Genomic DNA, 551,618 nt, shown 5'->3' with positions numbered 1-551,618 from the left:
ATAACTCAGATGACAACAAAAGCAATCGAAACATTCACCATATGATTATTAATGTTTGCATAGTGTGAGTCAACATCTAATAATCCATTATATACACATAAAAATCTGTTTTTATAATATTTGTAGAAATGTTAACATTTTATGTATGTAAGCTTTCCATATTCCTCAGTGACAGGGGTCAGTGAAGCCCCTTTCCCCCACGCACACTGATCACCCCATCTTCCACCAGCATCACCCACCCCTGCCATGTTTGGGGACCCCCGCTGTAACAGATGTCTTAAAATGCACAATGAAGATTTTTTTTAAAATCCTACCTATCCCCACATATATTAAAGAAAGATCCACCTTTCCACCACAGTTGAACTATCTAATTTATCATTCCTCAATACCCTGCTCATGTTTCACCTTTCAAGTATTTATCCTATTCCCCCTTAAAATATATTGAATCTGCTTCCACTGCCCTTTGGATTACATTCTAGATCACAACATGCTGCGTTTCTTTCCTCATGTCACCTTGTATTTTTTGCCAATGACCTTAAACCTGTGCCATCTGATTACCAACCTTGCACTGGAAGGATGTTCTCCTTATTTGTTTGATTAAAATTCCAACAAAAGAAACCATCAAGCCCAGCCGGAAACCATCCCAGTCATCAGCCTACTAGATCTGTACACATTTAACTTTTATTGAACTCTTAAAAAGGCTGCTAATCTATCCTCCCATTCTGTAACCTGCTGGTGTGTTTAACTTTGCGTGTGATGGTGCGTAAAAGTTGGAACATTTTTTTTATTAGATAGGATGTTTAGTACAATAAATATTGTCTTTTACCTTTGAAAAACTTCCAAGGAAACCTGTATGCGTGTGTCTTTTACAGTCACAGCACCCTAAACAGTGAAAAATCTGTTGTGGTCAAACGAGGACTAGGAAAGAGGGGAGCCGTCCTACCCCTCATGTGATCATAACTCTACCGTACTGGCCTAAATTACACGTGGCCACTTTATGAAGTTGCAATGCCTTGTTTTTGTGACTTTAACCAGGATTCTCATTACAATGAAGGCCTCCAAAATCTCTTCCCCAAAACTAGTAGCTGAACCTGGGATACAATTCATGGAATGACCAAGGCTCAGGCACCAACATTATGGCCAACAAGCGGTTGAAACTGTAAGACAAAGGATCAGGGAAGAGAGAGAAAGCATAGGCTGGTGGCTGCTGCCAGCTTTGTGTGACAACTTAAGTGTGGAGGTGGTTCTTTGGATCCAGTGTCAAGACAATTAAATATGTTGACTGATCTCTCCCTCTATTATGGAGTCAGCAGCTGCTGGGTTAATTCTTAAATTGCTGCATAGGCCGGTGGTTGCTGCCAGCTTTGCGTGACAACTCTTTTGTTGGCCTCAGCTTGTGAGAAAAGTGTAAATCTTTTATTAAGTGAGCAGTGTTTCTCACAAGCTCTAACCATTCAGCACCGTCAAATGTTGGCTCCAGGGGCAGCACGGTGGAGTAGTGGTTAGCACTGCTGCCTCACGGCGCCGAGGTCCCAGGTTCGATCCTGGCTCTGGGTCACTGTCCATGTGGAGTGTGGTGAACCACTATATTATATTGTACATACTGTTCTTACTTATGGTACTTACTGTTTGTTACATGTCTGGGTTTGTTCCTGCTGGCTCCGCCCCTCAAGCTCAAGTATAAAGGTAGCTAACCTCCAGCCCTGCCCTCATTCTGGGACCGGCTGCCAGCAGCTGTCTTTTAGCTGAATAAAGCCACAGTTTACTCTTCCGACTCTCGTCTGTCGTCATTGACAGTACATCAATTTAATCAGATAAAATTTTAAGATGGATCCAACACTCAAGCCTGATCGCCTGGAGCTGGACACCCAAGCAGCCAACACCACTGCCACGTTTGAACACTGGCTAAGCTGCTTCAAATCTTACATTGATTCCTCCTGAGACCCACAAGCTGCGATTCCTCAACTCCCGGGTGAGCCCGTAAGTTTTCCTTCTTATCAGAGACGCTACCTCGTTCGAGGATGCGATAACGCTGTTGAAGGGGCAGTATGTTAAGGAAGTCAACGAGCTGTACGCTAGGCATCCCCTTGCCACGAGGCGACAGCGCCCCGGAGAATCGCAAGCTGAATTTCTGTGCGCCTTGCAGGTACTCGGCCGGAACTGCAGTTGTAAGGCGGTATCGGCTGTCAAGCACACCGAATTGCTGATCCAGGACGCCTATGTCACAGGCATAAAATCTAATTACATCCGCCAGCGCCTACTAGAAGGGGGTACACTCGACCTCCAAGACACAGTACAACTCTCGGACTCGTTGGAAGTGGCCTTCCATAATATGGATGCCTACACCTCTGACCACGCGGCACCCTTGTGGACGTCATGGGCGCCGCCATCAACTAACCCAGGGGCGCCGTAAGCCTGTTCCGCCCAGCGACCCGCCAACTCCGGAGGCCCGAAATGTTACTTCTGTGGCCAGGGTAAGAACCCCAGACACCCCAGCACAGCGAGGAGCGCGATCTGCAACGGGTGCGGAAATAAGGGCCACTTCTCTAAAGTCTGCCAGGCCCGACCTGTTTCTAAACCCAGCAGCGCTGCGTGTAGCACGCGTGGACCGCCCCCATCTTCCACGTCACCCACCACATGCTACCCATGGGAACCGCCATCTTCGGTGCCACCTGCCACGTGCGGGCCGCCATCTTGGCGGCCTTCTTTGACGCCACCCACCACGTGCGACCCGTGGGGGCCGCCATCTTCAACGCCACCCGCCACATGCGACCCGTGAGGGCCACCATCTTGGAATCACCCCGCCGCCTCCCGGAACCCCTGCTCACCAGATCGTACGCTGGCCTCCGCTACCCTCGATCAGCCCACCCATGTTCCGAAGCTCACCTCCATCATCCTCGACCAATCTTGACCTCATCACCTCACTAAATCCATGATGGCCATCTGGATCAATGGCCATGAGAAGAGCTGCCTCTTCGACTCTGGGAGCACGGAGAGTTTCATTCACCCAGATACGGTACGGCGCTGCCCCCTCCCAATTTTACCCACGACCCAGAAAATCTCCCTGGCTTCCGAATCACATTCCTTGGAAGTCCATGGATACTGTGTCGCAACCCTTACAGTACGGGGCGACGAGTACAAAAATGTCAAGCTCTACGTCCTCTCCCAACTCTGCGCTGCCCTACTACTAGGTCTAGATTTCCAATGCCACCTCAAAAGTCTTACCTTGGAGTTCGATGGACCCCTGCCCCCTCTCACCGTCTGTAGCCTCTCGACCCTTAAGGTCGCCCCACCCCCGCACTTTGCTAACCTCACCCCGGACTGTATGCCCGTCACCACTAGGAGCAGACGATACAGTGCTCGGGACAAGGCCTTTATCAGGTCGGAGGTCCAGATACTCCTGCGGGAAGGGATCAGAGAGGCCAGTACTAGCCCCTGGAGAGTCCAAGTGGTGGTCGTCAAAACTGGGGAGAAGCACCGGATGGTCATCAACTAAAGCCAGACCATCAACCGGTACATGCAGTTTGATGCGTACCCCCTCCCCCGCATATCTGACATGGTCAATCAGATTGCGCAGTTCCGAGTCTTTTCCACTATTGACTTGAAGTCCGCGTGCCACCAGCTCCTTATCCGCCCGGAGGACCGCCAATACACTGCCTTCGAGGCAGATGGCCGCCTCTGTCACTTCCTCAGGGTTCCCTTCGGCGTCACCAATCGAGTCTCAGTCTTCCAACGGGAGATGGAACGAATGGTTGACCAGTACGGGCTGCGGGCCACGTTCCCATATCTGGATAATGTCACCATCTGCGGCCATGGCCAGCAGGACCATGACGCTAACCTCCAACATTTCCTCCACACCGCCAAGCTCCTTGACCTAACATACAATAAGGAGAAATGCGTTTTCCGCACAACCCACCTAGACATCCTTGGCTACGTTGTGGAAAACTGAGTCCTAGGGCCCGACCCCGACCGCATGCGCCCTTCCACTCCGCCACTGCCCCAAGGCCCTGAAGAGATGCCTGGGGTTCTTTTCCTATTATGCCCAAGGGGCCCCCAATTATGCGGACATCACCCGTCCACTCATTAAATCCACCGTTTTTCCACTGACGGCTGAGGCCCGCCTGGCCTTCAACCGCATCAAAACTTAGTGTTGGGTGGGGTTACTGGGTTATGGGATAGGGAGGAGGTGTTGACCTTGGGTAGGGTGTGTGGTAGTATGCCTCATGAGCGCCTCCTTGTCTTCCCCAGGAAGTCCTCCTCTGGAACGTCGCTGCCGACCTGGCTGGCGGCCCCAGGACCCATCTTGCTCCGAACACATGTGCGGGCGCACAAGTCGGACCCGTTGGTCGAAAGGGTTCACCTCCTTCACGCGAACCCGCAGTACGCTTACGTGGAGTACCCCGACGGCCGACAGGACACGGTCTCCCTGCGAGATCTGGCGCCTGCCGGCAACACACACACACCCCCGACACCAATCACCCCCTTCCTGCCACCGCCGCACCCCGCGACCGCCCCCTTCCCAGGAGGATCGGTCCTCCTCCCAGGCCCGACCAGGAGTGAAGCCCAAGCTGAAACCGTAAGGCTCCCGGAGACGACAACACCGGAACAAGCACCACCACCACCACCGGTGCCGAGGCGATCGACACGGACGACCAGACCGCCCGACCGACTCGTGGCGTCGATCTAACACTACAATATGTGGACTTTTAACGAGAACATTTTGTCTTTTTCTCCTGTCGATTACTGTAAATAGTTCGAAACAAAAAAAAAACCTTGTACATACTGTAATAACATGCGAAGGTTTTCCTCCCAGGACCAGCCTTGTAAACCCTTACCACCATGCGAAGCATCACCCCGCCGGGTTCATTTTTAACAAGGGGTGAATGTGGTAGTATGCATTAGGGGTCATGTGGGACTGTGAAGCCGTGATGTCATTGGCTGACAGATCCCGGGTCCTGGTTGGCCGTTGACCTCTAGCTCCGCCCTGAAGGCGGAGTATAAGAACCAGGAGTCCTCCCCCGCAGGCAGTCTACTACTGAACTGCGGGGGAACAGTCACGCTTAATAAAGCCTCATCGACTTCACTCTATTCGTCTCTCGGAGTCTTTGTGCACTACAATTTATTAAGCGTGACTAAAGGACTATGGAGCTCAGGATCATCCCGGAATGCCTGAGGATCAGCCCCCACACAGTGAACGCAGCAGCAGCTTTCAAGCACTGGCAGACTTGTTTCGAGGCCTACCTCAGAACGGCCCCCGGCCGGGTCACAGAAGACCAAAAACTACAGGTCCTGCACTCGAGGTTAAGCACGGAGATTTTCTCCCTCATCGAAGACGCAGAGGATTTCCAGACGGCGTTCGCAGCACTAAAAAGTCTCTATGTTCGCCCAGTAAACCAGATCTACGCTCGCTATCAACTCGCAACGAGACGGCAAAGTCCCGGAGAATCGATAGATGAATTCTACGCCGCGCTACTAATTTTGGGACGGGACTGCAGCTGCTCGCCGGTGAACGCAAATGAACACACGGACATGTTAATGCGCGATGCTTTTGTGGCAGGTATGAACTCCTCCCAAATCCGCCAAAGACTTTTAGAAAAAGAGTCGCTAGGACGCTCAGAGGCACGGGCCCTAGCAGCCACCCGCGCCTACGGCCCCGACCGCGCGGCAGCCCATTGGGCTCCGTACGCACCCGTCGCGACAAACCCACCCCCCCCCCCGGACACCCCACATGCTTGCGCAGTTCAAACGCCAAGTCACACCGGGGAAGCCCGCTGCTATTTCTGCGGCCAGGCGAAACACCCCCGGCAGCGCTGCCCGGCCCGCGCAGCGATCTGTAAGAGCTGCGGGAAAAAGGGCCATTTCGCGGCTGTGTGCCGGTCCCGGGAGGTCGCCGCTGTCCCAGGAGAACAGGGAGCCCTGCACGCCGTTGCACCCGCAGCACTTTGGGTCCCGACCACCGCTCTCCCCGGAGAACAGGGAGCCCTGCACGCCTTTTACGCTCCCCAACCGCCCCCCCCCCCCGCGCCCCATGTATGACCCGCCGGCGCTACCACTTTGGGTCCCGGCCACCGCTGTCCCCAGAGAAGAGGGAGTCCTGCGTGTTCCTAACGCTCCCCAACCCCCCCCAGCGCCCCATGTGCAACCCGCAGGCGCCGCCATTTTGGGTCCCGGCCACCACGAGGGGAGGAGGGGCGCCGCCATCTTGGACCACCCCAGACCTGTGCGACGCATGGGGGTGGCCATTTTGTCCACCCCCGCCGCCATCTTGTGACCCCCCAGCCATGTGCGATGCATGGGGGCAGCCATCTTGTTCACCCCCGACGCCACCTTGGACGGCAACAACGGACCCCAGTTTCGACGGCTCCACGGGGTTCGAAGAAGACGCTCAACCATTACAACCACGTCTGGCTTCAATGACGCTGGACCAAGCACGGCCCCGGACGCTCCAGACGACGACGACAACGGTGCTGATTAACGGGCACGAGACACCATGCCTGGTCGACTCCGGGAGCACGGAGAGCTTTATCCACCCCGACACGGTAAGACGCTGTTCTTTGACCATCCGTCCCAGCGCACAAAAGATTTCCCTAGCTGCAGGATCCCACTCCGTACAGATCAAAGGCTTCTGCATAGTTACCCTAACGGTGCAAGGGAGGGAGTTCAAAAACTACAGGCTCTACGTCCTTCCCCAACTCTGCGCCCCCACATTACTGGGATTAGACTTCCAGTGCAATCTACAGAGCCTAACCTTCAAATTCGGCGGCCCAATACCCCCACTCACTATCTGCGGCCTCGCAACCCTCAAGGTTCAACCCCCATCCTTGTTTGCAAACCTCACCCCGGATTGCAAACCCATCGCCACTAGGAGCAGACGGTACAGCGCCCAGGACCGGACCTTCATTCGGTCCGAAGTCCAGCGGCTACTGAAGGAAGGCATAATCCAGGCCAGCAATAGTCCCTGGAGAGCACAGGTGGTAGTAGTAAAGACAGGGGAGAAGCAAAGGAAGGTCATAGACTATAGCCAGACCATCAACAGGTACACACAACTAGACGCGTAACCTCTCCCCCGCATATCCGACATGGTCAATCGGATTGCCCAATATAAGGTCTTCTCCACCGTGGACCTCAAGTCCGCCTACCATCAGCTCCCCATCCGCCCAAGTGACCGCAAGTACACAGCCTTCGAGGCAGACGGGCGATTATAGCATTTCCTAAGGGTCCCATTTGGCGTCACAAACGGGGTCTCGGTCTTCCAACGAGAGATGGACCGAATGGTTGATCAACACGGGTTACGGGCCACGTTCCCGTATCTCGACAATGTAACCATCTGCGGCCACGATCAGCAGGACCACGACGCCAACCTCCAAAAATTCCTCCAGACCGCTAAAGCCTTGAACCTCACGTACAACGAGGACAAGTGCGTTTTTAGCACAAACTGGCTAGCCATCCTGGGCTACGTAGTGCGCAATGGGATAATAGGCCCCGACCCCGAACGTATGCGCGCCCTCATGGAATTTCCCCTCCCGCACGGCTGAAAAGCCCTAAAACGCTGCCTGGGGTTCTTTTCATACTACGCCCAGTGGGTCCCCCAGTATGCAAACAAGGCCCGCCCCCTAAAACAGACCACGACCTTCCCTCTGTCGACAGAGGCTTGCCAGGCCTTCAGCCGCATCAAAGCGGATATCGCAAAGGCCACGATGCGCGCCATCGACGAGTCCCTCCCCTTCCAGGTCGAGAGCGACGCCTCCGACGTAGCTCTAGCGGCCACCCTTAACCAAGCGGGCAGACCCGTGGCCTTTTTCTCCCGAACCCTCCACGCCTCAGAAATCCGCCACTCCTCAGTGGAAAAGGAAGCCCAAGCCAGAGTGGAAGCGGTGCGACATTGGAGGCATTACCTGGCCGGCAGGAGATTCACTCTCCTCACGGACCAACGGTCGGTAGCCTTCATGTTCGATAATGCACAGCGGGCAAAATCAAAAACAACAAGATCTTAAGGTGGAGGATCGAGCTCTCCACCTTCAACTACGAGATCTTGTATCGTCCCGGAAAGCTGAACGAGCCGTCCGATGCCCTATCCCGCGGCACATGTGCCAACGCACAAATTAACCGCCTCCAAACCCTCCACGAGGACCTCTGCCACCCGGGGGTCACTCGGTTCTACCACTTTATTAAGTCCCGCAACCTCCCATACTCTTTGGAGGAGGTCCGTACAGTCACAAGGAACTGCCACATCTGCGCAGAGTGCAAACCGCATTTTTTCAGGCCGGATGGTGCGCACCTGATTAAGGCTTCCCGCCCCTTTGAACGCCTTAGTCTGGATTTCAAAGGACCCCTCCCCTCCACCGACCGCAACACATACTTCCTTAATGTGGTGGACGAGTACTCCCGCTTCCCATTCGCCATCCCCTGCCCTGACATGACCGCGGCCACAGTCATTAAAGCCCTGAACACCATATTCACACTGTTCGGTTGCCCCGCATACGTCCACAGCGACAGGGGGTCCTCCTTCATGAGTGACGAGCTGCGCCAGTTCCTGCTCAGCAACGGTATAGCCTCGAGCAGGACGACCAGCTACAACCCCCGGGGGAACGGGCAAGTAGAGAGGGAGAACGGCACGGTCTGGAAGACCGTCCTACTGGCCCTACGGTCCAGGGACCTCCCAGTTTCACGGTGGCAGGAGGTCCTCCCGGACGCCCTCCACTCCATCCGGTCATTACTGTGTACTAGCACTAACCAAACGCCTCATGAGCGCCTCCTTGTCTTCCCCAGGAGGTCCTCCTCTGGAACGTCGCTGCCGACCTGGCTGCCGGCCCCAGGACCCATCTTGCTCCGAAAACATGTGCGAGCGCACAAATCGGACCCGTTGGTCGAAAGGGTTCACCTCCTTCACGCGAACCCGCAGTACGCTTACGCGGAGTACCCCGACGGCCGACAGGACACGGTCTCCCTGCGAGATCTGGCGCCCGCCGGCAACACACACACCCCCCCGACACCAATCACCCCCTTCCTGCCACCGCCGCACCCCGCGACCGCCCCCTTCCCAGGAGGATCGGTCCTCCTCCCAGGCCCGACCAGGAGTGAAGCCCAAGCTGAAACCGTAAGGCTCCCGGAGACGACAACACCGGAACAAGCACCACCACCGGGGCCGAGGCGATCGACACGGACGACCAGACCGCCCGACCGACTCATGGCGTCGATCTAACACTACAATATGTGGACTTTTAACGAGAACATTTTGTCTTTTTCTCCTGTCGATTACTGTAAATAGTTCGAAACAAAAAAAAACCTTGTACATACTGTAATAACATGCAAACGTTTTCCTCCCAGGACCAGCCTTGTAAACCCTTACCACCATGCAAAGCATCACCCCGCCGGGTTCATTTTTAACAAGGGGTGAATGTGGTAGTATGCATTAGGGGTCATGTGGGACTGTGAAGCCGTGATGTCATTGGCTGACAGATCCCGGGTCCTGGTTGTCCGTTGACCTCTAGCTCCGCCCTGAAGGCGGAGTATAAGAACCAGGAGTCCTCCCCCGCAGGCAGTCTACTACTGAACTGCGGGGGAACAGTCACGCTTAATAAAGCCTCATCGACTTCACTCTATTCATCTCTCGGAGTCTTTGTGCGCTACAGGGTGCTCTTTCCAAGAGCCGGTGGGCCGAATGGCCTCCTTCTGCACTGTAAATTCTATGATAAAACAGATATTGCCAAAGCCACGACGCATGCAGTAGACGAGTCCATCCCGTTCCAAGTGGAGAGCGATGCATCTGACTTTGTTCTGGCCGCTACCGTCAACCAGGCAAGCAGGCCCGTGGCTTTCTTCTCCCGTACCCTCCAGGGCTCCGAAATTCGACACTCCTCCGTTGAAAAGGAAGCCCAGGCCATTGTGGAAGCTGTGCGACATTGCAGGCATTACCTGGCCGGCAGGCGATTCACTCTCCTCACTGACCAACGGTCGGTTGCCTTCATGTTTAACAATACGCAGCGGGGCAAGATCAAGAATGGCAAGATCCGAAGGTGAAGGATCGAACTCTCCACCTATAATTATGATATCTTGTATCGACCTGAGAAGCTCAGTGAGCTCCCAGATGCCCTATCCTGTGGTACATGTGCCAGCGCACAAGTAGACCGACTTCGGGCCCTCCACAATGACCTCTGTCACCGGGGGGGTCATCCGTTTTTTCCATTTTATCAAGTCCCGCAACCTACCTCAATCCATCGAGGAAGTCAGGACCATGACCAGGGACTGCCAGGTCTGCGCGGAGTGCAAACCTCTCTTCTATCGGCCGGATAGAGCACACCTGGTAAAGGCCTCCCGCCCCTTTGAGCGCCTCAGCATCGATTTCAAAGGGCCCCTCCCTTCCACTGGCCGTAATGTGTACTTTCTCAACATCATTGATGAGTACTCACGTTTCCCTTTCGCCATCCCGTGCCCTGACATGACCTCTGCCACAGTCAACAAGGCCCTGCATGGCCTCTTCACCTTGTTCGGTTTCCCCACTTACATCCATAGCGATCGAGGTTCCTCCTTCATGAGTGATGAGCTGTGTCAGTTCCTGCTTAGCAAGGGCATCGCCTCAAGCAGGACTACCAGCTACAACCCCGGGGAAATGGACAGGTGGAGAGCGAGAACGCGATGGTCTGGAAGGCCGTCCTTCTTGCCCTACGGTCTAGAAGTCTCCCCGTCTCCCGCTGGCAGGAGGTCCTTCCCGATGCGCTCAACTCCATCCGGTCGCTCCTGTGTACCGCCACCAATGTGACCCCTCATGAGAGGATGTTAGTCTTCCCCAGGAAGTCCACCTGAGGGGTCTTGCTCCTGTCCTGGCTGACGGTTCCAGGGCCTGTCCTCCTCCGGAAGCATGCGAGGAGTCACAAGTCGGATCCCCTGGTCGAATGGTTCCTTCTCCTCCATGCTAACCCCTAATATGCCTACATGGCACACCATGACGGGCGGGAGGACACAGTCTCCATTCGGGACTTGACACCCGCAGGTTCCCCAGCGACCATCACCACTACCCCCGACTCTACACTGTCTCCGTTGCTACTCACGACTCTACACCGTCTCCCTCCGTTGCTACATATCCGGAAGACGACACGCTCCTGGATACACAGGCCTCAACACTTCATCCGACACCAGTGCCTTCACCACAGCCGGGACTGAGGCGATCACAGCGGAAGGTCAGAGCCCCCGACAGATTTGATCTCTAATTCAACCCGTTCACTTCACCCCCGTCGGACTATTTTTTAACAGGGGTGAATGTGGTGTATTATATTGTACATACTGGGCGAGAATCTCCGACCCCCCGCCAGTCGGGCATCGCGCCGCGCCAGTTGGCGGCCCCCCCCCCCCCCCGCGCGATTCTCCGGCCTGGATGGGCCGAAGTCCCACTGCTAGGATGCCTGACCCGCCGTCGTGGATTAAACCACCTCTCTTACCGGCGGGACAAGGCGGCGCGGGCGGGGTCCTGGGGGGGGCGCGGGGCGATCTGGCCCCAAGGGGTGTCCCCACGGTGGCCTGGCCCGCGATCGGGGCCTACCGATCTGCGGGCGGGCCTGTGCCTTGGGGGCATTCTTTTCCTTCCGCCTTCGCCACGGTCTCCACCATGGCGGAGGCAGAAGAGACTCCCTCCACAGCACATGCGTGGGGATGCCGTGAGCGGCCGCTAACGCTCCCGTGCATGCGCCGCCCGGCAATGTCATTTCCGCGCCAGCTGGCGGGGCACCAAAGGCCTTTTCCGCCAGCTGGCGGGGCAGAAATTAGTCCGGCGCGGGCCTAGCCCCTCAAAGTTGGGGCTCGGCCCCCCAAGATGTGGAGGATTCCGCACCTTTGGGGCGGCGCGATGCCCGACTGATATGCGCCGTTTTTGGCGCTGGTCGGCGGACATCGCGCCGATACCGGAGAATTTCGCCCACTGTTCTTACTTATGGTACTTCCTGTCCTTACTGTTTGTTACATGTCTGGGTTTGTCCCTGCTGGCTCCGCCCCTCGGGCTCAGGTATAAAGGTAGCTAACCTTCTGCCCTGCCCTCATTCTGGGACCGTCTGCCAACAGGTGTCTTTTAGCTGATTAAAGCCACAGTTTACTCTTCCGACTCTCGTCTGTCGTCATTGATGGTACATCATGGAGTTTGCACATTCTCCCCATGTTTGCGTGGGTTTTGCCCCCACAACCCAAAGATGTGCAGGGTAGGTGGATTGGCCATGTTAAATTGCCCCTTAATTGGAAAAAACGAATTGGGTACTCTTAATTTTTTTTTTTAAAGCATTGCTGCCTCACAGTGCCAGGGTCCCAGGTTCGATTCCTGACTTGGGTCACTGTCTGTGTGGAGTCTGTACGCTCTCCCTGTGTCTGCGTGGGTTTCCTCCGGGTGCTCCAGTTTCCTCCCACAAGTCCCGAAAGACGTGCAGGTTAGGTAAGTGTTCTTCAAAGTCGGGGGTGCGACCCGCGGGTGTCGAGAGGGTCGCAGAGCCATTGTCTGCGGCGCTCCCAATCGCGCAAAACCCCGCGCAGCGGCTCCGAACAGGTTAAAAAATAATAATTTGGCCGCATTGCGCATGCGTGCCCGATTATCAGCGCACATGCACAATGCGGCCGCTATTTTTTTAAAGGGTTGCACCTTTTTGTTTTACAAGTTCTGTATTGGTTTTTATTCATTTATTTTATTCATTTAATTTTTATTTTTTTCATTTTTTTTTACAAGTTTGGGGGGGGTTTATTCATTTTTTTCATTTATTTTACTCATTATATTTTTTATTTTTTTTACGAGTTCGGCGGGGGGGGCGTTATTTGATAAACTTTTACAGGAAAAAAATTCAGAACTTTGGACAGATGGAGACTCCATACTTTCCGACACCAGAAGGCTTCACCTTCATCCAACAGGTTCCATTGGAGGAGCGTGTACGAGGGCCAAAGGGACCCAAAACCATTTCCTCCATTTTTGTCAGCAGCAAACAAGGTGAGAGAAAATGGTGGGTCGCGAAGGTCGGCCGACGTGGGTCGCGAAGGTCGGCCGGCGTGGGTTGCGAAGGTCGGCCGGGTTGGGTCCCGAAGGTTGGCCGGTTGGTAAAAATGGGTCCCCGGAAAAAAAGTTTGAAGAACACTGGGATAGGTGACATTCTGAATTCTCCCTCTGTGTACCCGAACAGGTGCTGGAATGTGGCGACAGTAACTTCATTGCAGTGTTAATGTAAGCCTACTTGTGACAATAAAGATTATTCTTAAATTATTAACCGCGACTCTGGACGTAATTCATAAAGGTTAAATTACTTTTCTCCTAAATTTTCACTGCTGCATATTCATTTTTAAAATCTGTGTTATAACCCCCACGAGACCCATGGGATCGATCTCCCTGTGGGACTCGTGGAGTACGAGCTCCCCCGCTGAGAGGCGGAAGTCCATCAGTGGGCATTTCCCGAGATAAAAGCCAGCCCAGGAAGGAGTCAGCATCTCAGGATGATCCCAGCTAGGACTTGGACTGTTTTTTTTAAATTTAGAGTGCCCAATTCATTTTTTCCAACTAAGGGGTAATTTAGCATGGCCACTCCACCTAGCCTGCACATTCTTGGGTTGTGGGAGCGAAACCCACGCAGACACGGGGAAAATGTGCAAACTCCACATGGACAGTGACCCAGAGCCAGGATCGAACCTGGGACCTCGGCGCCGCGAGGCTTCAATGCTAACCACTGCGCCACCGTGCTGCCCGGGACTTGGACTGTTGCTTAGTTGCTGTATTTCCAAACACTGAGTAGAAAATAAACTACTTTTGACTCACCTTTTGGGAACTCCTCATTCACTACAGTAATCATTTTAACAAAGTTGTAGAATAGATGCTGCAGTGCAAATTTAAAAAGCTGCAAAATGAAATATATTGTCAATGAACTGGAGGGCATAACAGAAAGTCCCAAATAATAATAGTGTACTGAAGAAACTCCCAAAATTGCTTTAATGGCCTTGGGCGACTTTTGAATGGCTACAGTAGACTGGAGGACATTAAAATGGCTACAAGATAGTGGAAAGATTCCCACAGGTTTAAAATGTATTGGAAATATCACGGAATAACTCTTGTATATTGAAGCAACTCAAATTACTTCAGTCCACCTGTCAAATTGGCTACTCAAAGTATATTTATAGTACCTCAGATTTTACTTAGACAGATATCACTCCCAATATAGTAAACAATGAGTGGGATGAGCAGGTTGTTACATAATATTAGAAATATTATCCCCACAATTACTTCGAATCCATCAACATCGAATAACAACAAAAGGGACACCATTCCTCTCATAGTGACTGTTGGCTCAACTCAGATAAGCTCCAAACCAGAGGGTTTCAAGTAAAGTAGCGATTGGATAAGTCAGAAAGCTAATCAGGCTCCTTTACAGAGACTATGAAAAGATTACCCAAAACATAACTAGTTCTGAAATTAAAGTTCAAAATAGAAAACTCTTGATTTTTCGTCAAATGTTCCAGATGTAATTTTGCTTTAAAAGCAGAAGCAACATCTTTGTCAATTACTCAGATTGAGCTCCATCATTTGATGGACAGTTTAGTTTTCCACTGTTGAATCAAGCAAGGCTTTGACAACGAGCCAACCCCTCCCACGCCTGTCCCAAAAATAACATTTTGATTAAAAACCTTTGCGGTTAAGTAGGTTCGGTTGCACATGCCCAGGTCTCCAGTCAAATGTAGCTGCATGACCCTGTACTGCGAATGATGAGCCCGTGCCAATATGTGAACATGAGTTGTCAGATGATATTGTGTTTCCTGCCAGTGTTATGTGAGCTGACACGTAGGCCTGCAAAATGAATCCAATCCCTCTGGGTTGGCTTGACTTGGCTCAATTCCAAACTACAGGATTTCATATAAATTGAACGATAGAGCTCAAAAAACTAATCAGGTTCCTTTGCAGTTGAAACCTGATGTGAATCTTGTTCCTAAATTAAACTAGATCCGAAATAACTATGATTTTTAAAAACACTTACAACCAAGTTGTGATTTTGTTCGAAAAACAAGAGCAAGATCTTTGTCAATTACTTCTCTGGTTTGATGTTACCACTGTTTTTTTTCGCATGGTGGATATATTACCAGTTTATGCAAATCAGGTGGAAAATCATAAAACACAATTTACTACAACCACTGTAGTTTATGTGATGAAGGTGCGCTCATCATGCTGTTAAGTCTGAATTTTAGGATTTTGACTCAGCAACAACATAGGAAGGAAAGTCACTTCTCGGTGGGAAGGACCACAACTTTCCTTCTCAGGAAAAAAAAAAATTGTGAACTTATTTTTATCTGATGGCTAATGTCACATTTTATTTGAAGTGTGTTAAAAACTGATTTCAAGTTTTCCAACTGGGGTGGTGGATTTTGCTTGCATTGTCTAGTTTATTAGTCCATTTAAAATCCTGAGACTCCCTTCCTAACAGTACAGTGTGTGTGTCTACCTCATTTGGACTGCAGCTGTTCAAGGTGGCACCATCACCTTCTCAACAGCAATTCGGGATGGGCAACAAATGCTGGCCTTGTCAATGATGCCCACATCCTAAAGTAAATTTTAAAACGACTACTGCCGCCTAATGTCCATGAGTGTGGGTGACTGTGGGCGTGATTCTTCCCAAAAAATGTTAAGTTAATTTGTGGTGGGTTTTTCAGGGAGTTACCCGTCGGCTCTGCTGGCGAGTCCCCCACTGCCATTCAATGACACGTAGTCACTTTTTGGGACCCTGGGGAGTTTCTCCCTGGTTTCGCCCACACTTAGAATTTTTTTTACCACTGGGGAGCTGAACTCGGAGATCGGGCCGCCATTTTGAAAAGGTGCCCCGATCTCTATGTGAGCTTGAGGGCGCCCCACACCCCCCACCCATGGGCAATGTCATCCACCCCACACACATGGACACTACACCACACCCCCCAAGTGAGGACACCCCGCTATGGGGTTCCTGGGGTTCCCCCTCTTCAGGGCCCCCAAACACCCTAACAGCACCCTCTCCCTTCTAGGACCCTCACCCATCGCCCCCAACCACCTAAAACTCCTACTTATCTGCCCTGCACTCCCCCATACTTCAAACCCCTCCACCCTCATTTTATGAGCATGGCCCCCCTCATTCCCTGGCCCTTGGCAGTGCCACCCTGGCACCCGGGCACCCTTAGCACTGCCACCCTGCCTGGGTGCCAGGGTGGTGGTGTAAGGTGCCAGCTGAGCAGTGCCAAGATGCCCTTGTTCCGTAGGAGGGCCAGGGAGCCACCTTGCACTTACCCTGACCACCCTGGGGTCTCCGGTGGAGCGGGAGACCCCCTAGGTCCCATTCCGTCTGGCCCACATTTGTGTGGACCAGCACTGTTGCGCGCCCGGCTGCAGCCTCCCTGGGGAGACCGAAGAATCGAGGAAGGTTGGTGGATCCCCTACAGGTAGGTCGAAAGTAGCTTTACGACCTACTTCCGCGAGTGTCATTCAGTCCCGCCTATTTGGGGCGGGGCTCCAACTCCAACGCCTCGTGGGACTTCAGAGAATCTTGCAAGGGCAGAGGCTGTTGGGAGGCTCACTGGAAGCCTCTCCCAGCATTCTCCTGCAGCGTTGTGCTCTCCCTTGAGTGCAACGTGGCCGGAGAATCATACACTGTGTGTGAATTCACATGTGTGTGTGTGTGATTGTGTATATACATGTGTATGGGTGTGTGTGTGATGTGCAAGTATGTGTATATGTGCACGAGTGTGAATGTGTGAATCGATCTGTGCACGAGTGTGTGTATGGGTGCGATTCTCTGGAAAGATTTCTAAGTGTTGTAGCGAACGATAATTGCTGCGAGCTTCCCAGCGCTCAGCCCAGTGAGGCCGGCAACTCTATTCAACATTAATTGGTCCACTTAACAAGGCCTCACGGGCTTCTCTCCCCAAATGAATGCTCGCCAGCGCCACTCTTGCCAACCCCCCGCTAACAAGGTTGAGCAGCACTTTAACTGCACATGCTCAACTAACCCCAGCTAACTAGCAAACAATGGCGAGGAGACCAGCCCCAAGATTTCCGGGAAGCTGACCTGGGGAAGCTGCTAGATGCAGTGGAGGCCAGGAGGGATGTCCTGTTCCCCGAGGGTCCAGGAAGGTTAGTGACAGGGCAGCCAGTGCTGCCTGGGATGAGCTGGCAGCCACTGTGAGCACCAGCAGTGTGACCAGGAGGACTGGCCTCAGTGCAGGAAGAAGGTCAATGACCTACACCAGGCAATAGAAGTGAGAAGACACCGTAGCCCCCACCCCACCACCCGCCCGAGACCTTTCCGCCCCCACATGAGCGGCTACCCCTCCTTCCCCTCCAACCCCTGAATCTTTTCTCCACCCTCTCCTTCTTCAACCCTCCCCCAACCCCTCCTTCACAGCCCCCGCTCCCACCACTGTGAATCAAGCGTCGCACTAATTATGTCCTCTCTGTGTTGTTATGTTCTGTGTTGTGGCCTTAGTACAGATGCACATAGAACATCTATTTCCTTGACTTGTAAGATATTTTATTAACAGAATGAACATATGGAAAGATAACTGACGAATTATGATACAAACAGTAATGAGTAAATGAATTCAGTGAATTCTCCTGGAGCTACTTCTAGTGCAACTAAACTCGAGTATAACTTACTACCAACTGCCAGATATCTCTAGTCACATGGTAGATCACTATCGCTACCTGCTGGTTGGAGGTCAAATTGATAATTATATAAATTGATAGATAACTGTATACAAAACTACAAAACTGTGCACAGGCATCTCATCACATCCCCTTTCCTTTGGAAATGGTAACATTTACAAATGTAACTGTGCTTTACAAAACATGATCTGCATAACAATATTAAACAGGTCACATATACAAATGTAACTGCTTTACAAAACATGATATGCATGATGATTTTAAATGTGTCACTTGTGCAGTTTATTTCACATTCAAAATGACATTGTCTTGTTGGTCTCCTGAACCTTGACCAAATACTTAATTTTGCTTCATCTTCCTGAAGACCGGGTTTCTGGCTGGTCTTTGTGTCACCATCTCTTTCAGCCTTTTGAAGCAATGCTTCCTGCTTCGTCTCCGTGTGTTTTCTTGTATATTGGCCAACATGCCAATGCTCATGTATTCACTATCGTGGCTGCTACCCAGTCGATTAGCTATGTCCTGGACTCTCTTACCCTTCATTTTCTTAGTTATTATCAGCTCTTTCCTTCTCCTTTTCTTCTTCGCTTTAGTGGCATCCTTCTAGCCACTGGACACGGCCATGGGATTAGCTGTTTCGGAATCCCTTGCTGCAATGGCAGCTTCTGGATCTTTTGCTGTGAAAGCTGATTCTGGCTCTTCTGCCACAATGGCTGACTCTGGAGCCTTTGCTGAATTGAGGAATTTTGGTTGATCCATGGTGCTTGCACTTGAACACTGTGCTGCATGCCCATCAACTGGTGAGGCATCCACTGTCGGCATAGTTTGGGATGCTTTCACAGTTGCAGGCAAGTCTGAGATTTCAGGAATGATCTGCAAACCCTTGCATTCCGGTATCTTAACTGGATCAATATCCTCAACATTAGGCATCGTTTCTTCACTTTGTGTTTTAGCCTTAATTAGTGGCTCATCCTCATCTGATATCATGATAAATGCTTTGTCTTTCGTTGGAGAACTGGACAAATATGTATCCACCGATTCATCGTATGTCTCTGGCGCCCATTTCTCCAATATGGGGATTATTTCCTCAGTTACCAGTCTGTTCGCAGTTGATTTGCTCTCATCAGATTGATCTGCTGTTGCAATCTCACTTTCAGCCTCTGCACATGCCATCTTCGAGCTTTCACACTAATTGCTGTCCTGTGCATATTGGGTGCTTCTTGTGATCACCTCGTCACTACTGCCAAAAGAACTAAATAGACTTTCATAGTCTTCCTCTTCTGGCTCATCGTCTGATTCTTCACTTTCATCATCATAATCATAGTCATCATAATTATCATCATCTGCAATGGCTTCTCCTGTAAAGTATGACATTGATCGTGCAATTATGTGTTCATGCAAGAAGTGGCCAATTGCCAAGTCAGCAGCGAGTCTTGCTGCAGAAACTTCATCCAACTCTCCATGCTCTGGAACTTCAGGAACACTGAAGAAATTGAAGAAAGAGTCATTTGGTACAGTTTTCGTAACTGTTCTACCAGTGCCCCAACCCTTATGCTTCTGCTTCGTTTTAATGGTTTTCTTTTCTTTTAATAAATTTAGAGAACCCAATTATCTTTTTCCAATTAAGTGGCAATTTATTGTGGCCAATCCACCTACTTGCACATCTTTGGGTTGTGGGGTGAAACCCATGCAGACAAGGGGAGAATATGAAAACTCCACACCCAGGGTGGGATCGAACCTGGGTCCTCAACGCCGTAGGCAGCAGTGCTAACCACTGTGCCACCGTGCTGCCTCATTTTGATGGTTTTCAATGAGATGTTTTTTTCTTTCTTCCAGTCGATGTGGTACCCTGTGCATCCTGTGATTTTTGGTTCAGCAAAGAAGAAAAAATCTAACTCGACAGGCTGTGACTCCATCTGGTCTGTTTTTGTCACTATCTCATTTGTGAAATACTCATTTGGCTCAAACTCCAGAGTAAAGCTCATTGGATGTCCTGGATCAGAAAATTTTACATTTACATCTTGTCGATGGTTTAGGATAGATTCATCGTGCTCCTGCTGTCATAATATACACCAGTATATCATGGTGCAGACACACACACTGATGGACACACAGCAAGACCAATCAACACACACAACACCGCAGCCAAGCACCAGTTAGAGCACACTCACTATGAAGACAGAGGGCATCAGTTTTCCCGCTCATTCGGGATGCAGCCTCTCAGAAGGACAGAGCTTACAGCACAGATCTTCACCATGTGCTGAGTGCATGGACTAGTTAGGATAGGCATAGGTCTTTAGTTTAATCTAACATCGTGTTAACCCACAGTGAAAGTATGTTCAACAGTTTCTAGCTTAATAAAATAGTGTTGTTCTATTTTAAGTGTTGGTGGCCTGTATGTGTTCCACAGATCCAAAGCACCCAACACATCATGGTACCAGTAGTTGAGGGATGTTAGAACTTCTTAGACCTACCTGCAAGTGATCTGCCTTCCACCAGCATACAGCCACCCTGCAAAAATCCGCCCGCCGCCGCCGCTCTGCGTCACCGGTAACCTAGGGGCCAACTGGAAGCTATTCAACAACGCTTCCAGCCCTACCTTGAAGGCACAGACCGGGAAGCTGCCTCAGACACCATGAAGATCGCTCACTTCCTACCCACGGCCGGGGAACATGCCATCCACATTTTCAATTTGCTCACCTTTGCTGATGGTGAAGATAAATCAAAATTCAAGATGGTTCTCCTTAAGTTTGACAGTCACTGCGACATCGAGGTGAATGAAAATTTTGAGCGCTATGTATTCCAGCAGCGTTTGCAGGGTAAGGATGAACCTTTCCAGTCCTTTCTCACCCACCTGCGCATCCTTGCGCAGTCCTGTAATTACGGGTCCACCGCCGACTCCATGATACGCGACCAGATCGTTTTCGGTGTCAGTCGGACCTCCTACTCCAGCATCTCCTCAAGGTAAAGCAGCTCACCCTAGCAATTGCCATCGAGACCTGCAGCTACACGAAAACGCCACGAGTCGGTATTCCCACATCCAAGCGTGGCGTGGCAAGGTCCCCACAAGGCAGAATGGGTCCAAGCAATTGAGCAACTCCAGGGCCTCAGCCTGGATGAGGGCGGCCATTTTGCGTGCTTTTCGCGGACTCCCGCGCTTGTGCGCACCGAACGACAGGACGGCGACGTCGCCGAACGTACTGCGCAGGCGTGCATCACGTACAACCGCACCGCGCATGCGCGGTGGCGCAGCGAACGTACTGATGCTACAATGTGCGGCAACTGTGGCTCCGCCCGCTTAAAGCGGCAATGCCCTGCCAAATCCTGATGATGCCTGCGATGTGGCAAACTTGGCCACTATGCTGCTTTATGCAGATCAGCTCAGCCTGCCAACTCTCGTCGCTCCAGCCAGCCTCGCAGGAATGTCCGGGCCATTCAACCCACGGTCACCGAGCCCGATTCAGACCTGCTGCCCGATATTGACACCAAGGACCCGAAGGCTTGATACATGGACACTGTATATGATACTTTCGAGTTGGTATCATTACAAAAAACAGAGTGTCCCTGAAGCAAAGAATCCAGCCGCTGTCGGTATACAGCATCGATCCGGACGATGAGTGGTGTGCCACCCTTACGGTCAACCGGTCCCAAATACGATTCCGCCTGGACACTGGTGCCTCCGCCAATCTCATTGCGCGGTCTGACCTCCAAAGCCTTCGTGTCAAACCAGCCATCCTGCCAACAGCCTGCCAGCTATTAGATTATAATGGCAATGCCATTGCTGCCAGCGGCTCATGCCAACTTGAAGTGACGCACAGGTCACGCAAAGCCATCATTCCTTTGAAATCGTGGGCTCCTCGAAAGCCTCCCTGCTTGGCACGCAGGCATGCAAGCTGTTGAACCTAGTTCAGAGAGTTCACTCTCTCTCTCCTGCTGACGAGTCCCAGAAACTATGGGCACAGGAGATGTCACCGGCAATGCATGGCACCGAGGCCAACATTGCTAGGGTGGTGACCGCTGTGGATAGCCTGGTGCATGACATCGGCACCATTAATGAAGGTGTCCAAGGCATCGCGCAGTCGGTGGTGGCCATGATTGAGGGTCTCAACAGAATGTCCGCCTCGCTGGGAGATGTCACCCAGCACCAGGCTGACCTTGATAAGGTTCTGCAGGACATGCCCCACTCACAGATGGGCATGGCCGAGGTGTTGCAGAGCATGTCCCAGTCACTGAGAAACATTGTCGAGGGTGTCGACACGATGGTGCGGACTTTGGGGCTTTCCCGATTCATGACTTAGATGATGGGATAGAAAGCCAATGACAAGGAGATAGGTGGAATTGTATGCAATATAGATGGAAGTGTTGAATTATAATGAGCTGCTGATAGAAATGGGCAAAAGTGTGGCAAGTGGATTTCAATGTATGATAATAGTAATAATCTTTGTTGTCGCAAGTAGGCATATATTAACACTGCAATGAAGTTACAGTGAAAATCCCCTAGTCGCCACATTCCGGTGCCTGTTTGGGTACACTGAGGGAGAATTCAGAATGTCCAAATTACCTAACAGCACGTCTTTTGGACTTGTGGAAGGAAACCAGAGCACCCGGAGGAAACCCACGCAGACATGGGGAGAACCTGCAGACTCCGCACAGACAGTGACCTAATCCGGAATCGAAACTGGGACCCTGGTGCTGTGAAGCAACAGTGCTAACCACTGTGCTACCATGTTGCACACAAATATGAGGCCATTGACTTAGAACGTAAAACGGATAGAGAAGGGTATTTTTGAGATAGTGGAAATCTAGAAATACAGAAGTGACTTTCAGATCCAGGTAGGCCGATCATCATGTGATGATATGCATAAAGCAATTCTGTAAGGGCAGCACAGTGACGCAGTGGTTAGCATTGCTGTCTCCCGGCACCGAGGTCCCAGGTTTGATCCTGGCTCTGGGTCACTGTCTGTGTGGAGTTTACACATTTTCCACGTGTTTGTGTGGGTTTCGTCCCCACAACTCAAAGATGTGCAGGATAGGTGGATTGGCCACTTAATTAGATAAAATTAATTGGGTACACTAAATTTAAAAAAAGCAATTCTGTATGCGATATTATACACAACCTCCAACCAACAGGAAGCAGTGTAAGTCCACCATGCAGCTCTGTGCCTCGAGGCACTTGGGAGTAAGTCATGTTGGTGGATAGACGTAGTTTGCAGGAGCTCTATAAGAAAGGGGATGTAATGATATGCACAAAGCAATTCTGTTTATAATAATTATCTTTATTGTCACAAGTAGACTTACATTAACACTGCAATGAAGTTACTGTGAAAAGCTCCTAGTCGCCACATTCCGGCGCTTGTATGGGTACACGGAGGGAGAATTCAGAATGTCCAAAGTACTTAACAGCACGTCATTCGGGACTTGTGGGAGGAAACTGGAGCACCCGGAGGAAACCCAAGCAGACATAGGGATGATATATTATACATGGCCTCCGACCAGCAGGCGGCAGTGTAAGTCCACCATGCAGATCTGTGCCTCGAGGCAGTTGGGAGTAAGTTGTGTTGGTGGATAGACGTATTTTGCAGTAGCTCTATAAAAAAGGGGATGTGATGATATGCATAAAGCAATTCTGTATATAATACTATACATGACCTCCAACCAGCAGTTGGCAGTATAAGTCGTGTTGGTGAATAGATCTATTTTGCAGTAGCTCTATAATAGTTAGTGTTAGTAGTTTGTTATTTATTTATTCCAGTGTTAAGAGGACACTTCCTAGGTAGAGGCACCTGCGTACTTAACATGTAACAAATACCAAATATGTTTAATATCTGTAGCTAACATCAACAAGCAAATGTATGCTGTCAGGTTAAAACAACATACGCAAAGCATGGTGGAACTTGACCACATTCTGACTTGACCACATTCTTTGGGAGAACAGATCCAAATTGAGTCAGATAGAAACAGCCTGTTAAGTAGGAACGTCCTGTATCACCAGCCCCTAGACTATCCTCATAAATATAGACAATGGGACCAGCCACTGACAAAATTAAGGAAATGGGGGCAAAGTTAAGGACGATGGGCCTTATGAATATAGACAATGGGACCACTGACAAAGTTAAGGATGATGAGGGAAAACATGATGATTAAGGACAACAGGACCAGCTACTGACAAGGTCACGATAAGGGGAAGTGGATATGCAAAGAAATAAGGACAGGAGACATGGGGTCTGATAACGTCAGAAAGTCATGAATAAACCTTCAACTGCAGATTACCCTGCCTGTTAACAAATGATTGGATCAGCGATGCTGGGCTGTTACTTATTTGAAGAAGTGTATAAATAATTAGGTTTCCTTTTGTTCTTTGGAGAGAGCTTGCGGTTAGCCGGAGATTCGCTCCCACCGGAGATTCGCTCCACTGGCTAGGCTTAACAAATAAACTGTTTGTGGTGAACCACTGTATTATGGGATGTAAGGTAGGACCTGCACTACAGGTTCGCCAGTAGCCCCTGCTGGCTGGCTCCGCCCACTAAGATCTGTTTAAATATGCGTGACTTCCAATGCCCTGCCATTTCGCCAGCTGCAGCAGGAGGCCATGCACCTGACTGCAATAAAGCCACAATTGTACCCAATCTGCGTCTTTGTGCAATTGATTGTGCATCTATTTATTGCAGTCAGATTTTTTCCACAGAATGGATATCAGAAACAAACCAGATCGCCTGCAGTTGGATCCGCACTCGCCCAACGTCAGAAAAGACTTTAATCACTGGCTAGACTGTTTTGAGGCCTACATCAACGCTGCGAACCCTGCGCCAACGGAGGCTCAGAAGATAAACGTCCCGTACTCCAGACTGAGCTCCAGCGTGTTCCCGTTGATCCAAGACGCCTCGAATTACGCGAAAGCAATGGCACTCCTTAAAGAACACTATGCTCAGAAAACAAACACGCTCTTCGCCAGGCACGTACTCGCCACCCGCTCGCAGCTACCTGGTGAGTCCATCGGAGACTTCTGGCAGGCCCTAATTCCACTCATCCGGGACTGTGACTGTCAGGCCGTTACGGCCGCTGAACACGCGAACATCCTCATGCGCGATGCTTTCGTGACGGGGATTGCGTCGGACCGCATCTGAGAACGACTACTGGAAGGGGCCACCCTCAAATTAGCGGAGACGAAAACCTTGGCGCCCTCCATGACGGTCGCATCCCGTAATGTACAGTCTTACCCCTCCCGCCGTGCTGCCCACCCTTCTACCCCTTCCTACCCATCCTGGACCCCGCCGACGACCTCCTCAACTGGGGCCCTGCCTTCCCAATACGCCTGCGCCAATCCGCGCACTCCGGGGGCCCCCACTGCTGCTTCTGCGGTCAGCAGAAGCACCCCTGCCAACACTGCCCGGCCCGCACTGCTGTTTGTAAATCCTGCAGTAAGAAGGGCCACTTCGCGGCTGTGTGCCAGGCCTGCGCAGTCGCTGCGATTGCACCCGCTATCGCCCCCTCTCCCACGCCAAATGGACAATGGGAGCCGCCACCTTCTCCTCCCGGGGCCATGTGTGACCAATGGGCACTGCCATCTTGTCCCCCTTTGGCCACGTGCGCCCCATGGGCGCCGCCATCTTGCCCCGACCCCACAATATGCGCACCATGGGCGCTGCCATTTTGTTTCCCACAGGGTCTCTGGAAATCCCGAGATCGGAACCGCACACGCTCACCATCCGAAGCACCCGACGACTACCCACAGCTCGCTTCGATGACGCTGGACCAATCTCGCCCGCACAACCTGGCCACCGCGTCGACGACGGTGAAAATCAACGGCCACGCGACCTCGTGCTTGCTGGAATCCGGGCACACTGAAAGCTTCGTACACCCAGATACGGTAATGCGCTGCTCCCTCGCGGTCCACCCTGCCAATCAAAGGATCACCGTTGCCTCCAGATCCCACTCCGTCCCGATCCGAGGTTTCTGTTCAGTCACCCTCACTGTCCAGGGCGTAGAATTCAGTAACTTCCGCCTCTATGTCCTTCCTAATCTCTGCGCTGCACTCTTGTTGGGCCTGGACTTCCAGTGCAACCTTCAGAGCCTCACCCTCAAATTCATCGGGCCATTACCCCCACTTACCGTTTGTGGCCTCGCGACCCTCAAGGTCGACCCCCCCTCCCTCTTCGCCAATCTAACTGCGGATTGCAAGCCCGTCGCCACAAGGAGCAGACGGTACAGCACTCAGGACAAGACTTTCATCAGGTCCGAAGTCCAGCGGCTGCTTAAGGAGGGTATTGTCGAGGCCAGCAACAGCCCCTGGAGAGCCCAAGTGGTAGTGGTTAAAACTGGGGAGAAACCCAGGATGGTCGTGGACTACAGCCAGACCATCAATCGGTACACGCAGCTTGACGCGTACCCCTTCCCACGCATATCTGATATGGTCAATCAGATTGCGCAGTACCGGGTCTTCTCAACGGTGGACCTGAAATCCACTTACCACCAGCTCCCCGTCCGTAAATCGGACCGGTCATACACTGCCTTCGAGGCAGGCGGCCGTCTATATCACCTCCTTGGGGGCCCCTTCGGCGTCACCAATGGGGTTTCGGTCTTCCAAATGGAGATGGACCAAATTGTCGACCGGTACGGCTTGCGGGCCACGTTTCCGTACCTAGACAATGTGACCATCTGCGCCTATGATCAGCAGGACCACGACGCCAACCTCGCTAAATTTCTCCGCACCGCCACTCTCCTTAACCTCACGTACAACAAGGAGAAATGTGTGTTCCGTACAAACCGCTTAACCATCCTCAGCTACGTGGTCCAGAACGGAGTTCATTGGCGCGATCCCGACCGCATGCGCCCCCTCATGGAGCTTCCCATCCCCCACTGCCCCAAGGCCTTCAAACGCTGCCTGGGGTTCTTCTCGTATTACGCTCAGTGGGTCCCAAATTATGCGGACAAGGCCCGCCCACTCATACAGTCCACTCATTTCCCCCTGATGGCAGAGGCCCAACAGGCCTTCTCCCGGATCAGAGCTGATATTGCCAAAGCTGGAATGCACGCTGTAGATTAAACACTTTCTTTCCAAGTAGAAAGCGACGCATCGGACATTGCCCTTGCCACCACCCTCAACCAGACAGGCAGGCCCGTGGAATTCTCTTCCCGCACCGTTCATGCCTCCGAAATTCGGCACTCATCCGTCGAGACATTGGAGGCATTACCTGGCTGGCAGGAGATTCACTCAACTCACTGACCAATGGTCGGTTGCCTTCATGTTCAACAACACGCAGCAGGGCAAGATCAAAAATGACAAAATCTTGCGGTGGAGGATCGAGCTCTCCACCTATAACTACGAGATTAAGTATTGCCCTGGCAAACTCAATGAGCCCCCAGACGCCCTATCCCGAGGTACACGCACATGTAGACCGACTCCGGACCCTGCACGACAGCCTTTGTCACCCAGGGGTCACTCGGTTGTACCACTTCATTAAGGCACAAAATTTGCCCTACTCCGTCGAGGAAGTAAGGACGATCACCAAGGACTGCCAGGTCTGTGCGGAGTGCAAGCCGCACTTCTACTGGCCGGACCGCGCGCACCTGGTGAAGGCCTCCCGCCCCTTTGAACGCCTCAGCGTTGATTTCAAAGGCCCCTCCCCTCCTCCGACCAACACACGTATTTCCTCAGTGTGATCGATGAGTACTCCCGGTTTCCCTTTGCCATCCCCTGCCCCGACATGACGTCTGTCACCGTCATTAAAGCCCTTAATTCTATCTTCACTCTGTTCGGCTTCCCCGCCTACATCCACAGTGACTGGGGATCCTCATTCATGAGTGATGAGCTACGTCAGTTCCTGCTCAGCAGGGGTATCGCCTCCAGCAGAACGACGAGCTACAACCCCCGGGGAAACGGACAGGTCGAAAGGGAGAATGGGATGGTATGGAGGGCCGTCCAGCTGGCCCAATGGTCCAGAAATCTCCCGTCCTCCCGCTGGCAAGAGGTCCTCCCTGATGCACTACATTCCATTCGCTCATTACTTTGCACTGCTACAAACAATACACCGCATGAACACCTTTTTGCCTTCCCCAGGAAGTCCACATCCGGGGTATCACTCCCAACTTGGCTCTCAGCTCCGGGAACCGTGCTTCTCCATAAATATGTGCGGCTCCACAAGGCGGACCCGTTGGTGGAAAGGGTGCACCTGCTCCACGCAAACCACAGTACGCCTACGTGGCGTTCCCCAACGGCCGCAAGTACAGTCTCCCTCAGGGACCTGGGCCCAGCAGGTTCCGCCCCCACACCACCCCCGTCACTTCCGGCGCCACCCTCCCCTCCCCTCCCCCGCCTCCCCCATCACCCCCCCCTAGGACGGTCCGAACTCCCCCTGCCCACCCCCGTTAATGAAGAGGATTTTGGCACGCTCTCGGAGTCACCTTCGACCACGACTTCACCAACATCGCCGGCTCCACTTCGTCGATCCCAGAGGACCGGCTGAACCTCTGACCGGCCCACCGGATGACCAGATACATTTGTTTTTCACTGTTCTGTAAATATTAAAGATTGAGAATTGTATATAGTTATCCACCACCCCAGCCGGACTCAATTTTAACAGGAGGTGAATGTGGTAAACCACTGAGTTCCTACATTAAGGGTTGTACGGCAGAACCTGCACTACAGGTTCACCTGGGCCCCTGCATGCTAGCTCTCTTTGAGTCGAGTCATAGCGTCAGCATAATTGGGCGCATCCTGGATCAGCGGGAAGATTTTAGAGTTGAGTCTGGAGTACAAGATTTGAATCTTCTGAGCCTCTGGAACAGGTGTCGGCGCCGCGCTTCAAAACAAGCTAGCCAAGCTGAAAGTCCTTTTTGGCATCACTTGCGTGTGGATCCAGCTGCAGTCGATCTGGTTTAATACGGAGGTCCATCTTCTGAATCAGAGACTAATAAATTGAGGCACGATCAATTTGGCTGGAGACGAAGTTCAATTCAAACTGAGGCTTTATTAGTCTCTGAAGTGTGGCCTCCTACAGCAGCTGACGAAATGGCTGCGAGCTGAAGGCCACGCATATTTATAACCCGGCTCCTGGGCGGAGCTAGCATGCAGGGGCCCGGTGAACCTGTAGTGCAGGTTTTACCGTACAACCCTTAATATAGGAACACAGTGGTTTACCACAGGAATGAAGGCCTTTATATGTTCTATGTAATTCTATGTAATTCTATGTAATATCTACAGAAACACAATAAAAGGGTCTAGAAGTCATACAAAGCCTTGGTGGAATACAGCTGGAGTACTGCAAGCAGTTCAGGGCACAGTTCTTCAGAAGGATACATTGGCCTTAGAGAGAGTGCAGAGTAGATTTCCTAGAATTATATGTGGGCTGGGATTCTCCGAGCCTTCACGTCAAAATCGCGCTTGGCGAGGGGGCGGAGAATGGGGGTCTCAGACGTGCGGCGCTGGGACGCAATTCTCTTTTTGTTGGTTGGGGAATCTAGGACTAAGGGGCATGGTCAATTAGAACCAGACCTTTCAGGAAGGAATTTAGGAAACACTTCTTCGCGCAACATGTCAAGCTTTGGAACTGTCTTTCACAAATAGTAACTGATGCCAGGTCAATTTTAAATTTTAAACCTGAGATTAATAGATTTTTGTTAACCAAATGTATAAAGTGATTTGGGGCGGGCTGAGAGCTTAAGAACACAGATAAGCCAAGATTTAATTGAAGGGTGGAGTTGGCTTGTGGACTAAAAAGCCTGTTCCTGATCCTGGAGGTTCTGTCATTTATCAAACATTCCAAAAATCAGACATTCATTGGTACCGCCACCCCCCCTTCAAATCTAACGCTGGAGAGTCAGGAATTTACAGGTCAATAGATCTGATGTATACATTGAATAATGCATGAATGAATTGTTTCTGTATTTGTTTTTGCTGTATTGTAATCATTGATGAATGAATATAAGCTATGTCTGAATGGTTTGGATATAATACTGGATGGAATAAGAGAACCGTAAACAGAATTATCCATTTAAGCAAATTATCCATTTGTGAATGAAATGTTATTTTCCGTTCATAAAAGTTGGCAATTTCATGAACCGGGCAAGTTTTCAAATGTATATTTCATGAAATGGTTGGTCAAAATGCCTGTTTCATGAACTGTACAGGTAGGCTTCCAGGTCCAAGAAATGGACAATTTCACAAATTGGCGAAATCAAATCGGAATGAACTAGTTTTTAGTTGGGTATTTTGACATCTATGTGCCGTGTACAGTCTCTGTTCTGCAAAGGAAACTCCCAGGGCTCTCAGCCCTAGAGATAAGGAGAAAGGTGCCCACTGGGAAAACAGTCAACATAAGGGACAATCCCTTAAAAAGCAGAACATTTGGTCACCCAACTGATTTCCTCTCCACAGATGCTGCCAGAGCCCGTTGTGTATATCCAGCTTTTTCTGTTTTGATTAAAGATTTTGAGCGCAAGTATTCTATTCTTCGATTGACTATTGACATCCTATTTGATGCAGCATAATGATTAAGTTCTATTTTAGAACATCCGCTACTTGCGAGGCGGAACGTTTCAAAGGCCGGAATTGTTGTTGCGCTCTTCGTGGAACGGGGGAAAGAATTATTTGTGACCACAGAGTCGGACGATTGTCCCCGGGGCTCGGACCTCGGGTCAAAAGAACGCAGCGGCGGCCTGCGTTACCATGGCGACGCATCGTCTCGGTTCGCGCGCCCTGAGCCGTGTCCCAGGTGCCCGGTTCCTGAGTCAGGCTCAGTGCAAAGCCAGACTGGTACTGGGCATAGAGACCAGCTGCGATGACACTGGAGCAGCTGTGGTGGACGAAACAGGAAAAATCTTAGGGGAAGCCCTACATTCTCAGAAAGGCATCCACCTCGAGTAGGTATTCCTAATGAAAATTACCCTCGCCAGATGTGCTTGGGAAAAAATGCACTGCTTTAAGTGAACTTTAATACATTAACCCCTTCTATTTTTCACACCTAAATAGTTGATACCATATTTACCCCAAGTGTGGTCGCTGACAAAATCTCACAATGCCATGTTTTTGGGCACGTTAATAAAGGCGAGGGGAATTCGACGAGTAAACCAAAAGAAGACAGATTTATGAGAACATCTATTTACATGGGGCCCGGTTATACCTCATCGGATCCTCTCAGTGTCCTTTTATCAGGCCTGTCCTTAGCGGGGGAGCTCATAGTCCTCGGGCCACACGGGGAAAACAATCGACCTTGCCCCATGTGTCCTGTGCAGGTTGTTACAGGCATTATTATCTTCCATTTGACACACAAGCAAACTGATTTTAAATTGTTTAAAAACAAGAGGAAACTGTATAAATAATATTCGATTTTAAAATGTGGGGCAGCAGGATAGCACAGTTGTTAGCACAGTTGCTTCACAGCTCAAGCATCCCAGGTTCGATTCCCGGCTTGGGTCAATGTCTGTGCGGAGTCTGCAGGTTCTCCTAGCATGTGCGTGGGTTTCCTCCGGGTGTTGCGGTTTCCTCCCACAGTCCAAAGATGTGCAGGTTGGGTGGATTGGCCATAATAAATTGCCCTTAGGGGCAGCACGGTGGCACAGTGGTTAGCATTGCTACCTCTGGCGCTGAGGACCTGGGTCCGAATCCCGGCCCTGGGTCACTGTCCGTGTGGAGTTTGCATGTTCTCCCCGTGTCTGCATGGGTTTCACCCCCGCAACCCAAAGATGTGCAGGATAGGCGGATTGGCCACGCTAAATTGCCCCTTAATTGGAAAAAATAATTGGGTACTCTAAATTTGTAAAAAAAAAAAATGTTTAATTGCCCTTAGTGTCCAAAAAGGTTGGGTGGGGCTACTGGGTTACAGGGATAGGGTGGAGGTGTGGGCTTAATTAGGGTGCTCTTTCCAAGGGCCGGTGCAGACCCGATGGGCCTCCTTCTGCACTGTAAATTCTATGATTTTACAAAACAAATAACAGGAATTATAACCATTCCTACTCCTGTGAATTGCCACCTCATAGTTGGTCAAAACATTTATCCGAAGGATAAAGGAAAGGAATAATTTTCTGATTGTTTTAAGGATAACTTTGATAATATACACAAATAAATGTTCCTTAAAATAAGTCTTTGTGGGTAAAGTTTAAAAAATGTGATGTGGAGATGCCGGTGTCGGACTGGGGTGGGCACAGTAAGAAGTCTTACAACAGTTTTGAACCTGTGCAGAAAAGATGACAATGATAACTTGTGATAATCAAAAGGCAATGATTGCATTTACTTTAGCTGGGAGAGTCTGAGTCACAGATTCCCTTCTAATTGTTCCATGCCATGCACTGAGGAATTCTAAATATAGAGCAGATTTTTCATTGCTGTGATGTAGATTGTTCATCCTTTTTTGAAACTACTAAAACTGCAGCAGATGTCTCAAACTTACAACATATTTGAAGTAACGTGCTTAACCACTGTACTTAACATTATAAATGTTAATTAAATAAGTTATTTAAATTTGAATGTCCTAGATACTTTGTTGTGGAAGGTGAATATTGTTTTAGAATAGTTTATTAATTCATAATTCAGAAATAATTTACAGGATCTATTAGCTGTACTTTGTTTTGCTTCAGGACAGGTGGGATAATTCCAACAGTGGCTCAAAGGCTACACAAAGAACACATTGAAAAAGTGGTGCAAGAAGCTGTGGATAACAGTGGAATCCCTCCTTGTGAACTAACAGCAATAGCAACTACCATAAAACCAGGACTTGCATTAAGCTTACAAGTGGGTCTAGAGTACAGTTTAAAACTAATAGAGCAATATAAGAAACCCTTTATTCCTATTCATCACATGGAAGCTCATGCACTGACTGTTAGAATGCTGGACATGGTGGAATTTCCCTTTCTAGTCCTCTTGATTTCTGGTGGCCACAGTTTACTGGCTATTGCCCGTGGCGTCTCTGACTTCCTTCTTCTTGGACAGACGTTGGACGAAGCCCCTGGAGACACATTAGACAAGGTATGTACAGAGAGGAATTTTTAAATCAGCAGTGGACAACATCAAGATTCTGCTGCAGTAACTCCAGTGACATTTAAACTTTCATTTATCCCTGACCAATTGCACAAACTGCCTGAGGAGCTAAGTATCAGGAACAAAACATTATAGTGTTACATTTTAAACTTCAGCTTAAAGCAAATAATCGATTAATGTGCTTTTTGTTGTCGATTCAGAGTCATTTTTGTACTAAAATAATGTAAATTATTCATTCATTTGAATTTCATAAAGAAAATAACAGTGAAATAGGAATGTTTTGCCAAAACTTAAGTTATCAGATAATTTGAATTAAGCAATTTAAAAAGCCATATTTACAGTGTTTTACTACATTAAGTAAAACCTGGCTAAGTAGAACTGTTCAATTCTTGGGTAATGTTATGTCATTTTTGGTGTATTCTACAATCTAGATGGAAATGTAGATAATTCTTTTTTTAAAAAATAAAACATTTTATTGAGGTATTTGTGATTTTGTAACAATAACAGAAGAAACAGTGTACATACAAATATAAACATTGTGCAAAGGCCATCTTCCTCCCGTACAGGTCCCACCTTTCTTACACGCTAATCTAAGCTAAACCCCCCCCCTCTCTCTGCTGACGGTTAATTTTCTCTAAAGAAGTCGACAAACGGCTGCCACCTCCGGACGAACCCTGACATTGACCCTCTCAAGGCGAACTGATTTTCTCCAGAAGAGAAAGCTAGCCATGTCAGTGAGCCAGGTCTCTGACTTCAGGGGCTCTGAGTCCCCCAAGCTAATAATATCCGTCTCCGGGCTCCAGGGAGGCAAAGGCCAGAACGTCTGCCTCTTTCTCCTCCTGGACTCCCGGATCCTCTGACATTCTGAAAATCGCCACCTCTTGACTCGGTGCAACCCTTGTTTTTAACACCTTGGACATGACATCCGCAAATCCCTGCCAAAATCCCCTAAGCTTTGGGCATGCCCAGAACATAAATGTAGATAATTCTATGAACATGTAGATATGTAAAACAGAATTTTATGCTCCTCCCAATGTGGATTCTGAGGAGGGGGGAGCATAAAATAGAATGGGCAGGATTTCCCCTAAAACCGGCCCGCCTAAACCCAGACACAAGTTTGCGCTTGGGCAGGCAGGGCCTTGGACAGGAACCCACCCAGTCACCTATTAAGGCCCTTTGGGCCACTTAAGGGTCTCATCCTGCCAAGCCTAAATTTTTAGGCAGGCGGGTGCGGGAAGGGTAAAGTGACATTTGCAATTTCCCCCATCTTGTGTGAGAAGCAGTTGGGGCAGGTGGCACCTAACTCTGAAGACCCCCTCCAAGTTGAGCAACCACTTTCCCCAGGACGTTCGGCTCTGGGACCCCCGTCTCCCCTGGCCTAACTCCTGATGCCACATTGGCCCCTGTCCTCATGCCACCAAAACTTACCTTTTCGAAGGTCCTGAAACTTGCTCCCAGACAGAGCACTGCAATACCACTTCTGGCAACTGCAGCACTGTGCCTGGCCAAGTTGGGACTTCCTTCCAAAGGCGGATGGAAGTCCTGCCCACTACCAATTAACACTCAAGTGAACACTAAATGGCAGTGGGACTTGAGAGTTTGTGGCTGTACATTAGGCGCTGACTCTCGGGATGGTGAGCGCTGATCACTTGCCATCCGTAGCATTCTACCCATAGTTATTGCAGAATCATCTGTTCAACCATTATATGTATTAACACTATGACCAGGCTCTGGGTGTCTCCAATGATGTTGCTGACAAATGATTATTTATTTACTATTTACAGAGATAGACTTTAGCAGAATTCCATTCAAACCTTTGTCCTTCAGGCTCCAGTTATATGTGATTGGACATTATTAATGATGCACACTAGCTATTAATGTTAAGTATTTCTACTTTATGTATAATATCTGAGTGTCATGGGTGTAATCAGGAAGCTGCACCTGAACTTCCAATTCACTGAAGCCTATTCACTTCCAAATTTGTTGTAAATTAGTAAGTGCTGAAACATAAAAATAAGCATAACAAGGAAGAAATGAACGTAAACAATTGGGGGCCTTAGGAAAGCTTCAAACTCACAAAACATATTTAAGTATGAAAATTAAAGTCTCAAGCCTTCTAATCATCCCACATGCGCATTAGGTTTATCCTGTTTAAGCGCATGTGTTTATGAAAGGTTTTCAGTTATACTAATGCCATAAAAATACATTAATTGAAAGAGAAAATACAGGTTTCAGCAAAGATTTTTAAAAATTGCTCCAAAGTGGTAATAAAACACCAGAGAAGTTAAGTTCAGGTGCAACTTCCTCCCGCAGCTAAAATCTGAGTTGTTTTACATCTGCTTTGAAGCAGCATGTTAGCTGGACGTTTGGGTGTTTGGCTTCTGAGCCCGGGAGCAGATCTGTTAATGAGCTGATACATGTTCGGTAACAGGGATTGCTAGGTGGATGTGAAAGAGTGAGACGGTGTGGATGTAGTGTAATTAGGTGCTCAGCATATTTGCATCTGAGTTTCCTCAACCTTTAACTATGGGCATTTTACACACTGATTTGCAACCCGATTGGATGCAAATATACAGAAAACTTCCCCCCTTGATGATTTAGTGTACCTACCTTTTCTTTTGATGAGTGTTGAATTAAAAGGTACTTGAATCTTGTCAGATACTTCAGGAATTTTTCCAGCCACATATATAGTTTCTTCCGATAAATAGGTATCCTTTAAACAACACAAACCCAAACCCAAAACTGAGCAGTGTTAAAATGATTTTAAATGTGAGAAATGGTGATATAATGTTGTACCTTACTGTAATAATAGCTTGGCGGGCTACATTAAGTGAATGTATGAACAGCTGAGACAGTTTTTAGGACTCCCAAGCTTATGGTCATTTATGACTGCATGATGAATCATGTGCATGAGGCTCTTCTGGTTTAGAAAATAGTTTAAGATTTATTTTTGATGTTAGACATTTCTTCACAGGTTGCCAGAAGATTGTCACTCAAAAATCACCCAGCATGCTGTACAATGAGTGGAGGTGAAGCCATTGAATGTTTGGCTAAAATGGGAAATCGATTACACGTCAGCTTAACGCAGCCCATAAGCCGGCACCTGGATTGTGATTTTTCCTTTTCAGGTCTCCGCAATCAGGTCAATCAAATAATTATCAAAAAGGAAAGGGAAGAAGGTTTGCCAGTCTTATATATTTATACTTAATGTGACAGATGGTACTGACTCACTCATTATCCTGTTGTACACTCTGTAAAGTGAGATATTTTTCTGAACCAGGTATCCAAGAGGGACAGATATTGTCCTGTGTATGTGACATTGCTGCTGCTGTACAGCATACAGTAGCTGCTCACCTAGCAAAGCGAACACATCGAGCCATTCTCTTTTGTAAGAAGGAAGGTTTGTTGCCTCATCCAAATCCAGCCCTGGTCAGTATTTCACAATGTACCTGTATCTTACTTGGTAATAATATGTCTTGGGTATGGTGCCAAGGAGTGGTAATATGTGAACTGGTGCTCTCCATTGCTGAGTTGTCAGTCTTAGCTGTGGCACCATTAAGAACTGCTTGGTGAACTCCAAGCATTTCTGTACAGGGAGGGGTATTCAGAAGTGAGAGAGAGAGAGTCACCTGGCTTGCTCTTGTGCAGTTAGTAATCAGTTTCACTCTGACATTAACAAGGCCTGAGTTCACCCCATCTGCTCTTTCAGATGGTGATTAGAGCATTTGTAAACCTTATGAGAGGGAAAAATAACTTGGAGAGTAAGAGAGAATCTCGTTTTCACTAAAACAATGCTGGTATAATAGGTATTTTAGTGAGACCGACAGTTAAAAAACTTAGAGCTATTCTGTACGGAGAGCCAAAATAGTTTCAAATGGTGTCGGGACAGATTTAAAAGTGGTTTGACTTGTGCTGATTTTGAACACTTTGTATTCATCAATTTGAGATTAGCATTTTGAAGAGGCGCGGAGGCAGACTACTTGTAAACATGCTTGGCTGGAGAATTAAAGGGATATTTTAAAAACAGCATTGTTTGTATTTGTTTTCAAGTGGGATTTTACTGCTTGGACCAGGAGTGATGGCCGATAGTTGATTGCCTTCTTGCATAGGCACTTGCTCCACAAGTGGAACACAAATTTGGGCAGCAGGATAGCATAGTGGTTAGCACAATTGCTTCACAGCTCCCGGGTCGCAGGTTCGATTCCTAGCTTGGGTCACTGTCTGTGCGGAGTCTGCACGTTCTCCCCGTGTGTGTGTGGGTTTCCTCTGGGTGCTCCGGTTTCCTCCCACAGTCCAAAGATGTGCAGGTTAGGTGGATTGGCCATGCTAAATTGCCCTTAGTGTCCAAAATTGCCCTTAGTGTTTGGTGGGGTTACTGGGTTATGGGGTTATGGGGATAGGGTGGAGGTGTGGGCTTCGGTAGGGTGCTCTTTCCAAGAGCCGGTGTAGACTCGATGGGCCGAATGGCCTCCTTCTGCACTGTAACTTCTATGAAAATTGTGACAGTGGCCATCCAAGTGAAACCATCACCCATATATTGAACTCCTGCTCTGAGAGATCCATTCCTGGTGGCATCACAATCATTCACATTGCATTAGCTAACTTCAACATTAATCTAAATGTGCTTTCCTGGTCATATGAATATATTAAGTTGTATTCTTTACATAGAACCATAGTTAGCACCACATGAAATCAACTTATTGTACTGTCCATGAGAATTCAATTTTTGAAAGGTATAGATTTTCATTTGTGGAACATTTATCATTGTATATTCCTTACTTTCATTTCAGGTGGTTTCAGGGGGTGTGGCCAGTAATGAATACATCAGAAAAGCTCTCCAGATAGTTACTGAAGCAAATGGATTCTCGCTGCATTACCCTCCTCCGAAACTTTGCACAGACAATGGAATCATGATTGCATGGTGAGAACAATAACTAATCTTACTTTGAGATATTGGATACGATAAAAAATTATTTTAACCATCTTAAAACGTAGCTGTTTTGGGGAAAATGTGAATCAAAAAGTACGAACTTTGAAGTTCCCAAGTTTCCTTCTTGGACATAAATGTTTGACGTTTGTCTTAACTGTATTGGAGTCCAGGAAGTGATAATCTTCACCTAAATTGGACAATTCTTTTCAGTTGCATCAGCATTCAGTGCATCTGATCCAAAATAATCATCGTGTTTTTCTCCTTTTTTGCATTCCTCTATTGCGTTTCCTCCACACTCTCCAATTTGCTTTTATATGTTTATAAAATTCGTTGCATTCTTAACGTACAGGAAGATGCCACAAATTTCTTTCAAAGGGGAAACCATGCACTGGCAGGAAGGAAAAGGAGGAATGGAGGCATTTAGTCTGAGGAGACTTCTGAACAAAGGGAAAGCATTCCAGAGGACAGGAGCATTGCAGCTAAATAAGCAGCTACTAATAAAAGAGTAGAGGGAGTGGGAGATTAGGAGTCACCCAATGTGTAAAGAGTGAAAGCTGTAGATATGATAGATAAGTCTAGAAAAACATCATTACAGAAATGTGGAGTGAGACCATAGAGGAATTGAAGAACAAAGATCGGGGGCGGGATTCTCCCCTACCTTACGGGACGGGGGCCCCCGGCGGGATGGAGTGGCGTGAACCACTCCGGTGTCGGGCCGCCCCAAAGATGCGGATTTCTCCGCACCTTTAGGGGCCAAGCCCTCACCTCGAGGGGCTAGTCCCGCGCCGGAGTGGTTGGCGCGCCGCCAGCCGGTGGGAAAGGCCTTTGGCACCACGCCAGCCGGGGCCGAAAGGACTTCGCCGGGCGGCGGAAGTCCGCGCATGTGTGGGACCATCAGCGGCTGCTGACGTCATCCCCGCGCATGCGCAGGGGGGGTGTCTCTTCCGCGTCGGCCATGGTGAAGACTGTGGCCGAGGCGGAGGGAAAAGAGTGCTCCCACGGCACAGGCCCGCCCACGGATCGGTGGGCCCCGATCGCGGGCCAGGCCACCGTGGGGGCATCCGGGCCAGATCGCCCCACACACCCCTCAGGACCCTGGAGCCCGCCCGCGCCGCCTAGTCCCGCCGGGAAGAGAGGTGGTTTGATCCTCGCCGGCGAGACAGGCATTCCAGCAGCGGGACTTCGGCCCATCGCGGGCCGGAGAATTGTCGGTGGGGGGGGGGGGAGGGGGGGTGGCATGCCGACAGGCGCGGCGCGATTCCCGCCCCCGCCAAATATCCGGTGCCAGAGAATTCGGCAACCGGCAGGGGCGGGATTCACGCCAGCCTCCGCCGATTCTCTGACCCGGCGGGGGGTCGGAGAATCCCGCCCCAGAACTTGAGGTAACTGGTAGTTTTGGGATGAGGTAAAGGTGTAGGGCAGGGTGAGGTGGCCCACAGAATATGATGTTTATAAACCTGTGAAGAGTTGGTGCAACAGCCCAACTGGGAGATCATTAAAGAAGTTGGGGATTTTGAGGTGTTGATGAGGGACGAGGTCAGGACGAGAGTTTTGTCAGTTTTGGGGAAAGAGAAGCGAGGGTGGGCAGTGCTGTGGGAGTGGAAGAACATGTCTTGCAGATTTAGGAAATAAGCTGAGCAGTACAAAAGGAACCCACACTGTCTGACTCATCCTGAGATGACTGAGTTCAATTTGATGGCGTCAAGGACAGAGGTGCAGAAATAGCTTCCACTTTCCTTGCTGTTCTTTGACTTGTGATACTGTAGCAGTTTACAAGCTTAGATAATATTTGTGATTACAATTAAATATAATAATCAATATTTGGATACCCCTGAATAGGACAGCTATTTACAGTTTTCACAGACTTTATATATTGGACAGTTTTCTGCACTGAAGGTGTTCTATAAATGTGAGTTTTTATCTTCTTCCGGCCCTTCAATCTTATGTTGAATATTTAGAGCTTTTATCTGCTTGTTTCTGTCCTCTTTGCCCAGATGAATCTCAAGGTCCAAGATCATTATTTCAGCCCTTAAACATGTATTGTACTCAACATATGTGTAGCCAGAAAAACCTAATGTATCAATGTATCTAATGCCCTTTAGGGAAGGAAATCTGTCTTCCTTACCTGGTCTGGCCTGCATGTAACTCCAGACCCACAGCAATGTGGTTAACTCTTAAATGCCTCCTCAAGGGCAATTATGGATGGGCAATAAATGCTGGCCCAGCCAGCGACTCCAATGTTCCATAAACAAATACAAAAAAAGCAGCTGCATTCAATTGAAAAGATATTGACTATCTACCTTATCTATGCCCATCATTATTTTATAGACCTCTATAAGATCACTCCTAAGCCACCTACGCTGCAGGGGAAAAAGTTTCAGTCTACCCAACATCTCTTTATAACTCAAACCGTCAAGTCCCGGTTGCATCCTAGTCAATCTTTTAGAGTCATAGAGGTTTACAGCATGAAAACAGGACCTTCGGCCCAACTTGTCCATGCTGCCCAGCTTTTACCACGAAGCTAGTCCCAATTTCCTGCATTTGGCCCATAATCCTCTATATCCAGCTTTCCCATATAACTGTCTCAATGCTTTTTAAAAGACAAATTTGTACCCTCCTCTACTCCTGCCTCTGGCAGCTTGTTCCACACACTCACCACCCTCTTTGTGAAAATAATTGCCCCTCTGGGCTCTTTTGTATCTCTCCCCTCTTACCTTAAATATATGCCCTCTAGTTTTAGACTCCGCTTCCTTTGGGAAAAAATGTCAACTACCTTCATCATTTTATAGACCTCTATAAGATCACCCCTAAGCCTCCTACGCTCCAGGAAAAAAAGTTCCAGTCTATCCAGCCTCTCCTTATAACTCAAACCATCAAGTCCCATTGGGATCCCAGTAAATCTTTTCTGCACTCTTTCTAGTTTAATAATATCCTTTCTATAATAGGGTGACCAGAACTGAACACAGTATTCCAAATGTGGCCGTACTAATGTCTTGTACAACTTCAGCAAGACGTCCCAACTCCTGTATTCAATGTTCTGACCAATGAAACCAAGCATCCAAATGCCTCCTTCACCACCCTGTCCACCTGCGACTCCACTTTCAAGGAGCTATGAATCTAAACTCCTAGATCTCTTTGTTCTCTCACCCTCCCCAACTCCTTAACATTTACTGAGTAGGTCCTACCCGATTCCAATCACAGTCACAAACATCCCCACCTTTACTCAAACCTCTCTGCAGAGCTCCACAACTCACATTTTATCTTTTCCAACTGCAGGAAATTGTACAGGGCACCCAACCAGGCCGTTACCCCCCCCATGGCGATGCCGACCACCACTCCAGTAATATACGCTGCCGTGCAATCAGAGAGGCAAAGGCCACCACATTAGTCTTCCTCCTCTCCATGAGCTCCAGCTTCTCTGAAACACCAAATATCGCCACCAAATGGTTCGGGACCACCTCCTCCTCCACTATCCTGGCTAAGACCGCGAACACTCCTGCCAAGAATCTTCCCAATTTTTCGCAGCCCCAAAGTATGTGCGTGTGATTCACTGTCCACCGCTCACACCTCTCACACTCAGCTGTTACCCCCTGAAAGAACCCACTTTTTCTCGCCCGAGCCATGTGTACCCTGTGCACCACCTTAAACTGTATCAGGCTCATCTTTGCACAAGAGGAGGTCCCGTTTACCCCTACACAGTGCCTCACTCCAACTCCCCAATTGATTTTCCCTCCCAGCTCCCCTTCCCACTTCTCTGTGATCTTCACCACCCGCTCGCCTCCCTACCCCACCAGTTACTTGTATATATTCCCAATTCTTCCCTCCCCTTCCACATTCGGAAGCAGCAGTCGCTCCAGCAGGGTGTATCCCGGTAACCTGGGAAACCCCCTCTCCAGACCTTTCGCTCAAAAGTCCCTAACCTGCAGATACCTGAACTCACTATCCCTCGGCAGCTCTACCCTCTCCGTTAGCTCCTCCAGACTGGCGAATCCTTCCTCCAAATACAGATCCCTCACCTTGGCCAGCCCCTCTTCCCCCCCCACCTCCTATATACACTATCCACCACCCCGGCTCAAACCCATGTTTCTCGTACAGCGGCGTTAACACCGACATCTCTTCCACCCTAAAATGTCTCCTCAACTGATTCTATTTCTTCACTGTAAACTGCACCACTGGGCTCCCTGAATACCTACTCTGAGCCATTGGCAACGCTACCATCACCATAACCCTCAAACTAGATCCCTTACAAAATTCTTCCTCGATCCTAACCCACTCTACCCCTTCTCCTTCCCACCATCGCCGCACCATATCCACATTTGCCAATAATAATGAAGCAGGTCCGGCAATGCCAACCCCCGCCTCTGCCTCTGTAACAGGGTCCTCCCCACCCTCGGCACCTTCCCCGCCCATTCAAAGTCCAAAATGATCGTGTCCAATTTCTGAAAAAAGGCCTTTGGTATAAAGTTCGGGTGGGCCTGAAAGATTAGCAATAACTCAGCAGAATATTCATTTTCACCACTTGTACGCTCCCTGCCAATGGCAACTGCAGTGTATCCCACCTCTTAAGATCCTCCCTGGCTTCCTCCACCAACTTCGTTAAGTTCCACTTATGGAGCCCCGTCCATTCCCTCGCTACCTGAAACCCCAAATACCTAAACCTACCATAAATGGTATCCCTCCTAAATTTGCCCGCCGTCCTAGCTCATTCACTGGGAAAACCTTGCTTTTCCCTACATTCAGTTTATACCCCAAGAACCCTCCAAACCTCCCCAGCAGGCCCATAATCCTTCCCATACTCTCCAACGGATTCGAAACATACAGCAACAGGTCATCGGCATGTAGCTCCCTCTGTCCCCTCTCAATCCCCTGCCACTCCGATGACCCCCTGAGAGCCACCGCCAACGGCTCTATGGACAGAGCAAACAGCAACAGTGACACCGGGCACCCTGCCTCGTACCCCTGTATAAGTCAAAGCTCATATCATTCGTCCTCACACTCGCCTTTGGTGTCACATACAGCAACCGTCCCATGGCACAAATTTCAGCCCAAACCCAAACCTTCCCAAAACCTTGAAATAGTACTGCCACTCCACCCGATCAAATACTTTCTCCGCGTCCATGGATACTACCATCTCCGGTACCAGAGCCCCCGACGGATTCATCATTACATTCAAGAGCCGTCTTGTATTACTCGCGAGCTGCCTACCCTTCATGAAGCCTGTTTTATCTTCTGCATCCAACCCTGGGACACAATCCTCCACCGTCCCCGCCAACAACTTAGCCAATAATTTCACATCTGTGTTCAAGAGTGAATTTTTTTTATAGAACATAGAACATACGGTGCAGAAGGAGGCCATTCGGCCCATTGAGTCGTCACCAACCCACTTTAAGCTCTCACTTCCACCCTATCCCCATAACCCAATAATCCCTCCTAACCCTTTTAGACACTAAGGGCAATTTAGCATGTCCAGTCCACCTAACCTGCACGTCTTTGGACTGTGGGAGGAAACTGGAGCACCCGGAGGAAACCCACGCCGACACGGGGAGAACGTGCAGATTCCGCACAGACAGTGACCCAGCGGGGGATCGAGCCTGGGACACTGGCGCTGTGAAGCCACAGTGCTAACCACTGTGCTGATATGGGTATACTTGACCCACATTCCACCGGATCATTCCCCTTTTTCACGATTAGCGTGATTACTGCCTGCGTCATCGTCTCTGGCAGCTCTCCCTTCTCCAGCGCTTCATTAAACGCCCCCAACAGATGTGGTGCCAGGTCCGTAACAATTCCTTATAAAATTCCGCCGGGTACCCATCCGTCCCTGGGGCCTTCCCCGACTTCATACCCCTGATACTATCCAGCACCTCCCTCAGACCCAGGGGCTCCTTCAAGGTCTGCCTCTTTGCTTCCTCCACCTGGGGAAATTCCAGCTCATCCAGAAACCGTCCATGCCCCCTCCTCTCCCCCGGGTCCGCCTCGTACAGTCTCTGGTAGTGCTCCTTAAACGCCTCGTTTATCTTCCCGGCTCTGACACCACATCCCTAGTCAGTATCTGCAATATTTCCCTGACATGGCCTGCCTCTGCAGCTGGTGCGCCAGCATGCGTCTCGTCTTCTCCCTATACTCATATTGCACTCCTCTTGCCCTATGCAGTTTCCCTACTGCCCTCCCCGTTGTCAGCCTGTCAAACTGCCCCTGCAACTTTTCCTCCTCACCAATCCCTCCACAGTGGACAGCCTTGAATACTCCCTGTCCACCTCAACTATCTTGCTCACGAGACGATCATGTTCCTCCCTCCTTTCCCTATCCGCACGAGCCTTAAACAAAATAATTTCCCTCCGGACCACCGCCTTCAGTGCTTCCCAAAAAATGGCCGCCAACACCTCCCCATTCTGATTCAACTCCACATACTCCTTAATTGCCAGCCGCACCTTATCACAAAAACCTCCATCTGCCAACAACCCCGAATCAAACCTCCACCCCGGCCTTTGCTCACGTACCGATCTGAACTGAATTTCCAGCCAGTGGGACACATGGTCCGAGATAACTATCCCTGCATACTCTGCCCCCTCCACCCCAGCCAAAATCTCCCAACTCACTACAAAGCAATCAATCCTTGAATACACCTTATGGACGTGTGAAAAGAAGGAATACTCCCTTCTCACTCCACCATACCCTTCCTCTCCATAACCCCCCCCCCCGCCCCGGCCACCTTTCTCGGCCTACTCCCTCATCACCTCACTTCCATTCACCCGCGTCACCTGCTAGCATGACAGCCCCTGCCCAAAGTGGGCAAACCCTCGGATATATCCGCTCTCAGTACTGCCGTGATATTCTCACCAGACAAAAATGCAACTCCCCCTCCTCTCTTACCTCCTGTTCTATCTTTCCTACAGCATCTGTACCCTGGAACATTAAGCTGCCAGTCTTGCCCCTTCCTTAGCCATGTTTCAGTAATAGCTATAATATCCCAGTCCCATGTACCCATCCATGCCCTGAGTTCATCTGCCTTGTCCACCAGGCGTCTTGCATTGAAATAAATGCAGTTTAATCAAGATTCCCTTGCTCTCTGCTCTGCTTTCTCTGACCATCTGTCCGGTCATGTTTTATACACTCTCCCTGTGTTATATTTCTCTTAGCCTTAGTGGACCCATTCACTGAGTTATCCATAGTCTCTGTACTCTGGTTCTTTTTGATTTTTGACTTTGGTTTCTCTGCCTTTCACTTTTCCCCTTACTGCCTTTTGTTTCTGTCCCCACTTTACTTCCCTCCGATTTCCTGCATCGGTTCCCATCCCGCTGCCACATAAGTTAAAACCCTCCCCAATAGCACTAGCAAACACTCCCACTAGGAAATTGGTTCCTGTCCTGCCCAGGGGCAGACCATCCGGTTTGTACTGGTCCACCTCCCTCAGAACCGGTTCCAATGTGCCAGGAATTTGAATCCCTCCCTTTTGCACCATCTCTCAATCCACAGATTCATCTTATCTATCCTGACATTCCTACTCTGACAAGCACTCTTTCTAGTTTAATAATATCCTTTCTATAATAAGATGACCAGAACTGTACACAGTATTCCAAGTGTGGCCTTACTAATGCCTTGTACAACTTCAACAAGACGTCCCAACTCCTGTATTCAATGTTCTGACCAATGAAACTAAGCACCACCCTGACCACTGTGATTCGACTTTCAAGGAGCTATGAACCTGTACTCCTAGATCTCTTTGTTCGATAACTCTCCCCAACACCCTACCATTAACTGAGTAGGTCCTGCCCCGATTCGATCTACCAAAATGCATCACCTCACATCTGTCTAAATTAAACTCCCATCTGCCATTCATCGGCCCACTGGCCCAATTGATCAAGATTCTATTGCAATCTTAGATAACCTTCTTCACTGTCCACTATGCCACCAATCTTGGTGTCACCTGCAAACTTACTAACAATGCCTCCTAAACTCTCTTCCAAATCATTAATATAAATAACAAATAACAGTGAACCCAGCACTGATCCCTGAGGCACACTGCTGGTCACACTACAGCCCAACACCACAAAATTTAACTGCATTTTAAATGAATGAAGGTATAAACCCTGGAATCATGTCCTCTAGAGTACATTCTCAAACTTGATCGACCTCTGTGAAGAATAGCTTCCTGACATCAGTATTAAATCTGATGCTAATTTGTGAATTAGTGCCCCAGATTTACATTTTCAGTGCCTCTTACTATCTTGTGCACCTCTCCAAATGTCACCTATTAGTCAACTCCTATCATGATTAGAAAAATCAAAGTGTCTCCAATCTATTCTCACAACTGAGCCACTTGGGGCGTCATTCTCCGCCGGCGGGCGTCTCCGTTTTGCCGGCGCCCGGGGGGTTCCCGACGGCGCGGGGCTGCCCCACAATGGGAAACCCCATTGACCGGCCGGTGTTACGGAGACTCCCGCCGGCCGGTCGGGGCAGAAATGTGGCGGGGCGGGTAGGAGAATTTCGCCCCTGAATCCAGACGCTCGCCTCACGGTTCTTCCCAGCAATGTCTGTCTTCCTTATATCTTGGAGCCCAAAGCCGAATACAATTTAAGATGTGATTTGACCTGATTGCGCGAGTTCCTCTGACTTGTACTCTACTTCTTTGGCTATGTAGATAAGTATTCTCATCACCCTTTTTACTGATTCTATTCAACTTAATTCATTTTATCTAATGGGAGACCGAAAACAACAAAAGTAATCAATAAAAGTATTTTAAACTTTCTATTACATATATTTAATTGCATTTTAAAAATGTAATCAGCGCTTTTACTTTACAATTAATTTCACTTTAATATCGGGCAAATTCTGAAAACAGATTCTTTGTCTTATATCAGGTTATATAAAATAGTTAATATGGTGCACACACACAGTGAGACCATTTTTCTGTGTTTTAGGAATGGTATTGAGAAACTTCGAGCAGGAATCGATGTTGTGCATAAACCAGAAGGAATTCGCTATGAGCCAAAGTAGGTAACAGGTTTTTCGTTTGTTTAAAATAAATCGTAAAATACTGAGTTTTAAATATGCATAGATTTTTCACTTGAAGCTGACACTTTTTAAGAATTGGGTTCAATGTTCGTGCAAATATGTGGCTGCTTAATGTGACCATGATAAAACAAACAAAATGGAGAAGTAAATGCAATAACTTGTTCTGGTTAGCTTAATTTTCTGTCACTTGTTTTGTTTTGCAGAGCCCCTCTGGGAATTAATTTTTCGGAACAAGTCAAGAAAGCAGCCCTCAAAGTTCCTTATCTTAAACTAAATATATGATTAATAGGGCTTCTCTGGGATGTCATTTTAAGAAACAAAGCATTGATCAGAATATATGAGTATTGCAAATCGCTAAATTAACAAAATGTGCATATTTGATATATCAAAAATTACAAGTGGATCTTCAAAAAGGCGTGAAAACACTGATATACAAAAAGTAATGAACAGATAAGCAGTACTTAATCTATCCGATCAAAATTCCTATGGCATTGCTCATTGTAATTTTAACATTTTGCTGAAAATTAAACTTGTACATCAACATTTTTACAAAGAAGGAAGTCTAACTTTTTAAGTGAGATATTCAAAGGTTGCACTTAAATGGATAAAGGAAATACAGGCAACAGATTCTGTACAAAAAATTTATAGAACTGTGTAGGGTATAGAATGTTGACAATGGAGGAAATGGAGAACTCAAAAGGAGATTAAAAAGGACTGGCTGCAAAACTTGTTGAGCAGGTTCAATGAGCCAAATGGCTTACTCTTGCTCATATATGCTATACTTTTTCACAGAGAAGGAAGTGGGGGAGCTCATTACTGAATTGTTTTTGTACAACCTCAGCAGCCAACTACGGAGCATAATTTTTTTGTTATTTGTTCATGGAATGTGGGTGTCGTTGGGTGGGCCAGCATTCATTGCCTATCCCTGAGGGCATTTAAGAGTCAACCACATTGCTGTGGATCTGGAGTCACATGTCGGCCAGACCAGGTAAGGACGACAGATCTCCTTCCCTAAAGGACATTAGTGAACCAGATGGGTTTTTATGACAATTGACAATGGTTTCATGGTCATCTTTAGACTTTTAATTCCAGATTTTTATTGAATTCAAATTTCACCATCTGTCATGGTGGGATTCGAACCCAGGTCCCCCAGAGCATGACTCTGGGTCTCTGGATTACTAGTCCAGTGAAAGTATCAGTGCCTCCCCTAAAGGTGAAGGCCTGGCAGTTGGCCTCCAAGTCTAGCCTGCTTGCTGACAAGTGGTGGAAAAAAACCACGGAAAACAAGAAACAAATTCTACCACACCACCACCTTGTGAAGCTCCGCATAATCATCCCCAAATAGCAGATCAACTAAATTTAGTATATCCTTATTTCATTTATCTGCTATTTTGGAATTTCTTCCATTACCCTGCCGAAAATGAGGACCAGCAACAAACAATCTCTGTGATTCCTACGAAGCAAGCTAGCTCTGCTCAAAGAAAGCTATGCTGAATAATTCTAGAGCCTAATGTAGTTCTAATTCCTAGAGACCAGAAAATGATAAACTTGATTCTCAAGCTGTGCCGAGTTATTGGATTTTAGCCAGCACAGCCTTGTACCACCCAATCTGCTGGCCTGGCTGAGAGCAAAGGGGACACATTGTCAGTCATGATTACCGTTCAGTGCTGGAATAAGGGCACGTTGCTTGAGAACATGTTTGACCTTCACTGTGATTGGCGACTTGGGTGAGACATTCAGTACTGTGCCCAGCAAGGGTTAGTGCTCCACGAAGAAAGTTGGAAAAAAGTCAAAGAAAGTAAGGAGCTAACAATTATTTGTATTGTTTCAAATGTAATGCGTGTTATCCAAAAAGTGACATAAAGGTATTTTGGCTTCAAAAACATAATGTCAGTTTCAATGCAAACCTAATTTAGTGAAAAAATGTTCTCTTAATGAGCTTCCATTTGACAGCTGCCTCCACACATTTATTGAAGTCAGTGGGGATCTGGGGAAATATTCTCCACTGGTTGGAGTCATACATAGGAAGGTGGTTGTGTTGTTGGAGACCAAGCATCTCAGGTCCAGTACATTGCTACAGGAATTCCTCAGGGTTGTATCCCAGACCCAATCATCTTCAGCTGCTTCATTAATGCCTTCCCTTTGACATAAGTTCAATCAAATGGATAAAAAAGTCCAGGTGGCAGGCTATATGCAAATGTTCTGCTGTCTGGGGTATGTTAATACTACAGACTGCTGTCAATGGGAGAATGGAGCAATGAGAAGGAGAGCCATGCATGACCCAAGTCCCTGTGCTGTACATCATGTTGTGTAGTTAATTTTTGGCGAGAACCATAGATGGCACAGTGGTTAGCATGCTGCCTCACAGCGCCAGGGTTCGATTCCGACCTTGGGTGACTGTGTGGAGTTTGCACAGTCTCCCTGTGTCTGCACATTCTCCCCATGTCTGCATGGGTTTCCTCCAGTGCTCCGATTTCATCCCACAGTCCAAAGATGTGCAGGTTAGGTGGAATTGCCATGCTAAATCGCCCCTTGGTGTCCCAACGGTTAGGTGGGGTTAGAGGTTATAGGTATAGGGTGGGGGATTGGGCCTCAGTAGGGTGCTCTTTTGAAGGGTTGGTATGGTGCTCTTTTGAAGGGTTGGTGCAGACTCGATGGGCCAAATGGCCTCGTGCACTGTAAGGATTTTATGAAAATACCAAATTTGAATATTAAAAAAGTAATGTCTATTTCAAATGAGTTTGGATCATGTTTTATCTTGGCATTTCATGGACGTACCTCCGGAAGCCAGGACACTCCTAGTTGAGGAACTGCTGAACGCAGGCGACCTAGGGAAACTGGGGACCTGTACGGATGACTGCTGAAGGAGGTACACCCCCCCTCCCCAATACAAGACAAGGGAAAAATGGGAGGAAGGACTAGGCATGGCGATAGGGAGGGGACTCTGGATCGAAGCACTAAACGGGGAAAACTCCACTTGCACATGCGCACGGCTAAGCCTAATGCAGCTACTGGTGCACAGAGCGCACCTCACCAAACTCTAATGAGCAGGTTTTTCCCGGAGGTGGAGGACAAATGCGAACAGTGCCAGGGAGGCCCGGCCAATCACATATGTTCTGACATCTTGGGTTCTGGACAACCTTCTTTGCCAACGTTGTGGGGATGAGGGTGGAGTCCGGCCCAAAAGTGACGATTTTCAACCCAGAACTCTTTATGGGGAGGGGGGCCGATGACCTAGCCTTTGCCTCCCTAATCGCCCGCTGAAGAATCCTGCTTGGCTGGCAACCGTCAGCACCACCCAAGGCTGTCCGACCTTTTGGAATTCCTCCAACTGGAGAAGATAAAACTGGCCATCCGTGGGTAGGAAGAGGCCTTCCACAAGACATGGAAGCCTTTCACCAACTTGTTACAAGACCTGTTCGTAGCTAGCAACTAGTAGAGCGGAGGGGTAAGCACAGCTGAGCCATGGATCATAAAGGAAAGGGAATGGGGAAAAGGAGGAAGGGAAAGGGAGCAATTGGGGCGGTGGGCAAGAGCCCAATAAAACCAATGTGGAACACAAGTGACATAGTCGCAAGAAACAAGCCCAAGGGCAAGCAGGAAAAGACAGGGAGCAACAGCATGCCGAGCAAGACCAGCTAAGGCCAACACAGGGCAGTCCAACTAAAGCAAAGCAGCCAAAGGGGGCCCACAGTCACAGAGGGGGAGGGAAACATGTAAATGTGTATAATGGTCCTTGTTTATTTCCATCATTTTTGTTCTCTTCTCGATCTTCTTTGGCTTATCTCTCACTTGTTGGTTGCTTTTACCAACACTATGAGCGGTGGTGAAACTTCTAAATTCAAAGCACAAACTGGAATGTGCAACGTAAAAATGTGAAACCAATAAAAACAATTTTTAAAAATTCTGTAAAGTGAACTTTTACTTGTTCCATTGGAGTAATTAAAATGTTGAAACGGCTGGTGAGCATCTAAAGCTTCCCACTAAGACTTGCGGTGGAACTCAACCAAAAGATCTCTTAAGTTTAATTTTTGCCTAGTTTGACAGGTCGTTTCCCGCCGGCTTTTTGGGTGAGATCCACACTGGTATTTGACCACACTTCCAAAAGAACAGAGCAAAGAGGAGAAGAAGCAAGAGGCCGGCAGGAAACCATTCTTTGAAGAGGCTGGCAACAGTCCAAATGATCACAGGGGTAATCCCATGAGGGAAGCACAATGACCTGTGTGAACGAGACGGACCAGGCATATCACAGGCGGTATGCTATCCCACTTTGCTATCCCACGGTAGCAAAGTGGTTAGCACTTTTACTTCACAGCGGCAGGTTCCCAGGTTCGATTCCCGCTTGGGTCACTGGGGAATCTGCATGTTCTCCCTGTGTCTGCCTGGGCTTTCTCCGGGTGCTACGGTTTCCTCCACAAGTCCTGAAAGACGTGCTTGTTAAGTGAATTGGACATTCTGAATTCACCCTCAGTGCACCCGAACAGGCGCCGGAATGTGCGACTAGGGGCTTTTCACAGAAACTTCATTACAGTGTTAATATAAGGCTACTTGTGACAATAATAATTATTATATTATGTTTATGAACACCCTAGTTAAACTTATTCACATTGTTAGACATATCATGAATGTATAAATTTAAAAGATTAATGTTGGTTGTGAACAAATGTTATTTGCATTGTGGTGAGATGCCTGTAAGCAATATCATAGATGCCTGGTAGTGTGACCTCCAGCCAGCAGGAGGCTGTACAGACACACCATGAGGTCTCAAGACAGTGGTCATGTGACAAGGCATTCCAATTTCAGTGGGGGCACGTCCGGCCATATCAGATGGGTGTAAGACATACAAGTGGACAGTTGTGCCTCGGGTAGTTCCAGAGGAGTACAAAGAAACACAAAGAACAAAGAACTGTACAGCACAGGAACAGGCCCTTCAGCCCTCCAAGCCTGTGCTGACCATGCTGCCCATCTAAACAAAAATCTTCTACACTTCCTGGGTCCGTATCCCTCTATTCCCATCCTATTCATGTATTTGTCAAGATGCCCCTTAAATGTCACTATCGTCCCTGCTTCCACCACCTCCTCCGGCAGCGAGTTCCAGGCACCCACTACCCTCTGTAAAAAACTTGCCTCATACATCTCTAAACCTTGCCCCTCGCACCTTAAACCTATGCCCCCTAGTAATTGACCCCTCTACCCTGGGAAAAAGCCTCTGACTATCCACTCTGTCTATGCCCCTCATAATTTTGTAGACCTCTATCAGGCCGCCCCTCAACTTCTGTCGTTCCAGTGAGAACAAACCGAGTTTATTCAACCGCTCCTCGTAGCTAATGCCCTCCATACCAGGCAACATCCTGGTAAATTTCTTCTGCAGCCTCTCTAAAGCCACCACTACCTTCTGGTAGTGTGGCAACCAGAATTGAACACTACACTCCAAGTGTGGCCTAACTAAGGTTCTATACAGCTGCAACATGACTTGCCAATTATTATACTCAATGCCCCGGTCAATGAAGGCAAGCATGCTGTATGCCTTGACTACCTTTTCCACCTGTGTTGCCCCTTTCAGTGACCTGTGGACCTGTACACCTAGATCTCTCTGACTGTCAATACACTTGAGGGTTCTACCAGTCACTGTATATTACCTGCATCAGACCTTCCAAAATGCATTACCTCACATTTGTCCGGATTAAACTCCATCTGCCATCTCTCCGCCCAAGTCTCCAAACGATCTAACGATCTAAATCCTGCTGTACCTCCGACAGTCCTCATCGCTATCCGCAATTCCACCAACCTTTGTGTCGTCTGCAAACTTACTAATCAGACCAGTTACATTTTCCGCCAAATAATTTATATATACTACGAACAGCAAAGGTCCCAGCACTGATACCTGCGGAACACCACTAGTCACAGCCCTCCAATCAGCAAAGCACCCTTCCATTGCTACTCTCTGCCTTCTATGACCTAGCCAGTTCTGTATCCATCTTGCCAGCTCACCCCTGATCCCATGTGACTTCACCTTTTGTACCAGTCTGCCATGAGGGACCTTGTCAAAGGCCTTATCGAAGTCCAGATAGACAACATCCACTGCCCTACCTGCATCAATCATCTTTGTGACCTCTTCAAAAAACTATCACTCCATGATAACTTGTTCTGTAACAGATTGTTATCTTACCACTTGTGTTTTAATAAAGATCCTGGTTTGGTCAAGTCAAGTTGGTAGATTCCTTGCTAGACATCGAACACCGAAACAACAATGTCAGGGGTCAAGGATGGGAGCGATGCTAGGTTCACACAGGGGATTACCCACCCGAGCAGCTCAAAGGAGGTCATTCATCGATCAGCATCCTCTTGGTGAGGATCTGCCATCTCATCCCAAACTTGATTCATTACAACTAGCTGGTGTCTCCACACCCTGGGGATAGGGTGTCTCTCCCCTCAACGAGGTCCAACATTCTGTGGATGTCTGTGTCAAGGAAGCGTGATGCAGATTCTCTTGCAGCCATCTTCGCTGGAATGAGAGTCGGGCGAGGGGAGCGCTTAAAAACGGCTCCAACTTGTCAGCTTAACAATGGGATTGCCGACCCCTGAAAGTCACTTGCCTGAGGAATCGGAACTCGGCATAATGCACCTGGGCAGCGTGCTGACCCATTTGCATGGGTGGAATCTTGCATCCCCAGCGCTCCTGGAGGCAGCATGAAAATGCACCGATTTTCCACTGGCGGGAGCACTTTACATAGAATTTACAGTGCAGAAGGAGGCCATTCGGCCCATCGAGTCTGTATCGGCCCTCGGAAAGAGCACCCTGCTTAAGCCCACGCCTCCACCCTATCCCTGTAACCCAGTAACCCCACCTAACCATTTTGGACATTAAGGGCAATTTAGAATGGCCAATCCACCTAACCTGCACATCTTTGGACTGGGAGGAAACCGGAGCACGCAGAGGAAACCCACGCAGAGACGGGGGGAACATGGAGACTCCGCACAGATAGTGACCCAAGCCGGGAATCAAACCTGGGACCCTGGTGCTGTGAAGCAACAATGCCAACCACTGTGCTCCCGTGCCACCCACTTGGTCTCTTGAACGAGAGAATTGTGCCGAATTGCAGGTTGGGAACCACTGTTCTCTTCTTTCTCACAGAGAAGGAGGTGGAGGAACACAAGAGTTGTTTTTGTACAACCCTCAGCAGCCAATTACAGAGCATAATTGGTGAAGGCCTGGTATATTGGACTTCAGTCCTGTCCTGTTGAGTGTGGTAACAATGAAAGTAGGGGGAAAAATACTGCACAATACCACCTCCTTTGGATGCTTTCTGAAAAGATATGCAAAAACACCTCCAATTAGCAGATTATTGGAATAACTCAAATCTATCAATTAAACTTAATATATCCTTAATTTATAGATCTGCTATTTTGTAAGTTTGTTCCTGACCCTGCTGAAAAATGAAGACTGGAAAGGACTTTGCAGTTCAAAACCACTGATGTGATTCTTACGAACTAACAGCTCAAAGAAGTAAATGCAACAATGCAAAGTATAGCGTAACACTCCTTAAATTTGTACAGAGTAATAATAGAGCTTAATTTAGTCCTAATTCCTAGAGACCAGAAAATGATACACTTGATTCTCAAGCTGTGCTGAGTTATTGGATTTTAGCCAGCACAGCCTTGTACCACCCAATCTGCTGGCCTGGCTGAGAGCAAAGTGGACACATTGTCAGTCCTGATTACCGTTCAGTGCTGGAATAAGTGCATGTTGCATGAGAACAGGTTTGACCTTCACTGATTGACAACTTAGGTTCAGAACTGTGCCCCAACAAGGGTTGGTGCTACCAGGAAAAACAACCTTGGGAGTGGGGGGAGTCAAAAAAGTAAGGAGCTCACAATTATTTGTATTGTTTCAAATCATAATGCTTTTTACCTAAAAGTGACATTGCGGTATTTTGGCCTCAAAATCATAATGCCAGTTTCATTATAAACCTAATGTACTGAACAAATGTTCTCTTAATGAGCTTCCGTTTGACAGTTGCCTACACAGGTTTATTGAAGTCAATGTGAAACAGGGAGGAAAGTCCACTTGTTGGAGTTAAAGCTAGCATAAAGGAATGTTGTGGTTTATGGAGGCCAATCTTCTCAGGCCCAGTACATCGTTGCAGGAGTTCCTCAGGATTGTGTCCTCGGGCCAACCATTTCCAGCTGGTTCATCAATTACCTTCTTGCCAACATAAGGACAGAGATGGGGATGTTCACAGTGTTCAGTAAGAACATATGAACTAGGAGCAGGAGTAGGCCATCTGGCCCCTCGAGCCTGCCCCACCATTCAATAAGATCATGCCTGATCTTTATGTGGACTCAGCTCCACTTATCCGCCCGCTCACCATAACCCTCAATTCCTTAACTGTTCAAAAATCTATCTCTCTTTGCCTTAAAAAGATTCAATGAGATAGTCGCAACTGCTTCACTGGGCAGGGATTCACAATACTTTGGGTCAAGAAGTTCCTCCTCAACTCAGTCCTAAATCTGCTCCGCCTTATTTTGAGGCTATGCCCCCTAGTGCTAGTTTCACCCATCATTGTAAACAACCACCCTGCTTCTATGTTGGGTGGAATTCTCCTTTGGCTGACGCGAAATCGGGAAACCCGATTGGGTGGAGAATAGGTTCCGATGCCAAAATCATGCCGATGTGACTGCAAATTGCAATACTCCATCACCTCCACAACGGCATCAATGTGGTCAGGAACGCTCGTACAGTAAACACTGTGTGCATATTATTAGCGGGCCTGACCTGGTATTCTCCGGGCCCTCCGTGATTCCTTGCGTCTGATGGGTCGAGTTGCCGACGGCGCGGTTCACTTGTGCTTTTAAAAATCGTGAAACTCACGTCGTGGCTGATGAGGGAGAGGGAGGAGGACAGACAGGTGCGACTGTGGGCAGGCGGGCCGGACACTGACCGGGCTGTCTGGGGTGGAGGGGGACCTGCAAGGACCAGGGAGAAAGGGGGTGATGGGAGAACGGGCCGTGGCCAGGGAGAACCCTCCCCCCCCCCTCCCCCCCCCTCCTCCCCCCCCTCCTCCCCCCCTCCTCCCCCCTCCTCCCCCCCCTCCTCTCCCCCTCCTCTCCCCCTCCTCTCCCCCCTCCCCCCTCCTCCCCCTTCCCCCCTCCCCCCTCCTCTCCCCCCTTCCCCCCCTCCCCTCCCTCCCCCCTCCTCCCCCCTCCCCCCTCCTCTCCCCCTCCCCCCTCCTCCCCCTCCCCCCCTCCCTCCCCCCTCCCCCCCACTCCCCCCCTCCCCCTACCTCCCCCCCCTCCCCCTACCTCCCCCCTGTACCAATCGCAACCGTGTTGGTTCGTCTGTACCTCAGAGCATCCAACACTTCATGATACCAGGAGTGAATCGATACCTACCGACAAATCTGCCATCCTGAGCCATGGACACCCTCAACAAACCGCAGCCGTTGCAAGTCGCTGGAAACCTGGGCACAAATTGGATGCTCTTCAAGCAGCGCTTCAAACTCTTCATGCAAGCCAATGAAAAACAGGGCGCCTCAGACGAAACAAAGATTGCCATGCTCCTCACTACCGCAGGTCAGCACGCCATCCATGTATACCACTCCTTGGTGTTCGCGGAAGGCGAGAACAAAGCTAAGTATGACACGGTCCTCCTCAAGCTCGACAAGCACTTCAACGTTGAGGTCAACAAAAGCTTTGAGAGGTATGTCTTTCAGCAGCGCCTGCAAGGTAAGGATGAGCTCTTTCAGTCCTTCCTGACGCACCTCCCCAAACTCGCGGAGTCCTGCGGTTACGACACCACCTCAGAGTCCATGATCTGGGATCAGATTGTTTTTGGCGTTGCCTCCAGTGGCCTACGCCAGCAGCTTCTAAAAATAAAAGGCCTGACCTTAGCATCTGCAGTTGAAGCCTGTGTCCTGCACGAGAACGCGACTAGCCGCTATGCCCAATTTCAGACGACTGAATCGGCAAGCCAGGCCACCCACGAGGCCGAATGCGTCCAGGCAATCGAGTTTCTCCCGGCCCGCGGCCCGGACGAGGGCGGCCGCTTTGCGCGCTTTTCAAGGCCTCCCGCGTTTGCGCGCGCCAAAACCTACGGCAACACTGAGGGACGTGCTGCGCAGGTGCGCCCGACGCAAGACCGAACTGCGCATGCGCAGTGGCGTAACGAATGCCATGACATCATATGACGTGTGGCAAATGTTGAGCTGCACATTTAAAAGGGCAATGTCCTGCAAAAACCCGACAATGCCTACGCTGTGGCAAGATGGGCCACTACGCTGCCTACTGTCGAGCGGCTCAACCTGTTGATCTTCCACATCTCCGACAACCTTGCAGGAACGTGCGGACCATTCAGCCTCCACATCACGGCATCCAAACCGATGACACAGGTGACCAAGACGCCTTCCGGGTTGCGGTCATTGATGGGAACCGGGTCAACACCATCAATCCGGGCGATGAATGGAGTGCCACCCTAACGGTCAACCGATTGCTGATCACTTTCCGCCTAGACACTGGCGCCTCCGCCAACCTCATAGCATAGTCAGCCTTCTACGCCATTGTGGTAATACCAGGTATTGCGGTACCAGAGAGAGGAATAACCATTGGCTAGACCGTGGGGTCTACCATTGGGCAATGTACATAGCCCCGCCCTGAGAGGCGGGGTATAAGAACCTGTGCCGTCCCCAGCAGCCTTCACTTCTGTAACTTCGCTGCTGGGTACAGTTCTATCTGATTAAAGCTGAATCGATATGACTCCACGTGGAATCAAGCGTATTGATTGTGCATCAATTTAATCAGATAAGTACTTTTGAAGGATGGATCTCCGCATCAAGCCAGCGTGCCTTCAGCTCAGCCCGCACACAGAAAACTCCACCGAGATGTTTAAGCATTGGCTGGCGTGCTTTCAGAGCTACCTCGAGACGGCTGCCGACACCCCCACGGAAAGGCAGAAAATGCACCTCCTACGCTCGCGGGTCTGCCCGACGATCTACCCCCTGATCGAAAGGGCGGCGAACTATGATAAAGCCATGGAACTGCTGGAAGGACATTACATTCGTCCACTTAATCAGGTCTACGCCCGTCACCTGCTGGCAACGAGACGGCAGAGCCCAGATGAGACGCTAGAAGATTTCTACAGGGCGCTGATCGTGCTGGGCCAAAACTGCGGCTGCCCAGCGGTGACGGCGAACGAGCACTCCGAACTTTTAATTCGAGACGCCTTCGTGGCAGGTATGATATCCCCCAATATTCGCCGAAGGCTGCTCAAAATGGAGACGCTGGGCCTCGCCGAGGCCCGGGCCCTGGCAGGGTCTATGGACGTGGCGTACAGAAACGCCCTGGCAAACGCCCCCGCGTGCACCGCGCCCCCTGGGCTGCGTGGCACCCCGCCGCGGCAGCGCCCCGACTTACCCACCTAACCCCCAGACTTACCCGCAAACTCCGCAGGCCTGGGCGGCAAGGCGCCCCGCTACCGCCGCCGGCCAACGCTGCTTCTTCTGCGGCCAGGCGAATCACCCGCGCGCGGGCTGCCCGGCTCGCACCGTCACCTGCAAAGGGTGCGGCAAGAAAGGCCACTATGCCGCGGTCTGCCTCGCCTGCGCGGTGAACGCGGTGTCCAGCGACTACCCTCAGCCATTCCTCCAGCCGCCCGCCGCGCAACCACAGCCGTTCCTCCACGCCCCGACCGTTCCAGGCCGACCGCCGCACTCCCTTTTCCCAGCCCCGCTGGCCCAACGCGCACTGCAGTTTTTGCCCCGCCAGGCAGCGTCGCTGCCACAGCCTTTCTTCTCCACGGCAACCATGCTGGAGGAGTACGCGCAGCCATTTGGTCCCTCGCCGACCCAATCGTCGGGGTCTCCGTCCCCGAACTCCACGGGCGACCCCTGGCCGGCGCCATCCTGGACGGGGCCTCAAGCCCCCAGCACGGCTGGCTACGCTCTGCCAGGCCAAAACCCCTCGCTGCAGCTGGCCTCCGTCACACTGGAGCAGCATGCGCCGCTAGTTTACTCCTCCCCGCCCAAAACGCCGCAGCTCCAGGCCCCGACCGCCCACCTCTCCCCGCCCCGCACCGTGGCCGTGGTCTTCTGCGCACCCAGAACGACGCAGCATGCCCCGCTCCAGGCCCCGACCTGCCAGCGCTCACCACCCAAAACACCGCGGCACGCCCAGCTCCAGCGCTCACCTCCACCCCCCTGCCCTCGGGCCACGGCCGACCCACGGGCGCAGTCTTTCTGGCGAGTCCCGGCCATCCAAGGCCCACCTCCGCCAGTTTGCTCCTCCCCGCCGCCATCGTCCGAGTCCCCGGACTCCACGTGCGATCCATGGCCGGCGCCATCTTGGATGGGGCCTCAAGCCCCCAGCGCGGCTGGCTACGCGCTGCCCGGCCAAAACCCTGTGTTGCAGCTGGCCTCCGCCACGCTGGAGCAGCGTGCGCCACCAGTTTGCTCCTCCCCGCTGCCATCTTCCAAGTCCCCGGACTCCACGTGCGATCCATGGCCGGCGCCATCTTGGATGGGGCCTCAAGCCCCCAGCGCGGATGGCTACGCGCTGCCCGGCCAAAACTCGTTGTTGCAGCTGGCCTCCGCCTCGTGGGAGCAGAGTGCGCCGTCATTTTGTCCCTCCCCGCCGCCATTTTGTTTCTCCCCGCCACCATCCTCGGAGTCCCCGGACTCCATGTGCGAGCCATGGACGGCATCATCTTGGATGGGGCCTCAAGCCCCCAACACGGCTGACGATGTGCTGCCCGATCTTCACTCCTTGCTGCAGCTGGCCTCCGTCACCCTGGACCAGAGTCGGCCCCGAACGCTAGCAAAGGCCACCACGACGATCGGCATCAACGGCCACGTGATGTCATGCCTCATCGACTCGGGGAGCACGGAGAGTTTCGTCCACCCCGACACGGTAAGGCGCTGTTCTCTGGTCACCTACCCCACCCAACAAAGGATCTCCCTGGCCTCCGGGTCACACGCGGTGCAGATAAAAGGGTTCTGCCTCGCGAACCTCACCGTCCAAGGCAGGGAATTCCGCAATTTCCGCCTATACGTGCTGCCGCACCTCTGCGCAGCCAACCTTCTGGGACTGGATTTCCAGTGCCACCTACAAAGCCTTACTTTTAAATTCGGCGGCCCTATACCCCCCCTTACTGTTTGTGGCCTCGCGACCCTAAGGTCGACCCGCCTTCCCTGTTTGCGAGCCTCACCCCGGATTGCAAACCCGTCGCCACCAGGAGCAGACAGTACAGCGCCCAGGACCGGACTTTCATCAGTTCCGAGGTCCAAAGGCTGCTGAAGGAAGGGGTCATCGAAGCGAGCAACAGCCCCTGGAGGGCTCAAGTAGTGGTGGTAAAGACCGGGGAGAAGCATAGGATGGTCATAGACTATAGCCAGACCATCAACCGGTTTACGCAACTGGACGCGTACCCTCTCCTCCGTGTAGCCGACCTGGTGAACAGGATCGCGCAATACAAAGTCTTCTCCACAGTGGATCTCAAGTCTGCCTACCACCAGCTACCCCTCCGTACTAGTGACCGCCAGTACACTGCCTTCGAAGCAGATGGGCGGCTCTACCACTTTTTATGGGTTCCCTTCGGTGTCACAAACGGGGTCTCGGTCTTCCAGCGTGAGACAAACCGAATGGTTGACCGGTACGGCTTACATGCAACGTTCCCGTATCTTGACAACGTCACCATCTGCGGCCATGACCAGCAGGACCACGACACCAACCTCCGTAAATTTCTCCAGACCGCGCACCTCCTGAATCTGACCTACAATAAGGAGAAGTGCGTGTTTAGCACCGACCGTCTAGCCATCCTAGGCTATGTAGTGCGAAATGGAGTCATAGGCCCCGGCCCCGAACGCATGCGCCCCCTTATGGAGTTCCCCCTCCCTCACTGCCCAAGGCCCTAAAGCGCTGCCTCGGCTTCTTTAGCTACTATGCACAATGGGTCCCTAATTACGCCGACACGGCCCGACCCCTAATCCAATCCACGACCTTTCCCCTGTCGACGGAGGCCCGCCAGGCCTTCTGCCGCAGCAAAGCAGACATCGCAAATGCCACAATGCGCGCCATCGACGAGTCCCTCCCCTTCCAGGTCGAGAGCGACGCGTCTGACGTAGCTCTGGCTGCCACCCTCAACCAAGCAGGCAGGCCCATGGCTTTCTTCTCCCGCACTCTCCATGCTTCCGAAATTCGCCACTCCTCGGTCGAAAAGGAGGCCCAGGCCATAGTGGAAGCTGTGCGGCACTGGAGGCATTACCTGGCCGGCAGGAGATTCACTCTCCTCACGGACCAACGGTCGGTGGCCTTCATGTTCGATAATGCACAACGGGGCAAGATCAAGAACGACAAGATCTTGCGGTGGAGGATCGAACTCTCCACCTTCAATTATGAGATCTTGTATCGTCCCGGGAAGCTGAACAAGCCTCCTGATGCCCTATCCCGCGGCACTTGTGCCACCGCGCAAGTAGACCGCCTCCGGGCCCTCCACGAGGACCTCTGCCACCCGGGAGTCACCCGGTTCTTCCATTTCGTTAAGTCCCGGAACCTGCCTTACTCCATCGAGGAGGTCAGGACTGTCACCAGGGACTGCCAAATCTGCGCGGAGTGCAAACCGCACTTCTACCGACCACAGAGGGCGCATGTGATCAAGGCTTCCCGTCCCTTTGAACGCCTCAGCATGGACTTCAAAGGCCCCCTCCCCTCCACAGACCGCAACACGTGCTTCCTTAACGTGATTGATGAGTACTCCCGGTTCCCATTCGCCATCCCCTGCCCGGATATGACCACAACCACCGTCATCAAGGCACTCCAAACTATTTTTACACTGTTCGGTTTCCCCGCATACATCCACAGTGATGGGGGTCCTCCTTTATGAGCGACGAGCTGCGCCAGTTCCTGCTCAGCAAGGGCATTGCCTCGAGCAGGACGACCAGCTACAACCCCCGGGGAAACGGGCAGGTAGAAAGGGAGAACGGAACGGTCTGGAAGACCGTCCTGCTGACCCTGCGGTCCAGGAATCTCCCAATCTCCCGCTGGCAAGAAGTCCTCCCAGTGGCCCTGCACTCCATTCGGTCACTGCTATGTACTACCACGAATCAGACACCTCATGAACGTCTCCTTGTTTTCCCCAGGAAGTCCTCCTCGGGGACCTCGCTCCCAACCTGGCTAGCAACACCTGGAACCGTCCTGCTGCGGAAAAATGCGAGGGCGCACAAGTCGGACCCGCTGGTCGAAAGGGTCCACTGTTGCATGCCAACCCCCAGTACGCCTACAAAGCGTTCCCCGACGGACGGCAAGATACGGTCTCCCTCCGTGACCTGGCGCCTGCCGGAGCACCACGCGGGCCCGGGCCACTGCCCCCCCCCCCTCCCCCAGTACCTGACCGGAGGGTCAGTACTGCCGCCAGAACCCCGACCCGGAGCCGAGCAGGCACCGACGCCCCCTTCAGGCACCCCTTCCATCTGCCCATCCTTCGACCTTACAGCGCCGACTAGGGGTGACGAAACTGCCTGGGAGGAAGACACCATGTTCCCGGAGTCACTACTGCCGGGGCCCTCACCAGGATCACCGCCGAAACTTAGACGCTCCAGTAGGACGACCAGGCCGCCCGACCGTCTGATTGCAGCACCATGAAGAAGAATTAACAACGCAAGAACTTTCTCCGCAACCCTCGATAGCATGGTACCTGCAATACCTGGTCCTACCAGAAAAAGGCGACAGCAATACTGGCCATCACCCTGCTGGCTCTTTTTTTTAACAGGGGGTGAATGTGGTAATACCAGGTATTACGGTACCAGAGAGAGGAATAACCATTGGCTAGACCGCGGGGTCTACCATTGGGCAATGTACATAGCCCCACCCTGAGAGGCGGGGTATAAGAACCTGTGCCGTCCCCAGCAGCCTTCACTTCTGTAACTTCGCTGCTGGGTACAGTTCTATCTGATTAAAGCTGAATCGATATGACTCCACGTGGACTCAAGCGTATTGATTGTGCATCAGCCATGAAGGTCAGACCACCAATCCGGCCATCCCGGTGCAAGATGGTCGACTACAACGGGAACGTTATCCCAGCCATGGGATCCTGCCAGCTCCAGGTGACACACAACACACACACGGCCACACTCTCGTTCGAGATAGTCGGCTCATCGAAGGACTCCCTGCTGGGTGCACAGGCATGCAAGGCTCTCCACCTTGTGCAACAAATCCACTCTCTCTCTCCAGACAGCACGTCTGACTTCCCGGATGCAGAGTTCAACGCACAACTCCAACCGCTCCTCGCACACAACCAGGAGGCATTCGAAGGCATGGGAACACTGCCATACATCTACCGAATTCACCTCAAACCGGACGCCATCCCGGTCGTTCACGCACCTCGCAGGGTTCCTGCTCCACTTAAAGACCACCTCAAGCAGCAGCTGCAGGATCTCCAGGATCAAGGGGTCCTATCCAGGGTCACAGAGCCCACGTCATGGGTCAGCTCCATGGTGTGTGTCAAGAAGCCCTCCGGCGAGCTCCGCATCTGTATTGACCCCAAAGACCTCAATAATAATATTATGAGGGAACATTATCCCATACCATATGGCATCATCTCGGCATCCGAGGTCTTCCATAGAATCATGGAGCAGATGATGGAAGGCATCGAAGGGGTGCGCGTATATGTGGACGATGTCATCATCTGGTCCACCACACCGCAGGAGCACATATATCATCTCCAACGCGTTTTTGCCCGCATACGGGAAAATGGCCTGCGCCTCAACCGAGCCAAGTGCGCCTTTGGCCAGACCGAGTTGAAGTTCCTGGGGGACCATATCTCCCGGTCAGGGGTCAGTCCGGATGCAGACAAGGTGAGCGCCATCACAGCCATGCCGCAGCCGGCCGACAAGAAAGCTGTCCTATGTTTCCTTGGCATAGTCAACTTCCTGGGGAAATTCATTCCCAACCTTGCCTCCCACACAACGACTCTGTGCCACCTCGTCAGAAAATCCACAGAGTTCCAGTGGCAACACACACACCAGCTGGAATGGGAGGAGCTCAAACGCAAACTCACCACTGCACCAGTGTTGGCGTTTGTTGACACGTCTCGTGCCACCAAAATCTCAGCTGATGCCAGCCAATCCGGCATTGGAGCAGTGCTCCTGCAGAGGGATGACACGGCATCATGGGCCCCAGTGGCCTATGCATCACGGGCCATGACCCCCACAGAGCAGCGCTACGCGCAAATCGAAAAAGAGTGCCTGGGCTTGCTAACCGGTTTAGACAAGTTCCATGATTACGTATATGGTCTTCCCCGGTTCACTGTCGAAACTGACCACCGCCCCCTGGTCAGCATAATAAACAAGGACCTGAATGAGATGACCCCCTCGCCTCCAGCGCATCTTACTTAAACTCAGGAGGCACGACTTCCAACTGGTCTACACTCCAGGGAAGGACCTCATCGTGGCGGATGCCCTATCCAGAGCAGTGAGCACGCCTCCAGATGCGGAGGGGTTCGTATGTCAGGTCGAGGCACAGGTGGCTTTCACAGCGGCAAATCTGCCGGCTGACGACTCCAGTCTGGTCCGTATCCGCCGAGAGACTGCGGCCGACCCCCTTCTGCAGCGAGTGATGCGCCACATGACGGGAGGATGGCTCAAAGGGCAGTGCCCGCAGTTCTACAATGTACGAGACGACCTAGCTATCATTGATGGCGTCCTTCTGAAGCTGGACCGGATTGTGATTCCGCACAGCATGCGCCAGCTGGTTCTCGACCAACTACACGAAGGCCACTTGGGGGTCGAGAAGTGCAGACGGAGGGCCCGAGAGGCGGTATACTGGCCGGGCATCAGTGACGATATTGCCAACATGGTGCTCAACAGTACAACCTGCCAAAGGTTTCAGCCGGCGCAACCTCCTGAGACGCTTCTGCCCCATGAGCTGGTGACGTCCCCCTGGACGAAGGTGGGTGTCGACATGTTTCACGTGCTCGGCAGGGACTATGTCATCATAGTTGACTACTTCTCAAACTACCCTGAAGTCATACGCCGGCACGATCTGACGTTGTCTGCTGTCATCAGGGCCTGCAAAGACACCTTTGCTCGCCACGGCATTCCGATGACTGTCATGTCGGACAATGGGCCCTGTTTTACCAGCCAGGAATGGTCGTCCTTTGCTGCTTCGTATGGCTTCACACACTTCAGGTGCCACAGAGGAACAGGAGGCAGCTGCCCAAGATGGAGAGCCGGCCGTTCAGCAGGCTGAAGAGGAGGCGCCGCATGAGGCCTTGGGTGTACCGGCAGTGCCTGCCATTCGAGGACCTGCCGGACCAGGCATGCTGTCGAAAACTCCGGCTGAGCAGGGAGACGGTGCGACATATCTGCCAGATCATGGCACACCTGGCACCATGGGGGTATGGGGGAGGACACCCGCTCCTGGTGACCGTCAAGGTAATGGTCGCCTGAGCTTTTACGCCATGGGCTCCTTCCAGGTGCAGATTGGGACCTGTCTGGGATCTCACAGACCTCGGTGCACAGGTGCATTCATGCTGTCACGAGGCTCTGTATGCCCAGTCACTCAATACATCCACTTCAATGTGTACAGGGCCCACCAAGATGTCCGGGCAGTGGCGTTCGCTGCCATCGCCGACATGCCCTGGGTCCAGGGGGTGATCGAGTAGATGCATGTCCCTCTACGAGCATCTACAGATGACAGGCCTGATAGAATCTACCTTTTTAGTATATAACAAGTTTAAAGGAATAAATGACCCAAGATTTAAAATGGCTTCTTAAAATGGTTTGTTAAAAACCCACATTTCAAGCCTGCCAGTAAAAAAACTGCTGAACTTATGAGAAACATCAAGATAATGAGGCCAGACAGACCAACGACATATTTTGTTAATTTAAGTGTCTGGGCTATATTCCCAGAAACAGCTTTCATGACAACGGATAAGGCTTCCTGAGAGAGACGTATTTCAATCACCCCATATTAAAATTTGATGGACAGACATCTCAATCGAATTGAATTAACTGTGTAATTACTTTAACCCAATCACAGCCAGAAAAGGGAAAGACATTGGTGATAATGTCACCCACTATTATCTGCCCACTATACGCCCTTTTTGTTTCTGCAGGGAAATTAACCATTTCTGCAGGCTTTGGTGCACAATGTTGCACATACGTCCAGATAATTCAGAAGGCGTCAAAGACTTGGCAATACACATCCAATACAAAGTATTTTTTAAAAACTTGACCAACCCTTTGATTACACTCTTTGGGGTTGACTTCCCGGATGGTTGGGTGGCACAGGAATTAACATCATTCAGAGACTTTTCCTATTTTTGCATATTTGGACATATCATTTCCGTACTGATGGTGCTGATCAGATACTTTGGCTAATGCATGCCTACCCATAGTGCCCCACCAATCCACGTGGTTCATAGTAATCCATATGCACCACCAGCCAATAACATCTAAATGGAAAGTTTCTGTTGATTTATTATTTACTGCATTAATATTGCATTATTAATCATTTATTAGTGAATTATTATTAATAATTTTATTACTGAATTACTTAATCAATTTTGATAATAATTTTACCAATTATTACTAAATCATATACTCAACTTCAGTTATTTTACTGTATAATCATTTTATTTGTATACATGAAATAATTATTAATCTTTTATTACTGAATTATGTAATCATGATATCAATTTTAAATCAGTATATCAATGTTTTAAGCAATTTTTCAATTTTTACTAAGTACTTTAATCAATATATTATCAAGTTCAATTATTAATGTATTAATATTTTATGATACTATCATTTGATTTGTTTTATTGGATTATGAAGATGTTTGTAACGCTTGCAAGACTTTTCCCACTGTTGTTGAAGGCTGTTCTCAAATAAGTGAACCATTAAAGGCAATATGAATGAGTCTCTCTACGCTTAGACTGTCCTATTGCATTTATTCCTTTCTTTCCTTAATTCTATTTCATTTTGATTCATCTCATTCACCTTTCAAATAATCAAAAGGGGGGCCTGATAGAATCTACCTTTTTAGTATATAACAAGTTTAAAGGAATAAATGACCCAAGATTTAAAATGGCTTCTTAAAATGGTTTGTTAAAAACCCACATTTCAAGCATGGCAGTAAAAAAACCTGCTGAATCCCATGAGAAACATCAAGATAATGAGGCCAGACAGACCAAGGACATATTTTGTTAATTTAAGTGTCTGGGCTATATTCCCAGAAACAGTTTTCATGGCAACGGATAAGGCTTCATGAGAGAGATGTATTTCAATCACCCCATATTGAAATTTGATGGACATCTCAATCAAATTGAATTAACTGTGTAATTACTTTAACCCAATCACAGCCAGAAAGGGGAAAGACAATGATGATAACAATAATCTTAAAAAGTACGTGCCAGCTTTGAACAATTCAATCTGGAATCATCTTACTTAATTTCTGAAACTACTTTGTGATATACATAAATGATCTGGACGAAGGTATATGTGGTCTGATTAGCAAGTTTGCAGATGATACTAAGATTGGTGGAGTTGCAGATAGCGAGGAGGACTGTCAGAGAATACAGCAAAATATAGATAGATTGGAGAGTTGGGCAGAGAAATGGCAGATGGAGTTCAATCCAGGCAAATGCGAGGTGATGCATTTTGGAAGATCTAATTCAAGAGCGGACTATACGGTCAATGGAAGAGTCCTGGGGAAAATTGATGTACAGAGAGATCTGGGAGTTCAGGTCCATTGTACCCTGAAGGTGGCAACGCAGGTCGATAGAGTGGTCAAGAAGGCATACAGCATGCTTGCCTTCATCGGACGGGGTATTGAGTACAAGAGTCGGCAGGTCATGTTACAGTTGGTTAGGCCACATTTGGAATACTGCTTGCAGTTCTGGACGCCACATTACCAGAAGGATGTGGATGCTTTAGAGAGGGTGCAGAGGAGGTTCACCAGAATGTTGCCTGGTATGGAGGGTGCTAGCTATGAAGAAAGGTTGAGTAGATTAGGATTGTTTTCGTTGGAAAGATGGAGGTTGAGGGGGGGACCTGATTGAGGTCTACAAAATTATGAGAGATATGGACAGGGTGGATAGCAACAAGCTTTTTCCAAGAGTGGGGGTGTCAATTACAAGGGGTCACGATTTCAAGGTGAGAGGGGGAAAGTTAAGGGAGATGTGCGTAGAAAGGTTTTTACGCAGAGGGTGGTGGGTGCTTGGAACTCTTTGCCAGCGGAGGTGGTAGAGGCGGGCACGATAGCATCACTTAAGATGCATCTAAACAGATATATGAACGGGCGGGGAACAGAGGGAAGTAGGTCCTTGGAAAATAGAAGACAGGTTTAGATAAAGGATCTGGATCGGCGCAGGCAAGGAGGGCCGAAGGGCCTGTTCTTGTGCTGTAATTTCCTTTGTTCTTAGTTCTTTATACTTTCAGCACTTTTGCTTTGAACCACCATTTTGTTTATTTTCAACTTTTCTGTATTATGTATTCAATTAGAAGAAATTACCAAGAGCTGTAATTTGTATTGAATTCGACTCGGTAGTCTGTATTTGCTTGGACAAAACAAACTTTAAAAACCTTTTGTGTTTGCAAGAAAACTGACCTAATCAAACTAACTGAGTAAAAGACAATTTACTTCACGCATGGAGCTCAGTTTCAAGATCTGTCGAGTAATATATAAAGTGCGGTGACACACAAGATATATTAACCAAAGTACAGACCTATCAAAGCCACTCTGCACAAACCAAAAGTGATCATCAGCTGCGAATCATGCATGTCTGTGTCCAATACCCGGGCAGTGTGCACAACACCTTCATCCTGTTACACTCGATGATTTCTGACATGTTCGAGAGACACCCCCCTCCCCAGTTGGGGGGGGGGGGTTGGCTCCTGGGCGACAAGTTGTCTACTGCAGTCATGGCTGATGATGCCTATCAGGAGGCCACAGGTCGACACCGAGATCCGCTACAACGACAACCATGCCGCAACCAAGAGTGTGATCGAGCGGGACACCGCATCCCACCCCCTCACCGCCCCCCTCTGTGATACATAACTGCCGCACTATGGGGTGCGGGCCCTGGGTGGCAGTAACACTAAGTCTGGTCCATGGGATCATAGAATTTTCAGTGCAGGACGAGGCAAGTCGGCCCATCGAGTCCACACTGGCTCCAGGAAAGAGCACCCACTTAAGCCCACACCGCCATCCCATCCCCGCAACCGAGCCACCCATCCAACCTAAGGGCAATTTAGCATGGCCAATCCACCTAACCTGCACATCTTTGGACTGAGGGAGGAAACCGGAGCACCCGGAGGAAACCCACGCACACAGGGGGAGAATGTGCAGACTCCGCACAGACAGTGACCCAAGCGGAAATTGAACCTGGGACCCTGGCACTGTGAAGCCACAGTGCTAACCATTATGCTACCGTGCTGCCCACTGGAGGATGATGACAACCCGCTCTGCAATGAGCGCTGGTGCTCCACATCGATTGACAACATCTGACTCCTGCCCATGGTAGCACTTTCCACCGTCTGCCTGGGTGATCCCTGCATGCGAGCTAGCCATTCCATCACACAGTGCCATCGAATCCATGGGGTACCGATGGTGAGGACGGTTGGGAGGGGAAGGTGTGGAGCCCAGGTCACCCACAATGTCCGCCGTTCTGACAGAGCAAGTTGCAACAGTGTGAACAGGTATTTAATGTGACAATGTATATACAGATATGTGCCCTAGCCCCAGCACTAAACTGTGCCCTGCACCCCTGTCAACTTAACTGGTGTCTAACTTTCTGGCCTTATGGGCCCTAATACTACGTCTTGGTGGAGCCCCAGACGGTACATCAGGAGTGGAAGTAGACTGCTGTGATTCCTGCCCTGCGACCTGGGTCTCCGTTGGTGGCCGTCTTCTGGGGCGACTGGGTCTGGATTGGCCCGACTGCTGTTCAGGTGTACTAGGTGATGTGGTGCTGCCCTGTTCTGCCCGCTGCCCACCAGATGCGCCAGAGACAGGAGAGGGTGAGTCTGAGGTGCTATGCTGTTCCGGCACCTCTCCTGCGAGAGTCACCAGCACGGGCCCCATCACTTCTTCCCTCAGGGTACCCGATGGCTCCCGGGTTATTCCATGGGGCGGGGTGTGAGTGGAGCACTGAGGCTCCCCCACCACCTGCCGCTGCCAGTTCTGGAGGCCTGCCCTGGTCTTGATCAGGGTCTGCATGCTCGCGGCCATGGAGCGCAGGGAATGGACCATCTCCATCTGGCACTGCATCACATCACCCATTGACTGTGCCATCACCTTCTGGGTCTTTGCCACATCAGCCAGTGACTGCGCCATATGCTTCTGGGACTGAGCCACCACCCTCTGTATCTGCACCATGTCGGCCAGCAATGCTGCCGCGTTTCCAACCATGACCTGCTGTGACTGGGCCATGCTCAGAAGCACTGCAGCAATGTTCACATGTCTACGGCACATGGCTGCCTGTGAGATGGTAACCCTGTCCTGGGCCTCGGCCAGCATCTGCACAGGATGCCCCAGGCCTTGGACATGCTGATCCACAGCCAAAACTGTTGCCCAGCCCCCCCCGCCCCCAATGCCTGCACTGCGGACACCATCCGTGCGGTGTTGGCTTGGGTGGCATGCATGGCCGGCACCACCTCCTACTCCTGCACGCGGTTCGACGCCTCCAACTGCACCTGCAGGTACTGGATGCTCGCCGACAACCCCTCATGCAGACCCTGGCTCTGCAACTGCATCTCCACTATCGAACTGTCTGTTCCAAAAGCCCAAAACCCATCTGCATGGCAGCTTGTTCCTGGGGTCAGCCCGCCCTCCAACCGTCCGGCCCCTCGGGAGGTCCTACCTCCACCTGCTGTACCGGATCAGCTGTATGGTGCCCACCAGAGAGTGTCCCAGGAGCCTCTTCACTAAAGTGCCCGATGGAGGTGAGTGTCTCTAGGATGGTGGAGGTTGTTGGAGACAGCTGTGACAGGAAATCTGGTCAACATCGGATTCAACATCGGACTCAAGCTCTCGGGTCGAGGGCTGCAGTCTGAACTGCTCTCGTCGTAAGTGTTCGGCTCTTACCATGGTGATAGTGGTGGGGGGTGGTGAGGGTAACGTCGGTGTGAGGTTGGTGGGGGGGGGGGGGCGGTGTTGACACACATCACGGGGAACTGCAACTCAGCAGGGTCTCTCTTCCTTGCCGGTGGCCGACCTCCACTCGGGCGACCTCCCTTTCCTCCGTGCCGCCAATCATGTCCAGGGACCCCTCCAGTTTTCTCTCACTCCCAGCAGTTATGAGTTACCTTCTTCTGGGGGGAGGGGGAAAACAGAAAAGGACAGTGTTAGACAGTCCAACGCATTGAGTCCAGGGGGTGGGTAGCTGGTGGTCTCAGTGGCCAGGGCACCCAACCATTGGAGCCGATATGGCATGTGGTGCAGGGTGGGGGTTCAGCCGTCCCAGGGGTTGTGGGTGGGGGTCGGGTTGTGGGTGTGTTGGAGACGGGTTATTGCCAGGGGCACAGTGCTGCCTACGCGCCCTGGCCACCCTGAGGAGGTTGTGCACTTTTTTCTGGCACTGCTGGCCGGTCCAGACGGTGTTGCTGGTGGCGCTGACCGCCTCTGCCACCAGCGCCCAAGCACAGTGATTAGCGGCGGCTGGCAGCCTCCTTCACGGGCTGGGGTCAACCGGCTCTTCCACCGCATCCAAGAGGGTCTCCAGCTTGGTGTCGATGAATCTTAGGGCCTCTCTCCTCGCTGGTATCTTGTTGGCTGGGATGGTATGTGTGGGGAGTCAAGTGTGTATATATGGCTGCAGCTTGTCAGCTTCCTGAGTGTCAATCTCAGACCTGGCAAATCCGGCACCATTCCTCATTGGAATCGATTTTGTTCCCTGTGGCGCCAGTGCTCACCCCTTAACATTGGTTAATTGGTCCAGGGGCGGTGCCAGTTTTGTTGCCATGAAAATCCACGAATATTGCGCCGGCGTCAACACTTAGTCTCAGGAATGGAAAATCCCACTGTTAATCTATTCCCTTCATAATTTTATGTTTCTATAAGATCCCCCTCATTCTTTGAAATTTTAATGAGTATAGTCCCAGTCCACTAAGTCTCTCCTCATAAGCTAATCCTCTCAACTCCGGATACAACCTAGTGAATCTCCTCTGTACCCCCTCCAATGCCAGTACCTCCTTTCTCGAAACCAAGGAAGGGATTCTCGATCCTGCCAGCCCCTTCGCCAGCAGCCAGCTCCAGCAGCCAGCTGGAACCTCTGCTCCAGCAGCCAGCAAATGAGGTTTCCCATTGTGGCCATCCCATGCTGTCATAAAATCCGCGGGGTAAGGGGCGCTGCCAGCGATGCGGAGGATCCCGCCGACGGAGAATTCCGCTGCAAAACTGTACATAGTACTCCAGGTGTGGCCTCACCAGCACCTATACAGCTGCAACATAACTTCCCTGTTTTAAACTCTATCCCTCTAGCAATGAAGGACACAATTCCATTTGCCTTCTTAATTAACTGCTGCACCTGCAAACCACCTTTTTGCGATCCGTGCACAAGGAACCCAGGTCCCTCTGCACAGCAACATATTGCAATTTTTTACCATTTAAATAATAGTCCATTTTGCTGTTATTCCTACCAAAATGGATGACCTCACATTTACCAACATTGTACTCCATCTGCCAGGCTCTTGCCCGCTCATTTAAACTATATCCCTCTGCAGACTTTTAGTGTGCTCTGCACACTTTTCTCCAGCACTCATCTTAGTGTCATCTGTGAACTTTGACATATTACACTTGGTCCCCAACTCCAAATCATCGATGTAAATTGTAACCAATTGCAGTCCCAACACTGATCCCTGAGGAACATCACAAGCCACTGATCACCAATTAGAAAAACACCCATTTATCCCCACTCTGTGCTTTCTGTTAGTTGACCAATCCTCTATCCATGCCAATACATTACCCGTAACTCCGTGCACCTTTATCTTATGCAGCAGCCTTTTGTGCGGCATCTTGTTGAATCCCTTCTGGAAAACCAGATACACATCCACCGGTTCCCCGTTGTCCACTGTGCTCGTAATGTCCTCAAAGAATTCCAGTAAAATAGTTAAACATGACCTTTCTTTCATGAACCCATGCTGTGTCTGCCCAATGGGACAATTTATATTCAGATATCTCACTATTTCTTCCTTGATGATAGATTCAAGCATTTTCCCACTATAGAAGTTAAGGTAACTGGTTACCCACCTTTTGCCTACCTCCTTTTTTAAACAGTGGCGCCAAATTTGCTGTTTTACCAATCTGCTGGAACTGCCCCAGAGTCCAACGAATTTTGGTAAATTACCACGAGCGCATTTGCTACTTTCCCCTGCCATCTCTTTTAGTACCCTGGGATCATTTCACCAGGGCCAGGAGACTTGTCCAACTTTAGCCCCATTAGCTTGCCCAACACTACTTCCATAGTATTATTCATAGCTCTTCTGATGCTGATGCAGAGTGCCTGCATGCAACAAGACCTGGATAATATTCAGGCTTGGGCTGATAAGTGCACAAGTAACATTGGTGCCACACAAATGCAAAGCAATGAACATCTCCAACAAGAGATATCTCCCCTTGAATTTCAATGCATTACCATTGCTGAATCTCCACCATCAACATCCTCAGATTTACCACTGACCAAAAATTGAGCTGAACCAGATATTTAAAGACTGGTCCATCTGCAATGGGTGTGTCATCGGGATGCTTGACGGTTCATCTTGCCAAAGAGGGATCGCAGGCATCTTGAGCAGTAGGTGATTGCGCTGTTGCACCAACAATGACTAAGTTGATGCTGTCATGTTGTAGAATGTGCTAGGTCAGGATTTTCACCGCCCCCCCCCCCCCCCCCCGCCCCCCTGCCTCCCCACCCCACCCCGCGACGAACAGCTCCTCAAACACGGTCACAAACATCCCCCACCTTTCCTCAAATCCGCCTGAAGAGCTCCTTAACTCATACTTTATCTTCTCTAGCTGCAGGAAGTCGCACAGGTCACTCAACCAAGTTGCTACCCCCGGCGGCGATGCCGACCGCCACTGCAGCAAAATTCGCCGCCGTGCAATCAGTGAGGTGAAGGCCACAATATCAGCCTTCCTCCTCTCCATGAGCTCCGGGTTTTTCTGAAACCCCAAATATCGCCAATGAAGGGTCCAGGTCCACCTCCTTCACCACCATCCTGGCGAAGACCGCGAACACTCCCGCCCAGAATCTCCCCAAGTTTTCACAACGCTAAAACATGTGCGTGTGATTTGCTGGTCCCCGCCCACACCTCTCACACTCATCTGCTACCCCCTGAAAGAACCCACTCATTCTCACTCAAGTCATATGCACCCTGTGCACCATTTTAAACTGTAGCAGGCTCATCCTTGTACAAGAGGAGGTCCTGTTTACCCGACACAGTGCCGCACTCCCTGCTCCCCAATTGATCTCCCCTCCCAACTCCGCTTCCCATTTCTCCTTGATCTTCACCACCCGCTTGCCTCCCTGCTCCCCCAGCCACTTGTATATATCCCCAATTCTTCCCTCCCCTTCCATATCCAAAAGCAGCAGTCACTCCAGCAGGGTATCCCAGCAGCCTCGGGAACCCCCTCCAGACGTTTTGCGCAAAGTCCCTAACCTGCAGATACCTGAACTCACTACCCCTCGGCAGCTCTACCCTCTCCCTTAGCTCCTCCAGACTGGCGAATCCTTTCTCCAAATACAAATCCCTCACCTTGACCAGCCCCACTTCCCTCCACTCCTGTGTACACTATCCATCCCTCCCGGCTCAAACCCATGATTCTCGCACAGCGGCGTTAGCACCGACATCCCTTCCACCCGAAAATGCCTCCTCAATTGATTCCATATCTTCACCGTGGACTGCACCATCCGGGCTCCCTGAATACCTACTCGGAGCCATTGGCATTGCTGCCATCACCATAGCCCTCAAACCAGATTCCTTACAAGATTCATAGAATGTAGAACTTACAATGCAGAAGGAGGCCTTTTGGCCCATCGAGTCTGCACTGACCCACTTTAAGCCCTCGCTTCCACCCTATCCCCAGAACCCAATAACCCCTCCTACCCTTTTTGGACACTAAGGGCAATTTAGCATGGCCAATCCACTCAGGGAATGCTGGAAGAATAGTTTCCCCGTAAGTGGTATATCTGCTGGCTATCAGACCTGGCAGAAAACAGTAAGAGAACAGGCTAAAGAGTTGGACTCCAGAATCCAAAGTCTATAAAATCTCAGAAGGCCCGAGAAGTTAAATCCAAAAGAGGTTTAATTCGACAACAAATATAAAGGCCATAGCATGGCTTACAGCTCCAATGTCCCAAACAGGACTGCCGCCTGTCTCAGGAAAATGGAATTCAGATTAGCTGGTAACTCGATGATAGGCCCCAGATGTGTTCCAGCGGATCTTCCTCCCGGCGGTGCTCGTGGGTGATTCCATAAGATGGAGGGGTAGCTGGAATGAGCTCCAGATGCCTCAGTGTTATCTGGCTCTGCCAGTCCTGGTGGCCTGCCATTGTCTGAACCGTAGAGTTGAAGTCTTCAGCATTGGGTCCTCAGGGACTAAGTCATGCTTCAGAGTTCTCCCGTCATGGACCTGACCTCTTGCCCATGGCTTTCAACTGTGGATGCCACCCTTGCAGTGCTGGCCTGGGTGCCATGCATTGTTGCCACCACCTCCTGTGACAGAAGGCTGTGAGACTCCTCCATTCGGCCTTGCAGCCGCAGGAATGTCGTTGATACCATCTCCTGGTATTCCTGGCTCTGCCTTTGCATCTCCAACAGCTGAAGGACGAACATATCCAGAGGCACAGAACCTGGCTGGGGCACAACTAAGTTCTGGAATCCAGCAGACCTCTGACTGATGGTCCCTGGGATGTATCCACCTCCACATGATGTGCATCAGAAGCAGTGTGGTGCTCACCAGATAATGACCCAGATGTCTGCCTGCTAAGGTCACCCACCGAGGTGTGTGTCTCTGCACTGGTGGATGTTATGGGTGATAGCCATGACACTTCTTCGCTGTCCTCATTGGACATCTCCTCCGAGGCCATGTCGAGGGTAGGCGGTGTGACACTACAGGTGGTGAGACAAGGCTGTTGGGTAATGTTCTTGCAAGGCGAGGACGATGGTATTAGTACATGGCCTGGTCAAAGCTTTGGAATACACATGAATACACTTGAGTTTGGTCATCTGGATGAAGGTGCAGTGGCTCCTCACTTTTCTCTTGCAGGCCCACCTCACTCTCAACACAGGTCCACTCCTGCTACTCCCCCGCGAGTTCCAGAGCTCTCTTCTCGAAAGGAGCCAGGACCTCAGCTCGGGCATCCCACCACCTATTTTCTCTCATTTGCGGCAGTTGTGGGCAAGCTTCTCCTGCAGGAACACAAATGGGGATGATGTGAGCTGACCATCTGGTGGGTCAGAAATTGAAGATACCTGGCATTGTGGCACTGCGCTATAGCCAGGAGGGTTTCTGTTGAGGAGTGCTCGGGGGTTGTGAGGAACCTTGTGTGAGGTTGGGTGCTGGGGCCCTGTAAGGTGGCATCATGTGGGACCGAGGGGTGATGGCAAAATGGAGTGCAGAGAGGATACCGGGAGCACTTAGCCAGGCAAAACAGAGTAGGCCATTCATCTCCTTACGACACTACACCCTCATCCTAGCAGGTTGCTAGTACTAACCAGTGCTGTGACCGTCTCCCAGGCGGGACCTCACCACCTTGCCAGAGGATCTTCTGCCAGCTGAGGGTATATTGTTGCCTGTCTCTTCTCCACAGCATGCAGCATATGGATGTGGGCCCCCTCTATGAATTGAAGAGCTGGTTTCCTCGCTGCCATCCTCCTTGCTTGAATGACAGCAAGTGCTGTGGAGTTGTTTAAATGCAGCACCCCCTTCATTGAAATGCTTAGGTTACTCCTGAGGTGGGCGAAATAGACGCTTCGTGCCTCAGATGTGGCGTTTCTCATGTGGGGAAGAAAACACTTCCAAGTGCCTAAACGTTACTGCCCGGATCACGCTGCTAAAGCCAATGGGAATGACATTAATTTTTGCGCCAAATATTATACTTTGTCATTTTTTCCGGAAAATTGCACCCTTACTTTTGGCTCTCTGACTGCTTTTGGGAGGTCAATGACTTTGGACCTGAGCCAAAATTTTGAGTCTTCCCTCGCATATGTGACTCTTGAAAAGAATCGGGCAAGCCAGGAGCAGGCTCGTGGACCAAGGTGTTTTAGGAACCCAGGGATGATGTTCTCATAACCAGCTTAATGATGCTCAGTTTGGGTTCTGTGGGAGCCACTCAGCTCATGACCTTGTTACAGCCTTGGTCCAAACAGAGACATAGAACATAGAACATAGAACACAGAACATTACAGCGCAGTACAGGCCCTTCGGCCCTCGATGTTGCGCCGACCTGTGAAACCACTCTAAAGCCCATCTACACTATTCCCTTATCGTCCATACGTCTATCCAATGACCATTTGAATGCCCTTAGTGTTGCCGAGTCCATTACTGTTGCAGGCAGGGCATTCCACGCCCTTACTACTCTCTGAGTAAAGAACCTATCTCTGACATCTGTCCTATATCTATCTCCCCTCAATTTAAAGCTATGTCCCCTCATGCTAGACATCACCATCCGAGGAAAAAGGCTCTCACTGTCCACCCTATCCAATCCTTTGATCATCTTGTATGCCTCAATTAAGTCACCTCTTAACCTTCTTCTCTCTAACGAAAACAGCCTCAAGTCCCTCAGCCTTTCCTCATAAGATCTTCCCTCCATACCAGGCAACATTCTGGTAAATCTCCTTTGCACCCTTTCCAATGTTTCCACATCCTTCCTATAATGCGGCGACCAGAACTGCCGCAATACTCCAAATGCGGGCGCACCATAGTTTTGTACAGCTGCAACATGACCTCATGGCTCCAAAACGCAATCCCTCTACCAATAAAAGCTAACACACCGTACGCCTTCTTAACAACCCTCTCAACCTGGGTGGCAACTTTCAGGGATTTATGTACATGGATACCGAGATCTCTCTGCTCAACCAAACTGCCAAGAATTTTACCATTAGCCCAGTACTCTGTCTCCCTGCTATTCCTTCCAAAATGAATCACTTCACACTTTTCGGCATTAAACTCCATTTGCTACCTCTCAGCCCTGCGCTGCAGCTTATCTATGTCCCTCTGTAACTTGTAACATCCTTCCGCACTGTCCACAACTCCACCGATTTTAGTGTCATCTGCAAATTTACTCACCCATCCTTCTACGCCCTCCTCCAGGTCATTTATAAAACTGACAAACAGCAGTGGCCCCAAAACAGATCCTTGTGGTACACCACTAGTAACTGGACTCCAGTCTGAACATTTCCCATCAACCACCACCCTTTGTCTTCTTCCAGTTAGCCAATTTCTGATCCAAACTGCTAAATCACCCTGAACCCCATGCCTCCGGTTTTTCTGCAGTAGCCTACCATGGGGAACCTTATCAAACGCTTTACTGAAATCCATATACACCACATCAACTGCTTTACCCTCATCCACCTGTTTGGTCACCTTCTCAAAGAACTCAATAAGGTTTGTGAGACACGACCTACCCTTCACAAAACTGTGTTGACTATCTCTAATCAAATTATTCCTTTCCAGATAATTATACATCCTATCTCTTATAAACCTTTCCAAGATTTTGCCCACAACAGAAGTAAGGCTCACTGGTCTATAGTTACCGGGGTTGTCTCTACTCCCCTTCTTGAACAAGGGGACAACATTTGCTATCCTCCAGTCTTCTGGCACTATTCCTGTAGACAAAGATGACTTAAAGATCAAAGCCAAAGGCTCAGCAATCTCCTCCTTAGCTTCCCAGAGAATCCTAGGATAAATCCCATCCGGCCCAGGGGACTTATCTATGTTCACACTTTCCCGAATTGCTAACACCTCCTCCTTATGAACCTCAAGCCCTGCTAGTCTAGTAGCCTGAATCTCGGTATTCTCCTCGACAACATTGTATTTTTCCTGTGTGAATACTGACGAAAAATATTCATTTAGCACCTCTCCTATCTCCTTGGACTCCAAGCACAACTTCCCACTACTGTCCTTGACTGGCCCTACTCTTACCCTAGTCATTCTTTTATTCCTGACATATCTATAGAAAGCTTTAGGGTTATCCTTGATCCTACCTGCCAAAGACTTCTCATGTCCCAAAGACACAGGAACCCACCACATGAAGCAACATGAGAGTGACTGCCCTTGACATCAACACAGTATTTGACTGACTGTGACATCAAGGAGCCCTAGCAGAACTGGAATCAGTGAGAATCAGGAGGAAAATTCTCTTCCTAGCATGAAGGAAGATTATTGCGGTTATTGGAGGTCAATCATCTCAGACCTAAGACATCTCAGGAGCTCCTCAGGATAGTATCCTAGGCCCAATCATCTTCAACTGCTTCATCGCTAACCTTCCGTCCATCATAAGGTCAGAAGTGGGGGTGTTCGCTGATGATTGCGCAATGTTCGGTCCCATTCACTATTCCTCAGACACTGGAATAGTTCTCATCCATATGCAGAGAGACCTGGGCCTGGATTTTTCACCTTTTGGGTGCCGACACTTAATGGGCCTGAAGTGGGCATGAAATGCGCTTCCAGTTGCAATTGGCTCCAGAACATGATTTCACACTGGCTGGCCAATTAACAGTTAGCTAGCGTGAAACAGATAGTTGGAAAGCTGGGTACTACCTGGGTGGTGAGTGTCAAGAAAAGGGAGGGTGTAGGCTGGAACTTCTATAGTCCTCTCTCATTGGAACAGCCGCTTTGAAGCCAACTCAGGGAACTGCAGATCTGTGAAAAATAAATAGCGATGGAAAAACTATGCAGTGTCCAGGCAGCACATTTAAAAACAAACCTCAGTCACCAGATAACTTTTATAAATGTTATTTCACCCCTGCCATTTCATTCCACCCTGGATTGAGGCTGAAGCTAAAAAAGTAAAGGCGGCCTGGTCAACAACCCACTGCCAACCATAAAGTAGATGGGTCACATAAAATTGCAATCAATTGACCCCTTAATAGACTAAATTGCCTGCTTGGTTGTTGGGCGTGCTTCCGACTCTCTCATGCACGCGCTGACTAAAATATTGCTCGAGTGCACAATGACATCAGGATGCATGCCCAATGTCTTCATATGCATTTTATGCACTTCCGGTTTGGACACGCAGCAGTCAGAGCAACATACAATTCTGGCCCTGGACAATCTTTAGGTATGGGCTGATAAGTGGCAAGTAACATTAGCACCACACAAGTACCAGCCAATGACCAGCTCCAACAAGAGAAATGCCTACCATCTCTCCTCGACGACTTTCAATGGCATTTACCATCGCTGAAACCCTCCATTGGGGTTTATACATCCCAAGGGTTACCATTGATCCGAAGCTTAACTGGAAAAGCCATTCTAAATACTGTAACTACAAGTGCAGGAAAGAGGATGGGAATTCTCAGGTAAGTAACTCAGCTCCTGACTCTCCAAAGCCTGTTCATCATTTTCAAGGCACAAGTCAAGAATGTGATAGAATATATTCCAGTTGCCTGGATGAGTGCAGCTCCAACAACACTCAAGTTCAGCACCATCCAGGACAAAGTAGCCAGCTTGATTGGCACCCCGTCCACCGCTTTAAACATTCACTTCCACCCCCACAGTTGCACAGTGGCAACAGTGTGTACCATATAACAATGTAATGCAACTCACCACGGCTCCTTTGACAACACCTTCAAAACCTGTGACCTCTACCACCTGGGGACAAGGGCAGCAGATACACGGGAACATCAACACATGTAAATTCCTCTCCAAACCATACACCTCCCTGACTTAGAAATATATTGTCATTCCTTCACTGTTGCTGGGTTAAAATCCTGGAACTCCTTTCCCAACACTGCAGCAACTCACCACCACGTCTCAAGGGTAATTATGGATGGGCAACAAATGCGGGCCAAGGCAGTGACCTCTATGATGTGAAAGATTAATAAAAAAAACATCAGGATGATGGTATGTTTTGCCTTATTCAGCTTTTTAAATCCCACTTCACTCTCATCTTACCAACTAGCATGAAATGCAAATTGCAGGTCCATAGAACCCCTACAGTGCAAAAGGAGGCTATTCGACCCATCGAGTCTGCACCGACCATCTGAAAGAGCACCCTGTCTAGGCCCACTTCCCCGCCCTATCCCTTTATCCCCTTCTAACCTGCATATCTATGGGCACTAAGGGGCAATTTATCATAGCCAATCCACCTAACCTGTACATCCTTGGATTGTGGGAGGAAACCGAAGCACCCGGAGGAAACCCACGCAGACATGGGGAGAACGTGAAAACTCCACACAGTCACCCAAGGCTGGAATCAAACCCAGGTTCCTGGTGTTGTGAGGCAGCAGTGCTAACCACTGTGCCACCCTGCCGCCATGGTGTGGCCATGGACCTCTCCACCCATGCTGCTAACCTCACTCTGACCTCCCATTCTACATTCTGCTTTTGGATACCCCAAATCTGCTCTCCTGACACCTATACACCCTCTTCATAAAGATCAAGAGCAGCACCAGACATCTAATGAAGAAGTACTGTCACTGTCACTTGATTGACACTTGCTGTCAGCAGCTCATATACTGGTACTGTGTGTACCTTAGAAGCTAATATAAAGTCAGGATCAGGCGAGTTACCAGGCATGAGTAGGCTGCAAACGCAAATCACTGCAGATGTAGGAAATCTAAAATAAAAACAAAAAAATGCGGAAATTTATTCAGTGGATGAATCGTCTGGTCATGCCAGCCATGGGAATTATGGTGGGCGGGGGAACTTATTTTGGCAGGAGGCAAAAAGATCTGTTTCCCAGCAGTGGGATAAACTGTTTGAATTGCGTTTTCCTGATTTTCAAAGCAGGTTAAAGGTGGGTCAAGCTTCCTGATGAACAATGTCTGGAATCCTATTTGCATGCATTCGATCTCATGCAAGCTCATTAAAAGACCACTGCACTGGAATCAAGTTTTCTCTCCAAATTAAGCTCCCATCAGCGAGATTTTAAAACTTTCAGTTTCACGACTGCATATCAATATCATGCATTTGGTGAGCTTCACTCTGAGGTCACAAAATGCTGATTTCACCTTCTTGGGGACCTTACATAAATAACTTCACTCAAATCGAGTGCTGGTAGCCAAAGAAGCGCAAATGGCCATGGGAGGCAGGCTAAGCAGGAATAGTTGGTGGGAATAGGCGAGAGTTCTGGAGAAGGTGTGGAGACGTTGGGCGTGATTCTCCGGCCTCATTGCGCTCTCGCTCAAGCTTAACGAGGCCGGTGAATAGCGGGAGAGGCCAGAACGAGATCCGCGCCAGGCACCAAACAATTTGTGATGCAATCGGCCCGCTCCCATCGACAAAATCGGGCTCTCGCCCCGAGATACCAATTATCACCATTTAAGCCCCGAATCCATAAAATTAACGAAAGAGGCCCCATATCCAATGGCATCCTGTCCTTCGGCGGCCTCCCCAGCAAGTGCTCAGGCTGGCGCCAATAAGTACACCTTTTGAAAAATGTGAACCTGGTGACGAGCTTCTGTGGAGAGCTGACGAGGTGAGTAGCCATCTTTGCTCACGGGCAAAGAGCCTGGGGATGCTGGGCTTTCCACCCCAGTGCTCGGTGGAGGATGGGGGACCCTCTGGTGATGTGGGCCTCCATGGGGGAGGTGGGTGTATGCGCAGGGGAGATGGGCAAAGGGTACGGGGATCAGCCCGCATTGCAGAAGGAAGTGACAGAGATTTCATAATGGTTTTGCGAAAAAGTGTTTAATGTGTTGTACAAAATCCATCCTCGATGGTGCCACTCTCCCAATCCCCACACCCCCCTCCACTCTCAGTGCCAGGGTGACAGTGCCAAGGTGTCCACGTTCCAGGGGGAGGGCCAGGGAGCCAGTCTGCACTTACCCTGACCACCCAGGCCTCTCTGATGGCCCAGGAGACCCCCTGGAAGCCATTACACCTGGTCCACATTTGTGTGGACCAGTGCTGAACAGTACCCGGCTGCAGCCTCCCTGGGGAGGCCGGAGAATCGACGGAGATTGGTGGATCCCAGGCAGGTAGGTCGTATGTAGGTTTACGACCTAATAATAATACACCAGTAATAATCTTTATTAGTGTCACAAGTAGGCTAACATTAATACTGCAATGAAGTTACTGTAAAAATCCCCTAGTCGTCGCACTCTGGCGCCTGTTCGGGTACACTGAGGGAGAATTCAGAATGTCCAATTCACGTAACAGCATGTCTTTCGGAACTTGTGGGAGGAAACCGGAGCACCCGGAGGAAACCCACGCAGACACAGGGGGAACGTGCAGGCTCCACACAGTGACCCAAGCCGGGAATCAAACCTAGGTTTCTGGAGCTGTGAAGCAACTGCTGTGCTACTGTGCTGCATACTTCCGTGAGCATCGTTTAGCCCCACCTCTTTTGGGCATAGCTCCGACATCGCTATCTCCCGGGACTTGGGTGAATTCAGTGAGGCACGGAGGCTGTCGGGATATCCACTGGAGGCCTCTCCTGGAATTCTCCGGCCACGTTATGCTCTCGCTTGAGCGCAACGTGGCAAGAGAATCGCGCTGGTATCTTGGAGCGGTATAAAAAAGGGACAGCAACATTGTGAGATATTTATTATAGATCCCCAGATAGACAGTGGGAAATTGATTTGCAAGTATGTGCACAATGTATGGAGAATAATAACAATCGGGTGATTTCAATATTTGGTGATTTCAACTTTCACAACATTAATTAGGATGGTCATAGCGTTAAGGGCTTAGATGGAGTGGAGTTCTTAAAATGTATACAGGAGAACATTTTAAGGTCAATATGCAGAGGTCGAACAATGGACGACACAGTGATGGACCTAATTCTGGGGAATGAAGTGGACAGATCATTGACGGTTTGGTGGGGAACATTTTAGTGATAGCGTCCACAACATGCTACAATTTAAGCTTGTTATGGATGATACGGTTTAAGCTTGTAATGGACAAAGAAATAGACAAGTTGCAAAATAAGAGTTTTGGATTGGGAAGAGTGCATTTTAGTAAAATAAGGCAGGATCTGGCCAAGGTAGACTGGGAAGAGTGACTTGTGGAGAAATCTACAGAAGAACAATGAGGGGGTGTTCAAAGAGGAAATGGGGAGGGTACAGGCCCAACATGTTCCCTCTAGGGTGATAGGAAGGAGTAACAAGCGTAGAGAATCATGGATGACCAGAGATATTCGGGATACGATAAGGAAAAGAGAAGGGGAGTAAATCAACAGAGGCATTAGTGGAGTGCAGAAAGTGCAGGACAGAACTGAAGAAAGCAATTAGGAGAGCAGAGGGGATTTGAGAAAACTCTGGCTAGTAGAAGTATGGAAAGTCCCATGATCATCTATTAGTATATCAATGGGAAGATGATAACCAAGGAAAGAGTAAGGCTCATTAGGGACCAAGGGGGGAATTTGTGGGTGGAGCCAGAGGACATTGGACGGACATTGAACAAATACTTCACACCTGTCTTAACCCAAGAGAATGAGGAGGTAGGTGTGGAAATCAGGGAGAGAGACTTTGAAAGACTGTGAGATTCTTGAGCAAATTGATGTAGGGACTGACAAGGTATTGGAAGCGCTGGCAGGCCTAGAAGTGGACAAATTATCCAAGTCCAGATTAATTGTGTCGCAGACTGCTGTGGGAGATGAGGGGGGAGATTGCAGGGGCCCTGACTCAAATTTTTAATTCCTCTCTGGTTATGGGGGAGGTGCCAGAGGACTGGAGAACAGCTAATGTGGTTCCACTATTTAAGATGGGTTGTAGAGATAAGCCAGGGAACTACAGACCAGTGAGTCTCACATCAGTGGTAGGAAAACTATTGGGGAAAATTCTGAAGGAGAGAATCTATCTCCTATTGGAGCTGCAAGGTTTGATCACGGATAGTCAGCATGGCTTTGTCAGAGGGAGGTCATGCCAAACAAATTTGATTGATATTTTTCAGAAAGTGACCAGGTGTGTAGATTAGATTAGTGCAATTATGTAGTTTTTATGGAGTTCAGCAGAGCCTTTGACAAGATCCCACAGGGGAGACTTATAAAGAAGGCAAATACACATGGGATACAGGGTAATTTGATAAGGTGGATTCAAAATTGGCTTAGTTGTAGGAAACAGAGGGTGATGACAAACAGCTGCTTTAGTGAATGGAAGCCAGTGTCCAATGGCGAACCAGAGGGATCTGTGCTGGGTCCGCTATTATTCGTCATTTATATAAATGATATAGATGACTACGTGGGGGGTAGGATCAGTAAGTTTGCAGATTACATAAATATTGGCTGGGTGGTTAACAGCGAGGTTGAGTGTCTTGGGTTACAGGAAGATAAGTGGCAGACGGAATTTAACTCTGAAAAGTGTGAGGTGATACACTTCGGAAGAAGAAATTTGATAAGCGAGTATTCAATGAACGGCATGATGCTGGGATGTTCCAAGGAACAAAATGACCTTAGCGTGTTTGTCCATGGATCTCTGAAGGCAGGAGGGCAGGTTAATAGGGTGATGAAAAAGGCATTTGGGACACTTGCCTTTATCAATCGAGGCATAGATTACAAAAGCAGGGAGGTGATGTTGGAGTTTTATAGAACTTTGGTGAGGCCACAGCTGGAATGCTGTGTGCAATTCTGGTCACCACATTATAGGAAGGATGAGATTGTACTGGAGAGGGTGCAGGAGATTCACCAGATGTTGTCTGGGATGGAACATTTAAGTAATGAAGAGAGGTTGGATAGGCTTGGGTTGTTTTTGTTGGAGCAGAGAAGGCTGAGGTGTGACCTGATCAAGGTGCACAAGGGGTATGGATGGGTGGATAGGGAACAGCTGTTCCCCTCAGTTGAAAACTTAGTCATGACGGCAGGAGGTTTAGGGGGGATGTGAGGAAAAAACCTTTTACCCAGAGGGTGGTGACGTCTGGAATGTACTGCTTAGGAGGGTGGTAGAGGCAGGTTGCCTCACATCCTTTACCTGAATGAGCACTTGGCACATCATAACATTCAAAGCTATTGGCCAAGTGCTGGAAAATGGGATTAGGTAGGTAGGTCAGGTGTTTTTCATGAGTCGGTGCAGACATTATGGGCCGGAGGTCCTCTTCTGCACTGTATTTTCTGTGTTGGCACAGTTCAGCCACAATCTCCATGGTGAAACATAGATGCCTCAGGCACTGATCCTCACTGTGGTGGAAGTAGACGTGCTCTCTGAAGACCCTTGGATTGTAGGGCCATCTATTGAGTGTGCTTCTCCTCCTCCCTCTTTGCACAGATTCCTTTGTCTGCTTTATCTGCTCTGTTTCCAACTAATGCTGCAGCCCAAATCAAACAGCAGCTATGGCCCCATTTTGCTCCTGACAGGCCAACCACTTCCTCTGACCACCATGTCAAAATCCAGCAGCACTTACTTGTAAACCTAAAATGTTTGTAAACTCCATTAATCCTAAAACAGTAATCCATTACCTCTGCATCAACAATGGAAAATCAAAAGCCCCTCATCGGAATCTTGCCCGGTGATTCTTTTAAGTAGCACAGGTGGGAGACTCCCTTGTGCAGCTAAATGCTTGGGAGTGATTAAGAGCGGGTGTTATCTGGACCCGTGTACTCCAAGATGGCAGACTATGTGGCAACTCAGCGTTTGAAATCATAATCTACACACTTCTGGTGTACACAGGGCATGCCTGCCCTGGCATCTTTATAGCCAGTGGAGTTATGGAGCCAAATTTCAAGGCCACTGTGATGAGGCTCTGTTACACTGTGTATCCCAAGATCTTTCAGCCACAAGAAATTAGATAACTTGGAAGTATAATACTTTAATTGGTGCAGAGTTATCTGCAAGGGAAAATCATAACAATCGAAAAGAACATTTTGCATGACACATCTTCAATTTGAAAATGGTAATATATTGAAAGATTTTTATGGACTTTGCTGTTGAGATGAACAGGAGTAACACTGCAGCAAATTTGACATTCTCTTTAAATTCCAAAGTTAGAGGCAAATAGCCTGACCAGAGATTAATTTGAATTATTTTTGCTTCATTCCTTTTCTTTTTGAAAGATGAACTTGTTTTTTTCCAGAAACAGCAAATTAGGTTCAGCAGTCCTAGATTTTTCATCTGGGAGCAGATTTTGATCGTAAAGCCATCATCTTTTTCTGTTCATGTGGACAACTCGCTGTTTTTAATCTCACTGTGATTAAAACAAAAAAAGTGATCAGATAATTAAATCATTTTCTACCTGAATGATAAAACTTGCAATTATATAACACCTTACTTAAAATCCATAACATTATTTTGGTGACTATTGTATAGGCAAAGGCAGGAAAAAGTATCAGAAGTGAGATGAAAAATCAGTAATTCTGCTTTTCATAGTGTTGGTTGCGATACGGAAAGTTAACTTTGATAACAAGAAAAATGTCTTGTTCTTCTTTAAGTGCTATGGGAGTGTTATATTCACTGACAAAGCTTTCATCCCATTGACATGAATATAATTAATAAATTTGACAGTAATGATTGCATCAAAAAACTTAGGGGGAGCCCCAAAACAGCATTTACGCTGGCGGGATTTTCTGTAGCTATTGTCCTGACTCCCTGCCCAAGACATGATGTTATCCCCATTCGAATTAATTTAATTATCATTATCAACCCTTTATGCCTGATGGACCCTCTTGAGGATGTCTATTCACGTTGGTGACAGATCCCTCACGACGTGCACTTGGCAAAGCCCCCACACCCACCCCCCAGGAACTGCAGTGTCAGGATTCGGGGTGCAGTGCCAGGGAGTGTTCCCGTGGGCTGGTGTTGGGTGGGTGTTCCACGGTGTGGGGGGAGGGGGCATTCCGTGAAGGGGGGGTTCCATGGGAAAGGTTCTGTGATTGGGGGCTTCCGTGGGAGTGGGGGCTCCGTGGTGGCACATAGTTCCATGGATAGGGCTCTGTGTAAGGGAGGGGTTGGTTCCTCCGATTTTTAGCAGACTAAGTTGCTGGCAAGGCAGGCTCAATCATAGTCCACCCGTCAACGCGACACAGTGAGACCCGCCCCATAACGTTTCTTTTCAGTGACTCTAAAAATACGGTGGAGGAAACTGCCCTTAGGTGGATAATGCCTAATGAGAGCAAATGAGAGCAAAAAGAGAGTACAAGAAGAAATTGGCAATTGGAAGCTAACATAAAGGGAATCAAAAGGTTTTCGATTCAAGAGTGTTAAAAGGAGTAGAGCCAAATAAGGACCAAAATGTGGATTTATGCATGGGGCGAGGGCATGGCTGAGGTATGAAGTGAATATTCTGCATCTGTTTTTATCAAGGAGCACAGATTATAGTGAAAGAAGAGGTAGCTGATGGACCGTCAATTACCACGAAATGAGAATGGAGAAACAATCGAGGCTTTATTGGACAAGATGTTGTGCCTCCTGTAGCTGGAACCAGAATTTGTACGCCGCCTGCTGGGAGGAGCCAGCAGGCAGGGATTTACCATGGTATTTGTAATACGCGGGCAGTGCCGTAATACATACAATATATCACTAGTGGTATCTACCACATTCACCCCCTGTTTAAAAAAAAGAGTCCGGCGGGGGTGACAAAAACATTACAGATTAAGTCTGTCAGGGGCTTTGACCCTCCGCTATGATCGCCTCAGTCCTGGTGGTGATGTGGGCGCCGACGTGGTCACCTGAGACTCCGGGAGCGTGTTGTCCTCATCTTCGTCATCCCTGAGTGGATCCAGTGGGAGGACGGATCCTGCTGGGGTGGGGGCTGCGGTGAGGTTCGCTGGAGGGAGGGTGGGTGGCACAGGGGTGAATGAGGCAACACGGAGGGGGGGGGGGGGGGGAGGAGTGGTGTCAGGTCGGGGGTCGTGGGTGGGGACACTGTGTCTTGGCGCCCGTCAGGGTGTGCCACGTAGGCGTACTGCGGGTTTGCATGTAGGAGGTGGACTTTCTCGACCAAGGGGTCCGATTTATGGCTCCGCACATGTTTCCAGAGGAGGACGGGTCCAGGAACTGTCAGCCATGTTGGGAGCGAGAACCCGGAGTCGGACTTCCTGGGGAAGGCAAACACTTTGGTTGATGGTCTGACTGTAGTCAATGACCATCCTGTGCTTCTCCCCAGTCTTTACGACCACCACATGAGCTCTCCAGGGGCTGTTGCTGGCCTCAATGATCCCCTCATGCAGAAGCCGTTGGACCTTCGACCTGATGAAGGTCCTGTCCTGGGCACTGTACCGTCTGCTCCTAGTGGCGACGGGTTTGCAGTCCGGGGTGAGGTTCGCAAACAGTGAAGGTGGATCGACAAAGAACAAAGAAATGTGCAGCACAGGAACAGGCCCTTCGGCCCTCCAAGCCCGTGCCGACCATGCTGCCCGACTAAACTACAATCTTCTACACTTCCTGGGTCCGTATCCCTCTATTCCCATCCTATTCATGTATTTGTCAAGATGCCCCTTAAATGTCACTATCGTCCCTGCTTCCACCACCTCCTCCGGTAGCGAGTTCCAGGCACCCACTACCCTCTGCGTAAAAAACTTGCCTCGTACATCTACTCTAAACCTTGCCCCTCTCACCTTAAACCTATGCCCCCTAGTAATTGACCCCTCTACCCTGGGGAAAAGCCTCTGACTATCCACTCTGTCTATGCCCCTCATAATTTTGTAGACCTCTATCAGGTCACCCCTCAACCTCCTTCGTTCCAGTGAGAACAAACCGAGTTTATTCAACCGCTCCTCATAGCTAATGCCCTCCATACCAGGCAACATTCTCTTCTGCACCCTTTCTAAAGCCTCCACATCCTTCTGGTAGTGTGGCGACCAGAATTGAACACTATACTCCAAGCGTGGCCTAACTAAGTTTCTATACAGCTGCAACATGACTTGCCAATTCTTATACTCAATGCCCCGGCCAATGAAGGCAAGCATGCCGTATGCCTTCTTGACTACCTTCTCCACCTGTGTTGCCCCTTTCAATGACCTGTGGACCTGTACTCCTAGATCTCTTTGACTTTCAATACTCTTGAGGGTTCTACCATTCACTGTATATTCCCTACCTGCATTAGACCTTCCAAAATGCATTACCTCACATTTGTCCGGATTAAACTCCATCTGCCATCTCTCCGCCCAAGTCTCCAAACAATCTAAATCCTGCTGTATCCTCTGACAGTCCTCATCGCTATCCGCAATTCCACCAACCTTTGTGTCGTCTGCAAACTTACTAATCAGACCAGTTCCATTTTCCTTCAAATCATTTATATATACTACAAAGAGCAAAGGTCCCAGCACTGATCCCTGTGGAACACCACTGGTCACAGCCCTCCAATTAGAAAAGCATCCTTCCATTGCTACTCTCTGCCTTCTATGACCTAGCCAGTTCTGTATCCACCTTGCCAGCTCACCCCTGATCCCGTGTGACTTCACCTTTTGTACTAGTCTACCATGAGGGACCTTGTCAAAGGCCTTACTGAAGTCCATATAGACAACATCCACTGCCCTACCTGCATCAATCATCTTAGTGACCTCCTCGAAAAACTCTATCAAGTTACTGAGACACTACCTCCCCTTCACAAAACCATGCTGCCTTTCACTAATACGTCCATTTGCTTCCAAATGGGAGTAGATCCTGTCTCGAAGAATTCTCTCCAGTAATTTCCCTTCCACTGAAGTAAGGCTCACCGGCCTGTAGTTCCCTGGATTATCCTTGCTACCCTTCTTAAACAGAGGAACAACATTGGCTATTCTCCAGTCCTCCGGGACATCCCCTGAAGACAGTGAGGATCCAAAGATTTCTGTCAAGGCCTCAGCAATTTCCTCTCCAGCCTCCTTCAGTATTCTGGGGTAGATTCCATCAGGCCCTGGGGACTTATCTACCTTAATATTTTTTAAGACACCCAACACCTCGTCTTTTTGGATCTCAATGTGACCCAGGCTATCTACACACCCTTCTCCAGACTCAACATCTACCAATTTCTTATCTTTGGTGAATACTGATGCAAAGTATTCATTTAGTACCTCGCCCATTTCCTCTGGCTCCACACATAGATTCCCTTGCCTATCCTTCAGTGGGCCAACCCTTTCCCTGGCTACCCTCTTGCTTTTTATGTACGTGTAAAAAGCCTTGGGATTTTCCTTAACCCTATTTGCCAATGACTTTTCGTGACCCCTTCTAGCCCTCCTGACTCCTTGCTTAAGTTCCTTCCTACTTTCCTTATATTCCACGCAGGCTTCGTCTGTTCCCAGCCTTTTAGCCCTGACAAATGCCTCCTTTTTCTTTTTGACGAGGCCTACAATATCTCTCGTTATCCAAGGTTCCCGAAAATTGCCGTATTTATCCTTCTCCCTCACAGAAACATGCCGGTCCTGAATTCCTTTCAACTGACACTTGAAAGCCTCCCACATGTCAGATGTTGATTTGCCCTCAAACATCCGCCCCCAATCTATGTTCTTCAGTTCCCGCCTAATATTGTTATAATTAGCCTTCCCCCAATTTAGCACATTCTTCCTAGGACCACTCTTATCCTTGTCCACCAGTACTTTAAAACTTACTGAATTGTGGTCACTATTACCGAAATGCTCCCCTACTGAAACATCTACCATCTGGCCGGGCTCATTCCCCAATACCAGGTCCAGTACCGCCCCTTCCCTAGTTGGACTGTCTACATATTGTTTTAAGAAGTCCTCCTGGATGCTCCTTACAAACTCCGCCCCGTCTAAGCCCCTGGCACTAAGTGAGTCCCAGTCAATATTGGGGAAGTTGAAGTCTCCCATCACCACAACCCTGTTGATTTTACTCTTTTCCAAAATCTGTCTACCTATCTGCTCCTCTATCTCCCGCTGGCTGTTGGGAGGCCTGTAGTAAACCCCCAACATTGTGACTGCACCCTTCTTATTCCTGATCTCTACCCATATAGCCTCACTGCCCTCTGAGGTGTCCTCCCGCAGTACAGCTGTGATATTCTCCCGAACAAGTAGCGCAACGCCGCCTCCCCTTTTACATCCCCCTCTATCCCGCCTGAAACATCTAAATCCTGGAACGTTTAGCTGCCAATCTTAAGGGTTGTGAGGCCGCAGACGGTGAGGGGGGGCAGGGGTCCGCCAAATTTCAAAGTAAGGCTTTGGAGATGGCATTGAAAATCAAGGCCTAGTAACAGGGCAGCGCAGAGATGGGGGAGGACGTAGAGCCTGAAGTTGCTGAACTCTACGCCCTGGACGGTGAGGGTCGCGACACAGTACCCCCGGATTTCAACGGAATGGGATCCGGAAGCCAGGGCGATTTTCTGGGTGACGGGCTGTACCGGGAGGGAGCAGCGCCTTACCGTAGTGGGGTGGATGACACTTTCTGTGCTCCAGGAGTCAAAGAGGCAGGTCGTTTCGTGCCCATTGATCTTCACCGTCGTCGTAGTGGTCGCGAGGTTGCGGGGCCGAGACTGATCCAGGGTGATGGAGGCGAGCTGCGGGAGATGTTGGGAGGTCCCGGGCTGATCAGCGGTGGCGGAGGTATCAGTAGGCAGCGAATGGCCAGACGAGCAGGGGTCCTGTGGAGCGGTCCAAGATGGCGCCGAATATGGCGGCGCCCATGGGGCGGACATGGCGGGAGGCAAAGATGGCGGCGCCCAGAGGCCGCACGTGGCTTGCGGAGGGGAAGATGGCGGCGCCTCTGGGCCGCACGTGGCTTGCAGAGGGGAAGATGGCGGCGCCTCTGGGCCGCACGTGGGGGGGTGTAGAAATGCCGGGCCTGGAAACAGCGGCGACCGACCGGGCCTGGCAAACGGAAACAAAGTGTCCTTTCTTCCCACACACATTGCAGGTCGCGCTCCGTGCCGGTCAGCGCTGCCTGGAGTGTTTGCTTTGTCCACAAAAATAAGACTTGGGGCCCCCCAGAGTTGGCTGGCTGCTGCGCGGGGCAGGCTTGCGGTGAGCTGGAGTCGGCAGCTGGTGGGGCCCACGATGCCCAGGAGGGGGCCACGCGGTCGGGGGTGTAGGACTCCAGGTTACGGGAGGCCACTTCTAGTGAATTTGCAAGCTGCCTATTCTCCGCATGATCGAACGTACCCCCTTCCAATAGTTGCTGGCGGACGTACGTAGACTTCATGCCCGTGACATAAGCGTCTCTAATTAATAGTTCGGTGTGTTGTACTGCTGAGACGAGCTGGCAGTCACAGTTCCTACCAAGGATCTGTAGGGCCCGCAAGAAATCATCCAGAGTCTCCCCGTGGTGTTATCTTCTCGTGGCCAGAAGGTGCCTGGCGTATACCTGATTCACCGGTTTAACGTAATGTCCCTTTAGGAGCGTCATCGTTTCTGAGTAGGTGGGCGCATCCTGGATGAGGGGGAAAATTTCAGGGCTCACCCGTGAGTAGAGGATTTGGAGCTTCTGTGGGTCCGAGAGTTCTTCAGTGGCTGCTCTAAGGTAGCCTTCGAAGCAGGCTAGCCAGTGGTCGAAGGTAGACGTGGCGTTGGCTGCGTGAGGGCTCAGCTGCAGACGATCAGGCTTGATTAGGAGATCCATCTTTTAAAATCTTGTGCAATAAATTGATGTACCGTCAATTACCACAAGACGAGAATGGTGAAACAATCGAGGCTTTATTGCACAAGATGTTGCGCCTCCTGTAGCTGGAACCAGAATGGAAGCAGCGCAAGAGAGCGTACACTTTTATACGCCACCTGCTGGGAGGAGCCAGCAGGCAGAGATTTACCATAGTACTTGTAATACGCGGGCAGTGCCGTAATACATACAATATATCACTAGTGGTGTCTACCACAGTAGCTTAGACATTTTAAGATCTAAAATTGATGAGGAAGAGGTATTGGATAGGTTGTCTGTACTTAAAGGTGAAAAGGCATCAAAACCTGAGGGAATTACGTCCGAGTATAATGTGGCAAGCGAGAGTAGAAAGTGTGGAGGCATTGGACATCATTTTCCAGTCATCCTTAGACGCAGGGGTGGTGAAAGACGACTATAGAGTTGCAAATGTTCAAAACTGGATGTAGAACCTTCTAGAAACAATAATTCAGGACAAAATTAATAGTGACTTGGGAAAAATGGGTTAATTAAGGAAAGCCAGCATGGATTTGTTGAAGGAAAACTGTATTTAACTATCCTGCGCGTGTTCTTTGATGAGGTAATTGAAAGGGTTGATAAGGATAATGTTGTTGATGTTGTGTAAATTGATTTCCAAAAGGCATTTGAGAAAGTGCTGTATAAGAGACCTGTGAGCAATGTTTGATCTCATGGGGAATAAAAGAAAAAGTAGCAACATGGCTACAAAAGTGGCTTAGTGACAGAAAACGGAGAAATGGTTAACAGATGTTTTTCAGACTGGAAGAAAATGTATAGTGCGGCTCCCCAGGGGTCAGTGTTAGGACCCCTGCTCGTCCTGATATTATATTAATGTCCTACATGTCATCATATCCACTCATGTATATAATGAGATGCAGACAGGCCGTGATAGACACACAGGATGACCAGTAAGCACACAACACAGTGCAGCCAATCACCAGACAGGACACTACTACTATAAAGCCAGAGGGCACTAGGTTTCCCGCTCTCTAGGGACCCAGCCACTGAGACAGTCAGAGTCCACGAGCTAGCAAGTGCAAACACCATGCGGTAGCTAGTAAGCCTGGTCAGGCCACTACAAGGTCTCCAGTCAGTGCAGTATAGTGTCGACCCACAGCTGAATATGTATATCAGTTCTATCGTTGAATAAAACAGTGTTGGATCTTCTCCAGTGTTAGACGTCTGTTTCTAGCTTCCCTGCATCGAGTGCAGTCCACATCGAACCTACCTGCCTAACACATCATGGTACCAGAGTGATACTGATCTTGACGGACCTACCTCGAGTAAATCAGCATTGACCAGCAAGCAGCCATCCGGTGAAATGGAAAACATCCAGCCTCCTCCGCAGTTCCGCATCTCCGGCAACCACGGTGCCAATTGGAAAATCTTCAAGCAAAAGTTCTTCTTGTACATCGAGGCCTCCGACCTCGAAGCAGCATTGGATGCCAGGAAGATCGTGCTATTTCTCTTCACTGCGGGGGACCATGCCATCCACATCTACAACTCTCTTACGTTCGCTGACGGCAAAGAGAAAACGAAATTCAAAACAGTCCTGCTGAAGTTTGACAGCTACTGCGACATTGAGGTGAATGAGAGCTTTGAACGGTATGTTTTCCAGCAGAGGCTTCAAGGTAAGGATGAACCTTTTCAGTCCTTCGTGACCCATCTCCGCATCCCAGCGCAGTCATGTAACTATGACTCGACGGCTGATTCCATGATCCGGGATCAGATCGTTTTCGGGGTCCACTCCGACTCCCTTCGGCAGCAGCTCCTGAAAGTGAAACAGTTGACCCTCTCTGTCGCTATCAAGACGTGCGTTGTCCATGAGCATGCAAAGAATCGTTACTCCCACTTCACGGCGGCAGAAACTGCAAAGCTGGCCTCCTATGAGGCGGAGCGGGTGCAGGCCATTGCACAAATGCAGGGCCTGAGCATCGAGGAGAGTGGCCGTTTCGCGCGCTTTTCCCGGGTCCCTGCGCATGTGCGCCACGACTGAGTGGACGACGAGCCCGACAACCCGACAGTGCAGGTGCGTACGTCAACTGACTGCACTGCGCATGCGTGATGGCGCACGGAACACGCTGACGTTGTCGTCGTGACGTGTCCGAATTGTGGCTCCGCCCATTTAAAGCGGCAATGTCCGGCAAAAGGACGCCGGTGTCGACAGTGTGGCAAGTTTGGCCACTACGCAGCCTTTTGCAGATCTGCTCCACCGCTCAGCAGCCAGCGACCCCAGCTGCGACGCAGAAGTGTCCGCTCGATACACCAAGGCATGCCAGATTCCGAGCCCGACAGCCCAACAGACCCTGATGCTGAGTGCCTCAAGTCCCCAAACCGGGTGGGCATCATAACAACATATGCGCTGGCTTCCACCACAATGGCGAAACGCCTCTCGATCCTCAGTGTGGATCCCGACGACGAGTGGTGTGCTGTCCTCACAGTTAACAAGGCTCGCATCCGATTTAAACTGGACACCAGCGCATCAGCGAAGCTCATCTCAAAATCCAACCTCGACACCATCCTTGCAAGACCAAGCATTCTTCCACCGGCCTGCCAGCTCCTTGACTACAATGGCAATGCCACAGCTGCCAGTGGCTCCTGTCAACTAGGGGTATCCAACAAGGCGATCAAGGCAACACAGCGGTTAGAAATCGTCGGGCCTGAAAGAGCATCCCTGCTTGGTGCTCGAGCCTGCAAGCTCCTGAACCTGGTTCAGCGAGTCCACACCATGTCATCATCACCGGTGACGGCCTCGCCTGATGTAAACTTGCAAGCCGACATAGATTATCACGCAGTACCACAGCGTATTCGATGGAATGGGCACGCTCCCATACCGATATAAAATCCTGCTCAAGCTGAACGCCACCCCTGTAATTCATGCACCACGCCGGGTGCCAGCACCCCTCAAGGATTGTCTGTAGAAGCAATTACAGGACTTCCAAGACCAGGGCAGCATATTGAAGGTCACAGAGCCAACAGACTGGGTCAGCTCCATGGTCTGTGTTAAGAAGCCGTCAGGGGAGCTTCACATTTGCATTGACCCTTAGGATCTAAACCGCTACATCATGCGGGAGCATTACCCGATACCAAAACGTGAAGAGTTGACCAGTGAGATGGCTCATGCCAAATTCTTTACTAAGCTGGACGCCTCCAAGGGCTTTTGGCAAATACAGCTGGACACGTCCAGTCACAGGCTGTGCACGTTCAACACCCCGTTTGGTCGCTACTGCTACAACCGGATGCCTTTTGGGATCATATCTGCCTCCGACGTATTTCACCGCATCATGGAGAAGATGGTGGAGGGCATCGAGGGGGGTACGAGTATACGTTGACGACATAATTATCTGGTCCACAACGCCCCAGGAACACATAGCTCGCCTCAAGAGGGTATTCCAGAGAATTCATGAACATGGGCCGGGATTCTCCCCTACCCGGCAGGGCAGGGGAATCCGGCGTAATGCAGTGGCGGGAACCACACCGGCGTCGGGTCTTTAGGGGCCAAGTCCTCACCTTGAGGGGCTAGGCCCACGCCGGAGTGATTTCCGCCCCGCCGGCTGGCGGGAAAGGCTTTTGGCGTCAGCGGCCGCTCACAGCATCCCCGCGCATGCGCAGTGGAGGGGGTCTCTTCCACCTCCGCCATAGTGGAGACCATGGCGAAGGCGGAAGAAAAAGAGTGCCCCTACGGCACAGACCCGCCGGCCGATCGGTGGGCCCTGATCGCGGGACAGGCCACCGTGGGGGCACCCCCCGGGGCCAGATCGCCCCGCACCCCCCCAAGGACCCCGGAGCTTGCCCGCGCTGTCTGCCCCCGTCGGTAAGGTAGGTGGTTCAATCCACGCCGGCTGGCGAGGGTTGACAGCGGCGGGACTTCGGCCCATCGCAGGGCGGAGAATCGTCGGGGGTAGGCCCGCCGACCACCGCGATTCCCGCTGACCGGCACGCCATGATTCCCGCCCTCGCCGAATCTCTGGTGGCGGAGAATTCGGGCCACGGCGGGGGCGGGATTCACGGCAGCTCCCGGCGGGGCGGGGGAATCCGGCGTAATGGAGTGGCGGGAACCACTCCGGCGTCGGGCCGCCCCAATGGTGCGGAACTCCGCGCCTTTAGGGGCCACGCGCTCACCTTGAGGGGCTTGGCCCGCGCCAGAGTGATTTCCGCCCCACCGGCTTGCGGGAAAGGCCTTTAGCGCCACGCCAGCTGGCGCCGAAAGGACTTCGCCGGGCGACGCATGCGCGGGAGAGTCAGTGGACGCTCACGGCATCCCCGCGCATGCGCAATGGAGGGGGTCTCTTCCACCTCCGCCATAGTGGAGACCATGGCGAAAGCGGAAGAAAAAGAGTGCCCCCACGGCACAGGCCCGCCCGCCGATCGGTGGGCCCCAATTGCGGGCCAGGCCATCGTGGGGGCACCCCCCGCAGGACCCCGGAGCCCGCCCGCGCCATCTGCCCCCGCCGGTAAGGTAGGTGGTTCAATCCACGCTGGCTGGCGAGGGTTGACAGCGGCGGGACTTCAGCCCATCACGGGCCGGAGTATCGCCGGGGGGAGCCCGCCTACTGGCGCGGCGCGATTCCCGCCACCGCCGATTCTCTGGTGGCGGAGAATTCGGGACACGGCGGGGGCGAGATTCACTTCAGCCCCCGGTGATTCTCCGACCCGGCGGGGGGGTCGGAGAATCACGCCCATGGTCTCCAGTTCAACAGGGCCAAGTGCTCATTTGGTCAATCGGATATTAAGTTCCTGGGTGACCACATCTCGCAGCAGGGCGTGCGGCCACATACCGACAAGGTCTCGGCGATCAACGCCATGAAGATCCCGGAGGACAAGAAGGCGGTCCTCCGCTTCCTCGGGATGGTCAACTTCCTCGGGAAAGTCATTCAAAATAGGGGGCATCATTCTCCGACCCCCCAGCGGGTCGGAGAATGGCCGTTGGCCGCCGTGAATCCCGCCCCCGCCGGTTGCCGAAGTCTCTGAAGGGAGAAAAGTCGGCGGGGCGTTAATGGCGCCGCAGACGTCGGAGAATGGCACGGGTCTGCGCAAGGCAGCCGATTTTGGGCCTGCCGATATTCTCCCTTCCGGATGGGCCTAAGTCCCGTCGACGTGATGACCGTTCACGTCGACGTAAATCAAACCTCCTTTTCATCGGCGTGAACCTGTGCTCCAGGTTCACGCCGACCAGCGTGGAGGTGAGTGACGGCCTGGGGGGTTGGCCGCTGGGCAGGCGATGGCGTGGCCGCAGTCTGAATGTGTGGGGAGAGGTGTGTCTCGGGTTGTGTGTGTGTGTGTGCGGCGGGGGGGTGGTTAGAGTGGGCTGGGCTCCGGGGGAGTGCCGGGAGGGGGGTCCGTGCCGGGGAGGAGGATGGGGGGTCCGTGCCGGGGAGGAGGTTGGGGTCCGTGCTGGGGAGGGGGAGGGGGATGGGGGGGGGTCCGTGCCGGGGAGGGGGATGGGTCCGTGCCGGGGAGGGGGATGGGGGGTCCGTGCCGGGGAGGGGGATGGGGGGTCCGTGCCGGGGAGGGGGATTGGGGGGGGTCCGTGCCGGGGAGGAGGTTGGGGTCCGTGCCGGGGAGGGGGATGGGGGGGGGGGTCCGTGCCGGGGAGGAGGTTGGGGTCCGTGCCGGGGTGGGGGATGGAGGGGGTCCGTGCCGGGGAGGAGGTTGAGGTCCGTGCCGGGGAGGAGGATGGGGAGTCCGTGCCGGGGAGGAGGATGGGGGGGGGGGGGCGTGCCGGGGAGGGGGATGGGGGGGGGTCCGTGTCGGGGAGGAGATTGGGGTCCGTGCCAGGGAGGAGGATGGGGGGGGTCCGTGCCGGGGAGGAGGATGGGTGGGGGGGGGGGCCGTGCCGGGGAGGGGGATGGGGGGTCCGTGCCGGGGAGGGGGATGGGGGGCAAGTGAGTTGGTCCACCTGGCCAGGTGCCAGCCTCCAATAGTTGGACCCATGCGGTCCATGCCACCTGGCTGGGGGGAAGGAGGTGATATGGGCAATGATGACATGTCGTCGTTCACCCCCCACCCCCCCCCCCCAACCAGGCCGTCATGTTTTCCGATCATCCAGCGATGTTGGCCGCCGTGGCGGCAGCCGCTAATGTCCATGTTGCCCTGGATGAGGAGGAGGACATGTTGCCCTGGATGTGGAGGAGGAGGAGGAGCGTGCCAGAGAGGCGGCACAGGCTGCCGCAGAGGGGCAGGCGGCAGCCGCCCAGGCTGGAGGGACACCTGGCCGACAGGACGAGGAGGGGCAGGAGGACGTCGCGGCCCCACGGCAACGGAGGCACCCGAGGACGCCCTGTGTGTGCCGGCCCCGGCAGTCATACCAGGACCTCACGGACCGGGAATGCAGGAGGAGACTCCGGATGAGGCGGGAAACCGTGGCACACATCTGCCACCTGCTGGCACACCTGTCACCGCGTGGCACTGGCGGGGGACACCCTCTCCCCGTGTCCGTCAAGGTTACGGTTGCCCTGAACTTTTATGCAACGGGGTCATTCCAGGCACCAAGTAGGGACCTGTCCGGCATATCGCAGACATCGGTGCATCGGTGCATCCGGGCAGTGACAGATGCCCTATATGCCATGGCGCACCGCTACATCTGCTTCCCTGTGGACCGGGCCAGCCAAGATGCCCGGGCCGTGGGCTTCTCTGCCGTGGCCGGGTTCCCCATGGTCCAGGGCGCGATCGATGGGATGAATGTCGCCGTGCGGCCACCTGCAGATAACAGGGCCGTGTTCACCAATAGGAAGGAGACCGATTCGATGAACATACAGGTGGTCTGCGACCACTGTATGATGATCCTGCAAGTCTGCGCCCGTTACCCAGGCAGTGTACACGACTCATACGTGTTGTCGCGGTCATCCATCCCCGGCATGTACGAGGGACGCCATCCCCGGCTGAGGGGCTGGTTGCTGGGCGACAGGGGCTACCCATTGCGATCGTGGCTGATGACGCCTGTACGGAGGCCACGCAATGAGGCGGAGGACCGCTACAATGATGCCCATGTAGCGACAAGGGGAGTGATAGAGAGGTGCTTTGGCGTGCTGAAGATGCGTTTCAGGTGCCTGGACCTATCTGGGGGCGCCCTCCAGTATCGGTCAGATAGGGTCGGCCGCATCATTGTGGTGTGCTGCATCCTGCACAACATAGCCCAACAGAGGGGCGATGTGTCGCAGGCAGAGGAGGGCGGAGTGGAGGAGCAGCAGGAAGAGGCGCAGTCCTCCCCAGATGAGGGGGATGGGGGCAATGGTCAGGGCAGACGGGCTAGACACAGGCGGGTGGCTGTCCACCGTTACCGGCTGGCCCAGCGGGCACGGGACAGACTGATAGCCGCCCGCTTCACTGACTAGATGGGCGTGGGAATCGGGTAGTATGGCCACAGACCGCACACCATGGCAACAGCCGACCACCCACACTCCCCACCCATCCACCCACCCAGCACCCTCACCCCCCTCCCCAACCCCACCCACCCCACCCGCATGCACACCCCCCCCCCCCCCCCATTGCCGATCCACCTGCGGCACAACGGCCGGGCTCACACAGTTGCGGGTGGACGCGTGTCTATTGCAGGCCATGGAGGATGATGACAACCCGCCCTGCGGTGAGCTCCTGGCTCCACATCGTTGGACTATGTCTGACCCATGGCCACAGTACCACCATCCACCCGGACCATCCCTGCATGCGGCTGTGACACTGCAGCGCACGGTCCCGTCCTCTGCCCGGGGGGATGTTGATGGCGGCCCAGGGGGAAGGGGGCAGACTCACCTGGGACTGAGGTAAGACCACCCCTCACACACACACACTTGCGCTCAACGTACATGCCACCCCCGCACGCTTTGGACAGAGCACAAAGGCAGCTTCTGAGGTGTAACATTGACTTTAATAACCAAACGAGTTCATGCACGTGCCCTAGCCCCTAAAACTCATCTGTGCCCTGCACCCATGCCAACTTACTCAGTGTCTAATTGTTTGGCCTTACGGGCCCTTTGACTACGTCTACGTGGTTCCCCAGACGGTACAGCAGAACTGGAGGTGGACTCCTGTGATTCCTGCCCTCTGACACTGGATCCCTATGGCGGCCATTTCCTGGGGCGTCCTGGCCTAGATGGGCCAGGCTGCGGCCCGGGTGACTGGGATGGCGAGCTGCCAGCCTGTCCTGCCCGTTGCCCACCCGATGCACCTGGGACGGAAGGGGGGGAGTCCGAGGTGTCGCGGTGTACCGGGACCTCCCCTACAGCGGGACCCGGGACGAACCACACCACCTCCTCCTCCCTCGGGGTGCCCGATGGCCCCCAGGCCTCTACATGGGTGGGGGATGCGAACGGACTGGCCATCCGACGACCCCCCGGCATCTGGCGCTGCCAGTCCTGGAGGCCCGTGCTGGTATCGACAGGGGTCTGCAGGTTTGCAGCCATGGAGCCCAGGGGGTTGGCAAACCCTGTCTGTGACAGTGCGACGCCGGCTCGCACATGGCCACTGGCGCCGATGCCCTCAGCGATGGCCTGCAGAGACTGGGCCATGGCCTGCAGAGACTGGGCTATGGCCTGCTGAGACTGGGCCATGGTGTTGAGCACCTCTGCCATCTGGCGCTGGCACTGGCTCATGGCCTCCTGTGAGAGGGCAGCCATGTCCTGGGCCACAGACGCCGCCTGCACGGAAAGCCCCAGGCCTCGCAAACCGTTCCCCATGTCTGACACAGTCGCACCCATTGCCTCCACCGCGGACGCCACCCGTGCGGTGTCGGCCTGGGTGGCACGCATGACCGGCAGCACTTCCAGCTCCTGGACGCGGGTGGACTCCTCCACCTGTGACTGCAGCCGCCGCAAGCCGGCCGTCACCCTCTTCGCTCGTCTCCGGGTCGGTGGTTGCATCGGATCTATGTGTGGGTGTGGAAACTCCAGGAACCCGGGATCCATCTGGGCAGCAGATGTTCGCTTGGGCTGGGCTGCCCTCCGACCGCCCGGCCCCTCTGCTGCACCTACCTCCACCTGCTGTACCGGGACGGCTGTGTTGTGCGCACCAGTGAGTGTACCAGACGCCTCATCACTAAAGTGCCCAACTGAGGTGAGTGTTTCTGCGATGGTGGAGGGTGTTGGTGACAGCAGTGGCGTTGTGTCGTGCTTTTCGTGCCACTCTGAGTTCATGGCACTTTGGGGTGGGGGTTCGTCTCCACACATCCACTCTGAGTCACTGTCCGGTATTTCGTCTTCCTGGGTAGTGCTGTCCCGGGTAGGGGTGTCCTGGGTCGTGCTGTCCCGGGTAGGTGTGTCCTGGGTAGTGGTGTCCTGGGTAGTGGTGTCCTGGGTAGTGGTGACCTGGGTAGTGGTGTCCTGGCTCGGATGTGACGGGGGCCTGTGGCTGCCCCCCTCGTCGCTGGGTGGCACACGCCTGCGTCGTCGCACCCGCACGTGATGGGGGTGTCGTCTCCCTGTTGCTCCAGGTCTCTCCGTCTCCCGTGGTGTGCGAGGGGCATCCTGCGGGCGTCGCATGCCGGAGGGTCCGGGTCTCTCCGTCTCCCGTGGTGTGCGAGGGGCATCCTGCAGGCGTCGCATGCCGGAGGGTCCGGGTCTCTCCGTCTCCCGTGGTGTGCGAGGGGCATCCTGCGGGCGTCGCATGCCGGAGGGTCCGGGTCTCTCCGTCTCCCGTGGTGTGCGAGGGGCATCCTGCGGGCGTCGCATGCCGGAGGGTCCGGGTCTCTCCGTCTCCCGTGGTGTGCGAGGGGCATCCTGCGGGCGTCGCATGCCGGTGGGTCCGGGTCTCTCCGTCTCCCGTGGCCTCAGAGGGGCATCCTGCAGGCGGTCTGCATCTGCGGGGATGGGTGCCTCGACGTTTGCTCCTGCGATACACAATGAAGCATGCATGGTTAGACACGCAGGCAGTGATCAGGTGATATGGGGTAGGGGGGATATGGGGGTGGGGGGATATGGGGACGGGCTGTCGGTGGCTCACTTGCTAGTATGCCCCCGACCTCTGCATCAGCAACCTCCCGGTCCTAAGGTCCGCCAGCCAGTTCCAGGGCCCTTTCCTCATGTTCGGTCAGTGGCCTCTCATCAGCGGGGCCTCCTCCAGTCCTCACATGCTCCCTATTGTTGTGTGCGCGCTTCTCCTGTGGCGGGGGGGGGGGGGGGGGGGGGTGGGGGGGCTGGCAGGGATAAAAGGCAACAGTGTTAGGCAGGTATATGAATGCACGCCATCGGTTGCGCGTGCATTGCAGAGGTTAAGGTTAGGGCTGGATTCACTTGGGGATATGGGGGAGGGGGGATATGGGGGAGGGGGATATGGGGGAGGGGGGATATGGGGGAGGGGGTTATGGGGGTTATGGGGGAGGGGGGATATGGATATCGGGCAGGGTGGGGGGGGGAGGCTCACCCTGCCTGCTCTGACGAGGTCGTTCACCTTCTTGTGGCACTGGGTGCCTGTCCGTGGTGTCAGGGCCGCAGCGGTGACGGCCTCTGCCACCTCCCTCCACAGACGCCGGCTGTGGCGTGGGGCAACTCTGCAGCCGTGCCCGGGATACAGGGCGTCCCTCCTCTGCTCCACTGCATCCAGGAGCACCTCCACATCCCGTGACTGGAACCTCGGGGCTGAGCGGCGGCCAGCCATCCAGTCGGGTGTTCCGGTCGGGTGGGGGGGAGCACCGCGGCCTTATGAGCCGTCACGTGCGCAAGCGCGGATCCCGTCACGTCGCTGCTAGCCCATTTCGGGCTGGAGACTTTTGAACCATTTTTCCGACGTGACGCAAGTCAGATTTGCGCCGTTTTTTGCGCCGATCGGCAGACTTTGCGCCGATAACGGAGAATTTTGCCCATGCCATCCCACACCACGGCCCTCCGCCATCTCGTCAAGAAGTCGACGGAATTCCAGTGGCTGCCCACGCATGAAGGGGAATGGCGTGAGCTGAAAGCAAAGCTCACCACAGCCCCGGTTCTAGCGATCTTCGACCCAACCAAGGAAACCAAGATATCAACTGATGCAAGCCAGGACGGCATTGGGGCGGTGCTTCTTCAGCGAGATGACTCCTCGTCCTGGGCTCCAGTGGCATATGCCTCCAGGGCCATGACACCCACTGAGCAACGGTACGCTCAGATTGAGAAGGAGTTTCTGGGCCTCCTGACAGGGATAGTCAAGTTTCACGACTATGTTTACGGCCTGCCAAAATTCACGGTAGAAACGGACCACAGGCCTCTAGCCCATATAATCCAGAAGGATTTAAATGACATGACACCTCGGTTACAGCGAATTCTTCTTCAGCTACGTCGAACTTGTCTACATGCCAGGCAAAGAGCTGATCGTTGCAGATGCCCTATCCAGGTCTATTACCACACCGTGTGAACAAAGTGACTTCATCTGCCACATAGAAGCGCAAGTGCAGTTGTGTGCCACCAACCTTCCGGCCTCTGACGAATGGGTGGTCCAAATTCGTGAGGAGACGGCCAAGGATCCTCTGCTGCAGCGTGTGATGCAGCACCTTACCAATGGCTGGCAGAAGGGACAATGTCCCCAGTTCTATAACGTAAAAGACGACCTGACGGTGGTGGAGGGAATCCTTCTGAAACTCGACAGGATCGTAATTCCTCAGACCATGTTGGTGCTGGGTCAACTCCATGAGGGTCACCTTGGGGTCGAGAAATGCCGACGCAGAGCTCAGGAGGCGGTTTATTGGCCGGGCATCAGCCAGGACATTGCCGACACAGTTCTCAACTGCCCTACCTGTCAGAAGTTTCAACCAGCTCAACCCAAGGAAACACTGCAACAGCACGAGATCGTGACCTCTCCGTGGTCCAAAGTAGGTGTAGACCTTTTCCACGCCAAGGGGCGTGACTGAGTACTCCTGGTTGACTACTTCTCCAGTTACCCAGAAGTGGTGAAACTGTCCGACCTCACATCGAAGGCGGTAATCAAAGTCTGCAAAGAAACGTTCGCCAGGCATGGGATTCCGCTCACGGTAATGAGCGACAACGGTCCTTGCTTTAACAGCCAGGAATGGTCTGATTTTGCACAATCCTACAAATTCTGTCATGTAACCTCCAGTCTCCACTACCCGCAGTCAAACGGGAAGGCCGAGAAAGGGGTCCATATTGTAAAGCGGTTGCTGTGCAAAGCTGCAGACTCAGGCTCCGACTTCAACCTGGCGATGCTGGCATACAGGGCAACCCCACTGTCCACTGGGTTGTCTCCAGCGCAGCTGCTCATGAATTGCACTCTGAGGACCACAGTTCCAGCCATCCATGTTCCAGACCTTGATCACCTCACGGTCTTACAGAAAATGCAGCAGTCATGGGCCCAACAGAAGGCCACATACGATGCTCATGCCACGGATCTACCCGAGCTGGCCCCAACTGATCATGTTCGTGTCCAGTTGCCTGAGGGCGGCTGGTCAGCCACAGCTGTTGTGATCAAACAAGTGGCCCCAAGATCGTTCCTTGTCTGCATGGCTGATGGCTCCCTGCTACGGCGCAACAGACGGGCACTGCGAAGAGTTCCACGCCCGCTACCTGACTGAAGTGCCCCGCTGCCTACGATGCTTCCTCCGGACGTACCCTGCCACGAGGCCACCGATCTACCAGCAATCCTGCCGGCCCATGCGACCACTGCGATGGCAGCGATCCTGCCTATCCACGTGCAGGCGGCTCCTGATCCACCTCTGCGGCTATCGACAAGAATTCGTCGCCCACCGCAAAGACTGAATCTGTAGACTGAACTTTTGTACATTTTGTGACTTCATCGATTTAACCTCTGTAAATATTGTTTTGTTTGCCATGTATCTGCACCATCGACACCTTTCTATGTATATATGTTCATTTAGACACCTTTTGTATATAGTCAGGCATATATATATATATACACGCATGCACACCTTAGCATTTATTTATCTAAAAACAAAGGGGAGATGTCACAATATCCACTCATGTATATAATGAGATGCAGACAGGCAGTGATTGACACACAGGATGACCAGTAAGCACACAACACAGTGCAGCCAATCACCAGACAGGACACTACCACGATAAAGCCAGAGGGCACTAGGTTTCCCGCTATCTCGGGACCCAGCCACTGAGACAGTCAGAGTCCACGAGCTAGCAAGTGCAAACACCATGCGGTAGCTAGTAAGTCTGGTCAGGCTACTACAAGGTCTCCAGTCAGTGTCGACCCACAGCTGAATATGTATATCAGTTCTATCGTTGAATAAAACAGTGTTGGATCTTCTCCAGTGTCAGACGTCTGTTTCTAGCTTCCCTGCATCGAGTGCAGTCCACATCGAACCTACCTGCCTAACACATCATACATATTTGTGCTGAGGGCACAACGTGAAAATTTGCGAACAATAAAAAAAACTTTGAAGTATAGTACTTCAAAAGTACATAGACAAGAGATGGAAAGTAATTCATTTTGGTATAAGAACTCAGACAATATAAAATAGAGGGTACAATTCTAAAGGGCTACAGGAAAAAAGGGATCTGGGTGTACATGTGCATAAATCACACAAGGTAGCAGCACAGGTTGAGAGTGTGGTTAATAAAGCATTCAGAAATCTTGGCTTTATTAATAGGGTAATTGAGCACAAAAGAAAGGAAGTTATATTAAGCATGTGGTTCAGCCTCAACTGAGTATGGCAACAGTTCTGGGGAATCACAATTTAGAGAGGACGAGAAGGTATTAGAAAAAGAGCACAAAGGATTTACAGTCATGTCCAAAATACATGAAAGAGATCATAAACTATCTAAATCAAATCTTGCTTTCTGCTTATTTAAAAATGGACTTTGCTGGACCAAATACATGGCTACTGCAGGTTACATGATTTCCAAGTTGGCTACAGTGCTGAAAACTTTCAGTAGTAATTACAGAACAAAACTCAACCCTCATCCTTGTGGTATTTCACACCTATCATTGTGTGGATCCATTACACACAACAGCAGACGGCCAGTCTTCCCAGCCCAGCCTTATAACAAAGAGAGGGAAATTGAACTTGTTACACCTGCAGAAACTAATAACCACTACCTTTGTCCTAAGGTGAAGAATGGATTTGGACCAGAGACATAAAAACTAATTGAACCTGAACCCCACTCAATAAGGGGCACCATCACATAACCCAAACCTTGGTCTTTGGAAAGCTTAAATTTTACATTCCTGGACTCCCAAGGCAGCCTGCTGTTTAACATCCAGCCTGTCAACACTAAAGCAGGACTCAAGGTTGAGACTTGCCTCAAGTCTAAACTGCTTCAAAGCCTGGTTGTTCGGACGATTCCTGCCATCACTTGTAGAGCGTACCACGTCTCTGTATACCAATATCATCTTGTGCCATTACCAACTTTAAAGAAATTCTGCAACTCCAGCTTTCAGTTAACTCAACCCTTCTGAACTTTTTCTCCAATATAAACAAACCCTCACTGGACTCTAACATTCATGTGAATTAATATCGATATCTTTGGGTTTTTTTGTGTTAAGTTATTCCTAGTTGCAAAATTATTTTCATTCCTATCTCCTGCTTGCGTGTATGCAGTTGCAATGATTATTTGAAAGCAAGGAGAAAATGCTGGAAAATCTTAGCAGGTCTGGCAGCATCTGTAGGGAGAGAAAGAGCTAACATTTCGAGGCCAGATGCACAGGGCTAAATCGCTGGCTTTGAAAGCACACCAAGGCAGGCCAGCAGCACGGTTCGATTCCCATAACAGCCTCCCCGAACAGGCACCGGAATGTGGCGACTAGGGGCTTTTCACAGTAACTTCATTTGAAGCCTACTTGTGACAATAAGCGATTTTCATTTCATTTCATTTCAGATTCCAGCATTCAGTAATTTGCTTTTATGCAATGATTATCTCCCAGCCTGTCATGGGTTTAAATGTATGAATAAACAATACCTCTGAATTAACCCTGAAGAGAATTTGGTGTCAGTCACTTTAAAATTGATGTCACATGCAGGGTTTGCAGTAACCCACCATCTCCTGTTTCAAAAATTAATAAAATATCTGCTTACGGGCAGTGAGAAGAATAAAGGAGTTCCGTTTGCCTCCTTCCACTGTCCATGATAACAAGAATGGTTTAGGGATGAGGAACTTCAGACTGGAGAAATTGGAACAGTTTTCCTCCGAGAAGAGATGTTTGGGAGGAGACTCGATCAAGGTATGCAAAATCATGAGGGGTCTGGACAGTAGATAGGGAGAAACTGTTCCCATTGGTGGAAAGGTTGAGAACTAGAGGGCACAGATAAAAGATATTTGGCCACAAGAGGAAAATATGCTGCATGTAGTGAGTGATTACGATTTGGAATGTACAGAGAGAGTGTGTTGGAGGCAGATTCAATTCAAGAGGTAACTGGATTATTATCTGAAGAATGTGCAGAATCTGGGAGCAGTAGGTAGACAGTCAGAGACTTTTTCCCCGGGTGGAACAAACCATTACAAGGGGACATAAATTTAAGGTGAAAGGTGGAAGATATAGGGGGAATGTCAGAGGTAGGTTCTTTACCCAGAGTAGTGGGGGCATGGAATCCAGTGCCTGTGAAGTAGTTGAGTCAGAAACATTAGGGACCTTCAAGCGGCTATTGGATAGGTACATGGATTACGGTAGAATGCTGGGGTGTAGATTGATTTGATCTTAATCTAGGACAAAAGTTCGGCACAACATCGTGGGCCAAAGGGCCTGTTCTGTGCTGTATTTTCTATGTTCTATGTTCTATGTTCTAAGTAGGTGCATTGTTCCTTTGGAGAGCCAGTACAGACATGACAGCTTGAATGGCCTCCTGTGCTGTTCCCATTTTGGGATACGCAATATGTTTCCTACGATTTCAGTAGATATGTGAGTTAGCTTATTGAAATCGTTGTTAAATTTATGCATTCAAGTAATTTACCTTTCTTGTCTGGTCTGACCACGGTCAGCTGGCCTTTACTTATATCCAGTCTGGTTTAAATAAAAAACAAAAACAGTTAATTATGAGCTTGTTAGAGTCAGCTAAGCAAAGGGTGAGATTTTCCTGGACCTGCCTGCCGCTGGAATCATCAAGTTCCACTGAATTTCAATGGATTTATAGCTGGGCTGCTGAATCTCCCACTGTTGACCCCGCCATGACGGGACCGAAAAATCCCATCCTATGTTTCAGAACATTTGCAGAATTTGCATTATTTTTCAGAAAAATATTTTTATTCAAGGCATTTTCATATATACAAACAGATTTAGAAGACCAAACCAACAACTCAATAAACAACCAACACCCACTCCCCCTGCAGCCAACCCCTCCTCACATCCCGCCTTCCCTATTTTAACCCCCTTAATCTCCCCTTTGCTGACCTTTCAAACCTCCGTAAAGAAATCAATAAACGGCTTCCACCTCCAGGTGAACCCAACCGCCGCCCCCCTCAAGGTGAACTTAACCTCCTCCAACCGCAGGAATTCCGCCAGGTCACTCACCTACACCTCTGCTTTCGGCGGCTCAGAGTCCTGCCACACGAGCAAGATCTGTCTCTGGGCTATCAGGGCGGCAAAGGCGTTTCTCATCCCCTGGAATCCTGGGTGTTCCGACAGCCCAAATATTGCCACCTCTGGATGCGGAACCACCTCCACATCCAGAACCTTGGACATCATGTCCGAGAATCCCTGTCAGAACCCCCCTCAATCTTGGACACGCCCAGAACATGTGGACGTGATTCGCACTGCACTGCCCACACCTATTCTCCATCCACTCAAAGGACCAACTCATGCTTGCCACCATCATATGAGCCCTATGTACCACTTTAAACTGGATGAGGCTCAGCCTTGCACACAACGAGGACGAGTTCACCCTCTGCAAGGCCTCCGTCCACATCTTGGCCCCACCTCCCCATCCAGCTCCTCTTCTCACCTACACTTAATGTCATCCACCGGGGTTCCCACCCACTCCATCAACTCCTTATAGACACCTTGCACCTTCCCCTCCCCTATTTCGTTCTTTGACAGCACCTTGTCCTGCAACCCCAAGAGCGAGAGCCCAGGAAAGGATTGCACCTCCCTCCTTACAAAGTCCTGAACCTGTAGGTACCTAAAACCATTCCCCCTGGGCAACTCATATACTTCCTCCAGGTCCTACAACTTCGCAAATTTTCCCCCTATAAACAGATCGCCAAAGCGCTCAATCCCTGCCTGCTGCCACCCCCAAAACCTTGAATCCAACCTCCGCCGGTGCAAACCCATAGTTATCGCAGATTTGTGCCCACACCGAGGTGCCCTCCGGTCCCAGATGCTGCCGCCACTGCACCCACACCCTTAGGGCCGACACCACCACTGGGCTCATAGAGTGCCTGGCCACGAAAATGGCAGAGACGCCAACAACAAAGCCCTTAAACATATACCCTTGCATGATGTCGCCTTCATCCGTCTCCACACCGACCCCTCCCCCATGGCCCACTTCCTAACCATAACGATATTCGCTGCCCAGTAGTAATTCATTATATTCGGAAGGGCCAGCCCCCTCCCCACCTCATCCCAAGAAAGACCTCCTGTCCCACGGAGTCTTCCCTGCCCACAAAAATCCAGAGGTAAGCCCATTGACCTTCTTAAAAAATGACTTAGGGACAAAGATTTGGAGGCTTTGAAACACAAAACAGAATCCTTGGCAGCACCGTCATTTTTACTGTCTGCACCTGCCTTGCCAGCACATCCCACCTCTTAAAGACCACCCTTATCTGCTTCACCAATCGGGCCAGGTTCAGCTTATGCAACTACACCCAACTCCACGTTGCCTGGATAGCCAAATATCTAAAGCGCGCCCCCACCACTCTAAAACACTAACTCCCCTAGCCTCCTTTCCTGCCCTCTAGTCTCAATCGGGAACACCTCATTTTTGTCCCATATTCAACTTCTATCCCGAGAACCTGCCAAACTCCTCCAGGATCCCCATGATGCCTCCAATACTTGCCCAGTTGGTCCAAAATATACAGCAGTAGGCCGTCCGCATACAATGAGGCCCTGTGCTCGATGCCCTCCTGCTCAATCCCTCTCCAGTCCCTTGCCGAACCCAAGTGTCATTGCCAGCAGCTCTATTGCCAAGGCGAACAGCAATGGGGAGAGTGGACACCGCTGCCTCATCCCACGATGCACGACGAAGTACCCCAAACTCATTTGGTTCATCTACACACTCGCGACTGGCGCCTTTTATAACAGCTGGACTCAATCCACAAACCCATGCCCGAATCACACCAACACCTCCAGCAAATATGCCCACTCGATCAAGCGCATTCTCCACGTCCATTGCCACCACTACCTCCACCTCCTTCCGCTCCAAAGGTATCACTGCCTCCCCTTCACAAAACCCGTTTGATCTTCGTCTATCACCTGCGGGACCCAGTCCTCAATTCGCGATGCCAACAACTTTGCCAATAACTTGGCGTCCAGGTTCAATAATGATATTGGGCTGTATGACCAAACTGATCCGGAACCTTATCCATCTTTAAAAATCAGGGAGATGGAAACCTGCGACAAAGTAGGGGGGAGTTCCCCCTCTCCCTTGTTTCATTTATACGCAGTCACCAGTAGTGCCCCAGGACCACCCCAAACCTTTTATAGAACACTATCGGGAACCTGTCTGGCCCCAGGGCCTTCTCTTCTCCATCAGCCCTGTACTCTCCATCACCTACCTCAGCCCAATTGGGGCCCTCAGTCCCTGAACCAGCCCCTCCTCTACTTTGGAAAACTCCAACCCACCCAGGATCCACCGCATCGCCCCCTCCCCTGTAGGGTGCTCAGATTCATATAGCCTTCTATAAAACGCCTCAAACACCACATGCACCCCCTCTGGGTCCATCCCCAACTCTGCCAATCTCCCTCGCCGCCTCTTGCTTTCTCAACTGATGGGCCAACATCTTACTTGCCTTCTCCCCATACTAATACATTGCCCCCCCATGCGCTCCATAAACCCCTTCAGCTCCTTTGCCACTGCCGACACCCTCGCCGACTTGGGATTCAACCTGTCCAAGCTCGGATCTGTGACCATGTTAAAATCCCCCACCCAAACTCAACTGATGCGAGTCCAAGTCCGGGATACTCGTCTTCATACCTTTCTGATGGCAGGCCAATTGATCTTTGCACTTCGAATTCAGCTGTAAACTCCTTACTGATTTTGCCATCGTTGCATATGTTATCTATTAAAAGTTCATATAATTCTGGTTGATTCCTACACTCCACCAGCAGCCGACGATGGCCAGTTGGATTAAAACTTAAGTATCCCAAGGCTGTAGCACACGAATCACGAACCTGAAACAACCAATTGTTGATTGTAGTAATTGTTGATTCTTGTAAAAAACCTATCTGGTTCACTAAAGTCTTTTATCAAAAGAAATCTGCCACCCTTACCAGGTCTGACCTACATGGGACTCCAGAATCACAGTAGCAATTTGGTTGACTTTTAACTGCCCTTTCAAAGGCAATTAGGGATGAGCAATAAATGCTGTCCCATGAACAAATATAAAAATAAAGTTGCATTTTATATTCATTGAAATGGGGTATATTGGTGTAGAATGTAATGCTTTTTAAAACCTTGGAACCACTGATCATTTTAAGCATTTCATTATTGTAGTCGTATTACATCAAATCGTTTTGTGCCTACTACGAGCATTATACTGACTGCTCCAATTCCACGCTCAAAACAGTGACTTTTGAAATCTATTTTTCTTGCTGCCTATTCTTTCAAAGGTCTCATGGAGAATTAAATCTAGTTGGGGGCTTTAAACTGAACAACAGGAACAGAAATCCAACCAAACAGATTTATTTTACTGTGTGGCGGGGGAGCTTCTTATCAGAGCTGGGATGAAATCACGTTTCAGTAGTAAAAATAGAAAATTAAATTATTCGTGGCTCACAACATTAGTGGTTTTCTATATAATCTAAAAGTTATAGATCAAATGGGAAAATTATTTACAATGACTCCAAATTTTATGATGAAAATATATGCATGGAATTAAGTGGCAATTTTAGATAAGAGTGTGCTAATATTTAAAAACAATTGAACAGTTAAAGTTTGGTTTTATTCAGATTACTGTACACTCCTACACCCAAAAGGTCTGCCGCACCCAGCCCACAGCTGGGACTGGGGTACTTATATCCCAGGAGTCCTAGGAAAGGGTGGGGTGGGGGGGGGGGGGGGGTGAGAATGTGGATTAGCCCCTCCCCTCATCTGGGTAGATTGTATTCAGGTGAAGGCCACAGGGACTCTGCTCAGCTTCGACTATTTAAATAGCTACATCACAGTTTCCCCTTTTTCTTCCATCCTTCCTTCGTGTTTGCAGTGGCCATTGTGGTCCCCTGCATTTTGCTTCCTACCGGTTTTCCCTTTTCTTTTCTTCCGGTATGTGTCATGGTATTCAGATAAACATCATGGTGCAAACACACATACACACTGATGGACAGATCAACGGACCAATCAACACACGCGCAACATCACAGCCAATCACAAGCAAGGGCACACGCACTATAAAATGGGGAACACAACAGTTCCCGCTCATTCCAGCAGGAGACAGCTCAGGGCACAGAGCTCACAGCAAGCCACTCAGACATTCATCATGTGCTGAGTGCCTCTCCAAGATAGTGTTAGGGCTGGGTCCACAGGTTAAAGCATAATGAACAAACCACAGTAACAAGTTTACAGATGTTGTTATTGATAGTAATAAAACAGAGTTGTACCACCTGCAACCGTGTTGGTTCGTCTATGTAGCAGAGCACCCAATACGACAGTATGGGCAACAAGGTAGCACAGTGGTTAGCACTGTTGCTTCACAGCGGCAGGGTCCCAGGTTCAATTCCTGCTTGGGTCACTGTGCGGAGTCTGCACGTTCTCCCCGTGTCTGCATGTGTTTCTTCCAGTTGCTCCAGTTTTCTCCCACAAGTCCCGAAAGATGAATTGAACATTCTGAATACTCCCTCAGTGTACCCGAACAGGCGCCGGAGTGTGGCGACTGGGGTATGTTCACAGTAATTTAATTGCAGAGTGTCGTGGCATCCCCCTCCTGATCTTTGGCTTCCTAGTTATTGGCTACAATCAAGTCTTGGAACAACTGAGAGAATTTAATTTTCTCCATTTGGATAAATTCCGACAGGTTGGACAGCCAGTCTGCAGCTTTGGGTGGTGCTGCTGATCGCCAGCTGAGCAGTATTCTCCGGCGGGCAATTAAGGAGGCAAAGGCAAGGGCGTCAGCCTTCCTCCCCATGGAGAGATTTAGCTGTTCTGATACCCTGAAGACTGCCACTTTCGGGCAGTGGGCGTGGTTGACTGGGCTGCCTTGGCACCATTTGTATTTATCCTCCACCTCCAGGAAGAACCTGGAGCAGCACAGAAGCATAGTGGTTAGCATAGTTGCTTCACAGCTCCAGGGTCCCAGGTTCAATTCCCGGCTTGGATCACTGTCTGTGTGGAGTCTGCATGTTCTCCCCGTGTGTGCGTGGATTTCCTTCGGGTGCTCCGGTTTCCTCCCACAGGTCAAAAATGTGCGGGTTAGGTGGATTGGCCATGCTAAATTGCCCTTAGTGTCCAAAAAGGTTAATTGAGGTTACCGGGTTAAGGGGATGGGATGGAGGAGGTGTGTGCTTGAGTGGGGTGCTCTTTCCAAGGGCCGGTGCAGGCTCGATGGGTCAAATGGCCTCCTTCTGCATTGTAAATTGTACGACTCTATGAACCTGTTCATTCGGGTTCTGGTTAAGTGGGCTGTGCACCACTTTTAGCTGCATTAGGCTTAGCCTTGCGCATGTGGAGGTGACGTTGACTCCAGAGTCGCCACCCTATTTCAAATCCCCCAAATCCTCCTCCCACTTCTTCCTGGTGTCGTCCAGTTGGGTGTTGGCCCCACTTAGCAGTCACCATACATGTCACCACAGTTTTCTTTCCCTAAGATGTCCGCATCCAGCAGGTCCTCCAGCAGTCATTGTTGTGGTAGTCATGGGTACGTCCTGGTTTCTCTTCGTAAAAGATTTTTGAGTTGTAGGTACCTAAGATCCTTTCCCCCCGTCAGCCGGAATCTTTGTCAGCTCTTTAAGCGTTGTTCATCTGATGTTGGCGTAAAAATCCCTAACTGTCAGCGTGCCCCCATCCTTTCTCCACCTTTTGAAGGAGGCGCCAACAGTCGCCGGCGTGAATCCGTGGTTATTGCAGATGGGGGCTTTATCGGACATTTTGGTTAACCTAAAATGCTGTCGCAGTTGGTTCCATGACCGGAGTGTTGCTACCACCACTGGGCTCGTTGAATATTTATTAGTTGGGGATGGGAGTGCTGCCGTGGCTAGGGCCCAGAGGGAGGTCCCTCTGCAGGAACCCTCGTCCATGAGCACCCACTCGGCTTCTGGCTCCTTCTCCCACCCCTTTTGTTCTCTCTGCGGTCACTGCCCAGTGGTAATATTACAGGTTTGGGAGGGCTGGGCCACACATGGATCTCGTTCTCTGCAGTACTCGCTTTGGGATCCTTGCATTCTTCTTCTCCAACAGGAAGAGGGACCTGTGTAGTACTCTCATTTTGATCGTCTGCACTCTCCCAGGGAGAGTGAGAGTGTGTTCCATCTCTGCAGGTCCTTTTTAACTTCCTCCATCAGGCTGGTCAGGTTCCATTGTGGATCCCTGTCCAAGCATGAGCGATTTAGATTCCCAATTAGCGGAATTTGTACTGGGCCTGTTTAAACGGCAGTCCCACCTGTCATGTGAGGGTACCTTTAAGAAATGGGGGTTTATAAAATAGCTGCAGTGGATGTACCTGTGTGTTTATGAAGTGTTAACTGGTTTCATAAATAAACATGTTTTAATTTAAAAGTACTGTAGATTTCTGTTGTATCACACCTACAGAGTGGGCCTGTGTGCTCCCCATAACCACAATCTATTCAAAGTTGTGGGTCAGGTGAACTCCATGATACACTTTGGGGTTCTCTAAATCCTGGCCCATAGCAAATTGGGGGCTCGAGGGGGATAAAAGCCTATCTATTGGATTGGCTTTGTGAACTTAAAGACAGTGAGGGGTGAGCATATTGTGTTTGCTTTTCAGGTGTGGTATTCCAGTTTAAGTAGGCAGTGTGTTGTGGACAATGGCTCTTTCAGAGGCTCAGAAATGTTTGGGTGTGGTGACGGTCACACGCAGTACCTTTTGGACAGAGACTAAAAACAGGCTTTAGATTTGGCAAAAACATTCCAGTTATCATTACCTGACAAAATTTGAAACAATGAGGTAATTATGGTGGCGGTTAAGCATTTAAAATAGCCTGAGATACAGTCTGACTCATTGGAAATGGCAAAAATTAATTTACAGATCATGCAACTTGAACATGAAAAAGAATTAAAGCTGTTTGAATATGAAAGAGATAGAGTGGAACAAGAAAAAGAGACAGAAGAAAGGAAAACAGAAAGAATAGACCTAGCAGAACAAAAAGAAAGAGAATGGGAGATACAGATCAGGGCAAAAGAAAGAGAGAGAGAAAGATAGAGAGAGGAAAAAGAAAGAGCGAGAATTTGAACTTCGGAAAATGGCCACGAAACATGACAGTCAGTTAAAATTGGCGGATGTAAAAGGAAACATACAGTTTGAGGGTAGTGATGAGGATAAAGAGAAAGAGCATCAAAGTCGAAGGCTTGGTGGGGATCTATTTAAATATGTCCAAGCATTGCCAAGGTTTGATGAGAAAGAGGTGGAAGCCTTTTTCATTTCATTTGAGAAGGTAGCTAAACAAATGAAATGGCCATAGGAGATGTGGGTGTTACTGATTCAAACAAAGTTGGGAGGTAGAGCTAGTGAAGTGTTTGCATCATGGAGGTATCTGAATCGTATGAGGAGGTGAAAAAATTCATCTTAGGTGCATATTTAAAATTAAAGGAAAGAACCTGGTCAAACATACATGGAGTTTGAAACGATCAAACAGAGTAATTTTGATACGTGGACAAGGGCTTTGAAAATAGACCAATCAAGAGGTGATTGATAAGAAGGTGCCAGATGCCTTTCAACAATTTAATTGTGTGGGTAAAGTTTACTCATGTGTACCAGAAGGAGCAGCTAAAGAAGTCACAATTTTAAGAGATACGGGAGCTAGTCAATCTTTAATGGTAAGAGATGAGGAGGTATGTAGTTTGGGAAGAATGTTGCCAGAGAAGATGGTAATATGTGGAGTTCAGGGTGAGAAGAGTAGTGTTCCATTATATAAGTTAAGGTTGGAAAGTCCAGTGAAGAATGGTGAAGTGGTTCTAGGAGTAACAGAGAAACTATCTTGTCCAGGAGTACAATTTATCTTGGGTAATGATATAGCTGGATTGCAGGTGGGAGTGATGCCTACTGTGGTTAATAAGCCAGTGGAAAATCAGACAACTGAAGTGTTGAAGGACGAATATCCTGGGATTTTTCCGGATTGTGTCGTAACAACGTCGCAAAGTCACAGGTTAAGACAAGAGGAGAAATCAAAGAGTGAAGATGAAGTTGAAGTTTAATTATCAGAAACGATTTTGAGCAGATGGTTGGAAAAGAACAAGAACAGGTGGAGGATGAGGTGGATATTTTTAGTTCAGGAAAATTGGCGGAGTTACAACAAAAAGGTATAGAAATAAAACGGATGTATCAGAAAGCATATACGGAAGAGAAATCTGAGTGTATACCGGAGTGTTATTACCATAAAAGTGATGTCTTGATGAGAAAATTGAGACCTTTACATATACAGCTGGATGAAAAGTGGGCAGAGGTTCCTCAAGTGGTATTGCCGGTAGGGTATAGAAAGGAGGTGTTGCGAGGTGCACATGAGGTACCAGTGGGAGGTCATTTGGGAGTAAGGAAAACTCAAGCTAAAATCCAAAAACATTTTTATTGGCCTGGATTGCATAAAGATGCAGTTAAATTTTGTCGATCATGTCACACATGTCAAGTGATAGGGAAGCCTCAAGCAGTGATAAAACCAGCGCCCTTAATACCCATTCCAGCATTTGAGGAACCTTTTATAAGGGTCTTAATTGATTGTGTAGGACCGCTTCCTAAAACAAAAAGTGGGAATCAATATCTTTTGACTATAATGGATGTGTCTATTAGGTTTCCAGAGGCCATTCCAGTATGTAATATTACAGCTAAAAAGATTGTGGAGGAGTTACTTAAATTCTTTACTAAATATGGACTACCCACAGAAATACAATCGGATCAAGGATCAAATTTTACCTCAAGGTTATTCAAAGAAGTTATGGATAGTTTAGGAATAAAACAATTTAAATCAACTGCGTACCATCCAGAATCGCAGGGAGCATTAGAAAGGTGGCATCAGACATTAAAGACAATGTTGAGGGCTTATTGTCACGATTATCCAGAGGATTGGGATAAAGGAATTCCATTCATACTGTTTGAAATTAGGGATGCACCTAATGAGTCAACCAAATTTAGTCCTTTTGAACTAATTTTTGGTCATGAGGTAAGAGGACCACTTAAATTGATTGAGGAAAAATTGGTGAGTGAGAAATCGGAAATTACATTATTGGATTACGTGTCAAATTTTAGAGAACGATTAAATAGAGCAGGTGAATTGGCTAGACAGCATTTAAGAGTTGCACAAATGTGGTGAAACCAGTAGCGGACAAGAAATCCAAAGTTCGTAGTTTTGCCAGTGGAGATAATGTTTTAGTATTGTTACCAGTGGTAGGTGAACCTTTAAATGCAAGGTTTTGTGGACCTTATCAGATTGAAAGGAAATTAAGTGAGGTGAATTATGTTGTAAGAACGCCAGATAGAAGGAAAACTCACCGAGTGTGTCATGTGAATATGCTTAAAAGGTACTTTGAAAGGGAAGGAGAGCAAAGGAGGAAGTTTTAATGATTCTAATTCAAAGTGACGAACCAAATCCAGATGACTTTGAATTTGAGATACCACAAACTAAATTGGAAAATGAGCATGTTCTTAGAAATTGGGATAAATTGTTGAGTTACCTTCCAGAGGAAAACCGGACTGACCTGAAAGAGTTATTGATACCACATGGGCAAGTTTTTGGAGATATGTTGGGAAGCTCTAAAATGGCTACACATGATGTAGATGTGGGAAATGCTGTTCCAATTAAAAACATCCATATAGACTTAGCCCTTTAAAGTTGGCACAGGTTAACAAGGAGATTGAAAGTATGCTTAAAAATGGCATAATTGAAGTGGGTTGCAGCCAATGGGGCTCACCCATTTCAAAACTGGACGGTACCCAACGGTTGTGTGTGGACTATAGAAAGGTTAATGCAGTTACAAGAACTGACTCTTATCCTATCCCACGTTTGGAGGAATGCATTGAGAAAGTGGGACAGTCCGCTTTTATTTCCAAATTGGATTTACTGAAAGGTTATTGGCAGGTACCTTTATCCGAAAGGGCGAAGGAGATTTCAGCTTTTGTGACTCCAGATGGTATACACCAATTCAAAGTTATGCCATTTGGCATGAAAAAAGACCCAGCCACATTTCAATGGTTAACTGACGAAGTTGTTTCAGGATTACCCAATTGTGCGGTATACATCGACGATCTGGTAATTTTCAGCCAGACATGGAAAGAACATTTAAAACATCTGATGGAGTTATTCAATCGACTTCAGGAGGTGGGTTTGGTGGTAAACCTAGCCAAGAGTGAATTTGGAAAGGCCCAGGTCACTTTAGTCCATCTAGTGCTAGGAAACAGATAGTTGACAGTAACTTTGCAATTTAAAAAAAAAAGTATTTAAAAAAAAAAGACAAATTTTAATTAATTGACGCAATGTCAGTTAGAGGGGTGCTGTGCTCTGACTGTGAGATGTGGCAGGTCCGGGAGGCTTCCAGCGTCCCGGATGGCTTCATCTGCAGAAAGTGTACCCAACTGCAGCTCCTCACAGACCGCATGGTTCGGTTGGAGCAGCAATTGGATGCACTTAGGAGCATGTAGGTGGCGGAAAGCGTCATAGATCGCAGTTATGTAAATGTGGTCACACCCAAGGTGCAGGCAGAGAAATGGGTGACCACCAGAAAGGGCAGGCAGTCAGTGCAGGAATCCCCTGTGGTTGTCCCCCTCTCGAACAGATATACCCCTTTGGATACTGTCGGGGGGGATAGCCTATCAGGGGAAAACAGCAGCAGCCAGAGCAGTGGCACCACGGCTGGCTCTGATGTTCAGAAGGGAGGGTCAAAGCGCAGAAGAGTAATAGTAATAGGGGACTCTATAGTCAGGGGCACAGATAGGCGCTTCTGTGGACGTGAAAGAGACTCCAGGATGGTATGTTGCCTCCCTGGTGCCAGGGTCCAGGATGTCTCCGAACGGGTAGAGGGAATCCTGAAGGGGGAGGGCAAACAGGCAGAGGTCGTTGTACATATTGGTACTAACGACATAGGCAGGAAGGGGCATGAGGTCCTGCAGCAGGAGTTCAGGGAGCTAGGCAGAAAGTTAAAAGACAGGACCTCGAGGGTTGTAATCTCGGGATTACTCCCTGTGCCACGTGCCAGTGAGGCTAGAAATAGGAAGATAGAGCAGACAAACACGTGGCTAAACAGCTGGTGTAGGAGGGAGGGTTTCCGTTATCTGGACCACTGGGAGCTCTTCCGGGGCAGGTGTGACCTGTATAAGATGGACGGGTTGCATCTAAACCGGAGAGGCATAAATATCCTGGCCGCGAGGTTTGCTAGTGTCACACGGGAGGGTTTAAACTAGTATGGCAGGGGGGTGGGCACGGGAGCAATAGGTCAGAAGGTGAGAGCATTGAGGGAGAACTAGGGAATAGGGACAGTGTGGCTCTGAGGCAGAGCAGACGGGGAGAAGTTGCTGAACACAGCGGGTCTGGTGGCCTGAAGTGCATATGTTTTAATGCAAGGAGCATTACGGGTAAGGCAGATGAACTTAGAGCTTGGATTACTACTTGGAACTATGATGTTGTTGCCATTACAGAGACCTGGTTGAGGGAAGGGCAGGATTGGCAGCTAAACGTTCCAGGATTTAGATGTTTCAGGCGGGATAGAGGGGGATGTAAAAGGGGAGGCGGAGTTGCGCTACTTGTTCGGGAGAATATCACAGCTATACTGCGAGAGGACACCTCAGAGGGCAGTGAGGCTATATGGGTAGAGATCAGGAATAAGAAGGGTGCAGTCACAATGTTGGGGGTATACTACAGGCCTCCCAACAGCCAGCGGGAGATAGAGGAGCAGATAGGTAGACAGATTTTGGAAAAGAGTAAAAACAACAGGGTTGTGGTGATGGGAGACTTCAACTTCCCCAATATTGACTGGAACTCACTTAGTGCCAGGGGCTTAGACGGGGCGGAGTTTGTAAGGAGCATCCAGGAGGGCTTCTTAAAACAATATGTAAACAGTCCAACTAGGGAAGGGGCGGTACTGGACCTGGTATTGGGGAATGAGCCCGGCCAGGTGGTAGATGTTTCAGTAGGGGAGCATTTTGGTAACAGTGACCACAATTCAGTAAGTTTTAAAGTACTGGTGGACAAGGATAAGAGTGGTCCGAGGATGAATGTGCTAAATTGGGGGAAGGCTAATTATAACAATATTAGGCGAGAACTGAACAACATAGATTGGGGGCGGATGTTTGAGGGCAAATCAACATCTGACATGTGGGAGGCTTTCAAGTGTCAGTTGAAAGGAATACAGGACAGGCATGTTCCTGTGAGGAAGAAAGATAAATACGGCAATTTTCGGGAACCTTGGATGACGAGTGATATTGTAGGCCTCGTCAAAAAGAAAAAGGAGGCATTTGTCAGGGCTAAAAGGCTGGGAACAGACGAAGCCTGTGTGGCATATAAGGAAAGTAGGAAGGAACTTAAGCAAGGAGTCAGGAGGGCTAGAAGGGATCATGAAAAGTCATTGGCAAATAGGGTTAAGGAAAATCCCAAGGCTTTTTACACGTACATAAAAAGCAAGAGGGTAGCCAGGGAAAGGGTTGGCCCACTGAAGGATAGGCAAGGGAATCTATGTGCGGAGCCAGAGGAAATGGGCGAGGTACTAAATGAATACTTTGCATCAGTATTCACCAAAGAGAAGGAATTGGTAGATGTTGAGTCTGGAGAAGGGGGTGTAGATAGCCTGGGTCACATTGTGATCCAAAAAGACGAGGTGTTGGGTGTCTTAAAAAATATTAAGGTAGATAAGTCCCCAGGGCCTGATGGGATCTACCCCAGAATACTGAAGGAGGCTGGAGAGGAAATTGCTGTGGCCTTGACAGAAATCTTTGGATCCTCGCTGTCTTCAGGGGATGTCCCGGAGACTGGAGAATAGCCAATGTTGTTCCTCTGTTTAAGAAGGGTAGCAAGGATAATCCCGGGAACTACAGGCCGGTGAGCCTTACTTCAGTGGTAGGGAAATTACTGGAGAGAATTCTTCGAGACAGGATCTACTCCCATTTGGAAGCAAATGGACGTATTAGTGAGAGGCAGCACGGTTTTGTGAAGGGGAGGTCGTGTCTCACTAACTTGATAGAGTTTTTCGAGGAGGTCACTAAGATGATTGATGCAGGTAGGGCAGTAGATGTTGTCTATATGGACTTCAGTAAGGCCTTTGACAAGGTCCCTCATGGTAGACTAGTACAAAAGGTGAAGTCACACGGGATCAGGGGTGAGCTGGCAAGGTGGATACAGAACTGGCTAGGCCATAGAAGGCAGAGGGTAGCAATGGAGGGATGCTTTTCTAATTGGAGGGCTGTGACCAGTGGTGTTCCACAGGGATCAGTGTTGGGACCTTTGCTGTTTGTAGTATATATAAATGATTTGGAGGAAAATGTAACTGGTCTGATTAGTAAGTTTGCAGACGACACAAAGGTTGGTGGAATTGCGGATAGCGATGAGGACTGTCTGAGGATACAGCAGGATTTAGATTGTCTGGAGACTTGGGCGGAGAGATGGCAGATAGAGTTTAATCCGGACAAATGTGAGGTAATGCATTTTGGAAGGTCTAATGCAGTTAGGGAATATACAGTGAATGGTAGAACCCTCAAGAGTATTGAAAATCAAAGAGATCTAGGAGTACAGGTCCACAGGTCATTGAAAGGGGCAACACAGGTGGAGAAGGTAGTCAAGAAGGCATACGGCATGCTTGCCTTCATTGGCCGGGGCATTGAGTATAAGAATTGGCAAGTCATGTTGCAGCTGTATAGAACCTTAGTTAGGCCACACTTGGAGTATAGTGTTCAATTCTGGTCGCCACACTACCAGAAGGATGTGGAGGCTTTAGAGAGGGTGCAGAAGAGATTTACCAGAATGTTGCCTGGTATGGAGGGCATAAGCTATGAGGAGCGATTGAATAAACTCGGTTTGTTCTCACTGGAACGAAGGAGGTTGAGGGGCGACCTGATAGAGGTATACAAAATTATGAGGGGCATAGACAGAGTGGATAGTCAGAGGCTTTTCCCCAGGGTAGAGGGGTCAATTACTAGGGGGCATAGGTTTAAGGTGAGAGGGGCAAGGTTTAGAGTAGATGTACGAGGCAAGTTTTTTACGCAGAGGGTAGTGGGTGCCTGGAACTCGCTACCGGAGGAGGTAGTGGAAGCAGGGACGATAGGGACATTTAAGGGGCATCTTGACAAATATATGAATAGGATGGGAATAGAAGGATACGGACCCAGGAAGTGTAGAAGATTGTAGTTTAGTCGGGCAGTATGGTCGGCACGGGCTTGGAGGGCCGAAGGGCCTGTTCCTGTGCTGTACATTTCTTTGTTCTTTGTTCTTGTTCTTTCCTTGGCCATACAATCGGACAATGTCGAATGGTCCCACGGGATGTGCAAACAAAAGTTATTGGGCAGTTTCCAATACTCTCGACACAAAGGGAAATAATGCGATTTCTTGGCATGAAATGAAAATGAAATGAAATGAAAATCGCTTATTGTCACAAGTAGGCTTCAAATGAAGTTACTGTGAAAAGCCCCTAGTCGCCACATTCCAGTGCCTGTTCAGGGAGGCTGTTACGGGAATCGAACCGTGCTGCTGGCCTGCCTTGGTCTGCTTTCAAAGCCCTGTGCTAAACAGCCCCTTGTGGATTTGATTGAACATGTGTGCCAAATTTTTGTAGCGTGGTTGCTCCACTGATGGACCTGCTGAAGAAACGTCGAAAATGTCAGTGGATAGCGGAGTGTCAACAGGAATTTGACTGCCTGAAAGCTGTGATCACCAATCCTCCTGTGTTGGAGAATTACAAGAGACTCTGTGATCAGATTGAACTAAAGTATCTGACTTTAAAGAGAAATGCCGAGGCGTAGAGAAATGGATGGATTGTGCAGGGACCTTCTTGTCCAAAGAGACTGTCAATCAAGAAGCATTCTAGTTGGAGGAAGAGGAACAAAAATGGACTATGTTATTATTAAATGTTTGCATGTTTTGTTTTGTTAAAAAAAACGTATATTCATTGTCCATATTTCTTAAAGGAAAGTGAAAAGGTGAAAAATGAAACCATCTTGAAGTTGATGGTTTATTTTTTTTCTTGGGGGGAGGTGTCATATGAGGTACCTTTAAGAAATGGGGATTTATAAAATAGCTATACTGGATGTTCCTTTAAGAAATGGGTGTTTATCAGTGATGTCAGAGTGTGGGTGGAGCTGGGCTGTCTGTCTGTTTTTACTTTCACTTTGGGCTCGCAGCTACAGGGTGTGTTTAGTTTTGTTTTAGATTTGGAGAAGCTGCAGTCACAGCAAGATGTGTAGGAATCTCTGCAAGCTTATGAATGCTCATTTGGTGATTTCAAAGTGGTAACTGTTCTCAGTAGTGAAGTTAAACCTGATGTCTTTCTGTAAAAAGCGTTATTTTTGTCTTAGGGATGTTGCAAGGAAAGATTAAGAGTTACTTCGAGAGTACTGTATTCTTTGGGGGATTTATTGGTGTTGATAGTTGTTAAGATGTTTACTGTGGGTTTATAAAGTGTTAACTGGTTTCATAAATAAACATTGTTTTAATTTAAAATACTGTAGATTTCTGTTGCATCATGCCTGCAGAGTGGGCCTGTGTGCTCCCCATAACCACAATCTATTAAAAGTTGTGGGTCAGGTGAACTCCATGATACTCTTTGGGGTTCTCTAAACCCTGGCCCACCAGTGTTGCCCATTCCCCTTTGTGGGTTCGCCGGGAAGATCTCGCTTTTGCTCAAGTTTGTAGCCCGAGAAAGATCCAAACTCTTTCAAGAGCGCCATGATTTCTTCCATGCTGCTTTGCGGGTCCGAGATATTGAGGAGCAGGTCATCTGCATAGAGTGAGACTCGCTGCTCTGTCTCCTCTCCGGATACCTTTCCAATTGTTTGCCGCACTAAGTGCGATCACTAATGGTTCGATCGCTAGGGCAAACAGCAGCGGGGGTAACGGGCATCCCTGCCTTGCGCCTCTATGCAGCTGGAAGTACTTAGAGCTGGTGGTAATAGTCTGTATGCTCACCGTGGGAGCGTTGTATAGGGGTTTCGTAAAGGCAGTGAATCCTGTTCCAAGCCCAAATCGCTCCAGTACCTCTATGAGGTACTTCCATTTGACTCTATCAAAGGCCTTTTCAGCGTCCAGGGAGCCGATCACCTCAGGTGTACTCTCCCTGGGGTGGATCATGATCACATTCAGCAGGAGCCTGGTGTTAGCTGTCTACCCTTGAAAAAGCCTGTCTGGTCTTCTGCAACCACTTCTGGTACGCAGTCTTCCAGCCTTTTGGCTACGATCTAGCTTCTGCTAGCGTAGGGAGCAGTGTGCCGTTCGCCAGCTAGTCTGTGAACATCTCCTGCAGGTGAGTGTCCAGTGCTGTCGCAAATTGTTTGTAGAAGTACGCCGGGAACCCTTCCGGTCTCTGTCCTATCCCTGCCTGCATGGAGCTAATACTCTCCATGACCTCTCCCAGTACTAGCGGTGCTTCCAGGTCCGTTTCCTGTCCTCCCCACGACTGGTATGTCCAGTCCATCAAGGAATTGCTTCATCCCCGAGTCCCCTACTGGGGGCTCTGAGGTGTACAGTTCCTGGTAGAAGGTCTCAAATGCTTTGTTGACCAGTTCTGCTACTAATTTGCCTCTTCTGTTTCTGATCTTTGCTCTTTCCCCTGTGGCTGCCTGATTTCTCAGCTGGTAAACCAGCAGGCGGCTAGCCTTGTCTCAGTGTTCGTACAGGGTACCCCGTGCCTGGTGGAGTTGGTGGACTGCTTTCCTCGTGGAGAGCAGGTCAAATTGAATCTGCAGCTTTTTCCTCTCCGTGAGCAGCTCTATGGTCAGGGCCTCGGAGTATCGCCGGTCTACTTCCAGTATGGAGTCGACTAGCTGTTGCCTAACCACCCTCTCTTCCCTATCTCTTCGTTCTTTATAAGCAATAATTTCACCCCTGATTACAGCCTTCAGCGCCTCCCATAACGTGGAGGGCGAGACCTCCCCGTTTTGGTTATTAGTAATATACTCGTCTATGGCCTGTGATATTTTCTCCGAAAAGCCTTGTCGGCCTGGCCCGTCTCCAACCTCACATCCATGTGATGTGGAGCGTGGTCGGAGATTAAGATTGCGGAGTATTCCTCGCTTACTAGCCCTGGAAGCACCGATTCTCCCACTACAAAGAAGTTGATCTGTGAATATACGTTATGCATTTGGGAGAATGAGGAGAACTCCTTCTCCCCTGGGTGGGTGAACAGCCATGGGTCCACCATCCCCATCTGCTCCATGAATAGATTGAGCTCCTTGGCCATGTTGGAGGTCTTTCCCGTTTTGTGGTTCGACCTGTCTATGGGCCCTGTACACATTTAAAGTTCTCCCACCATGATCAATGTCTATGTCGGGTCTTCTTTATAAACTCTGTGTCATCCCAGTTGGGAGCGTACATGTAAACGAGGATTACTGGTGCCCTGTCTAAGACAGCGCTGACTATGACGTACTGTCCCCCTGGGTCCGTAACCGTCATTGCCGCCGTGAACATCGTCCTCTTATTTAGCAAAATGGCTACCCTCATGGCCCTTATGCCCTGGCACGAATGGTAGGTCTGTCCCATCCTTCCCTTCCTTACCCGCAGTCAGTCCTTCTCCCTCAGGTGCGTGTCTTGGAGAAAGACTATACCGGCTTTCATGTTTTTCAGGTGGGCGAAGACTCTGGATCTTTTCACTGGGCCGGTAAGTCCCCTGATGTTGCAGGTGACTATTCTGATGGGGGGTTTTATCCCTCCCGCTCCTGTGGGATCAATCATACTTACCTGTTGGACGTGCCCCTGGACTGCAGGGTTTCCCTTTGTAAGGGAGCGGTCCAAAATGGCCATGGTCACTGTTTTCCCCATGAGGTCAGGCCCCTGTGCTCCAGGGTTTCCCTATATCCAGGGGGCACCCAACATGTCCGACAACTGTCAGTTTGCCATGTGGATGGGCCCTTGCACTCCGGGTTTCCCTTTGTCCAGTGACCTTCCCAAGTGGTTGCTTGCAGCGCCATTTTGTTCCAAGTTACCATGTGTGGCCTGCTGTAGCCAGTCTACTGTTCTCTATCTTTCTTCACCTATTTCCCCCCCACTCCCGTAGCTAACTACACCCATTTCCCCCTGCTTAACCCTCATTATCTGTACGCACCCCCCACCCCCCCCTGCCCCCCGGCCCAGGGCCTTCCCCTTGTGGGGGACGTGCCGCGGTCTCTTTCTTCTCTATGAATCCCGATGCTAGCTACCTTGCCAGTGTGGTGGCCCTCCTCCCAGGGGTTGATGCACTTCTTCCCATTGCCCGTTATCTGGGCTCCCGGTCCGCCATTTCCCCCACCTTCCCCTGTGCTTAGCTGAACTTGATCATCCTTACCTCTCTTACCGCTCTCGTCTCCAAAACGAGGCAGTGCTCTTCTGCAGTTGCTGTGGCAATGGTCTACTGTTGACTGTACAGACTGTAAAAGGGAGAGAACTTTTTTCTGTTAAAACATTGTGTTATAAGAGTCTCATTATGGGGGCTCTTCATCGCTGCCCCTGCTGCTGCTCTCCAGCCCGTTCTCTGCGACGAACTTGTCAGCGTTTGCCGGGACCATGCTCCCTGCTTTGATACGTGACTCAGAGCTTGGCTGGGTACAGCATTCCGAATCTCACGCCATTTCTGTACTTTGTTAAATTCGGCCTGGCGACCGCACCCTTCACCGCAGCTTGCATGTCCGAATTTTTTTCTTCTCGGAGTTCCTTCAACTCTCTTGAGAGGAACATCCTCCATCGATCCTCTGGTGTGCGGGGACTTCTCGTGCGGCTGGTCGGTTCCTCTCGCTCTGGCGAAGTCCGAGTTTCGCCGCCTCCTGCGTTGGCCGTTCAGCCAATTGCTGTTTGTCCAGGCTTTTTCCACTCCTGGTCTCCACTCTTCTGGACTGGCTGTTGTTCAGCATCTTTCCTTCTTTCTTCGTTTTGTTCGTGGTGTGGGGATGAATTGTGTCGTTTGCATGCGTTTTTCGAGCAAAAAAAGTGCCTATTTTTAAGGTTCGTGGGAGGAGAGCCACCTGATGTGTGCCTTCTCAGCACATCCCTGTTACCAGAAGTCCCCTGTAATTCTCCACAACTGTGGTAACCTAGCAAGGCCTAGATATAAGCCTGATTAAAATTGGGTATTTTAAATTAAAGAATTCCTCCGATTAAGTTGTATATTCTAAATTAAAGAATTGGGCATTTTAAAATCATACTGCAGTCAAACTTCAGGCAGGCTGTTGGAATTCAGACTTGACCAAAGTCAAATACACAACCAACACACAAACTGCTAGAATATGTCTGGACCTGCCCTGTCAATCACCCATCAAGGAGGAGATCATTGCATCTATTGATATGCACAGGTCTATTGTCAGTAGACAAGATCGAGCCAGACTTTCTGTCACCCAGAGTTTCTGCAGCCCACACCACCAGAGATGGAACACCTGGGGTGGGCTCAGATGGCCTGTCAAACAGTCATCACCGGGACCATTGGCTACTGGGAAGGGAAGGAACTGCCAACGAGAACCACCATCGTGAAGAAGGGCCAGAGAAATTCCAGCGATCAGATCTACAGCATACCAAGCCATCTTTTCAAACTTTTTTTCCCGGGACCCATTTTTACCAAATGGCCCACCTTTGGGACCCACGGCGGCCAATATTCGCGACCCATGCCGGTCGACATTCGCGACCCACCATTTTCTCTTATCTATTATGCAATAGGTGAGCCTGCTTGGTCCTCATTTACTTGTATGCTGCTGACAAAATGGAGGAATCGTAATCGTGCCCAAAGCACGTGACTTCGAAGTTCGGGGTACGTGACCTGCTCTCTGCCTTTCTTCAGGCAGGAAGATTACATTGAATTTTAAAAAAAATATTCTCCTGTGTCTCACTGTGGGCACAGTGGTTAGCATTGCTGCCTCACAGCTCCAGGGTCCCTGGTTCAATTCCCCCCTCGGGTGACTGTCTGTGTGGAGTTTGCACTTTCTCTCCGTGTCTGCGTGGGTTTCCTCCAAGTGATCCGGTTTCCTCCCACAGTCTAATGATGTGCAGGTTATGTGGATTGGTCATGCTAAATTGCCCCCTAGTGTCAAAAGGTTAGTTGTGGAACTGGGTTACGGGGATAGAGTTAAGGCCTAGTTTAAGCTTAAATAGGATGCTCTTTCCAAGAGCCGGTGCAGACTCAATGAGCCAAATGGCCTCCTTATGCACTGTAAATTCTATGATTCTATCAGAGGAAGGTGAAGATACAAAATGATTCAAGCATGTTTAATGAAGAGATGATGGAGCAGGTGAAAGGAGGTTAAGGAACAGGTTCTCATACCTCATTACATGCTGCAGAAACCCACGTGAAATAGGGAATATCTGTGAAGTGGCTGGAAAATCTTCACTGTTAGGTAACCAGGCATATATCCATTTATGTTTTGGAATACTTGGTTGAATTCATAGTTCCAAATATTAACCACTAATTTTTCAAATATGCTCATGGAAGAAATCCACGAGAGGGGCAGGATTTTTCTCCCGCCTCATTGTTCGAGATTAATCATACTGATAATGGTTAAAACAACATTGACTCCAGCTTAATTTAATTTTCACATTTACAATATTAATAGCCTGTATCCATCAATCCAATAACCCAGAATAATGTGTTTAAAGCAGTTCGGTTCGCTGTACTGTGCAGCAGACACACCGTGGTTTCATTCAGAAACATCTTTGCCAAAGATGTGGGTGCGCTTTGTGGGCAGTAATGACAGCCTTGAGTCAGCAGGTTAACGTACATCCAGGACTGCAGTACAATCTATTCTAACAATAACGGCGCTCTATTTGTAGCCGGGTCAGTTGAACTCGAATTTCAATTCCAGTCTGCTATATCTGCACAAAAGCTGAAGCAGAACATTTAAAAACTACCTCAGTATGTGAGTTACAGTCTGTGTTCATTCTGTGTTTGATGTAAATACTGGTGACACATTTAAAGTATCTGTTAATCAGGTGAAAGATACTCGAAATATGACACTGCCATGATTATAGTTCAAAAACTAATTCCCTATTTGAAGACAACATGTTATTCCACAAGATACCTGATCTTAACTTGACAAAAACATCAATATCAGTGCAGGGACGATTGTTGGTGCTTGTTATTGATAGAGATTAAAAACTTTAACTGAAGAGGCTCATTGGGAATAGCGAGGAACTGAACCGAGTCATCGACATAAAAACTCAGCAGAAATACCCAAAATGTGGAAAGGGATGAAGAAACAATTCTGGAAATGTCACTAAACACTGCCTGGGACACAAGAAAAGTGAAAATGTAGAATGAGCTTCAACAAAATTAGTTACCACATGACAAACGTAAAATATAAACATTGCAGAGAAATACTAATTTCACACGACGTGGTTTATACAAATTAACTTCTGAGCCTATTATGCAACAGCATTCACAAAGCACATGTGTCATTTTGAAGGCCGCTCGCAGCCGGCATTGTTAAAAGTCAACTGCGGCTGTTGCGCGGGAATTTGCGCAATCGGGAGCGCCGCACAGCTCCACGGCCCTCCCGACACCCGCCCGCGACCCACCCGCGGGTCGCAACACCGCCTTTGAAAATGCCTGGTATACACTGATCTTGGGCACCTTTAGTATTTGTGGGTGATAAAAGAGTTAATTGTGTTAATAAATATTGCTGAATTTTGAACTTGTGTTTGTGATTTATTTCTTCGTAAATAAAGGCACCCCAAGTAAAATCTTTGAATCTTTGAATAAGTAAACTGGTCAAACGTACCAGAGGTTTTACAGGTACAACACAACGTAAACCACAAGGAGGGAGACGTCTGTCTGTTGTCCCCGACTAGGTCGTTCAGTCAAATTAAAAAAAAAAAAATTTGTTCTATATATGGTGTCCAATCCTCAGTCTCGGCGAAATGGTGGCCGACCAGCGTAACGAGCTCCACGAACTGACGATTGGCGGGTGAGTCGGGAAAAGTGAAACTTTTGATAATGCTGCAAGTCTTCCCAATCTAAACCACAATGGAGGTTCAGATTGGACTGTCCGTCGTCCCTGACTATGTTGTTCAGATTAATTGTTTTAAAAAATTTGTTCTATCCCCAGTCTTGGCGTCGAATGCCTCAAGCTAACTGATTAGTGGTATATCTGCCGCATGAGTGGAGGCCTCCCAAGGCCTAATGTAGGGTGGGTTGGTCCAGAGGAAATGGCAGCTCCTGCAGCTCCAATTGACCCTTGTTGCCAGGATAATGTCTCAGGAAAGCGACCACTCAGAAGCGATATCTGTAGAAAGGTTTGGCTTTATTCAGGTTACTATACACTCCTCCCACTCCCTTCAGGGTCTCCAGCACCCAGCCCACAACTGGGCCAGGATATTTATATCTCAGCAGTCTTGGGAAAAGGAGGATTAGCCCCGCCCTCATCTGGGTAGATCATATTCAAGTGAGGCCACAGGGACTCTGAGAATTCAGATCCCTGGGCCTCCTGTAGGGTTATAACAGTTTGCCTTGGGCAGCAGGGTGGTGCAGTAGTTAGCACTGCCACCTCATGGCGCTGAGGACCCAGGTTCGATCAAGGCACCGGGTCACTGTCCGTGTGGAGATTGCACATTCTCCCCATGTCTGTGTGGGTTTTGCCCCCACAAACCCAAAAAGATGTGCAAGGTAGGTGGATTGGCCACACAAAATTGCCCCTTAATTGGAAAAAAGAAGAATTATGTACTCTAAATTTATTTTAAAAATAACAGTTTGCCTGTGTGTCTACGGAGACCTCAAGTGCAAATTAATGGCCACTTAAGGGCCTTATCCTAATGCTGCTTGGATTTTATCCACAGTGGGAATGAGTTATGCCTGGTCACCAGGCCATTCAGTAAACGTTGACGAGCCTTGGTTCCAGGCATAGAGGTTGCTTCCTTGATGGGAATCATGGGCGTCATTCTCCGACCCCCCGCCGGGTTGGAGAATGGCCATTGGCTGCCGTGAATCCCGCCCCCGCTCCCGCTGAAGTCTGCGGTACCGGAGATTGGGCGGGGGCGGGAATCGGGCCGCGCCGGTTGGCGGGACCCCCTGCTCAATTCTCCGGCCGGGATGGGCCGAAGTCCCGCCCAGAAATTGCCTGTCCCGCCGGTGTAAATCAAAGCTGGTATTTACCGGCGGGACCAGGCAGCGTGGGCGGGCTCCGGTGTCCTGGGGGGGGCGCGGGGCGATCTGACCCCGGGGGGTGCCCCCAAGGTGGCCTGGCCCGCGATCGGGGCCCACCGATCCGTGGGCGGGCCTGTGCCGTGGGGGCACTCTTTCCCTTCCGCCTCCGCCACGGCCTCCACCATGGTGGAGGCGGAAGAGACTCTCCCCACTGCGCATGCGTGGGAAACTGTCAGCGGCCGCTGACGCTCCCGCGCATGCGTGGGAAACTGTCGGCGGCCACTGACGCTCCCGCGCATGCGCCGCATTTCCGCCCCAGCTGGCGGGGCACCAAACGCCATTTCCGCCAGCTGGCGGGGCAACAAACGCCATTTCCGCCAGCTGGTGGGGCGGAAATCCCTCCGGCGCCGTCCTAGCCCCTCAATGTTGGGGCTCGGCCCCCAAAGATGCGGAGCATTCCGCACCTTTGGGCCGGCGCGATGCCCGTCTGATTGGCGCCGTTTTTGGCGCCAGTCAGCGGACATCGCGCCGTTGGGGGAGAATTTCGGCCCATGTTCCCATCAAAGGCTTCCCCGAAAAGTGTACACCCCCCACCTATATCCCTTCCCCTTGCCCTTTCCATCCATACCCCCACCCCTCTCACCCCATCATTAGGTCCTGCTAACCTGGCCCTGTCAAAACCCAAGTCTCGGCTCCAATCCTGTACACCTCCCTCTTGGCCTTGCAGCTGCCCCAACACTGGTCATGGTTTCTGGCGCACTGCTGTTGCCTACCCTCTGACTGGCAGCTCATGGAGGCAGGACTTCCTCTTGGGAAAATGGGTGTGGAATGAGCAAGTTAAGTGGAGGCAGGCTCATTCCTGACTCTCATACAAGGGGGCCTTGTATAAAATTCAGCTCTGTTTCCCATTAGCACTCCATTTGGCTTTGTCCCAGCAACCCTTTTGTCCTTGTTAATTTATTGCCATCAAGACTATTTTCCATAGAGATCCAATTTAATTGTTATTGTGTTCTAACCTGCCCAGATCCTATTGGCTGGGGACAATTGGTTACTCATGTTGTATTTTAGGCCTTGGAGAATATGAACTCCCCCAATGAGGGGCTGAACAATCATTAGCAGTGCAGCTGTATAAATAGAGCTGGCCAGTGTGGCACTGGCTAGAGAAGGAACCAGCAGTAAATGACAGGCACGATGTACATATTAGTGTAAATAAAGTTACTTTCTGTTTGACTCCAAAAGCTTGTGCTGGATTTTTTGTGGCCCTCAAAATATGGGTTAATAAAATATCTAGAATATTGTAGAACCTGACATGGAGATGTTATGTAATAATTATCTGCACTAAAAGTCCAGGGTCTTCTTAGCACCTGGGTTTGAACATCACTGACCTATTTTAATATGCATCACATGTGAGAATGTAACTGCATAAGAGTAACACATTACTCTTTGTAACATGCAATGACATATTCACAAAGATTTTACTTCTGTTGATGCTTCCTTTACCTGTTCCCTCTCAGAATATAACTGTGGACAAAGGTGTTCCACAGCTCCCATTGTAATAATAGCATCGGAAATTCCTGCTCTGGTCTGAGTAAGAGAGGACAGCATCTGGCCTAAAAGGAAAACAATTGTACTAGTTGATTCAAACATTACTAATCTACAGTATAATTTCATTATGGCAACTGAACAGACTCTGTATGAACTAAAATTTGAGAATCAAGTGATATTAAATAATGAGGTCTTGAAGGACAAATACATTAACTTGAGATGATTAAGAATAAGCTGTACGCGACTTCCGGTGTGGGCATGGAAGAGCAGGTCGCACATTTGATAGCTCCCGCCTGTGATGGACCTTTGGACCTTTCCCCCTACTTTATTCCCAGGTGTTATGGGATAAATTGGTGAGATAGACAGGGAGGAGAAATTCCCCTCCAGTGTATGGAGAATTGGACCGGAAGTGGCTGTGTGAGAAGACAAAGTCCGACAAGGAAGACGCGAGCAGAGCTGGCAATGTGGGAAAGCATGGCAGAGAAGCAGGGCCACGGAGAGACGGCACAGTGATCGACGGAGCAGCTGGTGAAGTTTTTTGAAGATTGCTTCGCCAAGCTTAAGAAGGACACGCTGGAGCCGATAGAGGCTTCGATTGATCAGGTGGTGCAGAATCAAGAAACCCATGGACGTGCGATCCAGGAGGTGGAGAAAAAGGTGTCCGAGCACGAGGAATACATAACCGGTGTATGGACTTTCATCAAGGAAAAAAGACTGGAGGTGAACCAAAAGACACTGAATCCTTGGAGAGTACTGTTGTGGCGATTTGTTGAAAATCACTTTTGTGCTGGTTTGAATAAGTAGTGTTATGTGCAATAAGAGGTTGTTTTGATGGCTGAAGTTAACTTTGTCTTACTGGGAGCTGGTTGGTGGGGGGGGGGGGGGTTTCTGGGGTTGTTTTTTCTGTGGCTGTTTTTTCTGATGTTTGTTTACTGGGGAATGTGATGCTTTGAATATGTTTGTCCAAGTGGGGGGAGAGGGGAGAGAGCAATGGGGAGACAGACTGTTTGGTGCCATGTGTGGGAGCTATCAAGTCAGCTTAGTCAGATGACTCACACAGTGGGGCGAGCAGGTGTTAAGCAGGAGCTTGAGATGGGGGGTTGAGTTTCCAGTGCTGTTACCAGGCGGGAGGGAGCGGGGGGGGGGGGGGGGGGGGGGCTGTTTTGCTGACAGGGGAGGAACTGTTATTAGGGGACAAATGGGAGGTCGGGGACAGCGAATGCCTGAGGGCGTGAGCTGGAGGCTGGCCTAAAAAGGGTGATGGCTAGTCGGCAGGGTGGGGGAGGTAGGGGGGGGGGCGGGAAGCCCCCGACCAGGTTGATTGCATGGAACGTTAGAGGGTTGAATGGGCTGGTCAAGAGGGCTCGAGTGTTTGCGCATTGGCGGGGGCTGAAGGCGAACGTGGCAATGTTACAAGAGACACACCTAAAGGTTATAGACCAGACTAGATTGAGAAAGGGGTGGGTTGGCCAAGTATTCCACTCAGGGCTGGACTCAAAGACCAGAGGGGTAGCGACCTTGATCAATAAACGAGTGGCATTCGAAGCAGGGGGAATCATGTCAGACATGGGGGGTAGGTACATAATGATGAGTGGGAAGCTGGAGGGGGTGCGGGTGGTACTCGTGAACATATATGCTCCGAATTGGAACGATGTGGAATTTATGAGGTAGGTGTTAGGTAATATCCCAGACTTAGAGTCACATAACTTGACAATGGGTGGAGATTTCAGTATTCACTCAGGAAAAAGATAATGTTGTGGAGGAGAATGCTGAGACCCAGGCTAATAGAATAGATGGCATTGAGGTACGTAGGGAAGAGGTGTTGGCAATTCTGGACAGGCTGAAAATAGATAAGTCCCCGGGACCTGATGGGATTTATCCTAGGATTCTCTGGGAGGCCAGGGAAGAGATTGCTGGACCTTTGGCTTTGATTTTTATGTCATCATTGGCTACAGGAATAGTGCCAGAGGACTGGAGGACAGCAAATGTGGTCCCTTTGTTCAAAAAGGGGAGCAGAGACAACCCCGGCAACTATAGACCGGTGAGCCTCACGTTTGTAGTGGGTAAAGTCTTGGAGGGGATTATAAGAGACAAGATTTATAATCATCTAGATAGGAATAATATGATCAGGGATAGTCAGCATGGCTTTCTGAAGGGTAGGTCATGCCTCACAAACCTTATTGAGTTCTTTGAGAAGGTGACTGAACAGGTAGACGAGGGTAGAGCAGTTGATGTGGTGTATATGGATTTCAGCAAAGCGTTTGATAAGGTTCCCCACGGTAGGCTATTGCAAAAAATACGGAGGCTGGGGATTGAGGGTGATTTAGAGATGTGGATCAGAAATTGGCTAGCTGAAAGAAGACAGAGGGTGGTGGTTGATGGGAAATGTTCAGAATGGAGTACAGTCACAAGTGTAGTACCACAAGGATCTGTTCTGGGGCCGTTGCTGTTTGTCATTTTTATCAATGACCTAGAGGAAGGCGCAGAAGGGTGGGTGAGTAAATTTGCAGACGATACTAAAGTCGGTGGTGTTGTCGATAGTGTGGAAGGATGTAGCAGGTTACAGAGGGATATAGATAAGCTGCAGAGCTGGGCTGAGAGGTGGCAAATGGAGTTTAATGTAGAGAAGTGTGAGGTGATTCACTTTGGAAGGAATAACAGGAATGCGGAATATTTGGCTAATGGTAAAGTTCTTGAAAGTGTGGATGAGCAGAGGGATCTAGGTGTCCATGTACATAGATCCCTGAAAGTTGCCACCCAGGTTGATAGGGTTGTGAAGAAGGCCTATGGAGTGTTGGCCTTTATTGGTAGAGGGATTGAGTTCCGGAGTCGGGAGGTCATGTTGCAGCTGTACAGAACTCTGGTACGGCCGCATTTGGAGTATTGCGTACAGTTCTGGTCACCGCATTATAGGAAGGACGTGGAGGCTTTGGAGCGGGTTCAGAGGAGATTTACCAGGATGTTGCCTGGTATGGAGGGAAAATCTTATGGGGAAAGGCTGATGGACTTGAGGTTGTTTTCGTTGGAGAGAAGAAGGTTAAGAGGAGACTTAATAGAGGCATACAAAATGATCAGGGGGTTGGATAGGGTGGACAGTGAGAGCCTTCTCCCGCGGATGGATATGGCTGGCACGAGGGGACATAACTTTAAACTGAGGGGTAATAGATATAGGACAGAGGTCAGAGGTAGGTTCTTTACGCAAAGAGTAGTGAGGCCGTGGAATGCCCTACCTGCTACAGTAGTGAACTCGCCAACATTGAGGGCATTTAAAAGTTTATTGGATAAACATATGGATGATAATGGCATAGTGTAGGTTAGATGGCTTTTGTTTCGGTGCAATATCGTGGGCCGAAGGGCCTGTACTGCGTTGTATTGTTCTATGTTCTATGTTCTATGTTCTATTTTAGTACAGTCATTGACCTGGAATTGGACCGGTCAAAATCCAGGACAGGGAGGATGCCAGCTGCGGCAAAGGAATTGAAGGGGTTTATGGAATAGATGGGAGGAGTAGACCCGTGGAGGTTTGCACGGCCAAGGGTGAAGATGTTTTCTTTTCCCCATGTCCACAAGGTATACTCTCCCATTGACTTTTTTGTTCTGAGCAGGGCTCTAACACCGGGGGTGGTGGATACAGAGTACTCGGCAATCGCAGTGTCGGATCATGAGTGGATCTATGGGTTAGTTTGGAGAGAGGACAACACCCGCTATGGAGGCTGGATGTGGGGTTGTTAGCGGACGAAGCGATCTGTGGGCGGGTGAGCAAGTCCATCCAGAACTACCTGGAAAGAAATGATACAGGGGAGGTCTCTGCAGCAACGGTTTGGGAAGCTTTGAAGGCAGTGGTCAGAGGGGAATTAATCTCGATACGGGCCCACAGAGAAAAGGCGGAATGGGCTGAGAGGGATGGGTTAGTTGAGGTACTCCAGGTGCACAGGAGATACTCGGAGGCCCCAGACGCAGGGCTACTGAGGGAGCGGCGTAGGTTACAGGCAGAGTTTGGGCTGTTGACTACAGGGAAAGCGGTGGAACAGCTGAGGAAGGCAAGAGGACTTATGAGTATGGGGAAAAGGCAAGCAGAATGTTCGCGCACCAGCTCAGAAAAAGGGAGGCGGCCAGGGAGATAGGGAGAGTAAAGAGTAGAGGTGGGAATACGGTCTTGGACCCAGTGGGGTTGAATGAGGTGTTTAAGGACTTTTACAGCAAATTATATGAGTCGGAACCCCTGGCAGGGGTGGAGGGGATGAGGCAGGTTTTGGGTCAGTTGAGGTTCCTGAGGGTGGATGAGGATCTGGTGGAAGGGCTGGGAGCCCCAATTGAAATTGAGGAAATAATTGAGGGGCTGGAGGGCATGCAGTCGGGCAAGGCCCCAGGTCCGGACGGTTACCCGTTGGAATTCTATAAGAAGTTTTCAGAGATATTGAGCCCACTGCTGGTGAGGACATTTAATGAAGCAAGAGAGAAGGGAGTCCTCCCCCCAACAATGTCACAGATCTCGATTTCATTGATCCTGAAACGGGAGAAGGATCCAGAGCAATGCGGGTCATACAGGCCAATTTCTCTACTTTTCCGGGAGCGGGAGAGAGAAAGGGAGCCGGAGCGCAGTGAGTGCAGCTTTGGATTCAGGTAGGTGTTTAAACTTGACCCCAGGTTCCAGCGGCCTTCATTTTTCAGAGTGGGAGATAGAGAGAGGGAGCCGGAGCGCAGCGAGTGCAGCTTGGGATTCAGGTACGTTAAACTTGCCCCCAGGTTCCAGCGGCCTTCATTTCCGGCAGCGGGAGAGAGAGAGGGAGCCGGAGCGCAGCGAGTGCAGCTTGGGATTCAGGTAGGTGTTTAAACTTTCCCCCAGGTTCCAGCGGCCTTCATTTTTCGGAGCGGGATCGAGAGAGGGAGCTGGAGTGCAGCGAGTGCAGCTTGGGATTCAGGTACGTGTTTAAACTTGCCCCCCAGGTTCCAGCAGCCTTCATTTCCGGGAGCGGGAGAGAGAGAGGGAGCCGGAGCGCAGCTTGGGAATCAGGTAGGTGCTTAAGTGTTTGATTTTTACCTCTATTTAAGTTGGGCGGTTGCTAAACCCGAGACACTACACTTGTAGTGTCTCCCACCCTTCCACCTCCTCTAACCTAAGGGGGTGAGTGAATATCAGGTAAGCTCTCTCTTTTCTTTTTCTTTTATCCGCAAGTTATAGCTTTAGATTTTTGGCGGGAGCAGTGGCCAGGGGTCTGTCGGGAAGGTACGTTTACCCTTTAGAAACTTGCCTTGCAGGGGAAGTGGCCTTCAGATTTTCGGCAGGAGCAGTGGCCAGGGGTCTGTCGGGAAGGTAAGTAGCTGGGAGAAATGTAACTCTTCCTGGGTTGGTAAATATTGTGATTGGTAAGTAAAATCCTTATTCCTTTCACTTATTCATTATTTGATATTATATTTGTAATCCGTTAAGGTAAAGTGTAAAAATGGCAGGAGATTCCAGACCCATGTTATGCTCCTCGTGCTCAATGTGGGAGTTCAGGGACGCGACCGATGCCCCTGACTCCTTCATGTGCGGGAGGTGTGTCCAGCTGCAACTCCTGTTAGACCGCATGACGGCTCTGGAGCTGCGGATGGACTCACTTTGGAGCATCCGCGATGCCGAGGAGGTCGTGGATAGCACGTTCAGTGAGTTGGTCACACCGCAGATTAGGGTTGGTGAGGGAGACAGGGAATGGGTGGCCAAAAGGCAGAGAAAGAGCAGGAAGGCAGTGCAGGTGTCCCCTGCGGTCATCTCTCTCCAAAACAGGTATACCGTTTTGGATACTGTTGGGTGAAATGACTCACCAGGGGAAGGCAGTAGTAGCCAGGCTCATGGCACCGTAGCTGGCTCTGCTGCACAGAAGGGCGGGAAAAAGACTGGCAGGGCTATAGTCATAGGGGATTCAATCATAAGGGGAATAGACCGGCGTTTCCGTGGTCGAAAACAAGACTCCCGAATGGTATGTTGCCTCCCGGGTGCACGGGTCAGGGATGTCTCAGATCGGCTGCAGGACATACTGAAGGGAGAGGGTGAACAGCCAGTTGTCGTAGTGCATATAGGCACCAACGATATAGGTAAAGAACGGGATGAGGTCCTACAATCAGAATTTAGGGAGTTAGGAGATAAGTTTAAAAAATAGGACCTCAAAGGTAGTAATCTCAGGATTGCTACCAGTGCCACGAGACAGTCAGAGTAGAAATTCAAGAATAGTCAGAATGAATATGTGACTTGAGAGATGGCGCAGGAGGGAGGGGTTCAGAATTTTGCGACATTGGATCTGGTTCTGGGGGCGGTGGGACCATTACAAATCAGATGGTCTACACCTGGGCAGGACTGGAACCAATGTCCTAGGGGGTGCTTTTGCTAACACTGTTGGGGAGGTTTTAAACTAATGTGGCAGGGGGATGGGAACCAGATTAGGAAGTTAGAGGTCAGTAAAGAGGCAGCAACTAAAGCCAGTAAGGTACTAGATAATAAACTCAATGTGACTAAGGGGAAGAGTAGACAGGGAAGAGATGATGAACGCAAAGGGACAGGTGGTCTGAGGTGCATTTGTTTCAATGCGAGAAGTGTAGCAGGTAAGGCAGATGAACTTAGGGCTTGGATTAGTACCTGGGAATATGATGTTATTGGTATTACAGAGACTTGGTTGAGGGAAGGGCAAGACTGGCAACTAAATATCCCAGGATAGAGATGCTTCAGGAGGGATAGCGAGGGAGGTAAAAGGGGTGGAGGAGTTGCATTACTGGTCAGAGATGATATCACAGCTATGATTAAAGAAGGCACGATGGAGGATTCGAGCACTGAGGCAATATGGGTAGAGCTAAGAAATAGGAAGGGTGCAGTAACATTGTTGGGACTTTACTACAGGCCTTCCAAAAGCGAGCGTGAAGTAGAGGTACAAATATGTAGACAGATTATCGAAAAATGTAGGAGCAAATGTAGATTTTAACTTCCCCAGCATTGAATGGGACTCATGTAGTGTTGGAGGCGTAGATGGAGCAGAATTTGTAAGGAGCATCCAGGAGAGTTTTTTAGAGCAGTATGTAAATAGTCCAACTCGGGAAGGGGCCATACTGGACCTGGTATTGGGGAATGATCCCGGTCAGGTGGTTGAAGTTTCAGTCGGTGATTTCTTTGGGAATAACGATCACAGTTCCGTAAGTTTTAGAATACTCATGGACAAAGACGAGAGTGGTCCTAAAGAAAGAGTGCTAATTTGGGGAAAGGCCAAGTGTAACAAAATTCGGCAGGAGCTAGGGAGTGTGGATTGGGAGCAGCTCTTTAAGGGTAAAACCACATTTGAAATGTGGGAGTCTTTTAAGGAAAGGTTGATTAGAGTGCAGGACAGACATGTCCCTGTGAAAATGAGGGATAGAATTGGCAAGATTAGGGAACCATGGATGACGGGTGGAATTGTGAGACTAGCTAAGATGAAAAAGGAAGCATACATAAGATCTAGGCGACTTAAATCTGATGAAGCTTTGGAAGAATATCGGGAAAGTAGGACAAATCTCAGACGCGCAATAAAGAGGGCTAAAAGGGGTCATGAAATATCTTTGGCTAACAGGGTTAAGGAAAATCCCAAAGCCTTTTATTCGTATATAAGGAGCAAGAGGGTAACTAGAGAAAGGGTTGGCCCACTCAAAGACAAAAGAGGGAATTTATGTGTGGAGTCAGAGGAAATGGGTGAGATTCTTAATGAGTACTTTGCATCGGTATTCACCAAGGAGAGGGACATGACGGATGTTGAGGCTAAGGATGGATGTTTAAATACTCTAGGTCAAGTCGGCATAAGGAAGGGGGAAGTTTTGGGTATTCTAAAAGGCATTAAGGTGGACAAGTCCCCAGGTCCATGTGGGATCTATCCCAGGTTACTGAGGGAAGCGAGGGAAGAAATAGCTGGGGCCTTAACAGATATCTTTGCAGCATCCTTGAGCACGGGTGAGGTTCCGGAGGACTGGAGAATTGCTAATGTTGTCCCTTTGTTTAAGAAGGGTCGCAGGGATAATCCAGGGAATTATAGACCTGTGAGCTTGACGTCAATGGTAGGCAAACTGTTGGAAAAGATACTGAGGGATAGGATCTATTCACATTTGGAAGAAAATAGACTTATCAGTGATAGGCAGCATGGTTTTGTGCAGGGAAGGTCGTGTCTTACAAACCTAATAGAATTCTTTGAGGAAGTGACAAATACATTTCTAATGTTATTATAAGGCTCATGAATTCTGCCTGAAATGGATACTGGATTGTGGGCATCCTGAAGGTGAGGGAGTAATGGGGCTGAAGAGGAGTATGGGGGATTGGGGCGATATGCGAGGTTGAGGGGAGTACAAAATTGATAATCAGTTGAGGATTAGGGTGCCTCATTCTATTTCCAGAACTGGGCTATGGCTCAGTGAACATGGCCTTTTAACATGGCCCACTCTCCTGCCTGACATCATGCTGCTGTGGACACATTATTTGATTTGGGATATGGGCCCGATAATGACATGCTCATTTATTAGGTTTCTGATGTTGAACGGTGGGAAATGTGGCCTGTCACTGATTGGGGGAGGGGATGCTCGCCTCCTGCATTCATGTCGACATGAAAAATGACTGAGGCCTTTGCGATATTTTCTGTTCTCGCTGCCAAATCTGCCCAACATGCACCGGAGTGGAAAACCCTGACCAATATTCTGCTGAAGGTGAGGAAACTCTCATGTTAGACCCTGAGGAAGCATTAGGAGCAGATGGCAAGTGATGCAAATGCCTGGAGTCTTGCCTCGAGGATGTGCAGAGGCAACAGGAGGAGCACAATGCTGGGAGATTACCTCACATATGTGGCCAAAGTCAGTGAATGTACTTTCACATAATCTATCATATCCACCAAACCATCAGCCTCTCATACTGCTCAACGTACTACACCCTCACCCAGCAGCACATAGGACGCACTCCTAATATTCATATACCCCACCTCACCCATATACATCTCCCACTGATGCCAGACTCACAATCATCTTTTGCTGCCTCTATAAAACTCATTATTCAGCTATAACAGGCACATGACATCCCCCAAGCAAAGTGTCACGCAAACACTGCCATTCTGCTGTCTCTCTTGCAGAACAAGGTCACCTATTACAGGAGACAGAACCAGTGATGCAGGGCATCATAATAATAATCTTTATTGTCACAAGTAGGCTTACATTAACACTGCAATGAAGTTACTGTGAAAATCCCCTAGTCACCACACTCCGGCATCTGTTCGAGTACACAGAGGGAGTTCAGAATGTCCAACTCACCTAACAGCACGTCTTTCAGGACTTGTGGGAGGAAACTGGAGCACCCGGAGGAAACCCAGGCAGACACGGGAAGAACGTGCAGAATCACAGACAGTTATCCAAGCGGGAAGCGAACCTGGGACCCTGGTGCTGTGAAATAACAGTGCTAACTACTGTGCTACCGTGCCGTCTTAAAAGATAAACAACTGTAAACATGATGACCTTTGTAGTTTCATCATCATACGTTTTGTTCTTGGTGACATCTCATTTAGATTTTTCTTTATTATCGCTACAAGTGGTCTGAGATCTGTTTCAACTAAGAATGTTGGTAAGCCATATATGCGTAATCATGAAATTTGTCTAAGCCATTGATCAAACTTGAACATTCTTTCTCGATCTGAGCATATCTATGCTTTGTGTCAGTCATTGATAAGTGAATGGCAAAACTCTTGCTCCCGTGTCAAGTTTAACATTTAAAAAAAACTTTTTATTCTCCTCATTTTCCACATTTTCATCAAATACACAACAAAAGAAAACCCACAATAACAAATACAGTACCAATCCTCCTAGCATCCCCTTCAATATACAAACCCAAACATCACCCATAAATTCCAACTAAAACAAAGCAAAAACACCAAAATTTAAAAAAAATAAATTATGACTTTATCAGTGTTACAAAGCCAGAGCTCAGAGTGTGGACAGGGCCAAACCCCTAATCCAGCTCCTTGCCTGCTCCAAAAAACAATTCAAATTCAAATTAAATCCAATTCATGATCTCCACAAGAGAGACATACCAGATCCAGACATTACGGTAGCAGCACGGTAGCACAAGTGGCTAGCACTGTGGCTTCACAGCGCCAGGGTCCCAGCTTCGATTCCCCACTGTGTCACTGTCTGTGCGGAGTCTGCATGTTCTCCCCGTGTTTGCGTGGGTTTCCTCCGGGTGCTCCGGTTTCCTCCCACAGTCCAAAGACGTGCAGGTTAGGTGGATTGGCCATTCTAGTGTCCAAAAAAAAAAGGGGTGATTGGGTTACGGGGATAAGGTGGAAGTGAGGGCTTAAGTGGGTCGGTGCAGACTCGATGGGCCGAATGGCTGCCTTCTGCACTGTATATTCTATGTTCTATTACACCTGTACCATGCTCATCTTAGCCAAAAGGCCGAGAAGTGATAGACCAAAAGAAAATTAACGGTCATCCCATAAACAATGTGCTCAACCCCACCAATAACCCCACCCCCTCCCTGCCCCAAATGCTCGATGGCATCTAATTCTTGAAAGTGCATGGTAAACAAACCCCATGAATTGTAGAACCCTTCCATCCTCCCCATTCAGCTCAAACTTCCCCATCTTGAGCGTCAAAAATTCCAGCAGCTAGGGCGGAGAAGCCGACCTCCACCCCAGCAGGACCCGCTTCCGGGCAATCAGCGAGGTGAAGGCTAAAACATCTGCCCCTGAACCTGCCTGCAGCCCGGAAATGGTTTCTAGGGGCCCTGGTTCCAAACTCACCTGTATTATCCCTGAAATGACCCTAAAAACCTCCCTCCAGTACATCTCCAGCTTCGGGCAGGACCAAAACATGTGAAAGTGGTTTGCGGGCCTCCTCCCACAGCGCTCACATGCATCGTCTAACCCCTCAAAGAGTTGGTTCATCCTCGCCCTTGTGATGTGCGCCCTATACATGACCTTCAGCTGTATCAGCCCCAACCTCGTGCACGAGGTTGAGGCATTCACCCTCCGGAGCACCTCACACCACAGACCGTCTTCCATAACCTCCCCCAACTCTTCCTCCCACTTGGCTTTAATCCCCTCCAAGGACACTTTATCCTTCCCCCAAATCCTCCCATAGATTGCTGACACCACCTCATTCTCCATTCCCCGTCATCAATACCTCTTCCAATAATGTGGAGGCCAGCGCTATCGGGAATTTTGAACCTCATTCTTGGCAAAGTCCCGGAGTTGCAGGCACCTAAATACTTCCTCCTGCCCCATTCCAAATCTCTCCCCAACTCCTCAAGCCTCGCAAAATGACCTCCTAGGAACAGGTCGTTTAATACCCTGACTCCCCTCTCCTCCCATCTCCGAAACCTCACATCCAAATTTCCTGGCTCAAACCTATGGTTTCTCCCTAAACAGCATCTCTCTTGACCCGCACACAGCTTAAAGTGATGCCTCAACTGCCTCCAAATCTTCAACGTTGCCACAACCGGACTCCCAGAGTATTCACCCGGCCCATCGGGAGCGGCGCTGTTGCCAACGCCTCAGCCCCGACCCCCTGCACTGACTCTCCTGCATTCTAACCCACTGGGTCGACCCCCTCCAACCCAACTCCTCACCTTTTCAGCATTCGCCGCCCAATAGTAATATAATAAATTTGTGAGGCCCAATCCCCCTGCTTGCCACCCTCTGCAGAATCACCTTCCTAACTCCACCTGGTCTAATACCACTCCACCCTTGCCGTCCTTCACCCTATTATTCTCTCTCGCCGCCTCTTGTATCCTGAACTGGTAGGCCCGCATCCTACTAGCCTTCTCCCCGTACTCATACACTCCTGGCCCTCCGCAACAACCCCACTGCCTTCCTTGTGGACACCAGCCAGATCTCCACCTGGAGCTTCTGCCTCTCCTTCAACAATCCGTGTACCTCCTGTCCACCCATATAATCTTGTCCACCAACCTTGCCATCTCTGCACGCTTCTTCTTCTCCCTTTGCGCCTGAATCTATATAAACTCCCCCCTAACCACTGCCTTGAGTGCCTCCCACAGCGTGGCGGCCGAGACCTCACCCATGTCATTTAATTCCATATACCCCTGAATGGCAGCCCTCACCTGTTCACACACCTCCTTCTCCACAAATAGTCCTACATCCAGCTTCCACTGCGGGCGCTGCCGCCCCCGACCCCGATCCACTCACAAGTCCACCCAATGCGGCACATGGTCTGAGACCATGATCAGCGAGTATCCCGAGTCCACCATCCCCGCCAGCAACGACTTACCCCCCACAAAAAAATCGATCCATGAGTAAATCCTGTGCACATGGGAGAAATATGAGAACTCCTTCGCCCTTGGCCTCCCAAACCTCCACGGGCCCACTCCCCACATACGCCCCATAAACCCCTTTTAGCTTCTTCGCCACCGCCGAGACCCTCCCCGACCTCGAGATCGACCAGTCCAACCCCGGATCAATGACCGTATTAAAGACCCACCCACAATCAGCCGGTGAGAGGCCAGTTCCAGAATCTTCTCCAATACTCGCCTCATAAACTCCACATCGTCACAGTTTGGGGCCTAAACATTAACCAGGACCACTGGCATCCCCTCCAATTTCCCACTTACCATCACGAACCGCCCCCCCCAAATCCGTTACTATATTCCCTATCACAAACGCCACATGCTTATTGACCAGCACCCCACCCCACTCGTCTTCATATCTATCCCCAAATGGAAAACTTGCCCAACCCACCCTTTCCTTAGCCTTGTCTGGTCCCCAATCTTCAGATGTGTCTCTTGCAAAAAGGCCACATCCACATTCAAACCCCTCAGATGTGTGAAAACACGTGACCTTTTGACTGACCCATTCAGCCCCCTCACATTCCATGTGATCAGTCTGGTCGGATCAACCATACCCCTTAGGTCAGCCCCTTGCCCGTGCCACACGACCCTCCAGGCACACCTCTGGATATCCACCGTCACCACTCCCTCCCATATAACGCCCCAGCAACAACACGTTTGTCAGCAGCTCCCTTCCCACCTTCCACTTCCCCTAAACAAAACAACGACCCCATCCTCCCCTACTTCACTAACCACCTGCTCAACCCCCACTGCACTCCCGTTAACTAGCCCACCCAGATAGCTTGGCAGCCCCCACCCGAGGCGCCTAAACCTCCTACCCTCCACTGATTCCCCTCCTCCCCTCTTGCACACCTCGCAACCAACAAACAAAAAAGCCAGACGAGAAAGAAAACCCAAAAGTTGCACTCACCCCCTCATCGCACCAAAACATCTTGGAGAATGTTTCCCAACCACCAACAGAACAAAAAATACAGGAATTACCAAAGAACAGGAAAAAAGAAACCACATTCGCCTCCACATTCCTCCTCCACAGTTCAATGTCCTCCTTCACCTGCCAGTCCATTGTCTTTCAAAAACCCCATCGCCTGCCCTGGTGTTCCAAAATAGTGCTCTTTGTTATTAAAAGTCACCCAGAGGCGAGCTGGGTACAACATCTCGAACTTCACCCCCTTTTTAAAGAGGGCAGCCTTCACCCAGTTAAACCCGGTCCTCCTCTTCGCCAGCTCCTGGCCCAGGTCCTGGTACATTCGCAGCTCACTATCCCTCCCAGGTGAATTTCCTCGTCTGCCTCACCCATCTCAGGATCTTTTATTTATCCAGGAACCGGTGAAGACGCATCACCAGTGCCCTCGGCGGCTCGTTCGCCTGCGGCTTCCTCATTACCGCCCTGTGTGCTCGATCGATCTCCAGGGGCTGGCCGAAGGCCCCTCTCCTACCACCTTTTCCAGCACCCTGGCCACATATGTGGAAGCATCTGCTCCCCCTATGCCTTAAGGCATCCCTACAATTTTTTTTTCATAGAATTTACAGTGCAGAACGAGTCTGCACCGGCAATTGGAAAGGTCAACACCTCCACCCTATCCCCATAACCCAATAACCACACCCAACACTAAGGGCAATTTTGGACACTAAGGGCAATTTATCATGGCCAATCCACCTAACCTGCACATCTTTGGACTGTGGGAGGAAACCGGAGCACCCGGAGGAAACCCACGCACACACGGGGAGGATGTGCAGACTCCGCACAGACAGTGACCCAAGCCGGAATCGAGCCTGGGACCCTGGAGCTGTGAAGCAATTGTGCTATCCACCATGCTACCGTGCTGCCCTCAATACTCAAGCTCTGCCTCCGGGAGCGGTTCTCCAGGTCCTCTACCTTCTCCTGTAGCTGCTTTAGGTCTCTCGCATTGCTCCCACCTCGGCCGCCAATGAAGCCAACTACTCCGCTCCCCACCCCCGTGGATCCATCCACCAGCCCCACCAGTGGAGTCAGACTTCCCCCTGGCAAGCCCTACACATTTTTCAACCACACATCCACCCTCCCAACAGGGAAAAAACAGCCTTGAGCAGGAACTGCCAAATGTGTGACTGTTCACACCATGGCTGCCACAGGAAGTCGACTAATCTTTTATTAATCATTAAAGGAACTGCCCAGTTATCTCTACGAATAATTGTATTTGCATTTATATTACTGCAGATTTGCTTTGAAGGGCATCACGGTGGCGCAGTGGGGTTAGCCCTGCAGCCTCACGGCGCTGAGGTCCCAGGTTCGATCCTGGCTCTGGGTCACTATCCGTGGGGAGTTTGCACATTCTCCCCGTTATTGTGTGGGTTTCGACCCCACAACCCAAAGATGTGCAGAGTAGGTGGATTGGCCACGCTAAATTGCTCCTTAATTGGAAAAAATGAATTGGGTACTCTAAATTAAAAAAAAAAGATTTGCTTTGAAGACTTTTCAGCTTGCATCCTGTTATAATGCTTATCTTCACTCGATATAACATCAATAAAAAAATGTATCTTCCAGATTTATTTCTTCAATCACATTTGTTGATTTTTGTACTTCTGATTTTTATTTGAGAACCATTGTTTTGAAAAGTGATTCTCCTTTGCATTTAAAACACACCTTTCTGAATGCTGGACATTGCCTTTGCAAATGCTTGTTGCCATATTGTTTGCACAAAATGGTGATATTGGGTATTCATTTAAAGTGGCCACCACAGTTGGGACCATGTTTTGCCTTAGAGTGTGTTACAACATTAAAAAAAATATTTAGAGTACTCAATTTTTTTTCCAATTAAGGGGCAATTTAGCGTGGCCAATCCACCTAACCTACACATCTTTGGGTTGTGGGGGAGAAACCCAAGCAGACACAGGTAGAATGTGCAAACACCACACGGACAGTGACCCAGGGCCGGGCTTCGAACCAGGGGCCTCATTGCCGTAGTCCCAGTGCTAACCACTGCGCCACCATGCTGCCCAAGGTGCGTTACAACATTGATGGCATCGGCTGTATCTCTGATTTTTGCGCCAAAGTTCTTTAAGTTTAGGGCGCTAATCTGCTGCGCAGCTTGCTCACTGGCACGGTAAATGTTAGTGGCATTGTGGAGCTGGAGTTCATTCTCCCTCAACAATCTTTCACAAACTTTGTCATTGCTCATCCAGAACACAATTTGGGGCGAGATTCTCCAAACCCCCGCTGGATCGGAGAATCCCCGGGGGGGCGGTGCGAATCCCGCCCCACTGCCCCGACGCCGGCTGTCGTATTCTCCGGTGCCATTTTTCGGGCGGGGGCGGGATTCACGCCATGCCAGTCGGGGGCCGTTGGCAGCGCCCCCCCCCCCCCCCCCCAGCGATTCTCCAGGCCCCGATGGGCCAAGTGCCCGTCCGTTGTTGGCCAGTCCCGCTGGCGTGAGTCACTCAACTCACGGACTGGCGGGACCTGGCAGGTAAGTCGGCGGGGGCGGTCCTTGGGGGGGGGGGGGGATCTGACCCCTGGGGGGGCCCCCACGGCGACCTGGCCCATGATTGGGGCCCACCGATTTGCGGGCGGGCGTGTTCCGTGGGGCATTACTTTCTTCCGCGCTGGTCCCCGTAGGGCTTCACCATGGCCGGCGCGGAGAAGAGAACCCACCGCGCATGTGCCAAAATACGCCGGTGATCACGCTGGCCCTTCGGCGCCGGCTGGAGCGGTGCCAACCACTCTGATGTCTACCTAGCCCCCAAGAGTGCGGAGAATTCTGCACTTTCGGGGGGCTGTTGATGCCGGAATGGTTAGCGCCGGTTCTCCCGCCGGCGTGGGGACTTAGTCCCCAGAAGGGAGAATCCCGGCCCTGATCTCTGATCATGGGCTCTCGCAAAGTTGCTAAGTTACATGTCTGAGCCTTTAACCTCAAGTCTGTTAGGAAGCTGTTGAACGATTCACCTGCCTGTTGTGCGTGCGTTCGAAAAATGTACCATTCAAAAGTTTCGTTCTTTTCGGGTGTATAGTGTCGATTGAATTTCTTTAAGACTTTGTCAAAATTATTCTTACCAGCTTTGCTATAAAATGTGAAGGTATTAAAGATTTCTATCACCTGTGGACCTGCTACAGTGAACAGTAACGCTATTCTCCATTCATCAGGCTGTGCCTGAAGACCGAGAACTGCTACACAGAGTGTGAATTTCTGTTTAAAGTGCGCAAATTCGCACCTACATTACCAGTGACTCAAAGCTGGTGTGGTGTGCTCAAACCTTCCATCATTGACTTTGATGACTAGTAGTGTGTTGAGCTATATTCTGTTAGTGCTCTTTGTGGTTAGTAGAAATTTTCTTATTTTCTCTGTTATCTTGGTCTTTTTAGAACTTCAGAACCAATCATGGTACCATGTTACGTTGTGGTGCTTGGCCGGTCGGAATTAATGCACTAGAGAACGTCTAGTTCGTGACTAGCTGAATGTTTATTGTTGAACAAATACATGGGTCAGATAACAATGAGAAAACTATCAAAATCTACTAATTATTTTATTACTATTATAAATGATCTAAGAGCTACTACAAATGCGACTATCCACTACGACGACTATCGCCACACGAGTCATCAAAGTCAATGATGGAAGGTTTGAAGACACCACACCAGCCTTGAGGTAACAGTGTCACGTGGTTGTTCTGTACTGCCACCTGCTGGTTGGTGGTCATATCTGTTAATATATACACGATTGCTTATGCATATCATCACACCATTGGGGTTATAACAGGACTCTATTATGGGGCGTGCTGCAACAGAAGCTGAAATAAAAATCGCTTATTGTCACAAGTAGGCTTCAAATGAAGTTACTGTGAAAAGCCCCTAGTCGCCACATTCCGGCTCCTGTTCGGGGAGGCTGGTACAGAATTGAACCCACGCTGCTGGCCTGCTTTGGTCTGCTTTAAAAGCCAGCGATTTAGCCCTGTGCCAAACCAGCCCCAGCTGCGGGATTGATGGTGATGGTAGATAAACCACTCTCTCACAGTCGGTCTGATTAAAAGGGGTCCAGGTTGCCTCTTCTCTGACTCATCTATTCACCCTCCTCCTCCGGATTCCGCATCTGGATCCCTGGAGAATATTGCCTGCACCCTCAATGTGGAAAATGCAGCAGATCACCACTAACGTCAAGATTTGCTCTGGCATAAACTGCAGTGTTCCCCCACCTTTCCATCCCAGAGTTGTTGTTTCAGCATGCTGATTGCCTGCTTGTGATGTTCCAAGTAGCTCACATTCCAGGTTGGGCAGCTCTTCAACAAAGATGAATTGCCCTCATCTGGAGTAGATAGTCTTCCTGGCCTTCCAAAGATTGCAATGGACAGCCTATTGGGAAACGTTGCTGACGTTTTCGGCTCTTGCTTGGAAGGACATGAAGGCGCAAGAACATGTTGACCTTCTAAGACCAGTAGCTGAACCATCATCATCCTGCGATGAGGTCGGGCTGTAGGATTTGGCATAGTTCCATGACCAGGTCCTTATTGATTCTGAGTTGTGTCAGGATCTGCTCTTACTTAGTTCAGGGGACAAGAAGGACTCCAGAAAAACAATTGTTGGGTAGCGCCTTGTGTACAGCCTTCCTCCTTCTATCTTCTGTCAGAACTTTCCCTCTATGCATCTTCTGCTTCATTTCCTGGACATATTACAGACCAAGAGGCACGTCAATAACTGCCATCATATCTGGGTTAAGTATTTCTCTGTTGTCCCTGATTGTAAACGCCAAAAGCTCTCAAAAACCAAATTCAAAAACACAGAACAATCCTTCAACAAACTCAACCTAAGCAAAAGAGCAAGACAAAAACACCTCACCAAGAACTTGTTGACTGGCCTTTTAAGTAGTGCTGATGTAGAGTCCATATTGCAGCTAATTATTTGATCTTTGTTGCAAATTAATTCAATGTACCTGTGTGAACAAAGAACAAAATGGCACAGGAACAGGCCCTTCGGCCCTCCAAGCCTATACCAGTCATGATACTACCCTTGGCCAAAACCCTCATCACTTCCTTGTGCTGTATCCCTCTATACCCATCCTATCCATGTATTTGCTGAGATGCCTTCTGAACGCCATTAATGTATCTGCTTCCACAACCTCCCCTGGTAATGCATTCCAGGCACTCACCACCCTCTGTGTAAAAAAACCTGCCTCGCACATTTCTAAACTTTGCCCACGGACCTTAAACCTATGCCCCCTGGTGACTGACCCCTCCACCTGGGAAAGAGTGCCTGCCCATCCACTCTATGCATGCCCCTCATAATCTTGTAGACCTCTATCAGGTCACCCCTCAACCTCTGGCGTTCTAATGAAAACAGTCAAGTCTATTCAGCCTCTCCACATAGCTAACATCCTCCAGACTAGGCCACATCCTGGTAAACCTCCTCTGCACCCTCTCCAAAGCCTCCACATTCTTCTGGTAATGTGGCGACCAAAATTGTGTGCAATATTCCAAGTGCGGCATTACCATGGTTCTATACAACTACAGCATGACTTGCCAGTTTTTATACTCGATGCCCCGTCCAAAGAAGGTAAACAATCCTTATTCTTTCTTGACTATCTTGTCCACTTGTCTTGCCACGTTCAAAGATCTGTGGAACTGCACGCCCAGATCTCTCTGACTTTCTTTATTCCTAAGAGTTTTGCCAGCTACAGTATATTTCCCCTTTATGTTGGACCTACCAAAATGCATTACCTCATATTTGTCAGGATTAAACTCCATTTGGCATTTCTCTGCCCAAATCTCCAAGCTATCTATGTCTTGCTGTATCCTCTGACAATCCTCAACACTATCTGTCACTCCACCAACCTCGGTGTCATTCACGAACTTACTAATCAGACCAGCTACATTTTACTCCAAATCGTTTATGTATACTACAAACAACAGAGGCCCCAGCACCGATCCCTGTGAAATAGCACTAGTCGCAACCTTCCATTCAGAAAAATACCCTTCTACTGCTACCCTCTGCCTTCTGTGACCAAAGCCAGTTCTGTATCCATCTTGCCACCTCACCTCTGATTCCGTGTGACTTCACCTTTTATACCAGTCTGCCATGAGGCATCTTGAGGTCAAAGGCTTCACTGAAGTCCACGTAAACAACATTTACCGTACTCCCTTCATCAATCATCTTTGTCACCTCTTCAAAACACTTGATCAAGTAGTGAGACACGGCCTACCCTTCACAAAACCATGCTGTCTATTGTTGTTTCCAAATGGGTATAAATCCTGTCCCGGACAATTCTCTCCAATAATTTATCTGCTACCGATGTGAGGCTTACCGGCCTATAGTTCCCTGGATTATCCTGCTACCTTTCATAAACAGCGGTACCACATTAGCTATTCTCCAGTCCTCTGGGATCTCAGCTGTAGCTAATGAGGATACAAAGATGTCAGTTAAGGCCCGGCAATTTCCTCCCTTGCTTCCCTCAGTATTCAAATGTGATCGAAATGTGGAAAATAGGCACTGCAATTGTTGCTCAAGTTAAATTATGAGCTTTATAAATAAGTAGCTTTAGAGCTGTGTGGGAGAACTCCCACAAAAGTAAGACTGCTTATGGATCCAGTAAAAGTGCCAGACCTAAATTTGTAATTGTGATAGCAGGCCCATGTGACTGGTCAGTAGTGAGGCCGTGGAATGCCCTACCTGCAACGGTAGTGAATTCGCCAACATTGAGGGCATTTAAAAGTTTATTGGATAAACATATGGATGATAAGGGCATAGTGTAGGTTAGATGGCTTTTGTTTCGGTGCAACATCGTGGGCCGAAGGGCCTGTACTGCGCTGTATCATTCTATGTTCTATGTTCTAATTGCAGGGGAGCGCGCGAACCCCAACCAATTGCAAGTAAGTGCGGGCCTTGGGAGCAGGGATCGGGAGCAGGAGAGCTAACACCTATCCTATAGTGTGCTGTGTCTGTAACTATACCAGCCTTTGCCTTACATCAATAAAGCCCTTTGTTACTACTGGATGCCTCTAGAGTGTTGTCTCGAGCCACCACAGTAATGAACATAGAACATAGAACATAGAAAATACAGCACAGAACAGGCCCTTCGGCCCACGATGTTGTGCCGAACCTTTGTCCTAGATTAATCATAGATTATCATTGAATTTACAGTGCAGAAGGAGGCCATTCGGCCCTTTGAGTCTGCACCGGCTCTTGGAAAGAGCACCCTACCCAAACTCAACACCTCCACCCAACACCAAGGGCAATTTGGACATTAAGGGCAATTTATCATTGGCCAATTCACCTAACCCGCACATCTTTGGACTGTGGGAGGAAACCGGAGCACCCGGAGGAAACCCACGCAGACACGGGGAGGACGTGCAGACTCCGCACAGACAATGACCCAATCCGGAATCGAACCTGGGACCATGGAGCTGTGAAGCAATTGTGCTATGCACAATGCTACCGTGCTTGTAATGACACTAGATTGTGAAAAAAAAACAAATCCCCATTTCTGCTCCAGCCACAGCAAAGTCAATTTGAGTACCACATCATTGGTCTCAGCAGACAACAATTAACTGAGCAGGAATCAAACCTGGAAACTTGTTGGTCTGTGTGGATGAGTGTCACATTATATGATATATTCAATTATATCAAATGAGCTGTACAGCAATTAACTGAAAAGTGGACTGAGCTGTACAGTAATGAACTGAAAAGAGTACAAAACAGAAGTACAGAAGTACAGAAAAATCTGCATGTTCAGAATTAAGAATGTTCTGATTACTAGAATATGATTTTAAGGAAATGTGATATTTGGCTATTACAAAATATTTGCCAATAACTGGGATATGATCACTTTTGCATACCATAATCATATATGTGACATAATATATCAGTCAACCTGCAATGTGAATAAGTCATAAATTAGCTATGAATAAATGCCTGGGAAGATGGCATATTACTATAAATTTAAATTCTATGACGTTAATTGATCTGGGCAGCATCATAGTCTTTTGTTTGCATTTGCATCGGCAGATTTACAATTATAGATAGAGATAGATATTTTAGCACAGTTGAAAACAATAAACATAACAATGCATCTTACCTACAACAATGACCGTTGATGATTTCCCTGACTTAAGCAGATTGACTAAAGTCATGATACCTGTAGCTGACAGTGTGACATCATCCTTATCTATAATCACCTTGGCTAACATTATCATCTGCATCATGTGAAAAAGAAAGGAATTACTTTCAAATCTTTTGCAGCCTATTTCATTGCCTAAGGGTCAAAAAACATTGCTCATCCAATTAAAACCTCATGATATTAATTTTGTTTTGCAAACTCCATTCGCATATCAACCTCATCCACATAGTGGGCTGTTAGTCATCGTTTCCAAACTTCAGGGTCAAGGGGCGGAATTCCCACTTGCCCCTGCTGGCGGTTCAATGGTGAGTGAGGTTTTACACCGGTGTGAATTTCCCCTGGTGCCTGCCATAGTGGATTGGGAAGCCGTTGGTGTGAAACTTGATTTGCGTCCTGCGAATGGGATCCAAATGAAGGCCAGACACCCACATCCGATTTTCTGCGGGACCAGCAGGCAAACATACCGGTGCAGAACATCTCTGGAACAATGTGGTGTTCAGATGTTAGGACTCACCTAAACAATGCCTGGGGCTACCTCCGGAGTTTGGGATGGAGGTTGTCAGCAACCCTGGACCCCAGAACACTACAGCAATAGAGAGGTCGGGTCAAAAGATATGGCCAGTTTTCCCAATGGCTCCATCGCGGGAAATACTCCATGTTACCATCCCCGCCACAGGATTTCGTTCTCAGATGATAGAATTCCTCCCAAGAATTTTCACTGTAAGCATATTTAACCACATGAGCTTGTGCATTTGATGCTAGATAGCACATTCAATTGGTTGAGCATCTGATTATTTTTCCCTCTTCAGGTTACAGTGCTTCATAAAAATTACATTTTGTAACCAAAGCAGATTTTCAGAAAAAGTTAGGCAACCAGAAATTTTGGCCGGTATTTTCCAGCCCATCCCACCAGCAGGACCTTCAAGGTGACACCCCCTGTGGTAGGTTCACCAGCAGCAGGGAGGGTGAGCCATATAAAATGCCATTGGAAACGGAAGATCACGCTGACGGTCCATAGCGAACCACCTCTGCCACTGGGAAATACACCGTTGAGGCAGATGGAAAATCTCGATCATTATCAACTAAATGAAGATGAGCCATTGTCAAAATACCAATGCAACAATTTTAATAAACAAAAGCAAAGACTATCTAAGGCAATGTGGATGCCGTCTATGACACTTTTGATACTGGAAAAGTCAGTCATGTGGGTGACGCCTAGAGTTTTCTTGTCTTACTTTACTTTGTTCATGGGAGACACATATTCCTCCTGGTGTAGAAAAACTTGGTGACTTTCCTGGTATATTGGTGGACTATATATGTCATTGATGTTATCTGCTACAGAGCCCATAGTATAAAAGTTAATAGACATGGTCATATTGATCCTACAGTACTGTCCGTGCTGGTGCAGGCTTGTGACTGTAACAGGTGATAAAGCTTGGTGGCAGTCACTAGCTGCTTTTGTGAAGCGAAGGCACCTCCGACATTTCTTCTTAGTAAAAGCAATGTGGGAGAAATGTTCCTTGCTAGACCACTGAGAAGATGGCCTCCTGCACAGCACCACCTTGATGCTCTTTCTCCACTTCTAAAGACAGCCTGACCACATGATCTATGACTGCAGCAAAACTACCAATGGGGCAGCCAAAATATTACAGCATCATCAAAATCTGTGATCTTTTGGTGAACTATCTGTGGTAAACCACTATATTGTATTATACCTGCTGTATGTAACATGCCTGGGCTTTCCCCTGCTGGCTCCATCTGTGGCTCCTCCCCTCGGGCTCATGTATTAAGGTGGCCAACCTCCGGCCCTGCCTTCAGTCTGGGGCCAGCTGCCAGCAGGTATCTTTAAGCAAATTAAAGCCACAGTTTCACTCTCAACTCGCCCTCTGTCGTTATTGATGGTACATCACAATCCAGTGTGAAAAAACACACCAAGGAAAGGTAGAGGAGGTAACCAGTAGCCTGAAATGACATACCTGTAACTAACCTCTCTTAAATTCTGCATGATCATGTTAAATATCACTGGTGAGCGGCGTTAGTAGCTGGAGGAAGCCAGGGGTACGATTTATTGAACTATGCCAATACTCTGCCCATAGCAGTAACTCTCTCCCAATACAATCCCTGTTGAAACAACCAATAACTCCTTTAAACCTTATCCCTCGCACCTTAAACCTATGTCCCCTAGCAATTGACTCTTCCAGTCGAGGAAAAAGCTTCTGACTGTCACTCTTCCCATGCCCCTCATAATCTTGTAGACTTCTATCAGGTCGCCCCTCAACCTCCGCCGTTCTAGTGAGAACAAACCAGGTTTCTCCAATCTCTCCTCATAGCTAATGCCCTCCATACCAGGCAACATTCTGGTAAATATTTTCTGTACCGTCTCCAAAGCCTCCACATCCTTCTGGTAGTGCAGCGACCAGAATTGAACACTATATTTCAAGTGCGGCCTAACTAAGGTTCTATAAAGCTTGCAACATGACTTGCCAATTTTTGAACTCAATGCCCTGGCAGGTGAAGGTGAGCATGCTGTATGCCTTCTTGACTACCTTGTCCACCTGCGTTGCCACTTTCAGTGACCTGCAGACCAGTACATCCAGATCCCTTTGCCTATCAATACTCTTAAGGGTTCTACCATTTACTGTATATTTCCCTCTTTATTAGACCTTCCAAAATTACCTCACATTTGTCCTGATTAAACTCCATCTGCCATCACTCAGCCCAAGTCTCCAACCGATCTATATCCTGCTGTATCCTCTGACAGTCATCATCGCTATCCTCAATTCCATGAACCTTTGTGTAGTCCACAAACTTACTAATCAAACCAGTTACATTTGCCTCCAAATCATTTATATATATATATTGCAAACAGCAAAGGTCCCAGCACTGATTCCTGAGGAATGCCACTAGTCACAGCCCTCCATTCAGAAACGCGCCCTTCCACTGCTACCCTCTGTCTTCTATGACCAAGCTAGTTCTGTATCCAGGGATTAGTCTTGTGAACCTCCTCTGGATCCTTTCCAAGGCCAGCACATCCTTCCTTAGATACGGGGCTCAAGACTGCTCACAATACTCCAAATGTACATCCCTGCTCTTGTATTCTAGCCCTCTCGGCATGAACGCTAACATTGCATTTGCCTTCCTAACTGCCAACTGAACCTGCATGTTAACCTTAAGAGTATCTTGAACAAGAACTCCCAAGTCCGTTTGTGATTCTGATTTCCGCAGCATTTCCCCATTTAGAAAATAGTCTATGCCTCCATTCCTCCTTCCAAAGTGCAAAACCTCACACTGTTCCACATTGTATTCCATCTGCCACTTCATTGCCCACTCTCCTAGCCTGTCCAAGTCCTTATGCAGCTCCCCTGCTTCCTAAATACGACCTGGCCCTCTACAGATCGTTGTATCATCTGCAAACTTAGCAATAGTGCCTTCAGTTCATTCTTCCGGATCGTTAATGTATGTTGTGAAAAGTTGTAGTCCCAGCACAGACCCATGACGCACACCACTAGTTACTGGCTGCTATCCTGAAAAAGACCCCTTTGTCCCCACTCTCTGCCTTCTGCCAGTCAGCCAATCCTCTATCCATGCCAGGATCTAACCCTTAACACCATAGACTCTTAACTTATTTAGCAGTCTCCTATGCGGCACCTTGTCAAAAGCCTTCTGGAAATCTAAATAAATCTCGTCCACTGGTTCTCCTTTGTCTAACTTCCTTGTTACCTCCTCAAAGAACTGCTCAAAGAACAGATTTGTCAGACATGACCTCCCCTTGACGAAGCCATGCTGATCCAGTCCTATTTTATCATGCACTTCCAAGGACTCCGTGATCTTATCTTTAATAATGGACTCTAAAATCTTGGATTGGTTTATTATCACGTGTACCGAGGTACAGTGAAAAGTAGTTTTCTGCGAGCAGCTCAACAGATCATTAAAACACATGAAAAGAAAAGAAAAAGAAAATACATAATAGGGCAACACAAGGTACACAATGTAACTACATAAACACTGGCATTGGGTGAAGCATACAGGGGTGTAGTGTGTAGCCACTTAAAATGGCCAACTCCCGATTTAAAATGGCGAATGACAAATGCTGATGGGGAAGTCAGCCAACAGGACAAAAACGAGCAGCTGCAGGTTGGCTGTGTATTTACCTCTGAAAAGGCCAGACAAGATCGATACCAGCAACCATCAGCATAACAAAACACCAGCCATCTGCAGACTAATGAGCAATCCCCGGGAAAAATAAGCAACCTTTAGACACACAAAGCAAAACCAGACTCTTCGGCGCCAGCAGAAGCCTACACAAAAGGAGGCGAACGACCACCTCAAGACCGCCCATCGATCAGGGAACCGCTCCAGCATTGGAGAAAATCGAACCAAGCGATTGGGACAAAGTCCAATCACTTGGGACCAGGTACAGGGTCCACCCCGAAAGGCGGGAAGCCCCTGGGGACTATAAGAATTGAGCCCCAAGTTCAAGGCGCTCTCTTCCACCGCTTGCAACTCTTCTTCTTCGGCTCGCTTCCAGCTCTTCCAGCTCTCGTCACTCTTCAGCAGCCGACCGAACCTGTAAGTCTTACTTCAACGCTCGCTACGAGATAGGCACTCCTAGCTATCAATCTGTATCAACTTCGAATCCCGCAGGCTCAGAAGCCGAACGAAAGGCCATTCGTTTCCCTGACCTGGTGGTCCAGTTCCAAATTAAGTATAGGCCTGTTAGTTGTAAGAAGTAGCTTAGACGTAGAATTTATGCATGAGTAGTGATTACTGTGTATAATAAATGTGCTTTGATTTAAATATTACTAATTGGTGTATTGGATTATTGATCATTACTTGGACTTGAACCACGTGGCGGTATAATAAAGATACCTGGCGACTCAAGAGCAAAGGTAATAAAACAGAGCAATTAAACTAAGGCAATGTTAGCAACAAGTGTTAATCAGGTCAGTCCATAAGAGGGACATTTAGGAGTCTGGTAACAGTGGGGAAGAAGGTGTTCTTGAGTCTGCTTGTGCGTGTTCTCAGACTTTTGTATCTCCTGTCGATGGAACAAGTTTGAAGAGTGAGTAAGCCGGGTGGGAGGGGTCTTTGATTATGCTGCCCACTTTCCCCAGGCAGCGGGAGGTGTAAATGGAGTCAATGGATGGGAGGGAGGTTTGTGTGATGGACTGGGCTGTGTTCACGACTCTCTGAAGTTTCTTGCGGTCTTGGACCGAGCAGTTGCCCTACCAGACTGTGATGCAGCCAGATAGGATGCTTTCTATGGTGCATCTGTAAAAGTTGGCAAGAGTTAATGTTGACATGCCGAATTTCCTTGGTTTCCTGAGGAAGTATAGGCGCTGTTGTGCTTTTTTGGTGGTAGCGTCGACGTGGGTGGACCAGGACAGATTTTTGGTGATGTGTACCCCTAGGAATTTGAAGCTGCTAACCATCTCCACCTCGGACGTTGATGCTGACAGGGATGTGTAAAGTACTTTGCTTCCTGAAGTCAATGACCAGCTCTTTAGTTTTGCTGGCATTGAGGGATAGATTGTTGTCGCTGCACCAGTCCAATAGGTTCTCTATCTCCCTCCTGTATTCTGACTTGTCATTATTCGAGATCCGGCCCACTATGGTCATATCGTCAGCAAACATGTAGATGGAGTTGGAACCAGATTTTACCATGCAGTCATGTGTGTACATGTAGTGTAGTAGGGGGCTAAGTATGCCGCCTTGCAGGGCCCAGGTATTGAGGACTATTGGGGATGAGGTGTTATTTATTCTTACTGGTTGTGGTCTGTGGGTCAGAAAGTCAAGGATCCAGATGCAGAGTGAGGAGCCAAGTCCTAGGTTTTGGAGCTGAAGCTGGCCAAATTCCACCAAAATGCCCATGATACCGCCAATACTTTCCAATGGGTCCAATATGTAGAGCAACAGATCGTCTGCATTTACCGAGACCCTATGCTTCACCCCGTCAGGGCATTATCCCCCACTAACGCTTTGGTGCTCTAAGTGCCATTGCCAATGGGCCTATCACCAAGGCAAAGAGCAATGGGGAGAGTGGGCATCCCTGCCTCGTCCCGCAATACAGCCTAAAATACCCCAAACTCACCCGGTTCATCCTTACACATGCCGCCGGTGCCTGATATAACAACCGGACCCAAACCACAAACCCCTGCCCGAATCCAACCTCCTACAAATATTCCCATTCTACCTGATCAAAGGCTTTCTCCACATCCATAGCGACCGCCACCTCCGCATTCCCTCCGAGGTCATCATTATAACATTCAACAGACGACTAACGTTAGCTGACAGATGCCTCCCCTTTACAAACCTCGATTGGTCTTCTCCTATCACTTCCGGCACAGGCCAAGATCTTTGCCAACAACTTTTTTTTTGTGTTTTATTTTTTTTATTCTACTCCTTTTTCACATTTTCTCCCACATTTACATCCATCAACAATAAACAATAATCAGCAAGATATGTCAGTCCCCATAATAACAACGATCCCATCTACCCACCAACCCCCGAACCTCAACCCGCATGTTTACATAAACAAATGACAAAAAGGAATCAGGGATTACCCGTAGTCACCCTTAATCTTACACAGCTCCCCCCCTCTCTCTCCCCCCCCCACCCCCCCCCCCCCCCACCAACCCCCCACCCCCCACCCACCCCCACCGCAGGTCTCCAGCTCCTCCCATCCACTGCCTCTTGTAAAACTCCTCCTCCCAATCTCGGTTCCTTCCCCCCAACATTCCACCCCGGCTAGACCACTCGGACCCTGTTCTGCCAGGCTCCGATGGCCGCAGCCCCTCCCCCCCACCTCACTCCCGTTCACTGGCCGGCTTAAACCGGCCAGCGTGGAGGCCCCCGCCCGGGTCCCTTTCCCACTTGCCCGGCCCTAGGAAAGCCCAAAGATCCCCTTTTAGCACACAAACCCCGCCTATCCACCTACACCCCAAAGAACTCTCATTTCGAGTGAAAGTCCTGTCCCTTCCCTTGTCCAAATATATACCACATTGGCTCCTTTAATCTCTACACCCGCGCGCAGTGATACAAAAAAGAAGAAAATACAGCCATGAGGTTACATCGGCACATGGCCATTCCTCAATTTGTCAGTTCTGCCACAGTCCTTCTGCTTTCGCAAACTCCTCCGCTGCTTCCGCCGTTCCAAAATAAAAGCCCCTGAGCTTGTAAGTCACCCTCAGCTTCGCTGGATATACAATGCCGCACCGCACCTTGCTAATGTACAGTGCCCTCTTCACACGGTTGGTGGCAGCCCGCCTCCTTGCCAGCTCCACCGTAAAGTCCTGGTATACACGTATACCAGCTCCAGCCCACTGCACCACCCGCTTCTGCTTGGCCCAGCTCAGGACCTTCTCCTTCACCCTGTACCTACGGAAGCACAGAGCCACTGCCCTTGGCGGCTCACTCGCCTTTGGTACAGGCCTCCACGACCGATGAGCCCGATCCAGTTCATATCGGGAGGGATCCTTCCCCCTCCCCCAATAGTTTTGCCAGCATCGCGGCAAAATACTCAGTCGGCTTCGGTCCTTCAACTCCTTCAGGCAGCCCCACAATCCTCAAATTCTGTCACCTGGATCTGTTTTCCAGGTCTTCCATTTTTCCTCGCAGATCCTTGTTAGTATCCATCACCTTCCGCATCTCTTTCCCCATTGAGGCAAGTTGATCACCGTGCTGCAATAACGTCTCCTCCACTTCCTTCAGCGCCTCCCCTTGCTCTCGCACCTCCGCCACTGCGCTCGCCACCTCCGTCCTCACCGGGGAAACCGCCTCCTCCACCAGCACACTCAAAACCTCCCTCATCTCCTTCCTCACCGTCTCCATACATTTCGCAATCTGCGCCAACTGCTTTTCAAATTCCGCAGCCATCACCTTAGTTGTTTCTTCAGCCGTAAGCAGTGCGGCCTTCCCTGGTGCTCCAGCCTCCATTTTTCCTGGTGACCCCGCGGTGACCTTTCCACTCCCCGACGGACCTCCAGCTGTTTTTTTTCCGGCCGTTTTCTTGCTCACCCTCAACATTTTTCTTTGTTCTTTTTTTCCTCCTGTGTCTTCACTGTGCCTCCTCCGTGCCTTCTCCCTGCTTCTGCCACCTCCGCGGACCCTGGGACCGGGCTTAAAGCCCCGAAAATGCCTTTGTCGAACGGGAGCCCTCCATTGTGCGGCTGCCTCCCGCCCGCCGTCACCCAGTTTGATCCTTTGCCAACAACTTGATGTCCACATTCAGCAGTGATATTGCACGGTAAGACCCACACCGCTCTGGATCCTTATTCCTCTTGAAAATTAAAGAAATTGAGGACTGGGGTAGCTTCCCCTTCTCACCGAATGCCCTTATCAGCAGGAACCCCAGTTCACCCAAAAATGTTTTATAAAATTCTACCGGAAACCCATCGGGGCCTGGGCCCTTCTCTGCCTGCTTCACCCCCATACCCTCCATCACCTCCACCTGTCCAATGGGTGCCCCTAGCCCTTATAACAGGTCCTCCTCCGCCTTGGGGAACTCCCCGCCCGGGGGTTCCGATTTATAAAGCTTCCCATAAAACTCCACAAATACCCCGTTTAGGTTGTTGCAGAAGGTTAAAGCTCACGGGATCCAGGGTGAGGTTGCCAATTGGATTCAAAATTGGCTGGACGACAGAAGGCAGAGAGAGGGTGGTTGTAGAGGGTTGTTTTTCAAACTGGAGGCCTGTGACCAGTGGTGTGCCTCAGGGATCGGTGCTGGGTCCACTGTTATTTGTGATTTATATTAATGATTTGGATGAGAATTTAGGAGGCATGGTTAGTAAGTTTGCAGATGACACCAAGATTGGTGGCACAGTGGATAGTGAAGAAGGTTATCTAGGATTGCAACGGGATCTTGATCAATTAGGCCAGTGGGCCGACAAATGGCAGATGGAGTTTAATTTAGATAAATGTGAGGTGATGCATTTTGGCAGATCGAATCAGGCCAGGACCTACTCAGTTGATGGTATGGCGTTGGGGAGAGTTATAGAACAAAGAGATCTAGGAGTACAGGTTCATAGCTCCTTGAAGGTGGAGTCGCAGGTGGACAGGGTGGTGAAGAAGGCATTCGGCATGCTTGGTTTCATTGGTCAGAACATTGAATACAGGAGTTGGGACGTCTTGTTGAAGTTGTACATGACATTGGTACGGCCACACTGTGTGCAGTTCTGGTCACCCTATTATAGAAAGGATATTATTAAACTGGAAAGAGTGCAGAAAAGATTTACTAGGATGTTGCCGGGACTTGATGATTTGAGTTATAAGGAGAGGCTGGATAGACTGGGACTTTTTTCCCTGGAGCGTAGGAGGCTTAGGGGTGATCTTATAGAGGTCTATAAAATAATGAGGGGCATAGATAAGGTAGATAGTCAACATCTTTTCCCAAAGGTAGGGGAGTCTAAAACTAGAGGGCATAGGTTTAAGGTGAGAGGGGAGAGATTCAGAAGGGCCCAGAGGGGCAATTTCTTCACTCAGAGGGTAGTGAGTGTCTGGAATGGGCTGCCAGAGGTAGTAGTAGAGGCGGGTACAATTGTGCCTTTTAAAAGGCATTTAGATAGTTACATGGGTAAGATGGGTATAGAGGGTTATAGGCCAAGTGCGGGCAACTGGGACTAGCTTAATGGTAAAAACTGGGCAGCATGGACTGGTTGGGCCGAAGGGCCTGTTTCCATGCTGTAAACTTCTATGATTCTATGATTCTACCCCCACCAGTCTAATACTACTCCATCCCTACCGTCCTTCACCCTTCCAATCTCCCTTGCTGCCTCCTGCTTCCTGAGTTGGTGGGCCATCATCCACTAGCCTTCTCCCCGTACTCATATACTGCCCCTCTGGCCCTCTGCAACGGCCCTAATCCCTTCCCTGTGGTCACCAGCCCAAACTCCATCTGGAGATTCCTACTCTGCTTCAACAATCTTGCCTCCGGGGCCTCTGAATACCTCCTGTCCACCCGCAGAATCTCATCCACCAACCTTGGCATCTCTGTTTGCCCCCCCTTCCCCCAATGCGCCCAGATCAATATGAACCCCCCCTAATCGCTGCCACAGCGTGGTGACCGAGATCTCCCCTGTGTTATTGAGTTCCACATACCCCCGAATGGGGAGCCCCCACCCGCTCACATACCTCCTCATCCACTAGCAACCCTAAGTCCAGCCTCCATTGCAGGCGCTACCCCCGCCCACGGTCCACTTGCAAGTCCACCCAATGCGTTGCGTGGTCTGACACCACGATCGTTGAGTCCCCCAAGGCGACCATCCCTGCCGATAATGTCTTATCCACCACAAAAAAATCAATCCGAGAGCACAGCCTGTGCACATGGGGGAAGTACGAAAATGCCTTTGCTCTTCCTCCCAAACCTCCACGGGTCCACCCACCCCATGCACTCCATGAATCCCCTCAGCTCCTTCGCCACTGCCGACACTCTCCTCGACCTCAGGTTTGACCGGATCAACCTTTGATCAATGACTATGTTCAAGTCCCCAGCCCCATAATCATTCGGTGCGAGTCCAGGTCCGCGATATTCCCCAGCACTCACCTCATAAACTCCACATCATACCAATTTGAGACATAAACATCTACCAGGCTCACAGACATTCCCTCCAGCTTCCCACTAACCATCATGAACCTTCCCCTGAATCAGCTACTGCACTCCCCACATCAAACGCCACCTATTTATTTACCAGCAGCACCACCCCCCGCATCTTCATGTCTAATCCCGAATGGAAGACTTGCCATCCCCACCCACCCTTTCCTTAGCCTTGTCTAATCCCTGCGGTAGTCACACTGATCTATATATTAGGTGCTTTGTGGTAAGGGCCTGTACTACAGGTACGGGGGAGTATAAATATATGTGCTCCTCGTACAGCAGCCATTTAGCCAGCTGCTGTAGGAGGCCATACATCTTAGTATAATAAAGCCTCGATTGCATCCAACTCTTGTCTTTGTGTAATTGATCGTGCATCAATTTATTACACTAAAGTTTTCAGAAGATGGACCTCCGCATCAAGCCGATCGCCTGCAGCTGGATCCTCAATCAGGCAACGCCAAAAAGGACTTGAACATTGGCTAGCCTGTTTCGAAGCTTACATCAGGTCTGCACCAGACCCAATTCCGGAAGCTCAGAAGATTCAGATCCTCTACACGTGGCTGAGCTCCAACGTCTTTCCGCTTATCCAGGACGCGCCGACCTACGAAGGCGACATGGCGCTACTGAAGGAAAACTACGCTCAGCGGACTAACAAGCTCTACGCCAGACACATCCTCTCCACTCGTAGTCAACTTCCTGGTGAGTCAGTGCAAGATTTCTGGCGTGCTCTAATTCCCCTAGTCAGAGATCGTGACTGTCAGGCCGTCACGGCCACGGAACACTCGACCTTGCTCATGAGAGACGCTTTTGTTACGGGGATAGGGTCGGATTACATACGCCAGCGCCTCTTAGAAGGGGCCACGCTAGACCTCGCGGCAACAAAAAAGCTAGCACACTCGCTGACGGTCGCTTCACGCAACATCCAGGCCTACACCCCTCCTACGCATCGTGGACTCCGCAGATGGCCGCCCCATCGGGGACCCCACCCAACCAACCCCACGCCTGTGCCGCGCGGCAGCCAACCAACCCCGGGGCCCCCAAATGTTACTCGGTGGGCAGCCAAAACACCCCCGACAACGCTGCCCGGCCCGACGTGCGGCCAGTGGGTGCCGCATCTTGTTCGACCCCAATGACACGTGCGGCCCGTGGGCGCCGCCATCTTGTCCTCCCCAGGATCATCAGGCGCCGCCATCTTGTTTCCCCCATGACACGTGCGACCCGTGGGTGCCGCCATCGTACCAGGACCCATGCCCCCCGGGCACCCCATCGTCTTCCACCATCGACGACCAGCCGCGTCTCGCCTCGGTCACGATTGACCAGTCCCGCCCACGCAACCTAGCAACGGCCTCTACCAACGTTAACACCGAGAACTTCATCCATCCTGATACGGTAAGGTGCTGCTCCCTCGCGGTACACCCCGCCAACCAGAGAATCTCCCTGGCCTCCGGGTCCTACTCCATGGCAATCCGGGGGTACTGCATAGCCACTCTCACTGTCCAGGGCGTGGAGTACAGTGGTTCCGCCTCTACGTCCTCCCCAACCTCTGCGCTGCCTTGCTACTCGGCCTGGACTTCCAGTGCAACCTCCAGGGCCTAACATTGAAATTCGGCGGGCCCCTACCACCCCTTAGTGTGTGCGGCCTCGCGACCCTAAAGGTCGACCCACCTTCCCTATTTGCAAACTTAACCCCAGATTGCAAACCCGTTGCCACCAGGAGCAGACAGTACAGGACCTTCATCAGGTCTGAAGTCCAGCGACTGCTTCAGGAAGGCATTATCGAGGTCAGCAACAGCCCCTGGAGAGCCCAAGAGGTAGTTGTGAAAACTGGGGAGAAACACAGAATGGTCGTGGACTACATCCAGACCATCAATAGGTACACGCAGCTCGACGCGTATCCCCTCCCACGCATATCTGATATGGTCAATCAGATTGCACAGTACTGGGTCTTCTCAACTGTCAACCTAAAATCCGCCTACCACCAGCTCGCCATCCGTAAGGCGGACCGCCCATACGCTGCCTTCGAGGCGGATGGCCACCTTTACCACTTTCTTAGGGTTCCCTTTGGCATCACCAACGGGGTCTCAGTTTTCTAATGGGAAATGGACCGAATGATTGACCGGTACAGGCTGCGGGCCACTTTCCCGTACCTAGACAATGTCACCATCTGCGGCCACGGTCAACAGGACCATGACGCCAACCTTGCCAAATTTCTCCACACCGCCACTCTCCTCAACCTAACTTATAACAAGGAGAAGTGCGTGTTCAGCACGAACCGCTTAGCCATCCTCGGCTATGTGATCCAGAACGGAGTTCTGGGGCTCGATCCCGACCGCATGCGCCCCTTCTTGGAACTCCTCCTCCCGCACTGCCCCAAGGCCCTCAAACGTTGCCTGGGGTTCTTTTCTTACTACGCCCAGTGGGTCCCAAATTATTCGGACAAGTCCGGCCCACTGATTCAATCCACTCTTTTTCCCCTAACGGCCGAGGCTCACCAGGCCTTCAACCGTATTAAGGCTGGTATCGCCAAGGCCGCGATGCATGCAGTTGATGAGACGTTACCATTTCAAGTCGAGAGCGACGCATCAGACGTCACTCTAGCCGCCACCCTCAACTAGGCAGGCAGGCCCGTGGCATTCTTTTCACAAACCCTTCATGCCTCCGAAATTCGGCACTCCTCCGTCGAAAAATAGGCCCAAGCCATCGTTGTAGCTGTGCGGCATTGGAAGCATTACCTGGCAGGCAGGAGATTCACTCTCCTCACTGACCAACGGTCGGTAGCCTTCATGTTTAACAACACGCAGCGGGGCAAGATCAAGAACGATAAAATCTTGAGGTGGAGGATCGAGCTCTCCACCTACAACTACGAGATTTTGTATTGCCCTGGTAAGCTCAACGAGCCCCCCGATGCCCTGTCCCGAGGTACATGTGCCAGCGCACAGGTGGACCGACTCCAGACTGCACAACAACTTTTGTCACCCGGGAGTCACACGTTTGTGAAGTAATGGGTTAAGAGACATTGCAATTAGTTGTCTCATTTATGTTAAGTATCCATTAATTGTCACTGATATGTAAAAGGACTTCAGGTGGCCTCTGTCAGGTGATGTATAGTGAGAGATTTGTGCAAAGGCTGTTGCAAGGAAATAAATGTGTGTTTGTGAAAAAGGAACAGAACTTTAGACTCTTCATATCACAGCAACTAAAACGTCTAACAATTGGTAGCAGAGGATGGTTGCTGTGTAAATGTAAATGTTGAAAGATACAACTTTTCCAGATCAAACCAAGGAGTGAGTGAGAAAAGAAAAAAAAAGGAGACCGAGACAAGGAAATTATGAAGACAGAAACCCAGTTAGAACCCACAATAGGAAGATGAACCCCAGAAATGCACGGGGCATGATAAATCGATGTTTTCGATGTGACTCTCAATACCATTAAGCTTTCAACTGTCCAACTCGTTATGATAGAGTGTTTTAAGCGACACATGACACGGAAAAGTCAGAAGAGGAAAAAGATAGTGACCAGAAAGAAGGCATTGTCCTATTGACAAGCAGTTTTATGCCGGTAATGAGGGTGTTGGTTGCAGAATCCTTCAACTGTGCTGTATTGGACAGTGGCTGCACATCTGCTGTGTGTGGAATTGACTGGTTAAAATGTTACCTGGATTCTTTGAATGCTGAAAATCATAACAAGGTTAAGGAATTTGAAAGTTCCACAAGTTTCAGGTTTGGGGATGATAATACTCTGAAGTCGCCGAAAAGAGTGGTGATCCCTTGCAATATTGCCGGAGGGAATCATTTCATTAGCACGGATGTTGTATCAAGTGAGATACCTTTGCTTCTGAGCAGACCGTCGATGAAGAAAGCACACATGAAACTGGATATGGAACAGGATATGGCAACAGTTTGTGGAAAGTCGGTGGACTTACAATTTACACAGTCGGGACACTATTGTATTCCATTACTGACAAATAATATTTCAAGTAGACTGGTTAAGGATGTGTTAATGGCAGTTGAAAATGGGACTTTAGCTGATAAAAAGCTTGTGGTATTAAAACTGCATAGGCAATTTGCACATCCGTCTCCTCGGAGGCTGAAAATGTTATTAAAGGATGCAGGGGTAAGGGATGATGACTATACTAAACTGATAGAACAGGTTAGTGACCGCTGTGAAGTTTGTAGGAAGTACAGAAGGACACCAGCACGACCGATAGTAACCCTACCTTTGGCCAGGGATTTTAACGACATTGTGGCCATGGACCTTAAGATCTGGGATAAAGCAAATAATATATTTATTTTGCATTTTGTAGATTTAGCAACCAGATTTAGTCAATCAACGATTGTACGAAGTAAAGAAAAGAGGGTAATTCTGGATCAAATCGTGGAAAAATGGATAGGGACAGGAATGGGTCCACCGGCAAAATTCCTTACGGACAATGGGGGAGAATTTGCTAATGATGAGTTTAGGGATATGTGTGGAAACATTAATATCAGAGTTATGAATACGGCTGCAGAAAGCCCATTTAGTAATGGTGTCTGTGAAAGAAATCATGCTGTCATCGGTGACATGCTTCGGAAAATTTTGGCAGATCGACCAAATTGCAGGCTAAATTCAGCTTTAGCATGGGCAGTACATGCAAAGAATTCATTGCAGATGGTTGGGGGCGATAGTCCTTATCAATTAGTGTTTGGTAGAAATCCTAATATTCCATCTATTTTGGATGACCAGCCTCCAGCTTGGGAGGGGACTGCAATTAGCTCTGGTTTTGCTGAATATTTAAATGCATTACATTGCAGTAGAATAGCTTTTTTGGAAGCAGAAGCCTCTGAAAGAATTCGCAGAGCTTTAAGACATAACGTATGGCCATCAAATGCCGTTTTTCAGCAAGGAGGCATGGTATACTATAAGAGAGACAATTCTAATGAATGGAAAGGCCGAGGGAAGATCATAGGCATAGATGGCAAAACAATTATTTTGCAACATGGTAATCAAACTGTTAGGGTACATTCATCAAGGATAATGGGTACAGATTACAAATTTTCAAATTTAGACAGAGCAGACAGACATGACGAGGAACCAGAGTCATCTGTTACGCATGTGTTACAGAATTATGAGGACAAATTAACTGATATAGACAGGGTTTCTGTGGAGGAACACAACACTTCTGATGAATTAGAACAGGTAATCTTTCCGAAAGGGCAACTGCCACAAGTTGGTACAAAAGTGACATACTTGCCTGAAGGGTCTAGTCAATGGAAGGATGCAATTGTTATTAGTAGAGCAGGGAAGGACACTGGAAAGTATAAACATTGGTTGAATGTACAGCATTCAGGGGAAGGAGTCAAGACAATGGATTGGGAAAACGAAGTTCAAAAATGGTGGGCACAGAAACGCAGTGCCAGTTCAGATAGTACATCGGATATTGAACAGCTCCGCAGGAAAAGGTCGAGAACCATTGAAAGGACATCCCACAGCAGAAGGGAAAGATCAAGCAGTGGCAGTACAGAACGAGATACCAGGCAGGAGAGGGGACGTAGTTTATCAAGATCTCTGAACATGAGTAAGACTACGAATACGAATAGGAGTAGAAGCCCACATGCATGTGAGATTTTGGTGGCCTCAAATAAATTAGATGAAAAAGTTATCAAAGAAGCTAAACAGCAAGAATTGCATAGTTGGAGTGAATTTGGGGTATACACGGAAGTACCGGAGAGGGGACAAAGAGCTCTATTCCACAGATGGATTTGCACGGAAAACGTTCTTCCGGATGGAACTTATGAGGGGATTTGAAGAAAACTTAGAAGATCAGGATTTAAAGGTAGATTCACCTACACCAGGAAAGGTTGTTTTAAAGATCTTCTTGGCTCTATTAGCCACAAAGGCATGGGAATGCAAATCTATAGATATAAAAGCTGCTTTTTTGCAGGGGCATCAGCTCCAGAGAGACATTTTTCTCTGTCCTCCTAAAGAAGCAGCTAACACAGAAGGGGTACTCTGGAAGTTGAACAAATGTGTATATGGATTAAATGATGCATCTAGAGTCTGGTATTTTTCGGTGAGGTCAGTTTTGTTAAAGTTAGGCTGTTGCCAGTTGAAAACAGATCCTGCAATGTTTTACTGGCACTATAAAGGAAATCTTTCTGGCATTTTTATGATGCATGGCGATGATTTTTTTGTGGGGTGGGACTAGTGATTTTGAAGCTATTGTAATCTCTGGTTTGAGGAAAGAATTCAGGGTTGGAAGTCAGGCTTCCGGTGCATTTAAATATATTGGACTGGAAATTGGACAGACTAAGTTAGGGGTAACTTTACGTCAGCAATCTTATTTGGAAAGCATCACCCCAATAGCAATTAGTCGTGGCCGAGTTTCACAAAAAGATGCAATGGTTTCAAAGATATAAAAAGAGCAACTGCGAAGTTTAATTGGGCAACTGAACTGGTTAGGTAGACAGACTAGACCGGACGTAAGTTTTGATGTCTTAGAGTTGAGTACAAAAATGAATGATCCCAAAGTGGAAGACATAATAAGAGCAAATAAAGCGTTGGCCAAACTAAAAATGCAGGAGTGTGTTTTGAAGTTCCCGGTTTTAGGTGACCTTAGGCACTTGAAACTCATAGTTTATAGTGATGCGTCCTACGCAAATTTATGTGATGGGGTTTCAAGCGCAGGAGGTTTTATAATTTTCCTTTTGGGGAACAATGGTAAATGTTGCCCACTTGTGTGGGAAACAAAGAAAATAAGGAGAGTGGTAAAAAGCACTTTGGCTGCTGAGACGTTAAGCCTTGTAGAGGCGGTGGATATGGCCTTTTATATAAGTATGATATTGACAGAAATTTTGGGATTAGGGGATTTGGGTAATATACCTATTGACTGTCACAGTGACAATAAATCCCTGTGGGAAAATGTGCACTCTACAAAAAGTGTCAATGAAAAGAGGTTACGGATAGACATCGCAAGTTTGAAGCAGATGTTGGACAGAGGGGAAATAACAAAAATTAAATGGGTCGACAGGAGCTATCAACTGTCAGACTGTTTTACGAAAAGAGGGGCGAGTTCACAGAAACTTTTGGATATTGTTAATGAAGGGCGCTTGTTTCTGTGACTGTTTTTTTTTTCTTTCTCGTCCAAAAAAAAAAGGTGGAAATCATGTGTGTGTTTTTGAGTTTCTTGAAATTTTGTTTTCACCTAATTATTTTTTTTCTCCAAGGAAGGGGAGACTGTTAAGTAATGGGTTCAGAGACATTGCAATTAATTGTCTCATTTATGTTAAGTATCCATTAATTGACACTGATATGGAAAGGGACTTCAGGTAGCCTCTGTCAGGTGATGGATAGTGAGAGATTTGTGCAAAGTCTGTTGGAAGGAAATAAATGTGTGTTTGTGAAAAAGGAACAGAGCTTTAGACTCTTCATATCACAGCAACTAAAACGTCTAACATGTTTGTACCACTTCATCAAGGCCCGCAATCTGCCCTACTCCGTCGAGGAAGTCAGGGCAATCACCAGAGACTGCCAGGTCTGTGCGGAGTGCAAACCGCACTTCTGCCAGCCAGACCGTGCGCGCCTGGTGAAAGCCTCCCGCCCCTTTGAACACCTCAGTGTGGACTTCAAAGGGCCCCTCCCCTCCACCGACCGTAACACGTACTTCCTCAGTGTGATCGATGAAGATTCCAGATTCCCCTTCGCCATCCCGTGCCCCGACATGACGTCTGCCACCGTCATCAAAGCCCTCAAAACCATCTTCGCTCTGATCGGATCCCCGCCAATGTCCACAGCGACAGGGGATCCTCATTCATGAGCGATGAACTGCATCAGTTCCTGCTCAACAAGGGTATCGCCTCGAGCAGGACCACAAGCTATAACCCCCGGGGAAACGGGCAGGTGGGGAGGGAGAATGGGGTGGTCTGGAGGGCCAACTAGCTGGCCCGACGGTCCAGAGATCTCCTGGCCTCCCTTTGGCTGGAGGTCCTCCCCGACGCACTGCACTCCATTCGGTCGCTTCTATGCACTGCGACTAATGACACACCCCATGAACGTCTCTTTGCTTTCCCCAGGAATTCCACCTCCGGGGTGTCGCTCCCGACTTGGCTCACAGCTCCAGGACCCGTACTCCTCCGTAAGCACGTGCGACTCCACAAGGCGGACCCGTTGGTTGAGAGGGTACAGCTACTCCACGCCAACCCACAGTACGCCTACGTAGCGTACCCCGATGGCCGCCAAGATACTGTCTCCCTCAGGGACCTGGCACCAGCTGGTTCCACACACACACACACACACACACACCTCCGGCCCGGCACCAGCCTCCTCTTCCCCGGCACACTCATCCGCAACCCCCGCCCCAGGACAATCCGTCCTCCCCCTGCCCACGCCCGAGGATGAAGAGGATTTCAGCACGCTCCTGGAGTCACTGAAGTCCAGACCAACACCGGAATCGCCGCCACCACTGCGGCGCTCCCAACGGCAGATCAAGGCTCCGGACCGACTGAACCTATAACTTGATCGGGACTCTTAAAAATTAGGGTTAGGGTCATCCTTCTGTATAACTCTCCTCCACCCCCGCTGGACTCAATTTTTTTTCTGTACTTTAAAACATCTACTTGTATATAGTTCTCCACCACCCCCGCCAGCCTCAATTTTAACAGGGGGTGAATGTGGTAGTCACCACTGATGTATATATTAGGTGCTTTGTGGTAAGGCCCTGTACTATAGGCAGAGTATAAATATGAATGCTCCTCATACAGCAGCCATTTCACCATGCTGTAGGAGCCTCGATTGCATCCAACTCTTGTCTGTGTGTACTTGATCGTGCATCAATCCCTGATCGTCAAATGTGTTTCTTGTATAAAGGCCACGTCCGCTTTCAAGCTCCTCAAGTGCGCAAAAACACGCGACCGTTTAACTGGCCCTTTCAACTCCCACACATTCCATGTGACCAGCCTCATCACCCCGCCCCCTCCCCTGCCGATCAATCATACCCTTTCTTAGGCCAGTCCCTGGCCCAGGCCACGCGACCCTCCAGGCCCACCCACCGATGTCCACCATCACCACAGCCTCCCATGCTACACCATAGCAACCCCCCTTCCCCCATTCCCCTTAAGCAAAATAACTAGCCCATCCTCCTCTGCAACACTAGCCACTTGATCACACCCACTGCACACCTATTAACTAGCCTATTTAGCTAGCCTTGCAGCTCCGGCCCAAGGTGTCTACCCCCTGCTGATTTTCCTCCCCCCCCCCACCCCACCCCCGCTTACACACACCTCACAAGCAACAATGAAACAAGAACAAAAAAGTGCATTCACTCTCAATCGCGACAAAACGTCTCGAAGGAGAAAAGTTCTCCACCAACTTGTAGGTTGGTTGAAACAAAGATACAAGAAAAAACAGACCGAAAAGACAACCATCTCCTCACACCTCCTCCACAGTTCAATGTCCTCCTTCTCCTGACAGTCTATTGTCTCTTAAAAACTCCATCGCCTCCTCTGGTGTCCCGCAATAATGTTCTCGGCTATTAAGAGTCACCCAGAGGTGGGACAGATTCAACATCCCAAACTTCACCCTCTTTTTAAAGAGGGCAGCCTTCACCTGATTAAACCCGGTTCTCCTCTTCGTCTGTTCCGTGTCCAGGTCCTGGTATCACCGAAGCTTGCTCCCCTCCCAGGTGCATCTCCTCGTCTGCCTCACCCATCTCAGTATCTTCTCCTTGACAAGGAACTGGTGAAGATGCACCACCATCGCCCTCGGTGGCTCGTTCTCCTGCGGCTTCCTCATCAGCACCCTGTGCACTCGGTCGACCTCCAGGGGCCGGTCAAAGGCCCCCTCCTCCATCAACTTCTCCAACATCTTGGCCACATACACGCCAGCGTCCGCTCTCTCGATGCCTTCAAGAATCCCCATGATTCTTAGGTTCTGCCGCTGGGAGCGGTTCTCCAAGTCCTCCACCTCCTACTTTAACCGCTGCTGAGTCTCCCGCGTTACCCCTATCTCAGCCGACAATGATGCAAGCTGCTCCTTGTGCACCCACACCACCTCTTCCATTTTATGAATAGCTTGGCCCTGGGACTCCATCCTCTCCTCCACCCGGTAAATTCCCGCCTTTATCAGCTTCACAGCCTTGGCTAGGCCCCCCTGGGCCTCCCTCCTCTGTTGGCTAAACCTTTCAGTTAAAAAGTCCACCAGTCACTCCGTCAACCATTGGTCAGGCAGGACAGGCCCTTTACCCTCCGCCATCTTGACCTGTGGTGCATGAAGGTTCATATGCTCCAACTGTTCCCTTCTTCTCGACCCACTTCTGGTCCGTGAATCCATCCAGCAGAATCTAACTTTTCTCGAGCCAGTCCTACACCTCTTTTCTACAAAACAACCACCCTATAAGGTCCAACTTCCTCAAGAAAAAGTCCAAAAAGCAGCCTCGAGCGGGAGCTGCAAATGCGCAACCACTCACACCATGGCTGCCACCGGACGTTCCTGTGATATTCTCATTAACCAGTAGTGCAACTCCCCCACCCCTTTTACATCCTCCTCTATCCCACCTGAAACATCTGTATCCTGGAACATTAAGCTGCCAATTCTGTCCTTCCCTTAACGAAGTCTATTTATGATAATAACATCATAGTTCCAAGTACTAATCCAAGCTCTAAATTCATCTGCCTTACCTGTTACAGTTCTTGCATTGAAAAAAATGCACTTCAGTCCACCAGACCCTCTTTGATTAGCAACCACACCCTGCCTGCTCTTCCTTGGAGTCTTATTGGCCGTCTCTCGTTCCCCTTCAGTTAATTCACCTTTCCTTGGTACCCACCCCCTTGCCAAGCTAGTTTAAGCCATCCCGTGTGACACTAGCAAACCACCCGGCCAGAATATTTATGCGCCTCCACTTTAGATGCAACCCGTCCTTCTTGTACACGTCCCACCTGCCCTGGAAGAGATCCCAATGGTTCAGATATCTGAAACTCTCCCTCCTACACCAGCTGTATAGCCACGTGTTGAGCTGTCTTCCTATTTCTAGCCTTACTGGCACATAGCACAGGGATAACCCTGAGATTACAAGCCTAAAGGTCATGGTTTTTAAACTTTCTACCGAACTCCCTAAACTGCTGCTGAACTGGCATCCTTTTTACTCCATGGATTGTTTCAAAAGGACAGGATATCAGAAATGGCTTCCTTTTCACTTCATAGATTGTTTCAGAGGATAATGGAGACCATTGATAAAACGCGTTTACTATGTAATCTGCTGACCATACATCTTGTGTGCCTCAAAAACATGGGCAGGTTAGCTAACCTAAATCCCATCATGCATTGTGCCCACTGCTTGTAGCCAGAGTTTTCATAATTATCACTGCTATGTCCTAAAATACAAGTTGAATGGTTAATAATGATTACCCAGTACACTTTCTATAATTAATCTCAATCCTTAATACACTAATTTATGTAAAACTATTCTAGTTGCATCCCAGCTATTCAGTTTTAAGAGGTCTCATTGCTGGACCCCCCCTTCACACTCTTGACACTATTGGATAAGCTTGATTCAATATAGTGCGTGCTGCACTTACAGCAAGAAATGTGTCCATGCTATCTGTCTACCATGTTGTACGTTTAGGAAGCCATTTAGTGCCCCATAAATAGGTACACTGCAATTGAATATTTAGGACATACAGGTGATTGGGCAATGCTAATCAGATAGATTAATTGGTTAACATAGGTGATTGTTTTCCTGGAAGAATACCTGAAATGCAGCATTTGCCTGATTCACCTCTTTTGAGGACTGCAGAAGATTCTGGAAAACTGACATTTCAATGCCCCCAGCTTCACGTATCAAGTGCTCTTGATTTGGATTGTTGAATACAAAGAGGGCTAATGCACTGGCTGCTCGTAAACATATATCCTGAAAGAAAATCAGGCAAACAATAGTTTAGCGCAATAATACTTCACTTGGCAGTCAATTCAGTAAGAGCAAAAATATTTAGAGCGTTACAATTAATTTAATTGATAGTGGATATTTTCAGTGAAATGAATAGATTCATTTTTATTAACTGACAAAGTTTTGTACTTCTGAACTCTGCTTAACTTAATGAGAAATCCATATTCTTTTGTAAGAGTCCGTCCTGTTTATTTCTTATGTTCCCATTTCTTTTATGTTATTTTATTATTTTGGTCCATGGACCCATAATCGGAATGTGACTTTAAGCAGAGGACTCAAGGTTGAAGCAACCAGGACACTGTTCCCAGATTGTGTTTTGCCCAGACTCCTCGGCACCAAGTGGATCTTTGGAGGGAGTCAGGTCAAATGGTTGGCTGGCACCCTGTGGATTGGCGAGGGACAGTGTTCTGCCTGACAATGGTCGGTGATTGGTTCCTGTGCAATGCTTTCTGAGATAATTGGACAGAAGTGTTTAGACCTCCGGAAGTGAAAGGAACACTCTCTCTCTCCTGCCTGTTGAAGTCCTTGCCAGAGAAAACACAGTAGCAGCACGGTAGCATTGTGGATAGCACAATTGCTTCACAGCTCCAGGGTCCCAGGTTCGATTCCCGGCTTGGGTCACTGTCTGTGCGGAGTCTGCACATTCTCCCCGTGTGTGCGTGGGTTTCCTCCGGGTGCTCCGGTTTCCTCCCACAGTCCAAAGATGTGCGGGTTAGGTGAATTGGCCATGCTAAATTGCCCATAGTGTCCAAAATTGCCCTTAGTGTTGGGTGGGGTTACTGGGTTATGGGGATAGGGTGGAGGTGTGGACCTTGGGTGGGGTGCTCTTTCTAAGAGCCGGTGCAGATTCGATGGGCCGAATGACCTCCTTCTGCACTGTAAATTCTATGATTCTATGATAACCATCTCAAGCCTAGAAGGAAGTATCAAAATGAATGCTGAACTTCAGAAAGACCCGAACAATAAATCATCCCAGTGCATCAAAGATCTTTATCCGTTTATTTTATAAATATTTTCTTTCCCTTTCCACCACCCTTTACCCTCTGTGCTCTGTGTTGTTTGTCTGTATGGTTAGAGAGTGGGGGTAGTTAGAAAAAGGGAGATTGGGAAAGGGGTATTCAATAGTTACATTTTCTGTCTGTTTAATTTTAATACTATACATAATAAAAGGTACTTGAGTCAAAGTTACAAACCTGGTGACTGCAGTTTATTGGGCTCAGCCAAGAACCTCAGGTATTTTAAATAACATTTTGTTTCACCTGTGTTGTGACTCAGAGTCGAGTGGGGCGGAAATTGACTGCGCACTAGCACTGGACACTGTGATGTGTCCCGGTCATCCATAAATGTTGCAACACTCCTATTTCGAATCGTATCTGATGAACTTGTGGAGAAGTGTCCACGCAACCAGCTGCTCACTGTAATTTACATTTTCTATATTCATTTCCATGTACTATATTCATTTCCCTTTTAGTAAATTGACAATGCACACAATGAATATTTCACTATATGTTGCTAGAAATTTTGGATAAGAACATAAGTACCAGGAGTAGGCCATCTGGCCCCTCGAGCCTCCTCCGCCTTTCAATAAAATCATGGCTGATCTTTTGTGGACTCCTCTCCACTTTCCCACCCGAACACCATAACCCTTTATTCTTCAAAAAACTATCTATCTTTATCTTGGAAACATTTAATGGTGGAGTCTCAACTGCTTCACTGGGTAGGGAATTCCATAGATTCACAACCCTTTGGGCGAAGAAGTTCCTCCTCAACTCAGTCCTAAATCAACTTCCCCTTATTTTGAGGCTATGCCCCCTAGTTCTGCTTTCACCGCCAGTGGAAACAACATCCCCGCATCTATTGTATCTATTCCCTTCATAATTTTATATGTTTCTATAAGACACCCCGCATCCTTCTAAATTCACAGTACATTCACAGTCTACTCAACCTCTCCTCGTAATCCAACCCCTCAACTCTGGGATTAACCTAGTGAATGTCCTCTGCACATCCTCCAGCACTAGTACATCCTTTCTCGAGTAAGGAGACCAAAACTGAACACAATACTCCAGGTGTAGCCTCACTAACACCTTATACAGTTGGAGAATAGCCTCCCTCGTCTTAAACACCATCCCTCTAGCAATGAAGGACAAACTCCATTCACCTTTTTAATCACCTGTTGCTGCTGGAAACCAACCTTTAGTGACTCATGCACTAGGACACCCAGGTCTCTCTGCACAGCAGCATGCTTCAATATTTTATTATTTAAATAATAATCCCTTTTGCTGTTATTCCTACCAAAATGGATAACCTCACATTTGTCAATATTGTACTCAATCTGCCAGACCCTAGCCCATTCACTTAAACTATGCCAATCCCTCGGCAGACTTCTAGTATCCTCTGCACTTTTTGCTTTACCACTCATCTTAGTGTCGTCTGCAAACTTGGACACATTGCACTTGGTCCCCAACTCCAAATCATCTATGTATATTGTGAACAATTGTTTGGCCACCACTGATCTCTGACAGACACCACTACTTCCTACTTTACAATTTTCTCTCCATACCGCACCTCTGAAAATGGCTACTCGTGGAGTTGCAGTAACAAACACATTATTAATTCCGAGTGGACAGGGACTTCTAGTGGCGACCATGGAAGAGTAGGTCGCCCATTTGATAGCTCCCGCCTGTGACGGACTTTTGGATCTTTTTCCCCCATTTTTCCCCGGATTTTATTGGATAAATTGGTGAAGAGTGAGAAAGTGAGGAGAAATCCCCCTGCAGTGTATGGAGAATTGGACCAGAAGTGGCCATGTGAGAAGACAAAGTTCTACAAGGAAGGCGCGAGCAGAGCTGGCAATGCGGGAAAGCATGGCAGAGAAGCTGGGCCACGGGGAGACGACACAGTGGTCGATGGAGCAGCTGTTGAAGTTTTTTGAAGATTGCTTCGCCAAGCTGAAGAAGGACACGCTGGACCCGATCAAGGCTTCGATTGATCAGGTGGTGCGGACGTGCGATCCAGGAGGTGGGGAAAAAGGTGTCCGAGTACGAGGAACACATAACCGTGCTGGAGACCAAGGTGGAGATGATGAATGACCGCCAGAAAAGAATGCAGAAGCTGGAGGACCTGGAGAACAGGTCCAGGAGGCAGAACATGAGAATCGTCGGCCTCCCTGAAGGCAGTGAGGGATCGGATGCGAGAACTTATGTGACGACCGTGCTGGAGAAATTGATGGGGGCTGAGGCGTTCCCTCGGCCCCTGGAAGTGGATAGAGCGCACAGAGCCCTCGCGAAGAAGCCCCGAGTGAACGAGCCGCCGAAGACGATGGTGGTACGTTTGCACCAATTCCTGGACAAGGAACACGTTCTGCGTTGGGCCAAGAAAGAATGGAGCAGCAGGTGGGAGAATTGTGAGCTCCGCATTTATCCTGATTTGGCCAAGAGGCGAACCGGGTTTACTCGAGCAATATCGGCCCTATTTAAGAAGGGGTGAAGTTCAGGATGTTGTACCCAGCCCATCTGTGGGTCACATATGAGGAACAGGAGTTTTACTTCGAAACATCAGACGATGTATTGACTTTCATCAAGGAAAAAAGATTGGATGTGAACGAAAGACACTGAATCCTTCGAGAGTATTGCAATGGCGATTTGTTGACAATCACTTTTGTGCTGGTTTGAATAAGTAGTGTGTTGTGCAATAAGGGGCTGTTTCGATGGCTGAAGTTAATTTTGTCTTAAGAGGAGTTCAAGAGGTGGGACGCGTTGCCGCTGTCCTTGGCGGGTAGGGTGCAGTCAATCAAAATGACGGTGCACCCAAGGTTTTTGTTCCTGTTCCAGTGCCTCCCCGTGTTTATCCCGAAGGCTTTTTTCAGGTGGGTTAACAGGAGTATAATGGGGTTTGTGTGGGCGCGAGGGACTCCGAGGGTGAGAAGGGTGCTCCTGGAGCGGAGTAGAGATGGGGGGGGCTGGCACTGCCCAACCTCTGTGGGTACTATGGCTCTGTGGGCCGCCAATGCGACGATGGTGCGCAGGTGGGTTATGGAGGGGGAGGGGGCTGCATGGAAGAGGCTGGAGACAGCGTCCTGTGTGGGTACGAGTCTGGGGGCGCTGGCAACGGCGCCGCTGCCGCTCCCTCCAAGGAGGTATACCACGAGCCGGTGGTGGTGGCGGCCCTCAAAATTTGGAGGCAGTGGAGGCGGCATAGGGGGGAAGTTGGGGCCTTGGCGTGGACCCCATTACGGGGGAACCACCGGTTCGCTTCAGGAAGAACAGGTGGAGGGTTTTCGGGGTGGCACAGGGCAGGGATACAAAAGTTGGGGGACCTGTTTGTGGACGGGAAGTTCGCGGGCTTGGGTGAGCTGAAGGAGAAGTACAGGCCCCCCCCCGGGGAACACCTTCAGGTATTTACAGGTAATGGCGTTTGCCAGACGGCAGGTGGTGGAATTCCCGCGGCTACTGCCACACACAGTACAGGACAGGGTGCCCTTGGGGGGGGGGGGGTGGGAGTGGGGAAGATCTCGGAAACTTACCAGGTGATGCAGGAGGAGGAGGAGGCCTCGGTGGTGGAGTTGAAAGATAAGTGGGAGGAGGAGTTGGGAGAGGAGATCGAAGAGGGGACGTGAGCAGATGCCCTAGGGAGGGTGAACTCTTCCTCTTCGTACGTGAGGCTCAGCCTCATACAGTTTAAGGTGCTGCACAGGGCACACATGACCGGGACAAGGATGAGCGGTTCTTTGCGGGTGAGGACAGGTGTGTTAGGTGCTCAGGGAGCCCACCAAATCACAACCACATGTTCTGGGCATGCCCAGCGCTGGAGAATTTTGGAAGGGCGTAGTGAGGATGGTGTCGAGGGTGGTAGGATCCAGGGTCAAACTGGGCTGGGGGCTTGCAATATTTGGGGTGGCAGAGGAGCCGGGAGTGCAGGAGGCGAAGAGGCCGGAATTCTGGCCTTTGCGTCCCTGGTAGCCCGGCGAAGGATTCTCCTTCAGTGGAAAAATGCGAGGCCCTTAAGCGTGGAATCCTGGATCAGCGATATGGCAGGGTTCATTAAATTGGAGAGGGTGAAATTCGCCTTGAGATGGTCGGCACATGGGTTCTTTAGGAGGTGGCAACCGTTCTTAGACTTTCTGGCAGAACGATAGACATTGGTCAATGGCAGCAGCAGCTCGGGGGGCGGGGGGGGGGGGGGTTTACTTTATTTTTGTTTATGTTATTTACACTGGAGGGTCTGAGGGGGTGTATACACCTGTTGTGTTAAGTCAGGGTGTGTAGCGCACAAAGACGAGAGACGAATAGAGATGAAGTCGATGAGGCCTTATTAAGCGTGACTTGTTCCCCGCAGTTCAGTAGCAGACTGGCCTGCGGGGGAGAACTCCTGGTTCTTATACTCCGCCTTCAGGGCGGAGCTAGAGGTCAACAGCCAACCAGGACCCGGGATCTGTCAGCCAATGACATCACGGCTTCACAGTCCCACATGACCCCTAATGCATACTACCACATTCACCCCTTGTTAAAAATGAACCCGGCGGGGTGGTGCTTCGTATGGTGGTAAGGGTTTACAAGGCTGGTCCTGGGAGGAAAGCTTTTGCATGTCATCCCAGCATGTACAGAGGTTTTTTTTTTGTTTTGAACTATTTACAGTAAAAGGGGAAAAGGAAAGAGTTCTCGTTAAAGTCCACAACATTGTAGTGTTACATCGATGCCACGAGTCGGTCGGGCGGTCTGGTTGTCCTCGTCGATCGCCTCGGCCCCGGTGGTGGTGCTTGTTCCCGTGTTGTCGTCTCCGGGAGCCTTACGGTTTCTGCTTCAGCTTCACTTCTGGTCGGACCTGGGAGGAGGACCGATCCTCCCGGGAAGGGGGCGCCCGCGGCGTGCGCCGGTGGCAGGGAGGGGGTGATTGGTGTCGGGGGGGTGTGCGTGTTGCCGGCGGGTGCCAGATCTCGCAGGGAGACCGTGTCCTGTCGGCCGTCGGGGTACTCCACGTAAGCCTACTGCGGGTTCGCGTGGAGGAGGCGAACCCTCTCGACCAACGGGTCCGACTTGTGCGCTCGCACATGTTTTCGGAGCAAGATGGGTCCTGGGACTGCCAGCCAGGTCGGCAGCGACGTTCCAGAGGAGGACTTCCGGGGGAAGACAAGGAGGCGCTCATGAGGCGTTTGGTTAGTGCTAGTACACAGTGGCGACCGGATGGAGTGGAGAGCGTCCGGGAGGACCTCCTGCCACCGTGAAACTGGGAGGTCCCTGGACCGTAGGGCCAGTAGGACGGCCTTCCAGACCGTGCCGTTCTCCCTCTCTCCTTGCCCGTTCCCCCGGGGGTTGTAGCTGGTCGTCCTGCTCGAGGCTATACCGTTGCTGAGCAGGAACTGGCGCAGCTCGTCACTCATAAAGGAGGACCCCCTGTCGCTGTGGACGTATGCGGGGCAACCGAACAGTGTGAATATGGTGTTAAGGGCTTTAATGACTGTGGCCGCTGTCATGTCAGGGCAGGGGATGGCGAAGGGGAAACGGGAGTACTCGTCCACCATGTTCAGGAAGTATATGTTGCGGTCGGTGGAGGGGAGGGGCCCTTTGACATCCAGACTAAGGCGTTCAAAGGGACGGGAAGCCTTGATCAGGTGCGCACCATCCGGCCTGAAAAAGTGCGGTTTGCACTCTGCGCAGATGTGGCAGTTCCTTGTGACTGTACGGACCTCCTCCACAGAGTAGGGGAGGTTGCGGGACTTTATAAAGTGGTAGAACCGAGTGACCCCCGGGTGGCAGAGGTCCTCGTGGAGCGTTTGGAGGCGGTTAATTTGTGCGTTGGCACATGTGCCGCGGGATAGGACGTCGGACGGCTCGTTCAGCTTTCGGGGACGGTACATGATCTCGTAGTTGAAGGTGGAGAGCTCGATCCTCCACCTTAAGATCTTGTCGTTCTTAATTTTGCCCCGCTGTGCATTATCGAACATGAAGGCTACCGACCGTTGGTCCGTGAGGAGAGTGAATCTCCTGCCGGCCAGGTAATGCCTCCAATGTCGCACAGCTTCCACTATGGCTTAAGCTTCCTTTTCCACTGAGGAGTGGCGGATTTCTGAAGCGTGGAGGGTTCGGGAGAAAAAGGCCACGGGCCTGCCCGCTTGGTTAAGGGTGGCCGCTAGAGCTACATCGGAGGCGTCGCTCTCGACCTGGAAGGGGAGGGACTCGTCGATGGCGCGCATCGTGGCCTTTGCGATATCCGCTTTGATGCGGCTGAAGGCCTGGCAAGCCTCTGTCGACAGAGGGAAGGTCGTGGTCTGTATTAGGGGGCGGGACTTGTCTGCGTACTGGGGGACCCACTGGGCGTAATATGAAAAGAACCCCAGGCAGCGTTTTAGGGCTTTTGAGCAGTGCGGGAGGGGAAATTCCATGAGGGGGCGCATGCGTTCGGGGTCGGGGCCTATTATCCCATTGCGCACTACATATCCCAAGATGGCTAGCCGGTTTGTGCTAAACACGCACTTGTCCTCGTTGTATGTGAGGTTCAAGGCTTTAGCGGTCTGGAGGAATATTTGGAGATTGGCGTCGTGGTCCTGCTGATCGTGGCCGCAGATGGTTACGTTGTCGAGGTACGGGAACGTGGCCTGCAACCCGTGTTGATCAACCATTCGGTCCATCTCTCGTTGGAAGACCGAGACCCCGTTTGTGACGCCAAATGGGACCCTTAGGAAGTGGTATAATCGCCCGTCTGCCTCGAAGGCTGTGTACTTGCGGTCACTTGGGCAGATGGGGAGCTGATGGTAGGCGGACTTGAGGTCCACGGTGGAGAAGACCTTATATTGGGCAATCCGATTGACCATGTCGGATATGCGAGGGAGAGGGTACGCACCTAGTTGTGTGTACCTGTTGATGGCCTGGCTATAGTCTATGACCATCCTTTGCTTCTCCCCTGTCTTTACTACTACCACCTGTGCTCTCCAGGGACTGTTGCTGGCCTGGATTATGCCTTCCTTCAGTAGCCGCTGGACTTCGGACCGAATGAATGTCCGGTCCTGGGCGCTGTACCGTCTGCTCCTAGTGGCGACAGGTTTGCAATCCGGGGTGAGGTTTGCAAACAAGGATGGGGGCTCAACCTTGAGGGTTGCGAGGCCGCAGATAGTGAGTGGGGGTATTGGGCCGCCGAATTGAAACATTAGGCTCTGCAGGTTGTACTGGAAATCTAATCCCAGTAATGTGGGCGCGCAGAGTTGGGGAAGGACGTAAAGCCTGTAGTTTTTAAACTCCCTCCCTTGCACCGTTAGGGTCACTATGCAGAAGCCTTTAATCTGTACGGAGTGGGATCCTGCAGCTAGGGAAATCTTTTGCGCACTGGGACGGATGGTCAAAAAACAGCGTCTTACCGTGTCGGGGTGGATGAAGCTTTCCGTGCTCCCGGAGTCGACCAGGCATGGTGTCTCGTGCCCATTTATCAGCACCGTTGTTGCCGTCGTCTGGAGCGTCCGGGGCCGTGCTTGGTCCAGCGTCATTGAGGCCAGACGTGATCGTAGTGCTTGAGCTTCTTCCTCGAACCCCGTGGAGCCGTTGACACTGGGGTCCGTTGTTGCCGTCCAAGATGGCGGCGGGGGTGAACAAAATGGCCGCCCCCATGCATCGCACATGGCTGGGGGGTCACAAGATGGCGGCGGGGGTGGACAAAATGGCCGTCCCCATGCGTCGCACAGGTCTGGGGGGTCCCAAGATGGCGGCGCCCCTCCTCCCCTCGTGGTGGCCGGGACCCAAAATGGCGGCGCTTGCGGGTCGCACATGGGGCGCTGGGGGGGTTGGGGAGCGTCAGAAACGCGCAGATCGCCTTGTTCTCCGGGGACAGCGGTGGCCGTGACCCAAACTGGTTGCGCCTGCGGGTCGTACATGGGGCGCTGGACAGCGGTGGCCGGGACCCAAACTGGTTGCGTCTGCGGGTCGTACATGGGGCGCTGGGGGGGTTGGGGAGCGTTAGAAGCGCGCAGGAATCCTTGTTCGCCGGGGACAGCGGCGACCTCCCGGGACCGGCGCACAGCCGCGAAATGGCCCTTTTTCCCGCAGCTCTTACAAATCGCTGCGCGGGCCGGGCAGCGCTGCCGGGGGTGTTTCGCCTGACTGCAGAAATAGCAGCGGGCTCCCCCGGGACGACTTGGCGTCTGAACCGTGCAAGCCTGTGGGGTGGGGGGGAGGGGGGGGTTTGTCGCGACGGGGGTCCACGGAGCCCAAGGGGCTGCCGCGCGGTCGGGGCCGTAGGCGCGGGTGTTTCGCGCGTCCACATCTAGTGAGGCTGCAAGGGCCCGTGCCTCTGAGAGTCCTAGCGACTCTTTTTCTATAAGTCTTTGGCGGATTTGGGAAGAGTTCATACCAGCCACAAAAGCATCACGCATCAACATGTCCGTGTGTTCCATCGCGTTTACCGGCGGGTAGCTGCAGGCCCGTCCCAAAATTAGTAGCGCGGCGTAGAATTCATCTATCGATTCTCCGGGACTTTGCCGTCTCGTTGCGAGTTGGTAGCGTGCGTAGATCTGCTTCACTGGGCGAACATAGATGCTTTTTAGTGCTGCGAACGCCGTCTGGAAATCCTCTGCGTCTTCGATGAGAGGGAAAATTTCCGGGCTTACCCTCGAGTGCAGGACCTGTAGTTTCTGGTCTTCTGTGACCCGGCCGGGGGCCGTTCTGAGGTAGGCCTCGAAACAAGTCTGCCAGTGTTTGAAAGCTGCTGCTGAGTTCACTGCGTTGGGGCTGATCCTCAGGCATTCCGGGATGATCCTGAGCTCCATAGTTCTTTTAAGCACGCTTAATAAATTGTAGCGCACAAAGACTCACGAGAGACGAATAGAGATGAAGTCGATGAGGCTTTATTAAGCGTGACTTGTTCCCCGCAGTTCAGTAGCAGACTGGCCTGCGGGGGAGAACTCCTGGTTCTTATACTCCGCCTTCAGGGCGGAGCTAGAGGTCAACAGCCAACCAGGACCCGGGATCTGTCAGCCAATGACATCACGGCTTCACAGTCCCACATGACCCCTAATGCATACTACCACAGGGTGTTAATGTTAATTTATTATTTATGTACAGGGGCGGGGAGGGGTTTGGGGGGGTTGCTTTTTTTTCGATTGTGTTTTGTACTTAACCCTGTTGGGTTCTTTTTTCTTTCTCATTTTGTTATTGATATTTTATGAAAACCTTTAATAAAACATTTTTTTTTAAAAGTTAACTTTGTCTTACTGGGAGCAGGTTGGAGGGGTGATGGGTTTCTGTGGTTGTTTTTTCTGTGGTTGTTTTTCCAGTTTTTTCTGATGTTTGTTTACTGGGGAATGTGATGCTTTGAATATGTTTGTCCAAGTGGGGGGAGAGGGGAGAGAACAATGGGGAGACAGACTGTTTGGTGCCATGGGTGGGAGCTATCAAGTCAGCTTGGTCAGCTGACTCAGGGAAGCACAGTGGGGGCGAGCAGGTGTTAAGCTGGAGCTTGATATGGGGGTTGGGTTTCTGGTGCTGCTACCGGGGGGGAGGGGGGGGAAGGGATGGAGCGGGGGTGGGGGGGTGGGTGGGGGGGAGGTAGCTGCTTTGCTGGCAGTGGAGGAACTGTCACTCGGGGACAAATGGCAGATTGGGGACGGCGAATGCCTGAAGGGGGGCTCGAGGAGGCCAGGGGCGTGAGCTGGAGGCTGGCCTAAAAAGGGTGATGGCTAGTTGGCAGGGGGAAGGAGGGGCAAGAAGCCACCCGTCCAGGCTGATGACATGGAACGTTAGAGGGTTGAATGGGCCAGTGAAGAGGGCTCGCGTGCTTGCGCAATTGAGGGGCTGAAGGCGGACGTGGTAATGTTACAAGAGACACACCTAAAGGCTATAGACCAGACTAGATTGAGAAAGGGGTGGGTTGACCGAGTATTCCACTCAGGGCTGGACTCAAAGACCAGGGGGGTAGCGATCTTGATCAATAAGTGAGTGGCATTCGAGGCAGGGAGAATCGTGTCAGACATGGAGGATAGGTACATATTGGTGAGTGTGAAGCTGGAGGGGGTGCGGATGGTACTCGTGAACGTATATGCTCTGAATTGGGCCGATGTGGAATTTATGAGGCGGGTGTTAGGTAAGATCCCAGACTTAGAGTCACATAACTTGATCATGGGGGAGATTTTAACATAGTCACTGATCTGGAATTGGACCGTCAAAATCCAGGACAGGGAGGGTGCCAGCCAAAGCCAAGGAATTGAAGTGGCTTATGGAACAGGTGGGGGGAGTAGACCCATGGACGTTTGCACGGCCAAGGGCGAAGGAGTTTACTTTTTTCTCCCATGTCCACAAGGTATACTCTCGCATCAACTTTTCTTTCTGAGCAGGGCGCTAATACCGGGGGTGGTGGATACTGAGTACTCAGCAAACGCAGTGTCGGATCATGCCCCACATTGGGTGGATCTATGGGTTAGTTTGGAGAGAGGACAACGCCCGCTGTGGAGGCTTGATGTGGGGTTGTTAGCGGACGAAGCGACCTGTGGGCGGGTGAACAAGTCCATCCAAAACTACCTGGAAACAAATGATATGGGGGAGGTCTCTGCAGCAACGTTTTGGGAAGCTTTGAAGGCAGTGGTCAGAGGGAAATTAATCTTGATATGGGCCCACAGAGAAAAGGCAGAACGGGCTGAGAGGGATAGGTTAGTTGAGGAAATACTCCAGGTGGACAGGAGATACTTGGAGGCCCCGGAAGCAGGGCTCCTGAGGGAGCGGCGTAGGTTACAGGGGGAGTTTGGGCTGTTAACTACAAGGAAAAGGGTGGAACAGCTGAGGAAGGCAAGGGAGGCGATTTATGAGTATGGGGAAAAGGCAAGCAGAATGTTAGCGCACCAGCTCAGAAAAAGGGAGGCGGCCAGGGAGATAGGGATGAGGTGGGATTATGGTCATGGACCCAGTGGGGGTGAATGAGGTGTTTAAGGACTTTTACAGCAAATTACATGAGTCGGAACCCCTGGCTGGGGTGAAGGCGATGAGGCAGTTTTTGATGTGTTGGGTACTCTGGATCTGTGGAGACTGCGTTTGCCTTAGCAGTAACATAGACAGGCTACCAACACTTGTAATAGTACAACTCTATTTTATTTAACTAAGAGCTGTTAAACATACTTGCACTGTGGGTCGACACTATGTTAGATTGACTGAAGACCCTGCCTAACCTGACCAGCCTATACTGCGAGCACATGGTGGATGTTTGTGCTACTGACTGCGGGCTGTGTCTGTCTCAGAGGCTGCATCCCGAATGAGCGGGAAAACTAGTGCCCTCTGTCTTTATAGTGACTGTGCCCTAACTGTTGATTGGCTGCTGTGTTGTGTGTGTTGATTGGTCTTGCAGTGTGTCAGTCAGTGTGTGTCTCTGCACCATCATATACTGATGTGTATATTATGACATCCCCCCTTTTCTAAAAAATGTGTGTTCGTGGCAATAAATAATGTAGTATGTGAATGTTCCTAACTATGTGTGACACATGCGAGCATATTTACAGCACTATGTACAGAAACTCTAAGATATTTACATTGGAAGGTGTCTAGTGCAGATGGACAGTATGTAACACAAAATATAACTAGAACAACAGTATGTCCAAACCAGTGAGTTAATCAAACAGGGTAACGAAACAATCAGTTCATGAGTTCAAAGAGTCCATGAATTCAGGCAGTTCATAAATTCAGTCTCTGAGGTGGGCGACGAACTCTGGTTAACCGCCTCAAGGGTGGGTCAGGGGCCGCCTGTTCTGGAATGGGCGGGACTGTGTCAGACTCAGAGGGTGGCAGAGCGAAAGGGAGATCTGGAAAGGCCGTGACGGGTTCGTCGTGATGGCGAGGCAGGACATGATGATCGGGTGGCGAGCGAGGAAGGAGTCGTAGTGCCCGCCTATTTCGGCGAAGAAGAGAGCTGTCTTGTAGACGAACCAAAAATGACCTGGGGGCCACTTGTCTGAGCACCACAGCGGTGGCAGACCAACCACCATCGGGAAGTTGGACACGGACCTCGTCATCAGGAGCCAGAGCAGGGAGATCCGTGGCGCGGGCATCGTACGCCGATTTGTGTTGGACCCGAGACAACTGCACTCGACAAAGGACCGGAAAGATGTCCAAGTCCGGGACATGAATGGCCGGCACCGTCGTCCGCAGTGTGCGATTCATCAGCTATTGAGCCGGTGACAGGCCAGTGGACAATGGCGCTGATCTGTAAGCAAGCAGGGCGAGGTAAAAATCGGATCCTGCATCGGCCGCCTTGCACAGGAGTCGTTTGACAATGTGTACCCCCTTTTCAGCTTTGCCATTGGATTGAGGGTAATGGGGACTGGACCTGACATGTGTGAAGTTGTATCGTTTGGCAAAATTGGACCTCTCCTGACTGGCAAAACACGGGCCATTGTTGGACATGACCGTGAGAGGGATGCCATGGCGAGCGAAGGTTTACTTGCACACACGGATGACCACAGTTGAGGTGAGGTCGTGTAGCCTAACTACCTCCGGGTAGTTTGAGAAATAGTCCACTATGAGGTCGTTAGTCCCGCCAAGTGCATGGAACAGGTCGATGCCCACTTTGGTCCAGGGGGACTTGATCAACTCATGGGGTTGCAAGGTTTCCCTTGGCTGAGCAGGCTGGAAACGCTGGCATGTTGGGCAGTTAAGAACGGGGTTGGCAATGTCCTCGTTGATTCCAGGCCATTACACTGCCTCACGGGCCCGTCGGCGGCATTTCTGGAGCTGGCAGGATCCCATGGCCGGGATAACGTTCCCGTTGTAGTTGACCATCTTGCATCGGGATGGCCGGATTGGTGGTCTGACCTTCATGGCGCAGAAGGCTGACCATGCTATGAGGTTGGCGGAGGCGCCAGTGTCCAGGCGGAAAGTGATCGGCGATCGGTTGACCGTTAGGGTGGCACTCCATTCATCGCCCGGATTGATGGTGTTGACCCGGTTCCCATCAATGACCGCAACCCGGAAGGCGTCTTGTTCATCTGTGTCGTTGGTTTGGATGTCGTGATGTGGAGGCTGAATGGTCCGCACGTTCCTGCGAGGTTGTCGGAGATGTGGAAGATCAACAGGTTGAGCCGCTCGACAGTAGGCAGCGTAGTGGCCCATCTTGCCACAGCGTAGGCATTGTCGGGTTTTTGCAGGACATTGCCCTTTCAAATGTGCAGCTCCACAGTTGCCGCACGTCATGACGTCATGGTGTTTGTTACGCCACTGCGCATGCGCAGTTCGGTCTTGCGTCAGGTGCGCCTGCGCAGCACGTCCCTCAGTCTTGCCGTAGATTTTGGCGCGCACAAACGCGGGAGGCCTTTAAAAGCGCGTGAAACGGCCGCCCTCGTCCGGGCCGCGGGCCGGGAGAAACTCGATTGCCTGGACGGGTTCGGCCTCGTGGGTGGCCTGGCTTGCCGATTCGATCGCGTGGGACCCCCTCCGTGCCGATTCGGTCTCCTGAAATTGGGCATAGTGGCTAGTCGCATTCTCATGCAGGACACAGGCTTCAACTGCAGATGCTGAGGTCAGGCCTTTTATTTTTAGAAGCTGCTGGCGTAGGCCACTGGCGGCAATGCCAAAAACGATCTGGTCCCGGATCATGGACTCTGAGGTGGTGTCGTAACCGCAGGACTGCGCGGGTATGCGGAGGTGCGTCAGGAAGGACTGAAAGAGCTCATCCTTACCTTGCAGGCGCTGCTGAAAGACATACCTCTCAAAGCTTTCGTTGACCTCAACGTTGAAGTGCTTGTCGAGCTTGAGGAGGACCGTGTCATACTTAGCTTTGTTCTCGCCTTCCGCGAACACCAAGGAGTGGTATACATGGATGGCGTGCTGACCTGCGGTAGTGAGGAGCATGGCAATCTTTGTTTTGTCCGAGGCGCCCTGTTTTTCATTGGCTTGCATGAAGCGTTCGAAGTGCTGATTGAAGAGCTTCCAGTTTGTGCCCAGGTTCCCAGCGACTTGCAACGGCTGCGGTTTGTTGAGGGTGTCCATGGCTCAGGATGGCAGATTTGCCGGTAGGTATCGATTCACTCCTGGTATCATGAAGTGTTGGGTGCTCTGAGGTACAGACGAACCAACACGGTTGCGATTGGTACAATGCAGTTTTATTCCATTAAACTATTCATACATCAGACTTGGTACTCAACACGTTGTGACTGTGTGAGTGTCTTGCTATGAGGTCCTGGCCCTGTGCCGTCTCCAGATGGACTGCGCAGGAAGTGTTGTGTTTCTTGTTTTATACTGTGTCTGCTCTTGTCTGTGATTGGCTGTCGTGTTATGTGTGCTAATTGGTCCGTTGGTCTGTCTATCATTATGTATGTGTTATGATGTATGTTTGAATATCATGACACTTGTGACAATAAAGATTATTATTCGAAAAATAATGTCTGGGGAAATGAAGCATGGATTTGGTGGTCAGCCCGCATTGTGGAAGTGCCAGAGGCATCCTACTGGTTGTGGAGCAGGCTTTTAAATGTACCTCACACAAGTTTCCACCACCGCCCCACTCTCCGGATGGTGCCGCCCTACTCTCCCCACCATCCCTTCACATTTCCCCCCCCCCCCCCCCCCCCCCATACGTACACTCTTACTCTTTCCACCCCTCCAGTGTCTTCTTAGTAGATCTTCGACATGCTTAGTCTTCCGTGCTCTACCACTGCGTCTAGGTGTTTCCCCGGGATGCATATCAGTGGTGGCGGCAGCCAGCTGCTTACCACGTCCTGTGGCCTTCGGCACCCCGGGTGGGTGTCCACTGGGGCTGGAGGGTCCGGGAGCACTTGCCAGCAACATATGCACAGCCGTGCTGCACTGTACTGAGTGCTGACTGCAAGACATGGCGTCGTCAGAGGAATGGAATTCGAGTAGCTGTGGCCACCGTTGCTACTCCATAGGTAGCATAGGGGTCCAGGTTGGCAACAATCGCCCCCTCCTCCCAGTCAGGCCTATAGGGCCCTGGGGTTCACTTCAGGATGGAGGAGCAGCTGGAGGAGTCCTGGCTTCCCCTGCGTCATCTGGTCCTGCCAGCTCCCCAGTACCTGCACCATGGTGTTGGCAAGGCTCCTCAGAGATTGGGACATGGTCTGGAGTGCCTTTGCTATTCCCATCTGAGACTGGGACATGTCCCACAGCATCTGATTAGGTTTGGCCTGGTACTGGATCACATGCCTCAGTGAGTCGGACAGTCTACCGGGGTCCTCAGCCATGGCCGTCACCGACTGCACCAGGCCTTGGACACCTCCACTCATGCTGCTGACTTTGTGCACAAAGCTCTCCACTGAAGTCACCACCCTAGCAGTGTTGGCCTTGGTGCCTCGCTTTTCTGGCAACATCTCCTGCGTCCGTAGCCTCTGGGACTCTTCCAATCGGTTATGGACGGGCTGGAGTGTCTCTGACATCCCCCTCTGAATATGACAACTGCACACTATCATCTGCATCAGCTCCGTTCCAGAGGCTCAGCATCTGACTGGGACCCAGACCTCTGACTACTGTCTGCCTGGGCGTTCCTGCCTCCACCTGTTGTACATCAGCAACTGTGTGGTGTTCACCAGGTGTGCCCATAAGCTTGACCATTACCGTTGCCCACCAAAGTGCTTGTCTCTGCGCTGGTGGAGGGTGGGGATGATGGCTGTGATGCATCTATGGTGCAGCCTTGGAGCTCTCTGAGGTGCTCTCATGGGTGCTGGAGGAGAGGGAGACCACCCCGGATGGGGCAGTGCTGTTGGCTGGAGGTCCTGCTGGAGAAGGGACATGTGGTCAGTGGGAGGGATGGGTCAGTCTATATGGCATTAACAACTCCCTGTCACTTGACAGTCCATCTGGGTGGGGCCCAGTGCCATGTGCCGACCTCCACGTTGATGACTGCTTTGTCCTCCACCACCCCCATAACCTCCAGGGCCCGTTTATCGAAGGTGGTGAGGATTCTGATGTCCGGCACCCCACCACCCATCTGGGCCCTCTCCCAAGGCTTGTGGAATAACTTCTCTTGCGAGGACACAGAAAGCATTAATAGCGCACCTGTGGTTCACCACGAGAGGGTTGGGGGTGGTGGGGGGGGGGGGGGGGGGAGGGCGGGGGGGGGGGGGGGAGAAGGCGTGGGTGGCATGGGTGGGCCAGGGCAATGTGCTGGGTGGAGGTGCTGCCAGGTGCATTCCTGTTCTGGTGGAGGGGGAGGGCGAGGAACATGGAAGCAACTCACCCATGCGGCCTGGTGTAGATTGTTGGCCTGCTTGTGGCACTGCCTACTGGTCCTGAGCTGATGGCCGCTGCCACTTCCTCCCAGTCGGCACAGGCTGCCCTGTGGATTACCCTCTCGGACACTCGGGGAACAGGACATCCCTCCTGACCTTGAATACCTCTAAGAGCCTCCCAAGGTCTGCATTCCCGAATTGTGGGCCAGTCGTCTGGGTGCCATGGCTCTGAGCTTCGTGGGGTTAGCTGTGCGAGAGCAGTTTATGGGCTGCTCTATCTTGTTAGTCGGGGGCTGGCAAGCGCAGTCCGAGCAAATTGGCTGGCGAGCCATGATTTGTGGCATCAAGGCTGTGGGGCCTCCTTATGTGGACTAATTAATGTTGGATTGTGGAGCCGGGGTCAAGCACCAGGGAGCTCACGTTGTATAAGGGGCCTCAATGGAGAACATGCGGCCTCGGCTGCATGTTTGTACATTGGGGATTGGGGAACTCCGCACGCCACAACTCCCCAGTGTAGCTAGAGATCAGGACACCATCAGAGGGCCCCACCTGAACACAGTATGGGAGGCTCCCTGGCCCCCCCTGCACCCCACCAACACCCACACAGGACAAACCCTAGCCCGATCGCGCCTGCACAAAAGAAATGCCAGTTTGGCAATAGCCAGGCCAGATAGCAGTGCCACCTGGGTACCACCAGGCTGGCACCCTAGTGGCACTGTCATGGTGCCCAGTGGCACCAAGAGTACCAGGACACCGCCCTGTCCAAAGGGCATGCAACTGGGGGCCTCAGGCTCACTGGGAGACACCATTACATATTTGCATAATTGAGAGCCTTGAAAATTTTCAATTCCATACTAATTTGCTACAGCTTACTTTGTCAGGAGATTTAAGATGGTTCAATACAATCTTGTAGGTGAAACCCTTTCTCTTCATTAAAACATTCTGTAGTTCATTGTTTCCCAACACTATACAGGCCAAGCTGTGGAGAACTTCAACCTATACACATAAATGGAAATTATTGCTAATTAATTCAGTGATATAAATATGTTATTTTTTTTCATTCATGAATCCATATGATTACATTTAATCTTGTCAGCACCTTCCAAACCTACAACCTCTACCAAATAGAACAACAGCAAGTGCATGGAACATTACTCTAACCTACAAGTTCCTTTCAAGTCACATACCATCCTGAACTGGAACCTCCTCCCTAACAGCACGTGAGTGTTTAGGGGTACCCATACCACATGGAATGCAGTGTTTCTTGTTGAATTAGGGATAGGCAATAAATGTTGGCCTTGCCAGCAAGGCTCACATTTCATGAATGGATACAAAGAATTTTCAGGGTAGTTGATTGATTCTAACAACTTTCAGATTTCAGTTTCATTCTTTAACTGGACTGAGTGGTTCATATTGATCACCTTCAAAACTGGATCTTTTTGCTGTTGATTTTTCTTCTGATATATTGCCGACATATGGGGTCATACAGTGCCAGCTTAAAAATCTTACGATTGGCATGTATGCAATTAATTTAAGTGCTGTTGACTTCAGTCTATAAGTGACTCCAGAGTTAACATAAGTAAATGCTGCCATGCACTAGAATAACTCCTGTCCCGTGTTACCTCTACTTGAAAAGAATGTGCCGAAAAAAGCAAATAAAGAAGTACATCCATGCCACCTTCATCTGTAATTTTATGTTGACTGATGGGATTATTTACGTGTGCTACACCTACAAATGTAAAACAGATACAACTGTTATATTTGTATATTTAAATACATAATTTAAAAAAATAAAGTTTATTAAAGTATTACATAATATCAAACAACCAACTAAAACACAAGAATGCAAAAATTACAAACATCAACAACAAAAAAGACCCATGGGCGAAATTCTGCATTTAGGAGATTGTTCTCTTGCCAGAGCTGGATTACACCTGATTTGCACTCCCAGATGAAGCGATTCCCAATCCTTAGCCGTGCAAATTTATGCATGATGAGGATTGCGAGGAATCCCGCTATCAGGCTGCCACCAATTTGAGCAGCTGATCTGATAGCGAGTCTAACGTCTGCCCCCCCCAACCTGCAGCCCCCTCCCAAAGAGACCCCCTAAATAAAGAGACCCCCCAAATAAGGACCCCATCCAGAGACTCCCAAAAGACCCTAAATAAAGGGACCTTCCCAGTAACTCTTTAAATAAGGAACACCCCACAAATCCCCCAGAAGAGACACCCTCATCAGGAAGTCCTCCAGAAGAGAGACAACTGTCAGGAAGCTCCCCAGAAAAGAGACCTCTGTCACGAAGGTCCTGTACCACTTTAAATAGAATTAAATGCTTTCCAATCACCTCCCTTCATGCTGGAGTGATTTTGAAGTGGTCAGCTGGAAATTGACAGCACTTAACTCTCATGGACTTTGGGGGCAACTCCCTTAAAGAGTTACCCTCTTCGCCCACCGCAAAGCCCACACGTGCTTGCCAGGACCAGTAGTGATTCTCGCCCACGTGATTCCTGGCCCAGACTATCATACTGATCTGGACAATATCCTGCCTAGCCCGTTAATTGGATGCAATTGGGACTTAATGACTCCTAGAATCATAGAATTTATACTGCCGAAGGAGGCCATTCGCCCATCGAGTCTGCACAGGCCCTTACACAGAGCACCCTACTGAAGCACACGTATCTACTCTATCCCCGTAACCCAGTAACCCTCACTTAACATTTTTTGGACACTAAAGGCAATCACAGTTCCAGGGTCCCAGTTCGATTCCCGGCTGGGTCACTGTCTGTGTGGAGTCTGCACGTTCTCCCTGTGTGTGCTTGGGTTTCCTCCGGTTTCCTCCCACTGTCCAAAGATGTGTGGGTTAGGTGGATTGGCCATGGCAGAAGTGTGCACCATCGACAAGATACACCACAGGAACTCACTAAGGATCCTTAGACAGCACATACTAAACACAAGGCTGCAACCTTCTAGATGGACAAGGGCAGCAGATACCTGGGCACCCCAATCTGGAAATCCCCTTCCAAATCACCCGGAAATATATTGCCATTCCTTCACGATCATTGGGGCAGAATCTTAGAATTCTCCTCCCCCACCCCTCCCCCCACTGTTGCCATCTTGGATGGCCACGTCCCGATTACAAAATGGACACTTTGCAAAGAATGCAGGGAAAATTGAACAATACCGAAAAAGCAAGCAGGTGCAAGGTCTGTCTGTTGATTAGAGCTGTAGCTCTCAGACAGGACCGGTACTGCAGAACCATCTATATACTAATGAGCCACCCCCGGGAACAAAAGGCAACATTTATATAAACAATGCTAAGACAGACACCCCGGCGCCAGAGGAGACTAAAACAAAGCAAACCAACGGCCACCTAGGACATGCCCAGCACCCAGGGAACCCACCCCTCTATTGGAGGAAAATCGATAAGGACGATTGGGAAATGGCCCAATTAATTGGGGCCAAGTTCAAGGCCCGCCCAAAAGCACAAGAAGCCCTTTTGGGGTATAAAAAGGATTCCCCAAGAGAGAATCTCTCTCTTGGCCTTGGCTCTCAGCGAGGAGAGACCTGCCAAAGCTACGCCAGACCAAGTAAGTTCCAAGTCAATGCACGCTACGAGATAGATGCTCCTAGTTGCTAGCCTGTAAACAGCTCAACCCAGCAGCCTCAGAACCGAGCAACGGCCATTGTTCCTCTGACTGAGTGGGCACCCGAAGCTAAGTATAGGCTTTTAGTAATAGTGATAGTTTAGGTTGTAGAGTTTTATGCATGAGTAGATTTGACTGTGTATAAATAAATGAGCATTGCTTTTGAACTTACTAACTGATGTATCGAGTCTTTGATCAGTATTCGGTTTTGAACCTTGTGGCGGTATCGAATGACTCTTGAGCAAACGTAATTAAACAGAGTCAAATTAAGAGACAACTGCACGTTCGCAACACCACCATCACCAAAGCACTGTGGGTGTACCTACACCTCAAGGTCGACAGTGGTTCAAGAAGTCACATCGCCACCATCTTCCCATGGGTAACTAGTGTTGTGGGCCAGGGTTTAGAGAACCCCAAAGTGTATCGTGGAGTTCACCTGACCCACAACTTTTACTAGATTGTGGTATGGTGATCACACGGCCCACTCTACAGGTGTGGTACAGCAGAAATGGAAAAGTATTTTTTAAAGCAAAACATTGTTTATTCTATGAACTCAAGTTAAATTTTTTAAAACAGACAATGAACATCTTAGCAACCATTAATTCAAATACAACCCCCAAAGAATACAACACTAAGTAATCCTTTAAGCTTTCCTTTTAACATCCATAAGACTTAAAACACCTTTTACCAGAAGCACATCAGGTTAAAGTCACTACTGTTATTAGTTTTAAATCACCAGGATCGATTTACAGTCTTTAGATGACAGAGAGTGACTCTAATACACCACCTTCTGGCTGTGACTGCAGCTATTCAGCTCTAAAAACGAAACTAAAACACACCCTGCAGCAAACAGCCTAAAACAAAAGTAAAAAGCTGACAGACAGCCCAGCTCCACCCACTCTCTGACATCACTGCAGTAATAAACACCCATTTCTTAAAGGTACTCTCACTACAGATATTTATATACATACCCATTTATAAACACCCATTTCTTATAGGTACTCTCATATGACACTAGTGAGGGCAATAAATGCTGGCCTAGCCAACGATGCCATATCCTGTAAATGAAAATAAGATAGCCCTAGACAACAGGTCATCATACAAACAACATCGACGACAGCCAAGGAGAAATAAACTTGTTAAAATGCTCATCAGTCTGAGAGCCAGAGATGGCTCACCTGAATAGGGTAATTGTTTTTGTTGTGGAAGCATTAGTGATGTGTGCATTTGTTTGGACCAAGATCAGAACAGACAAAAGAGATTAAAAAGGTGCTGAGCACTGAACATCCGACAGGGTGACCTCAGGAAATATTTTCACCATTCAGCAGAATATCTTCAGGAAATGTGTTTTGATGTTTTCAATAAGGTTTGGAGGGCCAAGAATGTAGAATCTGACACTGCAGTCAGACCAAGGGTCAGAGCTGGTCACATTGACTCATGCCTACTTTCAACACTGAACAAGGCCAACTGTGTTGGGGATTGCAAGTGTTTTCAGTCATATCGTGGTGATATTGGCCAGAAGGTTTGGACTGGAGTCATGAAGGGGGATCATGAATGATCAATCTTATTCATCCACGTTCCACCAATAGGATCAACTGTTTGGAGAGTTGTAAGATATGAGCAAACTACCTCGTGGGGGAGGATAGTAACCTAGAGAGAGGCGAGCTAGAGAAGAATAAGTAAGGAAGGAGGGGAAGGCCATCTACTGGAGGGAGCACAAACCTCCCCTATATGGGGAGAAACAGTGGTAACAAACAGACACTCCCCACTTGAAGGCCTAAAGACCAAGGGGGAAGGGGATTCACCCTTCCCTCCCCAACAACAGAATGAAGACAACAGACAAATGAGGGGTGAGACCCCAAACACACTGGGATTTAGAGGGGGAAAAAATGAGAAACAACTTCTACCTTTAAGCGACAGGAACTCTAGTGAAACCCGACAGACTGTTCTGAAAATCAAACATTGTTGTACAGAAGGAAAATACAATCCAGTGTTAGAGCCTCAGTCATGGCTATGGTAACAACGCGAGCTCTGAGGCTGGCTGTTCAAACCAAGTCATTGTACGATGTGTGAAACCCAGTTTTCTTTTTCTCTCTTCTTGTTTACTCTGTAACGGTTGTTTGAAATACCAATAACAATATTTAAAGAAAGGTTAGCAGCAAACTCTGAGGCGGTACTGAGGTTAAGGTTTAAGGATCATTTAAAGATAACAACCCTTGGTTTGAATTGAGTAAGGTTTGGGACAGAAACTTGGGTTTTGCCTGTGTGTTTTTTTTAGTGGAGGCTTTTATTAATAAGTTGTGTTTTCTTCTTCATGTGTCAGGGGTTATGGGGAGAAGGCAGGAGAATGGGGATGAGAAAATCTCAGCCATGATTGAATGGCGGAGCAGACTCAATGGGCCGAGTGGCCTAATTCTGTTCCTATGTCTTATGGTCTAATGTTCACAGGAAACCAAGGTTGAATTGTGGAGGGATTTAAATTGGGCTAGCGAGTCAAGTGCTGTTTTACACTAATTTAGAGCTCTTGTATTCGGGCATCAGGAGTGTTTTTTAAAAAATATATTTTTATTAAGAATTTTTCAATAACAATATTTTCCATCTTACAAACAAACCCTCCCCCCCCCCCCCCGCCCCCACCCGCAACAAAGAAAAGAAAAAGAACTTGCGTGGCAAGACATGAACGTGGCAAGTCAATAAAATACAGAACTTTGTACAATGGATTCTTCCCATACATGCCAGTTTCCGGGATCATTCATGTGCTTTCTTGCTCACGTGCCCCCCAAAGGAACCCCCCTTCCCCCCCTCCCTCTCCCCCCCCCCCCCCCCCCCCCACGAACGATGTCCTCCCCTCCCCCCACCCCCCCTGGGTTGCTGCTGCTGCTGTCCGACCTTCATCTAACGCTCCGCGAGATGGTCTAGGAACGGTTGCCACCGCCTGTAGAACGCCTGCGCAGACCCTCTCAAGGCAAACTTTATCCTTTCCAACTTGATAAACCCAGCCATATCATTTATCCAGGCCTCCACGCTGGGGGGCTTCGCCTCCTTCCACATTAGTTGATGGGAAATGTTCAGAATGGAGTTCTGTCACAAGTGGAGTACCACAAGGATCTGTTCTGGGGCCGTTGCTGTTTGTCATTTTTATCAATGACCTAGAGGAAGGCGCAGAAGGGTGGGTGAGTAAATTTGCAGACGATACTAAAGTCGGTGGTGTTGTCGATAGTGTGGAAGGAAGTAGCAGGTTACAGAGGGATATAGATAAGCTGCAGTGCTGGGCTGAGAGGTGGCAAATGGAGTTTAATGTAGAGAAGTGTGAGGTGATTCACTTTGGAAGGAAAAACAGGAATGTGGAATATGTGGCTAATGGAAAAGTTCTTGAAAGTGTGGATGAGCAGAGGGATCTAGGTGTCCATGTACATAGATCCCTGAAAGTTGCCACCCAGGTTGATAGGGTGGTGAAGAAGGCCTATGGAGTGTTGGCCTTTATTGGTAGAGGGATTGAGTTCCGGAGTCGGGAGGTCATGTTGCAGCTGTACAGAACTCTGGTACGGCCGCATTTGGAGTATTGCGTACAGTTCTGGTCACCGCATTATAGGAAGGACGTGGAGGCTTTGGAACGGGTGCAGAGGAGATTTACCAGGATGTTGCCTGGTATGGAGGGAAAATCTTATGAGGAAAGGCTGATGGACTTGAGGTTGTTTTCGTTAGAGAGAAGAAGGTTAAGAGGAGACTTAATAGAGGCATACAAAATGATCAGAGGGTTAGATAGGGTGGACAGTGAGAGCCTTCTCCCGCGGATGGAAATGGCTAGCACGAGGGGACATAGCCTTAAACTGAGGGATAATAGATATAGGACAGAGGTCAGGGGTAGGTTCTTTACGCAAAGAGTAGTGAGGCCGTGGAATGCCCTACCTGCTACAGTAGTGAACTCGCCAACATTAAGGGCATTTAAAAGTTTATTGGATAAACATATGGATGATAATGGTATAGTGTAGGTTAGATGGCTTTTGTTTCGGTGCAACATAGTGGGCCGAAGGGCCTGTACTGCGCTGTATTGTTCTATGTTCTATGTTCTATTAGCAAGATCCTTCGCCGGGCTACTAGGGACGCAAAGGCCAGAATACCGGCCTCTTTCGCCTCCTGCACTCCCGGCTAGTCCACTACTCCAAATAGTGCTAGCCCCCAGCTCGGCTTGACCCGGACTTTCACCACCTTAGATACTTTCCCGCCACTCCCCTCCAGAACCCCTCCAGTGCCGGGCATGACCAAAACATATGGACATGGTTTGCCGGACTTGGTGAGCACCTCCCACATCTGGCCTCTACCCCAAACAACTTACTCAGCCTCGCCCCCGTCATGTGCGCTCTATGAACCACCTTAAATTGTATCAGGCTAAGCCTGGCACACGAAGAAGAGGAATTAACCCTACTTAGGGCATCAGCCCATAGCCCCTCCTCAATCTCCTCCCCCAACTCCTCTTCCCATTTACCCTTCAGCTCCTCTACCAAAGCCTCTCCCTCTTCTTTCATCTCCTGGTATATCGCCGACACCTTGCCCTCTCCGACCCATACGCCCAAAATCACCCTATCTTGAATCCCCTGTGCCGGGAGTAGCGGAAATTCCCTCACCTGCCGCCTCACAAACGCCCTCACTTGCATGTACCTGAAAGCGTTTCCCGGGGGTAGCCCAAACTTCTCCTCCAGCGCCCCTAAGCTCACAAACGTCCCATCAATGAACAGGACCCCCATTCTTCTAATCCCTACCCGATGCCAGCTCTGAAACCCCCCGTCCATCCTTCCTGGGACAAACCGATGGTGGTCTCTGATCGGGGACCACACCGAGGCTCCCGTCGCACCCCTGTGCCATCTCCACTGCCCCCAGATCTTTAGCGTTGCCGCCACCACCGGGCTCGTGGTATACCTTGTCGGCGAGAGCGGCAGCGGTGCCGTCACCAGCGCCCCCAGGCTCGTTGCTTTGCAGGACGCCATCTCCAACCTCTTCCATGCCGCCCACTCTCCCTCCATCACCCACTTACGGATCATTGCCACGTTGGTTGCCCAATAATAACCACCCAGATTCGGCAATGCCAACCCACCTCTATCTCTGCTATGCTCCAAGAACCCCCTCCTTACCCGCGGGGTCTTGCTCGCCCACACAAATCCCGTAATGCTCCTGCTTACCCTCTTGAAAAAGGCCTTAGTGATCTCAATTGGGAGGCATTGAAATACAAAAAGAAATCTCGCGAGGACCACCATTTTAACCGACTGTACCCTACCCGCCAGCGAGAGTGGCAACATGTCCCACCTTTTAAAATCCTCCTCCATCTGTTTCACCAATCGCGTCAAATTGAGTTTGTGCAGTGCCCCCCAGCTCCTAGCTACCTGAATCCTCAAATATCGAAAGCTCCTTTCCGCCCTCCTCAGCGGTAGGTCCTCTATCCCTCTTCCCTGGTCCCCCGGATGGATCACAAAGAGCTCACTCTTTCCCACATAGAGCTTATAGCCCGAAAAGTCTCCAAACTCCCGTAAGATCTGCATTACCTCAACCATCCCCTCCACTGGATCCGTCACATACAGCAACAGGTCGTCTGCATACAGCGACACTCTATGTTCCTCTCCCCCTCGAACCACCCCCTTCCATTTCCCCGACTCCCGTAACGCCATGGCCAAAGGTTCAATTGCTAGTGCGAACAGCAGAGGGGACAGGGGGCACCCCTGCCTCGTCCCTCGATGCAGCCGGAAATACTCCGACCTCCGCCGGTTCGTGACCACACTCGCCACCAGGGCTTTATACAGGAGCTTAACCCAACTAATAAACCCTCCCCCGAACCCAAACCTCCTCAACACTTCCCAGAGATACTCCCACTCTACCCGATCAAAGGCTTTCTCCACGTCCATGGCTGTCACTATCTCCGCTTCTCCCTCCACCGATGGCATCATTATCACATTTAAGAGCCTTCGCTCATTAGTGTTTAACTGCCGACCCTTTACGAATCCCGTCTGGTCCTCATGAATCACCCCCGGAACACAGTCCTCAATCCTCATGGCCAACATTTTTGCCAGCAACTTAGCATCTACATTAAGGAGCGAGATCGGTCTATATGACCCACATTGCAGTGGGTCCTTATCCCGCTTTAAGATCAAAGAGATCGTCGCCTCCGACATTGTCGGGGACAGGGTCCCCCCCTCCCTGGATTCATTGAAGGTCCTTACCAGCAACGGGGCTAACAGGTCTAGATACTTCCTGTAAAACCCCACCGGGAACCCATCTGGCCCTGGGGCCTTCCCTGCCTGCATGCTCCCCAGTCCTTAACCAGCTCCTCCACCCCAATTGGCACCCCCAAACCAGCCACCTCCTGCATCTCCACCCTTGGGAACCTCAACTGATCCAAGAATCGCCGCATCCCCTCTTTTCCCCCTGGGGGCTGGGACCTGTACAGTTTCTCGTGAAAGGCCTTAAAAGCCTCATTCACTTTCCCTGCACTCCGCACCATAGTTCCCCTTCCATCTTTGACTCCACCTATTTCCCTCACTGCCATCCTCTTACGGAGCTGGTGTGCCAACATCCGGCTCGCCTTCTCCCCATATTCATATATTGCCCCCTGTGCCTTCCTCCACTATGCCTCTGCCTTCCCTGTGGTCAACAGGTCGAACTCCGTCTGGAGACTTCGTCTCTCCCTGAGTAGTCCCTCATCTGGACCCTCTGCATAGCTCCTGTCCACCCTTAAAATCTCCCCCACTAGCCTCTCCCTTTCCCTGCCCTCTCTCTTCACCCTGTGAGCCCTGATGGAGATTAACTCTCACCTGACCACCGCCTTCAGCGCCTCCCATACTACTCCCACCTGCACCTCCCCGTTGTCGTTAGCCTCCAGATATCTTTCAATACACCCCCGCACCCTCCCGCACACTTCCTCGTCTGCCAGCAGTCCCACATCCAACCTCCACAACGGGCATTGGTCCCTCTCCTCACCCAGCTCCAGCTCCACCCAGTGCGGGGCATGGTCTGAAACGGCTATAGCCGAATACTCCGTTCCCTCCACTTTCAGGATCAATGCCCTGCCCAAAACAAAAAAATCTATCCGGGAGTAGGCCTTATGTACATGGGAGAAAAAATAAAATTCTCTGGCCAAAGGTCTGGCAAATCTCCACGGATCTACTCCCCCCATCTGATCCATAAACCCCCTAAGCACCTTGGAAGCAGCCGACCGCCTCCCCGACGTAGATCTGGAACGATCCAATGCTGGGTCCAGCACCGTGTTAAAATCCCCACCCATTATCAAACTCCCTACCTCCAGGTCCGGAATACGCCCCAACATCTGTTTCATGAATCCAGCATTGTCCCAGTTTGGGGCATATACATTCACCAGTACCACCTCCGTCCCCTGCAACCTACCGCTCACCATCACGTAGCGGCCTCCCTTGTCTGCTGCTATGTTCTTGGGCTCAAATGACACTCGCTTTCCCACCAGTATTGCCACCCCTCTATTCTTCGCATCCAGCCATGAATGGAACACCTGTCCCACCCATCCCTTCCTTAACCTGACCTGATCTGCCACCTTCAGATGTATCTCCTGAAGCATGACCACGTCTGCCTTCAGTCCCTTTAGGTGCGCGAACACTCGGGCCTTCTTTACCGGCCCATTTAGGCCTCTCACATTCCACGTGATCAGCCGGATTGGGGGGTTACCCACCCCCCCAGCCCCGCCGACTAGCCATCTCCTATCTTAGGCCAGTCCCGTGCTCGCGCCTCCCACACCCTCCAGTCCCCCAGGTGGGGAACCCCCGCACCGACCACCTCTTCCATGTTCCGTTCCCCCTCGGACAGTGCAGCAGCAACTCTAGAATCTCTCCCCGCCCCCCCCCCCCCCCTCCCACTAGATCCACATCTAGCACTTTTGCTCCCCCCACATTACTTCCGTGAGTCAGCTGACCTCTGCTGACCCCGGTTCCCCCGCCTTCCCGTTGATCTTCCCCGTGTGGGAGTCTCTCCTCCTCCTTACCTTCCTCCATCCCCCCCCACTTTTTTGGCGCGGGAAAAAAGCCCGCTCTTTCCTGAACCAGCCCCGCCCCCTGTGGCGCAGCTCCTGTTGCGGCCATCATCCCAGTTCCCTCATCCCCGAGTCTCACCTCCCTCCAGGACTGACGCCCACATTCCCCATCATCATCATTTTGTCTACAGAAAGGAAAAAAGGAAATTTTCGGAATTTTAACCAGAACTCTATCCACATCCCCATCCATCATTCCATCCACAAAATATTCTTTACCCATATTTACAACCCCATATACAACCACATCCCCTCAGTTCGAGTCCAGTTTTTCCGTCTGTATAAAGGTCCAAGCCTCTTCTGGCGTTTCAAAATAATGGTGTCTGTCCTGGTTAGTGACCCACAGTCGCGCAGGCTGCAGCATTGCGAACCTGACTCTTTTTCTATGCAGCACCGCCTTGGCCCGGTTGAAGCCAGCTCTCCTCTTTGCCACCTCCACGCTCCAATCCTGGTATACTCGGATCACCGCGTTCTCCCATCTGCTGCTCCGCACCTTCTTGGCCCATCTCAGCACACTTTCTTTATCCACGAAGCGATGGAACCTTGCCACTATCGCCCTTGGCGGCTCATCTGCCTTGGGTCTCCTCGCCAGGACCCGGTGAGCCCCTTCCAGCTCCAGGGGGGTCGGAGAGGCCTCCGCACCCATCAGCGAATGGAACACCGTGCTCACGTATGCCCCAGCATCAGCTCCCTCCACTCCTTCAGGAAGACCCAGAATCCGGAGGTTCTTCCTCCTCGACGTGTTCTCCAGGACCTCAATTCACTCGGCCCACCTCCTGTGCACTGCCTCGTGCGCCTCCATTTTTACCGCCAGGCCCTGGATATCATCCTCGTTGGTGTTCACCTTATCGTTCACCTCACGAAGCTCCACCGCCTGGGTCGTCTGGGTCTCCTTCAGCCTCTCGATCGCCAACAGCATCGGCACCAGCACCTCCTTTTCCAGCACCTCCACACATCTCATGAAGAACTCCTGCTGGTCTGGCCCCCACGCTGCCTGCACTCCACCCTCCGCCATCTTGCCTTCTTCCCCTCGTTTTGTTCTCTGCTCCATGGCCTCTTCCCTCGTTGCTCCACCGCTGCTCCCTGCCAAATATTGTGGGGGGGAGTCCTCACTGCTCCTTCTCACACGGGATCAACCAAAAAAAAGCTCCGTTGGGGCTCCTTTGTAGAGCCCGAAAGTCCGTTTTCGCGGGAGCTGCCAAAACGGGCGGCTTAGCTCCGCATCGCCGCAACCGGAAGTCCCCCATCAGGAGTGTTTTAATGAACAGGTTTGTGGTTGAGCCAAAACCTGTGTCCATGTAAATTTGTCCTTATAAAATCCTAAAGTCAAGAATCAACAGTAAGGGTAAACAGGGGTGTGCGCCTCTTCCAAAAGAGAGTTCTGTTCTTATACCAGTGGAGGTCTGTTGGATTTTAGCGGGATCCAAGCCATGACAACAAAGCTGACAGTCTCAGGGATAGAAATTTAGATGCTACCGTTGCCATGCCAGCCATTAACCATTTAAATGCCCCCATTTCCAGTCAGTTCCAATAATTTCCCAAACAACCTCCGGGTGCGGCGATGACCAGCTAAGTCGCAATTTTCAGCGGCTCCCGGTGGAACGGACTTTTGGGCTCTTAATAAGAGCCCCAACGGCAATTTTAACGGCTAGAAGCACTGTGCGGTAAACCAGAAGGGAATCCCCCCTGGAAACGGATGGAAAAAGGAGAGGGAAGTGGCCAGATTGCAGTGGATCCTTTGGAGCAGCGGCAAGGAAGGCAAGCAAGAACCAAGATGGCGACGGAAGGTGGCAGTTTAACATGGGGCCCTGAACAACAAGAGTTTTTGAAATGTTGCGTGGAAGAACTTAAAAAGGAAATGAAGAAGGAGCTGTTGGCCCCGATATTACAGGCGATCGAAGGGCTAAAGGATGAGCAAAAGACCCAGGAGCGGGAGCTTCGGGTCGTGAAGGCAAAGGCTGCCGAGAACGAGGACGATATACAGGGCCTGGTGGTGAAGACGGAGATGCACGAGGCACACCATAAACGATGTGTGGAAAGACTGGAGGTGCTGGAGAATAACGCGAGGAGGAATAATTTAAGGATTCTTGGTCTTCCTGAAGGTGCAGAAGGAGCAGACGTCGGGGCATATGTGAGCACGATGCTGCACTTGTTAATGGGAGCGGAGGCCCCGGCGGGTCCGCTGGAGGTGGAGGGAGCATACCGAGTGATGGCGCGAGGACCGAGAGCAGGAGAAATTCCTAGAGCCATAGTGGTGAGATTCCTCCGTTTTAAGGACAAAGAGATGGTCCTTAGATGGGCAAAGAAAACTCGGAGCAGTAGGTGGGAGAACGCGGTGATCCGCGTATATCAAGACTGGAGTGCGGAGGTGGCGAGAAGGAGGGCGAGCTTTAATCGGGCCAAGGCGGTGCTTCACAAAAAGAAGATAAAATTTGGAATGCTGCAACCGCAAGACTGTGGGTCACATATCAAGGGAGGCACCACTACTTTGAGACGGCGGATGAGGCGTGGACTTTTATTGTGGAAGAAAAACTGGAATAAGCGGGTTATTAAAAAAGACGTTTGAAACAAAGTGGTGGGGCGAGTGTGGGGGGGCGAAGAGGGGGGGAAAAAGGGGAGGAAAGATGAGTTTTATGTTATTAATCCTGCGATGCGGTAACTTTTCTCTCTTCCACAGGTGGTGGTGGAGGGAGGAAGGGAGGTGGAGGAGATGGGGCGTTGGCCATGGGGGGCGGGGCCAAAAGGGAAGCGCGGGCTTTGTTCCCGCGCTATGATAATCATGGCGGGAATAGGGTAGCAGGAAGGAGGGGGCGTCGCACGGTGCGAGCTGAGGTCACGGGGGGAAGCCGAGGTCGGCCAGAGTTTGCTGACTTCTGGGAGCAACATGGGGGGTGTAACTACGCTAGTGGGGGATCTAGCGGGGGGGGGGGGGGGGGGAGGGGGGAGCTACTGGGTTGCTGCTGCTGGGGAGAGGGGGGAGCCGGAATGGGGTGGGGTAGGCGGGGGGGGGCACCGCCTGGGGGGGGACACAGCTGGGTGGGAACCAGATGAGGAGCTGGAAAAAGGGGATGGCTAATCGACAAGGGGGGGGGGGTAAAAAGCCCCCCAACCCGGTTGATCACATGGAATGTGAGAGGGCTGAACAGGCCGATAAAGAGGGCACGAGTACTCGCACATCTTAAGAAACTTAAGGCAGGCGTGGTTATGTTACAAGAGACGCACTTGAAACTTATAGACCAGGTTAGACTACGCAAAGGATGGGTGGGGCAGGTGTTTCATTCGGGGCTAGATGCGAAAAACAGGGGGGTGGCTATACTAGTGGGGAAGCGGGTTATGTTTGAGGCAAAGACCATAGTGGCGGATAACGGGGGCAGTTACGTGATGGTGAGTGGCAAATTACAGGGGGAGGCGGTGGTCTTGGTAAACGTATATGCCCCGAACTGGGATGATGCCAATTTTATGAGGCGCATGCTAGGACGCATCCCGGACCTAGAGGTGGGAAAGTTGGTAATGGGGGGAGATTTTAATACGGTGCTGGAGCCAGGGCTGGACAGGTCGAGATCCAGGACTGGAAGGAGGCCGGCTGCAGCCAAGGTGCTTAAAGATTTTATGGAGCAGATGGGAGGAGTAGACCCGTGGAGATTTAGTAGACCTAGGAGTAAGGAGTTTTCGTTTTTCTCCTATGTCCACAAAGTTTATTCGCGAATATACTTTTTTGTTTTGGGAAGGGCGTTGATCCCGAAGGTGAGGGGGACGGAGTATACGGCTATAGCCATTTCGGATCACGCTCCACATTGGGTAGACTTGGAGATAGGGGAGGAAACAGAAGGGCGTCAACCCTGGAGAATGGACATGGGACTAATGGCAGATGAAGGGGTGTGTCTAAGGGTGAGGGGGTGCATTGAAAAATACTTGAAACTCAATGATAACTGGGAGGTCCAGGTGGGAGTGGTCTGGGAGGCGCTGAAGGCAGTGGTTAGAGGGGAGCTGATATCAATAAGGGCACATAAAGTAAAGCAGGAGAGTAGGGAACGGGAGCGGTTGTTGCAAGAACTTCTGAGGGTGGACAGGCAATATGCGGAGGCACCGGAGGAGGGACTGTACAGGGAAAGGCAAAGGTTACACGTAGAATTTGACTTGCTGACAACGGGTACTGCAGAAGCACAGTGGAGGAAGGCACAGGGTGTACAGTATGAGTATGGGGAGAAGGCGAGCAGGTTGCTGGCCCACCAATTGAGGAAAAGGGGAGCAGTGAGGGAAATAGGGGGAGTGAGGGATGAGGAAGGAGAGATAGAGCGGGGAGCGGAGAGAGTGAATGGAGTGTTCAATGCATTCTATAAAAGTTTATACGAAGCTCGGCCCCCGGATGGGAAGGAGAGAATGATGTGCTTCCTGGACCGGCTGGAATTTCCTAAGGTGGAGGAGCAGGAGAGGGTGGGACTGGGAGCACAGATCGAGATAGAGGAAGTAGTGAAAGGAATTAGGAGTATGCAGGCGGGGAAGGCTCCGGGACCAGATGGATTTCCAGTCGAATTTTATAGGAAATATGTGGACTTGCTTGCCCCGATACTGATGAGAACCTTTAATGAGGCGAAGGAAAGGGGACAGCTGCCCCCGACTATGTCGGAGGCAACGATATCGCTTCTCCTAAAGAAGGAAAAAGACCCGCTGCAATGCGGGTCCTATAGACCTATTTCCCTCCTAAATGTAGACGCTAAGATTCTGGCCAAGGTAATGGCAATGAGGATAGAGGATTGTGTCCCGGGGGTAGTCCATGAGGACCAAACTGGGTTTGTGAAGGGGAGACAGCTGAATACGAATATACGGAGGCTGCTAGGGGTAATGATGATGCCCCCACCAGAGGGGGAAGCGGAGATAGTGGTGGCGATGGATGCCGAGAAAGCATTTGATAGAGTGGAGTGGGATTATTTGTGGGAGGTGTTGAGGAGATTTGGCTTTGGAGATGAGTATATTAGATGGGTACAGCTGCTGTATAGGGCCCCGATGGCGAGCGTGGTCACGAATGGACGGGGGTCTGCATATTTTCGGCTCCATAGAGGGACGAGGCAGGGATGTCCTCTGTCTCCATTATTGTTTGCACTGGCGATTGAGCCCCTGGCAATAGCATTGAGGGGTTCCAGGAAGTGGAGGGGAGTACTCAGGGGAGGAGATCTCTTTACGCGGACGATTTATTGGTGTATGTGGCAGACCCGGCGGAGGGGATGCCAGAGATAATGCGGATACTTGGGGAGTTTGGAGAATTTTCAGGATATAAGCTGAACATGGGGAAAAGTGAATTGTTTGTGGTGCATCCAGGGGAGCAGAGCAGAGAAATAGAGGACTTACCGTTGAGGAAGGTAACAAGGGACTTTCGCTACTTGGGGATCCAGATAGCCAAGAATTGGGGTACATTGCATAGGTTAAACTTAACGCGGTTGGTGGAACAGATGGAGGAGGACTTCAAGAGATGGGACATGGTATCCCTGTCATTGGCAGGGAGGGTACAAGCGGTTAAAATGGTGGTCCTCCCGAGATTCCTCTTTGTGTTTCAGTGCCTCCCGGTGGTGATCACGAAGGCTTTTTTCAAAAGGATTGAGAAGAGTATCATGAGTTTTGTGTGGGCCGGGAAGACCCCGAGAGGGAGGAAGGGATTTCTGCAGCGTAGTAGGGATAGGGGGGGGCTAGCGCTACCGAGCCTGAGTGAGTACTACTGGGCTGCCAACATCTCAATGGTATGTAAGTGGATGGGAGAAGAGGAGGGAGCGGCGTGGAAGAGATTGGAGAAGGCGTCCTGTAGGGGGACTTGCCTACAAGCCATGGTGACGGCGCCGTTGCCGTTCTCACCGAAGAAATACACCACAAGCCCGGTGGTGGTGGCTACTCTGAAAATTTGGGGGCAATGGAGACGGCATAGGGGAAAGACGAGAGCCTCGGTGTGGTCCCCGATAAGAAATAATCATAGGTTTGCTCCGGGGAGAATGGATGGGGGATTTGGAACATGGCAAAGAGCAGGAGTAATACAAATGAGAGATCTGTTTGTAGATGGGACGTTTGCAAGTCTGGGAGCGCTGATCGAAAAATATGGGTTGCCCCAAGGGAATGCATGCCGGTATATGCAACTGAGGGCTTTTACGAGGCAACAGGTGAGGGAATTCCCGCAGCTCCCGACGCAGGAGGTGCAGGACAGAATGATCTCAAAGACATGGGTGGGGGACGGTAAGGTGGCAGACATATATAGGGAGATGAGAGACGAGGGGGAGATTATGTTAGACGAGCTGAAAGGGAAATGGGAAGAAGAGCTGGGGGAGGAGATTGAGGAGGGGCTGTGGGCTGATGCCCTAAGTAGGGTAAACTCATCGTCCTCGTGTGCCAGGCTAAGCCTGATACAATTTAAGGTGTTACACAGGGCGCATATGACTGGAACACGGCTTAGCAAATTTTTTGGAGTAGAGGATAGGTGTGCGAGATGCTCGAAAAGCCCAGCGAATCACACCCACATGTTCTGGTCATGTCCGGCACTACAGGGGTTTTGGGTGGGGGTGACAAAGGTGCTTTCGAAGGTAGTGGGGGTCCGGGTCGAACCAAGCTGGGGGTTGGCTATATTTGGGGTTGCAGAAGAGCCGGGAGTGCAGGAGGCGAGAGAGGCTGATGTTTTGGCCTTTGCGTCCCTTGTAGCCCGGCGCAGGATACTGTTGATTTTTTTTTTTTAACAGTACAGGCCCTTCGGCCCACGATGTTGCACCGAAACAAAAGCCATCTAACCTACACTGTACCATTATCATCCATATGTTTATCCAATAAACTTTTAAATGCCCTCAATGTTGGCGAGTTCACTACTGTAGCAGGTAGGGCATTCCACGGCCTCACTACTCTTTGCGTAAAGAACCTACCTCAGACCTCTGTCCTATATCTATTACCCCTCAGTTTAAAGTTATGTCCCCTCGTGCCAGCCATTTCCATCCGCGGGAGAAGGCTCTCACTGTCCACCCTATCCAACCCCCTAATCATTTTGTATGCCTCTATTAAGTCTCCTCTTAACCTTCTTCTCTCCAACGAAAACAACCTCAAGTCCATCAGCCTTTCCTCATAAGATTTTCCCTCCATACCAGGCAACATCCTGGTAAATCTCCTCTGCACCCGCTCCAAAGCCTCCACGTCCTTCCTATAATGCGGTGACCAGAACTGTACGCAATACTCCAAATGCGGCCGTACCAGAGTTCTGTACAGCTGCAACATGACCTCCTGACTCCGGAACTCAATCCCTCTACCAATAAAGGCCAACACTCCATAGGCCTTCTTCACCACCCTATCAACCTGGCTGGCAACTTTCAGGGATCTATGTACATGGACACCTAGATCCCTCTGCTCATCCACACTTTCAAGAACTTTTCCATTAGCCAAATATTCCACATTCCTGTTATTCCTTCCAAAGTGAATCACCTCACACTTCTCTACATTAAACTCCATTTGCCACCTCTCAGCCCAGCTCTGCAGCTTATCTATATCCCTCTGTTACCTGCTACTTCCTTCCACACTATCGACAACAGCACCGACTTTAGTATCGTCTGCAAATTTACTCACCCTCCCTTCTGCGCCTTCCTCTAGGTCATTGATAAAAATGACAAACAGCAACGGCCCCAGAACAGATACTTGTGGTACTCCACTTGTGACTGAACTCCATTCTGAACATTTCCCATCAACCACCACCCTCTGTCTTCTTTCAGCTAGCCAATTTCTGATCCACATCTCTAAATCACCCTCAATCCCCAGCTTCTGTATTTTCTGCAATAGCCTACCGTGGGGAACCTTATCAAACGCTTTGCTGAAATCCATATACACCACATCAACTGCTCTACCCTCGTCTACCTGTTCAGTCACCTTCTCAAAGAACTCAATAAGGTTTGTGAGGCATGACCTACCCTTCACAAAGCGATGCTGACTATCCCTGATCATATTATTCCTATCTAGATGATTATAAATCTTGTCTCTTATAATCCCCTCCAAGACTTTACCCACTACAGACGTGAGGCTCACCGGTCTATAGTTGCCGGGGTTGTCTCTGCTCCCCTTTTTGAACAAAGGGACCACATTTGCTATCCTCCAGTCCTCTGGCACTATTCCTGTAGCCAATGATGACATAAAAATCAAAGCCAATGGTCCAGCAATCTCTTCCCTGGCCTCCCAGAGAATCCTAGGATAAATCCCATCAGGTCCCGGGGACTTACCTATTTTCAGCCTGTCCAGAATTGCCAACACCTCTTCCCTACGTACCTCAATGCCATCTAATCTATTTACCTGGAGCTCAGCATTCTCCTCCACAACATTATCTTTTTCCTGAGTGAATACTGACAAAAAATATTCATTTAGTATCTCGCCTATCTCTTCAGACTCTACACACAACCTCCCATCCCTGTCCTTGACTGGTCCTACACTTTCCCTAGTCATTCGCTTATTCCTGACATACCTATAGAAAGCTTTTGGGTTTTCCTTGATCCTTCCTGCCAAATACTTCTCATGTCCCCTCCTTGCTCGTCTTAGCTCTCTCTTTAGATCCTTCCTCGCTACCTTGTAACTATCCATCGCCCCAACTGAAACTTCACACCTCATCTTCACATAGGCCTCCTTCTTCCTCTTAACAAGAGATTCCACTTCTTTGGTAAACCACGGTTCCCTCGCTCGGCACCTTCCTCCCTGCCTGACCGGTACATACTTATCAAGAACACGCAGTAGCTGATCCTTGAACAAGCTCCACTTATCCAATGTGTCCAACACTTGCAGCCTACTTCTCCACCTTATCCCCCCCAAGTCACGTCTAATGGCATCATAATTTCCCTTCCCCCAGCTATAACTCTTGCCCTGCGGTGTATACTTATCCCTTTCCATCCTTAACGTAAACGTCACCGAATTGTGGTCACTGTCCCCAAAGTGCTCACCTACCTCCAAATCCAACACCTGGCCTGGTTCATTACCCAAAACCAAATCCAATGTGGCCTCTCCTCTTGTTGGCCTGTCAACAAACTGTGTCAGGAAACCCTCCTGCACACACTGTACAAAAAACGACCCATCTAATGTACTCGAACTATATCTTTTCCAGTCAATATTTGGAAAGTTAAAGTCTCCCATAATAACTACCCTGTTACTTTCGCTCTTATCCAGGATCATCCTCGCCATCCTTTCCTCTACATCCCTAGAACTATTTGGAGGCCTATAGAAGACTCCCAACAGTGTGACCTCTCCTTTCATGTTTCTAACCTCAGCCCATACTACCTCGGAAGATGAGTCCCCATCTAGCATCCTCTCCGCCACCGTAATACTGCTCTTGACTAGCAGCGCCACACCTCCCCCTCTTTTGCCTCCTTCTCTGAGCTTACTAAAACACCTAAACCCCGGAACCTGCAACATCCATTCCTGTCCCTGCTCTATCCATGTCTCCGAAATGGCCACAACATCAAAGTCCCAGGTACCAACCCATGCTGCCAGTTCCCCTACCTTATTTCGTATACTCCTGGCATTGAAGTAGACACACTTCAAACCACCTACCTGAACACTGGCCCCCTCCTGCGACGTCAAATCTGAGCTTCTGACCTCTATACTCTCATTCTCCCTTACCCTAAAACTACAATCCAGGTTCCCATGCCCCTGCTGCATTAGTTTAAACCCCCCCAAAGAGCACTAACAAATCTCCCCCCCCAGGATATTTGTGCCCCGCAGGTTCAGATGTAGACCATCCTGTCTGTAGAGGTCCCACCTTCCCCAGAAAGAGCCCCAGTTATCCAGAAATCTGAATCCCTCCCGCCTGCACCATCCCTGTAGCCACGTGTTTAAATGCTCTCTCTCCCTATTCCTCATCTCACTATCACGTGGCACGGGCAACAACCCAGAGATAACAACTCTGTTTGTTCTAGTTCTGAGCTTCCATCCTAGCTCCCTGAAAGCCTGCCTGACATCCTTATCCCCTTTCCTACCTATGTCGTTAGTGCCAATGTGGACCACGACTTGGGGCTGCTCCCCCTCCCCCTTAAGGACCCGGAAAACACGATCCGAGACATCACGTACCCTTGCACCTGGGAGGCAACATACGAAACGTGAGTCTCTCACGCTCCCACAAAATCTCCTATCTGTGCCCCTGACTATCGAGTCCCCAATTACTAATGCTCTGCTCCTCTCCCCCCTTCCCTTCTGAGCAACAGGGACAGACTCCGTGCCAGAGTCCCGTACCCCATGGCTTACCCCTGGTAAGTCGTCCCCCCCACAAGTATCCAAAGCGGTATACTTGTTTCTCAGGGGAACGACCGCAGGGTACCCTGCACTGACTGTTTTTTCCCAGTCCCTCTTACAGTTACCCATCTATCTCCAATCTTTGGCGTAACTAATTCCCTGAAGCTGCTATCTATGACCCCCTCTGCCTCCCGAATGATCCGAAGTTCTTCCAACTCCAGCTCCAGTTCCCTAACTCGGTCTTGGAGGAGCTGGAGATGGCAGCACTTCCTGCAGGTAAAATCAGCAGGGACACTAACGGCATCCCTCACCTCAAACATCCTGCAGGAGGAACATTGCACTCCCTTCCCTGCCATCCCTTTAACTTTCTACCAAGATCTGGCTAACAACTAAATTAAATTTTTTATATATAAAAAAAATATTAATAACAATAATAAAATATGGTACTTACCTCACACCAATGGGTTTTATTATTAGGTTAGAGGAGGAGGGCCTCTATGATGTGGAAGGAAGCCAAGCCCCCGGGTGTGGAGACCTGGATAAATGACATGGCAGGGTTTATAAAGCTGGAACGGATCAAGTTCGTCCTAAGGGGATCGGCTCAAGGGTTCACCAGGCGGTGGCAACCGTTCGTCGAATACCTCACAGAAAGATAGAGGGAATGGAAAAGAAGAATACAGCAGCAGCAGCCCGGGGTGGGGGGGGGGGGGGGAATTCTCAGGGATGTTAATATATAAGTATAATATGTATAGGTTGTTGTTATAGATAATTGTATATTGGACTGTTAAAACATATTTTTGGAGAATATTTATCTGGGACAAGGCAGTTGCCATTTAGTTTTGTTTTTGTTTATATATTATTTATTTCTTGTTTATAAAACTGGCCATTGTTATTTATATTGTTATATTACTGTGTAAAGGATACACAATGTACTGTGATGGTTGGCCAAAAATTCAATAAAATATTTAAAAAATAAATAAATAATAATTTCCCAAACAACATCCAGAAGACAGAAGAAACATCTTTCAACAGAAGCACATTAGGTTTACATTCACTACCGAGAACATCTATAATTCTGAATTCACCAAATGATCAAGAGATAGTCTTTTGATGGCAGAGAGAACAACAGTACGCCTGCTTGGTCTGGCTTCAGCTCCAACACTGAAAACAAAACTAAAACACACCCTGCAGCAAACAGCCTAAAACAAAAGTAAAAAACTGACAGACAGCCCAGCTCTACCCACACCCTGACATCACTGCAGTAATATGAGCACCCATTTCTTAAAGGTACTCTCACTACAGATATTTATATACACACCCATTCATAAACACCCATTTCTTAAAGGTAATCTCACATGACAAGGGTTGGTTGCTATTATTGTATCCTTGGGTTAACTACCATTCAAGTAAATATAAGGAAGTGTGAATCAACTCTCATGAAAGTAAGTTGTGCAGACTATTTAAGGGAGCAGCTGGATTCCATTGAACCAGGTTTGTAACACCTTAATACAAAAATATATTCTTCCTCGCCATAACTGTGTCCTGTGATATTACAAAGTTTTCCCGCTAAAAATGACAGAACTCCACTTGTACAAAATTAATAGGAGTCATTATCACAACTCGTGAAGCATGTAAATATCATTCATGCTGGTGTGCCATGATTGGATGTTTTTGTTTTGTTGCTACTTTTAAATTCATATTTATCCTAGATAGTCTTAGTTAGAATGCCTCATAATGATGTTGTATTTCTGAAAAAAGCTGGTGTAATTCCAGGTATGTAGGCTGTATGTCCCAACAGTTAGTGGATCAGATAAAACAGCATGTCCCTTCAGCTGTTTGCAACAGGCAGAGTGTAGATTGTACTTAACCAGGTTCTGCTTGCAAAACTCATAGAAAATGTCCAACAGTAAATGTGATTCCATGATTGGACAACACTAATTGAGGAATACTCAGTGTGCCACGAATTACACTAACAATCATACATACATACATACATTTTACAGTGCAGAAGGAGGCCATTCGGCCCATCAAGTCTGCACCGGCTCTTGGAAAGAGCACCCTACCCAAGGTCAACACCCCCACCCTATCCCCATAACCCAGTAACCCCACCCAATACTAAGGGTAATTTTGGACACTAAGGGCAATTTATCACGGCCAATCCACCTAACAATCAATTTAAGATTATCAGTAGGGCTCACAATGTGGCTCACTTATAGAAACATAGAATTTACAGTGCGGAAGGAAGCCATTCGGCCTATCGAGTCTGCACCGACCCACTTAAGCCCTCACTTCCACACTATCCCCATAACCCAATAACCCCTCCTAACCTTTTTGGTCACTAAGGGCAATTTATCATGGCCAATCCACCTAACCTGCATGTCTTTGGACTGAGGGAGGAAACTGGAGCACCCGGAGGAAACCCACGCAGACACGGGGAGAACGTGCAGACTCCGCACAGAAAGTGACCCAGCAGGGAATCGAGCCTGGGACCCTGGCGCTGTGAAGCCACAGTGCTATCCACTTGTGCTACCGTGCTGCCCAATAATGCTTTCTAATATGCTTTCTATAAGCAACATATTCATATGCAGGGGTCAGTGCTCTGCAAACAAGTAGAACATGTATAGATATTGAACCTTTTTCTACTAAACAAAAGCTTGGTGGATAACTATTCCTAGCTGCATTCCCCATGGGAACACCTTGACTAAAGTTGGGATTAACCTTTCTCACGTGCCTTCTCCACAATGCCTCTACCAATTAGAGTTCACTTGCCAGTCAATCAGCAGCTTTTTCTCATGCAATATACATTTGTTGTTCTCTTTGAAATTTGATATTCTTGTGATTCTGCCCTGATGAGTGCAAGATGAATAGCTTCAATAGCATGTTTCTTTTCTCAGAAATACTCAAGTTCTGTACCATCAACTGACCATTTATAATGATTCTGTTAGTATATCTGTTGAAATCATTTGAAAGCCACTCTTTACATTTCCAAGCAAGCTGAATTTGTAATTATATTATCGGCAGATGTGTTTATCTCTTCATCTGTCTTGAAGTGAAATCAAATAATATGAGCATACTAACCTATACACATAGTACCCAATGCTGTGATGGCACTCAGCATTGTACGCAAAGATATCTTAGAGCTTCGTAAAAGTCGAACCAAAGGGGAGATTCCATTTTTTGCACAAATTTTGTCTTGCTGTTCTTTGTTGCACTCACTCAGGGCTATCAATGCTTGACAAGCTAAATAAATGAACAAAAGTTTAGCTCCAAATCCTTGGTATCAGAATAATGAAACGTCTAACTTTACATTTTAATTCTTACCTTCACTTAAACACAGGAAGGAGTGTTAAAAGATAGGGTAATTGCATAAAACGTAATTCAGTCCCCACTTTCAAGCCATATGTTCTGCTTGCAATTCTGCATAGTGCTTTGATTTGAGATTATTTTTAGTTAAATAGCAAAATGTAGTGTAACTTAGAAGCAGAGATGCAGCATCAAAGTGGAAATACCTCTGCAGTACAAGACAACACTTCCACAGTATTTTATTGATTGTAAAGCACTGGCTAATCTTGAGTCCATAAAAGGTGCATGGAGTTCTGATCACCATACTTTAGCAAAGATGCAAGGATCTTTGACAGGATGCAGAGGACGTTTACCAGAATGGATCCAAAGATGGGTGATTTTAACTACAAGGTTAGGTTGGAGAAGCTGGTTTGTTTCCCTTGAAGCAGGGTATTGAGGGGAAATTATCTCTTGGTGTGCAAAATTAAGACAAGTTTGGATAAAGGAAATTTGCTGGGGGACTCAAGTTTAAGGTTTGGCAAGTACTGTCGGGGAGGGGTAAAGAAGGACTTTTTCATGTAGCGAGTGGCAATGACCTGAAACTCGTTATCTATGAGTTGATGGAATCAAATGAAAATAGGATGGATGCTTGAAGGAAATATATTTGCTGGGATACATAGAAAGAGAGGGAGAATGGGACTGACTGGTTGCTGTAAAGAGAACATGCATGGACTTGTAGGCCAGATGGATTCCTTCTGTGTAATAAATTACTGTATTGGCATAATTTTACATCACCTTGGGAGCAGCTAGGAGGCAGGGCAATGGGTGTAACGGTATTATGGTGTTGGAAGACTGGGAATCGAGAGCCTGTTGCAATCAATACTTCCCCCAATTAAGTTGGAGGTAGAAAGGAGGTCTCCCACCCAAAGGACAATTGATGTTTTTATATGGGAATTGAAGGACATCATCCCACTTCTGATACTCCACCAGCTGCTGGCAGGAACCACAAGTGGGCAAGCCTCTGTAAACCATGGCTGGCATGTTGATTGGTGGGCATATCCCTCCTATTTGGCACATGGGAAACACTCAACTTCCCTACACATATCCCCCTGCCTGACTGGCCATAATGTGCACTTACCTGTGTTCTGGGGCTCTAGTGAATGCCCTTATCCTGGGCAGTGGTGGTACTGGAGAATTACTGGCCTCTTATTAGCCAACAGGTCTCAGAGATGGGACATCTGCCCTGCAAGACCGGGAACCCAAACAGCAGTCAGCAAACTGTCTGACTGGGATTTAATTCCATCGGGGCTTCCAGAATTGCCCACGGCAGAGTTGGCACTCGCTCGGCCAGTGGATGTCTCACCGCTGCAGCCATTAAATTTGACTGATTGGGTGGAACTTCAGCAAAAAATGAAGTGTCAGTTCTGGTGACAAAAACTCTGTGAATCCCTGATGCCGGCAGGAGATCTCATGGATTTTGAGCCTCTTAAAATAGTTTTTTTAATTTTTGCAAATCACACCGCTGACTCGCTCGCTGGGTGGCAACTTAATCACTGCAATCAGTGGGGAGATCCATATAAATGCCTCCCCAACAATTGTTTCAGATCCATTCAAGGGGATGGCTGCCAGTAAGCTAGCACCGTGTGTCTCAGAGGGAGCCCTGACCAGACTCTTGAATGGAATGCAGCAGAGGTAGGATCTCCTGGACCCGCATTCTCATGGACATCCATCCAGCAAGGTGACCACCCCTGCCTGGTGGCAGCCTTAGTCAAAGAGGACAGGGCAGCAGTGCCGCAAGATGAATGACTTTGTTCATGTGGCCAGGGTAAGTCTGCCAACTCCAGTCTCTTGCTGCGCTGCCTCATATCTCCTGATCTCTTTTCTAGCCACCTGACAAGTTGCCAACACCTCTCATGAGGCCCTCTTCCCCCCACTCCTCCCCTCAATCCTCATGGATCCCCCGGTATCTACTTTGCTCACCTCACCCCTGCTCTCACTCGTCCCGTATATATCACTCCTCATAAGCATCTGAACAGGTAGGACTCCCGCCTACAATCTCCCTATTTGCCTCTCTGCAGGACATTCAGAGCATAACATGCATGAATAAGTACAACCACTTGGAGGGATGCATGAGTTCCAATGCCTCACCCCTTATGAGGAAAGAGACCATGAGCTGGCTGGGGTGAAACAGAGGGCGAAGTGGGGGCTTCAGACAAAAGTGAGAACCTTCAGGAAACAGTCATTCCTTAAGCCTCATGCAAGTTAATATTCCCCATCATTTATCCCCCGTGATGTACATCAAACATTGAAGAGGCAACACGTCTGTCACCTGCACCCCCCACCAACGCTGATACTCACACCTCAGTGGGGTTAACTAGTGTGCAGGTTTCTGGGTCACTCACTGGCGAGCACTGATGATCCATAGCAGGTGGCGGCAGGGAAGTTCCAGGCATCCGGCAGTGGGAGGGATAATGGAGCCCAGGACTCTGCTGAGCATGATGTGCCCCTGGATCCAGTCATCCCAGAGCGGCTGGAACTGCAATGGCATAGTCATGACAATCAGGAAGGGATGACCGTATCCCTCCAGTGGGCTGCAAGGCTGACGGAAGGAGTCCCATCGCCTTCTGTCAAAGTTATTGTGCCATCACTGCAATGCAACAAGGCCAACACTGCCCAGCAACAATGCTCAGGCCTCTCATTTCTGCAACTCTTTTGCAGTGATGAAGTGGCCATTGGCAGCCAAAACATAATGAGGCTAACTCATCTCGGATATTAGTTGGAGGAAATACAAAACACCGGGACCCCTGAAGTTGGAGAGGATTATAGCAGAGAGCTCTTTCAGTATCTCTGAACTCCATGATAAGTCCATTCATTGGCAGGACATGTTCACCTCTATCAGGCAGGAGACAGACATAATTGCTGAAGATGAGAGAAACATTGCTCTGTCTTCAACAGAAGTCATCATCATTCTCCAGCAGAGTTTGGCCAATCGCTTTAGCGCCATGCCTATGAACTTGGGCGCCATAACAAGAACCTACCACTGGTTCCACATTAATGATGAGATGTCACACCCCACGGTAGGTGAGATCTTCACACCCTGGTTCTGGTCATCCCCAAACCGAGAGGCTATGATGGTGTCCCCAGCTCTTGGGCCCATGTGGGCCCTTGGCCATCACCCAAAGTCCTTCCTCTTCCACTGTTGGCCCTCGCCAAACCTCCTCAACCCCGAGCCATTCCTCCATCTATTGCCGCCCTCAAAACATCTGTGAACGCCCCAAGATGCAACTGTCATGGACGTACCTTGGGAAACGGGCACACACCTGCATTATGTGAGAGGTGATCTAGATATTAAGGGAGAGGAATTCCTTGTGGTTCATGAATGGGGCCACATGATGACATGGAGACCACATTGACGGCTAACATGGGCTCAATCACCCCCATCGTCTCTGATAACGGCAAAGTCTGATGTCGGGCAGGCAAAGCGGCATTGGGCTCACCGATGGCACTGGCAGCTTTTTCCGCTTTACTGTGTAGCACTTAGTTGAAACACTTGGCAGACACGGGTTCCATGCCTTACTGCTGGCGGGTGACTTCTTATTTGCCCAGCCTGCCATCATCTCAGTGTTTCAAGGATATGGGCACCACATTTAAAGGCCACCCATACGCACAGTAGCTACACTTTGCAGTTTGTTGGGAAGTGATGGCTGCCTGGAAACACTGTACACCCAGGTTCTCCCACGCCTTCCTAGAGTGACTGCATGTAGTGGAGGCCCACCGTGATGTCATTCACCTGCACTCTAGGAGAAAACCTGGCAGCAAGATAACAAATCTAGCATGGGAGGCGGTAACATTGGTGGTCAGGGCCAATGCCATTCAGATGAGGACAGCCATCCAATCCCATAAGAGGATAAACTATCTCATCTGTTCAGCCAGGGTAAGTCACTCTTCGCATCAGTCTAAATTCACAAACCTATCACACATCCACAGGGATCACACTCAATGTCAACGTCAACTCGAGGGACACCACTGGGACACTACCGCTCAGTCTCCCACACACACTTTAATCTCTCCTGTGCACTGTGCCCTCATCCCACCCACGGCAGGCTTCCTTATTTGTCCCGGCATGCATTCTGCTTACATTCCCTCCATTTGTCTTCATTAAGCAAAAGCTGGCACACAAGAGGGAGAGATCCCAAATGGGTGGAGGGATGTCAGAACTGAAGGTCCTCATGGACTTTGAGGACAGAGCCATTCAACTAACTGGTGGGGAGGTGAACCATTCATCTGCTGGTGGCGAGGTGGACAGTGCTGAACCAACTGAGGTTCCAGCACTGCAGCATCCATCAGACTTCCAAGCTGTGAGTAATGTTGCCTACCTCTCAGACGTCTGCCATGCATGAATAAAACCTCTTTTCTTTTGCAGGCAAATCTGGAAAACAGCTGAGGGGGTCCACGAGCCAGGTCCTCGACTCCAGCCGCCAGCAACACGACTGAATTCACAGACCCTGAGATAGAGCAATTGTCACAGCGCTCAGCTACTCCCTCCACACATACCTTGGTCAGGTCAGGGTCACAGTCTGGTCAGAAAATTGTACTGTCTGAGCTACAGCAGGCACAAGCAGGGCATCCAAGGTTGCTCGCACTTAGAGGATTGCTCGAGGCCAGGAATCTATTGAGCCCCAGTCAGGCGATGAGCCTGTGGACTCTTCCATGTCTCATTTTCTGGCGCTCCAAAGGCAATTAGGAAAGGATGTCTGTTGTACTCCTCAGATTCAAAGGCTCAATGGAGAAGTCTGTCTGCCTGAAGTCTGAGGTGATTGCACCAACAGGCCAATGCACTGAGGTCACCAGTGGTAGGGAGGCAGCTGCAGTAGAGACCTTGGTAAGACTTCTGTCCTGCACTACTGTGGGACATGCGCTCCATGGTACAAACATGGAAATAATGAATTATTTGCAAATAATGTGTGTAGTCTCTAGCTTACGGCTACATGAATTCAGGAGCCAGTGTATGGGGAAAATGTAGCAGATGCTATTGTATTGGACATTACGTTAATTGGATAATTTAATACAGGACAGCATATTTATTGAGAAGGATTTGCATTTATGTGTAATTAGATCGCAAAGCATTTCACATATTGTGAATTACTTGAGATGCAGTGACCATGTTAGTGACAGACATACAATCATTTTGCATGTACTAAGATCCCAAACAGTAATGAGTGACTTGCATTTTTAGTATTTTTGATGACTTAGGGTATCCCAAAGTTCTTTACAGTCAATTAAATACTTTGGAAGTCTAGTCTGTTTTATTAAAGGAAATGGAATGAGGCAAATGATCAATTAATTTCAGAGACTCTAGTGCATAATCTAAACATTAGAACCAGACCTTTCAGCAGTGAAATTAGGAAAGAACTTTACAGACAAAGGGTAGTAGAGGATTGAAAGTCTGTTCGGTAAACAGCAATTTATACTAGATCAATATCAATACCAGATCACAATTAAAATTTAAATCTGAGATTGAGATCGGAGATACAGTAAAAAGGGTAGTAACTACCTGGTTAAAATCTTTCAGCTTTGAGCATATAATGAAAAAGCATTCAGTGGGATTCTCCATCAGTGGGATACTCTGCTTCGTCGGCAGCGCACTCATGCCTGCGGATTTCCAGACGGCATGGAGGTGCCCCATCAGAGTGATGCCGAAAACCATGTCTCCAGATTTATTTAGCACAGAATGCATTAAAATCTGGAGATAAAACATGGCTGTGCAGCTGGCGAGCTATACGCCGGTTTTCTCACCTCAGCCAGCACTCAGGAGAATATTCCGCCCGTGGACTTTGGTGTGATGACCTACAGAAAATGTTGATGGATCTGAACACTGAAATGCTTGGTGCATTGCAGGTCTACCAGAATGCCTGTGTAATGTTCTTGTTGGGTGGCCTGATTTATATTACAAGAACACTTGTAGCTAAAGCTATAAACGATTTATTAACATTAACTGTGGGTCAAATATATACAAAAAACAGGTGAATAACAGTATGAACATGCACAAACCACTATCTATCTATCGATCTCTCTCTCTCAGCTCCCTTGTCAGTCTGAGGTCAACTGACTCTAACATTCACTTATGTACTATTGAGACTCCAGGTGGTCAGTCGGTGAATTACAACACAACCATGATACCACTGCAGCCTGCAGTTACTGACAAGGAGCCTGGCAACAATTTTGTTTCGGGCTTTGTATAGAGATCGGAGTCCACCCTTTCCAGGATGGAAATATGGTCAACTCCATGAAAACACTTGTGGACCCAATCTCTTCCCCTTGTGAACAGGACTGAAGTTTGGAGTTTGTTTCTATAGAGAGTAAAATCTGCATTCAAATCGCTGTTGCACCATATATTACAGGCTCACTAGATTCTATGACTGCTTTGACTGAATTTAATTTAATGTTACAATGTATTAAGTATTACATTTTTCAATGTATGAAAAGATTAAACTTACTAGAAAACAGTAACTTACCAACATTATGCATTTTGTCAGATGAGGATAATAAAAGATCAATGACCAAACTATAACCAATTTCCTTGGCCATCTTTTTTCGTTGTGTTAATGTTTGTCCAGCTAATGCCCAAAACGCCGTTGCTGCTTGCTCTCTGATCTCTATTTCAAAAACCTGAAGCAATAATTGCAAAATAACAGTGGTTGTGTCACCCTGTATGCTGTACATCCAAAGACTTCAGAGTATTTCACATAATTTTGGCATTAAATACACTATTCTGTATTGGGGACAGCACGGTAGCACAAGTGGATATCACTGTGGCTTCACAGCGCCAGGGTCCCAGGTTCGATTCCCTGCTGGGTCACTGAGTCCGGAGTCTGCACGTTCTCCCCGTGTCTGCGTGGGATTCCTCCAGGTGCTCCGGTTTCCTCCCACAGTCCAACGACATGCAGGTTAGGTGGATTGGCCATGATAAATTGCCCTTAGTGACCAAAAAAGGTTAGGAATTATTGGGTTATGGGGTTATGGGGAAAGGGTGGAAGTGAGGGCTTAAGTGGGTTGGTGCAGACTCGATGGGCTGAATGGCCTCCTTCTGCACTCTATGTTACAAATATTTTTCTAGCTCAGTTTAAACCTGACCACATATAGGAGCAAGATCATTTTAATTCATTCTGTCGAAATGTGGTTTGCTACCAAGTCCATCATTTATTGCTTATCTGTGGTTGTCCAATAGCCTTCTTTTTGAACCACGAGTCCATGTGGTGAAAGTACAATGTTTTGGGGTAAGGATTTACTATCTTTATCCATGCTTCTCGATGTGACTATTCCAACACTCACCTGGCTGGGTTTCCATCTTTCACACTCGAGAAACTTTTTAAAAAATATATTTTTAGTCAAGGCTTTTTACATAACTACACACAAAACCAGCAGAACACTACACCAACCAAAACAAACAACCATAGATCCCCAAACACCCCACCACATCCCATCTTCTCCATTTTAACCCCGTTAACCCCCCCTTGCAGACCCCTCAATTCTCCTTGAAGAAATCAATGAACTACTTCCACCTCTACTGATCCCGCAGCGTGTACTTGACCTTCTCCAAACTCAGGAATTCTGCCAGGTTGCTGACCCACACCCCTGCCAGATTGCTGAACCACACACCCGCCTTCGGCGGCTCCGAGTTCTACCAACCGAATAAAATCTGTCTCCGGGCTATCAAGGAGTCAAGGCTAATACATCGGCCTCAGCCCCCCCACCCACCCCTCCCCGCCCCCCCTCCCCGGATTATGGGTCTTCTGACACACCAAATATCGCCACCTCAGAACCCGGCGCCACCCTTGGACCCAGAGCCTCAGACACAACGTCTGAGATCTGCTGCCAGAACAGCCTCACACAACCAGAACATGTGGATGTGATTCACGGGCCCCTCTGCACACCGCCTACACCTATCCTCCACCCCCGCAAAGAACCTGCTCATCCTCGCCACTGTTATGTGGGCCCTATGCACCACTTTAAACTGGATGAGGCTTATCCTCACACATGCCGAAGACGTATTCACCCTCCGCAAGGCCTCTGCCCATGTCCTGGCTCGCACCTCCCCTCCTAGTTCCTTCTCCTGCTTGCGTTTGATCTTGGCCACTGGAGTGCCTCCCTCTCCATCATTTCCTTATATATATCTGACACCCTCCCCTACTTCATCCTCCGATAATAGCTTATTCTACAACACTGGAGGCAGCTGTCCAGGAAGGACGGCACCTCTCTCCTTACAAAATCTTGTATCTGCAGGTACCTAAAGCCATTCCCCTTAGCCAACCCATACAATTCCTCCAACTCCTCCAGCACCACCAATTTGCCGCAAACCCCTATAAACAAGTCCCTAAAATACTCATTCCCCACTGCCGCCACCCCCGAAACCTCGCGTCCACCCCCGTAGGCACAAACCAATGGATGTCACACATCAGCACCCACAGCAACATGCCTTCCAGCACAAAGTTTTGCTTGCACTGGCCCCTCACCTTTAACGCCAACCCCGCCAACCCCAACACTGGGCTCACGGAGTTCCTGGCCAGCGAGAACGGTAGAGGTGCCAACAGAGTGCTCAAGCCCGTTCCCCTACATGATGCTGCCTCCACCCGCCCCCAGGCGGACCTCTCCTCCACAGCCCATTTCCTCATCATTGCAATATTCGCCACCCAATCGTAATTTATCAAATTCGGCAATGACAGCCCTCACACCGCCCCCCCCCCCCCCCCTCACAAACCCTGCAATCATCCCATTAACCTTCCTAAAATAAGACTTGGGGACAAAGATAGGGAGGTTCTGGAACAAAACAGAAACCTGGCCAGCACCATTATTTTCACTGACTGCATGCGCCCAGCCGGCGACATTGACAACACATCCCACCTCTTAAAATCCGCCATTCCCTCCACCAATCATGCGAGATTCAACCTATGTAGTTGGGCCCAGTCTGCGCCACCTGGATTCCGAAGTACCTAAAGAACCCCACCACCCTAAATGGCAACTGCCATAATCTTCTTTTCTGCCTTCTGGCATTGATTGGGAATACCTCACTCTTTCCCATGTTCAACTCATACCCCGAAAACTGGCCAAATATCCCCCAAATCTCCACAATCACCCACCGGGTCCAAGATATGTAGTAACAAATCATCTGCATATAGCAAAACCCTATGCTCAGCAGCCCCCCTCCTCGCTCAACCCTCAACGTCCTAAGCGCCATTGCCAATGGCTCTATCGTCAAGGCAAAAAGCAATGGGTAGAGCGGGCACCCCGTCTCATCCCACGATGCAGCCCATGTACCTCAAACTCATTCGATTCATCTTGGAAGGTCAGATTTGAATGCTGAATACAGGGTTAAAGGCAGGATTCTTGGAAGTGTGGATGAACAGAGGGATCTTGGGGTCCACGTACATAGATCCCTCAAAGTTGTCACCCAGGTTGATAGGGTTGTTAAGAAGGCGTATGGTGTGTTGGCTTTCATTAATAGGGGGATTGAGTTTAAGAGCCGCCAGGTTTTGCTGCAGCTTTATAAAACTCTAGTTAGACCACACTTGGAATATTGTGTCCAGTTCTAGTCGCCTCATGATAGGAAGGATGTGGATGCTTTGGAGAGGGTACTTACCAGGATGCTGCCTGGACTGGAGGGCATGTCTTATGAAGAAAGGTTGAGGGAGCTAGGGCTTTTCTCACTGGAGCGAAGAAGGCAGAGAGGTGACTTGATAGAGGTGTACAAGGTGATGAGAGGCATGGATAGAGTGAATAGCCAGAGACTTTTCCCCAGCGTGGAAATGGCTGTCAAGAGGGGACATAATTTTACGGTGATTGGAAGAAGGTATAGGGGAGATGTCAGAGGTAGGTTCTTTACACAGAGAGTGGTGGGTGTGTGGAATGCACTGCCAGCAGAGGTGGTGGAGTCAGAGTCATTAGGGACATTTAAGCGACACTTGGCTAGGCACATGGACAGCAATAAATTGAAGGGGTGTATGTTAGGTTGCTCCTAGATTAGGATCAATGGTCGGCACAACATTGTGGGCTGAAGGGCCTGTACTGTGCTGTACTGTTCCATTCTATGTTCTATGATTTGTCCACTCACCACCAGTGCCCTCTACAACAGCCGGTACCAATCCACTCACCCCTGCCCGAACTGCTCAAGCACCTCCAACAAATACGCCCACTCCACCCCATCAAAAAGTCTTCTCCGCGTCCAATCCACCACCACCTCTACCACCTGCTCCTCCGAAGGCATCATAATCAAATGAAGTAACCCCGCACATTCGCCGACAACTGCCTTCCCTTCACAAATCCCGTCTGGTCCTCCCCTATCACCCCCAGCACAATCCTCAATGCGCGATGCGAGCACCTTTGCCAACAACTTAGCATCAACATTCAGCAGTGAGATCAGGTGTACCCCAGCTCTGCACGAAACCTATATACTAAACCACCCTGTCCAAGGACCGGGCCACAGGAACACAGGGGGCATTAACAGGTGATCTACAGGTCCAAAACAGAATATAGAGTCAACACACAAAACAGCCTTTAAAAACATCCACAGACTGCTTGAGCAAGCCCTCCTGCACCCTTTGCCCGGTAGTAACCCCGCCAAAATCTTCCCCTCCAGGTAAAAGAGATCGAAAGGTAACTACTTTCTTCATTTCTTCATCCAGAAAGCAGCAAATAAGCCCAAGGGGGCGAGGCAGCAGGAAAGCAAAAAAGGCAGCAGGCAAGCAGCAAACAAACTCTCAGCTACAGAAGCATCCAGGCATTTGCAGCCACCAGCAGGAGCAAGCAGAAAACACAACCTGCAGCTGGGAAGTGTTCTCACAACTAACAAGGCTAATTCTTTATATGCAATAGCCTTCAGCTGTGCAGCTGGAGGCTGGTCACAGTCAAAGGAAGTGAAATTGAATTTCAGTATCGAAGGCACAGCAAGACTCTGTCGTGGAAATTTTTGGTGGGACAGGCAGGCTGCAGTTTGCCCCGGTTATGTGTCTCCACAATATTTAAAAATGGCTTGAAGGCCTCACAGATGCAAAGCCCTTTACCTCCTGTTCCAGGGGCAACCCTTGACCTGGAACGCTTTAGACCACCACCCCCCCCCCCCCCCCCCGACTAAGCCCAACCTCCCGATGGGTTCCACCCGCCAAGCGCTGGGGCAGCAGCTCCAGTGCCCTTGAGCTCCATGCCGGATAATGGAAAGGGCTACTCACCTCCTCACTTCCCCTCAGCAGCCATTACGTTAGATTCACTGTTTTAAAAAGGAGTACTAGACGCGCCCACGTGACTTTCCGCTGGCGAGTTGGGCTATTCCCGCGAGCCCACTGCATTTAAATTCAATATCATTAATGAGGTTGAAATTATTGCAAATTAGGGTTAATGATATGCTCGCCAATTTTGGATGTGATCTGGAACTCTCTATCGGAAATGGGCCGGGCAAATTGCAAACTGGTTCGCAGCTGGTGCGAATTCCGATTTTGGTCGTTCCTGTTATTTAACCAGCACGCCCAGATCCATGCGGGGAGGGGGGGGGGGGGGGGGGTTGAAACGCACCCTACTCCCGGGGAATCTTCTTAATATAAACAAAATTCCATTCGCCCAATTTCCGGTAAACAATATAAATGGTTGGAATGCATGATGATTTCATTTTATATGTTGCATTAATTGCACTTCTGTAGCCAAAATGTCTGCTTGTCTTGTATCCATGATTTAAAAAAAACATTACTGCAGCAGTTACATACTAACCCTTATTGCACCAACTACATATAATATATCTGAATTTCCTACACTCATCACAACATTTACTGAAATTATATAACTTACATTAGCTTTGGTTTATAAAATACCTTGACAAGCTTCAAAATGTGTTTATCAGCAGACAGTTTTAGAAATTCCTTTTGTATAGCAGCATTTCTGTCAGCTAAAACCTCCACTGCTGTTATTGCTTTCAGCTGCATCCTGATTTTCCGTTCACTAAGGATATGTATCAGAGGAATAACTGCCCCTTCAGCAACAATTGCATCTTGGTTCCGCTTGTGTTCACGTGCAATTTCAGCCAAAGCAATCGAAGCATCACCCTGCAGAACCTCTACACAACAATTGCAAATATAACTGTTCGGACCCTTCTCAGTCTTACTGCAAATATTATATAGCGAACAATTGTAACTATAAATTAAAATTAGCTATAACAAATAAACAGCAGGCCCAGCATAACTGAAAGACAAATTAATTTCCTCTTTTACCTGCTAACTGATCAGCCATTTTCTATTTATGTTTCAAATTTCAAGCATTTATAGTTTTTCTGTTTATAGTGAAAATTGATTACTGAACATGTAAGGATTGTGACAGCATGAAAATTGTAAGTGGAAAATGTCTTGAAAAATTATTAAGAGAGAAAGGAAGTTAGGAGAATTGTTGCTATCAATTACTTGTCCTTAGATGTAAGACATTTTCTCAATTGTTCTCCACAACCCATCATAACACTTCTCAACTGAACCTTCTTGTATCTGTGAAATGGATACATTGGAAATTATCAGATTGATCAAGGGTGATGGTGGGTAGCTGAAAGACCACAGAAGGCAGGTTAATAGTGATAAAGGGAGGGTTGACGGCGATGGAGGGAATGTCTAAGGTGATGAAGGGAGGATGCTGGGTGATGGCCTGCAGTTCTAGTGTCAGAGTAGGAGTGTCCCATCGCTGTGGCAGATGGGAGAGATGGCCGAAGATCAGAATGAGGTGGGAAGTGGCCAGCGTGGGATATCTGGAGACTAGGGTGTCATTAATTGCTTAGCAATAGGCTCCCCATTGGTCCACAGTCATCAAGTCAGGATAGAGGGTCAAATTACTGTACTGACTAGATTTCTGTTGGCCTTCTATCCACTTCAGGCTGTATTTCTTGATGCTGTGGTAGCAGAGGAGAGGAACTGGCAGAGGATTACCAAGAGCAATGGCCAGAAGGACATCAAAGGGTGGCAGCAAATGGTCAGGCAGCTCAGGATGCTGCCATCAGTCGTAGATGCAATGTTAAAGAATGGCATGTAACTTCATGCATTGCATGCAGAGTAATTTTCTGCAAATGTCAGAGGTAATATCAAAGGTGGCTGAGGATGTTGTGGCAGACTATCACTGACCTATGCCAGCTCCAGCAGGAAGACCCACTGCTCCATGGAATAGGACGTAATCCAATGCCATTGATTTTAAAAGTTCCTGCGGAATTGGATTTCTATGTCACTAGCTTATTCCAGCACTCCATGAGTGCTTAGGTTTGAAATGCAATCGGTTCTACATTTCCTATCTGACTTTCTGTAGTCATGTGACTTTTACCATGAGGCAGTGTTCTATAAATTACCATCTTAATATCAGTTCAAATTGAGTGGACATTATCACTGGCCTTAATCCTCATCATCCATGAAACAGGAGGCTATGAGGGCAGTCTGAAATATCCTGCCCCTCTGGTCATTGCCACTGTCTGAAGGCCTTCCTCCACCATTCACCTTGACATCTTCTTCAGCAGAGGAGATGTGCCACTCAGCCATCTCCTTCTCAGGCAGCTCCTCACCCCATTGAAGCACCAGGTTGTGAAGGGTGCAGCAGGCAATCACGATGTGCAACACTCTCTTGCAGGGCTCCACCAGACTGGTCCAGGCACCAGAACTGCACCTTCAGCATTCACCAAAAGCAAGAGGATCAAATGAGCCTTGTTATATCAGGTCGCTGCTGCACTCTGTGGCCTCTACACAAGCCTCATTAGCCACATCCTCAGGGGGTATCCCTTGCCCGAGCCAACCCTGCAGCCGTTATGCTCCCTCAAAGACATCAAGTATCTTTGAGTGACTAAGGATGAAGCTGTTACAACCGCTCCCTGGGAACTTAGCACATACATGGATGAGCTGAGCATTGAAGGAACGGAAGCCCGTGCGGTTGAAAAATGGCATCCCCTGATGCCATGAGGATTGAAGAGCCAAATGCCCCAACAATGGTCCTTGAACTTGTTGAAAGTCTGCTACGTGGGCGAATCTTGGCTAACGTTGTTCTGGACAAAATTGATGCAATTGTGAGCACTTGTGCACAGTTCATCCATCATCTCCTTGATGCACATATGAGCAGAGGCCTGCAAGATGCTGCAAAGAGTACCGCCGGAGCCCTGAAAGGAGCCAGTCACATAGAAGTTTCAAAGCCACAAGTAGTTGATGCTCACCATGTCTACACAGTGCCAACTCCTGGAGAGGCGAAGTCTTCACCAATATTGAAACTCTCCTGGTTCCCTGGCAGCTTCTACCTTGCAACCCTTTAACCCTGCGCCCCTCCCCAACCCTGGCGCCCTGAGCAGAACAACTTTGCGAACCCTTTAACCTCCGGTGCCCTGAACATCTGCTGCCTTGTGAGCCCTTCTGATCTCCTGCCCCAGGCCCCCACATCCCCCCACTACCTGGTGCACCTCCCTTGAACTACGAGCCACGTAACTGGCTCCGCCCGCACTCCCCCCACCACCGGACCTCTCTGGTGATGGGGAAGGTTTGCTGTGGGTAGGCCCACTAATGATATGGTAATGATTGCAAATAGGGTTCCTGCCACACCATTACAACACTGGCAGGAGGTGGAGCAATCATTCCAGGAAATCACAACGGCACAAACAGCAATTTTGCTCCTTGCAATATTTTGTTCCCATCACCATTTACGACCCTGTCAAAAGGGTCACAAAATTAGTAGTTTAAGAAAGAGAAAATAATATCTGAGACCAATTAATTCAACAGTACCCCAAAAGTCGTGCGATGGACAAGCTGCCGCATGTACAGCCTGTGTAGCTGCATGGATAGCCTAACCCTGAATCTTTCTGATAATGTGTGATACCATTGGAGATAACTGTCAGTTGTCCTATTTGTGTTGCCATCCTGGGAGGGAAAGACACCCTTTCTTCTCAAGCCAGTAGCACTCAAGTGAGGACTGTCTCTACATGGCCAGTGATGGATAGAAAAACAGATAAAAATAATATGATCGAGATCCAGGAAGATCTAAATGTCTAAATACAAATCAAAATGAGGATGATGACAGATGCATGATATTAATGTTCCCATGCCATGTCCAAGGTGCCTTGGCCAACTCCAGCTGCTGTGCTGCTTATTTTATGACACGCATCACCCCTTACCAAGTAGTGTTTCCCTTCTAAGCCTAAATTCATGCAGAAGGACTTCTAAACCTTTACCAAAGTTCTTTGGTATATTGAACCCTGTCCCATGTCGTCCAGAACATAGGAAGGAAAATATATTTATCTATGTCAGCCTGATTGCTTTTTTTAAATGAACAAACGGAGGGCTGATAAAATAGCCGCCACTGACCAACTGATGGTAGTTCTGGGAGTTTCTGAGCACTTTAAACATGGACAAAGGATAACACATCAAATCCCTAGAATATAACACTCCTTGCATTGTACAAACATTCCAGCAAAGCCAATGCAATGCATTAGCAGACAAGGGGCGGGATTAGTAGCCCGATGCCAAAATCGCTTTTGGTGATCGGGCAGAGAATGGGCTCAGACAGCAAAATCGGGGCTAGCGCTGGTTTGACACCGGTCAGCATGCTCTGCCTTCCTGAAATGGCATAGTTGTGATGCACACCGTGCGCAGTCCCAATGCAGTTGGCGCCTCATCAGCTGGCCCACTCGCAATGCTCCGCCCCCAATGGGCCGAGTTCACTACGGCGCCGCACACCTATAGTCCCATAAATCATGAAATGGTGAATCCAGTCCAAGATGTCTGCACGAGCCATCCACAGACAAAGGCAGAGTTAGTTGTGACTACTCATTCCCAACATTATAATTATGGTTCTAGTTACCTGCTCAAAACACAATCAGCGGGATTCTCCATTTCTGAGACTAAGCGCGGGTTTCTCCATCCCGTCGCACCAGGAGCTTGATTCTCCGATTCTGGGGCTATGTTCCCACACCAGCGTGGGAACGGTGGCATTTTGTGCCAGAAAAAATGGCACAGAACGGCCACCCATTCCCTGTTTTGCTGGGGGCTAACAGGGCGGCAGCGTAGAGCACCCGGCACTAGCTGCCTATACACCCCGGAGAATCGTCAGGTCGCGCATGTGCATGGTGGAGGCCGCTCGCATACCCGGCCCGCGAAATAGTCCCCCCTTCGGCTGGCTCGCATGCTCTGGACCACAGTGCCCCCAGCCCCGAATAATGTCTCCACCTGCCTGTGGCTCGGCCCTCTCCCAAATGTGGCGGCACTGGGCTGAGTCCGCAACCGCCACGCCAAGTTCCCAACGGGTGAGACCACATGTGTCCCACGCCATCGGGACCTTGGCCAGTCGGGGGCGGAGCATTGGAGGACGGGCCTCAGGCAATGTCCTGAACCGTCGATACGCACAGCATATTCTCTGAGTATGCCGCTTTGGAGGGGCGGAGCATCGCGAAAGCAGCGCCACTCCTGATTTGGTTGGAATTGGGTACTCTCCAACCCCGCCTGTCATGTGAGAGTTCCTTCAAGAAATGGGTGTTTATAAATGGGTATGTATATAAATATCTGTAGTGAGAGTACCTTTAAGAAATGGGTGTTTATTACTGCAATGATGTCAGAGAGTGGGTGGAGCTGGGCTGTCTGTCAGCTTTTTACTTTCGTTTTAGGCTGTTTGCTGCAGGGTGTGTTTTAGTTTTGTTTTCAGAGCTGGATAGCTGCAGTCACAGCCAGAAGGTGTATAAATCTCTCTCTGCAATCTAAAGACTGTAAATTGATCCTGGTGATTTAAAGCTAATAACAGTAGTGACTTTAACCTGATGTGCTTCTGTTAAAAGGTGTTTTTAAGTCGTATGGATGTTAAAAGGAAAGCTTAAAGGATTACATAGTGTTGTAGTCTTTGGGGGTTGTATTTGAATTAATGGTTGCTAAGATGTTCACTGTATGTTTTAAAAAGGTTAACTTGAGTTCGTAGAATAAACATTGTTTTGCTTTAAAAATGACTTTTCCATTTCTGCAGTACCACACCTGTAGAGTGGGCCGTGTGCTCCCCATACCACAATCTATTAAACGTTGTGGGTCAGGTGAACTCCATGATACACTTTGGGATTCTCTAAACCCTGGCTCATAACACGCCCAAGATTTCTGGTGCGGCATGCTGCCGGGATTCTCCGTTTCGCCGGCTGATCAATGGAGTTTCCCATTGTGGGGCAGCCCCACGCAATCAGGAAACCCATGGGATGCCAGCAAAATGGAGAATCCTGACGGTGCAGAATTCAGACCGAAGTATTGATGCCAACGCAGAATTTGTGGACTTTCAGGACAGAAAAACTGGGACCACACCTGGACCGGTTCTGCTACTGTTGAGGGGCTATCACTGGCGCAACATGGAACACAATCGATTCCAATAAGAAATGATGTGGGATTCGCCGGTTTTGCAATTGACACTCAGGAGGCTGACAAGCTGCAGCCGCATATACACACTGCACTCCCCACGCACACCATCCCAGCCAACAAGATGGCAGTGTGAAAAGCAGCCCGAGGTTTACTGATGCCGAGCTGGAGACCCTCTTGGACGAGGTGGAGGAGAGGCAGATGACTCTGTACCCAGGCCCGAGAAGGAGGCTGCCAGCTGCCACCTTTTGCGTGCCTGCGCGCAGGTGGCAGAGGCAGTCAGTGCCGTGGGCAACACTGTCTGACCAGCCAGCAGTGCCAGAAGAAACTGTATGACCACCTCAGGCCAGCCAGAGTGAGTAGGCAGTACTGTTCCTCTAGTGACCACTAATCACATGCAAACAGTGTTTACTGTACATGCGTTCCGGAACGCATTGATGCCGCTTTCAAGGCGACGGCGAATCGCGATTTGGCGTCAAATCAGCGGCATCAGAGGGAGTATAACAAACTAAAAAGATTGAAAGGTGCTGACATTCCAGAAAGATGGCTTGAGGAAATATGTTTATGATAGTTTGATAAGAAGCATCATAAAATGGACAAGATCGAAGTGTCTGGCATTGCTGTCAAGGAGGGTCAGGAATGGTTACCTACAAGCCACGCCAGAAGGACGAACCGCGTAGGGGATTATAAATTATCAGCCAAATTAGAGGGGTACTGTGGCTGAAGACTTTATGGAATTTAAAAGTAACAACCAAATCCTTGGGGTGCGGTGGGGTGGGGGTGGCAGGGGGCGGGGGGGGGGGGGGGGCGATTGGGGTGTGAATTGAGGAAGCTTTGGGCAGAAATGTGGGGTTTTGCCTGTGGCTTTTAAGTAGAGGTTTTCTAATGAGTTGTGGTGACTTAGAATCTGAAGTTAAGTTGTGGAAGGATTTAAATTGAACGAACCAATTGAGTGTTGTGTAGTGTCATTTAGAGTTCCCTGTAGTAATGAATTAGCAGTTTTTTTTAAAAACAAGGGGAGGATTTGCAAGTGGCAACGTGGGCTCAAAATCGTGCGAGAGCCAGGAAACTAGATTCCCACTGATGAGATCTCATGTCCCAATTTTCTACGTCCTTCACAATGGGTGATGGGTGGAAATCTCATATCAATAAATTTGAATAAAATTACAGGTCATTATATGGCTTCCCGTAATATGATCCCCCCTCACTGGATATTCACTACGGCCAGTTTACAATAGCCTTTTGAAAATTTGAAGCAGTCGTGGGGAACCTGCTGGGGGCACCAAGGTAAGTAGAGCTCCTGGGGGGAAAGGGACATTCCTAGGAAGTGCCCTGACACTGCTCCATGGTGCAGCCAGGGTGGCAGTGCCAAGGCAGGTCGTCTGGGGAATCCCATTTGGAGGATTTCCCTGATGTATCATTGGCTGGGGCCCCCCTGCTTGTTGGGTTGGGGAACGCCCTGATGCTTGTAGGGTGGGGACCCACCTGATGCTTGGTTCAGCGGGAGATTCATCCCAATGCTTGTGGTGGGGGCTGCACGCCCAGATACCTGTCGGGGGGGGGGGGGCACCTCAATGTTTGTGCGGGATTCCCGTAGAGGGGGGTGAGGGGAGTTATTTTTATCACAGATCGTGGCACCCTTTAATGATGGCACCCCAATCTCTACAGAACCAGCATTGCCAACTCTATCAGGCCCATCCCATCAGAGTGATGGTGAAAACAGTGCCCCAGATATTTTTTTGTGCAGACTGCATTCAAATTTGTAGAGAAAATACAGTTGTATGCCAGTTTTTTCGCCTTAGCCAGCACTGAGCAGAAGATTCCACCCCACATTTGTGGTTGTGCCACGTCTTGTGTCTATTTAATTTTGTCCTTTATAAAATCTTAACGTCAAGACCCACCTGTAAGGGGAAATGGGAGCGTGAATCTCTTACAAGAGCAAACTAATTTCCAGGATACAAGAATACTTTCTTCATCTTTAATGGATTCAACCAGCAACTGAGGTCCGAGGACCAGGACCAAGAATTTTACCAGGCAAAGCCATCTGAAAGAATTTTCATTCGACATTGATTTATTGGACTCTGGATGCTTAATTTCTATCTGCATTGGGGTCTTTGCCCTGAACCTCTTTCTTTCCCTTATCCCTCTTTCATTGCATGAATGCAGAAGGAGAGGACATTGCGAGATCCATTTTGTGTGTGTGTAAAATAAACTGACCCTCTTAATTTCCCCATTTTAAGTTTGCTGGGGGATTATTAATAGAAGATTGGATCACTCCAAAATTGAAGAGCTGGGGAAATCAAAATTCAAAAACATCTCTCTGTTTACGGGCGGGTAGTGAGTGGAGAAATCTGGGCTTTTTAAATGAATCCCCCTCCTGTCTACAATAGCAGGCATTGTAGCTTATGCATTCTTAAAGTAAGTATATTTAATTCTCATTTGTGTTGCTATTCAGGCTGCTAAAGGCCTTTAAATTCTTCGGCAAAAAATTCATTCTCTCTTCAAAATGGTGAACTTCTATTCATTGAAATCTACCATGCTGCAACCTTCTATCATTTAAATTAAGCTAACCCTCGAAACTGCACTCCTGGGATCAATGCACTCCTGGCTGGAAAAATGTCCTGTCAAACTTAAACTTCACTTTTTGCCTTCGCATAAAATCCAAGCTTACATTTTGGAAAAATGGAAAAACATTTTTAAAAATTACTTGATGTCACACTTAACAGCTCCACTAATAAAGGAATTGCTCCTTCATTAGCTACTAAGGTCTGATTAACTGGATTATTGCTGCATAATATCCGAATGCATTTAAGTACGTTGACTAGCACGTCTTCAACTTCAGAATTTAAAATCTTCACCAGAGGAGGAATTGCACCCTAGGAAATCAAAAGGATAATTATTCAAGAATGCATATTAGAACAATTCCAAAGAGTTGAAGAGAATGTATAAACTTAAGGTTAAAAAAACTGAGGTTATAAACAATAGTTACAGTACAGAAGGAGGCCATTTATCCTGTCATGCCTGTGTTGCCTCTCTGAAAGAGAGTAGGCTCACATCCTCACCTTTCCCTTCAGGAAAGTCACAACCAAATCTGGCTCCAGCCACCTTTCAAGCAGTGGATTCCAAATCCTGACCACTCACTGTGTAAGAAAGCTGTTCCTCGTGCCACTTTTGGTTCCTTTGTCAATCACCTTGAATCCATGTCCATTGGTTCTAGATCTTTCCATCACTGGAAACGGTTTTGCTCTATCTACACTGGCTAGACTTTTCACGATTTTGAGCATTTCTGTTGTGACTGGGTTAGGAGAGAACTGAAATCCTTGCTTCCTCTCCCTTACTGTCCTTAATCAGTGTGAATTTGGAGAGAAATGTATTACGGTTCTTAGCTTGTGGAGTGTATAGTCAATTTAGAAATAACAGCCTTTGTTGCTTCAAACAAGGAGGCTTATTTATTTATACTTTTAACCCAAAAGCTTTAATGTTATGTCAATCGCACCCACACACATAAAAACTATAATGTTAAAGAAATAACATGTATTTACAAGTTAAAAACCAAAAGAACAGCTCAAAGTTCATGTGTTGGGCTTGTGGTAGAAGAACAGTTGCTGCAGCCCCATTAAAGACATGAGTCTTTTTTTCACTCTTGAATTGTGCAAATGGATTAACAGAGCTGAAGTCAGATATTAGGATTATTGCAGGTTTCCCTTGAAGAGATGAATATTCAGCAATGTTCATGATCCTCGGCACATACAGTTTTTGTATCAGGAAGTCCAATTTCCTTACAGATGGACTTGGAGTTTTGAAATCAGCTGGAGGATCTTTTAAGATATATGATCCTGAAATCTCCGCCGTTGAGATTCTCCATTTTGACGGCAGCCCGGGGGTTTCCCGACAGTGTGGGGCTGCTCCAGAATGGGGAACCCCAATGACCATCCTCCCACAGACTTAAGACAAAGATGAAATGGAGAATCCCGACGGCGTGCCGCACCAAGAATGTGGGGCAGGGTGGCGAAACCTGCCCGTTGCCTCCAGGCTCTTAAGGCAAAGATTTTTTTTTAACAAACATTTTATCAAGGCATTTATGGTTTTATAGCAACAAAAGATACAAATACAAATGTCAACATAATTCCGTACGTAACACCCCCCAACCAACAACCATACCCAGCCAACATAGCTTACACACACAATTCCCAAGTCCCTCCATCTCCTCTTGCTGATCCCGCCTTAACTAAACTAAACTAACTCCCCCTGCCTCCCTCACTCCCTAACCCCCCTTCCCCCCTCCCCACCCTCCGCCTTATTGAATCTACTAACAGTTTAGTTTTCACTGGAGAAGTTGATAAACGGCTGCCACCTCCAGATGAACCCTAACATTCATCCTATCAGGGCGAACTTAATTTTCTCAAGCCTGAGAAACCCAGCTATGTCGCTAAGCCATAACCCCGATTTTGGGGGCTCCGAGTCCCTCCACGCCAATATGATCCGTCTCCGGGCTACCAAGGAGGCAAAGGCCAAAGCGTCAGCCTCTCTCGCCCCCTGGACTCTCGGATCTTCCGACACTCCAAAGATCGCCTCTTCTGGACTCGGCACCACCCTTGTATTTAAAACTGTGGACATGACATCAGCAAATCCCTGCCAGAATTCTCTAAGCTTTGGACCTGCCCAAAACATGTGGACATGATTTGCGGGCCCTCCTGCACAGCTCACACACCTGTCCTCTACCCAAAAAACCTGCTCATCCGGGCCACTGTCATGTGTGCCCGATGAATCACCTTGAATTGTATCAGGCTGATACAATTGTATGAGCCTGGCACATGATGAGGACCGAAAGAGAAAATGCTGGAAAATCTCAGCAGGTCTAGCAGCATCTGTAGGGAGAGAAAAGAGCTAACATTTTGAGTCCAATGACTCTTTGTCAAAGCTCAACAGTCATTGGCTTTGAAACGTTAGCTCTCTTCTCGCCTTACAGATGCTGCCAGAACTGCTGAGATTTTCTAGCATTTTCTTTTTCGTTTCAGATTCCAGCATCCGCAGTAAAAAAAAAAATTGTTTTTATTACATGATGAGGATGTGTTGACTCTACTCAGAGCACCCTCCCACAGACTTAAGGCAAAGATGACAAAGCCATTTGTTATACTATCAATTCTTTCAGTGTTTTCCACAGAGTGCCTAGTCCCTTCTATGTCTTTAGATATAAACATTGAGGGTGGGATTCTCAAAGCTGATGCCAAAATCGCAAAACATGATTGGGTGGGGAATAGGTTCCAACATCAAAATCACAGCGGGTGCCGATTTGATTCCAAATTGCAATTCTCTGTCACTTCGACAGTGGCATCAATGTGGTCCAGCATGCACATACAGTAAATAGCATTTGCATGTCATTAGTGGGCCTGACCTGGTATTCTCCGGGGCCATCGCGATTCTCCGCCTCCGATGGGCCAAGTTCCGGACGACGCAGTTCACTTGTGCTTTTAAAAATCATGAAACCGGAGCCATGGCTAATGAGGGAGAGAGGCAGGAGGTAGGACACAGAGAGGCAAGACTGTGGGTTGCCGGGCTGGACACTGGCCGGGCTGGCTGGGGTAGGGGGGTGGGGCCTGCCAGGGTTGGGGGGTGGGTTGATGGGGAACAGGTTGAGTGGCTGGGGTGACCTCACACGGGACTGGGGCAGTGTCGAGTCATGGACCACTATTGCCACGGCCAGCCACCTTGTGGTGCACCATACTGACCACCCACCTTCGACCCTGTTGACACCAGCCGTATGGGTGCCCCCAACCCCACCCCATACCCTGCACCCAGCACTGCGCTATACAACCCCCTAATTAGCCCACCATCCGCCGGCAGCCCACCCAGAGCAACGCCCACAGTAGTCCCTACGGGGGCGCTGGGTGGGGACCGTGGAGTGGAGCGTACCACTAGCAAGGGCAGTGCCGGCCGATGGTACACTTGGCATCAGGGATGGGTGCCAGGGCCAGAGTCCCCATGATGCTGGGCAGAGGTTGCGTGGGGGGGGGAGGGACATGCAGGGGCAGAGCCTGTGGTGCCAACCTCAGCCACCCAGTAACCCATTGGACCTGGTTGTGCACGGGGTACGCAGCGCCTGTCATGCGAGGACCTGTCGGACCGGGCATGCCGTCGGAGACTCCGGCTGAGCAGGGAGACAGTACGACATATCTGCCAGATCATGGCACACCTGGCACTGCGGGGTTATGGTGGAGGACATCCACTCCCGGTGGCCATCAAGGTGACGGTCGCCCTGAACCTTTACGTGACAGGGTCCTTCCAGACGCGGAGTGGGGACCTGTCCAGAATCTCACAGATCTCGGTGCAGAGGTGCATCTGGACTCTGTATGCAAGGCGGCCTGAGCCCACCAGGGTGCCTGGGCAGTGGGGTTTGATGACATTGAAGGGATACCCTAGGTCCAGGATGCATGTCCCCCTTCGACAGGCCACTCTACACTACTCGAGAAACATGCAGCTGATATGTGACCATCAGCTGGGCATCACACATGTCTGTACACAATACCCGGGCAGTGTGCATACTCGACCATGTTCGAGACACCCCCCTAGCTGGGGTTGGCTCCTGAGTGACAGGGGTTATCCACTGTGGTCGTGGCTGGTGACACCTTTCCAGACACCTATCAGGCTTGCCAGAGACTGATGTGGACACCCGCTACAACGATTCCCATACAGCAACCAGGAGCATGATTGGGTGGTGCTTTGGCCCCCGGAAGATGCGGTTCAGGTGCCTCGACCGCCCTGGAGGGGCCCTCGAGTATGATGCTGAAAGGGCCGCCCCATTTTGTGGGGGCCTGCTGCGTCCTCCACAACATCGTGCAGCAGGGGGCGATGTGCTGGAGGAGGAGGAACGCCAGTCCTTGTCCAACGAGAGGATGCGGGGGAGGGGGAGGATGGACAGGACATGGAGCCCAGCCAGGCAAGGAAGGCCACACAACGTGTGTGCCAGGTCCAATGCGCACGAGACGCTCTGATCACCTCCTAGATCACCTACTGGTGGGTAGGGAACTGGCCAGGGGAGTTGGAAACTGGACACCGTATCCCACCCCACACACCTCCCCTCCACCCGACCACCACCCCTTGGCCTGCAACCCCCTCTGTGATACATACCTGCTGCACTGCGGGGGGCCCTGGATTGGCAGTAACAGCGGGTCTGTTCCATGGGATGGAGGATGATGATAACCCGCTATCAGAGGAGCTCTGGTGCTCCGCGTCATTTGACAATATCTGCCCCTGCCCACGGTAGCACTTTTCACCGTCTACCTGGATGATCCCTGCATGCGAGCTGGCCATTCTATAACACTATCCTATCAAATCTCTGGATGTAAGCGATTGGGGGGGGGAGGAGCTCAGGCCACCCTCAACGTCCGCCGATTCCTCCACCCGCGCCGCCTCTCCGGCCAGTCCAGGCCAGCCCACACCTCACACACATCTGACAAAGCACCGAGGCAGGTTGTAACAGTGTGAACAGGTGTTTAATGTGACAACATTGTGCCTTAGCCCCATCACTAAACTGTACCCTGCACCCGTGCCAAGTGAAAAATGAAATGAAATTAAAATGAAATGAAAATCGCTTATTGTCACGAGTAGGCTTCAATGAAGTTACTGTGAAAAGCCCCTAGTCGCCACATTCCGGCACCTATTCGGGGAGGCTGGTACGGGAATTGAACTGTGCTGCTGGCCTGCCTTGATCTGCTTTAAAAGCCAGCGATGTAGCCCAGTGTGCTAAACCAGCCCATGATCACCTCCTGATGTCTTAACTGATGTCGAACTTCCTGGTATAATGCTACATTTTAGTGGTTCCCCAGATGGTACAGCAGGAGTACAGGCGGCCACCTGCTGTGATACCCGCCCTACGACCTGGGTTCCCATTGGCAGGCACCTTCTGGGGTGACCAGACTTGGATGGGCTGCTGCTTGGGCATCCCAGGTGACGTTGTGCCGCTCTGTTCTGCCCGCTGTCCACCAGATGCTCCAGAGACAGGACGTGGGGAGTGTAATGATATGTACAGTACAAGTGTAGTAAGGGGTTAACAAGAAAAACTACATGTAACTCAACACTAAATGGCGTTACTAAATGATCATACATAAGGCTGTGTCTCGAGGCATGCTGGGGAGAGCTGATGGAAATTTCATTGTAGAAAGATAGTGTGAGGTTGAGTCATAATGTCGTTTCTGAATTAGAGAGATTATTAGGGCGGCACGCGGCACAGTGGTTAGCAGTGGGACTACGGTGTTGAGGACCCGGGTTCGAATGCCAGCCCTGGGTCACTGTCCGCGTGGAATTTGCACATTCTCCCTGTGTCTGTGTGGGTTTCAACCCCACAACCCAAAGATGTGCAGGTTAGGTGGATTGGCCATGCTAAATTGCTCCTTAATTGAAAAAAAACACATAATTGGGTACTCTAAATTTATTTTAAAAAGAGATTATTGATTGCCGTATTACAGATTCAGTACTATTATTTTGTTATGTTTCTCAGTGAAGCATGTGAACCTAATGATGATCAAGTCATGTAAAATAAATTAGTTTTTGATTTAAACTTTTTGGGTGGGATGCTTCACTCCCGTGCCGAAGTGCCCACGCCGTCGTGAACGTCGTCGAGGTTCACGACGGCGCGAAACGGCCCCGATCCCAACCGATTCAGGCCCTGACAATGGGCCAGGATCGGGGCCGCGTCATCTACACGCGCCAGGCCTTGTCGCCCGCGTAAAGGCGGCGCCGCATAGATGACGCGGCCGGCACCACATAGATGACGCAGCCGGTGCCGCATAACGGGCATGCGTGGTTGCCGTCCTCTCTAAGTCCGCCCCGCAAGAAGATTGGGGACGGACCTTGCGGGGCCGCGGAAGGAAGGAGGTCCTCCTTCAGAGAGGACGGTCCGATGGCCGGTGGGCACCGATCGTGGGCCACCCCACATTTGAGGTACCCCCCGGTGCGGGATCCCCCCTCGCAGGCCGCCCCCCCAGCGTTCACGCACCGTTCACGACGGCAGCGACCAGGTGTGGATGGCGCCGGGGGAACCCGCCGTTTTGGCCTGGCCGCTCGGCCCATCCGGGCCTGAGAATAGCGGGGGTGCCGGAGAATTGCCATTTTGGGTGTCTCCGGCGATTCTCCGGCCTGCGGCCCGTGGAACTCGACCGTGCTGTTCCCGCCGCTTGGGAGAATCGCGGGAGGGCGTCGGACCGGCGTCCCGGGAAATTTTGGCGGCCCAGGCGATTCTCCCAACCGGCGCGGGAGTGGAGAATCTCGCCCCTTAGTTTTTATATTCTTTGTCAACACGCTATCTTGGAGAACAAGACAAGGAATATACATGGTACCAGGATATTGCTGAAGTTATTCAGATAGAAAATAGATAGACTCTGAGGAAAAGAGAACTAGTACATGACTCAGACTTCGAAGACAAGACTGCTTCCAGACCTGCTACTTCAATACACAATAAGTCCCAAACTAACGGAGAAAGTTCAATCACTACAGCTTAGGATTTCTAGAACATAGAACATTACAGCGCAGTACAGGTCCTTCGGCCCTCGATGTTGCGCCGACCTTTGAAACCGATCTAAAGCCCATCTACACTATTCCATTATCATCCATATGTTTATCCAATGACCATTTAAATGCCCTTAATGTTGGCGAGTCCACTACTGTTGCAGGCAGGGCATTCCACGCCCTTACTACTCTCTGAGTAAAGAACCTACCTCTGACATCTGTCCTATATCTATCTCCCCTCAATTTAAAGCTATGTCCCCTCGTGCTAGCCATCACCATCCGAGGAAAAAGGCTCTTACTGTCCACCCTATCTAATTCTCTGATCATCTTGTATGCCTCAATTAAGTCACCTCTTAACCTTCTTCTCTCTAACGAAAACAGCCTCAAGTCCCTCAGCCTTCCCTTATAAGATCTTCCCTCCATACCAGGCAACATCCTGGTAAATCTCCTCTGCACCCTTTCCAATGCTTTCACATCCTTCCTATAATGCAGTGACCAGAACTGCACGCAATACTCCAAATGCGGCCACACCAGAGATTTGTACAGCTGCAACATGGCCTCATGGCTCCGAAACCCAATCCCTCTACCAATAAAAGCTAACACACTGTACGCTGTCATGATATTCAAGTGAACATCATAGCACATGCACACATACATAATGATAGACAGAGCAACGGACCAATTAGCACACATAACACGACAGCCAATCACAGACAAGAGCATACATAGTACAAAACAAGAAACACAACACTTCCTGGGCAGTCCATCAGGAGACGGCACAGGGAAAGGATCTCAAAGGCAGACACTCACACAGTCACCACGTGCTGAGTACCAAGTTTGTTATATAAATAGTTTAAAGGAATAAAACTGCGTTGTACCAATCGCAACCGTGTTGGTTCGTCTGTATCTCAGAGCACCCAACACTTCATACGCCTTCTTAACAACCCTATCAACCTTGGTGGCAACTTTCAGGGATCTAAGTACATCGACACCGAGATCTCTCTGCTCATCCACACTACCAAGAATCTTACCATTAGCCCAGTACTCTGTATTCCTGTTACTCCTTCCAAAATGAATCACCTCACACTTCTCTGCATTAAACTCCATTTATCATCTTTCAGCCCAGCTCTGCAGCTTATCTATGTCCCTCTGTAGCCTGCAACATCCTTCCGCACTGTCCACAACTCCACCGACTTTAGTGTCATCTGCAAATTTACTCACCCATCCTTCCAAGCCCTCCTCCAGGTCATTTCTAAAAATGACAAACAGCAGTGGCCCCAAAACAGATCCTTGTGGGACACCACTAGTAACTGAACTCCAGGCTGAACATTTCCCATCCACCACCACCCTCTGTCTTCTTCCAGCTAGCCAATTTCTGATCCAAACCGCTAAATCACCCTCAATCCCATGCCTCCGTATTTTCTGCAACAGCCTACCGTGGGGAACATTATCAAATGCTTTACTGAAATCCATATACACCACATCAACTGCTTTACCCTCGTCCACCTGTTTGGTCACCTTCTCAAAGAACTCAATAAAGATTGTGAGGCACGCCCTACCCTTCTGGTAAACTGGAAAGTATGTAAGCAGCAATTTCAGCTATTCCTTTCTGCATCTGATTTAGATAATGCCAGTGATAACAGAAAACTTGCATTATTCTTAACGATGGTTGGACCACAGGCTATTGAACTGTATAAATCTTTTTAATTCTCCACGGAAGAAGATAAAAAGAAATATAATATTGTCATTGAAAAATTTGATCTGCATTGTGGAACTCAAATTAATGAGACATGTGAAAGATTTATCTTTAAGAAGAGAGTGCAAAAAAATGGGGAATGCTTCATAACAGACTTAAGGCTCAAATTGCAGACTTGTATTTTCTCTATATTGTCAGACTCTATGATCAGAGATCAAATCGTTTTTGGCATCATAGATTAAAAATTTAGAGAATGTTTATTAAGGCAAAAAGATTTGAAATTAGAAGATGCTATTGAAATGTGTCGAATGAATGAATGATCTAAAAATCAGTGCTCTGAAATTCAGATAAAAGAAAAGGGCGCGAAAACGCACCTTGAGGCCAACTGCGTTGGATCTGTGGTGCAGTTCAAAAAAATGCACGTTTCAGGCGGCAAGCATGTTGCGCATGCGCATGCCCGACCTGCACATGCGCACTTCACCAAACGACGTGATTTGGATGAAGACCGTTCTGCGCATGCACAAAAACAATTTGCTCGTGACGAAAGCAACGTCATGACGTGTAGACGCTGTGGACACGCCCACCCACACAAAAAATGCCCAGCATTTAGAAAACCTTGCTTAAAATGTTGCAAACTTAATCACTTTGCTGTTTAGTGCAGAACTGCACTAAAAGGAACACACTTTAAATTTTCAAACTTAATGAAGACACACGTGAATATACTAAGTGTTAACACTAGCGCTGATACCTCCAAAATTAACAACATTGATAATGACTAGATGCTTATAACTTAGAAGATTCCTTCTTTGTTGGAATTATTGAGAAATTCCACACATCTATTAATGACACTTCCAATCCACAAATAGTACAATCGATTAAGACGGAATCCAACTGGAACACACCGTTACAAGTAAATGGTTCCGAGATTGTCTTCAAGCTGGACACTGGAGCTTCCGCAAACCTGATAAACACTCATGATTTATCACAACTTATTCATTGTCCTAAGATTCAGATGACTGATTGCCAACTTTGTGACTACAATGGTAACACGATTACTTCTTTAGGATCATGCTATCTCATAGTGACAAATCACGACACTGTGATATCTTTACGGTTCAAGGATGTTGAATCCAATAGATCTTCGCTACTAGGGGCACAAGCCTGTCAGGACTAACACCTCATTAAAATAATCTATAGCACCAGCAAACCTCTTCCACCTATGCAGGAAGATATTGAAAGAATCCTCACTCAATTTCCTCAAGTATTTGAAGGTATGGGTACTCTTCCTTTTCAATACAAGATTCAATTAAAAGCGAATGTTAAACCAGTGGTACACCCTCATAGAAGAGTTCCTGCTCTGCTACGTGATTGTCTGAAGCAAGAACTGGAACGCATGCAACACCTTGGATTCATTTCCAAGATAAAAGTACCGACAGATTGGGTCAGCTCGATGGTGTGCGTCAAGAAACCAAATTGGGAATTAAGAATCTGTATTGATCCGAAGGATTTGAACATGAACATCAAGCGTGAGTATGATCCAATACCAAAACGTGAAGAGATTATGAGCAAATCCCAAATGCTTTTTCCTCCCTCTTCAATTCTAATCTTGCAGTTACTTTACCCCAAAATAGAGGATAATAAAAAAACATTTTTAAAAAATGACTTAATTGGCAAAAGTGAGATTGCCTAGTTCCTGGTTTAGATAAAACTTTGTTTTAGACCTCATCAGGGACACCAGGGGCTGGTTTAGCACAGGGCTAAATCGCTGGCTTTGAAAACAGACCAAGGCAGGCCAGCAGTGCGGGTTCAATTCCCATACCAGCCTCCCCGAACAGGCGCTGGAATGTGGCGACAAGGGCTTTTCACAGTAACTTAATTTGAAGCCTATTTGTGACAATAAGTGATTTTCATTTCAGATGGCAAATGCCAAGTTTTTCTCCAAATTGGATGCTTCCAGAGGTTTTTGGCAAATGCAGTTGGATGACAAAAGTAAGAAACTGTGGGCGGGATTCTCTGATCCTGAGGCTAAGTATTGACGCCGTCGGAAACGGTGTCGAATTTCTCGACGGCATCAACACGGCCCCAGGATAAGCAATTCTGGCCCCTACAGGGGGCCAGCAGGACGCTGGAGTGATTCACGCCGCTCCAGCTTGCTGATCCGGCCATGGAATGAGCGCCGAGGGGTGCTAGCATGCGCAGTTGGTCGGCGCGAACGCCGCATGCGCGGTCCCACTGGCGATATTTCTGCGCATGCGCGATGTCTCCCTTGTCCGCGCTGGCCCTGACCCAACATGGTGCAGGTGTACAGGTGCTGGTGTGGAAAAAAGGAGGCCGGGAGACAGAGAGGCCGGCCCGCCAATTGGTGGGTCCCGGTCACGTGCCAGGCCACATCGGAGGCCCCCAGCGGTCGTCCCACCCCCCCCCCCCCCTCCGCTCCCACAGGCCACCCCCGGACCCTTCAACGCCGAGGTCCTGCCGGTTCAGAGCATGTTAGAATGGCGGCGGCGGGATGCGGGTTATTTTTACGGCCGCTCGGCCCAGTCGGGCCGGAGAATCGCGGGGGGGCTGCGTGGAGCGGCTCCCGACCGGCACCAGGCGGACCATGTCAGACCCAATGGTGTCGGTTCTCCGCTCTGTGGAGAATCGCATTGCGGCGTCGGGGCGGCCCCCCGGCGATTCTCCGATCAGGCGCGGGGCCGGTGAATCCCGCCCTGTGTACGTCCAACACACCGTTTAGTCGTTACTGTTTTAACAGAATGCCATTTGGCATAATCTCAGCATCTGAGATATTCCATAGTGCCATGGAATAGATGACAGAAGGCATAGATGGAGTTCGTGTGTATGTTGATGACAAGCACGCTGCAAGACTCCTGCAAGTATTCCAGAGAATACACAAATACGGATTGAAGTTCAATCGGGTCTAGTGCAACTTTGGTATCTCAATGATAATATTTCTGGGTGACCAAATCTCGGAACATGGTGTGCAACCAGATAAAGCTAAGATTGTTGCCATCCAGAAGATGTCAATCCTGGAAGACAAAAAAGCAGCTCTGAGATTCCTTGGTGTAGTGAATTTCTTAGGAAAATTCATCCCCAAACTTGCTTCACGAACAACTGTCTTGTGTAACCTCATTAAGAACAGTACGAAGTCTTACAACACCAGGTCAAAGTCCAACAGGTTTGTTTCGATGTCACTAGCTTTCAGAGCGCTGCTCCTTCCTCAGGTGAGTAGGAGGAGCGTGAGGAGTGAGGAGTGCTCCTTCCTCACCTGAGGAAGGAGCAGCGCTCTGAAAGCTAGTGACATCGAAACAAACCTGTTGGACTTTAACCTGGTGTTATAAGACTTCGTACTGTGCTCACCCCAGTCCAACGCCGGCATCTCCACCTCATTAAGAACACAGGGGGCGGGTTGTTGGTGGCCTCAGCGGCCAGGGTATCCAGCCATGGCAGCTGGTGTGGGTACCGACATGTGGTGCAGGGTGGGGTTTTGCCCGCCCTCTGGGTGGGTGGGGGGGGGGGGGGGGGGGTGGTAGGGTTACATGTCTGTTGGACGGGGGTTGGTGCCAAGAGCATAGTGCTGTCTACTCACCCTGGCCACCCTGAGGGGGTCATGCAGTTTCTTCTGGCTCTGCTCTACAGACAGTGTAACCCTGCAGTTTGAGAGGGTGAAGCTGGAATCAGATGTAATGGTATTACAATTAAATAAAGGTAATTACAAGGACATGAGGCAGGAGCTGGCCAGAGTTGATTGGAAGGGAAGCCTAGCAGGGAAGCCAGTGGAACAGCAAAGGCAGGTGTTTTGGGGGTTATTTGGGAGGCACAAAAGAAATTCATCCCAAAGAGGAGGAAACATGCGAAGGGGAGGACGAGGCATCCATGGTTGACAAGGGAACTCAAGGACAGTATAAAAGCAAAAGAAAAAGCATTCAAAGTGGCGAGGATTAGAATTTAGATCATAGAATTTACAGTGCAGAAGGAGGCCATTCAGCCCATCGAGTCTGCACCGGTCCTTGAAACGAGCACCCTACTTAAGGCCCTCGCCTCCACCCTATCCACTTTATCCCCGTAACCCCACCTAACCTTTTTGGACACTAAGGGCAATTTAGAATGGCCAATCCACCTAACCTGCACATCTTTGGATTGTGGGAGGAAACCGGAGCACCCGGAGGAAACCCAGGCAGACACAGGGAGAACGTGCAGACTCCACACAGACAGTGACCCAAGCCAGGAATCGCACCTGGGACCCTGGAGCTGTGAAGCAACTGTGCTAACCACTATGCTACCGTGCTGCGCAGTGGGAAGCCAGAGCAGAGGACAACTAAAAAAGCAACAAGGAGAAAAAGATGAAATATGAGTGTGAGCTAGCTAGTAATATAAAAGAAAATAGGAAGAGTTTTTTCAATATATAAAAGGTAAGAGAGAAGCAAAAAATTGGACCACTGGAAAATGAGGCTAGAGAATTAGTAATAGGAAACAAAGAAATGGCAGAAAAACTGCATAGTTACTTTTCATCAGTCTTCATGGTGGAAGATACCAGTGGAGTACCAGAGCTCCAGAAGAATAAGGGGGCAGAGGTGGGTGTAGTGGCCCAGCACTAAGGAGAAGGTTCTGGGGAAACTGAAAGGTCTGAAGGTGGATAAAGTATCTGGATCGGATGGGCTACACCATAGGAATCTAAAGGAGAAGGCTGAGGAGATTGTGGAGGTGATCTTTCAGGAATCACTGGAAGTGGGGAGGATCCCAGAGGACTGGAAATGGCTAATATATCACCCCTGCTTTTGTCTACTATATTCGTTCTTTGTACGTTCCCTTGGCCGCAGAAAAATACTTTTCATTGTACATCGGTATATATGACAATAAATCAATCAATTAAAACCCTGTTTAAGACAGGGAGGTAGAAGGTGGGAAATTATAGGCTGGTTAGCCTGACTTCGGTCATTGGTAAGATTTTAGAGTCCATTATTAAAGGTGAGATTGCGGAGTAATTGGAAGTGCATGGTAAAATAGGACTGAGTCAGCACGGCTTCGTCAAGGGGAGGTCATGTCTGACAAATCTGCTAGAGTTCTTTATGGCAGTAACAACAAAGTTAGACAAAGGAGAACCAGTGGGCGTGATTTGTTTAGATTTCCAGAAGGCCTTTGACAAGGTGCCGCAAAGGAGGCTGTTAAATAAGTTAAGAGCCCATGGTGGTAAGGGTAGGACATTGGCATGGATAGAGGATTGGCAGAAGGGGATAAAGGGATCTTTTTCAGGGTGGCAGCCGATGACTAGTGGTGTGCCTCGAGTCGGTGCTGGGACTACAACTATTCACAATATACATTAACGATTTGCAAGAAGGAACTGAGGGCTCTGTTGCTAAGTTTTCAGATGATACAAAGATATGCAGAGGGACAGGTAGTATTGAGGAAGCAGGGGGGCTGCAGAAGGACTTGGACAGGCTAGGAGAGCGGGCCAAGAAGTGGCAAATGAAATACAATGTGGAAAAGTGTGAGGTTATGCACTTTGGAAGGAGGAATGGAGGCATAGACTATTTTCGAAAGGGTAAATACTTATGAAATCAGCAGCACAAGCGGATTTAGGAGTCCTTGTCCATGATTCTCTTAAGGTTAACATACAGGTTCAATCGGCAGTTAGGAAGGCAATGCAATGCTAGCATTCATGTCGAGAGGGCTAGAATACAAAAGCAGGGATGTACTTCTGAGGCTGTATAAGGCTCTGGTCAGACCCATTCGGAGTACTGTGGTAAACACCACTGGTAACACATTGCATGTATTACGATACTGCCACCGTATTACAGGTACCCCAGTAAATCCTAGCCTCCTGGCTCCTCCCAGCAGGCGACGTATAAAAGTGTACGCTCTCCTGCGCTGCACCCATTCTGGTTCCAGCTGCAGGAGGCACAACATCTTGTGCAGTAAAGCCTCGATTGTTTCACCATTCTCGTCTCGTGGTAATTGACGGTACATCAAGTACTGTGAGCAGTTTTGGGCTCCGTACCTAAGGAAGGATGGGTGCTGGCTTTGGAAAGGTTAAAAGGAAATTCAGAAGAATGATCCCTGGAATAAAGAGCTTGTCATATGAGGAGCGATTGAGGACTCTAGGTCTGTACTCATTGGAGTTTACAAGAAGGAGTGGGGTTCTTACTGAAACTTACAGGATACGGCAACACCTGGATAGAGTGGATGTGGAGAGCATGTTTTCACTGGTTGGAGAAACTAGAATCCAAGTGCCGATCCTTTAAAACAGAAATGAGGAAGAATTTCTTTAGCCAGAGTGTGATGAATCTGTGGAACTCTGTCGCAGAAGGCTGTGGAAACCAAATCACTGAGTGTCTTTAAGACAGAGATAGATAAACAAAAAAACCCAGTAAACATTGAACATTAACATGGCGAATAAATAGACATTTCCCCAATCGGCTCTATCTTCACAAACCACACGAAATAACATAAAATAACACTTACCCCCCCCCCCCCCCCCCCGCCCCTCCGCCCTCTCGGAATGCTGCTACTGCTGACATTTTACATTTCTCCAAGAATGTCGACGAATGACTGCCACCTCCGGGAGTACCCTAGCATTGATCCCCTTAAGGCAAACTTTATTTTCTTGAGGCTGAGAAACCCAGCCATGTCATTGACCCAGGTCTCTACACTCGGGGGTTTTGAATCTCTCCATATTAAAAGGATCCGTCTCCGGGCTACCAGGGAGGCAAAAGCCAGAACGTCGGCCTCGTTCACTCCCTGAACTCCCGGATCTTCTGACACTCCAAAGATCGCCACCTCTGGACGCGGCACCACCCGCGTACCTAGCACCTTGGACATTGCCTTGGCAAACCCCTGCCAGAACCCTCCAAGCTTCCGGCATGCCCAAAACATATGGACATGGTTTGCTGGGCTTCCCGCACACCTCGCACATCTGTCTTCTACCCCGAAAAACTTGCTCATCCTCGCCATCGTCATGTGTGCCCGGTGGGCCACCTTAAACTGGATTAGACTGAGCCTAGCACATGATAAGGAGGAATTGACCCTAATTAATGCTTCCTGGCTCTAACTTTCCTCCTAACTCCTCCTCCCATTTGCCCCTAAGCTCCTCCACCGGGGTTTCCTCCGCCTCCAACAGCACCTGATAGATATCCGACACCTTTCCCTCTGAATAACTATCAATTACGACAAGACGGGAGTAGAGAGTAATCGAGGCTGTATTAAGCAGAGATATGTTGCCTCCTGTAGCTGCTGCCGAAATGGCAGCAGCTCGGTGAGCACACATATTTATACTCCACCTACTGGGCGGAGCCAGCAGGCAGGGATCTACCCCTGTATCTGTACTACAGGTGCATTACCGTATTACCTCTGATATACATATTATACAAACAGTGGTGACTAGCACATTCACCTCCTGTTAAAAAAGAGTCCAGCGGGGGTGGTGGAAAAATTATTTACATGGTATGTGAGCATTTTTAAAGTGTCCAGTTTGGTGAAAGTTCACAAATTTAGCCGGTCGGGTGCCTTGATCCTCCGCTGTGAGCGCCTCGGTCCCGGTGGTGATGCAGGCGCCAGCTTGGTCGCCTGTGACTCCGGGAGCGTGTAGTCCTCATCTTCATCCCCGGGTGGAACCAATGGGAGGACGGATTGTCCTGGAGCGGGGCTGTAGTGAGATGCGCTGGGGCGAGGATGGGTGGTGCCGGGGCAATTGGAGGGGGGGTGGGGAACCAGCTGGAGGGAAACTGTGTCTTGGCGGCCGTCGGGGTATGCCACATAGGCGTACTGCGGGTTTGCATGCAGCAGCTGTACCCTTTCAACCAACGGGTCCACCTTGTGGAGCCGCACGTGCTTGCGGAGGAGGATGGGTCCTGGAGCTGCCAGCCACATTGGGAGCGAAGCCCTGGAGGTGGACTTCCTAGGGAAGACAAGGAGACGTTCATGGGGGGGTTTAATTAGTCGCAGTGCAAAGTAGCGATCGGATGGAGTGGAGGGCGTCGGGGAGGACATCCTGCCAGCGGGGAGATATTTAGACCGTAGGGCCAGCAGGACGGCCTTCCAGACCGTCCCATTCTCTCTCTCCACCTGCCCGTTTCCCCGGGGGTTGTAGCTGGTCCTCCAGCTGAGGCAATGCCCTTGCTGAGCAGGAACTGACGCAGGTCATCACTCATAAAGGAGGATCCCCGGTCGCTGTGGACGTAAGCAGGGAAACCGAACAGGGTGAAGATGCTATTGAGGGCTTTGATGACGGTGGCAGACATCATATCGGGGCATGGGATGGTGAAGGGGAATCTGGAGTATTCATCGACCACGTTCAGGAAGTACATGTTTCGGTCGGAGGAGGGGAGGGGCCCTTTGAAATCCATGCTGAGGCGTTCAAAGGGACGGGAGGCCTTCACCAGGTGCGCTCGGTCTGGCCGGTAGAAGTGCGGTTTGCACTCCGTGCAGACCTGGCAGTCTTTGGTGATAGCCCTGACTTCCGCAATGGAGTAGGGTAGGTTGCGGGCCTTTATGAAGTGAAAGAACCGGGTGATCCCTGGGTGACAGAGACCATCGTCTAGGGCCCGGAGTCGGTCCATTTGTGCGCTGGCACATGTACCTCGGGACAGGGCATCGGGGGGCTCGTTGAGCTTACCGGGGCAATACAAAACCTCAGAATTGTAGGTGGAGAGCTCGATCCTCCACCTCAAGATTTTATCATTTTTGATCTTGCCCCGCTGTGTATTATTAAACATGAAGGCAACCGACCATTGGTCAGTGAGGAGAGTGAATCTCCTGCCGGCCAGGTAATGCCTCCAATGCCGCACAGCTTCTACGATGGCTTGGACCTCCTTTTCGACAGAGGAGTGCCGAATTTCGGAGGCATGGAGGGTGTGGGAAAAGAATGCCATGGGCCTGCCTGCCTGGTTGAGGGTGGCGGCCAGAGCGACGTCCGATGCATCGCTCTCGACTTGAAAGGGGAGGGTCTCGTCGACTACGTGCATAGCGGCCTTGGCGATGTTGGCCTTGAAAACTGGGGAGTGGATGAGTGGGTGGGCCTTGTCCGCATAGTTAGGGACCCACTGTGCATAGTGTGAGAAGAACCCCCGGCATCGTTTGAGGGCCTTGGGGCAATTGGCGAGGGGAGTTCCATGAGGGGGTGCATGCGGTCGGGGTCGGGCCCTAGAACTCCATTTTGCTCAACATAGCCAAGGATGGCTAAGCAGTGCTGAACATGCACTTTTTGTTATACGTGAGGTTCAGGAGTTTGGCGGTGTGGAGAAATTTGAAAAGGTTAGTGTCGTGGTCTTGCTGGTCGTGGCCGCAGATGGTGACGTTATCTAGGTACGGGAAGGTGGCAGGCAGTCCGTACCGGTCAATCATTCGGTCCATCTCCCGTTGGAAGACCGAGACCCCATTAGTGACCCCGAAGGGAACCCTAAGAGTGGTAAAGGCGGCCGTCTGCTTCGAACGCAGTGTATTGACGGTCCGCCTTGCGGATGGGGAGCTGGTGGTAGGCAGATTTCAGGTCCACTGTAGAGAAGACCCAGTACTGTGCAATCTGATTGACCATATCAGATATGCATGGGAGGGGGTACGCGTCGAGCTGCGTATACCAATTGATGGTCTGAATGTAGTCAATGACCATCCTGTGTTTCTCCCCAATCTTTACAACTACCACTTGGGCTCTCCAGGGGCTGTTGCTGGCCTCAATGATGCCTTCCCGCAGTAGCTGCTGGATTTCCGACCTGATGAAGGTCCTGTCCTGGGCACTGTACCGTCTGCTCCTGGTGGCGAAGGGCTTGCAATCTGGGGTGAGGTTTGCAAGCAGGGAGAGTGGGTCGACCTTAAGGGTCGTGAGGCCGCATACGGTGAGGGGTAGTAGGGGTCCGCCAAATTTTAGAGTTAGACTTTGGAGGTTGCACTGGAAGTCCAGGCCAAGTAGCAAGGCAGTGCAGAGGTTGGGGAGAACGTAGAGCCGGATGTTGCTGAACTCTACGCCCTGGACGGTGAGGGTGGCGATGCAGTACCGCTGGATCTCCACGGAGTGGGATCCGGAGGCCAGGGAGATTCTTTGGGTAACGGGGTGTACCGCGAGGGAGCAGCGCCTTACCATAGCGGGGTGGATAAAGCTCTCCGTGCTCCCGGAGTCGAGAAGGCAAGGTGTCTTGTGGCCATTGACTTTCACCGCCATTGTCGCAAAACAAAGCGCCCTCACCCCCATCCCTCCAGCCCATTCGCTCGCCCAATACTAAATACAATCTTGTTTAAAACAGGACACAATTACAAACCACCGCCACATCCCATCTCCGGAGCTTAAGTGTCTTTTAAATCGAGTCCAACTTCTCTTTAATAAATGTCCAAACATCATCTGGCGACTCGAAATAGTAGTGTCGATCTTCATGCAATGCCCACAGCCTCACTGGGTATAACACCCCAAACTTCATCCCCTTCTTAAAGAGGGTCGCCTTTGCCCGGTAGAACCCAACACATCTCTTGGCTAGCTCCGCTCCCAGGTCCTGATAGATGCGCATCTCACTGTTCTCCTACTTGCTGCTCCGTTCCTTCTTGGCCCACTGCAAGGTGCTCTCCTTATCAGAAAAACGGTGAAAACGAACTACCATGGCCGTCGGTGGGTCATTCGCCTTGGGCTTCCCTGGGAGGGCTCTGTGCGTTCCGTCCAGTTCTAGGGGTCGAGGAATCAGCGACTCTCCCATCAGCGACTCCAGCATACCCTGCACATGTGCTCCTGCATCTGGTCCCTCAATGCCTTCAGGAAGGTCAACGATTCTTCAATTCTGCCTCCTGGTCCTGCTCTCCAGATCCTCCAGCTTCTCCTGCATCTTCCAGTGGTGGTCATCTAGCACCTCCACCTTGTGCTCCAGTCCAATTATCTCATCCTCTTGGTTGGATAGTTTTAACTCGATCTTCTTAATCGCTTTCCCCTGGGTCGCCCGAGTCATGCCCATTTGGTTGATCGATGCTTTCATCGGGTCAAGCGTATCCTTTTTTAGCTCGGCAAAACAACTCTTGAAGAACTCCATCTGCTGCTCCTTCAGCCAGTGAGCCGCCGCTCCCTGGTCCTTGCCATTGGCCATGCTTCACCGCACTGCCAGCTCCACTCGCATCCCTCTATTGGGACTAAATTGTTTCCCACGGCCACTTCTGGTCCAGCTATCCATACATCCACCAATTTATTTCATAAAGTCCACAAAAATCCGGGAAAAAAGGTCCGAAAGTCTGTTTCAGGTGGGAGCTATCGAATGTGCGACCTACTCCTCCATGGCCGTCACCGGAAGTCGATAGATAGGTTTTTGATTAATAAGGAGATCAGGGGTTATTGGGAGAAGGCAGGAGAATGGGGATGAGAAAAATATCAGCCATGATTGAAAGGTGGAGCAGACTTGACAAGCCTAGTGGCCTAATCTGCTCCTATGTCTTATGCTCTTATGGTCTTATTCTCTCACAGTTAACATGCAGATTCAGTTGGCAGTTAGAAAGGCAAGTGCAATGTTGGCATTCATTTTGAGAGGGCTAGAATCCAAGAGCAGGGATGTACTGCTGAGATTGTATAATACGAAGTCTTACCACACCAGGTTAAAGTCCAACAGGTTTGTTTCGATGTCACTAGCTTTCGGAGCGCTGCTCCTTCCTCAGGTGAATGAAGAGGTCTGTTCCAGAAACACATATATAGACAAATTCAAAGATGCCAAACAATGCTAGGAATGCGAGCATTAGCAGGTGATTAAATCTAGTCAGCCAACGTGGCACTAGTCGGCCAACGTTGTCTACCTCATACGCTGCAGGAAAGGATGTCCCGAAGCGTGGTACATTGGCGAGACCATGCAGACGCTGCGACAACGAATGAACGGACATCGCGCAACAATCACCAGGCAGGAATGTTCCCTTCCAGTCGGGGAACACTTCAGCAGTCAAGGGCATTCAGCCTCTGATCTCCGGGTAAGCGTTCTCCAAGGCGGCCTTCAGGACCCGTGACAACGCAGAATCGCCGAGCAGAAACTTATAGCCAAGTTCCGCACACATGAGTGCGGCCTCAACCGGGACCTGGGATTCATGTCACATTACATTCATCCCCCACCATCTGGCCTGCGAAATCCTACCAACTGTCCTGGCTTGAGACAATTCACACCTCTTTAACCTGGGGTTACCCCATCTCTGGATCTGTAAAGATTTAATCATCTGCTAATGCTCGCATTCCTAGCATTGTTTGGCATCTTTGAATTTGTCTATATATGTGTTTCTGGAACAGACCTCTTCATTCACCTGAGGAAGGAGCAGCGCTCCGAAAGCTAGTGACATCGAAACAAACCTGTTGGACTTTAACCTGGTGTTGTAAGACTTCGTACTGTGCTCACCCCAGTCCAACGCCGGCATCTCCACATCGAGATTGTATAAGGCTCTGGTCAGACCCCATTTGGAATATTGTGAGCAGCTTTGGGTCTGTACAGAAGGAAGGATGTGCTGCCATTGGAGAGGGTCGAGAGGAGATTCAGAAGAATGATCTTGGAGACCAATAAATTCAAAAACAGCTTCTTTCCTGCTAGACTCCTGAATGACCCTATCACTGACTGAACTGATCTCTCTACACATCTTCTCTCCTGTTGTTAGTACTCTATTCCGTATGCTTCACTTGATGTTTTTGTCTATGTTTTTATATTGTGTACTTATCTATGTTTTCTCATGTATGGAACGTTTCCACACATAAGAAGCAAATGGCCAGAATCTGCTCTGATATCTTGTGGCCTTATGGCTTAATACTGTCAGGCCCCATAGCCTTTGCAGTATCCAGTGGCTTCAGCAATCTCTTGATATCATGTGGGGTGAATCTAGTTGGCAGAAGACTGGCATCTGTGATGCTGGGGACCTCTGGAGAGACTGAGGTAAATCATCTACTTGGTACTTCTGGCTGAAGATTATTGCAAATTCTTCAGCCTTGTCTTTTGCTCAAATGTTCTGGGCCCCTGCATCATTGAGGACCGGGATATTTGTGGAGTCTCCTCCTCCAGTAGTTGCTTAATTGTCCACCACCATTCACAACAGGGTGTGGCAGGACTTCAGAGGTTAGATCTGATCCGTTGGTTGTGGGATTGCTTAGCTCTGTCTATCATTTGCTGTTTATATTGTTTGGCATGCAAGTTGTTCTGTGTTGCAACTTCCCCGGGTTGACACTTCATTTTCCGGTATGCCTGGTGCTGCTCCTGGCATGTCCTCCTGCACTCTTCATTGAACTAGGGTTCATCCCTGGCTTGTGGTAATGTTAGAGTAACGGATATGCCAGGCCATGATATTACAGATTTTGGCTGAGTACAATTCTGCTGCTGCTGATGGCCCATAGCGCCTCATGGTTGCCCAGTTTTGATTTGCTAGATCAGTTCTAAATCTAACCCATTTAACACAATAGTAGTGCCACACAACATGATGGACTGTATCCTCAATGTGAAGATGGGACTTTGTCTCCATAAGGACAGTGCAGTGATCACTCCTACCGATACTGTCATGGGCAGATGCAGCTGGCAGGTTGGTGAGGGTGAGGTCTTCTATGTTTTTCCCTCATCACCTGTCGCAGACCCATTCCAACAGTTATATCCTTTAGGACTCGATCAGCTACCGCGCCACTTTTAGTGATGGACATTGAAGACCACTCCCCAGAGTATATTAAATGGTATTTAACATGGAGGAATACTAATTCATCAGCTGAGGGTGGACAGTACGCGGTAATCAGCAGGAGGTTTCCTTGCCTATGTTTGACATGAAGCTATGAAATGTCATGGTGTCCAGACCCAATGTTGAGGACTCCCACGGCAACTCCCTCCCGACTGTATACCACTGTGCCGCCACCTCTGCTGGGTCTGTACTGCCGTTGAGACAGGGCATACCCAGAAATGGTGATAGTGGTGTCTGGGACGCTATCTGTAAGGTATGATCCGTGAGTATTACTATGTCATGCAGATGCTTGACCAGTCTGTGAGACAGCGCTCTCAATTTTGGCACAAGCCCTCAAATGTTAGTAAGGATGACTTTGCAGGGTCGACAGGGCTGGGTTTGTCGTTGCCGTTTCCAGTGCCTCAGTCAATGCCAAGTGGTCCATTGGTTTTATTCCTTTTTATCGACTTTGTAGCGATTTTGATGCAACTGAGTGGCTTGCATTGCAGAGCACATTTAAGAGTCAACCACATTGCTGTTGGTCTGGACTCACATATAGGCCAGTCCATGTAAGGATGGCAGATTTCCTTCCCTAAAATACATTAGTGAACCAGCTGGGGCTTTTTATGACAATCAACATCATTGGGCTTTTTCATTCCAAATGTTTTCTAATTATAAATTTAGAATAATCTTTTTATTGTCACAAGTAGGCTTACATTAACACTGCAATGAAGTTACTGTGAAAAGCCCGAGACTACTCAATAGTATTTTTTCTAATAAAGGAGCGATTTAGCGTGACCAATCCATCTACCCTGCACATCTTTGGGTTGTGTGGGTGAGACCATGCATACATGGGGAGATTGTACAAACTCCACACGAACAGCAATCTGGGGCCGGGATCGCACCTAGGACCTCGGTGAGGCAATTTCAAATATCTGTGGATTCAATTTTCACCACTTGCCGTGGCAGGAATCAAACCCGGATCCCTAGAGTATTACCTGGGTCTCTGGATAATCAGTCCAGTAACAATACCTCTACAGCACTGCGGGGTGCTGGAGGAGGAGGGATTGAAGAAGAGATGGAGGAAGGAGTCAGAAACGTTTAATGTGGAGAGGAAAAGGACAGTGTCAAGCAGGACGAAGGACTAGAGGTGTAGGTCAGGGCCACAAAGAATGTAGGATTGGAGGGCAAGGATGGAGTGAAGGATGATGTTGGAGTTGAGGTTGAGGACAGGGTGAATGGTAGAGTGGAGGTATAGGATGGAGCGTTGTATGGTGGAGGGCAAGCTTTGAAGGAGGGACAACACTGGGGTGGAAGGAGAGGATGGGCTTTGGGAGGATGCAGTGGTTAAAGGATAGGAGGGAGTGAGAGGGAATCTCGGGGTGAGGCTAACCATGATACCAAAACTGCAAGAATCGCAGCCCGTGTGTTGTGCTGGGTGGGCGGAGATGCTGGTCCACACGGATGGACAACTGAAAGAGAAGCCCAGGAGACAGCACTGGAAAAGCTCAGGACAGTCAGATGAGTGTGATGGATGGAGGATCCGCGTGCATGGGAGACTGCTTGCATGAGCTGTGAAAACCCTTGTCATAGATACTTTCTCCCTCCAGAAAGACAACACTGGACATTATTTAGTGCAGGAGTTGTGGTGAAGTGCATCAATGTAAATGCATGTAGGCTAGCTAGACACTAGCGGGAGCACCAAAGACATCACACACACACACACACACTCAACCAATAGATCAGTTGGATAGGATGCGACCAATGGACATTCACGATACACAAGGAGGTGACACGCCCACAGGGAGACATTACACCACACACATGATCTGCCTCTTTCCAGTGGAGACAGTCAGTGAGTAGATACAGAGGGTTGATTCAATATTACACCCACCACGTGGATTGCAGCACCTGGTTAGTCAGTCTGGGTAGCTATAGTAGGATTAGCAGTAGTGTTGAACCCGAGTAATAGAAGTGTAAATAGTTTAATAAACATGTTGAAGTTATCTCCACGTCTGAACCTTCCTTTGTCAAGTGCACCACAAGGAAGCTGCTTATGTTACACCTACAACATAACAAATCATGGTACCAGGACTGAACTGTTTCAATCCAGATAGCCATACCTCAGCGTACAGTGACAACCAGCAAAGATACCCAGGCAAGATGTTCGAGATCCGGGTTCCACAGCAGCTCCAGTGCCATGGTGATCTCCGCGAAAACTGGCGGGCATTCCGGCAAAAGTTTGAAATCTTCCTGGTTGCAGCCGAACTAGAAGAAGTGGCCAATCCTGAAAAAACAGAGCTTCTCCTCACCATCGCCGGTGCCAGAGCAGAAGAAATCTTTTAAAAATTCAAGTTCTCCAAGGGGCAAAACAGGAGCGACTTCCAGGCAGTCCTGGACAAATTCGACAAATACTGTGAGGAAAACACACTCCAACCAGCAAGAAAAGGTAAGAGAAGCACCAGTACGCACCTCGAGGCCGAAATTCCGAAGCAGAGAACGATTTTGGTCGGCGGCCATCTTTCTAAAGGGACTGCACTTGCACAGTTGCGCGAGAAGCGCACAGAACGGGAAGATCCGTTTGCGCATGCTCGAGAAGCCGCGCATGCGCAAATGGGAACAAAGCCCCAAGTAAAGGAACCGCGATCTGCGCATCCACAAACGCTTCCTACGTCACGCGCATTATGATGTCAGAGGCCCCGGACCACGCCCATTTAAAGGGGAAACGTCCCAAATCAAAGAAAAAATCTTTTAAAGCCGTAAAACAACCTTCCTTCACCTGGAATGAAAGCACAATGCCTCAAATTGAACCATGGAACGAAATTAGCCTCCGAAGAACCCTGCAACAAGCAGTTACCTACGCCCAAACCGATGATTCCGACCTTGAATATTTCGATACGACCTTTACATTTTCTCTGGTCCTCGCTAGCGCAATGCCAGCTCCGATGCAAACAGTGATGATATGGTCCTAGAAGACAACGACACAGACAAACCTTTCACCTTGGGAGGCTACCCCAGTACCAAATCCGAACCGCAACTTGACGTGTTGCACATTGGCGACCCCCGTACTAAATCCGACGCAGACGTGGATTCCTTCTTCGGATTTTAGGATCTTCAGCCCAGCAGATATGACAACCCAACTCTTAAGTGCAGGATGATGCTGCAGCCTGAAACCAAGAGACAGAGAGCGGTACAAGCCCACAGAGAACGGCCTGCTGCCACACAGAGCGTGGTCCACGCACCGCTCAGGGTTCCCGACTCTACGAAAGAAGACACGCAAGACTCCACACCGCAGTCCTTGCATGAACAAGAAGTGACTCCAGTGTCACAAGCCTCCACATGCGAGCTCGTGGACAGACTCCACGATAAAAGAAACACAAGATTCCAGAGCGCAGTCCTTGCACACACAAGACGTGGCTCCAGTGTCACAAGCCTCCGCGGCGAGCTCGTGGACAGCCTCCGCGATAGAAGCAACGCAAGACTCCAACGCGCAGTCAACATAACAAATCAGGAGTGAATATATTTACATATAATACAGTGACAATGCTCATCTGTGCAACCACTTGTGTTCAAAATTTAGATTTCTTGGCCTACCATTGCGCCTAGGTGCTGCTGGGACATCCACAACAGGAGAAGAAGCAGCCCGTAGAGTTGCCAGTCCTGTTGCCTTTGATGACTTTGGCAGCCATCCTCTGACTACCGAGGCCTGGAGGTCAGTGGCTGATGATGACTTCCGAAAACTAGGCCAGATGTCGTGACAGAATATGAGGTTGAAGGGGTCACAGGCTGAAGGGTATCGGAGGGAGTGGACAACCTACTACAGTCCTGACTGGATGATCCAGGGATATCCAGCTGTTGCTCATCCTCCCTTCACGTGCCCAATGGCCCCAGCCTGACTCATTGAGGAAAAGGAAAAAAGTGACAACCTGCAGGAGAGGTTGTTGTGACAGTCTGATTTAACTTTAGAAGGCACAATCAGTATGTGTAGAGCAAGCGAACTTGCCAAAAATCAATTCTCAGAAATGTTGGTCGGAGAAAGTGGCGCAAAAACTAACAACGTGGTCGACACCATTAATGCAGTGGCACACCAAAAAATGAAACCTGCTCCAGATAGCAGACATGTTACGCATGACAGCACCAGTGTGACAACGCGCATCAGATCAAAAAATGTCTCGCATATGGGAAAGCCTTTGCGAAATGTCACATGCTAAACCACTATGCATCTCAATGCAGATCGGGAACAAATTCGCAGCAGTTTAAAAAGCTTAGTACAGAGAACAAAGGAAGAGCTGACAGTGGGCTGCCGGGTGCCTTTTAAATATGGTATCCAAATATGATGGCAGGTTATGTGCTATACAGGTCTGCTCTGTCACTGAAGACAGTGCAAAATATCCTGTCGTTTAATTAATGCAATTGACCCGGAAGAGTTAGCCCATTTTTGCTGCAGGCCGCCGCAGCCCTTAGTCAAGGGTTAGTTTCGCTGAAAGCATAATAATGTGCTTGGCAGAACACAACTATGGAATATATGACACCTGAGAATTTTTTCTGGTATCTTTTACCAATTATTAATTTTGTAGCTTTACAATGTAATGGTATGCTAACATGTTGTACCAACGAGAAATAGGTAATAAGTTAAGTTATTGTCCATGGTCCTTGACATGCTTGAAGCAAAAATCAGTTGAAGCTCAAAACATGGTGAGGTAGCGGTTTCAATTTGGGTATAATATCTGGATGCAAATTGTGCTAGTTCTCCTTTGATTTTCTGCTTCAAATTTATGTTATAATAGATTTGCAGAATTGCAAATGTTAATATTTCCATGAACAAGTGCAATCAGATAGTGTTCTGTATTAAAAATATTCCTTAATATATTTAAGAGTAGTCACCTGGAGGAGTTTCATTTGTACACATGAAATTGGATTTATAACAAAAATAAACTTTTAAAATCAGTATCTAATCCATCTCCTATGAATAACTGGATTTGAAGTCACTGAAAATGGCTTTAAAATGTCTATGCAGAACCATTTATTAGTTTCATTGGTGTGCAGCAATCAGTTGCTGAGTAAATTACCTATTTGTAATATTTAAAAGCTTTTAAAAGTGTCCCATCAGTTCCTTTGTGCCCAACAAGAGCTTATTTTTAAGAGCGTCCTCAACATCCCATAAATAGCAGAAATACAGCATGGTGATTAATTTGACCCAAGGTCATGGCCAGTTTCTTGGTTGGGGCAGCTTCCAGCATCATTCTTTAAACTGACATAAAAAGGTACTGGATTCGTGGTGCACATAACTTACACAAAAGCAAAACACTGGATGCTGACAATCTGAAATAAAAACCGAAAATGTTGGATGAACTCAGCAGGTCTGTGGTGAGAGAAACACAGGATGCGATTCTCGTCAAAAATTTCTAAGTTCATTTGTGGTGGGATTTTCAGGGAGTTTCCTGCCGGCAAGTTCCCCACCGCTATTCAATGCACCTATTCACTTTTTTGGGCCCTGGAGAGTTTCTCACCGGTTAGCCCACACTTAGAATTTTTTTTTAGCATTGGGGAGCTGAGCTCAGAGATCGGGCCACCATTTTGAAAGATTGCCCCGATTTTACTCCCAGAATGCCTTGATCCACTGCAATTCGCAAACCGCTGCAACCAGTCCACATCAGACACCATTTCCCTGGCCCTACACTCATCCCGAGAGCATCTCGAAAACAAGGACTCCTACATTAGACTCCTATTTATTGACTACAGCTCCGCCTTCAACACCATAATCCCAGCCAAGCTCATATCAAAGCTCCAAAACCTAGGACTTGGCTCCCCACTCTGCAACTGGATCCTTGATTTTCTGACCCACAGACCACAATCAGTAAGAATGAACAACAACACCTCCTCCACAATGGTCCTCAACACTGGCGCCCCGCAAGGCTGCGTACTTAGCCCCCTACTCTACTCCCCGTACACACATGACTGCGTGACAAAACTTGGTTCCAACTCCATCTATAAGTTTGCTGACGATGCGACCATAGTGGGCCGGACCTCGAATAACGACGAGTCCGAATACAGGAGGGAGATAGAGAACCTAGTGGAGTGGTGTAGCGACAATAATCTCTCCCTCAATGCCAGCAAAACTAAAGAGCTGGTAATTGACTTCAGGAAGCAAAGTACTGTACACACCCCTGTCAGCATCAACGGGGCTGAGGTGGAGATGGTTAGCAGTTTCAAATTCCTAGGGGTGCACATCTCCAAAAATCTGTCCTGGTCCACCCACGTCGACGCTACCACCAAGAAAGCACAACAGCGCCTATACTTCCTCAGGAAACTAAGGAAATCCGGCATGTCCACATTAACCCTTACCAACGTTTACAGATGCACCATAGAAAGCATCCTATCGGGCTGCATCATAGCCTGGTATGGCAACTGCTCGGCCCAGGACCGCAAGAAACTTCAGAGAGTCGTGAACACCGCCCAGTCCATCACACGAACCTGCCTCCCATCCATTGACTCCATCTACACCTCCCGCTGCCTTGGGAAAGCGAGCAGAATAATCAAAGATCCCTCCCACCCGGCTTACTCACTCTTCCAACTTCTTCCATCGGGCAGGAGATACAAAAGTCTGAGAACACGCACGAACAGACTCAAAAACAGCTTCTTCCCCACTGTCACCAGACTCCTAAATGACCCTCTTATGGACTGACCTCATTAACACTACACCCTGTATGCTTCATCTGATGCCAGTGCTTATGTAGTTACATTGTATATGTTGTGTTGCCCTATTATGTATTTTCTTTTATTCCCTTTTCTTCTCATGTACTTAATGATCTGTTGAGCTGCTCGCAGAAAAATACTTTTCACTGTACCTCGGTACACGTGACAATAAACAAATCCAACCCAATCCAATCTCTAAGTGAGCTTCTGCCCCCCCCCCCCCCCCCCTCCCACTCCATGGGCAATGTCACCTCCCACAGACATGAACACTACCCCACACCTCCCAAGTGAGGACACCCGCTATAGAGCCCGTGGGGGTCCTCCCTCTTTATGCCCCCAAAGCCCCGCTATAGCACCCCTTCCCTTCTAGGACCCCCTCCCCCACAATCACCCACCCAACCTCCCAGAGGCCCCTACTTACCTGCCCTGCACTCCCCCACACTTCAAATCCCCCCTCATTTCATGGGCATGGCTCTCCTCGCCCTCTGGCCCTTGGCTGTGCCACGCTGGCACTCAGGCACCCTTGCACTGCCACCCTGGAACCCAGGCAGTGCTCCTGCTGACTTGGCAGTGCCATCCGGACATCTTGGCAGTGCCAGGATGGCAGTTCCTAGGTGCTAGCTGGGTAGTGCCAAGGTGCCTATGTTCCAGGGGCAGGGCCAAGGAGCCACCCTGCACTCACCCTGACCACCCTGGGGTCTCCTGTGGCCTTGGAGACCCCCCCGGGTGCCGTTCCGCTGGGTCCACGTTTGTGTGGAGCAGCACTGATCGACGCTTGGCTGCAGCGTCCCTGGGAAGGCCGAAGAATCGAGGGAGGCTGGTGGTACCCACACTGGTAGGTCGTAAATAGGTTTATGACCTATTTCCGCAAGCATCATTCGGTCCTGCCCATTTAGGGTGGGGTTCTGACCTCTTGCGGGACTTTGGAGAATCGCGGAAGGCGTGGAGCCTGACAGGAGGCTCGTTGCAAGCCTCTCACGGCATTCTTCGGCCATGTTGCGCTCAAGCGAGAGCACAACACTGCCAGAGAATCGTGCCCATAGTTAACGTTTCAAGTCCAAATTACCTTTCTAGGTTCTGTGGAAGGGTAATTGAAACTCGAAAAGTTAACTCTGTTTCTCTCTCCACAGATGTCCCAGACCTGCTGAGTTCATGCAGCATTTTCTGTTTTTATAATACTTGAAATTGTTGATCTTTTGTGTTAGTCTGGTCAATTTTGAGCAAATTGTGCTGGAAAAACCAATGCAACCTAGCAGAAACTGTACTCTGACATTCTTTCTGTGGTACAAAGATAAGAAATAGTTTTAAAAGTGTGGAGATATTGCTAAAAATAAAAGATTTTTCAGTTCAAAAAAAGGAGTCAAAATATTCTGCAAGACAAAAAGGGTCAAAAAATTTATGATGCCCCACCTCTTTGCTAATGCATTCACATATATATTTTAGAAAATTGAGTGTTAAGAATAAGTATTACTTACAAGAGAAGCAATTTGACTGGCATTATCCTCAATCTGGGCAATATCACACAGGATGACAGCACAACGAGACTGAAGTTCAGGTTGTTGACTGTGCAGTAATCCAATAAGCACTGGGATGATATCATAAGTAATAATCGAGTGACAGACTGGCAGATAGGTCGAAAGATTACAAAGCACAGCTGCAGAAATGCATTGCAGTGTCTCATGCTTACTGCGTAACAGATTGATAAGAGCAGGAATGCTACCTAAATCAAAGAATTGGAAAAGTCAGTGTCATGTATGGTGCAGTCTACTCTCTTGAACTTTCCATGTTTCTATGGACTTTGTTAAGGAATCAGCAAAATAGGACTGTTTAAAATCAGCTTTTGTAAGGCACATAAATTCAGAGCAGGCAAGCAGGTCAAGTGGTCACCCCTCATGCTGAGGACAATGAAACACAGTGTATCCTTAATCCAATCTATAGGCAATTTCACAATGCTGGTGGGATTCTAGCAAATTGGTACTGAAAGGACAAGGGTAGCCATTGCATGAGAAAATGCCCACTTGCAAATTCCCCTGCAGGTCACACACCATCCTGACCTGGAATGATATTGCCGTTCATACACTATCGCTGAGGTTGGCGGAGTGTCGGGTGGTCAGTTGAAGGAGGTCAGGTGAACAGTCTAGGAGTTGGGTAGTCAGTGGATGTTGGATCGTCAGTGGATGAGGGTAGAATAGGTCAGGGAGGTTGGGTGGTCAGTGTGGGTAGGGGTCGGTGGTCAGTGGAAAGGTTAGAGTGGGTTAAGGTTTGGAGGACCAATGCTAGTGGGGGGATGGAGTGGTGAATGAGGGGGTTGGATGGTCAGTTAGGGATTAGGGTAGTCAGGGGGTAGGGAGGATAGTAGACGATGGGCTGGGGGTCTGTGAGGGATAGGAGGCGTTGGGGTGTCGGGGAATCATTTTTGGTGTGCGGGGTAGTTAGTGGATGGGGATAGGATGGGTTGGGGTGTTGGGTGGTCAATGTGTGTTCAGTTAGAGGACTGGAGAGTAGCCTTGGAGTGTTCAGGAGGGTACTGCGGGTGGCAGGTTGGTCCATGGGGAGGATAGGATGGGTCAATGGGGTTGGGTGGTCAGTAGGGGTTGGGATTTCGGTGGTGGATCAGGTGGTCAGTCAAGGGTGGAGCAATTGTCAGGGAAGGTGGGATGGATAGTTGGGGATTCGGATAACATTTGGTGGGATGTGGGGAGGAGTCGAGGGGCTTGGGAGGCTAGTTAGGGTAGTCGGGTTAGTTGGAGGGTGGGAGGATAGTCAGGTGAATGGGAGGGTAGCTGCAGGGTAGGAGGGGTAGTCAAAAGGAATGGGGGGTCCATGGGAGGTTGGGGGGGGGGGGGAGTGAGTACTCTAGTTCCTCAGGAGTTAGAAAGGGTTTTAGTTCTTCTAACTGGCTTAACTATTTTGGAAAATAGGAGTTTTGGATGGTTCCCAATTTGAACTAATTGGGCAATTGCCATGTAACCCATGTACGATCCTCTGGAGATCAGAAGCTATGGACCGATTTTGAGCCAAAATGTAACATGTCAGTAACTATGGGCAGGCTTTTCTGTCCCTCCCCACTGGTGGATCTTTCTGTCCCATCAAACTTGACCGCCCACAGTGGGTTTCCTGGTGGCAGAGCAAACAAGCCATGCAAAAGCCCTTGGACTTTGGCGGGACCAATAGATCCCACCAATGGCCAATGGCTCACTGCATCTGCCGTGGGAAAACCCACCAGGGATGGCTGGAAGATCCCGTCCTATATTCATCGATCTGAAGCAGACAACAATCTTAGAATCTCAAACTAAAATATTTTTCCGAAGAAAAATAGGCAATATTTTTCTTACTTTGATGTTTTAGTTAGGTATTTGGAGATTTTTAAACACTGCAGTCCAAAGATGTGCGGGTTAGGTGGATTGGCCATGCTAAATTGCCCATAGTGTCCAAAATTGCCCTTGGTGTAGGGTGGGGTTACTGGGTTGTGGGGATAGGGTGGAGGTGTGGACCTTGGGTAGGGTGCTCTTTCCAAGAGCCGGTGCAGACTCGATGGGCCGAATGGCCTCCTTCTGCACTGTAAATTCTATGATATCTATGATATCTATGACTTTGAAACAAGACGGAGTCAGGCTGTCAGGTGGCCCATTTTCCATCTGTGTGTGCCCAACATACATGAAACTTTCCAAGGCTGAGAGTTAGTCTGCTTAACTGGTCAGAACATTCAAATGTATACGACTTTTTTGGAACATTCCATTGTGAAGACATTAAAAATACAACAGATCTCTCCTGCGGATTTAATAGCTATTGTCCAAATACCCACAGAAACTAATGCACAATGACCTCACATACTTTGTGACCGCAGAATGAAATTCCACAGAATGGGTGTGAGGAAAACTGTTCTATGACAAGGAAATGTAAACGGACGATATTTAAAACCCATTATCGGCCAATGCCCACATCGTCAGGGACCACTTGTGAGGACAATGGGAACACTGATACTATGGTAACCTGACAGAAACCACATTGTGATAAACATTTATGAAGACATGTTTGACAGCAGTCTGATATCTGAGAGACATGCACAGCACAGAAGGAAGAGATCTTGCCCAGCAAAGGAAGAGTCTTGTTTAGAATCCAATAACAGGCCGAGAAGTGGGGATAGCCATTTACCTATTGATTTGAAGAATCAGACAAGATCTTCACTTAACTGGAACAAAGTCAGATTCCTGTGTTGTAAGGAATAAGCCACTCTGAGTTTAATGTCTATTTATTCGATGAACCAAAAGAAAATTATCGGGCCTGCAACGTTTCCAGCTTCCAGCTCTAAAGATTGAAGAGTTATAATGAAGTTCTGGACTTTTTAAAAAAGCTAAGTGCATGCTGCCTCTTTTATAATAACCTTCTCTTGTGTATGTGTTTGCGTCCTGTATACGTATGTGCATGGATGCTGCTGAGGCTACATTTTGGATGTTGAGAAATAAACATTTATTCTTCCTTTTTTGAACTTCGGGAACACCTGTTTTGCGTTTGTTCTTGAGAGTTAAGGGGTTAAAACACTTCTTTTTTAAATTGCATTTTGGTATGGTCAGTCAAGAGGTGGAGTTTGTAGGAGGGTGGGGAGGAGAACTATTGTACCATCTCTCCCCTGTCCATAACAATAGTTTTAAAGTTCCTTTATCATTTGCATTGGGTTTTTTGTAGCTTTCTCACCTGAAGAATTAATTGCTTTCCAGTAATGCTTTTTTACCACACAAAGAATCTCAAGTGACCTCACTCCCATCTCCTGCTTTTTATATTCATTGCTCCCCATCATCTCTGGAAAATGTAAAAAGGGAAATTATAAACCATTGTACAAAAGCAAAACTCTGCAGCTGCTGGAAATCTAAAGTAAAAGAAACATTGCTGGAAATACCAAGCAGATCACACAGCATCTGTGGGGAGAAACAGAGTTAAGGTTCCAGGTTGATGACCTTTCATCAGAACTGAAGAAATATAGAAATACAAGCGTTTTTAAGCCAATAGAAGGGGAGAAGTGGTAGGAAGAACAAAAGGGAAGGTCTGTGGATTGGGATTTGTTTTATTGTTATGTGTACCAAGGTACAGTGAAAATTTGTTCTGCGTATTGTTCTACTTTTCATTCCAGACATAGAAAAAAATATATAGGGCATATATAAATACACAATGTAAATACATAGACACAGACACCGGGTGAAGTATATAGGAGTGCAGCATTTCTCAGTAGAGAAGATGTGTGAAGAGATCAGATCAATCCATAAGAGAGTCATTCATTCATGATATTGTGAAGGCAGGATGTTAAGCCATATTTGATAATCACAGCCTTAGTTGCAGTAAAGAGATTTGTATACTTATTATGAATTTTGGGGGATAGATGGAGTGAAGGGAAAGATAGAATGTTGGTCACAACAGGATGCGCCTGGAAGCGGTTGGAAAGAGGAAGGCAATGGTGGCCACCTTGGATGGCCCATGAACAAAGGGAAATTCCGGTGTGCAGACATGTCCTCAAGGTGAGTATGGCTGACCCCACAGGAGAGGGCGGGGGGGGCGTGGACAGAAACCCTCTTCAGAATAGTAACCTGGAACATAAGGGGACATAACGGACTGGTGAAAAGATCACAAATCTCTGCCTATCTAAAAAGCCTGAAGGTCGACATAGTCTTTCTGCAGGAGACACATTTGAGAGAGAAGGACCAACTGAGGGTAAGGAAAAGATGGATAGGACAGACCGATCAGGCATGTTTCGGCACAAGGACGAGAGGGGTGGCCATATTACTGTTATGGGCCAGGGTTTAAAGAACCCCAAAGTGTATCATGGAGTTCACCTGACCCCCAACTTTTAATAGATTGTGGTATGGGGAGCACACGGCCCACTCTACAGGTGTGGTACAGCAGAAATAGAAAAGTATTTTTTAAAGCAAAACAATGTTTATTCCATGAACTCAAGTTAACCTTTTTAAAACATACAGTGAACATCTTAGCAACCATTAATTCAAATACAACCCCCAAAGACTACAACACTAAGTAATCTTTTAAGCTTTCCGTTTAACATCCATAAGACTTAAAAAATAACTTTTAACAGAAGCACATCAGGTTAAAGTCACTACTGAGAGCAGTCATTAGTGTTAAATCATCAAGGTATCGATTTGCAGTTTTTAGATTACATAGAGAGAGACTAATACCCCTTCTGGCTGTGACTGCAGCTATCCAGCTCTGGAAATGAAACTAAAACACACCCTGCAGCAAACAAAAGTAAAAAGCTGACAGACAGCCCAGCTTCATCCACACTCTGACATCACTGATAAACACCCATTTCTGAAAGGTACATTTGCTAAACACCCATTTCTTAAGGTACTCTCACATGACACTACTTAAAGGTGCAAAGCAGATTTACCAGGATGTTGCCTAGAATGGAGAGGAGGTCTTATGAGAAAAGGTTGAGGGTGCCAAGCCTTTTCTCATTAGAACGGAGAAGGATGAGGGGTGACTTGATAGAGGTTTATAAGATGATCAGGGGAATAGATAGAGTAGACAGTCAGAGACCTTTTCCTCGGGTGGAACAAACCATTACAAGGGGACATAAATTTAAGGTGAATGGTGGAAGATATAGGGGGATGTCAGAGGTAGGTTCTTTACCCAGAGAGTAGTGGGGGCATGAAATGCACTGCCTGTGGAAGTTGTTGAGTCAGAAATATTAGGGACTTTCAAGCGGCTATTGGATAGGCACATGGATTATGGTAGAATGCTCGGGTGTAGATTGATTTGTTCTTAATCTAGGACAAAGGTTCGGCACAACATTGTGGACCAAAGGGCCTGTTCTGTGCTGCATTTTCTATGTTCTATGTTCTCAACAAAAAGACAGCCTTTACAGCGATGAATACAGTACGCACCCAGGGGGACAATGCATAATGGTTAGCGGGACCCTAAAGGGGCCCCGGTGATACTTGTAAATATATACGCTCCAAACTGGGACAACGCCGACTTAATTAAAGAAATAATGACAGAGGTCCCTGACCTCGACTTCCACCAATTAATCATGGGGGGAGACTTCAATTGTGTGCAGGACCCAATGACAGCCAAGTCCAGCCTTAGATCGGGGGCAAAATCAGGAATGGCAAAAGAACTAAACACCTTCATGGAGCAGATGGGGGTGTGGACCCGTGGAGGTTCAACCAACTGAGTTTTCCTTCTTTTCTCATGTCCGCAATGCATACTCCCATGGACTTCTTTGTAGCATGTAAGTTAGTGCTTCCAGGGATGGTAGGGGCAGAATACTCCGTAATAGTAATTTCAGACCACACTACATGACGAGACATTAGAGATGGGCTGGTCCCAGTGTTCCCATGTAGAGGCTGGACACAGCCCACCTCGCCGACAAGGCGGTCTGCGAAAAAATATCACAAGCCAACAAAGGGTATGTAACCTGCTACCAAAATGGAGAGGTATCACCCTCCACATTCTAGGAGGCACTGAAGGTAGTGGTCAGGGGAGAAATAATAGCATATAGAGTAATAGATCATAGAATTTACAGTGCAGAAGGAGGCCATTCGGCCCATCGAGTCTGCACCGGCTCTTCGAAAGAGCACCTACCCAAGGTCCACACCTCCACCCTATCCCCATAACCCATTAACCCACCCAACACTTAGGGGCTGTTTAGCACAGGGCTAAATAGCTGGCTTTGAAAGCAGACCAAGGCAGGCCAGCAGCACGGTTCAATTCCTGTAACAGCCTCCCCAAACAGGCGCCGGAATGTGGCGACTAGGGGCTTTTCACAGTAACTTCATTTGAAGCCTACTTGTGACAATAAGCGATTTTCATTTCATTTCATTTCAACATTAAGGGCAATTTTGGACACTATGGGCAATTTAGTATGGCCAATCCACCTAACCCGCACATCTTTGGACTGTGGGAGGAAACCGGAGCACCCGGAGAAAACCCACGCACACACGGGGAGGATGTGCAGACTCCGCACAGACAGTGACCCAAGTCAGGATTCGAACCTGGGACCTGGAGCTGTGAAGCAATTGTGCTATCCACAATGCTACCGTGCTGCCCACTTAGGGACAGGAAGGATTGGGGGGGCCAGGTGACAGCTGATTGACTCCATATTGGAAGTGTATTGGCGGCACTCAATGTGGAGCTACTGGCGGAAAGGGAAAAGCGACAAATGGAATTTGACCTGCTCCCCAATGGGGAAAGCAGTGAACCAGCTCGGTCAGACATGGGAGGCCTTTTATGAGCACGGGGAGAAGGCCAGCCGCCTACTGGCACACCAGTTGAGGAAGCAGGCAGACAAGAGGCAGATAGCACAAGTGAGGGACAGGAATGTTGAGCTAGCCACAGCACCAAATGAGATCAACGGGGCCATTGCAACTCTCTGGAGGGGGTTTCGAAGATGAAACAGTTCCTCGATGGGCTGGACATACCAGCGGTAGGAGAGGAAAAGAAACAGGCACTGGAAGCACCGTTAGGAGGGAGGTCATGGAGTGCAGAGAGTTATACAGTCAGGGAAGGCACGGGACCGGACGGGTTCCCGGTGGACTTCTATAAGAAGTTTGCAGTAGCACTGGGTCCGCACCTGCTGGACATGTCCTATGCCTCGCTGTCAAGGGGGGTCCTTCCGGCCACGCTGGCACAGGCCTTGATATTATTATTTGATTTTTAAATTTAGAGTACCCAATTCATTTTTTCCAATGATGGAGTAATTTAGCGTGGCCAATCCACCTACCCTACACATCTTTGGGTTGTGGGGGTGAAACCCATGCAAACACAGGGAGACTGTGCAAACTCCACACAGACAGTGACCCAGAGCCGGGATCGAACCTGGCACCTCGGCGCTGTGAGGCAGCAGGGTAATAATCCACTGCGCCACCGTGTTGCCCCAGCCTTGATATTATTGATCCCTAAAAAGGACAAAGACCCAATGGAGTGCGGGTAATAAAGACCCATCTGACTCCTAAATACTGACCGCAAAGTCCTGGCGAAGGCTCCGGCGAGGTCACTGGAGAGTTGCTTGCCGGAAGTAAATGGGGAAGATCAGACGGGGTTTCTCAAGGGCAGACAGCTAATGGTGAACATCAGATGCCTGCTAACCTGATCATGACTCCACCCGTGGACAAGACATGAGAAGTGATCACCTCCCTGGACACATAGGCCTTCGACAGAGTCAAATGGAAGTGCTGGAACGGTTTGGGTTTGGGCTAGGGTTCACCTCATGGATGAAACTGCTATAGAGCACTCCCACGGAAAGCATATGGACAGACCCCACCAGCTCTGAATATTTCTGGCTGCACAGAGGCTTGAGGCAGGGATGCCGATTATAGCCACTGCTATTTACCTTGGCAACTGCACAACTGGCTTCACTCTCAGATAGCGAAGGGGTGGAGAGGCATCCAGAGTGGAGACAAAGAGTACAGAGTCTCACTCAGTGCAGATGACCTGCTCCTCTACGTCTCAAACCCCCTAGCCAACATGAGAAGGATAATGGAACTCCTAAGGGGGTTCGGAGTCTTCTCAAGTTACATACCTAACCTGAGCAAGAGCAAAATCTTCCACCGTGAACCTCCAGGGGGAGAGCCAGAGTTGGGAACACTGGCGTTCAAAATGGCCCAAACGAAGCTCTGATACCTGGGGGTCCAGATATTCCATGACTGGGCACGGATACATAAGTGGAACATGTGTAGCCTAGTGGAGGAAGTAAAGAGAGATGTGCGGAGGTGGGACTCGCTCCCGTTCTCTTTAGCTGGAAGAGTGCGCAAATTAAAAATGAACATACTGCTATGGTTTCTTTTCCTATTCAGATCCCTCGCGATCTTCATCCCAAAGCTTTTCTTCACCAAAGTAGATAAGTTAATTATGGCACTTTGTGGGAATTTAACCCCCCGCCCAGGATCTGTTAAAGAATCCTACAAAGAAGGTGGAGCATGGCACTGCTGAACTTCCGACTCGACCGCTGGGCAGAAAGGGTGCGGGGGTGGCTGGGAGAACCGGAGGCGGAATGGGTGCAGTTGGAGGAGACCTCCTGTATTGGGACATCCCTCCAAGAACTGGCCACGACCCCACTCTCATTCCTGCCAGCCAAATATTCGAGGAGTGCAGTGGTGTCATCCTGTCATGTGAGAGTTCCCTTAAGAAATGGGTGTTTATAAATGGGTGTGTATATAAATATCTGTAGTGAGAGTACCTTTAAGAAATGGGTGTTTTATTACTGGAGTGATGTCAGAGAGTGGGTGGAGCTGGGCTGTCTGTCAGCTTTTTACTTTAGTTTTAGGCTGTTTGCTGTAGGGTGTGTTTTAGTTTCGTTTTCAGAGCTGGATAGCTGCAGTCACAGCCAGAAGGTGTATGAGTCTCTCTCTGTAATCTAAAAATACTGTAAATCGATCCTTTGGTGATTTAAAACTAATAACTGCTCTCTTTAACCTGATGTGCTTCTGTTTAAAGGTTTTTTCAAAAGTCATCTGGATGTTAAAAGGACAACTTACGGATGACTTAGTGTTCTATTATTTGGGGGTTGTAGTTGAATTAATGGTTGCTAAGATGTTCACTGTATGTTTTAAAAAGGTTAACTTGAGTTCATAGAATAAACATTGTTTTGCTTTAAAAACTACTTTTCCATTTCTGCTGTACCACACCTGTGGAGTGGGTCGTGTGATCCCCATGCCACAATCTATTAAAAGTTGTGGGTCAGGTGAACTCCATGATACACTTTGGGGTTCTCTAAACCCTGGCCCATAACAAATTGGGGGCACGAGGGGGATAAAAGTCTATCTATTGGATTGGCTTAGCGAACTTAAAGATAGTGAGGGGTGAGCATATTATGTGGTTGCTTTTCAGGTGTGGTATTCTAGTTTAAGTAGGGAGTGTGTTTTGGACAATGGCACTTTCAGAGGCTCTGACGTTTTTGGGGTGGAGACGGTCACACGCAGTACCTTATGGACAGAGACTAATAGCAGACTGTTAGATTTGGCAAAAACATTGCCGTTAACATTACCTGACAAAATCCGAAAAGATGAGTAATTGTGGCAGTGGCTAAGCATTTAAAGTTGCCTGAGATACAGTTTGACTCATTGGAAATGGCAAAAATTCAGATACAAATTAAACAAATGGAACATGAGAAAGAATTAAAGCAGCTTGAATAGGAAAGAGGTAGAGAGGAAAAAGAAAGAGATAGGGGTGATACAGCTCAGGGGAAAAGATAAAGAGAGAGAGTTTGATCTTCAGAAAATGGCCATGAAACATGACAGTCAGTTAAAATTGGCAGGTGTAAAGGAAAACGTACAGTTGGATGATAGTGATGAGGATAGTGAGAAAGAGCGTCAAAGTCAAAGGCTTGGTGAGCATCTATTTAAATACATCCATGCATTGCCAAGGTTTGATGCGAAGGAGGTAGAAGCCTTTTTCATTTCATTTGATAAGGTAGCTAAACAAATGAAATGGCCACAGGACATGTGGGTATTACTGATTCAAACAAAGCTGGTAGGTAGAGCGAGTGAAGTGTTTGCATCACTACCAGAAGAGGTATCTGGGACATTTGAGGAGGTGAAAAAAATCCATTTTAGGTGCATATGAACTAGTGCCTGAAGCCTACAAAGGTTTCGAAATGTAAGGAAAGAATTTGGTCAAACATACATGGGGTTTCAAAGGCTCAAACAGAGTAATTTTGATAGGTGGACAAGGGCTTTGAAAATAGACCAAATGTATGAAGCTCTCAGAGAAATTATACTTTTGGAGGAGTTTAAAAATTCAATTCCTGATGCAGTGAGAACTCATGTGGAAGAACAGAGGGTTAAAACTGCGGGATTAGCAGCAGAAATGGCAGATGATTATGAAATAGTTCATAAATCAAAGTTTGGTTTCCGACATCAGTTTCAGCCTGTGAGGGATAGAAACTGGCGACATGAGAAATACCCAAGTGGTAAAGGTAAAGGTGATCTGATGGGAGATAATAAGGAGAGTGTACCTCAGATTTTTTTTTTTAAATCCAGGAGGGTGGAAGAGACATGAAAAGTTTCAAATGTTTTCACTGTAATAAACTAGGCCATGTAAAGTCACAGTGTTGGTGGTAGAAGAAAAGCACTGGGAAGGCCTATGTGGTAAAACAAGATTAGACAGTGGGGTTTGTTAAAGTGGGAAAGGAAAGCCCAAGTGAAGCGAAGGAGGTGCAAAAGATTGTACAGCCTGATCAAGAGGTGATTGATAAGAAGGTGCCAGATCTCTTTAAAGAATTTTCTTGTGTGGGTAAAGTTTACTCATGTGTATCAGGGGGAGCAGGTAAAAGTCATAATTTTAAGAGATACGGGAGCTAGTCAATCTTTAATGGTAAGAGATGAGGAGTTATGTAGTTTGGGAAGAATATTGCCAGAAAAGGTGGTAATATGTGGAATTCAGGGTGAGAGGAGTAGTGTTCCATTACACAAGGTAATGTTGGAAAGTCCAGTGAAGAATGGTGAAGTGGTAGTAGGAGTAATAGAGAAACTACCTTGTCCAGGAATACAGTTCATCTTGGGTAATGATATAGCTGGATCACAGGTGGGAGTGATGCCTACTGTGGTTGATAAGCCAGTGGAAAATCAGACAACTGAAGTGTTGAAGGACGAATATCCTGGGGTTTTTATTGATTGTGTAGTAACAAGGTCGCAAAGTCACAGGTAAAGACAAGAGCAGAAATCAAAGAGTGAAGATGAAGTTGAAGTGCAATTATCAGAAACGATTTTTGATCAGATGGTTGAAAATGAACAAGAACAGGTGGAGGATGAGGCGGATATCTTTAGTTCAGGAAAACTGGCGGAGTTACAACAGAAAGATGTAGAAATAAAACGGATGTCTCAGAAGGCATATACGGAAGAGGAATCTGAGTGTATACCAGAGTGTTATTACCGTAAAAGTAATGTCTTATTGAGAGAGTGGAGACCTTTACATATGCAGGCGGATGAAAAGTGGGCAGAAGTTCATCAAGTAGTATTGCCGGTTGGGTATAGAAAGGAGGTGTTGCGAGTTGCACATGAGGTACCAGTGGGAGGTCATTTGGGAATAAGGAAAACTCAAGCTAAAATCCAAATACATTTTTATTGGCCTAGACTACATAAAGATGTAGTTAAATTTTGTCAATCATGTCACACATGTCAAGTGATAGGGAAACCTCAAGCAGTGATAAAATCAGCGCCCTTAATACCCATTCCAGCATTTGAGGAACCTTTTACAAAGCTTCTAATTGATTGCGCAGGACCGCTTCCGAAAACAAAAAGTGGGAATCAATATCTTTTGACTGTAATGGATGTGTCTACTAGGTTTCCAGAGGCCATTCCAGTACGCAATATTACAGCTAAAAGGATTGTGGAGGAGTTACTTAAATTCTTTAGTCGATATGGACTACCCACAGAAATACAATCAGATCAAGGAACAAATTTTACCTCAAGGTTATTCAAAGACGTTATGGATAGCTTAGGAATCAAACAATTTAAATCAACTGCGTACCATCCAGAATCGAAGGGAGGGTTAGCAAGGTGGCATCAGACATTAAAGACAATGTTGAGGGCTTATTGTCAAGATTATCCAGAGGATTGGGATAAAGGAATTCCATTCATACTGTTTGCAATTAGGGATGCACCTAATGAGTCAACCAAATTCAGTCCTTTTGAACTAATTTTTGGTCATGAGGTAAGAGGACCACTTAAATTGATTAAGGAAAAATTGGTGAGTGAGAAATCGGAAATTACTTTATTGGATTACGTGTCAAATTTTTGGGAACGATTAAATAGAGCAGGTGAATTGGCTGGACAACATTTGAAAGTTGTAGGTGAGCCTTTAAAAGCTAGGTTTTGTGGACCTTATTAGATTGAAAGGAAATTAAGTGAGGTGAATTATGTGGTAAAAACACCAGATAGAAGGAAGACTCACCGAGTGTGTCATGTGAATATGCTTAAAAGGTACTTTGAAAGGGGAGAGAAAAAGGAGGAGGTTTTAATGATTTTAATGACAAACCAAATCCAGATTACCGTGGATTTGACATACCTCAAATTAAATTGGAAAACGAGGATGTTCTTAAAAATTGTGGTAAATTGTTGAGTTACCTTCCAGAGGAAAAACAAACTGACCTGCAAGAGTTACTGATATCACATGGGCAAGTTTGTGGGGATATATTGGGAAGTACTAAAATGGCTATACATGACGTAGATGTGGGAAATGCTGTTCCAATCAAACAACATCCATACAGACTTAACCCTTTAAAATTGGCACAGGTTAACAAAGAGATTGCGAGTATGCTTAAAAATGGCATAATTGAAGTGGGTTGCAGCCAATGGAGCTCACCCATAGTGATGGTACCTAAACCAGATGGTACCCAACAGTTGATTGTGGACTATAGAAAGGTTAATGTAGTTACAAGAACGGACTCTTATCATATCCCACGTTTGGAGGATTGCATTGAGAAAGTGGGACAATCAGTTTTTATTTCCAAATTGGATTTACTTAAAGGTTACCTTTATCCGAATGGGCGAAGGAGATTTCAGCTTTTGTGACTCCAGATGGTATATACCAATTCAAAGTTATGCCATTTGGCATGAAAAATGCCCCAGCCACCTTTCAACGGTTAACTAACAAAGTTGTTTCAGGATTACCCAATTGTGCGGCATACATCGACGATCTGGCAATTTTCAGCCAGACATGGAAAGAACATTGAAAACATCTGATGCAGCTGTTCAATTGACTTCAGGAGGCGGGTTTGGTGATAAACCTAGCCAAAAGTGAATTTGGAAAAGCCCAAGTCACATTCCCTGGCCATACCATCGGACGGGGTCGAACGGTCACACGGGATGTGAAACCAACAGTTATTGAGGAGTTTCTGATACCCTCAAGACGAAGGGAAATAATGCGATTTCTTGGCATGAGTAGATTTGATCAAACATTTGTGCAAATGTTTTGTAGCGTGATTGCTCCACTGATGGACTTGCTGAAGAAATGTAAAAAACTCCAGTTGACAGTGGGTTTCAACAGGCATTTGACTGCCTGAAAGCTGCGATAAACAATGCTCCTGTGTTGGAGAATTACAAGGGGCTCTGATCAGATTGAACTAAAGTATCTGACTTTAAAGAAAAATGCCGAGGTGTAGAGAAATGGACGGATCGTGCAGAGTCCTTCTTGTTCAAAGAGACTGTCAATCGAGAAGGATTCCATTTGGAGGAGAGAAAAAAAAGGACTATATTATTATACCTGTTTACGTGTGTTTATTTTGAAATGAAAAAGTATATTACTGTGTGCATTTCTTAAAGGATAATGAAAAGGTTAAAAATGAAATCATCTTGAAGTTGATGGTTTCTTTTATTTTCTTGGGGGTATGTGTCATGTGAGAGTATCTTTAAGAAATGGGTGTTTATAAATGGGTGTGTATATAAATATCGGTAGTCAGAGTACCTTTAAGAAATGGGTGTTTATTACTGCAGTGATGTCAGATAGTGGGTGGAGTTGGGCTGTCTGTCAGCTTTTTATTTTCGTTTTAGGCTGTTTGCTGCAGGTGTGTTTTAGTTTCGTTTTCAGAGCTGGATAGCTGCAGTCTCAGCCAGAAGGAGTATGAGTCTCTCTGTGTAATCTAAGTACTATAAATCGATCCTTTGGTGATTTAAAACTAATAACTGCTCTCAGTAGTGACTTTAACCTGATTTGCGTCTGTTTAAAGTTTAAAAAAAAGGTCTTCTGGATGTTTAAAGGACAGCTTACGGATTACTTAGTGGTGTATTCTTTGGGGGTTGTATTTGAATTAATGGTTGCTAAGATGTTCACTGTATGATTTAAAAAGGTTAACTTGAGTTCACAGAATAAACACTGTTTTGCTTTAAAAACTACTTTTCCATTTCTGCTGTACCACACCTGCAGAGTGGGCCGTGTGCTCCCCATACCACAATCTATTAAAAGTTGTGGGTCAGGTGAACTCTATGATACACTTTGGGGTTCTCTAAACCCGGGCCCATAACAAAGCGAAGGACCTGGAACCAGCTCAGGCACCATTTCAAACTTGTGACATGTCTGCTGCGGCTTCCTTTTGCAGAAATAATACATTAATCCTGGCAAAAATAGATGACACCTTCAAAACATGGAGAAAGAACAAAGGGGTACTGACAATAAGGGATCTGTCTGTAGACGGTAGAGTAGTGACCCTGGGGGAACTAACAGGGAAGCTCCAGCTCCCGAAAGGGAACCAGCTCCAATACTTACAACTGCGGGAATTCCTCAGCAAAGAGACCGCAACGTTCCCCCAGCTACCTGGACACACTCTACTGGACAGACTGTTAGCGGTGAATGAATTAAGGGGCGGTAAATGCGCTGACATGCACGCACAAATGTTAGGAAAGGTAAGGACCCCGCTGGGCGAGACGCCGGAAATATGGGGGCATAAACTGGGCATGGTGACAGGGGGAGGACTCTGGATCAAAGCATTGGATATGGTGAATTCCACCTTCTGATGCGCAGGGCTGAGACTAGTGCAGCTAAAGGTGGTCTGCAGGGAACGCCTGACCAGAACACGCATGAGCAGGTTCTTCCCTGGAGGACAAATGTGAACGTTGTCAGGGATGTCCGGCCAATCACACCTACATGGTAGGGTCCTGACCCAAGCTTGTCGGGTTCTGGGTCACCTTTTTCAAGGCCATGTCCAGGGTCATGAGGGTGGAACCATGCCAGTTAGTGCCGGTCTTTGGGGTGTCGGAGCAGCCAGAACTCTTTATGGGGAGAGGGACAGAAGCCCTAACCTTTTCCTCCCTGATTGCCTGCTGGAGACTCCTGCTTGGTTGGAGATCAGCAGCGACACCCAAGGCTGCGGACAGGCCGTCTGATTTAGCGGACGTCCTGAAATCGGAAAGAAAATACTCGGCATCAGGGCATCGGAAGAAGGCTTCCACTACACATGGCGGCAAATTACCAGCCTCTGTGAGGACCTGCGTATGACCTGCTACTGGGATGGGGCCGAAAGAGGGGGCAGCACCCAAAACACAGGGGAAAATTACACTATAGTGAGGGGGTGGGGGCTCATGAGCAGCGCTACAGAAGCATGCCCCAAAAGGATGGCACATTGTCCTGGAGGACTGGAGAATAGCCAATGTTGTTCCTTTGTTTAAGAAGGGTAGCAAGGATAATCAAGGGAACTACAGGCCGGTGAGCCTTATGTCAGCGGTAGGGAAATTCCTGGAGAGAATTCTTCGACACAGGATTTGGAAGCAAGTGGACATATTAGCGAGAGGCAGCACGGTTTTGTGAAGGAGAGGTCGTGTCTCACTAACTTGATAGAGTTTTTCGAGGAGGTCACAAAGATGATTGATGCAGGTACGGCAGTGGACGTTGTCTATATGGACTTCAGAATGCACTTTGAAAATGTCCCTCATGGCAGACTGGTACAAAAGGTGAAGTCACATGGGATCAGAGGTGAGCTGGCGAGATGGATACAGAATTGGCTAGGTCATAGAAGGCAGAGAGTAGCAATGGAAGGGTGCTTTTCTGATTGGAGGGCTGTGACTAGTGGTGTTTGCATTGGCCGGGGCGTTGAGTATAAAAATTGGCAAGTCATGTTGCAGCTGTATAGAACCTTAGTTAGGCCACACTTGGCGTATAGAGTTCAATTCTGGTCGCCACACTACCATAAGGATGTGGAGGCTTTAGAGAGGGTGCAGAAGAGATTTACCAGGATGTTGCCTGGTATGGAGGGCATTAGCTATGAGGAGAGGTTGAATAAACTTGGTTTGTTCTCACTGGAACAACCGAGGTTGAGGGACTACCTGATAGAGGTTTACAAAATTATGAGGGGCATAAACAGAGTGGTTAGTCAGAGATTTTTTTCCCAGGGCAGAGGGGTCAATTACTAGGGGGCATAGGTTTAAGGTGCGAGGGGCAAGGTTTAGAGGAGATGTACGAGGCAAGTTTTTTACACAGAGGGTAGTGAGTGCCTGGAACTCGCTGCCGGAGGAGGTGGTGGAAGTAGGGACAATAGTGACCTTTGAGAGGCATCGTGACAAATACATGAATAGGATGGGAATAGAGGGATACGGACCCCGGAAGTGTAGAAGATTTTAGTTTAGATGGGCAGCATGGTCGGCGCAAGCTTGGAGGGCCGAAGGGCCTGTTCCAGTGCTGTACTTTTCTTTGTTCTTTGTTCATTCTCCTGACGAGGCCTCACCACCCTCGGTGGGCCTCGTCATAGTGAACAGCGCGGCATTGGGACTCTGCTTCACTACAGAGGACAACAGTGGGGGTTTCTATTTCATGACCCTAAACCAGAAAGTTACCATGTCAGGCACGATCTACTAATGTAGACCACACCGGTAAAATGTATAGCACAAGTATATAGTGGTGAAAAAGTTAAAAGGTGGAAAATATTTATTTATATTACCATGACTATTTCTGTGTTATGTTTTAGTTACTTTGATCATATTTTGATTATGTTTAATACATTAGTGTAGCCTATTTAGATTATGTTTGTTACAATTGTTGACTTGGATTATACTCTTAAATGCATTTTTTTTCAATAAATATGAATGAAAATCTTCAATAAATCGTTTAAAAAGAAAGAAAAAAATTCTGACTTACGTCTGAAGTCACTGACTTCAAGTGTTCAAAGGCAGATTGTATTAAATTTCATTGGCCTTGTGTCTGCCCATTTTTTCAGAGAAGCATGAATTGATATATTTTGCTGGGAAAGGTGAGGGGAGGCAAAATCATTGAAATAAATAGGGAAGTTAAGGATGGCATTGGATTAAAGGAAAATGCTTGGAATATTGTGAAGAATAGTTGTAAGTCTGACTATTTTGAAAGTTTTTGAATCCAGAAAATGGTAAATAAAAAGTTGATAAAATCGGAAATATTATGGGACCAAAAAGTGGTCTTGGTGAAAGTCTGCATACTTTTACAAAACAAAACTTAATCAATAATTCTATTATATACAGTTGTCTGGCTTTACTAGAAGAGTTTTCCACTTGATCATATGACAGATTGTTGATTGTTGTTGCAGCATTCATCACCAGTTCATCACATTTATCAATGGTCTTGGATTTTGCTTCTTTTGCTGTCTGCTGAGGATAGCCAAAAATAATTACATTTGGACAGTGTCAAAAAACAGTAACTGCAGATTGAAAAGATTTTGACAATGCTGGCTACATTTGTACTGGCGCTTTAGCCTCCAGATCACGGACGATAGTCTCTGTATAGAATAGATAGTATAGAATTTACAGTGCAGAAGGAGGCTATTCGGCCCATCGAGTCTGCACCGGCCCTTGGAAAGAGCACCCTACTTAAGCCCACACCTCTACCCAATCCCCGTAACCCAGTAACCCTACCTAACCTTTTTGGATACTAAGGGCAATTTATCACGGCCATCCACCTAACCTGCACATCTTTGGACTGTGGAAGGAAACTGGAGCACCCGGATGAAACCCATGCAGACACGGGGAAAACGTGCAAACTCCACACAGACAGCGACCCAAGCTAGGAATCGAACCGGGGGCCCTGGAGCAGTGAAGCAACAGTGCTAACCACTGTGCTAGTGCTGTAAAACACTTTAGTCCTTCATCACCTGTGTCACCATTGTGATAGTGATTTGACTGCTCTTGGAGCTCCACAGTTCCTGCAGTTTCTTTCATTGCAACCTGCTGTCTGGTGAGTTGCTCGCTCCTTTCTTGGGGTTGCTCCTCTTCGATCTCATGCAGATGATTGCTGGTATGCTGGAGTTCCTATGAAATCTGAGGCTGGATCTCAGCTTTCCTCCGAATCTGCCTTTCCATTCTAGCTTTCTCTTTTGTGTAACCATCACTGATGCCTCCTGCTGGATGGCGTTCCCATGCCAGTTGCTTCTTGGCCTTCAGTTCTCTATTCATGCTGGTTAGGGGCTGGTTTAGCACAGGGCTAAAGAGCTGGCTTTTAAAGCAGACCAAGCAGGCCAGCAGCATGGTTCAATTCCTTACCAGCCTCGCCGAACCGGCGCCGGAATGTGGCGACTAGGGGCTTTTCACAGTAACTTCATCTCAAGCCTACTTGTGACAATAAATGATTTTCATTTAATTTAATTTTCATTTCATTTCATTTTTCATTTCACGCTGTCAGGGAGTTTTATTTTTTGTCTTTGTAAATCAGTTATCGCCGTTTGTACCTGTGTTTTCGTGAGTGGTTAGAGCTTGCATGGTGTTGTATGATGGGCCATCATTCCCAATATCTACATCTTGCTTAATTACTTTTGTGTGTCCTAAGTTAGCCCCCCACTCAGCTCTGTGTCTGTAATAATTCTTTCAGGTTATTTTAATTTTCCTCCGGAAAGTAACTCAATAATTTCTCCCAATATTTGACTGTTTCCTCATTGTCCAATTTAATTTGAGTAATTTTGTGAGGCCACGAAGAATCCAGCACGAGTTTTAAGGATACAAAGTAATAACATTTATTTACAATAACATATATATATAACAGCTGCAGCAACTTCCCTTGCTGTACACTCCTTCCTGCTGTTTCCAAACTGGCTAGCTTTATTTATACTTGGAGTTTACTAATGGTTTCTCCGCCCCCCTCATTGGGGAAGCTCATACACCCACAGGATTGTGGGATTGTCATTAGTCCCCAGCCAATGGTAAGTAGGCAGGTTATAACAAGTAATGTCAAATTCAGAATTGTCTGGATTGATCCCTTCTCCCTGAGTTACAACAACTAACACTTCCGCCTTCTTTCGTTCTCTACCAAAATAACTTTTCAGCATATTAACCTGACACACTCAATGGGCATAATTCTCCGGCCTCGTTTGGTTTGAGCGAGAGGGCAAGGAGGGTGGTGAATAGTGGGAGAGGCTGAAACCAAGAACCACGCCGAGTGCCGAACCGTTGCAATGCCAGGGACCCGCTCCTACAGGCAAAATCTGGATCCCACCGTGGCGAGAAACCAATTATCACCACTTAAGCTCTATTTCCATACAATTAATGGGAGCCACCCGACATTCAACGGCCTCCTGTGATTCAGCGACCTCCACAGCAAGTGGTCACGCTGGTGCCAATTAGTACTCCTTTGGAAAAATGTGAACCTGGTGGAAGGGCTACTGCGGAAACTGGAGGAGGTTAGTAGCCACCTTTGCTCACAGGTAGTGAGCCCGGGAGCACTGGGCATGCTGCCCCTGTGCTCGGGAGGGCAACCTGGAGGGTGGAGTCCCAATTGGGGGTGGGCTCTGCTTGTGAGGGGGTGGTGGTGAGTCAGACGCATGCCAACTCCTGGACTGTGTGTTCCCGCACTGGGGACAACCCCAGCCCCTATCTGTTTGCCCCACTGACCACCCATAATTACCACAGGCCACTGTCCGTGCAATTAAAAGCTATTGCTAATAGGGAATTGGCAATCGTAGTTAAGTGAGCACTTCTCACATCCCAAGTGGTTCCCTGTGGCTAGACGTGCCATGTAGCATGCGGTGCTCATAGCCTGGCATCCCAATTACACCTTGATGTAGGGACACTGGAACACCGCGGGAGGCAGCACCACAGATGCAACAGGCAACCTTCGATCACCCAGGGATGGGCCCAAGCCCTGGGCACATATCCACGGCTGGGTGTGCGTGGGTAGGGTGTCTCGGGCGGGGGAGGCACGAGGGAAGGGGGTGCTGGGGCATGTCTGGAGAGATGGGGCATGGGATTAGTACTCACCCCGCATCGTGGAAAAAATAGCCAGAGACGTCATACTGGTTGTGGTGAGGGTATTTTAGTGTTCATACACGTATACACCACTGTCCAACTATCCCGATGGTGCTGCCTCACAATTCCCACCCTCTCCCCGCCTAAAGCCCCCACAATGGATAAAAGCATTTTACTGCGGATGCTGTAATCTGAAACCAAAGAGAAAATGCTGGAAAATCTCAGCAGATCTGGCAGCATCTGTAGGGAGAGAAAAGAGCTAATGTTTCGAGTACAGATGACTCTTTGTCCAGATGACGCTTTGACAAAGAGTCATCTGGACTCAAAACATTAGCTCTTTTCTCTCCTGACAGATGCTGCCAGACCTGTTCAGATTTTCCAACATTTTCTCTTTAGTTTCAAAACCCCGGCATGCCTTCTTCCCCTCAATGCACACTCCACTCCTTACACCCCCCCCCCCACGCCACCCAAGTGCCCTCTCAGTGTGCTTAGCCTTCCTTGCTCTACCGCTACATCTAGATGTATCCCCCATGATACACATCAGGGTTGGTGGCAGTCAGCTGCTTACCACGTCTCGTGGTCTTTGATGCCCCTGGCGGCGCCCTCTGGGACTGGAGGGCCCTGACGCACTTGTCGGCGCCACAGGCATAGCCGTGCTGTCCTGTCCCGGCGTTGGCGTGAGATGCGGCCTCATCAGAGGGGTGGAACTCGGAGGAGCTGGTGACCACCGTTGCCAGTCCTTAGGATGGGTCCGGGTTGCCACCAAATGCCCGCTCCTCATGGTCGTGCTCACCGGGCCCTGGGGCTCACCTCATATAGTGTGGCAGCTGGATTGAGTCCCGGCTGCCACTGGGTCATCTGCCTCTGCCAGACCTGGCGGCTCCCCATTGTCTGCACCATGGTGTTGGACCCTCGGCGATGCTCCTCAGTGATTAGGCCATGCTCAGCAGTGACTCGGCAATGCTCACCTCGATTGGGACCAGGTCTGCAGTGCCTTAGCCATTCCCATCTGAGACCGGGTCATGTCCCATAGCACCTCATCAATGGCAACCTGGTGCTGGGTCACGCCCCCCATTGAGCTGGACAGTCTAGTGAGGTCCTCAGCCATGGCTGTCACCAACTGCGCAATGCCTTTGACACCTTCACTCACGCTGGCGATGCCATGCACCAAGCTCTCCATTTGCACCCTAGCAGTTTTGCCCTCAGTGCCATGCATTGCCGACGACATCTCCTTTGCAGTAGCCACTGGAACTCCTCCAATTGGCTATGGACCTGCTGGAGGTCACTTACATCTTCCTCTGGATGTCCCAACCGCTCCCGAATGTTTCCATCAGCTCTACGTAAACCTGTTCTAGAGGCTCATCATCTGGCTGGGACCCAGCTGGGTCCTCGGATCCAGCAGCCCTCCGACTGCTGTCTCGCTTGGATGTTACTGCCTCCATCTGATGTGCATCAGCGACTGTGTGGTCCTCACCAGATTGTGCCCCAGAGACCTGCCCACTAACATTGCCAACCGAGGTGTGTGTCTCTGCGCAGTGGAGGTTGGGGATGACAGCTGAGATACATCGACTATGGTATCTGCGGAGCTCTCCTCTGAGGTGGTTTCATGGGAAGCAGGAGAGGGGGCCACCCCAGATGGGCCGTCGCCGTCTGCTGGAGGACCTACGGGGGGATGAAAATGTGGTCAATGGGAGGGATGGGTCATTCAGTATGGAAATAGCAACTCACATGTGATAGTCCATCCGGGTGGTGCCCAATGGATCCTCACCTCTGTGGTGTGCAGCCACCTCCGCATTGGTGACCGCTCTGTCTCGGTCACCCCCGTAATCTCCAGGGACCGTTCCTCGAAGGTCGGGATGATTCTTATGTCCGGCACCCCTCCGTCAGTCTGGGCACTCTCCCGATGATTGTGGGAGGGCATCTCCTGCGGAGACACAGAGAGGGCATTGTTAGCCACACATGTGGCTCAAATTGGTGGGGCGGTGTGGTGTGAAGGGAGGGTTGTGGTGATGGGAGGGTTGGGATGAAGGGAGGGTGGTGGAGGGAGGGGGGTGAAGGGAGGGGGAAAAGGCATAGGAGGGTCAATGGGGGGTGTGTGAAGGGAAAGGGTGAAGATTGGTTTGGAGGGGCAAATAGAGGGTGGGGGGGGGGCATCTCACCCATGCTGCCCGGTGTAGGTCATTGACCTTCTTGCGGCACTGGAGGCCAGTTCGCGTGGTCACGTTTCATGAGCTGATGGCTGCCTGTCACTTCATCCCACTGACATCCCTGTGGCTCAACCCCAGGACCATAGGGGGAACAGGACATCCCTCCTGGCCTCCACCGCATCTAGGAGCCTCCCCAGGTCCGCGTCTCTAAACCTTGGGGCCAGTCGTCTCGGCAGCGAGCTGAGTGGGGTTGAATTTGCAAGTATTGTTTTCATGGTGCTCGACCTTGATAGCTGGGGGAAGGGTGGCTTATGTGCATGGACCTGGCAAATCGGCTGGCGAGCCTTCAATTGCTGCGAGAAGTGCGTGGGGCCTTGTTAAGTGGACCAATTAACGTTGAATTGCATTGCTGGCCTCACCGAGCCAAGCACCAGGAGGTTCGCGACAGTTCACACTCGCGACCACACTTAGAAATATTTCCTAAGAATCACGCCCTGTGAGTCCTTCTTCTGTCTGGCATTCTTATCAAATAGTTTACCTCACTCAGTTTCCATTAGATCTGATAAGACCCACCAAATCTTGCTTTTAAAAAAAAAAATTTAGAGTACCCAATTCATTTTTCCAATTAAGGGGCAATTTAGCGTGGCCAATCCACCTAGCCTGCACATCTTTGGGTTGTGGGGGCGAAACCCAAGCAAACACGGGGAGAATGTGCAAACTCCACACGGACAGTGACCCAGAGCCGGGATCGAACCTGGGGCCTCGGCACTGTAAGGCTACAGTGCTACCCCTGTGCCACCATGCTGCCCCCCCAAATCTTGCTTTTTATGGTTCGTCCAATGCAGGAATGGATATTAAAGGTGCAGGTTTGATTACCCCCTGAGGTGTCCCTATTACCTGACATGTGACATATAAGGCAAAATTCAACTACATCCTTATGCAGTCCAGGCCATAAAAATGTCTTTGTATCTTTGCTTGAGTCTTCCTCACCTCTAAATGACCCCCTAAAGAACCTCATGCACTACTCTCAAAACCTCATTTCTATAACCCTTCGGTAATACCGCTTGATGAACTTCTACCCATTTCTCATTTACTTGAATATGTATCGGTCGCCATTTTCTCATTAATACATTATTTATAATGTACTAACATTCTGGAATATGCTCCATTTCCATATAGGCTTTCTGTTGTAACTTCTTTATCTCTGAATCTCTTTGTTGTAATTCAACCAACTTGCTTCAACTACAGACATCCTCTTCATCCACCACCTGCTCTGGTTCTTTACTACCGATCTGATCAAACATGGTTCCTGACAATTCATCCACCACTTACTCTTTTGTCTTGACTAACAATCTGATCAAATATGGTTCCTGACAAATCACCACTACCTGCTCTTTGTCTTGACTAATTATCTGATAAAACGTGTGATGCACGGTCAATAACTACTAAAACGAGGTTGTAGCACAACTGAAGGCTTTAATAAGCTAGAAGTGTTCCCCAGCAGCTCAGGTACAGAATGAGGGCTGCTGGGATGGCACGGGTTCTTATACCCTGCCTATCGAGGTGGAGCTACCATGCTCTACAGCCAATGGTAAAACCCCTGGGTTGAACCAATGGCACTTCAACCTTTCAGGTACCGTAATACCTGATAATACCACATTCACCCCCTGTTAAAAAAGAGTCCGGCAGGGGTGGTGGTCAGCAACTACAAAATGCAATAACATGGTATAATCAGTTATGGAGGTACCGTGATACCTCCTTACAGTGTTTAGTGATTATTTACAAGCATGTCAGACATGTACATTCAGTGTTCAATATTTACAGATCAGTTAAAATGTTGCAATCAGTCGGTCGGGTGCCGTGGTCGTTCTCTGTGATCGTCTAAGCCTCGGTGGTGACTCCGGTGGGGGCTCGGGCGTCTGCAACTCCGGGAGCGTGGCTTCGATCTCCATGGCAGCTTTGTCACCCCATGACGGCACTGGTGGGAAAAATGGGAAGGGGGCACCTGTAGGGGGCGTCGGTGGGTGGGGGGGGCCTAGGCAGAGGCGGCGGGAAGACTGATCCTCCCGTAAGGTGCTGCGGTGGAGGGGAGGGCGGGACTGGTGGCTGGGATGTATGTGGGGTTCCGGCAGGCGCCAGGCCCCGTAGGAAGACCGTATCTTGTTGGCCGTCAGGGAACGCCACGTAGGCATATTGGAGGTTAGCGTGTAGCAGATGGGCTCTCTCGACCAACTCGTCCGACTTGTGCGCCCGCACGTGTTTTCGGAGCAGGATGGGTCCGGGTGTTGCCAGCCAAGTCGGGAGCGAGGTCCTGGAGGAGGACTTCCTGGGAAAGACAAGGAGACGTTCGTGTGGTGTCTGATTGGTGGTCGTACAAAGCAGTGACCGGATGGAGTGGAGGGCCTCCTGGAGGACTTCTTGCCAGCGGGAGACTGGGAGGTTCCTGGACCGTAGTGCCTGTAGAACGGTCTTCCTCTCTACCTGTCCGTTTCCCCGGGGGTTGTAACTGGTCGTCCTGCTCGAGGCGATGCCCTTGCTGAGCAGGAATTGATGCAGTTCGTCGCTCATAAAAGAGGACCCCCTATCACTGTGTATGTAAGCGGAGAAGCCGAACAGTGCAAAGATGCTATGGAGGGCCTTGATGACGGTGGTTGCGGTCATGTCGGGGCAGGGGATAGCGAATGGGAACCGGGAGTACTCGTCAATCACGTTCAGGAAATACGTGTTGCGATCGGTGAAGGGGAGGGGGCCTTTGAAGTCCATGCTGAGGCGTTCAAAGTGACGGGAAGCCTTAATCAGGTGCACTCTCTCTGGCCGGTGGAAGTGCGGTTTGCACTCCGTGCAGATTTGGCAGTCCCTGGCGGCCGTCCTGACCTCCTCGATGGAGTAGGGCAGATTGCGGGTCTTAACGAAATGGAAAAAGCGAGTGACCCCCGGGTGGCAGAGGTCCTCGTGGAGGGCTCGGAGGCGGTCCACTTGTGCGGTGGCACATGTGCCGCGGGACAGGGCGTCAGGAGGCTCGTTTAGCTTCCTGGGACGGTACAAGATCTCGTAGTTGTAGGTGGAGAGTTCAATCCTCCACCTCAAGATCTTGTCATTTTTTATCTTGCCCCGCTGTGCATTATCGAACATGAATGCCACCGACCTTTGGTCAGTGAGGAGAGTGAATCTCCTGCCGGCCAGGTAATGCCTCCAATGTCGCACAGCTTCTACTATGGCCTGGGCCTACTTCTCGACTGAGGAGTGGTGAATTTTGGAAGCATGGAGGGTACGGGAGAAGAAGGCCACGGGTCTGCCCGCTTGGTTGAGGGTGGCTGCCAGACCTACGTCGGATGGATCGCTCTCGACCTGGAAGGGGAGGGACTCGTCGATGGCGTGCATCGTGGCCTTTGCAATGTCTGCTTTGATGAGGCTGAAGGCCTGGCGGGCCTCGATCGACAGGGGGAAAACTGTGGATTGGATCGGGGACGGGCTTTGTCAGCGTAGTTGGGGACCCACTGGGCGTAGTAACTGAAAAACCTGAGGCAGCACTTCAGGGCCTTGGGGCAGTGAGGGAGGGAGGACTCCATAAGGGGGCCTATAACTCCATTTCGCACTACGTAGCCGAGGATGGCTAGGCGGTCGTTGCTAAACACGCATTTATCCTTATTGTATGTTAGGTTAAGGATTTTAGATGTCTGGAGAACTTTTCGGAGGTTGGTGTCGTGGTCCTGCTGGTCGTGGCCGCAGATGGTGACATTATCGAGATACGGGAACGTTGCCCGTAGACCGTACCGGTCAACCATTCGGTCCATCTCGCGCTGGAAGACCGAGACCCCGTTAGTGACACCAAAGGGAACCCTTAAGAAGTGATAGAGCCGCCCATCTGCCTCGGAAGCAGTGTATTTGCGGTCACTAGTGTGGATGGGGAGCTGGTGGTGGGCGGACTGGAGGTCCACCGTGGAGAAGACCTTATAATGCGCAATCTTGTTTACGAGGTCGGATATGCGGGGGAGAGGGTAAGTGTCCAGCTGTGTAAACCTGTTGATGGTCTGACTGTAGTCGATGACCATCCTATGCTTCTCCCTGGTCTTTACCACCACTACTTGAGCTCTCCAGGGACTGTTGCTGGCTTCAATGACCCCTTCCTTCAGTAACCTTGGGACCTCTGACCTAATAAAGATCCGATCCTGGGCACTGTAACGTCTGCTCCTTGTGGCGACAGGTTTGCAATCCAGGGTGAGGTTCGCAAACAGGGAAGGTGGGTCGACCTTAAGGGTCACGGAGCCGTAGACAGTACGGGGGCGTATAGGGCCGCCGAATTGGAAGGTCAGACTTTGCAGGTTACACTGGAAGTCTAAACCCAGGAGTGTAGCCGCGCAGAGGTGGGGAAGAACATAAAGGCGGAAATTTTTGAATTCCCTTCCCTGGACGGTGAGGTTTGCTAAACAGAACCTCTTTATGTCTACAGCGTGAGAACTGGAGGCTAGGGAGATTCTTTGATTAACAGGGTGAATAAAGAGGGAACAGCGCCTTACCGTGTTGGGGTGTATAAAGCTCGCCGTGCTCCCAGAGTCGATCAGGCAGGACGTCTCGTGGCCGTTGATGAAGACGGTCGTCGTTGCTGTTGAGAGTGTTCGAGGTCGAGTTTGGTCCAGGGTCACCGAGGCCAGACGCAGTAGTTGTGGATTTCGTTCAGGCAGTGCGTGGTCGGCCGAGCTGGGGTCCTGGGGCATCCAAGATGGCGTCTCCCATTGGTCGCACATGGTGGTCGGGGGTGGACAAAATAGCGGAGCCCCTCCGTCCAGCGTGGTGTCTGAGGGACAAGATGGCGGCGCCCGGGGTCTGCACGTGGGCCTGGGATACGGGGGTGGCGGCGACCGCTGGCCCCAGGGGCCCCTGGAGAAGTTCGCTGTGGCGGTCTGAAGTCGCCGCTGGAGACCACGGCCACCGCTCGTGCCTGGCAGACCCCCACGAAATGGCCCTTTTTGCTGCACCCCCTGCAGATGGATGTGCGGTCCGGGCAGCCCTGGCGGGGGTGTTTTTCCTGCCCGCAAAAGAAGCAGCGGGTTCCATCGGGGTTGGCGGGCCGCCTTACAGCGCAGGCCTGCGGGGAAACGGGAAAGGTCTTGGGGCGGCCGCTGCGAGATTCCACGCTGCCCAGGGGGACGCCGTGCGGTCGGGCACGTAGGATCGGGCGTTCTTGGAGGCAACATCCATGGACCCTGCAAGGGCCCGTGCCTCCCTAAGTCCCAGGGTGTCTTTCTCTAAAAGATGCTGGCGGATTTCTGAAGAGCTCATAGCTGCTACAAAGGCGTCCCGGACTAGGAGTTCCGTGTGCTCGCTCGCCGAAACTTGCAGGCAGCCACAGCTTCTGCCCAGCACCAATAGTGCACGGTAGAATTCCTCCAACGGTTCCCCGGGGTTTTGTCGTCTTGTTGCAAGCAGGTGACGAGCGTAGACCTGATTTACTGGGCGAATATAGTGTCCTTTTAAAAGTTCGATTGTTGCATCAAAATCTTCCGCCTCCTCGATGAGGGTGTAGATCTCTGGGCTTACCCTAGAGTGCAGGACGTCCAGTTTCTGCTCCCCCGAGGGTGTGCCTTCAGCGTCTCCAGGTAGCCTTTAAAACATGCCAGCCAGTGCTTAAAGATCGCCGCTGAGTTCGTCGCGTGGGGACTGAGTTGCAGACACTCCGGCTTGATTCGGAGGTCCATCCTTTCAACCTAAATCTAGCTTATTAAATTGGTGCACGATCAATAACTATTAAAACGAGGTTGTAGCACAACTGAAGGCTTTAATAAGCTAGAGGTGTTCCCCAGCAGATCAGGTACAGAATGAGGGCTGCTGGGACAGCACGGGTTCTTATATCCCGCCTATCGGGGCAGAGTTACCATACTCTACAGCCAATGGTAAAACCCCTAGGTTTAACCAATGGCACTTCAGCCTCTCAGGTACCGTAATACCTGATAATACCACAACGTGGTTCCTGATAATTCAATCTCAGCCTCCTGATCGGCACTCCTCAAGTTCTCTTCCTCCTGTTTCTGTCTGTGACTTTGTGATCAGGTCACCCCACAATTAGGAAACACTCCCGGATATACGTTTTGCAACACCTCTGTTGTTTGGCTTTCCACTGGCTTTTCAACTACAGTAGGGTGCACTCCCACCTGTGGTCCAGCTATATCATTACCCAAGATAAATTGTGTCCCTAAAAGTTATATTTTTTCTATTATTCACTTCACCACTTTTCATTGAACTAACTTCACCTTACATAGTGGCATACTAAGGCTTTCATCAGTAACACCACGTCAGCGGTGGGGAAACTAATGGAGAAAATTCTGAAGGAGAGAATGTATCCCACTTGGAGAGGCAAGGTTTGATCAGGAATAGTTAGCATGACTTTGTCAGAGGGAGCTCATGGCTAACAAATTTGATTGAACGTTTTGAGCATGTGACTAAGTGTGTAGAAGAGGGTAGTGCAGTTGAAGTAGTTTACATGGATTTCAGCAAAGCATTTGACAAGGTCCCACATGGGACACTTATAAAGAAGGCAAATGATCATGGGATACAGGGGAACTTGATAAGGTGGATTCAAAGCTGGCTGAGCTGTTGGAAACAGAGGGTGATGACAGACGGCTGCTTTAGTGACTGGAAGCCAGTGCCCAGTGGTGTACCAGAGGGATCTGTGCTGGGTCCCCTATTATTCGTCATTTATATAAATGACTTAGACTTAAATTTGCAGATGACACAAAGATAAGCCTGGTGGTTAACAGTGAGGCTGAGAGTCTTGGGTTACAGGAAGATATAGACGGGAAGGTCAAATGGGCAGAAAAGTGGGAGATGGAATTTAATCCTGAAAAGTGTGAGGTGTTACACTTCGGAAGGAGCAACTTGACAAGGAACAAAGAGACCTTGACGTATTTGTAAATAGAATTTGTAAAGGCAAAAGGGCAGGTTAATAGGATGATGAAAAAGGCATATGGTACACTTGTCTTTATCATAGAACATAGAACATAGAACAATACAGCGCAGTACAGGCCCTTCGGCCCACGATGTTGCACCGAAACAAAAGCCATCTAACCTACACTATACCATTATCATCCATATGTTTATCCAATAAACTTTTAAATGCCCTTAATGTTGGCGAGTTCACTACTGTAGCAGGTAGGGCATTCCACGGCCTCACTACTCTTTGCGTAAAGAACCTACCCCTGACCTCTGTCCTATATCTATTACCCCTCAGTTTAAGGCTATGTCCCCTCGTGCTAGCCATTTCCATCCGCGGGAGAAGGCTCTCACTGTCCACCCTATCTAACCCTCTGATCATTTTGTATGCCTCTATTAAGTCTCCTCTTAACCTTCTTCTCTCTAACGAAAACAACCTCAAGTCCATCAGCCTTTCCTCATAAGATTTTCCCTCCATACCAGGCAACATCCTGGTAAATCTCCTCTGCACCCGCTCCAAAGCCTCCACGTCCTTCCTATAATGCGGTGACCAGAACTGTACGCAATACTCCAAATGCGGCCGTACCAGAGTTCTGTACAGCTGCAACATGACCTCCTGACTCCGGAACTCAATCCCTCTACCAATAAAGGCCAACACTCCATAGGCCTTCTTCACCACCCTATCAACCTGGGTGGCAACTTTCAGGGATCTATGTACATGGACACCTAGATCCCTCTGCTCATCCACACTTTCAAGAACTTTTCCATTAGCCACATATTCCACATTCCTGTTTTTCCTTCCAAAGTGAATCACCTCACACTTCTCTACATTAAACTCCATTTGCCACCTCTCAGCCCAGCACTGCAGCTTATCTATATCCCTCTGTAACCTGCTACTTCCTTCCTCACTATCGACAACACCACCGACTTTAGTATCGTCTGCAAATTTACTCACCTATTTACTCACCTCATTTATCGATTGTGGATAAATTACAAAAGCAAGGAAGTCATGTTGGAGTTATATAGAATATTGGTGAGGCCACAGCTGGAGTATTGTGTGTAGTTCTGGTCGCCACATTATAGGATGTGATTGCACTGGAGGGGATGCAGAGGTGTTTCACCAGAATGTTGCCTGGGATGGAACATTTTAGTTTTGAAGTGAGGTTGGATAGGCTTGGATTATTTTCGCTGGAGCAGAGAAGACTGAGGGGTGACCTGATCGAGTTGTACAAGATTATGAGGGGCATTGACAGGGTGGATAGGGAACAGCTGTTTCCCTTAGTTGAAGGGTCGGTTATGAGGGGCCACAAGTGGGGCCACAAGTTCAAGGTGAGGGCAGGAGGTTTAGGGGGATTTGAGGTAAACCTTTTTTACCCAGAGGGTGGTGACGGTCTGGAACGCACTGCCTGAGAGGGTAGTAGAGACTGGTTACCTCACATCCTTTAAAAAGTACCTGGATGAGAACTTGGCACATCTTAACATTCAGGGCTATAGGCCAAGTGCTGGCAAATGGGATTATGATTGGCAGAACAGATGCCTTTCATGCGGCGGTGCAGACCCGATGGGCCGAAAGGCCTTTTCTAAACTGTGTTTTTCTGTGATATTACCACCATTTCAGGCAGTACTCCTTTCAAACTACATATCTCCCACCATTAGAGATTAACTTGTTCCTGCATCCCTTAAGATCTTAATCTCTTTACCGTCTCCACCTTGTACACATGAGTAAACTATACCTTCACAAATGGAATGCTTAAGAAGTTTAGACATCTGCTATTCCACCAGCTTCTGAACAGTTTGTAGACTCTGAGGCACCTCTTCCACTGAGACAGTGGTTTTACTTCCCACTTTAATAAACCTTACTGGTTTATCCTGTTTTGCCGAGTCTGTCTTCCCAGCCCTTTTCGTAAGCCACCAACACTGCGACTTCACACAGAACGACAGAATAATCACAGAATACAGTGCAGAAGAGGCCCTTCAGCCCATTGAGTCTACACCAATGCATGACAAACCTCTGGGGCGGGATTCTCCGTTGGCTGACGCCGAAATCTCGAAATGTGATTGGATGGAGAATAGGTTTGGATGCCAAAATTGCGCCGGCGCCAATTTGACACCAAATGGAAATTCTCCATTAACTCGACATCAGCGTCAAGGATGGGGTGGGGAGACCCTCCACAGGGCTGGCCTGCCATGGGGGGGTTGGGGGGGATGCGCAGGGGAGCAACCGGGGACCAATCGCTCATGGCACCACCATGCGGCTGAAGGCTATTGCTAATCGGGAATTGGCAATCGTGAATAAGTGAGCACTTCACAGATGCCAAGTGACCGTGAATACTGCGGCAGGAAACACCACACACACAACATCTGAACACACAGGGGATGGGACACAGCTCTGGGTCATGTCCACAGCCGGAGGGTGGATGAGCACCACGGGAAGGGGGGAAGGACACCTGGAGAGATGGGCAAAGGGTGCAGGGGTCAGCCCACATTTGCGGAAGGGGCATCATAATGGTTGTGCAAAAAAGTGTTTAATGTGCTGTACAATACCCCACTACCAATGATGCTGCCCCCTACCTCTCGAGCCCCACAGACAGTGACCCAAGACGGGAATCGAACCTGGGACCATGAAGCTGTGAAACAACGGTGCTAACCACTGTGCTACCATCCCAGCCGCTCCATATTGTCTCCATCAGCTCTGGGTAACCCACTTCCACAAGCTCAGCATCAGACCTCCGACTGCTGTCTCGCCTGGGGATTCCCGTCTCCTCATGATGTGCACCAGATTGTGCCTCAGAAGCCTGTTTACAAACATTTCCCACTGAGGTGTGTGCATCTACGCTGGTGGGGGGTGGAGATGACATCTGTGCCTCGGCCACAGTGGCATCCTTGGAGCGCTCTTCTGAGGTGTTCTCCTCGGAGTCAGGATAGGGGGCTGCCCGGGATGGGCCGGCGCCATCAGCTGGAAGACCTGTGGAAGCATGGACAAGTGGTCAGTGGGAGGGATGGGTCTGTCAGTAAGGCAATAACAACTCACGTTTGACAGGTCCTCTGGGTGGAGCCCAGTGGCCCCTCGCCTCTGCAGCATCCGCCAGCCTCCACGTGGCTGACTGATCTATCCTTGGCCACCCTGGTCACCTTCAGAGCCCGCTCCTCGAAGGAGGTGAGACTTCTTATGTCTGGCTCCCCTCTTCCGGTCTGGGCCCTCTTCTGCTGATCGTGGGACAGGCTTTCCTGTGGTGACACGCGTGGTTCACAGTGGTGGGAGAAGGGGTGTTAGGGCGGGTTTGGGGGTAGGGGGTAGAGGTCTGGGAATCACTTGAAAAGTTGGGGGGTGGATGCTCCCGCGGGGGCGGAAGTGTCTCGGGCAGGGGTGGGGGAGCATAGGTGTTTACTCACTTATGCTGCCCGGTGTAGGTTGTCGACCTTCTTCCTGCACTGCTGGCCAGTCCTCTTGGTCATACTGTTCAAATTAATGGTTGCTGCCACCTCATCCCCGACAGCACTGGCTGCCTTGTGGCTCACCCTCCGGGACCCTCGGGGGAACTGGACATCCCTCCTGGCCTCCACACGTCCAGGAGCCTCCCAGGTCAGCGTCCCCGAATCTTGGGGCCGGTATCCTTGGTGCCATAAGACCATACGACCATAAGACATAGGAGCGGAAGTAAGGCCATTCGGCCCATCGAGTCCACTCCACCATTCAATCATGGCTGATTTCAACTCCATTTACCCGCTCTCTCTCCATAGCCCTTAATTCCTCGAGAAATCAAGAATTTATCAACTTCTGTCTTAAAGACACTCAACGTCCCGGCCTCCACCACCCTCTGTGGCAATGAATTCCACAGACCCACCACTCTCTGGCTGAAGAAATTTCTCCTCATCTCTGTTCTAAAGTGACTCCCTTTTATTCTAAGGCTGTGCCCCCGGGTCCTAGTCTCCCCAGCTAATGGAAACAACTTCCCGACGTCCACCCTATCTAAGCCATTCATTATCTTGTAAGTTTCTATTAGATCTCCCCTCAACCTCCTAAATTCCAATAAACATTGTCACGAGTTGGCTGGGGTTCGTTGAGCAAGTGCAGTTTAAGTGCTGCTCAAACTTGTTAGCGGGAGGCTAGCAAGCACGGTCCCGACGACTCAGCTGGCGAGCCATCATTTCCGTTGAGAAGTCCGTGAGGCCTTGAATTGCATGGCCGGCTTGCTGGGCTGAGAGCTGGGATGCTCGTGGCGATTCCCGCTCGCTACTACACTTGGTAATTTTTCCGTTGAATCGAACCCGGTGTATGAGAAACGGAGAATCCCACCCCTGACCTGTCTCCTAATCCCATTTGTCAGTACATGGCCCATAGCCTTGAATGTTAAGACCTGCCAAGTGCTCATCCAGGTACTTTTTAAAGGATGTGAGGCAACCAACCTATAATACTCTCCCAGACAGTGCATTCCAGGCCATAACTACCGTCTGGGTAGCTTTATTACAATGAAAACACTTGTCTCTCTCCCACTACCATTCGCTTCCTTTTCACTCTGAGGCACACTCTCCTTAACATTGCCAGCTACACCTCCCCTGCCTGGACCCCACTCATGTCCCCAGTTTCATGTCCCCAACTTCTCATGACCCAGTTTTTATCCTTCACAGATTTAAATTGATCTCGGACACTAAACTTTGTTTTATGAAACAATTCAAACTTGTCAGCCCTTTCTGCAGCGTGTCGATCTATGTTAACTCTCTGCTCGTCCACATGAGTTTTCACTACTGTAGGATGTGAATCTTTAAATTACTCTAAAATGATTATCTCACGAAGCACTTCATAGTTTTGTATATTTTTAGTGTTCTTGTTCACCTATCAAAATTAGCTTGTTTAATTAATTCGAGTTCGAGATAGGTCTGACCTGGGTCTCTTCTTAGATTTCTGAACTTTTTATTTTGCCCAAAACATGATTTTCTGCCCCTCCTGTTCACCTCGCACACCTGTCCTCTATCCCAAAAACCTTGCGCATCCGGGCCATCATCATGTGTGCCCAGTGGACTACCTTAAATTGTATCAGGCTGAGCCTGGCACATGATGCGGATGTGTTAACTCTGCCTAAGGCATCCGCCCACAAACCCACCTCTATCTCTCCCCCTAGCTCATCTTCCCACTTGTCCTTTAGCTCCTCTATCTGAGTTTCCTCAGACCCCATAAGCTTTTTGTAGATATCCGATACCTTTCCCTTTCCCACCCCCGTTCTGGAAACTATCCTGTCCTGTAACCCCTGTGGTGGCAGGAGCGGAAAGGTCGGAACCTGCCTTCTCAAAACCATCCATACCTGCAGATACCTAAACCTGCTGGCAGTTCAAATTTCTGCTCCAAATCCTTCAAACAGGGGAAGATCCCATCTATAAATAAATCTCCCATCCTCTTGATCTCTGCTCTCTGCCATCTTCGAAACCCTCCATCCAGCCTTCCAGGTACGAACCAATGGTTATTGTAAATCGGAGCCCAGACCGATGCTCCCTCCACTCTCCTATATTTCCTCCACTGCCCCCAGACTCTCAGGTACTCCACCACCACCGGGCTTGTGGAGTACCGGGCCGGCGTGAACGGCAGAGGTGCCATTATCAGTGCCCCCAGACTTGTGTTCTTGCATGATGCCGCCTCTACACGCTCCCACTCCTACCCTCTCCCCAATACCCACTTCCTAATCATGGCTATATTTGCCACCCAGTAGTAGTTACAAAAGATCGGCAGTGCCAACCCACCCTCCCCCCCCCCGGCTACGCTCCAGACACACTTTCTTCACTCGCGGGGTTTTACCTGTCCACACAAAGCCTAAAATGACCCTATTTACCTGTTTAAAAAAGGCCCTCAGGATAAAGAGAGAATGCAGTGAAAAACGAACAGAAATCTGGGGAGGACCGCCATTTTCACAGCCTGTACCCTCCCCGCCAGTGACAGTGGGAGCATGTCCCATCTCCTAAAGTCCTCTTTTATTTGCTCTACAAGCCAGGACAAGTTTAGCTTGTGCAATGTCTCCCATTCCCATGCCACCTGGATTCCCAGATAGCAAAAGCTCCTTCCCACCACTCTAAACGGCAGCTCTCGCAGTCTCCTTTCTTGCCCCCTCGATTGGATTGCGAACATCTCACTTTTCCCCATATTCCATTCATACCCCAAAAACTGACCGAATTCCCCTAGGATCCCCACAATCTCCCTCATCCCCCCTAACAGGTCAGAAATATATAGGAGCTGGTCGTCCATCTAAAGTGAGACCCGGTGTTCCACCCCCCCCCCCCCCCCCACCCCCCCAACCCCGGACCAGCCCGCTCCAGTTCCTTGAAGCTCTTAACGCCATCGCCAATGGCTCTATGGCAAGAGCAAACAACAGCGGGGAGAGGGAACACCCTTGCCTTGTCCCTCGGTGCAGCTTAAAATAGCGCGACCTCAACCGATTTGTTCGCACGCTTGCTACTGGTGCCAGATATAGCAACCACACCCAATCAATGAAGCCCTGTCCAAACCCGAACCTTCCCAACACCCCCACAAATAATTCCACTCCACCAGGTCAAAGGCCTTCTCCGCGTCCATAGCAACCACCACCTCCATCTCCCCCCTCTGAAGGCATCATGATAATGTTTAGGAGCCTTCTAACATTGGCCGTAAGTTGCCTGCCCTTCACAAACCCTGTCTGGTCTTCCCCTATCACCTCCGGAACACAGTCCTCTATCCTTGTGGCCAAAGTTTTAGCCAGCAGTTTGGCATTCACATTCAATAGGGAGATTGGTCTGTATGACCCGCATAGCTCAGGGTCCTTCTCCCACTTCAGAATCAATGAGATCGAGGCCTGCAACATTGTTGGGGGAAGGACAACCCGCTCCCTTGCCTCATTAAATGCCCTCACCAGCAGTGGGCCCAATATCTCTGAGAATTTCTTGTAAAATTCCACTGGGTAGCCGTCTGGTCCCGGGGCCTTACCCGACTGCATGGCCTCCAGCCCCTCCATTATTTTCTCAATTTCAATTGGGGCCCCCAGCCCTTCCACCAGGCCTTCCTCCACCATGGGGAACTTCAACTGACCCAGGTACTGCCTCAACCCCTTCAATCCAGCTGGGGGTTCCGACTCATATGGCTTGCTATAAAACTCCTTAAACACCGCATTCAACCCTACTGGGTCCAAGAATTCCCACTTCTGTCCTTTACTCTCCCTACCTCTTGGCTGCCTCCCTTTTCCTCAGCTGATGTGCTAGCATCCTACTGGTCTTCTCCCCATACTCATGTACCGCCTCCCTCACCTTCCTCAATTGCTCCACTGCCTTCCCTGTAGATAACAGCCCAAACTCCATCTGTAGCCTCTGCTGCTCCTTCAGCAACCCTGCCTCCGGGGCCTCCGAATATCTCCTATCCACCTGGAGTATCTCCCCAACCAGCTTATCCATCACTGCTCGTTTCATCTTTTCTCTATGGGCCCGTATCGAGATAAACTCCCTCCCTAACCACTGCCTTCAGAGCTTCCCACACAGTTGCTGCCGATACTTCCCCCGTGTCATTTATTTCCAAATAGTTCTGGATGGACTTGCTCACCCGCCCTCATCTGCTAATAGTCCCACATCCAACCTCCATAGCGGGTGCTGGCCTCTCTCCTTACTCACCCGTAAATCCACCAAATGTGAGACATTGTCCGACACAGCGATCGCCGAATACTCAGTATCAACCTTCCCCGTCAGAAACGCCCTGCTCAGGATAAAAAAGTCGATCCGAGAATATACTTTGTGCACATGGGAGAAAAAAGAAAACTCCTTCACTCTTGGCCATCCGAATCTCCATGGGTTTACCCCCCCCCCCATCTGCTCCATGAACGTCTTTAGTTTCTTCGCTATGGCTGGGACCCTCCCACTGATCCAACCCTGGGTCAATGACCGTATTAAAATCTCACCCCATGATCAGCTTATGTGACTCTAGGTCCACCTAACGCCCACCTCATAAATTCCACATCGTCCCAATTTGATGCATTGGTCAAGCTTCCCACTCACCTTGATGTACCTGCCCACCGCGTCTGACACAATTATCCCTGCCTCAAATGCCACCCGTTTGTTGATCAGGATTGCGACCCCCCCTGGTCTTAAAGTCCAGCCCTGAGTGAAATACTTGGCTGACCCACCCCTTCCTCAGTCTGGTCTGATCTATAACCTTCAGGTATGTCTCTTGTAACATTTCCACATCCGCCTTCAGTCCCCTCAAATGCACGAACATGCGAGCCCTCTTAACCAGCCCATTTAGTCCGCTGATGTACCAAGTGATCAGCCTGGTCAGGGGGCTTCCCCCCACCCCCCGCCGATCAGCCATCAACCTTCTTAGGCCAGCATCCAGCTCACATCCCTCGCCTCCTCGGGCCCGCCTCGATCTCCCTTTTGTCCCCCAGCAACAGTTCCTACCCTGTCAGCAGAGCAGCTCCCCCCACCCCTCCCCCTCCTATTAGCAGCACCACAATCCCAGTCCCCCATACCAAGCTTATCACCTGCTCACCCCCCCTGCGCTTCCATGAACTAACTCACCTAGCTAGCCTGGTAGCTCCCGCCCATGGCGCCAGACACCCTATCTCCCTATTGTTCTCCCTCCTACCCCCCGCTTGGACATACATATTCAGAGCATCACAGTCCCCAGTAAACAAACAGGAGAAAAAATACCTTCACCCATCACCCACCAGAACAGAGTTAAATTACATTTCTGAGCAACTGCTCAAACATCTGAACAAAACGAAAACCAAAGGAAAAAAAAGGAAGGGGCATAAAACAAGAATAATCCCTTGTTGCAAAGAGTACTGCATATCCAGAACCTCATATAAATAACTTCAAAACAGATTGCCCCGCAATGCCCTCCCCCTATGTTCAGTGTCCTTAGACCCCTGCCAGCTTTTTGTCCTTGATAAAGTTCATTGCTTCATCCGACGATTCAAAGTAAAGTTCCTGGCTCTCAAACATGACCCACAGACACGCTGGATATAACATCCCGAACTTCATTCCCTTCTTGCAGAGGGCCGATTTTGCCCTATTAAATCTGGCTCACCTTTTGTTTTTAAAAAAATATATATTTATTAAAGTTTTTTAACACAATTTTTCTCCCTTACAAACAATAACCCCCCCCCCATAACAAAAAAAACCGAGAAATCGTGCAGAGCAAGATATATACATGGCAAAATGATATATTTACATAGCTTTGTACACTGGCCCTCACCCGTACGTGCCAGTTTCCCCAACCCTCCATGTTATCTCTTGCTCATCCACCCTCCCAGGCAGTCCTCCCTCCCCCCCCCCCCCCCCCCCTCCCAGGACATCCCCCCCCCCCCCCCCAAGGTTGCTGCTGCTGCTGACCGACCTTCCTCTAACGCTCCGCGAGATAGTCTAGGAACGGTTGCCACCGCCTGTAGAACCCCTGCGCAGACCCTCTCAAGGCAAACTTAATCCTCTCCAACTTTATGAACACAGCCATATCATTTATCCAGGCCTCCAGGCTGGGGGGCTTCGCCTCCTTCCACATTAGCAAGATCCTTCGCCGGGCTACTAGGGACTCAAAGGCCAGAATGCCGGCCTCTTTCGCCTCCTGCACTCCCGGTTCGTCCACTACTCCAAATATTGCTAACCCCAGCTTGGCTTGACCTGGACTTTCACCACCTGAGATATTGCTCCCACCACTCCTCTCCAGAACCCCTCCAGTGCTGGGCATGACCAAAACATATGGACATGGTTCGCCAGGCTCCCTGAGCACCTTCCACATCTGTCCTCTACCCCAAAGAACCTACTCAACCTCGCCCCCGTCAAGTGCGCTCTGTGGACCACCTTAAATTGTATCAGGCTGAGCCTGGCACATGAGGAGGAGGAATTAACCCTACCTAGGGCATCAGCCCACAGACCTTCCTCGATCTCCTCCCCCAGCTCCTCCTCCCATTTACCCTTCAACTCTTCTACCAGCGCTTCCCCCTCTTCTTTCAACTCCTGGTGTATTTCCGACACCGTGCCCTCCCCGACCCATACACCCGAGATCACTCTATCATGAACTTCTTGTGCCGGGAGCAACGGGAATTCCCTCACCTGTCGCCTCACAAAAGCCCTCACCTGCATATATCTAAAGGCATTTCCCGGGGGTAACTCGAACTTCTCCTCCAGTGCCCCTAGGCTCGCAAACGTCCCGTCGATGAACAGGTCCCCCATTCTTCCAATCCCCGCCCGATGCCAGCTCTGGAACCCCCGTCCATCTTCCCCAGGACAAACCGGTGGTTACCCCTGATCGGGGACCACACCGATGCTCCCATTGCACCCCGGTGCCATCTCCACTGGCCCCAGATCCTTAGCGTTGCTGCCACCACCGGGCTCGTGGTTTACTTTGTCGGCGAGAGCGGCAGCGGTGCCGTCACCAACGCCCCCAGGCTCGTTCCTTTACAGAACGCCATCTCCATCCTCTTCCATGCCGCCCCCTCTCCCTCCATAACCCACTTGCGGATCATCGCCACATTTGCTGCCCATAAGCTCCCCAGGTTTGGCAGCGCCAACCCTCCTCGGTCCCTACAGCGTTCCAGGAACCCTCTCCTTACTCTTGTGGTCTTATTCGCCCACACAAACCCCATAATACTCCTGCCTACTCTCTTAAAAAATGCCTTAGTGATCACGATGGGAAGGCACTGAAACACAAACAGAAACCTCGGAAGGACCACCATTTTGACCGACTGCACTCTACCCGCCAGCGAGAGCGGAAACATGTCCCATCTTTTGAAATCCTCCTCCATTTGCTCCACCAACCTCGTCAGATTCAGTTTATGTAGGATCCCCCAACTCCTGGCTATCTGGATCCCCAGATACCGAAAGCTCCCCTCCGCCCTCCTCAGCGGTAGGTCCCCTATCCCTCTTTCTTGGTCCCCCGCCTGTAATACAAAGAGCTCACTCTTCCCTACATTGAGCTTATAGCCCGAAAACTCCCCAAACTCCCTTAGAGTCTGCATGACCTCCACCATCCCCTTCATTGGATCCGCCACGTACAGCAACAGGTCATCCGCATATAGCGACACCCAATGCTCTTCTTCCCCTCGGACCACCCCCTTCCATTTATTAGACTCCCTCAATGACATGGCCAATCGTTCAATCGCCAATGCGAACAACAGGGGGTACAGGGGGCACCCCTGCCTCGTCCTTCGGTACAGTTGAAAGTACTCCGATCTCCGCCGGTTCGTCACTACACTCGCCATCGGGGCTCTGTAAAGGAGCTTAACCCAATTGATAAACCCTACCCCGAACCCAAACCTACGCAGCACCTCCCAGAGGTACTCCCACTCTACTCGGTCAAAGGCCTTCTCCGCGTCCATAGCTGCCACTATCTCCGCCTCTCCCTCCTCTGGTGGCATCATTATCACGTTTAAGAGCCGCCGCACATTGGTGTTTAGTTGCCTGCCCTTTACAAATCCTGTCTGGTCCTCGTGGATTACCCCCGGGACACAGTCCTCGATCCTCGTGGCCAGCACTTTTGCCAGCAACTTTGCATCCACATTGAGGAGCGAGATCGGCCTGTACGATCCACATTGCAGTGGGTCCTTGTCCCGCTTTAGGATCAAATAAATTGTCGCTTCCGACATTGTCGGGGGCAGGGTCCCCTCCTCTCTTGCCTCATTAAAGGTCCTCACCAGTAGCGGGGCCAACAGGTCTGCATACTTCCTGTAGAACTCCACCGGGAATCCGTCCGGTCCCGGGGCCTTCCCCGCCTGCATGCTCCCCAAACCCTTGCTCAGCTCCTCCAACCCAATTGGTGCTCCTAAACCAGCCACCTCTTGCTCCTCCACCCTCGGGAATCTCAGCTGATCTAGGAATTGTCTCATCCCCTCTTCCCCCGCTGGGGGCTGGGATCTGTACAGCTCTTCATAAAAGGCCTTGAATACTTCGTTTATTTTCGTCGCACTCCGAACCGTGGCTCCCCTTCCATCTTTGACTCCCCCTATTTCCCTCGCTGCCATCCTCTTATGGAGCTGGTGTGCCAGCATCCGACTAGCCTTTTCCCCATACTCGTAGGTCGCCCCCTGCGCTTTCCTCCACTGTGCCTCCGCCTTCCCTGTGGTCAACAGGTCAAACTCCGTCTGGAGCCGTCGTCTTTCCCCAAGTAATCTTTCCTCCGGGGCCTCTGCGTATCTCCTGTCCACTCTCAAAATCTCCCCCACTAACCTCTCCCTTTCCATACCCTCTGTCTTCTCCCTATGAGCCCTAATGGAAATTAGCTCTCCCCTGATCACCGCCTTCAACCCCTCCCATACCACCCCCACCCGCAACTCCCCGTTGTCGTTGGCCTCCAAGTACCTTTCGATACACCCCCTCACCTTCCCACACACCACCGCGTCCGCCAGCAGTCCCACATCCAGCCGCCACAACGGGCGTTGGTCCCCCTCCTCTCCCAGCTCCAGTTCCACCCAGTGCGGGGCATGGTCCGAAACGGCTATAGCTGAATACTCCGTCCCCTCCACCCTTGGGATGAGCGCCCTACCCAGAACAAAGAAATCTATCCGGGAGTAGGCTTTGTGTACATGGGAGAAGAAAGAAAATTCCCTGGCCTGCATCCTTGCAAACCTCCATGGGTCCACTCCCCCCATCTGATCAATAAACCCCCTAAGTACCTTGGCCGCCGCCGGCCTCTTTCCAGTCCTTGATTTGGAGCGGTCCAGTGCTGGATCCAACACTGTATTGAAGTCCCCTCCCATTATCAGGCCTCCTATCTCCAGGTCCGGAATGCGCCCCAACATGTGCTTCATGAATCCTGCATCATGGACTTCCGGGTGCGGCGATGACCAGCTAAGTCGCACGTTTTGGCAGCTCCCGGTGGAACGGACTTTTGGGCTCTTAATAGGAGCCCCAACGGCAATTTTAACGGCTAAAAACACTGTGCGGTAAACCAGAAGGGAATTCTCCCTGGACACGGATGGAAAAAGGAGAGGAAAGTGGCCGGATTGCGGAGGATCCTCTAGAGCAGCGGCAAGGAAGGCAAGCACAAAGCAAGATGGCGTCGGAAGGTGGCCGTCTAGTATGGGGCCCTGACCAACAAGAGTTCCTGCGGCGCTGTGTGGAAGAACTTAAAAAGGAGATGAAGAAGGAGCTGCTGGCCCCAATATTACAGGCGATTGAAGGGCTAAAGGAGGAGCAAAAGACCCAGGAGCAGGAGCTTCGGGTCGTGAAGGCAAAGGCCGCTGAAAATGAAGACGAAATACAGGGCCTGGTGGTGAAGACAGAGGTGCACGAGGCACAACACAAAAGGTGTGTGGAAAGGCTGGAGGTGCTGGAGAATAATGCGAGGAGGAAGAATTTAAGGATTCTTGGTCTTCCCGAAGGTGCGGAGGGGGCGGACGTCGGGCATATGTGAGCATGATGCTTCACTCGTTAATGGGATCGGTGGCCCCGACGGGCCCGTTGGAGGTGGAGGGAGCTTATCGAGTTATGACGCGAAGACCGAGGGCTGGAGAAATACCTCGAGCCATAGTGGTGAGATTTCTCCGATATAATGACAGAGAGATGGTCCTCAGATGGGCGAAGAAAACTCGGAACAGTAGGTGGGAGAACGCGGTGATCCGCGTATATCAAGATTGGAGTGCGGAGGTGGCGAGAAGGAGGGCGAGCTTTAATCGGGCCAAGGCGGTGCTTCACAAAAGGAAGGTCAAATTTGGAATGTTGCAACCGGCAAGACTGTGGGTCACACACCAAGGGAAGCACCACTACTTTGAGACAGCAGAAGAGGCGTGGACATTTATTGTGGAGGAGCAGTTGGAATAGGCGGGCCAGAAAAAGAACGTTTGGGACAAAATGGTGGGGTGATTACGTGGGGTGAAGGGGGGGAAAAAGGGGGAAGGGATGATCTCTCAAGTTGTTAATCTTGCGACCTTGTAGCTTTTCTCTCTTCCCCATGTCGTGGGGGGGGGGGAGGATGAGGAATTGTGGGCGCCGGCCATTAGGGGTGGGGCCAAATGGGAAACGCGGGCTTTGTTCCCACGCTATGGTAATCATGGCGGGAACAGGGAAGCAGGAAGGAGGGGGCCTCGCACAGTGGGGGCCGAGGTCACGGGGGGAAGCCGAGGTCAGCCAGAGTTTGCTGACTTCTGGGAGCAACATGGGGGGTGCAATTACGCTAGAAAAGGATCTAGCGGGGGGGGGGGGGGTTAACTGGGTTGCTGCTGCTGGGGAGAAGGGGGAGCTGGTACGGGGTGGGGTGGTCGAGGTGGGAGGGCGCCGTCGGGGGGAGATACAGCTACGTGGGAACCGGGTGAGGAGCTGGATTAAAAAAGGGGATGGCTAGTCGACAAGGGGGGGGGGGGGGGGGGGGGGGTAAAGAGCCCCCCGACCCGGCTGATCACGTGGAACGTGAGAGGGCTGAACGGGCCGATCAAAAGGGCACGGGTACTCGCACACCTAAAGAAATTAAAGGCAGATGTGGTTATGTTGCAGGAGACGCATTTGAAACTTATAGACCAGGTCAGACTACGCAAAGGATGGGTGGGGCAGGTGTTTCATTCGGGGTTAGACGCAAAGAACAGGGGGGTGGCTATATTAGTGGGGAAACGGGTACTGTTTGAGGCAAAGACCATAGTGGCGGATAGTGGGGGTAGATATGTGATGGTGAATGGCAGATTGCAAGGGGAGGCGGTGGTTCTAGTGAACGTATATGCCCCGAACTGGGATGATGCCAATTTTATGAGGCGTATGTTGGGACGTATCCCGGACCTAGAGGCGGGAAAGTTGGTAATGTGGGGAGACTTCAATACGGTTTGGACCCAGGGCTGGACAGATCGAGGTCCAGGACCGGGAGGAGGCCGGCTGCAGCTAGGGTGCTCAAGGACTTTATGGAGCAGATGGGAGGAGTAGACCCCTGGAGATTTAGCAGGCCTAGGAGTAAGGAGTTCTCGTTTTTCTCCTCTGTCCATAAAGTATATTCACGGATAGACTTTTTTGTTTTGGGAAGGGCGCTGATCCTGAAGGTGACAGGTACGGAGTACACGGCTATAGCTATCTCGAACCACGCTCCACATTGGGTGGACCTGGAGATAGGGGAGGAAAAAGAACAGCACCCGCCCTGGAGAATGGACATGGGACGATTGGCAGATGAGGGGGTGTGTTTAAGGGTGAGGGGGTGTATTGAAAGGTACTTGGAGCTTAATGACAATGGGGAGATTCAGGTGGGAGTGGTCTGGGAGGCGTTGAAGGCAGTGGTTAGAGGGGAGCTGATATCTATTAGGGCACATAAAGGAAAGCAGGAGGGTAGGGAAAGGGAGCGGTTGCTGAAAGAACTTTTGAGGGTGGACAGACAATATGCGGAGGCACCGGAGGAGGGACTGTACAGGAAAGGCAAAGGCTACATGTAGAATTTGACTTGTTGACTACGGGTAATGCAGAGGCACAATGGAGGAAGGAACAAGGTGTACAGTATGAATATGGGGAGAAGGCGAGCCGGTTGCTGGCCCACCAACTGAGGAAGAGGGGAGCAGCGAGGGAGATAGGGGGGGTGAGAGACGAGGAGGGAGAGATGGAGCGGGGAGCGGAGAGAGTGAATGGGGTGTTCAAGGTATTCTACGAAAGATTATATAAAGCTCAGCCCCCGGAAGGGAAGGAGAGAATGATGTGCTTTCTGGATCAGCTGGAATTCCCTAAGGTGGAGGAGCAGGAGAGGGCGGGACTGGGAGCACAGATTGAGATGGAGGAGGTAGTGAAAGGGATTGGGAGCATGCAGGCAGGGAAGGCCCCGGGACCAGACGGATTCCCGGTGGAATTTTATAGGAAGTATATGGACTTGCTGGCCCCGCTTCTGACGAGAATCTTTAATGAGGCTAGGGAAAGGGGGCAGTTGCCCCCGACTATGGCAGAGGCAAAGATATCGCTCCTCCTAAAGAAGGAAAAAGACCCGCTGCAATGCGGGTCCTATAGGCCCATTTCTCTTTTAAATGTGGATGCTAAGATTCTGGCCAAGGTAATTGCGACGAGGATAGAGGACTGTGTCCCAGGGGTGGTTCATGAGGACCAAACTGGGTTTGTGAAGGGGAGACAGCTGAATACAAATATACGGAGGCTGCTAGGGGTAATGATGATGCCCCCGCCAGAGGGGGAAGCGGAGATAGTGGTGGCGATGGATGCCGAGAAAGCATTTGATAGAGTGGAGTGGGATTATCTGTGGGAGGTGCTGAGGAGATTTGGCTTTGGAGATGGGTATATCGGATGGGTACAGTTGCTGTATAGGGCACCGATGGCGAGTGTGGTTACGAATGGACGGGGGTCTGATTATTTCCGGCTTTACAGAGGGACGAGGCAGGGGTGTCCCCTGTCTCCGTTATTGTTTGCACTGGCGATTGAGCCCCTGGCCATGGCACTGAGAAGTTCCAGGAATAGCAGGGGAGTGTTTAGGGGAGGAGAAGAACACCGGGTATCTTTGTATGCGGGTGATTTGTTGTTGTATGTGGCGGACCCGGTGGAGTGGATGCCAGAGATAATGCGGATACTTGGGGAGTTTGGGGATTTTTCGGGGTATAAATTGAACATGGGGAAAAGTGAGTTGTTTGTGGTGCATCCGGGGGAGCAGAGCACGGAAATAGAGGATTTACCGCTGAGGAAGGTAACAAGAGACTTCCGATACTTGGGGATTCAGATAGCCAAGAATTGGGGAACCTTACACCGGCTTAATTTAACACAATTGGTGGAACAGATGGAGGAGGACTTCAAGAGATGGGACATGGTGTCCCTGTCACTGGCGGGTAGGGTGTAGGCGGTTAAAATGGTGGTTCTCCCGAGATTCCTCTTTGTGTTTCAGTGCCTCCCGGTGATGGTCACGAAGGCTTTTTTTAAGAGAATCGAGAAAAGCATTATGAGTTTTGTGTGGGCCGGGAAGACCTCGAGAGTGAGGAGGGGGTTCTTGCAGCGTAGTAGGGATAGGGGGGGGGTTGGCACTACCGAGCCTAAATGATTATTACTGGGCCGCCAATATTTCAATGGTGTGTAAGTGGATGGGAGAAGGGGAGGGAGCGGCGTGGAAGAGATTGGAGAGGGCGTCCTGCAAGGGGACCAGCTTACAAGCAATGGTGACGGCACCGTTGCCGTTCTCACCGAAGAAATATACTACAAGCCCGGTGGTGGTGGCAACATTAAAAATTTGGGGGCAGTGGAGACGGCATGGGGGAAGGACGGGAGCCTCGGTGCGGTCCCCGATAAGAAATAACCATAGGTTTGTTCCGGGGAGAATGGATGGGGGATTTGGAGCATGGCAAAGAGCTGGGATAGTACAATTGAGAGATCTGTTCGTAGATGGGACGTTTGCGAGTCTGGGAGCGCTGACGGAAAAATATGGGTTGCCCCAAGGGACTGCATTTCGGTATATGCAACTGAGGGCTTTTGCGAGGCAACAGGTGAGGGAATTCCCGCAGCTCCCAAAGCAGGAGGTGCAGGATAGAGTGATCTCAGAGACATGGGTGGGGGATGGTAGGGTGTCGGACATATACAGGGAAATGAGGGACGAGGGGGGATCATGGTAGATGAGCTGAAAGGGAAATGGGAAGAAGAGCTGGGGGAGGAGATTGAGGAGGGGCTGTGGGCTGATGCCCTACGTAGGGTAAACACGTAGTCCTCGTGTGCCAGGCTAAGCCTGATACAATTCAAGGTTCCACACAGGGCGCATATGACTGGAGCACGGCTCAGTAAATTTTTCGGGGTAGAGGATAGGTGTGGGAGATGCTCGAGAAGCCCAGCGAATCACACCCACATGTTCTGGTCATGTCCGGCATTACAGGGGTTCTGGGTGGGAGTGGCGAAGGTGCTTTCGAAGGTGGTGGGGGTCCGGGTTGGGCCAGGCTGGGCGTTGGCTATATTCGGGGTTGCAGAAGAGCCGGGAGTGCAGGAGGCGAGAGAGGCTGATGTTTTGGCCTTTGCGTCCCTAGTAGCCCGGCGCAGGATATTGCTTATGTGGAAGGAAGCCAAACCCCTGGGCGTGGAGACCTGGATAAACGACATGGCAGCGTTTATAAAGTTAGAACGGATCAAGTTCGTATTAAGGGGTTCGGCTCAAGGGTTCACCAGGCGGTGGCAGCCGTTCGTCAACTCCCTCACAGAACGATAGAGGGAATGAAAAAGAAGGAAAAACAACAGCAGCAACCCAGGGGGGAGGGCGGGGGGGGGAGGGAGGGGGGGAAGGATCCGGGCGGGCTCCTAGGGATGTCATTGTACCTGTATAGACATTTGTTATAGGTAATGTATATTGGACTGTTGGATTGTATCTTTGGAGAGTAACTATTTTTGACAAGGCAGTTGCCATTTAGTTTTGTTTTTGTTTCTGTTTATATATTATTTATTTACTTGTTTAAAACTGGCCATTGTTATTTATATTGCTTAATTGTTGTTTAAAAGAAAAACTATGTACTGTTATGTTTGGCCAAAAAATCTTGAATAAAATATATTTAAATAAAAAAGAATCCTGCATCATCCCAGTTCGGGGCGTATACGTTTACCAACACCACCCACGTCCCTTGCAGCCTACCGCTCACCATTACATATCGCCCTCCATTGTCCGCTACAACAGTCTTGGCCTCAAATGACACCCGCGTTCCCAATATTGCTGCCCCTCTATTCTTCGCGTCCAGTCCCGAGTGGAATACCTGTCCTACCCATCCCTTTCTTAACCTGACCTGGTCCGCCACCTTCAGATGTGTCTCTTGGAGCATGGCCACGTCCGCCTTCAGTCCCTTTAAGTGCGCGAACACTCGAGCCCTCTTCACCGGCCCATTCAGGCCCCTCACATTCCACGTTATCAGCCGGATTGGAGGGTCTCTCACCCCCCCCACGCCCCGCCGACTAGCCATCTCCTTTTCTGGGCCAGTCCCGTGTCCACGCCTCCCTCACCCGCCAGTCCCCCAGAGGGGGGACCCCTGTCCCGACCACCTCTTCTGTGTCCCATTCCCTTTCGGCCAGTGCAGCAGCAACCCTTTTCCCCCCCCCTTCCCCCCCTCCCCTCCCCCCCGCTAGACCCCTGTCTAGCTTTTTTGCTCTCCCATGTCACTCCCGTAAGTCAGCTGACGCCTGCTGACCCTGGCTTCCCCCGCCTTCCCATTGACCTCCCCGCGTGGGAGTCTCCCAATCCATATGCATTCCTTTGTTCCCCTTCCCGCCTTTCTTCCCGCGCGCGGGAAAAAACCCCGTGCTTTCCAAACCCCGCTCCGACCCCTCTGGCGCAGCTCCTGTCGCGGCCTTGTCTCTCTCCCCCAGCCCATGTAACATTTCCTGCGCGTAATTGACCCCCTATATACAACAACCATCACACATCAAACCCCAAAACATCCCCCCCCACCCTCACAAACCCTCAGTTAGAGTCCAACTTTTCGGCTTGTACAAAGGTCCACGCCTCCTCAGGCATTTCAAAGTAATAGTGTTGGCCCTTGTATATGACCCACAGTCGCGCTGGCTGCAGCATTCCGAATTTCACTTCTTTCCGGGACAACGCCGCTTTGGCCCGGTTGAAACCCGCTCTCCGCTTTGCAACCTCCGTGTTCCAGTCCGGGTATATTCGGATCTCTGCATTGTCCCACTTACTGCTCCGCTCCTTCTTGGCCCATCTCAGGACCCACTCTCTGTCCGTGAACCGGTGGAACGTCACCACCATCGCCCTTGGCGGCTCATTTGCCTGGGGCTTCTTCGCCAGCACCCAATGTGCCCCGTCCAACTCCAGCGGCCTCGAAGGGGCCTTCGTGCCCATCATCGTCTCGAGCATCGGGCTCGTGTATGCCCTGGCATCAGCCCCCTCCACTCCCTCAGGGAGACCCAGGATTCGCAGATTCTTTCTCCTCGACCTGTTCTCCAGGTCTTCGAGTCTTCCCGCCCACCTCTTGTGTAGCGCCTCGTTCTGCTCCACTCTCACCGCCAGGCCCACGAGCTCATCCTCGTTCTGACTGACTCTTTTCTGTACCTCCTGGATCTTAGCTTTGTGGGCCTTCTGCTTGATCCCAAGTCCTTCAATTGCCGAAAGCATAGGCGCCAACATCTCTTTGCACATCTCCTCACGCTGCTCCTCGAAGCAGCGCTTGATGAACTCCTGCAGCTCCCCTTTGTCCCTGGCCACCGCCATTTTGTTTTCTTTCCCTCGCTTCTCCCGTTGCTCCAGTGCCGCTCCTTTGGCCATTACACTTCTGGTCCGTTTCATAGAAGTTGGCAGTGTTTGCTTCACCAGTCAGCCCCAAAAAGTCTATGGAAACTCCTGAAAAAGGTCTGAGAGTCGGTTCCAGACGGGTGCTGCCGAATGCGCGACCTACTCCTCCATGGCCGCCACCAGAAGCCTCGTCCCCGCCTCTTCAATGGCCTTGGTAGATCCTTTCACAGTTGTTCCCTCTGCTGCTAGAATTCACCTTTGATAGTCAAGTCAGATTGCAGCTTTAAGCTTGCCCTTCCCCCGCCTGCATGCTGGAAGAGGCCTCTGTTTATTGCTGCAGATCAAACCAAATCCTTCACTGTTTCTGCCGGGTCTGGCAGCCAAAAGACACAACAGTCCTGGGGGACACCGTCAGGGGAATGCTGCTGTCTTCTTCCCACACCGGGAAATGTCAAACAAATGCCGTGGGGGCCCTGTAAAAGAGCCCAAAAGTCCGTTCCAAGCGGGAGCTGCCGAATATGCGACCTAGCTCTGCATAGCCGCACCCGGAAGTCCCCTGGCTCACCTTTTGGACAGTTCCGCGCTCAGGTCCTGGTAGATGCACAACTCACAGTTCTCCCACTTGCAGCTCTGTATCTGCCAGGCTCAGTGCAAAATCTGTTCCTTGTCCACGAACCAGTGCATCCGCACCACCATCGCCCTCGGCGGTTCGTTCGTTCGCAGCTTCCTCGCAAGCGCTCTATCCTCCTCCAAGGGTCGAGGAAACGTCCCCTCTCCCATCAGCTTTTCCAGCATACTTCCACATATGCCCTCGCGTCCGATCCCTCACTGCTCTCCGGAGGCCTACGATCCTCAGGTTCAGTCTCCTGGACCTGTTCTCCAAATCCTCCACCTTCTCCTGCAGTCTTTTCTGGTGGTCCTTCATCAGCCCCACCTTGGCCTCCAATGCAGTTAGATAGTCCTTGTGCTCGGACACCTTTTCCTCCACCTTCTGGATCACCTATCCATGGGCTTCTAGCCCCTGTTCCACCCAATCAATCGGTGCCTTAATCGGGTCTAGCATATCCTTCTTTAGCTTGGCAAAGCTCTCCTTGAAGAACTTCACCAGCTGTACCGTCGACCACTGTGCCACCACAACAAAATCCTGCGCCCCTGCCGTGCTTTCCTGTACTGCCAGTTCTGCACACGCCTTCTTTAGACCATAAGACATAGGAGCAGAATTAGGCCACTCAGCCCATCGAGTCTGCTCTGCCATTCAATCATGGCTGATATTTTCTCATCCCCATTCTCCTGCCTTCTCCCCATAACCCCTGATCCCCTAATTAATCAAAAACCTATCTATCTCTGTCTTAAAAACCCCAGTGAATTGGCCTCCACAGTCTTCTGCGGCAAAGAGTTCCACAGATTCCCCACCCTCTGGCTGAAGAAATTGCTCCTCATCTCTATTTTAAAGGATCATCCCTTTAGTATGAGATGGTGTCCTCTGGTTCTAGTTTTTCCAACAAGTGGAAAAATCCTCTCCACGTCCACTCTATCCAGGCCTCGCAGTATCTTGTAAGTTTCAATAAGATGCCCCCTCATCCACCTGAACTCCAACGAGTGCAGACCCAGAGTCCTCAAACATTCCTCATACGACAAGTTCTTTATTCTAGGGATCATTCTTGTGAATCTCCTCTGGACCCTTTCCAAGGCCAGCACATTCTTTCTTCGATACGGGGCCAAAACTGCTCACAATACTCCAAATGGGGTCTGACCAGAGCCTTATATAGCCTCAGAAGTACATCCCTGGTCTTGTATTCTAGCCCTCTTGACATAAATGCTAACATTGCATTTGCCTTCTTAACTGCTGACTGAACCTGCACATTAACCTTAAGAGAATCGTGAACAAGGGCTCCCAAGTCCCATTTGCTTCTGCTTTCCAAAGCATTTCCCCATTTAGAAAATAGTCTATGCCTAAATTCCTCCTTCCAAAGTGCATAACCTCACACTTTTCCATATTGTATTTCATTTGCCAGTTCATTGCCCACTCTCCTAGCTTGTCCAAGTCCTTCTGCAAGCCCCCTTGCTTCCTCAATAACACCTGTCCCTCTACAGATCTTTGTATCATCTGCAAACTTAGCAACAGTGTCTTCAGTACCTTCTTCCAGATTATTGATGTATATTGTGAAAAGTTGTGGTCCCAGCACAGACCCCTGAGGCACACCACTAGTTACCGGCTGCCACCCTGAAAAAGACCCCTTTATCCCCAACTCTCTGCCTTCTGCCAGTCATCCAATCCTCTATCCATGGCAGGATCTTACCCTGAACACCATGTGCTCTTAACTTATTGAACAATCTCCTATGCGGCACCTTGTCAAAGGCCTTCTGGAAATTTAAATAAATCACGTCCACTGGTTCTCCTATGTCTAACTTCCTTGTTATCGCCTCAAAGAACTCTAACAGATTTGTCAGACACGACCTCCCTTTGACAAAGCCACGCTGACTCAGTCCTATTTTATTATGTACTTCCAAGTACTTCGCGATCTCATCTTTAATAACAGACTCTAAAATCTTACCAATGACCAAAGTCAGGCTAACTGGCCTATAATTTCCCATCTTCTGCCTCCCTCCCTTCTTAAACAGTGGTGTTACATTAGCCACCTTCCAGTCCTCTGGGACCCTTCCTGCCTCCAGTGATTCCTGAAACATCATCACTAATGCCCCCACAATTTCCTCAGCTATCTCTTTTAGGACCCTGGGGTGTAGTCCACCCGGTCCAGGTGACTTATCCACCTTCATACCTTTCAGTTTCCTCAGAACCTTCTCCTTAGTAATGGTCACTACACTCACCTCTGCCCCCTGGTTCTCCTGGAGCTCTGGCATCCCACTGGTGTCTTCCACCATGAGGACTGATCCAAAGTAACTATTTAGTTCATTTGCCATTTCTTTGTTTCCTATTATTACTTCTCCAGCCACATTTTCTCGTGGTCCAATGTCTATTTTTGCCTCTCTCTTACCTTTTATATATTGAAAAAAATTCTTCCTATTTTCCTTTATATTACTAGCTAGCTTGCACTCATACTTCATCTTCTCCCCCCTTATTGCTTTTTTGGTTGTCCTCTGCTCGCTTTTAAAGGCTTCCCAATCCTCTCGTTTCCCACTAATCCTTGCCACTCCGTATGCTTTTTCTTTAGCCTTTCCTCGACTATGTCTCCTTGTAAGGCCACTTCTAGTCCACTACTCCATATACTGGTGGGGAATTTCTCCCCACTGTCTCACTCTCTGCTGATCATTCCAATAAAATTCTGACAAAATCGGGAGAAAAGCTACAGAAGCTCCATCACAAGCGGAGCTACCAAATGTACGACTTCCTACTCCATGGCCACCACCGGAAGTCGATTTCTGAACTTCTGTTTGTAGGCTTCTGACACTATTCATAAGCATTTTATATGGCTTTCTGCACCACATCATAATCCCAGAGACCTCTTCTGATAATGAGGCAAACACATCACGAGCTCTACCTACTGACTTTGTTTGAACCAACACCACTCACTTGGTCTTTGGCCATTTCAATTGTTCAGCTACTTTCTCAAAGGATATAAAGTACGCTTCAACATGATTTTCATCGAATCTTGGCAAGGCTTGTATATATTTAAAAATGTCCCTATTGAACCTTTGACTAGGGGGTATTTTTTCTTCCCCTAAAACTTCCTCAGCTCCTGCCTTTGCCGCCAACACTTTATATTGTTGCTCTCCTTGCAGTGCCAGTTTCCGAAGTTCAAATTCTGTTTCTTTTTCCTTTGCTTCATTTGCCTTCTCCATTTCTCTCAGTTTTTGTTGCATTTCCAATTCTTTCATTTTTAATTGGATTCAAGCTAATTCTAATGAATTAGACTGTGTTACTGGTAAGTTTAATTTTTGAGCTATGGTTTGTATTATCTCTGCCTTCTTTACCCCTTTTGGAAGGGTTAACTGCAGTTTCTCTGCCAAACTCAACAGCTTTGCTTTTGATTCCTGCTTCATCTTGGACCCCATTTCTATCCCAAGTTCCTAATATCTCCCTGTCATGACACGTTGAACAAGTATTTTGTGTCTGTTTTCACAGTAGGAGACATAAATTACATACCAGAAATGGAGTTTAATCAAGGGACTTAAGGAACTATATGAGCAGAGAAAAAATATTAGGAAGCTTGAAGGATTAAAAGTGACAAATCTCTAGAATCTGATGATGTATATCTTAGGTGTCTGAAAAAGGAAGCTGTGGAGATAGTCAATGCAATGGTTTTGATTTTAAAAAAATTACTAAATTCTATTTTAATTCCAGCAGATTCAAAGTTTGCAAATATAGCATCATTATTCAAAAAAGGAGGGAGAGAAGAACTAGGAAGTTTAGGCTAGTTAGCCTGACAGTTGTCAGCAAAATGCTGGAATTTATTCTTCAGGAAGTCTTATCAATGCACCTAGGGATCATAGTACGATCAGACAGAGATAACATGATTTTACGAAAGGGAAATTGTGATTGATAAATTTATTAGAGTTTTTTGAGAATGTTACTAGCAGGACAGATAAAGGGGAATTGGGTACAACCTGAGCTGGAGTATGGCATTCAACTCTTGGCACTATACTTTATTAATAATAATAATAATCGCTTATTGTCACAAGTAGGCTTCAATGAAATTACTGTGAAAGCTCCTAGTTTAGGAAGGTGCTTAGTATCTGAGAGACTGTGGAGGAGAGATTAACCAGAATGGTACCAGGAATGAAGGATTTCAGTTATGCGGAAAAACTTGATTAGCTTGGACTATTCTCAGAACTGAAAAAAGGGGAGATTTGATGGAGGTATTCAAAATCATGAAGGATTTTGAAAGAGTAAATAAAGAATAACTGTTTCCAGTGACAGAAGGGTTAATAAACAAAGGACGTGGATTTAAGCCATTGCTAAAATAACCAGAACCTTCCTGAGGAAATTATCGTTTGCACAGTGGTTGTTGTGATCCAGAATGTACTACTAAAGGAATGCTGGAGCCATTTTAATAACTTTCAAAAGTGAATTCGATAAATTTTTAAACAGAAAACTTTTTCAGAGAAAGCAGGGAAGTAAGACTAATTGGTGGCTCCACCAAATAACTGGGACTGGTATGGTGGGGTGGGTGGAGGGTGAAAGGTCTCCTTTTGTGCAGCATGATTCAATGATTGACTGCACCCATGTATATGGTCAGTACCAGTATGCCTTGTGGGGCCAGGGTTACCATCCTAACTAAGGTGGGATTGGAGACTTACTAGGAGGCTGGAATGGGATAAACCAGAGTCTTCAAGATTTAGAACAAGTTTTAATTTCAATTTTAATTGCTGCCTTTGACTTAGGATATATGAGAGTTTACCTCAATGTGTAATAACAGGATCATTGGTTCATAGATTTTCAGAGCTACATCATACAGGTTCACGTGTGAAGAGTGGCTATTTAGACAAAGTACTGGAGGATGCCTGGCAACTGTGCCTGGCATAATGCTTTGAGAAGTGGGTCAGGAGGTGAAAATGTAGGTAAAAAGTCATAAGAGATAACATACCACATTTACAAGAAAAATGCACTATGGAAAGCACTTAGGTCTATGTTTCTATGATACCTTCACAGTAAAGTCAAAACATTGCAACTTTCCCAATATGAAAAAAATATCCAATACTTTCTCAAAAATCCTCTTTTTAAGTTCATGAAAATCAATTGCATCTTTAGGAAATATAAACCTTATGAATTCAGGTCAAAGAAGCAGATACATGCCTTTCAGGAGTTTCCAGACGTGTAGCTCTGGGATATTGTGCTCAATTAAGTACTTGAGGATTTCTGTGTGGGAGTAGAGTGCTGATAAATGAACAATATTGTTATTTTCGCTGTCAATCTTTGTTAAGTTGGCTCCAAGTGATAGTAAGTATTGAAGTGCATCAAATGCACCTGCCATCGCAGCAAGCAAGAGTGGAGTTGAGTGATATCTAAACAAAAAGGAAAATCAGAATGCTTTCACAAACTACCAGCAAAAAAGTTGTGGAACCAATTTGGGGGAAAGTCATTATCTAGGCTAATTTTTTACGTAACTTTGTGAACACTACAAATAATATTCTGGGCGAAGGTTGGTGGTGAGGGCTAAGGTGGGAAGAGAGCTTATATTTATTTATTTATTTTGAACATTGTTAAGAAGTTTCTTTAAATTTCACAACTGCCATCCATTGTACTATCCCCAAACATGTAATTAATGTTATACATCCTTGATATCATACCTGAACCATAGATAAACTTGCAAACACAAATTTACCCCAGTCCATCATAGAGATATCTCCTTCCAATTCTATAATATAGCTCAACTACCCATTGGCTCAAGTCATCTGCTGCTGAAACCTAATCCATGCCGTTGATAATTCTAGGCTTGATTATTCCGAAGCACAGCTGGCCGATCGTCAATCTTCCATTTGCCAGAAACTGGGCTCTCCAAAACTCTGCAGCCTGTATCCTAACTTGCACTAGTCCCTTACATCCGTCACTCTGAGTTCACTAAGTTACATTGGCTCCCTATCTGGTCACAGAATCACAGAATAATACATCATCAGAGACACTCGGCCCATTGAGTCTGCACCGATGCATGAAAAACACCGGACATGTCTACCTAAACCCATTTACCAAACTTGGCCCATAGCCTTGAATTTTATGACGTGTCCAGTGCTTATCCAGGTACTGCCTTCACTACACCCCCCCAGGCATGCATTCCGGATGATCATCACCCTCTGGGTAAAAAAGGTTTTCCTTAAATCCCCCTTAAACCTCCTGCCCCTCACCTTGAACTTGATTCCCATCAAAATAAGGGGAAGTAGATTTAGGACTGAGTTTAGGAGGAATTTCTTCACCTGAAGGGTTATCAATCTATGGAATTCCTTGCCCAGTGAAGCAGTAGAGGCTCCTTCATTAAATGCTTTTAAGATAAAGATAGATAGTTTTTTGAAGAATAAAGGGATTAAGGGTTATGGTGTTTGGGCCGGAAAGTGGAGGTACACAAAAGGTAAGCCATGATCTCATTGAATGGTGGAGCAGGCTCGAGGGGCCACATGGCCTACGCCTGCTCCTAGTTCTTATGAACCTTCAATTAAGGGGAACAATTGTTCTCTATCCACCCTGTCCATGTCCCTCATAATCTTGTACACCTCAATTTTTAAATTCTCAGATTTGTTTGAAACCCTTCCATGGCCTCCCTCCACACATCCCCCACCTCACCTTGGGCTGGATTCTCCGTTTTTGGGAATATATCCCCGCGCCATGGTGAAAACTGTGGTCTTTTACGCCAGGAAAACTGGCATCAAAAGGCCACAGATTCACCGTCTTGCAGGGGGCTAGCAGGCAGTTATCATAGAGCTTGCAGCTCTAGCTGCCGATACGGCTCCCCGCACTTCTGGGTCCAAGGCCGCGCATGCACACTGTGGCGGCCTCCAGCGGCCGCGCCGTGCTTCATGGCGGATTCTGCCCGCGGACCTGGACCGTTGAAATAGTGCCCCGCATCAACCCCTCACCCGCCCCGGACAGCCTGCACATATAGTCCCCAGTCCTGAATGAAGCGCCCCCTGCCCTACGATCTGCCCTCCCCTAACTGTGGCGGCCCTGCACTGAGTCCGCACCCGCCAAGCGAGCATGACTAATGGTAGGACCATGTTAGAACCATGGCGTTGGGAATTCAACTGATCGGGGACAGAGAATCGCGAGGCGGGCCTCAGGCAATGGCCTGAGGTGGTGGATACTCGGCGTGCATACTCCACGAGTACGCTGATTTTTGGGTGGCGGGAGAATTGCAAAACTGACGGTGGTCCCGATTTTGTGCGCGAAAACGGATTCTCCGCCCCGTCGCCAAACGCTATTTTGGCATCAGAGTGCGGAGAATCCAGCCCCTTATCGCTACAGTATTCTATAATATCCTCCAGCCTTTCAATCCTCTGACATCACTGCACTCTGTCATGATATGCAGGCACACACACACACACATAATGATATACAGACAAGCAGCTAATGGACACAGAGAACAGGACATGACCAATAAGCAGGCAGGACACTCAGAGGTGGGATCTGACTATAAAAGACACGAGGCACTCACACTCTGCCTCTTTCCACTGATGAACATCTAGAGAGTCAGTCAAGGGTGTTGTTACAATCTCACACCTCCACTATGTGGCTAAGAGCTAGTCTGGTTCAGTCAGACAGAGTAACCACACTTAAGTTAGCAGAGAGTCGAACTCACAGAGAACTGTGCTAACTGTGCTATTAGTTCAATAAACCTGATTGAACTAACTTCAAGGTCTGGAGTATCTTTCGATCTAAACTGCATCCAGTTGCAGCCAGTGTTAGACCAGTGTACCTAACACGATACACTCCTCCAATTCTGGCCTGTTGCACTTCCCAATTTTAATCATGTCAACTTCGGTGCTGTGCCTTCAGCTGCCTAGACTCTAACCTCTGGAATTCCTTCTGGAAACCTCTCTTTTTAACTCTCCGATAAGATATAAAACCTAGCTCATCTGCATTTCCTGATGTGGCTAGATATCAAATTTCCTTTGAAGGACTAAAGCTATGGGAGGCAGGCTTGAAAGTGGAGTTAAGGCCATGAATAGATCATCCATGATCTTATTGAATGGTAGAGCAGGCTCGAAGGACTCCTATTTCTTATGTTCTTTGATAACTCTTCTATGAAGAGCAAGACCATTTTACAATGTTAAATGTGTCATCTAAATGCAAGATGTTATTTTGCAACTATAACTCATTAGAGACATTTGTCTGTTTATTCTCTTCCCTGATAGGAAGTTGACTAGTGGCCTTTGCAATCCAATGTTTTATAAGCAAGACTCTGGGTAAAAGGGAATGTTGAGACCCTTTCACATAAAGACAGATCCAACAATACTTGCTTTTTTGTTGCTTTCACATTAGTTCAAAAGCATAAAAGATAGAATCAGCTTGCAGTAAAAATTTTGAACTGCTTCTTAAATAAAAATATCAAATATTTTAAATTTATGCCATGAAACACAGTGTTAGAATTTTATGGATTTCTCACTATTTATGATGTAGCTACATAAAAGCACATGCAGTACAATATAGGCTCTAGATATTTTGTAGTTTGTTATTTGACACTGATAGGTAGATTATTGAACACTTACTCAGCTGAAGTCTCCAACTCTAGAAATTTGGGTTCCTTTCTATACAGAGCCCTAATGCAGGAAACATTGTCGTAAAATGCAGCAAAATGCATAGCTGTCCAGCCTCGTTCATCAACCCTTGTGTGATCTGCCCGCAGGGCCAGTAGGCAGGTCAGTACACCAAGTGACCCACATTTGGCTGCCATATGCAAACTAGTTGGGCCTACAAGAAAAGCAATTACAAGCTAAAGTTAAAAAGAAGCTCTGATATTGTACTTGTTTGAACAATAAATGAGTAGATTTTCAAAAGGTGTTTGATAAGATGCCACAAATGTAGTTGTTACACAAGATTAGAGCGCATAGGATGCGGGTGAAATAATGATTTGGATGAGAATTAGTTCAAAACAGATAAAAAAGAGTAGGAATAAACAGGTAGTTTTCGAGTTGGCAGATTGTAACTAGTGGAGTGCTGCATGATTTGTGCTTGGGCTGCAACTATTTACAATCTATATCAAAGACTTAGATGAGGGGACCGATTTTAATGTGCCCAGATCTGCTGATGATACAAAGCTAGTAGGGAAAGTAGGAAGTGAGGAAGATGCAAGGCTGAAAAGGGATATACCAGATTAAGAGGGTGGCAAGAAGGTGAGATTGTGATGTAAACATGGGGTGATAGGTTTCCTCCCCTAGACCTTGCAGGACCACAACTGGCTGCCCCTCCCACTGCATGCAAATGCCCATAGAAACATAGAAGCAGGAGTAGGCTACTTGGACCTTGGAGTTTGCTCCACCATTCAATAAGATCATGGCTGATCTAGTTGTGGCCTCAGCTCTAATTTCCTTGACTCGGGGCTGCATAGTGGCACGGTGGTCAGCACTGCTGACTCACAATGCCAGAGACCCGGGTTCAATTCTGGCCTCGGGTGACTGTGTGAAGTTTGCACGTTCTCCCAGTGACTGTGTGGGTTTCCTCCGGGTGTTATAGGTTCCTCCCACAATCCAGATGTGCAGGTTAGGTGGATTGGCCATGGTAAATTGCCCCTTAGTGTGCAAAAAGGTTAGGTGGGGTTACTAAGTTCTCTTTCCAAGGGTTGGTGCAAACTCAATGGGTCGAACGGCCTCCTTCTGCACTGTAGAGATTCTATGATTCTATTCTTGACTCCTTTACCTAACTAAAACTCTCTTAAATAAATGCAGCCTCCACTACTTTCTGGGAAAGAGAATTCCACACACCAATAACCCTTTTGGTAAAAAATGTTTCTCCTCATCTCTGTTTTAAAAGGGAGACCTCTTATTTTTAAACTATGTCCCCTAGTTTTAGTCTCCCGCAGAAGAGGAAACATCCTCCAGGTAGCATATCAAGTCTTCTCAGGATTTTACATGTTTTAATAAGATCATCTCTCATTCTTCTAAACTCCAATGGGAATAGGCCTAACCTGTGCAACGTTTCTTCATAAGGCAACCCTTTTATCCCAGGAATGACTCCGTGCACTTTCTCTGAACAGCTTCTAAAACAATTATATCTTTCTTAAAAATTAGACCAAAAATACACATAGTACTTCAGATGTGGTCTCACCAAGACCCTGTACAAACAGCTGCAGTAAAATCTCCCCATTTTATATTCCATTCCTCGTGCAATAAACACCAACATTGCATTTGCCTTCCTAATCACTTGCTGTACCTGTGACCTAACTTTATATGATTCATGTATAGAGCCCCCTAGATCCCTATGTATCATTGAGTTCTGAAATCTTTCTCTATTTAAATGGTATACTTTTCTATTCTTCATGCCAAAGTGAACAAGTTCGCATTTACGCACGTTATACGCCATCTGCCAAAGTTTTGTCATTCACTAACCTGTCTACACATTCTATACCTCCTTTTGGAGCTTACTTTCCTTCCTATCTTGGTGTCATTGGAAAATTAAGCTGCCGTACAGTCGCTAACTTCACCCATGTCATTGATATGGATTGTAAATAGTTGAGGACCCAGCACAGATCCCTGTGGCATTCCATTAGTCGCAGTTTGCCAATCCGAAAAAGACCATTTTATTCTTACACTCTGCTTCCCGTTAGCCAACAAATCCTTTACCCATGTGAATATGTTACCCAGTACACCATGTGTTCTTATCTTGTGTAGCAACCTGTGATGTGGTTCCTTACCGATACATTTTTGAAATCCAGATACATCACATCCACTGGTTTCCCTTTATCCACCTTTAATGTGACTTCATCAAACACACTACATAGAACATAGAACAATACAGCGCAGTACAGGCCCTTCGGCCCACGATGTTGCACCGAAACAAAAGCCATCTAACCTACACTATGCCATTATCATCCATATGTTTATCCAATAAACTTTTAAATGCCCTCAATGTTGGCGAGTTCACTACTGTAGCAGGTAGGGCATTCCACGGCCTCACTACTAACTAACAGGTTTGTTAAACATGATTTCCCTTTCACAAAGCTATGTTGGCTCCGCCTGATCAAATCTAAGTGTCCTGCTATGACCTTCTTATTAATGGTTCTCACACTTTTATATGACAGATGTTAGGCTATCTGATCTTGCTTCTTGCTTTTGGTCTCCCTCCTTTCTTGAATAAGAAGCTACATTACTATTTTTCAGTTCACTGGAACCTTCTCAGAATCTAAGAGATTTTGGAAGATTATAATCAATACATCTGCTATCTGTACCACTTCTAAGACCCCAAGATGCAGGCTGTCAAGTCCTGGGGAGTTGACAGCCTTTAGGTCTGTTTTCCTAGTACAATTTTCCTGATCATGATGTGGAGATGCCGGTGTTGGACTGGGGTGAGCACAATAAGAAGTCTTACAACACCAGTTTAAAGTCCAACAGGTTTGTTTCAAATCACTAGCTTTCGGAGCACTGCTCCTTCCTCATGTGCAGTGCTCCGAAAGCTAGTGATTTGAAACAAACCTGTTGGACTTTAAACTGGTGTTGTAAGACTTCTTACAATTTTCCTGGTGATAGCTATTATATTAAGTTCATCCGTCCCTATCATCTCTTGATTTAAGAACCTTTGAGAAGTTTTCTAAGTCCTCTATCATGATGATAGACACCTGGGGCTGGATTCTCTGACCCCCGCCGGGTCGGAGCATCCCCGGGGGCGGCGTGAATCCCGCCCCGCCGCTCCGACGCCAGCCATCGTATTTTCCGGCCGGCGAGAAATAACGCCGACGGGAATTGCGGCACGCACATCGCAGAATCAGCGCGACGCGATGGGCCCCGGGGCTGCTTCAAATCTCCGGCCCGGGGGACCACAGGTCATGCCGGCATAAATTAAACAAGCCTTTTAATGGTGTCAACCAGTTGTGCTGGCTAAGCGCGGAGGTAGGGGTCGGCCACCTGAGACAAGGCGGCACGGCCGTAGCTGGGGGGGGGGGGGGTCGCCGGTTCTGGTGGAGGGTGCTCCCCAGGGCCGAGGTTGCATGCTGGTGATTGTGGTTGGTGCCGGTGTGGGGGAGGGGGTTGGGGTTGCGGTAGGGAGAGGAAGGCGGGTGCCGTGGCTCGGGGGTGCCGGGGATGGGAGTGCCGGGGACCGGAGTGCCGGGGATGGGAGTGCCGGGGATGGGGGTGCCAGGGATTGGAGTGCCGGGGATGGGGGTGCCAGGGATTGGAGTGCCGGGGATGGGAGTGCCGGGGATGGGAGTGCTGGGGATGGGGATGCCGGGAATCGGAGTGCCGGGGATTGGAGTGCCAAGGGATGGGAGTGCCGGGGGACGGTGGGGCGCCGGGGATGGGGTGCCAGGGTTGGGAGTGCCGGGGATGGGAGTGCCGGGGATGGGTGTGCCGGGGAGGGGGTTGCATGGGATGGGAGTGCTGGGGATGGGGGTGCCGGAGATGGGGGTGCCGGGGCTCAAAGTGCTGGGGATGGAGAGTGCCGGGGTTATGGGAGTACCGAGGATGGGGGTGCCAAGAGGTGGAGTGCCGGGGATTGGTGTGCCGGGGAGGCGGGGGGGGGTGCCGGGGATGGGAGTGCCGAGGGAGGTGGGGTGCTGGGGATGGGAGAGCCGGGGATGGGGGCACCGGGGTTGGGAGTGCCGGGGATGGGAGTGCTGAGGAGGGGTGGGGGTGCCGGGGAGGGGGGTTGCCGGGGATGGGGGTGCCAGAGATGGGGAGTGCCAGGGATGGGAGTGCCGGGGATGGGGGTGCCGGAGATGGGGGTGCCGGGGATTGGAGTGCTAGGGATGGGAGTGCCGGGGAATGGAGTGCTGGGGATGGGGGTGCCACGGATCGGAGTGCCGGGGATGGAAGTGCCGGGGAGGGGAGTGCCGGGGATGGGGAGTGCCAGGGAGGGAGGTTCCGGGGATGGGGGTTCTGGTGATGGGAGTGCCCGCCAGGGATGGAGAATGCTGGGGAGGGGCATGCCGGGGATGTGGAATGCCGGGGATGGGGGGGGAGGGGGTTTGCCTGGCCAGGTGCCAGCTGGCAGCAGTGGCAACCATGCAACCCATGGCACCTGGCTGCGGAGGGGGCTCTGGGCAATGATGACATGTTGTCTACCCCCAACCCCCACCCCCTGCAGACCATTATGTTTGGGCATCACCCAGCGATGTTGGCCGCCGTGGCGGGAGCTGCTGTTCTACATGTTGCCCTATGGGAGCTGGAGCAGGAGCGTGCCCAGGAGGCAGCGGAGGCTGCCGCAGAGGAGTGTGCCGCTGCGGGGCAGTTGGAAGCTTCCCAGGCTGGAGAGCCGCCCATCCGACAGGACGAGGAGGAGGAGGTGGTGGTGCCACGGTGATGGAGGCGCCTGATGAGGCCCCGTGTGTACCGGCGCCGCTCGCCGTACCAGGACCTCACGGACTGAGCATGGGTGAGCCGGGAAACCTTCGCCCATATCTGCCATCTCATGGCACACCTGGCTCCCCGTGGCACTGGGGAAGGACACGGTGGCTATGAACGTCTACGCCACGGGGTTGATCCAGTCACTGAGTGGAGACCTGTCTGGCATCTCCGTGCAGTGACAGACGCCCTGTGTGCCATCACAGACTGGTACATCCAGTTCCCTGTGGACCGCGCCCACCAGGATGCCCAGGCAACGGGCTTTGCTGCCATGGCCAGGATACCCAATGGTCCATGGGACGATCGATGGGATGCACGTCGCCATGCGGCCACCAGCAGATAACAGGGCCGTGTTCACGAACAGGAAGGGGACCTACTCCATGAACATTCAGGTGGTCTGTGACCACCGGATGGCGATCATGCACGTCTGCGCCCGGTACCCGAACAGTGTGCATGACTCGTTCATATTGGCACAATCGTTCATCCCCGCCATGTTCGAGGGAACCCCCCTGGCTGAGGGGCTGGCTGCTGGGCGACAAGGGTTAACCATTGCGGTCGTGGCTGATGACGCCTATACAGAGGCCACAGACTGAAGTGGCGACCCGCTACAACGATGCCCATGCAGTGACCAGGGGTGTGGTAGAGTGGTGCTTTGGGCTGCTGAAGATGCGCTTCAGGTGCCTGGACCGCTCTGAAGGGGCCCTACAGTACCCGTCAGATAGGGTCGGCTGCATCATTGTGGTCTGCTGCGTCCTGCACAACATAGCCCAGCAGAGGAGCGATGTGCTGGAGGCAGAGGAGGGGGAGGAGCAACACGATGAAGGGCAGGCCTCCCCAGATGAGGAGGAAGGGGGCAATGTACAGGACAGATGGGCTGGACATGGATGGGAGGCTTCCCACAGTTACCGGCTGGGCCACCAGGCACGGGACGGGTTGATAGCCGCACGGTTCACAGACTAGGGGGGTGTGGGAATCACCGAGTATGGGCACAGACAGCAGAGTACGGAACCAGCCTACCACCCTCACCCCGCCCAGCATCAACCACCCTCACCCCACCCACCACCAACCAACCTCACCCCACCCACCCACCAACCACCCTCACCCCACCCACCACCAACCACCCTCACCCCACCCACCACCCTCACCCCACCCACAACCAACCACCTTCACCCCACCAACACAAAGCACCATCACCCCACCCACCACCGCATCAGCCACATGAACACCACCCCTCCATTGCACATCCACCTGCAGCACAATGGGCAGGGCTTACACGGTCACCAGTGGAAGCGGGTCTATTGCATGCCATGGAGGATGATGACAGCCCGCTCTGCGATGAGCTCCGGGTTCTACATCGTTAGACAATCTCTGACTCGTGGCCACAGAAACACCCTCCACCTGGACTGTCCCTGCATGCGGCCTGAACACTGCGGCGCACGGACCCGTCGTCTGCCCGGGGGATGGCGAGGGCGACATGGGGAGGGGGGGCGCACACTCACGTGAGCTCGACGTCCTTTCACCCCTCACACACACACTGGCGCTCACCTCACACCCCGCCCCCGCACGCATTGGACAGAGCACAGAGGTGTAGGTGTGAAAGTGATTTTAATAACCAACAGTGGGGGTGGGATGTGATGTCCGTGCCCCTGGTTAGTGTTCGCCTTCCCCCGCCCAGTTGTTTGACCTGGGGGTGGCCAGAGCGTCCCGTGCGCGTTGACCCTGGCGCGCACATCATGCAGCCCCGTATCCTGCCAGTCCTGCCCCTCCCTGCATCTTCCTCATCGGACGAGGCCTGGTTTTCATCCTCCTCCTCCATCACGTCACCCCTTTGCTGCATGTTGTGGAGGATGCAGCAGGCTGTTACGATGCGGGGACCCTCTCAGCATCATACTGGAGAGAGACTCCGGAATGGACCGGGCACCTGACTGCACCTTCAGAAGGCCGATGCACTGCTCGACCACAGACTTGGTTGCAGCATGGGTGTCATTATAGCAGGTCTTGGCCTCGGTCTGTGGCCTCTGGATAGGTGTCATCAGCACGACCGCAGTGGATAACCTGTCACCCAGGAGCTAATCCCCTAGCTGGGGGGAGGGGTTCTCTAACATATCTGAAATCATTGAGTGTGCCAGGATGAAGGCATCGTGCACTCTGCCCAGGTATCAGGTGCAGACGTGTCTGATGTGCAGCTCATGGTCACATATCAGCTGCAAATTCATCGAGCCGAACCCCTTTTGGTTTGTGTAGAGCAGCCTGTCAACTGCAGATGCTCGTACATGCATCCCATCGATCACCTCCTGGACCGGGGTATGGCGGCTATGGTGGCGATCCCCGCTGCCCGGGCATCCTGGTGGCCTCAGTCCACATTGAAATGGATGTTTTGAGCCACCTCGGCATATAGAGGGCGGGATTCTCCGCAATCGGCGCGATGAGGGGCTTGAGGGGCTAGGCCCACGCCAGACTGATTTCCGCCCCGCCAGCTGGTGGGAAAGGCCTTTGGTGCCCCACCAGCTGGCGCGGAAATGACTTTGCCGTGCGGCGCATGCGCGGGAGCGTCAGTGGCTGCTCACGGCATCCCCGCGCATGCGCAGTGGAGGGAGTCTCTTCCGCCTCCGCCATAGTGGAGACCATGGCGAAGGCGGAAGGAAAAGAGTGTCCCCACGGCACAGGCCCGCCCGCGGATCAGTGGGCCCCGATCGCGGGCCAGGCCACCATGGGGGCACCCCCCGGGGCCAGATCGCCCCGCGCTCCCCCCAGGACCCCGGAGCCTGCCCGCGCCGCCTTGTCCCGCCGGTAAGAGAGGTGATTTGATTCTCGCCAGCGGGACAGGCATTCCAGCAGTGGGACTTCGGCCCATCGTGGGCCGGAGAATCGCCGGGGGGGGGGGGGCCCGCCAACTGGCGCAGCGCGATTCCCGCCCCCGCCGAATATCCGGTGCCGGAGAATTCGGCAACCGGCGGGAGCAGGTTTCATGCCAGCCGCAGGCGATTCTCCGACCCGGCGGGGAGTCGGAGAATCAGGTCCAGGGTCTCTGTGATGGCATGGATGCACTTGTGCACCGAGGTCTGAGAGATCCCGGACAGGTCCCGACTCGGCACCTGGAAGGACACCGTCGCCTAAAAGTTCAGGGCCCGCACGATTTCCGACCCTGCTGGGGTCTGATTCGCTGAGGTCGGCATTATCGTACAGGCCCTGACAAGCTGGAGTAGCGTTTCAGTGCACCACTCAGCACAGACTGTCATTTCAGTCAAGAAGATGGCTGCTAAAAAACCTGCTCCAAGGTACCTGGAGATGGAGATCAACCAAATTCTGAACCCCTCTAAAGAGAAAGGGGAATACCCTCTTTCCCAGGGTGGAACAGAGACTCAAACCGCCATTCTGCACAAGGCCTGTAATGAGGGGTGGAAGAGGCTGTGACAGCTGCCAGCCTCACGAAGAAGACCGGCACACAATGCTATAAGACGATGAACATCCTCCTAAGAGCAGCTCGGGTGAGCAATCACCTTTGTGTCCCTGGCTTCACTCCTGTCCCTCACTCATCATATCTGCCGTCAATTCCCTTGAGGCCAACAACATACCACTTGCCCGTGTCTCCTTTACAACCCAGCCTCCATGAAACTCCAACTCATTTATTGTCCTCTTTGGCCAGGAACCTTGCATACACATGCCACCAGCTACAACCCCTCCATAAAACACTTATTGCAGTGTCTCACTATGTCCTTTCTGCGTCCCCAAGAATAAGGTTGCCCATAATCACCAGACTATGGAAGGGGGCAGCCTCCTCAGAGGAAAGGGCCATATGGGGAAGGCTGAGCAGAGGACAGTGGCTGCAATGGAGTTCGGCATGCACAAAACAAGTGAGATTCCAATGCATTGCAGATGTCCCTATGGCAAGTGAGTCACCCCTCTCCCACTGACCAGGCCTTTCCAAGGTCTCACCTCATGTCTTATGCTTTGCAAAATCACCATCAGATAAGACCGAGCCGTCCGGGGTTGCTGCCCCCCATCCAGACCCTCAGAACATCCTGGAGCACCACTCTGGAGAAGACACTGACATCTTGCCACTGTATTTACCTGCACCACCCACAATCGCAGAGACTGCCACCTCGGTGAGTAATGTTAGCTATCAAATTCCTGCGTCACCTCTGGTGCAATGGGAACATAAATCATAGAATCATAGAATTTATAGTACAGAAGGCCATTCAGCCCATTGAGTCTGCACTGGGCCTTAGAAAGAGCACCCTACTTAAGCCCTGGCTTCCCATCTAACCTTTTGGAGAATAAGGGGCAATTTAGCTTGGCCACCCAGCCTGCACATCTTTGTCATACAATTTTGACCTCTTAATTAGGACTCTATTTGCTTGGAGCAGATGCCTGACACACAACCAGAAACTATTCGGAATTTTTCTTCTTCCCGCTATTTGCTCCCTTGGAGTGTGTTGAAATGATTTAAGTATAACAAACCTGCTTTGAGCCTGGACTGGGACTTGAAGGCAGGAGTGCTACCATCCGAGCCACTTAGGCTCCACAGATTACGAACGATGTGTGGATGAAAATTGGCAGAGTCAATTATGTCCCCTTATTCTATGATATGAATTGTCTGTACATTATTTCGCTTTTGTTAACTCAGTAACACCATTGTCTGAAAAACATGTCTCAGGTAAACTTTGCAGTGTACTGGTATTCATATTGTTTCTTAGAATCCAACATTTCGAAAATTAAAGTTGGTTTTGAAAGTATTCATTTACGAAAAGATGCAAATTACAAAGACATTTTCTGGCTTTTGGAGCTTACCCAGATTTAGAAAACTGTCAATGCGATGCTTGTTGATCTTTAGGTGTACTGTAGTCAGCTGACAAACAATTGACACATGGTTATGTATAGCAGCATGATGAACAAGTGAATAACCAGCTTCATCGACAACTCCAAGTTGGGATATTGGATTTTGTTGACAGAATGTGTAAAAGACAGCAGCAAGTCCACTTTTGGTAGCAGATATTAGACCAGTGGATACATCCTGGATGAAAAAAATTGCAGCAACTAGTACATTTACATCACAAGAGGAAAACTTCCTGAAGAATTCCATTTCAGAATTTCTGTGAAATGTTCTCCTTGAATATCTAAAGTTTTACTTACAACAGATGGACACTGGCCTCTGTTTTGTCAAGGACAACATTTTTAGGATAAAATGTTTATTTACAAGAACACTAGTAATACAGATTTAGTATTTTTGATGCACAAATAATGTATGGCTTGTTTCTGTGCAGCACATTCTATATAATTCTGTGAAATAAACTACAGAACCTTAATAGCTAATAGATCATTTGAATCGATCTTAGAGGTTTCTCATTACAAATTTCTAAACACAATTTTTTTAAAAGTTGGAGGAGCACAAATATTAAAACTGACTGGGGTTTTCGGACTGTAAGGGTTAATGTGGGACTGAGGAAGCATTTTGATGTAGAGAGTCACATGATAGTGGTTGAGTGTAATAGTGAGTCTGGGAGAAGTTAGTGTGAAGACCGCACTTCGTCATGGCTGGATCCTGTATATATGTATATAGTTATGTGTTATTGTTCAAGCAGACAAGCCTCTAGAACTCTGCATGAGATAATATATAACCTTACAAGACGTACCACCAGAGGTAGGTACAAAGGTTCAAAGATGTTTCAGGTCATAATTTCACAACAGTGGTCATAGAATCATAGAGTCATAGAAGTTTACAGCATGGAAACAAGCCCTTCGGCCCAATTTGTCCGTGCCGCCCAGTTTTTAACCACTAAGCTAGTCCTAATTGCCCGCATTTGGCCCATATCCCTCTATACCCATATAACAGTCTAAATGCTTAATAAAAGACAAAATTGTACCCACCTCTAACAGCTCATTCCAGACACACCACCCAGTGTGAAAACATTGCCTCTCTGGACCCTTTTGTATCTCTCTGTCCCCCCCACCTTAAACCTACGCCCTCCAGTTTTAGACTCCCTACCTTTGGGAAAATATGTTAACCATCTACCTTATCTATGCCCCTCGTTATTTGATAGACCTCTATAAGATCATCCCTAAGCCTCCTACACTCCAGGGAAAAGTGTTCCAGTAATCAGCGTCAGATTGCCAATCCATGCCCAATTACTTACATGTTTTGTGCCTGTCTTGCTCAACCTTCCGACTCAAGCCGGAGATCCAGGCAGCGCAGCAGTCCTCGAAGCCCTGAGCGGCAGCCCAGCAGAGGCAAATTGAAGGAGGACACATCTTCTTATTTATGGCATCAGCTGTCGTAAACCAGGTAAGTTCAAATGTCCATTAAAATTGACAAGCCAGGGTGTAGGTAAATATCTAAGGTAAATGGATAGGACTGGGGGGGGGGGGGGGGGGGGGGGGAGGGGTAGCTGGATATCATGGGGGGTGGGGGGGGGGGGTCAGACATTGGGTTGGAATAGGTGGTCGGTATGGGAGGGGGCGGAATCCTATGGAGAATCGGTGGGGATGAGGAAACCGTGGGGGGTGGTGTACTTGGAGGATTAGTGGAGGTCCCGGGGTGGGGGTTGGTCAGGAGTGGAATTCTTTGAGGAATGGGAGGGAAGGAGATAGTCAGAGGGTGGGGACGTCCTTTGGGGATTTAGGGGTGTGGAAGAAATCCTGTGGGGAGGAGGTTGTGGTCTGTGTCTTTACAATAGATAACTATTTGTGTAACACAGCCAGAATCATCCAAACTTTGCGAATTAAATTGTATTTTTCGATAGTTTTCAGCGCAGGGCGATTATCCAGAGAAAATGTGCACTTCTGGGCAGCTGTTGTACAAAACCATGGGCGGGATTCTCCAATAATGGGGCTATGTCCCCACTCCAGTGTCAAAACGTGGATGTTTCATTCTGGACTTTCCTGAAGAAAGTTCAGAGTGATTCTCCTACCTCAAGGGGGCTAGCAAGGCCCCGGAGTGCTTCTCGCAGCTCTGCCTACCGATATGGGGCCCTGCACTTCCGGTCGGGAGTCCGCGTATGTGCACGGCAGCAGCCTTTGATGACCGCCACGCGAGACATGGCAGGCTCACACCGCGGACTGGCCCCGAAAATATAGGGGGCGAAATTCTCCAGTATCGGCGCGATGTCCGCCGACCGGCGCCAAAAACGGCGCTAATCAGCCGGGTATCGCGCCGCCCCAATGGTGCGGAATCCTCCGCATCTTGGGGGGGCCGAGCCCTAACCTTGCGGGTCTGATTTCCGCCCCGCCAGCTGGCAGAAAAGGCCTTTGTTGCCCCACCAGCTGGCGGGGAAATGACATTGCCGGGCAGCGCATGCGCGGGAGCGTTAGCGGCCGCTCACGGCATCCCCGCGCATGCGCTGTGGAGGGAGTCTCTTCCGCCTCCGCCATGGTGGAGACCATGGCGAAGGCGGAAGGAAAAGAGTGCCCCCCACGGCACAGGCCCGCCCGCGGATCGGTGGGCTCCGATCGCGGCCCAGGACACCGTGGGGGCACCCCCTGGGGCCAGTTCGCCCCGCGCCTCCCCCAGGATGCCGGAGCCCGTCCGTGCCGCCTTGTTCCGCCGGTAAGAGAGGTGGTTTAATCCACGCCGGCGGGATAGGCATTCTAGCAGCGGGACTTCGGCCCATCCGGGCCGGAGAATCGCGGGGGGTGGGGGCCCGCCAACCGGTGAGGCGCGATTCCCGCCCCCGCCGAATGTGCCGGAGAATTCGGCAACCGGCGTGGGCGGGATTCACGCCAGCTCCCGGCGATTCTCCGATCCGGCGGGGGGTCGGAGAATCTCGCCCAGGGCCTCTGCGGATCCGTGGCCCCCGATCGCTAAGCTGGCCGTCCGTGAGGCCCCTCTGGTGAAGAATCCCCCGTCCCCCACCAGGACGGCCGCAGACTGACTCTGCCGCTGCCACTGGCCACTCTCGACAGGCAAAACGTGGTTAGAACCACGCCATCAGGAATACGGCCAGTTTTCAACGGAGAATCGCAAGGGTAGGCCTCTGTCAATGGCTCTTTACCCGCGCCGCGTAGACCACGCGCGCACGATTCACGATGATTCCTCGGTCGCACCTGTTTTTCGGCATCAACGCCCATTCTCCGCCCCCGCGCCGATCGCGATTTCGGTGTGGAGGCTCGGAGAATCCCGCCCCATTCCTTTGAATGTCTGAGAGGGATATCCAGAGCATCTTTGAGATACTCTATAAATCCGATGCTCGGGAACCTGTTTTGGCACAGACCCTTTGTCATATCTTTCCTGACAGACTTCTCTTGTGTCTACAACATGGATGTCGGGTAAAAGAGACTGGTTAAATTTGTTTTTTCTTATGCACTTGCGACTGAATTTCCCGGGCCCCCACTACCCCGAGAGTTAGAGGAAAACACAACCCTGCTGACCAATAGGCCTGCTGCCATTTAATGCTCTAAAAAGTATTGATTTGCAGAATGGGTCTTCCGTCTGTCATGGTAAGTCTTGCCTTAGCGAGCTGTCAGTCTGCCAGCGCTGCTGCCACAGCCTCCTCTGGCATCTGGACGCCTGGCATTCCAGGAGCATCACAGGGGCAGATTCCACGCGGTCCAAGATATCATCCATTGCATGTAATATCTGTAAGGAATTGGGAGAGGATGAGACTGACAACCGGAGATGTTTCCCCAACCCGGAACTCTCGATTCCCCCATTGCACCCCCCCCACCCCCCCATTGCTTCCACTCTCCCCCAAATCCCCTGTCATCTGACATGCCCTGCCCACGCACTCCCGGCTGCAGCGGTGGCCTCTGTTCATTCGGCCCCACACCGTGTATCCCAGACACCCACACATAATGCTACCTGGACCGGGCTGGTTTCCTCGCTGGTGCACTCATCCAACCCCGGCTGCGGTAATGTCTCCGGTGCAGGGGCCCAACCCCTGAGTGTTCAGATGCTGGCAGCTGCGTCCATGGTGTTGCTTTCTGCAGCGTCCAGGTGCAGTGTTCAGGCATCATGGTCTATTTGGGATGTTGGGAAATAACTCCCACATGCTACATGGCACGGCTGCCCATGGGGATCCACTTGGAAGGTGTGAAGTGCTCACTTAACTACGATTGCCAATTCCCAATTAGCAATAGCCTTCAGCCGCATGGCCAAAGGCCTTCGCGGTCAGTGGGAGTTATGGGTGGTTAGTGGGGCAGACAGGCAAGGGCTAGGGTTGCCCCCGGAACGGGTACACATGATCCAGCGATTGGCATGGCCCGGGCGATTAGACCCCTCCAGCTGAGACCACGGGTGGCCACACCACCTGCTCCATGGCTTCCACCCCCATGGCAGTCGACCCTGACCGAGGCTGGCCCACCCGTTGCTCCCGCACCCTCTCCGAGCATCAGCGCAGCAAATTCAGTGTCCCCGGGCTCTTTGCCTGTGTGTGAACAGAGTGGCGTCTGGCCCGTTCTCGCTTTTGGCCTCTTCCACTATTTAAATGCTTCGTGCTCTCGCTTAAGCGCAATATGGCCATTAAATCAAGGCCATTGTATGGAGATAGGCCTTAAGTGGTGATCCTACATGCCATGGCAGGATCCTGATTTCATCAACGGGGGCGGGCCGGTAAGATCGCAAACAGAACGATGCCCGGCACGGTTCTCGATTATGGCCTCTCCAATTATCTAATGACCTTGTTGCGCTCTGGCTTAAGTGCAATGTGGCCATTTAATAATTTCCTTAGAATTATTTTCATCACTGGGGAGCTGAACTCACTAGCCAGACTGGTTCCTCAGAGATTGGGCTGCCATTTCAAAAGGATGTCCAAATCTCTTAGTGAACTTGTGGGCCCCCACACTCCCCACCCATGGGCAATATTACCCCCCCACACATATGGGCAGTACACCACACTCCCTCAAGTTAAGACACCCTGCTATGGGGTCGCTGAGTGCTCCCCTTTTCAGGTCTTCCAGGCCCTCTTTCAGGCTCCCCTTCCAGGATCCCCACCCTTCACCCCTCCAACCTTTAGAGGCCCCTTCATAGCCACTCTGTAACAGCCCTAGTATGTCTAGTATGACTTGATTCCACTCCGGAGAAAATCTGACCCTGGATGTTTAGTTCAGGCCTATTCTTTCATATTCCTCAGTGTATGCGTTGACGATGGTTTGTAGCTCGGCCTCTGAATGTGCGCACACACAGGCATTGGCTGTGTACTGCAGCTCGATGACAGAGGTTGGGGTGGTCTTGGTTCTGGCCTGGAGATGTCGGAGATTGAACAGTTTATGTTTGTCTGGTAGGTCAGTTCCACCCCAACGGGGAGCTTCAGGATGATGGGGTGGAGTGCTGATGCACGGAAGATTGAGAAGAGCGTTGGTGCAATGACGCAGCCCTGTTTGACCCCAGTTTACACACGTATTGGGTCTGTGGTGGTTCCACTGGTGAGGATCATGGCTTGCATCATGGAGCAGGCGGTGAATGGTGACGTCTGCACCATTTCTGCCGTCTGCAAAGTCACTCACTGTTGAGTCGGAGGCCTTTGCGAGATCGAAGAAAGCAATACACAGAGGTTGATGCTGCTCTCTGCACTTTTCCTGGATTTGTTATGTGCTGAAGATGATGTCCATTGAGCCTTTTGATGGACGGGAACCTTCAGCCACTGGGAGGAGGCGGTTGAGGAGTATTCTTGTGATGAACTTACTTTGGTGAAGAGTAGGGAAATCCCTCTGTAATTTCCGCAGTCGGACCTGTCTCCTTTCTTGAAGATGGTCATAATTAAGGCATCTCTGAGATCATCTGGCATGCTCTCTTCCTTCCAGGCAAGGGCGATGAGGTTGTCAATTCTGTCAAGAGAGCATCTCGGCCGCATTTTAGTAATTCTGCGGGGATTCCATTTGCGCCACAGACCTTTCTGTTCTTGAGCTGTTGGATGGCTTTTTTGACATCATGGCAAGCTGGGGTTGCACTGAGATGGTGTCCGGTAGCGTGTTGAGAGATGGTGTCGAGGACGCTTGTGCCGAAGGCTGTGTCTTGGTTAAGGAGGTCCTCGGAGTGCTCTCTCCAGCGGGCATTGATTGCCTCTCTGTTTTTGATGAGCGCCTCTCCATTTTTGGCTGTCAGTGGGGTGGGCCCCTGGATACTTGAATTATAGACCATAAGATATAGGAGCAAAATTAGGCCATTTGGCCTATCGAGCCTGATCCACCATTCAATCATGGCTGATATGTTTCTCATAACCATTCTCCCACCTTTTCCCCATAACCCATGATCCTCTTATTAATTAAGAACCTATTTATCTGGTTTAAAGGCACTCAGTGATTTGGCCACCACATACTTCTGTGGCAATGAGTTCCACAGACCGTAGATGGTTTTGATTGTGCTGAAGAAGCCACGCACATTGTGGATGTCGGCAAATTGCTGAATCTCCTGAGCTCTTTCCACCCACCATCTGTTCTTTAGGTTGCGGGTTCTTTGTTGCACCTTGGCCTTCAGTTGCTGGAGGCTTGTTTCCTCTTATTTGAGTTTTGTTGGAGCTGCCAGTTCAGGAATGCCTTGCACTTGTGGTCAACAAGATCCTGAATCTCCTCATCGTTCTTGTCGAAAGAGTCTTGGTGTTTCCTGGTCGAGGGTCCGACCGTCTCCTCGCAGGCACTGACTATGATGCTTTTAAGGTGGATCAGGTGCTGTGGGCGTTCAGTGACTCTGGCTTGTTGGTTGTCGCCAGATTAGCTGTGAGGCATGTCTGAGTAATTCTTTCTTTTCAAGGTCTTTGAGTCCAGCATCATTGAATCTCCTCCAGCAGAGTTTCTTCTGCCTGTGTTTGTTTGGGGCCAGAGTGATGGAGATGGTAAAGGGGATTAGTCGGTTCTGGTCGTGGTGCAGGTGATGCGGACGTCTTTGTGGATCCTTGCCCAGACGATGATATAGTCTATTAGGTGCCAGGTTGTTTTTCTAATAATAATTAATAATCTTTATTAGTGTCACGGTAGGCTAACATTAAAACTGGAATGAATTTACTGTGAAAATCCCCGCATCGCCACACTCCGGCGCCTATTTGGGTACACAGAGGGAGAATTCAGAATGTCCAATTCACCTATCAAGCACGTCTTTCAGCACTTACGGGAGGAAACTGGAGCACCCGGAGGAAACCCATGCAGACACGGGGAGAACTTGCAGACTCCGCACAGACAGTGACCCAAGCCGGGAATTGAACCCAGGACCCTGGCCCTGTGAAGCAACAGTGCTAATCACTGTGCTACTGTGCTGCCCCTGCTTGTCCCCCTGGCGGGACAGGGTGTTTGTGATGACCAGGTTGTGTTCAAACCATTTTGTCAGGAGGAAGACTCTGTTGGCTCTTGTTTTCCCCACACCTTCCCTGCCTAACACGCCTTTCCAAAGTTTTGAGTCCTTCCCGACTCTAGCATTCAGGTAGTCGAGAAGAATCAGCTTGTCTCCCTTTGGTATGGGGGACAGTGATTGGTCGAGGCTGGAGTAGAATGCTTCTTTTGGCTCGTCCACTGCACCTAAGGATAGGGCGGAGGCACTGTTGGCTGTGATGTGCTGTTTCTGGGTGAGCCATAGGGTCAGCAGTCATTCACGCATCCCACTAGGGCGTTTGTTAAGACTTCTGACCAACTCGATTTGTACAGCAAAGCCGACCCCGTGGAGACGGCATTCTTCTTCTGGTATGCCTTTCCAGAAGAAGGTATATCCGCCACCTTGTTCTTTAAACTGGCCATCTCCTGCCAGTCGTGATTCGCTCAGGGCATCGATGTCAATGATATGGTGTCAGAGTTCCCGGGCTATGATGGCAGTGTGACGTTCAGGTTTGTTGCCAGTTTGAAAGGGTGTCCCAATCTCTAAGTGGGCTTATGGGTGCCCCACACTCCCCATCCATGGGCAATGTCACCTCCCACACATATGGGCAGTACCCCACATGCCCTAAGTGAGGACACCCTGCTATGGGGTCGCTGAGGCACCCCTTTTCAAAGCTTCCCTTGCCCCATTTCTCCACCCCTCTTTCACTCCCCCCAACCTTTTAGAGGCCCCTTCATACTTACCCCCACCTTTCATACTCCCCTTCACCCTCCTTTCTTGGGCATTGCCCCCCTCAGGCCCTGAACCTTGGCAGTGCCACCCTGGCACCTGAGAACTCGGCACTGCCACCCTAGCACCCTGGGAGTGCTCCTGCTGACTTTGTGGTGCCACCTGGGCATCTTGCCAGGGTGCCAGTGCCAAGGTGCTGGCTGGGCAGTGTCAAGGTGCCCATGTTCCAGGGAGAGGGCCAGGGTGCCACGCTGCACTATCCCTGGCCACCAGCGGCCTCCAATGGTCCGGAAAACCGTGTGGATGTTGTTCTGCCTGGCCCACGTTTAGGTGCATCAGGACTGAATAGCACCCAGCTGGGGATTCCCTGAGGAGGCCATTAGATGCCTGGGGGCTGGTAGATCCTGGGTGAGTATGCCCTGGTAGGTTTAAAACCTACTTAGGCGCACGTTGCTTGGTCGATTCTGGTTGCGCTGTCTTGCCAGATGTGTGTAGCTCCCGCAAGGAGTAGTGGCGGCCGGGAAGCCCACATTGAGGCCTCACTTGGCAGCTACTGGCCATGACGCACTCCCGATGTGGCTGGTAAATCATGATCTTTACCTTTGATTTCCTCAAAATCTTCATACATGTTCTGTTTTCCCTTGTTCACAAATCAAACTTAACCACTAGTTTCCTATTCCTAAGACATACTTCCTTTCCTGACTCAAAAATTCAGCACTTGTGGAAGACCTTGACCTACACTTGAAATTTCCATTTCATCAGACGTTCTGTCTGACTCTGACTTGGATCCGGATCAAACTTTCTCTTGCACTAGTTTCTGCCATGACTTGTATTGGAGTATCTTCCTTTAGTGTTATGGGCCAGAGTTTTGAAAGTCCAAAGTAAATTATGGAGTCCATCTGACTTACAACCTTTATGTTGAATTTGGCCAAAATGAGCACAAGAGCCTGCCTTCCAGGTGTTATTCAATTGACCTCTTAGGCATTTTAAATAAAAAAACAAGCTTTATTCTACGAATTTAGTTAACATTTGTATAAACACACACAGTAAAAATAGTTATCAACTACAAACATAAAGACCCCACAAAGCCACAGTAATCTATGTATAACCCTGAGTGAATTCCTCTATAACTGTTCCAATTCAATAAAAAAATCCAAAGTAAAACTAATCCCTAACCCTAACCCTAACCCTTTTCAAAGGTGTGATCCAGCATACAGCATTCTTACTGGTGTAAGACTTGTTATTGATACTCTGTACCCCTTTTCAAACTGCAGGTTTTAATTCCTTCCAGAAAGCAATTAGCTCTTTTAAGTGATCAAGCAGTCTGGAAACAGCTTTTAAAATGAAGATAGAGAGACACTTCTTTCAACCTGTGCAGTTCAAACCTGTCCAAAACTCAAAGCGAAAGCAAAAACTCACATTGCCACAGCCCAACTCCACCCACACAATGACATCACCAAAGCCATGTGATAAGACAAAACCTTTTTTAAAGGGATACTCACATGACATTAGGTAGTCAACTCCGATCATGACTTTCTTTCTGTCTTGATAGTTCCATATTAGTGAGCACTTCAAAATCATACAGAAATCAAACAAACAAAAAACCTAGCTCTTTGTTGAGTGCTATCTTTACATTGATTATCTTCCCTATATTCAACTGGATAGCTAACCCTTTACCAGTGCAATTAAACCAAAACAGACAGAAAGTCTCTTAGTGCTCGAAAAGTTAAGGCCCTACCAGGGTCAGGTTCTCAGTGAGTCTCAGTTTGTAATCCAATTCAACATCACACACCATTCAAAGTTCAAGGCCAGGTCATCAAAGAGCTGACCCCCTCTGATCAAGTCCCTCTTCTTTTTATACCCGCCTCTGCCTCCTGTTTCAGTGTGATGCCTTCTGGGAAACTTTTGTAAGGGCCACGAAGAATCCAGCACGAGTTTTAAGGATACAAAGTAATAACATTTATTTACTATAACATATATACATAACAGTAGCAGTAACTTCCCTTGCTACATACTCCTTCCTGCTGGTTCCTGAACTGGACAGCTTTATTTATACTAGGAGTTTACTAGTGGTTTCTCCGCCCCCCCTCATTGAGGAAGCTCATACTCCCACAGGATTGTGGGATAGTCCTTAGTCCCCAGCCAATGGTAAGTAGGCAGGTTATAACATCCCTCCCCCCCAAAGTCCAAGGAATCCACCGAAGACCCTGGCGAAGGAGGGCGTCGGACTCGTTTGGCCGCAGGCCGGACACCATTTGCACGCGGCGTTGGATCAGGCGGCGTGTAATGAGACGGAGACCGGCGCTTCCGTGATGAACGGCGCAACAGTTGTACATCCACGGCCCGTGGACCCGAGGATTCCCTCTGATGCATCCTGTGTCTCCATCTCGGAGTCAGAGTCTGCTGCCTCCGTCATGTCAGCGTCTCTATCTCCATTCGGTCCCGTAACAACCTGCGCAGGCTTCGAGTGAGGCACCAGTGGAAGATTGTAAGGACTACCTTCCCTTGTCTCTGGTCTCTGCGGCTGTTGAAATGAGCTCCGGGGGCGGGGAATCTTTTGAGGGGATAGTCTTCTGGACCGAACGTGGTCTACGTGTTTTCGCTGGAGACGACCCTGGGCTTGCACTTGGTAAGATATAGGGCCCGTTTGGCGAAAGATTACACCAGGAACCCATTGGGCACCACCAGCAAAATTCCGAACGAACACTGGGTCATCGGGCGCAAACTGCCGAATCGGCCGATGCCGAGAAAATCCCTGTCCCTGCCGTTCTTGTGTGCGGCGTACTTTTGCGCCAATGTCCGGGGAAACCATACTAAGGCGGGTGCGAAGTCTCCGGCCCATTAGGAGTTCTGCGGGAGCTACCCCAGTCACTGCATGGGGGGTGGTCCTGTACGTAAACAAAAAGCGAGCCAGTCTCGTGTCCATTGATCCGGAAGACTGCTTCTTTAGGCCTCTTTTGAATGTCTGCACTGTGCGCTCTGCCAACCCATTTGAAGCCGGGTGGTAAGGGGCAGTGCGGGTATGGCGGATGCCGTTCATCTTCGTTAACCTTGTAAACTCCTCACTCGTGAATGGAGTGCCGTTATCCGTGACCAGCACCTCGGGGAGGCCATGCATACAAAACGCTAAACGCATCTTTTCAATTGTTGCGCAGGACGTTGTCCCGTGCATCTTATGCACCTCTAGCTATTTGGACTGGGCGTCAATTAGTAGATGGAACATGGATCCCTGAAAAGGGCCTGCGAAATCTGCATGCAAGCGTGCACAAGGCTGCCCTGGCCATTCCCAGTGATGTGGGGGCGCGGCCGGCGGAAGCTTCTGATGCTCCTGGCAAATGGAGCAGTTTTGGGCCACCTTCTCAATGTCGGTGTCGAGGCCTGGCCACCAGACATAACTCCGGGCCAACATTTTCATTTTGGTCACGCCTGGATGCCCATTGTGCAAGTCTGTTAGTATCAGTTCCTGGCCTTTTTCCGGAACAATCACACGCGTCCCCCACAAGAGGATGCGGTCTTCCACGCTGAATTCTGACAGCTTGGAGGAAAATGCCCACAACTCGCCTGGGAGCTGTCTATGCTGCCCACCATACAGGACTATGTGCCGAACCTTTGACAGGACTGGCTCCGCCTGGGTCCACTCACGGATCTGTGATGCCGTGACAGGCAAGGTGTCCATAAAATTTAGGGTTGCAACCACCTCACCGGTCGATAAAGGCAATCGGCTCAGTGCATCGGCATTTGCTATCTGCGTACCTGGTTTGTGCGCCAGAGAATACTCGCATGCAGCAAGCAACAAAGCCCAGCGCTGGATCTGTGCAGAAGCAATGGGCGGTATTGGCTTATCCTCTCTGAAAAGTCCCAGCAGGGGCTTATGATCAGTCACGATGGTGAAATGGTGGCCGTACATGTACTGGTGGAAGCGTTTCACCGCAAAAACCACTGCCAGGCCCTCCTTCTCGATCTGCGCGTACTTTTTCTCCGCTGCAGTCAATGTGCGGGAGGCGAAAGCTATCGGTCGCTCGGCCCCGTTCTCCATCTTGTGGGACAGGACGGCCCCAATACCATACGGGGATGCATCACATGTGACGAGCAAAGGCTTTCCAGGATCATAGTGGGTTAGTAACCCAGACGACGACAATTGTTGCTTTACCCGCCGGAAAGCGGTTTCTTGCGGCTGACGCCAAACCCAGGTGTGATTTTTCTTTAGTAGAAGGTGCAAAGGGGCCAGCGTAGTTGCCAGATTGGGGAGGAACTTCCCGTAATAGTTTACGAGACCGAGAAAAGAACGAAGATGCGAAGTGTCAGTCGGGGCGGGGGCATGTTGAATTGCACGCACCTTCTCTGCGACGGGGTGCAGACCTTCGCGGTCCACCCGATAACCTAGGTAGACTACTTCCTTTGACTGAAATACGCACTTTGTGCAACGTAAACGGACTCCAGCCTCCGAAAGGCGTCTAAGGACAGCCTCCAGATTTTCCAAATGTTCCTGCTCTGACGTCCCTGTAATCAAAACATCATCTAGGTAGACAGCCACACGTGGTAAACCTCTCAAAATGCCCTCCATAACACGTTGAAAAATTGCGCAGGCAGCGGATACTCCAAAGGGCAACCGTGTATATTCATACAGGCCCCGGTGTGTATTAATCGTTACATATGGTCGGGAGGCAGGGTCCAGCTCCAGCTGCAGGTAGGCGTGACTCATATCTAATTTTGTGAACGAGAGTCCACCTGCAAGTTTCGCGTAGAGATCCTCTATGCGAGGCATTGGATATCGGTTGAGTCGGGAAACCGTATTCACTGTAAGTTTATAGTCGCCACACAAGCGAACTGTGGCATCTGGCTTCATTACAGGTACAATTGGTGCTGCCCAGTCAGCAAAACAGACGGGCCTGATAATACCCAAACTCTCCAAACGAGTGAGCTCCCCATCTACCTTCTCGAGCAAGGCGTAAGGCACTGGGCACGCCCGGAAATAGCGCGCCGTGGCTCCTGGTTCAACTTGGATACGGGCTATGGCCCCTTTTATTTTCCCCAAATCAGGCTGGAATACATCTGGGTATCGTCCTAGCACCTCAGTCAACCCTTCAGAAACTGTTTGGAGGATGTGCTGCCATTGCAACCGCAAATGGCACAACCAGTCCCGACCCAACAGGCTGGGCCCATGGCCGCGCACCACGATAAGTGGGAAACGCCCCTCCTGGCGTCCATAGACAACAGGGGTCATTGTAGTTCCTGCAATGTCCAGTGGTTCCCCCGTGTAGGTGGCCAACCTGGCCTGTGGGTCGGTTAATGTAAGGGTCTGTATACCCTGCTTGATGTGGTCAAATGTCCTCTGGGCGATCACGGAGACCGCTGCGCCAGTATTCAACTCCATCTCAAGCGGGTGGCCATTGACCCGTACTGTCACCTTAATGGGGGCCACACGGGGAGCTGCCACACAATGCAGCTGCAGGCAGTCGTCCTCCGTCTCCACATCTTCAGTAGTCGCCGCCGCAGGTTCATCCACATAGAAGGTACGGCCTCTGGGCTGGTCCCAGTTACGGCCCCTGGGCTGGTCCCAGTTTCGGTCGGAACGACGCCGCCTCTGACGCCCCCAGGACCGCCGTCCGCGACGGGGTCGGCGCCTACAAGTCTGACACGGACATGGCTCCTCATCCATTGGCTCTGGAGAAGGCTCCCTTCGGGGAGGAATGGCCGGCGGCCACTGGCGTCGGTCCGGACGTTGCCTCGCCCAAGGTACCGCAGGAGTGCGGGGGGAAGTTTTCGGACGGAAGGGGTTGCGCCCCAAGGCATGCACTTCCATTCCCTGTAGCTCCTGTACTCCTCGCTCTGCGCTCTCTCGGGACAATACTATTTGAATGGCCTGTTGAAAAGTCAATGTTGGCTCCGCTAATAACTTTCTCTGGGTGGCCGCATTGTTAATACCGCAAACCAAACGGTCGCGTAACATTTCTGACAAGGTCTCACCATAGTCACAGTACTCCGCAATCCTGCATAGCCTGGATAGAAAATCGGCAAGGGTTTCTCCAGGGGTCCTCTCAGCGGTATTAAACCGGTAATGCTGGACTATCGTGGACGGGGTTGGGTTAAAATGTTGCCCCACTATATTCACAAGTTCATCAAACGTTTTGGTGTCCGGCGCAGCTGGGTACGTAAGGTTCCTAATCACTCCAAACGTATGCGGGCCGCAGGCGGTGAGCAATATGACCAGCTGGCGCTCGTTTTCGGTGATATTGTTTGCCCAGAAATAGTAACGCATCCGTTGTGTGTACTGGTTCCAGCTTTCCAGCGCAGCATCAAAAACATCCAAACGTCCGTACAGAGGCATGGTATAATAGAAAACAACTTCCAACCTGTAGCCAACAAAAATCCAGGGAGGTGGCTTCAGCAGTGTAGACAGCTATTCACTTTAACCTTCGTCGCCAGTTTTGTAAGGGCCACGAAGAATCCAGCACGAGTTTTAAGGATACAAAGTAATAACATTTATTTACTGTAACATATATACATAACAGTAGCAGTAACTTCCCTTGCTACATACTCCTTCCTGCTGGTTCCTGAACTGGCCAGCTTTATTTATACCCGGAGTTTACGAGTGGTTTCTCCGCCCCCCTCATTGGGGAAGCTCATACTCCCACAGGATTGTGGGATAGTCATTAGTCCCCAGCCAATGGTAAGTAGGCGGGTTATAACAGAAACATAGTGCATGTGACCTGCTAAGCTCTGGCCGAGAGGAAATAAAACACACGTTCAGGGAGGCACTGCCCATTCTCAACTCTGCCCCCTCATGTTACATGAGGTTAAAAAAAAAATTGCCAGTCTGCGATCAAATAGAAAATTATGTTTGTTTAGATTTGTATCTAGGGCGGGATTCTCCCCTACCCGGCGGGGCGGAGGGTTCCGGCGTAATGGAGTGGTGGGAACCACTCCGGCGTCGTGCCGCCCCAAAGATGCGGAATACTCCGCACCTTTAGGGTCCAAGCCCTCACCTTGAGGGGCTAGGCCCGGGCCGGAGTGGTTTCCGCTCCGCCGTCTGGCAGGAAAGGCCTTTGGCGCCACGCCAGCCAGCGCCGAAAGGTCTTCGCCGGGCGACGCATGCACGGGAGCATCAGCGGCCACTCACAGCATCCCGCGCATGGCCAGGGGAGGGGGTCTCTTCCGACTCCGCCATAGTGAAGACCATGGCGAAGGCAGAAGAAAAAGAGTGCCCCACAGCACAGGCCCGCCCGCGGATCGGTGGGCCCCGATCGCGGGCCAGGCCACCGTGGGGGCATCCCCCCGGGGCCAGATCGCCCCGCACCCCCCCCAGGACCCTGGAGCCTGCCCGCGCCGCCTTGTCCCGCCGTTCAAAAGGAGGTTTAATCCACGCCGGCGGGCGAGGGTTGACAGCGGTGGGACTTCGGCCCATCGCGGGCCGGAGAATCGCCGGGGGTGGGCCCGCCGACTGGCGTGATTCCCGCCGACCGGCGCGCGCAATGCCCGCCCCCGCCAAATCTCTGGTGGCGGAGAATTCGGGACACGGCGTGGGCGGGATTCACGCCAGCCCCCGGCGATTCTCCGACCCGGTGGGGGGTCGGAGAATCCCGCCCCTAGTATTGCATGCAGGAGTATCCTCAACAATTTGCACTATGCAGTCCGCTGCTCCAGAAGAAACAAGACAATATGGTGGAACCCCTAGTGTGTTTTCCACCATTCATTCTCTTGAATTGTACAAACCCTTCTGAAGTCCATTGCTCTGCACAATTTCCTCTGGCAACCTGAAGAAGCAAATAAACTATGCAAAATATCAAAAGCTTTTCTCGTTGTTTGAGTTATCAGAAACCCCTCAATCCATTTGAACGGTTATCTATCACAATGAGTATCCTTCTCATTGGACACTGCTCCCTAATTCCCCAAGGCACAATGCTGACAGCTGCCTGGCCGTCGCAATTCCCAACCACTGCTCTGCTCACCTCTCGGCTCTAACTTGGGTGGCTAGGCCTAGAGCCTCGATGACTGTGTGTACCCTTGGCTGGCTGTGTGGTTGCAGCTGGCTATCTGGCCTGTTGGCATCAGTCTTTTTTTGTCTGGCTGTCCGACGTCCCTCCTCAGGCCTGGCCTAGAGATTGAGAGTCACCCTGCTGCTCCCTTCAATGGCTGTTGGTCAGTGCCTCCTTCTCATCTCGCTGAAGGCATCGCAGGTTCGTATTCCAATGTTAGGTCGACCACCTCACTTTGGCCTCAGGCTGCCCACCAGACATAAGGCCAGAATCTGGTTGCTGCTTTGCATCTTTATTCAATGAATGTTCAGAAACTTCACACCAATTCAGGAGATCCATGTCTGAACTGCTCTAAGTCTCCAACTATTTTAATTAAACCAAATAAAATAATGTAAACAAACTGAGGGACAAATTAAAAGGGGCAGCCACTTCCGGTTGTAGCCTGTAAGGAACGGCCACATACAAGGCAGCTCCCACCCGGGCACTTTGTTTCCCACTTCCCACACTGACGACACAATAATGTTGCATCACTCCTGGTGTAGTAACTCGGAGGAGGCAGTAGCAACTGAGATATTATTATTTTGCCTCCATGGGTCCCTAGATCACCCCGTTCAGTGGCAGGTTGCATTCAGCTCTCTGTCAGGCAGGAGTCAGACATTTTGCATAGGTTAAGATGAGCATTGGTCTGTCCTCAGTGCGAGTCATCATCATTCTCCTATAGCGTCCGGTCAGTCGCTTTAATGCCCTACCCATGATGGAGCGACCATGTCGATGACTCCCTCAGGCCCCAAAGTAATGAGAATTGAGACCCCATATTGGGAGAGGTCTTCACCCTAGTCCTGGTCGGCACCAAACTGAAGATAGCTCTGTGCCCCATGGGGGTCCTGGCCAATGCTTGGGGTCTTTCCTCCTCTTCTTCTGTGGCTTGCCAGTGGCCACCATCCTTGATATCCTCCTCATCCAGGGCGATATGTCCCTCACCCATCTCCAGCTGCTCGCCCAATTGCAATGTCAGATTGTGCAGAGTGCAGGAGGCCACTATGATGCAGAATACCTTCTGGGAGTTGTATTGAAGGCCCCCGCCCCCCCCCCTCCCCCGATCGGTCCAGGCACCAGAATCACATCTTGAGCAGTCCAATTGCGCACGTGTTGACGCATGAGCCTCGTTGCAAAGAGTCTCAATGGGTGTTTGGGGCCTCCACATTGACATCATCCGCCACCTCCTGAGTGGGTGCCCTTTGTTCCCCAGTTGCCATCCCTCCAGCTGCTGCTCTTTCAAAGAACGGCTGGGATCGGCAAGGCCCCCAAGATGTAACTATTATGGATGCTCCCCGGTAAGTGGGCACACGCCTGCATGATGCACATCATGTGGTCACAGACGAGCTGGACATTGAAGGAGTGGTATCGCATGTGGTTCAAAAATGGTGACCCATGCCGCCATGAGGAACTTGTTGGTGCAGACGATGACATTCTGCATCTGGGGCATGAAGCCTACGGCCCTGGTGTGCTGTCTTGCCTGGGCAATCCAGGTTGATGTACATGTGGGTCCTTGCTAACAGCGCATCTGTGACCTCCCTTATGCAATTGTGTGCTGCTGACTGGGAAATACTGCACAGGTCACATGTGCAGACCTGAAATGAGCACTGGCATAGAAGTTCAGTGTGGAAGTAACTTTCAGGGCCAAAGGCAATGGGTGACCTTTGAGTCCATGTGGTGCCAACTCTTGCATCACCTGGCAAGGTGGTCAACAGATCCTCTGGGATAGACCCAGTTTTCTCCAACGCTGGACATCACTGACACGGGTTCAAAATTCTGCATAAGAAACTGAAATAGACCCATTTGTCTACTTATAGTGAAACACTGAAAACCATCAATAAAGTTGCAGAACGGTGTTTTTGTCAGATCTAACTTTAAAAAAATCTAGCTTCCTGTCAGAATTGTGAACAGATTCTCCATGTTATTTTTATTATTTCATGGGATGAGGGCATCGCTGGCTAGGCCAGCATTTTTATTGCTCTTGAGACGGTGGTGGTGAGCCACCTTCTTAAAACGCTGTAGTCCATGTGATGTACAAACACCCGCAGTGAGGTTTGGGAAGGAGTTCCATGATTTTGATCCAGCAACAATTAAGTAATGGTGATACAGTTCCAAATCAAGATGGTGAGTGGCCTGTAGAGGAACTTGCAGGTGATGTTGTTCCCAAGCATCTGCTGCCCTTGTCCTTCTAGGTGGCAGACATCTTGGTTTCAGAGGTGCATTTTGGTTTTGAAGGAGCCTTGGTGAGTTGTTACAGTGCATCTTATAGATGGTACACACTGCTGCCACTGTGTGTCGGTGGCAGAGAAAGTGGTTGTTAGAGGTGGCAGATAGGGTGCCAATCAAGCAAGCTGCTTTGTCCTGGATCATGTTGAACTTCTTAAATGTTGGTGGAGCTGCACTCACCCAGGCAAATGGAGAATATGCCATCACACTTCTGACTTGTGCCTTCCAAATGGTGAACAGGCTTTGAAGAGTCAGGAAGTGAGTTACTCGCCACAGAATCCCTAGCCTCTGATATGTTCTTGTATCTACAGTATTTATTTTATTTTTTTAAATATATTTTATTCAAGATTTTTTGGCCAAACATAACAGCACATAGCGTTTCCTTTACACAGCAATAAAACAATAGAAATAACAATGGCCAGTTTTAAACAAGTAAATAAATAATATATGAACAAAATCAAAAATAAAACTAAATGGCAACTGCCTTATCCAAGATAAATACTCTCCAAAAATACAATCCAACAATCCAATATACAATTACATATACCAAATACCTATACATACACAATAACATCCCTGAGAGTCCTTCTGATTCCTCCCCCCACCCCCTTCCCCCCCGCCCCCCTTGGGTTGCTGCTGCTGTCTTCTTCTTTTCCATTCCCTCTATCTTTCTGTGAGGTATTCGACGAACGGTTGCCACCACCTGGTGAACCCTTGAGCCGACCCCCTTAGAACGAACTTAATCCGTTCCAGCTTTATAAACCCTGCCATGTCATTTATCCAGGTCTCCACACCCGGAGGCTTGGCTTCCTTCCACATTAACAATATCCTGCGCCGGGCTACTAGGGACGCAAAGGCCAAAACAACAGCCTCTCTCGCCTCCTGCACTCCCGGCTCTTCTGCAACCCCGAATATAGCCAACCCCCAACTTGGTTCGACCTGGACCCCCACCACCTTCGAAAGCACCTTTGCCACCCCCACCCAAAACCCCTGTAGTGCCGGGCATGACCAGAACATGTGGGTATGATTCGCTGGGCTTCTCGAGCATCTCGCACACCTATCCTCTACTCCAAAAAATTTACTGAGCCGTGCTCCAGTCATTTGCGCCCTGTGTAACACCTTAAATTGTATCAGGCTTAGCCTGGCACACGAGGACGATGAGTTTACCCTACTTAGGGCATCAGCCCACAGCCCCTCCTCAATCTCCTCCCCCATCTCTTCTTCCCATTTCCCTTTCAGCTCATCTACCATGATCTCCCCCTCGTCCCTCATTTCCCTATATATGTCTGACACCTTACCGTCCCCCACCCATGTCTCTGAGATCACTCTGTCCTGCACCTCCTGTGTCGGGAGCTGCGGGAATTCCCTCACCTGTTGCCTCGCAAAAGCCCTCAGTTGCATATACCGAAATGCATTCCCTTGGGGCAACCCATATTTTTCCGTCAGCGCTCCCAGACTCGCAAACGTCCCATCTACAAACAGATCTCTCAATTCTGTTACCCCTGCTCTTTGCCATGCTCCAAATCCCCCATCCATTCTCCCCGGAACAAACCTATGGTTATTCCTTATCGGGGACCGCACCGAGGCTCCCGTCTTTCCCCTGTGCCGTCTCCACTGCCCCCAGATTTTCAGTGTAGCCACCACCACCGGGCTTGTGGTGTATTTCTTCGGTGAGAACGGCAACGGCGCCGTCACCATAGCTTGTAGGCTAGTCCCCCTGCAGGACGCCCTCTCCAATCTCTTCCACGCCGCTCCCTCCTCTTCTCCCATCCACTTACACACCATTGAGATATTGGCGGCCCAGTAGTACTCACTTAGGCTCGGTAGTGCTAGCCCCCCCCCTGTCCCTACTACGCTGCAAAAATCCCCTCCTCACTCTCGGGGTCTTCCCGGCCCACACAAAACTCATAATACTCTTCTCAATTCTTTTGAAAAAAGCCTTCGTGACCACCACCGGGAGGCACTGAAACACAAAAAGGAATCTCGGGAGGACCACCATTTTAACCGCCTGCACCCTCCCTGCCAGTGACAGGGACACCATGTCCCATCTCTTAAAGTCCTCCTCCATCTGTTCCAGCCTATGCAATGTACCCCAATTCTTGGCTATCTGGATCCCCAAGTACCGAAAGTCCCTTGTTACCTTCCGCAACGGTAAGTCCTCTATTTCTCTGCTCTGCTCCCCTGGATGCACCACAAACAACTCACTTTTCCCCATGTTCAATTTATACCCTGAGAAATCTCCAAACTCCCCAAGTATCCGCATTATCTCTGGCATCCCCTCCGCCGGGTCCGCCACATATAACAACAAATCATCCGCATACAGAGATACCCGGTGTTCTTCTCCTCCCCTGAGTACTCCCCTCCACTTCCTGGAACCCCTCAATGCTATTGCCAGGGGCTCAATCGCCAGTGCAAACAATAATGGGGACAGAGGACATCCCTGCCTCGTCCCTCTATGGAGCCGAAAATATTCAGACCCCCGTCCATTCGTGACCACGCTCGCCATCGGGGCCCTATACAGCAGCTGTACCCATCTTATATACCCATCTCCAAAGCCAAATCTCCTCAGCACCTCCCACAAATAATCCCACTCCACTCTATCAAATGCTTTCTCGGCATCCATCGCCACCACTATCTCCGCTTTCCCCTCTGGTGGGGGCATCATCATTACCCCTAGCAGCCTCCGTATATTCGTATTCAGCTGTCTCCCCTTCACAAACCCAGTTTGGTCCTCATGGACCACCCGGGACACAATCCTCTATCCTCATTGCCATTACTTTGGCCAGAATCTTAGCGTCCACGTTCAGGAGGGAAATAAGCCTATAGGACCCGCATTGCAGCGGGTCTTTTTCCTTCTTTTGGAGGAGCGATATCGTTGCCTCTGACATAGTCGGGGGCAGCTGCCCCCTTTCCCTCGCCTCATTAAAGGTTCTCATCAGTAGCGGGGCCAGCAAGTCCACATATTTCCTATAAAATTCAACTGGGAATCCGTCTGGTCCCGGGGCCTTCCCCGCCTGCATGCTCCGAATTCCTTTCACTACTTCCTCCGTTTCAATCTGTGCTCCCAGTCCCACCCTCTCCTGCTCCTCCACCTGAGGAAATTCCAGCTGATCCAGAAAACACATCATTCTCTCCTTCCCATCCGGGGGCTGAGCTTCATATAATCTTTCATAGAATGCCTTGAACACTCCATTCACCCTCTCCGCTCCATCTCTCCCTCCTCATCTCTCAGTCCACCTATCTCCCTCGCTGCTCCCCTTTTCCTCAGTTGGTGGGCCAGCAACCTGCTCGCCTTCTCCCCATATTCGTACTGTACACCCAGTGCCTTCCTCCACTGTGCCTCCGCATTACCCGTAGTCAGCAAATCAAATTCTACATGTAGCCTTTGCCTTTCCCTGTACAGTCCCTCCTCCGGTGCCTCCGTATATTGCCTGTCCACCCTCAGAAGTTCTTTCAGCAACCGCTCCCGTTCCCTACCCTCCTGCTTTCCTTTATGTGCCCTGATTGATATCAGCTCCCCTCTAACCACTGCCTTCAGCGCCTCCCAGACCACTCCCACCTGGACCTCCCCGTTATCATTGAGTTCCAAGTACCTTTCAATACACCCCCTCACCCTTAAGCACACCCCCTCATCCGCCAATAGTCCCATGTCCATTCTCCAGGGTGGACGCTGTTCTTTTTCCTCCCCTATCTCCAAGTCCACCCAATGTGGAGCGTGATCCGAAATAGCTATAGCCGTATATTCCGTCCCCGTCACCTTCGGGATCAGCGCCCTTCCCAAAACAAAAAAGTCTATCCGTGAATAAACTTTGTGGACATAGGAGAAAAATGAAAACTCCTTGCTCCTAGGTCTACTAAATCTCCAGGGGTCTACTCCTCCCATCTGCTCCATAAAGTCCTTAAGCACCCTAACTGCTGCCGGCCTCCTTCCGGTCCTGGACTTCGATCTGTCCAGCCCTGGTTCCAGCACCGTGTTAAAATCTCCACCCATTACCAGCTTCCCCGCCTCTAGGTCCGGGATACGTCCTAGCATGCGCCTCATAAAGTTGGCATCATCCCAGTTCGGGGCATATATGTTCACTAAGACCACCGCCTCCCCTTGTAATTTGCCACTCACCATCACGTATCTGCCCCCACTATCCGCCACTATGGTCTTTGCCTCAAACATTACCCGCTTCCCCACTAGTATGGCCACCCCCCTGTTTTTTGCATCTAGCCCCGAATGAAACACCTGCCCCACCAATCCTTTGCGTAGTCTGACCTGGTCTATCAGTTTCAAATGCGTCTCCTGCAGCATAACCACATCTGCCTTAAGTTTCTGTAGGTGTGCGAGTACCCGTGCCCTCTTTATCGGCCCGTTCAGCCCTCTCACATTCCACGTGATCAGCCGGGTTGGGGGGCTCTTTACCCCCCCCCCCCCTTGTCGACTAGCCATCCCCTTATTTTTATCCAGCTCCTCACCCGGTTCCCACGTAGCTGTGTCCCCCCCAGGCGGCGCCCCCCCCGCCCCGCCCACCCCACCCCATACCAGCTCCACCTTCTCCCCAGCAGCAGCAACCCAGTTAACCCCCCCCCCCACCCCCGCTAGATCCCTCACTAGCGTAATTGCATCCCCCATGTTGCTCCCAGAAGTCAGCAAACTCTGGCCGACCTCGGCTTCCCCACGTGACCTCGGCTCGCACTGTGCGACGCCCCCTCCTTCCTGCTTCCCTGTTCCCGCCATAATTATCATAGCGCGGGAACAAAGCCCGCGCTTCCCTTTTGGCCCCACCCCCAATGGCCGACGCCCCCAGCTCCTCCCCCTCACACCCTCCCTCCCCCATAACATGGGGAAGAGAGAAAAGTTACAGGGTCGCAGGATTAACAACTTAAAAATCATCTCTCCCCCCTTGTCCCCCCTCTTCGCCCCCCATATTCGCCCACCACTTTGTCTCAAACGTTCTTTTCTATAACCCACTTATTCCAATTTCTCTTCGACAATAAATGTCCATGCCTCATCTGCCGTTTCAAAGTAGTGGTGTTTCCCTTGATGTGTGACCCACAGTCTTGCCGGCTGCAGCATTCCAAATTTGACCTTCCTTTTATGAAGCACCGCCTTGGCCCGATTAAAGCTCGCCCTCCTTCTCGCCACCTCCGCACTCCAATCTTGATATACGCGGATCACCGCGTTCTCCCACCTACTGCTCCGAGTTTTCTTTGCCCATCTGAGGACCATCTCTCTGTCCTTATATCGGAGAAATCTCACCACTATGGCTCGGGGAATTTCTCCAGCCCTCGGTCTTCGCGCCATAACTCGATAGGCTCCCTCCACCTCCAACGCACCCGTCGGGGCCTCCGATCCCATTAACGAGTGCAGCATCATGCTCACATATGCCCCGACTTCCGTCCCCTCTGCACCCTCGGGAAGACCAAGAATCCTTAAATTCTTCCTCCTCGCATTATTCTCCAGCACCTCCAGCCTTTCCACATACCTTTTATGGTGTGCCTCGTGCATCTCCATCTTCACCACCAGGCCTTGTATATATCGTCCTCGTTCTCGGCAGCCTTTGCCTTCACGACCCGAAGCTCCTGCTCCTGGGTCTTTGCTCATCCTTTAGCCCTTCAATTGCCTGTAATATCGGGGCCAACAGCTCCTTCTTCATCTCCTTTTTAAGTTCTTCCACGCAGCGCTTCAAGAACTCATGTTGTTCAGGGCCCCATATTAAACTGCCACCTTCCGACGCCATCTTGGTTTGTGCTTGCCTTCCTTGCCGCTGCTCTAAAGGATCCACCGCAATCCAGCCACTGTCCTCTCCTTTTTCCATCCGTGTCCAGGGGGGATTCCCTTCTGGTTTACTGCACAGTGTTTTTACCGTTAAAATTGCCGTTGGGGCTCCTATTAAGAGCCCAAAAGTCCGTTCCACCGGGAGCTGCCGAAACGTGCGACTTAGCTGGTCATCGCCGCACCCGGAACATCTACAGTATTTATGTGGCTGGTCCAGTTCAGTTTGTGATCCATGGTAACCCCCAAAATGTAATGTCATTGAATTTCATGGAGAGATGGTTGTATTCTCTCTTATTGGAGATCGACATTGCTCGTCAGCTGTAGCATGCCACCCTTACAGATGGACAATTCTGTGCCCAATGCTGGTTTAAACACCTGTAACTGGGTTTTGTTGTACTACTGCTAACACTCTGAAGGCCTCTTCCCATTTTCTGACCAGTAACACCCACATGACCACCACTAGCTACCATTGTTGAGACCTTCCATTTACTCATCTGTAGTTCTGGTCAACCAGGTCTGCAGGAAGTGCAACTAATGGCAGCTCCTCACAGACTGCGTGGTTCGGTTGGAGCAGCAGTTGGATGCACTTAGGAGCATGCAGGTGGCAGAAAGCATCATTTATAGGATTAATAGAGACTTGGTCACACCCAAGGTGCAGGCAGACAATTAGGTGACCGCTAGAAAGAAAAGGCAGTCAGTGCATGAATTCCCTGTCCCCCTCTCTAAGAAGTATATCGTTTTGGGACTTCCGGTCGCGGCCATGGTGTGAGTGGTCACATATTGGTGGGTCCCGCACATGGCAGTTTTTTCAGACCTTTTCCCCGGTTAACGGGTGGATGTGAGGAAGCAAAAAGGTGCAGGAGAGCGAGTGGAAGAGATTGACCGACTGGTGTATGGAGCTGAGAGCCAGAAGCGGTCGCAAAAGAGGGGAACAGACTGTTGGTGCAGTGCCTGCGATGCACATGGAGATGGTGGAAGGTCAGGAAGTGGCCCTGCAACTCAGTGGTCAACAGAGCAGCTAGTGGGCTTCCTGAATGAGAGGTTCACCCAGCAATTCATGGAGAATCAGGAGGACCTGGCCCTGGCGGTGGATTCTATTAAGGCGGTGATCGACAGCGTGGAGATGAGGCTGGAGGCTCAGGGTTAGGCGATCCAGAAAATGGAGGAGGTGGCGGGGGAACATGAGGAACAGCTCGCCTCAATGGCAGCGGAGATGGGGCTGATGCGAGATCAGCAGAGGTGGCACCAGGAGAAAATCGAAGACCTGGAGAACCGGTCACGCAGGCAGAATATTAGGATTGTGGGTCTGCCGGAGGGAAGTGAAGGAGCCGATACTGGCGCATATGTGGGGAGGTTGCAGGAGAAGCTACTAGGAGAGTGAGCATTTGCACGGTCTCTGGAGGTGGATCGAGCACATAGGGTGCTAATGAGGAACTCCCCAGGGGAATGTGCCGCTGAGGGCGATGGTGGTGCGTTTACACCGTTTCCTTGACAAGGAGCGGATCATGAGATGGGCCAGGCAGACTAGGTGCTGCACCTGGGAGGGCAGTGAACTTTGAATATATCAGGACCTGGGTGCAGAGTTGGCCAAGAGGAGAGCCAGTTTCAATAAGGTCAAGGCGGCCCTCTACAAGAAGAGGGTGAAGTTTGGGATGTTGTACCCGGCACGTCTGTGGGTGACCTACTAAGGATGGGAGCTGTACTTTGGGATGGCGGAGGAGGTGATAGAATTTGTCAGAGACAATGGACTGGCAGGAGAAAGTGGACTTTGAACTTTGGTGGAGATGCTTTAGTGCTGCGTTTAATTTGTGTTTGGGACCATTTTATTGGCTTCAGGTTTGTTTTTGTTCTCTGTTGGAAGATGGGGGCGTTGATCTCTTCGATTGGGCTTGGCGAGGGATTGTTTCACTTTGCACGAGTAAGATGATTGAGTGTGGGGGGAGGGGAATTAATGGGGGGTAGGATGCTAGGCGCCATGGGCTGGGGCTGCCAAGCTAGCTGGGCGGGCTAGTTCACAGAAACACAGTGGAGGGTGAGCAGAAGGTTAGTGGGGGGAGGGGGGGTTGGGATAGTTGTTGGCGGAACACTGGGTGGGGGAAGTGGGGGACGTACTGTTGACAGGAGTATGGCTTTTAAAGTTTAATGGGACGAGGATCGATGAAGGTGGGTGCCTAAGGGCAGGCCTGAGGAGGTGCGGGACGCGGGTGTATTTCATTCGGAATTGGACTCCAAAACGAAGGGGGTGCCTATTTTGATCAATAAGCGGGTAGAGTTTGAAGTGAGAAGTACAGTGAGGACTCTGGCGGAAGGTATGTTATGGTGAGCGGGAAACCGGAGGAATGCCGGTGGTGCTAGTGAACATCTATGCCCTGAACTGGGCCAATGTTGAATTTATGAGGGGGACGCTGGGGAGGATCCCTGACCGAGACTCTCATCAGCTGATTATGGGGGGGGGGGGGGGGGGGTCTTCAATACGGTCCCGGATCCGAGGCTGGACCGGTCAAACTCAAGGTCGGGTAGGGTGGTGGCAACAGCTAAGTGTCATGAGAATGTCACTTTAAAAAATGGTAGTCTTCTGAAGTTACTGTAGTGATGTCAGAGTGTGGGTGGAGCTGAACTCTGGCTCTGGTTTTTAGTTTCACTTTGAAAAAAGCTTGGGTGTGTCGGTGTTTTTTTGGTTTCGTTTCAGTTTAGGAGCTGCAGTCAGCCACAGAAGGTGCAATGTTGTTCCCTCTGCCATGTAAAGACTACCTCTTGATCATTTAGTGAATTCAGAGTTATAACTGTTCTCAGTAGTGAATTTAAACCTGATGTGCTTCTGTTAAAAGTTTTTTTTTAGTCTTATGGATGTTAAAAGGAAAGTAAGGATTACTTAGTGTTGTATTCATTGGGGGTTGTATTAGAATTGATGGTTGCTAAGATGTTCACTGTATGTTTTAAAAAGGTTAACTTGAGTTCATAGAATAAACATTGTTTTGCTTTAAAAAAGTATTTTTCGATTTCTGCTGTACCACACCTGGAGAGTGGGCCGTGTGCTCCCCATGCCACAATCTATTAAAAGTTGTGGGTCAGGTGAACTCCATGATACATTTTGGGGTTCTCTAAACCCTGGTCCATAACAAATGGGGGCTCGAGGGGAATAAAAATCTATCTATTGGATTTGCTCAGTGAACTTAAAGACAATGAGGGGTGAGCATATTGTGGTTGCTTTTCAGGTGTGGTATTTCAGTTTAAGTAGGGAGTGTGTTGTGGACAATGGCTCTTTCAGAGGCCCTGAAGTTTTTGAGGGTGGAGACGATCACACGCTGTACCTTACGAGGCAAAAACATTGCAGTTAACATTACCTGACAAAACGCGAAAAGATGAGGTAATTATGTCAGTGGCCATAAATTGCCTGAGAAACAGTTTGACTCATTGGAAATGGCAAAAATTCAGTTACAAATTAAACAAATGGAACATGAGAAAGAATGAAAGCACCTTGCATACGAAAGAGATAGAGAGGAAACAGAAGAGAGAGAGAGTTTGAACTTCGGAAAATGGCCATGAAACATGACAGTCAATTAAAATTGTCGGATTTAAAGGGAAACGTACAGTTTGAGGATAGTGATGAGGATAGTGAGAAAGAGCGTCAAAGTCGGAGGCTTGGTGGGGATATACTTAAATATGTCCAAGCATTGCCAAGGTTTGACGAGAAGGAGGTAGAAGCATTTTTCATTTCATTTGAGAAGGTGGCTAAACAAATGAAATGGCCACAGGGCATGTGGGGATTACTGATTCAAACAAAGCTGGTAGGGAGGGCGAGTGAAGTGTTTGCATCACTATCGGAGGAGGTATCTGTGATGTATGAGGAGGTGAAAAAATCCATCTTAGGTGCATATGAACTTGTGCCTGAAGCCGACAGACAAAGGTTTCAAAATTTGAGGAAAGAATTTGGTCAAACATCCATGGAGTTTGAAAGGATCAAACAGAGTAATTTTGATAGGTGGATGAGGGCTTTGAAAATAGACCAAACGTATAAAGCTCTCAGAGAAATTATACTTTTGGAGGAGTTTAAAAATTCAATTCCTGATGTAGCGAGAACTCGTGTGGAAGAGCAGAGGGTTAAAACTGCGAGATTAGCAGCAGCAATGGCAGATGATTCTGAATTAGTTCATAAATCAAAGTTTGGTTTACGACATCAGTTTCAGCCTCTGAGGGATAGAAACTGGGGACATGAGAAATACTCAAGTGGCAGAAGCAAAGGTGATCGGATGGGAGATAATAAGGAGAGTGTACCTCAGATAAAAAAAGAAATCCAGGAGAGCGGAAAATAAATGAAAAGTTTCAAATGTTTTCACTGTAATGAACTGGGCCATGTGAAGTCACAGTGTTGGTGGTTGAAGAATAGCACTGGGAAGGCTGATGTGATAAAACAGGATAAGACGGCAGGGTTTGTTAAAGTGGCAAAGGAAAGCCCAAGTGAAACGAAGGAGGTGCAAAAGATTGTACAGCCTGATCAAGAGGTGACTGATAAGAAGGTGCCAAATGTCTTTAAATAATTTACTTGTGTGGGTAAAATTTACTCATGTGTATCAGGAGGAGCGGGTAAAGAAATCACAATTTTAAGAGATACAGGAGCTAGTCAACCTTTAATGGTAAGAGATGAGGAGTTATGTAGTTTGAGAAGAATATTGCCAGAAAAGGTGGTAATATGTGGAATTCAGGATGAGAAGAGTAGTGTTCCATTATATAAGGTAAGGTTGGAAAGTCCAGTGAAGAGTGGTGAAGTGGTAGTAGGAGTAATAGAGAAACTATCTTGTCCAGGAATACAGTTTATCTTGGGTAATGATATAGCTGGATCGCAGGTGGGAGTGATGCCTACTGTGGTTGATAAACCAGTGGAAAATCAGACAACTGAAGTGGTGAAGGGCGAATATCCTGGGATTTTTCCGGATTGTGTAGTAACAAGGTTGCAAAGTCACAGGTTAAGACAAGAGGAAAAGTCAAAGATTGAAGATGAAGTTGAAGTGCAATTATCAGAAACAATATTTGATCCGATGGTTGGAAAAGAACAGATGGAGGATGAGGCAAATATTTTTAGTTCAGGAAAATTGGCGGAGTTACAACAGAAAAATGTAGAAATAAAACGGATGTCTCAGAAGGCATAGACGGAAGAGGACTCTGAGTGTATGCCAGAGAGTTAGTACCGTAAAAGTAATGTCTTGATGAGAAAATGGAGACCATTACATATGCAGGCAGATGAAAAGTGGGCAGAAGTTCATCAAAATCATCAAGTAGTATTGCCGGTAGGGTATAGAAAAGAGGTGTTGCGAGTTGCACATGAGGTACCAATGGGAGGTCATTTGGGAGTAAGGAAAACTCAAGCTAAAATCCAGAAACATTTTTATTGGCCTGGACTACATAAAGATGTAGTTAAATTTTGTCAATCATGTCACACATGTCAAGTGATAGGGAAACCTCAAGCAGTGATAAAACCTTAATACCCATTCCAGCATTTGAGGAACCTTTTACAAGGGTCCTAATTTATTGCGTAGGACCACTTCCTAAAACGAAAAGTGGGAATCAATATCTTTTGACTGTAATGGATGTGTCTACTAGGTTTCCAGAGCTCATTCCAGTATGTAATATTACAACCGAAAAGATTGTGGAGGAATTGCTCAAATTCGTTACTAGATATGGACTACCTACAGAAATACAATCGGATCAAGGATCAAATTTTACATCAAGGTTATTCAAAGAAGTAATGGATAGCTTAGGAAAAAAACAATTTAAATCAACTACGTACCATCCAGAATCGCAGGGAGCGTTAGAAATGTGGCATCAGACATTAAAGACAATGTTGAGGGCTTATTGTCAAGATTACCCAGAGGATTGGGATAAAGGAATTCCATTCGTACTGTTTGCAATTAGAGATGCACCTAATGAGTCAACCAAATTCAGTCCTTTTGAACTAATTTTTGATCATGAGGTAAGAGGACCACTTAAATTGGTGAGTGAGAAATCAGAACTTACATTATTGGATTACGTGTCAAATTTTAGGGAACAATTAAATAGAGCAGGTGAATTGGCTAGACAACATTTAAAAGTTGCACAAAATGTGATGAAACGGGTCGTGGACAAGAAATCCAACGTTCGTAGTTTTGCCTGTGGAGATAAAGTTTTAGTATTGTTACCAGTGGTAGGTGAACCTTTAAAAGCAAGGTTTTGTGGACCTTATCAGATTGAAAGTAAATTAAGTGAGGTGAATTATGTGGTACAAACACCAGGTAGAAGGAAGACTCACCGAGTGTGTCATGTGAATATGCTTAAAAGGTACTTTGAAAGGGAAGGAGAGAAAAAGGAGGAGGTTTTAATGATTCTCACTCAAAGTGATGAACCAAATCCAGATGACTGTGAATTTGACATATCTCAAATTAAATTGGAAAACGAGAATGTTCTTAAAAATTGGGATAAATTGTTGAGTTACCTTCCAGAGGAAAAACAAATTGACCTGAAAGAGTTATTGATATCACATGGGCAGGTTTGTGGAGATAAATTGGGAAGTACTAAAATGGCTATACATGATGTAGATGTGGGAAATGCTGTTCCAATCAAACAACATCCATATAGACTTAACCCTTTAAAATTGGCACAGGTTAACAAAGAGATTGCGAGTATGCTTAAAAATGGCAAAATTGAAGTGGGTTGCAGCCATTGGAGCTCACCCATAGTGATGGTACCAAAACCGGGTAGTACCCAACAGTTGTGTGTGGACTATAGAAAGGTTAATGCAGTTACAAGAATGGACTCTTATCCTATCCCACGTTTGGAGTATTGCATTGAGAAAGTGGGACAATCAGCTTTTATTTCCAATTTAGATTTAATTACAGGTTACTGGCAGGTACCTTTATCCGAAAGGGCGAAGGAGATTTCAGCTTTTGTGACTCCAGATGGTATATACCAATTCAAAGTTATGCCATTTGGCATGAAAAACGCCCCAGCCACATTTCAACGGTTAACTAACAAAGTCATTTCAGGATTACCCAATTGTGTGGTATGCATCAACGATCTGGTAATTTTCACCCAGGCATGGAAAGAACATTTAAAACATCTGATGGAGTTATTCGATCGACTTCAGGAGGCGGGTTTGGTGATAACCCTAGCCAAAAGTGAATTTGTAAAATCCCAAGTCACTTTCCTTGGCCATACAATCGGACAGGGTGAAATGGTCCCACGGGATGTGAAAACAAAGGTTTTTGGGGAGTTTCCGATACCCTCGACACGGCGGGAAATAATGCGATTTCTTGGTATGAGTGGATTTTACCGGAAATTTGTACCGAATTTTAGCAGTGTGGTCGCTGCACTGACGGACTTGCTCAAGAAGCGTAACAAATTCCAGTGGACAGCGGAATGTCAACAGGCATCTGATGGTCTGAAGGCTGTGTTAACCACTGCTCCTGTGTTAGCCATCCCAAATTATTCAAAGTGGCGGTTGATGCGAGTGATGTGGGCTTATGTGCGGTGCTTGTACAAGCCGACAACGAAGGGCTAGAGCGGCCTATTGGTTATTTTTCAAAGGAATTGAATCTTCACCAGAAAACATGTTCAACGATTGAGAAGGAGACTTTGAGTTTGGTGTGGCTTTGCAAGATTTTCACATTTATGTGACCAGCAATTCGTATGACACCATTAGATATACTGATCATAATCCGTTGACGTTTTTGGAGCAATTCTGAAATAACAATGCAAGGCTTTTTCGCTGGAGTTTAGTGTTACAGCCATTTCATTTAGAAATAGTACATGTGGTAGGACAAGAAAACGTGATAGCTGATGCTTTGTCACGAATGTGATGAACAGAAGCAGGTTCAGTTGGAGGAAGGAGAACAAAAATGAACTATATTATTATACCTGTTTGCGTGGGTTGTTTTTTTGAAATGAAAAAGTATATTTACCGTGTGCATTTCTTAAAGGATAGGGAAAAGGTGAAAAATGAAACCATCTTGAAGTTGTTGGTTTATTTATTTTTTCTTGGGGGGAGGTGTCATGAGAATGTCACTTTAAGAAATGGTAGTCTGCTGAAGTTACTGCAGTGATGTCAGAATGTGGGTGGAGCTGAGCTCTGGTTCTGGTTTTTAGTTTCACTTTGAGAAAAGCTTGGGTGTGTCGGTGTTTTTTTGGTTTCGTTTCAGTTTTGGAGCTGCAGTCAGCCACAGAAAGTGCAATGTTGTTCCCTCTGCCATGTAAAGACTACCTCTTGATCATTTAGTGAATTCAGAGTTATAACTGTTCTCAGTAGTGAATTTAAACCTGATGTGCTTCTGTTAAAAGTTTTTTTTTAGTCTTATGGATGTTAAAAGGAAAGTAAGGATTACTTAGTGTTGTATTCTTTGGGGGTTGTATTAGAATTGATGGTTGCTAAGATGTTCACTGTATGTTTTAAAAAGGCTAACTTCAGTTCATAGAATAAACATTGTTTTGCTTTAAAAAATACTTTTCGATTTCTGCTGTATCACACCTGTAGAGTGGGCTGTGTGCTCCCCATGCCACAATCTATTAAAAGTTGTGGATCAGGTGAACTCCATGATACATTTTGGGGTTTTCTAAACCCTGGCCCATAACATAAAGAGCTTCGGGGGTTCATTGAGCACATCGGTGGGGTGGATTCGTGGAGATTTGGGAGACCAAGGGCGAAAGAATTTTCATTTTACTTCCATGTGCACAAGTTGTACTCCCGAAGAGACTTTTCCATGTTTAACAAGACGTTGTTAGCAGGGATGGTTGATACCGAGTATTCGGCAATAGTGGTGTCGGACCATGCCCCCCACTGGGTGTATCTACGAGTGAACAAAGTGGGGGTGTCCAGCTCCTGCAATGAAGGTTGGATGTGGGATTGTTGGTGGAGGAAGAGGTGTGTGAGCGGGTGAGGAGGTCCATCCAGGGTTATGTGGAAATTAATGACACGGTGAGGTTTCTGCAGGTATGGTTTGGGAGGCACTGAAGGCAGTGGTCACGGGGGGGGGAGTTTATTTTGATTTGGACACATAGGGAGAAGGCGGAGCGAATGGAGATAGAAAGGCTAGTGGAGAACATCCTGCAGGTGGACAGGAGATATGCAGAGGCCCCGGAGGCGGGGCTGCTAAAGGAATGGCAGATGGAGTTTAGGTTATTATCTACAGGTAAGGTGGTGGGGCAGTTGAGAAGGGTGAGAGGGGTGGCATATGTGTATGGGGAAAAGGCAACAGGATGCTAGCGCACCAGTTGAGGAAGCAGGAGGCGGTGAGGGAGATTGGGAAAGTGAAGGACACAGGTGGGAATACGGTCCTGGAACTGGCGGGTGTGAATGGGGTGTTTCGGGACTTTTATAGTAAATTGCATGAGTTGGAACCCCCAGCCGGGGTGGAGGGGTGAGGCGGTTTCTGGAAAGATTGGAGTTCCCGAAGGTTGATGAGGAGTTGGTGGAGGACCTGGGGCCCCAATTGGCTGGCAGACGTGGAGGGGTTGGAGGCGATGCAATCGGGTAAGGCCCCGGATCCGGACAGGTACCCGGTCGAATTCTACAAGACGTTCTCAGGGGTATGAGACCGCTGTTTTTAAGGGCTTTCAATGAGGCAAAGGAGCTGTGAGTACTTCCCCCGACATTGTCACAGCTATTGATCTCCCTCATTCTAAAGCGAGATAAGGATGGGGAACAATGTGGGTCATATAGACCAATCTCCCTGTTAAATGTAGATGCTAAACTACTGGCGAAGATCTTGGCCTCGAGGATTGAGGAATGTGTCCCAGGGGTAATAAGGGAGGACCAGACGGGGTTTCTTAAGGGGAGACATCTGGCGGCCAACATCAGGAGGTTACTTAATGTGATCATGATGCCTCCAGTGGTGGTGGCCATGGACGCAGAGAAGGCTTTTAATTGAGTGGAATGGGAAAACCTCTGGGAGGTCCTGGGGCGGTCTGGGTTTGGGCAGGGATTTGTGGACTGGGTGCGGTTGTTATATCAGGCACTGGTGGCAAGTGAGTGAACGAATCGGGTGAGATCATATTATTTTTGGTTACACCGAGGGACGAGACAGGGCTGCCCAGTTTCGCCACTGCTGTTTTCCTTGGCTAGAGTCGTTGCCATTGGCACTGAGAACGGTGAGGGTCTGGCAGGGGATAGTCAGGGGGGGGGGGGGGGGATCACAGGGTCTCGCTTTACGCCAGGCATTGTCACGGTCGGGGGCGTGACCCGTAGGTGGGTCGCGTGACCCGTAGGTGGGTCGCGGGCGGGCGTCGGGAGGGCCGCGGAGCCATCCGTCGCGCGCTCCCGATCATGCAAATACGCGCGCAGAAGCTGGCTTTTAGTAACGGCAGCTGCAAGCGGCCTTCAAAATGGCCACGAACATATTAAAAAAATACGACCGCACTGCGCATAGGTGCCTACTCATTGGTGCGCATACGCAAAACTCTGCGTATGCGCACCGATGAGCGGGCACACATGCGCAGTGCGGCCGCATCTTTTTTATACAGTCGCAGCCTTTTTTTTACAAGTTCGGGGGAGTTTTTATTTGATAAACCTTTACAGGAAAAAAGTGCAGAAACTGAAAATGTTTTCATCCTCTAGAAATTGGAGGTTCACCACATTTCCCCTAAACATTACAAGGTAAGAGAAAATGGTGGGTCGCGCAGGTCAGACGACATGGGCCCTGAAGGTCGGCTGGCGTGGGTTGCGAAGGTCGGCTGACTTGGGTCGTGAAGGTCGGCTGGCATGGCCCGTGAAGGTCGGCCGGGTTGAGTCCCGAAGGTTGGCTGGTTGGTAAAAGTGGGTCCCCGGAATAAAAGTTTCAAAAACACTGCTTTACGCGAATAATTTACTTTTATACATATCGAACCCGCTTAGGGGGATTGGAGGGATTCTGCGGATATTAGAGGAATGCGGTCGATTTTCGGGATATAAATTGAATATGGGTAAGAGCAAGGTCTCTGCGATTCAGGCGAGGGGCAGGAGAAGAGATTGGATGAGATGCCGTTCAAGGTGGTGGTGGGAGATTTTGGTATTTGGGCAACCAGGTGGTGAAGGAATGGGAGCAGCTGCATGGTCGGTTTGGTGGAACAGATGAGGGGAGACTTTTGGAGGTGGGATGTGCTCCCGTTGTCATTGGCGGAGCGGGTTCAGACAGTGAAAATGACGGTCCTACCGAGGTTTTTGTTCGTCTTTCAGAGCCTTCCAATTTTTATCCCCAAGGCATTCTTTACAAAAGTAAATCAGGTGATCTTGGGATTTGTTTTGGTGAGTAAAACCCCGCGGTTCAGAAGTTGTTGCTGGAGCGGCGGCTTGAGAGGGGAGGGGGGTAGGAATTGAAGGGGTGTGGGGTTGGGATGCGATGCGCTGTCCTTGCCTCTGGCCAGTCCGCCCCCTCTACACCCCCCCTCCCAGTCGGTGAACCTGGAGATGATCAGAATGTGCCGTGCACGTTGACTCTGGTGCACACGTTATGCAGCCTTGCCTGCCTCCCAGTCTCCATGTTCTGCCCACCCTGGTCCTCCTCCGCATTCTCCTCGTTCGATGTTGGATTTGTTTATTGTCGTGTATACCGGGGTACAGTGAGAAGTATTGTTCTATGTGCAGCTCAGGCAGATCATTCTGTACATGAAAACAAAATACATAAAAGGGCAAACATAAAGTGCACAATGTAAATACATAGACACAGGCAGCGGGTGAAGCATACAGGAGTGTAGTACTACTCGGTAGAGAAGATGTGCGAAGTGATCAGTTCAATCCATAAGAAGGTCGTTTAGGCGTCTGGTAACAATGGGGAAGAAGCTGTTTTTGAATCTGTTAGTCCGTGTTCTCAGACTTTTTTATCTCCTGCCTGATGAAGAAGTTGGAAGAGTGAATAAGCTGGATGCCCGTTTTCCCAAGGCAGTGGGAGGTGTAGATAGAGTCAATGGATGGGAGGCGGGTTTGTATGATGGACTAGGGTGTGTCCACGAGTCTCTGTAGTTTCTTCCGGTCTTGGGCTGAGCAGTTGCCATACCAGGCTGTGATGCAGCTCCCTAGGATGCTTTCTATGGTGCACCTGTAAAGGTTGGTAAGAGTTCATGTGTACATGCCGAATTTCCTTAGTTTCCTGAGGAAGTATAGCTGCTGTTGTGCTTTATTGGTCGTAGTGTCGACGAGGGTGGAGAAGGACAGATTTTTGGTGATGTGCACACCTAGGAATTTGAAGCTGTCAACCAAATCCACCTCGGCCCCATTGCTGCATACAGGGGTATGAACAATAGTTTGCTTCATGAAGTCAATGACCAACTTTTTAGTTTTGCTGACATGGAGGGAGAGATTGTTGTCATTACATCACTCCACTAGGCTCTCTATTTCCTTCCTGTATTCTGATGCATCGTTGTTCGAGATTCGACCCACTACTGTCGTGTCCACAGCAAACTTGTAGATGGAGTTGGAGCCAAATTTTTCCACGCAGTTGTGTGTGTATAGGGAGTATAGTAGGGGGCTAAGTATGCAAATTCCATTTGATCTAGGCATCCTGGGAGTATGGAGTTGATGTGCTTCATGACCAACCTCTCGAAGCACTTCATTATGATTGATGTCACGGCCACTGGACGGTAGTCATTGAACACATTGCCTGGTTCTTCTTTAGCACCGGTATGATGGTGGTCTTCTTGAAGCAGATGGGGATCTCGGAACGGAGTAGGGAGAGGTTGAAGATGTCCGGCAACACATTTGTCAGCTGGTCCACGCAGGATCTGAGTGCATGACCAGGAACCCCGTCTGGACCTGTAGCCTTCCAAAGGTTCACTTTCAAGAAGGCCAATCTGACTTTGGAAGCTGTGACAGTGGGTATGGGTGTGTCCGTGGCTGCTGGGCAGTTGACAACGGTGTGATAGTTTCCTGCTCGAACCAAGCATAGAATGCATTGTGTTCATCAGGGAGGGGTGCGCTGCTGCTGGAGATTCTGCTCGGCTTCGCTTTGTAGCCCATTATGTCGTTTAAGTCTTGCCACAACCGACGTGTTGTAACGCTACTCTGTGACTCTAGCTTGGTCTGATATTGCCTCTTGGCATCCCGGATGACTTTGCGGAGGTTGTACCTGGATTTCTTGTATAGGTCAGGGTCGCTTGACTTGAATGCCTCAGACCTGGCCTTCAGTAGTATGGTGTTCTTTGTGATTCTTATTATCAGGATGGATGTTGTAGTGTTCACAAAAATCACAGAAGCTAAGTTCAATAACAAAGCTAACATTTATTACATTACTTATTAAAGCTCGATCACTTACTCCTATAGCAATTAATAATCTACACTCCACTAACACTGGTTTCTACACTGTATCTACAACTGTTCTCTGCATGCTCTAAACGTCTCCTCTGCACTCTCTCCAGCCCTCTCACAGAAGCCTGAAAGTCAGTGCTTTATATAGTTCTGCAGCTAGCTCTATCTGGTGGTCAATTATGATATTACATTCACCCTTTATATTGTAGACATTCTACATAATGTTACAAGTAGGGAGTCAATCACCCGATTAAGCCATGGTTTCTGGTTAGGGAACATATCTACCACTTTCTTTGGCATGCAGATATCTACACATTTGCTGATAAAGTCTGTGACAGTGAAGGCATACTCGTTTAGATTGGTCGCTGAGTTCTTAAATATGGACAAGTCCACTGACTCCAAGCAGTCATGTAGGAACTCTTCTGCTGCTTCAGTCCAGCACTGCACGACTTTCTTAACCGGATTCTCCCGCTTCCGTTTCTGCCTGTATGCCGGGAGAAGGAGCACCGTCTTATGGTCCAATTTTCCGAAGTGCGGTCGGCGGATGAGGCCTGGCCTTCATCCTCCACCTGCAGCATGTTGCCCCTCTGCTGTGCGATGTTGTAGAGGATGCAACAGGCAGCCATGATGCGGGCGACCCTCTCAGCATCATACTGGATGGCCCCTTCAGAGTGGTCCAGGCACCTGAACTGCACTTTCAGGAATCCGAAGCACCGCTCAATCACATCCTTGGGCTCCGCATCGGTCTGTGGCCTCCGGATAGGCGTCAGCAGCCATGTCCACAGCGGATAACCCCTGTCACCCAGGAGCCAAGCCGATGTCAAGAATCGTTGAGTGTGCCAGGATGAAGGAGTCGTGCACACTGCCCAGGTATCGGGCACAGACGTGTATGATGTGCAGCTAATGGTCACATATCAGTTGCATGTTCATCGAGTGGATCCCCTTTCGGTTTGTGTGGAGCAGCCTGGTATCGCTGGTACTCATAGGGGGACATGCATCCTGTCGATCACTCCCTGGACCCGGAGCATCCCGTTGATGGCAACGAACCTTGCTGTTCGGGCAACCTGGTGGGCTGGATCCACATTGAAGTGGATGTAATGATTCGGCTGGGCATATAGGACCTCCGTGACTGCACGGATGCACCTGTGCACCGAGGTCTGTGAGATCCCAGACAGATCCCCACTCGGCACCCAGAAGGATCCCGTCACGTAAAGGTTCATGGCGATGGTCACATTGACGGCCACCGAGAGCGGGTGTTCTTCCCCATACCCTCTTTGTGTCAGGTGTGCCATCATTTGGCTGACATGTCGCACTGTTTCTCTGCTGAGCTGGAATCTTTGACGGAATGCCTGGTCTGACAGGTCCTTGAATGACAAGCGGTGCAGGTACACATGAGGACTCATGCTTCGCCTCCTTAGCACCTTCTCCTCCTCGGCCAGTGTCACTCTGCAGAACCAGGGACCAAGGTGAGTGGTCAGTGGGTGCGAGGCAAGATAGCCGTCGTAATGGTGATCTGTGCCTGGGCACGCTGCTGTCCCGTGGGGGGGGATCATCTCAGCCACTCAGTCTATTCCCCCCATTCCCCCCCCCCTCCACTGACCTTGGCAGGGCTCCCCACACACCAACCAGCACGGCCAGTGTCCAGGCCAGCAGCCCTCAGTCTCACCTCTCCAGGTCCTCCCTTCTTTCTCTCTCCCTCAGCAGCCACCACGCTGATTTCACAACTTTTGAAAGCACAAGTGAGCCGTGCCATCGGGAACTCGGCCCATCAGAGGCGGAGAATCGCGGAGGCCCTGGAGAATACCGGGTCGGGCCCGCTAATGACATGCAAACGTTGTTTACTGCACGTGCATTCTGGTATAGAACATAGAACATAGAACAATACAGCGCAGTACAGGCCCTTCGGCCCACGATGTTGCACCGAAACAAAAGCCATCTAACCTACACTATGCCATTATCATCCATATGTTTATCCAATAAACTTTTAAATGCCCTCAATGTTGGCGAGTTCACTACTGTAGCAGGTAGGGCATTCCACGGCCTCACTACTCTTTGCGTAAAGAACCTACCTCTGACCTCTGTCCTATATCTATTACCCCTCAGTTTAAAGTTATGTCCCCTCGTGCCAGCCATATCCATCCGCGGGAGAAGGCTCTCACTGTCCACCCTATCCAACCCCCTGATCATTTTGTATGCCTCTATTAAGTCTCCTCTTAACCTTCTTCTCTCCAACGAAAACAACCTCAAGTCCGTCAGCCTTTCCTCATAAGATTTTCCCTCCATACCAGGCAACATCCTGGTAAATCTCCTCTGCACCCGCTCCAAAGCCTCCACGTCCTTCCTATAATGCGGTGACCAGAACTGTACGCAACACTCCAAATGCGGCCGGACCAGAGTTCTGTACAGCTGCAACATGACCTCCCGACTCCGGAACTCAATCCCTCTACCAATAAAGGCCAACACTCCATAGGCCTTCTTCACAACCCTATCAACCTGGGTGGCAACTTTCAGGGATCTATGTACATGGACACCTAGATCCCTCTGCTCATCCACACTTTCAAGAACTTTACCATTAGCCAAATATTCTGCATTCCTGTTATTCCTTCCAAAGTGAATCACCTCACACTTCTCTACATTAAACTCCATTTGCCACCTCTCAGCCCAGCTCTGCAGCTGATCTATATCCCTCTGTAACCTGCTACATCCTTCCACACTATCGACAACACCACCGACTTTAGTATCGTCTGCAAATTTACTCACCCACCCTTCTGCGCCTTCCTCTAGGTCATTGATAAAAATGACAAACAGCAACGGCCCCAGAACAGATCCTTGTGGTACTCCACTTGTGACTGTACTCCATTCTGAACATTTCCCATCAACCACCACCCTCTGTCTTCTTTCAGCTAGCCAATTTCTGATCCACATCTCTAAATCACCCTCAATCCCCAGCCTCCGTATTTTTTGCAATAGCCTACCGTGGGGAACCTTATCAAACGCTTTGCTGAAATCCATATACACCACATCAACTGCTCTACCCTCGTCTACCTGTTCAGTCACCTTCTCAAAGAACTCAATAAGGTTTGTGAGGCATGACCTACCCTTCACAAAGCCATGCTGACTATCCCTGATCATATTATTCCTATCTAGATGATTATAAATCTTGTCCCTTATAATCCCCTCCAAGACTTTACCCACTACAGACGTGAGGCTCACCGGTCTATAGTTGCCGGGGTTGTCTCTGCTCCCCTTTTTGAACAAAGGGACCACATTTGCTGTCCTCCAGTCCTCTGGCACTATTCCTGTAGCCAATGATGACATAAAAATCAAAGCCAAAGGTCCAGCAATCTCTTCCCTGGCCTCCCATAGAATCCTAGGATAAATCCCATCAGGTCCCGGGGACTTATCTATTTTCAGCCTGTCCAGAATTGCCAACACCTCTTCCCTCCGTACCTCAATGCCATCTATTCTATTAGCCTGGGGCTCAGCATTCTCCTCCACAACATTATCTTTTTCCTGAGTGAATACTGACGAAAAATATTCATTTAGTATCTCGCCTATCTCTTCAGACTCCACACACAATTTCCCATCCCTGTCCTTGACTGGTCCTACTCTTTCCCTAGTCATTCGCTTATTCCTGACATACCTATAGAAAGCTTTTGGGTTTTCCTTGATCCTTCCTGCCAAATACTTCTCATGTCCCCTCCTTGCTCGTCTTAGCTCTCTCTTTAGATCCTTCCTCGCTACCTTGTAACTATCCATCGCCCCAACCGAAACTTCACACTTCATCTTCACATAGGCCTTCTTCTTCCTCTTAACAAGAGATTCCACTTCCTTGGTAAACCACGGTTCCCTCGCTCGACGCCTTCCTCCCTGTCTGACCGGTACATACTTATCAAGAACACGCAGTAGCTGATCCTTGAACAAGCCCCACTTATCCAGTGTGCCCAACACTTGCAGCCTACTTCTCCACCTTATCCCCCCCAAGTCACGTCTAATGGCATCATAATTGCCCTTCCCCCAGCTATAACTCTTGCCCTGCGATTGACGATTGATGATTGACGCCGCTGTCGAGGTGATGGAAAATCTCGATTTGGCGGCAGAATTGATTCTCTGCCAAATCGCCTTTCCCGATTTCAGCGTCGCCCAATGGAGAATCCCACCCAAGATCTTTTAGAATATTGTCAGCTTTGAAAAACATCTCTAGCCACTCCACATATACACCAAAAGACCCTTGGTCACAGCTGTATTGCCTAGTTACCTGACAAATCGCAAAAGCGCAGCCATCTTGGAAAGCCAGTCTTCCCATGTGTCCAACTCAATTTTTGGACTCGATTTTAAGCCTTTTTCTCAAACAAAGAACACTCAGTCCATCAGTTGGTTAGTTGAAAACTCCGATCCAAATTTTTCAGCTGGGCAATTTATAATCCAATTCTCGTCTTTGGACTGTTATACCTTCACAATAAACATTATCCACATGTACAACATGAACACCGGGTGAAAGATACAGATTTCATTTTATTTTTCTTCTTCAGCCGAATGGCAGCATGGTAGCATTGTGGATAGCACAATTGCTTCACAGCTCCAGGGTCCCAGGTTCGATTCGGGCTTGGGTCACTGTCTGTGCGGAGTCTGCACATCCTCCCCCTGTGTGCGTGGGTTTGCTCCAGGTGCTCCGGTTTCCTCCCACAGTCCAAAGATGTGCAGGTTAGGTGGATTGGTCATGATAAATTGCCCTTTGTGTCCAAAATTGCCCTTAGTGTTGGGTGGGGCTACTGGGTTATGGGGATAGGGTGGAGGTGTTGACCTTGGGTAGGGTGCTCTTTCCAAGAGCCGGTGCAGACTTGATGGGCCGAATGGCCTCCTTCTGCACTGTAAATTCTATGATAATCTATGAATGATCACAAGATGGTGCTATTACACCCTTGCCTCAGTGGACATGTCACTTTTGCAAAAGAAAAATGACCCACTTTGAGAGCTGTGACTAGGAATGGTCTGGGTACCTTACATTTTTCAGCCACTTCAACTGCTAACATTTAATTGGAGACTAAACCTAGGGTCATCCTTATCCCGATGGTTCAGTACCATATCGTGTAACATTTTGTGAACATTGTTGGGTCAGAATTCTGGAACTCCTTATCGAACAAAATTATGGGACTATCTTTGCCATATGAAATGCAACACCTCAAGAAAACACTTCACCACCATCTCCTCAAAGTGGAATGGACGGGCAATAAATGCCGACCTTTCCAAAAACACCCATATCCCCAAAAACATAATGAGCCACTGACATCTCTCTGCACATTTTTCTTAATGTAAAGCAATTACCTTTCATAACAGAAATAGGAAAACAAAATTTATTGTATAAGGTGCCATTTGATTGAGTCTGGTACCCTTCTTATTTGTACTCCTCTCTAAATGTCCAAAGTCTTTTAGTAACTACATGGAAAATAGCTGACAACATGGGGTAACGGTGGCACAGTGGTTAACATTGCTGCCTCTCAGTGCCAGGGACCCGGTTCGATTCCAACCTTGGGTGACTGTATGTGTGGAGTTTTCACTTTCTCCCCATGTCTGCGTAGGTTTCCTCCCACAGTCCAAAGATGTGCAGGTTAGGTGGATTGGCCATGACTAAATTGCCCCTTAGTGTCCAGCAATGATTAATAAGAATAATAATCTTCATTAGTGTCACAAGTAGGCTTACACTTCAAAGAAGTTACCGGAAAATCCCCTAGTTGCCACACCATGACACCTGTACGGGTACACTGTGAGAGAACTCAGAATGTCCAATTCACCTAACAAGCATGTCTTTTGGGTCTTGTGGGAGGAAACCCAAGCAGACACGGGGAGAACGTACAAACTTTGCACAGATAGTGATCCAAGTCAGGAATCGAACCTGGGTCCCTAGCACTGTGAAGTAACAGTGCTAACCACTGTGCTACTGTGCCACCCACAGATTAATAGGAAGGTCAGGGGTTATGGCAGAAGGTTGGAGAATGGGGATGAGAAACATATCAGTCATAATTAAATGGTGGAGCAGACTCGATGGGCCGAATGGCCTAATTCTGCTCCTTTATCTTATATGCAGGTTAGTTGGGGGTGTGGGGATAGGTTGGGGGTGGTGGGGATAGGATGGGGGAGTGGGCCTAGGTAGACTGCTCTTTCAGAGGGTCGGTGCAGATTCGATGGGTTGAATGGTCTCCTTCTACATTGTAGAGATTCTATGATTCTATTTCATAATTATCATTTTAAAAAAAATTTAGAGTATCCAATTCCTTTTTCCAATTAAGGGGCAATTTAGCGTGGCCAATCCACCTATCCTGCAGATCTTTTTGGGTTGTGGGGGCGAAGCCCACGCAAACACGGTATTTCATAATTATCATGAGGAGCAATACAAAAATGTGCATAACTGTGTTTCTTAGTATTTTTGAGCTGCAAAAAAACCCAACATTTTACCTTGCATTTTACTGCTTTTTTATGACCAAACTTTTTCATTAATTGTTCATACATCTGGGCTCCATTTAATGGTAGCTTATCGGATTTGAGCAGTGGGATTGCTTCATTCAAAGGTCTCCACCATTGAACCTTCTGAAATGTCTGCAAGAGACTTTGCACTTCTATAGCGATTACATAATAGCTGTAACATTAAAACAAGACATTTTAAAACATGGATTCACAAGCAATTCTGTATAAACCTTCAAACATTCTAAGAATCAAAGCAAAAACAAAAAGATCTCTGATGGTTCTTCAGGCAAAAGTACTGTCCAGAAGGGGGCTAAAGTATCTACATCTTGAAATCCTATGGACTGAATTTTCAGGATGGTGGGTTCCTTAAAGAGTTCAGTAAGAAGTCTTACAACACCAGGTTAAAGTCCAACAGGTTTGTTTCAAATCACTAGCTTTTGGAGCACTACTCCTTCCTCAGATGAATGAAGAGGTATGTTCCAGAAACATATATAGAGACAGTCAAAGATGCAAGACAATGCTTTGAATGCTAGCATTTGCAGGTAATTAAGTCTTTACAGATCCAGAGATAGGGGTAACCCCAGGTTAAAGAGATGTGAATTGTCTCAAGCCAGGACAGTTGGTAGGATTTTGCAAGCCCAGGCCAGATGGTGGGGGATTAATGTAATGCGATATGAATCCAAGGTCCCGGTTGAGGCCGTACTCACGTGTGCGGAACTTGGCTATAAGTTTCTGCTCGGCGATTTTGCGTTGTCGCGCGTCCTGAAGGCCGCCTTGGAGAATGCTTACCCGGAGATCAGAGCCAGCTTATAATATTGACAAAGAGGAGACCGTCCCCAAGATTTGGTGATGCGGACCTGCAGAGGCTCCTGGACAAGGTGGAGGCCAGGAGGAATGTCCTGTTCCCCCAAGGGTCCTGGAGAATGGGCCATAGGGCAGCCAGTGCTGACTGGGACGAGGTGACGGCAGCTGTCAGTTCGGGGAGTGTGAGCAGGAGGACTGCCTCCAATGCCGAAAAAAGGTCAATGAACTACACCGGGCAGCATAAGTGAGTAGACACCAATGCCCCCCATTCACCCCAAGGGAACATCCCCATCTAATTCCCCATCTGACCCCCAACCCTCACTCAACTCGCTCCCCATTCGCTCCCCCAACCCTCCCTCCACACCCCCTTTTTTACCACCGTGAAGGACGCCTGTGGCTAACAATGTCCCCTCTGTATCTCCTCAGGAAAAGCTCTCCCATAATCATTGGGAGAGGGCCCTGACTGGAGGTGGTGTGCTGGACTTAAGAATCCTCACCACCTTAGATGATCATGCCCTGGAGGTGACTAGCGTGGCCGAGGACAGGGTGGTCACCAACATGGAGGCTGGGAGATGCCACAGACGTGATGATCCACCAGGTTCCACCCGGGGCACCTGTCAAACATGAGTTGTTTTTGCCTTACTGACTGACCCATCCCTCCCACTAATCCCATGCCCATTCTCCAGCATGTCCTCCAGCCAACAGCGACAGCCCATCCCAAGCGGCACCCTCTCCTGCCGCCCATGAGACCACCTGGGAGGGCAGCTCCGAGGATGCAACCGTTATAGTCGCGGCACAGTTGTCATTCCACCCTCCACCTGCACAGATAGACGAACCTTAGTGGGACATCATAGAATCATAGAATGTACAGTGCAGAAGGAGGCCATTCAGCTCATCAAGTCTGCACCGGCCTTCAGAAAGAGCACCCTACCTAAACTCAGTCCTCCACCCTATCCCCATACCCCACCTAATCCAACCTTTTTGGATACTAAGGGCAATTTAGCATAGCCAAACCACCTAACCTGCACATCTTTGGACTGTGGGAGGAAACCGGAGCACTCGGAGGAAACCCAGGCAGACACGGGGAGAACGTGCAGACTCCGTACAGACAGTGACCCAGGCTGGAATCGAACCTGGGACCCTGGAGCTGTGAAGCAAATGTGCTAACCACTATGCTACCATGTTAGTGGACAGGCTTCAGGGGCACAATCTGGTGAGAACCACACTGCTGCTGATGCACATCAGCTGGAGGCAGGAACCCCCAGGCGAGATAGCAGTTGGAGGGCTGCTGGATCCCAGGACCCAGCTTGGTCCCAGCCTGATGCTGAGTCTGTGGTACAGAGGTACTCTGAGCTGATGGAGACGATAGGGAGCAGCCGGGACTTTCAGAGGGAAATGTCAACATCACTCCAGCAGATCCATAGTCGCTTGGAGGAGTCCCAAAGGATGTGGGCGCAGGAGATGCCGCGAGTGTAATGATATGTATATAGGTACGCCAGTGAAGGGTTAATTATTACATCTCAGTGTAACGCAAACACTAGAGGGCAACTCCAGTTCCCAGTATAAATATCAGACCTCAGTGAATGCTGGATAGTTAGTGGAAAGTTAGCAGAGGAGATAGTTTGATCACAACATGAGGAATAGTTTAGATTAGAGAGAATTAACAAGAGGACATCATTTGTAATTACTAGATTATAGGTTACTGCTAGACAGAGTCAACCTTACCTTATTATTATTTGTAGCTCAGTAGTGTGTGCAAACTTTATTTAATTAATCGTTATCCAATAAATTAGTTTTGATTCAATCTAAAGATTGGCTGGATTCTCCGCATCCCCACGCCAAAATTGCTGAGAATCCAATTTCATGCCGATATCGGGTCTGACGCCGGTCCGGTGATTCTCCAGGACCCGAGAATGATGTGATCGCAGACTACGGCGTGCGTCTAGGGGCCCATTGACAGAGCCAGCCCAGCGATCCTCCACTCCTGACCGGCCGAGTTCCCGATGGTGTGGAAGGAACCAGGTATTGCCGGTCAGGATGCTGGCGTGAGTCCGCAGCCATCCTGGTGGGGGACGGAGGCATCAGACACCGGGTAGTGCCTTGTAGGCGGCCGGGGTTGAATTTTTGTGTCTGCCTCCACAGTGCGAGTCCGACATGGCGCTCAGCACGGCCGCTGGAGGCCGCCGCTGTGTGCATGCGCAGACTCAAAACCGGAAGTGCGGGGGCCCGTATCAGCAGCTAAAGCTGCATGAATTTCTCTGGGTCCATGCTAGCCCCCGGAAGGCCTTAAATTAACTGATCTTTTTTGCAGAAATCTCCAGAGTAAAACTCCAGTGTTTTTACGCCGGCGTGGGGATATAGTCTCATTTTGGGAGAATCAACTCAACGGACCATTCTGGAACAAAAGGCAAAGAACAACATATTACCAGCAGAGGTAATATAATGGCCGGAATGCTTGGCACTGAGGCCAACACTGCTAGGGTGGCGACCGCAGTGGAAAGCCTGGTGCACGACGCCAGCACCATTAGTGAAGGTATCCAAGGCATCGCGCAGTTGGTGTCGGCCATGGCAGAGGGTCTCGGCAGAATGTCCGACTCGCTGGGGGATGTAATCCAGTACCGGGCTTGATGGGATTTTCTGGGACATATCCTGCTCTCAGAGCTTGTCCCAGCGGCAGGTTGGCATTGCTAAGGCACTGCAGAGCATGGCCCAGTCACTGAGGAGCATCGCCGAGGGCACAACATGATGGTGCAGACCATGGTGAATCGCCAGGGCTGGCAGAGCCAGATGATGCAGGGGCAGCCAAGGGTCAAACCAGCTGCCCCTCCATCCCAAGGTGAAAACCAGAGACCTATGGACACCGACCGGGAGGAGGGGGCGCTGGGTGCCAACCCGGGCCCATCCCACAGAGTGGCGATGGTGACCACCAGCTCCCCCAAGTTCCACCCCTCTGATGAGGCCACGTCTTGAAGTCAGCACACGGGACAAGGTGTACAGTTGTGCATGTTTCACCAACAAGTGTGACGGGGCCCGCTGGCGGCATCAAAGGCCATGGGACGAGGTAGGAAGCTGGCTGCCTCCACCTCTGACGTGCATCCTGGGAAGACACCTAGATGTAGAGGTAGAGCTAGGCAGCAAAGCACGTTGAGGGTTACTGAGGGCACCGGGGGAGGGGGTGGGGGGTTGGGGGGGGAAGGAGGTAGGGGGTGGAGAGGGGGTTGGAGGGGGTGGGGGGGTGCGGCACCTTGGGAGAGTGTGGGCTTGTATTACACATTAAACACCCTTGTGCACAACCATTATGACACCTCTGTCACTTTTGTCCACAATGCGGGCTGACCTCGGATCCCTTGGCCCAACTCGCCAGGCATCCCCCTGTCCCCATGGCACCCACTCACCCTCTGGCCCTGGACATATCCCCGAGCTGTATCCCAACCTCTGGGTGTTCGGATGTTGGCTGCTGCGTGTGTGGTGTTGCCTCCTGCAGTGTTCAAGCATAGTGTCCAGGCATCAAGCTGTGATTGAGATGCTAAGCAGTGAGTTCCACATGCTACGTAGCCCGCCTACCACGATGTGTGAAGTGCTCACTTAACCATGATTGCCAATTCCCTATTAGCAATAGCCTTCAGCCGCATGGCCAGAGACCTTGGCAATTGGCGAAGGTTATGGGCGGTGATTGCAGCAGATGGGTAGGGACAAGGTGTGCCCCCAGAACGGGTAAACGTTATCCAGGAGTTGGCATGGTGGTGCCGCGAGCGGTTGTCCCCCGTTGCCCCCCCAACACTTCCCCCCCACCCTTCTATGGTGGCCCACTCCTACGGAAGGTCCCCCACCCCCAGCCGAGGGTCCCTCACCCCTCGCCAAACACTGGGTTGGCAAATCCAGAATCCCCATGCTCTTTGCCTGTGAGCAAATATGCCTACTCACCTCTTCGGCTCCCCACAGAAGCCAGGTTGACCTTTTTGAAAAGGAGTACTCATTGGCGCCAGTGTGATCACTTCCTGGGGAGGGCACTGGATATGGGCTGGCTCTCATTAATTGTATGGAAATAGGGCTTAAGTGGTGATAATTGGTTTCTTGCCACACTACAGCGAGGTCGCAATTTTGTCTACGGGAGTGGGCTGGTTGCATCACAAACTGTTTGGCACCTGGCGCAGTTCTCATTTCGGCTGGTTTAGCTAAGTTGGCAAGACAGCTGCTTTGTGATGCCGAACAAGGCCAGCAGCGCGGGTTCAATTCCCGTACCAGCTTACCCGAACAGGCGGCGGAATGTGGCGACTAGGGGCTTTTCACAGTAACTTCATACTTGTGACAATAAGAGGTTATTTATTTATTTTTGGCCTCTCCGCCACTCACTGGCCTCGTTTCACTTGAGCGAGAGCATAACCAGGCCAGAAAATTGTGTCCATTGTTTTTCGGTTGTTTGACAAACCATTCTCCCATTATGAAGTCTGACGACCAATTTGTATGGCAATGGAAGCCTAGTTGCATATGTTGGACATAGCTCTCATATTTTGTATAAGCGGGAGTGGGCAATCAAGCCACATTACAGTTGAGTTCAAGTCTGGATATCCCAGAAGGACTGAGGGAGCTTAGAGAGAGAGAATCAATTTGGAACAGAAAAGAAAAGAATGTGAGCAACCATGGAACAGGTCATGAAAACTGCCTCAGAGAAAAAGGATTCTGAAAGAGATGTCCTAACAGAAGAAAGACTGCTTCCTAAATGCAAGTTTTGCTTTGTATGTGCAAGTGGACGAAAGCTGTATTTACAGACAAAGTGTTGTCTTCATGGGAACTAGTGTTAAGGTTGAGAAACTGCATTTATTCTGTTAGTGTGGGTTACAGTGGGTGCTCAGCTTTGTCACTGTCTGGGTTCCCACAACTACAGGAAGTCACCAACAAGCAGATGTGGCAATGAAGGCACCGCAAAATCACCCTGCAACCCTCATCAACAGAAAGGGCTTGCACTCCGTCAATGTGCAGCTTGTATAAAACCACTAAAGGGTCATTATGCACAATTGTAAAAAAAACTCTCAGGGACCTGCTGTGATGTTTTCACATTTCACCAGTCAAGCCTTCCTCAGCTCTCCACATCTGTAAGTAGGGTTGACAGCTGGTTCCTTAGAGACAAGCACTACCCAACAAAGACTGGCTGATGAAACCCATTGGTGGATGAGACATTGATGTTCAGGAGAAATACAATCAAATGGCATTCAGGATGACAATGATGCCCTTTAGATACCTGGCAGATCTCAAACTGCACTTCAGCTTGCACCAGGAAGATATTGAGAATGGTAGTGGTGTGCCATACCCTGCACAACATAATTCAACAGTGAGGACTGGAGCTCCATAAAGAACCTGCTGAGCACAAAGCCTGTTCAGAGGAGAAGGAAGAGGAGTAACTTGATGTGGTGAAGGCACCAGCAGTAGTGCAAATAGCTGCCTGGGGTTCATGGATGGCCTAAGCAGGTTTTACTAAGATATCTTTTGTTTCAGGAAGTTCAACAATAAGTATTTATTGCCTATTAGAAACTAATAAATGCGCAGTAAAGGTCCAAGCTAGGAACAAACTCCATGCTGGCTTCTGCATAGGTCTCTGGACTCTGCCCATGTTAGTCTTTATATCACATTGTGAGCTGTACTGTACCCAGTTCAACATTAACCTCTATTATGCCAGAAACTCTCATATTATTCCCCCCCCCACCCCTAACTCTTTACCCAATGTATTTACATTACTATTAAGGTACCCCTTCTCCCTCACTTGAGTTTCTGTCTTTACAGATTCATGTGGGTGTGGAGGTTGCCGCTTTTTCCAGATCATGTTCGAGTAAATCTGGAGGAGTGTAAGGCTAGTTGCATATGTTGTTCATTTCGAAGTTGCATCGTAGATTGTCTTTCTAACACTTGGTTGTCTTCTTCTAATTCTATTTTTCTGTTCCTTGGAGTTGAATGGCTTCTTGTCAACTCTTGGCCTGATCTGTAAAAGGGTCTGTGGTTTATTCCATTCTTTCCAGAGAGTGTACACTTGGTTTATTCATGGTACAAACCCAGGGCACGATTCTTCCAAAATATTTCTAAGGGTAGTGGCGAGCGGGAGCTGCCGTGAGCCTCCCTGTGCTCAGCCCACCGAGACCGTCACCGCAATATAATGTTAACTGGCACACTGAATGAGGCCCCATGGGCTTCACACTGCAAATAAAGGCTGGCCAGCCGATTTGCCGTGACGCCCTCGTCAGCCCCGTGCTAACAAGGTAGAGCAGCACTTAAACTGCACGTGCACAGCTAACTTCACTCAGCTTTCAGCCATGGCGCCAAGATGATCGGCCCCATGATTTGGGGATGCAGACCTGGGGAAGCTTTTAGAGGCGGTCAAGGCCAGGAGGGATGTCCTGTTCCCCCGAGGGTCCCGGAGGGTGAGCCCCAGGGCAGCCAGTGCCACCTGGGATGAAGTGGCAGTGGCCATCAGCTCGGGCACCGTGACCAGAAGGACCAGCACCCAATGCTGCAAGAAAGTCAACGACCTATACTGGTCGCATGGCTGAGTTAGCACTGTCCTCCCCCTCCCCACATGAGCCTGCACCTGGCACCGCCCCCACCCAGCATTGTAGCGTGCCCTGGCCCGCACATGCTGCCCACTCCCCAAACTTCTCCCCAAAACCCTCTTCCAGCCACCCCCCCCCCCACTCAAAGCCCCCTTCCACCCCGGCCACTGCACTGAACTACTCCTCTGTGTTTTGTCAGCAATAATTTTGTTGTTTGATCTTGTACATTTAAATCATCCTGGTGATAGGATGATTTCACTATCAGAAGAGATGCCCATTCAAATCAATGAATGAAAAAGGGTTTTAAAAAGTCACACAATTAAGCTGGAAATACACATTAATAACTGCATATTGAATTGAGCCATGTTTTTGTTCGCTTCCCTCAGCTTGAGACAAAATTAACATCATAGAATTTACAGTGCAGAAGGAGGCCATTCGACCCATTGAGTCTGCACCAACCCTTGGAAAGAGCACCCTACTTAAGCCCACCCTATCCCTGTAACCCAGAAACCTCACCTAAACTTTTTGGACACTAAAGACAATTTAGCACGGCCAATCCACCTACCCTGCACATCTTTGGACTGTGGGACGAAACCGGACTACCCGGTGGAAATCCACGCAGACATGGGGAGAACGTGCAGACTCCACACAGACAGTGACCCAAGCCCGGAATTGAACCTGGGACCCGGGAGCTGTGAAGCAATAGTGCTGCCTGCACTGTGCTACCGTGCTGTCCCCACTGTGCTAACGTGCTGCCCCCACTGTGCTACCGTGCTGCCCTCACTGTGCTACCATACTGCCCCCACTGTGCTACCGTGCTGCGCCTACTGTGCTACCGTGCTGCCCCCACTGTGCTACTGTGCTGCCTCGCTGTGCTACCGTGCCGCCCCCATTGTGCTACTATGCTGCCCCCACTGTGCTACCATGCTGCCCCCACTGTGCTACTGTGCTGCCTCGCTGTGCTACCGTGCCGCTCCCACTGTGCTACCGTGCCGCCCCCACTGTGCTACCATGCTGCACCCACTGTGCTACCGTGCCGCCCCCACTGAGCTACCGTGCCGCCCCCACTGTGCTACCGTGCTGCTCCTACTGTGCTACCGTGCCGCCCCACTGTGCTACCGTGCCGCCCCCGCTGTGCTACAGTGCCGCCCCACTGAGCTACCGTGCCGCCCCACTGAGCTACCATGCCGCCCCCACTGTGCTACCGTGCCGCCCCCACTGAGCTACCGTGCCGCCCCACTGAGCTACCATGCCGCCCCCACTGTGCTACCATGCTGCCCCCACTGTGCTACCATGCTGCCCCCACTGTGCTACCGTGCCGCCCCCACTGAGCTACCGTGCCGCCCCCACTGTGCTACCGTGCTGCTCCTACTGTGCTACCGTGCTGCCTCACTGTGCTACCGTACCGCCCCCACTGTGCTACCGTGCTGCTCCTACTGTGCTACCGTGCCGCCCTCACTGTGCTACCGTGCTGCTCCTACTGTGCTACCGTGCCGCTCCCACTGTGCTACCGTGCCGCCCCCACTGTGCTACCATGCTGCCCCCACTGTGCTACCGTGCCGCCCCCACTGTGCTACCGTGCCGCCCCCACTGTGCTACCGTGCTGCTCCTACTGTGCTACCGTGCTGCCCCCACTGTGCTACCATGCTACCCCCACTGTGCTACCGTGCTGCTCCTACTGTGCTACCGTGCTGCCCCCACTGTGCTACCGTGCCGCCCCCACTGTGCTACCGTGCCGCTCCCACTGTACTACCGTGCCGCCCCACTGTGCTACCGGGCTGCGGCCACTGTGCTACCATGCTGCCCCCACTGTGCTACCGTGCCGCCCCCACTGTGCTACCGTGCCGCCCCCACTGTGCTACCGTGCTGCTCCTACTGTGCTACCGTGCTGCCCCCACTGTGCTACCGTGCCGCCCCCACTGTGCTACCGTGCTGCCCCCACTGTGCTACCGTGCCGCCCCCACTGTGCTACCGTGCCGCCCCCACTGAGCTACCATGCCGCCCCCACTGTGCTACCGTGCTGCTCCTACTGTGCTACCGTGCTGCCTCACTGTGCTACCGTACCGCCCCCACTGTGCTACCGTGCTGCTCCTACTGTGCTACCGTGCCGCCCTCACTGTGCTACCGTGCTGCTCCTACTGTGCTACCGTGCCGCTCCCACTGTGCTACCGTGCCGCCCCCACTGTGCTACCATGCTGCCCCCACTGTGCTACCGTGCCGCCCCCACTGTGCTACCGTGCCGCCCCCACTGTGCTACCGTGCTGCTCCTACTGTGCTACCGTGCTGCCCCCACTGTGCTACCATGCTACCCCCACTGTGCTACCGTGCTGCTCCTACTGTGCTACCGTGCTGCCCCCACTGTGCTACCGTGCCGCCCCCACTGTGCTACCGTGCCGCTCCCACTGTACTACCGTGCCGCCCCACTGTGCTACCGGGCTGCGGCCACTGTGCTACCATGCTGCCCCCACTGTGCTACCGTGCCGCCCCCACTGTGCTACCGTGCCGCCCCCACTGTGCTACCGTGCTGCTCCTACTGTGCTACCGTGCTGCCCCCACTGTGCTACCATGCTACCCCCACTGTGCTACCGTGCTGCTCCTACTGTGCTACCGTGCTGCCCCCACTGTGCTACCGTGCCGCCCCCACTGTGCTACCGTGCCGCTCCCACTGTACTACCATGCCGCCCCACTGTGCTACCGGGCTGCGGCCACTGTGCTACCATGCTGCCCCCACTGTGCTACCGTGCCGCCCCCACTGTGCGACTGTGCCGCCCCACTGTGCTACCGTGCCGCAGCCACTGTGCTTCCGTGCCGCCCCTACTGTGCTACCGTGCTGCCTCACTGTGCTACCGTGCCGCCCCCACTGTACTACCGTGCCGCCCCACTGTGCGTCCGTGCCGCCCCTACTGTGCTACCATGCTGCCTCACTGTGTTACTGTGCTGCCCCCACTGTACTACCGTGCCACCCCCACTGTACTACCGTGCCGCCCCTCTGTGCTACCGTGCCGCGCCCACTGTGCTTCCGTGCCGCCCCTACTGTGCTACCATGCTGCCTCACTGTGCTACTGTGCTGCCCTTGTGTACTACCGTGCTGCCCCCATTGTGCTACCATGCTGCCATCACTTTGACAAAATGATCAGTTCACCGTCGCTTGTGTGTCACAACATCAGAACAAAATTATATTTAAACAATAGTACCAGGAGAGACGTGATCAGATTACTTTGCTCACAGAATGATTGGATACGTGAATTGTGAGAGAGAAAAAACCCCAGGAAATGATGAAAATGTAAATGAAAACAGAAAATGCTGGATAAGCTCAGCAGGTCTGGCAGCATCTGTTGAGAGAGAAACAGGGTCTTGAACGAGTACTTTTCTTCAGTATTTACCAATGAGAGGGGCCATATTGTTGGAGAGGACAGTGTGAAACAGACTGGTAAACTCAAGGAAATACTTATTAGGAAGTTGGGCATTTTGAAAAACTTGAGGATAATCAAGTCCCCCGGGCCTGACGGGATATATTCAAGGATTCTATGGGAAGCAAGAGATTAAATTGCAGAGCCGTTGGCAATGATCTTTTCATCCTCACCGTCAACAGGGGTGGTACCAGGGGATTGGAGAGTGGCGAATGTCGTGCCCCTGTTCAAAAAAGGGACTAGGGATGAGCCTGGGAATTACAGGATAGTTAGTCTTACTTCGGTGGTAGGCAAAGTAATGGAAAGGGTACTGAAGGATAGGATTTCTGAGCATCTGGAAAGACACTGTTTGATTAGGGATAGTCAGCACAGATTTGTGAGGGGTAGGTCTTGCCTTACAAGTCTTATTGAATTCTTTGAGGAGGTGACCAAGCATGTGGATGAAGGTAAAGCAGTGGATGTAGTGTACATGGATTTTAGTAAGGCATTTGATAAGGTTCCCCATGGTAGGCTTATGCAGAAAGTAAGGAGGCATGGGATAGTGGGAAATTTGGCCAGTTGGATAACGAACTGGCTAACCGATAGAAGTCAGAGAGCGGTGGTGGATGGCAAATATTCAGCCTGGGTCCCAGTTACCAGTGGCATACCACAGGGATCAGTTCTGGGTCCTCCGCTGTTTGTGATTTTCATTAATGACTTGGATGAGGGAGTTGAAGGGTGGGTCAGTAAATTTGCAGATGATACAAAGATTGGTGGAGTTGTGGTTAGTGAGGAGGGCTGTTGTCGGCTGCAAAGAGACATAGATAGGATGAAGAGCTGGGCTGAGAAGTGGCAGATGGAGTTTAACCCTGAAAAGTGTGAATGTCCATTTTGGAAGGACAAATATGAATGCGGAATACAGGGTTAACGGTAGAGTTCTTGGCAATGTGGAGGAGCAGAGAAATCTTGGGGTCTATGTTCATACATCTTTGTAAGTTGCCACTCAAGTGGATAGAGCTGTGAAGAAGGCCTATGGTGTGCTAGCGTTCATGAACAGAAGGATTGAATTTAAGAGCCGTGAGGTGATGATGCAGCTGTACAAAACTTTGGTCAGGCCACATTTGGAGTACTGTGTACAGTTCTGGTCGCCTCATTTTAGGAAGGATGTGGAAGCTTTGGAAAAGGTGCAAAGGAGATTTACCAGGATGTTGCCTGGAATGGAGAGTAGGTCTTACGAGGAAAGGTTGAGGGTGCTAGGCCTTTTCTCATTAGAACGGAGAAGGATGAGGGGCGACTTGATAGAGGTTTATAAGATGATCAGGGGAATAGATAGAGTAGACAGTCAGAGACTTTTTCCCCGGGTGGAACAAACCATTACAAGGGGACATAAATTTAAGGTGAATGGTGGAAGATATAGGGGGGGATATTCAGAGGTAGGTTATTTACCCAGAGAGTAGTGGGGGCATGGAATGCTCTGCCTGTGGAAGTAGTTGAGTCAAAAACATTAGGGACCTTCAAGCAGCTATTGGATAGGTACATGGATTACCGTAGAATGATATAGTGTAGATTAATTTGTTCTTAAAGGCAGCACGGTAGCATTGTGGATAGCACAATTGCTTCACAGCTCCAGGGTCCCAGGTTCGATTCCGGCTTGGGTCACTGTCTGTGCGGAGTCTGCACATCCTCCCCGTGTGTGCGTGGGTTTCCTCCGGGTGCTCCGGTTTCCTCCCACAGTCCAAAGATGTGCAGGTTAGGTGGATTGGCCATGATAAATTGCCCTTAGTGTCCAAAATTGCCCTTAGTGTTGGGTGGAGGTGTTGACCTTGTGTAGGGTGCTCTTTCCAAGAGCTGGTGCAGACTCGATGGGCCGAATGGCCTCCTTCTGCACTGTAAATTCTATGATAATCTATGATTAATCTAGGACAAAGGTTCGGCACAACATCGTGGGCCGAAGGGCCTGTTCTGTGCTGTATTTTTCTATGTTCTATGTTCTATATGGACTTGAAACGTTAAATCTGTTTCTCTCTCCACAGATGCTACCAGACCTGCTGAGTTTATCTCGCATTTTGTGTTTATATTTCAGTTTTTTGATTTTACGTAAATGAAAACAGTTGGGGTAAGTATTATCATTCAATATTAACATTACAGTCTCGTGCACAGGACAGGTTTTGTAATGACATGAAAACCTTTTTTAAAAACCAAGATTCTTACCTACCTTTGCCCTTCAAACTTCATAATTGGTATGGTATGTTGACCTCTGAGTAACATATCAGGTTTGAACAATTGTTTCAAATAGTTCATAGCTTGGGTCTGGAGATCATTAAAGGCAGCCTGTGGCAAAACAGTGATAATTATAAAACATAAATGACCTACATTTTATTTACTGTATTAAGGAATTCAATTTGCCAAAAAAAATGTCCATATAAAATAGTGCATTGCAACTTGTTCTCTCTCCCACCATTCCTGAACACAATCATTCATGCAGAAATAATTTCAATATGCCAGTAACCCTTTGACTCCTCACTCAAATGTGATTTTTCATGTGTGTGTCATCCACTATCAGCACATTCATATTCCAACACAGCTCACTGGACAGCAAAATGCATGACCACTGTGCCTCCTTCACCCTTCCACATAGAAAGATCAATAGTGTGAAGTGTGGAATGAACTCCAGTTCAGAGGGCACTGCAGCCTCTGCAAATTTTGGCTTTATTCTTGGATGTGGATGGGTTCAATTTTCTGGAGAGAACTGCCCTACAACCCTTCTGGACAACTTACAGAACATGAAAGCCATGTCACACAATCCAGTGGGTTATCTATAAGAATGGATGTATCAGAAATGAACATGAAATTGCAATGTACAAATGGATGCAACATACAATTCCTCTCAAACCCATCTTTTCTGTTGTCTTTGAGCAGGATAAGTTGAGGCAACCAGCAAGAATGCAAAGGTGGGGGTGGGGGTCACCCATGCCTGAAGGTTTTCATGGAGTTCAAGGAGAAATATAGAGTGGGGCTTGCCAATTAGCGATGGTGAGCTTGGACTTGGGATTCCACCCAGTAAAGATGCATGCATGATATAGAAACATGAGGGCCGTGTATGCCTCAATGTTGGCAACAGCTCAAACTGTCACTTGCTCTCCCCTCTTTCACTTACAAGTGAAACTAGGGAGAGGCCATAGCCTGAGCCAGAGGAATCCTGTGTAGCCTCAGCAGAAGCCCTAGTCTTAGCCTTCAGAGGATCCAGGAGAAAGGGCAAGAGAGATGTGCACCTGTAGAGGCATCACTGCAGACACCTGCACCCTTGATTTGCCCAGAGACACACATCTTGGTGGATATGAACTCGAGTGTAGGTGGTCACCACATGGGCACATGTCCACAGCCTAAGGAGGCAGGGTCAGCTGAGCTCACCGTCATTCAGAGGTCAACGAAGGCAACAATGTCAACTAGTCAGCATGCTGCCTCCAACCCTGCTGCAGATGTCAGAGACCACCGAGAAGAAGTCACATGCCCAGGAAAATCAAGAAATATTGATCACAACTTGTTGAACGGATGAACAAATGATTCCCACAAGCTCCGAAAGACGTGCTGTCAGGTAATTCGGACATTCTGAATTCTCCCTCAGTGTACCCGAACAGGTGCCAGAATGTGGCGACAAGGGGATTTTCACAGTAATCTCATTGAAGTGAGCCTACTTGTGACAACAATAAAGATTGTTATTATAATTATTACTTGGATAACTATAATCACTTTCACTTCAATAATGTTTGCAGGGAGACAAGGCTTTGTGCCAGGGCCCTTGCAAGCCATGTGCACGCACTCTCTTGTGCACACTGAGCTTTCATCCATCAAAGACCCATGTTGTCCCAGGTCTTTAGCATTGTCAATACTACCTGTTGGGGTTCCCTTTCAGGGGCGAAATTCTCCTACCCGCCCCGCCACATTTCTGCGCCGACCGGCCGGCGGGAGTCTCTGTAACACCGGCCGGTCAATGGGGTTTCCCATTGTGGGGCACCCCCACGCCGTCGGGAAACCCCCGAGCGCCGGCAGAACGGAGACTCCCGCCGGCGGAGAATGACGCCCCTGTTCTCCAATTGAGATGACATGCATCTCCACCCACCTACTGATTCTCGTCCCATGCATCATCTTGGGATCCCGACAATCAGGCTCTGCTTAGTTTCAACCAGACCAGAAATGGTGGTATTTACATTGTTTATGAGCCCCGGCACCATGAGCCATCTCCCAGAAACCTATGCTTTTCCCCATTACTGCGATCCACCCTGTCATTACTTTCAACCTCCCCAGTTTCCTCTTGTTACGCTTCGACCTTCTTCCTTCTTCGACAAGTGCAAGTCAACATCCAAGTATTCTTCCACCCTGAGAATCCCACCCCTGAAACAACTGATCTATCTTGCCTCCTCCTGCACACTCCCCGGGTGGGTGTGTATCTCATATCCACACTTGACGCCCCTTCACATTACATCATCATACTTTTATCCTTTGGCCCACATAACCTTCACCATTCCTTCATACTACGTCTACCCTCAGTTTGTTCAACAGGAGTCCACAATTGACTCCACTGATCCCTTCCTGTGAACCCTTCACAGTTGCACACACCCCATTCCCCTTCACACCTGGACAGCCCCCATGCATAGATACACCCCCATGCCCCTTCACACCTGCACATAATTCTGCTGAATTCTAACCCCCTTCTCCCGCACCCAGCACTCACCATGGCCCTTCCCACCCATCCCCTCAGTTCTATCTGCCGTCTTGCAACACCCCTGTAACCCTATACCCTTTCTGCACTCCCAACTGCTAAGCCCCCCTCTAGGCCTCCACCCATCCACCACATCTTTAGTCCTCTTCTAACTTTCTTTAACCCAGCCATTTCCCTCAATAGACTCTTGCGCCCAATAGTAACTCCTGCTGCTTTCCACCTGCAGCGGGATAATCCAATCCCATGGCAATGTTTCTGGAAGAAAGTCTGATCCCATGGCAAGGTCCCTGGAATAAAGTCTAAAGGTTGAGGGAGGTCCCTAGCAGAAGGTCCAAGATAGAGCGTGGTTGTTGCTTGGTAAATTTCCGCCTTCTGGAAGCGGCTTCACAGAGGATCCATATAGCTGAAGCTCCGCCCACCCAATGCTGCATGTGGTGCTCCAGGATCCAATAGCTGGAGGCCCTTCATCTTCTTGTTGGATGTTTGCAATCTAACCAAGGCTTTCTTAAAGTAAGCTCTGATTTTTGGATGCCACGTTGGTCCAGATGTGTTCCAGACAGTTGTGTTTTCCCACTGACACCATGGAAAATTAGGCATGCGGGCCAAGATTCCAGTTGGGCCTTCATCAGCATTCCATTAGCAGGATGCAAATTAGTTTCACACTGACCTCTGGTGGGAATTGCAACCCATCAGGAAAGGCAGCATTGGAAGGTCCCACTGTCATTTCAGATCGGCATGAAACTGATTTTTGCACCTCTTGCAGAATTCTCCCCCCTAATCACTCATTCTTGAACCTGCTAACATGGGCATGAAATAATTATGCCCAGAGATTCTCCTGGAATTACTTCAGAACCAGCTAACTGGAGTTCCTTTGTGCTGGTTAATAATAAACCTTCCAGTTCTAGCTTTGAAAAGAAGGGTGGCTTAGTCACAGTGCTCTAACGACAGATTGGTTGAGAAATTACCCAGAGGTTGGTGTTATGATCTCGGTTACAAATAAAATTCAAAATCCAAGTTATCTACTGAAAGAATGAAAACACAAGACTCTGCGGTTTAAAACAGAAGACTTGTACAATACAAGAGTCAAATAAAACAACCACTAAATACTATCTAGCTAACCACCTACTCTAACACCCAGAATCAACATTAGTTAAACATGAATTGACAGGAAAAATTTCAGACTGATTATAAACTATAAATTACCCATTGAATGGTAGATAGAACTAAGAGAAGTATTATGAATTTGCTCAGAATTTCACAGGATATAGTTTATCAAACTCAGTCACAAGGGCTGAGATTTTCTGACATCGCACTACAGGGAATTCAGCAGCCCATCCAAAAGTCTTACGGGGGGACTAGATAATCCTGGCGGTTGGCAGCACTGCAAAATACCACTGTAGCGCACAAAGACTCCATGAGACGAATAGAGTGAAGTCAATGAGGCTTTATTAAGCGTGTCTGTTCCCCAGCAGCCCGATAGTAAACTGGCCTGCGGGGGAAGGCACCGGCTTCTTATACTTCGCCTTCAGGGCGGAGTATGAGGTCAACGGCCAACCAGGACCCGGGATCTGTCAGCCAATGACATTAGGGCTTCCAGTCCCACATGACCCCCAATACATACTACCACATTCACCCCTTGTCAAAAATGAACCCGGCGGGGTGATGCTTCGTATGGTGGTAAGGGTTTACAGGGCTGGTCCTGGGAGGATAGAACAGTTACATGGTAGTACAGTATTGGACAGTATCGTCCTGTTACAACTATTTACAGAGGGTATAGGAAAAACAAAATGTTCATTGAACAGTCCATCTTTGTTTTACATCGACGCCACGAGTCGGTCGGGCGGTCTGGTCGTCCGTGTCGATCGCCTCGGCCCCGGCGGTGGTGGTGGTGCTTGTACCAGCGTTGTCGCCTCCGGGAGCCGCACGGTCTCAGCTGTCGGTGCAAAGGGGAGGGGGACTGATCCTCCTGGGCAGGGGGCGGTCGCGGGGTGCGGCGGTGGCAGGAAGGGGGGTGGTTGGGTTGATGGTGTCGGGGGGGGTGTGCGTGGTGCCGGCGGGCGCCAGATCCCGCAGGGAGACCGTGTCCTGTCGGCCGTCGGGGTACTCCACGTAGGCGTACTGGGGGTTTGCGTGGAGGAGGTGAACCCTTTCGACCAACGGGTCCGCCTTATGTGCCCGCACATGCTTTCGGAGCAGGATGGGTCCTGGGGCCGCCAGCCAGGTCGGCAGCGACGTTCCAGAGGAGGACCTCCTAGGGAAGACAAGGAGACGCTCGTGCGGCGTTTGATTAGTGCTTGTACATAATAACGACCGGATGGAATGGAGAGCGTCCGGGAGGACCTCCTGCCACCGTGAAACTGGGAGATCCCTGGACCGTAGGGCCAGTAGGACGGCCTTCCAGACCGTGCCGTTCTCCCTTTCTACTTGCACGTTCCCCCGGGGGTTGTAGCTGGTCGTCCTGCTTGAGGCTATGCCCTTGCTGAGCAGGAACTGGCGCAGCTCGTCACTCATGAAAGAGGACCCCCTGTCGCTGTGGACGTATGCGGGGTAACCGAACAGCGTGAAGATGCTGTTCAGGGCTTTAATGACTGTGGCCGCGGTCATGTCGGAGCAGGGAATGGCAAAAGGGAAGCGGGAGTATTCGTCCACTACATTAAGGAAATATGCGTTGCTGTCGGTGGAGGGGAGGGGCCCTTTGAAATCGAGACTGAGGCGTACAAAGGGGCGGGAAGCCTTAATCAGGTGCGCTCCATCTGGCCTGAAAAAATGCGGCTTGCATTCCGCGCAGATGTGGCAGTCCCTTGTGACTGTACGGACCTCTTCTAAAGAGTATGGGAGATTGCGGGACTTGATGAAGTGGTAAAACCGAGTGACCCCCGGGTGGCAGAGGTCCTCGTGGAGGGTTTGGAGGCGGTTAATTTGTGCGTTGGCACATGTGCCGCGGGATAGGGCATCGGACGGCTCGTTCAGCTTTCCGGGCCGGTACAAGATCTCATAGTTAAAGGTGGAGAGCTCGATCCTCCACCTTAAGATCTTGTCATTTTTAATCTTGCCCCGCTGTGCATTATCGAACATGAAGGCTACCGACCGTTGGTCAGTGAGGAGAGTGAATCTCCTGCTGGCCAGGTAATGCCTCCAATGTCGCACAGCTTCCACTATGGCTTGGGCTTCCTTTTCCACTGAGGAGTGGCGGATTTCTGAGGCGTGGAGGGTTCGGGAGAAAAAGGCCACGGGTCTGCCCGCTTGGTTAAGGGTAGCCGCTAGAGCTACGTCGGAGGCGTCGCTCTCGACCTGGAAGGGGAGGGACTCGTCGATGGCGCGCATCGTGGCCTTTGCGATGTCCGCTTTGATGCGGCTGAAGGCCTGGCAAGCCTCTGTCGACAGAGGGAAGGTCGTGGTCTGTATTAGGGGGCGGGCCTTGTCTGCGTACTGGGGGACCCACTGGGCGTAGTACGAAAAGAACCCCAGGCAGCGTTTCAGGGCTTTTGGGCAGTGCGGGAGGGGAAATTCCATGAGTGCGCGCATACGTTCGGGGTCGGGGCCTATTATCCCATTGCGCACTATGTAGCCCAGAATGGCTAGCCGATCGGTGCTAAAAACGCACTTGTCCTCGTTGTACGTGAGGTTCAAGGCTTTGGCGGTCTGGAGGAATTTTTGGAGGTTGGCGTCGTGGTCCTGCTGATCGTGGCCGCAGATGGTTACATTGTCGAGGTACGGGAACGTGGCCCGTAACCCATGTTGATCAACCATTCGGTCCATCTCCCGTTGGAAGACCGAGACCCCGTTTGTGACGCCAAAAGGGACCCGTAGGAAATGGTATAATCGCCCGTCTGCCTCGAAGGCTGTGTACTTGCGGTCACTTGGGCGGATGGGGAGCTGATGGTAGGCGGACTTGAGGTCCACGGTGGAGAAGACTTTATACTGGGCAATCCGATTGACCATGTCGGATATGCGGGCGAGAGGGTACGCGTCTAGTTGTGTGTACCTGTTGATGGTCTGGCTATAGTCAATGACCATCCTTTGTTTCTCCCCTGTCTTCACTACTACCACCTGCGCTCTCCAGGGACTATTGCTGGCCTGGATTATGCCCTCCTTTAGTAGCCGCTGGACTTCGGACCGAATGAAGGTCCGGTCCTGGGCGCTGTACCGTCTGCTCCTAGTGGCGACGGGTTTGCAATCCGGGGTGAGGTTCGCAAACAAGGACGGGGGTTGCACCTTGAGGGTTGCGAGGCCGCAGATAGTGAGTGGGGGCATGGGGCCGCCGAATTTAAACGTAAGGCTCTGTAGGTTACATTGGAAGTCTAAGCCCAGCAAGGTGGGGGCACAGAGTTGGGGAAGGACGTTAAGTTTGTAGTTTTTGAATTCCCTCCCCTGTACCGTTAGGGTAACTATGCAGAATCTCTGGATCTGTACGGAGTGGGATCCTGCAGCTAGGCAAATCTTTTGTGCGCTGGGGTAGGTAGTTAAGGAACAGCGTCTTACCGTGTCGGGTTGTATAAAACTTTCCGTGCTCCCGGAGTCGACTAGGCATGGCGTCTCGTGGCCGTTAATTAGGACCGTTGTCGTCGTCGTCTGGAGAGTCCGGGACCGAGCCTGATCGAGCGTAACCGAAGCGAGCCGTGGTTGTAGTAGTAGGGTGTGGTCCGTTGTTGCCGTCCAAGATGGCGTCGGGGATGGACAAAATGGCTGCCCCCATACATCGTACGTGGCTGAGGGGTCACAAGATGGCGTCGGGGGTGGACAAAATGGCCGCCCCCATGCGTCGTACAGGTCGGGGGCGGTCCAAGATGGCGGCGCCCCTCCTCCCCTCGTGGTGGTCGGGACCCAAAATGGCGGCGTCTGCGGGTCGCACATGGTGTGCTGGGGGGTCTGGGGAGCGCTAGGACCGCGCAGAGTTCCTTCACTGCGAGCGCCAGGGCCGCGGGCGCTAGGACCGCGCGGAGCTCCCTCACTGCGAGCGCCAGGGCCGCGGGTGCTAGGACCGCGCGGAGCTCCCTCCCTGCGAGCGCCAGGGCCGCGGGCGCTAGGACCGCGCGGAGCTCCCTCGCCGGGGACAGCGGTGGTCGGGGCCCAAGCCGGCGGCGCCGGCGGGTCAGTCGTGGGGCCGCGAGCGCAAGGAGCACAAGGAGCGCGAGGAGCTCCCTCACCGGGGACAGCGGCGGTCGGGGCCCAGGTAAGTTGCGCCGGCGGGTCAGGCGTGGTGCGCGGGACGGGGGTGAGGGCCCAGGTCGGCGGTGCCGGCGGGACAGGCGTGGGGTGCGGGGTGAGGGCCCAGGTCGGCGGCGCCGGCGGGACAGGCGTGGGGCGCGGGACGGGGGTGAGGGCCCTGGTCGGCGGCGCCGGCGGGACAGGCGTGGGGCGCGGGACGGAGTGAGGGCCCAGGTCGGCGGCGCCGGCGGGACAGGCGTGGGGCGCGGGATGGGGGTGAGGGCCCAGGTCGGCGGCGCCGGCGGGACAGGCGTGGGGCCGCGAGCGCTAGGACCGCGCGGAGCTCCCTCACCGGGGACAGCGGTGGTCGGGGCCCAAGTCGGCGGCGCCGGCGGGTCAGGGGGAGCTCCCTCACCGGGGACAGCGGCGGTCGGGGCCCAGGTAGGCGGCGCCGGCGGGTCAGGCGTGGGGCGCGGGAGGGGGGTGAGGGTGGCGTTCGGGACGCGAAAGACCCATTCCTCTCCGTGGAGAGTGTTGGCCGGCACCCAAATCGGGAGCGCCGGCGGCGGGTCGTACATGGACTGCGGGGAGGGGGGTTGGGGAGCGTAGGCGGCGTGCAGGGCTCCCAGTTCTCCCGGGACCGCGGTGGTCGGGACCCAGAGCGGCTGCGCCTGCGGGTCGCACATGGCGTGCTGGGGGGGTTGGGAGGCATAGACTGCCTGTAGGGCTCCCTGTGGCCCCGGGACGGCGGCGACCTCGCGGGATCGGCACACCACCGCATAGTGGCCCTTTTTCCCGCAGCTTTTGCAGATGGCTGCGCGGGCCGGACAGCGTTGTCGGGGGTGCTTCGCCTGGCTGCAGAAATAACAGCGGGCGCCCCCGGTGCGACTCGGCGTTTGGGCCGCGCAAGCCTGTGGGGTGTCCGGGGGGGGGGTTTGCCGCGACGGGTACGTACGGGGCCCAATGGCCTGCCGCGCGGTCGGGGCCGTAGGCGTGGGTAGCGCGGCGTAGAACTCGTCCTCGATTCTTCGGGAGCTTGCCGTCTCGTCGCGAGCTGGTAGCGAGCGTAGATTTGGTTAACTGGGCGGACATAGAGACTTTTCAGTGCTGCGAACGCCGTCTGGAAATCGTCGGTGTCTTCAATGAGGGTGAAAATCTCCGTGCTCAGCCTCGAGTGCAGGACCTGCAGTTTTTGTTCGTCTGAGACCCGGCCGGTGGTCGGTCTGAGGTAGGCCTCGAAGCAAGTCTGCCAGTGTTTGAAGGCTGCTGCCGCATTCACTGCGTGGGGGCTGATCCTCAGGCATTCTGGAATGATCCTGAGCTCCATAGTCCTTTTTAGGCACGCTTAATAAATTGTAGCGCACAAAGACTCCATGAGACGAATACAGTGAAGTCAATGAGGCTTTATTAAGCGTGTCTGTTCCCCAGCAGCCCGATAGTAAACTGGCCTGCGGGGAAGGCACCGGCTTCTTATACTTCGCCTTCAGGACGGAGTATGAGGTCAACGGCCAACCAGGACCCGGGATCTGTCAGCCAATGACATTAGGGCTTCCAGTCCCACATGACCCCCAATACATACTACCACAACCACCTAAAGTCTTTTAAAGCTCTGTCTTCCCTTTGAAGAATTATAACTGTTCTCCTCGTATAAGCTATTCTGATCTCCAGCCGACAGGAGCACACAACCCAACCTGGGTTCCATGTTTTTACCATGGCTACATATCTGCAGAACCTCCTCAGCTTGGGCTAGATGGCATAGATCTACCAATACTAACCTGAAGTAACAGAAATAGCTGTAGCAACTGTGTATTTGCACATGCTCAGCTTCTGGGTCTGGCCTCTGTCTTCTTCAGCTTGCCCTTACTACACCACTGGATTCATCAACTTCTTTCCTCTGTGATGGACGTATTTGGTGCTATCCTCAAATTCCTTTGTTATCTGATCCAATACAGGCAGCAAACTTACATTTGATTTTTCTCCTGTGCCTGCGTGGTAACCTCCAGTGCACTCCTATTGCTCTAGCTTGTCCCATTCCTGGTCCTCAAAATCACGCTTCTGCAGGTACTCAATCATTAAAAATAATTTCACCTTTCATGACTTCATATGCCAACATTTTCTGAACATCAATAATAGAATGACCGATGCCATAATGTTTAGTCCCCATTAGAAAAGTCATGTCTTTGATAATGATCCTGTCCTTCCTTTCGTTTTTATAGTTTTACTGAAGCATTTGTGTACTGTCCACGAGATGATTGAAACGGTTATTATTTACAATTTACATGCTATTCCTTTTTTGGCATCTCCTCTCCCCCACCCCCCTTGTTCCCCCCGACTCCCGATCCCCTCCTCCCCTTTCCTACTATTTTTGAGCCCTGTCTTAAGCCCTTTTCTCCGCTGTAGATGGATTATTCATTGCTCATTTTACTCTTACGGCTTTGTTGGCGGGGCCCTCTGGCCCCCTTGTCGTTCTCTCCCTTTCATCCATTATTGGCTTCAAACAGGTCTTGGAACAGGCTGATGAAATGCCTCCATGTTTTGTAGAAGCCATCGTTCGATGGTGCATTTGATCTTCTCCAGATGGAGAAAGTCCGACAGGACTGCCAGCCAGAAAGAAGCTGTGGTGGTGCTGCTGATCACCAGCCAAGCAAGATTCTCTGGCGGGCGATTAAGGAAGTAAATGCAAGGGCGTCGGCCCTCTTCCCCATATGTAGTTCTGGCTGGTCTGATACCTTGAAGACTGCCACGGCTCCACTCTTATCCCCACAACCTTGTACATCGTCTCGAAGAAGGCTGTCCAGAACTCGACAAGCCTGGGGCATGTCCAGAACATGTGGGGGCGTGGTTGGCCGGGCCTCCCTGCACCGTTCACATTTGTCCTCCACCTCCGGGAAGAACCTGCTCATTTGGGTTCTTGTCAGGTGAGCTCGGTGCACCACTTTAAACTGCATGAGGCTCAGCCTTGCACAGGAGATGGTGGAGTTGGCCCGACTGAGTGCTTCGTTCCAGAGTCTCCACCCTACTTCCACCTCTAGTTCATCCTACCACTTCTGTCTTGCTCCGTCCAGTGGTGCTCTTGCCCTTTCTAAAAGTTGTCCGTATATGTCCCCGCAGTTCCCTTTTTCCATACTGTCTGCGTCCAGTAGACCCTCCAACATTGCGTCTCTCGGGCGCTAGGGTACCTCGTCTTTGACTTGTAAATATCGGAGTTCCTGTCCGTTCTGTAGTTCCAGTTTCTCCGTCAGCTCTTCTAAGTTCGCAAGTCTGTCCCCCGTGTAGGAGTCGCTGCTAGTGTCCCCGTCCTTTCTCCACCTCTTAATGGTGGTGTGTAGCATGGCGCTTGGGAACCTCTGGTTGCCGCAGATGAGGGCCATGGTGGGCACCTTGGTTAAGCCGAAGTGTTGTCTCATCTGGTCTCAGGTTCTTAGCGTTGTTACCGGACTGGATGTGTGTTTTGCAGGCGGGGATGGGAGTGCTGTCATGGGGAGGGTACGGAGGGTCGTTCCTGCGCAGGAGGACTCCGCCAACCTCACCCATTTGGTGTTCGGTTCCCTTACCCATTCCCTCACTCTCTCGGCCAGGCACCCATGCTTCTTCGCTCCTGCAGTGTTGCCTTAGGGATTTTTGGTTCCTTCACCCTCCCCGCCACCCCCCCACCCCCGCCAATACAAATGGCATAATCATTTTATCTATTTTTGGAAAAAGGTCTTGGGGATGAAGATCGCTATGGATCAAACAGGAAGAGGAACCTTGGCAGTACATTCATCTTGGTTGTCTGCACCCTCCCCGCCAGGGAAAGAGGGAGTGCATCCCATCTCTGTCGGTCCTTTTTAACTTCCTCCGCCAGACTGGTCCGATTCCACTTGTGGATCCGTGTCCAGTCGTGGGCTATCTGAATCCAGAAATAGTAGAATTTGTTTTGGGCTATTTTAAATGGGAGACCTTCCAGCTCTGTCCCGCCCCCATTTGGGTTCACCGGGAAAACCTCACTTTTGTCCTGCTTGAGTTTGTAGCCCGAGAAGGCCCCGAATTCTTCTAGGCGCTTCATGATCTCTTACAATCCGTTCCGTGGGTCCAAGATATAGATGAGCAGATCATCAGCATAGAGTGAGACTCTGACCCTTCCAACCTCTCGCTTCTCGCAGGACGATTGCCAGGGGTTCAATTGCCAGGACAAACCAGAATGGGGACAGTGGGCATCCCTGCCTGGTGCCTCTGTGCAAATGGAAATGTTCAGAGCTGGTGGTGTTGGTCCGAATGATCGCTCTGGGGGCATTGTACAGGGGTTTCACCCACGGGTTGAACCCCGTCCCCAGCCCGAACCACTCCAGTACCTTAATGAGGTAATTCCACTCAACTCTGTCGAAGGTCTTTTCTGCGTCCAGGGAGATATTCAGCAGCTGATGTTCACAGCTAGCTGTCTACCCTTGACAACAGTAAGAAGTCTTACAACACCAGGTTAAAGTCCAACAGGTTTGTTTCGAATCACTAGCTTTTGGAGCACTGCTCCTTCCTCAGGTGAATGAAGAGGTAGGTTCCAGAAACATATATAGACAAAGTCCAAGATGCAAGACGATACTTTGAATACTTAATTACTTTGCAGGTAATTAACTCTTTACAGAGCCAGAGAGAGGGGTAATCACAGGTTAAAGAGGTGTGAATTGTCTCAAGCCAGGACAGTTGGTAGGATTTCGCAGTTGGTGTGTGTTAATGTCAGTGATTTACATAGAACATACAGTGCAGAAGGAGGCCATTCAGCCTATCGAGTCTGCACCGACCCACTTAAGCCCTCACTTCCACCCTATCTCCGTAACCCAATAACCCCTCCCAACCTTTTTGGACACTAAAGGTAATTTAGCATGGCCAATCCACCTAACCTGCACGTCTTTGGACTGTGTGAGGAAACCAGAGCACCCGAAGGAAACCCGCGCAGACACGGGGAGAACATGCAAACTCCGCACAGTGACCCAGCAGGGAGTCGAACCTGGGACCCTGGTGCTGTGAAGCCGCAGTGCTAGCCACTTGTGCTACTGTGCTGCCCCATGGTCTTCATTATGAAACCCGTGTCATCCCAGTTGGGAGCATACACATTTACCAGGACGACCGATGCCATGTCCAGGACACCGCTGACCATGACATACCATCCCCCTTGGCCCATAACCGTCTTTGTCGCCATGAACACCGCCCTCTTGCTTATCAAAATAGCTACCCCCCTAGCCCTCGTCTCATTGCAGGACTGGTAGGTCTGTCCCACCCAGTCCTTACTTTTTAAAAAAATTTAGAGTAGCCAATTATTTTTCTTTTCTAATTACGGGGCAATTTAACGTGGCCAATCCACCTAACCTGCACACCTTTGCGTTGTGGGGGTGAACCCCGCACAGACATGGGGAGAATGTGCAAACTCCACACGGACAGTGACCCAGGGTCGGGATTCGAACTCGGGTCCTCAGCGCCGCAGTACCAGTGCTAACCACTGCGCCATATGTGGCCCCTGCACCCAGTCCTTCCTTACCTGCAGTCGGTCATTCTCCCTCAGGTGCATCTCTTGGATGAAGAAGATGTCGACTTTCAAACTTCTCAGATGGGCGATCACTCTGGATCTTTTCACAGGGCCATTAAGTCCCCTGACATTCCAGGTGATAATTCTGGGGGGGAAGGGGGGGTTGTCCCCTGCCTTCTTGATGGATCAACCATACTTACCTGGTGGATGGGCCCCTGCAGTCGGGAATTTCCCTTTGTCCATGGGGGCACTCAACATGACCGCAAACTGTGTGTACGCCACGTCGGTACGACCCTGCACTCAGGGTTTCCCTTTGTCCAGGACCCTCAAAAGGGCTGCTTATGGCACCATCTCGTACCTTCAACCCGAACCTTACCTGCTGAAGTCAATCTCGAGTCATTCCCTTCCTTCTCATTGTGTTCCTTCGTGGTACCCCTTCCCCCCTCTCTCCCCATTCCTATCCCCCTTCCCCACTGTGGGCCCCTCCCTAGTTCCCCCTTACATTCCCCACTCCTGCCCCTGTGGTTGCACCCCCCCCTCCCCGCCAGACATTCCCTCCACACTGGAAGGTGTGTTGTGACCCCTCTTGCTTTCATGCTTCCTGGCGATAGCTTTCCCTGCTAGTGTGGTGCCCCCCCCTCTCGGGCTGGTCTTACCCCTTTCCTATGCCCAATCGATACATATGTTCTGGTCTTGTCCGAAGTTAGAGAAGTTTTGGAGGTCGTTTTTCAGCATTTTGTAGGCGATCTTGGGTGTGGATTTAGAACCCAGTCCACTGTGGGCCATATTCGGGATATCAGACTTGCTGGAGTTGCGGACGGAAAGGGGGGTAGATGTTTTGGCCTTCGCCTCGTTGCACTCGCAGGCGGGTCCTGTTGGGATGGAGGTCAGTTTCTCTGTGCCTCAGTGTGGCTGGGGGATTTAATGGAGTTCTTACACTTGGAAAGGGTGAAATTTGTTCTGAGGGAAACGAGTGAGGGGTTCCAGAAGAGATGGGTTTGTTTATATTACATTTCTTTTTTTTTTAATAAACATTTTATTGAGGTATTTTTAGGTATTATAACAACACAATAAACAATGTACATGAAAGTATAAACATAGTGCAAAGGTCATCTCCCTCCCTTACACGTCCCACCTTTATTAACCCCCTACTCTAAGCTAAACTACCCCCCCCCCCGCCCTTCTGCTGACGATTAATTTTCCGCAAAGCAGTCGACGAACGGTTGCCACCTCCGAGCGAACCTTAACAGTGGCCCTCTCGAGGCAAACTTGATTTTCTCCAAACAGAGAAAGCTAGCCATGCCCGATAGCCAGGTCTCCAACTTCGGGGCCTTTGAGTCCCCCCAAGCTAATAGTATCCGTCTCCGGGCTACCAGGGAAGCAAAGGCCAAAACGTCTGCCTCTTTCTCCTCCTGGATTCCCGGGTCTTCTGACACCCCGAAAATCGCCACCTCTGGATTCAACGCCACCCTTGTTTTTAACACCGTGGACATGATATCTGCAAACCCCTGCCAAAAACCCCAAAGCTTCGGACATGCCCAGAACATGTGGACATGGTTCGCTGGTCCTCCCGCACATTTTGCACACCTGTCTTCCACACCAAAGAATCTGCTCATCTGGGCCACTGTCATATGAGCCCGGTGAATGACCTTAAATTGTATAAAGCTGAGCCTGGCACATGTTGCGGACGCGTTGACTCTACTCAACGCGTCTGCCCATAGACCATCCTCTATCTCTCCTCCCAGCTCCTCCTCCCACTTGCGCTTCAGCTCCTCGGTCTGTGTCTCCTCTGACCCCATAAGTTCCTTGTAAAGGTCCGAGCTACCCACCCTCTGGAAACTACCCTGTCCTGAATCCCCCTGAGCGGTAGGAGCGGGAAGGTTGACACCTGTTTATGTAGGAAGTCCCGCACCTGCAGGTACCTGAATTTGTTTATCCTCGCCAACCCAAACTTCTCCTCCAGCGCCCTCACACTTGGAAAGCTCCCCTCTATAAACATATCCCTCATCCTCTCAATTCCTGCTCTCCGCCATATCCGGAACCCCCTATCCATACTTCCCGGGGCAAACCGGTGATTATCACAGATTGGCGACCAGACCGATGCTCCCTCTGCTCCCACATGTCTCCTCCATTGCCCCCAGACTCTCAGGGCTGCCACCACCATGGGGCTGGTGGAGTACCCTGCCAGCGGGAACGGCAACGGCGCAGTTACCAACGTCCCCAAAATGGCGCCCTTGCATGAAGCCACCTCCATACACTCCCATGCCGACCCCTCCCCCACCACCCACTTCCTGATCTTGGCTATCTTCGCCGCCCAGTAATAGCTACTAACATTTGGCAGCGCCAGCCCACCCTCTCCCCGACTCCGCTCAAGCATTACCTTCCTTACCTGCGGGGTCTTGCCCGCCCAAACAAAGCCAGAGATCACTTTGTTGACCCGTTTAAAAAAGGACCGCGGAATAAAGATGGGGAGACATTGAAACACGAACAGGAATCTCGGGAGGTCCATCATCTTCACCGTCAGCATGCTCCCAGCTAATGACAATGGGAGCGCGTCCCAACTCCGAAAATCGTCCTTCATTTGGTCTACTAGCCGAGCCAGATTTAATTTATGCAGCCGCTTCCATTCCCCCGCCACTTGAATGCCTAGGTACCTAAAGCCTCTCCCTACTAATCTAAATGGCAGCTCCCCCAATCGCCTCTCCTGTCCCCTCGCCTGGACCGCAAACATCTCACTTTTCCCCATATTTAGCTTATATCCCGAAAACTGGCCAAATTCCCTTAGAACATTCATGATTTCTTCCATCCCCTCTAATGGGTCCGATACATACAGAAGCAGGTCATCTGCATAGAGCGAGACTCTGTGCTCCACCCCCCCCCCCCCTCCCCCTCGGACCATCCCCTTCCAGCCCGTTGAGGCCCTCAGAGCAATTGCCAACGGCTCTATAGCTAGTGCGAACAACATTGGGGAGAGGGGGCATTCTTGTCTCGTACCCCGGTGCAGTCTAAAATAGTCCAATGTTGTCCTATTCGTCCATACACTTGCCCCAGGAGCCTGATACAGCAACCTGACCCAGTCAATAAAATCCCGCCCAAATCCGCACTGTCCCAGTACCTCCCACAGATAATCCCATTCTACCCGATCAAAAGCCTTTTCTGCATCCATTGCGATCACTACCTCCACCTCCCTATCTTCCGGGGGCATCATGATCACATTTAACAACCTTCTTACATTGGCCACCAACTGCCTACCATTAACAAACCCCGTCTGGTCCTCCCCAATAACAACCAGAACATAATCCTCAATCCTGGAGGACAAGATTTTGGCCAGCAGTTTGGCGTCCACATTCAACGGTGATATCGGCCTGTAGGAGCCACACAGCTCCGGGTTCTTGTCCCGCTTCAGAATCAGCGAAATCGTGGCCTGTGACATCGTCGGGGGCAGCACCCCTCTTTCCCTTGCCTCATTGAACATCCTCAACACCGGCCCCAATATCCCAGAGAACTTTTTATAAAAAACTCCACTGGGTACCCGTCCGTCCCAGGGGCTTTACCCGCCTGCATGGCCTTCAGACTCTCCACTATCTCTTCCAACCCAATTGGGGTCCCCAGCCCTTCTATCAGCTCCCCGTCCACCTTTGGGAAATTCAGCCCCCCCAAGAAGTGCCTCATCCCCTCCGGTCCCGTCGGGGGTCCCGCCCGATACAGCCTACTGTAGAAATCCCTAAATGCCATATTCGCCCCTGCTGAATCTCTAACCAGGTTCCCATCTCCGTCATTTACTTTCCCTATCTCCCTGGCTGTCTCCCTCTTTCTAATCTGCTGCGCAGGCATTCTGCTGGCCTTTTCTCCATACTCATAGATCGCCCCCCTTGCCTTTCTCAGCTGCTCCACCGCCCTCCCTGTGGTTAACAAGCCGAACTCCGCCTATAGCCTCCGCCGTTCCCTTAAAAGCCCTGCCTCTGGGGTCTCCGCATAGCTCCTATCGACCTGTAGTATCTCCTTAACCAGTTGGTCCGTCTCTGCCCTGTCCACCTTCTCCCTATGGGCCCATATCGAGATCAGCTCCCCTCTGACCACCGCCTTCAGTGCTTCCCAGACCATCGCTGCTGAAATTTCCCCCGTGTCATTGACCTGCAGGTAGTTCTGAATACATTTCCTCAGCCGCTCGCACACCCCTTCATCAGCCAAAATTCCCACATCTAACCTCCAGTGCGGGCGCTGGTTACTGTTTTTCCTAACCTGCAGGTCAACCCAGTGCGGAGCATGATCTGAGATTGTGATCGCCGAGTACCCCATGTCCACCACCCCTGCCAGTAAGGCCCTGCTCAAAATGAAGAAATCGATCCGGGAATACACTTTATGCACGTGTGAGTAGAAGGAGAACTCCTTCACCCTCGGCTGCCCAAATCTCCATGGATCCACCCCCCCACCCATCTGCTCCATGAGCCCTTTTAGTTCCTTTGCCATTGCTGGCGCCTTGCCCATTTTCGAGCTTGACCGGTCCAAGCCAGGGCCAATAACTGTGTTGGCCCACCTGTGCGAGACCAGGCCCGGTATCTTCCCCAGCATCCTCTTTATAAACGCCACATCATCCCAATTTGGCGCATACACATTTACTAATACCACCTGCACCCCCTCAGCTTTCCACTGACCATAATGTACCGACCTCCCACATCCAAAACTATTCTACCCGCCTCAAACACCACCCGCTTATTGATCAGGATCATGACCCCTCTAGCCTTTGAATCCAGTCCCGAGTGAAAGACCTGACTGACCCAGCCTTTCCTCAATCTAATCTGGTCAGTTACTCGAAGGTGCGTCTTCTACAACATTACCATGTCTGCCTTCAGTCCCCTAAGATGCTCGAACACACGTGCCCTCTTGACCGGCCCATTTAACCCTCGAACATTCCAGGTGATCAGCCTCATTGGGGGAACTCATTGCCCCCCGCCCCCTTCGCTGATCAGCCATCCCCTTCTTTGGGCCTGCCTCCAGTCCATGCTCCATGCCTCCACCGGCCTGCCCCCAGTCAGCCTCCGCCCCCAACCTCCTCTCTGTCCCTTGGCCCAAGTCCCTCCCTCGTCAGCAGTTTATATTACATTTCAAGGAGTTTGTTGCTGCCAGTTGCTGGAGGAGGGGAGGGTAGTTGCAGGGGGGGGGGGTAGTTTTAAAAAAAAAATTCTTTATTGTCACAAATTGGTTTACATTAAATCTACAATGAAGTTACTGTGAAATGCCCCTGGTCGCCACACTCCGGCACCTGTTCGGGTAAACTGAGGGAGAATTCAGAATGTCTAAATTACTGAACAGCACGTCTTTCAGGACTTGTGGGAGGAAACCGGAGCACCGGAGGAAACCCACGTAGATATGGGGAGAACATGCAGACTCCATGTCATGATATGCAGACATACAGATAATGATATACAGACAGGCACAGACAGGCAGCTAATGAACACAGAGAACAGGACATGACCAATGAGCAGGCAGGACACTCAGGGGTGGTATCTAACTATTAAAAGGCACGAGGCACTCACACTCTGCCTCTTTCCCCTGATGAACATCTACAGAGTGAGTCAGGATGTATTTGCAGTATCACACCTCCAGCATGTGGCTAAGAGCTAGTCTGGTCCAGTCAGACAGAGTAACCACACTTAGGTTAGCAGAGAGTCAAACTCACAGAAAACTGTGCTAACTGTGCCACTGGTTCAATAAATCAGATTGAACTAACTTCAAGGTCTGGAGTATCTTTTGGTTAAAGCTGCATCCAGTTGCAGCCTGTGTTATTCCAGAGTACATAACACGACACGGTACCAGGTGTGGGGTCTTTGGCTGTCTCCTTGCGGATACGAACCACCTTCTCATCAGACGCCGGGAGGGTGCTAGCACACAGCTGCACCTGTGATTCAATCTGCCGGATGATTTGCAGCAGTTCACTAGGCAATGTGATGGAGCAGGACAATGCATCAGCGATGATGAGCTCCTTTCCAGGCGTGTACACTAAGTCAAAGTCGTACCTTCTGAGTTTGAGGAGGATGCGCTGCAACCGAGGTGTCATGTCGTTCAGGTCCGAGGTGTCATGTCGTTCAGGTCCTTGTGGATAATGTGGACCAGAGGCCTATGATCCGTCTCGACAGTGAATGTAGGCAGGCCATAGACATAGTCGTGAAACTTGAGAATGCCAGTGAGAAGACACAGGCGTTCCTTCTCTATTTGCACATACCTTGTTTTGGTGTGCATCATGGCCCTCGATGCGTAGGCTACTGGTGCCCAGGATGAAGTGTCATCGCGTTGAAGCAGCACCGCACCGATGCCATCCTGGCTCGCATCTGTTGAGATCTTTGTCTCCCTGTATGGTGAAAAATGCCAAGACGGTTGCAGTGGTGAGCTTGGCTTTCAGCTCCAACCACTCTGCCTGGTATGCTGCCTTCCACTCAAAGGCGGTGGACTTTTTCACCAGGTTTCGTAGGGCCCTGGTGTGTGAGGCCATGTTTGGGATGAACTTCCCCAGAAAATTGACCATGCCCAGGAAGCGCAACACCGCCTTCTTGTCTTTAGGGACCTTCATGGCTTTGATGACCATGACCTTATCTGTGTCTGGGCGCACGCCCTGCTGAGAGATCTGGTCACCTAGGAACTTGAGTGTCGACATGCCAAAGCAACATTTGGACCTGTTCAGCTTCAGGCCATTGGCATGGACACAGCGGAATACCTGCTGGAGACGGGAAACATGCTCTTTAGGGGTCGTGGACCACACAAACCCCTTCAATGCCCTCCATCATCTGCTCCATGATGCGATGAAATATCTCCGATGCCGAGACAATGCCAAACGGCATGCGATTATAGCAGTATCTGCCAAACGGTGTGTTGAAGGTGCAGAGCCTCCTGCTGGACTCATCCAGCTGGATTTGCCAAAATCCATGTGACGCATCTAACTTGGTGAAAAAACGTGCGTGTGCCATCTCACTGGTGAGTTCCTCCCGCTTCGGGATGGGGCAGTGTTCACGCATTATTTTCTTATTGAGATCCTTGGGATCAATGCAGATGCGCAGGTCTCCCGAAGGTTTTCTAACATATACCATCGAGCTGACCCAGTCAGTCGGTTCGGTTACCTTGGAAATGATGCCCTGTTGCTGAAGATCCGTGAGCTGTGCCTTCAGGCGCTCCCTCAGCGGAGTCGGGGCTCGGCATGGTGCGTGGACCACTGACCTGGCATCAGGTCGTAGCAGAATCTTGTATCGATATGGCAGCGTGCCCATCCCGTCGAACACATCTGGATACTGAGCGAGGATGTCGTCAATGCCAGCCTGAAGATCCACATTGGAGGATGTCGTAAACCCATTGCATGAGGTTCAGCTGCTTGCAGACTTGGGCCAAGTAGGGATGCCCTGTCTGGCTTGACAATTTCAAAACATAACCGTGCATGGGTGCTCTGGTTGGAGACGAGTAGATGGCAGGATCCCAAGGCCGTGATAGCATTTCCGTTGTAGTCCAGGAGCCTGCAGGCTGCTGGAAGGACCTTGGGGGGCTTCTTGATGCATTTGAAATCTGCCTGTGAGAGGAGGTTGGCAGAAGCACCTGCGTCCAGCTTAAACTGGATGGAGCAGTGGTTGACCTGCATCACCGCACGCCATTCGTCCGCAGAATCCACAGTGAGGATGGACTGAATTTGTGATGAGTTAGATGTGGCATATACACATTTGGTGATGATGCCCACACAGTAGGCGGAGTCCAGGCATTCTTCCTCTGGATCTGTTGTGCTGCCAAGATCAGAATCCTGTAATCGTTGTTGCACACTCTGAACACGCCGTCGTCGGAATTGAGAGCGCTGGCCCCTGACTGGTGGTGCAGACCTGCACAAGGCTGCATAGTGTCCAGGCTTCCCGCAGTTTAAACATCACCTGCCTCTTGCAGGGCAGTGTTTCGTTAAGTGGGCGTTGCCGCAGTTCGAGTACGTCATGACGTTGGCGTCCTGACGCTCCGCGCTTCGTCGCACATGCGCAGTGCGGGTGTCGACCGCTTTGTTATCCCGTTCGCATCACGCATGCGTGGGGCCCCGGGAAAAGCGAGCGAAATGGCCGCTTTTATCAATGCTGAGGCGCTGCATCCAGGAGATGGCCTGCACACTCTCTGCCTCGTGGGAGGCAAGTTTCTCATTTTCAGCCGATTTGTACTGGGCATAGCGATTTTCGGCGTGCTCATGCACTGTGCATGTTTCAATCGCGACTGGCAGGGTCATATGCTTGATTTTCAGTAGCTGCTCTCTCAGAGGATCAGAGTGAACTCCAAAAACGATTTGGTCTCTGATCATGGAGTCAACAATATCACCAAAGTTGCAGGACTGCGCTAGCAGGCGGAGGTTAGTTAAGAAGGGGTTGAAAGATTCATCTTTACCTTGTAGACGCTGCTTGAATATATAGCGCTCGAAGATTTCATTGGTGTCCACTTCACAGTGACTGTCAAACTTGTCCAAGACGGTCTGAAACTTTGTCTTGTCCTGCCCTTCGGTGAAGTGAAAAGAGTTAAAGAGTTCGATGGCTTGATCACCCGCTGTTGAGAGGAGAAGCACAATCTTCCTTGCACCAGATGCACCCACGATGTCTGAAGCTTTGATGTACAGCAGAAACTTTTGCTTGAATGTCCGCCAGTTGGCACTGAGATTGCCAGAGGTCCTGAGCTGGTGAGGAGCCTGAATCTTCTCCATGATGCCGGGATACATTCGCTGGTTGTCATGGAACGGACTATCCCGCCTGTCAAGGCGCCGTCGTCCCCACCACCACCTCTCCGGCGGTCGACAAGGATCAGAAGCAAGCCCAGAGACTGGACTTATGAACATTTGTTCTGTTTGCTATGTTCTGTTTTCTCACATTAGACAGCTGTCTTCACATGTAAATACGTTCACATATGCCACCGCTTGTAAATATGTTAATATATGCCACCACATGTAAGTACGTTCCCATATGCCAACAAAACATTTTTTTAAACGGGAGATGTCACAATATGCAGACATGCAGATAATGATATACAGATAGGCACAGGCAGGCAGTTAATGAACACAGAGAACAGGACATGACCAATGAGCAGGCAGGACACTCAGGGGTGGTATCTCACGATAAAAGGCACGAGGCACTCACATTCTGCCTCTTTCCACTGATGAACATCTACAGAGTGAGTCAGGGTGTATTTACAGTATCACACCTCCAGCATGTGGCTAAGAGCTAGTCTGGTTCAGTCAGACAGAGTAACCACACTTAGAACAAAGAACAAAGAACAAAGAAATGTACAGCACAGGAACAGGCCCTTCGGCCCTCCAAGCCCGTGCCGACCATGCTGCCCGACTAAACTACAATCTTCTACACTTCCTGGGTCCGTATCCCTCTATTCCCATCCTATTCATGTATTTGTCAAGATGCCCCTTAAATGTCACTATCGTTCCTGCTTCCACCACCTCCTCCGGTAGCGAGTTCTTAGGTTAGTAGAGAGTCGAACTCAGAGAGAACTGTGCTACTGGTTCAATAAATCAGATTGAACTAACTTAAAGGTCTGGAGTATCTTTTGGTTAAAGCTGCATCCAGTTGCAGCCTGGGTTATCCCAGAGTACATAACACGACATTCCACACAGACAGTGACCCAAGTAGCGAATCGAATCTGAGATCCTGGAGCTGTGAAGCAACAGTGCTAACTGTGCTACCGTACTGCCTATTGGTTAGGGTGTTGGGGGGGTGGTGGGTTTGGGGTTTTGTGTTGGTTTTATTTTGTACTACTGTGTGTTTTAAATGTTAAAACGTTAAACATTTTGAATAAAAGTACTTTTAAAAAAATGAGCATAAGCGCACTCTCAATAAGCTTTGCGCACGTGAAGTGGGAGACAGCCTGAATGAGGCAACCAGAGTGGGATTCAAAGTTGGTAATTTGGAGCAGTGTGGTAAGTGATATAAAGACCTACCTTGGGTATCTGCTGCAATAAGTGAAGGTAAGAGTTTAATAAATTTTCCTCAATAATTTAATTGGTGATAGAAATGTCGGTGAGTGGGGTTAAGTGCTGCACGTGTGAGATGTGGGAGATCTGTGATACTTCCAGTGACACTTCTATATGAAGTGCACCCAATTGCAGCTCCTCACAGACTGCATGGATAGGTTGGAGCAGCAGTTGGATGCACTTAGGAGCATGAAGGTAGTGGAAAGCATCATAGACAGGAGTTTTAGTGATGCCGTCACACCCAAGGTGTAGGCAGATGGGTGACTGCGAGAAGGGGCAGGCAGGCAGTGCAGGAATCCCCTGTGGTCATCCCCCTCTCAAACAAGTGTACCATTTTGGATACTGGGGGGGATGTCCTATCAGGGGATAACAGCAGCAGCAGTCAGAGCAGTGGCACCATGACTGGCTCTGTTGTTAAGCAGGCTGGGACAAAGAGCACTCAAGCAATAGTAATAGAGGACTCTGAAATTGGGGGTACAGATAGGTGCTTCTGTGGAAGTTAAAGGGACACCAAAATGGTATGTTGCCTCCCTGGTGCCAGGGTCAAGGATAGCTGTACTGACTGATCACAGCTGTACTGCGGGTGCACACCTCGGAGGGCTCATACAGTGAGGCAATATGGTTAGAGCTCAGGAATAGGAAGGGGGTAGTCACAATATTGGGGGTTTACTATAGGTCTCCCAAAAGCCGGCAGGAGATAGAGGAACAGATATGTAGGCAGATTTTGGTGAGATGTAAAAGTAACACGGTTGTTGTGGTGGGTGATTTTAACTTCCCCTATATTTACTGGGACTCACTTAGTGCTAGTGTCGTGGATGGGGGCAGTGTTTGTAAGGAGCATCCAGGAAGACATCTTGAAACAGTATGTAGATAGTCCAACTAGGAAAAGGGCTGTAATGGAGGTGATATTGGGAAATGAGCCCGGCCAGGTGGTTGATGTTTTAGTAGGGGAGCAGTTTGGGAACAGTGACCACAATTCAGTCAGCTTTAAGGTACTGATGGATAAAGATACAAACAGTCTCTGGTGAAGGTGCTAAATTGGGGGAAGGCTAATTACAACATTATTAGGCAGGAACTGAAGAATGTAGATTGGGGCAGATGTTTCAGGGCAAATCAACATCTGGCACTTGGGAGGCTTTCAAGTGTAAGTTGATAGGAATTCAGGACCGGCACATTCCTTGTAAGGATGAAGGATAAGTATGGCAAGTTTCGGGAAGCTTGGATAACGAGAGATATTGTGAGCCTAGTCAACAAGAAAAAAGAAGCATTTGTCAAGGCTAGGAGGCTAGGAACACAGGAAGCAAGTGTGGAATACAAAGAAAGTAGAAAGAAACTTAAGAAAGTAGTCAGGAGGGCTAAAAGGGGTCACGAAAAGTTATTGCCCAGCAGGATTAAGGAAAATCCCAAGGATTTCTATACATATATAGAGTGCAAGAGGGTAGCCACGGAGAGGGACGTCCCACTCAAGGACATGGGAGGGAATCTGTGCGTGGAGCCAGAGGAAATGGGCGGGTATTATGTGGTGATATGCCTGCAAACAATATTGTAGATAGATGGTGGTGCGACCTCCAACCAGCAAGTGGCGGCACAGATCCACCATGCGGTCTTGAGACAGTGGTCATGTAACAAGGCACTCAGATATAAGACAGGGCAGACCCGGTGATCGGCAGATGGTTATAAGACGTACATGAGGACAGTCATGCATAGGGGTAGTTCCAGGGGAGTATAAAGATTCTCCAAGATAACTTGCTCTGTATTTGATCGTTACCTTACCATGTGTATATTAATAAAATCTGGTTTGGATAAGTCACAAGCAGTTCTGTAAATTCCTTGCTAGACATCCAACATTTCCCACAACAATATTAAATGAGTACTTTGCGTCAGTATTCACCAAAGAGAAGGACTTGGTGGATGAAGGGTGTGTAGATAGTTCGGGTCATGTTGAGATCAAACGGAGGAGGTATCGGGGGGGCTTGAAAAACATTAAGGTAGATATGTCCCCAGGGCCTGATGGGATATACCCCAGAATACTGAGAGAGGCAAGGGAGGAAATTGCTGGGGCCTTGAGATAAATCTTTGTTTCCTCACTGGCTACAGGGGTGGTCCCAGAGGATTGGAGAACAGCAAATGTTGTTCCTTTGTTTAAGAAGGATAGCAAGAATAATCCAGGTAATTACAGGCTGGTGAGCCTTACGTCAGTGGTAGGGAAATTATTGGAGAGGAATCTTCAAGACAGGATTTATTCCCACTTGGAAATAAGTGGACGTATTAGGGAGATAAACATGGTTTTGTGAAGGAGATGTCATGTCTCACTAACTTGATCGAGTTTTTCGAGAACGTGACAAAGATGATTGATGAGAGTAGGGCAGTGGATGTTGTCTACATGGACTTCAGTCAGGCCTTTGACAAGGTCCCTCACAGCAGACTGGTACAGAAGGTGAAGTTAAACGGGATCAGAGGTGAGCTGGCAAGATGGATACAGAACTGGCTCGGTCATAGAAGCCAGAGGGTGGCAGTGGAAGGGTGCGTTTCTGAATGGAGCGCTGTGACTAATGACGTTCCTCAGGCATCAGTGCTGGGACCTTTGCTGTCTTTAATACATATATAAATGATTTGAAGGAAAATGTAACTCGTTTGATTACTAAGTTTGCGGACGACAGACACAAAGGTTGGTGGAATTGCTGATAGCGAAGAGGACCGTCAGAGGAAACAGCAGGATACAGATCAGTTGGAGACTTTGGCAGAGAGATGGCAGATGGAGTTTAATCCGGAAAAATGTGAGGTAATACAATTTGGAAGGTCTAATAAAAATAGTAATATACAGTAAATGACAGAATCCTTAAGCGTATCAACAGGCAGAGGGATCTGGGTATACAGGTGCACAGGTCAGGTGTAGATGGTAGTGAAGAAGGAATATGGCATGCTTGCCTTCATCGGCCGGGGCATTGAGTTTAAAAATTGGCAAGTAATGTTGCAGCTTTACAGAACCTTAGTTAGGCCGCACTTGGAATATAGTGTTCAATTCTGGTTGCCACACTACTAGAAGGATTTGGAGAGGGTACAGAAAAGATTTACACGATGTTGCCTGGTATGGAGGACATTAGATATGAAAAGAGGTTGGAGAAACTTTGTTTGTTCTCACTGGAATGATGGAGGTTGAGGGACGACCTGATAGAAGTCTACAAGAGTATGAGTTGCATGGACAGAATGGATAGTCAGAAGCTTTTTCCCAGGGTAGGAGAGTCAATTACTAGGAGGCATAAGGTTTAAGGTGCGAGGGGAAAGGTTTAAAGGAGATGTACGTGGCAAGTGTTTTACACAGAGGGAGGTGGAAGCTTGGAACTCACTGCCGGAGGTGGTAGTGGAAGCAGATACGATAGTGACTTTTAAGGGTCTTCTTGACAAGTATATGAATAGGATGGGAATAGAGGGATATGGTCCCCGGAAGAGTAGGGTTTTTTAGTTCAGATGGGCAGCATGATTGTGCAGGCTTGGAGACCAAACGGCCCGTTCCTGTGCTGTAATTTTCCTGGTTCTAACATTTGTAATTATAAGTTAGCAGACTGTATCAGCACGTGTTTTGACTACAGGGCACATGGCAAAACTAAATTGTTTCATCATTTGCTAACCACAGTACACAAGTCAGAGTGGGATCAATGAATAGCAATTGAGATTGGAATCCTGAATAATTTTCCCTTCCTCACCATCAACACTGTTCATCAGACTTTTAGCAAATATCAGCTACTAAACGTGGAACATGGCTTGGTATGAAACAATGCGTTCCATTTATCCATTGAACTATTAAAACTGATTTACATACTTTAGAACCAGGTTTATTTGTGCTTTTAATGTTTTTCTCTGCTCAAGAAGAAGGATGTACAGCTACATGAATACCTTAATATGTTCAGGCACATCCTCAAGTGCAGGAGTTCCGATGTCAAATTCAATTCCACCATGCAAATGGAAGTACTCATTCTTTCTGTACAAAAAATGTTTACATTTGAAGTTTTGACCTAGAAGATGGGGTGGCAACTCACGCTCAGTTTTTAACTTCTCATCTGTTAAGAAAAAGACAGGGATATTGTAAAAAGGAGACTGGTGATTGTGAGGCAATGCTTAATTTAATAGCTGTTCTGCAAAGCAAATGTTCCACATATTGTTAAATGGCATTAAAGATGATTATTTTCCTAAGTAACCTCATCAATTAAAAATTGTTCCTTATATTATTTGAGGTTTTTTAAAATGAATTTAGAGTACCCAATTCTTTTTTTCACCAGACACAATTAAGGAGCAATTTAGTGTGCAATTTAGAGCAATTCACCTATCCTGCACATCTTTGGTTTGTGGGTGTGAGACCCCCTCAGACATGGGGAGAATGTGCAAACTCCACATGGTCAGTGACCCGGAGCCGGGATCGAACCCGGGGCCTCAGCATCCTGAGGCAGCAGTGCTAACTATTATGCAGCCCTTATTTAAAGTTATTTAATTTTTTAATACAGTCACAGATGATGTGTGCACCCAAACTACTAACTGAGTTCTTAACCATGAAGACCAGGAGATCAAACAAATGAAAAGTGCACTCAATAGAGAGCATGGGCGGAATCCCGAATCGCGATCAGGCAGAGATTATGGCGCCTGCCGAAAATCAACGTTGGCACCGGGCACCCAACGAAGCGCCATGCTCCGGTGCCTCGATAGCGGCGTGGTGGTGGATTGGCCATGCAAAATATACTGTATGCGTTAACATATGATTTATGGGCGTGACCCAATAGTCTCCAGCCACCCAAAATGCTCTGCCACTGGGAGATGGGAGTTACGCCGCCGCGGTTCACTTGTGGGATTTAAAAACGAGAACCGGGTGCCATGGCTCCTGAGGGAGGGAGAGAGAGAGAGAGAGAAGAGGTACGAAAAGTATACAAAGACGCAACAGTGGGCTGCCAGTTGTGCCGCTAGCTGGGATCATGTGCCAGTGCCTGGAGGAGCAGCAGGGAGCAATCAGGAGATGGGATGTGGGGTAGATGTGTCCACCCAGGACCAGGTGACGGGCACGGATCACCATTGCCGCAGTGCAAGACACTCATCTGGCTGCGCACTCCTCTGACTGCCCACCATGCCCGGTAAATGTGCTGAGCACCTGGTAATGGTGCCCCCCCCCCCCCACCCACCTGATCACCCCCCCCCCAGGAGCCCTCAGACCCCAGCTGATTAACAGGATGCATGTGGCCTAGCACAGCCAGTGGGCCACCAGATGTTGGCACTCCTCAGTGCACCCATCCAAGACATCGCTCCACTACAGGGGGAGCGGGGGAAGAGCAGGGCATACCCCAAACAATGGACGCATGCACAGTGGCCTTCGGCATCCTTCCTGGCACACTGCCCCTCTCAGGGCAGATCTAATTGCAGATGGTGCAACATCTGCTCCTTTGCCTCCTCCTTGCTCACCATCTCAGGCCCTAAACACACTTTTCAAGTGAGGCAGCGTTTCATGTGCACCTCCTTCAATCTGGTCTATTGTATTTTTTGCTCCTAATGTGGTCTACTCTACATTGTAAGAAGTCTTACAACGCCAGGATAAAGTCCATCAGGTTTATTTGGAATCACTAGCTTTTGGAGTGTAGCCCCGCCTTCATCAGGTGAGTGACCGCTTTTCAGAACTACTCCGGTCCGTTCGCAAGCAGGACCCAGACCTTTCTGTTGCTTGCCATTTCAACTCACATGTGCTCTCACAACCACATGTCCGTCCTCGCCCTGCTACAATGTTCCAGTGAAGTCCAGCGCAAACTGGAGGAACAGCACCTCATCATCCGATTTGGCACATTACAGCCTTCCGTACTTAACATTGAGTTCAACAACTTCAGATTGTGAACTCTCTCTTCCACCTTCACCCATTTTTATTTCTATCAATTTATTTTCATTTCTTCCATTGATCTGTTTTTCCCTCACCATTGTTCCCCTCCTCCCCGTTCCACTTGGGCCAACTGTTCCTAGTTGTCTCGGATCGTGTTTTCGTGATCCTTAAGTGGGAGGGGAAGCAGCCCCAAGTCGTGGTCCACATAGGTACCAACGACATAGGTAGGAAAAGGGATAGGGATGTAAGGCAGGAATTCAGGGAGCTAGGGTGGAAACTTAGATCTAGAACAAACAGAGTTATTATCTCTGAGTTGTTACCCATGCCACGTGCTAGCGAGATGAGGAACAGGGAGAGAGAGCAGTTGAACATGTGGCTACAGGGATGGTGCAGGAGGGAGGGTTTCAGATACCTGGTTAATTGGTGCTCATTCTGGGGTAGGTGGGACCTCTACAAACGGGATGGTCTACAGCTGGACCAGAGGGGTATCAATATCCTGCGGGGGAAATTTGCTAATGCTCTTTGGGAGGGTTTAAATTAGTTCAGCAGGGGATTGGGAACCTGAATTGTAGCTCCAGTATACAGGAGGTTGAGAGTAGTGAGGTCGTGAGTAAGGTTTCAAAGTTGCAGGAGTGTACCGGGAGGCAGGAAAGTGGTTTAAAGTGTGTCTACTTCAATGCCAGGAGCATCCGTAATAAGGTGGGTGAACTTGCGGCATGGGTTGGTACCTGGGACTTCGATGTTGTGGCCATTTCGGAGACATGGGTAGAGCAGGGACAGGAATGGTTGTTGCAGGTGCCGGGGTTTAGATATTTCAGTAAGCTCAGGGAAGGTGGTAAAAGAGGGGGAGGGGTAGCATTGTTAGTCAAGGACAGTATTACGGTGGCAGAAAGGACGTTTGATGAGGACTCGTCTACTGAGGTAGTATGGGCTGAGGTTCGAAACAGGAAAGGAGAGGTCACCCTGTTAGGGGTTTTCTATAGGCCTCCGAAAAGTTTCAGAGATGTAGAGGAAAGGATTGCAAAGATAATTCTGGATAGGAGCGAAGGTAACAGGGGTAGTTGTTATGGGGGACTTTAACTTTCCAAATATTGACTAGAAACGCGATAGTTTGAGTACTTTAGATGGGTCCGTTTTTGTCCAATGTGTGCAGGAGGATTTCCTGACACAGAATGTAGATAGGCCAAAGAGAGGCGAGACCATATTGGATTTGGTACTGGGTAATGAACCAGGATAGGTGTTAGATTTGGAGGTCAGTGAGCACTTTGGTAATAGTGACCGCAATTCGATTATGTTTACCTTAGTGGTGGAAAGGGATAGGTATATACCGCAGGGCAAGAGTTATATCTGGGGGAAAGGCAATTATGATGCGATGAGGCAAGATTTAGGATGCATCGGATGGGGAGGGAAACTGAAGGGGATGGGCGCAATTGAAATGTGGAGCTTGTTCAAGGAACAGCTACTGCGTGTCCTTGATAAGTATGTACCTGTCAGGCAGGGAGGAAGTGGCCGAGCGAGGGAACCGTGGCCTACTAAAGTAGTTGAAACACTTGTCAAGAGGAAGAAGGAGGCTTATGTAAAGATGAGACATGAAGGTTCAGTAAGGGCGCTCGAGAGTTACAAGTTAGCTAGGAAGGACCTAAAGAGAGAGCTAAGGAAAGCCAGGAGGAGACATGAGAAGTCTTTGGCAGGTAGGATCAAGGATAACCCTAAAGCTTTCTATAGATATGTCAGGAATAAAAGAATGACTAGGGTAAGAGTAGGGCCAGTCAAGGACAGTTGTGGGAAGTTGTGCATGGAGTCCGAGGAGATAGGAGAGGTGCTAAATGCCCCCCTCCTCCCCTCACACCCCCTCCCCTTACCCCCCTCAAACCCCCCTTACACCCCCCCTCACCCCCCCAACCCCCCCTTACACCCCCCTCACCCCCCCTCCTCACCCCCCTCCCCTCACCCCCCTCACCCCCCCTTACACGCCCCTCACCCCCCCAACCCCCCTTACACCCCCCTCACCCCCCCTCCTCACCCCCCCTCCTCACCCCCCTCACCCCCCCTCCTCACCCCCCAACCCCCCCTCACCCCTCACCCCCCCCTCACCCTTCCTCACCCCCCCCTCCTCACCTCCCCCTCCTCACCTCCCCCTCACCCACCACCCCCACCCTCGGTGGGCTCCCCCATCCCTCTGCTGGGAACTGGAGCAGAGGTTCTCGTGCTCCTCGGATCCCCTCAGCAGCACTGTGCTAGCTTCATGTTTTTAAACAGGTGATCGCTTACTGGAGTGCTGTTTAGATCACGGGAAGCCGTGATAGAGGGTCTTTCCTGTTTATAGATGAAGATTGGCTTTAATTGGTGATTCTTTCTTTCTCGCCACGCCAAGATGGGATCCGTATATTGTCAATGGGAGTAGACTTGTTAGATTGGAAACAGTGAAAGCACCCGGCACGGTTCCCGATTTCGGCCTCTCCCGTGATCTAACCGGCTCGCACGAATTTGTGGCGCAGCCGTTAGAGATCATGCTCAATATCTCTTCCATATTTGATGACAGAGGTAATGATAATGAGGTGAGGCCATGGCATAGTAGTAATATCACCGGACTAGTAATCCAGAGGAAAGGCTAATAATGTTCTGGGGACATGGGTTTGAATCCCACCATAGCAGCTAGTGAAATTTAAATTTATTTAGTAAATCTGGAATTTAAAAAACTAGTCTTTGTAATAGTGAACATGAAAGCATTGTCATAAAAACCCATTGGGTTCACTAATGCTCTTTGGAGAAGGAAATTTGCCATCCTTGTGAATCCAGGCCCACAGCAATATGGTCGAATCAAAACGCTTCCGAAGTGGCCGGGCAAGCCACTCAGTTGCATAAAAACTGCTATAAAGTCTATAAAGAGAAATGAGGCAGGACAGATCACCGACTAGGCATCGACGAGGGAGTAAAAAACAATCAGCAAAACAGACAACAATGGCAAACCCAGCCCTGTTAACACTGCAACATCCTCCTTAATAGCATCTGGAGAGCTTGTTCCAAAATTGGGAGAGCTGTCCCACAGACTTGTCAAGCAACAGCCTAACATAGTCATACTCAAGGGGCAGGATTCTCCGCACCCGCCTGGCGACCGGAGAATCCTGCCCAAGGTCAATGGACTTTTCCATTGTCCGCGACTCACCCGTGGCGATCTTGCGGTGGGCGGGACAGAGGAATCCAGCCCGCAGAATCATATCATCCAGACAACCTCACCATCTCTGGTTATGTCCTGTCCTATTGAGAGGACTGAACTGTCAGAAGTAATGACACAGTGGTAAGTGTTCAAGAGGGAATTTCTCTGGGAGTTCTCAACAGTCGGGAGGAAATTTCCCTGAGAGTTTTCAACATCGGCTCTCGACGCCATGATGTCTCATGGCATTAGAACAAACAAAGACAAGGAAACCTCCTGCTAATTACCACCTGTAGAACCTCCACCACACACCCTTCAGCTGATTAACCAGTGTTCCTCCATGTTGAGCAACACTTGGAGGAAGCACTAAATATGGCTAGGGTACAGAACGTATTCTGGGTGGGTATGTCCATCACCAAGAGTTGTTGGTAGCACCACGACCAATATAAGAGCAGGGAGCTTATGTTGGGACTTTGGTTAGGCCACAGCGGGAGTACTGTGTTCAGTTCTGGTCATAGCACTCTAGGAAAGATGCGATTACACGAGAGAAGGTGCAGAGGAGATTCACCAGAATGTTGCCTCGGATGGAGCATTTTAACCTTGAAGAGAGGCTGGATAAGCAAGTTGTCTTCTTTGGAGCAAAGAAAGCTGAGATGGGAACTTATTGTGTTGTGTAGAATTATGAGGGGCATATACAGGGTGGATAGAAAGCAGCTGCTCCCCTTAGTTGAAGGCTCAATAACAAGGAGGCAAAATTTTAAGGTAAAAGGCAGGAAGTTTAGAGAGGATTTGAGGAAACATATTTTCATCCAGAGGGTGGTGGGAATCTAGAATACACTTCCTGGGAGGGTAGTTGAGGCAGGAAATCTCACAATCTTTAAAAAGTACTCAGATGAGCACATGAACTGCCATAACTTTCAAGAGTATGGGCCAAATACTGGGAAGTAGGATTAGTGGAGATTTAGAATGGTTTTTTTTGCCAGTGCAGGCTTGATGGGCCGAAGGGCCTCTTCTGTACTGTATGATTCTATGACACTGACCAAACCCGAAAGGACACAGCTGCTAGACTGGGTCTGCGACAGGTGGTGTGGGAACCAACAAGTGGCGATAAAACAACTTAATATTGTCATCACGAATCTACATGTCACAGATGCATCTGTCCATGACAGTATTAGTACGAGTGACAACTGCACAGTGAGGATACACTCCAATAGTTATGTGGCAATACCATCGTACTAAATAGGATAGGTCTCAAAAAAATCTAACAACTCAAAACTGGGCATCCATAATATGTTGGGGCTATTAGCAGCAACAGTGTTGTATACAACCATAATCTGTAATCTCATGGACCGGCATACTCCCTCGTCAAACCAGGGGTTCAGCCCTGCTTCAATGAAAACTGTATGAGGGAATGCCAGAAGCAGCATCAGGCATAAATAAAACAAGGTATCAACCTGGTTATGTTACAACAGAGGGACACTTCCGATGGCACCATAAGCTGAGCAGTCGCACAAAAGGTGGTTCTCATGTGGGAACTTCTCGTTAGATCTTTTTAACCCATCAAACGGGCCCCAAAAGTACGAAAAAGGTCCCCAATTGAACCCCCATTTAATTCCCAACTGATTGTGGTGATGACGAACCAGCAGCGAGACCGCAATGCCAGCAAGAGCAAGGAGAAGAAAACCCCAACCCCAGAACAGGGGACCTGCGTGGTAAACCAGATCTAAGTACGGTGGACCCATCAAGACCACCAATGTCGACCCAGTCATTGACAGAGAAGTTGATGGAGTTTACCTCCGCAGTGCTTCAAAAGCACAAAGAGGCAGTCAGACATGTTGGGAACAAAAGGATCTAATTTCCAGGGGGGGAGCCACCACACTAGCGAGCAAGTTGGTGCACAGGAGGAAAAGGGGGAGCTGCGATATATCTCCCGAGATGGAGGGAACACCTAGCAGGAGGGGGCTGGGGGAGCATGGAGTGAGAGGCAAGGGATGGGGGGACAGGCAAAGGGGAAGAGGCAATGGGAGAGCGGGGAAGGATGGGTTCTGCAGGGACAGAGGGACTCGGGGGGTTGGGGGTGGGAGAAAGGAGGAGAAAAGGGTAGAAGGCTGGTCACAACGGGTTGCACGTGAAGTTGGTTGGAAAGAGGAAGGAGACGGAGGCCATCTTGAATGGCCCACGAACAAAGGGCACGTCCCTGGAGGTAAGTATGGTTGACCCCACGAGATGGGGGGGGGGGGGGGGGGCTGGTCAGAAACCCCCATCAGGGTGGTCATCTGGAACATGAGGGGACCAATTAAAAGATCTAGAGTCTTTGCCCATCTACAAAGCCTGAGGGTCAATGTAGTCTTTCTTCAGGAGAAGCACTTAAGAGAGAAGGACTGACTGAGAGTAAGGAAAAGCTGGGAGGGGTAGATATCCCAAGCATGCTTCGACACAAGGGCGAGAGGGTGGCCATACTGTTCATCAAAAAGGTAGCCTTTACAGCGAAAAACATGGTGATTGATGCAGGAGGATGCTACGTAATGGTTTGCAGGGTCCTAAAAGGGACCCTGGTGTTATTTGTAAACATATGCACACCAAACTGGGATAACACCGAGTTCATTAAAAAGACCGTGGCATCCCCAACCTCGACTCAACCAACTTATCATTGAGTGCGACTTTAATTGTGTGCAGGACTCAAAAGCAGACAAGTCCAGCTGCCTATCGGGAATCAGGAATGGTAAGGGAACTAATCACCTTCATGGAGCAAATGGAGGGATGGACCTGTGGAGATTCATCCACCCAAGGGAGAAGGAGTTCTCCTTCTCGTTAGATTGGGAGTTCTCCTTCTCCCATGCCCACAAATCCTACTCCCGCATAGACTTCTAAGTCGGTGCTTCCTGGGGTGGTAGGACCGGAATATTCCGCGATAGTAATTTCCGACCACATACCACACTACATGGAAATAAAGTTGGAGACGGGTCGGGCCCAGAGCCCCCCTATAGAGGCTGACACAGCCCTCCTAGCCATTAAGGCGTTCTGTGAAAAAATGTCACAAGTCATCGACCCATCTTGCAACCAGAATGGGGAGGTCTCTCCCTCCACGGTCTGGGAGGCACCGAAGGCAGTGATCATGGGGGAAGTAATAGCATATAGGGATCACAGAGACAAGAGGAAAAGGGCGGCCAGGCAGTGGCTGATCGACTCCATATTGGAAGTGGATCGATTGTACTCTACAGCCCCAACTGTGGAACTGCTGGCGTAGAGGAAAAGGCTACAGTTGGAATTCCACCTGCTCTTCACTGGGAAAGAAGTGAACTAGCTCCGCCAGGCATGGGGGACATTTTATGAGCATAGAGTCAAGGCCAGCCATATGCTGCGGAATCAGGCTGCCACAGGAGAGATAGCGCAGGTAAGGGATGAGAACGGTAAGGTGGTCATGGTTCCAGATGAGATCAACAGAGCCTTTGCAACTTTCTACCATGGACTGTATACCCCTGAGCCCCTGGAGGGGGGATTCAAAAATGATCAGTTCCTGGACGGGCTGGACATACTAGCTGTGGGGGAGGAAAAGAGGCAAGAACTGGAAACATCGTTAGGACTGGAGGAGGTCATGGAATGCATTAACTCCATGCAGTCAGGGAAGGTATCGGGACCGGAGGGGTCCCCAGTGGACTTCTAGAAGAGGTTTGCGGCAGCACTGGCCCCGCACCTGCGGGAGATGTTCAACAACTCGCTGTTGAAGGGTTCCCGCCGTTCATACTTGCACAGGCTCGATCTCATTGATCCCGAAGAAGGACAAAAACCCAACTGAGTGTGGGTCATACAGACCCATCTCACTCCTGAACACTGATGGCAAAGTCTTGGCGAAAGACCTGGTGAAGCGACTGGAGAGCTGCTTGCCAGAAGTAATTGTGGAAGATCAGACTTTGCTTGTCAAGGACAGACAGCTGACGACGAACATCAGATGCTTGCTGAACCCACCTGGGGAGGAGTGATCATCCCCCTGGATGCAGAGAAAGCCTTTGACAGAGAAGAATGGAGGTAACTCATGGAGGTACTGGAACGGTTTGGGTTTGGGCCAGAATTCACCTCATGGGTGAAACTACTGTACAGTGCTCCCATGACGAGCATATGAACCAACACAACCAGCTCTGACCATTTCCAGCTGCACAGAGGCACGAAACAGGGATGCCCGTTGTCCCTGTTACTGTTCGCTCTGGCAATTGAGCCACAGGCCATCGCTTTCAGATCAACGAAGGGGTGAGCAATATTCCTTAAATAGGATTGTTGTTTGAAAATTAATCCACTCTGAGACTTCCGGTTGCGGCAGGGATGAGCTAGCCGCATGTTTCGGCGGCTCCAGCTCCTACGGAACTTCGGGCTCTTTTAAGAGCCCCAACGTGGACTTGGACGGCCGGAAAACCCGGTGCGAGGCGCGAGGGAGGGGAGTCCCCCCCGAACGACGGAGGGAAAAACCGGAGGCGGCGGCTGCAGCCTGAAGAACCGGCAACCAGAAGATCAGAGGGAGGAAAACAAAATGGCGGCGGAGAAACCACAGGGGTCATGGGGGCCTGAGCAGGACGAGGTGGTGAGACGGTGCGTGGACCTGCTGAAGAAGGAGGTAATGACCCCGTTGTTACAGGCAATTGAGGGGCTTAAGGAGACTTTAAAGACCCAGGAGACGGAACTTCGCGTGGTGGAGCAGAAGGTGTCAGGTATTGAGGACGAGGTCCTGGGCCTGGCGGTCAAGACTCAGACGCACGAGGCACTTCATAAAAAGTGTGCTGACAGGATTGAGGCCCTTGAAAATGGAGCGCGAAGGAAGAACCTTAGGATACTAGGTCTCCCGGAGGGTGTGGAAGGAGGGGACTGTGGAGCATACGCAAGTAAGATGCTGAGCTCACTGATGGGCGCTGAGGCCCCTGCGGGCCCCATGGAGGTGGAGTGGGCAAATCGGATCCCGGCGAGAAGACCAAAAGCAGGAGAACCACCGAGGGTGATAATCGTGCGATTCTACCGCCTTAAGGACAGAGAAGAGGTCCTGAGATGGGCTAAAAAGGTGCGGAGTAGCAGATGGGAGAATGCGGTGGTAAGGATCTACCAGGATTGGAGTGCGGAGGTGGCGAGAAGGAGGACGAACTTCAACCGAGCCAAAGAGGTTTTGCACAAGAGGAAGGTGAAGTTTGGGATGCTGCAGCCGGCAAGACTATGGGTCACGCATCAGGAGAGACACTATTATTTCGAGACGGCGGAGGAAGCATGGTCCTTCATCAATGAAGAGAAACTGGACCGGAACTGAGGGACTGATGTTGCAGGGAACTGTTATTGTTGTCATTATGGTTTTTGTTAATGGGATGGTGAAAGTTAATCGAGAAGTAAACAGGGAAGGGGGGGGACACTGGGGAAATGTGGGCGCCGGTGAGGGGGGAGAGGCGGGACATAGTCAGAGAATGGGGAAGGAGAGGGGGAGGGGAAAGGGAGCTGCGCCATAAGAGGCGGGTCAGGTAAAGGGATGTTCCCGCGCCAGAAAGAATAAGGCGGGAAAACAGGCGCAAGGCGGATGGGAGTTCTCTCCACCGAACGTGAGAGGCCTGAATGGACCGATAAAAAGGGCCCGAACGCTCACGCATTTGAAAGGACGAAGGGCAGACGTGGTTATGTTCCAAGAGAGGCACCTAAAGGTGGCGGACCAAGTTAGGCTAAGGAAAGGATGGGTGGGACAGGTGTTCCACTCAGGACTGGACGCAAGGAACAGAGGGGTGGCCATTTTGGTGGGGAAATGGGTAGCATTTGAAGCAAAGAACATCGTAGCAGATAGTGGAGGTAGATACGTAATGGTGAGTGGTAGGCTGGAGGGAATGGAGGTCATGTTGGTTAATGTGTATGCCCCAAATTGGGACGATGCGGGGTTCATGAGACGGATGCTGGGGCGTATTCCGGACCTGGAGGCAGGAAATTTGATTTTAGGAGGGGACTTCAATACGGTGCTGGACCCGGGGCTAGATAGATCCAGCTCAAGGACTGGAAGAAGGCCGGCAGCGGCTAAGGTACTTAAGGGGTTTATGGACCAAATGGGGGGAGTGGATCCATGGCGATTTCTTAGACCCAGGGCCAGTGAGTATTCCTTCTTCTCCCACGTCCATAAAGTGTACTCCCGGATAGATTTTTTTTGTTTTAGGAAGGTCGTTGATCTCTAGGGTGGAAGAAGCTGAATACTCAGCCATAGCGGTTTCGGATCATGCCCCACATTGGGTGGACCTGGAAGTAGGAGAGGACAGGGAGCAGAGAACACTCTGGTGATTAGATGAGGGACTGATGGCGGATGAGGGAGTGTGTGCAAGAGTGAGGGGGTGTATCGAGAGATACCTGGAGGTCAATGACGACGGCGAGGTACCTGTGGGAGTGGTCTGGGAAGCACTAAAAGCGGTGGTCAGAGGAGAGCTGATTTCTATTGGGGCCCACAAAAGGAAAACAGAGGCCAAGGAAAGGGAGAGATTACTGGGGGAGATTTTAAGGGTGGACAGGGAATTTGCAGAGACCCCGGAGGAGGAGCTGTACAGGGAGAGGAGACGACTCCAGACCGAGTTTGACCTTCTGACCACCAGAAAGGCGGAGGTACTGTGGAGGAAGGCGCAGGGGAGGAGGTATGAATATGGGGAAAAGGCTAGTCGCCTGTTGGCGCACCAACTGCGAAAGAGGGCAGCAGCGAGGGAGATAGGAGGAATTAGGGATGAAAGGGGAGACATTGTGCGAAGGGCAGGAAAGATAAATGAGGTGTTTAAGACCTTTTATGAAGAACTGTATAGGTCTCAGCCCCCAGAGGGAGAGGAGGGGATGCGGCAGTTCCTGGACCAGTTGAGGTTCCCGAAAGTGGAGGAGCAGGCGGTGGCAGGCCTGGGGGCGCCGATTGAGGTGGACGAGGTTATTGGGGACTGGGAAGCATGCAAGCAGGGAAGGCCCCGGGGCCGGACGGGTTCCCGGTGGAATTCTACAGAAAATATGTGGACTTGTTGGCCCCGTTATTGGTGAGGACGTTCAATGAGGCCAGGGAAGGGGGGACACAACCCCCGACAATGTCGGAGGCGACGATATCGCTAATTTTGAAGAGGGACAAAGATCCGATGCAGTGTGGGTCCTATAGACCTATTTCACTATTGAACGTGGACGCCAAACTGTTAGCAAAGGTGCTGGCATCGAGGATAGATGACTGTGTCCCAGGGGTGGCGCATGAAGACCAGACAGGGTTCATAAAAGGGAGACAATTGAATGTTAACGTGTGACGGCTATTAGGGGTGATAATGATGCCCTCGGTGGAGGGGGAGGCAGAGATAGTGGCGGCAATGGACGCAGAGAAGGCATTTGATAGGGTGGAGTGGGAGTATTTTTGGGAAGTGTTAAGGAGGTTTGGGTTTGGGAACGGATTTATTCGCTGGGTTAGACTACTTTATGGGGCACCAACGGCAAGCGTAGTTACAGGTCGACATAGATCGGAGTATTTCCGATTATATAGGGGAACAAGACAGGGATGCCCGCTGTCTCCATTGTTGTTTGCGCTGGCAATTGAACCTCTGGCCATGGCGCTGAGAGACTCCAGGAAATGGAGAACAAAGAACAAAAAGAACAAAGAAATGTACAGCACAGGAACAGGCCCTTCGGCCCTCCAAGCCCGTGCCGACCATACTGCCCGACTAAACTACAATCTTCTACACTTCCTGGGTCCGTATCCTTCTATTCCCATCCTATTCATATATTTGTCAAGATGCCCCTTAAATGTCCCTATTGTCCCTGCTTCCACTACCTCCTCCGGTAGCGAGTTCCAGGTACCCACTACCCTCTGCGTAAAAAACTTGCCTCGTACATTTACTCTCAACCTTGCCCCTCTCACCTTAAACCTATGCCCCCTAGTAATTGACCCCTCTACCCTGGGGAAAAGCCTCTGACTATCCACTCTGTCTATGCCCCTCATAATTTTGTATACCTCTATCAGGTCGCCCCTCAACCTCCTTCGTTCCAGTGAGAACAAACCGAGTTTATTCAACCGCTCCTCATAGCTTATGCCCTCCATACCAGGCAACATTCTGGTAAATCTCTTCTGCACCCTCTCTAAAGCCTCCACATCCTTCTGGTAGTGTGGCGACCAGAATTGAACACTATACTCCAAGTGTGGCCTAACTAAGGTTCTATACAGCTGCAACATGACTTGCCAATTCTTATACTCAATGCCCCGGCCAATGAAGGCAAGCATGCCGTATGCCTTCTTGACTACCTTCTCCACCTGTGTTGCCCCTTTCAATGACCTGTGGACCTGTACTCCTAGATCTCTTTGACTTTCAATACTCTTGAGGGTTCTACCATTCACTGTATATTCCCTACCTGCATTAGACCTTCCAAAATGCATTACCTCACATTTGTCCGGATTAAACTCCATCTGCCATCTCTCCGCCCAAGTCTCCAGACAATCTAAATCCTGCTGTATCCTCAGACAGTCCTCATCGCTATCCGCAATTCCACCAACCTTTGTGTCGTCTGCAAACTTACTAATCAGACCAGTTACATTTTCCTCCAAATCATTTATATATACTACAAAGAGCAAAGGTCCCAGCACTGATCCCTGTGGAACACCACTGGTCACAGCCCTCCAATTAGAAAAGCATCCCTCCATTGCTACCCTCTGCCTTCTATGGCCTAGCCAGTTCTGTATCCACCTTGCCAGTTCACCCCTGATCCCGTGTGACTTCACCTTTTGTACTAGTCTACCATGAGGGACCTTGTCAAAGGCCTTACTGAAGTCCATATAGACAACATCTACTGCCCTACCTGCATCAATCATCTTAGTGACCTCCTCGAAAAACTCTATCAAGTTAGTGAGACACGACCTCCCCTTCACAAAACCGTGCTGCCTCTCACTAATACGTCCATTTGCTTCCAAATGGGAGTAGATCCTGTCTCTAAGAATTCTCTCCAGTAATTTCCCTACCACTGACGTAAGGCTCACCGGCCTGTAGTTCCCGGGATTATCCTTGCTACCCTTCTTAAACAGAGGAACAACATTGGCTATTCTCCAGTCCTCCGGGACATCCCCTGAAGACAGCGAGGATCCAAAGATTTCTGTCAAGGCCTCAGCAATTTCCTCTCCAGCCTCCTTCAGTATTCTGGGGTAGATCCCATCAGGCCCTGGGGACTTATCTACCTTAATATTTTTTAAGACACCCAACACCTCGTCTTTTTGGATCACAATGTGACCCAGGCTATCTACACCCCCTTCTCCAGACTCAACATCTACCAATTCCTTCTCTTTGGTGAATACTGATGCAAAGTATTCATTTAGTACCTCGCCCATTTCCTCTGGCTCCACACATAGATTCCCTTGCCTATCCTTCAGTGGGCCAACCCTTTCCCTGGCTACCCTCTTGCTTTTTATGTACGTGTAAAAAGCCTTGGGATTTTCCTTAACCCTATTTGCTAATGACTTTTCGTGACCCCTTCTAGCCCTCCTGGCTCCTTGCTTAAGTTCCTTCCTACTTTCCTTATATGCCACACAGGCTTCGTCTGTTCCCAGCCTTTTAGCCCTGACAAATGCCTCCTTTTTCTTTTTGACGAGGCCTACAATATCACTCGTCATCCAAGGTTCCCGAAAATTGCCGTATTTATCTTTCTTCCTCACAGGAACATGCCGGTCCTGTATTCCTTTCAACTGACACTTGAAAGCCTCCCACATGTCAGATGTTGATTTGCCCTCAAACATCCGCCCCCAATCTATGTTCTTCAGTTCCCGCCTAATATTGTTATAATTAGCCTTCCCCCAATTTAGCACATTCATCCTCGGACCACTCTTATCCTTGTCCACCAGTACTTTAAAACTTACTGAATTGTGGTCACTGTTACCGAAATGCTCCCCTACTGAAACATCTACCACCTGGCCAATTCCCCAATACCAGGTCCAGTACCGCCCCTTCCCTAGTTGGACTGTTTACATATTGTTTTAAGAAACCCTCCTGGATGCTCCTTACAAACTCCGCCCCGTCTAAGCCCCTGGCACTAAGTGAGTCCCAGTCAATATTGGGGAAGTTGAAGTCTCCCATCACCACAACCCTGTTGTTTTTACTCTTTTCCAAAATCTGTCTACCTATCTGCTCCTCTATCTCCCGTTGGCTGTTGGGAGGCCTGTAGTATACCCCCAACATTGTGACTGCACCCTTCTTATTCCTGATCTCTACCCATATAGCCTCACTGCCCTCTGAGGTGTCCACTCGCAGTATAGCTGTGATATTCTCCCGAACAAGTAGCGCAACTCCACCTCCCCTTTTACATCCCCCTCTATCCCGCCTGAAACATCTAAATCCTGGAACGTTTAGCTGCCAATCCTGTCCTTCCCTCAACCAGGTCTCTGTAATGGCAACAACATCATAGTTCCAAGTACTAATCCAAGCTCTAGGTTCATCTGCCTTACCCGTAATGCTCCTTGCATTAAAACATATGCACTTCAGGCCACCAGACCCGCTGTGTTCAGCAACTTCTCCCCGTCTGCTCTGCCTCAGAGCCACACTGTCCCTATTCCCTAGTTCTCCCTCAATGCTCTCACCTACTGACCTATTGCTCCCATGCCCACCCCCCTGCCATACTAGTTTAAACCCTCCCGTGTGACACTAGCAAACCTCGCGGCCAGGATATTTATGCCTCTCCGGTTTAGATGCAACCCGTCCTTCTTATACAGGTCACACCTGCCCCGGAAGAGCTCCCAGTGGTCCAGATAATGGAAACCCTCCCTCCTACACCAGCTGTTTAGCCACGTGTTTATCTGCTCTATCTTCCTATTTCTAGCCTCACTGGCACGTGGCACAGGGAGTAATCCCGAGATTACAACCCTCGAGGTCCTGTCTTTTATCTTTCTGCCTAGCTCCCTGAACTCCTGCTGCAGGACCTCATGCCCCTTCCTGCCTATGTCGTTAGTACCAATATGTACAACGACCTCTGCCTGTTTGCCCTCCCCCTTGAGGATTCCCTCTACCCGTTCGGAGACATCCTGGACCCTGGCACCAGGGAGGCAACATACCATCCTGGAGTCTCTTTCACGTCCACAGAAGCGCCTATCTGTGCCCCTGACTATAGAGTCCCCTATTACTATTACTCTTCTGCGCTTTGACCCTCCCTTCTGAACATCAGAGCCAGCCGTGGTGCCACTGCTCTGGCTGCTGCTGTTTTCCCCTGATAGGCTATCCCCCCTGACAGTATCCAAAGGGGTATACCTGTTCGAGAGGGGGACAACCACAGGGGATTCCTGCACTGACTGCCTGCCCTTTCTGGTGGTCACCCATTTCTCTGCCTGCACCTTGGGTGTGACCACATTTACATAACTGCGATCTATGACGCTTTCCGCCACCTGCATGCTCCTAAGTGCATCCAATTGCTGCTCCAACCGAACCATGCGGTCTGTGAGGAGCTCCAGTTGGGTGCACTTTCTGCAGATGAAGCCATCCGGGACGCTGGAAGCCTCCCGGACCTGCCACATCTCACAGTCAGAGCACAGCACCCCTCTAACTGACATTGCGTCAATTAATTAAAATTTGTCTTTTTTTTTAAATACTTTTTTTTAAATTTCAAAGTTACTGTCAACTATCTGTTTCCTAGCACTAGATTTCTAATAGAAATGCGATAGCTAACTATAATACTCTCCGATCTCTGGCTTAGATATCCTCTAAATTATAATTAAGTTATTATGTTTAATTAGTTCCCAAATACTCAATTTTTTTTAAAATTTAGGTTAGAATCCCAACCAGCCACTCTGGCCACAGCTTTTCTGTGATGTCACTTTAGTTTCCCCCCGACACACACAATTTGAAAAAAGGTATAAAAGTAAAAATAACTTACTTACCTTCTTACCTTCTGAGTGTCTGAGATGTTCTCAGGTTCTCTCGCTGACAGAGACTGCTCCTCCACCTCCGATCCTTGACCTGCACAATGCTAATAATATAATAATATAATATGGCACTTACCTTACACCAATGGGTCTTATTATTAGGTTAGAGGAGGAGGGCTGTTGGGAGACACTACACGTGTAGTGTCTCGGGTTTCCTCTCCACCAGAATTTATTAGTTGGAGGGGGGGGGGGACTTGCCAGAGGTCCGCGGGTCGAACTTCCGGTTCCCGCCTTATATAAAAACAAATAAAACAGAAAAGAAGAACAGACACGGGACCAGGCAAGGCTTTTAAATACACTACTCACCTCCAAGAAGGCCCCTGCGCACCGCTGCCGCCGAAATCCGAGGGGCTGCTCCTGTAAAGGTAAGAGCTTTTAAACTCACTACTCACCCCCAGAAGGCCCCTGCGCACCGCTGCCGCCGAAATCCAAAGGGCTGCTCCTGTAAAGGTAAGGCTTTTAAATACACCACTCACCTCCAAGAAGGCCCCTGCGCACCGCTGCCGCCGAAATCCGAAGGGCTGCTCCTGTAAAGGCAAGGCTTTTTAAAGTAAGTACTCACCTCCCAGAAGGCCCCTGCGCACCGCTGCCGCCGAAATCCAAAGGGCTGCTCCTGTAAAGGTAAGGCTTTTAAATACACTACTCACCTCCAAGAAGGCCCCTGCGCACCGCTGCCGCCGAAATCCGAGGGGCTGCTCCTGTAAAGGTAAGAGCTTTTAAACTCACTACTCACCTCCAAGAAGGCCCCTGCGCACCGCTGCCTTCGGATTTCGGCGGAGAGGGGTGACTAGAGGGGGAGAAGAACACCGAGTCTCGTTATACGCGGATGACCTATTGCTATACGTGTCGGACCCAGCGGGGGGGATGATAGAGGTTATGCGAATCTTGAGGAGGTTCGGGGAATTTTCGGGGTATAGGTTAAACATGGGGAAGAGTGAATTATATGTGATACATCCAGGGGATCAGAGTAGAGAGATAGAAGGCTTACCGCTAAGGAAAGTGGAAAGAAACTTCCGATACTTGGGGATTCAGATCGCTAGGAGCTGGGGAATCTTGCACAGACTTAATCTGACACGGCTGGTGGAACAAATGGAGGAGGATTTAAGAGGTGGGACGTGCAGCCTTTATCGCGGGCGGGCAGGGTGCAAGCAATTAAGATGATGGTCCTCCCGAGGTTCTTATTTGTATTTCAATGTCTCCCTATTTTAATCACCAGGACCTTTTTTAATAAAATAGATAGGAGCATTACGAGCTTTGTGTGGGCAGGGAAAGTTCCGAGAGTAAGGAGGGGGTTCCTTCAGCGCAGTAGGGACAGAGGAGGATTGGCACTACCGAACTTGGGTGATTACTATTGGGCCGCCAATGTGGCAATGATACGAAGATGGACGATGGAGGGTGAGGGAGCGGCGTGGAAAAGACTGGAGAGAAAGTCCTGTAAAGGGACGAGTCTAGAGGCGCTGGTGATGGCGCCGCTACCGTTCTCACCGAAAAAGTACACCACGAACCCGGTGGTGGCGGCAACACTGAACATATGGGGACAGTGGAGGCGACAGAGAGGGGTGCGGGGAGCCCTGGTGGGGTCCCCTATCAGGAACAACCATAGGTTCGCCCCAGGAAGAATGGATGGAGGATTTCAGAGCTGGTACCAGTTGGGAATTAGGAAGGTGGGAGGTTTATTCATAGAGGGGACTTTTGCGAGCTTGGGAGCACTGGAGGAAAAGTATAAGCTACCCCGGGGGAATTTCTTGAGATATATGCAGGTGAGGGCGTTTACTAGACAACAGGTGAGGGAATTTCCGCGGCTCCCGACACAGGGGATACAGGACAGGGTGCTTTCAGGGGTGTGGGTCGGAGAGGGCAAGGTGTCAGAGATTTATAGTGAGATGAGGGAAGAGGGGGAGGAGTCGGTGGGGGAATTAAAAAGAAAGTGGGAAGAAGAATTAGGGGAGGAGATAGAGGAGGGTATGTGAGCTGATGCCCTAAGCAGGGTAAATTCCTCTTCCTCATGCGCCAGGCTTAGCCTGATTCAATTTAAGGTGCTACATAGAGCACACATAACGGGGGCAAGATTGAGCAGGTTCTTTGGAGTGGAGGACAAATGTGGGAGGTGTGGCGGGAGCCCGGCAAACCACGCACATATGTTTTGGGCGTGCCCGGCACTAGAGGGGTATTGGAGGGGAGTGACGGGAGTGATTTCGCAGGTGGTGAAGACCCGGGTCAAACCAGGCTGGGGGTTAGCTCTATTTGGAGTTGCAGAAGAGCAGGGAGTGCGGGAGGCGAAAGAGGCCGATGTCGTGGCCTTTGCGTCCCTCGTAGCCCGGCGCAGGATCCTACTCATGTGGAAGGAGGCGAAACCCCCCGGACTGGAGGCCTGGGTAAACGATATGGCGGGGTTTATTAAACTGGAGCAGATAAAGTTTGCCCTGAGAGGATCGGCTCAAGGGTTCACCAGGCTGTGGCAGCCATTTCTCGACTACCTAGGGGAACGTTAGAGGGAAGACGGATGACCAGCAGCAGCAACCCGGGGGGGGGGGGGGGGGGGGGGGGGGCGGGGGGGGGGGGAGAGGAGGCTTAGTTGAGTATAGGTCAATAGAGTATGAGGTTTTGTTACTTGTATATTATTATTATCATTATTATTGTTAAAAAGTTAAAAAATTTCTGTTTTGTCATTGTTATAGTTTCGCTTGTTTTGTAAGCGGGAAAAATGTTGCTCAGGGAAAAAAATTTCAATAAAATATATTTTAAAAAAAAGAAAATTAATCCACTCTGCTTAATATTTAAACTAAAGTATTTAAAATGCCCATGAAGTCCGTCAACTCCTACTTTTTTCAAGCTCTCCCGCGCAGCCCCCAAGAGGAATCATCAACATGCAACTTTAAAAAATTTTTTAGATTATTTTTCCAATTAAAGGGCAATTTAGCATGGCCAATCCACCTACCCTGCACATCTTTGGGTTGTGGGGATGAAACCCATGCAGACACGGGGAGAATGTGCAAACTCCACACGGACAGTGACCCAGAGCCGGGATTCGAATCCCGGTCCTCAGCGTCATAGGCAGCAATGCTAACCACTGTGCCACCGTGCTGCCCTATCAACATGCAACTTGAGGATGCATGAAAGTATTCTTCTTTCCACACATGTTTTGTTGGTCTGGCTATAAATTCCCTTTTTATTTTCAAACAGCAAGAAGAGCACAATACAGAAGGGACTCTGGAACAAATAAAAGGTTAAAGTAGCCTCAAATATGAAAACTTCTGTAAGTAATCTAGAATGCATTGGCATTGAGCTTTTTTCTTTTATTCTAGTCCTCCTATGATTCAGGAATAAAAACATAGAAAATGTACATTGTAAAGGGACCAAATTTGTTTTCATTTTCAACTTATAAGTGAAATAGATAGTTATATTCTTACTTCTATCTCTGCTGTTATATATTCGTTTGCAGTAGTTATCAAACAATGTGTTATAAATGGTAATCCTTACCCGAAATTGGAGGTAGGAGCCTGGTCAGACTTGGAACTTTCTTCTTCCCCTTTAGTGCAATAAGAAAAGGTACGAGAAACGCAATTAACTTGAGGTAGCTAATGTTTCTGTGGACCTCTGCTTTCCTCTCCAGATACATCTCAACAAGTTTCTGCTGGAGAATCAGCCTCTGCTGTAGTCGCTGATAGGCCACTAGATCAATTTCTTCCTCTGTAAGTCTTACTGCATTACTAATTGTGTAAGCTGCATCATACATGAACACATTTTTCTGCTGCTTAATAGAGGTAATATGAGGATTCATTTGGAGTAAAAAGTCATTCACATATTGCATAAATAATTGCACCTCCAAACAACCGTTGGGATCATATGATGGATCAAAGTAGACATCAGCAGTATAGATTTCTTCAAAGTCAGGATCAGTTGCAATATCTATGAGGCCTATATAAGGAGCAAATACGTCATTAGAAAGATTGGTTTGCATTCTTCATTTGGAATCTACAACTCATGAAAATTACAGCACAGAAAAGTAATTCAGCTCATTTTACAGAGATAAGTGACCTGGACTTGGTGTACTGTTGCAAAAAGTAAACTTTTGCCAATTTATGTTATTATACTTGTTCATACTACAGATTATAAATAGCCATTGCTTTTTACAGAACTTTAGCTTTATCTCTCATCTGATATTTACGTGGCATTACCACACACATATTTTGAATTAGAAAAGGGCAGACTCTGGTTCAGGAATTTTGTACTACATCAGTGGGACACTTTCACACCAAGCAATCTGCGATTTGCCTTGGAGAGATTTTCTATTTACTGTAAATTGGGGAAAGATTTTTAGCACCCGTTGGGGCCAGGATTTGAGGTGGCCGAGTGTTAAAATAAAAACACAGCCTATCAAGAGACCGATTCCCCAGCACCATCCAATCCTGGCCTGCTTTCTCTTTTTTTTAAAAACGCATTTGATTCCAAAATTATAAAATGGTTACAAAACATAAACATCCTGGGGAGCAAACTCCCCAAAACACAATTATACAGTCTGTACAGATTTTTCCTCTTTTTCACCCCCTCCCTTCACCCTCCCCCCCACTGTGACGAACAACTCTTCAAACATGGCCAGGAACATCCCCCACCTTGCCTCAAGGCCTATTGCTGTACCCCTCAATTCGTATTTGATATTTTCCATCCAAAGAAAGTCATACAAGTCACCCAGCCAGGCCACCAGCCCCGGTGGTGTTGCTGACCACCATTTCAATAAAATAATTTGTCGGGCAATCAGAGAGGCAAAGGTCACAACATTGGCCTTTCTCCCCTCCATCAGCTCTGGCTTCTCCGATATCCCAAATATCACCACCGAAGAGTCCAGCCCAACCTCCTCCCTCACTATCCTTGTTACTGCCTTGAACACTCCCACCCAGAATCTCGCCAACTTCTTGCAAGTCCAGAGCATATGTGTATGGTTTGCTGGTACCTGCCCACACTTCTCACACTCGTCTGTCATTCCCTGGAAGAACCCACACATTCTTGTCCGAGTCATATGTACTCTAAGTACCACCTTGACCTGTATCAGGCTCATCCTTGCACACAAGGAAGTCGCGTTTACCCTTCATAATGCCTCGCTCCACACTCCCCAGTTTATCTTCTCTCCCAGCTGCCCCTCCCACCTCTCCTTAATCTTCACCACCTGCCCTCCCAGCCACCTGTGTATGTCTCCAATTCTGCTCTCCCCTTCCACATACAATGAAAATCGCTTATTGTCACAAGTAGGCTTCAAATGAAGTTACTGTGAAAAGCCCCTAGTCGCCACATTCCGCCGCCTGCTCGGGGAGGCTGGTACGGAAAGGAGCAATTGCTCCAACAGGGCATGCCTCAGTAACCTGGGGAACTCTTTTGAAACCTTCTGCGCGAAGTCCCTCACCTGCAAGTATCTAGACTTACTTCCTCTTGGGAGCTCTGCCTTCTCCTTCAGTTCCTCTATACTGTAAACATCGCTTCCAAATACAGATCCTTTACCCTGACCAGCCTCACTTCTTTACACTTCCTATACATGCTGTCTGTCCACCGCCCCCCACCCCCGGCTTAAATCCGTGGTTTTCACACAGCGGCGTCAACACTGACATCCCCTCTATCCTGAAATGCCTCCTCAGCTGGTTCCAGATCTTCACTGTGGACTGTACCACAGGGGTCTTTGTGTATTTCCTTGGCACCAGTGGCAACACCGCCGCCACCATTACCCTCAGGCTGGACCCCCTACAGGATTCTTCCTCGATCATGACCCATTCTGCCCCCTCTCCTTCCCACCACCGTCTCAACTTCTCCACATTGCTGCCAGATAATAATGCAGCAAGTTTGGCAATGCCAATGCCCCCTTCTGCCTCTGTTTCTGTAACAGGGTCCTCTTAACCCTTGGTACCTTCCATGCCCACACAAAGTCTGAAATAATCGCATCCTGTTTTCCGGAAAAAGGGCCTTTGGTACAAAAATCAGGAGCGTCTGGAATACGAATAGAAACCTCGGCAAAACATTCAACTTCACCACTTGGACCCACCACGCCAGAATCAGATGTAGCACGTCCAACCTTTCCAGATCCTCCCTAACCTCCTCCATCAGCTTTCTTAGATTCCAGTTATGCAGCATCGCCCATTCTCTTGCTTCCTGAATCCCCAGATATTTAAACCTGTCTCTGGCCACATGGAATGGCACCACCCTAGGTTGGCTCACCGACCCAGTTCTTTCACCGTGAATACTTCACTTTTTACTACATTTAATTTATATCCCGAGAATGCCCCGAACTTCCCCAACAGGCCCATGATCCTCCCCATGCTCTTCAGTGGGTCCGACAAGTACAATAGCAGGTTGTCTGCATATAGCGACACCCAATGCTACCTACTCCCCATTGTGATCCCTTGTCACTCTGCCAATCCCCGAACGGCCAGGCTCTATTGTCAATGCAAATAACAACGGCGAGAGTGGACACCCGTGCCTTGTTCCCCTGTGCGGTTCAAAGTTTCGTGAACCCATATCATTGGTTCTTACACTGGCCACCGTGCCACATATAACAGGCACACCCATGCCACAAACTTCAGCCTGAACCCAAACCTTCCCAGGACCCCAAACAAATATCACCACTCCACACAGTCAAATGTCTTCTTCACATCCATGGACACCACTACCTCCAGTACCCAACCTCTCAAAGGAGTCATGATCACATTCAACAGCCTCCTTATATTACTAGAGAGCTGCCTGCCCTTTACGAAGCCCATCTGGTCCTCCATGATCACCCCCAGGACACAACCTTCCATCCTTCCCGCCACAACTTAGCCAGCATTTTCACAGCTGTATTTAACGGTGATATGGGCCTGTACGACCCACATTCCAATGGGTCTTTCCCCTTCTTTTGTATCAAATGTGATCATTTCCTGCCACATCGTCTCCAGCAGCTCCCCATTCTCAACACCTCATTAAATGCCAAGAGATCCGGTGCGAGGGCAGCATGGTAGCACAGTGGGTAGCACTGTTGCTTCACATCTCCAGGGTCCCAGGTTCGATTCCCAGCTTGGGTCACTGTCTGTGTGGAGTCTGCACGTTCTGGGTGGGGGTGGGGGACCCAAAAGATCACTTAGAGAGCGGGGCATCCTTTCAAATGGCAGCCTGATCGCTGAGTTTAGCTCCCCAATGCTAAAAAAAAAATACTAAGTGAGGGCTAAACCAGTGAGAAACTCCCCAGGGCCTAAAATAGTGTAATTGAATAGCAGTGGGGAACCCGCTGGCAGAGCTGGTGGGAAAATCACTGAAACACCCACCACAAATTAACGTCCAAATGTTTTAGGAGAATCGTGCCCATAATCTCCAGTGATGAAACATCATTGTATGTAGGAGTAATAACAGAGAAGAAGAATTTTTTGGAGACATCAAAAAATTCTCCAGCACTTAAAAAAATGCAAACTGATACTCCATTTAAAGAAAATGCGGTTGAAGTGAATGGTGCAGTGGTCCAATTGAAGTTAGACACCGGTGCCAAAGCCAATTTAATCAGCATGACTGATTTAAAAATCTAAAAATTCAGCCTATTAGAAGAAATCACAAAATATCTCTGAGAGATTATCATGGTTCAAGCATTAAATGTTATGGTGCTTTTGACCTGACTGTGGTGGTGAGGAACACATTCATTCTGTCTCATTCTGTATTGTTTCCGAGGGCTTAGATTCATTATTAGGTGATCAGTCCTGTGAAGAATTAGGTCTAGTGCAGTTGATGTGCAGCATCCACACAGGAAATTAAGCAACACTGCAAGGATTCTGAGAACCTGATCAGCAAATTCAGCGATGTGTTCACTGATGTTAGTGCACTACCATTCGTCAATAAGATACAATTTAATGAAGATGCATGATCTAAAGCACCGATACAAACTAGTAGTCGTTAAATTGCTGCAGATGTAGATCTGCATGTCAATCTTATTTCCACACTACTACCAGTATCAGATATGAAACTATGTGAAATCCAAGAAGAGATCAGTGTTATGGGCAAGGCTTTTCAGAACCCCAAAATGTATCATGGAGTTCAACTAACCTCTCCCTTTAATGGATTTGTTGCTTTTCCGAGCACACGGCTTTTTCCCTAGGTGTGGGATTACAATTATGGACACGTGAGTTTTTAAACACAAAACACTGTTTATTCCATGAACTCAACTTAACATCTTAAATAAACATTGGATCTCTTAACACCCCTTACTTCAAAGATAACTTAGAAAATATTGCAACAGTAAATAATTCCTTAAAATGTTCCTTCAAACTTCCAAGAGACTTAACACCTTTAAACAGTATCACATCAGGTTAAAGGATATATATATATTTTCTGTAGAATGGCAGAGACTGTCGCAAACTGGCTTTCTACTTTTAAACAGCTCTCAGCAAAACCAGCCAGGCACTTTTTAGCTACTCTCAGCAAAACCAAACTGCAAAACTTGCAGTTCTCTGGAAACACACAGGCACTGCTTTTAAACTGAAACTAAAAACCTGCAAAATGGCTGACCTGAGCTGAGCTCCACCCATTCTATGACATCACTGTTTTCTTAAAGGTACATTGCTTACACATCCATTTCTTAAAGGCACTCTTGCATGACACCAGGAAGGGTCAAACTCTTCAAGTGATGATGAGGAACATCTACTCACACTGGCCCAGAGGTCAATGTATGGAGTTCTACAATATAAGATCTGGGGCGACATTCTCCGACCCCTCGCCGGGTCGGAGAATCGCCGGGGGGCTGGCGTGAATCCCGCCCCCGCCGGTTGCCGAAGTCTCTGGCACCGGAGATTTGGCGGGGGCGGGAATCGCGCCGCGCCGGTTGGCGGGCCGCCCCGCTCGATTCTCCGGCCCAGATAGGCCGAAGTACCGCCGATAAATTGCCTGTCCCGCTGGCGTAAATTGAACCACCTACCTTACCGGCGGGACAAGGCGGCGTGGGCGGGCTCCGGGGTCCTGGGGGGGGGGCGCGGGGCGATCTGGCCCCGGGGGTTGCCCCCACGGTGGCCTGGCCCGCAATCAGGGCCCACCGATCCGCGGGCGGGCCTGTGCCGTGGGGGCACTCTTTCCCTTCCGCCTCCGCCACGGTCTCCACCATGGCGGAGGCGGAAGAGACTCCCTCCACTGCGCATGCATGGGAAACTGTCAGCGGCCGCTGACGCTCCCGCGCATGCGCCGCCCGGATGTCATTTCCGCGCCAGCTGGTGGGGCACCAAAGGCCTTTTCCGCCAGCTGGCGGGGCGGAAATTCCTCCGCCGTCGGCCTAGCCCCTCAATGCTGAGGCTCGGCCCCCAAAGATGCGGAGCATTCCGCACCTTTGGGGCAGCGCGATGCCCGACTGATTGCCGCCGTTTTGGGCGCCAGTCGGCGGACATCGCGCCGTTTCCGGAGAATTTCGCCCTGAACTCAGTATCATTAATGGAGTGGTACTTCGTTTGAACACATAGTTATACCTCAATCTCTTTGCAAGGATGTGCTTAAGAGGATACATCAAAGACATCTCTGGATTGAAAAATGTAAACGGAGAGCTGATGACTCTGTTTACTGGCCAGGAATAAACCAGGATATTGACAGGATGGTCATTTGTTGTGACACGTGTCAGACGCATCATTGCAAGCAAACAAGAGAATGTTTGCTAATATCTGATTTACCTACAGCACCATGGCAGAAAGTAGCTATGGATCCCTTTCGCCTACGAGGGAAGGATTATTTAATTATCATAGACGATTTTTCTAATTATCCCAAAATAGCTCTACTGTCAAGCATAACAGCAAGCAGTGTAATATTGCATACCAAGTCAATTTTTGCGAGACATGGAATTCCTCAAGGCGCTGTGAGTGATAATGGTCCTTGTTTTAGCTTTAAAGTGTGGCAACGCTTTGCAGTTATGTATGATTTCAATCACGTCATGTTAGGTCCATTGTACCCACAAGCAAATGGCAAAGCCGAAAAAGGTGTACCTATTGTTAAGCTATTGTTGAAGAAGGCAATGGACAGCTAATCTGATCCATATTTCGCACTATTGAGTTACAGAGCATCACCATTACGCCAGCAGAGTTACTCATGAATAGAAAGTTGCGTACCACACTTCCATATTCGTGGCATACAATCAGGACAGAAGTCGTGAGACTGGAATTTCAATGTCTTCATGTTGGTTCTGCCTTTTTCCGTTGGCAGGAAGGTACTTAAGGCAATTAATTGGCTAATTGAGTGTAATTTATGGGGGCTTTAAATTTTAATAACGGTGCACATGAAACACAGTGCTTCAAAGTTTCACCCAGTTAAATGAGGCAGCAACCAAGCAGAAGCTCAGTCCTTGTCCTCACCACCAGCTATCAAGAGAGTCAGTGTTGTGTGCCAGTGAGGGTGGAGTAGGATGGGATGCAGCAAAATAAACTAGGAAAGGGGGATAAGTTGCCAGTACTGTGGGGGCATGATGTCATTTACTCAGGGTTTGGGGCCCTGTTGAGGGGAAACAACAGCAGAGAGGGAGAAAGGTACAGGCACCAGCAGAAACATATTGGCACCCTCAAGGCCATCAAGAGGGCCAGCCACATGATGGGGATGCAGGAGAAGGGCACAGAAGGGTATATAACCAGCTTCTTGTGCACAGACGATGCTACCCTCCGCAAGAGAGTGCATTATCAGAAGCACAGCTACCTACAAGCAACGGTGTTTCCAAAGACTGTGTCTCTGCAGGGAGGTGTCACTGATCTGTGCACCATCCTGGAAGATGAGTGGAGTCCTATGGGAAGTGGTCGCCACCCAGTGCTAATTGTACTGAAAGTCATTGTGGTGTTCAACTTCTACACTTCTAGATCTTTGCAGGATTCACTGTGATTATGGGTCAGTTATCACAGGCTGTGATGCATAAATGCCTAAAGTTAATGACAATTACCCTTTTCAAGAGGGCCAGCAAGTATGTGTGCTACTGCACCAATTCAGCCAGTCAAGATGAGATAGCCATTGGGTTCAGGGCCATCACTGGATTCCCCCTGGTGCAGGATATGACTCCCTGGAAGGATGTGACCATCAAGGCCTCCAGTGACTAGCCAGTGGCCTTCATCAACAGGAAGGGCATCCATTCACTCAATGTGCAGCTGGTCTATGACCACTGAAGGATCCTTCAGCTGTGCTCACGATTCCTGGGAAGAATGAAACATACATACTCTTGTAGTCCCAGTTTTTGCAACCATCTCTGTGTCTTCAAAGATGAACACTATAAGACAATGGCTACCTGCTGAGGGCATAGACACTTGGGCCGAAGAGAAACACTCAAAAGGTAAAACTCCTGCCATTGGATAGCGCAAGTAACTATCAAACAGTCGATTGGTTCCTTGAAGATTAAATTTGAGTGCATTGATTGATCCAGAGGAACCCTACAACATGACCCATTAGGATTTTGTGTATCGTGATGGTCTGCTGTGCAATCTGCAACCTGGTGTTATGGGGGGAAGGGAGGGAGGAGGCTGCTGACCAGGTGATGCAAGATGAAGGACCCAAAGGACCACAGGCAAGGAACAATAAGTAAGCACAAGGGAGGACATTTATATATAAACATTTCATAGAAGCATAGAAAATATGAGCAGGAGGAAGCCATTCGGCCCTTCGAGCCTCCTCCACCATTCATTATGACCATGGCTGATCATCCAACTCAATAGCTTAATCCCGCTTACCCCCCCCCCCCCCCCATATCCTTTGATCCCCTTTGCCCTAAGTATTATATCGAACTGCTTCTTGAAAACACACAATGTTTTGGCCTCAACAACATCCTGTGGTAACAAATTCCATAGGCTCACCACTCTTTGGGTGAAGAAACTTCGCCTCATTGTCATGTGAGAGTACCCTTTAAGAAATGGGTGTTTAAGAAATGTACCTTGAAGAAATGGAGCTGCTCATGTTACTGGAGTGATGTCAGAGTGTGGGTGGCGCTGTGCTCCACTTCTGCTTTTTTAGTTTCAGTTTGATAAAGCTTGGGTGTGTCTGGGAGCTGCACTGCTATTGATCTCTTCCATGAAGGACTATCTCTTAATCATTTGGTGAATTCAGAAGAAGTATAAATGTTTTCAGTGTTGAATGTAAACCCTGATGTGCTCCTGTTTGGAGGTTTGTTAAGTCTTTTGGATGTTAAAAGAACAGCATACAGATTACTTAGTGTTGTATTCTTTGGGGTGCGTGTTTGATTTACTGGTTGCTAAGATGTTCACTGTTTGTTTTAAAAAGGTTAACTTGAGTTCATAGAATAAACATTGTTTTGTTTTAAAAACTACTGGTCCATTTTCTGCTATACCATACCTGTAGAGTGAGCCGTGTGCTCCCCATGCCACAATCTATTAATAGTTGTGGGTCAGGTGAACTCCATGATACACTTTGGGATTCTCTAAACCCTGGCCCATAACAATTGGGGGCTCGAGGGGGATAAAAGTCTATCTATTGGATTGGCTTAGTGAACGTAAAGACAGTGAGGGGTGAGCATACTGTGGTTGCTTTTCAGGTATTTTAGTTTAAGTGGGGGGGGGGGGGTGTTGTGGACAATGGCTCTTTTAGAGGTTCAGAAGTTTTTGGGGGTGGAGACGGTCACACGCAGTACCTTACGGACAGAGACTAAAAGCAGACTGTTAGATTTGGCAAAAACATTGCAGCTAACATTACCTGACAAAATGCCAAAATATGAGGTAATTATGGCAGTGGCTAAGCATTTAAAGTTACCTGAGGTACAGTTTGATTCATTGGAAATGGCAAAAATTCAGTTGCAAATTAAACAAATGGAACATGAGAAAGAATTAAAGCAGCTTGAATACGAAGGAGAGAGGGAGGATAAAGAAAAGGAAAGAGAAGAAAGGAGAAAAGAAAGAATAGCCCTAGCAGAACAAAACAAAAGAGAAAGGGAGATACAGGTCAGGGAAAAAAATAAAGAGAGAGAGTTTGAACTTCAGAAAATGGCCATGAAACATGACAGTCAGTTAAAATTGGCAGACGTAAAGGGAAACATACAGTTGGATGATAGTGATGAGGATAGTGAGAAAGAGCGTCAAAGTCGAAGGCTTGGTGGGGATCTATTTAAATATGTCCAAGCATTGCCAAGGTTTGACGAGAAGGAGGTAGAAACCTTTTTCATTTCATTTGAGAAGGTAGCTAAACAAATGAAATGGCCACAGGACATATTCTTCTGAACTCCAGCAAATACAATCCTAACCGATCCAATCTCTCCTCATACGTCAGTCCCGTCATCCCAGGAATCAGTCTGGTAAACCTTCGATACACTTCCTCTCGAGCAAGAACATCCTTACTGATAAGGAGACCAAAACTGCACACAATATTCCAGTTGTGGCCTCGGCAAGGCCCTGTATAATTGCAGCAATACTTCCCTGCTCCTGCACTCGAATTGTCTCGCAATGAAGGCCAGAATACCATTTGCCTTCTTTATGGCCTGCTTTAGCTGCGTGCTTCCCTTCACTGGTGTACCAGGACACACAGGTTTCATTGCACATTCCCCTCTCCTAATTTTTGGCCATTCAGATAATAATCTGCCTTTTCATTTTTGCTCCCAAAGTGGATAACCTCGCATTTCTCCAAATTATAATGCATATGCCATTAATTTGCCCACTTACTAACTTGTCCAAATCATACTGAAGGATCTCTGGATCCTCCTCACAGCTCACCCGCCCACCCAACTTGGTGTCATCTGCAAATTTGGAGATATTACATTTTGTTCCCTCATCTAGATCATTTATATTGTTAATGTCTAGGGACCTAGCACTGATCCCTGAGGTACCCCACTAGTCACTGCCTGACAATTTGAAAAATACTTGTTAATTCTTACTCTTTATTTCATGTCTGCCAACCAATTTTCTATCCATCTAAATACACTATGCCTAATCCCATGCGCTTTAACTTTACATGCTAATCTCTTATGTGGGACTTTGTCAAAAGCCTTCTGAAAGTCCAAATATACCAGATCCACTGGGTCCCCCTCGTCAACTCTACTAGTCACATCCTCAAAGAATTTCAGTAGATTTGCCAAGCATGATTTTCCATTCATAAATCCATGTTGACTCTGTCCGATCTTTCCACAGTTTTCTAAGTGCACTGCTATAAAATCTTTGATAATGGATTCTAGAATTTTCCCCACTACCGACGTCAGGTTTACTGGTCTATAATTCCCTGTTTTCTCTCCACCTCCCTTTTTAAATAATGGAGTTACATTAGCTACCCTCCAATCTGCAGGGACATCTGCAGAGCCGAGAGAAACCTGGAAGATGACCACCAATGCATCCACTATTTCTAGAGCCACATCTTTAAGTACTCTGGGACGTAGATTATCAGGCCCCAGAGATTTATCAGCCGTCAATCCCATCAATTTCCCCAACACGATTCCTTTCTAATATTGATCTCTTTCAATTCATCCCTCTCACTAAACCCTGCGTTCCCCAATATTTCTGGCATCTGATTTGTGTCTTCATTTATGAAGACAGAACCAAAGTATATGTTAGGCCAGGTGTTAGATTTGGAGGTAGGTGAGCACTTTGGGGACAGTGACCACAATTCGGTGATGTTTACGTTAGTGATGGAAAGGGATAAGTATACCCCGCAGGGCAAGAGTTATAGCTGGGGGAAGGGCAATTATGATGCCATTAGACATGACTTGGGGGGGATAGGTTGGAGAAGTAGGCTGCAAGTGTTGGGCACACTGGATATGTGGAGCTGGTTTAAGGAACAGCTACTGCGTGTTCTTGATAAGTGCGTACCGGTCAGGCAGGGAGGAAGGCGTCGAACGAGGGAACCGTGGTTTACCAAAGAAGTGGAATCTCTTGTTAAGAGGAAGAAGGAGGCCTATGTGAAGATGAGGAGTGAAGTTTCAGTTGGGGCGCTTGATAGTTACGATGTAGCGAGGAAGGATCTAAAGAGAGAGCTAAGACGAGCAAGGAGGGGACATGAGAAGTATTTGGCAGGTAGGATCAAGGAAAACCCCAAAGCCTTCTATAGGTATGTCAGGAATAAAAGAATGACTAGGGTAAGTGTAGGGCCAGTCAAGGACAGGGATGGGAAGTTGTGTGTGGAGTCTGAAGAGATAGGCGAGATACTAAACAAATATTTTTCGTCAGTATTCACTCAGGAAAAAGATAATGTTGTGGAGGAGAATGCTGAGACCCAGGCTATTAGAATAGATGGCAATGAGGTACGTAGGGAAAAGGTGTTGGCAATTCTGGACAGGCTGAAAATAGATAAGTCCCCGGGGCCTGATGGGATTTATCCTAGGATTCTCTGGGAAGCCAGGGAAGAGATTGCTGGGCCTTTGGCTTTGATTTTTATGTCATCATTGGCTACAGGAATAGTGCCAGAGGACTGGAGGATAGCAAATGTGGTCCCTTTGTTCAAGAAGGGGAGTAGAGACAACCCCGGCAACTATAGACCGGTGAGCCTCACGTCTGTTGTGGGTAAAGTCTTGGAGGGGATTATAAGAGACAAGATTTATAATCATCTAGATAGGAATAATATGATTAGGGATAGTCAGCATGGCTTTGTGAAGGGTAGGTCATGCCTCACAAACCTTATCGGGTTCTTTGAGAAGGTGACTGAACAGGTAGATGAGGGTAGAGCAGTTGATGTGGTGTATATGGATTTCAGTAAAGCGTTTGATAAGGTTCCCCACGGTAGGCTATTGCAGAAAATACGGAGGCTGGGGACTGAGGGTGATTTAGAGATGTGGATCAGAAATTGGCTAGCTGAAAGAAGACAGAGGGTGGTGGTTGATGGGAAATGTTCAGAATGGAGTTCAATTACAAGTGGCGTACCACAAGGATCTGTTCTGGGGCCGTTGCTGTTTGTCATTTTTATCAATGACCTAGAGGAGGGCGCAGAAGGGTGGGTGAGTAAATTTGCAGACGACACTAAAGTCGATGGTGTTGTCGACAGTGAGGAAGGATGTAGCAGGTTACAGAGGGACATAGATAAGCTGCAGAGCTGGGCTGAGAGGTGGCAAATGGAGTTTAATGTAGAGAAGTGTGAGGTGATTCACTTTGGAAGGAATAACAGGAATGCGGAATATTTGGCTAATGGTAAAGTTCTTGGAAGTGTGGATGAGCAGAGGGATCTAGGTGTCCATGTACATAGATCCCTGAAAGTTGCCACCCAGGTTGATAGGGTTGTGAAGAAGGCCTATGGTGTGTTGGCCTTTATTGGTAGAAGGATTGAGTTCCGGAGTCATGAGGTCATGTTGCGGCTGTACAAAACTCTGGTACGGCCGCATTTGGAGTATTGCGTACAGTTCTGGTCACCGCATTATAGGAAGGACGTGGAAGCTTTGGAGCGGGTGCAGAGGAGATTTACCATGATGTTGCCTGGTATGGAGGGAAAATCTTATGAGGAAAGGCTGATGGACTTGAGGTTGTTTTCGTTAGAGAGAAGAAGGTTAAGAGGAGACTTAATAGAGGCATACAAAATGATCAGGGGGTTAGATAGGGTGGACAGTGAAAGCCTTCTCCCGCGGATGGAAATGGCTAGCACGAGGGGACATAGCCTTAAACTGAGGGGTAATAGATATAGGACAGAGGTCTGTGGTAGGTTCTTTACGCAAAGAGTGGTGAGGCCGTGGAATGCCCTACCGGCAACAGTAGTGAACTCGCCAACATTGAGGGTATTTAAAAGTTTATTGGATAAGCATATGGATGATAATGGCATAGTGTAGGTTAGATGGCTTTTGTTTTTTGACTTCCCATGTCGGTGCAACATCATGGGCCGAAGGGCCTGTACTGCGCTGTATCGTTCTATGTTCTATGTTTAGTTCCTCAGCCATTTGTTTGTCTGTACATTCCCGTATTTCTGACTGTAAGGGACCGACATTTGTCTTTACCAATCTTTTTATCTTCACACATCTATAGAAACTTTTACAGTCAGTTTTTATGTTCCTGCAAGCTTACTCTCGGACTCTATTTTCCTCTTCTTAATCATTCCCTTGGCCCTTCTTTGCTGAATTCTTAACTGCTCCCAATTCTCAGACCTGTTGTTTTTCCTTAGCCAATTTCTATGCTTCTTCCTTGAATTGAATACTACCTCTAATTTCCCTTGCCAGCCATGGATTGGCCACCTTTCCTATTTTCTTTGGTACCAGACAGGAATAAACAATTGTTGCAGTTCCCCCATGTGCACCTTGAACGTTCGTCATTGCCTTTCCCCGTCATTACTTTACGTTACCTTCCCCAATCGAGCAAAGCCAACTCATGCCTCCTATCATTGTAGTTTCCTTTATTAAGATTCAGGACTCCAGTCTCAGAATCAACTACTTTCAGCTGTCTGAATTCATATGGTTCTGCCTGCTTCATTACTGCTGTCACATATTATCCAAAGATGTCATTTTTATCCTGTACTCTAGTACTGACTGCATATTTTTCATGTAACATGTTCCATGGTTCAAACTGTGTGTTCCAGGCATTCCAAATCTCTGCCGCCTGTTGGCTCTGTTCATCATAAGCAACCTTAGACTTCAAGTGATAGGGACACCCATTTAAAAGGACACGACAATCTACCAAAATAACTAAAAACAAGGATGTCACCATGGACATGGAGGGTCTCCCCCAGTCTCAGAGGTAATCCCCTTCCTATGCACATTGGACCCCCCCCCTCCCCCGATGGACATGGCCCCTCCCCAGGAACCCCCACTTCCCACGGAACTCCTTAAGGGAAGCCTCCCATACTGCCCTCTGGCAGTGCCTGAACCATTGCCAGGCTACAACCCAGGTATGACCCTTTCTCTCCTGGGGGCTGTACTTACTTGTGTGTCACGGGCGGGGACTGTTCGTCAGGTTCCCATTTTATAAAACCTGTTGTAAACCTCTCTGGCATGGCATCACGCTGGTGGCGAGGAAAATCCCTATGTGGGAGGATCATACATCAGGGGGGGGGGGGGTGGTGCTAAGTATATGATGATGGGGTTCCTGACCTTTCATGGCAGGAACCCCATTGGGTCATGAGTGTGTGTGTGTGTGTGTGTGTGTGTGTGGGGTGGGGCGGGGGGGGGGGGGGGGGAGGGGGGGGGAGGGGGGGGGGAATTGAGCAGGGAAATCCTGCTGGCATGAAATCCGTTCTGGAAAAAACTGCCAGTTTTACGACGTATCACCGTTTGTTTTGTAGCCATCTGGGATGGCCACTTTCAGAATACAAAATGGAACCTCGCAATGAATTTAGGGAACTATGGACAATGTTAGGAAAGCAAGCAGGCACAGAGCCTGTATGCGTATTGGAAAGGCAGCTCCCAGATGGGACTGAAACTGTAGGTCAATTAACATATTGATGGCCCATCTCCGGGAACACTCAAGCAACCGATTGAGCTCCAGACATCCCGGCGCCAGTTCCCCAAACCGAAAGAGCAAACAAAGCAAGGCCAACGGCCACCAAAGACACGCCCAGCCATCAGGGCATCCAACCCTTTATTGGTCAAGATCAATACCAGTGATCAAGATGCGGCCCAATTAATTGGGGCCAGGTTTAAGGCCCGCCCAAAAATGCGCGAAGAAGAAACCCCCGAGAGAGAATCGCTCTCTTGGACTTGACTTTCAAATCGGAGAGACCCGTCCACCAGCTGCACCAGAAGCAAGTAAGTCCAAGGTCAACGCTCGCTACCAGACGGACGACCTTAGCTGTTCTCCTGTACCACTTCGAACCCAACAACCTCAGATCCGAACAACGGCCATTGTTCCTCTGACGGAGTGGGCACCTGAAGCTAAGTATAGGCGTTAGCGTTAGAGATAGTTTAGTTTGTAGTACTTTGTGCATGAGTAGATATAACTGTGTGTGTAAATAGATAGTATTGACTTTGAACTAACTAACTGGTGTATTGGCTCTTTGATCAGTATTCGGGTTTGAACCTTGTGGCGGTATCGAAAGATACCTGGAGACTCTAAGGCATAAATATAATTAGGATTAAGGAAGGCGACCATATTGACCGCCATATTCATAACCAGAGAAACAGAGCAACAGTTTCAACTGGAGATGGGAGTACAAAATTTGCTGCAGTCTTTTTTACTCATTCAGATTTCCCTTTTGCACTTTCTTTCTGCAGCTTCTTTGCAGATTTGAATCTTTCTATGTCTGAATTCTCAGTGTTTTCTCTGCATTATTTCCAGGGATCAAAATCTATTTTTTCTCCACTTTAGTATACCATGGACAGCAGTCTTCCTCGGTATCCAGTCTTTATTGAACTGTCTTAAGATATCTGCCTCCCTTCTGTAGTCACATGACTACAGAAAGTCAGATGTGTCAATCAGACTGATTACAGGCACAAATTAATGCGATAGTTCTAGGTGTGGTAGTAAGCGGTAACTGCCGTGAGCCTCTCCACGCTTGTCCGGCGAGGCCGTCACCGGTATCAAACATTAATTGGTCCACTTAATGAGGCCCCATGGGCTTCACGCTACAAATGATGGCCTGACAGCTGATTCACCGGTACCACACCTGCCACCTACCCGCCAACAAGGGGGAGCAGCACTTAAACCGGTCTCACAGAACAGACCCCACACAGCTCGCAGCCATGCCACCGAGGAGACCAGCCCCAGGGATGACGACCTGGCCAGATTGTTGGACACATTCAAGTGGAGACGGGATGCCCAGTTCACCGAGGGGTTCAGAAGGTCAGCAACAGGGCAAACAGTGTCATCAGGCAAAGCAAAGGGTGGAGGGGTTTGTCTCTTCATCAACTCTTCCTGGTGACCTACTGCTCCCTGGACCTGGAATACCTGACTATGAAGTGCCACCCGTATTACCTTCCACGTGAGTACACTTCAGCCATTATCACAGCGGCCTACATCCCACCCCAGGCAGAAGTAAAGAAGGCGCTGGACAAACTGTACACAGTTATAAACAACAACAACAGAACACCCGGAGGCCTTGTTCATCGTGGCTGGAGACTTCAACAAGGCCAACCTCAAGAGTGTACTGCCAAAATTGCACCCACACATCTCCTGTCCCACCAGCGGTGAGTACACTCTTGACCACTGCTGCACAAAAATCAAGGGAGCCAACTGTCCCACACCCCGATCGCACTTTAGAAAATCAGACCACAAGACGGTGCTCCTTCTCCCGGCATACAAGCAGAAACTTAAGCGGGAGAATCTGGCTAAGAAGGTCGTGCAGTGCTGGTCTGAAAAAACAGAAGAGCTCCGAGGTGACTGCTTGGGACAGTGGACTGGTCCATATTTAAGAACTCAGCGACCAATCTAAATGAGTATGCCACCGCCGTCACAGACTTCATCAGCAAATGTGTGGATGACTGAATGCCAAAGAAAGCAGTATGTACATCCCCAACCGGGAACCATGACTTAATCGGGAGATTGACTCCATACTGAAGGACAGTTCTGAGGCGTTCAAGTCAGGCGACCCCGACCTATACAAGAAATCCAGGTACATCCTGCGCAAAGCCATCCGGGATGCCAAGAGACAATATCAGACCAAGCTAGAGTCACAGAGTAGCGTAACAGACTCTCGTCAGTTGTGGCAAGACCTAAACAACATAACAGGCTACAAAGCAAAGCCGAGCAGTCTCTCCGGCAGCAACGCACCCCTCCCCGATGAACTCAATGCATTCTATGCTTGGTTCGAGCAGGAAACCATCAATCTGCTGTCGAGTGCCCCAGCGGCCCTGGACACACCAATACCCACCATCACAGCTTCCAAAGTCAGATCGGCCTTCCTGAAAGTGAACCCTCGGAAGGCGATGGGTCCGGACGGGGTCCCTGGTCATGCACTCAGATCCTGCGCGGAGCAGCTGGCAGAAGTGTTTGCGGACATCTTCAACCTGTCCCTACTCCGCTCCGAGGTCCCCACCTGCTTCAAGAAGACCATCATAATACCGGTGCCAAAGAAGAACCAGGCAACGTGCCTCAATGACCACCATCCGGTGGCCCTGACATCAATCGTAATGAGGTTCTTCGAGTGGTTGGGCATGAAGCACATCAACTCCATACTCCCAGGATGCCTAGATCCACTGGAATTTGCATACCGCTGAGAATGGTCCACAGTAGATGCCATCTTCCTGGCCTTACATGCATCCCTGGAGCATCTCGTCAACAGGACTCCTACATCAGACTCCTATTTATTGACTATATCAAAGCTACAAAACCTAGGACTTGGCTCCTCACTCTGCAACTGGACCCTCGACTTTCTAACCCACAGACCACAATCAGTAAGGATAAACAACAACACTTCTTCTACGATAGTCCTCAATACTGGGGTCCCACAAGGCTGAGTACTTAGCCCCCTACTATACTCCCTATACATACATGACTGCATGGCAAAATTTGGTTCCAACTCTATCTACAAGTTTGCTGACGACACAACCATAATAGATCAGATCTCAAACAACGGGTCGAGACACAGGGGGGAGATAGAGAACCTAGTGGAGTGGTGCAGCGACAGCAATCTATCCCGCAATGCCAGCAAAACGAAAGAGCTGGTCATTGACTTTAGGAAGCAAAGTACTGTACACACCTCTGTCTGCATCAACGGGAGATGGTTGACAGCTAAAAGTCGACCCTCCCCCTCTCTTCGCAAACCTCACCGCCGACTGCAAGCCAGTCACCACCAGAAGCAGGCGGTGTAGCATGCAGGACAGGACGTTCATTAGGTCTGAGGTCCAGCGTCTCTTGTGGGAGGGTGTCATCGAGGCCAGCAATAGCCCCTGGAGAGCTCAGGTGGTGGTCGTCAAGACCGGGGAAAAGTTCCAGATGGTGTTTGATTACAGCCAAACCATTAACCGGTATAGGCAACTCGATGCGTACCCCCTTCCCCGGATTGCAGACATGGTAAACCAGATCGAACACTACCGGATGTTCTCCACGGTGGATCTGAAGTCTGCATACCACCAGCTCCCAATCCGCCCAGAGGACCGCCACTACATGGCTTTTGAGGCAGACGGCTGCCTTTTCCATTTCCTCCGGGTCCCCTTTGGCGTCACGAATGGGGTTTTGGTGTTCCAAAGAGCAATGGACCGAATGGTGGACCAGTATGGGCTGCGGGCCACATTGCCTTACTTGGACAATGTCACCATCTGCGCCCATGATCAGCAGGACCACGACACCGACCTCCACCGATTTCTCCAAACTGCCCAAACCCTCAATCTCACCTACAACAAGGAGAAATGCGTTTTCCGCACAACCAGACGAGCCATCCTCGGCTACATCGTGGAGAATGGGGTCCTAGGGCCCGACCCTGACCGTATGCGCCCCCTCCTGCAACTCCCTCTCCCTCACTGTCCCAAGGCCCTGAAGAGGTGCCTTGGGTTCTTTTCATATTACGCCCAGTGGGTCCTCAATTATGCGGACAAAGCCCGCCCACTAATCAAGGCCACCATCTTGCCACTGGCAACTGAGGCCCGCCAGGCCTTCAGCTGCATCAAGGCGGACATCACCAAAGCCGCGATGCGCGCGGTGGACGAGTCCGTCCCCTTCCAGGTGGAGAGCGACGCATCAGAGGTCACTCTCGCCGCCACCCTCAACCAAGCAGGCAGACCGGTAGCATTCTTTTCACGCACCCTCACCTCCTCTGAAATGCGACACTCATTGGTCGAAAAAGAAGGACAAGCCATCGTGGAAGCCTTGCGGCACTGGAGGCACTACCTCGCTGGTAGGAGGTTTACCCTCGTCACCGACCAACGATCGGTAGCCTTCATGTTCGACAATACGCAACGGGGCAAAATCAAGAACGATAAGATCGTAAGGTGGAGGATCGAACTCTCCACCTATAACTACGATATAGTATATCGTCCTGGGAAGCTCAACGAGCCCCCAGATGCCCTGTCCCGCGGCACATGCGCTAGCGCGCAAGATGACCGACTACGGGCGATCCACGATGACCTCGGCCACCCGGGGGTCACCCAGCTCGTCCATTATATCGAGGCCCGGAACCTGCCCTACTCCACCGAGGTCAGAGCTATGACGAGGGTCTACCAAATCTGTGCGGAGTGTAAACCGCACTTCTATCGACTGGATAAGGCCCACCTGGTAAAGGCATCCCGGCCCTTTGAACGTCTTAGTATAACCGCAATACATAGTTCCAATAACCGCAATACATATTTCCTCAACATCATAGATGAGTTCTCCCGTTTCCCATTTGAAATCCCTGATTTGACCACGTCCACTGTCATTAGAGCCCTGCATAGTGTCTTCACCCTGTTTGGTTTCCCCAGTTATGTTCACAGCGACCGGGGCTCGTCGTTCATGAGCGACGAACTGCGTCAGTACCTGCTCAGTAAGGGCACTGCCTTGAGCAGGACTACCAGTTATAACCCCAGGGGAAACGGGCAGGTGGAGAGGGAGAACGCGATGGTCTGGAAGACCGTCCTACTGACCCTGCGGTCCAGGAATCTCCCAGTTTCTCACTGGCAGGAGGTCCTCCCCAATGTGCTCCACTCTATCAGGTCCCTCCTTTGCATGGCCACAAACGAGACTCCTCATGACCGCTTGTTTGTTTTCCAAAGGGGAGCTAGCTCAGTGGCCTCACTTCCATCCTGGCTGAAGACACCGGGACCAGTCCTCCTCAGAAAACACATCAGGAGCCAAAAGACCGACCCTCTGGTAGAGAGGGTCCAGCTCCTACACTCCAACCCCCAGTATGCTTATGTCGAACACCCCAATGGCCGACAAGATACCGTCTCCCTCCGGGACCTGGCGCCCACAGGCTCCACCACCACCACCACTGCATCCCCCCCACTATATCCCGCCCCATCCTACCATGTCCAGAGTGCCCCCGCCCCTATATGGCTCCCTCGCTCCCTCCCGCCCACCACACCGGTCCACAGGAATGAAGCTCCAGAAGAGACGCTCCCGGAGTCCATGCCTCTGCCCCCACTGGCCCCACTTCTGCTGCCAGCATGGATGAGCACGACACCCGGACCAGCAGCAGCACCAGTGCTTCGGTGATCGCAGCGCACAATCCGTGCGCCGGACCGGCTGAACGTATGAGCCCGTCACCTCCGCTGGACTTCATTTTTTTTTAACAGGGGGTGAATGTGGTGTATAGTACTAGTAATTCACCAGTGTATTAGTATCATGTTCTGCCACTGTGTTACAGCTATGTTCTTTTGTTGACCTTGTGGGCTCTACCTATGGGCCATTGTGTGGCTTCACCCACAGGGGGATATGCTGGGGCATGTACGGGCTCCGCTCATGGCTCCTCCCCTTGAAAGAAAGTATAAAGAGCAGTTGACCTGTAGGCGGTTCACAGTATTGTACCAGTCGCAGGCAGGCACTGGTCTAAGCTGATTAAAACCATGGTTTACTTCTACTTGTGTCTTTGAGTGAATTGATGGTCGCATCAGCCCTCCCACCCAGCTTACTCACTCGTCCAACTTCTTCCATCGGGCAGGAGATACAAAAGTCTGAGAACACACACGAACAGATTAAAAAACAGCTTCTTCCCGCTGTTACCAGACTCCTAAACGACCCTCTTATGGATTGACCTGATTTATACTACACTCCTGTATGCTTCACCCGATGCCGGTGTCTATATATTTACATTGTGTATCTTGTGTGCCCTATTATGTATTTTCTTTTCTTTTTCATGTATTAAATGATCTGTTTGAGCTGCTCACAGAAAAATACTTTTCACTGTTCATGTGACAATAAACAAACCCAAATCCATCCAACTATCGGAGGCCAACGGTAGTTAGGGACACATATGTACAGCATTAAAAAACATTGCACCCGAGAGGTTTGACACCTCTGGCACATTCTTCTGCAATCCCCTGCCCCAGCCCCCAAGCATCCGAGTTCCTGGATTTTGCCCCCCGCGCCCCCCCCCGTGCACACCACATGTAGGTGATGGGTGTCAGCGAGCACTCAGCAGCCAGGCAGGAGTCAGACTATCGCATAGATTGAGGAGCACCAGCGGGTCATCATCACCCCCTGCCTTTGGGTGATATTAAACAGACTGTGGGAGGGTGGAACAGGGTGGTGGGGGCAATGGGTGGGGGGGGGGGGAAGGGGGAATGGTTGGGGGAAAGGGGGGTGAGATAACAGACAAAACCATGTCCTATGTGAAACATGAGAGGATGAGGGCCTCCTTGGCCTTCCAGCCTTGTTGGACCCTCGCCGCTGCCACCTGTCCTCCATCCTCCACTGCGTCCTGCGGGTCCTTCCTGGGCAATGGTTTAAAAATGGTGCAATCGTGGTGTCACCTGATGTCACCCCTGCACTTTCACTACTCAGGCTCCATGCCTCTTCATTCTTAATTGGCTGGTAACCAGAGGTCATGTGTGGCTGGTCATTCTCTACCTGAAAAGTCCCAACATCAGGACCTGTGGCTCAGCCGCAGTGTTTAGCCCCATTTTTTCTTAACTTCAATATTGCACAAATATTTTACCTACTTTTCAGAAATAATAATAATAATCTTTATTAATGTCACAAGTAGGCTTACATTAACTCTGCAATGAAGTTACTGTGACAAGCCCCTGGTCGCCACATTCCGGCGCCTGTTCGGGTACACGGAGGGAGAATTCAAGATTTCGAATTCATCTAACAATCATGAGCGGGATTCTCCGATCCCCCGCCGGGTCGGAGAATCGCCGGGGGACGGCATGAATCCCGCCTCGCCGCCGGCTGCCGAATTCTCCAGTGCTGCGGTTTTGGCGGGGCCGGGAATGGCGCCGGTCAGTGGCCGTTGCCAGCGGCCCCCCCAGCGATTCTTCGCCCCGCGATGGGCTGAGCGACTGCCCGTTTCCGGCCGATCCTGCCAGCAAAATCAAACCAGGTCCGTATCGGCGGGACCTGGCTCTACGGGTGGCCTGCAGAGTTCTCGGGGGGGCGCAGGGAGACCTGGCCCCGGGGGGGGGGGGTCCCCACGGTAGCCTGGCCCGTGATCGGGGCCCACCAATCTGCGGGCGGGCCTGTGCCATGGGGACACTCTTTCCTTCCTCTCCGGCTGATGTCAATCTCCACCATGGCTGGCACGGAGAAGAACCCCCCTGCGCTGGGATGACGCCTGCAACTTGCACCGGCCGGCGGAGACTCTTCGGTGCCGGTTGGCGCAGCGCCAAGCCCTTCCGCGCCAGCTGGTGCGGCGCCGGCGCCCCTGAAGGTGCGGTGGATTCCGCACCATCCGGGCGGCCCAATGCCGGAGTGGTTCACGCACTCCTCGCCACCGGTACGGCCTTCCCGCCGGGTAGAGGAGAATCCCGCCCCATGTCCTTCAGGACTTGTGGGAGGAAACCGGAGCACCCGGAGGAAACCCACACAGACATGGGGAGAACATGCAGACTCCGCAGACAGTGACCCAACCCGGAATTGAACCTGGGACTCTGGCGCTGTGAAGCAACAGTGCTAACCACTGCGCTATCACAGTCAATATTTCCACATTTACCTGCTACAAATTATTTAGTATTCTGTATAAAATCAGTGTGTTTAACAAGTATAATATTTCATAGAACTTCACCTGCTTTAATAAATTCAGAAAGTATATCTTCCTCTGTTTTGGAAGTTCCACCAACGTCAACATCCAGAATGGAGGGCCATATTTCTGAAAATCGCTTTCTTTTTTCAGTTGGCATGTAGACTCCATGCCAAAGTGCTTTCATAGTGTAGTCCACGTTTATCAAAATCTGCCCAATTAGAGTGTCATGGTAAGCTGGTGACAGGAGACATGTGGTACTGCAGTCATAGTTGCCATCTAAATAAATTGTTGGAACTTGATTCAGAATATAAATACCCAGCACCAATTCTCTCAAAATTTGGTGGATGTCTTTATAATTCAAAGGAGCATCTGGTACCACCGGAGCTAGAATAACAGCATTGGAATAGCTGAAGTCTTTCATTTGGCTTGAGAGTCCACTGGGATATTTGACTGGGACGTGAAACTCATCAGCAGATTGCAGCCAGTTGCAGGAGGCTATGGTGAGCAACTCTTGTAGATCGCTCAGGTTGTATTTGCCAAGGATAGCACTTGCAGTCATTTTCGTTGCCATAGCTGCGAATAGACCGTTCACTATTCTGATTGTCCTATTTTAGTTTTCTAGAGGAAACCAGATTGGAAAGTCTTCCTTTTCCTCCTGCAAGGTATATCAAGTTTAGTGCATTGGTAGTAAAACATTTTACTTCCTTCTAATTTACCCAAACCTCTCTATAATAATGTTTATACAGTTGCTAAACCAGTTATGTTAATTATCATAAATTATAGTAGGCCTTTCTTTGATTTGAACAAAAAATGTTTTAAAAGGATTAAGTGCCAATTAAGAAAAAAGATTGTAGTTTTATTGATATTTCCTCCCACTCATTTCCCCACCATGTTTTTACTCCATTTAGTCGAAATGCAGCATATTTGAAATCTATGGTGCACAATGGTTTAGCCATTGACTGACAGATCTACCAGATATTGAGCACTATTGGGTTCCATTCTCCTTTGTCAAACTGCTCACTGCTCAATGATTATCCTAAAGTGCAAAAATAATCTTAGATTCTTTTGCCCATTACCACTGTCTCCCTACACCACTCCTTTCCTTATACCCTCAACTACATGTGTGAGAAACTCATATCCACCTCTTTGTCAGTAATACTGACACATCCATTCAGCTGCTACTGCCGTATTCCTCTCCTCCCTTTTTTCCCCTCTAAGCTAAGCAAAGTTCTTCTGCCCGTGACCCAAACTCACATAATTCTCTAGATTCTCTCTTATCCGTCTTCATGTCCTTTCTGAGGTCATCCTATCCGTGAGACCTACTCTCTTAATTTTATTTCCAACAAATTACAAACCACCTAACGACCCATCCTGGTCCCTGTGTTGGCTGATATTTGTAAATGTTCCTTCTCCCAGATACTGTCCTGCTTCATTTCAAATTTGTCACTCCTAAAAAACTCTCTGACCTCTCTTTCCTTGCAAACAACTTCTTCATTACAAATGTCCCTTTCCTCTTCAAAGTTCTTGAACGTATTGTGTTACAATCCCATGGAAATGTAGAAACCAAAATAACCAAATCTACCAAATCACCCTGAAATGAAGAAAATACTGGACAATATTTCACTTGTTGTAACTTTTACTTAAACATGAATCAGAATCAACATAAATTAAGCATGAATTGACAGGAAAATCGCAGTTGATATATGGACTGTATATTACACATGGAATAGTAGATACAAAAAGAATATCTCATGGAATTAGCAGGAAGGCCATTCCATCTATCTGCATGTTCCCTGTTTCAGTTGCAAAGTTCTTCCAATCTGAATTCCAGCCCTTTTTCCTCAAGAACTTAGCTGACTCTCCACAGGTAGCAGCTTGTGCATAAACAGGGTTCCACCCATGCAATCGTCCCTATACTTTTTTCCAGAACCTTCCCAACTTTCAGCTCACATTGGTTATGGTAGTGTGGATCTACTAGAACTGCTTTTACCTCCACATGATATGGCCAACTCTGCATTTAACCACTCAGATGTGAAACAGTGGCAGCAGTCCTAATAGTGCTTTCTGTCTGCTCAGAACCCAGCTCTTTAACTCAGCATGTAGACTGCCACTACAAAACTCTGCTGTCCATAATTCAAGTCCTGCTTGCTCATCACCCAGTGCTCACTTATCTATTTAGTCTTCTAGTCCACCAATTTTAGTTTTAAATATCTTGGGCGGGATTCTCCGGTCTCCGATGCCAAAAGCATGTTTGGGTGATCGGCTGGAGAATCCACGTTGGCGCCGAAATCGGGGGGGGGGGGCTGCTTTTGTGATGCTCCGGCCACTCCAAAACGGCATCGTAGGGACGCCTCCCCGATGCTCCGCCCCCAATGGGCTGAGTTCCTGATGGCGTGGGTCTCTCATGCTATTTTTTGTCGGGAACTCGGCGTGGCGGCTGCGGACTGAGTCCAGCGCTGCCACAGTCGAGGGAGAAACGACCCGTGGGCAGGAGGGGCTTTGGCAGGGGCTGGGGGCACTGGTGAGGGGTGGTCCAGGGGTGGCAAGCCTGGTCAAGGGGGAGGGCGCTATTTGGCAAGCCGGGTCCGCACGCGCCATGTTGCACAGTACGGCCGCTGCAGGCCACCGCCTTGCGCATGAGTGGCCACGGACCCGGCAATTCTCCGGCCGTATTGGGTGCTCTACGCTGCGTGCCTGTTAGCCCCCCACCAGATGGAGGATCGGATCGGTGGCCGTTTTGTGTCATTTTTTAAGTTGTAAAAGGCTACCATTCCCACATTGGCGTCAGCACTTAGTCTCAGAATCGGAGAATCCAGACCCTTGTCTTTATGTTCAAATCCCTCTCTGGACTTTCTGCCCGCTATCTTTGCAACAATGTTAACACTACAACTCTCCAAGAACTATTCATTCTCCAACTCTGGCCTCTCATGCAACCCCCTATACCTAGCATTGATGGCTGGACCTTCAGCCATAAAGGATTCCCTCCTGAAATCTACCTGTCACTCTGCCTCTTTCTCCTTCCTTAAGATCCTCCTTGAAACTTATCTCACTGCACCCATTTTTAATCAACTATCCTGATATCTCCTTCACTGGCTAGTGATGTGTTGGGTGCTCAGGATCCGTGGAACACATACAGGGCACCAACACTTCAAAAAATTGCAACACTATTTTATTAAGTTAGAAACTGTTGAACGTACTTTCACTGTGGGTTAACACAATGTTAGATTAAACTAAAGACCTATGCCTGTCCTAACCAGTCTATGCACTCAGCACAGGGTGAAGATCTGTGCTGTAGGTTGTAAGCTCTGTCCTTCTAGGAGGCTGCATCCCGAATGAGCGGGAACTCTGATGCCTCCTGTCTTTATAGTGAGTGTGCTCTAACTGGTGATTGGCTGCGGTGTTGTGTGTGTTGATTGGTCTTGCTATGTGCCCATCAGTGTGTATGTATCTGCACCATGGTATACTGGTGTATATTATGACATCCCCTCTTTTATAAAAGAATGTATGTGTGTGGCAATAAATAATGTATGGTGAGAATGTTCCTAACTACGTGTGGAGTGCGAAGACATATTTACAGGACTACGTACATGAGAACTAAGTTATTTACATGGGAAGGTGCCTAGTGCAGAGAAGCAGTATGCAACAAGAATAACGAGATCAACACTATATACAAACCAGGGAAACGATCAAACAAAGCAACGAAACAATTCAGAAAGTCTATAAGTCCGCAAAGTTCATAAATTAAGTATCTGAGGTGGGCGACGAATTCTGGTTGACCGCCTCAAGGGTGGGTCGAGAGCCGCTGGTTCAGGAGTGGGCTGGACTGCGTCAAAGTCAGGGGGTTGCAGAGCGACAGGGAGTTCTGCATAGTCCGTGGTAGGGTCAGCAGGAGGGCGAGGCGACAGTGGAGGATCACGTGGCGAGCGTGGAACGAGACGAAGGGCGCGTCAATTGCGGCACAGAATAGAGCCATCCGGTAGACGAACCAGGAACGAGCGGGGGGCCACCTGCCGAAGGACAACAGTGGTTGCAGACAAGCCACCATCCGGAAGATGGACTCGGACGTTGTCATCTGGAGCCAGAGCAGGGAGATCAGCTGCACGGGAGTCATGAGCCGCCTTGTGCTGTGCACGAGACAGCTGCATCCAGTGAAGGACCGGAACGTGGTCGAGGTCTGGACATGGATGGACGGCACCGTTGGCCTCAGGGTACGACCCATGAGTAACTGGGCAGGCGACAGGCCAGTGTACAGTGGGGCAGAGCGATAGGCCAGCAAGGCAAGGTAGAAATCGGACCCAGCATCGGCAGCCTTGCATAGGAGCCGTTTGACTATATGTACTCCCTTCTCCCCTTTGCCGTTGGATTGGGGGTACAGGGGGCTGGACGTCACATGGGCAAAATTGTACCGCCTGGCAAAGTTGGAACATTCCTGGCTGGCGAAGCAGGGGCCATTGTCCGACATAACCGTGAGCGGGTGCCGTGTCGAGCAAAGGTTTCTTTACATGCACGAATGACTGCGGACGAGGTGAGGTCGTGCAACCGTATCACCTCCGGGTAATTAGAAAAGTAGTCCACGATCAGGACATAGTCTCTACCCAGCGCGTGGAACAGGTCGATGCCCACCTTGGTCCATGGTGACGTGACCAACTCATGGGGCTGCAGGGTCTCACGTGGTTGGGCAGGCTGGAAGTGCTGACAAGTGGGGCAGTTGAGCACTGTGTTGACTATGTCCGCATTAATGCTGGGCCAGTACATTGCCTCTCGGGCCCGTCGGCGGCACTTTTCCACGCCAAGGTGGCCCTCGTGTAGTTGTTCCAGGACAAGCTTGGCGCATGCTATGCGGGATGACAATGCGGTCCAGTTTTAGAAGAACCCCGTCTGCTACCGCCAGATCATTTCTGACATTATAGAACTGAGGGCATTCGCCCTTGAGCCACCCGTCCGTTAGGTGGCGTACAACACGCTGTAGCAAGGGGTCTCGCGGTGAATTTGGACGAGGCGTTCGTCCGAGGCAGGTAGATTGGAGGCCGCGAATGCCACATGGGCGTCAACCTGGCAGACAAATCCCGCTGGGTCACATGGAATGTTGACTGCCCTGGAGAGAGAGTCAGCAATGATGAGGTCTGTGCCTGGGGTGTATACCAGCTGGAAGTCGTATCGCCGGAGCTTGAGAAGAATACGCTGGAGGAGAGGCGCCTTGTCATTCAAGTCTTTCTGTATTATATTGACCAGCGGCGATGGTCGGTCTCGACGGTGAATTGAGGAAGTCCGTAGACATAATCGTGAAACTTAACCACACCGGTCAGAAGGCCCAGGCACTCCTTTTCTATCTGCGCGTAGCACTGCTCCGTGGGGGTCATCACACGTGACGCATATGCAACGGGGGCCCATGATGAGGCCTCATCACGTTGAAGGAGCACTGCCCCAATGCCGGATTGACTGTCATCGGTCGAAATTTTGGTCTCCTTTGCTGGATCAAAGAAAGCTACGACCGTGGCCGTGGTCAGTTTTGTTTTGAGTTCTCTCCATTCGCGCCCGCGGGCAGGGAGCCATTGAAAGTCTGTCATCTTCCTGACCAGGTTCCTGAGAGCCGTGGTATGAGAGGCGAGGTTCGGGATGAATTTCCCTAAAAATTGGCCATGCCCAGAAATCGGAGGACCGCTTTCTTGTCTTCTGGTGTTTTCATAGCTGTGATGGCAGCTACCTTGTCCGCATCCGGCTGTACACCATATTGGGAGATGTGGTCCTCGAGGAACTTGAGTTCCGTCTGACCAAAAGAGCATTTGGCCCTGTTGAGGCGGAGGCCATGCTCATGTATACGTCTGAATACGCGCTGGAGGCGACTATCATGCTCCTGCGGGGTGGTGGACCAAATGATTATGTCATCGGCATAGACGCGAACACCTTCAATGCCTTCCATCATTTGTTCCATAATCCTATGGAACACTTCTGATGGAGATATGGTCCCAAAAGGCATCCTGTTGTAACAATATCTGCCAAAGGGGGTATTAAATGTGCAAAGTTTCCTGCTGGATTTATCGAGCTGGATTTGCCAGAATCCTTTTGAGGCGTCGAGTTTGGTGAAGAGCTTGGCGCGAGCCATCTCACATTTGAGCTCTTCGTGCTTGGGAATTAGATAATGCTCCCTCATGATATTGCGATTTAAATCCTTGGGATCAATGCAAATTCTCAATTCGCCGGAAGGCTTTTTTACACATACCATGGAACTGACCCAGTCGGTCGGGTTCCGTGACTTTGGAAATCACTCCATGGTTCTGGAGGTCCTGCAGCTGCTGCTTGAGGCGGTCCTTAAGGGGTGCTGGGACCCTGCGACGTGTGTGCACCACAGGCGTGGCATTCGGTTTTAATAAAATATTGTAGGTGTACGGGAAAGTGCCCATGCCCTCGAAGACGTCGTGGTACTGGTTGATAATGGCGTTGAGCTGCGCCCTGAAGTCGGTGTCCTGAAAGGCAGACACGTCAGCAGGAGAGAGTGAATTCTCTGAACTAGGTTCAACAGCTTGCATGCCTGCGCGCCAAGCAGGGAGGCTTTCGAGGAGCCCACAATTTCAAAGGGAAGGCTGGCTTTGCGCGACCTGCGCGTCACTTCAAGTTGGCATGAGCCACTGGCAGCAATGGCATTGCCATTATAATCTAATAGCTGGCAGGCTGATGGGAGGATGGCTGGTTTGACACGAAGGCTTTGGAGGTCAGACAATGAGATTGGCGGAGTCACCAGTGTCCAGGCGGAATCGTATTTGGGACTGGTTGACCGTAAGGGTGGCACACCACTCATCGTCTGGATCGATGCTGTATACCGATAGAGGCTGGATTCTTTGCTTCCGGGACACCCTGTTTTTTGTAACGATACCGACTCGAAATGGCGCCTTCGGGTCCTCGGTGTCAATATCGGGTAGTAGGTCCGCTTTGGACTCGGTGACAGTGGGTTGAATGGCCCGGACATTCCTGCGAGGCTGGCTGGAGCGATATGAGTTGGCAGGCTGAGCTGATCTGTATAAAGCAGCATAGTGGCCAAGTTTGCCACATCTCAGGCATCGTCGGGATTTGGCAGGGCATTGCCGCTTTAAGTGGGCGGAGCCACAGTTGCCGCATGTTGTAGCGTCAGTACGTTCGCTGCGCCACCGCGCATGCACGGTGCGGTCGTACGTGGTGCGTGCCTGCGTCGCCGTCCCCTCGTTCGGTGTGCACAAGCGCGGGAGTCCGTGAAAAGCGCGCAAAATGGGCGCCCTCATCCAGGCTGAGGCCCTGGGGTTGCTCGATTGCTTGGACCCGTTCTGCCTCGTGGGGACCTTGCTGCACCATTTCAGCAGCTTGGATGTGGGAATACCGACTAGTGGTGTGCTAGTGTAGCACGCAGGTCTCGATGGTGGTCGCTAGGGTGAGCTGCTTTACCTTGAGGAGCTGCTGGCGTAGGGGGTCCGACTGGACACCGAAAACAATCTGGTCGCGTATCATGGAGTCGGAGGTGGGCACGTAATTACAGGACTGCAAAAGGATACGGAGGTGGGTGAGAAAGGACTGGAAAGGTTCATCCTTCCCCTGCAAACGCTGTTGGAATACAAAGCGCTCGAAACTTTCATTCACCTCTATGTTTCAGTGAGTGTCAACCCTGAGGAGGACCGTCTGAAATTTTGATTTATCTTCATCATCAGCAAAGATGAGAGAATTGAAAATGTGGATGGCATGTTCCCCGGCCGTGGATAGGAGTGAGCGATCTTCCTGGTGTCTGAGGCAGCTTCCCAGTCTGTGGCTTCAAGGTAGAGCTGGAAGCGTTGTTTGAATATCTTCCAGTTGGCCTCTAGATTACCGGTGATGCGGAGTGGCGGTGGCGGGCGGACGCTGTCCATTTTGCAGGATGACTGTATGCTGGTGGAAGGCAGATCACTTGCAGGTAGGTCTAAGAAGTTCTAATATCCCTCAACTCCTGGTATCATGATGTGTTGGGTGCTCTGGATCTGTGGAACACAGACAGGCCACCAACACTTAAGATAGTGCAACACTATTTGATTAAGTTAGAAACTGTTGAACATACTTTCACTGTGGGTTAACACGATGTTAGATTAAACTAAAGACCTATGCCTGTCCTAGCCAGTCTATGCACTCAGCACATGGTGAAGATCTGTGCTGTAAGCTGTAAGCTCTGTCCTTCTAGGAGGCTGCATCCCAAATGAGCAGGAACTCTGATGCCCCCTGTCTTTATAGTGACTGTGCTCTAACTGGTGATTGGCTGCGGTATTGTGTGTGTTGATTGGTCTTGCTGTGTGTCCATCAGTGTGTGTGTATCTGCACCATGATATACTGGTGTATATTATGACAGCTTGGTGTCTGACTATGTTCCTGTGAAACATTCTCTAATGTTTTCTTACAATAAATACACTATATAAATGCAATTTGTTGCTGCTGTAGTGGGGAGAATTCCATACAAATTTGTCTGCCAGGATACCTTTAGGCAAGGTCTAAAAGGAATATATACAGATACGTCTATAATCTGTGTCAAATCAGCGAACATTTTAACTTTAAATGCATTTTGGTGTAAATTTTCATATATTCCATTACTTAGATGCAATTTAATTGTTAAACTTCTGGACACCTGGAGTGATGATGAAGACTTCAAACCTCCATAATAAATATGAAACCCCCTGGAGACTGATAACTTTCAAAAAGATATTTGAACTCCCAGTTAATAGCTAAAAGAATGCCATGTCAAGATTTCACGTTTTATGGTGTTTTTGTAACAAATGACTAAAAACACTATTAACCAGAAGTTACCATTGTAGACAACTTATACATTTTTTAAATAAATATTTTTATTGAATTTTACATTTGTACACTATTCAGGAGATAAATTAAACGGTTATTATTTACAATTGACATGCTTTTACTTTTTTGGAAATCCCTCTGCCCAACTCGTTCTCTCCCCCCCCCCCCCCCCCCCCCCCCCAGCAACCCCCCTCTCCCCCCCGCTATTCCTCCCTTCCCCTTTTCAGTTATTCGGCTGTTTTTGGCCCTTTCCTTCGCCATAGCTGTTATTATCTATCGTTCATCTTGTTTTTGGCCTTCTGACTTCGTGGGGGGGGGGGGGGGGGGGGAGCTCTGCCCCCTCTTTGATCTCTCCCTGGATACTCTCCCAGTGTTTCCTTGGGTACCTCCCTTTCTGCCACCCCCTTGTTCCTGGCTGTTTTGTGTGGCCCTGGTGGTTCCTATTGGTCCCCCCTCTCTTCCTATCTGTTATTGGCTTCAAAAAGGTCTTGGAACAGGTTGATGAATTGCCCTCATGCATCGGGAAGTCATTGTCTGACCCTCAGATGGTGCATTTGATCTTCTCCAGATGGAGAAATTCGACAGGTCTGCCAGCCAGTCTGCAGCTGTGGGTAGTGCTGCTGATCACCTACCGAGCAGGATTCTCTGGGCAGGCGATTAAGGAAGCAAAACCGATCTCACTTGTTTTGTCATTCAATGTTACATTTCTGTATGGGTTGTTCATCAGAGGTCCTGGAGCTCACACCACCACTGCTTTGTCCTGCTATGGACTCTCCTGAACAGCTCACACCACCACTGCTTTGTCCTGCTGTGGGTTCTGCTGAGCCACTCTCTCCATCAGGTTTAGTTGTGAGATCCTGGCCTGTTTGTGTCTCTGGACCTCTCTTCCTTGTTACAAAATGATCTATTTTAAATTTTACGATCCTGTTGTATGTTTGCTGCTGACAAAATGGAGGAATCGCAATCAGGACCAGAGCACATGACATCAGTGTTTGGGGCGCGTGACCTGTTCTCTGCCGTCGCTTCAGGCAGGAAGACTGATTCAATGAAAACAAAATCTTCTGTGGGGTCAATGCTCTGACGTCAGGAAGAGGCTGTGCTTCTTGCTGGACTCTGAGCATGCGTGCTGATGAGCTGGCATGCATGCGCAGCGCACCCGCATTCTGAAAGCAGATCACAGCCGTCATTTTAAAAGCTGGCCACAGCCAGCATTTTTAAAAGCCAGCTGCTGCAGCCAATGTGCATTAATTCCCATGAACGGGAAAGCCGCGATGAATAGCTTCGCGATCCTCCCTACATCCGGCCATGACCCACCTGCGGGACGCGACCCCGAATTTGAAAATGACTGCCTTACCCATCCCTTCACCCTCTCAGCTGTGGCTGCCCAGTGGTAATATGCAAGTTCGGAAGGGCCAGGCTGCCCATGCTTCTTCTCCTCTGCAGTGTTGCCTGAAGGATTCTTAGATTCTTCCCCTCCCATAAAAAAATGTCATAATAATTTTATCTATTCCTTGGGAAAAGGCCTTGGGGATGAAGATCGGTATGGATCTAAACAGGAAGAGAAACCTTGGTTCCACGTTCATCTTGATCATCTGCACCCTCTCCACCAGGGAAAGCGGGAGTGCATTCCATCTCTGTAGGTCCTTTTTAACTTCCCCTACCAGACTGGTCAGATTCCACTTGTGGATCCGTGTCCAGTCATGGGCTATCTGGATACTCAGGTAGCAGAATTTGCTTTGGGCTATTTTAAATGGTAGGCCTTCCAAATCTGTCCCTCTCTCATTTGGGTTCATGGGGAATACCTCACTTTTGCCCAAGTTCAGTTTGTCGTCCGAGAAGGCCCAACCTCTTCCAGGGGCTTCATGATTTCTTTCAAGCTTTCTGCGGGTCTGCGATGTAGAGGAGCAGATTATCCGCATAAAGTGAGACTCTGTGCCCTCTGCATCCTCTTTGGATATCCTTCCAACCTCTCGCATCTCGCAGGGGTTCAATTGCCAGGGCGAACAGGAGAGGGGACAGCAGGTATCCCTGCCTGGTGCCTCTGTGCAACTGGATGTATTTGGAGCTGGTGGTATTTGTCCAAATGCTTGCCTTGGGGGCATTGTACAGGAATTTCACCCATGAGGTGAACCCCGTCCCCAGCTCAAACCATTCCAGTGCCTCAATGAGATATTTCCATTCGACTCTGTCAAAGACCTTTTCAACGTTCAGGGAGACGATCACCTCTGGTGTTCTCTCACCGGATGTGCTCAGTATCACATTCGGCAGTCGTCTTGATGTTCGCAGTTAGCTGTGTACCCTTCACAAAGTCGGTCTGATCTTCTGCGACCATTTCTGGTACGTAGTTCTCCAGTCTCTTGGCCAGGACATTCGCGAGTATTTTCGCATCTTCGCATCTACGTTCAGTAGCGAAATTGGTCCATATGGTCTGCATTCCGTTGGGTCTTTGTCTTTTTTGGGTATTAGCGATATGGTGGCCTGAGTTAGCATAGGAGGCAGGGTGCCCTTTGCTAGCGAGTCTGTGAACATCTCCCATAGGTGCGGGGCAAGAGCAGGTGCAAATGTTTTGTAGAAGTCCGTCGGGAACTCATCCAGTCATGGCGCCTTCCCCGCCTGCATTGAGTCGATGCTCTCCAAGACCTCACCCAGTCTTATTAATGCTTCCAGCTCCCTCCATCTATCGTTCCCCCACAACTGGCATGTTCAGTTCATTGAGGAAATGTTTCATTCCTGGGTCCCTGTCGTGGGGCTCAATGGTGTACAGCCCCCGGTAGAAGGCCTCAAATGCTTGGTTGACCTTCTTTGGTTCGGCTACCAGTCCAGCCCTCCTGTCCTTTACCTGGGCCATTTACCTCATGGCTGCCTGCCTTCTCAGCTGGTTTGCCAGCAAGCGGCTAGCCTTCTCTCCGTGTTCATAAAAGGTCCCCCGTGTCTGGTGAAGTTAGTGCATGGTCAGGGCCTCGGAGTATCTTCTGTCGACCTCCAGGATGGAGGCGATCAGTTGCTGCCTAGCCGCCATCTCTTCCCAGTCTCGATGAATCTTGTAGGCTTCAAACTCTCCCCTAATCACCGCCTTCAGAGCCACCCAGAATGTGGAAGGTGAGACTTCCCCATTCTGGTTGCTAGTAATGTACTCGCCTATGGTCTGTGATGTTTTTTGGCAGAAGACCTTGTCGGCCAAGAGGTCCATGTGCAACCTCCATATGGGCCGCTGGACACGACCTGCCTCCAACCTGACATGTAATGTGGAGCGTGGTTGGAGATGACTATTGCGGACTATCCGCTCTGACTATTTCTGGAAGCACCAATTTCCCCACTGCAAAGAAGTCGAAATGGTATATACCTTGTGTATTGGTGAGAAGAACGAGGATTCCTTCTCACCTGGGTACAACAACCGTCATGGGTCCACTGCCTTCATCTGCTTGAAAAAAATAATCCAAACATCTGGCTGTGTGGAAGCTGTCAATCATAGCATTGTAAAAGCAATTTCTCATTGATGTGAATAAAAGCCTTGCAGATCAAAGGATCTGAGGAGGTTCAAACCCTGGTGAGGCGGTTTTTGCTTTCTAGGAATTTACATCTGCTACTTTCTCTGCCTGAGGCAGCAGCAGTGGGAGGCAGGTGAGTTTTAAAGCATTGATTTTGTTCACCGTTTCTGTCTGGACTGCTCTTTAGCAGGGGTCTCTGTTATGGGGGCAGCGGAATCTCTGTTATGGGGGGTCTCTGGTGGGAGCTCAGTCACATCTCTCTTATCTGTGCGTACTGGGGAGGGGGGTGGCACAATAAATCCCCTGGTTTGTGGGAGGAATTTGCATTGTGGGATGGACGGGGAGCAGCCGCTGTCTCTCGTTATCGGGCCGCCTGCTCAAAATAATGGCCCAATAGCAGGATTCGCCAGGGAACCCCTTGCAATCTCTCCATGCATAAATTTACAGAACAAGGATTACTGAATTGCCTCTTGGTGCCACTCCTGGCACAAGCGCAACTCAGAAGCAATTCACCTCCATGGAGGATCATGGGGCGGGATTCTCTATTGGCTGACGCCGAAATCAGGAAACACGATTGGGCGGAGAATAGGGTCTGATGCCGAAATCGCAGCGGGCGCCCATGAAACGGCAATTGCAATTCTCTGTCCCCTCGACAATGGTGTCAATGCAGTCCAAAATTGCACACACAGTAAACACCGTTTGCATATCATTAGCGGACCTGACCCGTTATTCTCTGGGGCCTTCGCAATTCTCCGGCTCAGATCGGCTGAGTTTTCAATGGCACGGTTCACTTATGCTTTTAAAAATCGTGAAACCGGCGTTGTGGCTGATGAGGGAGAGGAAGGAGATAGGACATGGAGAGGTGTAGTGAGGTCGGTAAACTGTATCTATCTGTGAGGTTACAGTGAGATTGGTGAACTGTGCCTATTGGCGAGGTTACAGGAAGGTTGGTAAACTGTCAGTATCGATGAGGTTGATGAACTGTCCCTATGAATGAGGTTGGTAAACTGTACCTATCGGTGAGGTTGATGAACTGTCTCTATCGGTCCTATGCTTTTCATGTATGGAGCGATCTGCTTGGACTGTATGCAGAACAATACTTTTCACCGTACTTTGGTACATATGACAATCAATCTAAATCTAAATTGGTAAGGTTAATGAACTGTCCCTATCGATGAGGTTAATGAGCTGTGCCTCTCAGTGAAGTTAATGAACTGTGCCTATTGATGAGGTTACAGGGAGGTTGGTAAACTGTCCCTATCAGTGATGTTGATGAACTGTCTCTATCAGTGAGGCTGATGAACTGTCTCTATTGATGAGGTTGATGAACTGTCTCTATGGGTGAGGTTGCTGAACTGTCTCTATGGGTAAGGTTGATGAACTGTCTCTATGGGTGAGATTGATGAACTGTCTCCATGGGTGAGGTCGATGAACTCTCTCTATGGTGAGATTGATGGACTGTTTCTATGTGTGAGGTTGATGAACTCTCTCTATGGTGAGATTGATGGACTGTCTTGATGTGTGAGGTTGATGAACTGTTTCTATGGGTGAGGCTGATTAACTGTCTCTATGGGTGGGGTTGATGAACTGTCTCTACGGGTGAGGTTGATGAACTGTCTCTATGGGTGAGGTTGATGAACTGCCTCTAGTTGTGAGGTTGATGAACTCTCTCTATGGTGAGATTGATGGACTGTGCCTATTAATGAGGTTGGTAAACTGTCTGTTTCTTTTCAATTAAGGGGCACTTTAGCATGACCAATCGAACTGCGCTGCAAATCTTTGGGTGTAATGACGAGACCCACGCAGCCACAAAGAGAATATGCAAACTCCCCAAGGCCAGTGACCCGAGGCCGGGATCAAACCTGGGTCCTCGGAGCCGTGAGGCAGCAGTGCTAACCACTGTGCCACCATGTTGCCCATTGCTAAACAGTCTCTATTGGTGAGGTTGATCACCTGTCCCAATTGGTGAGGTTGCTAAACTGTCTCTATTGGTGAGGTTGATGAGCTGTCCTTATCGGTGAGGTTGGTGAACTGTCTCTATCGGAGAGATTGATGAGCTGTCTCTATCGGTGAGGTTGATGAACTCTTTCTATGGGTGAGATTGATGAACTGTCTCAATGGGTGACGCTGATGAACTGTCTCTATGGGTGAGGTTGATGAGCTGTCTCAATGGGTGAGGCTGATGAACTGTCTCTATGGGTGAGGCTGATGAACTGTCTCTATAGGTGAGGTTGATGAGCTATCTCCATGGATGAGGTTGATGAACTCTCTCTATGGTGAGATTGATGGACTGTTTCTATGTGTGATGTTGATGAACTCTCTCTATGGTGAGATTGATGGACTGTCTCTATGGGTGAGGCTGATGAACTGTCTCTATGGGTGAGGTTGATGAACTGTCTCTATGGGTGAGGTTGATGAACTGTCTCTAGTTGTGAGGTTGATGAACTGTCTCTATGGGTGAGGCTGATGAACTGTCTCTATGGGTGAGGCTGATGAACTGTCTCTATGGGTGAGGTTGATGAACTGTCTCTAGTTGTGAGGTTGATGAACTCTCTCTATGGTGAGATTGATGGACAGTGCCTATTGATGAGGTTGGTAAACTGTCTCTTTCTTTTCAATTAAGGGGCACTTTATATGACCAATCTAACTGCGCTGCAAATCTTTGGGTGGAATGACGAGACCCATGCAGCCACAAAGAGAATGTGCAAACTCCCCAAGGCCAGTGACCCGAGGCCGGGATCAAACCTGGGTCCTCGGTGCCGAGAGGCAGCAGTGCTAACCACTGTGCCACCATGCTGCCCATTGCTAAACAGTCTCTATCAGTGAGGTTGATCACCTGTCCCAATTGGTGAGGTTGCTAAACTGTCTCTATTGGTGAGGTTGATGAGCTGTCCTTATTGGTGAGGTTGGTGTACTGTCTCTATCGGTGAGATTGATAAGCTGTCTCTATCGGTGAGGTTGATGAACTCTCTCTATGGGTGAGGTTGATGAGCTGTCTCAATGGGTGAGGCTGATGAACTGTCTCTATGGGTGAGGTTGATGATCTGTCTCAATGGATGAGGCTGATGAACTGTCTCTATGGGTGAGGTTGATGAGCTGTCTCAATGGGTGAGGTTGATGAGCTGTCTCAATGGGTGAGGCTGATGAACTGTCTCTATGGGTGAGGTTGATGAGCTGTCTCAATGGATGAGGTTGATGAACTCTCTCTATGGGTGAGGTTGATGAGCTGTCTCAATGGGTGAGGCTGATGAACTGTCTCTATGGGTGAGGCTGATGAACTGTCTCTATGGGTGAGGTTGATGAACTGTCTCTATGGGTGAGGTTGATGAGCTGTCTCTATGAGTGAGGTTGATGAACTGTCTCTATGGGTGAGGTTGATGAGCTGTCTCTATGGGTGAGATTGATGAACTGTCTCCATGGGTGAGGTCGATGAACTCTCTCTATGGTGAGATTGATGGACTGTTTCTATGTGTGAGGTTGATGAACTCTCTCTATGGTGAGATTGATGGACTGTCTTGATGTGTGAGGTTGATGAACTGTTTCTATGGGTGAGGCTGATTAACTGTCTCTATGGGTGGGGTTGATGAACTGTCTCTATGGGTGAGGTTGATGAGCTGTCTCAATGGGTGAGGTTGATGAGCTGTCTCAATGGGTGAGGCTGATGAACTGTCTCTATGCGTGAGGTTGATGAGCTGTCTCAATGGATGAGGTTGATGAACTCTCTCTATGGGTGAGGTTGATGAGCTGTCTCAATGGGTGAGGCTGATGAACTGTCTCTATGGGTGAGGCTGATGAACTGTCTCTATGGGTGAGGTTGATGAACTGTCTCTATGGGTGAGGTTGATGAGCTGTCTCTATGAGTGAGGTTGATGAACTGTCTCTATGGGTGAGGTTGATGAGCTGTCTCTATGGGTGAGGTTGATGAACTGTCTCTATCGGTGAGGTTGATGAACTGTCCCTAGCGGTGACTTTGATGAACAGTCTATATCGGTGAGATTGATGACCTGTCTATCGGTGAGATTGATTAACTGTCTCTATCGGTGAGGTTGATGAACTATCTCTATCGTTGAGGTTGATGAACTCTCTCTATGGGTGAGGTTGATGAGCTGTCTCAATGGGTGAGACTGGTGAACTGTCTCTATGAGTGAGGTTGATGAGCTGTCTCAATGGGTGAGGCTGATGAACTGTCTCTATGGGTGACGCTGATGAACTGTCACTATGGGTGAGGTTGATGAACTGTCTCTATGGGTGAGGTTGATGAGCTGTCTCTATGAGTGAGGTTGATGAGCTGTCTCTATGGGTGAGGTTGATGAACTGTCTCTATGGGTGAGGTTGATGAACTGTCTCTATCGCTGAGGTTGATGAACTGTCTCTATGGGTGAGGTTGATGAGCTGTCTCAATGGGTGAGGCTGATGAACTGTCTCTATGGGTGAGGCGGATGAACTGTCACTATGGGTGAGGTTGATGAACTGTCTCTATGGGTGAGGTTGATGAGCTGTCTCTATGAGTGAGGTTGATGAACTGTATCTATCGGTGAGGTTGATGAGCTGTCTCTATGGGTGAGGTTGATGAACTGTCTCTATGGGTGAGGTTGATGAACTGTTTTTATGGGCGAGGTTGATGAACTGTCTCTATGGGTGAGGTTGATGAACTGTCTCTATGGGTGAGGTTGATGGACTGTCTCTATCGGTGAGATTGGTAAACTGTCTCTATCGGTGAGGTTGTAAACTGTCCCTATTGGTGAGGTTACAGTGAGGTTGGTAAACTGTTTCTATCGGTGAGTTTGATGGACTGTATCTATCAGTGAGTTTGGTAAACTGTCCCTATTGGTGAGGTTGATGGACTGTCTCTATCGGTGAGAATGGTAAACTGTCTATCGGTGAGGTTGTAAACTGTCTGTAAAGGTGAGGTTACAGTGAGGTTGGTAAACTGTCTCTATCAGGGAGTCTAGAGTGAGGCTGGTAAAGTGTCCCTATCGGTGAGGGCGATGAACTGTAGCTATCGGTGAGGTTGATGAACTGTGCCTATCAGTGAGGTTAGTAAACACTCCCTTTTTTTCAATTAAGGGTCAATGTAGCATGGCCAATCTACCTACACTGCACATCTTTGGGTTTGTGTGGGTGTAACCCTTGCAGACACAGGGAGAATGTGCAACCTCCACACGGTCAGTGACCCGGGGCCGGGATTGAATCTGGGTCCTTGGTGCCATGAGGCAGCAGTGCTAACCACTGCGCCCCCATACCGTTGGTTGGTAAACAGTATCTATCTGTGAGGTTAATCAACTGTCACTATCGGTGAGGTTGGTAAACTGTCTTTATCGGTTGGATTTAGGAACTGTGCCATAGATGAGGTTGATGAACTATCTTTATCGATGAGGTTACAGTGGGATTGGTAAAGTGTCTCTATCGGTGAGGTTACGTTGAGGTTATTAAATTGTCTCTATCAGTGAGGCTAGAGTGAAGTTGGTAAACTGTCCTTATCGAGGAGGTTGATGAACTGTCTCAATGGGTGAGTTTGATCAACTGTTTCTATCGGTGAGGTTGATGAACTATCTTTATCAATGAGTCTACAGTGGGATTGGTAAAGTGTCTCTATCAGCTTCATTCACCTGAGGTAGGAGCAGCGCTCCGAAAGCTAGTGACATCGAAACAAACCTGTTGGACTTTAACCTGGTGTTGTAAGACTTCGTACTGTGAGATTAGTGAGGTTAGAAAACTGTCCCTATCGGTGAGGTTAGAGTGAGGTTGTTAACTGTCCCTATCAGTGAGGCTGATAAACTGTCTCTATAGGTGAGTTTAGTGAGGTTGTAAACTGTCTCTATAGGTGAAGTTCGAGTTTGGTAAACTCCGTGTTATTTACAGACGTACCAGTTTTCGCTTCGTCTCTCGTCCGTTACTCCCGCAGAGACTGGACGCTGTCTCTATGACAACAAGGCTTCAATGAAGCCAGGACAGTGAGCCTCAGAGCCTGGATCTGTGAACGAGACCCGAAACGGCACGCGCAACCAGTGGAGGGGCGGGGCCCCAGCCGGCACGCGCAACCAGTGGAGGGGCGGGGCCCCAGCCGGCACGCGCAACCAGTGGAGGGGCGGGGCCCCAGCCGGCACGCGCAACCAGTGAACGGGCGTCCACAGCCCATCGACATCCACAGCCGGGAGGGCGGCCGTGACGTGACGTTTTGCGCTGAAGTGAGAGAGGCGTTTGGAGCTGGGGGCGGGTCGTGCCCTGGGCCTTTGAGGTGGGTGGGACCTGCTGCTGTTGTGAATCGGTGTCTCGGGTCCGAATGGTCAGTGTCTCCTCTGGATGCGGTAACTCTGTCTAATCGGGGTTAAAATTGTCTCCGGCTCTGGAGAGGAGAATTCTCCCGGCAGCCGCTGTCAGTTCCTGGTTCCACGGTAACTACCAGCTGGGCAAGGCCTCCGCCAGCAACTGCTTCTCTGCTGCTTCTGTAATGGACTGGCGGCCGCACGCTCAATTCGCTGCTATTTCACCCCATGGCTATCGTCTATTTTTCCCTCTATCTTCAAGCCCCGAAGCTCTTTGCTATGCACTTTGACCTTCTCCTTGTCGTGTTGGGTGTTCTGCTGCACAAATTATCCAACACGGCTGTAGATGGTACAACTCTGTTTTATTATCTTAACAACAACTAACTGCTGGCTTGGGTACGTGCTTTACTAGCTCACCTGTGGACCCAGCCCTATCACTATCTTAGTGAGGCACTCAGCACATGGACTATGTCTGAATGGCTCTGAGCTATCTCCTGGTAGAATGAGCGGGAACCTGTTTTATAGTGCGTGTGCTCTCACTGGTGATTGGCTGCGATGTGCGAGTGTGTTGGTTGGTCCAACTGCCTGCCCATCAGTGTGAGTGTGATTGCACCATGATATGCTGATGTGGATATCATGACACTCCTGACGATGAAATTTAAACTCAATAAAATATTTTGTGTTGTTAAAAACTCTTCTGGTTCACCAAGGTCCTTTAAGGGAAGGAAATGTGCCTGGTCTAGCCTGAATCTGACTCTTAAATGCCCTCTGAAATGGCCGAGCAAGCCATTTAGTTGTATTCAACCGCTACAAAAACAGAAAAAAGGAATGAAACTGGACAGACCACCTCGCTGAGCCAGAAACCAGAAAAGAAAACAGGAAACCCAGCCCTGCTTGTGCCAAAGTTGGGAGAGCTGTCTCACAGACTAGTTGAGCAACAACCTGACATAGTCATACTCACAGAATCATGGCTTACAGATTATATCCCAGACACCACTATTACCATTTCTGGGTCTGTCCTGTCACACTGGCAGGAGGTGGTGGCACAGTGGTATAAAGTCGAGAGGGAGTTCCTTGGGAGTCCTCAACATCGACTCTGGACCCCATGAAGTCTCATGGCTTCAGGTTAAACATGGGCAAGGAATCCTCCTGCTGATTACCATGTACGGCCACCATCAGCTGATGAATCAGTATTCCTCCATGTTCATAGAATCATAGAATTTACAGTGCAGAAGGAGGCCATTCGGCCCATCGAGTCTGCACCAGCCCTTACAAAGAGAACCCTGCTCAAACCCACGCATCTACCCTATCCCCGGAACCCAGTAACCCTCACTTAACCTTTTTGGACACTTGAGGGCAATTTAGCATAGCCAATCCACCTAACTTGCACATCTTTGGCCTGTGGGAGGAAACCGGAGGAAACCCACGCAGACATGGGGAGAATTGTGCAGACTCCGCACAGACAGTGACCCAAGCTGGGAATCGAACCTGGGACCCTGGAGCTGTGGAGCAACTATGCTAACCACTGTGCTACTGTGCAGCCCTACATGACAATCACTTGGCAAGGATGCAGAAAATGCTCTGGGTGGAGGCCTTCAATGTTGCTCCATCACCAAGAGTGGCTTGATAGCACCACCACAGAGTTGGTTGGGTCGTAAAGGACATAGCTGCGAGACTGGGACTGCAGCAGGTGGTGATATAACCAACAAGAGGGGAAAACATACTTGACCCTGGATCCTGCTCTGCCCAAGACTGCAGGAAACTACAAGAGGTTGTGAATGTAGCCCAATCCATCACGCCAACCAGCCTCCCATCCATTGACTCTGTCTACAATTCCCGCTACCTTGAAAGCCTGTCAGCATAATTAAGGACCCTATGCACCCTGGACATACTCTCTTCCACCTTCTTCTGTCAGGAAAAAGATGCAAAAGTTTGAGGTCACGTACCAACCAACTCAGGAACAGCTTCTTTCCTGCTGCCATCAGACTTTTGAATGGTCCTACCTCTTATTTTTCTCTACACCCTAGCTACGACTGTAACATTACATTCTGCAGTCTCTCCTTCCTTCCATGTGTACGGTATGCGTTGTCTGTATAGCATGCAAGAAACAATACTTTTCACTGTATACTAATACATGTGACAATAATAAATCAAAACCTCATCCTCACCAATCTGCCTGCTGCAGATGCATCTGTCCATGACAGTATCGGTAGACATGACCACTGCTCAGTCCTTGTGGAGACAAAAGTCCCTTCTTCACATACATTGAGGATACCCTCCATCGTGTTGTGTGGCACTACCACCGTGCTAAATGGGATAAAGAACAAAGAAAAGTACAGCACAGGAACAGGCCCTTCGGCCCTCCAAGCCCGTGCCGACCATGCTGCCCGACTAAACTACAATCTTCTACACTTCCTGAGTCCGTATCCCTCTCTTCCCATCCTGTTCATGTATTTGTCAAGATGCCCCTTAAAAGTCACTATCGTCCCTGCTTCCACCACCTCCTCCGGCAGTGAGTTCCAGGCACCCACTACACTCTGTGTATAAAAAAAAAAAAACCTGCCTCGTACATCTACTCTAAACCTTGCCCCTCGCACCTTAAACCTATGCCCCCTTTTATTGACCCCTCTACCCTGGGGAAAATCCACTCTATCTATGCCCCTCATAATTTTGTCGACCTCTATCAGGTCGCCCCTCAACCTCTGTCGTTCCAGTGAGAACAAACTGAGTTTATTCAACCGCTCCTCAAAGCTAATGCCCTCCATACCAGGCAACATTCTGGTAAATCTGGGCAGCATGGTAGCATTGTGGATAGCACAATTGCTTCACAGCTCCAGGGTCCCAGGTTTGATTCCGGCTTGGGTCACTGTCTGTGCGGAGTCTGAACATCCTCCCCGTGTGTGCGTGGGTTTCCTCTGGGTGCTCCGGTTTCCTCCCACAGTCCAAAGATGTGCAGGTTAGGTGGATTGGCTATGCTAAATTGCCCTTAGTGTCCAAAATTGCCCTTAGTATTGGGTGGGGTTACTGGGTTATGGGGATAGGGTGGAGGTGTTGACCTTGGGTAAGGTGCTCTTTCCAAGAGCCGGTGCAGACTCGATGGGCCGAATGGTCTCCCTCTCTAAAGCCTCCACATCCTTCTGGTAGTGTGGCGACCAGAATTGAACACTATATTCCAAGTGTGGCCTAACTAAGGTTCTATACAGCTGCAACATGACTTGCCAATTCTTATACTCAGTGCCCCGGCCAATGAAGACAAACATGCCGTATGCCTTCTTGACTACCTTCTCCACCTGTGTTGCCCCTTTCAGTGACCTGTGGACCTGTACACCTAGATCCCTCTGACTTTCAATACTCTTGAGGGTTCTACCATTCACTGTATATTCCCTACCTGCATTAGACCTTCCAAAATGCATTACCTCACATTTGTCCGGATTAAACTCCATCTGCCATCTCTCCGCCCAAGTCTCCAAACAATCTAAATCCTGCTGTATCCTCTGACAGTCCTCATCGCTATCCGCAATTCCACCAACCTTTGTGTCGTCTGCAAACTTACTAATCAGACCAGTTACATTTTCCTCCAAATCATTTATATGTACTACAACCAGCAAAGGTCCCAGCACTGATCCCTGCGAACAGCAGGGAGACTTCAAACAGATCTAATAACTCAAGACTGGGCATCCATGAGGTGCCGTGGGCCATCAGCAGCAACAGAATTGTATTTAAGCACAATCTGGAACCTCATGGCCTGGCATATTCCCCACTCTACTCTTACCACCAAGCCAGAGGGATCAACCTAGTTCAATGGAGAGTGCAGGAGAGCATTCCAGGGGCAACATCAGACATACCGAAAGGTCAACCTGGTGAAGCTACAACACAGGACTGCTTGGGTGCCAAACGGAATAAGCAGGAAGAATTAGACCAAGCTAAGCGATTCCACAACAAACACATCAAGTCTAAGCTCTGTAGTCCTGCCACATCCAGCCGTGAATAGTACTGGACAATTAAAGAATTCACTTGAGGAGGAGGCTCCACAAATATCCCCATCCTCAATGATGGAGGAGCCCAGCACAAATGTGCAGGGCTGAGGCATTCGCAACAATCTTCAGCCAGAAGAGCCGTGTGGATGATCCATCTTGGTCTCCTCCTGAAGTCTCCAGAATCACAGATGTCAGTCTTCAGCCAATACGATTCACTCCACGTGATATCAAGAAATGGCTGAAAGCACTGGATACTGCAAAGGCTATGGGCCCTGCCAATATTCCGGCGATAGTACTGAAGACTTGTGCTCCAGAATTGCCGCACCCCTAGCCAAGCTGTTCCAGTACGGCTACAACACTGGCATCTAACCGGCAATGTGGAAAATTGCCCTGGTGTGTCCCTTACACAAAAATCAGAACAAATCCAATCCAGCCAATTACCGTCCTCTCCGTCTACTTTCCATCATCAGTAAAGTGATGGAAGGAGTCATCAACAGTGCTATCAAGTGGCACTTACTCAGCAGTAACCTGCTAACGGGCACTCAGTTTTGGTTCTGCCAAGGTCACTCAGCTCCTGACCTCATTACAGCCTTGGTTCAAACATGGACAAAAGCACTGAATGCTCAAGGTGAGGTGAGAGTGACTGCCCTTGACATCAAGGCAGCATTTGACTGAGTATGGCATTAAGGAGCCCAAGCTAAACTGGAGTCAATGGGAATCGGGGGAAAACTCTCCGCTAGTTAGAGTCATACCTGGCACAAAGGAAGATGGTTGTGGTGGTTGGAGGTCAATCCTAACTCCAGGACATTAATGCAGGAGTTCATCAGGGTAGTGTCCTAGACCCACCATCTTCAACTGCTTCATCAATGACCTCCCATCATAAGGTCAGAAGTGGGCATCCGCACACATGTTCAGCACCATTAGCGATTCCTCAGATAATGGAGTAGTCCATGTCTAAATGCAGCAAGACCTGGACAATATCCAGGCTTGGGCTGACAAGTGGCAAATTACACTTGCGTCACACAAGTGCCAGGCAATGACCATCTCCTACAAGAGAGGATCTAACCACCGCCCCTTGACATTCAATGGCATTACCATCACTGACACCCCCTTAATCAATATCCTGGAGTTTACCATTGATCAGAAACTGAACTGGACTAGTCACATTAATACTGTGGCTACCGGGGCAGGTCAAAGGCTAGGAATCCTACGGCGATTAACTCCCCTCCTGACCCCCTCCCAAAGCCTGTCCACCATCTACAAGGCACAAGTCAGGAGAGCAATGGAATACTCCACTTGCCTGTTTGAGTGCAACTCCAATAACACTCAAGAAGCTCAACACCATTCAGGACAAAGCAGCCCACTCGATTGCTCCCCCTTCCACAAACATTCAGACGCTCCATCACCAACGAACTGTGGCAGCTTTGTGTATCATCTACAAGATGCACTGCAGTAACTCACCAAGGGTCCTTAGACAACACCTTCCAAACCCACAACCACTGGCATCTAGAAAGACAACAGCAGCAGATACCTGGGAACCCCACCACCTGTAGGTTCCCCTCCAAGTCACTCACCACCCTGACTTGGAAATATATCACCACTCCCTTCAGTCGCTGGGGAAACATCCTGGAACTCCTCCCTAATAGCACAGTGGGTGTATCTACACCTCAAGGACGGCAGCGGTTCAAGAAGGCAACTCATCACCACCTTCTGAAGGGCAACTAGGGATGGGCAATAATGCTGGTCTAACCAGTGACACCCACATCCCGTAAATGAATAAAATAAAAGTCTTCCAAGAACCAATTCTATTCACTCTTGAGAGATATCAAGTAATGGCTGAACTAGTACTGAAGACTTGTGCTCCAGAACAAGTCACACACCGAACCAAACTGTTCGAGTACAGCTACAACACTGGCATGAGTCTCTGGATGATTGCTCAGAATTTTTTATACACAAAAACAAATCCAATCCATAAGATGTAGGAGCAGAAGTTGGCCATTTGGCTCATCGAGTCTGCTTCACCATTCAATTAAGTCATGACTGATCTGATCTAACCACAACTCCAATTTCCTGTTTTATCTCTGTAATCCTTAATTCCCTTACTGATTAAAAAATCTGCCTTGCACATACTTCATGATCCAGCCTCTACGGCCCTCTAGTAAAGAATTCTACAAATTCACTACCCTCAGAAGAAATTCCTGCTCACCCCTGTCATAAATGGGCGACCTCTTGCTCTGAAATTAGGCCTTCTGGCCAAGGGGAAACAACATCTCAGCATCTACGTGTCAAGCCGCCTGAGAGTCCTTTATGTGCACTCCCAACCTACTCAACCTCTCATAAAAAAAATGCCTCCATGCCTGGGATCATAGACATAGAAAGTACAGTGCACAATCAACCTCGCGAACCTTCAAGGACAGCCTCCAATGGAAGTATATCTTTCCTTCGATCAGGGGACCAAAACTGACTATTCAGGGGTGTATAGTTTTAACAAGGCTTCCCTAATTTCATACTCCATTCCATTTGAAATAAAGGCCAACATTCCACTTGCATATTAGCTTATGAGATTTATGCTTGAGGATTCTCAACTACCTGTGCTGCAGCTTTCTGCACTTTTTCTCCATTTAAATAATATTCAGCTCCTTTATTCTTCCAACCAGTGCATAACTTCACATTTTCCTACATTATATTCCATCTGCCAAGTTTTGGTCACTCACTTAATCTAGTTATATTCCTGTGTCACCCGCAAATGTGGCAATTATACAGCCAATCAATTACTACCCTGCCAGCCTATTAAAATAAAGTTGCATTTGTATAGCATCTTTCTGTTCTGAAACCATTAGTTGTTCCAAAGTGCATTACAGACAGTGGAAGTAGTTTGAAGTGTGATCACAATTGTAATGTGGAAAATAAGGCAGCTATGTATGCACTCAAAACTCCCACAAACAGTATTGTGTTAATAATCAAATAATCTGTGTGTGATGTTAGTTGAGATGTTGTTCAGGACAGGAGGGATAACTCCCCTCTTCTAAATAGTACCACAGATCTATCACACCTATTGGAAACTACAGATGCAGTATAACAGAGGCAACCAATCTTTGCATTTTTACATTTCAGAATTTTTCTGACTTGGGCCGGTGAGCAAATTCGAGAAAGGTGAGGTGTGAGAAATTTATGTTGCTATTAATTAAAATAACAACATTGTATATTTTTGAGTAAACTTCAAGTGAGAAGACTAATTTATGAGCCACTCTCTTGTCACAATATTGAAGATTGACTTAGTGATATACCTGGCATTGTAGCCGCTACACTAAAGTATATGTCTTAATTTTAGTCCTGACACTGCCAAAACAATTGCCTGTCGTTCATTTGAATTACCTCTCATTTATCTATGCATACACAACCCAGCATGATGGCTTTCTAAGGACAATGCAGATCCACTCCTCCCAAAGCATATACTGAGCCTCTGGAATTTCCTCCCTAAACCCCTCTGCCTCTTTTAAGATAGCATATCTAGGTGCTAATTGAGGAGAAAAATGGTCACAGGAATCCAAATTGTGAAAAATGTCATAGTGTAAGTGTGTTGCAGCAGGTCTCTGTTAATAACAACAGTGACCTTTCCATCCTTCCCACAGCATTAGTCACTAGCTTTGCACCATACATTCAGGTTTTCAAAGGTGTTCAAGCAGACTACGTTATTTCGCCATGTTAAAATCAGATTCAGAGGAAATTTAGACACTGAATACAACAAAAAGGATGGCACGGTGGCACAGTGGTTAGCACTGCTGCCTCAGCTCCAGGGACCCGGGTTCAATTCCAGCCTTGGATGACAGTGGTGTTTGCATGTTCCCACTGTGTCTGGGTGCTCCAGTTTCCTCCCACAGTCCAAAGATGTCCAGATTAGGTGGATTGGCCTTGCTAAATTGTTCCTTAGTGTTCAAAGATGTGCAGCCTCGGTGGGGTTACAGGGTTATGGGGACAGGGCAGGGCACTAGGCTTGAGTTGGGTGCCTTTTTGGAGAGTTGGTACACTCAGTGGGCCGAATGGCCTCCTGCACTTGTAGGCATTCTATGGACAAGAATCCAGATATCACTGTTTTTATTTTCAGACTAACATCAGTAAAACTTTACTGTAACTCTTACCATGCTGCCATATTTTGTGCAATAGCGCGCATGAATATAATTTAAAAGCATTACAGAAAAAAATGTCTTGAAGGCTCAAAGCTAAAGATGGTACACTGTGTGGAGACAACCCGCGTAGACCAGAAATATTCCAAATTCAGGTGCTGGCTGGCTTTTTGGAAGCTTCATTACACCTGACTTAGTGAAATGAAAGAATAAATCATTCTGCACGCGATCACTGCTCAGTGACCCTTGCTGGAAAGTGAATGGTTTAGGATAGGATTGCACTTGGCTGCTGAATATAATGCCACCTTTCACTACCTATACACACAATTTCCGAGAACGCTATCAACCTCTTGACTGTTCCCTCCCTTCGGCAATCAGCCTCTCCCGCTTAACCCCATTAGGTAGCTTCTCATTCCTGCCTCTTTCCTCACTCCCAACTCTGGCAGGCAGTCTCTCTACCCCCCCCCCCTCCCCACCCCCCGCCATCCCACTCCCCCCGCAGACCCGCCCCGCCGTCCCCACTGCCCCCGCAGACTCATCGTCCTCACTCAGGTGTTCAGACCTGAGGTAGAGCCCTGTCATTCATCTTTCCTCTGCTCGCAGCTCCTCTCGCCACATGACCTTTCACTCCCAGATTTGCTGCTGATGGGCTCACTAGAGTAGACTCCACCACTTTCACTGCCTGTATTTTGAACACTATTTCATGGGCTGGATAGGAGTTTAAACCCTTCCCTACTACGTCAAGATGCTGAGGCTATTCGTAGTGCTCCTATCACTCAACTGACATCAGATAACTCCACCCAGACTGGGATTCATCCTGTGGTTAGTCCATCTCTCTTAACTGCTCACTGAGCCATTCATTTTTCTGCTCGTGATATAGAATGACATCAGTAGCAGACCAATTTGTCATTCAGTGGCGCCCCGTAGCCTGTTGAGTGAAGGTGAAATAAAGTGAGGAAAAATAGCAATTCAAGTATAGCAGATTACTTTTAGTGTTCATGCCTTGTTATATTGAAATTGCTTAAATGGGAAAGTATTTATAATATAAACATGCATATTTCTTTCCAATAGAGTCGTTCATGCAGCATCTGTGAATTTTCCCATGTCCTTTGCATTATCTTTCTTTAAAGTTTAAAGGACTTTAAATGTCATGGGATTTTTGTTTGCAATTCCATGGTGCTTAAACTATGTGAAGTTATTTTAACCCTGTATCGATCAAAGAAATACTGTTGGTAATTTGGATAGCGTGACAGCTAAAATGTGAATAGTCCCCGAGGTATCATGATTACTCTGTAACCATTTGATGTAATACAAGTAGCGCAGTGTTTTGGGCTGTCTAATCAATACCATGTTTTCTGAGTGCAGCAAACTGTAGCCATGCTGTTAATTGCTGTTAATTAGTACTTGCTAGCTGTATTTAAAAGCCTTCACTGCTCAAAGCTAGCCTGCACCACTCTAAAGGAGAGATGCATTGTGACTGGCAAACATCCAAGTGCTAGGAATTGATTTGTGAGCTGAGTCTAAGCTGATAAAGAGAAAAATGATGGACCATGGAGAGAGTGTGCATCTAGATATGTGATGCTGCAGAGGAGATCTTAGTGGAGAAGGTGTAAAGGAGGAGTGACATCCTCTATCCAGAGGGGCCAAAGAGGCCTTCCAACACAACAGTGAAAAGGCAGTGGGAGCAGATATCAGTATAGGTCAGTGCCAGGAGTTGAGCCTCAAGGACCTGGATGCTGTGTCATGAGGTGTTTATTCATAGTGTACCGTTATTCATAGAATTTACAGTGCAGAAGGAGGCCATTCGGCCCATCGAGTCTGCACTGGCCGTTACAAAGAGCACCCTAAAGCCCATGTATCTACCCTATCCCTGTAACCCAGTAACTCCCACTTACCCTTTTTTGGACACTAAGGGCAATTTATCATGTCCAATCCACCTAACACGCACGTCTTTGGACTGTGGGAGGAAACCGGAGCACCCGGTGGAAACCCATGCAGGTTTAATGACCACCAGCTTCTCACACAGCTGAATCACTATCACTTACCTACCAACGATTTCTAACAATCCGGACTCTCACCTAACGAGCAAACGCTTCACTTCACCTTCAAACTTTTAGCACTGTTGCGAGCTTCACCGACATCACACAGCTGGCACACACTGCCAGCTATTCAACCTTGAGGCCACATCACCTAAACACATTCAGTGATGTACATCCCCTTATCTTCCAGGAGAAGTTGGTGACAATCAAAGGCATGAGGTGGTGCAGGCCATCATCATAAGGGCCATTGCTCAGCTGTAGACAGCAGCGAGGCTTAACCTTTTGAAGATGACGGTATTCTCGCACTTAATCTTTCCTCTCACAACCCAGTTCCCCCTAATTCCACAAGCTCTTCTGACTTACAAACTGCAGATGGTGTGGGCATATATCATACTCTACCTTTGCACCGTTTTCCTTTCAGATAGAGTCATAGATGTTTCCAACATGGAAACAGGCCCTTCGGCCCAGCTCCTCCATGCCGCCCAGTTTCTATCACTAAGCTAGTCCCACTTGCCTGCATTTGGCCCATATTCCACCCTGCCCCTGTAACTGTCTAACTGCTTTTTAAAGGACAAAATTGTACCCGCCTCCACCACTGGCTCTGGCTGCCCGTTCCAGATGCTCACCACCCGCTGTGTGAAGAAATTTCCCCTCTGGTCTCTTTTGTATCTCTCTCCTCTCACCTTAAACCTATGTCCTCTAGTTCTAGAATCTACCTTTGGGAAAATATGTTGACTATCTTATCGGTCCTTCTCATTATTTTATAGACCTCTTTAAGTTCATCCCTCAGCCTCCTACGCTCCAGGGTAAAAAGTCCCAGTCTATCCACCCTTATAACTCAGACCATCAAGTCCTGGTAGCGTCCTCGTAAATCTCTTCTGCACTCTTTCTAGTTTAACGATATCCTTCCTATAGTAGGGTGACCAGAACTGAACACAGTATACCACGTGTGGTCTTACCAATGTCTAGTACAACTTCAACAAGACATCCCAACTCCTATATTCAATATTCTGACCAATAAAACCTAGCATGCTGAATGCCTTTTCACCACCCTGTCCACCTGCGACTCCACCTTCAGGGAGCTATGAACCTGTAACCCAAGAACTAAAGGAATACCATAGAAAATGTGGTGTTGATGCTTTGACATGTCAACGGTTTGCTCAATTACATTTTCTGTGCTGTAAGGCTTTCATTGAATGATGATGCGCATGTGTGTGTATGTTATGAACTGGAATCATGTTCCATGGTTGTCAGCAGATATCCCTTGTTGCCTAGTTGCCATCCTTTGGTTTGTCAGGTGATGGAAATGCAACTGTTAGAGCAGACAGCCGCAGATTAACGGTATTATGACTACTGCCAGGATACTGGATATGCAAAATCTGCCAACTGTGGTTGGATATCGAGGGAGTGGAGCCACTTTCAATTCTGATGTGTGGCAGAGCTGACATGTATTCCCTGAAAAGCAATGTACCTGCACCATAGGGAAGACTTCTTCCTGGCATGAGAAATTGAAATGAAACATCAGCACCCTTCTTAGCCATGTTCACTGCCATTTACATGCCCTTTGTCTTTTTGTCCATGGCAACTTTGTTAATCCCTACCTATCACTGGTTCTCTATCCAGCCCCACTGCTCCACCCCAGTTTAAATCTCACCGCACTTCCAGTTCTCTCTAGCTTTGACAAAGAGTCATTCAGACTCGAAACATAGCTGTTCTCTCTCCACAGATGCTGACAAACCTGCTGAGATTATCCAGTATTTTCTGTTTTTGTTTCAGATCCCAGCATCTGCAGTAATTTGCTTTTGTTACAGAAAAGCTTCATGCACCTCATAGAATCATAGAATTTACAGTGCAGAAGGCCATTCGGCCCAACGAGTCTGCTCCGGACCTTGGAAAGATCACCCTACTTAAGCCCACACCGTCCATCCTATCCCCGTAACCCAGTAACCCCACCTAACATTTTTGGACACTAAGGGGCAATTTAACATGGCCAATCCACCTAATCTGCACATCTTTGGACTGTGGGAGGAAACCGGAGGAAACCCACGCAGCCACTGGCAGAACATGCAGACTCTGCATGGACAGTGACCCAAGCAGGGAATCGAACCTGGGACCCTGGAGCTGTGAAGCAACAGTGCTAACCACTGTGCTAGCATGGCCCAAACCTCTTTGCAAACTGCAAGATGTTGCTTTTATCTCCAGCACCAGCTTAAAGGAACCATAAAAAAAAGTTCATGACTGTGATTACCTGCAAATCCTCTGGAAATGGGATCCTTGCTCTGCTTTGGAGTTGTGGCTGCAGCAGTTGGTAGTTTTCAATGACGACCTCTTTAGTGAAGCATAGTTGTCTTAATAAATTGATGGTTCTCAGGTACAGGTAAAATAATTGCTCCTGATTTAACCTGCTTCTGGCAGCTTGCCATGCTCTATGTGGCTCTGCTTATTCCCCAGAAATACTGCATTCCACAACCAAGGCTAGTGGAGGTAGTGCATTCATGTCTGGGAGCATCTGATTTGTGCAGAAGCTTTGAAGTCAGCAAAAAGTACTTCAGCACCAATCTTTTTAGAAATATTTCCTAAGAATCACGCCCTGTGAGTCCTTCTCCTGTCTGGCATTCTTATCAAATAGTTTACCTCACTCAGTTTCCATTAGATTGATAAGACCCACCAAATCTTGCTTTTAAAAAAAAAAAAAAAAATTTAGAGTACCTAATTCATTTTTTCCAATTAAGGAACAATTTAGCATGGCCAATGCACCTAGCCTGCACATATTTTGGGTTGTGGGGGCGAAACCCACACAAACATGGGGAGAATGTGCAAACTCCACACAGACAGTTTCAGCACCAATCTTGAAAAAAAAACATAGACAGCAACAAAACCATGTAAGGTTAATGCAACAGCTAGAAATAAAATCAACCAACAGCTAGACTGTAAGTATTTGATGATCCCTCCAATTGCTCTCTCACTTGGACATTCCTGCGTCCACCCGATGTGTATCAGCAACTGTATGGTGCTCACCAGAATGTGGGAAGCCTGTCCACTACCGTTGCCCACCAAGGTGTATCTCTCTGCACTTGTGGAGGGTGGGGATGACAGCTGTGATGCATCGATGGTGGCAGCCTCGGAGCTCTCCTGTGAGGTGTTCTCATGGGAAGCAGGGGGTAGGATGGGCCGTCACTATCGGATGGAGATCCTGCGGGAGAATGGACATGTGATCAATGGGAGGGATGGGTTATTTTGTATGGCATTAACAACTCGCTTGTGATCGTTCATCTGGATGGGGCTGGTGGACCATCTTCTGCGCTGTACACAGACCTCTACGTTGGTGACAGTCTGTCCTCGGCCACCCCCGTGACCTCAAGGGCCCATTCCTCTAGGGGGTGAGGACTCTGATGTTCGGCATTTCGCTGTGCTTCTGGGCCCTCTCCCGTCTGTTGTGGGCCAAATTCAAATTCTTCTGCGGTGACACAAAGGGGGAATTGTTAGCTGCACGTGTCACAGATGTCGTTCATCATGCGGGGGGGGGGGGGGGGGGGGGAGTTAGGAGATGGGCTGTATGGGGGTGGCATGGTGGCACTGCTGGACATGGGTGGGTTGTGGCATGGAATGTTGCTGGGCAGGGTGATGCAAAGCGCATTCTCATTGGGGGAGGGGTTTTGGGGGGGGGGGGTCCAATGCCAACCCACTCATGCGGCCCGTGTAGGTCGTTGATCTTGTTACGGCACTGGTACTTGTCCTCCTGGTCACGCTCCCCGAGCTGAATGCTGCTGCCACTTTCTCCCAGGAGGCACCGGCTGCCCTGTGGCTGACCCTCCGAGACCCTCTGGGGAACAGGGCATCCCACCTGGCTTCGACCGTGTCCAATAATCTTCCCAGGTTAGCATCCACAAATTGTGGGGCTGATCTTCCCGGAGGCATGTCTGCGAGCTTTGCTGCATTCCCTATGCAGGTGCGGTTTAAGTGCTACTCTCCCTTGTTAGCAAGGACTGGTTTAGCTCAGTGAGCTAGGCAGCTGGTTTGTGTTGCATTTCGAGGCCAGCAGCGTGGGATCAATTTCCGTATCAGTTTACCCGAACAGGCGCCGGAATGTGGCGACTTGGGGCTTTTCACAGTAACTTCATATTTGTGACAATAAAAGGTTATTATTATTATTAGAAGGGGGCTGGCGAGTGCGTTCCTGACAAATCAGCCAGCCGGAACATCATTTGCAATGTGAAGCCCATGAGGCCTTCTTCCATGGGGCCTTGTTAAGTGGACTAATTAATGTTTTATAGCGGTGATGGCCGGCTGGGCCGAGCGTAGGGAAGTTCGCAGCAGTTGCTGCTTGCTACCACACTTAGAAACATTTCCATTAAATTGCGCCCAATCTTTGTAACTCCCTTCAAAGATACTTCAGAATTACTTTGTATGATGGCTGATTTGTGCAAAATCAATGTGAATCAAAAAGCCAGTACACATTGAAAAATAAATTTTTATATTAAATAGGCAGAAGGTAAAATACAAAAGGTCAATTATAGAGTAAAACCACAGAGTACTCATTTAAGTAAGGAAAAAAAGAGATATTGTTTAATACATCATTTTTTTTCTCCCAACAGGGTATACTGAACATAAAATATTGATATTATGAAGGCTATTATTCTGGCGGCTGGCTATGGTACAAGATTCAATCGTGACCTACAGAATGATACCAGTGGAGATTTCCAGCATCTCTGTGGCATTCCCAAGCCCCTTCTGCCAGTCGGAAATAAGGCGCTTATCAGTCATTGGATGGCAGCAATAGAAAAGATCAACTCTATTGATGCAGTTTATGTCATTGTATGTTTATATTTTGGCCTTTCCTTCAGAAAAGTGCACAATTTAAATAGTGTTTTGTGCCGCCAAATTATATCCTGGACTTCGGTGCGCAGGCCGTAATTTCAAAAAATTGTAGATGATGCAAACCTTGAATAAGGCTTTTGTAAAAGTAAATGAGGAGACGCAGTTTGAAGCAGTAGAAGAATCAGTAACCAGAGGAGACACAATAGGGTAATTGGCAAAAGAATAAGAGGCGACATGAGAGAAAAGGTTAAACAGCAAATTGTTATGATTTTCAGTGCATTGTGTGAAAGTGGTGGAAACAGTTTCAACAATCATTTTTTGAATGAAATTGGGTAAATACAGAGATCGTTTGTAGAACTATGGTGAAAGAGCAGTGGAGTGAGCCAGGTAACTCAAAAGAACTGGCACAGGCCCAATGGTCCAAATGCCCTAATTCTGTGGTTCATCATTCTTTGATTCTAATTACTTCTCTATTTTATATATTTCATATTGGTATAAAATTGTCACAGGTAATTTTTGACAGTTTTTTTGGTTTGCTTCATGCTATTTCATATGTTTTTTGCCATGCATCAGGGCTGGGATTTTGTCCTCCGACCATGGAGCAGTTAATGTTTTTTTTAAACTGAACCTGGATTTTAACACATCACTTCCAAATCACTCCCAAAAAACCCCATCCAAAGGCTTTTGTTAGTGCGGCTAGCCATGTCATTTTGTTACTGAGTGATACCAGACCCAGTTGAAAAAGATTGTCAAATAGAAGTAGGAGGAGGGTCTTGTGCCTCTTGTCTCAAATACTATTGAAGTACTGCCTACGAATTCCTAGAGGTTTTGGTCGCGATCTACCGGCTGCGTTGCGCTCTCACTCGAGTGCAACGCGGCCGGGAGAGGCCTCCCACCTCGCGGGAATCTACCATTTCCTGCAAGGCCCTCACACCTCGTGGGAATCTACCATTTCCAGCGAGGCGTCAGAATCCATCGCAAAAGGGGTGTGACCAAACGGCACACGCCTAAGTGTTTAAACCTACTCTGGTGCACTTACCCGGGATCTACCAGCCTCCCCAGCGAGGCTGCACCCGGGCGCCATTCAGTACTTGTCCACACACGTGGACTAGGCAGAACGGCACCTGGCGGGAGTTCTCCCGGGCCATCAGAGAACCCTGGGTGGTCAGGGATAGTGCAGCGTGGCTCCCTGGCCCTCCCCCTGGAATGCAGGCACCTTGGCACTGTCACCCTAGCACTGCCAAGGTGCTCAGGTGGCATTGCCAAGCTGGCAGGAACACTGCCAGGGTAGCAATGCAAGGGTGCCCTGTGCCAGGGTGGCACTGCCAAGGGTCTGGGCCTGAGGAAGGCCATGCCCATGAAAGGAGGATGGAGGGAATGCATAGCAGGTATGTAGGGGCCTCTGGGAGGTGGGGGGGGGGGGGGGGGCGAGGTGATGGGTGGGGATCCTGGAGGGGGGGGGAGGTATGTAAGGGGGCATGAGGAGTGTCTGAAGAGGGGGTCCCCATAGTGCGGTGTCCTCACTTGGAGGCAGTGTGAAGTAGTGTAAATGTGTGTGGGGGGCGTCATTTGGGTGCGAGGTTTGGGGTCCCATAAACTCACTTCGAGATCAGGGCACCCTTTCAAAATGGCGGTCCGATCTCTGGGTTCAGCTCCCCAGTGCTGGAAAAAATGAAATGTGGGCTAAACCAGTGAGAAACTACCGAGAGCCCAAAAAAGTGACGTAATTGTCGTTTGATAGCGGTGGGGAACTCCCTGAAAACCCCATCACAAATTAACTTGGAAATTGTTCCATTAAATTCCTCCCTTTGGTTTTGCACCAAAGATTTTATTATGATATGACCTGTTACACGGGATTGAAATACAATTATATTAAACATGAGTGCATAGCAATAATTTTCTACTTTTAAGATATATAGGACTGATGATGAAGAAGAGATGGAATTTAACCCTGGCAAGTGTGAGGTGATCCATTTTGGGAGGATAAACAAGGCAAGGGACTACACAATGAACGGTAGGATGCTAGGAAGTACAGAGTACCAAAAGGACCTTGTGGTGCATGCCGATAGGTCCCCGAAGGCAGCAGGAAAGATAGATAAGGTGGTTAAGAAGGCATATGGGAAACTTGCCTTTATTAGCCAGGGCATAGAGTATATGCGCAGAGAGATTATGATGAAGCTGTATAAAACGCTTGTTAGGCCACAGATAGAGTAGTGTGTGTAGTTCTGGTTGCCTCACTAGGAAGGATGAGAATGCACCAGAAAGGGTACCATAAGACATAGGAGCCCATTGTGTGCTCCGCCATTCAATCATGGCTGATGTGTTTCTCATCCCCATTACCCTGCCTTCTCCCCATAACCCCTGATTCCCTTATTAATTAAGAACCTATCAAACTCTGTCTTAGACACTTTGGCCTCCACAGCCTTCTGCGGCAAATAGTTTCACAGATTCATCGCCCTCTGGCTGAAGAATTTCCTCCTCATCACAGTTTTAAAGGACGTTCCCTTTAGTCTGAGGCCATGCCCTCGGGTTGTAGTTTTCCCTACTAGTGGAAAGATGCTCTCCACGATCACTCTATCAAGATTTCGTCTCATCCTTCTAAACTCTAATGAGTACAGATCCAGATTCCTCAACGTTCCTCATAGACGCGCTCTTAATTCGAGGGATCATTCCTCCTCTGGACCCTTTCCAAGGCCAGCACATCCTTCCTTAGGTACGGGGCTCAAAACTGCTCACGATACTCCAAATGGGGTCTGACCAAAGCCTTGTATAGGCTCAGAAGTACATCCTGCTCTTGTATTCTAGCCCTCTCGAACACTAACATTGCATTTTCCTTCCTAACTGCCGACTGAACCTGCACGTTAATCTTAAGAGTCTTGAACTAGGACTCCTAAGTCCCTTTGTGCTTCTGATTTCCTAAGCCTTTTCCCATTTAGAAAATAGTCTATGCCTCCACTCTTCCTCCCAAAGTGCATAACCTCATTGTATTCATCTGCCGCTTCTTTACTCATTCTCCTAGCCTGTCCAAATCCTTCTGCAGCTGCCCCCTGCTTCCTCAATACTACCTGTCCCTCTGCAAATCTTTGTATCGTCTGCAAACTTAGCAACAGTGCCTTCAGTTCCTTCCTCCAGATTGTTAATGTATATTGTGAAAAGGTGTGGTACCAACATTGACCACTGAGGCACACCACTAGTCACTGGCTACAATCCTGAAAAAGAGCCCTTTATCCCCACTCTCTGCTTTCTACCAGTCAGTCAATCCTCTATCCATACCAGTATCTTACCCTTAACACCATGGGCTCTTAACATTTTTGACAGCCTCTTATATGGCACCTTGTCAAAGGCATTCTGGAAATCTAAATAGATCATGTCCACTGGTTCTCCTTTGTCTAACTGTTATATGTTACTGCCTCAAAGAATTCGAACAGATTTGTCAGACATGACCTTCCCTTGATGAAGCTGTGCTGACCCAGTCCTATTTTACCATGCACTTCCAAGTATTCCACCATTTCACCTTTAATAATGGACTCTAAAATCTTACCAATGACCAAAGTCAGGCTAACCGGCCTATAATTTTCTGTCTTCTGCTTCCCTCCCTTCTTAAATAGGGGTGTTATATTAGTCCTTTTCCAGCCCTCTGGGACCCTCCGTCTTCAGTGATTCCTGAAAGATCACCACCAATGCCATCACTATCTCCTTTAGAACTCTGGGCTGTGGTGCATCCGGTCTAGGTGATTTATCTTCCTTCAGACTTTTCATTTTCCCCAGAACCTTCTCCTAGGAGATTCACTAGGATGTTGCCTGGGCTGGAGCGTTTCAGCGATTAAGAGAGGTTGGTTAGGCTGTGGTTGTTCTTCCTAGAGCAGAAAAGGCTGAGGGGAATCTGATTGTGGTGTACAAAATTATGGAGGACATAGATAGGGTAGATAGGAAGAAACTTTTCCCCCTTAGTTGAGGGGTCAATAACCAGGAGACAGATACCAATGGGCATAGATATAAGGCAATGGGCAGGAGATTTAGAGGGGATTTGAGGAAAACCTTTTTCACCCCGAGGGTGGTGGGAATCTGGAACTCACTGCTTGAAAGGGAGGTAGAGGCGGGAACCCTCACAACATTCAAGAAGTATTTAGATGAGCACTTGAAACACCAAAGCATACAAGGCTGCAGACCAAGTGCTGCAAATGGGATTAGAATAGATAGGTGCTCGATGGCCAGCAGAGTCACAATGCTGTAAAACACTATGACTATAAATTAACACTTTCTTTCTTGAGCTTTGATTATTCCAAATGAAAATTCCTTAATAGCATCACTGATGTAATTCCCAGTAAAGCTAGTCTTTTTCTCATTCAGAAATTTATTGAGAAGAAAACAAATATCCTGGAAAATATTGATTTGGGAGGTTCAGAGTGAAAAGCGGAACTTCTATAGCTTTAATCTGTTCAATTTTAAACAGCATATAACTATCCAGGGTATGTTAATAATCGCTAACCAACAGTAATCCTTGCAGACAAATGATCTCTATTATGTGGAGTTTGAAGACTGGGCAAAGGATTTCCACCTAGTTAAACTTCTAAATGATGGAACAAGAAGCAATGAGGTAGGTGCCCAAACTTCAATAGCCCAGATATATGATGTATAAATCCGAACTATCATTTTCAGTAAGACTAGATCACTGGTGAAAATTACAATTAATTTCCAAACACAGTTAAACTTCAGCTGGTTAACATTTTTATGAATAATTTCATGGTAGAAGTGCAATGTATTTGTTCTAAAAATGTAGAAACAGACTGAGAAACAGTGATTTATTAATAGAAAATCTGTATGTGCTATTGTTCACTGTAGTTTCCAATTTGATTACATACTGGTGTATAGGTAACACTGATCAAACATTACAAAACTTAATAGATCATGGTGTTCAGATTTTTTCAGCTAAACTGAGATTGAACCATAGGCAGTTGATTGATGTCATTTGAACCATCAAGTGGAACACAGTCCTATATTGTACTTGAGTATTATTTCCTGTTGCAAGAATTTGTGGTTGTAACAAATTATATAGTTTAATCTTACTGTCAAGAATAACAATGTAGCAGTTCTGAGCCTGTTAGTTTATGATTGCTGAAGGAGGGTTTTTATTTCTTCTAAATTTCATTGTAACAAAGTCAGAAATAGAACATTGAACATAGAACAGTACAGCATAGAACAGGCCCTTCGGCCCTCAATGTTGTGCCGAGCATTGTCCGAAACCAAGATCAAGCTATCCCACCCCCTGTCATTCTGGCGTGCTCCATGTGCCTATCCAATAACCGCTTGAAAGTTCCGAAAGTAAATGCTGACCTGAGTCCTGGCTTCTTTTCAATATTTGTACAAAGTAGCTGTAAGAACAATTTAAAACCAATTTTGCTAAACTTCAATCCAAGTTATTGTGCAGGAAATCTATCTCCAAGGTCCCGGAGATAGAAAGGAGGTGAAGAGGGTTGTTTCCATCTGGAGAGAATTTTCACTTTTTAACTAAGCTATACACATTTAATAAAATAGTTTACACTTTACACTCCGAGGCATTTAAAGTTAAGTAAAAGTAACAATTCAGTGATCTGAACAGTTCAAAAAAAAAAACTTTTTCTCTCCACAGGAACGGCTGGGTGCTATTAATTGTCTTCAGCTTGCCATTACTCAGTTTAACATCAATGATCATGTATTGGTCCTCGGCGGGTAAGCAACAATATATATATTTTGTTTAAATAATTTTTATTAAGGTTTTCACAGAATATCAATAACAAAATGAAAAAGGAACCCAACAGGGTTAAATACAAAACAGTCAAAAATCAACCCTCCATATCGCCCTCCCCCCTGTACATAAATAATAAATTAACACCCCAACTTATCGCAAAGCCACCATAGCAAATGTATACACCCCCTCACATCCCCCAGTGTACATAAATATAAATAAAATAACCCCCCCCCCCGTGTTGCAGCTGCCATGGACCAATGTCTACCGTTCTACCAGGAAGTCTAAGAACGGTTGCCACCGCCTGAAGAACCCTTGTACCGACCCCCTCAAGGCGAATTTCACCCTCTCCAACTTAATAAACCCCGCCATATCGTTGATCCAGGACTCCACGCTTGGGGGCCTCGCATCCTTCCACTGAAGAAGAATCCGCCGCCGGGCTACCAGGGACGCAAAGGCTAGAATACCGGCCTCTTTCGCCTCCTGCACTCCCGGCTCCTCTGCCACCCCAAATATTGCGAGACCCCAGCCCGGTTTGTCCCTGGATCCTACCAACCTCGACACCATCCTCGCTACGTCCTTCCAAAATACCTCCAGCGCTGGGCATGCCCAGAACATATGGGTGTGGTTTGCTGGGCTCTCTGAGCACCTAACACACCTGTCCTCACCCCAAAAAAACCGGCTCATCCTTGTCCCGGTCATGTGTGCCCTGTGCAGCACCTTAAACTGTATGAGGCTGAGCCTCGCGCATGAAGATGAAGAGTTCACCCTCCCTGGGGCATCTGCCCACGTCCCTTCCTCAATCTCCTCTCCCAACTCCTCCTCCCACTAACCCTTCACCTCCAACACTGAGGCCTCCTCCTCCTCCTGCATCACCTGGTAAGTTTCCGAGATCTTCCCCACTCTCTCTCTCCCCCCCCCCCCCCCCCCGAGAGCACCCTGTCCTGTACTGTGCGTGGCAGCAGCCGCGGGAATTCCTCCATCTGCCGCCTGGCAAGCGCCCTTACCTGTAAGTACCTGAAGGTGTTCCCCGGGGGGGAGCCCATACTTCTCCTCCAACTCACCCAGGCTCACTTCCCGTCCACAAACAGGTCTCCCAACCTTCGTATCCCTGCCCTGTGCCACCCCGAAAACCCTCCATCTGTCCTCCCTGGGACGAACCGGTGGTTCCCCCGTATTGCGGTCCACACCGAGGCCCCAACTTCCCCCCGTGCTGCCTCCACTGCCCCCAGATTTTGAGGGCAGCCGCCACTACCGGGCTCATGGTATACCTCCTTGCAACGGCGGCGCTGCCGCTCCCTCCCAGCTCCCCCCAGACTCGTACCCACACAGGACGCCGTCTCCAGCCTCTTCCATGCAGCCCCCTCCCCCTCCATCACCCACTTGCGCACCATCGTCGCATTGGCGGCCCAGTAGTACCCACAGAGGTTGGGCAGCGCCAGCCCCCCCTATCTCTACTCCGCTCCAGGAACACCCTTCTCACCCTCGGAGTCCCTTGCGCCCACACAAACCCCACTATGCTCCTATTGACCCGCCAAAAAAAGGCCTTCGGGATAAACACGGGGAGGCACTGGAACAGGAACAAAAACCTTGGGAGCATCGTCATTTTGACTGACTGCACCCTACCCACCAAGGACGGCGGCAATGCGTCCCACCTCTTGAACTCCTCCATTTGCTCCACCAGCCTTGTGAAATTAAGCCTATGCAGGGTCCCCCAGCTCCTGGCCACCTGGACCCCCAAGTATCTGAAGCTCCTCTCCGCCCTTTTTAGTGGGAGCTCGCCAATCCCTCTCCTGGTCCCCTGGGTGAACCACGAACAGCTCGCTCTTCCCCATGTTGAGCTTGTACCCCGCGAAATCCCCGAATTCCCTGGGGATCCTCATTACCTCCGGCATTCCCCCCACCGGGTCCGCCACATATAACAGCAAGTCGTCCGCATAGAGCGACACCCTATGTTCCTCCCCACCCCAACCCCCTCCAGTTCCTCGACTCCCTCAGTGCCATAGCCAGGGGTTCAATCGCCAGTGCGAAGAGCAGGGTGGACAAGGGACACCCCTGCCTCGTCCCTCGGCGCAACCTAAAGTACTCAGACCTCCTCCTGTTCGTGGCCACACTCGCCATCGGGACCTCATACAACAGCCTGACCTACCTGACAAACCCCTCCCCAAACCCAAACCTCCCACAGGTACCCCCACTCTACCCTATCGAAGGCTTTCTCAGCGTCCATCGCCACCACTATCTCCGCCTCCCCCTCACTCGCCGGCATCATGATAACGTTCAGAAGCCTCCGCACATTCGCGTTCAACTGCCTCCCCTTCACGAACCCAGTCTGGTCTTCGTGGATGACCTGCGGCACACAATCCTCGATCCTCGTGGCTAAGACCTTTGCCAGTACCTTGGCATCTACGTTTAGCAACGGAATCGGCCTGTAAGATCCACACTGCAGGGGATCCTTGTCCCGCTTCAGGATCAAGGAGATCAGTGCCCGGGACTTCGTCGGGGGCAAAGTCCCCCCCCCCCTTGCCTCATTAAAGGTCCTAACTAGCAACGGGCCTAACAGGTCCATATATTTTTTTTTATAGAATTCGACTGGGAAACCGTCCGGCCCCGGTGCCTTCCCCGCCTGCATGCACCCTATCCCTTTGGTCAGCTCCTCCAGCCCAATTGGGGCCCCCAATCCCGCCACCAGTCCCTCCTCCACCTTCGGAAACCTCAATTGGTCCAGAAAGTGGCCCATCCCTCCCTCCTCCAGCGGGGGCTCGGACCGATCCAATTTCTCATAAAAGTCCCTGAAGACCCCATTGATGCCAACCCCACTCCGCACCACACTCCCTCACCTGTCCTTAACTCCCCCAATCTCCCTCGCTGCGTCCCGCTTCCGAAGCTGATGCGCCAGCATCCGGCTTGCATTTTCCCCATACTCATAAATCGCCCCCTGGGCCTTCCTCCACTGCACCTCCGCCTTGCTGGTGGTCACCAGGTCGAATTAGGCCTGGAGGCTACGCCTCTTCCTCAACAGTCCTGCCTCAGGCACCTCCGCATATCTCCTGTCTACCCTCACGATCTCCCCCACCAGCCTCCCCTTCTCCCTCTGCTCCCTCCTCTCCTTGTGGGGCCCTAATGGAGATCAGCTCTCCCCCATAACCACCGCCTTCAGCGCCTCCCATACCATCTCCACTCAGACCTCCCCGTTATCGTTGGCCTCCAGGTACCTCTCTATGCTTCCTCGGACCCGCTCACTCACCACCTCGTCCGCCAACAGCCCCATCTCCAAACTCCACAACGGGTGCTGGTCCTTCTCGTCCCCCAGCTCTAAGTCCACCCAATGCGGGGCGTGATCTGAAATGGCTATCGCCGAGTAGCCGCCGGCTTCCTACCCGTCCTAGACCTGGAGCGATCCAGTGTCGGATCCAACACCGTGTTAAAGTCTCCCCCCATTATCAGGCCCCCCACTTCCATATCTGGGATCCGACCCAACATGCGCCACATAAAACCCGCATCGTCCCAGTTCGGGACATACACATTGACCAGTACCACCCTCTCTCCCTGCAGCTTACCACTAACCATTATGTACCTACTGCCATTGTCTGCCACAATGCTCGACGCCTCGAACGACACCTTTTTTCCCACCAAGGTCGCCACCCCTCGATTTTTGGCATCCAGCCCTGAATGAAACACCTGACCTACCCACCCTTTCCTCAATTTTACCTGGTCTGCCACCTTCAGGTGTGCCTCCTGGAGCATGACCGCATCCGCCTTCAGCCCCTTCAGGTGCGTGAACACGCGGGCCCGCTTGACCGCCCCGTTCAGTCCCCTTACATTCTAGGTTATCAGCCGGATCAGGGGCTGCCCGACCCCTCCCCCGCCGACTAGCCATAACCCCTCCTCGGCCAGCCACGCGCCCGCACCCCACGCCCGGCCCGTTTCCCACGGCGGCAGACCCCCGTCTCGACCCCCCCCCCCCCCCCCCACTCGCTCCAGCTCCCCCTTGACCATAGCAGAAGCAACTTGGTTCCCTACCCGGCAGCTCCTCTTCGCCACCTCCGCACCTCTAACGCAGCTCCTTTTACAGGCCCAGTCCCCTCACCCCCAACACGGGCCTTCCCCTCCCCCTCGGGGCCTCATCACACTGCCGGCCATCCACCCCTGTTCCATTTGCTTACCCTCCTCCAAGAGCCCACTCGACCAACCCAACCAGAACAGTGCCCAACCTGCCCTAACCACCCTCACCAAACCAGAAAGAAAAAAACAAGAGCAAAGGACCCCCCTCAAAAAATAACATATCAACCGCAATCCCCAAACGCCCATCCCGACCCTCAATCTGTGTCCAACTTCTCGGCCTGAACAAAGGCCCACGCCTCCTCTGGAGACTCAAAATAATGGTGCCGGTCTTTGTAGGTGACCCACAGTCGCGCCGGCTGCAACATGCCAAACTTCACCCCTTCCTATGCAGCACCGCCTTCGCTCGATTGTACCCGGCCCTCCTCTTCGCCACCTCCGCACTCCAGTCCTGGTATATTCGAACCTCCGCGTTCTCCCACCTGCTGCTCCTCGCCTCCTTGGCCCACCTGAGCGCACACTCCCGATCAGCGAACCGATGAAACCGCACCAGCACCGCCCACGGAGGCTCGTTAGCCTTGGGCCTCCTCGCCAGCACTCTATGGGCCCCTTCCAGCTCCAGGGGCCCCTGGAAGGACCCCGCTCCCAACAGCGAGACCCCGCTCCCATCAGTGAGTTCAACATGGTGACCACATAGGCTGCCACGTCCGGCCCCTCCAGGAGGCCCAGAATCCGCAAGTTCTTCCGCCTCAACCGATTCTCCATCTCTTCGAACCGCTCCTGCCATTTCTTGTGGAGCGCCTAGTGCGCCTCCGCCTTTACCGCCAGGCCTAAGATCTCGTCCTCATTGTCGGAGATCTTTTGTCAGGCCTCGCGGATCGCCACCCCCTGGGCCGTCTGTGTCTCCAGCAGCTTGTCGATAGAAGCCTTCATCGGCTCCAGCAGGTCCGCTTTATTCTCCCTAAAGCAGCGCTGGATAACCTCCTGTTGCTCCTGCGCCCACTGCATCCACGCTGCCTGGTCTCCGCACGCCGCCATTTTGTTCATCTTCCCTCGCACCTTCTTCGGGTCCACCACCACTTTTTTAGTTCTGTTCATGAAGATGTTGGCATATTGAGGTGCGAATTTGGTCCCCATGGCTGTTCCGTGCGTCTGGACGAAGAACTTGTTGTCTAAGGTGAAGACGTAGTGATCCAGAATGAAGCAGATGAGTTGTAGAATTGTGTTTGGAGATTGGCAGTTGTCGGTGTTGAGTACTGAGGCTGTTGCAGCAATGCCGTCGTCATGGGGGATGCTGGTGTAGAGTGCCGAGACGGCGATTGTGACGAGGAATGTTCCTGGTTCAACTGGTCCATGGGTGCTGAGTTTCTGTAGGAAGTCCGTCGTGTTGCGATAGAAGCTGGGTGTTCCTTGTACAATGGGTTTCAAGATGCCCTTGATGTAGCCAGAGAGGTTTTCACACAGGGTCCCATTGCCTGATACGATAGGACGGCCTGGTGTGTTGGCCTTGTGTATTAGTGACAGTTGTTTCTTGTTAGCTAACCAATTATCTATTCATACTAATGTTAACCCCTACACCATGAGCTCTTATTTTTTTGTAGTCACCTTCAAAGTAGCACCTTGTCAAATGCCTTAAAGATTTGCTACTGCACCTCTACTGACTATACGTTAACCTAATTTCCAAGCTCACCTTAATAAGCCTGGTCTTCATATTCTAAGCTAGCTTTGGCAAAGAGTCATCCAGATTCGAAGCGTTGGCTCTGTTTTCTCTCCACAAATGCTGTCAGACCTGCTGCGATTATCCAGTGTTTTCTGTTTTTGTTTCAGATGCCGGCATCCGCTTTTATATTAATTAATCCTGTCTAACACCACCGCTACCAATGTGGGCCATGCATAAGAGGACCAGAATCTGAAGAGGGAAGGGGGGATTGTAGAGAGGAAGGATAGGGAAGGAGGAGGCCAAGAGGGATTTAAACACAGATACTGGAGGAAATGGGAGGACAAGGATCCACTGCAGGTCAGCAAAGACCGAGGTAATGGGTGAATTTGACTCTGAGTTAGGATACTGGCAGCAGAGTTTAGAATGAACTGAAATTAAGGAGGGTGGAAAATGGGAGAACTTTGCAACTGTTGAGTCTAGAGGTGTCATCAATATACTATTGTATATTGATCCTACTTCATTGAAAGGAATTCTAATAACTTATTGCATGTTTTGATTCCCACTTTGACAATATTTATTTTTCTCAGGGACACATTATTCTATGAAGACTTCAGCCTATCTGATGTCCTTGCACAATTTACTGAGCTGCAGAGTGCTGATTGTGATGGCAGTTTGGTTTTGGCTTACGTATGCAAAGATGAAGGTCAATCCAAATTTTTCGACAAACCCCTTTTCTTTTTGAATTGATCTTTGCGGAAAACAATCTAATGCAACTTCTCTCTGCAGAAACTGCAAAGTTTGGCATTTTAGAAATTGACGAAAAGTTCCAAGTCATTACATTTAAAGAAAAACCCAGTCCTACTGAAACAACTTCTCGCAAAGCTGTAAGAGTTTTTCTTTTCCTTGGACATTTTTTGACTGTACCCTTTTAAAAAATATCTAATGTTGAAACTAGTTACTTCAAAAGCATTACTTTATACTGATGCATGGTCTTGCTGTACTGAAGTGACTTGTTCCAATATTTGATTTCTTTAGAGCAAATTGTTTTGCACGTTAAATACTACTTGTATTGACTAATAATCTAAACTAAGATGTCAGTATATTCAATTTTCTGTTTTCCAGTGTCCATGCTTCTATATATACTCAAAAAATACAATTCCTTTAATTGCAAACTTTCTTCAAGAAAAGCAGGTAAGTGTTCAAATATCAAATGTTTGTTGATATTTGTTTTATTCTTTCACAGTATGCGAGTGTCGCTGGCTAAGCCAGTTTTTATTGCCCATTCCTTGTTGCCCTTGAGAAGGTGGTGATAAACCACCACCTTCAATCGCTGCGGTCCATGCAGTGTCAGCACATCCACAACGCTGTTAGGAAGTGAATTCCAGGATTTTGACCCAGCGACAATGAAGGAACGACCCATCACCAGCATTGTCTGGACATGCCGAAAGGCAATGGATTTTGAGCTGCACCGCTGAAGCGGCAGGTCCTGCCATGACACAACTGAAAATCTTGGCCATAGAATCATAGACTTTACAGTGCAGAAGGAGGCCATTCGGCCCATTGAGTCTGCACTGGCTCTTGGAAAGAGCACGCTACCCAAGGTCCATACCTCCACCCTATCCCCATAACCCAGTAACCCCACCCAACACTAAGGGCAATTTTGGACATTAAGGGCAATTTATCATGGCCAATTCACCTAACTTGCACATCTTTGGACTGTGGGAGGAAACCGGAGAACCCGGAGGAAACCCACGCACACACGGGGAGGATGTGCAGACTCCGCACAGACAGTGATCCAAGCCGGAATCGAACCTGGGACCCTGGAGCTGTGAAGCAATTGTGCTAACCACAATGCTACCGTGCTGCGCACAATGATCTGTGGATCTGTACACCCAGATCTCTGTGCCTGTCAATACTCCTAAGGGTTCTGCCATTTACTGTATAATTCCCATCTGTATTAGATCTTCCAAAATGCATTACCTCACATTTGTCCGGATTAAACTCCATCTATCGTTTCTCCACCCAAGTCTCCAATCGATCTATATCCTGCTGTATCCTCTGACATTGTCTTCCAAATCACAATATATACGACGAATAACAAAAGACCCAGCACTGATCCCTGAGGAACACCACTAGCCACAGCCTTCCATTCAGGAAAGTATCCTTCCACTGCTACCCTTTGTCTTCTATGACCAAGCCAGTTCTGTATCCATCTTGCTAGCTCATCTCTGATCCCATATGACTTCACCTTTTGTACCAGTCTGCCGTGAGGGACCTTGTCAAACACTTTACTGAAGTCCATGTAGACAACATCCACTGCCCTTCCTTCATCAATCGTTTTCGTTACTTCCTCAAAAAACTCTATCAAATTGGTGAGCCATGACCTCCCCGTCACAAAATCATGCTGCCTATCACTTAAGTCCATTTGTTTCTAAATGTGAGTACATCCTGACCCTAAGAATCTTCTCCAATAATTTCCTCTACCGCTGACGTAAGGCTCACTGGCCTATAATTTCCTGGATTATCCCTTCATGACTCCTTTTAGTCCACTTGATTCCTTCCTACTTTCTTTATATTCTTCAAGGGCTTTGCCTGTTCTCCGCCTTCTAGACCATGCGAATACTTACTTTTTCTTTTTGACTAGGCTCCCTTGTTATCCAAAGTTCCCAAAACTTGCCATACTTCTCCTTCATCCTCACAGAACATGCCAGTCCTGAATTCTAACCAACTGACAATTGGAAAAACTCCCACGTCAGCCTCCCCAATCTAAATTTTAATTTCCCACCTAATATTGTTGCAATTAGCCGTCCTCCAATTTAGCACCTTCACCCGAGGACTACTCATCTCCTTATCCACAAGTACCTTAAAACCTACGGAATTATGGTCACTGTTCCTGAAATGCTCCCCTACTGAAACTTCAACCACCTGGCTGGGCATATTCCCCAATACCAGGTCCAGTACAGCCCCTTCCTGTGCAAATGGACACAGCATATGGACTTCAATATCTGAGGAGTTGCAAATGGTGCGGAACATTGCATAATCATCAACGAACACCCCTGCTCTCGACTTTATAATGAGGGAAGTCATTGATAAAGCAACTGAAGATGATTGGGCCTAGGACACTACTCTGAGGAACTCCTGCAACAATGTGATGATACACCTCCAACAACCAGAAACATGTAGGTATGACTCTTAAGTAGAGTTTTGGTCCTGATTTACATTGACTCCAGATTTGAGGGTTTCCTGATACCACACTCTGTCAAATATGCCTTGATAACAAGTAAAGTCACTCTCACCTCACCTCTTCAATTCAGTTCTTTCAGCCATCTTTGGACCAAGGCTGTATTGCAATCAAGAGCTGAGTGATCCTGGTGGAACCAAAACTGAGCGTCAGTAAGCAAGTTATTGCTGAGTAATTTCCACTTTCTAGCACTGTGAAAGTCACTTTCCATCACTTTGCTGATGAATGAGAGTAGATTGATAGGGCAGAAATTGGCCAGGTTGGATTTGTCCTGTTTGAGAACAGGACATAATTGGGCAATTTTCCACATTGCCGGGTAGATGCTAGTTATAGCTGCACTGGAACAGCTTGGCTAGGGTGCTGAAGCACAAGTCTTCAGTACTATTACCGGAATGTTTTCATGGCCCAGGGCCTTTCCAGTATCCAGTGCCTTCAACCATTTCTTTATATCACATGGAGTGAATTGAATAGGCTGAAAACTTGCAGCTCCAGGCCAAGATGGATCATCCACTCGGTACTTCCTGTTCAAGATGGTTGCTAGTGCTTCAGCTTTGTCTTTTGTGATTTGCTTCACTGTCTGTCATTGAGGATGGGGATATTTGTGGAGCCATCTCCTCCATTGTCCACTACCATTCATGATTGGTAAGTTTAGGCCTGATCCATTGGTTTTGGGATCACTTAGCTCTGTCGATTGCATGCTGCTTATGCCGTTTGGCATGCATGTGGTCCTGTGTTGTGGCTTTACGAGGTTAACACCTCATTTTTAGGTATGCATTGGTGCTGCTCTCGGCATGCCCTCCTGCACTTTTCATTGAATCATTGTTGATTCCCCGGCTTGCTGGTAGTGGTAGGGTGGGAGATGTGCCAGACTATGCGTCTACAGATTGTAGCTAAATACAGTTCTCCTGCTGAATGGCCCACAGAACCTCATGAATACCCAGTTTTGAGTTGCTAGATCTGTTCCAAATCTATCCCATTTAGCAAAGTTGTAGTGCCACACGACACGATGGAGGGGTACCCTCAATGTAAAGACAGGACTTTGTCTGCACAAGGACTATATGGTGGCCACTCCTATCGATAACTGTCATGGACAAATGCCTCTGTGCAGATAGATTGGTGACGATGAGGTCAAGTTCTTGTTCTCATCACGTGCCAGAGACGAGGGCAGCACAGTAGCATAGTGGTTAGCACTATGGCTTCACAGCGCCAGGGCCCCAGGTTCGATTCCCACTTGGGTCACTGTCTGTGCGGCGTCTGCACGGTTTCCTTCGGGTGCTCCGGTTTCCTCCCACAGTCAAAAGATGTGCAGGTTAGGTGGACTGGCCATGCTAAATTGCCTTTAGGTTAGATGGGGTTGCAGGGTTACGGGGATAGGGTGCTCTTTCCAAGAACCGGTGCAGACTCGGTGGGCCGAATGGGCTCCTTCTGCTCTGTAGATTCTATGAAACAGTCTAGCAGCTATGTCCAAGACTCAGCCAGCTTAGCAGTCGTGGTGCTACCGAGCTCCTCTTGTTAATGATCATTTATGCCCCCTAGCCAGAGAACATTCTGTGCCCTTGCCATCAACCGTGCTTCTTCCAAATTGTGTTCAATACGGAGGAGTACTGATTCATCAGCTGAGGTTGGTAGGGTAATGATAATCAGCAGGTTTTCTTGCCCATGTTTCACCTGATGTGACAAGGCTTCATTTGGGTCCAGTGTCAATGTTGAGGATCCCAGGGCAACTCCTTCCTATAGCAGTGTTCCCCCACGTTTGGCGAGTCTGTACTTCCAGTGGGACAGAACATGGTGGCATCTGGGACATTGTAAGGTATGATTCCATGAGTATAACTCTTGACAGAGTGTTGCTCGTCCAATTTTGGCATCCAGATCTTCATGAGGACTTGCAGTGTTGACAGGGCTGGGTGTGCCATTGCCATTTAAATAGTTAAGTTAAACTTCGCACAAAAGAAAAGCCTAAATAGTTTATTCGATGTTGTTACAGGCAACTGGATCAGGACTGTAAACATCAGGAACAGTTAGCAAATTGATGAATAAATGTATCATGGTCCAGTTTCTTATTAATTCAGCATTGTATGCAAATACTTTACCGTCTTTACAGTCACATTTCTAGGATTAATTAATGAGTTGATTATGTATACTTTTGATCAGTATTTTGTATTTAAATGTTCTGCAAACCGCTTGTAGTTTGAGCATATTGGCAACCCTGGCATAAATTCATCCAGCTAACCAATGTACTATCTTCATTTCACACATTTTTCTTGGCACAATATAGACAGTGTTTGGGTGCGATCTTCCCAAAAAGGAACAAAGTCCCCTAGCGAGCACGTTTAGGTAGCCGCATGTGCCGAGGCCGCACATAACCCAGCCCCCCATTTTTTACAACGGGGAGTTCTACTCGCCGGAACTGCGAGGGATCGGGACGCCATTTTTAAATGGCACCCCATCTTCGATGCAAACAAATAAAATCCCGACCTCCCCCCAGTCCAAACTCAACATGGGACGGCCCCCCCACCCCCGTGAACCCTCTAACACCCACGGTGGGCAAATCCGGCTCAATCATGCGCACGCACAAAATGCCAGCTTGGCAGTGCCCCTGTCAGCTAATAATAATCTTTGTTGTTACAAATAACATTAACACTGCAATGAAGTTATTGTGAAAAGCCCCTAGTCGCCACAGTCCGGCACCTGTTGGGGTACACAGGTGGCGAATTCAGAATGTCCAATTCACCTAACCGCATGTCTTTCGGTACTTGTGGGAAGAAACCGGAGAACCTGGAGGAAACCCAGGCAGACACGGGGAGAACGTGCAGACTCTGTACAGACAGTGACCCAACCGGGAATTGAACCTGGGACCCTGGCGCTGTGAAGCAACTGGGCTAACCACTACTGTGCCACCTGGGTGACTTGGCAGTGCCAAGATGGCACTGATGGTGCCAGTTTGGCACAGCCAGGGTACCCAGGTGGCACCAGCAGTGCCAGGGCACCACCTTGCCCGAAGGGCATGCAGCTGGGGGGTCCGATCCCCTTGGCGATTCCGAGTGCCGTTCCGTCTGGTCCCCATTTGTGGGAACCAGTACCACATGACACTCACCTGAGGTCACCGAGGCAAGGGAATCGAATCCCAAAGCCTCGGGTACCTTGGAAATCTGCACATTCGAGTTAGGCTTACTGCCTCGTTCTAATATGCAGATTTGTCAAAAAGTGACCCTGCCCATTGTGGGCGGGATTCTCCTTGCAACGTCAAATCTCACGAGGAGTTGCCAGCCGGGTGGACCCTGGAATGGGGTCTCCTGGCGTTCACCAGCCACGCGGCGCCGCTGTGAGCTGCTTTTCCAGCACAGCATGGCCAGAAGACAGCGCCCTTTATATAGCTTACTATTTTAAAGAAAAGTTTTATTTTTGACAGAATTCACCCTTGGAAGAGAAGGATGCACCTGGCAATTTCTTGTGTTGGGTCCACTCAAGGTGAGAGATTAACTCAAAGAACCATTATTTTAATTTCAATTTTATGCCATATAATATTTATTTTCTTTCCCTATTCCAGGACACCAGTGTTTGTTCATCATGTAAGTGGTCGATTTGATGTTGGAAATCTTCCATCTTATATTGACTGTGCCAAATACTTCCAGAAGCATGGAGATGCAAAATGATTGGAAAACGAAGAGTCATTCGAATCAGTGTTTTTAGAGTTTTGGTGAATGAGCTTTGTATAGTATCTGTATTCATTTCCTTTTTATTAATGCATCAAAGCGCTCAAACGTGACAGATTGAATAGTCTCATTCTGTACTTTAAACTTAAATCATCATTCAGAGCAGCAGCAGTATAACAAAGTTCAAAAAAACTCATCCTTTTAAAAATTAGAATTATGAAATTACTTGAATTGAGGCGATAAAACACCGATTACATGTTTCTATGACATCAAGTTTACAAAGAGTGAACTTAATTTAAAAACTACTAACATTGAAGTTGAATTGAGTGGAAGAACTCAAACTGTGATTTAGTTAATTTTATTGCTAATTTTAAGTAACCTTCTGTATCAAACAAACAGTTGGTTTGGAAATTAAACCTTTGTAAATAAACTATACCCCAGCTATTGTCATTTTTTCCACTAGTCTTGCAAAGTAGTGCAATGCAAGTGGCTAGAGTTTTGCAGGGATGCGTAACTTGTATGGGTCAACCTTATCAAGACAAAGATACTGCAAAAGAGTTCTTTCAGCGCAAAAGTGTTCTGAATGCTGTTTTTCCCTCCTGTGTCTATTTGGCATTGAAGCAAGTGAAACACATGGATCTGAGTGCCAAATTGAATCTTTATTGTTGTAATGTTTACAGTACATTTTTTAGGTGCAATGACTCATTAGTTTGCTGAAAAGAGACATGGTGCTGAAGTTTAGTCTTTTACTCAACAGGATAAATGTAAGAATGCTAAATTTCAAACTATCATAACAATTTATACTACCTGAGAAAAGAATGCAGACAGGCTGGCAAGTTGACTGGCTATGGTGTCCTGGAGAAAGCAACAGGAAACTATCTGCTACCAAGCTCCCATGTAAATCAGAAAAGGCTTGAACACATTTGTTTTGTTTGCAAAGAACAGATCCCTGTTTATGGATGTATGTCACTTATAGCAAGTGTAACTGATTGTAACAGGCTTGACTGATTATCATATTGGTTGTTAATGCAGCTATTAGTACACTCAGCGTTGTTGAGCAAGTGCTTCCCAATTGTGGAATCACATCTGAAAGACATTTTGTTTTTGAAGTACGGCCTGGTCTTTACTCTGCCTACCATGAACAACAAGCTTGAAGCCAAGGTTGAGCGCAGGAACGCAAAGCTATCTTGATCAGATCATTGTGTATCGCACAACCCGACACTTTTGAATCTGATAGGTGCCCAGTCTACATCAAATTGGAAAGGCAATATATCTAAAAAATGTGAACAGCCATTTCACGCTGCTACTATGCAGTGGCGATATAGGTATTTTCCACTAACAGGATGCCACTATTAGTTCTGCTTAACATGCATAATTGAGCAACTGTGTGTGTGAATCTCAGTACAAATGTGATATTGGGTATGTAAGCCATATATCCCAATGATCAATTGATTCAATCAAACAACATGCTGCTTCAGTTTTTTTGAGATCAGCCCATATTCAGCCAGCCTGCGCTTGCACAACCCAAAACAAAACATCTACTTTCAGATGTGATTCCATATTTGGGCAGCATTTGCTGAACAATCGTGAATGTTATTAAGATAATCAGTTGAGCTTGTAATCCAGCTCATTTACGCCTGCTAAAAGCAATGACTATTCATATACATGGACCTGTTCTCAGCAGTTGTGCCTTTTTTGAATTACCCGGGAGCTTGGGGAGCCAGTTGTTCCTTTCTCCATGGCAATCAGCACCCTTTCCTCCTGTAATATAAATCGTTTGATAATTTTGATTTGATTTGTCTTGTCTCTTCAGCAATTTAAGTACTAACAAACAACTGTTTATATGAATTATTTTATAAAATCTTTTCAATTCATCCAGATCTACCAATTCAACTTGCAGCATCTTTACTACAGACTACTAACCAATAGCCCATTGACGGTATTTTTTCTAGATCATTTATAACTCAATTTCAGAGCAAGCACTATTACAAAGAAACTTACAATTCCTCTGTGACTGATATTTAAACTATTTGCACTGAGATTGTAAGAACTGTAATGGATAACTGTAAAAAAAATGATAGTTTACCACAATGTGGAGTACTAAAAACATTTGTGGAGGCCTAGAGTAAATTTTGAAGCATTCTCAATTTCTGCAGGTTCTATATTTTATCTGTAAGTTTGCAGATGACACTAAAATAGGTGGTATTGTAGAGTGAGGTAGGTTATGAAAAATTGCAGCAGGACCTTGATCAGCTGGGGAAATGGGCCGAGAAATGGCAAATGGAGTTCAATACAGATATGTGTGAGGTGTTGCATTTTGGAAAGTCAAATCAAGGTAAGACTTTCACGATGAATGGTAGGACATTAGGGAGTATCGTGGAACAGAGGGATCTTGGTGTTCAGGTGGATGGTTCTCTAAAGGTGGAGTCACAGTTAGATAGAGCAGTGAAGGCGGCTTTTGGCATGCTGGCCTTCATCAGTCAAGGGCACTGAGTATCGAAGTTGGGAAGTTATGTTGTAGTTGTACAGGACATTGGTGAATCCGCACCTGGAGTATTCTGTTCAGTTTTGGTCACCTTGTTATAGGAAAGATATTATTAAACTGGAGAGAGTGCAGAAGAGATTTACAAGGGATTGAGTTATAGGGATAGATTGGACACGCTAGGACTTTTTTCTTTTGGGCGTAGGAGACTGAGGGGTGATCTTGGGTGTATAAGATCATGAGAGGCATGGATAGGGTGAATGCACTCAGTCTTTTTCCCAGGGTTGGGGAATCGAGAACTAGAGGGCATATGTTTAAGAGGGGAAATATTAATGGGAACCGGAGGGGCAACTCTATTACACAGAAGGTGCTACATATATGGAACGAGCTACCGAAGTAAGTGATTGAGACAGGGACATTGACAACATTTAAAAGGCATTTGGACAGATACATGGATATGGGTCAAATGCAGGCAAATGGGGTTAGCTCAGATGGGTTTTTTGGTTGGCATGGACCAGTTTGGGCTGAAGGGCCTGTCTCCATGTCGTAGATTCTATGATAAACTGGAAATAAGTTATACTACGTAAGAGTAACATCTCAATTGAATTATAAGATACCAAGGTGAAATCCTTGTAGTGCCTGATCAAGGGATCCTAGTTGCTGCTGAGATCCAATCCCCTACTCTTACTACCAACTCCCAATACCACAACCCTTTTCCTGCTATCACACAACTATCATGAGGCGATCCTAGGGGCGTGATTTAACCAAAACATTTGTGTGTGTCATTTTGGGTGGGTTTGGCAGGGTGTTTCTCACCGGCTATTTGGGTGAGATCCACACTGCTATTCAATTGCACTTGGTCATTTTTTTTTTAGGGCCTTGGGGAGTTTCTACCCAGTCCAGCCTACAATTAGAAATATTTTCATCACTGGGGAGCTGAACTCGCCGGCTAGACCACCATTTTGAAAGTGTGCCCTGATCTCTAAGTGAGCTTGAGGGTCCCCCTGCATACATGGGCATTTACCCACTCCCCCAGCCCCTAAAGTGAGGACACCCTGCTATGGGGTCGGGCATGGAGAGGCTGTTAAATCGTACCCTAGGCCTTGTATGGATGTACTACTGGCAGCAACCATTGCCTGTTTGACAATGCCATCAGTGGGTAAAAAGCTACTTGTTGCTGATTGGCCAGCAGCTCTTGGCAGACAGGACTTTTGCCCCAGTGGTTCTTGATCTGTTGCTCAATTAGGTGCCTGAGTGACACTTTATTTGGCAGGCCTTCCTGAAAAGAGCCAGTGGGTGAGTCCACATCGCCTCTATATTAAATACTGCCACATGTCTACTAGTTTTCAATAGGGATACCTGAACCATATTCAAGTTGTATGATCTGGGTTTACTGGGATAATCAAATACTGAGCCATCTTTAAACTATTTTAACATTGAATGCCTAAATTGCATTTAATGTATATCTGTTTGGGTCGAGTGCTCTTTCCAAGAGCTGGTGCACTCTGTGGGCCGAATGGCCTCCTTCTGCACTGTAAATTCTATGTTCACTATGATATGGAACAGGTTTTCGCATTCAGCTTTTGAGATCTTGGGCAATTGTGTTATCTGACCAGATACATTTTCAAAATGCTTTATTATATCCTGTCTGAATTAATTAGAAAGCCATCTAAGGGGCAGTGTTTCCGATGCTCTGAATGGAAAACAAATTAATTATGATATGCAGAATGAAATTATTTGCACTAAAATACTACAGAATGAGTATTTGCAAGATCTAAACTTCAACAGTGTACAGTACTCATTTGATTGCATAATTATGTAAAGCCACCAGCATCTCACCTGTATTTCTTTTGATTCTTTTTTATGTTTGTATTAAATATTGTACCTTCCTTAAAAGTGACACTGAAGGACAAAGTTCAGCGCAAATTACTGAAGAGCCGAGTTTTGCTGTAACCTGTTGCACTTATCAGAGGCCTTTTCTTTGTTGTTTTCCATCTTTGCAATTCTCGATCCAAACTGCATGGCTCTTTTTGGGAGAACAGCAGATGCAGTAAGACCAAGTTCTTTTGCAGCCATTCGTAGAAGAAGTTTTTCGCCAGTCCCTCGAGGCAGCGTCAAGTCTGCTTTCTCCCACACAGGAAGTGCATTTAGAAAACAAACAACTTCTTCATCCAAAAAGGGAAATCTGAAATAAATATTTTAAAAATGTTTTAGTACATATATTCTTATGAGCATTTTCACCTAAGTTCCTTACCATTCATGTAATTTTTGTATTGAGAGTACAAAAACTTTATTTTGTCATAAAAGCAAATTAATGCGGATGCTGGAATCTGAAACCAAGAGAAAACGCTGGAAAATCTCAGCAGGTCTGGCAGCATCTGTAGGGAGAGAAAACAGCTAACGTTTTGAGTCCAGATGACCCTTTGTCAAAGCCAAAAGACATAGAAAGTGGGAGATATTTATACTGTTGGGCGAGGGAATGAAAGATGAGTCATAGCAACAGAAACCAAGGGAAAAGAGAGCTAATGGCAGTCTCCAGAGAGTAAAAGGTGGGAAAGGCCAAACCGCATAGAAACTAAAATCAAAGGGTAAACTGTGACAAATGTCATGGCTGGTGCAACAAACCCACAATGTCAGTGTTAAATTGCTACACTCCATTTTAGCTACTGGGTGGGTGAATAAACGGTTTGAATGCTTTGTAACTATGAATTATTTTTGATTTAGTGAATTCCTATTGTCAGTTTTAAGTTGTCCTCCTGAATCTGATAAAAAATTAACAGATACTGTTGAGACAGAAGAGAGTGGTACCTTGGGTAATGTTAAAACAATTTCAAAAATGTTTGAAGCTCAGCCTGAGCAGTTAATTGTGGCCAGGCTTTCACTCGAGGTCTGGTTTGAGAATCACAGCTAGATTGTTTGTGGGAGTATGGGAAAACTTGCTTGATGAGTCCACTCCTGCGTTATTCAATCTGTCACAACTCAGTAGAATAGCAACAGCATGCAGGATTTCCTGATTATAGTGAGCAATGAGACACTTTTTCATTTTAAGGCATCCTGATGTAATAATACAACGGAATCAAATAAATTACTTAAGTGAGCAAGTCCAAAGTAAAAATCTACTCCTACTACGACTGTTCCATTTGTCATACTCTACCCTTGACTATAGTACTGCAAGGGGATAGTTGAGGTCTCTGATAAATGAATTATTTATCTGCAGAACCTTTGGATCCTCAGCAGCTGTTCATGTAGCAGACTTGTATCTGGACAAATCGTAATCCTTGGATAGTATTCAATCTTACTCTGCTTCATTTTTGTAACTTCAATTTTAGACTTGGCTTTCTCTTTTTACAACAGATGGTAATAGTGAATTAAATTATTGTTACATCACCCTGGGCAAGTGCACGGGCAATTCCAGCTCCAGCCCGGAGTCACAACACTAGTGAATTAGCCAATAATTCTTATAAAAAGTATTTGGCCCTTGGCTGCCCAATAATTACAGTCACCGGGTTTGTAAGTTGAACCGCAATTACTGTTTATAAATAACAAAAATAAAGATGAAATATGCAGTAAATGCAACTGAACTGCAAGCTAACCTACTACCTTCTTTAACTGTCCCACCCTCTAGCCACACAAGGCAGACAAATGGGGGGAAATAATAAGTTTGAAGCTCAAAAGAAATGAAAAATGAAAATCGCTTATTGGCACGAGTAGGCTTCAATGAAGTTACTGTGAAAAGCCCCTAGTCGCCACATTCCAGCGCCTGTTCAGGGAGGCTGGTACGGGAATTGAACCGTGCTGCTGGCCTGCCTTGGTCTGCTTTAAAAGCCAGCGATTTAGCCCAGTGAGCTAAACTAGCCCCAGATAAAGAGTCTTCACTTCAAATAGTGGATCCTCAACATATATTCCTCAGCACGCTGGTTGATCAGAGCCTCTGGTTTATACTGGGAATGGTCTCCCTTAAAAGAGTCGTTCATTCAGTACTTACAAGAAACCGGCTTTCTTCTGGAGAGGCAATTTAGTTTTTATTGAATTGGGCCTTCAGTTCTAGGTTCACATTCGGGCCTATTTCTTTCTTGAGATACTTTATCTTACATCAAACCCTGCTTCCAGCTCATGGTTTGACTTCAGGCCTCTGCAACCTCCAACGATCGGGCCCCAAATTGCTGGACAGAGGAGAGTCAGCTCTCAAAGTGGCCTACTGAAAAAAAAGTTTAGCTGAATCTTTTGGGAGAGAATTAATTGGAATCCTCCATCCAAGCTGCAGAATCAAAAGTAAAACCAAACTGGAACCTTGTGATTTAGAAAACATTCCAGTGGGATCAGATCCAATACCACCTGTTATCAGGCAGAGCACAGCCCTTTGGGCCATTCACTGGCTGCCAGCCAAATCAATCAAACTGAGTTATCACATATCAGTCAGAGTCAATCTAAAACAGCACAGCCTTCTGGATCCTTCTGTTTCAATTAAAGGCACAGGCTGCCTTAAAGACACATCTCCACAAATCATCCATGGATCAAAAATGCAACGGCAGAAATAAAAAGGGAAAAAAGGAAATAAGCAGGAATACAAAGGAAGGACCCCAGCATTCTCAAAATTAGTAGACTTACCTTGCTTCTTTTCCATGGTCTCCAATGACTCGGTCATCTCTTCCAAGATTACGTGAGGAAATGCGACCAAGTTCCAACCCCAATTCTTTGACCAGGCCTTCACAACCTGATGCTTTGTAGCAGACACGGTGACGGGAATAACCCGCAAGTTGTTCGTCTGCTCCTATCCCAGTCAAAACCACCTAAAAACATAATATCCTGAGAATAGATAAAAATGCACTGTATTGTTCAAGACTAAATACTCTATATTATCAAGCAACCCTCCTTTTACATGCTTTAGGATAAAAACAGCAACTAAATTATGGGTATTAAGATTTTAGATGACAATTTTATTTTTAAATTTAGAATACCCAGTCCTTTTTTTGCCAAATATGAACTACTTTTGCATAGCCAATCCACCTACCCTGCATATCTCGGGTTGTGGGGGTAAGACCCACGCAGACATGGGGAGAATGTGCAAACTCCACATGGATAGTGACCCAAGGCCGGGATCGAACCCGGGTCCTCGGCACCGTGAGGCAGCAGTGCTAACCACTGCACCACCCCGTCAGGTGACAAAATATTGTATTTAAACCTTAGGTTAATATGTTTTAAAATAGCTGAGGAATGTGGGCAAACTTTTAAACTTATTTATATATCCAAAGACTGGCGAAGTTTTATAGGACAGTGATTTTTTTTTGTAGCAATACAAATTGCTTTTTGAGGAAGAGGTTATGGACAGATAAATATGAATGGGGAGTTGAGCTATTTGGGGGGGGGGGGGGGGGAAGTAGAGGTTGGTTAAAAACTTAAGATGTTTCAATACAATATGCATTTGCTTTAGTTGAGAAATATGTGGGGAACATAGAAAATAGGTGCAGGAGGTGGCCATTCGAGCCTGCTCCACCATTCATAACGATCATGGCTGAACTCAATTGCCTAATCATCACTTTTCCCCCATATCCTTTGATCCCCTAAGTGCTATATCTAACTGCTTCTTGAAAACTTGAAATATTTTGGCCTCAACTACTTCCTGTGGTAAGGAATTCCACAAGCCAACCACTCTGGGTGAAATTTCTCCTCATCTCTATCCTAAAATGTCTACCCTATAACCTCAGACTGTGACTTCTGGGGCGAAATTCTCCCCCAACGGCGGGATGTCCGCCGACTGGCGCCAATCAGACGGGCATCGCGCCGGCCCAAAGGTGCGGAAGACTCCGCATCTTTGGCGGCCTAGCCCCAACATTGAGGGGCTAGGCCGACGCCGGAGGGATTTCTGCCCCGCCAGCTGGCGGAAATGGCGTTTGTTTCCCCGCCAGCTGGCGCGGAAATGCAGCGCATGCGCGGGAGCGTCAGCAGCCGCTGTCAGTTTCCTGCGCATGCGCAGTGGGGGGAGTCTCTTCCGCCTCCGCCATGGTGGAGGCCGTAGTGGAGGCGGAAGGGAAAGAGTTCCCCCACGGCACAGGCCCACCCGCGGATCGGTGGGCCCCGATCGCGGGCCAGGCCACCGTGGGGGCACCCCCCCGGGGTCAGATCGCCCCGCCCCCCCCCCCCCCCCCCCGCCAGGACCCCGGAGCCCGCCCACGCCGCCTGGTCCCGCCGGTAAATACCAGGTTTGATTTACGTCGGCGCGACAGGCAATTCCTGGGCGGGACTTCGGCCCATCCGGGCCGGAGAATCCAGCGGGGGGTCCCGCCAACCGGCGTGGCCCGATTCCCGCCCCGCCCAATCTCCGGGAGCAGAGACTTCGGCGGGGGCGGGATTCACAGCGGCCAACGGCCATTCTCCGACCCGGCGGGGGGTCGGAGAATGACGCCCTAGTTCTGGACAGATCCACCATCGGGAACATCTTTCCTGAATCTACACCGTCTAATCCTGTTAGAATTTTATAGGTTTCTATGAGATCCTATACTGTTTACCTACTGAGTCGATGAGAGAAAAATCACAATTCTTGGTACTCGAAGCAGTGCAAGCGTGCTAGCATTCAGCACAAGGGAAACTTTGCAAGTTGAGGAAATCAAACAATTTTACGCTGGAGGGTGCAGAGAGCATAGCCCTCACAAAAAGAGATTCAGAGAGTGTAATTCAAAATCCAGCAACAGCTTTATATATTTACTTTATATGGATGCGTAAAAGTGGATCTCATGTAAAATTTAACTCCATGAATATTGACCCAAAAAACTCCATAACTTTTCATATTTTTAAAAAAAATTTAGAGTACCCAATTCAATTTTTTTTCCCAATTAAGGGGCTGTTTAGTGTGGCCACTCCACCTACCCTGCACATCTTTTGGATTGTGGGGGTGAACCCCCGCAAACACGGGGAGAATGTGCAAACTCCATACGGACAGTGACCCAGAGCCGGGACCGAACCTGGGACCTCGGCGCCGTGAGGCTGCAGTACTACCCACTGCACCACCGTGCTGCCCATAACTTTTCATATTCTGTGTGTAAAAGCAAATCCTAATGTTTCATGGATCAAAGTCCAAAAATTTCAGACCTGAAATATAATCCTGGAGATGTAAATAATTTAATTTCATCGTAAATGTATAAATATTAATGAAAATGAGTACTGGTTAAAATATGTTTGTTTTTATTTATTCAAGTTATTAAAGTAAACAGATTATATTAATAATTATGAATTCTTCAGTATAGTTTTTACTTTATTCCATTGACGATTGTTTTTGTATTTCACTCAGAGCCCAAATAAAGAATGTATGTTATCCCCCTTGAACTCATTACCAGTGTAAAAGCCATGACTTCTAGCCAAAAATAATTGATCCCCAAAATCTGACTTTTATGCAAGCATATAGGATATCTACTTTCAAAGAACTAAATGAGGAAGAATAAGAAGTTTACCACAAGGAAGGTCACTGCCAATTTATTTGCTCTGCATTCAGTAGCCAATGGCGAGATCTGCAGCATGATAGTCATAGAATTAGATTAACGCAACATCATGGATGTCTACATGGAAATAGGATTTTTTAACAGCCCCTCCCAAAAATAAACTCTTGAGAACTTGGGACAGAAAATGTAGTTCTTAAAATCGACTTAATCCCCCAATGTGGACAGATCAAAAGGGAAATCTACTAGAATGGCAGTAGGGTTCTGGGCACAATAATAGAGGCAACCATTCTACACCAGATAGATCTGTGTATCTGTCAGATTAATTGTAAGGGTCTTATTTGAGTTTAGGATTGTTTATTGAAAGAAATGTTAATTCCGACTTCCGGTGACGGCGGGCGAGAGGCGGCCGCACAATGGCGGGGTTCCCGTTCGGCAATGGCATTTTCGGGGCTTTAAGCCCGGTCCCAGGGTCCACGGAGGCGGCAGAAGCAGGGAGAAGGCACGGAGGAGGCACAGTGAAGACACAGGAGGAAAAAAAGAAAAATGTTGAGGGTGAGCAAGAAAACGGCCGGAAAAAAAACAGCTGAAGGTCCGTCGGGGAGTGGAAAGGTCACCGCGGGGTCACCAAGGAAAATGGAGGCTGGAGCACCAGGGAAGGCCGCACTGCTTACGGCTGAAGAAATAACTAAGGTGATGGCTGCGGAATTTGAAAAGCAGTTGGCGCAGATTGCGAAATGCATGGAGACGGTGAGGAAGGAGATGAGGGAGGTTTTGAGTGTGCTGGTGGAGGAGGCGGTTTCCCCGGTGAGGACAGAGGTGGCGAGCACAGTGGCGGAGGTGCGAGAGCAAGGGGAGGCGCTGAAGGAAGTGGAGGAGACGTTATTGCAGCACGGTGATCAACTTGCCTCGGTGTGGAAAGAGATGCGAAAGGTGATGGACACTAACAAGGATCTGCGAGGAAAAATGGAAGACCTGGAAAATAGATCCAGGCGACAGAATGAGGATTGTGGGGCTGCCCGAAGGAGTTGAAGGACCGAAGCCGACTGAGTATTTTGCCGCGATGCTGGCAAAACTATTGGGGGGAGGGGGAGGATCCCTCCCGATATGAACTGGATTGGGCTCATCGGTCGTGGAGGCCTGTACCAAAGGCGAGTGAGCCGCCAAGGGCAGTGACTCTGTGCTTCCGTAGGTAGTGTGAAGGAAAACATCCTGAGCTGGGTCAAGCAGAAGCGGTTGGTGCAGTGGGCTGGAGCTGGTATACGTGTATACCAAGACTTTACGGTGGAGCTGGCAAGGAGGCGGGCTGCCGTCAACCGGGTGAAGAGGGCACTGTACATTAGCAAGGTGCGGTGCGGCATTGTATATCCAGCGAAGCTGAGGGTGACTTACAAGCTCAGGGACTTTTATTTTGGAATGGCGGAAGCAGCGGAGGAGTTTGCGAAAGCAGGACTGTGGCAGAACTGACAAATTGAGGAATGGCCATGTGCCGATGTAACCTCATGACTATTTTCTTCATTTTTGTATCACTGCGCGTGGGTGTAGAGACTAAAGGAGCCAATGGGGTATATATTTGGACAAGGGAAGGGATGGGACTTTCACTCAAAATGAGGGTTCTTTGGGGTGTAGGTGGATATGCGGGGTTTTTGTGCTAAAAGGGGATCTTTGGGCTTTCCGAGGGCCGGGCAAGTGGGAAAGGGACCCGGGCGGGGGCCTCCACCGTGGCCGGTTTAAGCCGGCCAGTGAACGGGAGTGAGGTGGGAGGAGGGACTGCGGCCATCGGAGTCTGGCAGAACAGGGTCCGAGTGGTCTAGCCGGGGAAAAGTTGGGGGGAAGGAACCGAGGTGTTACAAGAGGCAGTGGACGGGAGGAGCTGGAGACCGGGGGTGGTGGGGGGGGGAGAGCTGTGTAAGATTAAGGGTGACTACGGGTAATCCCTGATTCCTTTTTGTCATTTGTTTATGTAAACATGCGGGTTGAGGTTTGGGGGTTGGTGGGTAGATGGGATCGTTGTTATTATGGGTACTGACATATCTTGCTGACTATTGTTTATTGTTGATGGATGTAAATGTGGGAGAAAATGTGAAAAAGGAGAATTAAAAAAAAAAATGTTTTTTTAAATAAATGTTAATTCTCTTAACAATGCGGAATAGATATAATAGAATGTACTTTTCATGGAGGTTTCTTGGCTTTGCTGTTGCTTTATATTTAACTGATGATTTAAGCAGCACACAAAAGATCTGTGCTGGGATTTAAATTTTAGGGAATCGTGTGCAATGGACACAGGTATTTTTACATTCCAAATAGTGTGTGAAAATGTTCTTTTATCATTAATACACACCTTTGCAGTGCTGATGTATGGCTGAGTTTCTCCATTACTGGTGTTGGTACCAATACCTCTTGCAGCAAACCACACTGCACAGCCGATGCTGTCATCAAGTACTGTGTCCAAAGGGTGCACTAAATGACTAATCCGCTGTCGTCTCATTTCCTTCAGTTCTTCTAATGTGATATTGATTTCTATAAAATTCCATCTCCTGGCAGGGTTTATAATTTGCAACTCTTTTAAGCCTGACAGTCCAGTGATTCGGTCAGGCACATTAAAAGCAGTTGCCTTTTTAACACTACCATTGTCACATTCTAGAGTTTCCTCTTCAAGTGTGCTGAACACATTGCTTTTCTTCTTTTGCTTTGTTGAGGTCTTTTGTCTTTTCTGTTCTTGCTGCTTAAAGGCTACATTCAATAGATCAATAGGTTCATCTGGTGGAATATGATGGTCAGCCAAGGCAGAAAGAACCATAGAATCAACACCTCCGGAAAAAAGAATGGCAACCTTTGCTTCGTCAGAAACTGTGAACTGATCTGAACAGATGGGGCGATTTTCACTTCTTGGTAAGAAAAGCACTCGCCGTCTAACAGATTCACTCAAGACATTGATGAACTTATGAACTAATTGCTTCTTGTGTTCATTTGAAAGAAAAATCTCAATATTTACTGAAGATGGTTCACAGTTTGCAGTATCAGTACATGACTCAGGCATGCTGCAATTCATAGGAATAATGGGGGCTGTGAGGAAAAGTTTTGATTCATTCAAAAACACAGAAACAAAATTGGGCAGTTTTTCAGTGAACTGCTCTTTATCACCTAAATGGAGAGTCTTGAATTCATATTCAATGCGCCCATGTTTCCATGGATACCACGATATTGCCAACAATTTGGCATTGGTCTGTTTCTGGATGTCAATTTTGTAAAGTCCGCATGTTGGTACTTCCTTCCAGGGAACATTTGCACACTGTGGAACAGAAGTACTCACTGATGTAAGAGTAAGACATAGGTTCTCTACATTCTTAAATTGCCACAGTAAACTACGTCGACCAAAAAAGTCTCGCCCAAACCACAAGCAGTGACTGGATAGTTGGTAGTATATGAAAGCCCAGGGACCCTGAATAGAAGAAAAGACCGACAGAATAGATTCTTCATTCTTACATGAAGATAACTGCTGAAGAATAATCTGAGTATCATTGCCTTCAGGTCCAATTTTAATTCCACCAAAAACCTCCCCATTCCAAAGCAGAAGGTTTCCTTGAGCATCCTGCATGGGCTGTGGGTTTAAGCAACCCCTCATATGAAGCACATGACCAGAGAAAAAGACATTATAGCCCAGCTCAGGCACTTCTCTGGATAAATGTTGACTATGGTTAGGGCCTCGCCGCTGTAGGCTTTCAAGCATATCCTTTGCCAAAACATCAGAACCATCTTTCTGAGGGGCTAAAATTAACATACAACAAATGCCACACATTGTGCGCTTTTAAATTTAACCATTAACTTCAATCAATAACAAATAGTGATGCTGCTGTTAGTTACTTCTTCATTTTTTCAGAGTTTTCTAATTTCTGGTATTCTTTCTTCATCTCATCAAGAGCACCTGTAAAGATTACACTGATTATTAGATTCAATGGATGATATAACCTATAACAAAAGAACACAAAGTAAATAATGCTTTCACAGCAGCTATATTACTAAAATTGATTTGAGTTTCCTAAAGATTTGAAAGTACAGATTAACTTGCTTACCTTGCAGGTCAGCTGTTGAGTTCGGGAGTGAGAGCTGGGACCTTCGAATCAGCGCGGGAATTTTGAAAAAGCGCGGGGGCTGCGAGGCAGAGGGGACCATTTAAAAGGTCGCTGCCTGTGGTGAGGTGAGTACAGATTAACAACTTACTTACCTTGCAGGCCAAGTCGATTTCAGCAGGAGCGGAGCAGGCTAGTCCATTTCAGCGGGGGCAGTGCGGAAGTGATTTCTGGGAGGTAAGTTTCTCCTTTAAATTCTAGTGTTTAAGGTGGGAACAGGAAGTCGACCCGCGGACCTCTGAGAAGACCCTCACCAATAAATTCTGGTGGAGAGGAAACCCGAGACATTACACGTGTAGTGTCTCCCACCCTACTCCTCCTCTAACCTAATAATAAAACCCTTTGGTGTGAGTTAAGTACCATATTTTATTATTGTTATTAATAGTTTTTTTTTTATATATATATAAAAAAATGTAATTTAGTTGTTAGCCAGATCTTGGTAGAAAGTTAGAGGAATGGCAGGGAAGGGAGTGCAATGTTCCTCCTGCAGGATGTTTGAGGTGAGGGATGCCGTTAGTGTCCCTGCTGATTTTACCTGCAGGAAGTGCTGCCATCTCCAGCTCCTCCAAGACCGAGTTAGGGAACTGGAGCTGGAGTTGGAAGAACTTCGGATCATTCGGGAGGCAGAGGGGGTCATAGATAGCAGCTTCAGGGAATTAGTTACACCAAAGATTGGAGATAGATGGGTAACTGTAAGAGAGACGGGGAAAAAACAGTCAGTGCAGGGATCCCCTGCGGTCATTCCCCTGAGAAACAAGTATACCGCTTTGGATACTTGTGGGGGGGACGACTTACCAGGGGTAAGCCATGGGGTACGGACCTCTGGCACAGAGTCTGTCCCTGTTGCTCAGAAGGGAAGGGGGGAGAGGAGCAGAGCATTAGTAATTGGGGACTCTATAGTCAGGGGCACAGATAGGAGATTTTGTGGGAGCGTGAGAGACTCACGTTTGGTATGTTGCCTCCCAGGTGCAAGGGTACGTGATGTCTCGGATCGTGTTTTCCGGGTCCTTAAGGGGGAGGGGGAGCAGCCCCAAGTCGTGGTCCACATTGGCACTAACGACATAGGTAGGAAAGGGGCTAAGGATGTCAGGCAGGCTTTCACGGAGCTAGGATGGAAGCTCAGAACTAGAACAAACAGAGTTGTTATCTCTGGGTTGTTGCCCGTGCCACGTGATAGTGAGATGAGGAATAGGGAGAGAGAGCAATTAAACACGTGGCTACAGGGATGGTGCAGGCGGGAGGGATTCAGATTTCTGGATAACTGGGGCTCTTTCTGGGGAAGGTGGGACCTCTACAGACAGGATGGTCTACATCTGAACCTGCGGGGCACAAATATCCTGGGGGGGAGATTTGTTAGTGCTCTTTGGGGGGGTTTAAACTAATGCAGCAGGGGCATGGGAACCTGGATTGTAGTTTTAGGGTAAGGGAGAATGAGAGTATAGAGGTCAGGAGCTCAGATTTGACGTCGCAGGAGGGGGCCAGTGTTCAGGTAGGTGGTTTGAAGTGTGTCTACTTCAATGCCAGGAGTATACGAAATAAGGTAGGGGAACTGGCAGCATGGATTGGTACCTGGGACTTCGATGTTGTGGCCATTTCGGAGACATGGATAGAGCAGGGACAGGAATGGATGTTGCAGGTTCCGGGGTTTAGGTGTTTTAGTAAGCTCAGAGAAGGAGGCAAAAGAGGGGGAGGTGTGGCGCTGCTAGTCAAGAGCAGTATTACGGTGGCGGAGAGGATGCTAGATGGGGACTCATCTTCCGAGGTAGTATGGGCTGAGGTTAGAAACAGGAAAGGAGAGGTCACCCTGTTGGGAGTTTTCTATAGGCCTCCAAATAGTTCTAGGGATGTAGAGGAAAGGATGGCGAGGATGATCCTGGATAAGAGCGAAAGTAATAGGGTAGTTATTATGGGAGACTTTAACTTTCCAAATATTGACTGGAAAAGATATAGTTCGAGTACATTAGATGGGTCGTTTTTTGTACAGTGTGTGCAGGAGGGTTTCCTGACACAGTTTGCTGACAGGCCAACAAGAGGCGAGGCCACATTGGATTTGGTTTTGGGTAATGAACCAGGCCAGGTGTTGGATTTGGAGGTAGGTGAGCACTTTGGGGACAGTGACCACAATTCGGTGACGTTTACTTTAAGGATGGAAAGGGATAAGTATACACCGCAGGGCAAGAGTTATAGCTGGGGGAAGGGAAATTATGATGCCATTAGACGTGACTTGGGGGGGATAAGGTGGAGAAGTAGGCTGCAAGTGTTGGACACACTGGATAAGTGGAGCTTGTTCAAGGATCAGCTACTGCGTGTTCTTGATAAGTATGTACCGGTCAGGCAGGGAGGAAGGTGCCGAGCGAGGGAACCGTGGTTTACCAAAGAAGTGGAATCTCTTGTTAAGAGGAAGAAGGAGGCCTATGTGAAGATGAGGTGTGAAGTTTCAGTTGGGGCGATGGATAGTTACAAGGTAGCGAGGAAGGATCTAAAGAGAGAGCTAAGACGAGCAAGGAGGGGACATGAGAAGTATTTGGCAGGAAGGATCAAGGAAAACCCAAAAGCTTTCTATAGGTATGTCAGGAATAAGCGAATGACTAGGGACAGAGTAGGACCAGTCAAGGACAGGGATGGGAAGTTGTGTGTAGAGTCTGAAGAGATAGGCGAGATACTAAATGAATATTTTTCGTCAGTATTCACTCAGGAAAAAGATAATGTTGTGGAGGAGAATGCTGAGCTCCAGGTAAATAGATTAGATGGCATTGAGGTACGTAGGGAAGAGGTGTTGGCAATTCTGGACAGGCTGAAAATAGATAAGTCCCCGGGACCTGATGGGATTTATCCTAGGATTCTCTGGGAGGCCAGGGAAGAGATTGCTGGACCATTGGCTTTGATTTTTATGTCATCATTGGATACAGGAATAGTGCCAGAGGACTGGAGGATAGCAAATGTGGTCCCTTTGTTCAAAAAGGGGAGCAGAGATAACCCCGGCAACTATAGACCGGTGAGCCTCACGTCTGTAGTGGGTAAAGTCTTGGAGGGGATTATAAGAGACAAGATTTATAATCATCTAGATAGGAATAATATGATCAGGGATAGTCAGCATGGCTTTGTGAAGGGTAGGTCATTCCTCACAAACCTTATCGAGTTCTTTGAGAAGGTGACCGAACAGGTAGACGAGGGTAGAGCAGTTGATGTGGTGTATATGGATTTCAGCAAAGCGTTTGATAAGGTTCCCCACGGTAGGCTATTGCAGAAAATACGGAGGCTGGGGATTGAGGGTGATTTAGAGATGTGGATCAGAAATTGGCTAGCTGAAAGAAGACAGAGGGTGGTGGTTGATGGGAAATGGTCAGAATGGAGTTCTGTCACAAGTGGAGTACCACAAGGATCTGTTCTGGGGCCGTTGCTGTTTGTCATTTTTATCAATGACCTAGAGGAAGGCGCAGAAGGGTGGGTGAGTAAATTTGCAGACGATACTAAAGTCGGTGGTGTTGTCGATAGTGTGGAAGGAAGTAGCAGGTTACAGAGGGATATAGATAAGCTGCAGTGCTGGGCTGAGAGGTGGCAAATGGAGTTTAATGTAGAGAAGTGTGAGGTGATTCACTTTGGAAGGAAAAACAGGAATGTGGAATATTTGGCTAATGGAAAAGTTCTTGAAAGTGTGGATGAGCAGAGGGATCTAGGTGTCCATGTACATAGATCCCTGAAAGTTGCCACCCAGGTTGATAGGGTGGGGAAGAAGGCCTATGGAGTGTTGGCCTTTATTGGTAGAGGGATTGAGTTCCGGAGTCAGGAGGTCATGTTGCAGCTGTACAGAACTCTGGTACGGCCGCATTTGGAGTATTGCGTACAGTTCTGGTCACCGCATTATAGGAAGGCTTTGGAACGGGTGCAGAGGAGATTTACCAGGATGTTGCCTGGTATGGAGGGAAAATCTTATGAGGAAAGGCTGATGGACTTGAGGTTGTTTTCGTTAGAGAGAAGAAGGTTAAGAGGAGACTTAATAGAGGCATACAAAATGATCAGAGGGTTAGTTAGGGTGGACAGTGAGAGCCTTCTCCCGCGGATGGAAATGGCTAGCACGAGGGGACATAGCCTTAAACTGAGGGGTAATAAATATAGGACAGAGGTCAGGGGTAGGTTCTTTACGCAAAGAGTAGTGAGGCCGTGGAATGCCCTACCTGCTACAGTAGTGAACTCGCCAACATTGAGGGCATTTAAAAGTTTATTGGATAAACATATGGATGATAATGGTATAGTGTAGGTTAGATGGCTTTTGTTTTGGTGCAACATCGTGGGCCGAAGGGCCTGTACTGCGCTGTATTGTTCTATGTTCTATGTTCTATGCTGTCTTACTCAATCTTTTACGGTTGACAGAAGAATAAGCAAATCAAAGGCAAAAACATTGCACCAACATTGGACAGTGTATGAATTGACAAAGCCTACAGTCTAGTTATGACACATTTGTTGAACAAGAGAATAAAAGCATTTATCAAATATTCTAGTAATTACCTTGGATGTTTCACATATTTAAATATTTAAGCATATTATTCACCCTTTGAGAAATGCAAGACAATTTCTAAAAATTTAGTCTGGAACATGATTAATTTTTCATTGAGTAAATTGTTACTAGTTTCAATTTAGTAACTTTATCAGGATTCAGAACTATGATCAAATAATTCCACTACTATTTATTTTATAGTTTCTGTCACTATTAATGATAAACTCAAGATTGGAACTTGAGTGCTAGTCACTTGACCATTCTCTCAGGTAAGGGATGGTGCAAACAGAAAGGGTGTATTAAAGGAGTGGGGAAAGGCAACGTAAAAGTGGAAGGGGAAAAAAAGCCCAAATTTTGTGTTAGACCAATATAAAAATTAAAGTAACAAGAAACATGCCATATACCCAGCACATTTAACAAAATGCCCTTAAAACAAATAAACTTACATTTACATTCACTTAGAGTCTGCGTTTGATCTGCTGAGAAAAATATATTGCTGTTGGGTTGCTGCTTATAAACTCGCTAAAATGGAATAAAAGACAGCTATTAATAAAGCAAGATCAAAATAAATCACGGGATCATTTATTAGCTGTGGGCATTAGGGTTTGCTAATTGTAGGTACACTATTTATGTATTGCTAAAGTAAAACAAAAACTTATTTCAACATATCTGAATTTAATATTTGACACTTAAATCTCTTGGTAATATCCTTGCTTGATTAGAAGTTACTGTCCCCACTGATTTGCCTATTACGAGACACTAAATTAATTTTAAATTTGGCTGGAAAGAGTGGCAAGTTCGTGGCTGACAGAATGTTGAAACAAAGTTGGCCAAATTGAGTGAAAGGGCAAGAAAGCTCTTCCACCAAATCCCATCCTATTGGAGTCATTAAATGGTTTCAAGAAAGGATATATTTTTGATTTAAAAAACAGGTTAAAGGAATATGGGCAACAGATGTTTAGCACAGGGCTAACTCGCTGGCTTTGAAAGCAGACCAAGGCAGGCCAGCAGCACGGTTCAATTCCCGTAACAGCCTCCCCGAACAGGCGCCGGAATGTGGCAACTAGGGGCTTTTCACAGTAACTTCATTTGAAGCCTACTCGTGACAATAAGCGATTTTCATTTCATTTCATTTTTTTCAGATGTGGAGGTGGATTTGAGACTATAGAATCATAGACCAGAAAGATATCAGCCATGATCTGATTGAATGACGGAGCAGGCTCAAAGGGCTGAATTGCCTACTTCTGCTCCTAATTCTTATGTTCTTATGTTCCGGAGTCAGGAGGTCATGTTGCAGCTGTACAAAACTCTGGTACGGCCGCATTTGGAGTATTGCGTACAGTTCTGGTCACCGCATTATAGGAAGGACGTGGAGGCTTTGGAGTGGGTGCAGAGGAGATTTACCAGGATGTTGCCTGGTATGGAGGGAAAATCTTATGAGGAAAGGCTGATGGACTTGAGGTTGTTTTCGTTGGAGAGAAGAAGGTTAAGAGGCGACTTAATAGAGGCATACAAAATGATCAGGGGGTTAGATAGGGTGGACAGTGAGAGCCTTCTCCCGCGGATGGAAATGGCTGGCACGAGGGGACATAGCTTTAAACTGAGGGGTAATAGATATAGGACAGAGGTAGGTTCTGTACGCAAAGAGTGGTGAGGCCGTGGAATGCCCTACCGGCAACAGTAGTGAACTCGCCAACATTGAGGGCATTTAAAAGTTTATTGGATAAGCATATGGATGACAATGGCATAGTGTAGGTTAGATGGCTTTTGTTTCGGTGCAACATCGTGGGCCGAAGGGCCTGTACTGCGCTGTATCGTTCTATATCCCTGTGCTGTATTGTTCTTTGGGGTTTTAGCCAAGGGTGGTATCATGACCGGTACAGGCTTGGAGGGTCGAAGGGCCTGTTCCTGTGCTGTATTGTTCTTTGTTGATCATCGGCAGCTCGGATTACCGATTTCACCGTAGGTGGGATTTAAAAAAACAAACCTTTGTGGCATCAGTTTTTTAAATCTTTGAGACCCCCCCTGCCAGAGATAGTAAGCAGGTTAGTTTGAGTTCCAAGAGGATCCAGAGCCAACATACAGCATCTGTATTAAGCAAACAGCACAAGGTAGCTGCCTGAAATCTTCATCAACTTTTTGTACTGTTAACAAATATGACAGTATGAAAGTGGCAATGCAAGAGGCAAAGAGGGAGAGGAATTGTTGAAATATGACAGGAGAACTTACTTGATCAGCGCTGGATCGAGTTTGGGGAACGAATTGGGGCAAGTGGAGCATATTTAAATGGGGGAACATTTGGGAAACAGTGATCATAATAGCAACAGGTTTGGCGTAGCTATTAAAAGAAATCAAGAAAAATCAAATGTTGAAAAAGCAATTGGCCCAGGTGGGCTGGAATCAAAGATTTACAGGTAAAGCTGTAAATAAGTAATGCAAGGCCTTCAAATAGGATATAAGTTGGATGTAGACTTGGGCACATTTCCACAAGAGAAAAGGAAGTGTGTCCAATGTCAGAGCTATCTGGATGATAACGCTATAGAGATTAAAATTAAAGAAAAATAGGAGGCTTTTGATAAATGTGAGGTTCCTAAATCAAAAGAGAACCAAGCTGAATATAAAAGTTATGAGGGGCAACTGTAGAGAGATAATCTGCATCCAGAGAGTGCATGATTGGCTATGATAAATTGCCCTTAGTGTCCAAAATTGCCCTTAGTGTTGGGTGGGCTTACTGGGTTATGGGGATAGGGTGGAGGTGTTGACCTTGGCTAGGGTGCTCTTTCCAAGAGCCGGTGCAGACTCGATGGGCCGAATGGCCTCCTTCTGCACTGTAAATTCTATGATTCTATGATAATAGATTAGCAAGCAAGAAGGAAGTCAAAAGTATTGCACAGACATATAACTAGTGTAACCGGATAGGCAAATGAAGGGAGAGATGAATTAAGATCCAAAAGGAAATTATTTTTGAGATTGAGCTGCTAAATAAGCACTTTGCATCGGTTTTCATTAAGAAACAGGATGTTACCAATGCCACAGTCAAGAAGCAGGTTTTAAAGGTTCTAGATAGGATTAAAATAGAAAAACAGGAATTGCAAAAAGGTTTGCAGCACTCAATGGTTTGCATTGAATGTATCTGAGGTTGTGAGGGCAGAGATTTCAAAACATCTGGCCACAATAGTCCAATCCTCTTTGGATATGCAAGTGGTGCCAGAGGATTGGAGGAATACAAACATCACACATCTGATCAAAAAAAAAAAAGGAGAGAACAAACCCAACAACTACAAGATAGACAGCCTGATTGTAGAGAAACCTGTAGAGGCAATAATTCAGGATAAAATTAATTGGGGCTTGGAAAAATGTGGGTTGATAATGGAGAGTCAGCATGGATTTTCTAAAGGCAAATCCTGTTTGACCAACTTGATTGCATCCTTTGATGAAGTAAAAAAGGGTTGATGAAGATTGTGCAGTTGATATTGCCCATATGATCATTCAAAAGGCATTTGATATATACGTCACAGTAGACCTGTTAGCAAAATAGAATCCTAGAGTCCATAGGTTGAAAGGGGGTGTGACTGGATTCAACACTGGTTAAGCAAAGAATCAGTGTTTTTTTCAGGCTGAAGATGTGTCTCTCAGTGGACCACTGCCCTTTATGACATATATTAATGATCTGAATTTGAATATACAGGACCTAATTAATGATAATAATATTCTTATTGTCACAGGTAGGCTTACATTAACACTGCAATGAAGTTACTGTGAAAAGCCCCTAGTCGCCACATTCCGGCGCCTGTTCGGGCCGGTACCTGTTCGGGAATTTCAAAGTATGCAGATGACACAAAACTGGGAAATGTAAGAAAATATAAGAGATAGGAGGACATAGGCATTCTAGTGACAGTGGTAAGACACATAGCAGCTGAAATTCAAAGTGATTCATTTTGGTAGGAATAATGGAAGAGTCCATGTAAACGGATAACTCCAATTTTAAAGGGGGTGCAGAAACAGAAAGACCTGGGAATAGGCACACAAGACTTTAAAGATGGCAAGATAAATTGAGAAGATTGTAAAAAGGCATACACGATGCTTAACTTTGTGAATAGAGACAAGTACAAAAGCAAGCAGCAAAGTTTATACAACACTAGTTAAGTTTCAACTGGGACACCGAGAATGAATGCAAAAGCCTTAGAAAGTCTGCAGTGTGGGTTAAGAGGAGATTTGATAGAACTGTTCAAAATAATGAAGAGTAAATAAGAACCTTTTTCCAGAGGTAGAAGGGTTTGTAACCAGAGGACACAGATTTAAGCGCATTAGCAAAAGAACCGGAGGCGACATAAGGAATATCACAGTAAGGTGTGGATCTGCACTTCACTACCAAAAAGGATGGTTGAAGGTGGTTCAGTAAAGGGAATTGGATAAATTATCAAAGGGCTATGGGAAAGAGAAGGGAAGTGGGATGAACAATTCACTCAGTGGCGACTGCGCAAGAGTGGGATCTCTGGGTGATTTTTCCTGTCTGAAGGCCAAGGATAATAAAGCCATTTGTAGCTCTCCAACTGGCATTGCACAAATCCAGCAAAGGCTGAAAATCAAACCTGGACCCTTCTGTTTTTTTATAGGAACAGGAGTATGCCATTCAGCCCATCTAGCCTGCTCCGCCGTTAAATATGATCATGGTTAATTGGACACTTCAATGCCTATTACGCACACTATCCTTATAACCCTTTATGTTATTGTTAATCAGATATCTATCCCTCTCTACCTTAAACATACTCAATGACTGATCTTCCACAGCCCTGAGTAATAGAGAATTCCAAAGATTCTGTGGAAAGAAATTGCTCCTCGTAAGTGGCATCCCTGTTATTTTGAAATTGTATCCCCTGATTCTAGACTCCCCAATTTGTATCTACCCTGTATATTCCTTTAAGTATTTTGTAGGTTGCAATGAGATCACGTCTCAATCTTCGAAACTCTAGAGAATATTGTCCCAGTTTATCCAATCTCTATTAAGACACACCCATCAATCTCAGAACAAGTCAGGTAAACCTTTGCTGAACTCCCTCTATGGTAATAATATTCTTTCGGAGGTAAGGGGGCCAAAACTGCACACAGTACTCCAAGTGCGGTCTAACCAAGCTTCTATACAATTGAAGCAAGACCTCACTACTCCAATATTTTTGTGATAAAGCTTAACATTTGATTAGCCTGCCTAATAGCTTGTTGCACATCCATGCTAGCCTTCAGTGACTTATGGACACCCAGGTCCCTTTGTACATCCACACTTTTTATTTAATTACCATTTAAGAAATACTCTGTACATCTGTTCCTTCTACCAAAGTGGATGACCTCACATTTTATTCCATTTCCCATGTTCTTGCCCACTCACTAAGTCTGTCCAAATCCTCCTGTAGCCACTTTACATCATCCTCACAACACACATTCCCACCTAGCTTTGTACCATCCGTGAACTTGGAAATATTGCATTTGGTCCCCACACCCAACTCATTGATATATATTGTGAACAACTGGGGCCCCAAGTACCGGCTACACAAGAATGATCCGATTATTCCTACTCTGTTTACTGCCTGTTAGCCAATTCTTATTCCATGCCAGTATATTGCATATATTATACATACACATGTGCGTTTTTATTTTGCCAATCACCCTATTACCAGCATGGCACCTAATTCTTAATAAACTTAATAAGTGTGCCTCTATTATCTTGATTGCTGGATTATTCTAAATGTTGGAGGGGCAAGAAAAGAAAAACAACACTTGGAGGAGTTTTCCTGACATTTGTTCTAATTTTACTTTTCATTAGTTTTCATTTATATATTACTCTGTCCTTCTGCAAAATTACTCACATATTAGGACTAAATTTATATTATTTTATACTGCATTTGAAAGACAATCATCATCATGTTTATGCCAGAGTTCAACTTCTACAAGCATTAATTTTAAGATTTGCATTTCATGAACTTACCCGACCTTTCTTCAGGTTGGACAGCTCATCAATGGCAACATTTTGTTCTTTCATCTATTGCAAACAAAGTTACATTTGACACTGAAATTATCAAATAGAAACAAAGAATTGTAACTGAGTAGGCATTGTTGTTCAGCCCAAATGTCAACTTAGGAGAAGCACCCATTGTTAACAGCCAAGGGAATGTACTGTTCGATGCTATCGGCAGATGTTGGGATGTACAACTTACATAGCTGACATGGCATCGACACTGGAATTCATATACCACATTTGTGTGGTAGGCAGAACATGCACTAGATTTGGACATTTGCAATAGGCCGAGTATTGACCATACTGAACAAGCCTGTGCTTGTAAAATTCGAAGGAAGATGTCTAATGTTGAATGCGATTTCACAATTGAACAGCATTTGCTGAACAATTCCAGGTGTGCTAACAATTACAGTAACAACCCATTTAAGACTATCAGCCAGGCTTACTATGTGGCTCACTTACGCTTGCTCAAAGCTACATATATTTACATCCTCTGCAAGCAAAAGGAACATGTCCAAGCATTGCACCTTTAAAAAAATTTAACAAGCATATGGGGACAATTGTTACCTGGTGCATTCTCCCCGATAACACCTATACCAACCAGAGTCAACATGCCAACCAATCAGCACCCTTTTTTATGTAGTACACATTGTTGCTCCCTTTGAAATTCTGTCTGTCCTGATGAATGCTCATTAAAAAACATCCTCAACAAGACTCCTTTTTCAGCAACGCTCCAGTTCTGTACTACCAAGCACCTTTATCTTTATATTGCCTTTACTAATTCTTTCTACCAACGCATATCACTTTGCTCTTCTCTGTATTAAATTGTACCTGCCAAGTGTCTGCTCATTCCACCAGCCTGCCTATGTCCTCCTGAAGTCTATCACTATCCCCCTTCTAGTTCATTATACTTCTACATTTTGTGTCAAGCATTCTCTGTGGAAGGGTATTCCACATTCTCACCACTCTTTGGGTAAATAGGATTCTTCTGAATTCCCGACTGGATTTCTTGGTGACTATCTCTTATCCATGGTCTGTAGTTAAGATTTTCCCCACAAAGAACAAGAACAAAGAACAAAGAAAAGTACAGCACAAAAACAGGCCCTTCGACTCTCCAAGCCTAAGCTGATCATGATGCCCTAACTTTAAAAAAAGCCTTCTGCCCTTACTCGGTCCGTATCCCTCGATTTCCTCCCTATTTATGTACCCATATAGATGCCGTTTAAATGTTGCTAATGTGCCTGCTTCCACCACATCTTCTGGCAGTGTGTTCCAGGCACCCACCACTCTGCATAAAAAACTTACCCCACACATCACCCTTAAACTTTCCCCCCCTCAACTTGAACCTGTACCCCCTTGTAATTGACACTTCCACCCCTGGAAAAAGCCTCGGAATAAAATTGTGTGACGTACTGTAGCACAAAAAGGCAGCCTCCTTTGATAGAATATTTGAGAAGTTGTAAAGAAAACACAACTCCAAATTATAAAGCACTGCCTAACCTTTTTCATCCAACAGGATATGAATTCCAATCCTTACTCAACAGCAATAATAAGCTGCCTCTCCATAATGGGACTTTCTACTATATTTGCTCTATACTATATTTACAGCCAGATCACGGCTTGGGTTGCAAGTCTCGCTGTCCTGTCAAACAGGCTGCAATTCACTGCAGCCATGTTATTTTAACGTCATCTTCTTTGCTTTGTTGCATTTCTTCAAACGCCTTTCGGAAATCCCTATGCGCCTGTTAACACAACAAAACCCTCCCTGTTACCACAACAGAAAACTAAACCAGGTTAGGTAAGCACAATTTTCCTTTGACAAATCCATGCTGGATTTCCTTAACCAATCTACACTACTCCAACTGACTGTAAACTGACTAACCCTGGTTACTGGATATATTTGACAGGGCTATAACATCTCCAGTACTCTGGAAATATGGATGGGAATCATGCGGCGAGTGAAATGAAAATCACCATAGTCCCCGAGGACCATAAGCTGCTCTCCACTTTTGAGAGAGAGCTGACTAGTGATTTAACCTGAGGGTCACCGTACCTCAGGTGAGGGACAAGGTTAACCTCAGCCGTTTCTCTGCATCACAATCCAGCCAAGCGAGCTCACCGATCCCAAAAGTCTGACCATCCACAAAGCACCAGTCAGAGGTGTGCTGGAATACTCTCCACAGATGAGTGCAACTCTAGCAACACTCAAGAAGCTTGGCACCATTCAGGACAATGCATCTTGCTCACCATCTCCATCACTCGTGCACAGTGGCAGCAGTGTGTATCATCTACAAGATGCACATGCTCCCTCAACAGCACCTTCGAAACCTGGGACCTCTATCACCTCAAAAGGATAAGGCCTCTAACTCTTGTACCCCTCTGCAATTTCCTCCTCTATATTCTTCTCATGAATTGATGACCTACAGAATAAACCCAGTAGGGTAACAGCATATTTATTGTTTCTTAAATCTAATCAAGTAGATTTTGTCCTTGATCCCTCCAGGGCATCCTCTCTCTCAATCACTAAATTTCTTTCCTTAATCAATTCTGCCACCTGTCCTCAATTTCTGGCCTTTTGCACCACCAATTTCCTTCACCCCCACCACTGGCAGCTGTGTCTTCAGCTGCTAAGGTCCTAAGCTTTAGAATTCGCACTCTAAGCCTTTCCAACTTCCTTTCCCTATTACCTTAAGACACTCTTTAAAAACATACCTCCATATCCAACTGACCTATCATTCTTATGTAACTTTGTGTTAAATTATGTTCGATAGAATTCCTCTGAAGTGTTCAGGGGACATTTTATTATCTTAAAACGGTGCTGTATAAAGAATCCATTTGGAGCACAGAACGGTTACAGCATAGAGACTTGTCACATTGGTGCCTGCTCCCTGTAAGCGCTATTCGGCTTGAATCACTGACCTGCCTTTCCCCTGTAGCCTTTCATTTTTTATTTTCTCTTCAGATAATTATCCAATTCCCTTTTGAAAGCCACAATTAAGTCAGTCTCCACCACCCAGGCAGTGCATTCCAGTTTCGGACCACCCACTGTTTTAAAAAGATGTCCCTATTGTTGCCTCGGAAAACTGTCAAGGTTTCTATCTTTGGTGGGTTAATTAGACGTAACGAAATATTTGAAACAGATATAAATATTCAGATCAAACTATTTTCACTGGACTCGTCCCACTGGTCAAAATTCAGGACTTCATAACTGGGAGATTATAATAAAACCGAAAGGAGCGGTTTGCAGCCCTGCACAGCACAGGTTCATTCCGGGCTCCCATTCCTGCTGCCCAGGCGACAATTACTTTTTAAAAAATACCTGTTTACTCAGCTCTTCTTTCCGGGCCAACTCACTGTCTTGTATTGTATCTGAAGTGTCCTCCATCACCCCAAGTTGCCAGCCTTCCCTCTCCAGGTTATTGCCATGTGTGGACCCCGGAAGTACACACAGTGACTACACGCACGCGCAGCGGGGACGTTTGTCAGACCGACCTCACCAGCGCCCTCGGCGCTGAGGAGGGCGCATTACCTCTCACAACAGTGCTGAACTGCAAGGCTTCTGGGGCAGGGAAATCTGCTAAAATCAAGCCAACTATTTTGTATTCAGCGCCCAAATGTGAGTGGGATTGTGGAATAGATCTTCAAATCACTGGTAAACATCCTTAAAATCCCATGTAGCAAGAGCAGTATTGGAAAGGCATTGGGTGGAAATTTTCTCAGAATTTGTACCCAGTCTGAGGAAATTCCCAGCCATTGCTGCAATATTGTTACACAGGCACTGACCTATAACCTCAAAATGTAGGTTATTTATTCATGATAGCTGACATACATAATGAACACGTGTTAACAGGCTAAAAGAGCTGAGCTCAATCCTCGTCTTTCAAGATATAGGGATGGATTCTCCATTCAATACCACTCTATTCAGGATTTCCGATCATGTGGACAATGCAGGGTCGAGATTTGGGCTCAGCTCGCTACCTTGCCTCTCCCAGCGCCCCCCCCCCCCCCCCCCCCCCCCCCTCCTGCGTGCTGGCAGGAAAATGCAAAACAAGCATTTAAATAAATGTTAATATCATTAACAGGCTCAAAGCTATTTATTACCCTCCATTAATGCTGACCACATTGTTCATAACAACTTTTGCTATGATTTACAGCTCTTCACATCAAAGGGAGCTAAGTGCTTTCTGTTGAGAATTAAGCTCCTTTTGATGTGGTGTTGAGCTGTCAGTCATAGCAAGTGTGTTTATAAACAATGGTTAGCATCAATGGAGAGTACTTGAGATGTATTCAAGTGTAAAAGGAAAGAAGGACTTCCGGTGGCAGCCATGGAGTGAGTGGTAGCACACAGGGCTGCTCCGGCTCGACGGTGTTGGTTTTGGCTCTTTTCACCTGAGTTTTCGGTAGATTCGGCAGAAGAGAAGAACGGAGAGTGTAAGGGATGAAATTCTTCCCTGGATTTGCATGTTTACTGGCTATCAGACCTGGCAGAAGACAGTGCGGGACCTGGCTCTGAAATTCGAGGCAACTAGTGGCTCAACACCAATTGTGAAAATGGCAGAGGGGGAAGGGTCATTGTCAGCATGAACGCTTCAGATGGAACAACTGATGAGCTACATCGAGGAATTTTGGCACAGGTAGGATATGCAGAGTGACTGATCAAAGGCGATTGAAGGGGTAGTGGCACCTCTTCGCAGGTCTCTGGATCGGGTGGAAAAGTGCCTCGAAGCACAGGCGGCGACGATCCGGGAGGTGGAAATGGTGGTGTCCGACCAGATTGACCAGATTGTGTCCTTGCAGGTCGAGGTGGAGAACCTGGGAGATCTATGCAAGTCGCTGCGGTCAAAGGTGGAGAAGCAAGACAACAGGTCCAGATGGAAAACCTGAAGATTGTGGGGCTGCCGGAGGGAGTGGAGGAAACGAGCATCATGAATTATGTTTTGAGGACGTTGGCCAAGCTGATGGAGGAGAAGCTGTAAGAATAGGCCCCAGAGGTGGACTGGGCCCATAGGTCCTTGAGGCAGAAGCCGAGAGCAGGGGAGCCGCCGTGGGCGGCATGGCAGCACAGTGTTTAGCACTGTTGCTTCACAGCACCAGGGTCCCAGGTTTGATACTGGCTTGGGTCACTGACTGTGTGGGGTCTGCACGTTCTCCCAGTGTCTGCGTGGGTTTCCTTCCCACAAGCCCCGAAAGACGTGTTGTTCGGTAATTTGAACATTCTGAATTCTCCCTCAGTGTACCCGAACAGGCGCCAGAATGTGGCTTTTCACAGTAACTTCATTGCAGCGTTAATGTAAGCCTACTTGTGACAATAAAGATTATTATTATTGTGCGGATACATAGGTTTTTGGACAAGGAGAAGATCCCGAGGGCGAAATGAGTCTGTGAATGGGAGGGCAATCGAATCCGGATCTATCAGGACATAGGAGCAGAGCTGGTTTAAAAGTGAGCAGGATTCAACAAGGTCAAAGCAGTGCTGTACAGACGCCAGATTCGGTCCGGGGTGTTGTACCCGGCCAGATTCTGGGTAACATATGATAGCCGGGAATTTTACTTTGGGGCGTCAGAAGAGGTAACTGACTTTATCAGGGACTACAAGCTGGGGGCGAGCTGAGGCATGGTATGGGATGGGAGAGTTAAATCCGTGAAAGTTGGGATTTGCTGCTGTTCCGAGAGGTTGACGATGAAGGAGTTTGTGAGGGTTGATCGCTCTCCCCCTCCCACCTCTTCTTTTTTGGACCGCTGTCTTTGTGCATCTTGGTGTTTTTTCATGTAAGGGTTGTGATCTATGGGGCTTCATGAGTTATGTTGTTGGTTTGATGATTTTTAGAGTGGTTGGGGGCCTGTTGCGCAGGCTAAAGTGGGGTTTGTAGGGGAAGGGAAGAGGGAATGTGTAAGGGGGCCTTTGGGTGGGAGTCGCCACGCTAGCAAGCAATGTTCGTGAACTGGAGTGTGGTGGAGGAGGAAGCCACGATGGTTGTCCAGTTTGAAGGGAGAGTGGAGGAGAGGGGGGGGTGTGGTTGGGGAGGGGGAAGAGGGGAATGCAACGTTGCAGGTATGGAGGATGAGGGTGGTCTTGGGCGGGGTGGAGGGCCATCTTGGATGGGTCCGGTTCAGAGTGGGTTTGGGCGAGGTGGAGCCGAAGGGTGGTGATGGTGGATGATAGAGGAGAATGGAGGCATAAACCTCTGATAAGAATTGTGACCTGGAATGTTCGCAGGCTGAATGGGCTGGTCAAGAGGCCCTGTGTTTTTGAGGACAAGAAGAGTTTGAGAGCAGAAGTGATTTTCTTGCAGGGGACGCATCTCCTGGTGAAGGATCAGTTGAGGCTGAGGAAAGGATGGGTGGGGCAAGTATTTTAGAGTTTGATGCAAAGTTGAGTGGGTGGCCATTTTGTTAAGCAAGAAAATGGGGTTTGTGGGGGCTACAGGGAGGTGCAAAACCTGGGGCGGGGGAGCGGGGTAGCATTGGGTGGTTGGTATGTGATAGTGAGTGGTATGTTAGAGGGACGCTGTTGATGTTAGTCAACATGTATCCGCCTAATTGCGACAATGCTGGGTTTGTAAAGAATTTACTGGGGGCGATTCCAGGCTTAGATTCTCACCAGGTGTTTGTGGGAGGTGATTTTAATTTTGTTATGGAGCCGTAGTTGGACAGGTCGAGCCCCAAGTCGATGGTAAAGTCGAGAATGATGAAAGAGCTAGGAGTGTTTATGGAAAGGATGGGATGGTGGATCTGGGGAGATTCGGGAACTCGGGAGGAAGGGAATATTCCTTCTTCTCGCATGTGCATAAGGTCTATTCTAGGATTGATTTATTTTGTGCTAAGTCAGGCGTTGCTGATGCAGATGGTAGGGGCAGAATATGCGGGAATTGTGATCTTGGATCATCCGCCCCACTGGTTGGAGGTGAGGCTTAGTTCGGGACAGGTGCAAAGGACAGGGTGGAGATTGGATTCTGGACTTCTGGCAGATAAGACATTTTGTGAGAAGGTGAGAGTGGCAATTAAGAACTATGTGGAGCGACTTCTGGTTGCGGCGATGCACTGCTAAGCCGCACGTTTCGGCAGCTCCTGTTCTAACGGACTTTTGGGCTCTTTTCGGGAGCCCCAACGGAAATATTTTCAGACCAAACCCAGTGTGGGGTGACGAAGGAAGGTGTCCCCCCGGGTGTGTATGGAAAAGACCAGTGGCAGTGGCCAGATTGCGAAGGATCCTCTGGAGCAGCGGCAGAGAAGGGAAGGAAGAAGCAAGATGGCGGCGGATGGAGCCCAGACGACATGGGGCCCGGACCAGGAAGAATTCCTCCGACGGTGTGGAGGAACTAAAGAAGGAGGTGCTGGCGCTGATGTTATTGGCAATCGATGGGCTGAAAGAAACACAAAAGGCCCAGGCGATAGAGCTCCGTGGGGTGAAGGCAAAGGCAGCCGAAAACGAGGATGAGATACAGGGCCTTATGGTAAAAACGGAGACGCATGAGGCGCTACATAAGAGGTGTATCGAAAGGCTCGAAGCCCTGGAGAACAGCTCGAGGAGGAAGAACCTCCGGATTCTAGGTCTTCCCGAAGAAATGGAGGGAGCTGATGTTGGGGCTTATGTGAGCACGATGCTCCATACGCTAATGGGAGCTGAGGCCCCCTCGGGCCCCCTGGAGATGGAAGGGGCTCACCGGGTCCTTGTGAGACGACCAAAGGCTGGAGAACTACCAAGGGCGATAGTGGTGAGATTTCACCGCTTCACGGACAGAGAGGCTGTCTTGAGCTGGGCCAAGAAGGTACGCAGTAGCAGGTGGGAGAATGCGGTGATACGAGTGTATCAGGACCGGAGCGCGGAGGTGGCGAGAAGGAGGGCGAGCTTTAATCGGGCCAAGGCGGTGCTTCACAGGAAGAAAATAAAATTTGGGATGCTGCAGCCGGCGCTATTGTGGGTCACGCACCAGGGCAAGCACTACTACTTCGAAACGGCGGATGAGGCATGGACCTTCATCCAAGAAGAGAAACTGGACTAGAACTGAGAGACTGATGTTGGGGGGGGCAGAAAACGAGGTTGTTGTACAGAAGTGTAAATTGGGGAATGGGAGGCTTATAGTATTGAAACGATAGACGGGGAATTTTTCTCCTCTTGATGGGGGGACACGGAGAAATGTGGGCGCCGGTGGAAAAAGGGACTGAGAGGGGGGATGGGGAATGGGGGAGCTGCGCCATAGGGGGCGGCGCCGATAGGAAAGCGCGGGGTTTTTCCCGCGCTATGGAGATGATGGCGGGAAGATAGGCGCAGGAAGGAAGAGAGTTCCACGCACAGGGGGGTCAAGGAGAGAACGGGGGAAGCCGGGGTCAGTTAAAGTTAGCTGACTTTCGGAAGCATCATGGGGGGAGTAACCATGCTAGACGGGGATCTAGCGGGTGGGGGGGGGGACTAACTGGGTTGCTGCTGCTGAGAGCAAGGGGGAGCTGGCAAGAGAAGAGGTGGTCAGGATGGGAAGGCGCCGCCTGGGGGATGGGTGGGTGCGCGGGACCCGGACGGGGGGCTGGCCTAGAATAGGGGATGGCTAGTCGGCGGCGGGGGGGGGGGGGGGGGGGGGGGGGCAATCCGGCTGATCACGTGGAATGTGAGAGGCCTGAATGGGCCGATTAAGAGGGCCCGAGTGTTCGTGCACTTAAAAAGACTGAAGGCGGATGTAGTCATGCTTCAGGAGACGCATCTGAAGGTGGCAGATCAGGTTAGGTTAAGGAAAGGATGGGTGGGACAGGTGTTCCACTCAGGGTTGGACGCGAAAAATAGGGGGGGTGGCGATATTGATGGGGAAACGGGTGTCGTTCGAGGCTAGGAATATAGTGGTGGATAACGGGGGTAGATACGTGATGGTGAGTGGTAGATTGCAGGGAAAGGAGGTCGTGCTGGTAAATGTATATGTCCCGAACTGGGATGACGCGGGATTTATGAAGCGGATGCTGGGACGTATCCCGGACCTGGAGGTGGGAAGCCTGGTAATGGGGGGGGGGATTTCAATACTGTGCTGGATCCAGGGCTAGACCGGTCTAGATCCAGGACCGGAAGAAGGCCGGCAGCAGCCAAGGTGCTTAGGGGGTTCATGGAGCAAATGGGGGGAGTGGATCCGTGGAGATTTGCTAGGCCGTTGGCCAAAGAGTTCTCCTTTTTCTCCCATGTCCACAAGGTATACTCCCGGATAGATTTCTTTGTTTTGAGTAGGGCACTGATCTCGAAGGTGGCAGGA

At 49.2% G+C, this 551,618-nt stretch overlaps 4 protein-coding genes across 11 annotated transcripts; 2 read left to right on the top strand and 2 right to left on the bottom strand.

Moving 5' to 3' along the window:
- Nucleotides 1–30,220: 30,220 nt before the first annotated feature.
- On the top strand, nt 30,221–47,083 carry osgepl1 (O-sialoglycoprotein endopeptidase-like 1). 2 transcript variants are annotated; one of them, XM_072478103.1, is made up of 7 exons: nt 30,221–30,484; nt 32,198–32,585; nt 35,572–35,776; nt 35,878–36,026; nt 37,388–37,518; nt 46,449–46,520; nt 46,746–47,083. In XM_072478103.1, exons 1-7 carry the CDS (start codon nt 30,291–30,293, stop codon nt 46,822–46,824), a joined length of 1,218 nt encoding a protein of 405 aa, XP_072334204.1. In that variant the 5' UTR covers nt 30,221–30,290; the 3' UTR covers nt 46,825–47,083. The 2 variants fall into 2 exon arrangements, with proteins under 2 accessions (XP_072334204.1, XP_072334214.1); XM_072478113.1 differs by having other exon boundaries at nt 30,334–30,484; nt 32,203–32,585.
- A 39,374-nt stretch (nt 47,084–86,457) lies between these two features.
- On the bottom strand, nt 86,458–484,341 carry ankar (ankyrin and armadillo repeat containing). The gene is made up of 23 exons (XM_072494724.1): nt 484,148–484,341; nt 466,053–466,665; nt 443,112–443,549; nt 422,622–422,785; nt 395,599–395,714; nt 382,643–382,823; nt 338,778–339,000; nt 329,202–329,403; nt 325,801–326,009; nt 273,937–274,041; nt 270,717–270,961; nt 240,433–240,601; nt 232,218–232,459; nt 226,878–227,031; nt 220,159–220,320; nt 196,800–196,906; nt 196,051–196,173; nt 177,843–178,001; nt 155,491–155,608; nt 134,080–134,189; nt 112,171–112,367; nt 108,994–109,043; nt 86,458–86,808 (listed from the first exon to the last, which is right to left on the bottom strand). Exons 2-23 carry the CDS (start codon nt 466,579–466,581, stop codon nt 86,732–86,734), a joined length of 4,080 nt encoding a protein of 1,359 aa, XP_072350825.1. The 5' UTR covers nt 466,582–466,665; nt 484,148–484,341; the 3' UTR covers nt 86,458–86,731.
- Nucleotides 484,342–484,355: 14 nt separating this feature from the next.
- On the top strand, nt 484,356–518,276 carry LOC140392630 (glucose-1-phosphate thymidylyltransferase). Of its 3 annotated transcripts, none has more exons than XM_072478079.1 (10): nt 484,356–484,517; nt 491,637–491,675; nt 499,281–499,500; nt 504,011–504,100; nt 505,133–505,212; nt 511,535–511,650; nt 511,734–511,831; nt 512,070–512,138; nt 517,598–517,656; nt 517,736–518,276. In XM_072478079.1, exons 3-10 carry the CDS (start codon nt 499,309–499,311, stop codon nt 517,839–517,841), a joined length of 810 nt encoding a protein of 269 aa, XP_072334180.1. In that variant the 5' UTR covers nt 484,356–484,517; nt 491,637–491,675; nt 499,281–499,308; the 3' UTR covers nt 517,842–518,276. The 3 variants fall into 3 exon arrangements, with proteins under 3 accessions (XP_072334180.1, XP_072334190.1, XP_072334173.1); XM_072478072.1 differs by having other exon boundaries at nt 484,376–484,565; XM_072478089.1 differs by lacking the exon at nt 491,637–491,675 and having other exon boundaries at nt 484,375–484,517.
- Nucleotides 518,277–518,479: 203 nt separating this feature from the next.
- On the bottom strand, nt 518,480–545,836 carry asnsd1 (asparagine synthetase domain containing 1). 5 transcript variants are annotated; one of them, XM_072478037.1, is made up of 8 exons: nt 545,708–545,836; nt 542,359–542,412; nt 536,825–536,900; nt 531,979–532,146; nt 530,095–531,678; nt 527,769–527,825; nt 524,932–525,113; nt 518,480–522,508 (listed from the first exon to the last, which is right to left on the bottom strand). In XM_072478037.1, exons 5-8 carry the CDS (start codon nt 531,550–531,552, stop codon nt 522,250–522,252), a joined length of 1,956 nt encoding a protein of 651 aa, XP_072334138.1. In that variant the 5' UTR covers nt 531,553–531,678; nt 531,979–532,146; nt 536,825–536,900; nt 542,359–542,412; nt 545,708–545,836; the 3' UTR covers nt 518,480–522,249. The 5 variants fall into 5 exon arrangements, with proteins under 5 accessions (XP_072334138.1, XP_072334131.1, XP_072334148.1 ...); XM_072478030.1 differs by lacking the exon at nt 531,979–532,146; XM_072478047.1 differs by lacking the exon at nt 531,979–532,146 and having other exon boundaries at nt 542,364–542,412.
- Nucleotides 545,837–551,618: the final 5,782 nt, after the last annotated feature.

This window comes from Scyliorhinus torazame, chromosome 2, assembly GCF_047496885.1.
Source record: "Scyliorhinus torazame isolate Kashiwa2021f chromosome 2, sScyTor2.1, whole genome shotgun sequence".
Taxonomy (NCBI): domain Eukaryota; kingdom Metazoa; phylum Chordata; class Chondrichthyes; order Carcharhiniformes; family Scyliorhinidae; genus Scyliorhinus; species Scyliorhinus torazame.
This window is presented reverse-complemented; position numbering and strand designations above follow the sequence as displayed.

Excerpts from the sequence above, each read along its gene's own strand:
- osgepl1 (XM_072478103.1), top strand. The coding sequence starts at position 30,291 with ATGGCGACGCATCGTCTCGGTTCGCGCGCCCTGAGCCGTGTCCCAGGT. Across the intron at positions 36,027-37,387 it reads CTCATCCAAATCCAGCCCTG|GTGGTTTCAGGGGGTGTGGC; the intron begins GTCAGTATTTCA and ends CTTTCATTTCAG. Across the intron at positions 46,521-46,745 it reads GGAATTCGCTATGAGCCAAA|AGCCCCTCTGGGAATTAATT; the intron begins GTAGGTAACAGG and ends TTTGTTTTGCAG.
- ankar (XM_072494724.1), bottom strand. The coding sequence starts at position 466,581 with ATGGCAACGAAAATGACTGCAAGTGCTATCCTTGGCAAATACAACCTG. Across the intron at positions 395,715-422,621 it reads ATGTGCCTGAACATATTAAG|GCTGCCTTTAATGATCTCCA; the intron begins GTATTCATGTAG and ends GTTTTGCCACAG. Across the intron at positions 326,010-329,201 it reads GAGTTGGAGACTTCAGCTGA|ATATCACTCAACTCCACTCT; the intron begins GTAAGTGTTCAA and ends CTTTTTGTTTAG.
- LOC140392630 (XM_072478079.1), top strand. The coding sequence starts at position 499,309 with ATGAAGGCTATTATTCTGGCGGCTGGCTATGGTACAAGATTCAATCGT. Across the intron at positions 499,501-504,010 it reads TTGATGCAGTTTATGTCATT|ACAAATGATCTCTATTATGT; the intron begins GTATGTTTATAT and ends TAATCCTTGCAG. Across the intron at positions 505,213-511,534 it reads CATGTATTGGTCCTCGGCGG|GGACACATTATTCTATGAAG; the intron begins GTAAGCAACAAT and ends TATTTTTCTCAG.
- asnsd1 (XM_072478037.1), bottom strand. The coding sequence starts at position 531,552 with ATGTGTGGCATTTGTTGTATGTTAATTTTAGCCCCTCAGAAAGATGGT. Across the intron at positions 527,826-530,094 it reads CATACATCAGCACTGCAAAG|ATCTCGCCATTGGCTACTGA; the intron begins GTGTGTATTAAT and ends ATCATGCTGCAG. Across the intron at positions 522,509-524,931 it reads GACCATGGAAAAGAAGCAAG|ATTTCCCTTTTTGGATGAAG; the intron begins GTAAGTCTACTA and ends TATTTATTTCAG.